The sequence below is a fragment of the Lytechinus pictus genome, chromosome 1 (genome assembly GCF_037042905.1).
Source record: "Lytechinus pictus isolate F3 Inbred chromosome 1, Lp3.0, whole genome shotgun sequence".
Taxonomy (NCBI): Eukaryota; Metazoa; Echinodermata; class Echinoidea; order Temnopleuroida; family Toxopneustidae; genus Lytechinus; species Lytechinus pictus.
The window spans coordinates 6432913-7009628 of NC_087245.1; the positions used below are offsets into that span (position 1 = coordinate 6432913).

The 576716-nt window shown below is 35.6% G+C and overlaps 14 protein-coding genes, 2 long non-coding RNA genes and 1 pseudogene across 46 annotated transcripts; 11 read left to right on the plus strand and 6 right to left on the minus strand.

Moving 5' to 3' along the window:
- Positions 1-5851: 5851 nt before the first annotated feature.
- LOC129254555 (uncharacterized) lies at positions 5852-19105 on the plus strand. Its single transcript, XM_064095191.1, has 6 exons — positions 5852-6259; positions 9150-9251; positions 14888-15325; positions 16576-16917; positions 17320-17415; positions 18174-19105. The coding sequence occupies exons 1-6, from the start codon at positions 5852-5854 to the stop codon at positions 18498-18500; spliced, it is 1713 nt and encodes a 570-aa protein (XP_063951261.1). The 3' UTR covers positions 18501-19105.
- Positions 19106-23253: 4148 nt separating this feature from the next.
- Positions 23254-31916, plus strand: LOC129256474 (uncharacterized). Its single transcript, XR_010296523.1, has 3 exons — positions 23254-23758; positions 29334-30931; positions 31540-31916. It is a non-coding gene; the product is annotated as an uncharacterized LOC129256474 (long non-coding RNA).
- Positions 31917-40587: 8671 nt separating this feature from the next.
- Positions 40588-218581, plus strand: LOC129254562 (uncharacterized). The gene is made up of 109 exons (XM_064113465.1): positions 40588-40662; positions 42456-42503; positions 43106-43218; positions 44028-44095; positions 44694-44935; positions 46271-46345; positions 55911-56147; positions 56672-56911; positions 57132-57371; positions 59722-59958; positions 61739-61975; positions 63979-64203; positions 64575-64811; positions 65304-65549; positions 66121-66363; positions 68897-69139; positions 69557-69672; positions 70175-70236; positions 72816-72991; positions 75343-75588; positions 76349-76594; positions 77180-77295; positions 79213-79274; positions 80671-80846; positions 81143-81391; positions 82997-83239; positions 83645-83887; positions 84310-84552; positions 84789-85031; positions 89804-90046; positions 90976-91218; positions 91679-91921; positions 92026-92268; positions 93005-93247; positions 93708-93950; positions 94510-94752; positions 94857-95102; positions 95833-96075; positions 99428-99670; positions 101861-101983; positions 102707-102902; positions 104319-104596; positions 105870-106009; positions 110901-111078; positions 111587-111822; positions 112658-112772; positions 113363-113719; positions 114237-114365; positions 114695-114820; positions 115613-115975; positions 118066-118161; positions 118953-119056; positions 120435-120496; positions 120678-120853; positions 121217-121579; positions 123294-123389; positions 124235-124597; positions 126362-126457; positions 129250-129615; positions 130410-130505; positions 131918-132262; positions 133261-133377; positions 133789-134151; positions 134692-134787; positions 135946-136049; positions 137667-137728; positions 137910-138085; positions 138449-138811; positions 140519-140614; positions 141460-141822; positions 143586-143681; positions 147797-148162; positions 148924-149019; positions 150430-150774; positions 151774-151890; positions 152302-152664; positions 153203-153298; positions 154291-154394; positions 155773-155834; positions 156017-156192; positions 156554-156916; positions 158620-158715; positions 159557-159919; positions 161688-161783; positions 163072-163437; positions 165634-165729; positions 166260-166604; positions 167573-167689; positions 169075-169437; positions 169984-170079; positions 171241-171344; positions 172529-172590; positions 172772-172947; positions 173309-173671; positions 175363-175458; positions 176280-176636; positions 179347-179442; positions 180718-181083; positions 184926-185021; positions 186694-187038; positions 189327-189443; positions 196820-197182; positions 207801-207896; positions 208487-208594; positions 210790-211152; positions 213217-213397; positions 214013-214272; positions 215487-215626; positions 216920-218581. Exons 2-109 carry the CDS (start codon positions 42491-42493, stop codon positions 217091-217093), a joined length of 21879 nt encoding a protein of 7292 aa, XP_063969535.1. The 5' UTR covers positions 40588-40662; positions 42456-42490; the 3' UTR covers positions 217094-218581.
- Positions 218582-224716: 6135 nt separating this feature from the next.
- LOC129256495 (solute carrier organic anion transporter family member 4A1-like) lies at positions 224717-250128 on the plus strand. 2 transcript variants are annotated; one of them, XR_010296553.1, is made up of 13 exons: positions 224717-225013; positions 232768-233136; positions 234664-235153; positions 235559-235655; positions 236737-236858; positions 237529-237789; positions 238259-238460; positions 239116-239257; positions 240628-240791; positions 241007-241071; positions 247200-247439; positions 248416-248980; positions 249570-250128. XR_010296553.1 is itself a non-coding variant. In XM_064113554.1 (12 exons), exons 2-12 carry the CDS (start codon positions 232822-232824, stop codon positions 248469-248471), a joined length of 2154 nt encoding a protein of 717 aa, XP_063969624.1. In that variant the 5' UTR covers positions 224724-225013; positions 232768-232821; the 3' UTR covers positions 248472-250128. The 2 variants fall into 2 exon arrangements, 1 of the variants encoding a protein (XP_063969624.1); XM_064113554.1 differs by having other exon boundaries at positions 224724-225013; positions 248416-250128.
- A 4977-nt stretch (positions 250129-255105) lies between these two features.
- On the plus strand, positions 255106-269840 carry LOC129255405 (solute carrier organic anion transporter family member 4C1-like). Of its 3 annotated transcripts, XR_010296579.1 has the most exons (12): positions 255106-255286; positions 258799-259246; positions 260133-260613; positions 261044-261140; positions 262111-262232; positions 262501-262761; positions 263404-263602; positions 264539-264698; positions 265653-265825; positions 266102-266166; positions 267721-268976; positions 269277-269824. XR_010296579.1 is itself a non-coding variant. In XM_054893855.2 (11 exons), the coding sequence occupies exons 2-11, from the start codon at positions 258809-258811 to the stop codon at positions 267969-267971; spliced, it is 2247 nt and encodes a 748-aa protein (XP_054749830.2). In that variant the 5' UTR covers positions 255106-255286; positions 258799-258808; the 3' UTR covers positions 267972-269840. The 3 variants fall into 3 exon arrangements, 2 of the variants coding, with proteins under 2 accessions (XP_054749830.2, XP_054749768.2); XM_054893855.2 differs by having other exon boundaries at positions 267721-269840; XM_054893793.2 differs by lacking the exon at positions 255106-255286 and adding an exon at positions 257820-257958 and having other exon boundaries at positions 267721-269840.
- A 6281-nt stretch (positions 269841-276121) lies between these two features.
- Positions 276122-280713, minus strand: LOC135157603 (uncharacterized). The gene is made up of 2 exons (XR_010296604.1): positions 280280-280713; positions 276122-278538 (listed from the first exon to the last, which is right to left on the minus strand). It is a non-coding gene; the product is annotated as an uncharacterized LOC135157603 (long non-coding RNA).
- LOC129256507 (solute carrier organic anion transporter family member 4A1-like) lies at positions 280156-297063 on the plus strand. The gene is made up of 11 exons (XM_064113844.1): positions 280156-280932; positions 281873-282257; positions 285258-285413; positions 285883-285982; positions 287334-287455; positions 288997-289251; positions 289721-289913; positions 290768-290933; positions 291564-291805; positions 294412-294473; positions 295181-297063. Exons 1-11 carry the CDS (start codon positions 280684-280686, stop codon positions 295429-295431), a joined length of 2181 nt encoding a protein of 726 aa, XP_063969914.1. The 5' UTR covers positions 280156-280683; the 3' UTR covers positions 295432-297063.
- Positions 297064-303188: 6125 nt separating this feature from the next.
- Positions 303189-328411, plus strand: LOC129254591 (solute carrier organic anion transporter family member 4A1-like). Of its 3 annotated transcripts, none has more exons than XM_064113963.1 (15): positions 303189-303274; positions 304070-304330; positions 308058-308191; positions 309445-309943; positions 310990-311180; positions 311913-312139; positions 313736-313891; positions 314598-314697; positions 315193-315314; positions 315640-315894; positions 321651-321843; positions 322316-322484; positions 322740-322954; positions 323867-323931; positions 324669-328411. In XM_064113963.1, exons 4-15 carry the CDS (start codon positions 309575-309577, stop codon positions 324941-324943), a joined length of 2337 nt encoding a protein of 778 aa, XP_063970033.1. In that variant the 5' UTR covers positions 303189-303274; positions 304070-304330; positions 308058-308191; positions 309445-309574; the 3' UTR covers positions 324944-328411. The 3 variants fall into 3 exon arrangements, with proteins under 3 accessions (XP_063970033.1, XP_063970094.1, XP_063970134.1); XM_064114024.1 differs by lacking the exon at positions 303189-303274 and adding an exon at positions 303611-303706; XM_064114064.1 differs by lacking the exons at positions 303189-303274; positions 304070-304330; positions 308058-308191 and adding an exon at positions 308652-308858.
- A 3988-nt stretch (positions 328412-332399) lies between these two features.
- On the plus strand, positions 332400-340039 carry LOC129255578 (uncharacterized). Its single transcript, XM_054893953.2, has 3 exons — positions 332400-332758; positions 336275-336582; positions 337335-340039. Exons 1-3 carry the CDS (start codon positions 332751-332753, stop codon positions 338084-338086), a joined length of 1068 nt encoding a protein of 355 aa, XP_054749928.2. The 5' UTR covers positions 332400-332750; the 3' UTR covers positions 338087-340039.
- Positions 340040-340616: 577 nt separating this feature from the next.
- On the minus strand, positions 340617-360460 carry LOC129256518 (solute carrier organic anion transporter family member 4A1-like). Of its 2 annotated transcripts, XM_064114147.1 has the most exons (13): positions 360262-360460; positions 356687-357195; positions 355867-356175; positions 355089-355296; positions 354135-354231; positions 353196-353317; positions 352287-352538; positions 351481-351676; positions 348571-348739; positions 347908-348086; positions 347611-347675; positions 346822-347117; positions 340617-343835 (listed from the first exon to the last, which is right to left on the minus strand). In XM_064114147.1, exons 2-13 carry the CDS (start codon positions 357017-357019, stop codon positions 343728-343730), a joined length of 2334 nt encoding a protein of 777 aa, XP_063970217.1. In that variant the 5' UTR covers positions 357020-357195; positions 360262-360460; the 3' UTR covers positions 340617-343727. The 2 variants fall into 2 exon arrangements, with proteins under 2 accessions (XP_063970217.1, XP_054750679.1); XM_054894704.2 differs by lacking the exon at positions 340617-343835 and having other exon boundaries at positions 343949-347117.
- Positions 360461-379578: 19118 nt separating this feature from the next.
- On the minus strand, positions 379579-397627 carry LOC129256528 (solute carrier organic anion transporter family member 4A1-like). Its single transcript, XM_054894713.2, has 11 exons — positions 397247-397627; positions 392266-392580; positions 391500-391701; positions 390988-391087; positions 388669-388790; positions 387949-388203; positions 386956-387151; positions 386389-386557; positions 384871-385055; positions 384285-384349; positions 379579-383672 (listed from the first exon to the last, which is right to left on the minus strand). Exons 1-11 carry the CDS (start codon positions 397574-397576, stop codon positions 383365-383367), a joined length of 2247 nt encoding a protein of 748 aa, XP_054750688.2. The 5' UTR covers positions 397577-397627; the 3' UTR covers positions 379579-383364.
- Positions 397628-423456: 25829 nt separating this feature from the next.
- Positions 423457-441529, minus strand: LOC129256540 (solute carrier organic anion transporter family member 4A1-like). Of its 10 annotated transcripts, XM_064114505.1 has the most exons (15): positions 441467-441529; positions 440579-441081; positions 437662-437966; positions 435497-435575; positions 434286-434539; positions 433083-433391; positions 432473-432680; positions 431706-431805; positions 430584-430705; positions 429038-429295; positions 428563-428758; positions 428011-428185; positions 427084-427265; positions 425777-425841; positions 423465-424622 (listed from the first exon to the last, which is right to left on the minus strand). In XM_064114505.1, exons 5-15 carry the CDS (start codon positions 434502-434504, stop codon positions 424303-424305), a joined length of 2154 nt encoding a protein of 717 aa, XP_063970575.1. In that variant the 5' UTR covers positions 434505-434539; positions 435497-435575; positions 437662-437966; positions 440579-441081; positions 441467-441529; the 3' UTR covers positions 423465-424302. The 10 variants fall into 10 exon arrangements, with proteins under 10 accessions (XP_063970653.1, XP_063970575.1, XP_063970739.1 ...); XM_064114669.1 differs by lacking the exons at positions 440579-441081; positions 441467-441529 and adding an exon at positions 436872-436943; XM_064114408.1 differs by lacking the exons at positions 435497-435575; positions 441467-441529 and having other exon boundaries at positions 440579-440683.
- LOC129256551 (solute carrier organic anion transporter family member 4A1-like) lies at positions 439451-450041 on the plus strand (annotated as a pseudogene).
- A 9633-nt stretch (positions 450042-459674) lies between these two features.
- LOC129256563 (solute carrier organic anion transporter family member 2A1-like) lies at positions 459675-479363 on the plus strand. Of its 6 annotated transcripts, none has more exons than XM_064115122.1 (12): positions 459675-459865; positions 464374-464420; positions 469226-469811; positions 470087-470301; positions 470735-470879; positions 471378-471542; positions 471772-471976; positions 472866-473028; positions 475715-475914; positions 476383-476447; positions 476946-477154; positions 477493-479363. In XM_064115122.1, the coding sequence occupies exons 3-12, from the start codon at positions 469229-469231 to the stop codon at positions 477547-477549; spliced, it is 2007 nt and encodes a 668-aa protein (XP_063971192.1). In that variant the 5' UTR covers positions 459675-459865; positions 464374-464420; positions 469226-469228; the 3' UTR covers positions 477550-479363. The 6 variants fall into 6 exon arrangements, 4 of the variants coding, with proteins under 4 accessions (XP_063971192.1, XP_063971247.1, XP_063971128.1 ...); XM_064115177.1 differs by having other exon boundaries at positions 459675-459782; XM_064115058.1 differs by having other exon boundaries at positions 459687-459920.
- Positions 479364-483870: 4507 nt separating this feature from the next.
- LOC129256572 (U11/U12 small nuclear ribonucleoprotein 48 kDa protein-like) lies at positions 483871-504584 on the plus strand. Its single transcript, XM_064115511.1, is given in 10 exon segments — positions 483871-483982; positions 492529-492689; positions 494422-494541; positions 494956-495028; positions 497253-497291; positions 498907-499068; positions 500496-500623; positions 501587-501649; positions 501651-501699; positions 502611-504584. Coding segments are annotated over 9 exon segments (1002 nt in total). The 5' UTR covers positions 483871-483982; positions 492529-492545; the 3' UTR covers positions 502835-504584.
- Positions 504585-505492: 908 nt separating this feature from the next.
- Positions 505493-526895, minus strand: LOC129256584 (tumor protein D52-like). 11 transcript variants are annotated; one of them, XM_064115406.1, is made up of 7 exons: positions 525572-526895; positions 518709-518860; positions 517707-517855; positions 516519-516578; positions 513163-513222; positions 511068-511230; positions 505493-509784 (listed from the first exon to the last, which is right to left on the minus strand). In XM_064115406.1, exons 1-7 carry the CDS (start codon positions 526017-526019, stop codon positions 509656-509658), a joined length of 1161 nt encoding a protein of 386 aa, XP_063971476.1. In that variant the 5' UTR covers positions 526020-526895; the 3' UTR covers positions 505493-509655. The 11 variants fall into 11 exon arrangements, with proteins under 11 accessions (XP_063971476.1, XP_063971428.1, XP_063971559.1 ...); XM_064115358.1 differs by having other exon boundaries at positions 505493-509787; XM_064115489.1 differs by having other exon boundaries at positions 525758-526714.
- Positions 526896-541961: 15066 nt separating this feature from the next.
- Positions 541962-569135, minus strand: LOC129256624 (prolyl endopeptidase-like). Its single transcript, XM_054894785.2, has 17 exons — positions 568970-569135; positions 563294-563421; positions 562009-562104; positions 558821-558989; positions 557883-557984; positions 556487-556629; positions 555914-556029; positions 555011-555156; positions 554137-554241; positions 552456-552560; positions 551731-551925; positions 549597-549745; positions 548930-549046; positions 547579-547674; positions 547036-547137; positions 546053-546278; positions 541962-545063 (listed from the first exon to the last, which is right to left on the minus strand). Exons 1-17 carry the CDS (start codon positions 569030-569032, stop codon positions 544998-545000), a joined length of 2124 nt encoding a protein of 707 aa, XP_054750760.1. The 5' UTR covers positions 569033-569135; the 3' UTR covers positions 541962-544997.
- Positions 569136-576716: the final 7581 nt, after the last annotated feature.

Sequence of the window (576716 nt, forward strand, 5' to 3'; positions counted from 1 at the left end):
CTGAAAAACAAATACACGCACATTCTGCTAAGCACGCACGCACACTTTTTTTTCCTCTTTCTCTCTCTCTCACACACACTCAAAATTGGGAGCTGACCGTGCAAAATTGACTATTTTTTACGTTTTTCGAAAAAAAAAATGGGTTTGAAGCTCGTATATACCCTCGGGGATTCCCTATTTGCGTATCCTATCACACCCATGACACCTCCCTTCCATTACTTTTATTTTTCTAACACTTTTAACATACTTATGTCTGAACAAAATTCCAGGAGGAGCCTCTATTTCCTTGGCGATGACAGTTCGCCTTACTTCACTACAACCAATGTGCATCGTAAAAATGACACGTTCATGGAATATGGGTATGAAGCTGCTTCAACTCTAGTAGATATTTTATCATTTTAGAAGCTAGAAATACCACATCATCTGCAACTTTAAAATAGTCATGCAAGGTTTTTTTTATGACATGAGAACATTTCATATTGCAAAGTGATTTACCTCGATCAGTTTGTCTGTATACATTCCTTACACAATCCATACTCCGTTTCACTACTTTGGGATAAAGTCAAATCGACACCGTGTTTACTTTAACGGTTCCGATTAAATCAAATCTCGCTTTATTTTATATTAAGTCGACTTAATTCGAAGGAGATTTTACAATTTTCATGTATGAGATAATCAATTCATCATACATTGGTAATATTGATATTAATATCTATTTCAATCATTATAATAGATTATTGATGTGACAAATTCTTTTCGTTGTGTTAAGTGACAATATTTACCCTCCCTTTAAATTTTATAGAAAAAGTGACAATGAGTCAGTGGGCGCTGCAACGGCTGATGCTAAAGAACTTGAAAGGATAAAGGTAGGCCTATACATGATGTCTTTATTTCACTATTTCAAAAACTCTCCGTTGAACCATGGACCTATTGTTGAACAAAATGCAAGCAACCTTTTTACTCATTAAAGATACCAAAATCTTAATTGAAATCTTACTATAGGCCCATGATAAAAATCGTGTGGTTCAACACAACATAGGCCTACTACATCTAGTTCAAGAATTAAAATATATATGAAACATGATTTTAATACCCCATGATATTTCACACAGTTTCACTAATATTTCTCGATTTATTTTCCTTTTATGCCTTGTGTGGATATTTGGTAGCCAAATAATTGCCCAACTTTGGAAAAAAAAAATTTCTTTAATATCCTAAATGTTATTTTGATATAATGACACCAATTATAAGAAGAGTGAGCTATTTTAATGATAAACAATGTAAGGGACCTAGAACAATGAAATATGCCAATGTGTGGCTCAGTTGGATGGGCGCAAGATTGACCTATAAGCTTTTTACCCGGAGAATAAAGCTGAGTATCATTATTCTCAGTAGGTCTATAAATGGGACCAATGTCAATTAGCATTCATTAACGTTATCAATAAATCTATTCTATAGACATGAAAACGCAAGTATACAGTTATGAACATACATGGTATGCATTTCTGTTCTTATTTTCTTCACTTTTTTTTCCGTCAGTCCGAAGCAGAAGAAGAATTGGATAGGTATTCTCAAGGAGCTGTAGATGCTGCACTATTGGTATGTATCCCAACATGCACCTAATTGATCATGGTCAATGCACCCCCCAAATCGATTACGCCTTCCGCTTGCACACATTTATTGCTTCTTTCACAACCACATCATACAATTTTATACTTGTTTTGTGCTTATATATACTTTTGTATATCACCTTTATTCGAACAAACAACAAAAAGAAGTACCATTATAATAAGTTCAAGTTACATTTTAGGACAAAGTACATCATCAATGTCATAAGTAGTGAACTAGCGATAGACAATATGACAAGAAGATATACATAAAACGATTTTCCCCACATTAACCCTATTTTAGGCCAGGATAAATAAAAGGGGAATTTGACCCCCCCCCCCTTCAGATCTGGGCCGCTGATTGCACGATCGCCGCGGAAATTTGCACGCGCGTAGAATCGGATGTAAAGTACAAGATCGTATAGTAAAATTTTCAAAAGATTAATTGTTTATAGTTTTAATTAATTAATCATGCAAATAAGCATATGAAATTTGCCCTAAATATGTTTTTGTACGTAGTTTTGCCTTTAACTCTCTTTATATAGCTAGTAGAATGCTAATTCATTGTAAGTGTATCAAGTTTTACATTTCTAACAAAATTTAATGTCTACAAAAAATTGCCAAAATATAATTAATTTCTTATGTATTTTATTGTTTATAAATTCTTATGTATTTCTTTTTTTCGAATATTTTTTTATTGTTTTTTCCGATGAACTTTCCCGCATAAAATAAAATAAATCCATTTAAACCAAAAAAAGTAAAGTAATCATACATTTATGATTTTTGGTTGAAAAACACAATTGACTTTGTACACAGAATCAAGTTTTTGAGCAATTTTAGGTCTGGCATGCACTCACAAAATGATGCGTAATTTCGGAACCGCGTACCCGTGTGTCACAAAATTGGTCTTAAAAGATGCGCAAGACTTGAAAATAATATCGTCGCGGTCAAAAAATTTCGCGCGGCGGCGTAGTGACGAAATGTGTCGAGGGGGGGGGGGGTCAAATTGACCCCCCAGTATAAGGGTTAAAAAAGGTAAGTAGTTATAGGTGAGACCTCATACCAACTTGACCTTTGACCCGGTCAGCCTTTGACCTTTAGCCCGGTCAGCCTTTGACCTTTAGCCCGGTCAGCCTTTGGCTAGGTCACCCATGACCTTTAGTCCGGTCAGCCTTTGACCGCATGACCTTTAGTCCGGTCAGCCTTTGACCTTTAGCCTGGTCAGCCTTTGACCTTTAGCCCGGTCATCCATGCCCTTTACCCCGGTCAGCCTTTGACCACATGACCCAATGGGTTGACCCAGACTTCCGGCCAGCCATGAAATGGTATTTTATCCACCGTGATGTCATAGAATTACCCTTATCGCACCATCGGTATTGCACCACCGTTGTGTCATCGCCAAGTATGGATAAATTTCGGTCGACCTTATCGCACGATGCAGCGACGTTGCACGGGTATTTTTAGCATATGATACGATGCACAAAACAGACGTATGATTTCTGCACAGTTTCCTATTGAAAAAGTGATCTTTCTCCGCCTATATACCAGCAGATATGTCAAGTGCCTCGCATGACGTCACCATGAAATGGTGTTAGCGACGCAACCACCGTGATGTCATCCCAGGGAATTACCCTTATCGCACCGTATCGGTATTGCACCACCGTGGCGCAATCGTCACGTATAGGATACGATGCACAAAACAGACGTATGATTTCTACACAGTTTCCTATTGAAAAAGTTATCTTTCTCCGCCTACCAGCAGATATGTCAAGTGCCTCGCGGTACACGAATCGATCGCCCCATGCACGGCCAACGCGCGTCATTGAACTTGGGAGATCATATTCAAGGTGAAAGCCGGCTCTCTCTGCCTCTTATTACAACAATTATTGGTAATCCAACATGTGATTATAATAGTGACATCTCAAGCTCTACTCATTCCAGACTTTTACACATTAAAACTCTCTGACTTTTTCATACTGTTTTGTTCATACTTTTCATTTAACTCACATGACCTAGCTGCCCGGCTCTCTGACTCGCAAAAAGTATACTATATTGAAACCAGTAGATGACTCCTTTAAATCAACTTCATTCATCCGCAGTACAGATGGTGATAACATGAAACACTATACAGTCAAGGATGATTCTTTATTCTTATCATTTATTCTATTCCATTTCAATGTAGATAGGTTCAGATACTGTATAAACAGCAGATTTTGATACAAAGGTAAAATAATGTAAGTTATGTTCTCAAATTATGTTGTAATAACAAACTAATTGTTAACTGTTCATTGTTAATATTAAAGTGAAGTTCTCGTTTTTCTATTTCTTCGCTTAACTTAATGGATTGTAACACATGTCTATGGATGGCATTCAGAAAATATGAACACAATGAACTTCAAACTGTCATTTATGTTGACGGCGTTTTCTTGGATTATTATTATTTGACAAGCTGATGTCTGTGCCTTTAGTTGTAGACTCCATCTTCACCCTCCGTTTCTTCTCCACCATCATCATCGTCATCGTCACCTTGATACTGGAATAAACCATCGAATTGTGAACCATGCCTGGCTAACACTCTCTGTACGGATTTCCGGAATTCCATGCCATTCTCTAATCTTTCCGTGAGATCGGACACGATTTCACGTCAGCGTCTTCGAGGTACACGTTCTGCTGCAAGAACTGAGAGTAAAGATCGAAAAAGATGCGTTTGACTGCCCAGAGTAGTTTCACGTGAGCCTTTAATTGCTTTAGCGTCTTCTTCTTCCATTCCTTCTGAGATGTATTTCTGATATTTTTCGTCTCTCAAGTCCTCGGTGGTTGTCATGGCTTGCTCTAACCATCCTCGATAAGCGAGGTTATCTTCAGTTTCTTCCATGTTTGCTGTCATTGACGATTCGTGTCCATCGCTTTCTGATACGCTCGTTTCGGAATCATCGTTGGATTCTTCAACTCTTTGCATTTGAGAGGATGGGTCGGAGTCTTCATTATCACTCGTTTCTTCTCCAGTATCATGCTCGTTTTGTTCATGCCTCTGCATATCATACTTCCTACTAAAGGTTTTATCGCATCGTGAACAAGCGTAACGGTTGGACATATCCAACGTATTCATGTTGACTCGATGATTATTTGCTGGGAAATGAAGAAAATTAACGTTCAACCTTGTAATAATACGTAATCATGAACTTCGATTTTTACAGATTCTTACGAATTCTATGGATTCTTACGGACTTTTACGGATTCTTACGGATTTTTACGGATTCTTACGGATTATTACTGATTTTTACGGATTCTTACAGATTTTTACGGATTCTTACGGATTTTTGCGGATTCTTACGGATCATATAGCTTACGGATTATAGCTTACGGATTTTTACGGATTTTTTACGGATTCTTACGGATATTTTACGGATTCTTACGGATTTTTACGGATTCTTACGGATTTTTACGGACTTTTGCGGATTCTTACGGATTCTTACGGATCATATAGCTTACGGATTATAGCTTACGGATTTTTACGGATTTTTTACGGATTCTTATGGATATTTTACGGATTCTTACGGATTTTTACGGATTCTTACGGATTTTTATGGATTCTTACGGACTTTTGCGGATTCTTACGGATTCTACAGATTAATTAATGCTTTCATAAAATCTTTCATATAATCTCAAGGAAAATATGTTCATCCACGTTGGAATGACCCATGCAGCATGGGAATCTGCAAGAATCCGTAAGAATCCGCAAAAGTCCGTAAGAATCCGTAAAATATCCATAAGAATCCGTAAAAAATCCGTAAGCTATATGATCCGTAAGAATCCGTAAGAATCCGCAAAAGTCCGTAAGAATCCGTAAAAATCCGTAAGAATCCGTAAAAATCCGTAAGAATCCGTAAGAATATCCGTAAAATATCCGTAAGAATCCGTAAAAATCCGTAAAAATCTGTAAGCTATAATCCGTAAGCTATATGATCCGTAAGAATCCGCAAAAATCCGTAAGAATCCGTAAAAATCTGTAAGAATCCGTAAAAATCAGTAATAATCCGTAAGAATCCGTAAAAGTCCGTAAGAATCCATAGAATTCGTAAGAATCTGTAAAAATCGAAGTTCATGATTACGTATTATTACAAGGTTGAACGTTAATTTTCTTCATTTCCCAGCAAATAATCATCGAGTCAACATGAATACGTTGGATATGTCCAACCGTTACGCTTGTTCACGATGCGAAAACCTTTAGTAGGAAGTATGATATGCAGAGGCATGAACAAAACGAGCATGATACTGGAGAAGAAACGAGTGATAATGAAGACTCCGACCCATCCTCTCAAATGCAAAGAGTTGAAGAATCCAACGATGATTCCGAAACGAGCGTATCAGAAAGCGATGGACACGAATCGTCAATGACAGCAAACATGGAAGAAACTGAAGACAACCTCGCTTATCGAGGATGGTTAGAGCAAGCCATGACAACCACCGAGGACTTGAGAGACGAAAAATATCAGAAATACATCTCAGAAGGAATGGAAGAAGAAGACGCTATTAAAGCAAAGGCTCACGTGAAACTACTCTGGGCAGTCAAACGCATCATTTTCGATCTTTTCTCTCAGTTCTTGCAGCAGAACGTGTACCTCGAAGACGCTGACATCAATCGTGAAATCGTGTCCGATCTCACGGAAAGATTAGAGAATGGCATGGAATTCCGGAAATCCGTACAGAGAGTGTTAGCCAGGCATGGTTCACAATTCGATGGTTTATTCCAGTATCAAGGTGACGATGACGATGATGATGGTGGAGAAGAAACGGAGGGTGAAGATGGAGTCTACAACTAAAGGCACAGACATCAGCTTGTCAAATAATAATAATCCAAGAAAACGCCGTCAACATAAATGACAGTTTGAACTTCATTGTGTTCATATTTTTTGAATGCCATCCATAGACATGTGTTACAATCCATTAAGTTAAGCGAAGAAATAGAAAAACGAGAACTTCACTTTAATATTAACAATGAACAGTTAACAATTAGTTTGTTATTACAACATAATTTGAGAACATAACTTACATTATTTTACCTTTGTATCAAAATCTGCTGTTTATACAGTATCTGAACCTATCTACATTGAAATGGAATAGAATAAATGATAAGAATAAAGAATCATCCTTGACTGTATAGTGTTTCATGTTATCACCATCTGTACTGCGGATGAATGAAGTTGATTTAAAGGAGTCATCTACTGGTTTCAATATAGTATACTTTTTGCAAGTCAGAGAGCCGGGCAGTTAAAATGAAAAGTATGGAAATATGAACAAAACAGTATGAAAAAGTCAGAGAGTTTTGATGGGGAAAAGTCTGGAATGAGTAGAGCCTGAGATGTCACTATTATCATGATTATAATCACATGTTGGATTACCAATAATTGTTGTAATAAGAGGCAGAGAGAGAGTCGGTTTTCACCTAGCTTTCCAATAGGATATCCCAAGTTCAATGACGCGCGTTGGCCGTGCATGGGGTGATCGATTCGTGTACCGTGAGGCACTTGACATATCTGCTGGTAGGCGGAGAAAGATAACTTTTTCAATAGGAAACTGTGTAGAAATCATACGTCTGTTTTGTGCATCGTATCCTATACGTGACGATTGCGCCACGGTGGTGCAATACCGATACGGTGCGATAAGGGTAATTCCCTGGGATGACATCACGGTGGTTGCGTCGCTAACACCATTTCATGGTGACGTCATGCGAGGCACTTGACATATCTGCTGGTATATAGGCGGAGAAAGATCAATTTTTCAATAGGAAACTGTGCAGAAATCTTACGTCTATTTTGTGCATCGTATCCTATACGTGACGATTGCGCCATGGTGGTGCAATACCGGGTAAATGGTAATTCCCTGGGATGACGTCACGGTGCTTATGTAGCCGGTGACGTCATGCGAGGCGCTTGACATATCCGCTGTAGGCGGAGAATGATCACTTTTTAAATAAGAAACTGATGTCTTTTTGTGCATCGTATCGTGTGCCCGTGCAACGTCGCTGCATCGTGTGATCGACCGAAATTTATCCATACGCGGCGATGACGCAACGGTGGTGCAATACCGATGGTGCAATGAGGGTAATTCCCTGACATCACGGTGGTTGCGTAACCGTGTCGTAATACCATTTCACAGTGACATGGCTGACCGGAAGTCTGGGTCAACCCATTGGGTCATGTGGTCAAAGGCTGAACGGGGTAAGGGTCATGCGGTCAAAGGCTGACCGTGCCAAAGGTCATTTGGTCAAAGGCTGACCAGGCTAAAGGTCAAAGGCTGACCGGACTAAAGGTCATGTGGTCAAAGGGCATGGGCCAAAGGTCAAAGGCTGACAGGCTAAAGGTCAAAGGCTGACCTGGCTAAAGGTCATGTGGTCAAAGGGCCAAAGGTCAAAGGCTGACCGAGCTAAAGGTCATGCGGTCAAAGGGCATGCGGTCAAAGGTCATGGGTAAAAGGTCAAGTTGGTATGAGGTCTCACCTATAACTACTAAGGTATACATGTAGGGGGCTGCGAGTCCCTGGGCGGAGAGACCGGTGTCACGACCACAGTCATACAAACTCATATGCGGCGCACAATTGCCCTCATTTGTTGGCGATTGTATTGCAGGAAAGAAAATTGAAATGTAATTCTTTCAGTAAGTCCACCTTTGAATTTCAGTTGCTTTTAGGAAACATTTCGGCAGATTCTAACCAGAGATTACTTTGGTTGATTTTATTTTCATATTCACCAAAAGATAATAACAGATAACAAATAATAATAATAATAAATAAATTAATAAATTAATTAATATAGATACATAAATAAAATGCATACATACTTAAATAAAAAGATTTTAATAAATATCATCCATTATTATAACTGAAATTATTTGTCCAACAGACGATAGCTGAAGAATATTTGGAGAATTTCGCTGAAACATTTGTAACAACTATTATTAAGGTACGTACAATAATATATTTTGCAATATCTATTCATGTCCTAATTTAAGATCGGCAAAATAAAGTCCAGACATAATTTCAAAGCCTTGTACACACCAAACTTTATTATGTTGCGTTCGTCAATATTTTTCAGGAGGTGATTGTCCTCAGTTCATTATATTGAAATAATGACAATATAGGCCTACTCTCCTTTAACTCATATAGATGTAGAGATATTATCTCAGTTAAAATCCTAAAGGTGCCTCATCAAGTGCGACCACGTCATTGGCTAAATAATATTTTCTCTGATTCCTATTTCATTATAAGTGCCCAGAATACTAAATACCTTCAATTACTTGTTCTTATTTATATCTGAAAGGGGCGCTTTCCCTTTCAAAGTGACACTACTTTCCCATTTTCTGAGTGTTTTTTTTTTTTTTAATCTATGATGAGAGCTTTTTCATGCGCGTAGAATTGATATCAATAGCACAAGTCAAATCATTGATGGGACTACAATATTATGTCATTGTCACATTTTATTGCTGTCGTTCGTAATACGGGTCCCTTTCTTTTTCTGTAATTCATTCGTCTCGGGATCACAAGCAACCATTTACTCTATTACTTATGCAGAACACCAACAAGGAAACAGACGGCGCCAATTTAGAAAAACTGAAACAAAGGTCAACCGTTGAAGGACCTTTTAAAGTAAGCATCTATTCACACTCTAAAAAATATTGGGTAAAAGTGCTCCATGAGGGTAATTATGTGTCCAACCAACATTGGGCATTTCTTTTGGGCATTTTTATTTATCCAGTGTGATGAAAGATGTGCCCATTCTTAAGTAATTGCTGCTTATTTGTTTAACCTTACTAATATGCTTCCCGCATTGGGTAAAATACTACCCAAAAGTGGTTGGACACATAATTACTCTCTTGGTGGTAAAAAAATTCACCCAATTTTTTTACAGTGCAGTACCAAGTGATTCAGAATAAGATTACACCTCAAAATTGCCAATTTAATGAAAAAAAATGGCCGGAACACAAAACATTGATACATGTTCTAAATTGATACAACTAATTTCATGTGGTGTGTTTACGTTTAGATGATGTATTCTTTGTTGTGATAACTTAAACATGATCTCATGGTCGCATGTACATGTATTTTGTGACGAGTGATGCATATAGGACATGCTTTGTACTATGATGTTAATTAATCTTATGTACTGTTGTGAAAGAAGAAATAAACAAACCATGAACAATATGACGTACAATTCAATTTGCACTAAAGGAAGACAGGAATGCAGTGAACGTCGTCATTATCCTTCATGATTGCAAAATCAATTTTCAGTTAAGGTGTTTATTGAACAATAATGTTAACCTTTAAAAAACAAATATCTTGCAAAAAATCTTGTAGGATTATGACATTTTGATCCATTCATTGCAATCATGTCATTCTTTGGTGCATTTCAAATTTTAAATCACACAAAAGAATATCTCCTAATCATCCATACTTAAAGTATACCACATGGAATGATGATACGTTTTTTAGAAGGCACTATTTTAGGACATGAGGGTATTTTTTTTTAATCATTCTTAAATTGTACACATTTTCCGACTCACTGGGTGAATTCTTTTAAAGGGTGTATCAGAATGAAAGGTAATCCAAATCTACGGGGCGAATATTCAACGATTATTAAATATTCGGTTCAATTCAATTCAATTTATTTCCAAATTCATCAAAAATAACACAATGAGAACGAAATTAAATTATAGATAAAGAAATACAGAAAAACAGAACATAACCAAACAAAAAGTGGTAATAGTAAAATAACAGTTGGCACACATGTATGACAAAATAGATGAAAAAAAAATAATGAAATGGGGCATGCACTGAAAAGTTTTAAAACGGCTTGTTGAAACGGGCATATACCAAAAATTTATTGGTCTTTGAACAAATGCATATAATCAGTATATTGTATGGCTGTGGCAAGTACCAAAGAATAAAATAATAGAAATAAGAATCGTCATTCTCCCATAAAGAAATCACACAATTTGTAATTCATATTCTCTCGAATAAATCGCATACAATCGTCATTCCGACGCTTCGTTATTGCGAAGGTTCGTAATTTCGAAGGTTCTTTAGTCCGAAAACGAAATAAGGTTCGTTAGTCAGGAAACGAATTAAGGTTCGTTATTCCGAAGGATCGTTAATCCGAAAACGAAATAAGGTTCGTAATTCCGATGGTTCGTTAGTCCGAAATCGAAATGAGGTTCGTAATTCCGAAGGTTCGTCAGTCCGAAAACGAAAATAATGAGGTTCGCAATTCCGAAGGTTCGTTCGTCCGAAAACGAAATGAGGGTCGTAATTCCGAAGGTTCGTTAGTCCGAACACGAAATGAGGTTCGTTAATCTGAAGGTTCGTTAATCCGAAAATGAAATAAGATTCGTTTGAAGTACTTATTCTATTCAATCATTCCATGAAGTTCTCAAAATATTCCTTTTTAGGTCTGATCGTCAAAACTTATCAGCTGGCGCTGCGTGCTCGCATTTTCATTAGTATGTATAAACCTACTTCTCTATGAATTTTGACAAACTACTTAAAATCCCTCTTTATGACAATTTATCAAAAGTTTCAGCTCGCACTTTGCGCTCCTAGTAATTAGTTCCATACGCGTCTTGTTCATAATCACAAACATTGCTAAGAATGTTCAACTTTCAGGACAAAATTTTCTGAACATTCTATAAAATTAAGCTCGCTTCTCGCATTCGCATTATTCAATCAGGGATTAAATTACAATTACAGATACAATTATTTTGTTTATAAAAATAAAACTAAGAAGTCACTGTTCGGACGACCCCTTCAAAGAAAAAAAAAAAGCTTTGATCAGCTTTCCTTTTCGGATTAACGAACCTCATTTCGTTTTCGGACTAACGAACCTTCGGAATTACGAACCTCATTTCGTTTTCGGATTAACGATCCTTCGGAATAACGAACCTTATTTCGTTTTCGGACTGACGAACCTTCGGAATAACGCCACAAATGTTCGGATTAACGTACCCTTTTTCGTTTTCGGATTAACGAGCATCGAGTTATAGGCAATTTAGGTGTTTCGGAATTACGAACCTTCGGAATAACGAACCTTCGGAATAACGAATCTTCGGAATTACGAAGTGTAACCCGAATAAATAGACCGACTCCACCATCGCGGCCTTTTAAAGGGGAAGTTCACCCTGACAAAAAGTTTATTGTAAAAATAGCAGAAAAAATAATAAAAAATATTGCCGAAGGTTTGAGAAAAATTCATCAAATAATTAAAAAGTTATTAGAATTTCAATTATTTGATTTGTGACGTCATATGCGAGCAGCATTCCTACATAGCGAATGGTAAAAAATCAATGAAATGTCATTTTCTCAGAAAATTGGAAATGGTTTTTACTGTATCTTTTGTATATCAATAGACAAATCATTTCACACCCGATCATGAATAGAAAACAAAATTAAGTCATCAGGAACCATATAAAATTTGAAATCCATGCATTTTATATTACATAACACATGGGGCAGCTGCTCGTTTATGACGTCACAAATCCAAAACTTTGAACTCTAATAACTATCTTATTCTTTAACGGATTTTCCTCAAACCTTCACCAATATTTTTTACTATTTTTTCTGCTATTTTTACAACAAAGTTTTTTTCAGGGTGAACTTCCCCTTTAATAGGTCAAAATGCACTTACAACCATCAAATAAGAAGGAGGCATGAGAGTTTGTTTAGATTCACGTTTCCGATATCCCAATCACTAAACAGCTAAATCTGATATTTGAAAGAAAAATGTGTAGGTACAAAATTTTGAAATAACTTCTTGCACGGAAAGGATCATGCTAAAGTTTCAGAGGTCAAGTAGTACTTTGCATTGGTGAAGCTGTATATAATGTAAATCCTTACCATTTCTTACGAATCGTCCGTCTTCCTGTATTGACGGATTCTCTTGTGAAAAAGAATATTTAAAATTCCGAATAATTAATTTTTACAAATAGGAGAAGGTTTCGATTAAATTTACTGAGCAAACGGATGAGTTGTTGACGGTTTCATTTTCATTCAAATAATTATTACATCATTCGATATCGTTTTTACGACGTGCATGACAAGACAAAAAATTCTAGCAAACACAATAAGAATATGCCTACGTAAATAGAAATGACAAAAGGTAAAATATACTTTAAATCACTACCTTTTATTGATACTTAAAGAGCAGTGTTAAATCAATCTAAAATGGAATGCAATAACATTGATTTGTTATTCAAGTTACAGCATCTCCAAGTCTTGTTTACAATGGATTGTTCTATGCATTGATCTTCCGTTCATGGTAGAACTAGGATTCGTCAATCAGATGCGATCTATCGAGATCGATCAGTCAAGGTTAGAGGCTCAGCAGCTATTTGACATAAAACTTCATCTCTATTTTTCGATCCATTATCCTTCGCACAATTACGGCGAGAATATTGATCGGCCTCATTCATTGCAGCATACAATTTTTTTGTAGTGTTCACTGGCGACCTCTTAATCTCACTATCTTTGGCACAAAGCGACGACTCAAGCTCCACTGATTTCCCATCAATGTTTTCTACTTTCAAATCTGCACTAAATTTCTCAAGTTCGTCTAAGCGATGAATGAACCTCAATAAATGATTATCGATTGCCTCTCAAACAGTCTTTTCGATTCAGATTTGAGGAAATCTTTGACAGTCCTATGGCTGCAGCCTCTGCGGCAGGTCTTGCCTATTAAGATGATTAATTATAGCCGACATGTTGGTTCAAAGGTTGATGAAATACATTAATTTGGAGAAAATGGAACCAAAAGAGTCATTTTATCCGCTGCATTATTATTCTAGCGTATAGAATCGATCCTGAAAGATTTTCCCCGATAAAAGTACAAATAATCGTATAGAACTGGTACACTCCCAGAATAAGAATGATGTTGCTTGATGAACACAAGATGAACCGTAGATGCAAAGAGCTAATTCTCAGTCAATTAACAAGTATAATCTGTTACCTGGTTTCACATGCAATGATTGGAGACATCGCATTGTAACATCAAACGACAGTTTCTCAATGTAACACACATGGGGCTATCCAATATACAAAAAATGGCGTCATCTTTCACGACCATATACATTTTGCTTAACAATATCCATGTATCGCCATACTATTCAGCTTAAAACAATCCACAAAATGGGTTCAAGTAAGCTTCAACGTATTAATATATTACCTTTTAAATTTACCAAAATATGAAAGGCAACTACTCATCTTTATGATTACGCATACAAAAATTCAAACAAGAAACTGTACATTGTCGTAAAAATACGTAAAAGGAAAAAAAATTAATTGAATTGAATTGAATTTATTCAAACCAGTCAAAGGAGAACAACGTACAAACAAAATAAATGGTTACATTATAAAGAACTGAAACAAATGACAGGTTTGGGCCCCTAAAGAAGCACAGCTTGTAATCAGGGGCCCCTGCATATGATATTTTACTCAAACATGGAATAACTATGAGAAGAAAAAAACCCAAGGTATTTAAAGATCACAACAGGAACATTACCCACACGCAAGCATACACACACTTACCCAGACAAACACACACATTCACACTCCAAACATGTCACCCCCAGGTGCAACTAACAACTGGTCTTAAATTTATCAAGTAGGTATTCATGACATAATTTCTTAAACCGAGACAGGGTATACTGCTACTTCTTATATCAGCAGGACACATATTCCATTCTTTAACGCAAATTGTTCTGAAGGATTTCAATGTAGCATTAATTCTAGCAAAGGGTTGGTGAATAAGATGTCTCTGACGTGTGTTATAATTAAAAAATGCTTTGTATAATTCCAGGAGTTTTGAAAATATGTAATTTACTCAGTGCTCGAAAGAATTTTTTTTAAACCAACAAAATTTGCTTAAAAATTCCTAGTTCTCGAAGTAAAAATCAATCATCACATGTGTACATTACTTTTTTTTTTTCACACATGCATAATTTCTAACAGTGTTTTATGTATTGGATAGCATGGTGTGTAATCAACGTGTACAATGATTAAAGTAGAGGAAACAGAGTCATGGAAGAAATATGAGCTTCTACTTCACAGTTAGCCAGTATTGTGATTGCAGAGTAATGTTAGTCGGAGTCTTGGAGACAAATACTCAAGAAATGCATAAAGTAATTTCAAGGCAAATTGAAGAATGAAATGTCCATGAAAAAAAAAAGTTTAACCCACCAGCCCTTTTATCTACTCAATTTAACTGCATATCTCTTTCGTGATTTTCAACGTTACAGATTGAGCGCGAGTCCGGCTCCATTACAGAAAAGAATATAAATCTGTTTTCTCCCGTTGACTACACATCATTATGCGTGCCCAAGGACTACTGTATCTTCGGTAACTATGGCAACCGGTTAGACGAAACCACGAAGGAGGATCGAGAGGCTGTGCTTTTAAAACGAGGGGTGTGGCCAAGCGACGAAGCGATCGAATATCAATTCTCATTCGTCGAAATGATGAAAGCCTTTGAGATCAAGAGAGAAACAGAAGCAGATTGTAACTTTACACCATTGTCTACATCGAGAAAATGCGATGTTTACAATGATGATGAAAGCGACAGTGAATTCCTTGATCAAAATGACGACGAGATTTTGACGATCAATTTTGAGGTCGGACCATCCACGATCAACCGCTATCCTGACAAATCATCTCATTACCCGTCAAACGACACTGTGGTAAGTACTTCCTTGTAATTTCTTGTCGGTCAATGCACTTTATCTGTTCTTTAGTTTTCTGCATTAACGTTAACCTTTCATTTAAATCAGATTTTATTTTCTAAGACGGTCTTAGAAAATAAATTTGATTTAAATGAAAGGGACAGAGGTAGGTGTTTCCACAGATCAATAAAAGATACACGCGAGATGGGAGACTAGTTTCCAAAACATATTACAAAAACACTTAAGTGTTGGTATTTTTATAAATGAAAAAAAGCAAACGCATCAAATAATGAAACATGCAGACTTTCTTATCTTTAAACCCAAGATTGTATTTGATTAACGTCTTTACAGTGCTTGTTTGTTCTTTCGATATGATTGATAGGGGGAAGTGGGGTAATGACAAACACCTTTCTGATCAGAGCGATAGCAAGAATCAAAGTGAGCCTTATTCCAAAACTAGTACATAATTTGATAAAAACACACCATATATTGACTGTAACAACGTCTTTATTCAACATCAAGCATTCCTTTAGAATTTATAGTACAAAACGCAGATTTTCGGGATTACCCCGCACTTCCGGGCCACAGGGTAATCGCGAACGCCATTCGTGGAAACATAAACAAGTAAAGATATGTAATTTGGATTCTTTTCGATTATTCTTTAATCGGAAGAGACAAGTCAACAGATCACTGAATGGGAAGTCAGACAACATTCTGTGTTACGGCTATTATGTCGTGACAGCAGGAACCTCACCTCTCCTAGGAGATATTGAGATGTTCGGGATTACCCCGCGTTCGGGATTACCCCACTCTTCATTCTTCAATGAAGGAAACGTAAAAAAGCGAAAATCTGTCATACGCATTTTTCCCGATTATTCTTTAATCGGAAGAGACCAGTCAACAGATCCATGCATAGGATGCCAGACAACATTCTGTGTTACGGCTATTATGCCGTGACAGCAGAACCTCACCTCTCCTATAGATATTAAGGTGTTCGGGATTACCCCGCGTTCGTGATTACCCCACTCTCCCCTATAGGGAAATGACATTAAAAGAGCATCTTGGAAAATTATAATTCCCACCACTATAGGTTGAACTGTAATTGTTTACCTTTTGAATTTTATTTCAACTTTTGTGAGATTTTGAAGGAAACAAACTTGAAAACCTGGAATTCGTTTCCTGTTATAAATGATCTCTTGTTCCTATATAGTCGAGTCTGTATAAAAAGATGATTTTGTATCAGAAACTTTGTTTATCTCATTCCATAGGGTGATGTTTTGGGCAATCTGGAAGAGGACGACAAAAAACATTCAACAAAACCCATACCATCGCCACCACACACTGAAAAATGGGATCGGATACCTCGATCTAATTCTGCGTATGAACTATTATCAGCTCCTCATCGACGGGAATGTGCCTCTCCTCCTCCTCCTCCCGGCCATCCCACCTCCCAGAATGGGCATATGAAAGCCTTTCATCCCACCATTGCTGGCCCAACAGTACGTCCCCATATGATGATGAGGCAAACTACAAGGGATGGTAGGGATCGAATGAGATATGGGTCCAGACCAGGCTGTCCTCATCAGTGGCAGTATAGGAGATACAATGAGGTAAATTATTTTATGACTCTTAAAACAATCGCACAATGTGATCAAGTATGCATATAAGGAAATATGTAGTATACTTACACCATGGAGCTATTAATAGCCCCATGCTTTCACCATGAAAAGACATGCAAATAGACGGCTGTGTAAGTATAGAACGATTAATATAAAGAAACCTTGAAATGTTTTAATGTGAGGAGTATGTCATAGGCCTACTAGGAGTCTTCACTGGATAATGAAGAGTGAATTAATGTCTGCAGAGGTCTGTTTCTCAAATTAGGATGAGTTGTTATGCGACCAGTGGCAGTCATATAGGCATGGAGAAGTTCAAGTTGTCCAATCACTTTTCAGGACATTTTCGGCATGACATCAATCCTCTAATCTTTAATGATACCCGATTCTTTACAGAGTACAGCCCAACCTAACTACCGAGTACCTTCTCACCACTGTAAACCTAGTTATAGAAGTGGACAGCGGTTTGTAGGTGGATACGATCGAAGAAATGTAAGTGTAACCAAAGCAAAATCAGTTAATGTCTAGTCACTGATGGTAATTCTGATAGTGAATATGAAAGGAAAGTAATAATCGTAATTAATACACTAATGAAAATTTTTGATCAGGGCTGTTTCCATGGAAAATGGGAGAGAAAAAAATGCCATTTGACCCCTCCTCCCCCCCCCCACACCAACTCGTAACGTATGGAAAAAGAACCTCTGAATAATATGAAATCACAGTAAATCTATGACTTAGAGGGGATTCACACGCTCGCATTTTGCGTCATTGAGTGACGCGGCACTCGAATGATCATTCGAATGACGCAGTTACAGCATTTGAATGCAAATTAGCGTAATTCAAATGCGCAATTCAAATGATGGTGGTTTAGAGGTGTTTCCCAGTGACGATATTCCAGAGTGACGGAGCGAAACAGCCGTGTGAATGTTTTGACCGCCAAAACGTAATTCTGGGGGCGGAGTTTATGGTGACCTTTCAATCACTTCCGCAGAAAAACCCGCTATTTTCTGCTCTGTGTTTGCAAATTTTAGCGATGCACGAGTGATTGACGGGGTACCAAAAAGAAGCCACACCTCTTCTTATCGGTGCGAAACGTAAAGCCGCATCCCGAATCCTCCTGAGTCGTGTGAACGGAAGATGATTCTTACAATTTGGCATTGCAATTAAGCATTCAAATGACGCAAAATGCGAGCGTGTGAAACCCCTCATAATGACAGTTGTAATGTTAATAATATCTTGTCCAATTTCAGAGTTACCATCAAAACCATGAACAATATTACAACCAAGAGTCTCCGCCGATTGAAAGGAACCATCACCACCATCAGGTACGACCGAGTCCTTCTCGGATTCCTTACAATCCTAGCCGCCGATCAGCGCACTACGATCCAACTCCTTCTTCAATATACAGACAAAGGGATAGGTGGGATACATCCATCTGTCAACATGGTCAACTGCACATATTCCGACAAGAATGGGACAGGTCTATGCATCATCATGATCACTTTCAACCATCGTATGAACCCAATTTCCACCGTCACCACAATTTTCGCGATAGTATGAACAGACGACAGAGATAATACTAACAGATTTGGCAAAATTTTTAGTATGCTATCATCACTTATATTGTACTCATTCTGTGCTACAAACCCCTTCAAAAAAAGCAAACACCAAACAAACAAAATGATGCACAGTAATGGTGGACTGACATTGCATTTAATTTTGGGTACATGTAATGAGATTAGAACATTATTGTTTTTTAATGAAGAGGAGAAGGTCCAAGAAAATAATTTCTCTCCATTAACTTGTATCGGAAGAAGGGTGCAGCTTAAAAAATTTGTGATTAAAGAGAATAGTTGTTTCTAAAAATAAAGAGTATTGGTATGAAACTTTATAGCTGGTTGCGATGGCCTTAACTAATATGCAAGAAAGTAGAGCGATTGAGCAGGATTATCTACAATGCTTAATTAATAGAAGCAATAACACAATGTGAACAGGGGTAAAGAGAGTTCAGATATGGTATGAACGGATTTTTAGTTTAAAGCAAATAAACTTGTAATAATTTGATTTTATATCTATACACACATACACACACACACATACACACACCCTCACACACACATATATATTTGATTTGATTTATTTCCACGTTCCAATAACAAAAGTATATAAAAATGTAATCATTTTTTTCTCAGCATAACATAACAATAAGCAACTGACATAATGAATAACATATGCATACATACATTCTAACAATCCAATTGAAATATATGTAGATATATGCATTTACTAAACCTTTTGTGATTATTTCAATTGCATTGTTAGAATGTATGTATGCATATGTATGTATGCATATATATATATATATATATATATATATATATATATATATATATATATATATATGAAAAGCTCAATTGCAAAAGGGGTTAGATCCATTTTGATTTTTTTTTCTCAATCTATGGACTTTTAGTAGCTCTATAAGATGATACCAAAGAAAAGTTTAGATTCCCATTTAAAAGTGGACAAAAATGGCAAAGAAAAATTTTTTTTTCAAAAGGGGCTAGATCCATTCAAGTTTGTTTGCAAAGTCTACAAAGGTAATTTTTGGAAAAAAATATTTTAAAAAATATCAAGCCAGGCAGATTTCTCTTATACCCAATTTTTTGTTCACATGGTAGGCTATCAATATCATGACGGTTCAGTTTCGCTTAAGAATATTGCAATATATGATAAAAAAAATATTTTCTTGGAATAGTCTTAAGTGGATCTAACCCCCCTTTGCAAACAACTCTTCTCAAGAGCTCATTTGCAAAAGGGGGTAGATAAATTTTTCATAAAATTTGATTATTTTTGGTCTCTCTGATGATACCAAAGAAAAGTTGAAGTTCCCATCAAAATGTGAATAAAAATGGCAAAGAAAATCACTTTTTTTTATTCAAAGGGGGTTGGATCTATTTCAATTTGTTTGCAAAAGGGGCTCGATCCAAAATAGTGATTGTTTGAAAGAAATATTTAAAAGATATGTAGACAGGTAAATTTCTTTTATACCCAATTTTATGTTCACATGGTAACTTAAAGGTAGTTTATCATGACAATTTAGTTTCGCATATGAATATTGCAATATGGGAGAATAAAAAACACATGATTTTCTCGGAATGGTCTAAAGTGGATCTAATTCCTTTTGCAAACAAACTAATATATTGCAAATCAAATCCAGTTAAGTTTATTCCAATCAAAAATGTTTATTCAATCCTCAAATTTTCGATAAGCCTTCGTCTTCTTCAGGATTAAATAAACAATGATCAGATCAATCCATTGATCTGATCATTGTCATTTACTGAAGTCAATAAGTGGAACTATTAGATTTATATATATATATATATATATAATATATATATATATATGCAGTGTGTTTAAATCCACGACGACAAGAGATCGTCATCATTCATTGTCATTAGTAGTTTGTTTGACAACGATGACGATGACATATCCGAGGGATGTTAAGGTTGCTAATCAATACGACTGGATCTATAGCAAGCAAGCCTTTTCAAAATTAAAGCTAGAATTCGCTTTCCTAAAAGACAAAAAATACCAGTTCATTCACTAATTTGAATCTATGTGTGTTTTTTTATTTCCCCGTCTTAATTTGTCTGAATTTGCACCCTAAATACATAATACGCAGCACTATTTTGGGGTGCAATGTTGAACCCTATTTAAGCGAAAAGGTGCAAATACGACAATTATTCCCGTTTGCACAGAAAAAATACTAATTTGCACGTTTAACGATGCTAGAATGCATAATTGTTTCTTGAAGGAACCAACTCTGCATTCTGAAAAGATGCAAAATTAACGTAGCTAATTGCATTAAAATTTGCATTGAAAAACTTCTGAGGGTGCAAGTTGTACCCCAAAAAGTTCTACCTAAAACGAAAAATAATGAAAGGTGCCATATAAACGCAGAAAATACACATATGATATAATAAATGTTTATAAACAACATCTCATAATTGCACAATAATAAAAAGAATATTTAAAATCAAAGTAATAAGATACGGTTTGAAAACCCATTTTCTGACATTAATATCCTTCATGGAGACCGAATGGAAAGAATAAAGGTGGGAAACATTTCTGTTCATGTTAATGATGACCCGGGGGGGGGGCAGTCAAATGTATTGCTGTACACATGCTTGACCAAATTATTTCCAACACCCCCTGAACTCATGAGTTTTTTTCTGTGTGCAAAGTAACCCCCTAAACAAGTTTTTTTGCGGGCTTCATTTACACATGTTGGTCCCTAAACAAGTTGTCGCCAGAATATGACCCCTAAACACGTATGGCTAGTCTTAAAAAAAAAACTTACCCTAAATATGTTTGACCCCGCGACCGGGCCCTGCGATTGACCATTGACCAGTTATTCAAAACCACCCCTTTTTTTTAAATCGGTGTTTTGATATCCTTTACGAGTGCATGCGCGGTACGCGTCTAAAACTGAAAAAAAAAACACCCCTTTAAAGGACAAGTCCACCCCAACAAAAAAATGATTTGAATAAAAAGAGAAAAATCCAACAAGCATAACACTGAAAATTTCATCAAAATCGGATGTAAAATAAGGAAGTTATCACATTTTAAAGTTTCGCTTAATTTCACAAAACAGTATATGCACATCCTGGTTGGTATGCAAATGAGGAGACTGATGACATCATCCACTCACTATTTCTTATGTATTTTATTATATGAGATGTGAAATATTCTAATTTTCTCCTCATTGTCAAGTGAAACAGTGATTGATTCCTCCCTGAACATGTGGAATTAGCATTGTTTAATACTATATGGTTCCGTTAAGTTGGTCCCTATGGTCGAATCTGTAAAAAATGACATATTGTATAATTCAAACAATAAAAAACAAAATAAATAGTGAGTGATATGGACATCATCGACTGACTCATTTGCATGTCACTGAGTTGTGCATATCACTGTTTTGTGAAAAATAAGCGAAACTTTAAAATGCCACAACTGCTATTAAACTGCCTGGCAGCATTTGCTTGACGATTAAGCTATTGCTAAAAAGCCTATATAATGCATAAAGAGAACATTTTGCTTGTGCGTTTAAGCATTTGATTAAAAAAAAAGCTCCGTCAGAGCAGCTTGAGCATTTGCTTGATCAGGGCGTCAGCGTTTTATAATCATGTATGTATGCAACTGAGAGACGACCCCCACCCCCCCCCCCCCGCGTGTACAGGAGCCTACATTAACATGCTTTTTTCCTAATAAGTGCAAACCGAATTTAAACTATATTAATTATGTAATTAGTTTAGGGTTGAGAATTATAAGCTTATTTAGGGCTGGAAAATAATGTTCTAAGTTGTAGCTCGAATCAATCAATCATCAAACCAAAGGGGAATGAAGTGAATCTAGGAGACGCAAAAAAATTAAACTGAAGTCGAAGAAATCTGGTGTCGTGTCTGTGTCTCTGTGTGTGTTGAGTGTTTATTAAAAATCACTTCTCTTCTTATACCATAGGCCTGGCCCACATCAAATTTGTAGCTATAGAAACATAACACTGTTTAACAACACTATTCAAACTATCTTAAATCTAACCAATGAAATTAAAGAAAATAGGAGAGCCTAACTAAAATGTAGTAATCCAATTCATAATATAAATCAATGAGGAATAAGATGAAGGTGAAGATGTCTGGGTGATTATGTAATAATGGCATTAGAAACTAAGGAGTCAGGTGAGGGATGGAATGAGTGCATGGAACACCTGAATAGAGAAGGAATGAAGATGACAAAAGAGAATCAGAGGAAAAGAATCCAATGTGGAGAGGATGAATGAAAACTGATTAAACTCAAATAAGTTCAGACTGCAAGGGCAGTGCTGAAAAGAAGTGCAAATGAATTCAAGTCTAGACAGAACAGAAATAGAAAACAGCTGAAGAAAACACGAGTTAAAGAAAATGAACAAAATAGGAAACGACAAAATAACCATCCTACATTAGAATCAAGTATAAAAGGAATAGTTTGACACCACGTCTAAGGAAAAGATGTGAAATGAAAGAAGAGGTATTTTGCACTCTGCATTCGAATCCAGCCTTTAGTTCGCGAGTCGCACGATGCGGCGCGCCGTGGCGTCGCTATTGGTTCAAACCGCTAGCAATTGCGTTTTGAAGGCAAGAAAAGGGTTTAAGCACAATCAATGGGTTATGCATACGAAATAAAGCAATTTGCTAAGGTAAGATCTTTTGATTTGCTAGCAATTGCTTGTGCTTTAAGCAATTGCTACTATTTATGCATCTGACCGGTTCCGATGCATTAAAAGTAGCAATTGCTTTTGCTTGGCATTTGCTTGACTTAATTTTGCTTGATTCCGTAAAAATGAGCGAGCAAATGATTTTGCTATAGTAAGCTCGAGCGATTGCTAACTGCGCCTGCTAGAATTAACCGTCTTAACTATTTCCTCGTGAAAGAAATTCTGTAGGGATCTGCGATCGTTTCCTAACAATTACAGAATTATTTACTTCGCAGAAAGTCCACGACATAAAAGAGAGGAGTCCTTTCGTCGGCGTACTACTCACTCTTTTCCCGGACTCTTTTTTTGTTATATTACGTAACGTCTCAGAATGCGAGGTGAGCGACAATCTCCAACCCACAACCCTCACTATATCTCAAAGGGATAAACGAGTATAGGCTCTCAGGTACCTTAATGACTTCTATAATTGGGCGATAACATCGTTTACCTCCTGGAACAAAATGGCGCTTTGAAATTAAATTCATATTTTGGATAATTCAGTGCTATAGAGAGAGGAGAGCAGAGGTGATCAGAATGAATCGAGACGTGAGTATATTTTGTTTGATGAGGTTTGAAGGTTCGTACGGTGGTATGAACAATCGCGGAAGTGGCTTATGGTTACGGTACACCGACCATGGGACAGTCCTGGAAGGACCGAGATAAAAGTGGATAGAAATATGGAAAGGCGAAAAAGTGGAGGTTTGGGAGTAGAGTATTATTTTGTAAATGAGTGCAGTCCTAAAAAAGACTGTAAACCAGAAGGAGTGGAAGGCTGAATATTAGGCAGGTTGGGAGGCATGGGGAGGCATGATGGCTTGAGTTGTAGTATTGGAGCTGCATGTATACTGCATTCGCCGACTCAAACCAGCCTTTTCTCATCTACATGTCATACTATTTACAAAAATATGTAAACGATGCCATACATAACATGAGATGTTTCCTTGAACAATATACATGTATAGACTACCGTTAAAAAATACACACAGTCTGACCTTTGCAACGTTTCTCAATTTTCAAACGATTACGAATCAATCTTTTGAATAAACAAAGTATATACCCAACTTATGAAATATGCAACTCCCGGCTTTCTGTTCGAATAAAAAAAAGAATTGTATATATAATAAGAAAATTTAAAATTCTATATCTTTTTAAAGTCGTTTCATTTTATCAAAGTACCAACATTAATATCGAGCTTAATTTTTACAACTTGATATACAGTACAGTGCTACTCATTCCCCCCAAAAATAATTGTTTTCTTACACGTTACAAATAACATTGTCCTGTATGTCACCGTCGTGTGAACATAAAAAGGATTGTCTCTCAACTTCTTAACTGGGCGTTGTGGCGTGCGCCTGTAATCCAAGCTATGCGTGGAAGTTACAAATTGATGCAGAGGTTCGAGGTTCGAGCCCTGGTCACGTCTTTCGGATGGTGACGTTAAAGGTCGGTCCCAGACGTAAATAATCATATCTGATTGATACACGTCTGACAAAACTCAAATACACACACACACACTTCCACAAAGTGTATCAATGAGGTAAAACATTATGTAATATTATGACTTGTAATTAAAATGTGTTCTATTTTCTTTGACAGCCTGTTAATGATATAACCATAGTATTACAGATTTCCAATTAATCTCTTCTTACAAAATTTCTTCCCATCTTTCTTCGGCTTGAGACACATATATTATTTGCGATAAGGATGCAAAATAACTTTGACCTTCTTTTCTTATTTACATTCATCAAAATAAACGGCAAAATATCTATATTTTTTATTGCATAATTTTATAATACAAACTCAATTTTTTTTTCAGTCATTTGATTTGGCATTCATTTCAATATTGTACTCCAGAAAAATGGTAGCATATTTTTTTTTCCAGATATGTATTCTATTTCTTTAAATGATTTAATTTTTTAATATGAAATTATGTCTCGTACGTTCAAAATTCCAGTATCGAACCATCTTTTAAACAACATATTTCCATTCCGGTCTTTGAATAGCCACAATATTTCCTTCTTAATCTGAATGGTCTGAAAACCTGTTTTCTTTTTAATAGTTTCTTTGAAATTCAACCATGCTTAAATAATCGCCTTATAATACTGTCGCATTTTATTTTTATCAATATATAACTTTATTTTACAGTAACTGTGTAGCACTCAAATTCTCCAAACTGAGAAAGGAAACTATCAGTAAATTTCGATTCTATGTTATTATGCTAATACAAAATCCATTTCAATTAAAAGCCTTGGGGTAACATTCAAATCCACCATTTTAAGTCCACCAAAACTGATTTTTTTTTTTGCAAAAAAAACTAATTTTCTATGTACCTAATCTGTTTTTCCACTTCATAAAAATGAATACAGTAATGCAGTTAAAAACCTTACATTTTCTGGCATTGTAATCATTCAGCATGCTACAAATTTGAGAGATGAGAAATGTTTTGGTTATGATTATTTTTCCTGTTAAGTTGGGCGACGTGCATCGCATGTTTTTATTATTAGACGTTCTACTTTCAATATTTTTGAACTACACTTCAGATCCGAAAGATTCAGTTCATTCCCCCAAAAAACTTAACATTTGAATAAGTCCAAGGAATATATTTTACATTTTTTCACCAACTGAACCATCTTTTAATATTTTGGATCATTTTGTTTTATTCAAATACAATCCTGAAAAAGAGCTATACTTTTCTTCTTGGTAAATAATTTGTGTAAAGCAAGAGTATCGTTAACAAATATTGTTGCATCGTCTGACCAATTCAAAATTTTATTGATTTCAACTGTATAAAAAAATTTTAATTCCTGTAATTTCTGGATAATTTCTTATCTTCATAGCTAATACTTCTGCAGCAAGGAAAAATAGCAATACGGAAAGGGGGCACCCTTGGCGCCTACCTCTCGATATACGGGTCGTGTGGTCCAGTGGTTAGAGTATTGGACTCACAATCACAAGGTTGTGAGTTCGAATCCCCACTCTGCCATTGTCTCCACTTTGATAAAAAGGCCCGAAAGTAATATCTGTCGTCTGTAAGGTCAGCCATTATGACTGATTAACGTAGACGTAAAAATGTTTCCTAGGTAATTTGTTATATACCAGCTTGGCGTTTACCAGCAAAATGCTGTCCTGTCGAGTTCCTACAGGAGTTACCATAAACAGATACTAATCTTTTCTGTTAGCCATCTGTTTATGTTGACGTAACTCTTAACATTATTTTAAAAAATGTGACCCAACTACACAAATTATCTTTAAATCGATGACTTTGCAAACATTCAAATAAAAAAAATCTTGACTTAGGCTATCAAAAGTCTATTCTAAAATCAGTCAGTAATGTATTCCCTCATTAAGCATGATATTTAAAGTAATAAAATATAACCTCGATCAATCTGACATTTTCAGATATACTTCCTCTTTATATACCTGGTTATCTGAGATTAATGTAGGTATTTCCTTTTGTAACCTTTGGGCTATAACTGAAGCTGTTATAATCGTAGTTTAGGAGACAGATAGGTCTCCAATTATCCAATCCAGATTTGTCACCTTTTTGTACAATAATTTTATTACAGCTTGTTTTGAGAGTTTGATAATTCGTAACACATTCAAAACTCTCATTTAAAGCAGATAAAAGTGGAACTAATAATTTCTGTCCAAAAGGTTTGATAAAATTCGACTTTAAAACCATAATTCCCCGGTGGTTTATTTTTATCAAAATCGAAAACAACCTTTTTACATCTGGTTAAGATAAAATTCCTTCAGCAGTTCACACAAATCTGCAAGATCGTTAGATAATTTTGGGAGAAAGTGTTGCTGATTTGTTATCCTTACGTAATAACAAAATGGAATTATCATCAATATTTCTCTTCTCTAATGACGTGAACTATCTTGAACACTTTTTTTACCTTCCTCAAACTAATTTACTCTTGACCTTACAATTAAACCCATGCATTATTGTTTATATCATTTATCTTCCAATGGCTCAGTAGTCTTTTCATAATCTTTTACCATGTCTATATTTTTTCCTCCATTTTTTTAGTTCCACATTTACTCGTTCAGCTTGAACAGTTTTTCTTCTAAGACACTTTCATCATTTTCATTTTTTTTCTTATGCTTTGCATATCTAATAATTTTGCATATTTCTGACGTTTGACGCCAGGAAATTGATAGTTCTTTTTTTTTCTTGGACTAGGCCATTTATATATTTTCTTACCTTACCACAGTAATCATCGTTTGTCAATAAATTTGTATTCAATTTCCAAACGCCCGGACCTTTATCATGTTTATTCGTCCCATCAGTTTTGATTGTAATGGTGACGGTGATATGGTCACCGCTGGCTACTGGTCTTAAATCTGTGTGTTTTTTTATCCTTTTAATTCTTTAATTGAATGTGTCCATCCTTGAATAACCAAATGTGAATTTACATTCTTTGGACAGAGCTTTTGTTTCTGTGTATTGTAAACATCTTTGAAAAATATCTCTGTTCAAATAAATGTTTGGTGCGTATGATATAACTGATATAAACAACTACGTATTTGAATCGACTGTATTTCACATTCTACAATAAGCAACCTTCCAGCACAATCTTTATATTTTGCTAGATATTTTTTATTTTAGTCTGCCTTGCTTAAAGGTGAAGTCCACCCCAGAAAAATATTGATTTGAATCAAAATATAGAAATCAAACAAGCATATAACACTGAAAATTTCATTTAAATCGGATGTATAATAAGAAAGTTATGACGTTTTAAAAATTCACCTATTTTTTACAAAACAGTACGATATATGCACAACTCAGTGATATGTAAATGAGAGAGTTGATGATGTCCATCACTCACTATTTCTTTTGTTTTTATTGTTTAAATTATGCAATATTTCAATCGTTACAGATTTGGGAATAATGACCAATAACTTGACTGAACCACAAATGTCAAAGCAGTGGAAATTCCACATATTCCATGTATTCAGGGATGAATAAATCTTTGTTTCACATTACAATGAGGAAGAAAATTTAAGTTAATGTGGTGTATTTCATAATGACTGGAGTACCAGGGCCGGGGATCGAACCCCGGACTTTCATGCGTCCCGTCAGGCGCCTGAGACCACTCGGCCACGGTACAGATGGATAAGCAGATATCGAATCGAGTTATCGGTTACACTCTTTAAAGGTCAAGTCCTCCCCCAAAAAATGTTGATTTGAATAAAAAAAGAAAAATCTAACTAGCATAACGGTGAAAATTTCATCAAAAATCGGATGTAAAATAAGAAAGTTATGACACTTTAAAGTTTCGCTTATTTTTCACAAAACAGTTATTATGTACAACTCAGTGACATGCAAATGAGACAGTCAATGATGTCCCTCCCTCCCTCACTATTTTTTTTTTTATTGTTTGAATTATTTTTTTCCATTTCTTTACATGACAATTGGATCAACTTGACTGAACCATATAGTATTAAAACAATGTTAATTCCACTGTTCAGGAAGGAATTAATCTTTGTTTTCACGTAACAATGAGGAAAAAATAGAATATTCCATATCTAATATAATGACATACAAAAGAAAAAGTGAACGGATGACGTCATCGGTCTCCTCATTTGCATACCGACCAGGATGTGCATATAACTGTTTTGTGAAATTAAGCGAAACTTTAAAATGTCATAACTTTCTTATTTTACATCCGATTTTGATAAAATTTTCAGTGTTATGCTTGTTGGATTTTTCTACTTTTATTCAAATCAACTTGTTGTTGGGGTGGTCTTGTCCATTAACTAATGAACTGTGAATGTTAAAGTACATGTAAGAATTGTTGGGAAATCTATGTCCTATTCATTTGTCGCTACATCGAACCATTGGATGCTGAGTCAAAAAGGGACCCCTATATTGTTCGTTGGTTACAAGAAGTTTCAGAACATGGTTGTGTGGACAATCTTTAGCATATAAAAGTATGGTTTGATTTAAGTTATCTGTTCTAATTTTTCTTTCATTGCGTCTTATAAATTATTTTGCCTTTGACGTAAATCAAAGACCATCTAGACATTGTTTTTCGTAATTCGTGAATATATACCTCTTAAAACATTGAAATATGCTTTAAAATATGTAATTCATACGATCATTTCACGTTCACAGAGAATATCCTATTACTATGACCAAGAAAGTTCTGGAAATCCAGTCTTCACAGTTCAAAATGATGTCAACCGTCATAGCACCAGGCACAACCAGCACTCATCAAGACCGAATCATGACCGGGAAGAACCAACATATCACGCCAATTGGAAGTTTAATAGAAATTCTTCTGAATCTGATCGACGACATTCAGAATTGAGATTAAACGCAAACATAAGCAAATTTAATTCTTCTCATGAAACTAATTTCAGAGAGAATTCATCTAAGAGACGCGGTCAGATGACACCTTCAAATCCAACCGATTTTAAGCAACACTCGATGAAACAAGCACTCCACAATCAAAACTATTTCCCGGAGATGACCTATATGGAAGGGAATGAAACAAACAGAAGTCGGAAAATTGCAATTTGTTCAGTAATTGTTCTCATTGTTCTCTCAATGCTAATCATCCTTGGAGCCGGTATTTATGTCATCCTTTCATTCTTAGGTGAGTATATGCCCCTCATGTCCCCATGGGGGCATGAGGGGCATCTTTTCCTTTGGTATTTTACACTTATTTCCTTGATGAGTTTCGATACCAATAACTGCGTGGATCTCAGTCTAGTCTATTACGCGTTTTTTTTAATAAATATTTTCAAATGACAAGGATCAATCTAGGTGTCATAAGATTGTTCGTGCAGAATATTATTAATCACCTTTTGTTTTATTTGGGAAAATATATGCATATCTTAAGATAGAAGCGATATTATTATTAATTGTTTATCATTTATAATCCCAATTTTCTGGGTTTCTCCCTTATCCAGAATTTAATTAGCACAAAGCGTGTGGAGATCGTGTAACTTTCAATGTTATCGATTTTGCGGATCGAAAAATAATCAGAGAAATCGTCTGCTTTTCAAGTTTGCTGCTCCAAATATTAATGTTGATTGAAAGACATTCTGGAACAGGGCTTCAGCCAACAAAATCAAATCCAGGGAAACTATTTTGTAAATAATCAGAGACGTCTTGTCAAAACATCTGTATGATTTAAATAAAATGCACTTTATGCAGTAATATCAAGCGACGGACACTAGTTGCATCATTAAATTTTTATGACTGGAGTTCCAGGGGCAACAAATTTATTCCAAAAGATGTTCATGTCTAAAGAAACTAAAAAGAAGTATGACAGTAATGTTGCCTTTGATGTCCGCCTTTCGAAGCCGCCAGTTTCATGGGGGAAATCCGAGGAGTGATTTTTAGAAATATAATCATTTTGTACTGATATTTCATCTTTTATATCAATAAACACACTGGGATCTGAACACGCGATAAAACTTAAATATCGAAGTAAAATTGGGCCGATAAATTTGCCCAGATGGTATTAAGTAACCCTTAATTAGTAAAAAGTAAAAATTTGACCTATTATCTAAACTAGATTTTGACTCTTTTCCGATTGTTCCCGAGTCCCGACAAATGAAAATTTAAAATGCGGTCGTTTGAATATTGTTGCTTATCATTAATTTTTATTTGTCAGATTAGTGCCCGTACCTGCCCAGTCGAGTAAAATTTTAGTCATATTCCAGGAAATATTGCATAATTTCTTTTCGCATGCCCCCGAAAAAGTAATAATAATAATAATCCGCTTTTATAAAGCGCTTAATCATGTTAATAGGCCTACATCGGAACGACATGTCTTGGCACTTTACAGATAATGTATTGTGTACTGCTCAAGATGCAGCAAGGAAGTAGTTATCATTACCAAGGCATATTTCCGGTGTCATGCGAGCGGGAAACTTTTGTAAGTTTACAAGGAATATTGAGCAAAGTGCAAGCCTGACATATACTTTCTGTTGGCGGCTTCGAACGTGGTTCAACCAAGGGGTTTTTACATGTTCAAATGAATTTTGTTTGACTCTTTATTTATTTATTTATTTATTTTATTTATTTTATTTCCAGACAAAAGGCAACAAGAATATATGTACAACAGGAAGAAATTACCCACCGACTAGTGCCTGGGGATGACTAAAAGAAAAACTAGTTTTCTGTTATAAGCTCTCCTCACTAGTCGGGGCTTACAATTATACAAAAATCAAATCGTCAAAAACAGGGGCCGCGGAAGCTTTTTTCCAAAACCATGTACAAAAACGTAAAAATTACCATACGATTGTGATTTTTTTGCATGGTCAGCCCTCCTCCCCATTTTGGAAACCGTTCCGCGGCCCCTGTAAAGTAGCGATAAATTTTTAGATGCATTACTTTTGCAAACAAAGAACTTAATAATAAAGAGTGTTTGTTTCCATGTGCAATTATAGAATCCAGTCAATATGAAATGTTTATGCATTTAAATAAACAACGTTATGCTATTATCAGATGGTAAAGCCTAGTAAAAAAAAACAAAAACATATAATTATCATTATTGACTACATTCATAAATTATATTGTTGAAAACACTAAGATGACTTGATATATTATGATTAACAATTACATGTGTTATGAAATTAAAATTAGAATATAAGTTTATATAATGTTGTCAAAAGAAGTGCACACAAAATACAGTGTATGTCCTTTATAGACCCTATTCTCAATGCAAATATTCAATTGCTGTTTGAAAAAAAAAAAACTATTTTCATAAGGTTCAAAGACTAAAACATTAAAATACAAAACCATTGCATACATTGTGAGAACTTAAGGACGTTCCACAGTTATGTTTGTGCGCATCATGATCTGCGCATATTTTACACTCTGCGCGCTGACGTCACAATGGATGATCTGGTGATTAATCAGCTGAGGTAGGTATTGTGAGCTGATTTTTCTCCTTATCTGCACTAACTGCAGATCCGATGTGTTATTTTATGAAGATAATAAACTGGAATTATTCCATGGACCATTTTTTTTAATTCCTCTACAATTTCAAAATACTTTTCTCTGTAGTGCTGCAAAGTTTGATGAATATGACCCCGAGTTTGAATAAATGGTAGAGTGGTTCGGAATTTTTCCTCACATAGATACAAAGCTTTTGGCGCGTTTTGGGGTGTTTTAAGAAGCACATTATTTTGCTCTAATAAGAGTGCTGATAGTTTGAAAACAAGCACATGAACCCATATTTTTTAATGTTTGCACCTCTTAGGTATACCTTCCTCTACAACTTTGCAAAGTTTGGTGAAAATGAGATGGGTTTTGAATAAAGTGCAGCATTTCTTTTACTTCTCAAGTTTGTTATTGAAATTGGAAATTTTTGAGGTTGAGTATTTGTTATATTTCCCGCAATTTCTAAGAACTGAGAGTGCTGTAAGACTTAAATGAGCAAACAATTGAAAGCAATATAAATATATTATCTATCTAAAGGAAGCAATTATTGATCGTCTTGCAAAATTTGATGAAATTTTCATGGATTTTGACTGAGTAATAGAGCTTTAAACTCATTGTGATCTCGTGCATGAGGTCTAAAAACGTCCAATTCTTTTGAATGCGCAATTCTTAAGAACATCCATTTGGGTTAACTTTGAATCTCTATAGCAAAAAATCAAGCACATGGACCAATGTTAATTACTGCATATTTGGAATATTCAGGTGCTAAAGTATCTTTGTGCAAAATATGATGAAAATGACATGGATTTTCAATGTTTGGGAGCAAGACTACGGAACCATTCGCATTTTAGACGGTATAGACTTTTGCTTGTTTTTGGCGTATTTTGGGCTGTTTCAAGCCAACTCGCAATACTTTGGACACTGATAATTTGAAAACGAGCAAATGGACCCCGTCGTTTAAATGTCTTAACTTCTTCAAAATATATTCCTCTACAAATCTAGAGAGTGTGATGAAAATGACATGGATTTTAAATGTTTTGGAGCAGGACTAAGGAACCATTTGTATTTTAGACATTTTGGAAGGTATTAGACTTTTGCCGTTTTAGGCACATTATAGCTATTTCAAGCCGACTCGCAACACTTTAGACACTGATAGTTTGATAACGAGGACATGGTCCCCTTATTTTTGATATTTTAACGTCTTCATAATATATTCCTCTACAAAACTAGAGAGTATGATGAAAATGACATGGATTTTTAATGTCTGGGAGCAGAACTATATACGGAACCATTCGTATATTAGACAGTCACGGTATTATCAGACTTTTGCCTGTTTTCGGCGCATTTTGGCTGTTTCAAGCCAACTCGCAACTGTTTAGACACTGATATTTTAAAAACGAGCATAATTATGGACCCCATATTTTTAATATTTTAACGTCATCAGAATATATTCCTCTGCAAATGTAGAGAGTATGATGAAAATGACATGGAATTTGAGTGTTTGGAAGCAGACCTATATGGAATCATTTGTATTTTAGACATTTCGGACGGTATTATAAGTCTTTTGCTTTTTTTCGGCGCAATTTGGGCCGTTTCAAGCCAACTCGCAACCGTTTAGACACTGATAGTTTAAGAACGAGAACATGGACCCCGTATTTTTAATATTTTAACGTCTTCAAAATAGATTCCTCTACAAATCTAGAGAGTAGGATGAAAATGACATGGATTTGGGTTGTTTGGGACCAGAAATAAGAACCATTCGTATTTTAGACATTATAGACGGTATTATTAGACTTTTGCATGTTGTCGGCACATTTTAGGCGATTTTCAAGCCAACTCGCACACTACTTTGCACACTATTAGTTAAAAAACGAGCACATGGACCCCATATTTTTAACATTTTAATGTCTTCAAAATATATTCCTCTACAAATCTAGAGAGTATGATGAAAATGACATGGATTTTGAATGTTTGGGAGTAAAACTACGGAACCATTTGCATTTTAGAGGGTATTAAGAGACTTTTGCACGTTTTTCGGCGCATTTTAGGCGATTTTCATGCCAACTCGCATCACTTTGGACACTCATAGTTAAAAAACGAGCACATGGACCCCATATTTTTAACTTCCCTACACCTTTGACATAAATTCCTCTACAATTTAGCCGAATTTGATGAAAATGACATGGATTTTGAAAAAGTGCAGCTTACAAAATACTTTTTTAATTTTTGAGTAGATTCACGTCTTTGAAGATTTGTTTTTTCCGAGTTTTTGCACCATTCTTGCCAAATGAGGGCGCTGCTGACTCCAAAAAGATATAGTTTTACCAATTAAAATACTTTCTCTTACTTTGGTATACACTTTGTTATATATCTTGAACATTTGATGAAGTTTGATGCGGTATCCACTGAGTAAAGATGATTTAAACTCATATGGTGAATTCGTGAGGTCTAAGAGAGGCATAATTCTCTTGATTGCATGCGCAAGATTATCATTCAAATACGGATACGTAGAAGAAAAATAAGCATATGAACCTATATTTTTTGTATTTTCATTATAGATGCCAAAGTAACTCTCTGCAAAATTTTGTGAAAATGACATGGACTTCATTTTAACTGTAGAACGTCCTTAAATGCTACTATAAACAAGATAATACACAATAGTCGAAAACCTTCGTGATGAAAATAAATGAAGGCTCGCGTTCATCGTCCATCTCTTCGTAGGTCCATTCCCTGATTTTGTTGGTTCCTCGTGTAATTTCGATGTTTACCTTTTTTATTATAATGAAATCTGTAATTCAGCCTTTCGGCTGCAAGTAATTTTTGTTTAATAAACCATTTCTATTCTATAAAACGCCCACATATTAACAAATGTTATCATTTTGAAAATCTGAGATTCTTCTTTTTCAGAATAGCTGGTTTGAAAAACACCAGGAAATTACAAGGTAAAAGGAATGTAAGTTGAGTAAGAATCTCTTGGCCAAGCATTGTAAAGTACGTACTACGGTCTATTGATCACAGGATAAAGAAAATCTTTTGTGAATTGGATGTGGTACGAATAGGCACATTGATTATTCACAAATGTTTGTTACAGCATCGGACTCTTTATTGGACTGAAAATGAAGGAGGCCAGGCGACAATGGCGTTTAACCCTCGTCAATTGATTGTATTTCCCCCTTATATACCCACATATTTTCCCCACATTTATATAATTCTCAATATCAACGCAACAAAAAGCGAATGTTCACCCATCCCCTCAAGACCGCCGCTGCTCCTGCGACCCTATATATGTAAAACCACTCCCTGATGGTGAAACAGAGACAGTTTAAGTCAGCAGACGCTTTTGGAAAGCAAATGAGTAGACGTAGAAGCATGGACCTATGAAGAGATGGCCGATTAACGCAAACACAATCAATATAATTTTTTATACACGTTATGTGCCACCATATCTGGAATATTATGGAGAAACTTGGGGAAAATAGAATTCTAAATGGTTAACAATCAATGAAAAATTTGCCTATTAAAATATGAAGACATTTCCCCAAATATACACATGGAACTAAGATCACCAAAGGTATAACGATCAGAACCCCCCGGGGGGGGGGGGGGGGCACTTCCATTGACGAGTGGATACCATGTGCGACCATGGGGTCTCGAAAAGCACCCTAAACACGTATTTTCCATATTCTGAAAATGCAACCATTAACAAGTATTGGCGTGTGAAACCCCACCCTTAACAAGTAAACAAAAAAGTAAACAAAACGATACTCTTACCAAGCATTCCCTGCATGAATTGACCCCCTAAACAAGTACAGCGATATTTTTATTATGTCACGGACGTGACGTCGGTCGTCGGATTTACCTTTACCTTCATCGTTGGGTTTAGTACAGCTCCTACATCTCGCGCAAATCGTACCTTTAACACGTATAGTGTCGACTATTGGGGCAAAAAGTACATCCTTTATAAAACATTTTATTCTTAATTTTTTACACCCTCGCAAATTTGACCCTAAACACGTAGCTCTCCTAGCGAAAATAGATACCCTTCATTATCTTAGTGTCTTTGACACCCTTATTACGTTGAAAAAGACATCCTTTTTACGTGTTTTTTTGGTCGCGCATGGTATCCACTCGCCAATGTAAGTGGCCCCCCCCACATCGATTTCCATGATTTAAGTGATTTGTTATCAACTGCGCATACAATATGTGAATACAGTTCCGAACACGAACTGCGTCAAGCCCTTCTTACGGTAACGATTATAGGACTAAAGTAGACAAGTATGAAGAGAATGCCATTCAGATGACAATCACGGTTACATTGTTAGTGAATTCATTATGAGACTGCATGAGTGAAGAGAGAAAGCAGAAAAATATTAGATATAGCATGATGTCCAATAGTGCATTTTATGAGTGAACTTTAGATTTTTCCTCTTCTATTGAGTTCTTGGGAGACGAAGCCGAAGCCCGTGGGCTAGCGATAATGTTTACTTCATTTGCTAAAGCCCCAGTCACATATAGACACGGATTCTCACGGATCAACACGGCAATGCCGGCATGATCCGGGGAGGTCCGGGATCGTTTTGCCCCGGATTGAGCGTTGATGACTGTAAACACGGTATCTACACGGCATCTTCACACGGATCTACACGGACCATGCCGGCAGAGCACGTCGTCAACACGGACCAACACGTCAGCAACACGGACCTACACGTCAGCAACACGGACCAACACGTCAGCTACAAGGACCAACACGAACCAACACGTCAGCAACACGGACCTACACGTCAGCAACACGGACCAACACGTCAGCTACACGGACCAACACGTCAGCTTCACGGACCAACACGTCAGCTCAAGGACCAACACGGCAGCTATATTGACCAGCACGTCAAATGAAAATCTGCTCATAATAATGAGCTGATATTTATTTTATTTTTTATTTTTTCTCATCCTTGTCGCAACATTATATTATGTTGTTTTTAAAAAAAGATATCAAAACTCAAAACTTCCTTAATCAGTAAAAACGCTGTTTTTTTTTAAATACAACACAGTTTACTGTTTTAACAGTATTTGTTGAGTACTTTAAATCTTGAATGACAAATTTAATTTTGATTTGATTTGATATCACTTTATTTAAATCAGAATAAAGGAAAGAAATTTACAAAGTCAATAGAAAACATAATAAGAATTAAAATAGGCCCAGGTCATGACGCATAACTGTCGATGCAGGGCAGTAGTATGAAACTTAATATACAATTTCGATGTAACAGGTACATAACAAATACATATAACATATAAAAAGAATGAAATGTGAAATAATAATAACAGACAAAGTTGGGGGTAAATATTAGAGAAAAAAAGAGAAAAAGAATTATTAATACATGCACTAAGTTTACAAATATTAGGTTGGGGCCAATCTCCACAGCGTAAGAAAGTATCCTGAATTATTCAATTATCCATTTAATCATAAATAAATTAAGCATGTTTGTGCCAACTGTTTAACAACTACTGAAAAGTTCATAAAGTAAATAGCGTTGTAAAGATTTTAAGCCCCAGTCACATATAGACCCCGGACCACCCCGGACCATCCCGGATATGATCTGGGGTGGTCCGGGGAGAGATCCGTGTTGGCGCCTTGGGCATCCTTGGAGGTCCGGGGTGGTCCGTGTTGGTCCTTGAACGTCCGGGAGGCCAACACGGCAGTTTTTACTGTCAAAAACATCCGGCGTCATCCGTGGACTGCCGGGTTGGCAAAGCCATCCGGGATGGTCCGTGTAGCTGCCGTGCAGGTCCGTGTGGCTGCCGTGTAGGTCCGTGTAGCTGCCGTGTAAGTCCGTGTGGCTGCCTGGAGTATCCTTGGCAGTCCGTGTTCTTTTTTCCCATCAAATCTTTACAACGCTATTTACTTTATGAACTTTTCAGTAGTTGTTAAACAGTTGACACAAACATGCTCAATTTATTTATGATTAAATGGATGATTAAATGATTCATGATATTTTCTTACGCTTTGGATATTGGCCCCAACCTAATATTTGTAAACTTAGTGCATGTATGAATATTTTTTTTCTCTCTTTTTTTTCTAATATTTACCCCAACTTTGTTATTATTATTTCACATTTCATTTTTTAAAAAGATGTTATATGTATATAATTTATGTAATGTACCTGTTACATCGAAATTGTACATTAAGTGTTATACTACTGCCCTGCATCGACAGTTATGCGTCATGACCTGGGCCTATCTTAATTTTTATTATGTTTTCTATTGACTTTGTAAATTTCTTTCCTTTATTGTGATTTCAATAAAGTGATATCAAATCAAATCGAAATTAAATTTGTCGTTCAAGATTTAAAGTACTTAACAACTACTTTTAAAACAGTAAAGTGTGTTTTATAAAAAAACTGCGTTTTTACTGGTTAAGGAAGTTTTGAGTTTTGATATATTTTTTAAAAACAACATAATATAATGTTGCGACAAGGATGAGAAAAAAATAAATAAATAGATAAATAAATAAATAAAGAATTAAATAAATAAATATCAGCTCATTATTATGAACAGATTTTCATTTGCCGTGCTGGTCAATATAGCTGCCGTGTTGGTACTTGAGCTGACGTGTTGGTCCGTGTAGCTGACGTGTTGGTCCGTGTAGCTGACGTGATGGTCCGTGTTGCTGACGCGTTGGTCCGTGTTGGTCCTTGTAGCTGACGTATTGGTCCGTGTTGCTGACGTGTTGGTCCGTGTAGCTGACGTGATGGTCCATGTTGCTGACGTGTTGGTCCGTGTTGCTGACGTGTTGGTCCGTGTAGCTGACGTGTAGGTCCGTGTTGATGACGTGTCGGTCCGTGTTGACGACGTGCTCTGCCGGCATGGTCCGTGTAGATCCGTGCGAAGCTGCCGTGTTGATGCCGTGTTTACAGTCATCCGGGGCAAAGCTATCCCGGACCTCCCCGGATCATGCCGGCATTGCCGTGTTGATCCGTGAGGATCCGTGTCTATATGTGACTGGGGCTTTATGGGGAAAAAGAACACGGACTGCCAATGATACTCCAGGCAGCCACACGGACCTACACGGCAGCTACACGGACCTACACGGCAGCCACACGGACCTACACGGCAGCTACACGGACCATCCCGGATGGCTTTGCCAACCCGGCAGTCCACGAATGACGCCGGATGTTTTTGACAGTCAAAAACTGCCGTGTTGGCCTCCCGGACGTTCAAGGACCAACACGGACCACCCCGGACCTCCAAGGATGCCCAAGGCGCCAACACGGATCTCTCCCCGGACCACCCCGGATCAGATCCGGGACGGTCCGGGGTGGTCCGGGGTCTATATGTGACTGGGGCTTAAGGGAGGTCCAGATTGCATAACTTTGGCTGAGCTCATTTCCTCGACGTTTATATCACGGAGATAAAGCTCCGTGTTCTAATCGCTTGCGATCAGTCAGGCGTATTGAATTGATGGAGCTTTAGAATTGATCAATTTGAAACGAAAAGGATTAAATTACTATTTTTTTTTCAGCGTGAAAGGACGCGGTTAGTCATTTACGACATAACTATATTACGCCATCAATAGAAGATGATATAACCCATATTACACAAAAATCAATGACCATTCATACGAGAATTTGTTCTGGTTATACATGTATAATTGATTTACATCAGTGGTTGAGTTACGGATATTTAATTGTATATTATTTAAAAAATCATTTAATTTGGAAATTTGCGATCAAAGCCTATTATGTGTACGGATTTCGGAAAATATCCCATAAGAGCAACTCACTGCCTTGTCTGGCGAGTGCGTGTACATTACCAGACTTTTGACACCACTATTTAATGGGATGGTCCAGGCTGAAAGTATTTATAGCTTAATAAAAAGAGTAGAATTCACTGAGCAAAATGCCGAAAGTTTCATCAAAATCAGATAAGAAATAACAAAGTTATTGAATTTTTAAGTTTAGCAATATTTGCGAAAACAGTCTTCATGAATATTCATTAGGTAGGCTGATGATGTCACATCCCCACTTGTTCTTTTGTATTTTATTATATGAAATTAGGTTTATTCAATTTTTTTACTCCAAGAACTAGAAAAATTGGATAGACAACTGATTTAGTGCATTAGATATTCATTGCTGCAACTTATTTCTTTACAAGGGAGACATATTATTCACACAAGTATGAAATAATGAAAAAAATATGATTTTATGTAATAACATAAGAAAACGGAAAGTGGGGATGTGACATCATCAGCCCACCTAATGAATATTCATGACGACTGTTTTCACAAAATATTGCTAAACTTTAAACTTCAATAACTTTATTATTTGTTATCCGATTTTGATGAAAATTTCGGCATTTTGCTCAGTGAATTCTACTCTATGTATTAAGATATAAATATTTTCAGCCCGGACCATCCCTTTAAGTCCGAGTGTGTACGATATTTATATTGTTTCGTGAAAATGCGTCCATAATATCCTGACGATTACTATATATGTTATTTGCTTCCATAAAGGTCCACTTTCTACATCTTCATCAGCGGGAACGACAGGTAATGTAGCAAATTTTGTATAACAATATAGTGGATAACATGAATCAAAAGACTGGGTTTTATACGTTCCAAGATTGATTCAATCATCAGTTTTAATTCAAAATAGAACGGGCTATTTTGACGCCTAAGAAGACTGGGAGAGGGGGGGGGGGGGCTGATTTAGCCCCCTTATGTTCTGGGCCGTCGATCCGGCGATCGCGACTAAAATTGGCAGGCGCGTTACCCGTTGCATAACCCATTGCCAAGTACTTACATTAATTTATGCGTAAAAATCATAAGTTGGCTCTAATTAATTAAAATAATGCCCCTAAAATGCTATTTTTTGGTACATCCTGTTCATAGGATCTGATCACATGTACTTTAAGAAAATTCAACATCACATTTATTTTCTTATGTATTTTACTGTTTTCTAAATTTCTTATGTATTTCTTTGTTTTTCGACTTAAAAAAAATCTTATGTATTTCTTTGTTTTTAGACTTTTTCGACTTTTTGTTTTTTATTGTTTTTTCAATGGAAATTGTCGGGAACTTTATTTTGACCATAAACAAGATGAAATTGGTAAATGCCCCAAAATGGTTCAGACTCTTCGTAGGATCTGATAATGAACTTTAAGAAAAATTATTTTCTTATGTATTTTATTGTTTTCTAAATTTCTTATCAGTATTTATCTGTTTTTCGACTTTTTGTTTTTTCATTGGAAATTGTAGGAAACTTTATTTTGACCATAAACAAGATGAAATTAATTCATTTTAAGCAGAAAAGGACAAAAAATGATACATTTATAAATTTGGGATAAAAACACTATTTGCATTGGATTTGTACACAAAAACACGCTTTTTAGCAATTTTTGGGTCTGCATGCACTTACGTAATGCTGCGTAATTTCGGAACCGCGTACCCGGGGGTCACAATTTTGGTCTCAAAAGTTGCGCGAGACTTGAAAATAAATAGTCCACGCACGAGCGACGGGGTCAAAAAATTTGCGCTGCGGATTCATCGCGAAAAATGTCGAGGGGTGGGGGCTGAATCAGCACCAAGTCTTATTACGATTAAGACAAGGATTATTCTTTTATTCACAATGCAAGAGTCTAAACAGTATTCAACACCATACTGGTTTTGATTCATAATGGTGCCCCAGGTGTATTATTCTAAACCCAGATTCGTATTCAGAAGTCCAGTTTAACTTAGACCATGGTACTAGTTTAACCATTTGATGAAATTATGAGAAGCAAAATTGTCACATTTTTGTTTATATTGTATATTTCTTATGTTATCAGCGTAGTCTTGTTTTACTCCGGGTGATGTCTGATCACCAACGACTTTATCAGTATACACCCTCAAGTGTACGTGATAAATTGATACCACAAATCGACAAAATAACACTATTAACACCATAGTGTGTTTGCAATCGTTTTCACCGCCCTATTGGTAATTTCAATACATATCGGTGTATAATATATAGTCCTCTATACTGACACTGGGCGGTGTTAGACCGAACACCAGTCTATTTATATAAAGTTTTGGTCAGAATTTGGGATTATAGAATAGTGCTTTCATCATTATCATTGTTATCGTTATCAATATCATAATCACTATGACCATTGTTATTTTCATTATATTTGTTATTGTTATTATGATGGCAATTAATCCTATGATTATTATTTCATAATCATTATCGTTATGACTATAATAGTTATGATTATCAGTAGCAACAGTTGAATTAGGAAATGCAAATGTCAGTAAGAATGAAACATTGCCTGGTCATAATTAACGTTGATATGGTTTTATTCCAGCCCAAACTTTACTTCCAGTCACTCCAAGGCCAGTAATGGTTGTCATTGGTAAGCATATATATCCATTTTTATACTTTGGAAAAAAAGGAGGCAATACCGATTCACAAACGAAGATTTTCTTATAGTTACCAAGTTCACAATCTCCCATATACATCTTGGTTATTTTTAAAACAATCTGAAACCACTGTTTAAATTTCTAAGCTCATCACTCTAACAATTGAGTTTTCATAATATTTTTTAACAACAGTAAAAAGATTTAACAACTTTTTTAAAATTAGATTATAAACTATATTTGTTTGAGTGACGGGCTTAAACAGGGGTTTTACATCGTACACATTTTCATTCCATTCAGCCAATACCCTGTATATGCTTCTGGTTATCAAGTTATAGACTTATTTAGAGAGATCAGCCGAGCACGTATGGATTTAATGATCTTTATTTACATTTACGATACAGTAAGTATGGAAATGGGAATCAAAGGAGGATATGTCATCTGAATGGTGATACTCTTCGAAAGAGAGAGAAAGAGGGGGGGGGGGGAGTGGAGAGACAAATAAGTGGGTATACGTTTTAAGGCTTGAATTTCGTCAAAAACATACTTAAGGGCTAGTATTTACTTCATTCCAATAATGCCTTTTCTCTTTTCACAGTTGGAGTCGAATTGGGTGCAACAGTGAGCTTATCGAATCGAGCTTTCATACCTGCCTACAACAATGACTTATCACCTCAATACCAAGAGCTTTCTCTCAACTTCACAAACACGGTCAGTTATAATTATAGTTTTCAATGCAGTTTTATTAACTATTTTTACTGTCAACCATTGAGCGTTTCCATATACATGATTGTGTAATAGCATGCTTTTTTGTGCATATAAATATGGAAGGGTGGTGTCGAATATTCATTTTCGCCTGTTCATAATTCAGTTACCATTCAACAATATAGGGTTAATTCAGCCATTTTGACCATGTGTGTTCAATTATTTCAAAGTAAAAAAAAAAGAAGAAAAAAAGAGAGGAGCCCACATAAATCACGCAAAATTTGCACGAGATATTGTTCTTTCAGTTGTAATCATGAAGTGCTGGATAACTAAATTATGACAACATGTGCTATAAAATTGGAATAAAATGAGAACCAATAAATTATTATATTGGAATATCTTATTTCACCATAGCACACCAGCTGCCACATCCGAACTGAATGATATACGTTGCACGAAAATTTGCATGCATCTGTCCCGCTCTGTGACGTCAGATATCTTGTCTGGCATAATCTCCTAATAACAGCGAGTAAACTTAAAAAATCTATAAACATTCAATACGAATTGAGGAGTGACAACTTGAACATATTGGCTTCTTGAAGATTGCATTCTTCCAATTATTGTTTTATTAGTTCACTATTATTGTATCCACCTAGATAAAAGTTGATTCGTATGGACATCGTTGGCAGGTTCTTCGACTCACAATTTGAAAACGTCTTCACCCTTTATATATCTTAATCATTATCAATTTATATAGTGCAACTTAAGCTGTTGACAAAAATGATTTCTCATTCTTGAACAAATAATATTTTCAGATGGATGCGGTGTTTTACAACAGCGATCTGAGGGAAATTTACAACGGTTCAACTGTCAATGGATTCAGGTAAAACTAAAATCAAACTTAAACATGATGTTTATATCGAAAGGGTTATGTCAGTATTTTTTCATCGTTGAAGTTATTAATATTTGAGTGGGAATGTATAACTAGAATTGCTATTCCTATTTTACAAAGAAGCATTAATTAGGGGGAGTTGATTTGGCCAAGTTCCCTCGAAGTGTTTCAAATGAGGTTCGTGAAGAAATATGTGTGTGACTGAGGGCGTGTGTGTGTGTGGGATGGTAGGAGTGTGTGTGTGAGAGAGAAAGAAAGAGAGAGAGAGAGAGAGCCGGGTTTATTTTTTTTTTTTGGGGGGGGGGGGGGTATTGGTGTGTGTAAGAAGGTGAGAATGGCACTCTTTGATTTTAATAAAAAAATATCAGATGCGGGCACTCTTTGTTAACTAGATATTTTTTTTATCTTTACGATTAAATCCTCGTCTTTTTGACGAGAATTTGTTTGTACATCTTTTAATAGCAATTCTTAAGTTCCTTTGTTCTTATCAAGTGGATTGTTTTAAAATGAATTAACGCTGGATATATCGTTTTGACAACAATTGAGAATAAAAGATGAATAGAAATAAAAACGAATGTTGATTTTACAGTCCTGGGAGTGTCATTGTTAACTTTACCATCAACCTAATACAAGCACCGACAGCGCCGACACGGGACCCGTCATTGACCGGTTCGACAGCACAACCACCAGGCGATGGGGGCATCGATGACCAGATCAGTGCAGTTAGAGGGCAAGTTGAAGTGTCCATCAAGGAAGTCATTCAGCTTGCCGAAAACAATGGAGAACTCACAACTCTTGGTGTCGATTCGACCACGCTTGCCGTTACGGAAGGTAAGATGATCGGTTTACCATTGGGCTGAGTGTGTTGCAAGTTTGTGGAAAAAGAAAGAAAAAAAAAACACCACAAAGAAGAGGTAAAGGGGAAGAAGCTTGAAAGAAGAGTAAATAGATAAAGATAGTAAATAATAAAGAGTAATTAGTAATAGTAAAGAGTAACTCTATAATGCCATATAGGCCTATTATTCACAATTGTGAACAAAAAATACGTATACCTTATTTCATCTTGCCTTCTTGGCGCCGCCCTCGTTTGTGCATAACACATGTACAGGCTCCATAATAATTTACGTCTTATTTCGTGTCACCTCGGTTGGCTGCGTGCTTGTACCTAATGTCCCACCCCAAATAAAAATGAAGCGCATTTACAAATGTCATCTTTTTTACGGTTTTTTACATTTCTGGTGATAGACTAGATAAAAAAGTAAATTCTTGAATCAAGTCAAGGAAAGGAATATATAGATCAAAATTACTTTAACGGTACCTCCTATACTATATATTCGATCGATTACGTAATGTTGATCACCTGAAAAGAGAATAACAAGAAAGGCGAGAGGAGTGTGGAGAACTGCATGCATGGCAGGGAAGGGTGAGGAGAGGGATAATAATAATAATAATGATAATAATAGCCTAATAATAATAATGATAATAATAATAATAATGATAATGATAATAATAATAATAATAATAATAATAATAGGCATTTATATAGCGCCATCTATCTAGAAGTATTCTATTCCGATCGAGGCACGTTGCTTTTATTATTATTACCCCGGTTTTAGCTCGAGCTGCCTTTCAGCGCTCATGCATTCAAGGAATTAATCCTGCCGGGTACCCATCACCATTCACCTCACCTGGGTTGAGTGCCCGGGGGTCACTCTCGGCATGCATGGACTGCTACCCACCCGTGTCCGACAACCTCAGAAAACGGCATAACTACATAAACTAAATTTGCAACCGGAAACGGCGTAACCCATGAGAAAAGCCACCCTATAAGTGGCGTGAACAGGGAAATTAAATCCCCTAATTTGATACCATAAGTGGCGTAAACATAAACTCTATGGTGGAGAGTGACCCACCGGGGTTGAGTGCAGCACAATGTGGATAAATTTCTTGCTGAAGAAAATTACGGGATAATAATAATGACATTAATGATAATTGATAATAATGATAATGATGATGAGTAATAATGATAATAATAATGATAATAATAATAAGAAGAAGAAGATAAAGTAGGAGAAGGAGGAAGAGGATAGGAATATTAAAAGAAGTTAAATGATTACTTCCATATATTAAGTTGTAGTGAAAATCATTATTATTATTATTTCACAGTATCTGTAGATGTGGAAACTCAAACTGTCTCCGAAGCTCCTACAACAACGGTTACTCCTTCTACCCCATCTCCAGGTTTGTATCTTATCATTAGTTCATTTTCCGTCGATCAGCAACTCTTTGTGCATTATAATAAAAAAATCATTATGCGTTTAGACTGAGCAGGAATAACCACAAGAGATATTTTCCCTCCCTCTCTCTACTCAATTCCCGGGACTCAATTACCTAAAAAAAATACTGTGCTTTTGAATGTCAACAATTACAAAAAACACCCCCAACATATGTCAAGCCAAGTAAAGCAGAAGAGAAGAAATTGAACAATCATAATCTCTTCAACATCAACAAACAAAACACATTCATTGATTTTCTTAAGACACCAATCCTCCGCTCACACATTCCGTCGATCGGAATCGCGATACCGGTGAAGCTGAAGCACCTACCTTGACCTACTTCACATTTTCATCAATGATCATTTTATAGTTTACGATTTTGCCGTCAATGCATGTGGTAACTATTTCTTGAATTGGTTTTGTATAAATTGTGAATATTTTGTGAACAAATTTAAGTCTGATATATATTTTTGAAAAGTCCGCGAAGTTTGGACACCCCATCATACACCGGATCATACATTTCGGGGCACGCCGGCCAGGAATGGATTGTGCCTGGGATTGGTGGAGTGTAGCTCTCACTTAGTTTTATAGTGAATGATAAGGAGCCTGTGCCCGGCGGCCCGGGGCTAGTACAGTGCATAGTGCTCTGGAGACGTGGCTGGTGGTGAGAACGTTGCTGACGGTGATGCTGGTGGTGATGATGCTGGCCAATTTTAGACTTGGACTTGGTGATCTAGTTGAGTTGATGATATGATGATGATCGATGGCTAAATTGTAGATGATATTAACCATTTGTCTGTTGATTTGAGCGCGCACACTATACTTACAAGTTACAAATTGGAGCCTTTATAGTACTATTAATTACTAGCTTGTTCATGGCTTGTTGGAGCTAGGACTAAGTTAGGTGCCTGTGTACATTGTAACCTAGTCCATTGGAAAGGGCTGAAAAAACCATTTAAAATGGTATATTAACCATTACTCTAAGAGAGTTAAGAGAGTTATGATTTTTTAATATTAAAAATCTTGATTTAATTATTGCCATTGGCATTTATCTTACCATTGCGACCATTCAAAATGTGTGACCAACCGTGACCCAAAAATTTTTTTTTTACAAAATTATACAAATTATTCATTTAAATCTATAAAACTGAGTAATAATAGGTGATGAGAAAGGATATCAATATTTGTCTTAATTGATCAATGTATTAGATATTTAATTAGTAATTATCAATTAGTAAATTGATATGTTAATTGTTCATAAACTCAATACGGAACACATACAAACTTATCTTATTTCCTTATTGTTTGAAATTTTTTGACAAGAACTTCTGCAACAGCACATCTTCTAAATAAAACTTTCAGAATGATAAAACATTGAATACTTACAGAAAGATCTCAGTATTGCAGTATTTGATAAATGTGTTGATTAATTATCAGTTAGCAATTTAATTAGTTATCTATTCAAATCTCACTGCTGCAAAAAAAAAAAATTCTTGATGTGGTATATTTTGATGGAAATTTCTGCTAAGGAAACATGGAATATAATGGATATGTGATCTATGAATATAAGGAATGGAAGTATTAAAGAAACATTCAACAATTTCATATACATCAATTACATACATGTATGACAACTATTATTGTTTGGCATCCATTGAATTTGTACCTAAATCTGTACCTCACTAGCTTACCTTGCTATGATTATGATATACTAGTAGTTAAATCCTCATTTATTGAACAAAATTTTGATGTCAGTTTCTACTATATCATATGAGCCAAATCAGACTTCCATGCGTCCCATCTTCAAAATTTGACATCGAGGCGAAAGGGATTTTTTTCAGCTACGTCATCAGTGAAAATAAGCCAAATTGGTGAGAAACCGCCAAATCTACACCCATTTAAAGCGGGGACATCCCGATAGACCGCGGGTCCGATAGACCGCGGGTCCGTTAGACCGCGGGTCCGATAGACCGCGGGTCCGATAGACCGCGGGTCCGATAGTCCGCGGGTCCGATAGACCGCGGGTCCGATAGTCCGCAGTGTGTGTAAAATTATGATCAGATATATCAAATGTCATCGAGAGGTCCAAAGGTCAAATGATACGAGGCCATGGGGTTCTATCAGGTGCGGATCCATGGAGGGCCGAGGGGGAACTGCCTCATCCCCCCCCCCCACCCCCAGCTCAAAAAAAAGAGGGGGGAAGAGGGGAAAAGGGAGAGAATAAAAAAAGAAAGAGGAAGATGGGAAAAGAAGAGAATAGAAAAGAGAGTAAGAAGGAGAAAGGAAGAGAAGAAAAAGGGGAAAGGAAAGACAAAGAAAAAAGGGAGAAGAAAAGGGGAAAGAAGAGGAAAAAAAAGAGGAGGGAAAAGGAAGAGAAGAAAAGAGAGGAGAAAGGAAAAGGAGGAAAAAGAAGAAAAAAAAGAGGAACGAAGAGAAGAATATTTAAATAGAGAGGAAGATGGGAAGAAAGATAAGAAAAAAGAGAGAGAGGGGAAGAAGAGAAGAAAGAGAGAGAGGGAGGAAGGGGAGAGAGAGAAGAAAAAATATTAAAAGAGAAAAAAGGGAGAAGGAAAGAAAAAGAAAAAGGGAGAAGTAAAGGGGAAAAGAGAAAAAAAGTGGAAGAGGGAAAAGAAAAGAACGGAGTAAGGAAAAGGGGGAAAAGAAGAAGAAAAAGAGCGAGAGTAAGTGGGAAGAGAGGAAAAACGAGAAAAGATGGAAAGAAAAGACAGCAAAAAGAGAAGAAAAGGGGGAAAGAAAAGATGGGGGAAAGAGAAGAAAGGGGGAAAAGAAGAGGGGGAAAGAAAGAGAGAAAGAAAGAGAAAGGAAGGAAGGGGAATGAGGTTAAAAGAAAGAAAAAAGAAAGAAAAGGAGATGGGAAACGGAAGAGGGAGATGTTGACCTGGACGTCGATTTGATGGCGCCAAAATGACGTTCGAACTATGGGGCGCCGAATTGATGTTCGATCTAGCGGGGCACCAAATTGATGTTCGAACTAGGGGAGCGCTAATTTGAATTTTGACCATAATGCGACAAATACATGTTTCAGAGAGGGGAGGGAGGGCAAAGTTATTTCACATGATGGGCGCGCCAAGTTTATGTTCAACCGAGGGCGCCAAATTGACCTTGAACTTAGAGGGCTTCATGCAAATTCATTTTCGACCGGGGACGCAACATTGCCTGTTTATAGTAAAATATATGTCCTGCCAAAAAACTTCAATTAATGCGGCTGAATTAAAATATCCCGTTTTTACGATAACAGAAAAAAAAATGTTTTCGAGTTTTAAGTCTGTTTAGCGAGATAGATACCCTGTTCAGGGTCACAAAAAAGGGTTATTGTCAAATTCAGCTCGCGCTACGCGCTCGCAATATTTGATTAATGACGTATGCATCCTCTGCTTCAATCCCACATGTAAGTGTTAGTGTTTTTCAAGTCAACATACATAGGTCGATCCAGGGGGCAAAGATTTTGCCCCCCCCCCCATGGTGGCGCAAAAAAGGGGTAAGAAACAGAAAAAAGGAAGAGAAAAGGACAAGCAATTAGAATAGGAATTATACCTTAGTCCTTCCTAAGTCAGTATATAAATACAGCTCAATAGGCTGATATGTAGTTTAAAATATCAAGTTTTGATATCAATATACAAAACATAATTCAGCTCGGACATCGATCTTTCATTATTTTGTTTTATTTACCAATTTATGTTTTAAGTGCTCTGGAAAATGTTTTATGGTTTGAATCAACATTTGCAACATTTTGTGCGCTCGCACTATATGCCAAGTAGGCCTATGTATTGTCTTTTTATATTTCATATAAGATTCTCTAAATATACCTTTTCAGGTGTCTCGATTATAAAAAAAAATAATAAAGGCCTATGAGCTAGCGCTGTGCGCTCGCGTTTTGATTGGTGAGTTATGTATACCTATATATTAATTTTATAACAAACTACTTAAATCCCCCCATTAAAAGAAAAATCCGGATCGCGATTTGCGCTCGCATTATTTGCTAAAAATATATCAACCAATGAATCCTATTCATGATTACAAAAATACTTAAAATATCCAGTTTTCAGGCCTCATGCACTGTCAACAAATTTCACACACTCATTAGGCTTAACAGATTAATAAATATGAAATAAAATTTGTATAAATTCATTATAACTAAATTGTCCCTTTTTCAGAAATAAATTTTTAGGAAAACAAAGAGAAGATAGTCATCATTCTTATATGATGACAAAATGTCCTTAGGCCTAAAATGTCTCGATCCTAGGTCAAATAAATAATAAAATATCAGCTCGCGCTTCGCGCTCGCATTATTTATATAGTGCTATCAAATTTCCCTATATACACAGTGCTGTAAACAGTGCTTAAATTGACCCTTTTCATATCGGAATTTCAAATATTATTTTCAGCTCGGGCTCTGCGCTCGCATTATTGATTTTTATGATGAAAAATGAAATGTATTCAGATTGCCAGGATTCTGTCTAACTCTAAAACACGCGCACGCATGTTTTTAGGATACAAAGCTTGATCTTATTCAAAACGTGCTAAAATTATCCAGTTTCGAATCAGAATATCAAAAAAATTTTGCTCGCGCTTTGCGCTCGCATTATTATTGTAGGAAGATACCAAAAATTACCCATCCTTTTTCATGATTGACAAACATGAATCGAATGTCCCATTGGGGGATTTGAAATCTCATCTTTTTAGGTTGGAATATCAAAAATGTTCAGCTCGCGCTCGCATTATTTAATCGTTGAAATATGTATCGTCTTAATGGCTAACTGCAAAACATCCTTAACATGTCCCTTTTCGACCAGGCCAGAACGAATATTTAACATTTCTGCTCGGCTTCGCGCTCGTGGTAATTATCTAGTTATATACGCTGTTCAGGTTCACAAACATTGCCCAAAATGTTCAATTTTCAGGACAAAATACATGAAATTTCATTTTTAGATTACATAGGGCTTAAGAGATTATTACACATTTATGTTGCTTATAAAGTAAAGCTAGGAAATGACTGTTAGGACATGGGTGTTTTGCCCCCCCCCCCAAAAAAAAAAAAAAAAAAGAAGAGAGAATCAAGACTAAGAAAAAATAGAGAGAAAAGGAAAGGGATAAGGATGAAATATAATATTATTTTCTAAATATTATGTCAAAATCTATCACAACATTGTATTTTTGTAATAAAAGTGTCAGCATATTGCTTGCTCGCTTCGCTCACTGGCAACTTCTTATTAATTTTATGCGATACACCATATCGAGCCCCCTCGAAATTGTTGGCTCATTACGGCACTGGGACAACCCCTTCAAAGAAACAAAAAAAAAATCAACTTTGAGCGGCCGATCGGGGAAAATATGGGTGAAAAAATGGCCCCTCCCCCTAATGGCGGAAGCTGGGTCCGCCCCTGACTTAGGCTTTCAGGATATAATACATGATAAATCTATATAAAAAAAATCAGATCGCGCTTCGCGTTCTCATTATTTATTTAGGCCTTGTGAGATACCTCAATTTGTTTTTAAGAATGAAATATCAGATTTTCTTTGACGTCTACCCCCCCCCATTTCATTTATTTTTTTTTAACTTGGTGCCCTCGCCACCCATCCCCCCCCCGTGCACCCATGCTGAATAAATACGCCACTGATGAGGAGAATTAGTCGATTGCTTCGAGATCGCATTATTCCCAAGAGGTTATTAATATTATTGAAGGGTATTCTAACACAACAGTACAGGTCAAATTTGCCCCCCCCCCTCCCTCCCCACGAAATCCTGGATCCGCGCCTGGGTTCTATAACAATAACCCAATTAGGGCAATCACCCCCTGACAACTACTTCAAGGAAAATATTATCCCCATATTTTTACCGGCGGGGACTGATACCCCCCCCCCCCACCCGGAAATTTACCCTCCAGATAATTACCCCGGATAATTACCCCTAGTATGGAGCCTTGAAAATGCCATTAACGTGACGACATGGCGTGGTACTTTATCTTGCCATGTCTTAATTAATCATTGGCGGCGGAAGGCAAACAAATTTAGGGGGTCCACCTGAAATTTTGGGATGGACACAGGTAAAAAAATTGACAAGCAAATCAACCAAAATTTATAGGAAGAACCACCAATTTTGAAAAAATTTTGACAAGAAAAAAGGTTATAAACCAAAATTAGGGGGACAAAAAGATTTTAGGGGGGTCCACCTCAATTTAGGGGGGACGTAGAAAACAAATTGACAAGCAAAAAAAAGGTTCTCAACTAAAAATCTAGGGGGGACCGTCCCCCACCTCAAATTTAGGAGGAAAGGTCCCCCCCCCCCCGCTTCCGCCGCCTAAGTAATTAATACGCTTATTATTTTGACATAGCGATATATTCTATCTTGTCAAGTCGATATGTCCACATGGCGAGATATGAAGTGTACAAGTCCCGGCGAGAATCCCGATATATCGCTATGTTGACATGTAACTTATTTAAGTCGACTTGGCAAGATAAAATATCTCGCCATGTTGACATATAACTTTTTATATAAAGTGGACTGACTTGGCAGGATAACGTATCGCGCCATTATTTAGTCGACATGGCAAGATAAAGTATCTCGCCATGTCGTCAAGTCGATGGCTCCGTATGGCGTCTAGAGGGTAAATTTCCGGGGGGGGGGGGTAACAGTCCCTGACGATAAAATATGGGGATAATATTTTCCTTGAAGTAGATGTCAGGGGGCGATTGTCCTTTGGGTCATCGTTATAGAACCCCAATGGACTCGTATCATTGGCCTTTTGACCTCTTGATGGCATTGGATCTCACTATATCCTGATCATAATTTTACACACAACGCGGGCTATCGGACCCGCGGTCTATCGGACCCGCGGACTATCGGACCCGCGGTCTATCGGACCCGCGGACTATCGGACCCGCGGTCTATCGGACCCGCGGACTATCGGACCCGCGGTCTATCGGACCCGCGGGCTATCGGACCCGCGGTCTATCGGACCCGCGGTCTATCGGGCTGTAACCTTTAAAGCCACCCCTTACAGAGCAACCCAAACTCGTTCGAAACCCGCTGCCGGTGCTGCGGTATGGAGATCACATTGCGCGATAGTCACATACCTACTGTGTGAAGTTAGCGTGATGTGCCAATCCTGATAATATTTGCTGACTCAATAATGCAGAATGCAGATCAGAAATAGGGAACCAGTGCATGTGACTGAATAGAGACTTCTGCTAGTACTGGTAGTATAGTAGTAGATCTTAGATCGGATCTAGATCTATACTGTACATGCTGTATTCATGAGATAGTAAATGGTGGTTCCTATGTATATACCGTTAGAACATAACTATCTCCTTGACCATGTTATGATGAATTTGATGATGTGACGATGATGCTTATGATGACATGGATGATGATGATGATAGTGTTGCTGATGATGATGTTGATGATGATGATGGTGTTGATGATGATGTTTGATAATGAATTTAGAAGAAGCCCTCCCCGCAAAACATTACCAGAGCCACTCATTCAATGAAAAAGGTTATGAGCCTGGTACTAGCATGCCAAAAAAAAGTTGTATTTTTTTAGGGCTATTTTTTCACAACTTATGCCTACCCTTTACCGCCTTAATCAGCAACATTGGATGAGCTTGAACATTGTAATGAATGGGGAATATTCAAGGCTCTTTTTTTTTTAGTTTTCAAGTTTTCAGGACTCTTTGAGCATTGCATGGGTGATATCGCCTTAACCCTAATTCTCCGGGGGGGGGGGGGGCCATTATGGCCCCCCCCTCGACAATTTTCGCGATATATCTGCTGCGCAAAATTTTTTGACCTCGCCGCTCACTGACTTTTTACTTTCAAGTCTCGCGCAAATTTTGAGCCCAAATTTGTGACGCCCGGGTACACGGTTACGACATTACGCAACATTATGTAAGTGCATGTCAGACCCAAAATTGCTCATAAACGTGATTTCATGTACAAATCCAATGCAAATTGTGTATTTAGCCAAAATTCATAAATGTATCATTATTTCTACTTTTACTGATTAAACTTAATTAATTTTGCCTTGTTTATGATCAGAATTAAGTCTGGAACAATTTCCATTGAAAAAACAATAAAAAACAAAAAGTAAAAAAACAGAGAAATACATAAGAAATTCATAAAACAATAAAATACATAAGAAATTGATTTCCAAACTGAAGTTTTTTTTTAATGCGATTGTTAAGAATGCTACAAAGAATATTTTTACCAAAAATTAGCACTCTAGGAGCTTTATTTAGTGAATTAGAGCAAAAAGTATGATTTATGCATAAATTAGCATAATTAATTCATATAAAATAAAATCTCAGTTTTTACCATACAGCCTTGTAGATTACATCGCACACTACCAGCGTGCAAATTTTTGCGTCGCTCGCGCGATCGGCGGCCGAGATCTTAAGGGGGGGCCATAATGGCCCCCCTCCGGGAAGGACAAGAATAAAAATACCCCGGGAGAGTTAGGGTTAAGCCACAGTGTAATTTTTCCCTAGTTCTTGGACAGTATTTTGAGAAAAAACTTTGCATAGATCTAGAGCAATGGCCATTGGTGCCAATAGTTTCTGTTTTGGGATTTGTTCCTTTTTCTTTTGCTATGAATAAGCTAGATCAATTCGTTTTTGCATTCATTAATTTTTTTTCCTGTGAATAAGGCAATTGTTTTACAATTTTTTGGGGAATACCTGACAATGGAGAATGTGCCATTTGCATTTACCCATTCACCTCACGAGGTGAGGTGAATGGGTACCCGGCAGGATTAATTCCTTGAATGCACCAAGCACCTTTAGCAGCTGGAGCTACAGCCGGGGTAATATATTACGCCATTGAATAGGAAACTAGATAAATTGGTGCCTCATAAGTGCTATTATTATTATTATCTACTTTCCATTGACGAAGCTGCAATGTCTATGCTCGGTTCGGGCTTGTACATCCTTAAAAGTGACCAGGCATCGGGCTCTGTCTTTTTGATGTGTCATCTTTTGTCAAAAGATACACTGTAATACCCTTTTTTGTTGAAGAAGGTTGGCATCTCTGCAAATACTTATTCATGGAAGATCTACTTACAGTTTGCTGTGCTACAATTTCTGCTCTACTGCATGAAAGTAGAACTGGAAGATTAGTTGCCAAAACTAAGTATTGTGGTTAATGCTGGGTAGTCTAGCCTGCTGATTGCTGTATATAGTAGGTAATGCAAATTAAACCTAGTCTTAACTTTTCAAGCATATTACAGATATGTTGTCTAGATCCTATAAGTAAGTGTTACACAATCAATGGCAATGCTTTCATCATTGTTGGGCTAATTGTTCATATGACAATGCATCAAGCAGTTGAAAGCTATTTTATTTTTCAAACTGTACTTGACATAGATGTCTTTAGCATGCCGTATTCTTTATAATTTTTGAAAAATAAATGTAGAGTCTCTGTTACTGAGGCATTATAGGATTTATAGAATCACTGATAAGATACATCATGAGAAAATTCAGTGAGTTACTGATTGATTAAACCTTGTATCTCAGATCAAGAACCGCCTGTCATTGAGTGTCCTGATGATGTCACAGCAGAGACAGATCCTGGGGCTGCTTATGGATTTGTATCATGGACCAATCCAACAGCAACAGACAATTCAGGAGATGTTACTGTGGAAGTGGACTTTGTCCCTGGTCAGTTACCCATTGGAAGCCGCAACATCACAGCCACTGCCATGGATTCCTCAGGAAATTCTGCACAGTGTGTATTTGTTGCAACAGTTGTCGGTAAGTAGAATGAGAATGGTTTTTCCTGATGCTGCAAGGATGAATATGAAAAAATTACATAGTAAACTGATAGGCCTATATTGAGAGATGCATGGTCAAGAAAATGAGCCACAGAAATGATCAATATTGAAAGGTTCTCTTTCTGGCTCATGTTTTGGCACTGTCTTGTCTTTCAAAGGATCCATTCTCAACTATAGAAGCAAGTTGTGTATCATAATAGCTGTATAAGACCTAAATTAAAAGGATTGTGGTGGTGTAGCTGGGTTTTTTTACTCTCATGAAATCCAATCTTTTTAAGATTGGACCATGTTCTAATTGTTGGTGTCCCATACCTGTCCGATGTAATTTTCTTTGCACAAGTATTTAAAGCTTCATGATTTGAAAGTATATTCCATATAAAACTGGATTGAAGTTGATATTGAATGCTCATTTTTGTTTTTATCACTTTGAGAATCTTTGAATGGTTACATGTATGAATAATGGGTTTTACAAAGCAAATCATTCTGCTTTTATTAAAAAAATAGATGTTGAGGCACCTGTCGCCATCTGCCCTGATAACATCACGAGAAGCACAGATTTAGGTCAGGCATATGCCACTGTATCTTGGAGCAGTCCCCGTGGCACAGACAACTCGGGAACCATATCTGGTATCACCACAGATCTGGATGAAGGGCAGTTTGAGATTGGCAGTCATGAAATCACTGTGACAGTAGTTGATCCTGCTGGTCTGGAAGGACAGTGCACCTTTGATATTGTTGTGCAAGGTAATAGTATGTGTGGAATCAATGATTACCTCATTAATGGAGATTGAATGTCTTAACTCCTATCACTGTGAAAACAAGTAAGAATGATGCAACTATGCCCCCATATGTATCCAGCAGGTGATTCTGGTTTTGATAGGTACTTATTAAATTTTACCATTATGAATTGAAAAAAATAACTTTCTTCTAAATCTGATTGATTGGAGCATTTTTTTTTCTGCAGATAATGAGGCACCAGCAGTAGAATGTCCTGCCACAATTGAAATTGGCACAGATGCTGGCAGTCCGTCATCTATTGTCACATGGAAAGTCTCAGCTGAAGATAATTCTGGTTCAGTACCTAGTATTTCATCATCACCATCTTCTGGGGATGTCTTTACAATTGGTACCCACACTGTCACTGTCACAGCTCTTGATGAAAGTGGTAACATGGGACAGTGTTCATTTAGTATTGTAGTATTAGGTGAGTCATGTGATACAACGCCTTTGTTACTTGTTAATCCAGCCTATTTTAATGTAATAATAATATAATAATATAGGATTTGTATAGTGCGTGTATCCACCATGCTACATGAAGGTGCTCAAGGCACTCCTACATGTATATTACCATGGCTAAGCTTGTCTACCTATTCTGGTGCACACAGCTTTTTGAGCAATTACTTCCTGCCAGTACCCATTCACCTCACCTGGCTTAAGTGCAGCACAATGTGGGTAAATTTCTTGCTGAAGGAAAACATGGCTTGGAACCGAACACACGTCCTTCATAATGAAAGACGAAAGTCTTAACCACTAGACCACGACACCCTCCCTCAAATTAAGATGTAAGATCGAAATAAGTAACAAGTAAATACTAGTCATTTTCTGTAACTTTCCTAATCAGAAAATGAAAGCACATCAGCATTTAGCAATGAACACAAAATTTCACATTAAAGTTTACGTGGTTCATATTGTATTACAAGTTGATCCTTTTTTGCAGAAAACACAAGTGAGTGTGTAAACTAGTTTAAAATAACACCCTTTTCTTTAACCCTAAATCTCCCGGGGTATTTTGATTCTTGTCATTCCCGGGGGGGGGGGGGGGGGGGCATTATGGCCCCCCTTAAGATCTCGGCCGCGGATTGCGCGATCACAACGAAAATTTGCATGATGGTAGAGAATGATGTAATCTACGCAGGTAAATTTCACTGAATTCATATAATTCTATTTTATATGAATTAATTATGCTAATTTATTCATGACATACTTTTTGCTCTGATTCACTAAATAAAGCTCCTAGAATGCTATTTTTCTGTGAAAATATTCTTTATAGCATTTCTAACAATTGTGAATGAAAATTTTTTTCTACCATGACCGATTTCTTTTTAATATGTATTTTATTGTGTTTTAAATTTCTTATGTATTTCTTTGTTTTTTACTTTTTGTTTTTTATTGCTTTTTTGATGGAAATAGTTCAAGACTTAATTCCGATCACAAACAAGGCAAAATTAATTAAGTTTAATCAGTAAAAGTAGAAATAATGATACATTTATGAATTTTGGCTAAATACACAATTTGCATTGGATTTGTACATGAAATCATGTTTATGACCAATTTTGGGTCTGACATGCACTTAAAGACCCTGACCGGTGTAAAAACAATCATATATCAAAATAAAGGTAATGATTCATACAATACGAATATACCAAAAATATTACATATATCTCCTTCCAATAGTTAAAAATATTAAACAAAAATCAAAGAAACTGCTCCTCCAAAGTACGCTTCGATTGAGCACCCCCACGTCGCCTGGAAATGATGACGTCACGTTGTGTCAGGAGGGTTGTGATTCCATAGGTTTGTGTACAAAAGCATTGGGTATTTTCTTCCATTTCCATGTTATGAATCCATTTTTTTTTCGTTTTCAGATGAAAATGGCACTCAAAATTATTCACTGTTCAAATTGTTGTAAACCTACAACTATTCACTACCTTTTTTGTGATGTCTTTGTTTGGCTCTTATTGGGCCTAAATTGCTATGTCAGGAAAAGTTGTTATACATAATCTAAATGCAGATAGAATTGAAATCTGCGCCAAATAAGCAGGAAATAAAATATGGCAAAAACTAGTTCAAAACTGCAGATTTCATAAATTCAAGCTTGTGGGTAAAAATATATGTGATATCCCTCTGTGATAGAAGTGAAGAGAATGAAATGCGTTATCTGGAAAGCAAAAAAATCACCCAGTTTTTCTGTGTACAAACCTATGGAATCACGACGCTTCTTACACAACGTGACGTCACGGTCTTGAGGCAGGTGAAAAGCACAATAAAGCCTATTTTCTAAGCGGGGTTCGAAACCCGATACTTGGAATATTCTTAAGCAAAATACTCAGCTGGGAAGCGGTGAAAATGCATAAAGCATACCTTGGTGCATTTAGTAGCTTATAAGCTTTCGATTGGTATATAATTTATCAATTTCATTTTCGGGTCCGGTCTGGATCTTTAAATAATGTTGCATAATGTCGTAACCGCGTACCCGGGCGTCACAAATTTGGTCTCAATATTTGCGTGAGACTTGAAAGTAAAAAGTCAGAGAGCGGCAAGGTCAGAAAATTTTGCGCAGCAGATATATTGCGAAAATTGTCGAGGGGGGCCAGTATGCCCCCCCCCCCCCCCGGGAGAATTAGGGTTAATATTCATAGAAAGTCTGGATAGATGTTGTATCCAGACTAATTTATAATTTCAAATGAAAAAGGCTTTATAATGCTTTTCACTCCAGAAGGGAGTTCATTTGACCTCACTCTTAATATTTTTTTTTCATTTTGCTACAAATACAGATACTGAACTACCTGTCATCAACTGCCCGGCAAACATAATTCAACCAACAGACCCAGGAAGCTCATCTGCTTCTGTCACATGGCAAGTCACAAGTACAGATAATTCAGGGGAAACCCCTACCACTACATTATCAGCTGGTCCAGGCTTGTTTTCTGTGGGTTCTGTTGTAATTATTGCCATGGCAACAGATTCTTCAGGAAACACTGCCTCGTGTAACTTCACTGTCCAGATAATTGGTAAGTGCATTGAAATGGTTTCTGTAGAGATGAATTAGGATTGTTGTTGTTTTGCAGTTAATCATCATATCAGCTAACTCTCTATTAAAGAATCATTGTTGTACCTTCTGTGCATGACAATGCCCTTTCAAGCAATAATACAAAAACAGATAAATGGTTCGAAGATAAATTTTTAGATCCACCCACCAGACACATGTTTTGGCCTGCCGGGTCATTGTCATCTTTTCATGTGTGTTTATCTCTCGGATGTATTTTTGTCTCACCTGCATAGCAGAGTGAGACTATAGGCGCTGCTTTTCCGACGGCGGCGGCGACTGCGGCGGCGTCAACACCAAATCTTAACCTGAGGTTAAGTTTTTGAAATGACAGCATAACTTAAAAAGTTAATGGACCTAGTTCATGAAACTTGGCCATAAGGTTAATCAAGTATTACTAAACATCCTGCCTGAGTTTCATGTCACATGACCAAGGTCAAAGGTCATTTAGGGTCAATGAACTTAGACCATGTTGGGGGAATCAACATCAAAATCTTAACCTAAGGTTAAGTTTTTGAAATGTCATCATAACTTAGAAAATATATGGACCTAGTTCATGAAAATTACATGTATACATATGGTTAATCAAGTATCACTGAACATCCTGCATGAGTTTCACGTCACATGACCAAGGTCAAAGGTCAATTAGGGTCAATGAACTTTGGCCGAATTGGGGGTATCTGTTGAATTACCATCGTAACTTTGAAAGTTTATGGATCTGATTCATGAAACTTGGACATAATAGTAATCAAGTATTACTGAACATCCTGTGCAAGTTTCAGGTCACATGATCAAGGTCAAAGGTCATTTAGGGTCAATGAACTTTGGCCAAATTGGGGTATTTGTTGAATTACAGCCATAACTTTGAAAGTGTGTTGGTCTAGTTCATAAAACTTGGACATAAGAGTAATCAAGTATCACTGAACATCCTGTGCACATTTTAGGTCACATGACCAAGGTCAAAGGTCAATGAACTTTGGCCATAATGGGGGTATCTTTTGAATTACCATCATAACTCCGACAGTGTATGGATCTGACTCTTGAAACTTGGACATAAGAGTAATCAAGTATCACTAAACATCCTGTGCGAGTTTCAGGTCACATGATCAAGGTCAAAGGTCATGTAAGGTCAATGAACTTTGGCCACGTTGGGGGTATTTGTTGAATTACCTTCATATCTCTGTAAGTGTATTGGTCTAGTTCATAAAACGTGGAAATAAGAGTAACCAAGTATCACTGAACATCTTGGGCGAGCTATAGTAGTTTTCAAAATCAGCACTGCTGCTATATTGAATCGCGTGATGCAGGTGAGACCGCCAGAGGCATTCCACTTGTTATAGTCAATATAATCGTTGAAGGAATACTAAAAACTGAAATTTGACCATTCTGTCCAAAACAACTTTTAATGTCCTCTACAGAAATTTGCACAGTACGACTTATGGGTTTTGCCATGCTTTGTCACATATGTAATGTTTTGCGGAAATGGGGTCAAAGGTAATAATTTATATAACTAATAATGCACAAAATTTATGAAAGTCCTTATAGAAATTTTTCAAAGCGCTGAAGGTTGAAATAAATATTAATATATCACCGATTTTCATTGATATGGATGAATGAAAAAGTTGTCTTCTGATTTATAGAATTAATGTATACACAAATCACATTCAACCTCTTTATGCTTGTAGGAGTTTGGGTCTGATATGTTATTTAGAGTTTTTACTAATACAACATTGACTTTCATATAGATGAGGAAGCTCCAACGATCTCATGCCCAGACAACATAACAGTTACAACTGATATGGGTGCATCTTCAGCTATCGTTACTTGGGTAGGACCATTCGCATCAGACAACTCTGGCCAAACAACTGTGCAGACAGATGGCTCTCCAGGCCTCTTACCTATTGGGATCAAGATGGTCACTAGTACAGCAGTGGATGGGGCTGGAAATGAGGCTCACTGTAGTTTCTGGGTGAATGTTCAAGGTGAGGATTGTCCTTTCATTCAATGCGAAGCTAGTATTACGTGTAGTAAATTGGAAATGCTGTAGAAATTGTTAAATTTGTGCATTATATCGAGCACCTTACCATACATGTAGTTCTGTAACTTTGCCTACATAGCAGTGGTGTCACCATTGATATCTTAACCAATATTGAGTGTTTGAAATGTTATGTTCTCATATCTTAAGAAGTATATGGATCTATTTCATGAAACTTTGACATGAAGGTATGCAAGTCGGGAGCCTTTAAACAACAAGCTCTGCTTTTACCTTTGGCTGCACATATCCACACCTCTCATTTTCTTTCTTGTCATTATATTACAACCGTTTACAAGAATACATTATAGTACTTTTTTTTTTCTCCTAAATATATTAAGTATACATTTCATATTTAACAATATTTATTTATGCTTACCTATGATAATTTGTATTGTATAATATTGTTTGTATTGTACAATATTGTTTGTATTGAGTTGTTGACTTTGTTGAAAATGTGAGATGTTGTTGATATGTAAATAAACCTTGAAACCTTGAAACCTATACTTATCACTGAACATCCTGTTGGAATATCAGGTTACATGACCAAGGTACAGGTCATTTAGCGTCAATGAACTTTGACCATGTTTTGGGTATTTGTTGAAATGCCATCGTTACTTTGAAAGTTTGTGGATCTAGTTCATGAAACTTGCCAAAAGGGTAATCAAGTATCACTGATCATCTTGCAAGTCTGAGGTCATATGATCAAGGTCAAAGGTCATTTAGGGTCAGTGAAGCTAGTATTTTTTATTCGTAATAATCTTGTGAATAATTATTTATTTTAGTTGTTTTCAAAGTCAGCACTGCTGCTATTTTGAATTGCATAATGGAGGCGAGACTGTCAGAGATGTTCCCCTTGTTTGTATGCTGAATTAGATAATTAAATGAAAAAAACCCTGCTTTAAAACCTGATGTGGCTCAGACATTTGCTACGTTTTTTTTTAAAGGATTTCTTTCTAGGAAAAGATCTTGCATGTAAGTGCATTTTATGGTACTTCACTTAGTGTCATGTGGACCCGTTATTCAGCGTACATGTCAAGCTAAACCCTTTTTCCCTGTTTGTTTAGCTGCGTTGAATATGATGTATGTTAAATATTTTTTATTGTATGCATTGTTAATGTAATTTCTAAGCGCTTTATTTAAATCAATTTTCATTATATTACCTCATTTTGGTCATGTCGGATGATCATTCTGGCAATAGAAAGTTTTGTCCAATTTTAAGTCAATCAATTATTATCTAGGTTGATGTTACAATTCTTTAATTTTGATATTGTAGATATGGATGTACCAATATATATTTCTTGAAGTATTATTCTCTGAATTAGACATATGTTTAGAATTGTGTCTTTGTACTAATCCCAAATTCACTCTGCTGATGTTTAGATAAAATCTTAATCTTTAAAGCTTTATTTTAAATAACATCCACCAATTTTCTAGAATTCCCTGAAGCAGTTTTATATTCTGAATAATATACTTGTGTCAAACCTACCAAATTACACTTTAAATGTGGTACTCGGGAGCAACTATTTTCACTCATAATGGTTGTAAGTTATTTAAATGCAAAACCCTGGGGTCACTGGCATTTGAGAGTGGACAGCATCCGCAAAAAGGTTTTTGTTTCAAGGGTAGGAGCGGAACGCAAATATATTGTGGAATAAGCCCAAAATGAGAAAAGAAGAACCCCTGAAGCACTGTGGCATGAAATGTTAATAGAGTATGTAATTTGCAAATACGGGACATCTGCACAAAAATTCCTGTTTAGAGTGTGCAAATCTGTGAAGATTTTTTTTTTTTGGGGGGGAGGGGGGATCTGCAAAACATCTGGGTTTAGAGTTTCCTAGTAGCCTGACTTTAAGGAGAATTCTCATGGATACTGTCCACTCTTCAATTTGGCAGTGACTGTGACCCCCATGTACTTGAAACCCCCTGCTGTATTGTTTATTTTATCCTCAGATTTGGAGAATCCAATAGTGTCCTGCCCATTAGACATTACAGCTGAACTGGCAGCAAATCCTGTTTTATGGGATGCCACAGCTACTGATAACTCAGAGGAAATTGCTAATCTCAGCAGTAGTCCCTTACCTGCAGATCTAATCCTTGGGGAAAACATAGTGACAGTGATAGCAGTGGACCCCTCTGGCAACAAAGCAGAGTGCACTTTTACTGTCACTTTAACTGGTGAGTTTGATCTTCTGTTTACATGTCCATCAATTTCTTATAAATCCATCCATTATGCCTTATGTTGGTTTAGTAGCAAAAACATATTCATTATTTATAGTTCAAAATAGCATTTTGCCTTTTATTATGTTTTTCTTTAGCATTTTTTTTTCAGATGAAATAGGTTCATCAAACATGAGATTGATTAAATAAAAAGACTTTGAATCTTCACTTCCTATGGAATTTATGATTATTTTGTTAGAAATACTCAACATGGTAATTTAAGGTCAACAAGTCGACTTTTAACCAAGATGTTTTTTAGATTAGTAAAATGATTGGGAAAATGGATGGCAAATGTTTGATGAAATTAAAGATAATATTGTGCCCATCAGATACCACTGCACCCAGTATCACCTGTCCGGCTGATGTCTCTGCCACTGTGGCTACTGATGAATCAAGTGTGACCCTTACCTGGGATGAACCTTCAGCTACAGACCTCTCTGGTGATGTGACAGTCACAGTTTCGCATTCTCCGGGAGTTTATACTATCGGTCAAATCACTGTGACAGCCAATGCAACAGATTCTTCTGGGAACCAAGCAAATTGTGTCTTTTTGTTGACAATTCAAGGTAGATTTATGGGGTTGATTGAGATGTGAATTAAAGTTTATTTAGACTTTAAGCACAACATTGCTGATAAAGATATATTTTTGCAGAGTATTTTCTTTCATAATATAAGTTGTAAAGTGTATCGGTTTGTTCCTGCTGAATGTTTCCTTTTAAACCATTTGTCCTTGTCCATCACTATGTTTATACATTAAACCTGTAGATGACTCTGTACTCACTGTAAGAATGTACATTTAATTTTTTGATTTAAATTTAAATGTTTTTAGAGATAAAAAGCGACTGAAACGAATAAAAAAAATTAATTTTGTAAAAGAATGTAAAAAACTAGTTGATATCAAGGTTTATCAAGGATATCAAAGTAGCCCTTGAAGACTGCATGCACTAATTTTTCAGAGGCTCTATTTGTTCTCAATGTTTTGAAAATAAAATTCACCCTAAAATTAGATATTGAACCCATACTCAAGACCTGAGTTTAAAAAAAAAATCTCTTTGTAGATTTGCAACATCCCATGATCAGGAATTGCCCAGCTTCTATATCGGTAAACACTGATAGTGGACTAGCCACTGCAGTGGTTATTTGGACACCACCATCAGCATCAGATAATTCTGGCTCTGTTTCTCTGACCTCCAACCACTACCCTGGGGATACCTTTCCTATCGGAAGCACTCGTGTGACTTACACAGCAACTGATAGTTCAGGGAATTTCGTCATGACTTGTACGTTTGACATTGCAGTGAATGGTGAGTTTTAATGGTTTCGGTATATTGGAATTATATATTTATTTTTTTCAGTATATATTTTGTTTGATTCAAATCATAATCTGTAGTTTCTGTACTATTGAAGTAAATCTGATGATCCTATTTCATGATTATCTTGCCTTCATGGAATGAAGGTAGCTGGATGTCTGTTACTTACTTTTCATTTTGTACACTTGTACACTATTTGACACATTAACTTCATTAAAAAAATATTGGAGTGACAGTGATCTGAGTGGGCTTGGTGTAAGAAGGTAAAAGTTTAATGGAAAATACAAAGAGGTGAATTCATTTTTGTATTTCCAACAAAAATAACAATCATCCCTTAGAGATATATGAATTTTAATCATTCTTTTGTGTGGTTATTGGCTCATTAATGTCCATCTCTGACCAATTCCAACATATTAAGTAGAATCATAGAGGTGAGGAGGACATGATTTTCTCCTTTTTTTTGGGGGGGGGGGGTGGGGTGGAAGTCATCTCAAACATATTTCATACATCATCTTGAAGAAAGTGATGCAGACAGAGTTCTTGCTTTATCTTTTTTTTCTTGTAGATAATGAAAGACCTGTAATATCTGGATGTCCAAGCTCAATCTCAGTGAATACAGACAGTGGTGTTGCGTCATGGGCTGCAAATTGGACAGAACCTACAGCTACCGACAACTCTGGCATACAGACATTAATATCAGATTATTATCCTGGCTATCCCATGCCTATTGGCTCTACTACAGTAACATACACATCAACAGATGTCACAGGATACAGTGCAACTTGCATGTTTGTAGTGACAGTCATTGGTATGTATGAATGGACAGCATGTGAAATTATTATTTAGATGTAGGCTTTTAGAGGCGCAGATATTTTGTGACGTCTTGCGAGGTTTTTTCAAAGAGACAAAATATTAAAACTTATTTTTAATGTGTATGCCTATGAAAACCATCCAAAATAGAAAATATTGGATGGTTTTCAGAGGCATATTAAAAATCCAATATTTTCCATATTGGATGAAATGAATATTTTGCTCCGCCCATAAGATTATCATTGGTTAATAAATGATTGTGCGCATGAGGTTCTTGTTACGTCACAATGAAATTGCATTGCGTATTAGTTGCCAGAATGTGTGGCAAAGGAGCGTAAATTTATTGAATTCAAATGTGCTTTTACTATATGCTAGCGCATCTTTACATAGATTTCTTTTAAAAAAAAGGACAATACTCTGTCGCCATGCTTATGATTTACAGGATTGACATAAAATGGTGAATAAATGCAAGTTTTTGCTTTATCAATTTATGTTTAGCTTTTTCAGGGTATTTGAATAATAATAATATGGGATGGCCAATTTTTGTGGGATTTGAGAAATTATTGTTACTCGCTGAAGAACAATATAGTGCGTATCCAAAAAAAGTTTACACTCAGAAATAATCCTGTAAATTTATATATTTGTAATATCCTGAAGGTTTATCCACATTGGTACAGATCTCTTTAAGCAAATGACGATATAACTCAAAAAATCTTTCCGCGTGAGTGAGCAACACTTTCGAGAAGTTTGTGAAAAAAGATTTGCACAGAACTTGGAAATAGTTATATGGATAAGAGTTGATGTTAGTCATGAAGAACAGATGGACTATATGTAGGAAGATTGATTTGAAGATATATTTTACCCTTTTTTACTTGTTTCTTTGCCAAGACACTTCAGAGCGCAATTTTGCCCCTATCCCCTCCCCATGAACCGAGACCGTTCAGTTATGTCCTCAGATCCGGCTGGCACAAAAATGGTAAAGTTTGTGCTTACATAGGGTAAAATGTGAATTTAGGTGGCAAAGTAGTTACGATATGCTTTAATGTATGTTTTTTTAAATGGGTTAAAAATGCAAAAGAAATGCATAAGAGATGTATTGCACTGTCAGTTGGTTTTTGCCTTTTTTTGGACACAGCGTGAAAATGAGCATTTCTGTGCAAACTGATTTCTGCGAGCTTTATTTTTACTTTGGTATGAGAGATGAGACCCAAACTCCAAAACATATATAAAAAATTATCCCCCTGTTGTACATTTTTAAATTCCCAGGGCTTTTTCAAATTATAAAATTTTTATTGATACACACTGTTTTTCTACGCATCCCACCCAAGGCCATCCGATATTCCCTAAGTGAATGTATACTTTGTCTGACAGGGCTTTTGGAGTTGTCTTTGTTCACAAAGTTTTCATTTGCTGTGTAATCAGCTTACAAAGAATAATGATAATTCTAATAAACATTGTAGAATAGATGGAAGGAGGTTGGTGTGATTTTTTATTTGGAACTTTGTCATTACTATGTGTATAAGAGTGCTGTACAAACCCTACAGAAAGCAACCTTTAATATATTACCATGTGATTGATGCTTAGCTGTAGCTGCTAGTATTATTAACCCTTATTAATGGGGGGAGGGGTCAATTTGACTCCCCCCTCAACAAATTTCATCACTACCCCCTCGCGCAAAGTTTTTTGATCCCGCCGCTCACTGACTTTTTACTTTCAAGTCTTGCGCATCTTTTGAGACCAAAATTGCGACGCCCGGGGACGCGGTTCTGAAATTACGCAACATCATGTAAGTGCATGTACAAAGTCAATGCAAATTACATGTATGTTTTTCAACCAAAAATCATAGATGTATGATTATTTTTACTTTTGTTGGTTTAAATGGATTTATTTCATGCTATTTATAATTGCAGAAGGGTCCCTGACAAAATTCATTGGAAAAAACAATAAAAAACAAAGGTTTGAAAAAACAAAGAAATACATTTAAGAATAAAAAACAATAAAATACATAAGAAATCAATTACATTTTTGCAATTTTTTTGTAGATATTTGTTAGAAATATAATTATTATACTCCTACCAAAAATTAGCATTCTACTAGCTATATAAATTGAGTTAAAGGCAAAAACATGCACAAAAAACAAAATTTAGGGCAAATTTCATACGCTTATTTGCATAATTAATTAATTAAAAATATAAAGAATTTCAAAAAAAGTTTACCATACAGTCTTGTAGTTTACATTTTACGCGGCGATCGCATGATCAGTGGCCGAGATCTGAGGGGGGGGGGGTCAAAATGACCCCCCCCAGTATATACTGGTCTGAAATAGCCCAGTTAATGTCAGTCAAATGTGAAAGTTCTGACTTAATACTTGCATAGAATATAACAAAGCTTTGATGGGAGTATTTTAGTCACATTAATATTGTAAAGGGGTAGGGGTAAAACAATTTTCTGAAGTTCAAACCAGGTTGAATTTATGTTATGACAGAGAGCCTGAAGGCAAGCTTACTATTTGTTTACGTTCAATATCACAGATAATGAAAGACCAATTATTTCAGGATGTCCAAGCTCTATTACGTTGAATGCAGATAATGACAAGTCTACAGCAACCGTTATGTGGACAGAACCTACTGCTTCTGATAATGCTGGATTTCAGACTTTGACATCAGATTATAGTTCAGGAAGTTCTTTCCCTGGTGGAACTACCAATGTAACTTACATATCTACTGATGATGCTGGAAATACCCAGATTTGCAGTTTTGATGTTACTGTGATTGGTAGGTATAAGAGATGTATTGTGAAGTTATTAACATATTTATGGGTTTTTATAGGACAAGGGAGTTCAATATTTAAAAAGTTATATAAGAGTCAGCTGTTTGTGAAGATATTTGGAAGAGATTCATCTCCTATACACAAAGACTTTGAGTGTTATGCAATTATTGATGTTCAAGTTCAGTTAATCAATAAACAATTTAAATTATATGGCCATGCGCTTCACTGTTTGTAAGTTAGAAAGAAAATATTGCATGAATCTTTCTTCGTGGGAGATGATTTACTACACTGCTCACATTATTTCTCTGTAGGCCAAGACAATCTTTTAGTATGCCTATTTAAAAAAAATAAAAATAATTGTTTGATTCTGTGGTAGACAGTTGGTATCATGCCTTTTTCAATACCGGGTATTTGTATTTTAGGTAATGCATCAGTTACAGTTTCAGGATCATTAGCCATTGCTGGTACATTCACTGCTGAATTGACAGATTCAAGTTCTGAACTCTTCCAGAGTACAGCTGCTGACCTTGTTAGTGGGGTAAGTTCAAAATATTTTTGGAATTCAGTACCTCCTTGAAGTATGTAATAGATACCGATATTGTAAAATATTCCCAAAATTTTGCTGGCATTTGTTTTGGTTATTCTCTCTGTAACTAAACCATAAGGAGAAATGATTTGTCATGTTCCATGTGTAGAATTATAGGATTCTGTGTTAGTAGGTACAGTGTATGTTGCATTGCCATCCTGTTCTAAGATATTGATGGAAAAAATGTGTGCATCACTGTTTGTGTGAGAAATATGCTACTTTAAAAAAATAATTTTAATGCTGTTATGCATTCCATTGAGCTCATAATAAAGGGAATTTCCGAAAATATATCAATATAGGCTTATGATAAGCAGAGTACAAGATGATTTACTGCCAATGCAGAGAAATTATTTATATAAGATTTATAGATAAAGAAACAGTTATTGTACCACGTCATGTGATTTATTTTGAATAAAGTTTTGTTTAACATCAGATTCTTTTTCTTTCCTTGTAGTTTGATGTCATTTTTGAGCCACTAGGATCACAGTACTTAGGAAGTACTGTCAATGGTTTTAGGTAAGTGCCTCTGCAGACTCTTTCAATGATGCCAAATTTGCACATTTCATGTTGATGTTAATGTTTTCTTTAAAACCCCCTTTTCCCCCCTTCTAGACTGGACACATTATGGTATCACGCTTGGTGTCCGTACGTCTGTTTGTCTCTCCGTCCGTTAAATTTTCCTTGTAAACGTGATAACTGCAGTTTAACTTAAACTAGGCTCATATTATTTGGTGTGTATAATACTAGCATGGATTCCAGAAGCATATCGATTTTGAGGTCAAAAGGTCAAAGTTCAAGGTCACAGTGACATGTTTTCATCTCACCCTTCTGCAGTCCTTGTAAACGCGATAACTTTAGTATAACCTAACCTATAGGCTCATATAATTTGGTGTGTATGATACTAGCACAGTTCCCAGGAATTCTCTTGATTTTGAGGTCAGACAGTCAAAGGTGAAGTCACCATCTTCCACTTTTCTTGCTTGACCAATAACTCTATTTTCCATGTTATAGGCAAGCGTATTATGTGCTCGCCTTAGCGACACACTTGTTGTGTATTATTTAAAAAAAAAATACAAGGTATGAAAAATATTGAATTTAAGTTAATTTGATGATTATTCAAACTACATTAGATGATAACTCAAAAATTTTATCAATCTTTTAAAAGTGCATTTCTCATTATAATACAAGAACTATGCGCGATATTATAGAATTTCAAACATTTATTCTGGCATCACTCTTTTTTATTGATATTTTGCCTGCCAATTGGCATTATTGTGGTAATGTTTAGAATCTTGATCAAATATTGACAAACTTGAGATATATATTTTATCTTGCCTGCATAATAGGACGAGACCATAGGCGCTGCTTTTCCTACGACGGCGGCTGCATCAACATTGAAATCTTAACCTAAGATTTATTTTTTCAAGCAACTTAATAACTTAGAAAGTATATGGACCAAGTTTATGAAACTTTGACATAAGATTAATCAAGTAATTTTGAAAATCCTGCCTGAGTTTCAGGTCACATGATGAAGGTCAAAGGTCATTTTGGGTCAATTAACTTAGACCATGTTGGGGGAAGCAACATCCAAAACTTAACCTCTGGTTAAGTTTATGAAATGTCATAACTTAGAAAGTATATTAACCTAGTTGATGAAACTGGACATAAGGGTAATGAAGTATTACTGAATATCCTGCCTGAGTTTCAAAGGTAATTTAGGGTCAATGAACTTTGGGCATGTTGGGGGGTATTTGCTTCATTACCATCATAACTTTTAAAGTTTATGGATCTAGTTCATAAAACTTGGACATACTATAAGAGTAATCAATTATCACTAAATTTCCCATGCGGTCATACAACCAGGGTCAATGGTCATTTAAGGTCAATGAACTTTGGCCATGTTGGGGGTAATTGTTTAATTGCTGTCATAACTGAAAGTTTATGGATATAGTTCATGAAATTTGGACATAGGGGTAATCAAATACATGTATCGCTGAGCATGCAGAAGTCTTAGGTCACATGATCAAGGTCAAATGTCATTCAGGGTCACTGAATGTAATATATCATTATAGTTAATAGTGGTTGCGTAGTTAGATACGAGCTGTGATTGGTGGAATTGGTACCACGTGACCTCCCTTAAAAAAGTTATATTGTAAATATGTACAATATAACCTGTGTTAAATGAATGGGGAGAATATCGATTAGGGTCTAATGGCACTGCATATTTAGCCAGTCAGTCCTGTGTGTTTGCATTTACTATGCAATGCGTTAAATCTTATTTTTGATAGTCACTTTTTCCTGACTTGTGCAATTATAGACGGTACAATTTGGATGTACGTGTGCAACGACCAGTACAAATGTTTGACATTCAGCCTACCATTTGCTTGCGTACAACAAGCTAAGTAGGCATCGTACAATTTACTATAATAAATAGTGAACATTCTATCATACAATCTTAGTGGACTATAATGAGCTCCAAATATAAAATTATCCCTCATGCAGGTCTATTTCACCTCGACCTTTGGCCTTGGTGAAATAAACCTGCACTCAAGATAATTTTATATTTGTCGTACATATCCAGTATATTGTACAATAGATTGTACACTATTTATATAATTTGAATGGGGTTTTATGTGAGTAAATAGTTTATAGTAGTTTTCAAAGTCAGCACTGCTGCTATATTGAATTGCATAATGCAGGTGAGACTGCCAGGGGCTCTCCACTTGTTTAACATAGCTCTTGAAATTTGGCACAAATATTCATTTTGGTAAAGACAAGCATGATTCATATTCCAAATGTGTTGGAAACTGTGTTGTTGTGGTAATGACATAGGGTGGGGTATTATTAATCACCTTCAATAATATTTCTAGTTATTATTATTATCATTATTATTATTATTATGATCACACATTATGTGTTAGTTCTGTACTTTCGAAAGTCATGGGTAATCACAGTTGGAGGTTTTTTTTAAGAGGGGTGCATTTGATACTTTCAAAGCCTGAAAAAATCCTCAGGTTAATTTATGAGTCTAGTTCCTTGTAATTTTACAGACCATCAAGCTGTACTTACATACATTTATGTATATTCTATTCTAGCAATGGAAGCATTCTTGCAAACTTCACAGTCAACCTAGGTAGTTTGATAGAGAGTAATGATACTGATCCTGTTAAGTCTACCGCTGGATTAATAAGTAATTCAATCAACAAGGGAATTGAGGGTGGTTCATTTGGAGATTTGCCTGTTGTTTCTGGATCTTCTTCTATCCCAGCAGGTATGTTTTTCTCCACTATTGTAATAATGGCATAATGGTCTAACCATACTTTCCTATTATACAAATAGCGAATAGGCATGAGTGCGATGGTGCGAGATTTTGAGTAAGGTTATACAAAGATGCTCTATTCAACGAGGGGGAGCCAAGTTGAATAGAGTTTCTGTCTCTTTTACTGAGTGTGAAATGTCGCACCATGGCACTAATAAGAATATTTGCCCTTTAATTGTGTTGAACAATGCCTCGGAAGTTAGCAAAAATACAAACGACGGTAATGTTAATCCATGAAAATAAGGAAAACATTTGAAAAGCGATAAGTAGATTCCCTCAAATGTGAATCTGATTGGCAGCAGCTAAAGGGTATGTGCATTTCGCCAGTAAGCCCTACACGTATTGCACCTGCGTACAGTGCACTGAAGCATAATTTTTGTCTCGCCCACCAGAGGTGGAGGCGAGACTTGGGGATCCAAATGTCGTCCGTCACAAACCTGTAATGACACATAACTCCACAACCGTAAGTCACTTTTCAACCAAACTTAGATGGCAGATGGACTTGGGGGACCTGCATGTTATGCTGCAGTTTGAGGTCACATGGTAAGGTCAAAGGTCATTTTCAGGTCTACGTTGAAGTTTACATGCAAGACTCTCTTATGACACCTAACTCCACAACCGTAAGTCGCTTTTCAACCAAACTTGGATGGTAGATGGAATTGGGAGACCCGCATGTTATGCTGCAGTCTGAGGTCACATGGTAAGGTCAAAGGTCATTTTCAGGTCAACGTTGAAGTTTACATGCAAGACTCTTATGACACCTAACTCCACAACCGTAAGTCGCTTTTCAACCAACCTTGGATGGCAGAAGGACTTGGGGGACCTGCATGTTATGCTGCAGTCTGAGATCACATGGTAAGGTCAAAGGTCATTTTCAGGTCAACGTTAAAGTTTACATGCACGTCTCTCTTATGACACCTAACTCCCCAAGTATGTCGCTTTTCAACCAAAATTGGATGGTAGATGGACTTGGGGGACCTGCATGTTATGCTGCAGTTTGAGGTCACATGGTAAGGTCAAAGGTCATTTTCAGGTCTACGTTGAAGTTTACATGCAAGACTCTCTTATGACACCTAACTCCACAACCGTAAGTCGCTTTTCAACCAAACTTGGATGGTAGATGGAATTGGGGGACCTGCATGTTATGCTGCAGTCTGAGGTCACATGGTAAGGTCGAAGGTCATTTTCAGGTCAACGTTAAAGTTTACATGCAAGACTCTCTTATGACACCTAACTCCGCATCCGTACGTTACTTTTGAACCGAACTTGGATTGTGGATGGACTTGGGGAACCTGCATGTTAGGCTGCAATCGGAGGTCACATGATAAGGTCAAAGGTCATTTTCAGGTCAACGTTGAAGTTTACATGCAAGACTCTTATGACACCTAACTCCCCAACCGTATGTCGCTTTTCAACCAAACTTGGATGGTAGATGGACTTTGGGGACCTGCATGTTATGCTGCAGTCAGAGGTCACATGGTAAGGTCAAAGGTCATTTTCAGGTCAATGTTAAAGTTTACATGCAAGACACTTATGACACCTAACTCCGCAACCGTAAATCACTTTTCAACCAAACTTGGATGTTAGATAGGCTTGGGGGACGTGCATGTTATGCTGCAGTCTGAGGTCACATGGTAAGGTCAAAGGTCATTTCAGGTCAACGTTAAAGTTTACATGCACGTCTCTCTTATGACACCTAGCTCCGCAACTGTAAGTCACTTTTCAACAAAACTTGGATGGTAGATGTACTTAGGCGACCTGCATGTTATGCTGCAGTCGGAGGTCACATGGTAAGGTCAAAGGTCATTTTCAGGTCAAACATTAAAGTTTACGTGCAAGGCTCTTATGACAAGTGTTATTCCATCCCAGTCATTTCCCAATGAAGTTTCAATATAATTCTCTTGCGTGCCCTCGCAAATCACGATATTTCTGGTTATTTTCATAAGTGGGCGAGACACAAAATTGCTTTGCCTTGTTATGAAAAAACGTTGCATAATGGATGGTAAATGTGCAACGGTACAAATGTTTTGACATTTAGCCTCCCATTTGCTTGCTTGCAAGAAGCTAAGTAGGTGTTGTAAAATAGGGCATGTACACTATAACTGCATTTCTTTTTATTTCATGTTTAGTCTTTGCAATAGAATTGTAGCTGTCATAAATTGGCAAGATATTATTTTGGGTTTTTTTATCTTGACTTGTGTCCCACAGGTAGAATTTACCACACAATGGGAATATTTTACCTGAAAATGATGATTGAGATGTTTCAAACAATACAGTACATGCTTCTTGATATTATTTTGCAGACACTGAGCCTCCAATTATCCGTAACTGTCCCGACCCGCTTCCTTATTCAACTGATTTGGGCCAATATTCTGGTACTGCTATCTGGACAGTACCTATGGCTACTGATAACTTTGGGATCATTGACTCTATAGTTTCAAATTACAAGCCAGGAGATTCATTCCCTGTTGGTAGTACCTTGGTAACCTACACCTTTACAGATGCCTCAAGAAATAATGCTTCCTGTATTTTCAATGTCACAGTGAAAGGTGAGTGGCATTAATGGATTAAGTGGTATTTATGAATTTTAGTTGCATGAAAAATGTGAAGACAAAGATTTGGTGATGTGTGGTTTGAAGTTGTGAAACACATATGCACATAGGGAACCAACACATTTAAATTTGGATAAATGAATTATTATGCGTACTATTGTATAGGTATTTTGTGCATATAAATCTAGAAAGGTACTAGCCACCTGGAAAAAAAGTACACTACATAACATTACCAAGTAAGCTTGATAGTAGCTGCATTGAATATTATTCAAGTTAGCCGTAAATATCTGCTTTAGTTAATGATAAAAACCATTTTCTTGGCAAGAGACTTGTTGCTTTTGCACCTAGGCTTTTACTTTGTTATTTGAAAAAAAAATAGTTATATCCATTTTGTATCACTCTTTACATTTGAACTAGTAGATATACATGTATTATAACTCATCATAGAGGAACAAGGAACAATTAGGCTTCTGTTTCTATCAATATGATCGTCTTCACTTTCTGCTGCATCTTGTTATGACCGGGTATCACAGAACTGAGTGACCTACAAGAATTTGTGATTTACATCCAGTAAAGATAGGTGCTGGAGACATGATGACTTGATTATTTTCCAAATGAACTTCAAATTCACAATGCATCCATCTGAGAAGTGATGGTTATCTGACTTGACATTGGGAAGTGAATGTTGATTTTCATATGTCATATACTTTTTTTTTCACAATTTTGACAATGAAATACTGGTACATATATCCTACAGATACCGAGGCTCCTGTTGTTAGTAATTGCCCAAGTTCGCTCACCTTCCAAGCTGACAATGGGCAGTCAATGGGAACTGCTATATGGTTATTGCCTACAGCATCAGATAACTCTGGTTTGAATGTTACAATGACATCAGATTATGATTCAGAAGATTCCTTCCCTATTGGCAGTACAACAGTGACCATATCATTTGAAGATAGTTCAGGAAACACTGCTTATTGTAGTTTCAATATAACAGTTATTGGTGAGTACAGTAGAATAGACACTGATGTAGATCATGTATTCATTGGTGTTGAAAGGCAGTGCCTTATACATGTACCATAAAAGACTTAGTTTTACAACTAAATGCAATTACATCTTATAGTATCATGGCATCTTGTTATTGTAAATAGTCTTCTCCTGTCACTTGATTTCCATGAACATAATGAAGTTTAATAAGATTTGAGGAATGCAATGTATTGCTTAATGTTACACTGCTTTAATGAGACAAGAAAAGGCAGATACCAATTTTGAGGCATGATGAATTTCTATAGGTGCAGTAGTTGGTATTGAGAGATCAGAAAGAGCCAACACGCTCTTTCAGATTTTAATACCGCCTATTAGAAATAACCCAGTTGTTTCTTATGCATTCCATCTTTCTACATCTGCGTTTAAGGCAAATTTCTTTGTCTTTTTTTCAATATTAGCAATGCGCCTTAACACCCTCAACATGTACCTTTGACTTAACATCTAAATGTGTATTATGACTAAATAAACCCATTCATAGACTTTGCCCTTTTGTAGGATGTATGCACATATATATATATATATTATATATATTTGTTAATAGGTAATGCATCATTTACTGTTGATGGATCATTGACGATTGCTGGTATGTTCTCATCTGACCTGAATGACCCTACTACGGTACTCTACCAGAACACAGCTGGTGGTCTTGTTAAAGGAGTAAGTTGAAGAAGAAGACTAATTACCTACCATTGTGTATTAATAAGATATGTTTTATTCTTCTTTTATCTATCTAGTTTCTGTAAATGCAAAGAAATGTGATGCTACCTATGTGTTTAATATTTGCTTCTACAGAAATGAAAATACTGTTGTAGTTTTTGCATAAAATCCAGGAGAGAACATAAGTTTCTTTCACTCCCATGTAAAACTTCTGCAAAAATGATGAGGTACATGTACTATGATACCACAGTAGGCATGATAAGTTGGAAGAAGGATTTTAATGTTACAAATAAAACATGTGTGATATGTAAAAGATAAATGATATTTTAAAATCTGGATTTGCCTTTTATACGCCTGTCCTAGACGGGATGTATTATTATATGCCCGTCCTAGATGGGATGTATTATGGTATAACGCTTGGTGTATGTCCGTCTGTCTGTCCGTTAACTTTTTCTTGTATTTTTGTAAATGCAATATCAATTTAACTTGACCTAGGCTCATATAATTTGGTGTGTATGATACTCGCATGGATCCCAGGAAGCCTATTGATTTTGAGGTCAAAGGTCAAGGTCACAGTGACATTTCATCCTACCCTTCTGAAGTCCTTGTTAGCACAATAACTTCAAGTTTAACTTAACCTAGGCTCATATAATTTGGTGCGTATGATACTAGAGTGGGTACCAGCATGGACATATTACAACTGGACATTCAACGAATCCCCTCCTTTGGGCCAAAGACCGTCACCGCTAATCCTTTTATAAACACAGTGCTGGCAGCTGACGCCCATCAAGCCAGTCGTACAACACGCTGTCACTAATGGACAGTGGAAATCAATTGTGCGCTGCTCCTACACATTGCGATGTTCTTCGTTCACTTTATCCAAAGCAGCACACAGCAGCGAACGTTAGCGCTCTGATAATGATCACAGAAACAAGAAAACAGGTGTGCATAAACATATTTTTTACGTACATCGCTAACAACCGCTCACAAAATGCATTGACATCACCGTGCAAATCAGTATATCTACAGCAAAAAAGCAGTTAGAATTCGATGGAGAAATGTGTAAAAAAGACGTTAAAAATGCATCTGTTTCGGACAGTACTGATGTCGATAGTCACGCTTACCTTCGATCAGAAGTTGATTTTCATTTGGCCGTAAAATTCCAGAGGATTGGCGAAATTTAATAGAAATTTTTTCTGATGATCGGTCTACAATTGCACAATATTGACAGCTTGAAATAATGTATTGAAAACCGGAAATAAATTGCGCATTGCATTATAGGTAATGCAGGGACTTTCCCTGATCGCAGGCAATCGAGCTATATGACCGCATCTGGTCGAAAGAGGGCCAGAGATCGAGCGGTAACTGTCATGGTCCAAGAAGGGATTGAGTAAACAATTGCCCCGGGCGCTTGTCGTAAAAAAAGCGCAAAGAGAAAGTTAACTGTGTGACAGCAATTTTGATAGCTGGAAACAGGTGGTAGCCATAAAATGCTCTTGTTGAATGTCCATTTGTAATAGGTCCATGGTACCAGGAAGCCTATCAATTTTGAGGTCAAAAGGTCAAGGTCACAGTGACATGTTTTCATCTCACCCTTCTTAAAACCTTGTAAACATGAAAGCTTCAATTTGACTTAACCTACATGTAGGCTCATATACACTGTGTACATGTATGATACTAGCATGGATCCCAGGAATTCTATTTATTTGAGGTCAGAAGGTAAAAGGTCAAGTCACCATCTTCCACTTTTCTTGCTTGAACAATAACTCCATTTTCCGTGTTACTGGCGGGCATATTATGTGCTCGCCTTAGCAACACTCTAGTTTTTATGCAGGAAAAATGTGAATGATAATGCTGCTTTTGTGATGTACATGTAATTCAAATGCAAGTCTTGTTTTTAATTTCTTTTCCTTACAGTTCAATGCTATATTTGAGCCCCTAGGATCCCAGTATTTAGGGGTAATTGTGACAGGATTCATGTAAGTTCATATCATGTTTTTAATAGAAAAAAGCAATTTTAGAGAATGCTCGTTAAATGATTGATTTTTTTCATTGAAAACTTAAAAAAAATCAGAAAATGTGGACTTTGGTTGAAAACATATCTTATATTAATATTGTGCTCTTGTTATTTTTAAAGTGCATTTGAGAGTTATGTTTTTTTAACAGGCTCATATAATTTGGTGTGTATGATACTAGCATGGATCCCATGAAGCCTATTGATTTTGAGGTCAAAATTTAAGGTCATAGTGACCGTGCTTTCATCTTACCCTTCTGAAGTTCTTGTAAATGAGATAACTTCAGTTTAACTTAAACTAGGCTCCTATAGTTTGATGTGTATAATACTAGCATGGATCCAAGAAATTCTATAGATTTTGAGGTCTAAAGGTCCAAGGTCAAGTCGTCACCTTCCACTTTTCCACATTACTGGCTGGCATATTATGTGCTTGCCCCAGTGACACTCTTGTTTGATTATATTTTGCATGAGCATTAGGACTCGATCTTGCATAATTTGTACTGCTCCTTTTAATGCGGATACATCTTAGTGAATTTTGTGATAATTTTGACAAAGTAATCAAGGAATTATTAGACATTGATGTTACTATTATTTGAAGGAATCAACTATATGGGAGTATTATGGGGTTTAAGTATATCACAATTGACAATATCACTTAATGAGAGATTATGTGGAGCGTTGTGGCCCAGTGGATTAGTCTTCGGACTTTGAAACAGAGGGTTGTGGGTTCGAATCCTAGCCATGGCGTAATTTCCTTCAGCAAGAAACTGATCCACAATGTGCTGCACTCAACCCAGGTGAGGTAAATGGGTACCGGTAGGAAGTAATTCCTTAAAAAGCTGTGTGCGCTATGAACGCCTAGCTTAGCCGGGTAATATAGGAGCGCCTTGAGCACCTAACAAGGTGGATATGTGCGCAATATAAATACCCTATATTATTGCTCTTATTATTCTCATCTCATTTTATCAAAAATGTAACAGCATGACATATTTACAAAGTCTCAAATGAAAATTTCCAAATTTTTTCTTGATATGTTCAACTAAAAAAGTAAAATATTGGTGAAATGGAAATGATTGTACATTGTTCCTATGTCAGATATGTCAATCATGAAGAGGATAGTTGTGAGATTTAGATGCCTCCACCTACAGTATGTGCTTGCTCAAGCAGATGTTTTTGTGAAATATATTCTTATTTAGTTCCCCATCCTATTACAAGTAATTTGTAGGTCAGATTAATATAGCAGTGTTGGTAGCATACATTGTAACTGTGCAGTTGAGAAGAAGAATATTCTTTAAAATCGCTATGAAACAATATGATTAATTCAAGTACAATTTGTTAACCTTGTTTTTTTTCATTTCCAGGAATGGAAGCATTGATGCAGGATTTTCAGTAATCCTGGATAGTTTGATAGAGCATAATGGCAGCAATCCTTTGGTTGCCACAAGAGAATCAATCAAGAATTCTATCAATAATGGAATAGGAAATGGGGCATTTGGAGATTTGCCAGTTGTTCCAGGATCTTTATCTGTTTATCAAGGTATTAACTTGAATTACTTAAATTCTATGCAACATTCTATTTACCTTTCAAATTTGGTCAACCTTTTCTCTTGTAGCCCAATACATGTATCTAGATCAATGTATCACCTTACTTGTAGGTATGGCTTTACTTTTACAAGTGACTATTCAGATGATTGTAAACATACATAGTTACTTGTTCTATCTTGTTGTTAGTATATTTTGCTCTCATTGCACAAAAATAATATGTTGATTTTCTCTAGATATATGTATATCTATGAGGTGTAAAGATTAGTGATTTTTATCATTTAAAAATAGATGAGGAAAATCCAGTAATCAGTGAATGTCCAAGTGATCAAGATGTCAACACAGACAGTGGTAATGCTACAGCTTTAGTAACCTGGACACCACCTACAGCAGCAGATAATTCTGGTACTCAGACACTGACATCTACTGCCAATCCTGGAGATTACATGTACTTCCCTATTGGAAATACCACTGTGAAGTATACATCAACAGATGCATCAGGAAATACAGATGTATGCACTTTCTATGTCACTGTCATAGGTAAGCACATGCTCTGTATACTGTTTGTAACAAATGATCTCTTTCTCATTCTATTCACTCAGTTAGTAATTGTTTTGAACAGAACTTGAATCAAAAGCTTCATTCAAACCCTCAAGCTTTCGTGGGATCACAATTGTAATTCTACCGAATAATCCTTTTACTTCTCTTTGCTTAGGATTTATTGTTTGGTTAAATAGTTATATTAAATAGACATTGCAGATCCAACTACTTTCTGTATCTGGTAAGTGCTCACTAAAGTTGGCACCAGCACTAGTCTTCAGGTGAAAACATGCAATTCCCTCTTCTAATTGTTTTTGAAATTGTGTTGCCATGGTGACATCATGTTATTGCCCAAAACCCAGGTAACAGCATGTTATTACCAAAACCCCAGATTTTTTGTCTCGCTTGCATAGCAGAGCGAGACTAAAGGCACCGCTTATCTGACTGCGGCGGAAAAATCTAAGGTTAATTTTTTAAAATGACATCATAACTTCAAAATCATATGAACTTATTTCTTGAAATTTACACATAAAGGTAATAAAGTATTACTTAACATGTTGCCCGAGTTTCAGGTCACATGACCAAGGTCAAAGGTCATTTAGGGTCAATGAACTTTGGTCATTTAGGAGGTATTTGTTGAATTACCATCATAACTTTGAAAGTTTATGGATATAGTCATGAAATGTGGACATGGGGTAATCCAGTATCATTGCTCATCTTGCACAAGTTGTAGGTCACTCAAATGTCAATTAGGGCCGGTGGATGTAGTAGTATATTCTTATATGAATGGTGTTTTTTGTGAATAATTATTTTATAGTCATTTTTAAAGTCAGCACTGCTGCTTTATTGAATTGCTTAATGCAGGTGAGACTGCCAGAGGCACTCCACTTGTTTAACATAGCTCTTGAAATTTGGCTTAAATATTCATTTTGGTAAAGACAAGCATGATTTATATTCCAAATGTGTTGGAAACTGTGTTGTCATGGTAATGACATAGGGTGGGGTATTATTAATCACCTTCAATGATATTTCTAGTTATTATTATTATCATTATTATTATGATCACACTTGTCATGAGAAAAAAATGAAAATCCATATTTTATTGTTCGAAATAGACATGAAATGAAATACTTCGAAAATTTGCTGTGCCCTATTGATCGTGGGACTGGCAGCCGCTGTGCAGCGCCAGATCGACGAGGCTCTATCCCTTTAATCATTGAACGGCAAAACAGGGTAGCAGCAACTCCCATCTGTTAATTTCTTTTGGTTTGACACAGCCAGGGTCTGAACTCCTGACCTCCTGGTTGTGAGATGGATGCTCAACTGAGCCAACACACCGGTTCAATTCATGTGATAATTTTATTATTTATTTATTCTGGCTTTACCTCTGCTGCCTATAGCTCAAGCATTTGTGGAATTTTTCCTTCCTGGTACCTATTGACTATACCCTGGAGGAGAGAGTCAATGTACATAAACACCTTGCCAAAGGAAGTGAATGCTTCATTGGTATTCAAACTCTGCACCTCCAATAGTCCGGAAACTTATCCACTCTAATAGCCACATTGTCTCCAATTTGAACTATCTATTAATTTTACTCTCTGAAAGATTCTGAGAATCCTGTCATCAGTGGATGTCCAAGTAATCAAGATGTCAACACAGATAATGGTAATGCTACAGCTTCAGTAACCTGGACACCACTTTCAGCAACAGATAATTCTGGTAACCAGACACTGACGTCCACTGCTAATACAGGAGATTACTTCCCTATTGGAAACATCTCGGTGACTTACACCTCAACAGATGCTGCTGGAAATACAGATACATGTACTTTCTACATATCTGTTACTGGTAAGTAATCTCCAAAGAACCTTTTCTGTCAGTTAAGAATCGCTTCTGAACCTCTGAATGATTAAAATAATTTCATTTTGTCAAAGATATCTTCAAGAAATTCATGCAGTATAAAAATAGATTTCAGCCTCAGATGTTTGGCATTGAATAGCTCGCAATCTTGGTCAATTTTTTGCATTCTCTACAGAAAGCAAGAGTTTGTTTTTTATGTTTTATAAAAGATGAACATTATTGTTATTATTATTATTTGTTTGGTGAAACCTGTGCCAGGGAGGCTAAATGTGAACGGAATCACTATGACCTGCAGGTCTCTCCTCCCGATAATACTGATTAGGGGAGTGCACAGGTGGACCACTACACTGGGGTTTCCCTGATTAAATACCAAGGAACTTGTTCTTTTCTCAGACAATGAGAATCCAGTCATCAGTGGATGCCCTAGTGATCAAGATGTCAACACAGACAGTGGTAATGCTACAGCTGTAGTAACCTGGACACCACCTACAGCAACAGATAACTCTGGTAACCAAACACTGACATCCACTGCCAATCTTGGCGATTACTTTCCTATTGGAAATAACACAGTGAATTATGCATCGACAGATCCATCAGGAAATACAGATGTATGCACTTTCTATGTCATTGTCATTGGTAAGCATGCTCCTGTGAGGATTTCATTTCTCTATCTAAATGTATATGTACTGTGTCTGTTTTTTTCTTCCTAGCTTTCTCTCATGGCTACCCTTCTACTGTAATTTTCAACATATCCATACTGTGTCTGAAATAGTTGATTAGTAGTTTATTTCATTTTCATCTTTAACTTTAGAATGATATATTGATAATATTAATAGTAAATATAACAAGAGGGCTTATTTGAAGTGTAAATTTAATATTTCCTACCTGTTTTCTTTTGTGTTTTGAACTCCAGTGTAAGGCCGATCATACTATATCTTCATAGGGCTACTGTTCTTTTGAAAACAGATTTATCTAAAGATCAAACTGCATTTTAAACAAGACCATCATGAGAGCTTTGCACCATTATGATAATTTCTTTTCTCTATTTGAAAAATTAGACAATGAGAATCCAGTCATCAGTGAATGTCCCAGTAATCAGAATGTTACCACAGACATTGGTAATGCTACAGCTGTAGTAAACTGGACACCACCTACAGCAACAGATAACTCCGCTGACCAGACACTGATATCCACTGCCAATCCTGGAGATTACTTCCCCATTGGAAACAACACAGTGAATTACACATCAACAGATGCTGCTGAAAATACAGATACATGTACTTTTTACATATCTGTTACTGGTATGTAATCTTCAAAGAACCTTTTATATCAACTAGAAATTGCTGCTTTCAGATATATCTTCAAGAAATTCATGCAGTATGAAAATAGATTTCAGCCTCCGATGTTTGTCATGGAGTAAGTCACAATCTTGGTCACTTTTTTGCCTTCTCTTCAGAAAGCAACAGTTTGTATCTCTAAAGATGAAAATTCAGGATAAAATACAGAGATAATTAAAATTGTCTTATGTTGTATTTAGACAATGAAGATCCAGTCATCAGTGGATGTCCAAGTAATCAAGATGTCAACACAGACAGTGGTAATGCTACAGCTTTAGTTACCTGGACACCAACTACAGCAACAGATAACTCTGGTAACCAGACACTGACGTCCACTGCTAATCATGGAGATTACTTCCCTATTGGAAACAACACAGTGACTTACACATCAACAGATGCTGCTGGAAATACAGAACTCTGCACCTTTTATGTGGATGTAACTGGTGAGTATTACTTGTAAGCCTTTTATTGTCTGACTCATATTTGTACTCTTTTTATTTCTCAAAAACATGGTACTGGAATCAATATATTTGTGAACAAGTTGTGAATTGAGGCATAGTAACTGCAACCCTGTTTAATTTGGTCACAAAATATCTGTCATCCAAAATTATATAAGATATACTCCAGGATTTTAAGTAATTTTGTATTTATGTCAATTTTTTTTCATTTTATAGTCCCTCATGTCCTAATTGACTTGTAGTTGTTTAGTATTGGTTTGCTGCTCTCCATCAGTTACATGATGTATGAAACAATTTGGTCATTGCTTTACTGAAACAAAGAGCTGAATGATGATTGCATTTGATATGAATTTTCAAGCAAGCTTTCTTGCTGAGCTGATATTGAAAACCAATACAAATCAATAACATTCTGCAAAAAAGGTACTCCCATAGGAAATCACTGAGCAATTAAGAGGGGAAATAAAATAAGCTTTTTCTTTAAATATACCTCAAATAATACTTAAAAAGAAACCAATTTAGATATAGAGAAGAAAGATTAGTGCATAAATAGGGAAATGATGTCATAGGTGTGCATACTTGCGTAAACTATGGGTGTACTGCTCTTGCCACTCTGTATTGACAGTTTATCAACAAATATTTTATTAAAAAGCATTCACTCTCAAAAAGTTTTCAACAATGAACCCAAGGAAAATAAATCCAATGTATAGAGGTATAAAACAAGAAAAGCAAGAGTGGGAAAAGAGAGAGTGAGAAAGAGAATGAGAGAGGGCATGCTTGAGAGACCGAGTAGAAAATCAATGCGAAGAGAGGAAAATGAACCCCAATGAGGATAAGGAAACAGAGGTCTGTACAGAAAATAAAAAGTAAAAGTAGCCTTTCTTGTTCTGACCACAAAAATGAAGGAAAATCCATATATTCATTCAACCTTGAGAGTGCAAAGCAATTGTGTTTTTTGACAGTATATGATCAATGGTTTTCTTAACCTTTTGAAGGGAGCAAGTTATCTCAGTCGGTAAAGTGTCTGCCTGTCGAACCAAAGGTTGTGGGTTCAAGTCCATCCAGAGTGAATGATTGATGCTTGCTTTGTGTGTAAATATGTCCCTCCCCTGTTCCGTAGATGCAGGCTATGTTAAAAATGTAAACATGCCGTTACTTTTATAAGACTTTAAATGGAGGCCCCTTGTAGATATCAAGAGCCTACTGCCTTCTTTCTTATAAGTTTAGGGGGAAACCCTGGTGTAGTGGTCCACCTGCACTCCCCCAAAATCTGTTGCATCGGGAGGAGAGACCTGTGGGTCATAGCGAATCAGTTCACTTTTCGCCTCCCTGGCACAGGTGACGCCAAAAAAATACAAGACCCTGTGACTTGGCTATATTCTTCATCAAGTGATGGCTGACATGCGACTAGCAGTCAAAGAAGAGAGCTGGCGAAGCCCAGGTGATCCCGGCTTTCACTGCTTGCTATGAATTACTCATGAGCAATTTCGATCTGTGATGTCGTCATGGGACCTGTTCGTTCCCTTCTATGGAACGGGGTTCACCGATCCTGTGTTTGCTGATTAGCTGCTACCTCTCACCAAAGACACTACAAAGGGAAGACTGGACACTGCGGAAGGGCCCCCACTAGCGTCGGGTATTAAGTTAACCTTAGCACATCGGTACACGGCTGTGTATAAAGCATATGGGGGATATGAATAGAGGGGGATAGGGAAAGGGCAGTGCTTGGAAATGATGCAACCTCCCTTTCCCCAGAAAACTCTAAGATATATTCATCTATAATTTCATTATATATTATATTTTTTTTGAAAAAAATAAAATCTTATATCAAATTCGCCTCTCCTTCACCCCTCCACCATTTCAGCCATATACGGGAATGTATACTTACCTAATGCTGTAGGGCACTCTTCCCAAGCATTTCATTACACGTTCTATTGACTGTCCTGTCTTCCCCTTGTTTAGTCTTTGCTCTCACATCGTGGGTTCCAGCCAGGAACAATGGTTAAAATAAGAAATCAAATTCAGGTTCCTAAAGGCCCAGTGGCTTGCTCATTCACACAGGTTTGAACAATAAGTCTTTTCTTAATAGTCACTAGTTTTCTTAATAGTAAATAGGTTTCTGATATTTGCGTTATATCAGACATTCAGACATGGGGCCTTGTCTATTAAAAGGCTATGGTTTCCCAAGTAATAGAAACACTTTCACAAAATAATTGAACAATGAGCAAGGAGAAGAGAGAACTAAAGTATCAAGGAAAACAAGTCAAACATGCAAAAGGGGGAAATGAAAGATAGAGTGAAGGGACAGAGAGAGAGAAACAGAGGTACACTGTGCTCAGAGAGAAAATCATGATGTGCCCGGTAAAAAAGATCCCTATTGAGAGAGAGAGAGAAAGAGAGGGAGACACATCGCAATTATTACAAGAGAAAGCAAAGTTTCTTCTGATTTAACATGCTTATTGTATGGATACTTTGTACATACATGTATTTCGTCTGAATACGGAAACAATCAGTACATGTAGATGCTGTATACAAGTACTCAAGCAAGAGGTGAGTTTGCATTGATGTTATGAATTATCTTTTCTTGAATTTTATCACTCATAGGCATCGAAATATTAGATATACACTTTGATTCTATCAGTTGACCAATTCTTCTGGTTTTGATTATTGCTATAAGTGACCTGCCACCCCAAAACAAACAATAAGTCACCCAAAATAAATTTAGTGATTTTTATTGAGTTGAAAAGCATATCCTCAGCTGTAAAGTGATGAACATGTATCACTTCTTAGAATTGATCAGAAAGCATTACCCACTGGAGTGCATTATTAAATGCAAAAGAAATTTAACAGGAGCTTCACAAAATTTGAATAGGAAAACACAAGGTTTAAAGTTTGGGGTTCACTAAAGCATGAGATGTTTTCACTGAAATCTTAGTGAAACTTTCAATCAGACTCCAAAAACAGATGTCAAAGAAACTATTGTATATATTTCCTTTTATTCAACTTCAAAGTTTGGCAATATGAAGAAGAATGACTCTTTCAGATGAACTAATTTCATTATTTATACATTTTGAAGACCAATGTTGGTTTGGCTACAGTATTTACGGAGAACCTTCCCTGGGGTGAATGGTTACATATGGTGAACATGCAGTTTGACGAATGCAATGGCTGTTTCAGTGGGTTCCATAATTTTTTTTTCTTCTGGAAATAGGATTAGAATAGAAATACATTAACATTTTAAATTATTTTAATTTTTTTTTAGTAAAACGACCTGCATAGAGCTACATGTATATCAAAGGAATTTTCTTTCAGGTTAGACATTTATTAGGAAATTATCCTCCAGGATATACAATTACATTGATGGGTGATATACAGGGTATTTGAAAGAAAAAAAGTCATAACCAAATTCATTAAGCCAATAGTCAATTGATTGAATAGATTTATTCATATTTAAGGTTATTGTTATTGTCCTAAGTTGTCATGATACATGTAGATAAGATATGATATTGTGTCTGTGGCATATGCCACAAGGAAATTAAAGTGAACCAGTTTGAAATAACATGCACTTAGACACCAAAGGACAGGAGACAGAGGGGATGAGATAGAAGGAAACCTGAGATAATGAGGGGATAAAAAAAAAAGCAACAAGAAAAAGCACAGCAATGATGTACATGCATACATCACAACCAACTCGGCAATGTGTACATTATAACAAACCCATTACATGCATCTTATAATGGAGGCCTTGCATGCACCTCCAACACGAGCACTTTAAACTGCATGGACCTATAGACGTGAAGTATTGCAGCATGGAATGACAAGAGGGTGGAATATGAAATAAGTAGGAGACTGTAGTAAGTAATATACTACATGGTACACAGTACACTAAATAAAGAAATGGGAACATTCATTTTATGGCCATGGTATATGATTGAAAAAGGGTTTATGAAGAATTTTGTCAGTGGTTTTCACAGCAGATTTGCTTTTAGCCAATCTTATGCAATGATTTCCAGTAGCCTATAACATATTTCAGGGATAACCACTTACAAAATATTCATGAAACCCTACACTAGTAACACAGTGTTTTGGAGTTGTTGTTTTTTTCCAGTTTTTAGATTCTGGCTTGCATGTACTCAATATTTTTTTATTATTTGTAATGAGAAGACTTTGTTGATTTTCTTTCATCCTAGGAGATACTTGGGTCATAAATGATGTTAATACAATTTTTGCTTTAAGGCATTAATGTCATGCATAATAATTATCCAGTCTTAGAATTCATCATTTTTTAAACACCAAAACGGAATATCATCCTTTATTTGTAAGTAAAAGTTAGTCTGAATACAACTGAGATTGTAATTTATATACATGTAGACAACTTGAAGTCTGTTAGTTAAAACTGACAGTAAAAAAATGCCCTGCAGCAACTCTCACTAAAAAGAGATATAAGATTGCAATTTTGTTATGCATGCTGCTAAGTCCTGCCCAAGTAATCCTAATGCCACAACGACATTGGTAATACTACATTCACTGCCAGTCCTGGAGATACCTTTCCTATCGGAAATGACACTTGCTTTGCTACTGATGTTGCTGAAAATTTAGAAATGTGCACTTTCTTCATAGTTGTATCTGGTTAGTGCATGAATCTTTGTGTGTGTTTTTTCTGTTAGTACTGTAATTTTATGCTGTGTATTGACCATGATATTCCAACCTTTCAAATACTTTTCCTATAATGTATATCTTATTGTATCTTTATTGCAAAGATCATGAGACTCCTGTCATCAGTGGATGTCCAAGTGATTCAAATGTTACTGCAAACATTGGTAATGCTGCAGCTGTAGTAACCTGGACACCACCTACAGCAACAGATAACTCTGGTAATCAAACACTGACATCCACTGCCAATCCTGGAGATTACTTCCCTATTGGAAATAACACAGTGAATTATACATGGACAGATCCATCAGGAAATACAGATGTATGCACTTTCTATGTCATTGTCATTGGTAAGCATGCATGTTCCTGTGAGGATTTCATTTCTCTATCTTAAGTATTTGCATGTTTGTTTTTTTTCTCCTAGCTTTCTCTCATGGCTACCCTTCTACTGTAATTTTCAACATATCCATACTGTGTCTAAACTAGTTGAAAAGCGGTTTATTTCATTTTCATCTTTTAGTTTACTATGATCTTATGTAAATTGAATAATATTTCCTACTTGTGAATTTATTAGGGGATTTTTTTGTGTTGTTCTGAACTCCAGTGTAAGGCCTATCGTACTATATCTTCATAGGGCTACTGTTCTTTTGGAAACAGATTTCTAAGTTCAAACTGCTTTTAAACAAGACCATCATGAGAGGCCATATAGGCGCTAAAGCATTCAAGGAATAACTCCTACCGGGTACCCATTCACCTCACCTGGGTCGAGTGCAGCACAATGTGGATAAATTTCTTGTCGAAGGAAATAACGCCATGGCTGGGATTCGAACCCACGACCCTCTGTTTCAAAGTCCGTAGACTAATCCACTGGGCCACAACGTTCCATGTGTGTCTGTCTCTCCAAGTTTTCTCTCATAGCTAATACTAATGGTGTCATGGCTAACCTTCTACTGTACCTTTCCAACATATCCATGCTGTGTCTACAATAGTTGAAATAGGTTTATTTCATTTTCATCTTTAAGTTTGGAATGATATTTTGATAATGTGAAGACATTAATAGTAATTGTAAACAAGGTAAGAGGGCTTATTTGAGGTGCAATTTAAATAATATTTTGAACTCCAGTGTAAGGCCGATGATACCATATTTTCATAGGGCTACCATTCTTATTAAAACAGATTTCTAAGACAAAATATTTGCTTAAAAATGCTTTTAAACAAGACCATCATGAGAGCTTTGCACCATTATGATAATTTCCTTTTCTCTATTTGAAAAAATTAGACAATGAGAATCCAGTCATCAGTGGATGTCCCAGTGAACAGAATGTTACCACAGACATTGGTAATGCTACAGCTGTAGTAATCTGGACACCACCTACAGCAACAGATAACTCTGGTAACCAGACACTGACATCCACTGCCAATCCTGGAGATTACTTTCCTATTGGAAACAACACAGTGACCTACACATCAACAGATGCATCAGGAAATACAGATGTATGCACTTTTTATGTCGTTGTCATTGGTAAGCATGTTCCTGCGATGATTTAATTTTTCTCTATCTGTATGTGTGTCTGTCTCCTGACTTAGCTTTCTCTCATAGCTAATACTAATCATGTCATAGCTACCCTTCTACTGTGCTTTTCCAACATATCCATACTGTGTGTAAAATAGTTGAAAAGAGGTTTATTTCATTTTCATCTTTAAGTTTAGAATGATTTATAGATAATGAAGACATTGATAGTAATTGTAAACAAGAGGGCTTATTTGAAGTGTAAATTGAATAATATTTCCTACTTGTGAATTTATTAGGGGATTTTTTTTGTGTTGTTTTGAACTCCAGTGTAAGGCCGATCATACCATATCTTCATAGGGCTACTGTTCTTTTGAAAACAGATTTCTACTATCAACTGCATTTTAAACAAGACCATCATGAGAACTTTGCACCATTATGATAATTTCCTTTTCTCTATTTGGAAAATTAGACAATGAGAATCCAGTCATCAGTGGATGTCCCAGTGATCAGAATGTTACCACAGACATTGGTAATGCTACAGCTGTAGTAACCTGGACACCACCTATAGCAACAGATAACTCTGGTAACCAGACACTGACATCCACTGCCAATCCTGGAGATTACTTCCCTATTGGAAACAACTCCGTGACTTACTTTGCAACAGATGTGGCTGGAAATTCAGAAACATGCACCTTCATCATAGTTGTTTCTGGTGAGTTTTCGTTGTATACATTCCATCATTTTTTTCTTTTTAGTAAGCGTAGCACTAGATTTTTGAGAGGTAACATGTCTTATTTCTTGTCATCACTATCATAGACAATGAGAATCCAGTCATCAGTGAATGTCCTAGTGAACAGAATGTTACCACAGAGAGTGATAATGCTACAGCTGTAGTAACCTGGACACCACCTACAGCAACAGATAACTCTGGTAATCAAACACTGACATCCACTGCCAATCCTGGAGATTACTTTCCTATTGGAAACAACACAGTGAATTATACATCGACAGATCCATCAGGAAATACAGATGTATGCACTTTCTATGTCATTGTCATTGGTAAGCATGCTCCTGTGAGGATTTCATTTTTTCTCTATCTGTATAATAATAATAATAATAATAGAGTATTTCTAAAGCGCCAAATCCACATTGATTATGTGCTCAAGGCGCTGAAATATACTTGGTATATTATTATTACCCCGGCTGTAGCTGAGCGGCCATATAGGTGCTAAAGCATTCAAGGAATAACTCCTACCGGGTACCCATTCACCTCACCTGGGTCGAGTGCAGCACAATGTGGATAAATTTCTTGTCGAAGGAAATAACGCCATGGCTGGGATTCGAACCCACGACCCTCTGTTTCAAAGTCCGTAGACTAATCCACTGGGCCACAACGTTCCATGTGTGTCTGTCTCTCCAAGTTTTCTCTCATAGCTAATACTAATGGTGTCATGGCTAACCTTCTACTGTACCTTTCCAACATATCCATGCTGTGTCTACAATAGTTGAAATAGGTTTATTTCATTTTCATCTTTAAGTTTGGAATGATATTTTGATAATGTGAAGACATTAATAGTAATTGTAAACAAGGTAAGAGGGCTTATTTGAGGTGCAATTTAAATAATATTTTGAACTCCAGTGTAAGGCCGATGATACCATATTTTCATAGGGCTACCATTCTTATTAAAACAGATTTCTAAGACAAAATATTTGCTTAAAAATGCTTTTAAACAAGACCATCATGAGAGCTTTGCACCATTATGATAATTTCCTTTTCTCTATTTGAAATAATTAGACAATGAGAATCCAGTCATCAGTGGATGTCCCAGTGAACAGAATGTTACCACAGACATTGGTAATGCTACAGCTGTAGTAATCTGGACACCACCTACAGCAACAGATAACTCTGGTAACCAGACACTGACATCCACTGCCAATCCTGGAGATTACTTTCCTATTGGAAACAACACAGTGACCTACACATCAACAGATGCATCAGGAAATACAGATGTATGCACTTTTTATGTCGTTGTCATTGGTAAGCATGTTCCTGCGATGATTTAATTTTTCTCTATCTGTATGTGTGTCTGTCTCCTGACTTAGCTTTCTCTCATAGCTAATACTAATCATGTCATAGCTACCCTTCTACTGTGCTTTTCCAACATATCCATACTGTGTGTAAAATAGTTGAAAAGAGGTTTATTTCATTTTCATCTTTAAGTTTAGAATGATTTATAGATAATGAAGACATTGATAGTAATTGTAAACAAGAGGGCTTATTTGAAGTGTAAATTGAATAATATTTCCTACTTGTGAATTTATTAGGGGATTTTTTTTGTGTTGTTTTGAACTCCAGTGTAAGGCCGATCATACCATATCTTCATAGGGCTACTGTTCTTTTGAAAACAGATTTCTACTATCAACTGCATTTTAAACAAGACCATCATGAGAGCTTTGCACCATTATGATAATTTCCTTTTCTCTATTTGGAAAATTAGACAATGAGAATCCAGTCATCAGTGGATGTCCCAGTGATCAGAATGTTACCACAGACATTGGTAATGCTACAGCTGTAGTAACCTGGACACCACCTATAGCAACAGATAACTCTGGTAACCAGACACTGACATCCACTGCCAATCCTGGAGATTACTTCCCTATTGGAAACAACACAGTGACCTACACATCAACAGATGCTTATGAAAATGTAGAACTATGTTCTTTTAATGTAGTCGTGATAGGTAAGTGGTTATTGATAAAGATGTTGCTTACAAACTGGTATTGAGATTTCTAATTCAGTGGTCCATTATGATGTCATTGTAATTGTATCTCTCTTTATCAAAAGTCTGATGACTTTCACACAGAAACACAGAATCCATTATAAGAAAAAAAGATCATCATGTGCACAAATATGCAAAATCCAGCAACTTTAATGGAACGTGCGTACTAATTAGCATATAACACCCCCTAGGAATATCCGATATGATATGGGCAAATGTATCAAAATGTGCACAAAAATTTCAGGAAAAAGGTAATGATGCAAGAATCCAACATTGGAAGCAGCACCAAAGCAGTCATAAAAAATGCAGTACGGGTTAAACCTTATCATCATATATCATTTCTTTATATTTCATTTGTTTTTAATTGAAAGGGATTGATCCATGTTCAATCTTTATTTGTGATTAATGTCTTTCACATTTCAAGCAATTCTGATGATATCTCTAAATTAAGGACTTCTCATTGACTACATGTAGTACTATATTCTGGGGTATTTATCAAATCAATTTGTTTTGATTACAGACAGAGAAAATGCCATGATAAGTGGCTGTCCAAGTACTCAGGATGTCAACACAGACATTGGTAATGCTACAGCTGTAGTTACCTGGACAACTCCTACAGCAACTGATAACTCTGGTAACCAGACACTGACATCCACTGCCAATCCTGGAGACTACTTCCCCATAGGAAACAACTCCGTGACTTACTTTGCAACAGATGTGGCTGGAAATTCAGAAACATGCACCTTCATCATAGTTGTTTCTGGTGAGTTTTCGTTGTATACATTCCATCATTTTTTTCTTTTTAGTAAGCGTAGCACTAGATTTTTGAGAGGTAACATGTCTTATTTCTTGTCATCACTATCATAGACAATGAGAATCCAGTCATCAGTGGATGTCCTAGTGAACAGAATGTTACCACAGAGAGTGATAATAGCGCTACAGCTGTAGTAACCTGGACACCACCTACAGCAACAGATAACTCTGGTAATCAAACACTGACATCCACTGCCAATCCTGGAGATTACTTTCCTATTGGAAACAACACAGTGAATTATACATCGACAGATCCATCAGGAAATACAGATGTATGCACTTTCTATGTCATTGTCATTGGTAAGCATGCTCCTGTGAGGATTTCATTTTTTCTCTATCTGTATAATAATAATAATAGAGTATTTCTAAAGCGCCAAATCCACATTGATTATGTGCTCAAGGCGCTGAAATATACTTGGTATATTATTATTACCCCGGCTGTAGCTGAGCGGCCATATAGGCGCTAAAGCATTCAAGGAATAACTCCTACCGGGTACCCATTCACCTCACCTGGGTCGAGTGCAGCACAATGTGGATAAATTTCTTGTCGAAGGAAATAACGCCATGGCTGGGATTCGAACCCACGACCCTCTGTTTTAAAGTCCGTAGACTAATCCACTGGGCCACAACGTTCCATGTGTGTCTGTCTCTCCAAGTTTTCTCTCATAGCTAATACTAATGGTGTCATGGCTAACCTTCTACTGTACCTTTCCAACATATCCATGCTGTGTCTACAATAGTTGAAATAGGTTTATTTCATTTTCATCTTTAAGTTTGGAATGATATTTGGATAATGTGAAGACATTAATAGTAATTGTAAACAAGGTAAGAGGGCTTATTTGAGGTGCAATTTAAATAATATTTTGAACTCCAGTGTAAGGCCGATGATACCATATTTTCATAGGGCTACCATTCTTATTAAAACAGATTTCTAAGACAAAATATTTGCTTAAAAATGCTTTTAAACAAGACCATCATGAGAGCTGTGCACCATTATGATAATTTCCTTTTCTCTATTTGAAAAAATCAGACAATGAGAATCCAGTCATCAGTGGATGTCCCAGTGATCAGAATGTTACCACAGACATTGGTAATGCTACAGCTGTAGTAACCTGGACACCACCTACAGCAACAGATAACTCTGGTAACCAAACACTGACATCCACTGCCAATCCTGGAGATTACTTTCTTATTGGAAACAACACAGTTACTTACACATCAACAGATTCTGCTGTGAATATAGTAACATGTACTTTTGATGTATTTGTTTCAGGTAAGTATCATAATAGACCTGAAGACACTTTCTTGTCCTAAAGTGGATGTTTGTTAACCTTAGAGCTTGTTCTAGTCTGTGTACCCATGTGTTAATTTTTGGATGTTTTTATTGGTTTATGTGGTTTAGACTAGTCTTGAGTTGACTTGGCGGTCCACCAGTGCTTACCCGAGACTGTCGGTCACCAGTGCAATTTCACGATTCAGTGTCACCAAAGACTAAGAATATCAACCACTTTCAGGCCTTTATTACCTTATCTAGATCTATATATTGAGTCTTACACATGATACAATATTTCTTAAGAATAAATCAACCAAGTAAATCTATGAAAATGGTAGTACCTTAGGGGCGTTTCTCAATTGTCTTGCTTGAATTCATTGGCCCGAACCATGAAAATCCAAGTTGCATTCTATTTTGTTAATAATTATACAGTGTAAGTACATGTATTTCTAATACGCACTTTGTAATGAATGATTACTCAAGGCACTACTTATAAAATAAACACAAACATTTGAAATTTTCATGATCATATATATATATATATATATATATATATATACACTGCCATGTTAATGTTGGGCTTCCTTTTGTTGTATTGTGGTATTGTTGATCGCAATCAACTAGAAATTGCAATCGATTGATATTGTGGGAATCATGTAGTGGAGTAACTAAAAGTGGAAACAAACAAGCAGTACAAAATGGATACGCCCATAAGTATGCAACTTGGATTATAACAACTCGGGCCGATGAATTCAAGCAAGAAAAATGAGAAATCCTGCTCATGTTCTATTATTTTCATAGCTGCTACTCGGTTGATATATTGTTTAGAAATGTATGATAATGTGTAAGTCTTGATATATAGATCTTAATGATGAAATAATGCTCTGAAAAGTGGTTGATATTCAGTCTTTGGTGACAATGCATTTCTAATGTATTTCTTTATTTTGGCAATCTACCGGCCTCCTGAAAATCCTGGGTAGGCAACAGTAAAAAAAAACACCTGGATGACTCAGGCCTAATAAACTGTCTTGTTTTGTCTGTGGGTTTATTTTTTGTTCTGTCTTGGTACATTTTTATTTGTTAATACTTATTCCACTAATTTTCTGCTGTCAATGTATTTTATTTTATGTACCTAATACCTTAATTCATTTATTGCTATGGTTGTATTTTCTTTGTTATGAAATTGAATAATTTTTTTTATTTAAAAAGATTTTAATATTTGATTGGTAAAAAAATTAATATCTTAAGTCAAAGCTAACTCTTTATAATGTCATTATTAGGTCTATATACATTATTTGTGTGTGTGTGTAAGGTGGGGGTCAGTTTCAAATTCCCCATAGGTTTCCCCATTTTACAGTACTGCATTGTTGTGTAATGAATCATCATATTGTGAAACAAAGTATTTTAAACAAACAGAAACATTTCAGAAATTTGGGCTGTCATTATACTTACATTTATCTGAAGATAAGCGATCATTTAAAGGTATCCCTAATTATGTGTTTCATTGCTACTCTTTGAAATGTAATGGCTGAATAAAGAAACAAACTAACACGATGCATGTTGTCTACTATTTGCTTTTCATTTAAAGGTAAATGCTAGTTTTGGTAACGATATCAAAATGAGTTCGTACAGAATCCAATGAAATGACCACCAAAGTGTATGTTTGTATAAATAAAACGCATGTGCCAAAGGATTCTGGAAGAAATTGTGTAATTGCTGAGAAATCAGCAAATAAGCACAGGATTCGGGTAGAGCGTCGGGCCCGACGCTCAAAGCAATAATTATACACTGTCCCACGTGCGCTTATCTGTGTTGGGGAAGTTCAGTCTGAACATTTTTCAGCGTAGATTTCAAGATTTCACAAAGTTCAGTTTATGTAACTGTACCAGATCTAGATCCTCGATGATATACTGACAATTAAGCCTGGTTTTACAGACTTTCTCATGAAATCAGTGTTTACTGCAACTACTGGAATTTCTCTATGCTTGTAAAAGATATGTAAAAAAAGACTTATATTGATCTGTTTCAAATATCATCACTAAAGCTTTGAGCAAAAGTGGCTGATCTTAGCAGCACCAACTGGTTGCAAAATATTGTGATATAAATAGATGTGTAATTCTTTGTTTGAAATAACCCTATCCCTCTGGTTGTGGTCTTCTATCTTTTTATCTCCTTTTTTTCTTTGTTTTCACTGTAATTTTTGTGCAAATTGTTTCATTTGATTTCCTTTCTCTATTTTTACCTGTGGTAATGTCATAATTGCTATTTTTCACCAGGTTTAACTTTGGGTAGCATTATTTATTCCTCCACCCTGTGCTTTATTATATAAATACATATTTTGGGGTGAATTATAATTTAATTTTAGCTTTATTTGTTCATCATATGATTATATTTGTTTTTACCTCTTTTTGTTCTTTCAGTTTATGTATATCTATCTCACTGTTGTGCTACATACTTTTATCTCTGTATGTTTGTATGTCGGTCTTAGATGCTTTAATACCTGCCACTGGTGCAATTATTTGACAAATATCATTAGTTTACTCCATCTAAATACATGATGTCATCCTTGAGTGAAGGAATTTAATTTTTTCATCATTCAAAAATTGTTTTTTTGTATTGATTTTTTTAAAATTTGATAGCAGCTATCCAGTACCTTCAATTGTGAATTGTCACAGTAGTACTTTAGGTATTGCACCATCTTCTAATATAGACAATCAATATTTGAGATTTTGATAACATCCAATTAAAGTATCAATGAAATTCTTTTGCAATAGAGTTCCTAAGAACAAAAGGGGGAAATAAAAAACCTGTTTTCTTGAAAATGTAGGAGGACATTTATTGTCAGGTGTTTTCTCTTGCCTCTGCATTTTGTATTGTTAGGCACGTGTCCAAATTGTGTTAAGAAATTTGAATAAGTTGTAAAATATTGAGAGGTTTATGGTTTTAATTTTTCTACATTAGTGTATAAAAAGAGGTGATATTTGGTTCAAAATATAAATCATGTTAATGGATTCACAGTCAGCAGGCATTTAAAAAAAGGCTTTAATGCATGCTTTGATTCTACTTGACCCTTCTAAAACCTCCCAAGGAAAAGGGCCAGGAACTGATGGATTTTATTTTTTTTGTGAAAAGCATTAAATCAAAATCATAATTGATCATATCTTTTGTATCAAATCAGCAAACAAGTTCCTTGTATAAACTTTGTTTAAAAATTCTTGCTTCTCTTTACAATTACTGCACTCAAGTTTACTACATTGTATTAATTTGACATCTTTTAAAAACTTTCTCAGTTGTAAATTTAGTGATAGTGACATACATGTAGTTATAATGTCTGACGCCATTTCTCTTATAGACAATGAGAATCCAGTCATCAGTGGATGTCCCAGTGATCAGAATGTTACCACAGACATTGGTAATGCTACAGCTGTAGTAATCTGGACACCACCTACAGCAACAGATAACTCTGGTAACCAGACACTGACATCCACTGCCAATCCTGGAGATAACCTTCCTATTGGAAACAACACAGTGACTTACACATCAACAGATTCTTATGGAAATGTAGAAATATGTTCTTTTCATGTAGTTGTGATAGGTAAGTGGTGTTTTCATGCTTAAAGACATACATGTATCACATTTTCCCTGTGATAATCATGGAACTTCCCTAATCCACCCTGAAACACTCGTCACCTGTACTTTTGAATCGTTATGAAGTCAGTGAATAAAGTATTACTTTGACGGGAGTGTAAATAAATTTTATTGAAGATATTTAAAAGAGTTGCCCCATGAAAGATGAACAGCTATTTATTTACATCTCTGTATCGGTTAACTCTTCATGCATCTCGCTCGCATTAATGCACACCTGTAGACACGTTTTATTAGCAAATTTGCACAACCACATATTTCCCTTTTGATGCCCCTTTGTCACATAGTTTAATGCATAGAACGCACCGAAGCCTGCCTACTATTTTCACTGAATACTACTGTACATGGAGCTTGTCCCGATCCATCATTTTGGGCCTACTACAGGATGGGGGTTCTTGGATCCTGGTCATCCACTTTCAAAACCACTTGGTGGGAGAAACCTTCTTTACAAGTAACAAAAACAAAATATATGCACTCCTCAGCAGACCCGGGAAGTTCATTAAAAAAAAAGAGTAAGAGTAGAAATTAATAGAACCCTGCTCACACACAATGCCATGGTCAGGTTCATTGTTAGTAGTTCATGAGATTTTGGTATCAAGAGAATGTTTGTCTAATGAACTGAGTAGGTAAATTACTTCCTATCTGATATAGAATGCATAAATGTAATGCCTGTTGAATCACACCAGGTGGTCATTTCACTATGCAGTACATTCTCTAAATAAATGATAACACTAATCTGAATATTGTGCTTAAGACATACTTTGTAGGGGAAGGCGGGTTAAGATGAGCCATTTTATGCTTTTTGCTTGTTAGAACTGATATGATTAACAATCTTGAAGAAATAAGTACCTTGCCTTAAAATTTAATTATTTGGAAATATTTTTTTACCTCGATATAACATTCTACCCCCACACTGAAAGTCACTGTCACCTTCAAATAAAAAAAGTCAACTTGCGCCACACATGCCCTACACACGGCTTATTATAATCACTTGGGACGCGGGTGGGTTCGCAATCACTCAGGTCGCGTTCAAAATCACTCTGGTTTTGGATTTTTTTCATTTCGATGCAATTTTTATCTCACCTGCATAGCAGAGTGAGACTACAGGCGCCTTTTTCCCGACGGCCGCGGCGGCGTCAACACCAAATCTTAACCTAAGGTTAAGTTTTTGAAATGACAGCATAAATATATGGACCTACTTCATGTAACTGGGATATAAGGTTAATCAAGTATTTATCCTGCTTGAGTTTCATGTCACATGAATAAGGTCAAAGGTCATTTAGGGTCAATGAACTTTGGCCAAATTGGGGTGTCTCTTGAATTACCATCATAACTTTGAAAGATTATGGATCTGATTCATGAAACTTGGACATAATAGTAATCAAGTATCACTGAACATCCTGTGCAAGTTTCAGGTCACATGAGTAAGGTCAAAGGTCATTTAGGGTCAATGAACTTTGGGCAAATTGGGGGTATTTGTTGATTTACCATCATATCTCTGTAAGTTTATGGATCTGATTCATGAAACTTGGACATAATAGTAATCAAGTATCACTGAACATCAAAATAAATCAAAATCAAATAAAAAATCCTGTGCAAATTTTGGGTCACATAACCAATGTCAAAGGTCAATAAACGTAGTATTGTATCATTATATGAATAGTGTTTTTTTGTGAGTAGTTATTTTATAGTAGTTTTCAAAGTCAGCACTGCTGCTATATTGAATCGTGTGATGCAGGTGAGACAGCCAGAGGCATTCCACTTGTTTTTCTAACGGTGTCTTCAATGGGACAAACAAGCTGGGAAAATAAAATGAAATTAAAACTTACCCTAAGGCTCAACTTACCATGCCTTCCCCTACTTATCTAAGCACTTGCAGTTTTATTATTACCCTGGTCATCTGATTTAATTAGTTATTCCTGTACACAACATATGCACATCCTTCACTCCCTGGGGAGCATTCCAGCCTGTCACCATCGAGGTGCACACAATGCTTGACAATGACATTCACATCCTACCTTTATGTATCAGGCTCCTGATATACATGTATGGTATTGTAGCCACTGCTCTGTATTCTGCTGTTTGCATTCTTTCTGTTTTTCTTTCGCACTAATCATTGATAATTATATTTTTTTACTAGATTCATGTGACTTGAATCATTTTTCATGTGGCTTACCTGTGTGTTTGCCTAATGAGTGGCTCTGTGATGGTGTACCAGACTGTCCTGACAAAAGTGATGAAAATAATTGTAGTAGTTTACCAGGTAAGTATGCAAATAACTCCTATGAAATAAAAAGATATATTGAAAAGGATGATATGTTTCCATCATATAGCTATGTTATATAACAAAGCTAGAAATTAATTATTAGTTAAATATGGGAACAACCCCTGATATTTTAAGCACTCTAGACGGTTTATCATGTGTGTGTCCATGTTTTTATTTTTAGAATATGAGCTCATGAAGCTTATATTTGCATTAATAATCTCTCTCTTTTTCTCTATCTCATACACAAAGTTTACTACCCCATTAATGATACAACATTTAATGAAATTGATTCAGCTGAAATTTGTGATTTTGTGATTATTTTTTCTTCTTGATGATTTTGATTGATGGTTTTAATAAAGAAACAACAAAACAAAACTGGAAAGTCAACACAAAGAAATAAAAAGATCAAAATTGCAAAGAGCTTTAAAATTTGTCAATGTGCTGTATAAATGCAATGCAATAATATTATTATTGTATTATTTTTATTGTTATCATCACATAATAACTAATTATTTTCAGAAAGAATTGAGGTTTGAATCATGTGAGATTGAATCAGACTATTTTGCTTGGTGAATTTCATCACAATTATTTGGTTTTAAAAATTAAGATTTTGGAGGAGAAGTATAAGCCCCTCTTCCCACACATAATGAAAGAGAAAAGGTTAAAAATGTAATGGTAATTAGGCCAATGATTAAGATTTATTTATTTTCTTCCAACCAGCTGTGGTTAACTCACCAACCTGTGGACTCACTCCAGTAATCACATCTCGGATTGTTGGTGGGACTGATGCCCGTTATGGTCAGTGGCCTTGGATTGCTTCTCTCTCCATAAGGGTTAGAGACTTACCTTTTTATCATTTTTGTGGAGCTACTCTGATATCTGATCAGTGGGCTATGACAGCAGCACATTGTGTGCAGTAAGTACTTTTCTTATCTTTTGATTTTAATTGATCTACAGGGCGATCAGAATTTGCCCTAGATCCTGCTTCATCTTTAATTTATTTTTTTTTCATAAGGCTTTGCTACCAAAAATATGTAGTTTTGATTTGATAATCTTATTTTTGTAATTTTGTTATTGATTTAATAACAGTTAAGAAAAGATAACATTCAATACAAAATTAGTTTAAGGACGTTCCACAGTTAAAATGAAATCCATGTCATTTTCACCAAAGTTTGCAGAGAATTGATTTAGCACCCAAGTATCCCAAATATGTAAAAATTAGCATTAGTTCATGTGCTTGAATTTTTGCTATTTAGCTTTGAATTTCACTATATTGGACGTTCTCGAGAATTGTGCATTCAAAATAATTTGGGATCTTTAGACCCCTCAATATCACAACATTGCAGTTAAACCTCTATTACTAAGTCAAAATCCATGTAAGTTTCATCAAATTTTACAGTATAGTTCAGAATGGTATACTGAAGATGGAGAACTTCTTCATGTTGATATTTATTTGTCCTTTTAAGACTGGCAGCACCTTAATTTCTTTGAAATAGTGTGAAAGAAGACAAAAACATGATCTCTAAAAGTTGAAATTTTTATAACAAATCTGAGAAGTGCAATAAATGCTGCACTTTATTCAAAATCCATGTCATTTTCACCAAAATTTGTAAACTAGTAGAGGAAGGTGTACTCAAGCAGTGTAAATATAAAGAAATAGGGGTTCATGAGCTTGTTTTTAAACTATCAACACTTTTTTTGGAGCAAGTGTGCTATTTTAAACACCAAAAATGCGCCAAAGGCTTTGCATCTATGTGTGGAAATTTTGCAAACCACTCTACCATTAATTTCAACTCGATGTCTGATATTCGTCATACTTTGCTGCACTTCACCATAAAGCATTCAGAAATTATAGTCTGTGGTCAATGGATTACTTTCAGCTAATAAGCTTCAATAGAATAATACATCAGATCAGCAGTTACAATGCTTATGTGAAAAAAACAGCTGATACCTGTAACTGATTAATCACCTGTTCATCCATTGCGACGTCAATGCGCATATATGCGCAGATCATGATGCGCACAAACATAACTGGGAAGTCCTTAAACTGCATTCAATTACAAACTGTTCTGATTCAACAATATTTAAAAATGTACTGTATGTATTTTAATCTACAGCCATTTGTTCATTCTTTGTTTTCCTATAATGTTCATTTCACATGTGATGTACACTTTTCTTATTTTTCTTTTATAGATATATGTGTCTAACAGTGCATGGTATATTTGTTTATACCAAAAGTGCAGTAAAGTATAATTACCATCAGAGCTTTGACGTTGTGTGTTCAATTGCAATCATTATGTATCTGATTTTGTCTATTTTCATCAATTCACAGCCCACCTGTATTTGAGCTCATTGCTGATAAACTTCTTCTAGGTGACATTGATCTTTATGGTTCTGCAGCTACCAGACAGTTAATAGATATTGAAGGTGTTTATGTACACCCAGCATTCAATGAGTTTGTTATTGACTACGATGTTGCGCTGATCAAGCTTTCAGCACCAGTTCAGTTAGGAGATTATATCAGTCCTGTCTGCTTAGAGACTTCTTCAGAAGAAAGCAGTTTATACAGTCAATGCATTTCTATTGGATGGGGATCCACTGTAAGCGGAGGTATGTGTCAGGTTACAATAGAACTATTTAATTTACCTTTTGAATGCATGTTCACCTGCTTCTTCTTATCAGCGAAGATTTATGATTACACCAACATTCAATAAGATTAGAAATATGTATATCAGAAAATCCTTGATTTGGAGATACTGGAAATCAACTTGCAGAATTTCAAACATTTTTTTTTTCATTAATTCATTCATTCATTTATGTTATTGCAAAGATTTGAATTTAGCTAGATCAGAAGAAAAAGCAAAACAAACATTATTTCTCTGCAAATAAGATCCACAGGGGATAAAATGTTTAGCTTACTAGTAGTTAATTTAGTAGTTTACTTTGAACCTGCTGGTCTATGCTTACTAGCTGTGAAAAAAGAATGTATGTGACATAAAATTCTTCATGTATACAAATATTTTGTTCAGTGATAGCCAGAAACATTGATTAATGTTGTTCACAACATTGACAAAAACAACAGTAATTGGACTACTGAGAAAGGGGATCGGAGGGGGATTAAATATATGAATCAAGGGTACCCTCAGAGTTGAGGGTAAAAGTGTATAATTTTACCAAATACAAATAAGAGACAAAAAGATGCTGAGATTTTGATTTTGAGGTCAACAAAGGTCAAGGTCACAGTGACATGTTTTCATCTCACCCTTCTGTAGTCCTTGTAAACCTGATAACTTTTAACTTAACCTAGGCTCATATAATTTAGTGTGTATGAAACTATCATGGATCCCAGGAAGCCTATTGATGTTTAGGTCAAAAGGTAAAAGGTGAAGTCGCCACTTTCCACTTTTCTTGCTTGATCAATAACTCCATTTTCTGCATTATAGGCGGGTGTATTATGTGCTTGTCCCAGTGACACTCTTGTTTGTAATTCTTAAGCCCCAGATAGGGACGTCAAATTCCACAAGAAGATAGATGTAGGTTTTATAGATGGCCACAAGTTCATGCTTATCGATTTTAAAATTTCAAAATATTCTACCTATGAACTCAGTGCAATTCAATGAGGATGTATAAATGCAAATTAATGGTATAATTTTTTTATTAGTTTTGAGGGACCTCCTATTAGGGATGAAAACCTTGAAGTAGAGAAAATATTTTTATCACATGGTTCACAAATGTATTCAATTTCCACATTATGATGCAAATGATTAAATGTGAATGTTTGTTCTTTTATCTGAGCAATCTAAGAAGAAGTGTCTTCTTCCATATTTAACTTTGAGATTACTTTTCTTATTTTTTTTTCACTTTTTCGTTTTGTTGATATTAGGGTCTTTATCACCATCACTGCAGGAGGCTACATTTAATCTCACAGAAATTGAAGAATGTAGAAACATTACAGGCGATGATGAATTGACTGAAAACCATATTTGTGCTTGGGACCCAAGAGGAGGGGTTTCAGTATGTCAAGTGAGTTTCCAAGTGAAACAGTTGATTGAATTCTTCATTATATTTTTCTCGCCCGCAAAGCAGAGCAAGATTATTAATGAAAATCCACATTATATTATTTGAAATATGTTGAAATCTGAAATAGAAATACTGAAATCTGAAATAGAAAAATGTTATTTTGCCCAATTGATCGTGGGCCTGGCAGCCACTATGTAGTCTTTTGTGAGACAGACGATCTAACAACTATACCAATACACCATTTTTTGTCTTGTCTGCATAGCATACCGAGACTATACAGAATGTACATGTAGGTGCCGCTTTTCCGACTGCGCGAATAGGCATGGGTGCGATGGTGCGAGATTTTGCATTAGGTGAAAGAAAGATGCTCTATTCAACGAGGCGTTAGCCGAGTTAAATAGAACATCTCTTTAATAAACTGATGTATGTTTTGATTCATCCAGGAAAAGTCAAATTACGATGGAAAAAATAATCTATTTATCTGAACTTACTTGTTGAAGCAGAGGACAGTTTCACATCCGATCCAGGATGCTTCTTCGGCTCTTCTGAACTGGCGGGAAATCGTCGTTGCTGATTGGCACCGAAGCACCGTCGATGTTATTGTCTTGGATACGTCGAGGAGTTTTTTCGGATTGCAGGATTGTAAATCCGAGATAGGTTATGTCGTAATCCTCCTCCTTTGTTGAGAGATGAAGTGCTACAACAGTTGGAGAAAGGCGGCTTTATTGACAAATCTACTTACTTTAGTTTGTATCCTGACAATGACTTTCCATTTTATGGTCTACCAAAGATCCACAAGGAGGATATACCTTTGAGACCTATTGTGAGTAGCATTAGCACTATCACGTATAACATTGCCAATTTTCTTACATGTGTTCTCAGCCCTTTAGTGGGTTTATCGGAGCATAACATACTCAATTCTAAAGACTTCATTGAGAAGGTGCGGGACATCAAAGTTGAAGACGATGAGTGCATTGCCTCCTTTGATGTGTCCGCTCTTTTCACTAGCGTTCCTCCGAATAAGGCAGTAGAAACAGTTCGCAAGCGCCTTATTGACGACCTCAATTTAAGCTCAAGAACTAAACTTAGCCCGGATCAGCTTTGTCAACTTTTAGAACTCTGTCTATCCACCACTTACTACACCTATATCGGCAATTTCTACAAATAAAAGCATGGATGTGCCATGGGATCTCCCATTTCGCCAGTTCTTGCCAATTTGTACATGGAAGACTTTGAGAAATTTGCCCTGAGTTCTTTTCTCGGCATCCCACCTACCCACTGGTTTAGAAACGTGGACAATACTTGGGTCAAGATAAAGACTACGGACCTTGGTTTTATTTTTGATCACTTCAATAACTGTGATCCGTCTATTAAGTTCACAGTGGAAAGAGTCAAGGACAACCAACTCACGTTTTTGGATTGCCTCATTACCATCGAGGAAGACGGATCACTGAGCTAGTCAGTCTTTTTTTAAAAGACACCCACACAGATCAATACCTGTTGTTTGACTCTCATCATCCGCTCATCCACAAGTTGGGAGTAGTGAAGACATTGTTCCACAGAGCTTCATACATTCTTACTTCTGAGATAACCAAGGAGAAGGAACATAAACATCTCCGAGAGGCTCTACGTAAGTGTGGTTACCACGGGTGGACCATAGAGAAAGCCCTTCACCCGCGACGCCAACGTGAGAACAACCTTCCTCGACCGACTGAACAGGGGCATCGCTTCGGTGTCTCTGTCCCCTACGTCAGTAGACTTTCAGAGAAAATCCAGAGGATCCTGTCTTCTTGCCGCATCCTGATGTACTTCAAACCGACTAACACACTTAAGCAGAAATTAGTTCACCCGAAGGATAAAGTTCCCAAAGACAAGGAAAACAACATTGTCTATGCTATCCAGTGCCAAGAGACAGGTTGCAGCGCTAATTATATTGGTGAAACCATGCAACCCCTCTTCAAGCGTTTGTATCAACATCGCAGACCAGGCGAATCGGGATACGATTCTGCCGTATACTCCCACCTGAATACGTCTAAACACAACTTCAAAGATAAAGACGTTCTAATCCTAGACAAGGAACCTAGGTGGTTTGAGAGGGGGGTCCGTGAGGCAGTCTACGTCAACGCAGAGAACCCATCTCTCAACAAAGGAGGAGGATTACGACATAACCTCTCTCGGATTTACAATCCTGTAATCCGAAAAATTCCTCGACGTCTCCAAGACAATAACATCGACGGTGCTTCGGTGCCAATCAGTAACGACGATTTCCCGCCAGTTCAGAAGAGCCGAAGAAGCATCCCGGATCGGACGTGAAACTGTCCTCTGCTTCAACAAGTAAGTCCAGATGAATAGATGTTTTTTCCATCGTAATAGAACGTCTCTTTCTTTCACCGAATGCAAAATCTCGCACTATTGCACAAATAAGAATATTTACTATTTGTGTTGTACAACGCCTCAGAAATTAGCGAGTTTCTCCCTGCAGTAATCTATGAAAATGGAGCAAAAAAATTGAAAGCGAAAAGTAAAATCCCACTAGCGCACATTACCTTGGTAGCATTGCGCATTTAGGCAGCAGGCTTATATGCGTATTGCATCTTCATTTTACTGAGCGCAATGAATGAAATGGTATTGTGACGTCACCTCCTAAAGCCGTGTAACGGTACATTTTGGATGGTACATCTTGTGTGCAACGGTACGATTGTTTGAGATTCAGCCGCCCATTTGCTCGCGTACAACAAGCTAAGTAGGCGTTGTACAACATCAAATCTTAACCTAAGGTTAAGTTTTTGAAATGTCATCATAACTTAGAAATAGTATAGACCAAGTTCATGAAACTTGGACATAAGGGTAATCAAGCATTATAGAACATCCTGCCTTGGTTTCAGGTCACATGACAAAGGTCATAGGTCATTTAGGGTCAATGAATTTAGACCATGTTGGGGGAATCAATATCGAAATCTTAACCCAAGGTTAAATTTTTGAAATGTCATCATAACTTAAAAAGTATATGGACCAAGTTCATGAAAATTAAAAATAAGGGTAATGAAGTATTACTGAACATTTCATCTGAGTTTCGGGTCACATGATCAAGGTCATAGGTCATTTAGGGTCAATGATCTTTGGGTATGTTAGGGGTATTTGTGGAATTTCCATCGTAACTTCAATTTAATATGGAGTTAGTTAATAAAACTTGGACATAAGAGTAACCCATGTACTGTATATCTGAATATCCTGTGCATGTTTCAGGCCACATGACTAAGATCAAAAGTCATTTATGGTCAATGAACTGGGCCGTTTTGGGGGTATTTGTTGAATTGGCATCATAACACATCATATACACATGTTTCAATGTTTGTTTTATTCATTTGCAAGAGCAGTGCGCATTTTAGCTTGCATGCAGCTTGAGCACTGCGATCAGCGAGTGCCCCAATCATTTTATTATGAAATGCACTTTTTTTTTAAACATACAGGTTTTTTTTACAGTTTTTCATTCCCAGAGGCTGGCAGGTCTGATGTAGTTCATGAAGCATAGACATAAGGGTAATCAAGTATGTTTTACACATGTCTTAGGTCACATGATCATGGTCAGAGGTCATGTTGGGTCAATGGACATAGTATTTTATTATCATATGAGTATTTTCTTTTGTGAATAATTATTCAATAGCTGTTTTCAAAGTCAGCACTGCTGCTATATCGAATTGTGTAATGCAGGCAAGACTGCCTGAGGCGTTCCACTTGTTTTTCTGAAGGCGGCGGCAATGTCGTCAACATTGAAATCTTAATTAATGTTAACTTTTTTAAATGTAATCATAACTCTAAGAATTTATGCTAAAGCCAGGGTAATAATAACATCATTATGTTAAGCAGGGCAGTTTTCGGAACTGAAGTGGCTACTCTTGGTAAAATATGACATTATTTTTATTATTGTATTATTATTATATGGGCTTATTTCATGTAACTTGGACATAAAGGTAATCAAGTGTCACACATTCTTCTTAGTTTGAGGTCACATGACCAAGGTCAAAGGGCTTACGGCCAATGAAATCTATGTTCGGATATATATATTGAAATCTTAAGCAAAGTTCTTGTCATGTCATAACTTTAAAAAAGTATATGGACCTATTTCTTGTAACCTGGACATAAGGGTAATAATGTGTCACTGATCATCTTGCACGAGCTTCAGGTCACATGTCCAAGATAAGAAGTTGTTTATCAATATCATTATTAATATTGAAATCTTAACCAAGGTTAAGTTTTTGAAAGTTTGCAAGACTGCAAGGGTTGTTTCATTTCTTATGAAATTTTCTCTATTTCTGTTGCATTGATATTGGAAGGATATATTCATTCGTGTACATATCACAATTACATTTACAAGTGTCCTGTGAAGTTATGCAGAGCAGTGGAGGACCGTGACCCGGAGGAGACCAAGCATTGGAGGGGCACAGCATTGTTCACAAACAATACAGTGCCCCTCAAATCATTGTCTCCTCCGGGTCACAGTCCGCCACTGGTGCAGAGTGTTTTTCATTTTTTTGAGGATTTCCAGACTGATGAATTTTGACAGAAATGTGCATCATGGCTCTGTATTAAACATAAAGATTTATAATTAATCATAAAATGGCAATGGATGGTCAATGAAATTATTGTTGGAGTTGCCAGAGGTTTTGGTAGCCTGCTATCTCATGTGTACAGAATAAACAGATAATTTTTAATAATTATCTATCTACAGAAGAATGAAAACCAATTGTTGTCTTTTTATTTTAGGTGAGATTCTGTAACCTCTCTTAAAGTCAGGAACAGGCCGAATTCAGAATAATTGTCTCTATATTTTCAAAGCCATTTGTGTGAAAATTCATGTATTGATTATGAAACTGTAATGTACTTTTATTTGTAGGGTGATTCAGGTAGCTCGCTTATGTGTCAAGAGTACAGTGGAACTTGGAGATTGGTTGGAATTACAAGCTCTAATTATGGATGTGCTGATGCTAACAATCCTGGAGTGAACAACTTACCTGACATCTACACACGTGTGTCTAAACATTGGGACTGGGTTAACTCTGTAATAGAAGGAAGTAAGTGTTGCTGCTGTATTTTCTAAGTCTCTTCATCTAGAATTATTAAAAGGAATGTTGTTACATTTGGCTATTCTTTGGTATTATTTCAATGCATAGAATTTAGATCTTACATTTACAAACAAACTTTTATCCCATCTCTTAAAACTGATTTCAGTGCTTTAACCTTAAAATTAAACGCATTTCTTCTGATAAATCTGTAAAAAGCTGAATTCATGCCCTTCCATGACTTTTTAAAATGAGTTTTGTGCAATATTTTAGACCAAACATGCTTATTTGACAATTTGGTGATACACACCACTAGATGGAAAATAATTATACAGCCCTACGGCATTCCAACACTAATGGATCTGACATTAGAGTTTACATTTCTCATTAGAAAATATTGTTGTTTAGAAAATATTTACTATTAATAAACAAATAGAAATTATTTTCATTTCATTTTATGATGCACTTGCCCTCTTTGTACATGTATGTATATCTTCTCTTTTGTTAAATCATCTTTTAGCACCCCTTTATAGATGTGAGGACATCATTTTTCCATCGTGTACAGCAGTGTTACCATATAACAGAACCTATTCTACCAGCCAGACTCCATCTTATGAGTTTATAATTGATAATTTGAATGAGATAGAGAACAAGACTTGTCATAGAAACCTAGAAGCCCTAATTTGCGGTAGCACTTTCAAGGAATGCCATGTAGATGGCCCTGGTAGGGTACCATGTAGACAGATGTGTGAAGAGGTATGTATTCACTCATGGTTCTTATGTCATTTCTAGAATCATTGTTAGACACCAACTATTATCCATATGCAATGTATAGAGGATTGCATTTTTTGTGGCAATATTTACTTTGTTTAGTAGGGGAAAAATACAATTAGTCTAGGTGTCTATTTAAATGGAGAAAAAAAGTTTAACCTTCATTGATTATCTGTCACACTTCAATGCTATTTTTAACATTTCCATCAGCAGTAGTCAGATCTGCCTCTTTGAGTAGATCATTATTTTACCAATCATGTCTCACCAAAAAAACAATAGGGGAAGCAAATTAAAAAGACACAAATTCTTTCTTAAAAGATAATGTTTTACATGAATGTTCTATTTAAGAAAAAAAATGTTTGCCAGTGTTACCACATTGATGATATGTGTTCTGTTACATGTAGCTCAATGTTTAAATTTGTCAGACCAATGAATTCTGGGCTACATTTTATGTAGGTTGTCAGCAGTGCATAATTTTGGTGATTAGAAGTGCTTCTCAGCCAATTACTACCCAAAGATTTCACAGACATTGTTTTGTCAGTTTTTGCAACTAAGTTGTGTGTTACAAATGTTGATCAATATCTTCCCTATAGACTTTTCTATATGCATTGATGCCATCACACTAGAGGCTGAAGCCATTGCCTTGCTTGCAGTAGTAATCTCCAGCTGGTGCATCTCTGTTAATATGTTTATCCTTATATATGATGGAGGGTGCTATGAAATGATCACTTCATATGCATATGGTCTGTTGTTACCAGAAATTAATAGGAAGTTCATAAAAGCACCTTCCGTTCTTGACATGTTTTTTTTCTGTTTACAGGTTAAAATGGCATGTTCTGCAGAGCTTCAAGTCTTTGGATTATATTTGGACAGACTCTTACCATGTGATTTATTTCCTGCAGGACCAAGTAACGACACATTACTATGTGAATATGGTAAGAAGAATATACACTTTACCAATGAATCCTTTCTTTTCAATATCCTTTCATTGCATCTTTTAACCCCAAAGTATTATTTTACAACAAAGACTGCTATTTCAGACAGTGTGATATTTACTACTATAAAAAATGAAAGAAAATGGGAAGAAAGAATGGTAAAATGAATACCTGTTGCTAATATAAAAAATATATTTACCATTATGATTATTTTTTTATTATTTGAGGATCAACTTTAGACTTGGTCCATGTATTATGTATACATGAACTAAGTGGGAGTGTCTAATGTAAGTTAGATATTGGTCAAATGTCTTATAGGTAATTAATCTATGTATTTCTGATCTGACAATGGTGGAGGCATAAATTTGGACTACACGCAGTCAAGAATCTGTCTAGCTACCAATTAAGATAAGTTTAATACAGTATATAAAGATTTGATTACTTTAGGATGCAGGTGTAGATACATTCCAATTCCTAATGATTCTTGTTTTCTCTGAAATTGACAATATTTTTTAATTTGAAACAGAAACATCACATGTGATCTCTTTGAGGTGACCTTCATTTTATTTTGATTGATTTTTGTTTTCAAGGTGTGGACTATTCCTGTGGAAATACAAATTTGATAGTCTCAAGAACTGTGCCTGCAACAATTACTAACCCTAGCTTCCCATCATATGGAAATGACCGCCATATCTGTACATGGTTTGTATCCGTCTCCGATCCTACCAATGTCCTCCTGATAAAGTTTCTGACGGTCAACATTGACTTTATCGTAGGAACACTTCTGGTTGGAGAGGGTAGTGATAGTGCCAATTTGACTTCTGTGATATATGAAGTGAGGACTAGTAGTACACCCATCGAGACAGGACTAGGGTCAATTTGGTTGTCATACGCTTCCACATTCTCTAGTAAAGGATTTGAATTACAGCTCTGGGCTGTCCAGTCAGGTATGCCAATAGTTTATTCTTTTTTTTTTTGCTGTTAAAAATATTTGCTTAATTTGACAATTGCTGTTTTTGTCACATGTAAAATGATTGATTGGAAGTTGTTGCACCTGACAATTATGAACTGACAGGGGTCATGTATTGAGAATGAAATCATTTTTATAAAAGTCACTAGAATATTAATTTGGGGGGGGGGGGGTTGAACTCACCTCATTGGATTATGATACTACTTCTTTACCTGCTGAACTGTTGTGACTCCTGCTCCTGCTATAATTGCAGTTTACTGTCTCATGTTGGAAAAAAGGTATTTTCTTATACCAAACAAAAATGATTTATCTAATGAAATCATATTTTGTCACATCTTGGAGGTAAGAGTCCACCATTTGTGTATTTATTAATGAAGAAGTAAAAATTTAATTGAACACTTGTCAAATTTTAAGCTTTGAAAATTTATAATACTATGCTGTTTAGATCGCAGTAAATACATGTATATGTTAAATTGTTAATATTTCTTTCCTAGGTTCTACAGATTTCTGTAGCGACTCTAGTTCTGTAGCTTGTTCATTCGGTTTTAGCTGTGTACCAGAGGAATGGGTCTGTGATGGGATTGCTGATTGTGAGAGTTTTGAAGATGAGCTGAACTGTACTGGTATGTGTCAATGAAAAATTAACACCTTTCAACTTTCTTTTTTATACTGACTGTTAAGAAATTCTTTCTGTTCCCCTCTTTATTCAAATATTATATAATGATCAAAATTTAAGAATAATTATCTATCTTTAAAAATCAAAAGGAATTAGCATTCCCCTTAAGTATATGTTGCTGCCATCTTCTATAAAATCATGTGCATATCCACATTTTTGACCCATATATGCATACATGTAAGTTATATTTTTTTTTTAGTCTTTTGAAGTAAAAGTATTAAGGTAGATGCTGTATGCAGGATGATAAGAATATTCTTTTATTATTTTGTTCCTCAGTTCCTTTGAATTGTCCTGATGGTTATATGAGATGTCAGAGTAATGAGAATTGCATCCCATCATCATGGCTATGTGATGATTTCTATGACTGTCTGGATGACTCAGATGAAGCAGACTGTCCTACAAGTGAGTTTTCCTCATTTCCATTTCATTCTCATTTAAATTATATGGTGTGATGTGTTGAAGCATCATGGTGTTGCAGTTCTGACTCTGGCCTAGTGATGAGATGGTCATGTATTTGAATTCCACTAAGGCCTTAGTGTCCTTTGGCAAGGTGTCAGTCCACACTTTTCCACTCTCCACCCAGGTGTTAAATGGGTACCTGTTAGGATGTGAAAGCCTATATAGTACGCCCATTAATTGAGTCTTGGGATTCTTGTTGAAATGCTCCCCTGGGATTGAAGAAAGAAGATGTATTGTGTGCGAGCATGCTAGGATCAGATGACATGGGTTGTAAAGTACATTTAAAGCGCTTATAGACGCGAAGTAGTTAGGGCTATATAAATATAACTATTATTATCTGAAATGCTTTGAAATTGAATCTTGTCAAACTGGTTTAAACTGTTTCAGGGACTGAGATAGCATGAGTGACAGAGTGTACATCTTCAACCTAAGAACTGGATCCTGTCTGCACTTTGCAATTGTGATGTGCGTCTAAAGCACATTAGAGACGTTTTTTTTTTTTTTTTTTTTTTTTTTTTTTTTTTATAGAAAGTATGGCTTTGTAGTTGCATGCACAAATGCCTTTCAATGGCCAAATACATATATTTGACCTTTGGATCAGTTTAAATCATTGGATTCAATGAATGTCATGGAGTGTCTTGCCTCTCTATACAATCCAAGTATCTAACAGTTGATTCATATTTATTTCTACATGTATAATGCAATATTTTTTTTAAATTCTTTCTATGAAATCAGTCCAAAGCTGTCCCTCAGATGGTGTTCAAACTATTCCTGCCTCGATGCCCTTCTCCATCATGTCTGACAACTACCCTATGAACTATCCCATCAATTTTGAATGCTTATGGCTTCTCCGAGCTGATGCTAACCATTCTTTAGTCATCGACATCCTTGACTTCACATTGGAAAGTGGATATGACTATCTCTACATTGGACTTGGTCACAATCAATCAAATGAGAACTCTGTTGTCCTTGAGCTAACTGGATCTATAACTCCAACAAGATATTATCTTGGAATGAAGTTGTATCTTCAATTTTTATCTGATTCATCTGTTTCACGATCTGGGTTCTCATTGAATGTGACATCCATTCCATTTGAATGTAAGTATGAAGAAAGTGTTGTTTACCAGTGACCCGACTTCCTATTGTAAAATTTGATATAGATAGACAAATGTATCTTGAATAATTATAAATAATTGATATATAGAAATAAATGAATTGAATTGAAAATTGAATTGATTGAAATAGTAGTAATAATCAAAGTAGAAGTAGCAGCAGAAGAAGCTGTTTACGTATATACACATTATGTAACCTTGAGATCAGGTTTCTATCGATAATGTGCTATCTATTCCCTTTGATGGTGAGTCAAAGAAAAGTATTATGAACGCTATCCATACCTATAAATGGGTTGTTGTGAATCTGATTTTGAGAGTTTTTTTTACATCTTACCTGCAAAGATTGCCTTAAAAACCAACTCTTGCTTCCTTCATTTGACAAGAATTGATGTTGTACAATGGATTTAGTGTCTATTCAGTTGTATCAATTTCATGCTCAAATCATTTACTGTCCATTCTTAACTTACCCCTGGAGGTGTTTCACAAAGAGTTAACCCTAAATAGACTGGGCTATTTTGATGCCTAAGAAGACGGAAGGGGGAATGATTCAGTCCCCCCTTATGATCTCGGCTGTCAATCGCGCGATCGCGATAAAAATTGGCACGCGCGATACCCATGGCATAATCTACAAAACTACAACTTAAAATTCTGCGAAAAATCTCATTGCTTATTAATTATTCTAATTTATGCGTTAAATCAAAAGTTTGCTCTAATTAACAAAATAATGCCCCTAAAATGCTAATTTTTATATGAATCCACTCTAAATGTACTTAAAAAAAATCAAAATCACATTTATTTTCTTGTATTTTATTGGTTTCTAAATTTCTTCTGGGTTTTTTTTCTCCAACTTTCTGTTTTTTAAATGAGATGAAATTAATTTATATAATCAGTAAAAGGAAAAATAATGATACATTTATGAATGTTGCTAAAAACAGTATTTGCATTGGATTTTACACAAATTCATGTTTTTGAGCAATTTTGGGTCAGCATGCACTTACAAAATGTTGCCTAATTTTGGAACCGTGTATCCGGGGCCGGCTACAATTTTGGCCTCAAAAGTTGCGCGAGACTTGAATGTAAAAAGTCTGTGAGGGATGCAGTCAAAAAAATTCGTGCAGCGGATTTGTCACGAAAAATATCAAGGGGGGAACTGATTCAGTCCCCCCCTCCGTCTTCTTAGGATTAAGTATGGCTGAGAGTCGCACTTAAATTTGCGGTTGCATGCTGTATAAAAGCCATCACCGTATTGGTCAAGTCATGCTGAGAGGATGTGTGCTACTGTGTAATAATCATGAGGCAAAACTGCAGTTGGTGGATACAAACCCCAGTTTCGAATCGTGAAAAACCAAAATCAATCCGGGCCCTGTTTAAATATTTGAACAATTTTTTCTTGACCATAATGGGTCTGAAAAGAACTAAACCACAATTGCATACACAGTGTGACTATTTCAGAAAACTCACTCGCCAGCGCATTCAGTCATTTTTATTCTCTTTAATAGTTTCTTTATTTGCGGGTCGATTTTCTTCGTTCAAAGTTGAAAACGAATTAGCATTGGATTTCAAAATACAAAATGCCTTGAAAACTCGATTATTTATATATTAAATACAATAATTTCATTCTGAAGGGCTTACTTCAGGCAGAGCTGCTCTTACGTAACATCACATCTGCTGTTTATCGTCTAACACTGGCTCAACGCTAAGGCTTGCCTGTGGAGGTGATATGTTACATAAGAGGGATTAAATTGGCCATTCAGGGTTGAAATATCTTGGATCCTCTAATGAGGTTTTTGTAACTGGGATATAAAACCACGGTACAGGGCCTGAACTGCGGTCGTCTCCTCAACGAGGGTTTGACGTAATGCAATAAGATTGCATGTTACATATCATATGAAACACCCCCTGGATCGTTTTTTTATTGCTTTTTACATTTTAGGCATTTTGCAGTCTTCTAATAATTGGCCACACTACATTTTAACATTATCTATCAGTTTAACTTTTCATAATACCAGAACAAATAGTTTAAAATGTCTCTTTCCAAAATTGTTTATTGAGTGATCCTTTCACATTTACTTCTAGTAACTGAATCTTGTGATAGAGACCAGAGAGTTCCAATTGGATCTGAATGTGATGGAATCATAGATTGTTTTGATAATTCAGATGAACTTGGATGTGGTAAGTCTAAAATATCAACTTTAACAATTTGCCTAAAGTATGCATGTGGGAGTGATATTGTTTTCATCAGAGTTGGGGGTCTTTGTGTCAAAGGTCTCACACATTAAATAAATGAAAGAAAATTGCCCATCTGAAATATGAAGACTTGACAATTCAAAGGTTAAAACTTTTTCTCTGATGTAGGGGTTACAAGGATCTGGTAATATTTAGCAGTCAGAAGGTCTGAACTTGTAGAGGTCAATCTACACATAGATGTTTTAACAATGCCACAACTTGCTCATATTATGGACCTATTAGCAAAATAAGAAGACTTGACAATTCAAAAGTTCAAACTTGCTCTCTGATGTAGGGGTTACAAGGATCTGGTTTTATTTAGCAGTCAAAAGGTCTGAACTTGACGTATAGAATGTGTATTGCAATAGAACTTTATATACAGCAGGCAATTGTATGAAATATTCAAATTCATTGAATATCTGACCCCCAATATTCTTACTTTTTATTCCACTTCACTAACTGGACAATCTATAATAATTTGAGAGTAATACAAGAAGACAAATCATTTCAGGATTGTCACACATATAAAAGGAATGGAGATACATACTTTATAAGTCTTTAATCATGTTTTACTTAATTCATTTTGTTCTGTAGTATGGAAGCACTTTGAAGTTTGGGTGTTTCATGTCAATATCTGGAAATGGCAGTAGATTTTTAATTTGCTCTTTATAAAATGTTTTTACCAAAATCTTTCACAGCATGACCATGATAAAAGTTTGTTGAACTTTTTATTTCAGTTTCAATCGATGGATCATTTATGATAGCTGGTATATTTTCATCTGATCTGAATGACCCCTCTACAGTACTATACCAGAATACAACTTCAAGCATTATCGATGGTGTAAGTTGAACAGGATGATACATATTCTTATTTTGAGTAAAATGGAAAACATTCTAATGAAATCACAGACAGATCACTTGCTCTTAAGACATGATATTTTCTCTTTGGATACAAGTTCAATGGTCATTTAGGGGATACATTCAGTTAAATATAAGGAGCAGTATCTGCACCTTTCACTATCACATACTGTAAAGCATATTTACTGTCCAAATAATACTTTTAAATGAAATAAATATTTTAAGTAAAATATATAATATTCTAATGAAATAACAGACAATCACTTGCTCTAAAGACAGTTGAATACTTTAGTTTATGGATATTTCAATGGTCATTTAGGGGGTACATGCAGATATATGGAGCACGATATGGTTAGCTACATGTACCTTTCGTTACCACATGCTGTAAAGCATATTCACTGTCCAAATAATACATTTAAATGAAATAAATATTTTAAGTTAAATAGAAAATATTATATTGAAATAACAGAAGATCACTTGCTCTAAAGACATTTGATTACTTTAGTTTATGGATATTTCAATGGTCATTTAGGGGGTACATGCAGATATATGGAGCACAATATGGTTAGCTACATGTACCTTTCGTTACCACATGCTGTAAAGCATATTAACTGTCCAAATAATACCTTTATGTTTTGGATTTTTTTGTTTAATAATAATGGTCTCTTAATGAAAATGGATCCAATATATTTTCTACAACAGACCTTTGGTAATTTCTACGTTGTTTCTTCAAGGTGACTACTGGATAATGAATGATCTTCATATTGCATGACTGTGTACATAGTTTTGAATACGAGACTCTTTCTTTTGCATAAAAAATAATCAAGAAACTTTTTAACATCTCAGTTTTACGAGAATGGCAAGTTAAAATGTAGGCCTTCTTCTCATAGAGAGTTAGTTCTTTTTTAACCAAACCACTTTAATTCATGTTTAGAATGCATGCCATGCTGTATAATTATTGAATTATTTAATCTTAATGCAATCTGTTCTTTTCAATGACCATTTTGTATATTATTAGTTGAGATATTTATGTGAAGCGCATAGAGACTTTGTGTATTATGCACTATAAAAATGTAATTTTATTATTATTATTATTAATGGCAACATGTTTGGCATTGGTTAATACTTAAATCTAGTAGGGGTTTGGATTAAACTCTGAAATAATGAAATATTTTGATTAGTTTGTGTTGAAAGCCAGTTGTCTAGAATTTTTCCATTCCTCAATAGATTGTGTTTTCAAATTCACTGATGTTCTTTTTTGTAATCACAAGGTTGTGACTGGAATGGATATTTTCTTTAAAAATTAAGTCATTCCTAGTTGGCTTGTTATGTTATCCTTATGGTATTATTTTCCATGACAGATGGATGCTGTCTTTGAATCACTAGGACCTCTGTATTTTGGAGCAACTGTCACAGGTTTCAGGTATGTAAACTGTACTGTGGTACATTTAATAAGATACTTAATATGATGTAACCAACCCAAATTACATACATGAAAAAAATATGCTCTCTTTATTAAGATTTTGTGCTTCTGGTTCATGGGATAAAATGATGATTTATATGAATATAACTATATCCAGAGATATTATTATTATTTTTTCAAGGAATGGAAGCATCACTACGCACTTCCAAGTTCAACTGAATAGTTTGATAGAAAGTAATGACACCAATCCTTTGATGGCTACTCAACAACTGATCAGTGATTCTATCAAGAATGGAGTAAAGAATGGGGTATTTGGAGACTTGCCTGTCATTAATGGATCTGTTGTTATATATCAAGGTATTCCATCTACCATTGTTAAGTATTTCTCCCCATGGTACTGTCTGTTCATATTAAGAATATTTATGACACAATGATTTTCTTTGATTCTCTTACACTTCAATGACACTGTTCCATAACACTTTACTTCTCCTCACAATATGTGACCTATAACATCACAAACCGAGTTGTTGTTCCTACTGTAAGACGTCCTACAATTTTTATTAGTTTAGATAATTTGCGATATGCCTAACATGTGCTTTTATGTAGATGAAGATTAGTGAATTAGGCCTTTTTAAATAATGTCAGGTATTAAGATCAACTCCAGGTGGGCTTTTCCCAAACAAAATATAACATTTTTTTTTTTACTTTCTATGAAATCAGACTCAAGCTGTCCCTCAGATGGTGTTCAAACTATTCCTGCCTCGATGCCTTACTACATCATTTCTGAAAACTACCCAATGGACTATGATAATAACCTGAACTGTTTGTGGCTTCTCCAAGCTGATGCTAACCATTCTTTAGTCATTGACATCCTTGACTTCACATTGGAAAGTGGATATGACTATCTCTACATTGGACTTGGTCACAATAAATCAACTAATAACTCTGTTGTCCTTGAGCTAACAGGATCTATGGCTCCTACAAGATACTATCTTGGAATGAAGTCATATTTCCACTTTTTATCTGATTCATCTGATTCACGATCTGGGTTCTTATTGAATGTGACATCAATTCCATTTGAATGTAAGTATGAAGAGAGTCCTTATCTATTTCTACTGGTGATTGTTTTGTAAAATTTTGATTTAAATCTTAGTCTTGTATGAGGTTTCTTTGAAATATAACTTTTAACCTTAATCCTGGGTATATAATTGCTCCCCTTACGATCTCGGCTGTGGATTGTGTGATCGTGATACAAATTTGCATGAGGGTAGAGAATGATAATGAGAATGGTAGAGAATGATATGATCTATGTGATGGCATACATATGTAGGTGCATTTTATAAAAATTGATATATTTTACTTTACATGAATTAACTATCTTAATTTATTCATAAATTCTTATTTTTTGCTCTACTTCACTAAATGTGACCAGATTCCCAATGCTAAAAAGAACTCGCCCAAAAATGAATTTTAAGATTTTCATTGAGTTTGAAAAAGCAGGTCCTGAGCTTTAAAGTAATATATACTAGCAGCTTGTGAAAACTGCTCTACAATTACGTACACAAATAATAGAATGCACGAGAAACTATTAAGAGACAGCTTTCAAGAAATAAGTGGAAAACAATGTTGAAGTTCAGGTTTCACTCAAGTACTGCAAACTCGGTGAAACTTCTAAGCAGTCCACATACAAATTTGTGTCTAAGCTAATCTTGTATCTTGCTTTCCGTTCAACTGTACACTTTCAATTCTGACAGTATTTTGAAGAATAATTTATCTTCCAGATGAGTTTATTTTTTTAATTTTTGCTTTTTGAAGGCCATATTACTATTTTGGTTATTCACAGAGAACTTTTTTCTGGCAAATTTTTGTTGGTTTTGGGGTAGCTGTTCACAAATATACTCGTAGAATGCTGATTATCTTTATAGCATTCCTAACAATTGTAAATGAAAAGAATTTTGCTATCAAAATTATTTTTCTTTTTATTTTTTTTTTATTTCTTAGGTCTTTTATCGTTTTACTTTTATTTATTTATTTATTTATTTTTTTTTTTTTTTTTTTTTTTTGGGGGGGGGCATTATTCGTTGGTGACATTACTTCAGCCATAAATAGCATCAAGTTAATTGACTGTTATCAATAAAAAAAAATTTAAATCACTCATTTTATAAATATTATCTGAAAACACATATTGCATTGACTTTGTAAGTGAAAACATGATTTTGAGCAATTTTTGGTCTTACCTGCATGTACATTATATTGTGAATTTTGTAACCACATACCAAGGCATCACTAATTTTGTCTCTTTAAGTGTGCAAGACTTGAAAGTAGAAAGTCAGCTAGAGGCGTGGTTGACAATTTTGTGCAGCTGATTTATTGCAAATAATGGAGGATAAGGGTTCAAAATAGTTTATTATGTCATATTGTCATATTTTTCTCCAATAACCCAATCTCTTTTTACACTCAAATGCCACATTTTACTTCCATACTGTATCATCAGATTTATGCAACTCCTATAAACTAGTCCTTTCATCTTCAGAGAAAACCTTTCTTCATAGAAAAGAAAAGATAAATTATTGGGGTTAGAATAGATTATCAAGTAAGTTTGTCACATTTTCTCCAATAATCCCCATCTTCTTCTTATTCTTTAAATGCCACATTTTACTCCCATACTGTATCATCAAATTTATGCAACTCCTATAAACTAATCCTTTCATCTTCAGAGAAAACCCTTCCCCATATAACAACTCCACACAATCTCTATACTTGATCCATCCAAATTGATCTTTTCATATTTTTCCAGTAACTGAATCTTGTGATGCAGACCAGAGAGTTCTGGTAGGATCTAGTTGTGATGGAGTCATAGATTGTTTTGATAAATCAGATGAACTTGGATGTGGTAAGTCTGTTCCTTAGTTTAAGTATTATTTTTTATCTGGTTATTTATACAAAAAAAGAAGGTACATTAATGCATAGTGGCAAGAGAATGAATAACTTGGCGGGGAATTTCATTGTCAACTTTTTTTACTGTGCCATAGGGTAATGTGTTGGTTAAGAGAAGAATTGAAAATTGGATTGTACACCCTTTTTAGATGCATTTTTTTAAATTGGTTTTGTTATTTACATGTACTTGATTAAAAATTGTAACTTAGAATGATTGCCCAGCGAAAAAGAAAGATTTGTAGCTAAAATGTAGGCTTCCAACTCTTTCTTAAAGGGCAGTGACATCTTACCTGAGACTCCATTGAAGTTTCATTCTGTTTTTCTCTTATCTTATCTGTGCTAGTCTAAGCTCTAGTCTTAGGAGTTACGTGACCAGTATGTTATGTTCCTGTTAGTATATCAAGTTTATTTCACCAATTTTAGAGAAAAGTGATAATACAAATACTTTAAGGGTTGGTAAATTAACACATTGAACTGACCAACTAATAAAGGTTATATAACATTGTAAAAAAGTATCTCATGCTGATTTTTATTTGTTTTCTTGATGCCTCATGTCATTCACTTTGTTAAGAAAATGTTTGTAAGGTCTTGATACTAATAAAGTACGAAATTGATGTAATTAACATTTTTAAAGCAAATTCACAATTCCCAGTTCTGGAAAGATTTACAGCAAACTGATTCATTGATAGAATTATCACTGGGCAACAAAGCAAAGTACATGTATGTACATTTTATGAATTACTTCTGATATTGACTATTGTAATTATTTCCAAGGATTTTTGTTACTTTCTATAATATCAGACTCAAGCTGTCCCTCAGATGGTGTTCAAACTATTCCTGCCTCGATGCCTTACAACATCATGTCTAAAAACTACCCAATGGACTATGATAATAACCTGAACTGTTTGTGGCTTCTCCAAGCTGATGCTAACCATTCTTTAGTCATTGACATCCTTGACTTCACATTGGAAAGTGGATATGACTATCTCTACATTGGACTTGGTCACAATCAATCAAATGAGAACTCTGTTGTCCTTGAGCTAACAGGATCTATAACTCCAACTAGATACTATCTTGGAATGAAGTTGTATCTTCAATTTTTATCTGATTCATTTGTTTCACGATCTGGGTTCTCATTGAATGTGACATCCATTCCATTTGAATGTAAGTATGTTATGAGTGTGAAGTCTTGCACAAATTTGGAGACCAAATTTGCGACTTACGGGTATATCATGGTAACGCCATTTGACTTTCTAAAGGATAATGTTAAGCCGAAAAAAGCTAATTTTTATACTTTTTGTACAAAGTCTTTGGGAGATGAAATTCATAAAAGGTGATTATTTTTATTTCTATTTGGACTGCTTCATTAAATTAGGGTTCGATTTAAATGTGGAATGGGCTGCAAAAATTTCCAATCAAAACAAAAGATAAAAAAACAAAGAAATGCTAAAAAAAAAAAGGAAAGAAATGTATCAGGGAAAATTCGGTTTTTGCATTTCTTCTTTATTGAAAATTTGACATGAAATTACATAGAGGACATCTAGGAAAAAAATAGAATATGAAGTTAAATTGGCTGTCTAATATCATATGTTTTTCACATTGAATGAATTTACATATTTTTTTTCTAATAAAAAAAAGATTATACATGTACTTGTTCATAGTTAATGTGGTAAGGAATATGCGTGCCAAATTTTGGCGCGATTCTGTGAAGGGCTGGCGGCCGTGATCAGAAGGGAGTTCATTATGGCCCCACCTTGTTCCTCAAAATCATCTTAAACAGCCCAGTCCTTTAACCCAATAGGACTGGGTTATTTGAGATGTATTGAGGACTGGGGGGCCATGATGGCCCCCTCCCTTTCTGATCTCGGCCGCCGTTCGCGCAATCGCGCCGAAATTTGGCACGCACATTCTTTACCACATAAACTACAAGCTAGTATAAAAGAAATTTCTGGAAAAAAAATGTTTTAATTTTTATGAATAAAATATGCAAATTTATTCATGAAAACAATATTTGCATATTTAACACCCTACATGTATTTCACTTCAAATTTTCTTCTTTTTTTACAGATGTCATCTTTGTAATTTAATTAAAAGTTTTCCACAAAGAAAATTTGCGAAAGCCAATTTTTTCCTCATGTATTTCTTTGGTTTTAGAATTTTTATGTATTTCTTGTAATTTTTCTTTTGTTTTTCAATTTTTTTTCATTGGAAATTATTACAGACCATTTAACAACTAAATTAAACCTTGAATTAATTAAGCAGACCAATAATATAATCTCCCATAGGCTTTGTACACAGAGTACAAAAATGAGCCATTTTGAGCATGACATTGCCTTGTAAAAAGTCATGTGATGCGCGATGGTACATTGTATACCTGTATGTCACAAATTTGGTCTCAAAAGTTGCGCGAGACTTCAAAGAAAAAAGTCATACAATTTTGAGGCGCTATCTTCTTGCATTTCAAAAATATTGTGCGAAGCGTCGAGGGCCATCATGCTGCCACCCCCCCCCCCCCCCCCCCCCCGTCCTTCAGAGTTCAGAGAAGATTAAAAAAAACTTGTAATGTGGAAAGAGAGTGGGAAAATGACGAAAGTAAGAGAGAAGGAAAACATTCAAATGGCCGGCAATAGAAATAAGCTGCTATAAGAAAGAATGAAAAGAGTGTGTATTACATATAGTCTTTCCTCAAAAAGTTCTTTCAAATAATTGAAATGGATTCCAGGAATTTTATCTTTGAAACGCATAAGCATGTACATGTAGTAGCTGCTGTAATTTATAATACTGCATTTAATCTAGAATGCATTTAGGGTTCTAATAAGGGAAGTGATGAATGTTTTATGAGTATGATTCTTATTGAAATATGAAATTTTGATAACAGGATTTTTTTAGATATTTTATTACAAGTAATATTTTTGTATTTTTTTCCAGTAACTGAATCATGTGATGCAGACCAGAGAGTTCTTGAAGGATCTTATTGTGATGGAGTCATGGATTGTTTTGATAAGTCAGATGAATTTGAATGCGGTAAGTCTTATTATTTTCATAATTTTTAGTTTAGTGTTACTATTTGAATTAGCATTTTGTATGTAAATAATACATGTAGGTTTATTTATATATTGGTGCAAGAGCTTTTTTTAGGGGGAATTTCTGTTTAAATTTTTTTCTCTGTCTCTAAAAGAGAATTTGTTTGTTAAAAGAAAGACTGAAAAATATATGTCCATTAGAAGAGTGACACGGTTTAGTGCTGTTTTTGTCTCGCCTGCATAGCAGAGCGAGACTATAAGCGCCGCTTTTCCGACGGCGGCGGCGGCGGCGTCAACATCAAATCTTAACCTAAGGTTAAGTTTTTGAAATGACATCATAACTTGGAAAGTATATGGACCTAGTTCATGAAACTTGGACATAAGGTTGATCAAGTATTACTGAACATCCTGCCTGAGTTTCAGGTCACATGACCAAGGTCAAAGGTCATTTAGGGTCAATGAACTTAGACCATGTTGGGAAAATTATTTTCAAAATCTTAACCGAAGGTTAAGTTTTTGAAATGACATCATAACTTAGAAAGTATATGGACCTAGTTCATGAAACTTGGGCATAAGGTTAATCAAGTATTAGTGAACATCCTGGTCGAGTTTCAGGTCATGTGACCAAGGTCAAAGGTCATTTAGGGTCAATGAACTTTGGTCAAGTTGGGGGTATTTGTTGAATTACTATCATAACTTTGAAAATTTATGGATCTAGTCCATGAAACTTAGACATAAGGTTAATCAAGTATAAGTGACCATCCTGCCTGAGTTTCAGGTCACATGACCAAGATCAAAGGTCATTTAGGGTCAATGAACTTTGGCCAAGTTGGGGGTATTTGTTGAATTACCATCATAACTTTGAAAATTTATGGATTTAGTTCATGAAACTTGGACATTAGGTTAATCAAGTACCACTGAATATCCTGTGTGAGTTTCAGGTCATATGACCATGGTCAATGGTCATTTAAGGTCAATGAACTTTGGCCGTGTTGGGGGTATATGTTAAATTACCATCCTAGCTCTGAAAGTTTATGGATCTAGTTCATAAAACTTGGACATAAGAGTAATCAAGTATCACTGAACATCCTGTACGAGTTTCAGGTCACATGACCATGGTCAAAGGTCATTAAAGGTCAATGAACTTTGGCCGTGTTGGGGGTATTTGTTGAATTACCATCCTAGCTCTGAAAGTTTATGGATCTAGTTCATAAAACTTGGACATAAGAGTAATCAAGTATCACTGAACATCCTGTACGAGTTTCAGGTCACATGACCATGGTCAAAGGTCATTAAAGGTCAATGAACTTTGGCCGTGTTGGGGGTATTTGTTGAATTACCATCCTAACTGTGAAAGTTTATGGATCTAGTTCATAAATCTTGGGATATAAGAGTAATCAAGCATCACTGAACATCCCCTGTGAGTTTCAGGTCACAAAACCAAGTCAAAGGTCAGTTAAGGTCAATAAACTTAGGCCATGTTGGGGTAATTGTTGAAGTGCCATCATAACTTTGAAAGTTTATGGATAGAGTGAATGAAATGTGGACATGGGTGTAGTTGACAGTCTTAAGTCTCCGTTCAAATGTCATTCATGGTCAATGAACGTGGTATTATGTCATTATATGAATGATGTTTTTGTGAATGATTATTTTATAGTAGTTTTCAAAGTTAGCACTGCTGCTATATTAAATTGCGTAATGCAGGCGAGACTGCCAGAGGCGTTCCACTTGTATAAAAGTAGTCCTTTCTAGCAGTCTCTTTGCTGGACTTTATCTCTTTTATTTCATGAACCCTTACAATCCCTGGTGTTTTGAGTCTTGTCTGTCTGGGGGAGGAGAATTATTCCTCTCCCCCCTTTAAGATATTGGTCGCTGATCTTGCGACCACAAAAATGATATAAACTTTGCAATTGATCGAAATTTCACTCAATGTATATATTTTCTACGAATTAATTATGCTTATTTATGTACAAAATAATACTGGCCATTATTCACTAAATAAAGTTGCTAGAATACTTTTTTTTTTATTGTGGATATTATTTCTGGCAAAATTTTGGTACTAAAATTGGTTGTTTTTCATTGTTTTTAATTTCTTCTATCTATCTTTGTGTTTTTAACTTTTGATTTTTACAATTTTTTCAATGATTTTTTGTGAGGGCTTGCATGCCTCCAGGCAACAGTGTTGAATTTTAATTTGCGAGCCCTGGCCCATAGAAAATCCTTTTAGTGAGGATGCAAAATGACCTCACAATTTTGCACGATAAATGTGTAATATGAAAAGTTCATATGAATTTTATGATATTTTTTGTTGTCTTACTCAACTTTTGAGAACAATTTTTTTCCAAAGTTATGCAATATTTTGCAAGAACATATTACACCTGAAATTGCTCAAAATGATGCTCAAGTGGTTATGTATTTTCACACCCAACTTTGTGGTTGCTTTTATTTGCTATTTATTGATTTCCCAGCTTATTAAGGATTGGTTGGGCAGCCAATTTTTATTTCATTTAGGTAAAAACAATTCTGATTGTATGTCCTTGTTGCCTCATTCATGTTTATCTTTAATAATAGTACAAAAAAGTTGCTATGCTTGTTTTCCTTCTTCTCCTGGAAACAGTACAGGCCACTGGCTGGTGTATTGTCGTACTGCTTGTCAATTACTAGAAGATAGATACAAAATTGATGTTAATTTCAGTTGGAAGTTCAATTTATTAATGTCAATGCTGAACTGAATGACAGCAAAGTGATTCATTAACTAACATTTTGTTTCTTTTCTTTTCTTTTGAATATTAGGTACAAGCTGTCCCTCTAACAATAGTATTCAGACTATTCCTTCCTCGATGCCTTACTCCATCATTTCTGACAACTACCCTTTTAATTACAACAATAATTTTGAGTGTTTATGGCTTCTCCAAGCTGCTGCTAACCATTCTTTAGTCATTGATGTCTTGGTCTTCACATTGGAAAGTGGATATGACTATCTCTACATTGGACTTGGTCACAACCAATCAACTAATAACTCTGTTGTCCTTGAGCTTACTGGATCTATAGCCCCAACGAGATACTATCTTGGAATGAGGTCATATCTTCAATTTGTATCTGATTCTTCTATTTCACGGTCCGGTTTCTTATTAAAAGTGGCATCCATTACATTAGAATGTAAGTAGGCAGGGTTGTGTTAAAAATTCAAAGTTACTAAACATGTAAGAACAAAATAGATCTTGAATAGTTGTTATGAAAATAGTGGTAGTTGTAGCATTAGTATGAGAAGAACTGCTGTTATTTTCATTGTCATAATATTGGTAATGATAAAGCAGTAGTACATATAGGAGTAGTAATGATAGTTAAAGTAGTGGCAGCAGCAGTAATACTAGTAGTTGTTAGTAGTAAATATAGTAGTAGTAGTAGTAGTAGTAGTAGTGGTAGTGGTAGTGGTAGTGGTAGTGGTTGTGGTTGTGGTTGTAGTAGTAGTAGTAGTAGTAGTAGTAGTTGTAGTTGTAGTTGTAGTTGTAGTTGTAGTTGTAGTTGTAGTAGTAGTTGTAGTTGTAGTTGTAGTTGTAGTTGTAGTTGTAGTTGTAGTTGTAGTTGTAGTTGTAGTTGTAGTTGTAGTTGTAGTTGTAGTTGTAGTAGTAGTAGTAGTAGAAGAAGAATTAGTAGTGGTGGCAGAATTAGTTGTAGATGTAGTAGTAGTTGTGGTACTGGTAGTAATGATGCTACCACTTGTCGCTGTTGTTGTTGTATTCAGCGTAAGAAGTAGCAGAAATAGAAGTTATGATAGCAGTATTCCTTTTTATTTCTTAAAAGATTGTGATACCAATATACATGTATGGTATGAATTCTATATGAACTTGACATTCATTCCCTAATATATTATAATTTGAAAGAGGAACAGTATTTTTTCCAAATGATATCTATCCCTCAAAATAGTCATTGAAAAATTGATTTTTCTCCAGTAACTGAATCTTGTGACGCAGACCAGAGAGTTCCAGTAGGATCTAAGTGTGATGGAGTCATGGATTGTTTTGATAATTCAGATGAACTTGGATGTGGTAGGTTAATCAATTTCTTCTTGTACAACCATGCATTTCTGTACGGATTGATGCCCCATTTGTATGGGTAGTTTCAGAGTTTTGTTTTGAATACATTTGCTTTCAAAAGCACCTAGTGGGAGATCACCTACATTGTTTACACGTAAACATGTAAAATCAATATTTTTTTTCTTCCAGCAGAAGGGAGAGAAAAGGATCAGTAAAATGTTCCTCACAAGCTATATGATGGTCAGGTTAATTTTTAGGAGTTATTAGTCATGGCACCAATTTGAAGTGGTGCCTTTTTTTCTTTGAGAAGTCAAGATTTACTCTTTTCTTTATTCAATGTACATGAAGTATGGTCTATTTTGGTCAGATTATTAATACCATTAGAATTGTGTTATTAACTGCCCTAGTGAATACAAAAAGGAATCATGCCACTGTTATGCTGAAGCCCATGCTTACAGATTTCTCTTAAGTCTGGATTTATTTGTCCCAAAATTGTACTTTTTAAATCTATGTTTTCAATTTCGGTTTAACATGATGGGGATGCATGTCATAATGTAGTACATGTATCCTCAACATGATAAACAACATTTCTATGTGTTTTGCTGTTTCTTATGATGTAGAATTGGTGTGAATTGAGATCTTTAATTTGATGTTGAATGTATTTTTATGTAAATTTTTTGTAAAGGGTTATTGGAATTCAGCTTTTCAGCCTTCTAGCCTTCCTTCCATCCCCCCATTGGTTTCCACGCAATAACTCGAAAAATATTAAATGGATTTTAAAAATTTTTGGTGTGTACATGAAGGTAGATGACACCAAAATACAGGCTAAGTTTGATTTCGGAGCCCACAGGTTGCAGCTTATTATGCATGTTGGTTTCTGCATAGTAACTTAGGAAATAATCAACAGATTTCAAAGAACTCTGGTGTGTGTATATAGACAGATGACAGCAAAATACAGGCTAAGTTCGATTGCGAAGTCTGCAGGTCAAAGGTCACAGCTCATATATGCAAGTTGGTTTCTGAATAGTAACTTAGGGAATAATAAACAAATTAACAAAATCATTGGTGTATATGCACGATATTATTAAGTTCAATAGTATTGAATGAATTTCTGATTGCGTTAAGCGGGAGCATCTGTGTCCTTCTGTGTCCTTTGGACACGTTAAATTTCTAGTTTATTGAGTGTTTTATCCTTAAATCAGTGAGTTTTTTCATTCACATAAATGCTTCATTTTTCTAATGTAAACTGTCATTTAATTTGTATTTGATAAAATGTATTTAATCTTTATACAACAGAGACCAGTGAAATTAATGACTCAATCAAATTTTGTTTTGAATTGGATTTATACCATCAAACGCTTGAAAATCTCTGTTTGAAAAAGTATAGATGTTTAACAGTTTAATTTGTTTCAATCCTAATCTAGCTAATATTTCACTCTCGGCTGGAGAAATATACAATCTGACATCACCTGGATATCCTTCCAACTATGACAACAATCTTAACCTGGTATGGACCATATTAGCACCTTCAGATTATCGCATCATCATCTATGCAACAGACATCAGCACGGAACCTAACTATGATTTTCTTTATATTGGCGAGGGATTGACCTTTGACCTCAACAATCTCTTAATGGAGTTTACAGGGTCTTATGATAGGAGTTTACAAGTTCTTCTGCCTGGGAATAAAGCTTTTATCAGCTTCACTAGTGACTATAGTACTACAAGACAGGGATTCTTCCTTGAAATATCAACTTCTGATCAACCAAGTAGGTTAGAGGAAGTGTACATGTATGTTAGAGCATGAGAAAAAAATATGTCAAGAATTTTAAAGACAACACATAATTTTGCAGTTATATGTACATGTATCAGGTGTCATTTTTTTCTTCTGAATAGACCAAACTTGTGGGACTAACTATCAAGCATTCTGTAATTCTTTACTATTGAAAGTTTGCAAACTTTTGAACACAATCATGAAGTTTATTTTAGCTGAGCAAATTAGACTACTACATGTATTAGGGTACGATCATGAAAGCGCATATGTGTTGGTTGGAAATAAGGTATAGTTTACTTTTGTTCTCAACCCATAAAGAAAAAATCTGAAGAATTACCTCAAATTTTTTGGCTGCTAACTGCAGCCTTCCTCCGCGATGACCGATGTGACCTGATTTGACCTAGTGACATAATGAATGATAATCGGGTCATAGATTATTCACCGAGGGCCAGATTTCTTGGACATCGACACCTTAGCTCCTCTTCCTTTGGAGTATCGCAGCACAATCACATCGAATCGCCTGGACATCACATTGACATTAACAAGGTACAAGTGCTGGACAGGTAGCCGTGGTACTTTGAGAGAGGAGTGAAAGAAGCGATCTATATCCAGACGTTCAAACCTTCTCTCAACAGTGACGGGGGTGATACAAGCTTCAAAGTGTCTACAACCCTATTATCGATCACTACGTCATTAGATCAAATTGGTTCACATCATTTATCTCTAAGGAAAGCGCCGTTAGCATCCAAAAATTTTGAGGTAATTCTTTGGATTTTTTTTCTTTATGCATTGAGAACAAAAGTTCAACTTTCCCAATTAAATACATGCTTTTGGCAAAGGGTACTAAAAGGAAGCGGGATAGTACGAGAAATCTGCATAAACTGATTTTGTACCATGTTACAATTCAAAGCTTTTCTGAAAATGCAGGCCTATAAGTGTACATGTACACTATTATTATTGTGGTACTTGTATATATGTTATTTTTTGTTTCAGCCGGTGATTGTGGGAATTCTCTTATGTCCTGTAACTCATCAGATGTCTGTATTTCTGCCTCAGCGTTTTGCGATAGTCTATCTGATTGCCTTAATGAAGATGATGAGATAAATTGTGGTATGTAGAATAGTTTATGATAAAATCATTCCTTACGTCATCTTTAGCTAGTACATCCTTGCTTCCGATATCTTAGTGAACTCACCAGTCAATGTGATATAATTCAGTTTTTTTAATTTAATTTTTACCATTTCAGCTACAGTAATGAGAGTTATTAGATAATCCAGAGATATATACATGTATGTAGGAACTAGGATGGAAATAAATGAAAAGAAGATGGATGAAGTGATTGTAGGCATTCTGAAAAACAAAGAAGCAAATTGTTTAAGAATAAGAGAGGAGATTAAGATATCAATGAATCAAAGCTAATTTATTTCACTATTCATTTTGTGTGTACATGTATGCTTGTATTTGTTTATTTGTTTAGGTAATATAATAATCCTATTTATAATTTGTTTTCCATAACTTCAGATGCCAGCTGTCCGTCAGATGGTCTTCAAACTATTCCTGCATCAACACCTTTATCCATCATTTCTGACAACTACCCTATAGCCTATAGCAATTTAATCAAGTGCTTATGGCTTCTCCAAGCTGAAGTTGACCATTCCCTGGTGATTGACATCCTTGACTTCACATTGGAAAGTGGATATGACTACCTCTACATTGGACTTGGACACAATCGATTAGATGAGAACTCTGTTGTCCTTGAGCTTACTGGATCTGTAACTCCAACAAGGTACTATCTTGGAATGCAGACATATCTCTACTTTGTTACAGATTCTACACGGACGCGATCTGGGTTCTCAATGAATGTGACATCAATTCCATTTGAATGTAAGTATGGAAAGATTTTGTTTACAAATCAATCATCTTCTCTAAAGTGACAGTTGATAAAAGTAAACAAAACATCTCAAATAATCAATGGTGACTTACTCTTTGGCTTTAATAAAAACGTTGGTAATGTTAACTACACTTGAGTAACATCAAACGTTGGAATGTTACAAATGCGTCGCAGTCATTAAATGATTAGAATAAGAATATGACCTTTTTCTTCTATTAGGATTTAAAAGTAAATGTAAGAAGTTGCAGTTGAAATATAGGCCCATTTTGTATCCTTTCTCTATACCTTGGAAAGGAGCTGGGCAACATTTACCCGTCTTGCAGCTTTTCAGATCAACTAGATACCTATGAATTTAAGATACAGTGTATGAATGTAGTGATCGAGGCTGAAATGATGGATCCATATCACTATTTCTAACTTAAGTAAACTCAGATTACCGTAACCTGTTAATGCCTGAGATAACTTGGTCTAGGGTGTATAATAAAAAAGTAGGGATATAGTTTGTAAATTCACCCTTTCTCATTTTTCTATAGTAACTGAATCTTGTGATGTAGACCAGAGAGTTCCAATAGGATCTGATTGTGATGGAGTAATAGATTGTTTTGATAATTCAGATGAACTTGGATGTGGTAAGTTTAAAATACCAACTTTACGATTTTGGCTCATGTATGCATATGGGAATGATATTGTTTTCATCAGATTTGGGGGTCGTTGGGTCAAAGGTCTCACACATGAATAAATGAAAGAAAATTGCCCTTCTGAAAATAAGAAGACTTGACAATTCAAAGGTTCAAACTTGCTATCTGATGTAGTGGTTACAAGGATCTGGTAATATTTAGCAGTCAGAAGGTCTGTACTTGGAGAGGTCAATCTACACATAGACGTTTTAACAATGTTACAACTTGCTCATATTGTAGACCTATTAGCAAAATAAGAAGACTTGACAATTCAAAAGTTCAAACTTGCACTCTAATGTAGGGGTTAAAAGGGTCTGGTTATATTTAGTAGTCATAAGGTCTGAAGTTGTGGAGGTCAATAAACACATAAATAGTTCAACAATGCTACAACCTGCTGTTATTCATATGATCCATGTGACATTGATGATGTCATCAGATTTGGGGTCACAGGTCATCAAGAATGAAAATGGCTCATATTTTGTATAATTTGATAGATATAATAAATAAATCAAATTTTAACATGTTTTTTTAATGCCTATTAGACTGATAATCTAATTGGATATCCTGAAAGAAGTGTGCAAATTTAAATATTAAATTTGTTCCCCAAAAATGTAGCCCTGGTGGAGGTGTGAATTTTTACTGCTTGAGTTGAGAAAATAATTGATTTGAAATTGAAATTGCCTGTATCTCATGGCTTATAGAATGTGTATTGCAACAGAACTTTATATACAGTAGGCAATTTTATGAAATATTCAAATTCATTGAATATCTGACCCCCAATATTCTAACTTTATTCCACTTCACTTACTGGACAATCTATAATAATTTGAGAGTAATACAAGAAGACAAATCATTTCAGGATTGTCAAACATATAAAAGGAATGGAGATACATACTTTATAAGTCTTTAATCATATTTTACTTAATTCATTTTGTTCTGTAGTATGGAAGCACTTTTAAGTTTGGGTGTTTAATGTCAATATCTGGAAATGGCAGTAGGTTTTTAATTTGCTCTTTATAAAATGACTATTAATAATATTCATGAATGTGTTTTTACCAAAATCTTTCACAGCATGACCATGATAAAAGTATGTTGAACTTTTTATTTCAGTTTCAATCGATGGATCATTTATGATAGCTGGTATATTTTCATCTGATCTGAATGACCCCTCTACAGTACTATACCAGAATACAACTTCAAGCATTATCGATGGTGTAAGTTGAACAGGATGATACATATTCTTATTTTGAGTAAAATAGAAAACATTCTAATGAAATCACAGACAGATCACTTGCTCTTAAGACATGATATTTTCTCTTTGGATACAAGTTCAATGGTCATTTAGGGGATACATTCAGTTAAATATATGGAGCGCAATATGGTTAGCTACATGTACCTTTTATTATCACATGCTGTAAAGCACATTTACTGTCCAAATAAAACCTTTAAATGAAATAAATATTTTAAGTAAAATAGAAAATATTCTAATGAAATATAGTAACAGACGATCACTTGGTCTAAAGACATTTGAATACTTTAGTTTATGGATATAAGTTCAATGGTCATTTAGGGGGTACATGCAGATATATGGAGCACAATATGGTTAGCTACATGTACCTTTCGTTATCACATGCTGTAAAGCATATTCACTGTCCAAATAATACATTTAAATGAAATAAATATTTTAAGTTAAATAGAAAATATTATATTGAAATAAGAGACGATCACTTGCTCTAAAGACAATTGATTACTTTAGTTTATGGATATAAGTTCAATGGTCATTTAGGGGGTACATGCAGATGTATGTAGCACAATATGGTTAGCTACATGTACCTTTCGTTATCACATGCTGTAAAGCATATTCACTGTCCAAATAATACATTTAAATGAAATAAATATTTTAAGTTAAATAGAAAATATTATATTGAAATAAGAGACGATCACTTGCTCTAAAGACATTTGATTACTTTAGTTTATGGATATTTCAATGGTCATTTAGGGGGTACATGCAGATATGTGGAGCACAATATGGTTAGCTACATGTACCTTTCGTTACCACATGCTGTAAAGCATATTAACTGTCCAAATAATACCTTTATGTTTTTGATTTTTTTGTTTAATAATAATGGTCTCTTAATGAAAATGGATCCAATATATTTTCTACAACAGACCTTTGTTAATTTCTACATTGTTTCTTCAAGGTGACTACTGGATAATGAATAATCTTCATATTGCATGACTGTGTACATAGTTTTGAATACGAGACTCTTTCTTTTGCATAAAAAATAATCAAGAAACTTTTTAACATCTCAGTTTTACGAGAATGGCAAGTTAAAATGTAGGCCTTCTTCTCATAGAGAGTTAGTTCTTTTTTAACCAAACCACTTTAATTCATGTTTAGAATGCATGCCATGCTGTATAATTATTGAATTATTTAATCTTAATGCAATCTGTTCTTTTCAATGACCATATTGTATATTATTAGTTGAGATATTTATGTGAAGCGCATAGAGACTTTGTGTATTATGCACTATAAAAATGTAATTTTATTATTATTATTATTAATGGCAACATGTTTGGCATTGGTTAATACTTAAATCTAGTAGGGGTTTGGATTAAACTCTGAAATAATGAAATATTTTGATTAGTTTGTGTTGAAAGCCAGTTGTTGTCTAGAATTTTTCCATTCCTCAATAGATTGTGTTTTCAAATTCATTGATGTTCTTTTTTGTAATCACAAGGTTGTGACTGGAATGGATATTTTCTTTAAAAATGAAGTCATTCCTAGTTGGCTTGTTATGTTATCCTTATGGTATTATTTTCCATGACAGATGGATGCTGTCTTTGAATCACTAGGACCTCTGTATTTTGGAGCAACTGTCACAGGTTTCAGGTATGTAAACTGTACTGTGGTACATTTAATAAGATACTTAATATGATGTAACCAACCCAAATTACATACATGAAAAAAATATGCTCTCCTTATTAAGATTTTGTGCTTCTGGTTCATGCGATAAAATGATGATTTATATGAATATAACTATATCCAGAGATATTATTATTATTTTTTCAAGGAATGGAAGCATCACTACGCACTTCCAAGTTCAACTGAATAGTTTGATAGAAAGTAATGACACCAATCCTTTGATGGCTACTCAACAACTGATCAGTGATTCTATCAAGAATGGAGTAAAGAATGGGGTATTTGGAGACTTGCCTGTCATTAATGGATCTGTTGTTATATATCAAGGTATTCCATCTACCATTGTTAAGTATTTCTCCCCATGGTACTGTCTGTTCATATTAAGAATATTTATGACACAATGATTTTCTTTGATTCTCTTACACTTCAATGACACTGTTCCATAACACTTTACTTCTCCTCACAATATGTGACCTATAACATCACAAACCGAGTTGTTGTTCCTACTGTAAGACGTCCTACAATTTTTATTAGTTTAGATAATTTGCGATATGCCTAACATGTGCTTTTATGTAGATGAAGATTAGTGAATTAGGCCTTTTGAAATAATGTCAGGTATTAAGATCAACTCCAGGTGGGCTTTTCCCAAACAAAATATAACATTTTTTTTTTTACTTTCTATGAAATCAGACTCAAGCTGTCCCTCAGATGGTGTTCAAACTATTCCTGCCTCGATGCCTTACTACATCATTTCTGAAAACTACCCAATGGACTATGATAATAACCTGAACTGTTTGTGGCTTCTCCAAGCTGATGCTAACCATTCTTTAGTCATTGACATCCTTGACTTCACATTGGAAAGTGGATATGACTATCTCTACATTGGACTTGGTCACAATAAATCAACTAATAACTCTGTTGTCCTTGAGCTAACAGGATCTATGGCTCCTACAAGATACTATCTTGGAATGAAGTCATATTTCCACTTTTTATCTGATTCATCTGATTCACGATCTGGGTTCTTATTGAATGTGACATCAATTCCATTTGAATGTAAGTATGAAGAGAGTCCTTATCTATTTCTACTGGTGATTGTTTTGTAAAATTTTGATTTAAATCTTAGTCTTGTATGAGGTTTCTTTGAAATATAACTTTTAACCTTAATCCTGGGTATATAATTGCTCCCCTTACGATCTCGGCTGTGGATTGTGTGATCGTGATACAAATTTGCATGAGGGTAGAGAATGATAATGAGAATGGTAGAGAATGATATGATCTATGTGATGGCATACATATGTAGGTGCATTTTATAAAAATTGATATATTTTACTTTACATGAATTAACTATCTTAATTTATTCATAAATTCTTATTTTTTGCTCTACTTCACTAAATGTGACCAGATTCCCAATGCTAAAAAGAACTCGCCCAAAAATGAATTTTAAGATTTTCATTGAGTTTGAAAAAGCAGGTCCTGAGCTTTAAAGTAATATATACTAGCAGCTTGTGAAAACTGCTCTACAATTACGTACACAAATAATAGAATGCACGAGAAACTATTAAGAGACAGCTTTCAAGAAATAAGTGGAAAACAATGTTGAAGTTCAGGTTTCACTCAAGTACTGCAAACTCGGTGAAACTTCTAAGCAGTCCACATACAAACTTGTGTCTAAGCTAATCTTGTATCTTGCTTTCCGTTCAACTGTACACTTTCAATTCTGACAGTATTTTGAAGAATAATTTATCTTCCAGATGAGTTTATTTTTTTAATTTTTGCTTTTTGAAGGCCATATTACTATTTTGGTTATTCACAGAGAACTTTTTTCTGGCAAATTTTTGTTGGTTTTGGGGTAGCTGTTCACAAATATACTCGTAGAATGCTGATTATCTTTATAGCATTCCTAACAATTGTAAATGAAAAGAATTTTGCTATCAAAATTATTTTTCTTTTTATTTTTTTTTTATTTCTTAGGTCTTTTATCGTTTTACTTTTATTTATTTATTTATTTATTTTTTTTTTTTTTTTGGGGGGGGGGGCATTATTCGTTGGTGACATTACTTCAGCCATAAATAGCATCAAGTTAATTGACTGTTATCAATAAAAAAAAATTTAAATCACTCATTTTATAAATATTATCTGAAAACACATATTGCATTGACTTTGTAAGTGAAAACATGATTTTTAGCAATTTTTGGTCTTACCTGCATGTACATTATATTGTGAATTTTGTAACCACATACCAAGGCATCACTAATTTTGTCTCTTTAAGTGTGCAAGACTTGAAAGTAGAAAGTCAGCTAGAGGCGTGGTTGACAATTTTGTGCAGCTGATTTATTGCAAATAATGGAGGATAAGGGTTCAAAATAGTTTATTATGTCATATTGTCATATTTTTCTCCAATAACCCAATCTCTTTTTACACTCAAATGCCACATTTTACTTCCATACTGTATCATCAGATTTATGCAACTCCTATAAACTAGTCCTTTCATCTTCAGAGAAAACCTTTCTTCATAGAAAAAAAAGATAAATTATTGGGGTTAGAATAGATTATCAAGTAAGTTTGTCACATTTTCTCCAATAATCCCCATCTTCTTCTTATTCTTTAAATGCCACATTTTACTCCCATACTGTATCATCAAATTTATGCAACTCCTATAAACTAATCCTTTCATCTTCAGAGAAAACCCTTCCCCATATAACAACTCCACACAATCTCTATACTTGATCCATCCAAATTGATCTTTTCATATTTTTCCAGTAACTGAATCTTGTGATGCAGACCAGAGAGTTCTGGTAGGATCTAGTTGTGATGGAGTCATAGATTGTTTTGATAAATCAGATGAACTTGGATGTGGTAAGTCTGTTCCGTAGTTTAAGTATTATTTTTTATCTGGTTATTTATACAAAAAAAGAAGGTACATTAATGCATAGTGGCAAGAGAATGAATAACTTGGCGGGGAATTTCATTGTCAACTTTTTTTACTGTGCCATAGGGTAATGTGTTGGTTAAGAGAAGAATTGAAAATTGGATTGTACACCCTTTTTAGATGCATTTTTTTAAATTGGTTTTGTTATTTACATGTACTTGATTAAAAATTGTAACTTAGAATGATTGCCCAGCGAAAAAGAAAGATTTGTAGCTAAAATGTAGGCTTCCAACTCTTTCTTAAAGGGCAGTGACATCTTACCTGAGACTCCATTGAAGTTTCATTCTGTTTTTCTCTTATCTTATCTGTGCTAGTCTAAGCTCTAGTCTTAGGAGTTACGTGACCAGTATGTTATGTTCCTGTTAGTATATCAAGTTTATTTCACCAATTTTAGAGAAAAGTGATAATACAAATACTTTAAGGGTTGGTAAATTAACACATTGAACTGACCAACTAATAAAGGTTATATAACATTGTAAAAAAGTATCTCATGCTGATTTTTATTTGTTTTCTTGATGCCTCATGTCATTCACTTTGTTAAGAAAATGTTTGTAAGGTCTTGATACTAATAAAGTACGAAATTGATGTAATTAACATTTTTAAAGCAAATTCACAATTCCCAGTTCTGGAAAGATTTACAGCAAACTGATTCATTGATAGAATTATCACTGGGCAACAAAGCAAAGTACATGTATGTACATTTTATGAATTACTTCTGATATTGACTATTGTAATTATTTCCAAGGATTTTTGTTACTTTCTATAATATCAGACTCAAGCTGTCCCTCAGATGGTGTTCAAACTATTCCTGCCTCGATGCCTTACAACATCATGTCTAAAAACTACCCAATGGACTATGATAATAACCTGAACTGTTTGTGGCTTCTCCAAGCTGATGCTAACCATTCTTTAGTCATTGACATCCTTGACTTCACATTGGAAAGTGGATATGACTATCTCTACATTGGACTTGGTCACAATCAATCAAATGAGAACTCTGTTGTCCTTGAGCTAACAGGATCTATAACTCCAACTAGATACTATCTTGGAATGAAGTTGTATCTTCAATTTTTATCTGATTCATTTGTTTCACGATCTGGGTTCTCATTGAATGTGACATCCATTCCATTTGAATGTAAGTATGTTATGAGTGTGAAGTCTTGCACAAATTTGGAGACCAAATTTGCGACTTACGGGTATATCATGGTAACGCAATTTGACTTTCTAAAGGATAATGTTAAGCCGAAAAAAGCTAATTTTTATACTTTTTGTACAAAGTCTTTGGGAGATGAAATTCATAAAAGGTGATTATTTTTATTTCTATTTGGACTGCTTCATTAAATTAGGGTTCGATTTAAATGTGGAATGGGCTGCAAAAATTTCCAATGAAAACAAAAGATAAAAAAACAAAGAAATGCTAAAAAAAAAAAGGAAAGAAATGTATCAGGGAAAATTCGGTTTTTGCATTTCTTCTTTATTGAAAATTTGACATGAAATTACATAGAGGACATCTAGGAAAAAAATAGAATATGAAGTTAAATTGGCTGTCTAATATCATATGTTTTTCACATTGAATGAATTTACATATTTTTTTTCTAATAAAAAAAAGATTATACATGTACTTGTTCATAGTTAATGTGGTAAGGAATATGCGTGCCAAATTTTGGCGCGATTCTGTGAAGGGCTGGCGGCCGTGATCAGAAGGGAGTTCATTATGGCCCCACCTTGTTCCTCAAAATCATCTTAAACAGCCCAGTCCTTTAACCCAATAGGACTGGGTTATTTGAGATGTATTGAGGACTGGGGGGCCATGATGGCCCCCTCCCTTTCTGATCTCGGCCGCCGTTCGCGCAATCGCGCCGAAATTTGGCACGCACATTCTTTACCACATAAACTACAAGCTAGTATAAAAGAAATTTCTGGAAAAAAAATGTTTTAATTTTTATGAATAAAATATGCAAATTTATTCATGAAAACAATATTTGCATATTTAACACCCTACATGTATTTCACTTCAAATTTTCTTCTTTTTTTACAGATGTCATCTTTGTAATTTAATTAAAAGTTTTCCACAAAGAAAATTTGCGAAAGCCAATTTTTTCCTCATGTATTTCTTTGGTTTTAGAATTTTTATGTATTTCTTGTAATTTTTCTTTTGTTTTTCAATTTTTTTTCATTGGAAATTATTACAGACCATTTAACAACTAAATTAAACCTTGAATTAATTAAGCAGACCAATAATATAATCTCCCATAGGCTTTGTACACAGAGTACAAAAATGAGCCATTTTGAGCATGACATTGCCTTGTAAAAAGTCATGTGATGCGCGATGGTACATTGTATACCTGTATGTCACAAATTTGGTCTCAAAAGTTGCGCGAGACTTCAAAGAAAAAAGTCATACAATATTGAGGCGCTATCTTCTTGCATTTCAAAAATATTGTGCGAAGCGTCGAGGGCCATCATGCTGCCACCCCCCCCCCCCCCCGTCCTTCAGAGTTCAGAGAAGATTAAAAAAAACTTGTAATGTGGAAAGAGAGTGGGAAAATGACGAAAGTAAGAGAGAAGGAAAACATTCAAATGGCCGGTAATAGAAATAAGCTGCTATAAGAAAGAATGAAAAGAGTGTGTATTACATATAGTCTTTCCTCAAAAAGTTCTTTCAAATAATTGAAATGGATTCCAGGAATTTTATCTTTGAAACGCATAAGCATGTACATGTACATGTAGTAGCTGCTGTAATTTATAATACTGCATTTAATCTAGAATGCATTTAGGGTTCTAATAAGGGAAGTGATGAATGTTTTATGAGTATGATTCTTATTGAAATATGAAATTTTGATAACAGGATTTTTTTAGATATTTTATTACAAGTAATATTTTTGTATTTTTTTCCAGTAACTGAATCATGTGATGCAGACCAGAGAGTTCTTGAAGGATCTTATTGTGATGGAGTCATGGATTGTTTTGATAAGTCAGATGAATTTGAATGCGGTAAGTCTTATTATTTTCATAATTTTTAGTTTAGTGTTACTATTTGAATTAGCATTTTGTATGTAAATAATACATGTAGGTTTATTTATATATTGGTGCAAGAGCTTTTTTTAGGGGGAATTTCTGTTTAAATTTTTTTCTCTGTCTCCAAAAGAGAATTTGTTTGTTAAAAGAAAGACTGAAAAATATATGTCCATTAGAAGAGTGACACGGTTTAGTGCTGTTTTTGTCTCGCCTGCATAGCAGAGCGAGACTATAAGCGCCGCTTTTCCGACGGCGGCGGCGGCGGCGTCAACATCAAATCTTAACCTAAGGTTAAGTTTTTGAAATGACATCATAACTTGGAAAGTATATGGACCTAGTTCATGAAACTTGGACATAAGGTTGATCAAGTATTACTGAACATCCTGCCTGAGTTTCAGGTCACATGACCAAGGTCAAAGGTCATTTAGGGTCAATGAACTTAGACCATGTTGGGAAAATTATTTTCAAAATCTTAACCGAAGGTTAAGTTTTTGAAATGACATCATAACTTAGAAAGTATATGGACCTAGTTCATGAAACTTGGGCATAAGGTTAATCAAGTATTAGTGAACATCCTGGTCGAGTTTCAGGTCATGTGACCAAGGTCAAAGGTCATTTAGGGTCAATGAACTTTGGTCAAGTTGGGGGTATTTGTTGAATTACTATCATAACTTTGAAAATTTATGGATCTAGTCCATGAAAATTAGACATTAGGTTAATCAAGTACCACTGAATATCCTGTGTGAGTTTCAGGTCATATGACCATGGTCAATGGTCATTTAAGGTCAATGAACTTTGGCCGTGTTGGGGGTATATGTTAAATTACCATCCTAGCTCTGAAAGTTTATGGATCTAGTTCATAAAACTTGGACATAAGAGTAATCAAGTATCACTGAACATCCTGTACGAGTTTCAGGTCACATGACCATGGTCAAAGGTCATTAAAGGTCAATGAACTTTGGCCGTGTTGGGGGTATTTGTTGAATTACCATCCTAGCTCTGAAAGTTTATGGATCTAGTTCATAAAACTTGGACATAAGAGTAATCAAGTATCACTGAACATCCTGTACGAGTTTCAGGTCACATGACCATGGTCAAAGGTCATTAAAGGTCAATGAACTTTCACCGGCCATCGAACGTAGGGTTAATGATAAGCTCCTCTCTCTCCAGAGGAAGGATGTCTTGTCTAGACCCATTTACCGACAACTCCGGAGCTCGTCTGGTCTATGTCCCATAATCTTTGGGCAACCGAAGATTCATAAACCAGACACTCCACTCAGACCTATTGTGTCTACTAGAGGATCTCCCACGTACGCACTGGCTCAGCATTTGACTTACATCTTACAGCCTCTTGTTGGTCAGGGCGTGCATCACGTGAGAAACTCTAAACATTTCGTTGAGCAGATCTGTCAGATGAACGTCTCTAACAATGACCTCCTCATCAGCTTTGATGTTGAGTCATTGTTCACAAGTGTACCAGTTAAGGATGCTTGCGCCATCATCCTTGAGAGATTGAAATTTGACAGAACTCTCCCTGACAGGACACAGTTGTCTCCTCTAGAGATCCATGACCTGCTTGAGATGTGCCTCAATTCCACCTCTTTCAGATGGAGAGACACATTCTACAGGCAAACGGAAGGGGCTGCCATGGGGTCTCCCCTGTCCCCAGTGGTAGCCAACATGTTCATGGAACATTTCGAGGAGACGGCTCTCCAGTCAGCAACCCACAAACCCAAAGTGTGGCTTAGATATGTGGACGACACTTTTGTGGTTTGGCAACACGGTGCTGAGGAAACTAGCAATTTCTTACAGCACCTCAACTCTCAACACGAATGTATCAAGTTCACCATGGAAATGGAGAATGAGGGGTCTATCCCCTTTCTTGATACAAAGATTACGAGGACGGCACAGGGATCCCTATCCCATCAGGTTTATCGGAAACCTACTCACACTGATCGGTACTTGAACTATCGTTCATTCCACCACCCATCAGTGCTGAGATCCATCAACAAGACGTTAGTCAAACGAGCGCATGAGGTTAGTGACCAGATCCACCTGAGAGGTGAGCTTGAGCATATCAAACGTGTTTTGAAATGTAACAACTACCCCTCACATAAGATCTGCACTGAGCTTCCCCCCTCGCGGAACCCTCGTGCAGGACAACCCAAGGCGAGAGTCGTTCTTCCATATCTGGGAGCAGCCTCTCACAAAATTCAGAGGATTTTGAGAGAAGCCGACATTGAGGTTCGTCATAGTTCCTCAAATAAGCTTCAATCTGCCGTCACTACACATAAGGACAAGCGCAACTCCAAGGACCTCCCTGGAGTTTACCGAATTCCTTGTGAATGCGGTAAAGTTTACATCGGAGAGACGGGTCGTTCCTTCAACACTCGGATTAAGGAACACAAGGCCCATGGTAGGAGAGACGAGAGGGAAAAATCTGCAATCATCGATCATGCCCATACGCATGATCACCGGATTCTTTGGGATGAGAGCAGACTAGTCACCCGTGTCCCCTACTGGTATCAACGGAGAGTCAGAGAAGCGTTGGAGATTGAGGAACATAACACTGTTCCTCAAGACAGCGGCCTCCAACTCAGCAATATCTGGCTTACCGTTCTAGACAAAGAGGCTAATTTGCCTAATTAGCCTACCCGGACGTTCCACACACGTGTGAGCACTGCAGTGTATGGGCGGAAGTGGTGACTTTTGTCATTCATGCTAATCCTAGCGGGAATGATAACTGACAGCAATTTCCGGTCGTCGCTGGTTTTGCGCGCCCAATTTGTGTGTTGTCACCCACGTCCGCATATGTGGATGTCATGTGACCTATCTAGCCAATCAGAGACATGTACTCTGCGAGATACCGTGCATACGGCACTTCGACAGAGTATATAAGGCCTGCTTTTACTAACTTTGCTCATTCTCCTGAGGACGACAAGAACACACTTGTCGAAACGTCGAGATTGGGTGGTCCTTTTTAGGACCAACATATGCCCAAGAAAGAATACATGGTGTACCGTGAAACCTACTACACTAGTCCTTTCTAGCAGTCTCTTTGCTGGACTTTATCTCTTTTATTTCATGAACCCTTACAATCCCTGGTGTTTTGAGTCTTGTCTGTCTGGGGGAGGAGAATTATTCCTCTCCCCCCTTTAAGATATTGGTCGCTGATCTTGCGACCACAAAAATGATATAAACTTTGCAATTGATCGAAATTTCACTCAATGTATATATTTTCTATGAATTAATTATGCTTATTTATGTACAAAATAATACTGGCCATTATTCACTAAATAAAGTTGCTAGAATACTTTTTTTTTTATTGTGGATATTATTTCTGGCAAAATTTTGGTACTAAAATTGGTTGTTTTTCATTGTTTTTAATTTCTTCTATCTATCTTTGTGTTTTTAACTTTTGATTTTTACAATTTTTTCAATGATTTTTTGTGAGGGCTTGCATGCCTCCAGGCAACAGTGTTGAATTTTAATTTGCGAGCCCTGGCCCATAGAAAATCCTTTTAGTGAGGATGCAAAATGACCTCACAATTTTGCACGATAAATTTGTAATATGAAAAGTTCATATGAATTTTATGATATTTTTTGTTGTCTTACTCAACATTTGAGAACAATTTTTTTCCAAAGTTATGCAATATTTTGCAAGAACATATTACACCTGAAATTGCTCAAAATGATGCTCAAGTGGTTATGTATTTTCACACCCAACTTTGTGGTTGCTTTTATTTGCTATTTATTGATTTTCCAGCTTATTAAGGATTGGTTGGGCAGCCAATTTTTATTTCATTTAGGTAAAAACAATTCTGATTGTATGTCCTTGTTGCCTCATTCATGTTTATCTTTAATAATAGTACAAAAAAGTTGCTATGCTTGTTTTCCTTCTTCTCCTGGAAACAGTACAGGCCACTGGCTGGTGTATTGTCGTACTGCTTGTCAATTACTAGAAGATAGATACAAAATTGATGTTGATTTCAGTTGGAAGTTCAATTTATTAATGTCAATGCTGAACTGAATGACAGCAAAGTGATTCATCAACTAACATTTTGTTTCTTTTCTTTTATTTTGATTATTAGGTACAAGCTGTCCCTCTAACAATAGTATTCAGACTATTCCTTCCTCGATGCCTTACTCCATCATTTCTGACAACTACCCTTTTAATTACAACAATAATCTTGAGTGTTTATGGCTTCTCCAAGCTGCTGCTAACCATTCTTTAGTCATTGATGTCTTGGTCTTCACATTGGAAAGTGGATATGACTATCTCTACATTGGACTTGGTCACAACCAATCAACTAATAACTCTGTTGTCCTTGAGCTTACTGGATCTATAGCCCCAACGAGATACTATCTTGGAATGAGGTCATATCTTCAATTTGTATCTGATTCTTCTATTTCACGGTCCGGTTTCTTATTAAAAGTGGCATCCATTACATTAGAATGTAAGTAGGCAGGGTTGTGTTAAAAATTCAAAGTTACTAAACATGTAAGAACAAAATAGATCTTGAATAATTGTTATGAAAATAGTGGAAGTTGTAGCATTAGTATGAGAAGAACTGCTGTTATTTTCATTGTCATAATATTGGTAATGATAAAGCAGTAGTACATATAGGAGTAGTAATGATAGTTAAAGTAGTGGCAGCAGCAGTAATACTAGTAGTTGTTAGTAGTAAATATAGTAGTAGTAGTAGTAGTAGTAGTAGTGGTAGTGGTAGTGGTAGTGGTAGTGGTTGTGGTTGTGGTTGTAGTAGTAGTAGTAGTAGTAGTAGTAGTTGTAGTTGTAGTTGTAGTTGTAGTTGTAGTAGTAGTTGTAGTTGTAGTTGTAGTTGTAGTTGTAGTTGTAGTTGTAGTTGTAGTTGTAGTTGTAGTTGTAGTTGTAGTAGTAGTAGTAGTAGAAGAAGAATTAGTAGTGGTGGCAGAATTAGTTGTAGATGTAGTAGTAGTTGTGGTACTGGTAGTAATGATGCTACCACTTGTCGCTGTTGTTGTATTCAGCGTAAGAAGTAGCAGAAATAGAAGTTATGATAGCAGTATTCCTTTTTATTTCTTAAAAGATTGTGATACCAATATACATGTATGGTATGAATTCTATATGAACTTGACATTCATTCCCTAATATATTATAATTTGAAAGAGGAACAGTATTTTTTCCAAATGATATCTATCCCTCAAAGTAGTCATTGTAAAATTGATTTTCCTCCAGTATCTGAATCTTGTGACGCAGACCAGAGAGTTCCAGTAGGATCTAAGTGTGATGGAGTCATGGATTGTTTTGATAATTCAGATGAACTTGGATGTGGTAGGTTAATCAATTTCTTCTTGTACAACCATGCATTTCTGTACGGATTGATGCCCCATTTGTATGGGTAGTTTCAGAGTTTTGTTTTGAATACATTTGCTTTCAAAAGCACCTAGTGGGAGATCACCTACATTGTTTACACGTAAACATGTAAAATCAATATTTTTTTTCTTCCAGCAGAAGGGAGAGAAAAGGATCAGTAAAATCTTCCTCACAAGCTATATGATGGTCAGGTTAATTTTTAGGAGTTATTAGTCATGGCACCAATTTGAAGTGGTGCCTTTTTTTCTTTGAGAAGTCAAGATTTACTCTTTTCTTTATTCAATGTACATGAAGTATGGTCTATTTTGGTCAGATTATTAATACCATTAGAATTGTGTTATTAACTGCCCTAGTGAATACAAAAAGGAATCATGCCACTGTTATGCTGAAGCCCAAGCTTACAGTTTTCTCTTCAGTCTGGATTTATTTGTCCCAAAATTGTACTTTTTAAATCTGTTTTCAATTTCGGTTTAACATGATGGGGATGCATGTCATAATGTAATACATGTATCCTCAACATGATAAACAACATTTCTATGTGTTTTGCTGTTTCTTATGATGTAGAATTGGTGTGAATTGAGATCTTTAATTTGATGTTGAATGTATTTTTATGTAAATTTTTTGTAAAGGGTTATTGGAATTCAGCTTTTCAGCCTTCTAGCCTTCCTTCCATCCCCCCATTGGTTTCCTCGCAATAACTCGAAAAATATTAAATGGATTTAAAAAAATTTTGGTGTGTACATGAAGGTAGATGACACCAAAATACAGGCTAAGTTTGATTTCGGTGCCCACAGGTTGCAGCTTATTATGCATGTTGGTTTCTGCATAGTAACTAAGGAAATAATCAACAGATTTCAAAGAACTCTGGTGTGTGTATATAGACAGATGACAGCAAAATACAGGCCAATTTCGATTGCGAAGTCTGCAGGTCAAAGGTCACAGCTCATATATGCAAGTTGGTTTCTGAATAGTAACTTAGGGAATTATAAACAAATTAACAAAATCATTGGTGTATATGCACGATATTATTAAGTTCAATAGTATTGAATGAATTTCTGATTGCGTTAAGCGGGAGCATCTGTGTCCTTCTGTGTCCTTAGGACACGTTAAATTTCTAGTTTATTGAGTGTTTTATCCTTAAATCAGTGAGTTTTTTCATTCACATAAATGCTTCATTTTTCTAATGCAAACTGTCATTTAATTTGTATTTGATAAAATGTATTTAATCTTTATACAACAGAGACCAGTGAAATTAATGACTCAATCAAATTTTGTTTTGAATTGGATTTATACCGTCAAACGCTTGAAAATCTCTGTTTGAAAAAGTATAGATGTTTAACAGTTTAATTTGTTTCAATCCTAATCTAGCTAATATTTCACTCTCGGCTGGAGAAATATACAATCTGACATCACCTGGATATCCTTCCAACTATGACAACAATCTTAACCTGGTATGGACCATATTAGCACCTTCAGATTATCGCATCATCATCTATGCAACAGACATCAGCACGGAACTTAACTATGATTTTCTTTATATTGGCGAGGGATTGACCTTTGACCTCAACAATCTCTTAATGGAGTTTACAGGGTCTTATGATAGGAGTTTACAAGTTCTTCTGCCTGGGAATAAAGCTTTTATCAGCTTCACTAGTGACTATAGTACTACAAGACAGGGATTCTTCCTTGAAATATCAACTTCTGATCAACCAGGTAGGTTAGAGGAAATGTACATGTATGTTAGAGCATGAGAAAAAAATATGTCAAGAATTTTAAAGACAACACATAATTTTGCAGTTATATGTACATGTATCAGGTGTCATTTTTTTCTTCTGAATAGACCAAACTTGTGGGACTAACTATCAAGCATTCTGTAATTCTTTACTATTGAAAGTTTGCAAACTTTTGAACACAATCATGAAGTTTATTTTAGCTGAGCAAATTAGACTACTACATGTACATGTATTAGGGTACGATCATGAAAGCGCGTGTTGGTTGGAAATAAGGTATAGTTTACTTTTGTTCTCAACCCATAAAGAAAAAATCTGAAGAATTACCTCAAATTTTTTGGCTGCTAACTGCAGCCTTCCTCCGCGATGACCGATGTGACCTGATTTGACCTAGTGACATAATGAATGATAATCGGGTCATAGATTATTCACCGAGGGCCAGATTTCTTGGACATCGACACCTTAGCTCCTCTTCCTTTGGAGTATCGCAGCACAATCACATCGAATCGCCTGGACATCACATTGACATTAACAAGGTACAAGTGCTGGACAGGTAGCCGCGGTACTTTGAGAGAGGAGTGAAAGAAGCGATCTACATCCAGACGTTCAAACCTTCTCTCAGCAGTGACGGGGGTGATACAAGCTTCAAAGTGTCTACAACCCTATTATCGATCACTACGTCATTAGATCAAATTGGTTCACATCATTTATCTTTAAGGAAAGCGCCGTTAGCATCCAAAAATTTTGAGGTAATTCTTTGGATTTTTTTCTTTATGCATTGAGAACAAAAGTTCAACTTTCCCAATTAAATACATGCTTTTGGCAAAGGGTACTAAAAGGAAGCGGGATAGTACGAGAAATCTGCATAAACTGATTTTGTACCATGTTACAATTCAAAGCTTTTCTGAAAATGCAGGCCTATAAGTGTACATGTACACTATTATTATTGTGGTACTTGTATATATGTTATTTTTTGTTTCAGCCGGTGATTGTGGGAATTCTCTTATGTCCTGTAACTCATCAGATGTCTGTATTTCTGCCTCAGCGTTTTGCGATAGTCTATCTGATTGCCTTAATGAAGATGATGAGATAAATTGTGGTATGTAGAATAGTTTATGATAAAATCATTCCTTACGTCATCTTTAGCTAGTACATCCTTGCTTCCGATATCTTAGTGAACTCACCAGTCAATGTGATATAATTCAGTTTTTTTAATTTAATTTTTACCATTTCAGCTACAGTAATGAGAGTTATTAGATAATCCAGAGATATATACATGTATGTAGGAACTAGGATGGAAATAAATGAAAAGAAGATGGATGAAGTGATTGTAGGCATTCTGAAAAACAAAGAAGCAAATTGTATAAGAATAAGAGAGGAGATTAAGATATCAATGAATCAAAGCTAATTTATTTCACTATTCATTTTGTGTGTACATGTATGCTTGTATTTGTTTATTTGTTTAGGTAATATAATAATCGTATTTATAATTTGTTTTCCATAACTTCAGATGCCAGCTGTCCGTCAGATGGTCTTCAAACTATTCCTGCATCAACACCTTTATCCATCATTTCTGACAACTACCCTATAGCCTATAGCAATTTAATCAAGTGCTTATGGCTTCTCCAAGCTGAAGTTGACCATTCCCTGGTGATTGACATCCTTGACTTCACATTGGAAAGTGGATATGACTACCTCTACATTGGACTTGGACACAATCGATTAGATGAGAACTCTGTTGTCCTTGAGCTTACTGGATCTGTAACTCCAACAAGGTACTATCTTGGAATGCAGACATATCTCTACTTTGTTACAGATTCTACACGGACGCGATCTGGGTTCTCATTGAATGTGACATCAATTCCATTTGAATGTAAGTATGGAAAGATTTTGTTTACAAATCAATCATCTTCTCTAAAGTGACAGTATATAAAAGTAAACAAAACATCTCAAATAATCAATGGTGACTTACTCTTTAGCTTTAATAAAAACGTTGGTAATGTTAACTACACTTGAGTAACATCAAACGTTGGAATGTTACAAATGCGTAGCAGTCATTAAATGATTAGAATAAGAATATGACCTTTTTCTTCAATTAGGATTTAAAAGTAAATGTAAGAAGTTGCAGTTGAAATAGGCCCATTTTGTATCCTTTCTCTATACCTTGGAAAGGAGCTGGGCAACATTTACCCGTCTTGCAGCTTTTCAGATCAACTAGATACCAATGAATTTAAGATACAGTGTATGAATGTAGTGATCGAGGCTGAAATGATGGATCCATATCACTATTTCTAACTTAAGTAAACTCAGATTACTGTAACCTGTCAATGCCTGAGATAACTTGGTCTAGGGTGTATAATAAAAAAGTAGGGATATAGTTTGTAAATTCACCCTTTCTCATTTTTCTATAGTAACTGAATCTTGTGATGTAGACCAGAGAGTTCCAATAGGATCTGATTGTGATGGAGTAATAGATTGTTTTGATAATTCAGATGAACTTGGATGTGGTAAGTTTAAAATACCAACTTTACGACTTTGGCTCATGTATGCATATGGGAATGATATTGTTTTCATCAGATTTGGGGGTCATTGGGTCAAAGGTCTCAAACATGAATAAATGAAAGAAAATTGCCCTTCTGAAAATAAGAAGACTTGACAATTCAAAGGTTCAAACTTGCTATCTGATGTAGTGGTTAAAAGGATCTGGTTATATTTAGTAGTCATAAGGTCTGAAGTTGTAGAGGTCAATAAACACATAAATTGTCAACAATGCTACTGTACAACCTGCTTGTTATTCATATGATCCATGTGACATTGATGATATCATCAGATTTGGGGTCACAGGTCATCAAGAATTAAAATGGCTCATATTTTGTATAACTTGATAGATGTAATAAGTAAATCAAATTAAACATGATTTTTGTATGCATATTAGACTGATAATAGGATTGGATATCCTGAAAGTAGTGTGCAAATTTAAATATTAAATTTGTCCCCCCAAAATGTGGCCTTGGTGGAGGTGTGAAATTTGACTGCTTGAGTTGAGAAAATAATTGATTTGAAATTGCCTGTATCTCTTGAATTAAAGAATGTGTATTGCAATAGAACTTTATATACAGCAGGTAATTGCATGAAATATTCAAATTCATTGAATATCTGACCCCCAATATTCTAACTTTTTATTCCACTTCACTAACTGGACAATCTATAATGATTTGAGAGTAATACAAGAAGACAAATCATTTCAGGATTGTCACACATATAAAAGGAATGGAGATACATACTTTATAAGTCTTTAATCATATTTTACTTAATTCATTTTGTTCTGTAGTATGGAAGCACTTTGAAGTTTGGGTGTTTAATGTCAATATCTGGAAATGGCAGTAGATTTTGAATTTGCTCTTTATAAAATGACTAGTAATAATATTCATAAATGTGTTTTTACCAAAATCTTTCACAGCATGACCATGATAAAAGTATGTTGAACTTTTTATTTCAGTTTCAATCGATGGATCATTTATGATAGCTGGTATATTTTCATCTGATCTGAATGACCCCTCTACAGTACTATACCAGAATACAACTTCAAGCATTATCGATGGTGTAAGTTGAACAGGATGATACATATTCTTATTTTGAGTAAAATGGAAAACATTCTAATGAAATCACAGACAGATCACTTGCTCTTAAGACATGATATTTTCTCTTTGGATACAAGTTCAATGGTCATTTAGGGGATACATTCAGTTAAATATAAGGAGCAGTATCTGCACCTTTCACTATCACATACTGTAAAGCATATTTACTGTCCAAATAATACTTTTAAATGAAATAAATATTTTAAGTAAAATATATAATATTCTAATGAAATAACAGACAATCACTTGCTCTAAAGACAGTTGAATACTTTAGTTTATGGATATTTCAATGGTCATTTAGGGGGTACATGCAGATATATGGAGCACAATATGGTTAGCTACATGTACCTTTCGTTACCACATGCTGTAAAGCATATTCACTGTCCAAATAATACATTTAAATGAAATAAATATTTTAAGTTAAATAGAAAATATTATATTGAAATAACAGAAGATCACTTGCTCTAAAGACATTTGATTACTTTAGTTTATGGATATTTCAATGGTCATTTAGGGGGTACATGCAGATATATGGAGCACAATATGGTTAGCTACATGTACCTTTCGTTACCACATGCTGTAAAGCATATTAACTGTCCAAATAATACCTTTATGTTTTGGATTTTTTTGTTTAATAATAATGGTCTCTTAATGAAAATGGATCCAATATATTTTCTACAACAGACCTTTGGTAATTTCTACGTTGTTTCTTCAAGGTGACTACTGGATAATGAATGATCTTCATATTGCATGACTGTGTACATAGTTTTGAATACGAGACTCTTTCTTATGCATAAAAAATAATCAAGAAACTTTTTAACATCTCAGTTTTACGAGAATGGCAAGTTAAAATGTAGGCCTTCTTCTCATAGAGAGTTAGTTCTTTTTTAACCAAACCACTTTAATTCATGTTTAGAATGCATGCCATGCTGTATAATTATTGAATTATTTAATCTTAATGCAATCTGTTCTTTTCAATGACCATTTTGTATATTATTAGTTGAGATATTTATGTGAAGCACATAGAGACTTTGTGTATTATGCACTATAAAAATGTAATTTTATTATTATTATTATTAATGGCAACATGTTTGGCATTGGTTAATACTTAAATCTAGTAGGGGTTTGGATTAAACTCTGAAATAATGAAATATTTTGATTAGTTTGTGTTGAAAGCCAGTTGTCTAGAATTTTTCCATTCCTCAATAGATTGTGTTTTCAAATTCACTGATGTTCTTTTTTGTAATCACAAGGTTGTGACTGGAATGGATATTTGCTTTAAAAATGAAGTCATTCCTAGTTGGCTTGTTATGTTATCCTTATGGTATTATTTTCCATGACAGATGGATGCTGTCTTTGAATCACTAGGACCTCTGTATTTTGGAGCAACTGTCACAGGTTTCAGGTATGTAAACTGTACTGTGGTATATTTAATAAGATACTTAATATGATGTAACCAACCCAAATTACATACATGAAAAAAAATATGCTCTCCTTATTAAGATTTTGTGCTTCTGGTTCATGGGATAAAATGATGATTTATATGAATATAACTATATCCAGAGATATTATTATTATTTTTTCAAGGAATGGAAGCATCACTACGCACTTCCAAGTTCAACTGAATAGTTTGATAGAAAGTAATGACACCAATCCTTTGATGGCTACTCAACAACTGATCAGTGATTCTATCAAGAATGGAGTAAAGAATGGGGTATTTGGAGACTTGCCTGTCATTAATGGATCTGTTGTTATATATCAAGGTATTCCATCTACCATTGTTAAGTATTTCTCCCCATGGTACTGTCTGTTCATATTAAGAATATTTATGACACAATGATTTTCTTTGATTCTCTTACACTTCAATGACACTGTTCCATAACACTTTACTTCTCCTCACAATATGTGACCTATAACATCACAAACCAAGTTGTTGTTCCTATTGTAAGACGTCCTACAATTTTTTTTAGTTTAGATAATTTGCGATGCCTAACATGTGCTTTTATGTAGATGAAGATTAGTGAATTAGGCCTTTTGAAATAATGTCAGGTATTAAGATCAACTCCAGGTGGGCTTTTCCCAAACAAAATATAACATTTTTTTTTTTACTTTCTATGAAATCAGACTCAAGCTGTCCCTCAGATGGTGTTCAAACTATTCCTGCCTCGATGCCTTACTACATCATTTCTGAAAACTACCCAATGGACTATGATAATAACCTGAACTGTTTGTGGCTCCTCCAAGCTGATGCTAACCATTCTTTAGTCATTGACATCCTTGACTTCACATTGGAAAATGGATATGACTATCTCTACATTGGACTTGGTCACAATAAATCAACTAATAACTCTGTTGTCCTTGAGCTAACAGGATCTATGGCTCCTACAAGATACTATCTTGGAATGAAGTCATATTTGCAATTTTTATCTGATTCATCTGATTCACGATCTGGGTTCTTATTGAATGTGACATCAATTCCATTTGAATGTAAGTATGAAGAGAGTCCTTATCTATTTCTACTGGTGATTGTTTTGTAAAATTGTGATTTAAATCTTAGTCTTGTATGAGGTTTCTTTGAAATATAACTTTTAACCTTAATCCTGGGTATATAATTGCTCCCCTTACGATCTCGGCTGTGGATTGTGTGATAGTGATACAAATTTGCATGAGGGTAGAGAATGATAATGAGAATGGTAGAGAATGATATGATCTATGTGATGGCATACATATGTAGGTGCATTTTATAAAAATTGATATATTTTACTTTACATGAATTAACTATCTTAATTTATTCATAAATTCTTACTTTTTGCTCTACTTCACTAAATGTGACCAGCTTCCCAATGCTAAAAAGAACTCGCCCAAAGATGAATTTTAAGATTTTCATTGAGTTTGAAAAAGTAGGTCCTGAGCTTTAAAGTAATATATACTAGCAGCTTGTGAAAACTGCTCTACAATTACGTACACAAATAATAGAATGCACGAGAAACTATTAAGAGACAGCTTTCAAGAAATAAGTGGAAAACAATGTTGAAGTTCAGGTTTCACTCAAGTACTGCAAACTCGGTGAAACTTCAAAGCAGTCCACATAAACTTGTGTCTAAGCTAATCTTGTATCTTGCTTTCCGTTCAACTGTACACTTTCAATTCTGACAGTATTTTAAAGAATAATTTATCTTCCAGATGAGTTTATTTTTTTAATTTTTGCTTTTTGAAGGCCATATTACTATTTTGGTTATTCACAGAGAACTTTTTTCTGGCAACTTTTTGTTGGTTTTGGGGTAGCTGTTCACAAATATACTCGTAGAATGCTGATTATCTTTATAGCATTCCTAACAATTGTAAATGAAAAGAATTTTGCTATCAAAATTATTTTTCTTTTTCTTTATTTTTTAATTTCTTAGGTCTTTTATCGTTTTACTTTTATTTATTTATTTATTTATTTATTTTTTTTTTTTTTGGGGGGGGCATTATTCGTTGGTGACATTACTTCAGCCATAAATAGCATCAAGTTAATTGACTTATCAATAAAAAAAAATTTAAATCACTCATTTTATAAATATTATCTGAAAACACATATTGCATTGACTTTGTAAGTGAAAACAGGATTTTGAGCAATTTTTGGTCTTACCTGCATGTACATAATATTGTGAATTTTGTAACCACATACCAAGGCATCACTAATTTTGTCTCTTAAGTGTGCAAGACTTGAAAGTAGAAAGTCAGCTAGAGGCGTGGTTGACAATTTTGTGCAGCTGATTTATTGCAAATAATGGAGGATAAGGGTTCAAAATAGTTTATTATGTCATATTGTCATATTTTTCTCCAATAACCCAATCTCTTTTTACACTCAAATGCCACATTTTACTTCCATACTGTATCATCAGATTTATGCAACTCCTATAAACTAGTCCTTTCATCTTCAGAGAAAACCTTTCTTCATAGAAAAAAAAAGATAAATTATTGGGGTTAGAATAGATTATCAAGTAAGTTTGTCACATTTTCTCCAATAATCCCCATCTTCTTCTTATTCTTTAAATGCCACATTTTACTCCCATACTGTATCATCAAATTTATGCAACTCCTATAAACTAATCCTTTCATCTTCAGAGAAAACCCTTCCCCATATAACAACTCCACACAATCTCTATACTAGATCCATCCAAATTGATCTTTTCATATTTTTCCAGTAACTGAATCTTGTGATGCAGACCAGAGAGTTCTGGTAGGATCTAGTTGTGATGGAGTCATAGATTGTTTTGATAAATCAGATGAACTTGGATGTGGTAAGTCTGTTCCTTAGTTTAAGTATTATTTTTTATCTGGTTATTTATACAAAAAAAGAAGGTACATTAATGCATAGTGGCAAGAGAATGAATAACTTGGCGGGGAATTTCATTGTCAACTTTTTTTACTGTGCCATAGGGTAATGTGTTGGTTAAGAGAAGAATTGAAAATTGGATTGTACACCCTTTTTAGATGCATTTTTTTAAATTGGTTTTGTTATTTACTTGATTAAAAATTGTAACTTAGAACGATTGCCCAGCAAAAAAGAAAGATTTGTAGCTAAAATGTAGGCTTCCAACTCTTTCTTAAAGGGCAGTGACATCTTACCTGAGACTCCATTGAAGTTTCATTCTGTTTTTCTCTTATCTTATCTGTGCTAGTCTAAGCTCTAGTCTTAGGAGTTACGTGACCAGTATGTTATGTTCCTGTTAGTATATCAAGTTTATTTCACCAATTTTAGAGAAAAGTGATATTACAAATACTTTAAGGGTTGGTAAATGAACACATTTAACTGACCAACTAATAAAGGTTATATAACATTGTAAAAAAAAGTATCTCATGCTGATTTTTATTTGTTTTCTTGATGCCTCATGTCATTCACTTTGTTAAGAAAATGTTTGTGAGCTCTTGATACTAATAAAGTATGAAATTGATGTGATTAACATTTTTAAAGCAAATTCACAATTCCCAGTTCTGAAAAGATTTACAGCAAACTGATTCATTGATAGAATTATCACTGGGCAACAAAGCAAAGTACATGTATGTACATTTTACAAATTACTTCTGATATTGACTATTGTAATTATTTCCAAGGATTTTTTTTACTTTCTATAATATCAGACTCAGGCTGTCCCACAGATGGTGTTCAAACTATTTCCGCCTTGATGCCTTACAACATCATGTCTAAAAACTACCCAATGGACTATGATAATAACCTGAACTGTTTGTGGCTTCTCCAAGCTGATGCTAACCATTCTTTAGTCATTGACATCCTTGACTTCACATTGGAAAGTGGATATGACTATCTCTACATTGGACTTGGTCACAATCAATCAAATGAGAACTCTGTTGTCCTTGAGCTTACTGGATCTATAACTACAACAAGATATTATCTTGGAATGAAGTTGTATCTTCAATTTTTATCTGATTCATCTGTTTCACGATCTGGGTTCTCATTGAATGTGACATCAATTCCATTTGAATGTAAGTATGTTATGAGTGTGAAGTCTTGCACAAATTTGGAGACCAAATTTGCGACTTACGGGTATATCATGGTAACGCCATTTGACTTTCTAAAGGACAATGTTAAGCCGAAAAAAGCTGATTTTTATACTTTTTGTACAAAGTCTTTGGGAGATGAAATTCATAAAAGGTGATTATTTTTATTTCTATTTGGACTGCTTCATTAAATTAGGGTTCGATTTAAATGTGGAATGGGCTGCAAAAATTTCCAATGAAAACAAAAGATAAAAAAACAAAGAAATGCTAAAAAAAAAGGAAAGAAATGTATCAGGGAAAATTCGGTTTTTGCATTTCTTCTTTATTGAAAATTTGACATGAAATTACAGAGAGGACATCTAGGAAAAAAATAGAATATGAAGTTAAATTGGCTGTCTAATATCATATGTTTTTCACATTGAATGAATTTACATATTTTTTTTCTAATAAAAAAAAAGATTATACATGTACTTGTTCATAGTTAATGTGGTAAGGAATATGCGTGCCAAATTTTGGCGCGATTGCGTGAAGGGCTGGCGGCCGTGATCAGAAGGGAGTTCATTATGGCCCCACCTTGTTCCTCAAAATCATCTTAAACAGCCCAGTCCTTTAACCCAATGGGACTGGGTTATTTGAGATGTATTGAGGACTGGGGGGCCATGATGGCCCCCTCCCTTTCTGATCTCGGCCGCCGTTCGTGCAATCGCGCCAAAATTTGGCACGCACATTCTTTACCACATAAACTACAAGCTAGTATAAAAGAAATTTCTGAAAAAAAAATGTTTTAAATTTTTATGAATAAAATATGCAAATTTATTCATGAAAAACAATATTTGCATATTTAACACCCTATTTCACTTCAAATTTTCTTCTTTTTTTACAGATGTCATCTTTGTAATTTAATTAAAAGTTTTCCACAAAGAAAATTTGCGAAAGCCAATTTTTTCCTCATGTATTTCTTTGGTTTTAGAATTTTTATGTATTTCTTGTAATTTTTCTTTTGTTTTTCAATTTTTTTTCATTGGAAATTATTACAGACCATTTAACAACTAAATTAAACCTTGAATTAATTAAGCAGACCAATAATATAATCTCCCATAGGCTTTGTACACAGAGTACGAAAATGAGCCATTTTGAGCATGACATTGCCTTGTAAAAAGTCATGTGATGCGCGATGGTACATTGTATACCTGTATGTCGCAAATTTGGTCTCAAAAGTTGCGCAAGACTTCAAAGAAAAAAGTCATACAATTTTGAGGCGCTATCTTCTTGCGTTTCAAAAATATCGTGTGAAGCGTCGAGGGCCATCATGCCGCCACCCCCCCCCCCCCCCCCCCCCCCCCCCCCCCCCCCCCGTCCTTCAGAGTTCAGAGAAGATTAAAACAAACTTGTAATGTGGAAAGAGAGTGGGAAAATGACGAAAGTAAGAGAGAAGGAAAACATTCAAAAGGCCGGTAATAGAAATAAGCTGCTATAAGAAAGAATGAAAAGAGTGTGTATTACATATAGTCTTTCCTCAAAAAGTTCTTTCAAATAATTGAAATGGATTCCAGGAATTTTTTCTTTGAAACGCATAAGCATGTAGTAGCTGCTGTAATTTATAATACTGCATTTAATCTAGAATGCATTTAGGGTTCTAATAAGGGAAGTGATGAATGTTTTATGAGTATGATTCTTATTGAAATATGAAATTTTGATATCAGGATTTTTTAAGATATTTTATTACAAGTAATATTTTTGTATTTTTTTCCAGTAACTGAATCATGTGATGCAGACCAGAGAGTTCTTGAAGGATCTTATTGTGATGGAGTCATGGATTGTTTTGATAAGTCAGATGAATTTGAATGCGGTAAGTCTTATTATTTTCATAATTTTTAGTTTAGTGTTACTATTTGAATTAGCATTTTGTATGTAAATAATACATGTAGGTTTATTTATATATTGGTGCAAGAGCTTTTTTTAGGGGGAATTTCTGTTTAAATTTTTTTCTCTGTCTCTAAAAGAGAATTTGTTTGTTAAAAGAAAGACTGAAAAATATATGTCCATTAGAAGAGTGACACGGTTTAGTGCTGTTTTATAAAAGTAGTCCTTTCTAGCAGTCTCTTTGCTGGACTTTATCTCTTTTATTTCATGAACCCTTACAATCCCTGGTGTTTTGAGTCTTGTCTGTCTGGGGGAGGAGAATTATTCCTCTCCCCCCTTTAAGATATTGGTCGCTGATCTTGCGACCACAAAAATGATATAAACTTTGCAATTGATCGAAATTTCACTCAATGTATATATTTTCTACGAATTAATTATGCTTATTTATGTACAAAATAATACTGGCCATTATTCACTAAATAAAGTTGCTAGAATACTTTTTTTTTTATTGTGGATATTATTTCTGGCAAAATCTTGGTACTAAAATTGGTTGTTTTTCATTGTTTTTAATTTCTTCTATCTATCTTTGTGTTTTTAACTTTTGATTTTTACAATTTTTTCAATGATTTTTTGTGAGGGCTTGCATGCCTCCAGGCAACAGTGTTGAATTTTAATTTGCGAGCCCTGGCCCATAGAAAATCCTTTTAGTGAGGATGCAAAATGACCTCACAATTTTGCACGATAAATTTGTAATATGAAAAGTTCATATGAATTTCATGATATTTTTTGTTGTCTTACTCAACTTTTGAGAACAATTTTTTTCCAAAGTTATGCAATATTTTGCAAGAACATATTACACCTGAAATTGCTCAAAATGATGCTCAAGTGGTTATGTATTTTCACACCCAACTTTGTGGTTGCTTTTATTTGCTATTTATTGATTTTCCAGCTTATTAAGGATTGGTTGGGCAGCCAATTTTTATTTCATTTAGGTAAAAACAATTCTGATTGTATGTCCTTGTTGCCTCATTCATGTTTATCTTTAATAATAGTACAAAAAAGTTGCTATGCTTGTTTTCCTTCTTCTCCTGGAAACAGTACAGGCCACTGGCTGGTGTATTGTCGTACTGCTTGTCAATTACTAGAAGATAGATACAAAATTGATGTTAATTTAAGTTGGAAATTCAATTTATTAATGTCAATGCTGAACTGAATGACAGCAAAGTGATTCATCAACTAACATTTTGTTTCTTTTCTTTTATTTTGATTATTAGGTACAAGCTGCCCCTCTAACAATAGTATTCAGACTATTCCTTCCTCGATGCCTTACTCCATCATTTCTGACAACTACCCTTTTAATTACAACAATAATTTTGAGTGTTTTTGGCTTCTCCAAGCTGCTGCTAACCATTCTTTAGTCATTGATGTCTTGGTCTTCACATTGGAAAGTGGATATGACTATCTCTACATTGGACTTGGTCACAACCAATCAACTAATAACTCTGTTGTCCTTGAGCTTACTGGATCTATAGCCCCAACGAGATACTATCTTGGAATGAGGTCATATCTTCAATTTGTATCTGATTCTTCTATTTCACGGTCCGGTTTCTTATTAAAAGTGGCATCCATTACATTAGAATGTAAGTAGGCAGGGTTGTGTTAAAAATTCAAAGTTACTAAAGATGTAAGAACAAAATAGATCTTGATAATAATTGTTATGAAAATAGTGGTAGTTGTAGCATTAGTATGGGAAGTACTGCTGTCACTATCAATGTCATAGTATTGGTAATGATAAAGCAGTAGTACATATAGGAGTAGTAATGATAGTTGAAGTAGTGGCAGCAGCAGTAATACTAGTAGTTGTTAGTAGTAGTTGTTAGTAGTAAATATAGTATTAGTATTAGTAGTAGTAGTAGTAGTTGTTAATAGTAATTATAGTAGTAGTAGTAGTAGTAGGAAGTAGAAGTGGAGTGTTGCTGCCTTGTCAATTAGTCTCCTGATTTTGAAAAAGAAGGTCATACACATGTAGGTTTGCATGTAAATCTAAGCCTTTGCGTAGTTTCCTTCTGCAAGAAATTAATCCACATTGTGCTGCACTCAACCCAGATGAGGTAAATGGGTAGCTGGCACAAATTTTATTCCTTGAAATGTTTTTAGACAGGACGTATTATGGTATCACACTCGGTGTCCGTCCGTCCGTCTGTCTGTTAATTTTTCCTTGTAAACGCAATAACTTCAGTTTGACTTAAAGGGGAATGAAACCTTTGGAATAAGTGTAGGCTTGTGTGGAAACAGAAAAATCAAAGAATAAGAACAAAGAAAGTTTGAGAAAAATCAGACAAATAATGAGAAAGTTATGAGCATTTGAATATTGCAATCACTAATGCTATGGAGATCCTCCAATTGGCAATGCGACAAGGATGTGTGATGTCACATGTGAACAACTTTCCCTTTGATGGACTCTAAAATACCCTAAAAATGTCTCTTATTTCTGCTTTTTCTTGTGGTGATACAAACTCTTTATCCATGATGGATACATGCCTAGCTCCTATAGAAAGAACACATGATCTACTGATAGATGTGATAAAAGAGGCAATTTAAGTGATATATAGTAAAGTAATGGGGAGAGTTGTTCACAAGTGACATCACACATCTTTGTCGCATTGCCAATTTGAGGATCTCCATAGCATTAGTGATCGCAATATTCAAATGCTCATAACTTTCTAATTATTTGTCCGATTTTTCTCAAAATTTCGTTGATCTGTTTCTTTGATTTTTCTGTTTTCACACAAGCTATCTTGTTCCAAAGGTTTCATTCTCCTTTAAACTAGGCTCATATAATTTGGTGTGTATGATACTAGCATGGATCCCAGGAAGCCTTTTGATTTTGAGGTCAATGTCACACTGACATGTTTTCATCTTACGCTTCTGAAGTCCTTGTAAATGTGATAACTTCAGTTCAACTTAACCTAGGCTCATATAATTTGGTGTGTATGATACTAGCATGCATCCCAGGAAGCCTATTGATTTTGAGGTCCAAAGGTCTTGGTCACAGTGACATGTTTTCATCTTACCCTTCTGCAGTCCTTGTAAACGCGATAACTTTAGTTTGACTTAACTAGGCTCATATAATTTGATGTGTATGATACTAGCATGGACCCCAGGAAGCCTTTTGAATTTGAGGTGAAAAGGTCAAAGGTCAAGGTCACACTGACATTTTTCCCTCTAATACCCTTATGAAGTCCTTATAACCGTGATACATGTAACTTTAGTTTATTAACTTAACCTAGGCTAATATAATTTGGTGTGTATGATACTAGAATAGATCCCAGGAAGCCTATTGATTTTGAGGTCAGAAGGTCAAAGATGAAGTTGTCACCTTCCACTTTTCTTGCTTGACAAATAACTCTATTTACCCCGTTACAGGCGGGCGTATTATGTGCTCGCCTTAGCGACACTCTTGTTCACTGTAAACATTTTCTTCCCTTACAAGAGACCTTACAATCATAATGTGATATGCATTATACAAGATGTGCTTATTATTTGTATAAGTAGTATTAGTAGTAGAAGCAGTAGTAGTAGTTGTGGTTGTGGTACTGGTAATGATGCTACCTCTTGTCGCTGTTGTTGTATTCAGCGTAAGAAGTAGCAGAAATAGAAGTTATGATAGCAGTATTTCTTTTTATTTCTTAAAAGATTGTGATACCAATATATGGTCTGAATTCTATCTGAACTTGACATTCATTCCCTAATATTATAAGTTGAAAGAGGAACAGTATTTTTTCAAATAATATCTATCCCTCAAAATTATCATTGTAAAAATTGATTTTCTCCAGTAACTGAATCTTGTGACGCAGACCAGAGAGTTCTTGAAGGATCTAAGTGTGATGGAGTCATAGATTGTTTTGATAATTCAGATGAATTTGGATGTGGTAGGTTAATCAATGTCTTCTTAACTATACTTACTTATTTAGTTTCAGTCATTTTATTAGTATTTTGTTCAAAAATTATATTTCCTTGTCCTGATGATCTTTCCATCGTTCGCGCAATCATGCAAAACTTGGCACGCATATTCTTTACCACATTAACTCCACGCCAGTAAAAAAAAATCAGAAAATAATTATTTTTTATTTATTAATGCAAATTACAAAAATTTGTGAAAAAACATTTTCATATTTAACACCCAATATCACAAATCAATTTTTTTTTTTCCAGGTGTCATCTTTGTAATTTTATTTCACTTTTCATTATGCACACCGGTCGACATGATTCCTTTGCATTTTTGCACAACCATGCATTTCTGTATGGATTGATGCCCCATTTGTCTGGGTAGTTTCAGAGATTTGTTTTGAATCTAATCTAATTTTGTTTTGAATTGGATTTATACCGTCAAATGCTTGAAAATCTCTGTTTGAAAAAGTATCGATGTTTAACAGTTTAATTTGTTTCAATCCTAATCTAGCTAATATTTCACTCTCGGCTGGAGAAATATACAATCTGACATCACCTGGATATCCTTCCACTTATGACAACAATCTTAACTTGGTATGGACCATATTAGCACCTTCAGATTATCGCATCATCATCTATACAACAGACATCAGCACGGAACTTGAATATGATTTTCTTTATATTGGCGAAGGATTGACCTTTGACCTCAACAATCTCTTAATGGAGTTTACAGGGTCTGATGATAGGAGTTTACAAGTTCTTCTGCCTGGGAATAAAGCTTTTATCAGCTTCACTAGTGACTATAGTACTACAAGACAGGGATTCTTCCTTGAAATATCAACTTCTGATCAACCAGGTAGGTTAGAGGAGGTGTACATGTATGTTAGAGCATGAGAAAAAATATGTCAAGAATATTAAAGACAACACATAATAATGTATGTTAGAGCATGAGAAAAAAATATGTCAAGAATATTAAAGACAACACATAATTTTGCAGTTATATGTACATGTATCAGATGTCATTTTCTTCTTCTGAATAGACCAAACTTGTGGGACTAACTATCAAGCATTCTGTAATTATTTACTATTGAATGTTTGCAAACTTTTGAACACAATCTTGAAGTTTATTTTAGCTGAGCAAATTAGACTACTTCATGTATTAGGGTCATGAAAGCGCATCTGTGTTGGTTGGAAATAAGGTAAAGTTTACTTTTGTTCTCAACACATAAAGAAAAAATCTGAAGAATTACCTCAAATTTTTTGGCTGCTAACTGCAGCCTTCCTCCGCGATGACCGATGTGACCTGATTTGACCTAGTGACATAATGAATGATAATCGGGTCATAGAACGTTCACTAAGGGCCAGATTTCTTGGACATCGACGCCTTAGCTCCTCTTTGGAGTATCGCAGCACAATCACATCGAATCGCCTGGACATCACATTGACATTAACAAGGTACAAGTGCTGGACAGGTAGCCGCGGTACTTTGAGAGAGGAGTGAAAGAAGCGATCTACATCCAGACATTCTCTCAACAGTGACGGGGGTGATACAAGCTTCCAAGTGTCTACAACCCTATTATCGATCACTACGTCATTTCAAATTGGTTCACATCAGTTATCTCTAAGGAAAGTGCCGTTAGCAGCCAAAAATTTTGGCAAAGGGTACTAAAAGGGAAGCGCGATAGTATGAGAAATCTGCATAAACTGATTTTGTACCATGTTACAATTCAAAGCTTTTCTGAGAATGCAGGCCTATAAGTGTACATGTACACTATTATTATTATTATTGTGGTACTTGTATGTATATGTTATTATTTGTTTCAGCCGGTGATTGTGGGAAATCTCTTATGTCCTGTAACTCATCAGATGTCTGTATTTCTGCCTCAGCGTTTTGCGATAGTCTATCTGATTGCCTTAATGAAGATGATGAGATAAATTGTGGTATGTAGAATAGTTTATGATAAAATCATTCCTTACGTCATCTTTAGCTAGTACATCCTTGCTTCCGATATCTTAGTGAACTCACCAGGCAATTGTGATATAATTCAGTTTTTTAAATTTAATTTTTGTCTCACCTGCATAGCAGAGTGAGACTATAGGCGCCGCTTTTCCGACGGCGGCGGCGGCGGCGGCGACGGCGGCGGCGACGGCGGCGGCGGCGTCAACACCAAATCTTAACCTGAGGTTAAGTTTTTGAAATGACAGCATAACTTAGAAAGTATATGGACCTAGTTCATGAAACTTGGCCATAAGGTTAATCAAGTATTACTGAACATCCTGCCTGAGTTTCATGTCACATGACCAAGGTCAAAGGTCATTTAGGGTCAATGAACTTAGACCATGTTGGGGGAATCAACATCAAAATCTTAACCTAAGGTTAAGTTTTTGAAATGTCATCATAACTTAGAAAATATATGGACCTAGTTCATGAAACTTATACATAATGTTAATCAAGTATCACTGAACATCCTGCATGAGTTTCACGTCACATGACCAAGGTCAAAGGTCATTTAGGGTCAATGAACTTTGGCCGAATTGGGGTATTTGTTGAATTACCATCATAACTTTGAAAGTTTATGGATCTGATTCATGAAACTTGGACATAATAGTAATCAAGTATTACTGAACATCCTGTGCAAGTTTCAGGTCACATGATCAAGGTCAAAGGTCATTTAGGGTCAATGAACTTTGGTCAAATTGGGGTATTTGTTGAATTACAGCCATAAATTTGAAAGTGTGTTGGTCTAGTTCATAAAACTTGGACATAATAGTAATCAAGTATCACTGAACATCCTGTGCGAGTTTCAGGTCACATGATCAAGGTCAAAGGTCATGTAAGGTCAAAGAACTTTGGCCACGTTGGGGGTATTTGTTGAATTGCCATCATATCTCTATAAGTGTATTGGTCTAGTTCATAAAACGTGGAAATAAGAGTAACCAAGTATCACTGAACATCTTGTGCGAGTTATAGTAGTTTTCAAAATCAGCACTGCTGCTATATTGAATCGCGTGATGCAGGTGAGACGGCCAGAGGCATTCCACTTGTTACCATTTCAGCTACAGTAATGAGAGTTATTAGATAATCCAAAGACACATATGTAGGAACTAGGATGGAAATAAATGAAAAGAAGATGGATGAAGTGATTGTAGGCATTCTGAAAAACAAAGAAGCAAATTGTATAAGAATAAGAGAGGAGATTAAGATATCAATGTATCATAGCTAATTTATTTCACTATTCATTTTGTGTGTACAGGTATGCTTGTATTTGTTTATTTGTTTAGGTAATATAATAATCCTATTTATAATTTGTTTTCCATAACTTCAGATGCCAGCTGTCCGTCAGATGGTCTTGAAACTATTCCTGCATCAACACCTTTATCCATCATTTCTGACAACTACCCTATAGCCTATAGCAATTTAATCAAGTGCTTATGGCTTCTCCAAGCTGAAGTTGACCATTCCCTGGTGATTGACATCCTTGACTTCACATTGGAAAGTGGATATGACTACCTCTACATTGGACTTGGACACAATCGATTAGATGAGAACTCTGTTGTCCTTGAGCTTACTGGATCTGTAACTCCAACAAGGTACTATCTTGGAATGCAGACATATCTCTACTTTGTTACAGATTCTACACGGACGCGATCTGGGTTCTCATTGAATGTGACATCAATTCCATTTGAATGTAAGTATGGAAAGATTTTGTTTACAAATCAATCATCTTCTCTAAAGTGACAGTTGATAAAAGTAAACAAAACATCTCAAATAATCAATGGTGACTTACTCTTTAGCTTTAATAAAAACATTGGTAATGTTAACTACACTTAAGTAACATCAAACGTTGGAATGTTACAAATGCGTAGCAGTCATTAAATGATTAGAATAAGAATATGACCTTTTTCGTCAATTAGGATTTAAAAGTAAATGTAAAAAGTTGCAGTTGAAATAGGCCCATTTTGTATCCTTTCTCTATACCTTGGAAAGGAGCTGGGCAACATTTACCCGTCTTGCAGCTTTTCAGATCAACTACATTTGTAGATACCTATGAATTTAAGATACAGTGTATGAATGTAGTGATCGAGGCTGAAATGATGGATCCATATCACTATTTCTAACTGAAGTAAACTCAGATTACTGTAACCTGTTAATGCCTGAGATAACTTGGTCTAGGGTGTATAATAAAAAAGTAGGGATATAGTTTGTAAATTCACCCTTTCTCATTTTTCTATAGTAACTGAATCTTGTGATGTAGACCAGAGAGTTCCAATAGGATCTGATTGTGATGGAGTAATAGATTGTTTTGATAATTCAGATGAACTTGGATGTGGTAAGTTTAAAATACCAACTTTACGATTTTGGCTCATGTATGCATATGGGAATGATATTGTTTTCATCAGATTTGGGGGTCATTGGGTCAAAGGTCTCACACATGAATAAATGAAAGAAAATTGCCCTTCTGAAAATAAGAAGACTTGACAATTCAAAGGTTCAAACTTGCTATCTGATGTAGGGGTTACAAGGTTCTGGTAATATTTAGCAGTCAGAAGGTCTGTACTTGGAGAGGTCAATCTACACATAGACGTTTTAACAATGTTACAACTTGCTCATATTGTAGACCTATTAGCAAAATAAGAAGACTTGACAATTCAAAAGTTCAAACTTGCTCTCTGATGTAGGGGTTAAAAGGATCTGGTTATATTTAGTAGTCATAAGGTCTGAAGTTGTAGAGGTCAATAAACAAATAAATAGTTCAACAATGCTACAACCTGTTGTTATATTCATATGATCCATGTGACATTGATGATGTCATCAGATTTGGGGTCACAGGTCATCAAGAATGAAAATGGCTCATATTTTGTTTAACTTGATAGATATAATAAGTAAATCAAATTTAAACATGGTTTTTGTATGCATATTGGACTGATAGTCGGATTGGATATCCTGAAAGTAGTGTGCAAATTTAAATATTAAATTTGTCCCCCCAAAATGTGGCCTTGGTGGAGGTGTGAAATTTGACTGCTTGAGTTGAGAAAATAATTGATTTGAAATTGCCTGTATCTCTTGACTTAAAGAATGTGTATTGCAATAGAACTTTATATACAGCAGGTAATTGCATGAAATATTCAAATTCATTGAATATCTGACCCCCAATATTCTTACTTTTTATTCCTTTTCACTAACTGGACAATCTATAATAATTTGAGAGTAATACTGTACAAGAAGACAAAAAAATTCAGGATTGTCACACATATAAAAGGAATGGAGATACATACTTTATAAGTCTTTAATCATATTTTACTTAATTCATTTTGTTCTGTAGTATGGAAGCACTTTGAAGTTTGGGTGTTTCATGTCAATATCTGGAAATGGCAGTAGATTTTTTATTTGCTCTTTATAAAATGACTAGTAATAATATTCATTAATGTGTTTTTACCAAAATCTTTCACAGCATGACCATGATAAAAGTATGTTGAACTTTTTATTTCAGTTTCAATCGATGGATCATTTATGATAGCTGGTATATTTTCATCTGATCTGAATGACCCCTCTACAGTACTATACCAGAATACAACTTCAAGCATTATCGATGGTGTAAGTTGAACAGGATGATACATATTCTTATTTTGAGTAAAATAGAAAACATTCTAATGAAATCACAGACAGATCACTTGCTCTAAAAACATGATACTTTCTCTTTGGATACAAGTTCAATGGTCATTTAGGGGATACATTCAGTTAAATATAAGGAGCAGTATCTGCACCTTTCACTATCACATACTGTAAAGCATATTTACTGTCCAAATAATACCTTTAAATGAAATAAATATTTTAAGTAAAATAGATAATATTCTAATGAAATAACAGAAGAACACTTGCTCTAATGACATTTGAATACTTTAGTTTATGGATATAAGTTCAATGGTCATTTAGGGGATACATTCAGATATATGGAGCACAATATGGTTAGCTACATGTACCTGTTGTTATCACATGCTGTAAAGCATATTTACTGTCCAAATAATACCTTTATGTTTTGGATTTTTTTGTTTAATAATAATGGTCTCTTAATGATAATGGATCCAATATATTCTCTACAACAGACCTTTGTTAATTTCTACGTTGTTTCTTCAAGGCGACTCCTGGATAATGAATAATCTTCATATTGCATGATACATGACTGTGTACATAGTTTTGAATACGAGACTCTTTCTTTTGCATGAAAAATAATCAAGAAACTTTTTAACATCTCAGTTTTACGAGAATGGCAAGTTAAAATGTAGGCCTCCTTCTCATAGAGAGTTAGTTCTTTTTTAACCAAACCACTTTAATTCATGTTTAGAATGCATGCCATGCTGTATAATTATTGAATTATTTAATCTTATTGCAATCTATTCTTTTCAATGACCATATTGTATATTATTAGTTGAGATATTTATGTGAAGTGCATAGAGACTTTGTGTATTATGCACTATAAAAATGTAATTTTATTATTATCATTATTATTATTATTAATGACAACATGTTTGGCAATGGTTAATACTTAAATCTGGTAGGGGTTGGGGTTAAACTCTGAAATAATGAAATATTTTGATTAGTTTGTGTTGAAAGCCAGTTGTCTAGAATTTTTCCATTCCTCAATAGATTGTGTTTTCAAATTCAATGATGTTCTTTTTTGTAATCACAAGGTTGTGACTGGAATGGATATTTTCTTTAAAAATTAAGTCATTCCTAGTTGGCTTGTTATGTTATCCTTATGGTATTATTTTCCATGACAGATGGATGCTGTCTTTGAATCACTAGGACCTCTGTATTTTGGAGCAACTGTCACAGGTTTCAGGTATGTAAACTGTACTGTGGTACATTTAATAAGATACTTAATATGATGTAACCAACCCAAATTACATACATGAAAAAAATATGCTCTCCTTATTAAGATTTTGTGCTTCTGGTTCATGGGATAAAATGATGATTTATATGAATATAACTATATCCAGAGATATTATTATTATTTTTTCAAGGAATGGAAGCATCACTACGCACTTCCAAGTTCAACTGAATAGTTTGATAGAAAGTAATGACACCAATCCTTTGATGGCTACTCAACAACTGATCAGTGATTCTATCAAGAATGGAGTAAAGAATGGGGTATTTGGAGACTTGCCTGTCATTAATGGATCTGTTGTTATATATCAAGGTATTCCATCTACCATTGTTAAGTATTTCTCCCCATGGTACTGTCTGTTCATATTAAGAATATTTATGACACAATGATTTTCTTTGATTCTCTTACACTTCAATGACACTGTTCCATAACACTTTACTTCTCCTCACAATATGTGACCTATAACATCACAAACCGAGTTGTTGTTCCTACTGTAAGACGTCCTACAATTTTTTTTAGTTTAGATAATTTGCGATGCCTAACATGTGCTTTTATGTAGATGAAGATTAGTGAATTAGGCCTTTTGAAATAATGTCAGGTATTAAGATCAACTCCAGGTGGGCTTTTCCCAAACAAAATATAACATTTTTTTGTTTACTTTCTATGAAATCAGACTCAAGCTGTCCCTCAGATGGTGTTCAAACTATTCCTGCCTCGATGCCTTACTACATCATTTCTGAAAACTACCCAATGGACTATGATAATAACCTGAACTGTTTGTGGCTTCTCCAAGCTGATGCTAACCATTCTTTAGTCATTGACATCCTTGACTTCACATTGGAAAGTGGATATGACTATCTCTACATTGGACTTGGTCACAATAAATCAACTAATAACTCTGTTGTCCTTGAGCTAACAGGATCTATGGCTCCTACAAGATACTATCTTGGAATGAAGTCATATTTGCAATTTTTATCTGATTCATCTGATTCACGATCTGGGTTCTTATTGAATGTGACATCAATTCCATTTGAATGTAAGTATGAAGAGAGTCTTTATCTATTTCTACTGGTGATTGTTTTGTAAAATTGTGATTTAAATCTTAGTCTTGTATGAGGTTTCTTTGAAATATAACTTTTAACCTTAATCCTGGGTATATAATTGCTCCCCTTACGATCTCGGCTGTGGATTGTGTGATCGTGATACAAATTTGCATGAGGGTAGAGAATGATAATGAGAATGGTAGAGAATGATATGATCTATGTGATGGCATACATATGTAGGTGCATTTTATAAAAATTGATATATTTTACTTTACATGAATTAACTATCTTAATTTATTCATAAATTCTTATTTTTTGCTCTACTTCACTAAATGTGACCAGATTCCCAATGCTAAAAAGAACTCGCCCAAAGATGAATTTTAAGATTTTCATTGAGTTTGAAAAAGCAGGTCCTGAGCTTTAAAGTAATATATACTAGTAGCTTGTGATAATTGCTCTACAATTACCTACACAAATAATAGAATGCACGAGAAACTATTAAGAGACAGCTTTAAAGAAATAAGTGGAAAACAATGTTGAAGTTCGGGTTTCACTCAAGTACTGCAAACTCGGTGAAACTTCTAAGCAATCCACATAAAGTTGTGTCTAAGATAATCTTGTATCTTGCTTTCCGTTCAACTGTACACTTTCAATTTTGACAGTATTTTGAAGAATAATTTATCTTCCAGATGAGTTTATTTTTTTAATTTTTGCTTTTTGAAGGCCATATTACTATTTTGGTTATTCACTGAGAACTTTTTTCTGGCAACTTTTTGTTGGTTTTGGGGTAGCTGTTCACAAATATACTCGTAGAATGCTGATTATCTTTATAGCATTCCTAACAATTGTAAATGAAAAGAATTTTGCTATCAAAATTATTATTATTATTTTTTTTTCTTAGGTCTTTTATCGTTTTACTTTTATTTATTTATTTATTTTTTTTTTTTTTTTTTGGGGGGGGCATTATTCATTGGTGACATTACTTCAGCCATAAATAGCATCAAGTTAATTGACTGTTATCAATAAAAAAAAAATTAAATCACTCATTTTATAAATATTATCTGAAAACACATATTGCATTGACTTTGTAAGTGAAAACATGATTTTGAGCAATTTTTGGTCTTACCTGCATGTACATAATATTGTGAATTTTGTAACCACATACCAAGGCATCACTAATTTTGTCTCTTAAGTGTGCAAGACTTGAAAGTAGAAAGTCAGCTAGAGGCGTGGTTGACAATTTTGTGCAGCTGATTTATTGCAAATAATGGAGGATAAGGGTTAAGAATAGTTTATTATGTCATATTGTCATATTTTTCTCCAAAATCCCAATCTCTTTTTACACTCAAATGCCACATTTTACTTCCATACTGTGTCATCAGATTTATGCAACTCCTATAAACTAATTCTTTAATCTTCAGAGAAAACCTTTCTTCATAGAAAAGAAGATAGATTATTGGGGTTAGAATAGATTATCAAGTAAGTTTGTCACATTTTCTCCTATAATCCCCATCTTCTTCTTTTTCTTTAAATGCCACATTTTACTCCCATACTGTATCATCAAATTTATGCAACTCCTATAAACTAATCCTTTCATCTTCAGAGAAAACCCTTCCCCATAATAACAACTCCACACAATCTCTATACTTGATCCATCCAAATTGATCTTTTCATATTTTTCCAGTAACTGAATCTTGTGATGCAGACCAGAGAGTTCTGGTAGGATCTAGTTGTGATGGAGTCATAGATTGTTTTGATAAGTCAGATGAACTTGGATGTGGTAAGTCTGTTCCTTAGTTTAAGTATTATTTTTTATCTGGTTATTAAATACAAAAATAGAAGGTAATGCATAGTGGCAAGAGAATGAATAACTTGGTGGAGAATTTCATTGTAAACTTTTTTTTACTGTGCCATAGGGTAATGTGTTGGTTAAGAGAAGAATTGAAAATTGGGTTGTACATCCTTTTTAGATGCATTATTCATTGGTTTTGTTATTTACATGTACTTGATTACAAATTGTAACTTAGAACAATTGCCCTGCAAAAAAGACAGATTTGTAGCTAAAATGTAGGCTTTCAAATTTTTGTTAAAGGGCAGTGACATTTTACCTGCGACTCCATTGAAGTTTCATTCTGTTTTTCTCTTATCTTATCTGTGCTAGTCTAAGGAGTTACGTGACCACTATGTTATGTTCCTGTTAGTATATCAAGTTTATTTCACCAATTTTAGAGAAAAGTGATATTACAAATACTTTAAGGGTTGGTAAATGAACACATTGAACTGACCAACTAATAAAGGTTATATAACATTGTAAAAAAAGTATCTCATGCTGATTTTTATTTGTTTTCTTGATGCCTCATGTCATTCACTTTGTTAAGAAAATGTTTGTAAGCTCTTGATACTAATAAAGTACGAAATTGATGTAATTAACATTTTTAAAGCAAATTCACAATTCCCAGTTCTGAAAAGATTTACAGCAAACTGATTCATTGATAGAATTATCACTGGGCAACAAAGCAAAGTACATGTAGGTACATTTTACAAATTACTTCTGATATTGACTATTGTAATTATTTCTAAGTATTTTTTTTACTTTCTCAGGCTGTCCCTCAGATGGTGTTCAAACTATTTCCACCTTGATGCCTTACAACATCATGTCTAAAAACTACCCAATGGACTATGATAATAACCTGAACTGTTTGTGGCTTCTCCAAGCTGATGCTAACCATTCTTTAGTCATTGACATCCTTGACTTCACATTGGAAAGTGGATATGACTATCTCTACATTGGACTTGGTCACAATCAATCAAATGAGAACTCTGTTGTCCTTGAGCTAACAGGATCTATAACGCCAACTAGATACTATCTTGGAATGAGGTCATATCTTCAATTTGTATCTGATGTTTTGTTTACACGATCTGGGTTCTCATTGAATGTGACATCCATTCCATTTGAATGTAAGTATGTTATGAGTGTGTGAAGTCTTGCACAAATTTGGAGACCAAATTTGCGACTTACGAGTATATCATGGTAACGCCATTTGACTTTCCAAAGGACAATGTTAAGCCGAAAATAGCTAATTTTTATACTTTTTGTACAAAGTCTTTGGGAGATGAAATTCATAAAAGGTGATTATTTTTATTTCTATTTGGACTGCTTCATTAAATTATGATTCGATTTAAATGTGGAATGGGCTGCAAAAATTTCCAATGAAAACAAAAGATAAAAAACAAAGAATTACATAAGAAATGCTAAAAAAAAGGAAAGAAATGTATCAGGGAAAATTCGGTTTTTGCATTTCTTCTTCATTGAAAATTTGACATGAAATTACAGAGAGGACATCTAGGAAAAAAATGGAATATGAAGTTAAATTGGCTGTCTAATATCATATGTTTTTCACATTGAATGAATTTACATATTTTTTTCCTAATAAAAAAAAGATGATACATGTACTTGTTCATAGTTAATGTGGTAAGGAATATGCGTGCCAAATTTTGGCGCGATTCTGTGAAGGGCTGGGGGCGGGGATCAGAAGGGAGTTCATTATGGCCCCACCTTGTTCCTCAAAATCATCTTAAACAGCCCAGTCCTTTAACCCAAACGGACTGGGTTATTTGAGATGTATTGAGGACAGGGGGGCCATCATGCCCCCCCCCCCCCTTTCTGATCTCGGCCGCCGTTCGCGCGATCGCGCCGAAATTTGGCACGCACATTCTCTACCAATAAACTACAAGCTAGTATAAAAGAAATTTCTGAAAATAAATGTTTTAATTATTTTGAATAAAATATGTAAATTTATTCATGAAAAACATTATTTGCATATTTAACACCCTACTTCACCTCAAATTTTCTTATTTTGCAGATGTTAATTTGTAATTTAATTAAAAGTTTTCCACAAAGAAAAATTGCGAAAGCCAATTTTGTCCTCATGTATTTCTTTGTTTTTAAAATTTCTTACGTATTTCTTTGTTATTTTTCTTTTGTTTTTCCATTTTTTTTCAATGGAAATTATTACAGACCATTTAACAACTAAATTAAACCATAAATTGATTAAGCAGACCAATAATATCATCTCCCATAGGCTTTGTACACAAAGTACAAAAATGAGCCATTTTGAGCATGACATTGCCTTGTAAAAAGTCATTTGACGTCGCGATGGTATGTACATGTACCTGTATGTCGCAAATTTGGTCTCAAAAGTTGCGCGAGACTTCAAAGAAAAAAGTCATACAGTCATTTCGAGGCACTATCTTCTTGCGTTTCAGAAATATCGTGCGAAGCGTTGAGGGCCATCATGCTACTTCTTCGCCATTTCAAGTCCGATTTCAATTCCGTTTGCTTTACCGGTATATGATAGCACTAGGTGGGGGATTCAAAACTTCTACACAGAATTTTGAAATTCATTAAATATGCTAATTTATGTGCATTTTTCAAAATTCACAAAAAATGTTTCTTCTTTATTTGTTGACCGATTTTGAATTCTTTGCTTCCATCTGGTAGAGCTTCATGAGGTTCATCAAACTTCTACACAGAATTTTGAAATTTTGACCAGAACAATTTTTATGCTAGTTTATGCGAAATTAATTCATGCATATTTTTAAAAATTCACATAAAATGCTTTTTCTTCTTTAATTGTTGACCGATTTTGATTTTTTCTCTTCCATCTGGTAGAACCTCATGAGGTTCACCAAACTTCTACACCGAATTTTGAAATTTTGACCAGAACAATTTTTATGCTTATTTATGCGAAATTAATTTATTTATATTTTTAAAAATTCACATGAAATGCTTTTTCTTCTTTAATTGTTGACCGATTTTGATTTCTTTTCTTCCATCTGGTAGAACCTCATGAGGTTCCCCAAACTTCATTTATGCTAATTTATTCAGAAATCACAGAAAATGCCTCTTCTTTATTTGTTGACAGATTTTGATTTTTTTCTTCCATCTGGTAGAACTTCATGAGGTCCACCAAACTTCTACACAGAATTTTGAAATTTTCAGTAGAAAATTATATATGCTAATTTACGCGAAATTTATTCATAAATCACAGAAAATGCCTCTTCTTTATTTGTTGACAGATTTTGATTTTTTTTCCTTCCATCTGGTAGAGCTACATGAAGTTCACCAAACTTGTACACAAAATTTTGAAATTTTGTCTGGAAAATTATTAATGCTAATTTATGCAAAATTTATTCATAAATCACACAAACTAATTTTTCTTCTTCATTTGTTGATCAATTTCAATTTTGTTTGCCTTATATAATAGTTCGAGGTGGTGATACAAAATTTTAACACAGAATTTTGAAATTCATTAAATATGCTAATTTATATTTTCAAAACTCACAAAAATTACTTATTTATTTGTTGATTGATTTTGATTATTTTTGTTCCATCTGAGAGCTACATGAGGTTCACTAAGGTTCTACACAGAGTTAAGAAATTTTGACTCGAAAGTTATTTATGCTTAATTTATATGAAATTTATTCATAGATCACAAAAATTGCTTCTATGTCATTTCTTCATCAATTTCAATTCTATATCCTCAATTATGTCACCAATATAATTCACTACAGTGACAACTGGGCTGAAATTAAAATTGTGTTAAATTTCGTTGCGAGATGCCGGATGAGCTCCACATCATTGATGTGCTAATTGTTTTTTTTCCAGTAACTGAACCATGTGATGCAGACCAGAGAGTTATTGAAGGATCTTATTGTGATGGAGTCATGGATTGTTTTGATAAGTCAGATGAATTTGAATGTGGTAAGTCTTATTATTTTCATATTTCTTAGTTTAGTGTTACTATTTGAATTAGCATTTTGTATGTAAATAATACATGTAGGTTTATTTATATATTGATGCAAGAGCTTTTTTTAGGGGGAATTTCTGTTTAAATTTTTTTCTCTGTCTCTAAAAGAGAATTTGTTTGTAAAAAGAAAGGCTGAAAAATATTATATGTGCATTAGAAGAGTGACACGGTTTAGTGCTGTTTTATAAAAGTAGTCCTTTCTAGCAGTCTCTTTGCTGGACTTTATCTCTTTTATTTCATGAACCCTTACAATCCCTGGTGTTTTTAGTCTTGTCTGTCTGGGGGAGGAGAATTATTCCTCTCCCCCCCTTAAGATATTGGCCACTGATCGTGCAACCACAAATATGATATAAACTTTTCAATTGATCAAAATTTCACTCAATGTATATGTTTTCTATGAATTGATTATGCTAATTTATGCACAAAATAATACTGGCCATTATTCACTAAATAAAGCTGCTAGAATACTTTTTTTAGTGTGGATATTATTTCTGGCAAAATCTTGGTACTAAAATCGATTGTTTTTCATTGTTTTTAATTTCTTCTGTCTATCTTTGTGTTTTTAACTTTTGATTTTTACAATTTTCTCAATGATTTTCCGTGAGGGCTTGCATGCCTCTGGGCAACAGTGTTGAATTTTAATTTGCGAGCCCTGGCCCATAGAAAATCCTTTGAGTGAGGATGCAAAATGAGTAAAATGACCTCACAATTTTGCACGATAAATTTGTAATATGAAAAGCTCATGATTTTTATGATATTTTACTTGTCTACCTCAACTTTTGAGAATTTTTTTTCTCCAAAGTTATGAAATATTTTGCAAGAACATATTACATGTGAAATTGCTCAAAAGGATGCTCAAGTGGTTATTTTTTTCACCCATCTTTTTGGTTGCTTTCATTTGCTATTTATTGATTTTCCAGCTTGGATTGGCTGCCAGTATATATTTTATTTAGGTAAAAAAATGTATGTCCTTATTGCCTCACTCATGTTTACCTTTAATAATAGTACAACAAAAGTTACTATGTTTCTTTTTCTTCTTCTTCCGGAAACAGTACAGGCCACTGGCTGGTGTATTGTCATACTGCTTGAATGTTAATTACTAGAAGATAGATACAAAATTGATTAATTCAGTTGGAAATTCAATTAATTAATGTCGATGCTGAACTGAATGACAGCAAATTAAAGTGATTCATCAACTGACATTTTGTTTCTTTTCTTTTGATTATTAGGCACAAGCTGCCCCTCCAACAATAGTATTCAGACTATTCCTTCCTCGATGCCTTACTCCATCATTTCTGACAACTACCCTTTTAATTACAACAATAATCTTGAGTGTTTATGGCTTCTCCAAGCTGCTGCTAACCATTCTTTAGTCATTGATGTCTTGGTCTTCACATTGGAAAGTGGATATGACTATCTCTACATTGGACTTGGTCACAACCAATCAACTAATAACTCTGTTGTCCTTGAGCTTACTGGATCTATAGCCCCAACGAGATACTATCTTGGAATGAGGTCATATCTTCAATTTGTATCTGATTCTTCTATTTCACGGTCCGGTTTCTTATTGAAAGTGGCATCCATTACATTAGAATGTAAGTAGGCAGGGTTGTGTTAAAAATTCAAAGGTACTAAAGATGTAAGAACGAAATAGATCTTGAATAATCGTTATGAAAATAGTGGTAGTTGTAGCATTAGTATGGGAAGTACTGCTGTCACTATCATTGTCATAGTATTGGTAATGATAAAGCAGTAGTACATATAGGAGTAGTAATGATAGTTAAAGTAGTGGCGGCAGCAGTAATACTAGTAGTTGTTAGTAGTAGTAATTATAGTAGTAGTAGTTGTTAGTATACAAATATATCAGGCTTTGAGAAAGTATAGTGGGAAATATTTATCCGAGGTTGGTCTGGCAATTACTTTTTTTCCCGAGGAAAAATAGTAATATTGCCAGTCCAAACGAGGATTAATAATTTCCCACAATGCTTTCGAAGGAAACGCCTGATATATTTGTTTTATATCCCTTCTGTAAGTGAGAACTGTTGTGTAATCAATCTGGACCAAAACGTTAGATCGACCTGGCTAAAAAAAAAAAAAGACGGTCTAGACCTAGCGCCTGAGCTAATGCTATCCAGCTTTTGGGTAGGCTGCGCGCGGCTTCTACCTGACTCCGGTTAATGAGAGGTCCGCTGAGTTGCGCTCCTGCTGCTTTTTCACTCAAGTCAAATTGCAACGCGCTGGCCGGCTAACGTTAGTTACGTCGGATCTTAATTGACTCACTTTGTCATGCTTCTCACAATTTAATTATCCTGTATGAAGTTGCAGAATATAGCGATCAAAAGATGGCAGTTTCTGCAAGTGCAAGGGCTCTTGATTAGAGCATACCGTTCCAGCGCAGCTCGCCGAAACTTTCCCGTAGCATGCACGTAGCGCGTGGTACTAGCCAGCTAGCGCGTCGCACAGTTCGCGAATCGAGGGGGGTCGAAAAAAAATGTATAGTTCATATTTCCCCTAGGGAAAAAATGGACTATGCGTGACGTCAGCAAGGAAAATGAACTATTTAATGGCAAACGTTTTTCGTAGTAAAACTATGCTTTTTCTTCTTGTGTACACTCTCAATGAGACAATCTTAAAGGGGAATCCAGCCTTGGCCATATAATGTTGTGTTGGGAAGGAGAAAAATAAATTAAACAGAATGGTGAAAGTTTGAAAGAAATTGGACAAGCAATAAGAAAGTTATAGCTGTTTTTAAATTGAGATCACTAATACTATGTAGATTTCAAATTGGCAACTGGGTAAGTAAATTATGACAAGGGGCAAGGACAACTTTTCCATAGGCCATGTACTTTATTATCAGGGATTTGTGGTTTTCTCCTAAGTACCCATTCCCGTGGGGCAGTAATCTAAATATAACCCAGGTAGTATATTGTTTTTTATATCCTACATAGAGTAAATCCTGTATAGTGATTGGTTCAAATAGCATCATGTGACCGAATATATTTCAACTATGATGTTGCGTGACGTCAGACCTCGATATATTTTTGGATATACCAATATTCTGACGTCATTATTTCACAAAACTGGATATCTCTGCGCACCGGCTTGCGCGCTCTCTCTCCCGGGCAAGTCCAGCGCGATGCGTCAGCGCATCTCTGTTCCGCTGAGCGCGGTGGCTCGGAGAAAAGTAGGTAATTCAACGCAAGTAACAGGACTTTGCATGCTCAACGCATAGATTTTGGTTATGAATTATTAAAAGTAGGATATAAAACAAATATATCAGGCGTTTCATTCGAAAGCATAGTGGGAATTATTAATCCTCGGTTGGACTGGCAAACCTACTATTTTTCTCGAGGGGTAGTTTTGCCAGTCCAACCGAGGATTAATAATTCCCACTATGCTTTCGAATGAAACGCCTGGTATATTTGTTTTATATCCTACTTTTGATAATTTACAACCAAAATCTATGTGTTGAGCTTGCAAAGTCCGGTTACTTGAGTTGAATTACCTACTTTTCTCCGAGCCACCGCGCTCAGCGGAACACAGATTAGTGCCTGCGCCGACGCATCGCTGGACTTGCCCGGGAGAGAGAGCGCGCTGGCCGGTGCGCCCGAGAGTTTAGCTAGATATCCAGTTTTGCGAAATAATGACGTCAGACCTCGATATATCCAAAAATATATCGAGGTCTGACGTCACGCAACGTCATAGTTGAAATATATTAGGTCACATGATCTACTTGAACCAATCACTATACAGGATTTACTCTATGTAGTCCTTGCCTTACATCACTATGACATCCCATATGCGGCCAATTTGAATTGTCTCCATGGGTATAGTGATTACCACTATTTACAACTATTAAAGATTCATAACTTTCTTGTTGTTTATCCAATATTGTTCAAACTTTCACCTATCAACTTGTCAAATTTTTCTTTTCCTTATGAAAACAAGTTTTTATTTGGGTTGGATTCCCCTTTAAGTAAGGGATATAATAGTAATGGTAGTATTAGTAGTTGTTAGTAGTAGTAGCAGTAGCAGTAGTAGTAGTAGTAGTAGTAGCAGCAGCAGCAGCAGCAGCAGCAGCAGCAGCAGCAGCAGCAGCAGCAGCAGTAGTAGGATGTAGAAGTAGTAGTAGTAGTAGTAGTAGTAGTAAGTAGTAGTAAGTAGTAGTAAGTAGTAGTTAGTAGTAGTAAGTAGTAGTTAGTAGTAGTTAGTAGTAGTAAGTAGTAGTAAGTAGTAGTAAGTAGTAGTAAGTAGTAGTAAGTAGTAGTTAGTAGTAGTAAGTAGTTGTAGTGGTGGTGGTGGTGGTGGTGGTGGTGGTGGTGGTAGTGGTAGTGGTAGTAGTAGTAGTAGTAGTAAGTTAGAAGTTGAGTGTTGCTGCCTCGTCAATTAGTCTCTTGATTTTGAAAAAGAAGGTCATAGGTTTACATGTTAATCCCAGCCATTGCGTAGTTTCCTTCTACAAGAAATTGATCCACATTGTGCTGCACTCAACCCAGGTGAGGTAAATGGGTAGCTGGCACAAATTTATTCCTTGAAATGTTTTTTATTATACGCCCGTCCTAGACAGGACGTACTACATGTATGGTATCACGCTCGGTGTCCGTCCGTCCATTTATTTTTCCTTGTAAACGCGATAACTTCAGTTTGACTTAACCTAGGCTCATATAATTTGGTGTGTATGATACTAGCATGGATCCCAGGAAGCCTTTTGATTTTGAGGTCCAAAGGTCAAGGTCACACTGACATGTTTTCCTCTAATACCCTTATGAAGTCCGTGTAAACGTGATCGATAACTTTAGTTTATTAACTTAACCTAGGCTAATATAATTTGATGTGTATGATACTAGAATGGATCCCATGAAGCCTATTGATCTTGAGGTCAGAAGGTCAAAGGTGAAGTTGCCACCTTCCACTTTTCTTGCTTGACCAATAACTCTATTTACCACGTTACAGGCGGGCGTATTATGTGCTCGCCTAGCGACACTCTTGTTCACTGTAAATATTTTCTTCCCTTACAAGAGACCTTACAATCATAATGTGATATGCAATGGTATACAAGATGTGCTTATTATTTGTATAAGTAGTACTAGTAGTAGAAGAAGTAGAATTAGTGGTGGCAGAAATAGTTGTAGATGGAGTAGAAGTCCACGTAGTAGCAGTAGTAGAAGAAGTAGTAGTAGTTGTGGTACTGGTAGTAATGATGCTACCACTTGTCGCTGTTGTTGTATTCAGCTTAAGAAGAAGTAGCAGAAATAGACATTATGATAGCAGTATTCCTTTTTATTTCTTAAAAGATTGTGATACCAATATATGGTATGAATTCTATATGAACTTGACATTCATTCCCTAATATATTATAATTTGAAAGAGGAACAGTATTTTTTCCAAATGATATCTATCCCTCAAAATAGTCATTGTAAAATTGATTTTTCTCCAGTATCTGAATCTTGTGACGCAGACCAGAGAGTTCCAGTAGGATCTAAGTGTGATGGAGTCATGGATTGTTTTGATAATTCAGATGAACTTGGATGTGGTAGGTTAATCAATTTCTTCTTGTACAACCATGCATTTCTGTATGGATTGATGCCCCATTTGTCTGGGTAGTTTCAGAGTTTTGTTTTGAATACATTTGCTTTCAAAAGCACCTAGTGGGAGATCACCTACATTGTTTACACGTAAACATGTAAAATCAATATTTTTTTCTTCCAGCAGAAGGGAGAGAAAAGGATCAGTAAAATCTTCCTCACAAGCGATATGATGGTCAGGTTCTTTTTTTAGGAGTTATTAGTCATGGCACCAATTTGAAAGTGGTGCCTTTTTTTCTTTGAGAAGTCAAGATTTACTCTTTTATTTATTCAATGTACATGAAGTATGGTCTATTTTGGTCAGATTATTAATACCATTAGAATTGTTTGTGTTATTAACTGCCCTAGTGAATACAAAAAGGAATCATGCCACTGTTATGCTGAAGCCCAAGCTTACAGTTTTCTCTTCAGTCTGGATTTATTTGTCCCAAAATTGTACTTTTTAAATCTGTTTTCAATTTCGGTTTAACATGATGGGGATGCATGTCATAATGTAATACATGTATCCTCAACATGATAAACAACATTTCTATGTGTTTTGCTGTTTCTTATGATGTAGAATTGGTGTGAATTGAGATCTTTAATTTGATGTTTGAATGTATTTTTATGTAATTTTTTTGTAAAGGGTTATTGGAATTCAGCCTTCCAGCCTTCCTTCCATCCCCCCATTGGTTTAAAAAAATATTAAATGGATTTAAATTTTTTTTGGTGTGTACATGTAGGTAGATGACACCAAAATACAGGCTAAGTTTGAATTCAGAGTCCGTAGGTCAAAGGTGACAGCTCGTTAGATATGCGAGTTGGTTTCCGCATGATAACTTACATGTATGAAATATTCAACGGATTAAAGAAGTTTGGGTGTGTACATGTAGGTAGATGACACCAAAATACAGGCTAAGTTCGAATTCGGAGTCCGCAGGTCAAAGGTCACAGCTCATTAAATATGCGAGTTGGTTTCCGCATGATAACTTATGAAATATTCAATAGATTTTAAAAAATTTTGGTGACTCTGTAGATGACAGCAAAATACAGGCTAAGTTTGATTTCGGAGCCCACAGGTTGAAGCTTATTATGCATGTTGGTTTCTGCATAGTAACTTAGGAAATAATCAACAGATTTCAAAGAATTCTGGAGTGTGTATATAGGCAGATGACAGCAAAATACAGGCTAAGTTCGATTGCGAAGTCCGCAGGTCAAAGGTCACAGCTCATTATATATGCAAGTTGGTTTCTGAATAGTAACTTAGTAAATCAGTAAATTATTGGTATATATGCACGATATTAAGTTCAATAGTATTGAATGAATTTCTGATCGCGTTAAGCGGGAGCATCTGTGTCTTTCTGTGTCCTTTGGACAAGTTAAATTTCTAGTTTATTGAGTGTTTTATCCTTAAATCAGTGAGTTTCTTCATTCACATAAATGCTTCATTTTCCTAATGCAAACTGTCATTTAATTTGTATTTGATAAAATGCATTTAATCTTTATACATCAGAGACCAATGAAATTAATGACTCAATCAAATTTTGTTTTGAATTGGATTTGTACCGTCAAACACTTGAAAATCTCTTTTTGAAAAACTATAGATGTTTAATAGTTAAATTTGTTTCAATCCTAATCTAGCTAATATTTCACTCTCGGTTGGAGAAATATACAATCTGACATCACCTGGATATCCTTTCAACTATGACAACAATCTTAACCTGGTATGGACCATATTAGCACCTTCAGATTATCGCATCATCATAAACGCAACAAGCATCAGCACAGAACTTGAATATGATTTTCTATATATTGGTGAGGGATTGACCTTTGACCTCAACAATCTCTTAATGGAGTTTACAGGGTCTTATGATAGGAGTTTACAAGTTCTTCTGCCTGGGAATAAAGCTTTTATCAGCTTCACTAGTGACTATAGTACTACAAGACAGGGATTCTTCCTTGAAATATCAACTTCTGATCAACCAGGTAGGTTAGAGGAAGTGTACATGTATGTTAGGTTTACATGGATCTATTGCTTGATATATTAAATATAACTTTTCTGATATAAAAGCGATCTTAAGGTGGTTCCTGTAGTTCTATATAGGATATTTTTATCCTGCTGCCAAACAAATTTTGTGAGTGGTATATTAGAATCAGCATATTGGTTGGGTGGTCAGGTAGACGGATGGTAGGTTTGTCTGTTTAAAATGTGAGGTTTTTTTCAGTTTTTATGAAATTTTGCTGACATATTGGTCATGAGGTTAAGAAGGGTGTGATATATTTCCCCTTGTATTACCATATTAATATAGTATGGCAAAAATTAGTTAAACGTGATGTTGTTTGAACTTCTTCCTCAATTTTTGAGAAGTGCATGCTCATGAATTTTGGCACAAATATTGGTCTTGGAGTACAGGCATGGAAGACCTACATGTATCTCTCAAATGTGTTGGAAACTGCATGGCTATATCATACAGCTGGGATGGTATGAATCACCTTTAGTGATATTCTAGAAACTAATCAAAAAGCCAATATTATTATCAAAAGCAGGAAACAGAATCAAATGATTTGATGCCCATGAGAGGAGAAGGCGATTCCTAGGGATCCAAATGGTGTCCATTTGTCATTCGTCATCCGCAAGAATCTCTGTGACTAATTCTTCAAGTCATATATGTTCAGACATTGAACAAACTTGTTTCATAGATGCACTGAGTTACCTTCATGCAGAGCTGCCAACTATTATAAAGAAAAGTCATAAATATTACGCTTTTAACACCTTATGCCACTACGCTTACTACTTCTATTACCAAAAATGCTGATACACACATAATGCTGTACATTGTGCTGAGGCAAACTTATTCATAGGTGGGCCATTACATGCATGATTGTGACTCTTTGTTTACATCGCTGCACATGTGATTGTGTGAAAATGAAATTTGAAGGAGATATATGGGAATCAGTTTACGGTCGGTCGGTCCATTGCAAATCTTGCGTTTTGAATGACTTCCTCAATTTAACCAATTCTTGTGAAATTTAGAGCACACATTGGTCCTGGGGTAAAGTTTGAAATTGTGTTGCCATGTGCGCACATCATATTAAGCAACACAGAAAAACAGCAAAACATCAATCTGCTATAGAGATCAACAAAGGATAGGACATTATTTACTTAGATATGTGTGCCATTTTTTTTGTAAACATGCTGTATCATGCATCTTGTCTTACTACTTCAAAGAAATTTACTGAGCGGCGTGAATTGAATTGAATTGAATTTATTAGAACGTCATTGGCATTCGTTAATATGTTGTTCAAAACAAGAAGTACAAAATAATCAAAATAAATATATACAATTCAAGGAATATAGGCAGATAAACAAAAACAGTATTTCATCAAAAAGAGAAACAACTTATAAATAGTAAATGCCTCATGACATAAATAAAAAAGGGAGTGATAAGCATGCAGGTAACATTATACACATATACATATACATGCACATATACATACACATATATGTACATGCACACACATAATTATACATACATACATACATACACACATACATACATGCATACATACACACATATATATACACAATATACATATATAAATGCGTATACAAATATACACAATCAACATAGGAATCATTCGGATAGATATTTTGACGATGATAATGTAAAGACTGATGTCCAAGAAAAGATAAAGAAGTGAGGGAGGAAAGGGAAAAAAGAGGAAAGATGTTTGAGAATGGAGAGAGCGGGAAAGAGAGGAAGAAGAGGCGTGTATGAAGTTACCCTTTGTCTCAAAATTATGAATTTTGAGCTTCTGGATAAGGTTGGCAGCTCTGCTTCATAAAGTTCATGTCATGGTAGTGTCAAGGTCAAAGGTCATTTAAGTTCACCTGCAGGGACCTTCTACTGACAAGCATTGACATGAGTTGTTTGGATGGAAACCAAACTTGGTCATGGATCCAGTGGTGGTACATTCATATTATTACTCCTTCAGAAGTCACTTGGTATTAAAAAGGGCAAAGTTCAAAGTTAACCTGTATTACATTTGCCTTTTACCCACTATAGTATCTTGATAATTTCTTTTTGTTCATTCCTTCATATAGTTTAGAACCTTCTTAAATATATCTTATTTTCATTTATAGTTTCAGATTAAAGTTTTCTTTATTAAAATTATTGGGGTTAAATGGAAGAAATAGTCCTTAGGAATAATTTTTAATGATTGCAAATGAACAAATATGCATTCATTACTTTGTTCTATAATTTTGTTTTCAGCCGGGAATTGTGGGAATTCTCTTATCACCTGTAGCTCATCAGATGTCTGTATTTCTGCCTCAGCTTTTTGTGATGAAATGTCTGCATGCATTAATGGAGATGATGAGATTAATTGTGGTATGTAGAACATTGTTTCTTCATTAATATAAAGATTAAATCATTCCTCTTTAAACCGGTTGCACCATTGAAAATTTTGAACCATCAGATTTACAGAATGTCAGATTTTAAGCATGCAATATCTCTCTTCATTTATGCTTAGTTATTTAATCCAGGGCTGGTATTCTTTTTTTTTAAGTATTCTTTTTTTAAGTATTTTACTTAGTGCTTAAAAACTTGACTAAGTAAAATGCTTAAACTCGTATTCCGATTACATTCAAGTATTTCACTTAATCATGCCAAATATAAGTAAAATACTTACTAATAACAATTGTGACGTCATATATTTGAGCCAAATAGCGAGCAATGTATGTATCCATCTTTGCGCAGAATGTATGAGTGGGAATAACACTTTGTAAACTGCAAACAAGCTATACTTAGTCTTGTAGGTGGCTGACTTAGATTTAAGCAAAATGCTTTGCCAAAAAAATGCATTTGCATACCAAAGATGGATAAGCATTTTATTTACCACAATAACTGTGAGACACCTGCTCTGTATGCTAGTTCTGCTCTGGAACGTGCCAGCTGATAGTAGTACCCAGAATTCTACGCGTGCACTACCAAACTCAACGCACGCCAACCTAATTCTTCCTCTTTTGCTCTCGAGCCTTCGCCGAGTTAACATCACAAAGCTAAGTACACTCTCCAATTTGCGAATTTTGGTATTTATTTTATGCTTACACATGTAGTTTTGTTTGCCAATCTTACTATCTTGTTTAGTTTAGATTGTGTTCTACCACCAAGCACATTACAAAGGAGTCTGTTATTTTAACTGTATTCGTTCGAGTTTGTGTTTCATTGACATATCAGTGTGTATTGCATTGGCACTTGGTGCCTGTGCAGAAGGGTCGCCATTGGGAACCCTCCCCCCCCCCAGCTCTCACGCTTGTGTTTCGTGCGTTTTAGTGCTTGTTAATTTATTCTAGTCTCTTCCTTTATCCTTTGCTTTTAGGTAGGAGTTGGATGGTATCGCCATTTGTTTATTGTTTTAATTGAAACTCTCGTTTTACTTCTCTTTTTGAGTTAGCTTTTTGTTTCTTTTCTCTAGGTTGATTATTCAATTGTTTAATTGTAACCCTTTGTTTTGTCAATTGATTATTTAGCATAATTAATTTTTGAATTACTGTGCTTAATTAATTGATGCTTCCGGTCCTAGGAATTTTTTTCTTACAGACTTTTCCTGACGTCTTGAAAAAAAAATTATTCTTACAGGTGGACTTCTTATTCTTGTCTTTGGACTTTGCTCTTTTAGGAAGCCTCCTTTTGCTTAATTAGTTACGGCTTAATTAATTAAAAAGAAATATTTTCAGGCGAGCTTCTGTTGACTTCTCCGTAGCCGTATCTTTGCTTAATTAAGTATCAACCTTTTATTCATCTTAATTAATTTAAAACAAAGAAAAATTTGTTTTTTCTTTTAGGTGGCTTCTTAATCCTTTGTCTTTGAGTTTTAGCTTTTAAGAAGACTTCTCCTTTTTGATTTATTTAATTAATTAAAAAAAAATCTTGTCTTTTCTCTGTTGGTTTTCTTAATCTTTTCCTTGGACTTAGATTTAAGAAGCCTTGTTTGTGTTTAATTTATTCACGACTTCAGTTTGTTTTAATGAAAAAAAAATAATCATTTAGTAAAACAAGACAAATATTTTCATTTGTTTTGTTTTCAGGCACCCTTTGGAAATCTTTGATCCCTACAGGTTCGCCTTTGTGGCTTTATCTTGTTGTAACGGACTTGGGAATTCTGTTTTGATTCCTGGCTTGTCCCCCCCCCCCCCACCCCCTCTGTTTTTCTCTTTTTTTTTCTTTCAGAGCTATAGAACTTCCAAGAGAATGAGCTTGTCTGACTCATCAATTGATGAACCAGCTGCCACTGACAAGGTAACAAATCTCTGGTGTCTTGTTAAATCAGGGGCGGTGAATATGAGAGTAACAGAGAGAGTTCCTTTGCGCAGGGCTCTTGTAAGGTTGGTACTGTGGAGCCACGTTGATGTGCCCCAGAGAAGAAGGGTGGAAGCACATCCACGTGCCATTTGCGGGGAGTGTAGCACTAGCTGAGAAAACTACATCTCCTCCAGGGCTGCCTAACCCACCGGCTATCAGGTCACACCAAGACAGGGATGAGAGCTCAGGTCTCTCTTCCCAGCACAGACTAGGCTCGATGCTCTTTCAGGGAGCATTAGCAAAGGGCTACCAGCCCCTAGTCGAAAGAGACGGCAAAGCCAGACCCCGTCTGGCTCACGCACTAATCTGACCCCGTCAGATTTGGGGGACGTTTCTTCCTTGCCAACGGCCGCTCCTAGGGGGAAGGCTAAATGTAAGGATTCATGCCCCCCAAGTCTTTTGCACCTTCTTCTGCTCTCTCTGTGGAGCCCGCTCAAAAGAAGAGGAAAGCCAAGGCTGCAAGTCCCGCTAACCTGCGCACACCTTTTCTGATTCTGGTGCCAGCGGCCAAGTGTCAAAACTACTTATGTTGCTCCAGTGCGCCTTTGAGCAGTGCGGGTTCGCCTCACGCTCCTCGTCATCTTTAGCCGCCGTGTCCCCAAGCACCGTGCAGATCAAGCAGGCACCCGCCAACCCGCACCCTGGGGAGCCTCTAGCGATTCACTTGAATCGTTGTCTCATTCACCTGCATCTGGATACCCCTGTAAATTCACAGACACCTCAGACTTATCCCCAGTCTGTTGTCAGGCCCCCGAGTCTACCAGCGAACCGCTCTCAGGGCCGTATGGCTCCCGTGGCTCTCGATGCTCTGCCGGGAGAGGAGTCTTTAACTCGGGACGAACCTCTTATATACTCCATGGAGGAGGTTCTGTCTGAGGATGAACCTCCCTCAGACTCATCGGGCAGTCTGGCTCCCCAGCCTACTGCCAGTACCGCACAGGATGCACAGGAGAGAGCTCCTCCAGCGGTATCTCCCTCATATCTACCTGAGTGGCCCGGTAGTTGATGAGGAAAACTCCCTCTTTTTCACCAAGACGACTACACATCAGGGCATTCCATTAACGAGGGCCTTCAAGTCTGCCTATGAGAGGGCAGCCAGTCAAACCTTCCGCTCAGTCGAGAAGGCCGGCGGTCTTCGGTAGGGGCTTCACCTTTTGTAATGACACTGAAGCCTTTTTCGACCCCAAGTCCTTAGGCACCTGCTTCACCGGCGCTTGGTTTGCTGCTGAAGAAAAATTTGATTGCCGATACGAGCTATATACATGTTCTGCGCTCAGACTCACGGCCTTCCTCGATGCTTTGATGGGTTTACGAGCACAAGCATCTGAGTTAAATATCATGGCGAGCGACATGGATGAAGCTTTGCTAGTGCTATTCGATGCGTTTTGGATGCAGCTGGCTACAGCCGATACCACGGCATGGAACGCCTGGAGGAAGCGGGTTCACACCAAACTTGGTATCCCTCCTAAGGACATTCAGGGCTTAACCCTGGCATCCCCCAGGTGGATAAACGCCTCTTCGGGCAAGACGTGGCCAAACTTCTTAGAGAGAATAAATTGAAAGTCGTAAGCAGAAGACTTAGTTCATTAAGGATCTCAAATCCTCCCGCCCATCGGCAGCTTCCACTAGGAAGCCTGCTCCGAGGGCGCAACCCCAGAGCCGCCCTACGATTGCTCAGAGACAGCCCTGGGCTCCCGCCCCATTGCTTTGACGTTGTGTTAGGGTTAACTCCCGTGGCAGCAGGGGTAGAAGCAGGCGGCCCACTGCCAGGCCTCCAGCCAAAGCCAAGCAGTCTGTTTGGCAGGGTGTCTCTATCACTTCCTCCCCGTGTGGGAGTGAGTGACAGATGACGCATTCATCTTGTCTGTCGTGCGAGAGGGCTTCTTTGTAGATAAAAGAAGCCTTCCTACACGGCGCAATTTAAGTCGCCTCGCCGACTATTCCCATCCTCCACCAGCAGTACATCGCAACAGAGATCAACGCACAGCTGGAGAAAGATGCGATCGGGAGGGTAACAGACAATCCACATCTTTGTTTATCCCGATCTTTGTCATTCCCAAGCGTTCAGGCAAAGGGAGAATGATCCTGAATATGAAAAATTTTCCTGCATCAGGAGCACTTTCGAATGGATACTTCAGCCTCTATTCTCCCGCCGTTGGAGGCGTCAGATCTCGCCGTCTATTTTCACATCTCCATCCATCCCGCTTCATGTTGGGATTTCAGTTCCGCGGGCCTGCACCTCTTCGTCTACCTAGACGACTGGCTTCTCGTCGCCTACTTGGAGGTGAAGCTTTGCTCCCACCATTGCCTTACTCCTTTAGGGGACTCAGGAACTGGGGTTTATCATCAAACGGGATAAGTTAGAACTTCCTCTCACGTGCCCACTTACTTAGGTGCCGAGAAAGATAAGGTCGACCCAACCCCTACAGGGTACGGGCACTCACTTGCTCGCTCTCTCCGGGAATGCTAACAGGTAAAAGCCCGGGTCTGGCTTCGACTCTTTGGTTACAAGGCCAGTCTAGTCGACATCTTATCAGACTGTTGCCTACACATGAGGCCATTTCAGAGGCACCTTCTTCACCATTACAGTTCTGGCGTAGACTTGCTGCTGTTGAGGATCCCCCTTCTGGCAGGCATCCGACACAGTCTAGCCCCGTGGAGCCGCCCATCATTCATGGCCCAAGGCAAGCCTCTTTGCACTCCCCTTCTTTCTGCCTCAGTAACCACAGACGTCTAGCTCTCGGGCTGGGGCGGTTACTGTGCGGGGGAGATGACGTCGGGGGCCTGGCCTCAGCCGCACATCCTTCCACACATAATGTTCTCGAGATGCGGGCTGTACACAACTCCCTCCATCACTTCCAGCACATGCTGGTTGGCCGGACTGTTGATCCGCACGGACAATAGGTCTGTTGTGGCCTACATAAATCTGCAGGGCGGCATTCGGTCGAGTTCTCTCAGTGTGCTTGCCGCGGTTCTTTGGAGGTGGTGCTGCTCGATGTAGATCGTCCCAATTGCCTCGTACATTCCAGGCAGGGACAACCTTTTAGCAGACTCTCTCTTTTGGGCGTTGTCTACCCTCCGAGTGGTCTCTCCACCCAGAGATCTTTCGGTTGATCCAAGCCCGCTGGGGGCCGTTGGAGTTGTACTTTTTTGCCACAGCTCTCAATAAAAAGCTGCCAGTGTTCTGTTCGCGGGTGAAGGAAACAGAAGCCGCCTTTCTAGACACCTTCTCCTTTCATTGGGGGCATTCGAGATGCCACACGCTTCCTCCCTTCGCATGAATACCTCCGGCGCTGAGCTAAGTAAGGGAGGACAAGGCCTGTGAGCTTCTGGTATCTCCAAATCCTTGATCTTTTGGAGGGGGAACCTCTCTCCCTTCCCGAGAGGTCAGATCTTGTCTCGCAACCTCTCTCGGGAATCAAGCATCCGCGGCCGGTGGGGAGGATGCATGTGCCTTATTGAATCACAAATGAATTATTGTTGTGAGATATGGGGAAATCGTTTTCAGATTCATGTGGATCGAATTACCAAACTCCAAAAAAGAGCAGCCCGTTTGATCCTTAGATGTCACATATATACCCCATCTAAAGAAATGTTTTCAAATCTAGATTGGACAACCTTCAAGTACAGAATCATTTATTTTCGATATATATTTGTTTATAAATGTGTTCATGGACTCGCACCAGAATACTACTCAAATTATTTTCAGGATCTAAACAAAACTTATTCGAAAAATATGAGGCAGTCCGTCAGACACGATCTTGTTATTCCAAGGTGTCGTTCTGATTATTGCAAGCATTCCTTATTTTACGCCTGTCCAAAACTGGAATAGCTTGCTGGTCATCATACGGGAATCGTCATCTTTAAATTCATTTAAATATAATCTTTAAAAACATCTCGGGTCGATTGACAATTAAGGTTTACGCTGGCACTTACTACTTTGTAAAATTTATGTATTTGAATGTTTGAATACCATTGAAATAATCTCTCTAATTTTGCAATGTTTATTATTGATGTCTTCGCAATACAGCTTGTATTACATTTTTTGCATATGTTAAGCTATTTTGAATGTTTTTATCTGTAAATATTTTCTGTTATTATATTCTTGTGTATAGGGGCCCCATGGGAGATCAACTGATGTTGAATAGGCTACCCCTTATTGAATAAACAATAAACAATAACCAATAAAAAACAAAACAATAATGGCCTTAGGGCTCTACGAGCGAGCGGCTCAATTTGTGGCCGAAAGCCGTAGAGGCTCCACTCCAGGCTTATACAACTCCCAAATTGGTTGTTTTTCGGATTGGTGTTGAGCCACACAGTGCTCCAGTAGCTTCCATCGCGGATCTTCTTGTCAGACTCTTCGACAACTGTGACTACGGCATCTTTGCATAATTTATCCATCAAGACCGCCTTTCCAATTGCGATTGCCTCTGGTCAGAGGCTTAGTTCTTTGCATGCGTTATGCGTTTCTCACGGACACATTTGGTGAGAGAGGCTTCAAGTCAGCTTGATTCCCAAGCCAAGAACCAAACGATTTCGTCTGGTTCTGTGGAGGTGTTTCTCGCTCCTATTTCGGACTTTTCCTCCATTCCGGAGGATAAAGTGTGATGCCCTGTCCGGGCTTTGAAATGGTATCTTGACAAAACAAAGGCTGTTCGTAAATCTGATCAACTCTTTGTCATTTCTTGTGTGCCTTTCACTGCAGCGTTTCGCGTCTCTCTCGCGCTGGATCGTCGAGGCGATTAGAGCGGTGGGCGCAGGCGAGCTCCTTTCGGATATGAGGCCGAAGGCCCATGATACCTTGGGCCCGTCTTATAAAGAGTTGCGATTGATGGAAAGCCAGCAAAGTCAACATATAAAATGCATGTTTGCTCAAAAATTTTCTAGATATGAATGTATATCCATAAATTCATTGATTTCTTGCCAATTTGGTGTTTTTTTCTCCTTTGTTTACAAAAAACATTTTGCAAATTTCCTGTAGAAAAAATTATGACACTGTTGGATTTCCATAGATAACTGGCGACACCTGCTCGGGTTCCTCCCGTCAACCCATTGCCTTGCGTGGCAACATGTCTTTACATCCCGGCTCGATTATAGGAAGAATTTGGTTGGCGTGCGTTGAGCTTGGGTAGTGTGCGCGTAGGGAGATAGGCACTCTTGCTCAAGAATTCTGTGTTCTACTATCAGCTGGCACGTTCCAGAGCGGAACTAGCATACTGAGCAGGTGTCTCCAGTTATCTAGTAAACAAAAAATCACAGTAAAAAGTATTTTCATGACTTATTAAACAAAATACTATGTAAAATGATTAAAATTCTGACTGAAGTATCGATTTGAATACCTGCCTTGGTGCATAAATGTTTTATAATTTCCTATGTTTAATTTTCCTCCATAAAATCAGATCCACGCTGTCCCTCAGATGGTGTTCAAACTATTCCTGCCTCGTTGCCTTACTACATCCTTTCTGACAACTACCCAATGGACTATGATAATAACCTGAACTGTTTGTGGCTTCTCCAAGCTGATGCTAACCATTCTTTAGTCATTGACATCCTTGACTTCACATTGGAAAGTGGCTATGACTATCTCTACATTGGACTGGGTCACAATCGAGCAAATGAGAACTCTGCTGTCCTTGAGCTAACTGGAGTTCTAGCCCCAACAAGGTACTATTTTGGAATGCAGACATATCTGCACTTTGTCACAGATTCTACACAGACGCGATCTGGGTTTTCATTGAATATCACATCTATTCCGTTTGAATGTAAGTACATATAGGTGCAGTTTAAATTATAAATGTTCTCTTTTTAAGTTACATGTACATTTGACAGGAATATAAAAATGCATCGTATAGATTTAAAAATAAATAGTAGTAGAAGTGGTGGTGGTGGTGGTAGTAGTAGTATTAGTAGAAATAGTGGTAAGATAAGATAAGATGTTCATTTGTATTTCTTTCTTTCTGCACAAACATTTACATGTTATTTACAAGGGTGTTTTTTTTCACATTCAAGCAATATAGATCTTCAGTATAATCATAAAAAATCATCACAGTAAGAGCATTGTGGTGTAGCAGTCCAGACTCTTGCCTTGCAATCAGGGAGTCATGTATTCAAATCCCACTGCGGCCTAGTGTCCTCTGGAACCCTTCTTTGTGCCAAGTAAATGATTTTTACCTAAAAAAAAAACCTTAAAAAACCCACAAAAGCAAAGCAAAAAAACTATGACAACATATAATACATCGCTTAAAATTACATGTAAATTATAAGGTGAAAAGAGAAATGAACTAAACAATAACAAAATGAAGTGATTTATATATACATATATATTATTTAACTGCAATGTATGTGCTATGAGACAGTCGTAGCTTCTATAAAGTCCTTCTTTATCAGTTGTATAGCTTTTGAACTTTGATCCTTACCAGGATGAGTAATGGAGGTCCAGTTGGTTTACATCTGAATGGTTCTTTTGCAGAAATTAAAGTAGTTCTCAATGATCTGTATTATAAAGCGTGCCTAGGAGACTAGCCTGGTCTTGGTTTCATCAGATTTTAATACAAGCTTGCAGCCATCTGGCCTTCTTCTTTAACTATCTGAATATATACAAGAGATAAAATGGTTCAAACAAAATCGTCATGTGAGGATATTCGTATTATATTGGATGGCTCAGAATGGAGTACCAGAAATATTCCAAGAGTTAGGGCAAATATTCCATAAATCGCAGATGAGTGGAATATTGGCCCTAACGAGTGGAATATTTCTGGTATTTCATAAAAAATACCCATTCAATATAATAATTATCATCAGTACCCCAAGTACCGAGCGGATCAAGCAGACACTCGCCTTCCTGCACCTCGGGGAGCCTCCAGCGATTCGTCTGAATCGGCGGCCCACTCACCTGCATGGGACACCCCTGCTAGTATGCAGGTGCTACCGACACACGGGTTTCAACCCGTCTTTCGGTAGGCTTCCGATAGCCGATGGCCAGGCATCACAACTTTATATGTTGCTCCAGAACGTTTTCGACCAGTGCGGGTTTGTACCCCTACGCTTCACGAGCAGATCACGCAGACGCCTGTCATCCCGCACTCTGGGGAGCCTCCAGCAATTCGTCTGCATCGCCGGCCCCTCTCACCTGCACAGGAAACTCTCAAGTATGCAGGTGCTACCGACACACGGAATTCGTCCCCAGTCTGTCGGCAGGCTCCCGAGTCTGTCCGTGATTCGATCACGGGGCCGTATAGACTCCCCAGGCAGTACCGCCCACCAGCCTACCGCCAGCCCCTCACAGGAGGCCAGAGTGCTCCTCCAGTGGAACCTCCCTCACATCTACCTCTCAAGTGGATCTGTGGATTACGAGGAAGAATCCCTCTGTTCTCTGTTTTGCCCAGGCTTATACACTGCTTCAGGGCATCCCACTCGAAAGGGATTTTTAAGGCTGCCTTCGAGTGGGCAGTGCCCTCCACTCAGACGAGGAAGCCGCCGGTCTTTGACAGAAGCTTCACCTTCTATACAGAAGATACGGAAGTCCTTTTTGCCACTAATTCCTACTCTCCCCCACTCGATCGAGTCAGGGCTAGACTGGGCACCAGTTTCTCTAGCGGTCACCGCTGTAGAGAGTTTTAATCTCAGATAACAGCATCATACATGCTCAGCAGTTAGGCTCACTGCCTTCCTCAGAGCCGTGCTGGGCTTACAAGCGCAAGCATCAGAGTTGAATGTCATGACGAACATATTTCTGGACGAAGCTACGCTATCACTGGTCGGTGCCCTATATGAATGCAGCTTGCACTGCTGCTACCATGGCATCGAACGCCTGAAAGGAACAGCTGTTTTCCAAGCTAGATATCTCTCCCTCGAACATTTAAGGCTTTATTCATGCCGTCGTTCAGTTGATTTTCCATTGCTTGAGTATCAGCATCCCTCAGACGGAGGAGTGCCTGTTCGGGAAGTAGTTTGATAGCATTTTGTAGCGAGAATTGGATTTACGAAAACAGGTGGTGGAGCTTTCTTAACAGCTCAAGCCCAAACCCCCTGCTTCCCTTTGTAAAAAGTCACAGAAGCAGGGTGTATGCTACCAAACCTTCCATGGCTGAGACAGCTCAGCCTAGGCTTGCTGCATCTGCTACTCATGCTAGACCAGCTCATGGCAGGGGCTCCAAGAATAGAGGTGGCTCTTAAGCCTGTAGTGGCATGGTTCCGGCCAGGGTTTTTGTTGGTGTGCCCCTAGCCCGGTGGGGAGTGGAGGGGGGGGGGCACCCAAATTATATTTTAATGTGGGTGTGCTTCACAAAACCCTGAAATGGGGGTCTAAGGAACTCACTACAAGAGTGAAATACGGGGTCTTGAAAACTACTTTATACCAGGTGGTGTGAAAAACAGTCTACGGAATGGGATTGCAATACTGTAGGTATGGTGCACGCTAGCACTTTGCATGTACAGTGCATCCCACAAAAAAGATGTGAAAACAAAATACCAGTCATTGTGACATCACGTTTGTCACACCAACCTAGAATTCTCAAGGGGAGCAACCCAAAGAACCTAAGAAATTTGGAAATGTGCAAACCTGCTTCTATGCCATACGATCTTCCGCGAGTTTTCCTGGCTAATGTTAGATCGATTAACAATAAGCTAGATGAACTTGATGTTGTTACCAGAAGTTATAATAGTGATGTTCTAGCAATTACAGAAACCTGGATAACCCAGGATGCACCACTTGAAATATTGTCGATACCAGGTTACACTATGTTTTCTAGACCTAGGATAGGAAGGCAAGGAGGTGGAGTCGCTCTTTACGCACGACATAGACTAAATCCACGAATTCTACAAGTTGATGTTCCAGATGATGTTGAGGCCTTGTGGATAATGCTCCGCCCTCTGCGTTTACCACGACGAATATCTTGTATAATAGTATGTGTTACATACTATCCACCCAGAAAGCCGAATGCTGACGAATATTTAGATCACTACACCTCTACAATAGATAATCTACTGATGAAGTATCCAGATGCTGGAATCTCGCTAGTTGGAGACTTTGATATTCGACCGCTTTTGTATAACACCCGCTTCAAACAAGTTGTTACCCAGCCAACGAGAGGAGCTAACATACTAGATAAGATTATCACCAACTATCATCAGTCCTACTCTCCAGTATCATTGGTCTCTCCTGTTGGCATGAGTGACCACAATGGTGTTTTGTGGTCTCCCATCCATACCTACCATGATCGACCACAGAACACAGTTCGGCGAAAGCTAGTCAGACCTTTGAAAGACAGTGGAATACGATCTTTCGGCCAGTGGCTCACACATCAGTCTTGGAATGAGCTCTTGCAAACAAAAGATCCATCAGAAAAGTGTTATATATTGCATACTACGATCATGTCAGAACTAGACCAACACCTACCTGTAAAAGAAGTTCGGCTCCATAGCACAGACAAGCCCTGGATGACCCCAGCTATCAAGTCAACAATTATCAGAAGGCAGGAAGCTTCTATCAACAAGCATCTCATTTCCATAGCAGCTGATCTCCCTCCTCTGGAGAGAGGTTCCCTTCCTGCGTACTTACCATCTCCAAGTCAGTGCCCCATCGTCCAACCATGGGAAGTACATGTACTTTGAAAGCTTAAACACTTAAATTCTTCCAAAGCAGGGATCAAGGATGACATACCTGTTAGAGTTGTAAAGGAATTTGCTCTTGAATTGTCTGTGCCCCTTACTGATATCTTGAACACTTCTTTCCAACTTGGGGTTGTACCAGATCAATGGAAGCTCTCCCAGATTACCCCGATACCTACATGTAAGGCACTACCCGCGTCTATCGACAACATTCGACCAATCGCTCTCACAAGTAACTTTGCCAAAATAGCTGAATGTTTTGTGGCAAAATGGCTTTTGCAAGACATTGAAAAACACATTGAATCACGTCAGTTTGGTAATAGGACTGGACTTTCCACTACTCACTATTTGGTACAGCTTCTTCATTGTCTTTTTGAAAATGCAGAAAAAAGTAAATCGATTTCTACCATTGTGTGTACTGATTTTAGTAAAGCCTTTGACAGGCTTGACCATACCATCCTTATCCGTAAAATGATTGATCTTGATGTACGACCATGCTTAATCCAGTGGGTTGTTGATTTCCTAGAATGTCGTCAACAGTGTGTTAAGTATCGGTAAAATATGTCAAAATATGTCAATGTTTGGAAAATAATGCAGGAGTACCGCAAGGTACAAAACTAGGTCCGTTACTATTTCTGATTATGATCAATGACGCATGTAATTCTTCGACTATTCCTTACTTTAAATATGTTGATGATCTAACTTTGGCAGAATGTAGAGTAATATCATCACCCTCCAAAATACAAGAATGTCTCAATGAATTGCAAAATTGGTCGACAAATAACCATATGAAATTGAATCCCTCCAAGTGCTTTGGTATGAATGTAACTTTCATGAAAACACCCCCTATTCGTAATGACCTACACATTGGTGAATCTGTACTAGCATTCGTCACTTCCGCTAAGATACTGGGTGTAACAATACAGTCAAATTTGAAATGGGATGAACACGTAGGTGAAATTCTTAAGAAGTGTAATAGGAAAATTTATATGTTCAGATCACTCAAGCAATATGGAATGCCCGTTGAAGACCTAAAAACTGTCTATGTTGGATACATCCGTCCCTTATTAGAATATTGCACACCGGTTTTCAATGGGGCTTTGACCAAACAACAGATCGCTGACCTAGAAAGAGTACAGAAACGAGTATGCAAAATTATATTAGGACGTAACTACTCGTCGTATGAAGATGCTTGCCAAACAATCAACCTTGAAACTTTAAATTCTAGACGGAAAATTCTTGCTCAAAAATTTGCCAAATCTCTTACAATCAATCCACACTGCAAAACTTGGCTCCCTCCTCCCAAAAGGCTAGACATTTCGCTAAGGAAAATCCCTAAGTACAATCAATTCAAATGCAAAACCAACCGATTCCGAAATAGTCCCATCCCCTACTTCATAGATTTACTAAACGAGAACTAGATACATTTGTTGCCCCCCCCCCCCCCCGGAAGATATGATAGATATAGTTTTCTTTATTTGCTAGGATAGTCATCCTCATTTTATACCGCCTTGCCTCACTTAGGCTGCGTTTATGCGACCTCAAGCCAGAATCATGATTTGAATCATGATTCGAATCATGATTCAAAACACAAACATGAATCACAATATCACAGAATCAGCGTTTAGACGACCTTCATTCCAATGCTGTTTCTCCTCAGATTCGGGCCAATCCAGTGCGCATCACTAGTGCGCAGTTTGACAGAGGAAATTTTTTCGCACGTGTTTCGGCTCTCGAAAAATCTTTTGCTTCTAGAATTCAGTCTACATCTCATTTTGTTTACTTCTATCATATAGGGTCCATATGCTTCTATTCATCTTGTTAGTTTATCCAAAATGGTGTTCGGAAGTGAATTTCAGCGTAGGTCCAATTACTCATCAACAACTGAGATCATTGTCTGTCCAGTTAATTTATTTACTAGAACTTGAAGACATGACCAAAAAATGAAAAGTAGTGGACGATGCGATGACCAACACAGAACTTGAATCATGTACATACAATGAGCATATAGAGTGCCTTGAGCTTGGCAAGAGTCAAACCGAAAGTAGCCCGACACAACAGTGAGGTCATAGAATCATGATTGTAATCACGATATCGTTTATTCGAACATTTTCGTACGTGATTCTGCAGAAACGTCTTTCCAAACGCCCCTTTTTTTGTGTTTCATGTTTGTGATTCTAATCATGATTATATTCAATTTCGACTAAACGCAATCGTGATTCTGCAGAATCATGATTTGAATCATGATTCAGATCATGATTCTAGGGTAAAAAAGTGGCGGATAAACGCACCCTTAGTGTACTCTGTACTTAATTTGTTTCTGGCCCAATCCTCTCTCTGTACTTTCTACCTATATCTCTAAGTACAATCAATTTAAATGCAAAACCAACCGATTCCGAAATAGTCCCATCCCCTACTTCATAGATTTACTAAACGAGAACTAGATACATTTGTTGCCCCCCACCGGGAAGATATGATAGATATAGTTTTCTTTATTTGCTAGGATAGTCATCCTCATTCTATACCGCCTTGCCTAGCTCACTTAGTGTACTCTGTACTTAATTTGTTGTCATACATGCATGGTTTTGTTTGTTTTCAATCTTCGCCACTACTTTCTTCATCTTTCTGGCCCAATCCTCTCTCTGTACTTTCTACCTATATCTCCTTTTAATTACCCTTTACCCTTACTCACTTTTTCTCTGTCTGTCTCCCTATGCCGTCTTTATCCTTCCCCATCTTTTCTTTTCTAACACTTTTCATTCATGCATGTACAATGTGCCTCATTGTAGTGGTTAGAATTTGCGTACTTAATATGTATTATGTTCAATACAATGTATAACTTTATTTACCTTCAACAATTTATTTCCTTGTATTATAATAAGAAGTACTAGTAATTTTATATCATTCCATGTTTGTATTTGAGTATTATTCTATTGTTGTAAATTGTACACATGTTTTTATTCAGCCTTTGGCTCCGAGGCATGTTTTTAATAAACCATTATTGAATTGAATTGAATTGAATTGAAAAGAAAACCCATTTTCAGAAATAGATTTCCCAATTATTGAATATGTTTTACTATTAATTTGATATTCATGGCAAGAGTTGAATCTCATCTCTCGTTTGAAACCAACAGCTTAGCAAATCGTTCATACATGGCAGATTACAAACAATAAATTTTGAGGCATACCAGAAATGATTTGCACAGAAACTTACCTGTGAATCTGAAGCCACTCTAATTTCAGGGATCAGTGAGAGAAGCTAAAATAGAAAAGAAATAATAAAGAGCCAATCGTTGAATATGCACTTTTGTCGTACCACAAAGCAATCTTGTCTAATTTTTCTGCGCACACTGGTTTTGACATCAAAATTTTAAACTTGTCTTGCTCATCAATGCTTAAGTGTATGTCTCATTTAAGGTATCAAAATAAAGAGGAATAATTAAATTATATGATTATGTAAATGAAATATAATTCATTTGCCTTTTTTTAAAAAGGTGTTGGAAACCCGGTTTCCTTTTTTCTGGGACGCACTCTACATGTATATATGGGCGCTAGCCATGCATGGAGCTGTTAGCAGCTACTTATGGAGGGGGTTCAAGAGCTGTATGTGCAACTCTCGCATACGGTGCTTGTGCTGGGGAACTGAGATGTTTTTGTAAAATGGGTCTTGTGAGTGGGGTGGGGCTTTTGTCAACTTTTGTCATTCGGAGTATCTAGAGAACTGAAAATTAGGTCTGAAAAGGTGGGTCATGTACCACCAATATACATGTGAATCCCCCCCCCCTTCCCCTTGGCCCCGAGCTTACTATCCTGTTTAGTGCTGTTATCGAAAATCTCTTTATTGCTAGTCTTGTTGATAATCGCTTGTTTTTTGCCACTTAGCGATATCGATAACCTTTCTCTCGTTGTTGATAATACACGCTATTATGTAGGGACATGACAGTGATTTTCTGCGTTTCACAGAATTCATGGAAACAGCCTTTTGGCTTTTCAAATGGAAAATCACAGAAAATGTATTTTTTCTCAAAATGCACAGAACAGCAACAGAAATTACTCCAAAATCTCAACAAATAACGAATACTTACTAGCCACAAAACACAATTTCACTTTGCTATAATCATGACAATCCAAACGTGACTGCACTCGACTCCATTCGAACGTACGTATCGATAAACATTCACAAGCACAAGCTCAATTTTAGCGAAGTACCAACGTAAAAGGCAGCACAGTGTGTTGCTGCCCTCAACGTTCTAAGATGTACAGCACAATATCAAAATGGCCGATAGTAGGCAAAAGACTCAGAACGATGTCCAAAAAGCCCCCAAATTATCGATAAAACTACATCCAACCATAAAATAATACTAATAACGTAAAAGGCGAGGATGTATTTCTGCTAAATATGTTTGTTAAAAGATGTTATGTAATCGTTTACATCCGATGAACACGGATTTTAAAGCGTTCTTGGTTCAATGGCAGGTACAAATTTTGACCAACGTGAGTATTGTGACATTGCTATCATTTCTAAAATATGCATATTGATTATGTTCTTTTGTCAATAGTTATCGATATCGGTAAGATATTTTTAGCGATATATCGACATATTTTTATTTTAACAATAACAGCACGAATCCTGTTGGAGGCCGTCTCTAATTCTTTCTTTCCACTTTGGAATGATCACTGGAGACTCTTTTGTCCTCTCTGTGATAGGAGGGGGCTATTGTACAGTGCGTCTCAAAAAAAAATTATACACTTTTGAAACGGCTGCCAATAAAAATTATGTCACTTTGGGGGAAAAGACTTATGAAAAGCCAATAAAGTAAACTCTCAAATGACACCAAAAATTTGGAGAATTATTCATGCTTGAGTGAGCACTACCCACTTAAACAAAGGGTATGGAAATTAGGCTGGGCAGGATTTAGACTTTCATTTTTTTGGCAGGCGAGTCCTTTGGAACTTTCAAAGTTGCGGGTGTTGTGATAAATTAATGATAAATTTAGATTGTTCGAACAAATTTCATAAATTATTAAATTGAAATTTAATGCATGAGTGAACATGAAATTGCAATTGTTAGTGCAGCATTTTAACTTTATCATGTGGATCTCTGCAGTGTGTTCATGGGAGTCAGAAGAATAGCAGTGAGATAGAACTTCAGTGGGTGAAGTAGGTTGATGTGATAAGGGTCAACAGAACATTTAGCCTCCCTCCTTCAGCCCCCCCCCCCACCTCCTGTTGAGATTGAGACTGATTGCTAACACATTTAAGCATGAAGTTCAGAGCAAACTGTCAATTTAATGATAAATTCTGAAAATTAGGTCATCAACTTTTACCTCAATCTTTCAATCAACAATAAATCAACTCAATCAATGTGATAAATTAAACATTCAGCTTTTTCAGTAAACTATCAATTAAACATTCAGCCTTTTAAATGAATTATTTCATAAATCATAATTATCAGTCAATTTGGTAGTAATCATTTGTAAGTAATCATCCATAAAACGTGACCCATCAACTATCGATCACTTGGAAGTTAAGTTTTGAATACTTCCCATGAGAAAGAGAGAAGGGGGGGGGGTGGGCACATGACTTGTAATTTGTTAAAGAAGACAAAGAAGAAGAATGCCCTTTTAACCATTAAGTCTTACCATATCTCACACCTTTATTGCAACAGGTACCATCACATTACTGACTCTCACAAACACACTGAGCACAAAGATCCACAAGATAATCTTAAAATGTTGCTCTGAAATTACAATTCCTGTTGACTCATGCATTGAATTTCAATTTAGTAACTCATGAAATCCGCTTAAGAACTTATCGCAATTCATCACTAATTTAGCATATACACCCTTAACTCTGCAAGTTCCAAAGGACTCACCTCTCAAAAAACTGGAAGGCTAATTCCTGCCCACCCTAGCAAAGCCTAGTCCCTCAGGAGGGGAGAAGAGGGTAGGTAGAGGGGGGAGTTGCTAAATGTTCTGTTGACCCTTATCCCATCCTAAGTCCCAAGTCCTATCTCATCCCTATTCTCCTGACTCCCATGAACACACTGCTGAGATCCACATGACAAAGTTAAAATGATGCACTAACAATTGCAATTCACATTCAATCATGCATTAAATTTCAATTTGATAATTCATGAGATTTGCTCAAGCAACCTAAATTGATAACGATTGATCATTAATTCATCACAACATCCTCAACTTTGCAAGTTCCAAAGGACTCGCCTCTCAAGGACTGAAAGAAATGGGAAGTCTAATTCCTGCCCGGCCTAATTTTCATACCCTTTGTTTAAGTGTGTAGTGTAGCATGAATAGTTTTCCAATTTTTTGGTGTCATTTGATAGTAGATTTTATTGGGTTTCCATAACATACAGATCTTTTCCCCCAAAGTGACAATTTTTTTATTTGGCAGCCATTTCAAAAGTGAATAGTTTTTTTTAGACACACTTTATAGATGTAGCAGAGCCCATTTTCATATGGAGGGTTTGGTCTAAGGCTCTGCAGTAAATATCCAAAGAGTTTTCTTTGTCGCTGCAGAAGAGCGCAATAGAAATGACGAAGGACAATGCAAAGCTGTCCCTCTCACCCATCTTTCCTGATTTCGATGACTAGCCAACAGAGCCAAGTAGGTTTTGTTGTTTGTTAATAAACACTGTCTCTTCTTTGCTAGTGTGATACTTTCTAGTAGGTTGGTAATACAGATGAATTGTAATCGTTCAATTGTTAATTGTAGATTTGTTTTCACCCATGTTTATCTTTCATATTTTTCCAGTAACTGAATCTTGTGATGCAGACCAGAGAGTTCTAGTGGGATCTGATTGTGATGGAGTAATAGATTGTTTTGATAATTCAGATGAACTTGGATGTGGTAAGTTTATTATTTGCCTATGCATGAAATCTTTCCCATCATTCCTTACATTCGACCCATTATTTAAAGATTACAGTGAAAGTAAATTATTGGTGACAGAGACAATGAGGGGGCTTATATAAGTAAAATTGAATATCTTTTAATTTAATATTTTTTCAAATCGATATGAAATGTTCAGATCTGTAATGTCTTTAATTGCAAAATGTGGGATAAAGGAGCATTGCTAAAATGTACGTATACTAAGTTTATGCTCAAAATACATTATGTTTACAAGTTTAAATGGTTGCTCTGATGTTCATAAAAATTACTCTTGTATTTTGGACTTTGAATACATCCTATGCGCTATGGAGCTAGGTTCTTGATAAATACATGTAGTTATATGATAAACATGGTGAAATTAAAGTAAATAGTATTCATCATGAAATTTGGTGAGGACTGGATTAGTACATACAGTATATACCCCCTGCTTAAGGCTTTTTGAAATCTGGGTTACGTATACATGTTTAAAGTAAAAAGCAAATCTGATAATATATGTCCCACGTTTTCCTACTCAATGAAATAATTGTGACTATGATGATTTATCTTTACAGTGTGCACAGATGAACAGTTCCAATGCTCAAATGGTCTATGCCGCCCTCTATCAGACATATGTAACAGAGAAATGGATTGTGATGATTTTGAAGATGAAGAGGACTGTCGTAAGTCTAACTCTATAATCAGACTTGACTTTGGGGACTGTGGTTGATACGCCACAGAATTGTTTTCATCACAAAATATCTCAATTGGAACCTTATTTTATTTCATTCAGAAGCTGTGTGAATGTATTTTTATTGATGACAATTGTATTCATATGAAAAGTAATTTGTTTGATTATTCGTGTTTTATAAGGGGGAGCAAAGAATCGCTTGATGAGCAACTTAATATGTGCGCTCAATAAACTGGTATTATGATTATGATTATTGCTATTGTAATAATTATTATTATTATGATGATGATGATTATTATGATCATCATATTATGATGATGATTTTGATGATGATTTGATTATGGATATTATTTATAATTTTTGTGATCATTAATATTGTTATCATCATTATCATTATTATTATTATTGTCTCACCTGCGAAGTAGAGTGAGACTGCCGCTTTTCCGACGGCGACGTCAACATCAAATCTTAACCGAAGGTTAACTTATAAAGTCTATGGACCCTAGTTTATGAAACTGGGATATAAAGTTAATCAAGTATTACTAAAAACCCTGCCTGAGTTTCAGGTCACATGACCAAGGTCAAAGGTCATTTAGGGTCAATGAACTTAGACCATGTTGGGGGAATCAACATCAAAATCTGAACCTAAGGTTAAGTTTTTAAAATTTTGCCATAACTTCGAAAGTATATGGACCTAGTTCATGAAACTTAATCATAAGGGTAATCAAGTATTACTAAACATCCTGCCTGAGTTTCAAGTCACATGACCAAGGTCAAAGGTCGTTTAGGGTCAATGAACTTTGACAATGTTGTGGGTATTTGTTTAATTACCATCATAACTCTGAAGTGTATTGTTCTAGTTCCTAAAACTTGGACATAAGACTAATCAAGTATCACTGAACATCCTGTGCGAGTTTTAGGTCACATGACAAAGGTCAATGAACTTTTACCATGTTGGGGGTATTTGTTGAATTACCATCATAACTCTGAAAGTGTGTTGTTCTACATGTAGTTCATAAACTTAGACATAAGATTAATCAAGTATCACTGAACATCATGTGCGAGTTTTAGGTCACATGACCAAAGTCAAAGGTCATTTAAGGTCAATGAACTTTTGCCATGTTGGAGTTAATCATTAAATTGCTGTCATAACTTTAAAAGTTTATGGATATAGTTTATGAAATGTGGACGTATGAGTAATCAAGTATCACTGACAAGTCTCGTAATGCAGGTGAGACTGCCAGAGGCGCATCCACTTGTTATTATTCTTAATGTTATAATTATTATTATTATGATTATGATGATGATTATTATTATTATGATTAGTATTATGATGATGATTTTGATGATGATTATAATTATTATTGATATTATTTATTATTATTGTTATCATTGTTATTATTATTATCATTATCATTATTATTATTGTTATCATTGTTATTATTATTATCATTATTATTATTTTATTATCGTTATCATTATTATTATTGTTATTATTGATATAATTATTATGTCACACTGTCGACATTGGCAAGACAATTCACCATAATGACATGGATCTGTTTCCAAATCGTCTAATGCCAACTCATCTACTATCATTTGGTCTACCATCAGTTCGTCCACTATCCATGTGGTCTAATTGCCAATTCGTCTGCTCACCAATTCGTCTAATATCCAGTTGGTCCAATAGCCATTTAGTCCAAATACCATTTGGTCTAGTTGGACTGAAGTGTTAATTGTGCAAATTGAAATGGATATTAGACCAACTGGATATGAGACGAAATGGTCAAAGATGAGAAGGTGATTAGACGAAGTGATGATTGGACCAAATGGTCGTTTATTATTATTATTAATTATCAAGTGCAGGGGAGTGTTTCATCAACATTTTCATCCGACAAGTTGTCAGATCTGACATCTTTCTCTGATGTTGATTGGCTGAGAGGTACTGTTACTATGGTAACTGTCGGATAAAATGGGACTTGTCGGATAAAACGTCCGACAAGTCCTTTCATGAAACGCCCCCCAGAACTCGTACATTCCCATGTGTATGATTTGAAAATGATTTTTTTTATTTTTTTTTATTAAGACTTACCATTTGAAATATAATGCGTAAGTGTGAACATATGGAAAAAAATTTGAATCTGTTATTCACAATCAATTATGTTTTGTTGTTTTGGTACATTCTAGCACGCTGTGAGTCTATTCAAGAGACTTCTTGCTCGAGTATCCTCCCGTATAATCAGACGTACTATCCAAGCAATGTAGACAACCAAATACTTGCACTTCAAAGCTTGAGTATTCTAATTAGTGCCACCATGTGTCACCCTGATGCACATCTCTTCCTGTGTGCATACCTCTTCCCTGAATGCATCCATGATGGACCAACGGCCAGGCCATGTCAGATGACTTGTCAAGCTGTTGAGAGTGCATGCTTATCTTCTTTTGAGAGTTTAACTGGTCTCCCATGGTCAGTTAATTGTGAGGAGTTTAGTGATGATAATCCTCTCAATAATGGCTCTGATGGTGTGCTCTGCAGAGGACCTGAAGGAGGTGATTATTATCTCATCAACATTCACTTTTGGATGTTGAAAAACCACTGAAATAAATAGATGCAATGCTCAAAAGAATAGCTGCCAGTGTGGAGAAAAATTGAATATCTTGTATGATTATTTGAAGAAGAAAAGTGTCAGAATTGATTGAAGTCCAGCTCTGCACAAAATAAAGGAAAATTAATTTATTTTGACTTGCAATATGAATAATCATTGTAATTTTGCTGATGCTTGCATTTTGGAATGAACTGATTATGTACACAACAAAAAAAGTAAGTCCCCCCTTAAACATCCATACGTGTAATTTCCGAACCACTGGGAGTTTTTAATATGTTTTTACATGAGCGTGTAGGTAATTTTATAAGCTACACACTGAAGGAATGTTATGGACGGATTTTATGTCATGCTTCAGTGAGCACTGTCAGAAGGCAAAATTGTCACTTTTTAAAAGTCACAAGCCAAATATCATGACTTTGATTCCACTTTATTGGAATAAATTCCACATTCTCATCATAAAGAATAGAAGGCTTGTAAAGGTACTTTCCAAAATTTCATGGTTGAATAAACACAAGTCAAAATTTGCTATACAATATTTTACACATTTCTATCGATAAAAATGATCGAATATAATGACAGTTATTTTGGGAAGAGTGTCTTTAACAATTTTCATCATTTCTCGGTTTAATATCATATGCAAGTATTGTTTCATTTTGGTAAATGAAATTATCTTTTCAACTTTTTCAATTATGTTGACATGCTTCAATGATTCAAAGGCATTTAATTAAACATTCACACTTGAATGAACGTTGGAATATGAATAGCTCTTTTTTACGTTATTGGAAAAATGCAATTGCTAACTATGGATATCTGTCATAAACCTTTTTTCATAGTTCATTTGATTTGAATTTTATGAAAATCCCGATGTCTAAATGCTTTAGTGAGCACACAATATTAAAACATTATACAAATGAGAGGAAAATTCAGGGCCTTGGCCCCACTCTGCCATATCGATTGATTATTTTGGTGTGTGCGCCTTTTGGATAGTGTCACTCTGAAGCCATGTGCGAAGTTTCATGAAGAAACTGTTGGCAGAAATAACAAAAACCGTCCATGAAACAAACCCTCATTTCATTTTTGATAAAATTTTGACTTCCTCTCTCTTAGACATTGTGTACACTATGGGTGCATATGTTTAAGATTAAGTAACCCCTTATTCAATATGGTGGAACTGTTTTTTAAACTGTCTTTAGCAATGTCATGTTGCAGTAATGTTTATCAACCTATGGGCAGAATTCTGTGCAAAAATGAAATCAATTTGTTTATAGATGAGTGAGCACGCATCAAAGAGGGAAAATGGGCATTTTCAATGTCATAGACTGATTTTGAGGGGTTATGAAATGAATAATGGGGGCAAGTTTGGTTTCAAATATGACTTAATTGCTGTTCTTTTTATCATCCATCATTTTTATCACCACACGCTTTCTGAACTTTTTACACTTTCATGGTTGAGCGAGCACACTCGAAAACTTAGGAATGAATACTCTTTATACTGCATAAATGCATTCTTTTCCTAACAATTTCTCAGGATCAGTTAAATTTATGGACAAATCAGTAGTGGATCGAGAATTTGAAAATGGGGAGGGGCCGGGAAATTGGGGAGGGTTGCCACTAACATTTTCCAATTTTAACATGTTTTAATAAGTTATAGAGGATACTACCATAAACCCATATGATGATAAGTCACAAAAAATTTTGCTCACTCAACCATGAACATTCATTACCATAATGTTGTATGGAATGGCTAAATGATGGAAAGTACATGTAAACAGCATTAGTACCATAAAATGTTCCAAAAAAACTCTTGTGACTTTCAAAAATGATCATTTTTAATTCAATCTTTGATTACTCATGCATGGCTCAATTGATCAATCTCATTTTCCCCCAGAAGATGCTTAATGAGTGTAGAAAACCAACTACAAAATATTATATATCCAAATTATTCTGTTAATAAGTTACAGCTTTTTTATTTTTTTATATATATTTTATTTGAATTTGATATTTTCAGATATCACTGATACGATGATCTGTGGCACTAGACCCGTGTTTAATGAAAGAATTGTTGGAGGTGTGGATTCAGTGTTAGGAGAATGGCCTTGGATTGGATCACTACAAAGGAGTGGTGCTGGTCATCAGTGTGCAGCATCCATTATCAGCAGAGATTTGGCTATCACTGCTGCACACTGTGTGTAAGTCACGTACAAGCTTTTCTTCAAAATCATTGCTGATACATTGTATATGTTCATGTAAATATATGTTTGTAAATGGCTTGTCTCGTTATCTTTAAGAAAGCCTACTATCCTATTCAGATATGAAACAGAGATGTTAGTTGCAAATTAAATGAAAAATGTAGATGATGTGGAGTATGCCTGTAATGTCACTAGCAAAACTGAATTTTGATTAGTAGCTTCCTTGATTGTATTCTACCGATAGTGTTAAGGACAAAGTATAGTTTAAAAATGACATGTTTTTTGCCCTTATACAAATCTTTTCAAAATATACTTTGTGTAATGGATTCATGCGAGTGTGTTTTTATTCATAATTGCTTGTTAAGGCTTTGGGTTGGCTATTTAATACAAGATCTTTACATTCTCTCAAATAATGGATGATTATGTTCATATTGAAATGGTCTTTACATCTGTGATTGTTTCCCCCGCCTCCATGCTAGTTATGTACACTGATACTTTATGTACAGTGTCCCCCATGATTCACATGAAAACAAAGCTCAAGAACTGCTTAACATTTTGTACTCATTACCAGCTATTGTCATGATGCTATATTTATCCATTTATCTTTGAATCCAGTGGAGTCTTTGATTACATCAACGTTGGTGTCATTAGCAAATCGACAAGCTCGCCCTATCAACACATATCCTCTGTAGATATCATATCTCATCCAGACTTTATTAGAGGCAGTAGAGGTGATGACATTGCTGTTCTCAGACTTTTGGACCCCATTCCTGAGTTCAACGATTACGTCAGACCCATCTGTCTGGCCACAGTTGAAGATGAAATCAATAATTATAAGACATGCTATGTAGCAGGTTGGGGTGCATTGGAAGAAGGTGAGTGCCAGCATGTTTTCAATTTAAATCATTCATCTGAAAACAAAAGGAGAAGTAAACTTGTGCCCCAGAAAAAAATGTCAAATTAATTTTGGGCACTTCCCTGCTTTGAATCCATTGTTTGATGTATTATGTGTTCAATGTTTGCAAGTGCAGAGCTGCCAACCAGTACATTTTTGGCGTATTTAGTACGTTTTTGCAACCAAAATACGACAGTACGTTTTTTTAATACGATTTTGTAAAAAAAAAAGTTTATTGGATCAGGTAATTGTTTTGTGTTTTTTTTACGAAATCGTAATTTATTGAGAAAAATCATCTATATACATGTATGTCTCTATTTCATAAAACTTTCACAAATATTGGATTAATGTTATTTAAGGTACCGTAACTGCTTTTTAAAAATTATTTTGTTAAAACCTGAGTGAGATGTGGACATGTTTCAATGTTTTTTGTTCTTTTCCTCTGCAAGAGCAGTGCGCATTTTGGCTGGCATGCAGCTTGAGTGCCACGATGAGCGGGCACGCCGCGCATTTTATTATGCATTACATTTTTTGAGGGGAAAATACAGTTTTTTTTATCACAGAATACAATTTTTCATTCCCAGAGGTTGGCAGGTCTGCAAGTGTATGAGTAAGATAATTGTTCTCAGCACAATTAAAGAACCAATGATGTATCAAATTTAGATTTAGTTGATGTATGCAACTATGCATATAAAAAAGAGCTTGTTCTAACAAGAACCATAAGAAAGGTAACTTGAATGAGAATGTTTTTAATGTACCTTACTTCTGGTGGGTCTTTCATGTAGCTGTAACTACAGTCACGCGTGATTGAAAAATCTTTCAGTGTCAGTTTAGTTTAGTTTTTCTAATTTCCAACAGAACAGTATACAAAATACGACAAATGCAATTATAATTTATAATTGAATTATCCTAGTAATAAACAAGCATGTATAACACAATACATTTGAAACCTGGATGGATCATGAAATATTTGTAGCTGAAAATACCATGTTGGAAAATGCTAATTCTCAGATGCTATTAAAGTACTAGCTACACAGGGATATTCCTTACATGTAGTGTACGAAATGGTCACCACTGCGTTAAGATGTTCATAACTGATGAACATCTGTGACTAAATATGAGGCTTACATTCATACTTTGATTCATAGTCAGTTGAATTTATTTGTAATTTGCATTGTCACATTATATTTGAAGGTGGACCCAGTCCTGATATTCTTCAGGATGCTATTGTTGGTCTGATAACAGATGAAGACTGTGCCAGTTCTTATACTTCATTCAGCAGTGAGTCCATGATATGTGCTGGTTATTTAGCTGGTGGTGTGGATACATGCCAAGTAAGTTAGAGGGTTTTTTTTAACTTTCACAAAAGGATGGGAATTGTAACAGCTGTGACCAGCCACCCCATCACTAGGGAAGGTTCCCTTATAGCCAAAATAATAAGTTTGTCTTCAAAAAGCAAAAATTAGAAAATTTGGCATATCTGAAAGAGTTCATTCTGTCAAAATTGGAAGTAAAATACAAAATACAAAAATTCCTTTGACCCGATTTTTATACTTGAGTGAACCCTGAACTTGTTTTTCCTTATTTTGTTAAGCCTTCTGTTTCTGTATTCAACCAAGTACTTGTGAGGGTTATTGTTGATCAATTTTGACAAGTTATATATCATTTCAAAACTTAGAATGAGCGTTTTGAAGTTGAATGAAAAAGTGAAAATTCATTTTGGGAAAATTGCTGCTTAATGGTGAATTCCAACCTTTGTCATAAAATGTTGTATGGGAAAGGAGAAAAATAATAGAATTGTGAGTTTGAAAGAAATCGGACCAGCAATAAAAAAAGTTGCGACTGTTTTAAAATTGACATGCCTAAAACTATGTAAATTTCAAATTGGCAACTGGATAAGTAAATTATGACAAGTGGGAAGGATAACTTTCCCATAGGTCATGTACTTAATTAATAGGGATTTATGTTTTTTCTCTCAAGTACCTATTCCCCTGGGACTGCAATCCAAATATAACTAATGTAGCATAATGATTTATATCCTCATGAAAGAAAAATATGGTTTGGAGTAAAACTTTTGAGAAAAAACAAAACAATTTAACAATTGAAATTGTCTATTTGAAGTCTATATGAGTGTAGCGATTACCAATTTTTAAGTTTTGAAAATTGATAACTTATTCAGTTTGTCAGATTTTTTCAAAACTTTCACAGATGAGCTTGTCTGATTTTTCTTCTTCCAATAAAAACAACTTTTTATTTGAATTGGATTCCCCTTTAATGTTGGTTTGGGTTGGCTCAAACATTTTCTCTTTGTGTACTTCAAAAATAAAAACCCCTCTTCTTTGATTACAGCATCAAACTTTAATTAACTTTAATTAGCCCATTTCATTCCTTAATCTCTTTCAACTCATTAAACTTATCCGGACCATACGTGGTGGCCTTTTTTTTTGGAAAAAAAATACATGTATGTATTTCATGATCTAATGGAACGGTAATATAAAGCAAGTTCATATTTCTTATATTCCAGCTCATTTTCCTTGTTCTACCCTTTAGTTATATTGATAATGTATGTTTTCATTTTTTGACTGTAGAATCCTATTTGAAACCTACTTTATCTGGTTTGTTTTCAGGGCGATAGTGGAGGTCCATTGATGTGTGAAGGTACTGATGGTAGATGGCATCTTGTTGGTATAACAAGTTTTGGTGATGGATGTGCACGTCCTGGCAGCCCTGGTGTATACACCAGAGTATCTCGCTACATTGATTTCATCAGTACAGTTATTGACAACGGAGATCTAAGATAGACCTAATGTATGTTACCATCTCTAGCCTTCTCTTTGTCTCACTTGACAAAATAGCGTTGCATTGGAAAGCTGTTCAAAATTATATTGGACACACCTTTTGTCATGCTTCCTTTTGTTGGATAAATGGATTCTTTAAGAGGTTGATGATTCTTTAGTCTATGGCTTATGGATGTGATTAATATTTTGTACAGTCAGTCTTTTTAATTTTATACATGTACAGTATTGTATTCATTAAGTAATTGTGATGATGGGATTTTTAAACTAATCTAGTGTTGTTTTTTGTTCATATATAGTCATATATTACATGAAAGTATCAACTTCAACTAATGAAAATGAACTTGACCTGAATAAGAATAATTTCAAAATTTGTTATACTATCATGCACAGAATGGAAATGTATATTCATTTTTAGATGCTACTAGATGTATAAAGAGTTTACCAAGTTTTTTGTATTTATCGCTATTTTTTAAATTAAATTTTATCTATATTTAAGCATGTATGAATAAAATTGAATTGTAATTCATTTTTTTCTCTTGCACTTCTTTTTACTATGCATAAGTAGTAGCAATGAATTCATCATAATTTTGAAATTAATCATTGTCATTATTGGGGATCTGCATTAGTATACTTAATGTACATAATTAATCAAGCACAAATGAATAAAGCAAGTTATTCCCAATTTACATAAACATATTGTAAGTGAAATATATTAAAGTTCTTGCCTACATCTGTAGTGTCATAAAATATCACTGAGATTATTGTTCTATTTTCAATTTGTCTTCAGACCCGTTTTAAAATGACAATCCTTGACATCCTCAGATTAACTTTTCCTTCCCTCTATTAGCAAGATGCATGATTTAACATACTAAATCCACAATTGCTCCTTTTTTAAATCTCCAATGCTGAATTATTTTGGAACTCTACTAAGTTTTGTTGCTTGATGCTTAAGGTTATGTTAAGTTAGATAACTAACACCCCCTACCCCTCTACACACACTCATGGAGATCATAAATGAATGGAATAATTGTTAAGTCATGTATTATTGAATACAGCCATTTATGGATCTGTATTTAGGCATACTGCATTCTATGACAGAAAAAAATATCTATAATGAGATACTAGTCATATATTTCTAGATGTTTAATCATTAGGTGATAATCTTGAAGACAATTTTTTCATAAGGTCCTCACTATTATAAATGGTCGAACAACAAACATCTTGCAAAGTAACTTACCAAACCAGTCTCTTTAATAACAGTTATTGATAATTATATCGCCTTACGTTTACCTCTTGAAATTCATATTTTAGATGAGAGTATTGATCACTGTATTATTATTGTAGAATGTGAACATTTGTTTTTTTTCAAGCATTATCGACTCTGCTTGATTATGCGGTTGTTTTTAATTTTGCAAGTTTTACGCAGAACCCTTTTAAAATTACGTGAAAGCTATATTTTATTTTCAGTAAAAGTTTAGATCTATGAACATATGTTGATTGTTTTAAAGTTTATCATTCATTCTTATGTTCAGTCTGTTCTGTATGCATGCATTTGGTGAGGGGGGGGGGGCAAATTGTATGAATGTGTGTGGTTGTGTGTATGAGTGGGTGTTTTTGTATTTGCTCATGTTGTAAATTAAATAAATCATTTAAATACGGTTGGGACTTGAGTGGAAATAACAAACAATTATCAATTAGATATGATTATGATATTAGATATATTTCATGATAGCAAACTTAACCAAACTTTTGCTTCCATACTACTTTCTTGCGTAGGAATAATGATATTGTGTCAAAATGACTGCCAGAATCTTTTGGCTTTGTAAGACTTCCAATGTGAATGGGTTGCATCATTTGATTTCCATTCCAATTTTCTGTTTTCCCATCAAATCATGCATAATTTAGTAATACCAGGCATGTGGGGCAAATCAGGTCAAGGGGAATATTCTGATATAAGAAAATAGCAGGGACACAAAATACCTCAAATCAGAGATTTTAGACATAGAAATAAAGAGTGAAATGGATGTGTGTCACGGGCGGATCCAGCATTCGCCAATAAGGGGGAGGGGGCCGGATTTTTTTTCAGCCATATTTTCCTCGATCGGCCGCGCGAAGTTGATTTTTGTTTGTTTCTTTTAAGGATTAGTCCTAATAGTCACTTCTCACCTTTATTCTTACAAATTTCAACCTAGAAGATATCCAGTGGGACTCTCAATCTGTTCGTCCTAACTCACAGTATACGAGAGTAAGCCACCAGTTGATTGACTATATGACTATAACTTAGAGCAAATGGTTAAGACTCCTACAAGACAAGAAAATATACTTGACCTCTTTCTCACAAACAATCCCAATCTAACTGAAAGGTCAATACTCATACCTGGAATAAGCGATCATGATGGCATTCCCATGCTTATAATAAATACTTCACCCAAAATATCTAAATCCAAACCACGAAGTGTACATCTGGAGAGCGTTTCATGAAAGGACTTGTCAGACGTTTTATCCGACAAGTCCCATTTTATCCGACAGTTGCCATAGTAACAGTGCTTCTTAGCCAATCAACATCAAGGAAAGATGTCAGATCTGACAACTTGTCGGACAAAAATGTTGATGAAACACTCCCCTGTATGCAAAAGCAGACTCAACTGGCATCAAAGCCGAACTGAATGAATTCAGTGAAGAGTTCTGTTCCCCTGGTCCTGATGACGAATCTGTGGAACAAATGACGAATGTTTTCAAAGCTCATCTTAAGAAAATAATAGATAAATTCATCCCTACCAAGGTTATTCGTAAACAGAACAAAACTCCCTGGATAACCCAAGAGTTAAGAGAAGCCTTAGGCGCAATTAAACAGCGCACCTACAACAAAGCTAGGACTTCCGGTGATGATTTAGATTGGGAGAATTTTAGGAACATATTAAAGGAAAGATACACACAAAATGACAGTCTGCATATAGGAAACGCATAAGAGACTTGTTTAGAGTCAAAGAAACAATTTTGGTCCTTCGTAAAAAGTCTTAGGAAAGACTCTTCGGGTATTCTAGCACTAAAAGATAAGGAAAAGGGTATTTTCTATTCAGAGAACAGCCGGAAAGCTGAGATTCTTAATGATAAGTTTCGCTCAGTTTTCACGACAGAAAACTTGCAGACATTACCAAACTTCCCTCTATGTAATATTCCTGGTATAAGTAACATAACCATTCACACCCCCGGCATTGAAAAACTTGAGGAATCTAGACCCTAAGAAAGCAACTGGGGTGGATGAAATACCCCCTCGTATTCTTAGGGAATTTTCCCATGAAGTCGCGCCGATTCTTGCCAAAATATTTCAAGCTTCTGTTAACACAGGACTGTTACCTGAAGACTGGCGTAAAGCCAATGTCACTCCCATTCACAAAAAAGGTGATCGTTCAAAACCAGAAAACTATAGGCCTGTATCTCTCACTTCTGTTTGTTGTAATATATTAGAACATGTGGTACATACCCATGTAATGAATCATCTTGAATCATACAATATTCTTAACAAATGTCAGCATGGTTTCAGAAAATCACATTCCTGCGAAACACAGCTTATACAAACCATGCATGACCTCTCTTTCTTTTGACAAACGGACTCAGACTGACATAATAATAACCGACTTTTCTAAGGCTTTCGACACTACCCCATCAACGACTTCTCCTCAAACTTCATGCTCATTGTTCTATCAAAGACTACACCAAGCTTCCTCACCTATTAAGGCTGGAATTGTAGTCATAATAATTACCCATATAATGGAGATGACAGAACAAGATACTCCGGTTTTTTTTTTTTCGTTAAGCTTCAGGAAGTTAACTTTCATCCAACATCGAATCTCCTCAATGGCAACACCAACAACAGCAGATGCACAAACTTCTGCATCTCCAACTTTTGGATCAAAAGTGAGGTATACAGCTGGGTGACATCAGCATAGAAGTGTATACCAAGACCATGTTGCCAAATCATAGAGCCAAGATGGGTGGTGTACAGTTTAAAGAACAAGGGACCAAGGACAGACTCCCGAGGAACTCCATAGCAAAGGGTAGTCGCAGGAGACTGCATGCCAGTGATGAATGCAGCTTGTCCTCTGTTGGTAAGGTGAGAGCAAAGCTATTGGAGTGTAGAACCATCAATTCCAAAATAGACTCCCAGTCTCTCGAGAAAAATGACATGATAAATGGTATCAAAACCTGCTGACAAGTCAAGAATAACTTAGAAAATTGCTTTCCTCTTTAGAAGAAAGAAATCTCCTGGCTCTGCAATCGAAGAAATTCCCGACCTAGACTTTGATGATATCTCAGACACGAATGCAGCACATCAGAGCTGAGGAAGCTATCGGATGCTGTTTGTTTGAATACCGGTCAAAAGAAGTGGATTGCTAATCACCCACAGGAACACCAAACATGTTAGGAACCCACCATCCTCTGAAAGATATCTTCGTTATCAAAATAGAAAAAAACCTTATGAAGAGGTCAGCTACATGAGTGAATATTAGAAGTTTGATAAATGGTTAAGGGGACATTACACATGAAATTCACTGCGGTACTGGAAAGGTGCACTCCGAGCATTTTGACACCTAAAAAAAGTCTGGTAAAAAAACAGATTCCCTTACAAGACTAAATCTTAGGTTTTCTCAATGGATCTGTGACATGAGAATCGGACATATCTCAAGAACACAAACAGGATGACTTCTATACGAACTGCCTCCGCAGAATATACTAAATTGATTTGATTAAAACAATTAGAAATGACTAGTATCTACCAGCGCAGCCCTACCGATCAAGCTATCTAGTGGAACGAACACCCAACCGAGGATAACTGACATTGATCATTCAAGACCCCAATGTTAAAGGTATATCAAGCTGGAGGAAGCTGGCTACCTCTAAGTTCGATGAAGCTGCAGTCCTTGAGAGGACAGGAGCATTACTGCATTTGTAAATATACTATATAGAAATACACATGTAATCCGTTTATGAAGTCCAATGGTCAAAATTTGTTCTTAGAAGTACATGAAGTAAATTGTTCTTTGTAGAACTTTAGAACATCGGTGTGGCTTTTAAAAGGTCTATTTATAGGCGAAATGAGAAATTAGATGGTTTGTGTTTAGTTCTGAGAAGTTTTTCCAAATTGGGACAATATGTCCAGCATAATGGAAAAACGCACAAGACATTTTTCAGCAGAATGCTTTCACTTCATTTTGCCAAAAAAACACACTATATATTTATATATATATATATATATATATATATATATATATATATATATATATATATATACATATGTGTAAATTTTTATACATGTACAACAGCTTTGGCAACTCTTTTATTTAAATATTGTAAAGATAGCTCTGGGGAACCTTGATTTAAGCTACGCCTACCATTGCTCTCTTCATCCATTTCTTTACAATATATATATATACATATATATATATATACATGCATACATATATATATATATATATATAGGCGTAAAATAATCCAGGCATTGACGACAGACGTAGCTTTCAAGGTATCTCATTTAATGCTAGCTTTCGGCCATTAGGGCCTTCATCAGGCCTATATGTATTGAAACAAACAAAACAAAATAGAACAAAACCATACAAATAAAATCGTAATAACAACAAACTAAATAAAGGGTAACAAAAGGTACAGAACAGAAGATAACCCCCCCCCAAAAAAAAAAAAAAAAAAAAGAGTAGGTAATGAATTAAATGAGATGGTTGGGTACAATAGAAAAGGATTTGGTAACTTAAACTGTGAAGAAAGACAAGGTATTTACCGGCAATGAGATTAACTTGGATTTCTGGGCATCTGGAGGGTGGTTAGTCTGTGTGGTATGTACTGTGAATAAAAAAAGGGGTAATGCTTCATGTAAAATGACAAATCGTTTAAGTATTATATTATTCTATATTTCATATTTAAGTACATAACTATATTGATACGTTTACATAATATTCAGTAATGAAGGTATTGGTGGTACAAGTTATAGTTTGAGAGCTTGACATTAAATGTTCTATTATGTATAAATATATAAATATTAAAAACTATAAAGTACATTGTTATGCGCAGGGAATTATATAGTATAATTAATAATGATATTTGAGCGGTAAGCAACATAACAAACATAATAAACATACAGTTATAAAGAGCAAGGAAATCACAAACAATCAATCAAATAATCAGGATACTAAAGCATACTAAATATATCGTCAATGCCTGGATTATTTTACGCCTATACATAGAACATGACGCGCTGCATCACACGTTATGCAAAGGGCCGTCTTCCTTTATATATATATATATATATATATATATATATATATATATATATATATATATATATATATATATACATTTATTAATTGCATTGATTGGCTAAACCTATAAAGGAATGGAGAATTACACAGTATTATCATGATTTAAATTGAAGAATTCATCATCTAAACTTGTAAATATGAATTAATTAATTAATCTCATAATTCAAAAAATTATTTTATAATTGAAATTGAAGCAATCAATAAACACATTCGCTTTGAATACAGACAGGTTCAAGAAATTTGTTGGATCACCACCAGTGTGCTTTTAAATGGGAAAGCCCTCCTTGCAAGCATTTTCCTTTCTTTGCAGATGTGGGTGTGGGTGCATATGTGTATGCCCATGGATATATACGAATGAAAAATTTGTAAAAAAACAACAACAACAATGTGATTACATAATCCCATCATTGAACCTTATTATTTTCTGTCATTGATAATCAATACTTTGACAGATCCCATAACAAAACATGTACAAAACAAATGATACCAAATACAAAGAAATACGTAAGAAATTAAAAAACAATAAAATATATTATTATTGACTATGGTATTATATTCTAAGGGCCAAACGATTATTCATAATGATGCAAATGTTATTTGTACCAAAAAATTATGAACATTTGAGCTGAAATTATCAAATTATGTCATAATTCCAAAATGTGCATAAATTTGCATAATTAATTAGCTGCAAACAGAAATAACAAATTTTCCCGAATGGTACATGTTATGTGTGCAAGATTTTACAGTATGATGTCTGTGAAAGCGAATACAATTCAAGAACATTGTAGAAATAATATTCTGAATGGTCAGTTTGGCAGCCATTTTGTTTATGCAAATTAGGTGGTCAAAACATGAGAAATCAGCTTGGGGACCGGTCTAATCAGATTCAGCATATTTGAATTGTGTGAAATAGTCCGGTTTCCAGCTTCTACCCCAAAATGCTTCTAAAAGTTAATCTAGGCCTGTTTTTCCAGAATGGCTCTAGTCTTCTTTTTTTTTGCTCCGCCAATGGGGAGGGGGGCGGCCCCTCGGCCCCCTGCATCCGCCTATGCAACCCTGTACTAATATTGTCAAGAAATCTAGCATAATATCCCTTGTTAAAGTCATCCGAGCTTGACACCCTGCGAGTTTCTACCTCTAGTTTTGGGGGCGCATCTTCAGTTTTTGCCACAGATTCCCATCAACCGAGTAATGGCGACCGTGGCAAAGATCGCACTGATCAGTGGTAGATTTTCACGGTTGGTTGGTTTTTAAAGCTCTTTGGTGTTCTCCATTGAATAAGAACAATTGAGTTCTTTTTCACAATCACAATCATACGAATGGTTGTATGCCCAATCTTTTGCACCTATGTGCATGCAAGCACACGAATCGTAAATGCACAAACTCTACCGTGTCTATACATGTATACAGATATAGGAATGAATGAACTAGGTATATATTCGTTATTTGGTGTTTTACGTGTCATATGTGACTATTCAGGAGAGGTAGATCTCTCCTAATGAAATTGATGTTACTTCACAGATCTGAAACACCTTCATGATTTTTATTAGGTTTGCTTCGAAGTGTGTAAAACCGGATTAAACTGCATCAGGTAAGCAATAGCAAATGAAACGCTATTTGGGAACCTTATTTGTGATTTTTGTATTCATCATAGCATGTGTCACGAGCCGAATAACAACAGGAAGGCCAAAAAAAAAGTTATTAATTTGACCTGACTCATTCCCAAGAAGTTCTTGATACAGCTGATTGACATAAGCTTAGTGTATGAATATGATTGGCCATAACACTGATTCTCAGACGGGCAACTATACTGAACTTCATTTTCCAAAAAATGATGAAAAAATATCACTTGTCTTTCGTAACTTTATAACTTGCAGAAGAATACCAGTTCTTCTGGGGCTATTTTACAGTTCCAGATGATGAATTTGGTCAGGTCATGAGCTGTCTTCATAAATGCCGATTTATGTTTAATATGAGATATCCTTTTCTGGTCAGATATGGAATGCCAGATATCCTATCCAATTACCCTCGAATTTCATCCTACTAATCTATGATTTTTTTAACAGTGCTATTTTAACACACGAGTCTATGGAAAATGTTTTACGGCGTGAAACCAGCATTGACCGAGAATATAGTTCAAAGTACATTCTCACTCCATCATATTTATTCATATTCCGGGGGTATATTTGATTTTTTACTCGTGGCGGGTTGATTCATTCATTAGTTGACTCCGAGATGTCAGTCAAGTCTGTCAATGTATGCATTTTACGTTTAAGACAAACATTGCGTTATATAACATTTAGGGGCGTCGCACGGATGTTTTTATTTTATTATTATTATTTTTTAGGGTAGGGGGTTAAGACCTTGAATTTTGCCGACAAGCACACTATAGACCTTAAACTGGTTTTCGTTTCCTTTTCCCCTTTTATTTTCTTTCGTAATTATATTTTCTTAATATTTTATTAAAAGGGGAGTTGGAAAAGATCAGTTATATTCATTAAACTTTTGGTTTATACATGTTTATAAGATTCTTTGTTCTATGATTATACTCGTGCTTTGTTGCGTATGAAGTTTATATTTGTCAGTATATAATTCTTAAGTAATTTGATTGCTATATTTGTAAATGTTGATGTCACTCGAAAATAGAAAAAAAAGAAGATCAAAGAAGATTTAAAAAGAAAGGCAACTGCATCTATGTTTTTTTTTACAGTGATAAACACAATAATGAATGAATGAAATAGGGAGAAAAGGACGATATATCAATGTGTTAGTTCAATAGTTTAATGTTGATGCTATACTGATGAGCATCATCTCACTTCCATTAGGGTTTTTAGGTTTCTATGTTGTCAGCTTTTATAGTCTATAGTTTCACTAACTACGGGCGTTTTTTCCTGCAGGGGCTCATATTGATATCATCAAAACATCTTTGAAAATATCCACTTGTAGATAAAAATTAGCTAAAAAGCTATAGACCCATTTCAAATTTATCCTTTGTTGGTGTAAGCTCATTGGAAAGGTTGTTTGTAATCAAGTAATCCAGCATGATAATTATTATGGAATCCAACAGCGTACTCGATCCATTCCAGTCATACAAGCCCAAACCATGTGTATAATTCCGCTCTTGTTAATGTTAAGAATGATATAGGCCCTAAATCACAAAGGTTGTTTTTAAAACCATCGGTTGAACTCGTGATTTATGCAGATTTCCTGTTATTCCAGGAAAAATAACTGATTTTGGGGGTCAACCGCAAACTAATTGCAATATATATATATATATATGTTACCGCAGTGCATTTCCTTGAAGTTCCCAAAATGACATACTAAAAGTCAAGAGAAATCCCGGCCAGTAGTGGAAAGACGTCTAATTTGCATAAATCCAAAAAGGCTACCATCACGAGAATTTTCATGATTATTGGTAGTAGTGCACAGACTGATCTGATCCAGAAATTCCAGAAATTATGATTAAAGCATTAAACTTTCAGCAGTGTTATATCTTTAGGCATCATTTTAATATTGGGATGTTAGTCAGACGTGACCTCTGTTGACCTCTAGAGGTCAATGATCTTAAATGTCAACGACATTGGAATATCAGAACATTGATGTTTTGCATCATTAGTTCATAAATATGGTTATAATGAAAAAAAACCCCACACATTTAATATTGATTTTGAGGTATCCTGGTATTCTAGATGGACTTTTGTGTATGATAAATTTTGATTTTTGACACTGGAGACCTAGCAAAGGTCAATGACCTTAAAATTTCAGGATATTGACACTCAACATCACAGGTTAGTGATAAACAGGACTCCCGTGTAAAAATTGCAATACAATTCAGTGTATTTCCATGAAGTCCACAAAATGACATATATAGTCCAGAAAAATGCAAGAGGTTGAAAGATGTCTAATTTACATAAATCCAAAAAGGCCTGAGAAGTGTACATGATTATTGGTAATAGTACAAACACTGGTCTAATCATAACAATAAAAATGGCTGCCATCGTGAGAATCTTTATGATTATTAGTTAGTAGTACAAAGACTGATCTCACCATTACACTTTCAGATATCATGATTATAGCATTAAGCTTTCACCAGTGTTATTTAAATATTACCATCGACTTCATTTTAAAGTTAGGATGTTAGTCAGACTTGACCTCTGCTAACCTCTACAGGTCAATGAATGACCTTAAGGCCAACGACTTCTAAATATCAGAATATTGATATTTTGCATCGATAGTTCCTGATTAGCATGTTTATTTTGTTGAAAAATTGTCGAATGTTCGCTGAACATTCCAAAGAGACATTGGAATATCAGAACATTGATGTTTTGCATCATTAGTTCATAAATATGGTTATAATGAAAAAAAACCCCACACATTTAATATTGATTTTGAGGTATCCTGGTATTCTAGATGGACTTTTGTGTATGATAAATTTTGATTTTTGACACTGGAGACCTAGCAAAGGTCAATGACCTTAAAATTTCAGGATATTGACACTCAACATCACAGGCTAGTGATAAACAGGACTCCCGTGTAAAAATTGCAATACAATTCAGTGTATTTCCATGAAGTCCACAAAATGACATATATAGTCCAGAAAAATGCAAGAGGTTGAAAGATGTCTAATTTACATAAATCCAAAAAGGCCTGAGAAGTGTACATGATTATTGGTAATAGTACAAACACTGGTCTAATCATAACAATAAAAATGGCTGCCATCGTGAGAATCTTTATGATTATTAGTTAGTAGTACAAAGACTGATCTCACCATTACACTTTCAGATATCATGATTATAGCATTAAGCTTTCACCAGTGTTATTTAAATATTACCATCGACTTCATTTTAAAGTTAGGATGTTAGTCAGACTTGACCTCTGCTAACCTCTACAGGTCAATGAATGACCTTAAGGCCAACGACTTCTAAATATCAGAATATTGATATTTTGCATCGATAGTTCCTGATTAGCATGTTTATTTTGTTGAAAAATTGTCGAATGTTCGCTGAACATTCCAAAGAGAATTGATATAAAGTGTAGCAGGCTTTGACTTTTGACATTAAAATGTTTAAATATTGAAGCTTGGCATCACTGGTTAATGATTAACTGATCGATATTGTGCGGTAATTAACCTTTCACTTTTCTCAGCAGTAAAAAATGTTGAGATCTGTGATCTTTACCCAAATGATCTGTTGAAAATTAATTACACTGTAATTAATTCTCACAAATACTCTCTGTCATCATCTATGTGGAGCGTCGTGGCCCAGTGAATTAGTCTCCGGACTTTGAAACAGAGGGTCGTGGGTTCAAATCCCAGCCGTGGCGTAATTTCCTTCAGCAAGGAATTCATCCACAGTGTGCTGCACTCGACCCAGGTGAGGTAAACGGGTACCGGCAGGAAGTAATTCCTCAAAAGCTGTGTGCACCGAATAGGTAGCCTAGCTTAGCCGGGTAATAATAGCAGGGCCCGCTGGGAGAACAGTTTTCGGAACTGAAGTGGCTACCATGGGTAAATATACCTTTATTATTATTATTATTATTAGTAGTAGTAGTAGTATAAAATAGCCTTGTTTTTATGAACCAATGATGCCAAATATCGATATTCTTATATCTTGAGGTCATTGACCTTTGAAGGCCCTCAGATGTCAAAGGTCAAAACCTTCAATTCTCACAAATACTCTTTGTCATCATCTATGTTTTTCCCCACTTTGGGAGACTTTCATATTTCCCTATCTAGATTGTAACCTGGGGTAGTTGCTCTTTAGAAGGGAGATGTATCCTACCATGATGCTGGTTGACACTGCACTTTCTCTTCCCATAATTGACACTTAGCCACTTAGTCATATATGGTGACTCTGCCAGAAGTTTAACAGAAGATGTTGCGTTTATCAATTCTATGTTGGAAAAACTAAAATCTAGGAAACGTATTTTACATTCTGTTTTCAGAATACCGCCCCAGGAGCAGTTGGTCAGTTCCGGAGGTTATTATAGATCCTCACTTTCCCGGCCTTCACTCTTAATGTGTTGCGTAAATGACAATTGGCTGATCAATGGTAACACCAAGATAAATTGCGTGGTAACAGTGCTCGAAGAATCATGTTTTGAGTTTCCTCCAAAAATGTGGATTGCGGGGATGAAACAAGCTAACCTAACTTGTTCTTGATGGAGTTTGAAGAACACTGGAGCAAGAACACTACCTTGAGAGAGTCAATTATTTTGAATTCTTCACCTGCTTGTCTTTCTGTACTTGAGCTCCATAAAGAAATGTCGGTTTTCTGGTAGAAGTCTGATGAGTTTGGTCAGATGAATGTCTTCAACGTGTAAATCAGTTATATGAGTTGACCACAGTGTCAGATGCAAAATTATCTAAACCCGTTGGTTAGTTACCTTCGAAACCATCTGCAGTGAAATGAACATCGCTTGTAAAGTATTTCCCAAGGCAAAAATTTGCCTGTTTAGGAATAGGGTGTTGTTCTGTAATGGGACCATCTTTTGTTCCAGATTAGATGCTCAAGTAGCTTGTAACGATGTCAGAGTCGGGAGATAGGCCTGAACATTTCAGGCACATTTGGATCTTTCCCAGCAGTGGCGTAACAGGCAGGGGGCCGGCAAGCTGCCCCCTGGCGGATTTCACCGGGAAAATAAAAAACGGGAAAAGAGAACAGGGAAAAAGAGAGAAAAGGAAAGAAAGAAAGACAAAGAGGAAATGGAAAAAAGGGAAAAGGGGAAGGGAAAAATGAAAAGAAAGGGAAAAAAAGGGGAAATGGAAAGAAAGCGGGAAAAGGAAGGAGAGAAGAACATGTGAGGAAGTACAAAATATCCTGAAATACTAATACATTAGCATTAGCATGATTAGCAAGAGAGGGATATATGAAATCAAAATATATGACTCAATGGTACGGGCAAGAATGGCGGAAAAAAATAATGGAAGAAAGAGGCAACTGAAAGAAACGGGAAATAATTAAAGGTAGAGCCAAAAGCTAAATTAGAAAATCAGAATTTGAAGAAAAGGGACAAGAAAATAAAGAACTTAATATCACGAACTTGCTGCCGAGGATTGAAAATATAAAGAACGGGAAGAAAGGTAGATGGCGTCTATTATAAGCTTACTAACTTTTATGCAATAATGGTCGCAATCACTGGACAAAAAATGCTTAGCCAAGGGCTAGTTATATCCCCCTATATTATGTCTTAAAGTAAGTAAAGCTTTTCGAGGGGCTTTACGCTGGCTAGATTTACCGTAAAATACATTTTAATGTTTACTTTGGCTAAATTAGAATTTAGTTTCAAAATCGTTTTAAAAGGCAAATTTTTTTCTGGCTTGCTTTAAATGTTTCCACATTTTCTATGTTGTGCTGCCTCATCCGCAACTACGTTGATTTATATGTGTTGTGTATGTACCCGCGATTTGATAAAAAAAGTGGCCATCTGCGATGTTTAAAAATATCACGAGGTTCCGGAGGCTCCGCCCCAGACCAGTGGCGGCACCAGGGGGGGGGGGGGGCACGGGGGTTGCCCCCAGTGAGTTGGCCCCCCGAAATTTTGAAGAAAAAAATATAGATAGTAAATGTTGCCATAAGCTTTACAACAACATTGATGGTATTGATGGTCCTTTTGGACCTATATGCAGCATTGATACTGTAGATCATAATACTTCGATATCACACTTGTCCCGCAGAATTGGGGTGAGATCCATTGTTTTGACCTGGTCATATGTCATAAACTAAGTGGTACGTCCTCTCAAGCTGAAATATCGGGGAAACTATCCAAACACCAAATTTCTAACTTTGGAACTACCACAAGGCTCGGCTATTGGTCCTGTATAGGTTACTTCTGGTGGATGACATAGCAAGACATTACGCTATTATGTAGTTATCATCTCTACGCAGATGATACTCAGTTATATATATCTTTTGACCCTATAAAACTGCAGGAGACCTTGAAAATACCCTTGATAAACTACAGTAATGCATACTTGACATCAAACAGTGGATGACGGTCTAAACAAATTAAAGCTGAACGACTAAAAACTTAATTTTCCATAGCTACCTCCCCGAAAAGCGCGTTATAAATATTGGGTATCATTATTATTGTAATTATTATTTATTTATATATTCATTTCCACATAAAAACAAATTATAAAACATGTTATAACAATCAATAATATTACACGATGTGGGGGAGTCACCAGAAGCTAAACTGCTTGTCACTCGGAGATACTCATATAGTAAGAAAACAAAAACAATACAAGCAATGCTCCTTGCATTATATCAATAGTACATATTAATTCGTACAAATTATTATATAGTAAAAACAATAAAGGTGGATGACATTTATCTTTATTATGAGTATTGTAGGTATGTACATCTTTACGAAGTAAAAAGAACGACTCAAATGCTTTGGGAAGAATATTGTAACAGCGATAAATAAAAAATAGCAATATTATACTGAAACATTTTATGAATTGGTAGTTTATTTTGGGGGGGGGGGTTAATAAGGGTGTGGTATAAGGCAAATATTCAGGGTGAGTAATTATACGAATAGCCTGCTTGTGTAAGATATATGAACGATTTAAACTAGTTTTACGAGCAAATTCCCAAACCACATTACATTAAGACAAGTGTGATGGCAATGAGTGATACAAGACCTGAAGGTCCTTCAAGGGATGGTCCGGGCTGAAAATATTTATATCTTAATACATAGTAGAATTCACTGAGCAAAATGCCGAAAATTTCATCAAAATCGGATAACAAATAATAAAGTTATTGAAGTTTAAAGTTTTGCAATATTTTGTGAAAACAGTCGTCATGAATATTCATTAGGTGGGCTGATGATGTCACATCTCCACTTTCCGTTTTCTTGTGTTATTACATAAAATCATATTTTTTTCATTATTTCATACTTGTGTGAATAATATGTCTCCCTTATAATGAAATAAGTTGCATCAATAAATAAATATCAGTTGTCATTCCAATTTTTCTACTTCTTGGAGGAAACAATTTGAATAAACCTCATTCCATATAATAAAATACAAAAGAACAAGTGGAGATGTAACATCATCAGCCCACCTAATGAATATTCATGACGACTGTTTTCCCCAAATATTGCTAAACTTTAAAATTCAATAACTTTGTTATTTGTTATCCGATTTTGATGAAATTTTTGGCATTTTGCTCAGTGAATTCTACTCTATTCATTAAGCTATAAATACTTTCAGCCCGGACCATCCCTTTAATGTCTTTCAGTGATACTGCCATGGGCGTGAAAAAAGAGAGATTTTATCATTTTTTTTATTTTACCTTATCTCATGCATTTTACTTATGATTTATTAATCAATTTGTATTTCAGTGAATAAAGTAAGCATCGTCCACCTGTTCGTTCACTCGACGTGCTGGTCAAACGATGTCAGGTGACGTGTTTCACCATGGACACACCTCACAGGTAGCTTTATCTGAGCAGGATGAACTCGACATCGAACGAGGTAAATCATCCGATCCTCTTCCTTCATCGACGTCAAAGACGGCCTCTTCACCTATCCAGCTCTCTGAGATCAATGCTGCACCACGTGACGGGTACGATAGCGTGAACGGAGTCGTGGTTGATGATGTTTCACCTGATCTTGATTGTGGATGGTTTAGTTGTCGACCTGGGTGGTTACAGCACCTAAGAAAGCCACCTTTTCTTCTAGTTTCTCTTTGCTTCGCAACCATTCTCCAAGTATGTTTGACATTATATGTTTTATATAACAATTTGAGATGCTGTACCCTATACTCATTTGCATACTAAGTTGAAGATCTGCTTATAAATTCAGTATTATTATCTTATTATGTTCATTTCAAATCATATGTCCATTTATCCCCCTCAACATAGTCATATCCAGATTTCTCACATGCATATGTTTGTTCCTCGTTGACCTTTTAGATCACGTACCCCTTTGTGCTAACCGCAATGTAATAATGCGCCAAGGCAAACAAACATTCATTGCACATATACCAATAAAACATGTTTTACCACCACAAAACAGTCTTTCTTTAGAAGTTTTATTATTCATGACATTGCAACCTAAAGCCCGTCGTATACTGCGTGATCTTTTGCGATCCGATTGTCAAAGTCCGTCTATTTCGAGCCTCATATGCACATGCTGTATAAAAGCATACTCGATTCCAAATCGTAATGACGTCATCTTCGGCTGCTACGACTCCGGCCTCAAGCGTGACAAGAATTGTAGCAAAGCAGATCTCTGATTTTAGTATAATTAGTAATATGCCTTACTTGTAACACGATCATTTTAGTTATTGGAACTTTAACTTTATGCCAAATGCAATTTGTTGAAAAATACAAATACAGTATTGTCAGATTGGTTTAAAGGTTTAGCACTTGGCGTTAGCACAATTAGCTTTAGCACAATTAGCTTCCCCTTGTGTTATATAGTCAGAATTCTGAACTCCCACGAGTCCCCCCCACGCTATATTGATCTTTCATATGGTTTTAAATTGTATTTATGAGATTCAACCAATACCTTTTTATTTCTTTATTATTTGAATTATCAATGGAGGCTGGATACCCCGTTCACTGCATTTTGTTACCGACTTATCGTCTACTTTAGTATGCCATTAAATAAGTAGAGCGTTGTGGCCCAGTGGATTAGTCTCCAGACTTTGAAATAGAGGGTCGTGGGTTCGAATCCCAGCCATGGCGTAATTTCCTTCGGAAAGAAATTTATCCACATTGTGCTGCACTCGACCCAGGTGAGGTGAATGCATGGGTACCCGGTAGGATTTTTCCTTGAACGCTTTAGCGCCAATTAATATGGCGGCTCAGCTACAGCCGGGGTAATAATATGAAACAAAGTATCAAAGCGCATGCAGTTGAGTATATGCACATAGTAACTGCGCTATATAAATGGACATATTATTATTTATTATTATTAAAACTTAACATTACCCATGCCCTCATTTCATTATTAGGCCGACTCTTATATATTATAATTATCATCATGATTAGTATCACTTAAAAAAACAATTATCTATATGGTAGTGTAGACCTATTAGAAGAAAGCCATCTGGATGTCGGGAAATAAACAGATCAACTTTATAACTACACCCAATGATCTTATAACTACACCCAATGATCTTATTTTTAAACGATAATTATTCTAATGTGAGTCTCACTTTCTCTTTTGTTTACCCCCCCCCCCCCTCTCTCCCGTTCTACTCCCTACCAACTTATTATTTTTGTATCCAGGGTATGATAGTAAACGGTTTTACCCCCAGCTCTATCACATCGATAGAACGTCGCTTTCTCCTTTCCAGTCAGAGCACGGGTATTCTCGTCAGCGTTTACGATTTTACCAACATCATCTTCGTGCTCTTTGTAGTGTACGTAGGAGGGCGTGGTCATAAGATCCGATGGGTGGGCGTTGGCTGTGTTCTGATTGGTGTATCCGGTATTCTCTACGCTCTACCCCATTTTACAACTCCACCTTACTCCTATGTGGATGCTATCAGCAGTGGTAATAATGGATCCTCTAGTAGTGGGGTGTGTAACCGCGATGGAAGTGGAGAGGATGACGCATGTTCGTCGAGTGGTGGTTCGGAATCGAACCTATCAAACTATATCTACCTGTTCTGTGCAGCACAGGTGGTTGCCGGAATAGGATCCCTGCCTCTGTACTCGTTGGGTCTTACTGCTATGGACGAATCTATATCGAGCAAGGCGTATGGACCTTACTTCGGTAAATACGATGTAAGAAAGAGAGAGAGAGAGAGAGAGAGAGAGGGGGGGTTGGGGGTATAAAGAAATATCCTCAAGCCAATGTTACAGATCCGGGTAAAAACCACCGTCTCATCACCCACAGGAGCCACGGTGGGGCCGCAGAACCGAGGAGGCTGAGAGGAATTACTGTTTAAAATGTAAAGAAAACGTAAAAAATTACCATTGTATTTGTTGCATGGTCTGTCCACTTTAAAACGTTTCCACGGCCCCTACCCTGCCAAAAAAATGATGAAAAGAGATCATTGAATTAGTGAAAGGTTACCTTGTACTATACTCTATTAAAAATTGTATTTTCTCCTTTTTTTTATATTAACCAAAATATCAATCAGTTTAACGAAAGCTATGTTATTTTGATTTCTTGCAGGGACGTTTTACGCATGTATTGTTCTTGGACCTGGTCTAGGATTCATCTTATCCGGTTCATTTTTAGACATTTTCACAGAGATAACCATTCCTGAGGGGTAAGTATTCGTATTCTAACTTAAAATTAAAAACGAAAATGGGATGCAGGGCCCTTGGAACGATTTTTTTTTGTTCACTATAGGAGTGCTGATGTAAATTTAAAAAGCCAAAAAAAAAGGAAAGAAAAGAATTTCACTTCAAAATGGAGGTCAAATTGGTCACGAGAAATTTTTAAAGCAGAAAAAAAAAGTTTCAAAAAAATGCAGGTCATTTTGGTTACAATTTTCAATTTTTACGCACCTTCCAGAATACCTAGGGGTGCTGCCTTAATACACGCACACCCCATCATCCCCGATTGCAAGGGCCATGGTGGGATGGAGAACAAACAGTACTTGTGTATTGGTGAAATTCCAGGGGCGCCGGGCGCCGAGTTTCTTCGAGAAAAGAAATGTTACGCATATCTCACAATTCGGAAAAATGTGCAACGGCTCTAGTTGCCGCCGAAAATTTTGTGACATGAGCACCTCCCCTCAAACTTGAAAGATGATCCCTCCCTATAGGTTGTTAGCTCCATCCCCATCAAAAATTTACTCCGGTGCGCCTAGGTAAAAAAAAAAAAGATTTGAGAGGATGTTATAAATACAGCGAGAATAAGCAATGAGACGTAGCCGGGGTTCAGTTCATCAAGTTTAATCACAAGCTCGCTGTATTTATAGCATCCTCTCAAATATATACTCAAAAACATCGTCGCAATGTATAGGTCCCTGCCTCTCACGATTATAAATATATATATATATATATAGGGGATTGCGGGTGAACACTAACTTGCTATCGGGTTCCGAGGTGGATCAGCTCAATGTTAGCTGCAATATGGGTATCTAAATGTCATACAATAATAATCACCAGGTGAAGTCTTTATTGTACAGAGCTCGTTGATGATATGAATAATATATATATATATATATAATGGTATTTGATTTCGAAAATAATCGCGAAATGTTACATCTGGTCGGTTGATCATTGCCTAAATTCGGCTCTTCCAAATCGTTAACATGTCTTCTCATCTCCCCCTCTCCCCGTTTCTGTCTCTCTGTCTGCTGCACCCCCCCCCCCCGCTCCTTTTCTATCCATATTTTACAGTGTAATGTTATCACCGTCTGATCCAGGTTGGATAGGAGCTTGGTGGCTAGGATTCATCATAGTTGGTTGCATCATAATCCTCTTGATTATACCCTTCAGTCTCTTCCCAAAAGAGTTTCCAAGTATATATATCAACCTTTCAATGCTATTAATGTTTTACTGATGATGATGATGAATATAATACAATATAAGTTTGGTAAAAAAGAAAAAACCAAAGGCCACTTTAACATAACCTAATATTTTATTGATTTCCTACGACTTTTCGGCCTTATTATCTTTCCGTCCTTATTATCTTTCCGTACCACAAATCCGTGTGTCTGTACAAGGACGCTCTCAGCAACACATTTTCGCACACCGCATCGGTGCAGAAACGCCTTTACGCATTGCACATGCGTGGTGCTAAGGGTGTTTTTGCGCGCATGCGGTGCTCGAAAGAGTTTGGTGTTTAGGACGCTCTTGCACCGACACGACGCCTTTTTATTCTTTTTAGTCTGTAAAGGTCTCAAGACTTTTGATTGTACAGGCCCTATTTTGTTAAAGGTCTCGACTGAGTTTTTATGAAAAAGTATAAACATTTTTTTTTATTAAGTTCTTGCCTATATTAGGATCCGCACCCGCAACCTTGCCATTGTAAGCGCAAGAGAAAAGAAATAAAGGAAAATGAAGAAGAAGAAGAAGAAGAAAAAGGAGAAGAAGAAGAAGAATAAGAGTTCCAAGCATAGAAAACGTAGGCTTATCTTTATATATATATATTTAAACTTATTTTTCATCAATGAAAATAATTCCACACAGCTACTGCTAGGATCCGGGCAGAGAAATCTGTCGAAGCTCATGCCAATTCCGGTTTGGACATAACAACACGAGCCGGTTTTGGAGAGCGACCGTCAGACCTTTTGAGGGCGCTTCGCTACCTGTTGACCAACCCTACCTTTGTGTTCACGTGTTTGGGAGGGGTAGCTGATGCCCTCCTCATTAATGGGTTCAATGCTTTCCTGCCAAAGGTCTTCGAGAATCAGTTCTCTTTGTCAGCTGGATTTGCTACGATAGTGACAGGTCTGTGTAACTATATATTTAGCGTACTATAGAATTTTAGAAGTGGAGATCCCGAGGGAACTTTGAAGCAAGATGAGGAAAAAAATATTTAAAAAAAGAAAAAGGGGGGGTTGAAGGAAAGAAAGAAGATGGAGATGAAGGAGGAGAAAAATAAAGAGGTAAAAGAAGAGGCAGAACAAGGAGGATAATGCAAGAGGGAATTAAGAATAAGAAGAAGCAGACAGAGAAGAAGAAAGTGTTGATAAATTATGTTTACTGAGTCATTGATCCTTTCATTCTTACAGACAATTTTTAAAATGGTAAAATCAAATACGAAATCGGTAATAAAGTGAGTATAATGACGATTATCCCGGTATACAATTACAATTTTCTAATATACAGATTACCGGTCATAAAAACTATGAATGTTGATATCTATTTCAAAGTTATTTTTGTCTGATGACCTTCATCTGTTTTTTTTTTACCGTAGGTGTCCTGAGTATCTTTGGAGGGTTTTTCGGCTCCCTGTCCGCTGGGTTCGTACTCAGGCGTTTCAATCTGAAGATCCGAGGCTTACTCAAACTCATAGCAGCAGCAAACTTTATTTCAGGATTGTTAACTTTCATCTTTCTTTGGCATTGCCCCCAGCAGAATCTAGCTGGTGTTACAGAGCCATATACCAACACGATAGGGTAAATATCTAGTGATTTCCACATTAATTGTACCTTTTTAGAAGCAATGGTCTGGGGTGTCAGAGACCGTAGAGAGGAAGGGGTGATGCCGGGGGTGATGAAGACAGAATGAATAGAAGAATGAGAGAGCAGGGGGGGGGGTAGAGAGGGTGTTTCTTTGCACTGACATTACACTTCATTTTTCCTAATAAAGTGCCAGTTTGTATACACTTATAAACAATAATGCAACCTTGTAGTTTTATCAACATGCAACCAGGGCAAATGCTTCAAGAAAGAAGGAACCCAGTCATGCTTCCACGCTAGCTTTCAACATGTTCAAGAAGATCCTGGCGGCACGACATTTATACAGACGGAAATTGAAAGATTCAAGGAATGGAGTAGGATGGCTTATTTTTTATGTTGCAAGCGTCTGTAAAATGTTAAAGAATAATGACGTTAATGGATATCGTTAGTTAACAAATATTTGAATTCTTGATATTTTATGTAGTTAACAAAGTGCAATTCTTGGCTGATATCAATAAATTTGATTAAAGGGAGAACATGGCTCGGTATACAATGAACACAACCCTCCTAACTATCATCATGAGCAATTCTGCTAATGCTTATAAATCCCTCTCAACAATGAAAGTTTGCATATCTGTTTATTATATTACAGAAACACCGGAACAAACTTGACATCTGAGTGCAATTCTGACTGCTCCTGTGCCGTGGAACAGTTTCTCCCAGTATGTGGTGGAAATGGTATCAACTATTTCACACCTTGCCATGCAGGATGTGATGTTAATTCTGGAAATGGGGTAAGGACAGTTCCGATACTTGCTAACATAAAATGTGCACGAATGTGTTATTTTGAAATGATCAATCAATATAGGATCTATTTTACACCTCAGTTGAGCTAGATAGACAGACGTGATGATACAGATGAAGGGTGGAATTGATTTATCTTTATATCAATGACAGATGGAAAAAGGGTATTTTTTTAAAGAAATAATATCGACTTGTTAAGGTCTGTGACGATTGAAAGTTGTAGAAGTCAAGTGATTAGGATATAACGTAAAAAGTAAAAGGTGGATGGTCTACACTTGGACTGGAATATACAATATAGGCCTATTTCACAAGCTTGATTTCAGCATATACGTTTGCTCTTTACTTGGTCATTACTTCCTGTTGGGCCAATCTACATCACCTTATACATGTTATAGCATCGTTTCCTATCATTTAATCATTCTTATTTGGGTGGGTACAAACTTTTTTACTTGATATGTTTATTATTTGCCCTTTTTTTATTTGATTTATTTATTTCCACATTCCATTAACAAAAGTATATACAAGTGTAATCATTTTTTTCTCAGCATAACAACAAATGACATAATGAACAACATATGCACACATACGTTCTAACAATCTAATTGAATATATTTATACCTGATTAATTTTTTTTTTTCATTATTAAAACAAAAGCAGAATATAAATATATATATATATATATACATATATCGACATAATACATTTTGAAATGTGGGAGACCTCCATCTTAAGCTTAGAGCTTGAAATTGATAAAGGCCTCGAAAGGAAAGGGGAAGGGAAAACCAGACAAACAGTGCAATAAAAGAGAGAGACTTATCTTTTATTGCACAAAATAGCAAGAATATTACAAAAAAAGTAGATAGGGAAAGAACATTTCAAATGAGAAAGTCATAATCACAATGTTGATCAAAGTAAAAAAAAAAGTGCAAGTGTGCGAGAGTGCAGTTGCTGGGGGGGGGGGGGGTGTATTATCGGTTGGTACGAAACACACAGAGATTTTAAGTATTATAATTTTAACAGAGTATTTCTCTTCAAAACAGCTTTGAATGAATAAAGTGTAGAGCATAACTTAATGTCAGGTGATAAATTATTCCATAAAGCAGCACCGTAATGTATAATTGATTTGTGTGCTATTATTAGTTTTGGATTTGTCAAATGTTTCATTGAATGAAATTATTAGCCGCAATAAGTCTGAATCAAACATTAATAATATCACATCCATATACTCGAATATCTGGTTTCTCTAAGTTAATTCACTTTTCGTGTAGCTCATTTTCACTTAACTACACCTGCTACTCATTTGATAGGCGTATTCTGAGTTGACAAATACTAATTATTGTCCCTGTTTCATTTACAACAGACCTACACAGAGTGTACATGTCTAGAAGGACCATTGGAGACTGTGGAATCCGGGTTGTGTCAGACATCATGCAGCTATCAACCCTATGTCTGGTCCGTACTCGCTGCCGCGTTCGTCTTCGTAGTCTTCTTCGCTCAGATTCCAGAGCTCAATGTCATCCTCAGGTTTGTAGAGCAATTATCCAACATAGTTAATGTGTCGCAGACAAGCTAGAATTATGGCTCAAATTCTCCCTTTAAAATTAGATGTTACCATGGTTACAGAAATCAACAAATTTATTATTTCATTTTCACTCTTGTTATCTGAATAAAATGAGAGCCAAATTTTTCACTCAGGTTATTGATAGAACTATTCTGCTTTCCTATTTTATTGTTGACAGATGTGTACCTGATTCTCAGAGGTCAATGGCTATTGGACTTACTTCACTACTAAAACGTGGACTAGGTAGGACTGGACAAGTCTTGGAATAAATACGTTTATCCAAACACATTAACCCGAATTCAAAAATTGTTGAGTATGCATATTTCGCATAGTGCTGAAGGACTCCCTTTTATTGCGGAATTAATAGCTTTTACATAGAGCTTTATGTAAATGTCATGGAACAAAGCATCCTTGAGCTAGTTTCTTACCCCCCCCCCAGAACAAAATATATCCTCGGCTAAGGTTCAGTCGTGGGCTGCACGCGACTGACCGTCGTTCTAGTAGGATGCTGTAGATTCCGTTGAAGAGCGAGACCCTGGACTTCTGCAAAACAAAATAACAGATCTGAGCCCCGTCTTTAATAAAAAGAGTTACGATTGATCCGATCAAGCTCTTTATGGACATCCATCAATGTCATAATTTTCTATACGTACAGGAAATTTGCACAATGTACTTTGGGGACAATGAGAAGCACACTTGATGGTCAAGAAACCCGGGGGGGCCACTTACATTGACTAGTGGATACCATGCGCGACCAAAAAAACACGTAAAAAGGATGTCTTTTTCACGATAGGGCACGTTACGTACGTAACGTGATAAGGGTGTCAAAAACACAAAAATAATGAAAAAAGGGTATCTATTTCGCTAGGAAAATTACTTGTTTAGGGTCGAATTTGCGGGGATGATAAAACAAAATTAAAATGTTTAATAAAGGATGTCCTTTTTGCCCCAACACTTCGTGTTTAGAGTCCGATTTGCGCGAGGTGTAGAAGGTGGGGTCGTACTAAACCAAATAAGGTAAGACGAAGACCGAAGGACCCGTAACAATAAAACATTCCTGTACTTGTTTAGGGGTTCATTTCAGGAAATATTTGCCAAGAGTATCGTTTTATTTCCAATACTTGTTAAGGGTAGGGTTTTAGACGCCCATACTTGTTAAGGGGTGCATTTTCAGAATATGGAAATTACGTGTTTAGGGTGCTTTTCGAGACCCCATGGTCGCGCATGGTATCCACTCGTGAATTGAAGTGGCCCCCCCGGGTCAAGAAAACAATGAATGTATAAATATACATTATCTAGAAAATATTTTGAATAAGCATGCATTTCAGATGTTGACGTGAAAGGCTCTCCATAGTCGTGGTTGATCGGATCAATCGCACTCGACAGAGATCTGTCCGCGCCGGGCGAGATGATGCTCTGATGCACAGAATGAGCATCTGTCTTGTTATGTAATAACAAGGACACGCTCTGTTGACGAGCGACATGCATCCTTCATTTGCGCTAAACAATAACCAGCTTGAGGTCAGATAAGGTCGCACGCGACAGAGATCTGCCATCGCTGGGCGAGGTCGCCGGGGAGGTCGCACGCGATTGAGAGACCACCCTTACCGTTATGTAATAGATGGACAGTCCCTTGACACAAGAGGCCCGAGCAGCAAGCCATAAACAGAGTCTGGCCAAGGAGGTTTTACTTAATTTGGTCTGACCTCAGCTGAGGAGGACACGCAGATAATCAGGATGAAATCAGTCTCGTTATCTGTGCCAAGGGCTTTGCAGTTTCTTGACCTGCTCATAAAGACTTAGCCTCTTGTCGAGGCCCTGGCGGCTGCTTCCCGAGCGAAGCGAGGGATTCCCTAATTCGCTAGGCCTGGCGCGAGCCAGGGCCTCTTGACATCTGAACTGAATTATATATTCATGAGGAACGTCTTCCTAATGAATATACATGAGTCATGATATTACCGGTCACCGAGTTAACCAATGAAATGTCAGAGCTGTTTCGTTTTGGGTTCGGAATACTATATAGTATAGTAGTCCATTATTCTGCAGGGGATTCATTTAATTGCGGGACACTAAAGGGGATATAACCAGCAAAATGCTACAAGTAGTGGTACTACTACTACTACTACTACTACTACTACTACTACTACTACTACTGGCCGTAACAGACCCATCACCGCCCCGAAACTTCCCGGGAGATACTGCTCAGCCGCTGGTCAGACTCGAGTCAACTCCCAGCAACTCCACCCCAGCTTCCCTCACTGCACTGCACAAGCAGAGATCGATAATCGACGCCCCGGATCGACCGGTGGAATCGCATGAAATATTACATTTTTTCCATATCCTGTGGGTAGATTTACAAAGACATCTCGTCCTTTCAGTGCAGAGTTAATTTCATCGACTTGCAAATCCTTAAATCGGTCAATATTCAGCATTTTAGAGTCATATTCAGCGCTCTTTGATATTTCGTCGTCACTCTTCGCCAAGAATCCAAGGGTCGCCATTCAAGATGAGCTCATGAATATTTAATATGACGTCATAGCAGCTCGCGCTCTCATTGGATGATTTTCACCGACCAGTTTTTGGTCGGTGAATTGGTAAAAACAATAAAAAAACAAAAGAAAGTCGGTGAAATTCGGGTCAGAGCTTCGCTCTCTCCCTTGCTTTGCCATGTTCGCTCGGAAAGCAGCCGACAGGGCCTCGACAAGAGGCTAATAAAGACTTTGCTAACCGAACATGCACTCAAGATCTGTATGAGGCCGTTCTCATTATATACGCTTTCTAAAACTAGTTTACTGGAAACCGATTCAGGAAACCACTTTGGAAGATCGCTTTGCTAGCGTTCTCACTTGATCACACGAAAGTGGTTTTCAAAATCACTTCACGTAAAGCGCTCTTGTTGCTATGGAAACGCTCTCGATCAGTGGGGTGACACGTTTCGCACGAAAATCGAAACCGCAGCATAGGCATTCTACCACCTGTCGTGTGGAGTAGCGCGCTCAAAATGTGCGAAGATCGCTTCCCGAAGAACGGTTGTGTCCTCACTTACGCTAAAACCACTTTAACGAGGCAAAGCGATCTTGAAATCTACATCGCGAGGCGGTTTTCCAAACTGGTTTAGAAGATCGCTTCCAAGACCGCTTTGACCGTTCTCACTACGCGTTAAACTAGTTTCCACTAAACTAGTTTCCAGTAAACTAGTTTTAGGAACGTAGTGAGAACAGCCTCATTGAGGCTGTTCTCACTCAGTTCCTTAAACTAGTTTAGTGGAAACTAGAGGCTGTTCTCACTCAGTTCCTTAAACTAGTTTAGTGGAAACTAGTTTAGTGGAAACTAGTTTAACGCTAAGTGAGAACGGTCGAAGCGCTCTTGGAAGCGCTCTTCCAAACCAGTTTGGAAGACCACCTCGCGATGTAGTTTTCAAGATCGCTTCGCATCGGAAAAGTGGTTTTAGCGTAAGTGAGGACACAACCGTTCTTCGGGAAGCGGTCTTCGCACATTTTGAGCGCGCTACTCCACACGACAGGTGTAGAATGCCTATGCTGCGGTTTCGAATTTCGCGCGAAACGTGTCTCCCCACTGAGAGCGTTTCCATAGCAACAAGAGCGCTATACGTGAAGTGATTTTGAAAACCACTTTCGTGTGATCAAGTGAGAACGCTAGCAAAGCGATCTTCCAAACTGGCTTTCTGAACCGGTTCCCAGTAAACTAGTTTTAGGAACGTAGTGAGAACAGCCTCCTAGTTTAGTGGAAACTAGTTTAACGCTAAGTGAGAACGGTCGAAGCGCTCTTGGAAGCGCTCTTCCAAACCAGTTTGGAAGACCACCTCGCGATGTAGTTTTCAAGATCGCTTCGCATCGGAAAAGTGGTTTTAGCGTAAGTGAGGACACAACCGTTCTTCTGGAAGCAATCTTCGCACATTTTGAGCGCGCTACTCCACACGACAGGTGTAGAATGCCTATGCTGCGGTTTCGAATTTCGCGCGAAACGTGTCTCCCCACTGAGAGCGTTTCCGTTTCCATAGCAACAAGAGCGCTATACGTGAAGTGATTTTGAAAACCACTTTCGTGTGATCAAGTGAGAACGCTAGCAAAGCGATCTTCCAAACTGGCTTTCTGAACCGGTTCCCAGTAAACTAGTTTTAGGAACGTAGTGAGAACAGCCTCATTGTTTTCTGGAATTTCAAAAGGCATCTACACTATGACGAGATGGAGTATTCGTATCACAAAATAATTCAGCTAAAATGACTTAAAATAAAAACGGCAATGGATACTTTACGATATCTTATGATCATTTTTTAAAACTAATACCTTGGTCACATTTGCTCTACGGCGGCCGTACGGCGAGTCGAATTAACAGTCGTTTTAACATTTTTTGTCCAACTTCATATAGGTGGTTTGAATTAAAATTAATAAAACGGCTGTTTTCGACTCCCGTACAGCCGTCGTAGAGCAAAGGTGACCAAGGTATAAGTAATTACCGAACAAAACTTTTCATTACATTGTCTTCGATGCAATGAGTCACTGCGCAATTTATAAATCTTTATCAGGGGCCGCGGAACCGGGGGGCTGGGGGGCTTCAGCCCCCCCCCCCCCACTTTTTTCCAAAACCGTGTACAAAAACGTAAAAATGACCATATGATTGTGATTTTTAGCATGGTCAGCCCCCCCCCCCCCACTTTTGGCTCAGCCCCCCCCCCCCACTTTGAAAACCGTTCCGCGGCCCTTGTTTATTACTTGAGAAGTGCTACCTGGGCATTCTTTCATGGAGCTATTGAGCAGTGCACTAACCATAGAGCTCTATATGCACTAACAAATATTTATTCTCTTACCGTTGCCATAGTAGCATTACCCGGAATGAAAGATGAAGTTTGATTCGGAAACTGGCCATGCCAGCCCTGTCAAGATGTTGATTATGGCACCGACCACTTAGTCTGCTGGGCAAACCCTTCGTTCGAGTTAAGGGTCTGAATGTGCAGCCTACTCATGCCTTGTGTACTGAAGGCTCTCTCGTGAAGGTATTGTATTGGAACAGCAAGTTTTGTATGTGCTAGTCTTTGCGTGGAGGCACACTTGTTGATCAAAGTTCCAATCAGGGTCTGTGTCTGCAGACTACCGACCACTGGCATCGGCAATCTCAGAATGTTGTCAGTAATATAAGTGGGATTTATATAGCGCTTTTTTGCCAGAGGATTCAAAGTGCAACTGTTGATACCCCGGCTGTAGCGACTGTTTTATCAACATTGCTCTGTGAATTCAAGGAATAAATCCTTCTGGGTACCCATACACCTTACCTGGGTCGAGTGCAGCACAATGTGGGGGGGAATTCTTGCTGAAGGAAAACACGCCACGGCTAAGATTCGAACCCACTACCCTCTTTTTGAGAGATGAGAGTCGGAACCAATAGAGACCACGACGCGCACAAAGTACTGACGTGGCTGTAAAAAGCTGTAATTCACAGATCACTTTTATACTGGAAATAATTTGTTTTTGTTGGCATAGTGCTGGTCACTAACCATTACTGCAACAACAGTACTGATAATGAACGATATGATGGACACCCTTCATAATAATGTGCATTGCGCTTTATTGTTTGCCACTGCATTCAATTCAATTCAATTTACTTTATTTCATTTTCAATAGAACAAAGTAATGTGGTCGAAATAATTACAATGAACTTATACAGACAAAATAAATTGAGGCATGTACAATATATGATATTTATATATGCACTGAAAAAACTCCGGTGTTGATTGAACACCAGTCTGGAATCTATATATGTCCACACCAGAGAAGTGTTAAACAACACCAGTTTGGTTTTGGTCTAACACCAGATAGGTGTTTATACAACACCAATTAGTATTAAAAAAGCATCGGTTTGATTCCAAACTGGTGTTGTTTCAATACTTCTCTGGTGTGGACATATATAGATTCCGGTATGGTGTTAAATCAACACCGGTGTTTTTGCAGTGTAAGTAAAAATAAAACAAAACAGAGTATTATATACAAGCAAATATCATAAACATTATAATATAAAATTCTGAGAAAATGTAGGGATCCACTAATAAGCAGTGCTTGTATTGTGTGGATACCTCTAAATGATTATTTTAGAATTGCCGTTGGGGTATATATGAAACGTCAAAAACGCCAAAAAACGTCAAAAACGCCATTGACGAACCTCATATATTAATAGACATCCTAACTATTAACAACAAAAAACTAGGAAAGTGAACCTAAATCTCCAGAAGATAGCCATTTCCTTTGCTTCTAACAGTGTAAACGTATGTTTATCATTCTGTCCCCAAGTTTGAGTGGGAGGGCTTATCACTAATTCCTACTGCAGATTATCTCTCTGTTTCATTCTATCTTATCTAGGTTCAGTTCCAGGACCTATCATAGTTGGTGCTGTGATAGACCAAGCCTGCATCCTCTGGCAGGACGTATGTGGAACACGTGGTTCTTGCTGGATCTACGACAATGCAAGCTTAGCCTGGAGACTGACCGTCATAGCACTGGCTCTAAAAGCAGCAGCTTGCTGTATGTATCTCATTGCTATGGTGTGCTACAGACCAGCTTTAGTGCAGGACAATGAGGTTTCCGGCACAGAAAACAAAGGTGCAAACTTTGAAAAGGACATTAATTGTTAACCACCCACATTGAAGTATTGAGCACCTGTAGATACCGCTGACGTCGGTTTTTTTAATATTGGAAGCATTAGGATCTTCGTCAGAATACACTGGCATTAAAACATTAGAACAATATTGATATGTTTAAAAACAGCTTTATATTCTAAATTTCAAACTCGACAAATTATACACGACAAATCATCGATGAATACGAACTCTGGTCCAGGAGCAGCGGAATCTGGGGGGGGGGGGGGGATGGGAGCTTAAACCCCACCCTTTTTTCAATATAACAAAACGTAAAAGTGACCATCTGATTGTGTCGCTAGCATTGTCGACCCCCACCCACTTTCGAAACCGTTCCGCGACTCCTGTTGATCACAATAATTAACGAGTGTACTTCGTATTAAAGGTGTGCTTTTGATAATCTTCTTCACTCTAAACATTCAACAAAGGATCAACGTCAGATCACTAGCTACTTGAAAGACTTCAGTTCACAATTTTTCCACCACAAATACCACTGCAAAGTTTGTCTGTAACAGGAAGATGATGCGAAAGATGTGATCTTGTACTATTGTAAGGATCGATTAGAGGTCACAATGAAATAAACTGACTTCTTCATTGTACAGTGCAAATAGATTGTATTCTGTAACTAAATATACTCAGTAAACATAGTAAATTTGTTTGCATGCCGATGAAATTAATAGCAGTTTTTCACAAACACAAATTACACACAACATACCAGGTTTGCGCGCGCCTAACAGGCTTCTTGGAATGCTATGAATCCAGTGACCGGGTAATAATAATTGTGAACCCCTTGAACAGTCATTGATAAAGCGCTATATAAATGCTAATTATTATTATTATTATTATTATGGTGCCTTCAGTGGCCATAACTAAGCCACTGTCCTTTTATAAATGTAATAATAACAACAATCATGACAGCAACGACACATTCTTTTCAGCAGCGGATCCAGAAAGAGAGGCCATCGAAGCGACACACTTTTCTCCAAAAATTATTTGACAGATGAAAGAAGAAAATGAAGAGAAAGCTTGTCACTCCAACCCATCACCCTCCTTGACATCAGGGACAGGGGCCCGGGGCCCCACCCTCTTGATCAGCCACCTATACTACCTCTCATCAAATAAAATTAAACTATTGGCGTATTATAGCATTGAAGTATCTACACAGGAGAGATAAGATTGATTAACTCTATAGACACCCTCTCGGGGTGTAACAAAATAACATATTTTCAATGGCTTTATATACGTAAAATATATGATTGCATGTATATATAACATAACATCGCACCTCTTCACAAACCTAGCATTTCTGGCTGTTAAACTACTACTACAAGTACATATAAGTTTATCTCTCCTACTTTCTGTACAATGCAGTGGTATTCTTTACTATTACAGTTGTTGGTGTCTGAACAAATTGCATCATTATAGCTCTAGCAAAGTACTTGTAGCAGAATGGAATAAAGAAAAATACATATAGTGGGAAGGCTATACCGCCTACGAGGGTAAAGGGTTTTAAAGGGGAATCCAACCCAAATAAAAACTTGTTTTTATAAGGAAAAGAAAAATCAGTCAAGTTTATAGGTGAAATTTTGAACAATATTGGACAAACAACAAGAAAGTTGTGAATTTTTAGAAGTTGTAAATATTGGTAATCACTATACTCATGGAGACTTCAAATTGGCCCCATATGGGATGTCATAGTGATGTAAGGCAAGGACTACTCTTCCATGTACTCCAATACATATCATGGCTAAAATGTCATTTTTCCCAAAAGTTTTATTTCAAATTATAATTTTCTTTCATGAGGACATAAAACAATATACTACCTGGATTATATTTAGATTACTGCCCCAGGGGAATGGGTACTTAGGAGAAAACCACAAATCACTGATAATAAAGTACATGGCCTATGGGAAAGTTGTCCTTGCCCCTTGTCATAATTTACTTACCCAGTTGCCAATTTGAAATCTACATAGTATTAGTGATCTCAATTTTAAAGCAGCTATAACTTTCTTATTGCTAGTCCGATTTCTTTCAAACTTTCACCATTCTGTTTAATTTATTTTTTCCCTTCCCAACACAACATTTTATGGCCTAGGCTGGATTCCCCTTTAACAATATGAGGCATATTATAATCGTGCCCCTTTCAGCTCCTGAATTTTGTAAGCTTTTGCTTTTATTCAGAATTGTAATAAGATTACAAAAAAGATATCAAAAGTACAATTATAAAGATCATAACTTCGAAAAGTGAACCTTTGTCTTACATTTGATGTATGGAAAAGCAGAGAAAAAACCCCACCTTTATCCAATCCCATTCTGCTTTCTTACGTTTTTTTTAAATTTCTTTTTAACTTCCATGTTATCTTATTTTGTACTTGTGTGCTTGAGATTATTTTGTTTACCTTAGATAGAGCTAGTGTAAGGCAACGAAAATGAATGATTGTCAAATCTCGTATCAATTTATTAATTCAAATAGAATGATAAATGAATGATTGTCCGAACTCGTATCAATTTAGTATATATATCAGTGTATATAGAATTATGTGTAAGAATATAGGGAATAAGATTAGAGCTCATGCATTTTTTTTGAAATTGTATATTACAATATTAACATTATCATTAATTCATTGTCGAATAAATATAGTACTATCTTTAAACAGTGTTATATTCATTTTGTTATTGAAAAAAAAAATAGAATGTCATATTTCATCGTCATAAAAAATGACAATCCAAAGCATTATCTGCAGGCAGATTTGTATTATATATATATATATATATGTGTGTGTGAAATGATACATGTACAACAGCTTTGGCAACTCTTATTTAAATATTTTGTGAAAGGAATGGATCAAGAGAACAATGGTAGGCGTAGCTTAAATCAAGGTTCCCCAGAGCTATCTGCCCTTTTGGAAAAATTGGTGATGCCGAAAAAATGTCTCTGCCGGGAATCGAACCCGGGCCCCCAGCTTTGAACGCCGGTGCCTTAACCACTAGACTACAGAGACGGGTTAGTGGCTAGGGCGACCCCGATCCGATTGACCGTCAGATAGACAGATTTTCGACACTATACCAATTATAATTTCCTTTGTCGGGTGTAGGTGGGTTATATATATATATATATATCTAAACTGGCCAGCAAAAGAAAGTACTCAATTCTTTCAAAGGCAGCACACAAACATTCACCCCATAGAAATAAACAATTTTGTACACAGGTATGGTGCAATATCCATTAGTAATCACATACCCAACAGGAAGTGATTATCTTTATTACAAAGAAATAAAATGACATGTACAGCAAATTGGTCACTGAATCAAAAGTCACAAAATGTAACAGAATGAGCCGTCCAGGTTTTACACAAAAGTCAATGTCAACGCACTGTAGAGATGAAAATCCATTCAAATCAAGCCCTATACTTCTGTAGTAATGGTACTGTGAGATAACATGGTTTGAGTCGTGGTTTGAAATACCCATGCATGTTTGTTTGTTTGTTATGTTTTTGCTTGTACAGAGATGTGTTTGATTCCATGTTAATGTTGATGTTAAGGTGCATGAAAACAATTAAAAGAAACCGCTGCGAAACTCACTCATCACCACTGAAAAAAGAACAGTGACACAATATTGTGTAATTTTGCAACTTTTGAATTTTGACCTTGCCCCTCATTTCAAGGCACTGCACCTCCATGTGAACCATAATCATATCATGTAGGGTATAATTTTAAAGAGAATTGATTGTTCTATTCATTGTTATTAATTACACATTGATATTTACTAAAACCGAGGAGGGATTATCGGTCAAAGTCAGATTTCCAAACATTCAGAGATAGATTTCACAATTATTAAACATGTTTTTTACTAGAAATTTGATACTCGAGGCAGGAGTGGAATCTTATCTAGCATTTGAAATTAAGAGCTAAGCAAATCGTTCACGCATGGCAGATTACATACAATATATATTGAGGCAATGAGGAATTATCGATCAAAGTAAAAAAAAAAAAACGCTGAGAAACTCACTCATCACCACGGAAAAAAGAACAGTGACTTTCAATATTGTGTCATTTTGCAACTTTTGAATTTTGAATTTGCCCCCCATTTCAAGGCACTGCACCTCCATGTGAACCATAATCATATCATGTAGGGTATAATTTTAAAGAGAATTGATTGTTCTATTCATTGTTATTAATTACAAATTGATATTTACTAAAACCGAGGAGGGATTATCGGTCAAAGTCAGATTTCCAAACATTCAGAGATAGATTTCACAATTATTAAACATGTTTTTTACTAGAAATTTGATACTCGAGGCAGGAGTGGAATCTTATCTAGCATTTGAAATTAAGAGCTAAGCAAATCGTTCACGCATGGCAGATTACATACAATATATATTGAGGCATATCATAAACGATTTGTGCAGAAACTCACGTGTGAATCTGAATCCACTCTCATTTCAGGGATCAGTGAGAGAAACTTAAGAAAGAATACAAAAGAAATGCTAATGAGCCAATCGTCAAATAAACACGGAAGTCGTATCTCGAACCAATCTTGTCCCATTTTTCTGCGCAACCTGGTTTTGACATTACAATTTCAAACTCCTCTTGCTTATTAATGCGTGACGTTTTCGTCTCATGTTAGGTATGAAAATAAGGAGGAATAATTGAATTGTATGTAAATGAAATATCGTAATTTATTTGCCTTTGAAGAAAAGACATGGGAATCACGGTTTCTTATTTTCTGGGACGCACTGTGTGTGTATATATATAAATATAGGAAGATACCCAATTACCCAGCCTTTACATGATTTACAAAATATGAATAGAGTGTCCCGTTTTCAGGCCTGAATCTCATTTTTTTTTTTCGCTCGCGCTCGCATCAATTGTTTAGTTATAAACCTATCCCGTTCATGATTACAAAGAGTGCTTAGAATGTCGATTTTTTTTAGGTTGGAATGTCAAAAAAATTCAGCTCGGGCTTCGCGCTCGCATAATTTTATTGTTGAAATATGAATTGTCTTCATGGCTAACTGCAAACAGTCCTTAACAGGTCCAGTTTCGATCAGGCAAGAACGTATATTTACAAATTTCTACTCGCGCTTCGCGCTGACAGTAATTATCTAGTGTTCAGGATCACAAACATTGCCCAGAATGTTCTAATTTCAGTACAAAATAAATGAAATTTCCTAAAAATATTATCTCGCGCTTCACGCTCGCACTAATTAAATAGGACTTATGATGTTTTGTTGCTTTATAAGAACATAGCTAAGAAGTGACTGACGGAACAAACAAAAATAAACTTTGAGCGGCTAATCGGGGAAAATATGGGTGAAAAACTTTTCGCCCCCCCCCCCCTCCCCATTGGCGAAAGCTTAATCCTCCCCTGTGTGGGGTGAGAAGAAGGAATTAAAGAGGGAATGAGAATATCCTAAACAACTTTGATATTTGCCACCTGGAGACAGATTGATTTATATACATGTATGTAGATTTCATCAGTTGAGTGGTTACTGACCTCCTTACTCCTGAAGCAGGACATCTTCTTTCTCACAAATTTAATAGCAATAATAAAGTGCAAACGAACGGTCATTATTCGTATATTCAAAGTCCATCGGATACGAAGGGTCATTAGCCGACCTTATGCTAACTTTGTTATCGAATGTCAATATCATGAGGACAAGTCCTGCGTATCTTCATAGAAATTCATACGAAATAGGTATCATATCACATGCACACTTTCAATAAAATGAAATATGTAATTCATTAAAAAAAATCTAGACAAGAGACAGGGGATATATTCCTCCAATTTACATATACTTCTTTAAAAAAACATGATAGCAATCTTAATTCCAGATTTCCAACAAGTGACAATGGGCGATGAATAAATATTTGAACATCGCCCATGTCAAGTGATAAAGTCAAATAATAAATTGAATGCAACTAGAGTAATTATTCTCAAACCTGTCCATTGATACATGTTTTAAAGGTAAATCGCTAGGTTCTAAAATATAATGCAGTTTTGAGATGTACTAATAAAATTAAAAAGTGAAAGGGCCTACTGAAAAGCAAAGCTTGTAAGATGTAGACCCCCTATCGAAAAAAAAATGTACAAAAGTAATATGATATATAAATTTAGCAAACTTCTATAAATGTATGTAGATACTGTAACACGAATGTATATACACTGTCAGTACAAAATTATATATTGACTTTAAAATATTCAACACTACCGTGGATAAGTATAATATTTGAGTAGATCAGTAAGAATTCAGAAGAATTTTTTTGATGAGTATTTTAAATCGATTAAGATTAGCTCTTTTATCACACTGTCCACAGATTTTCAGATTTTGGGTCCTGTGAAAAATACAGTTTTGCTAGAAAATAATGTTTTTAGGTGAGTGATAGTCATTTGACTGTCTATTATTATATGAATGCAAGGTATTATTTCTCATGAATTTATTTTGTAGGACATTAGGTATACTATTTCTACCTAGCTGATACATGAATTGGAAAAGTTGTAAGCGGTACTGGTCACTGTAACATGGAATGAGGAATTAGAAAGAGTATGGTATGTATTCTCATCTTACAATCTCTTTGCATGCAGAATGAAAGTACGACTTTTTAAACGGAAATTTGCCAATTCGAATGTGTTTTGATAATATAGTGTTACATCATTATGGGCATGATATAGCATTTTTATGTCGATTATTGAAACTTTCTTTAATTTTGATACAATTGAGGAGTGATTACAAGTCATACGAAATTTTGCACGATGGTATGCATTGCCAAGTATTTCATTAGCTATTTTTTCTTTAAGGAATTGATTAAGAATAACACTATAGAATTATACTGCAGCGAGCAAGAGTTTCATTTTAAACTCGACAACACAAAGAAATTAAAAATAATTACACAATGACAACCTTTAATACAAATCAATATAATAATTCATACAATCTGGCAATAAGTAGTATGATTACCATGCTCAACAAAAATGATACGATGAAAGCAATAGTTATAGTAACATTAATGAAACTTTGAATGATTTAAAGTCGAAGTATGACATTTTTTCTTCATCGTACCTTAAGCTTAATTTTGTAAAACGTAAACAAATCGGTGATTTCCTTCATGAATTCCAGCAGTTTTATGGCAAAGACTTGTATTCTGCACAAGGGGTAGGGAACGCTGACCAATTGTTTGTCAAAAAGTTGACCACATATCGGTGTATTGATCAACCAACATAGAAAGAAAACAATATGTAATACTCTCTTCCAGTATTGTTTAGACAGACGAATGGTCTCTACGACCACAATATTCGAGGGGGAGGGCGAGGGCATTCTTTCCCGGTCACAACATGATGAAAAATAATCCGGCCGTGTTAGGATTATGACATTAAAAATTAACTTTAAGTCCATTAAACTGTCCCTCTTTATCTCCCTCTTTCAACACACTAAATGAAAGCCCGGACCCTTTAATTCCTGTACCAGTCCTTCTCTAACCCCAAGTATCATTGGGTTCTCAAACAAACTTCTATTTATCCTGTGAGATTGTTGTCCCTAAATAATATTGTAAGAACCCCTGTCACCTGGTCTTTTTTTCTACAGCAAGAAACTTTATGAAAAGCCAATCACGAGACAGTAATGTCAACTTTGGACTTTTCAGTGGCGTAAACATCTTTCTGTATTGTGATTAGCCAAAATGAGGGTAAAAGTCGTATGGTTGAAACACAGGGATTTACGATACGTATTATTTTCTTATTCATTCACGTCATCGGCGAAAATCATATAAGACTACCGAGTACTATGAGTCCGAAGGCCATTCATCCAATCTAAGGTAATTCATTTAATTTAATTATGATATCATGATTTTGATTGTCGAGGTTTAATCTACATATAGTAATGACATGTGGTTGTTATGATTTTTTTTGCTCCAAGGAGACTGTTACATAAATTGACAGGTTGCTTTGGGGTATTATGTTCATACATACAATATAAGCATATTAATTAATGATTACAATATCCCTATCTCTCTATCCTCCCCTCTCTCTCTATGTATATACACACATGTGTGTGGGTGTGTGTGTATTTGCATCGTCATCATGATCATCTACAGTACATAATCCCATATTCTGATCATTAGACTTGGACCGAAAAGTCAGAAAAACATGTTTTCATTCCAATGTTTTACTATTTTGTTTTATATTTTACTCAATAGTTCACTTATTCAAACCAGAGCTCAAAATTATTTATCTTTTTTCTCCTTACCATGGATTTAGCACAAAATAGTGATCGATCTACTTAATGCATCAAACAAATAAGGTCAAGACATGCATGTGTCGAAGCTTGCATGGGAATGGCATAATTCGAGAGCGGAACCGCCCTAAAAAGTAAAAGTATAGTTTGAAGACACGGGATAAGGGGCGGCTTTGGGGGCTCATTCACCCCCTCCCAAAAAATGTATTGCTCTCAAACCTCTGTCAATTTGGAGCAATAACCTTGCTTTGTTAACCTGGTTTCCAGAGGGGGTGCTGTCTGTAAATAACATACGCAGCTGCACCCCCTGAAAAATCTTGGGGTGTTTAAGCCCCCCCCCCCCCCGCCTCCTAGGGCCATTAACAGGCATCGCGAGAATTGTTAAAGTTAGTCAGTGATGCCGCGCGCACAATAAGGAACAAGAAACATCGTCTTTTCCACTCCTTTCTTGCCCCGTAAATCAAATTAAAAGACAGTGTTAATATGACTATATTGCGTAGGCTACTATGCTATAATACAGGACGGCGATCCCGAGGATCATGTTCCTTTGATCACCTAATTCTATTCAGGAATATTGATGATTTAAGACGCACATTGAGTTGCAGGTTTATAATAAAGTGCTTCAAAACTTTGATTATATTATGGAATCGACGTTACAATAATCAGTGCAATCAATCGTAGAATTCATTCCCACTATCAATCGCTTAAGCCTTGATCAAGCTCTTCAGACGAGATGACTTAACCCTGCCTAGCCCGCATGCACTTTATTTTCAAACAATCACTGGATTCTAACATTCCACAATAAACAGTGGTATTTTCATATCGTCACAGCTCAGCACGCATTCATAGTAGAATCCTAAATGCTTAGTACATTTCATTGTCTTTCTTTTCTTCTGAATCATGTTGACATTCCACATTTCATGTTGAACAAGTATATTCTAGCAAAGCTACATACCAATGTCCCTTTGTTTAGCTAATAAACAATCGGCTGATAATGCCACTCCCTGACTGAGATCAAGTTCGAAAGTATATTTAAAACAGTAATATTTGAAACAAGTCAACAAATGGAAAAAATGAAAAAAGAAATATTTGAAAATCATAATGTTAATAATATTTTGAGGTAATATTCAGAAAATAACATATCTTACTATGTTTTCCTTTCCCTTTCTTTCTCTCTCTCTCTCTCTCTCTGCTTTCTTTTACCTTAGTAGTGGATCTTTTGTGGCTATGGCTCCAGCACCCCTATCTGTACGTCAGTGTCTTGCAGAAGGAATTGCAGAGTATTTTTGATAGAGTCATCCCTTTTCGATAGTCTTTACTAGCTTAACTCGCCCCATCTCGTTTTTCCCCCAATATTATATGGATGGGGAAGGATTGGGAGGGAATGTGTTAAAGGATATTGTGAGCAGAGCTAATAAATAAAGTCTCCATATCACCTCCTTTCTAGTATTGTTCATATACCCAGACGCACATTCAAGGGCGTAGGCTGGTTTGAGTATGGGGAGGTGGAACTAAACTTGGTATATGGGGGTGCACATCTCGGGGAGGTGGAATTAAGATTTGGAAAATCAGCTGTTGAACGCAGAAGGGGTAGAAATTTCGTTTTGCTTGCCGGTGTCGGAACTCTTCTGCCTCAGAGGGAGGGTGCACGTGCACCCACAGCCTACGCCCTTGCGATTGTTATCATATGTTGTACTTTAAAAACCTTGTAACATAATTCAAAGAAAACAAATGAATACCTTATTTTAATGACATCGAGAAGCCTTCAAACAGCTATGATCCCAGTATCCTCGAATAGATCTCCATAATTATGGCTTCACCATGGAGGGAACCCTTAACAGTGTCAGGTGCTGGTATCAGCTCAGCTTTGTCTGTTTGTTTAAATCTGTTCTGGCAGTATAAGGGCTGGAATTCACTTGTTACCGTCGATCGTAGTATTAATATCCAAAGCCTTATTCACGGCGTTAAAGCACCTCGTATGTGATTGGCAGCGAGTAGTTTTAAGTCTACATGCTGAGCTCCATCTGCTAATTGTCATAGGTAACAATAGAAAGAGGGTACACTTGTTAAACTTCTTGCAAACAAGCCTCTATCCACGGGCCTCGTGATTTAGCATATATAGGCCTAGCTAACGGAGATTCATTTCGCGGGACAATAAATCTGGATTTATATTCCTAAGAGTGAAAATTTTTGTTCACGTGAAAAGGCATGACTAGATTGGAAGATTCGATCGAATGAAGAGATGTGCAACATGTGAGTATTATACTCAAAACGACATTAATCAGGCAAAATTATAGGCCTTGCTATGGATCCTATACTAGTACATGATCCATGGTTTTACCTATATAAAAGGCATTGACATGCAATAATTGACGAGCAATGAAGAATAAATTGGAGTTGCATTGCATTCGCTACTGAGTCATTCCCTCTGAATTATATTTATTGAAAATCGAAGGCAGTGATATTTTCGAATTGGTGAGATGGTGATCAATGGAAGCCTAGGAGAGATTGCACAATTATTAGTTAATCGAAAACGATTCGACGTAAAGAAATTTTTTTAATACAATCAAACTGTTCATGACTTATGGTTGTTTTCTTCGTGTTACCAAATCTCTTCAACTGACACAACAAATATGCGCATTTCAATGAGAAGTTACATAAACGAAAATACTTTTCTAAAGAGGTCCTTCATATACGCATAATAACTTCAATGATTTACGAAAGTAAATAACTTCAGTGGGCAAATTAGAATACCCGGACTATAATAGTTTGTTATACAATTTCGATGCCCATTATGAAGAATGAGCACTAGTCGGGCGAGAGGCAACAGTAAATCTTACAAAAGAAAACTAAACCAAAGTCTGTTATCTGCATAATTCGGATGAAACTTGACTCACGGCCTAGATTCCGAATCCTTCCTGAGTTTTCTCGCATTCGCGGAGGGAGAATACTTTGTAATCCTGCATCGCGGGGAATAACAAACTCTCTTAGAAGTCTAGTATTGAACCATTCAGCATATAAGGGTATAGAAATCCATAACATGATGTGATTTTGTTAACCAAATATATTCCTATACTTTCTCTCTCATTTCAGCTCCATCAAAATGGCCATCGCCTCCTCCCAATCCTTCACAACAAAACCAGATATTCCTTACGACGGATGCAAGTACAGTGAAGTAACAACCGCTGAGGAGGGTGATGATGGGACTCAAAGTAACGAGAAGAAATTGGTCCATTCCGAAACCATGGAAAGTCCGGGTTGCAGTACGGTCGGTGACGAGAATGATAGGATGATACAGCCGGGTTTAGAGAATGGCGGAAGAAGTCTTAATAATAGAGGAGCGGAAGGAGAAGAAGAAGTATGCAGATATACATTAGAAGAAGGAGAAGTAGGAGATACTGACACCAAAGAGAAGCTAGATATAGATCCCGATCCTGGATCATTAAGATGGGGTTGGGGAAGATGGACTCCAAAGTGCACACAGCGGTTTAACACGCCACCTTGGCTTTTGGTTTTCTTAAGCGCACTCGTATTTTTCCAAGTAAGAATATACACGTTTCATGTCTTTTACCAATGGGTGATTCACCCGGGTTGTACTTTGTAGTTTCTTGTGTATTTATTTATTTTTGAATTATCGGTAACAATTTCCTATTGTATCAGTAAAAAGTTCATCCACATTATAACTTTCATTTTGTCATTCTATGCATTGGATTTTTGAGATTTATCATTAAATCTTGTCTCCCATGATTTGCAATTCAGTTTTGATAATTTCAAGTTATGACGATCTTGTCTGCATGAGTAGACTTCAAGACAATAATATGAAAGAAAACGATATGATTTGAACAGATAAAATAAAATGAGACAAACAAAATTTTACCTAAATCGGATGAGGAATAACAAAGCTATGATATTTTAAAGTGTTTTCTAACACTTATTCTATGTACGTCTTCATGCAATGAGCAAGCTGATGATATCATAACCACACTCACTCCTTTGATGTTTTATATGAATTTACATTTATTCAAATTTTATCGACCAATAACGAAAAATGTTAGATTGACAACTGATTTGATGCGCGAGATAATCCTAGCTGCGAACAATTTCGTAACAAGAAAGACATTTCGTACACACATGTACGAAAATATTAAATAATTATGATTTCATTTAATAACATAAGAAGGAGGAAAGTGGGGACATGACATCGTCATCAGTTCATATTGAATATTCATGATGACGTCCATGATAACTGCTTTTTTTTTTACAAAATAATGCTTAACTTCAAAAGTCAATAATTTTGTTATTTGTTATCAGATCTTGATGAAATTTCCAGCATTTTGCTCTGTGAATTTTACCCTCTTAAATATTTATAATCATTTTTAGCCAGGATTATCCCTTTAACGGCTGTCTTTCAAATTTGTTTGATATAGGGCATGGTGGGTAGCGGGCTTACCGGCAGCAATGCAACGTCAATTGAACGACGATTCCAACTTCGAAGTCAAGACTATGGTTTTCTCGTCAGCACATACGAAACCACCCATATCATCTTCACACTCTTCGTCGCTTTCAAAGGAGGGCGTGGCCACAAGCTCAAGTGGGTTGCTTTTGGCTCATTGATTATAGGAATGAGCTCTTTTTTATTTGCGCTGCCCCATTTCACGACCGATGGATACGAGAACTTCAATGATGAGCACGGCGATCTGGGGATCTGCGAATTCGAAGAGAATGGCGAACTCACCGTAACAGATGAGAAATGCAGAGATGGTCAAAAGGATGATAATTTATCACGTTATATCTATCTATTTGGAGCTGCAGAGGTCCTCTTGGCAATGGGTTCTATTCCAATATACACACTTGGTATTGCAATACTTGACGAAAGTGTGACGCTTAGAAATAACGGTGTTTTTCTAGGTAAAAATATTGAAATATTTATTCATGAATCATTAATTTCGTCCTTTGGTATTTATTTGCCTAAAAACAAAACCAATGAAATCGTACAACGTTCAAGTTTACATATTAATACCTAATCATCATAATTACAGTGAAGTTTATGAAAACTTCTGTAATTTTCTTTGCCAAGTTTCAAACCGAAAGGGCGAATTGCATATACACGGATGGTAAGAAAGTGGCAAACACTTGTCTACTCTATCTAGTTATGAAAGTTGCCTTATATGTATCTGATGAACTAATTGACTTTGTATGTAAGTTGACATTGCGTCATTTACATAATATCGTCATTACTGCATTAGGTAACTAATTTTACATAATTTATTGTCCCTTATTCCAGTTACTTTACTTTTCGGGGATACCTAATCACTGTTTTTATCTCTTTCTCTGATAGGTGTTTTCTATGCTGTTAGTACATTAGGGCCAGCGGTAGGGTACGTGGTAGCTGGTCTTTGTCTCACAATATTCACTGACATTCACCTTCCAGAGGGGTAAGTTCAACTTAATGTACATGATAAATCAGGGATGAAGTACTTGGAGGTACTTATATTATTTTTCTCTTCGCATTTGACATGTTTGATCTACTCTTGAAAAGTGCCCCTTAAAACACTTGAAATTCATTTAATAATGAATTCATTTTCTCAATAGTTCATATGTAGTTTACAGAAGAAAATATACGTTGCTCGTAAATCAAATATGGTGCAAAATTGAATAGGACTCTAATTCCTCGATGGTCATTTTTTTTTTGGGGGGGGGGGGTAGTTTTGTGTATTTCCACGTCTTCTTTAGAACTGAAGGAGAGGTATGGTATTTGTATCTTCATACTATTTTTAAACGATGATTCTATGAATCAGGTTAGATTGTAAACCTTTCTTTAGTCAAGGAAGGCCAATCGGATTTTGAACCAGGTTAATATTCTCCTATATTAGTTAATTCGAATTATTAATTAAAGCTCTGCATACTCTCTACAGTATAATAAGCTGTACTGGAATAAGTCTCAATAGGAATGACCACGGTATCAGTTTAATTCCTCTTAAGTGCTATTCAGAGGACAGAACCTCCAAATTAAGACTGTGGATGGATATGAACATGGCCATAAGCCCCTCATTGTATCTATAATAAATTTCGCAGGGCGATCTTTGGTAGATATGGACGTATTTGTCAGTGCATACATGACGCTCTCACCCAAGGTCCCAACTGTATACTTGAATCACCTGTCGCCTTTCAATAGAGATGTTTATCGATGTATGCGTCCCACTCATCGTATCTTGTACTTGCATCATTCATAGAGCCTGTGAATGGCGATTTGGATGGATATGGGCGTGGCTTTTGTTAGTCTTCCACTCATTGTATTTCGATCTCATGTTATTCTAGGGTGGAGCTTTGATGGGAAGAGGCTTACGTGGCCTTTATCGATGTGTGTTTTTCACTCCTTGTATTTCGTTCTTAAATCATTTCTAGGGTTGACCTTACAGATGGCGATCCTGGATGGGTAGGGGCTTGGTGGATCGGTTATGTCATAGCTGGTGTCTGTATTCTACTTATCTCTATTCCTCTCGGAGCATTCCCAAGGGAATTGCCCAGTAAGTATTAAAGACTGTGTTACCTATTGATAACATCTATGGTAAATGGTAGGAGTTGGAATAGGATATAACATTCCTCAATCGTTCATAATTTTAGTAATCATGTTAAATTTGTCCAAATTTGATTTTGCCGATTGTCCGTTAGAGACAAGTTCGGTTCTGCAAGGTATATATAGATTTTGTCAAAGAAAATAATCTTTCGTGAAATTGCCACCAAAGCCGATAACTTGAGGATTTGTTCTTCTTCTTTTCTATTCTTTGCGTCCAGCAACTGCCAAAATTCGATTGGAGAAGGAATGCGAGGCGCATGCCAATGCCGGGGCGGATATCACGGCACAACCGAGTTTCGGATCACGACCCGGTGACCTGTTGAAAGCAATCAAATACATATTGGTTAACCCAACCTACATGTGCATCACTTTGGCCGGGTGTTCGGACTCTTTGATGATCACGGCATTCGGAGTCTTTCTGCCAAAGTTCATTGAGAATCAGTTTGCAACGACGGCTACCGTAGCAACAACCATTGTTGGTGAGTTTCTCGATCGACTGCTCTTTTTCCAGGATAGTTTTCCCCTTGTATTTTGTGACACAATAATTATGTCAAGCTGATCACAAGTACGTCTGTATAATGAAGTAACAACATTGGATCAGCCTTGGGGCGGCACCGAGAAAACGTTTATTTAAAATAACTGATGAATAGAATGATATTAATGAAGGGAGCTCGGGGTAATCTTCATCTCTCCATGCACTACCTCTATTTAAATACCAGCTCATCACGAAAATCACCCTGATAGTTTGCATGAGACGAGAGAATGGCTAGCATGCAGTTGCATGGATGTACCTTCACGAACGCTTCCCTAGACGAAGGGTTGAAGGAATTCAAGCACGCGATTTGCGGAATCATCATTAACTTATATAAATGAGAAGGGGGAGGGGGTGCACCCCGTTGTAATACCACTGAATATTATGATATAGATGAAACATTTCTTTCTTCGGTGGTTTCAATTTTCTGTTATCCTGCCCAGGGATTCTAGCACGTGATTTGCGGAATCATCATTAACTTATATGACTGAGAAGGGGGGATGCACCCCGTAGTAATACCACTGAATATTACGATACAGATAAAACATTCTTTTCTTCAGTACTTTCCATTTTCTTTCATCTTATCCAGGTACCTGTATTGTACCTGGTGGGATACTTGGTGTGCTATTTGGAGGTTGGATTATTCGTAGATTTCGTCTAAGTGTAGTTGGAACGATTAAATTCTGTCTTCTGTTGACGATCATAACAACACTTACATTACCTACCTTGTTCATTAGATGCCCACAAACTGATTTAGCAGGTGTTCTAGTGAGCTATGAACACAATGAGTAAGTTTTAACGAACTTGCATGGGGTGCATAGAGCTGCATACCCCACTTGTATCGCTATTGAAAAAGTTTGGGACACAATTTCACAAAGGTTGACGGCCCTGACGAGAAATCACTGACAATTTCAGTAAAATCCTAGATATTAATGAGAAACAATGTATATTGAGAGTACCTTTAAGATGATTTTCTCTTAATTCAATGAGGAAATAAGAATATGACATTGCAGTAAACCGTCACATAATGAGCGATAGTTTGAGAGCAGTCACATTCCAGTCGTTTTTTTTAATTATTTTATAAATCGTCAATGATTAATGCTTCACAAAACATATGGTGTTCGTATAAGTATAAAGGAAAGCACGACTTAACACACGACTGCTCGGTGACTTGTTCTTGGATGCCAAATCATTATGTTCATAATTTGTAATTTAATATATATATGACTACCATGACTACGTTATAGGAATATATAAATCGTAAATTTCATTGAGATTAAACAATAAATCGTGTTTAGATGTTAACTGTATAACTTTATAAAAAAAAGTATGGCATTGAAGACAGACAAAAGTGTTTGTGGAAAGTCCGACAGTCAGATAAGTCTGAGGTTGAAGATATTTCGGAGTGAACTGCCGAGTAATACTTCCACTTCTCGAAGTCTCGGCAATATGTTATCAACTTTCACAGTCATTAATAATTACTGTGCTTGGAAAAAAACAATAATGGAAATAAAAACTAATATCACCAAGGTTTTGCAATACAGAATGCATATAAAGATTAACTTCATTATTTTCTATTTCGTTAACTGCATAGGGTTTTTTTCATTCATACAGTAATCATCATTTTGAAATGGATGGTAGTTGACGGAAGCAATGTTTTTGTACTACTTTACTTTTTTTTATCTACTATACCGTTATCTTTATCCGTGTTCTCTCATTATTAGTTCTAACAGCTACTTGCACAGCGAGTTAGATTTGACCCACACTTGTAATACAGCATGCATTTGTTCAACCGCTCGCTACCTTCCTGTGTGCCTACAAGAATATGATCTTGAATTCTTCAGTCCTTGTCATGCAGGCTGCACCATTGATTATGAAAATGGGGTAAGAAGAAAATTACATTAAAATATCCATTCATCATTTTATTATATTTTTAAATTGATATTATCATTAATTCATCTCTTTTTTATTATTACTTATTAATCAATTTATTACTATTATTGTTATTATTATCACCATCATCATCATCATCATCATCATTATTATTATTATTTACATTATTATTATTATTATTATCATCATCAGCATCATCATTATTATCATTCAGTTATTGTTTTCAGTTACACTATGGGATTGGTCTATGGCCAGGCATATGGAAAACTGTTGTAACGACGGACTTCGTTTTTTTTTTTCCTTGCCTGAAAATTGGAGCTCTAGTTTTTTTTTTCTTTTCAACTGTATTACACTGTCCGTATGTAAGAAATGGGCCCCGAAACTTTGAAAACCTATACTATCTTTTACTGAAAATTTTCATAAAATTCACCAAGTGTGCACGAAATCCTTAAATTTCACTCTATAAAATGCACAAACGCCCTAATACCAAGCTCCGTCACTTCGTTCCCTCGCTAGGCTTACTTTCGAGTTTTCTTGAAAATTTTTACACATCCCCCCGGCTACTCACCCCAGCAATGAAAAAAAAATCTGCGTACGGCCTCTGGAGCACACCCACCGGGTTGGGATGCTGTGGAGTGTGGTTTGATGAAGAAATTTGTTTCATAACTTGAATTTATGCCAATATGTAGTTCTACCTCAAATGAATTACTCATCAATGGCATTCGAATACCAATCTATTGAAAACCGTCAAAGTGTCCTGAGAGATCCAGTCCGGGGTGGGGGGGGGGGGGGCGGGGTGTCGCCGGTATTTTTGTTCCATATAGACCTCTATTCACCTGTATTTAAATGTAGCATATGAAAAGGAACATTTTACTCACGTTCACTCCCTATCGAATAGGCCTACTAAGAATTTGATATAATCTCTCTCTCTCAACTTTCTTTCAGACGTACACTGATTGCGCATGCGCAGTATTAGTTTCTGGTGGTTTCTCATCATCGGTAATAACTGGAAAGTGTAAGAGTGGTTGTTTCATCCTTCCTATCTTCGTAGCTCTTTTTATTCTAATTCTAGTGGTTTTGTTTATGCCAATGGTTCCAGCAACAAACGTCACGTTAAGGTGAGATTTACAAAGTTTTTATTAATGGAATAAAGATAGGGGAGGGGCAACACTGCATAAGAACCACAGCAGATCGTATAACAGTGCATTGTCACTTTGAATATTATAATAAGAAGGGAGAGCGCTCATCTATTGAGAAGTAAGACAGATGTAATAATCGACATATTGTAGTGAGAAATAAAACATACCTAATAATTGACATATCATAGTAGGAATATTTGATTTTATAGCAGAATTTACTTTCATTTCTTCTGTCATTTTTCTCATATGGTATAGATGTGTTCCTGAATCACAGAGACCAATGGCACTGGGTGTTCAGTCTATGATAGTCAGATGCTTAGGTGAGTATCATTTTAATGACTTTGAATTGAAGTAAACATTTCTTTGCCATTTCCAGAGAAATTTACTGAAACTTAAACACATGTTAAGTTTTCTGTATGTATTCAGATATCCTAATGTAAGAGTCTGACTGATAATCCCGCCCCCCCCCCCCACTCAGTGTTATTTAGGGTAAGCCTAGTGCTCGTTTCTTCCCTTTGAAAGCACCCCCCTATCGAAGGTCTGCCAAAATTTCTGAACCCCCTTTCGAGGGCTCTTCGCGGGCTTTTTCTGCCTTAGAGACACCCTTAAATCCGAAACACTGCTCAATGTACCACCCCCTATCTCTGGTGAGCTCTCATTGCAACAAAAGATCCGTACTTTACTTTTTCAAAATGAAATAATCCTGAATGAGCTTTCAAAACTAGCAGGAATTTCAGGAATTTTATCCCGGGATTTGATCAATTTTTCTATGTTATTCAAGATATTTTATAACCCCCTTTTAAAATTTCTCAGGAGTCCAAAGAGAGAGATAAAAAACACCCCCTTTTTAAAGAAATATCCGGGTGAAAATACAAAAACACCCCCTTTTTTACAATTCGCAGGCCGGACTTGTCCCGCGAAAAAGTACCCCTTTACCGGACATTTTGGGAACACGCATGCGGTCCTTCCGACCCCGGAGTGGGGGGGGGGGGGCGGGCTGATAATACCACTAATGAATTTCCAGTAATCCTTTCCATTTTGTCTCTCCTGCAAAGCAGAGCGAGACTATAGGCGCCGCTTTTCCGACGGCGGCGGCAATGGCGTCAACGTTAAGTTTTTTAAATGTCATCGTAACCCTAAAAAGTATATGGGCCTATTAAAGTTCATGAAACTTGAACATAAGGATTGTCCTGCCTGAGTTTCATGTCACATGACCAAGGTCTAAGGTCATTTAGGGCCAATGAACTTAGATTATGTTGGGGAATCAAAACCATAATGTTAAGTTTTTTTAATATCATTATCTAGTTCATGAAACTTGGACATAAGAGTAATCAAGAATCAGTGAACATCCAGTGTGATTTTCGGGTCACATGACCAAGGTCAATGAACTTTGGCCGTGATGGTTTTTTTTTTGAATTGCCATCATAACCTGCACAAGTCATTGGTCACACGAATAAGGGTAAGTGAACATACTATGTTCTCGTCATATGAATGGTGTTTTCGTTTTCAAAGTCAGCACTGCTGCTATATTGAATCGCGTAATGCACGCGAGACTGCCAGAGGTGCTCCACTTGTTTAATTCATATATTCGATTGTGAAGATTATAGAAATTATCAAATTTATGCGTAATATTAGTATCATTATTACTATTGAATTTTTATTATTATCATTATTAGTACTATTATTACTATTATCATTAGTAGTATAGTAGTACTAGTAGTAGTAGTAGTAGTAGTATCTAATGCAGTGCAACTTCTTACAACTATACTCACGTTTATTAACTTGAAGAATTATTGGTCTTCTCGAAAATTATTAATTTTTATTCCGCCACGATCATCTTCCCCCTTTGTCTCGATCACTCTCCTCATATACAGGCTCCATTCCAGGCCCTATCCTATTTGGAATAATCATCGACAGCACATGCTTGCAATGGCAGGAAACATGCAGTGGTCACGGATCATGTTGGCTTTATGATAATAAAAGCTTTGCTTCGAGACTAGCTATTATATCTTGTGCGCTTAAAGTGATGTGTGGATTCCTATATGCCTTGGCTTTGTTCAGTTATAAGCCAGCAACGCAGTCTCAAGTCAATCAAAAAGACAATGATCGTTCACATGTTTCGTAGCTGAAAGCTGAAATTATATATTTGTAACGTCTATAAATAACATTTTTCTGTTTTCACATATTTATTCACACCTTCATAATTTTATCTCTGAGAGAGGATTGGAAAAAAAATCAATATTGATTCGTTATGATTATTTAATCCCCCATCCCTCCTCTCCTTTGGAACAATAATTCAAACCAAACTTCTACTTTTTATTATATCTTGATCATGCTTACACTTGACTTATCAATACAATACAATATTGTCACTGCCTGGTAATTTGTATATATATATTTTATCTCCAGGGATTGCATCTCAAAGCTCTTTGAGTCTTGTGGAAAAGGCGCTTTAGGAATTTGAACTATTATCATATAAACCTTTATATTGTGGCTTGCCCATTGCTGATATAGGATACGTCTGTGTGCTAAAAGCTTATTATCAGTGTCATCATTTTCAAATGGAAATTCTGAAAAAAATATATATTAATGTAACATGGGAACATCTTTCCCAAATAGATTTATCCCGATACCATGGTAAATATGATACCTTCGATCTGGTTTTAACATAAACATATTTCAGTCTAGAACTTTTATATATTTTTATTTTCCAATAAATAATCTTGTGGAAGGGAGAGAAAAGAGTGGACATAATGTACGATTGGATTGTAAATGTGAATCTTATTTTTGTGGAATTGATTAAATGCAGTCTTAAATATATCTGTAAAGCGCCTAGAGACGACGTTCTCATGTATTAAGCGCTATACAAAAGCGTGTTATTATACTATTATTATTGATAATGGTAAATGGTGGTGATTACCTGATTGCTAAGAAAACATGAATGCTTGTAAGCAAGCAACCAGAGGACCGACGGCTGGTAATGAGGATAAATGCCTTACCAAAGGACCCTAGCGCACCTATAGTGGGAATCAAACCTGGGTCACCGGAATCCGAAACCCCCGCTATTATTCTTTTTTTTTTCATTATTATAGTTATTATTATTATCATTATTATAATTATCATGAAATCGGCCGAATCATGTGTACAAGAAAGATTTTTTTCCTTATTGGCTGCTACCCCTCAGTACGACTCTGAATCATATAATGCAATTTTAGACTATATCGATTTGTAATACATGTATTTTAACTTTGTACACAGTAAAAAATAATTATACAACGCTGTTTACTATATGAACCTTACAGTAATTGTTTAAACAGTTTAAACAAGTGTTTAAATCTTAAGCAACAAAGTTTAATTTTCAATATCTAATCTTCAAAAAATTAAACATGATTGTTTAAACGGTTAAACAAATACTGTAAGATTCATATAGTAAACAGCGTTGTATAAAATCTTAAACAGCGTTTTTACTGTGTATCATAATTTGTTTTATGTAAAGTTTTACTGAGAGAATAAAACAATTTGAATTTGAACAAAATCGATCTCAGAAGAATCGGAATATTATCTTGTCATAAGTAGTTCAACGATTCATCCAAGCAATTATTATGATCAAACTCTAATTATTATGAATATATTGCTATTACACTTTTACTGCTTTTTAGCAACCCCGTGATAAGGGCCCTTCCATGATTTGCTCGATGTGCGAGCCACTGCTTAATTATTGAACAATTAAAAGCAAAAATTAAGATCAGTATGAAAATGAGGAAACTGCCACCCACTCACTACTGTTAATTTTGTTGTATGGTATTGATAATTCATTTTTCACCTCATTATAATGTGAGATAAAGTTTGATTCCTCCTGATCACGTGGTATTACCGTTGTTGTAACCTGTTATAGGACCAATTCAACAAAAGTCTCATTGTCTAAAAGTATTTTTATAATTCATTCAATAAAATACGAAATAAATGGTGCCGACACTCATTTGCATATCAGCGCATTTCTACTTTTTTCAGCGTTACGATTGTTTGATTTATATTCAATTGAACTTTATAGTTGGGTACACTTGGAATTCAAGGCCCGTATTCTTTGATGGTGTAAAGGATTCTAGGACATCTATCCCCTGGACATCCACCCCCCGGACATCTACCACCCGGACATCCACCCCCCGGACATCCACCCCCTTAGGACATCTACCCCCCGGACATCTACCCCCCGAACATTTACCCCCCCGGACATTTATCCCCCCGGACAAGTACCCCCCGGACATCTACACCCCGGACATCTACCCCCGGACATCTACCCCCCGGACATTTACCCCCCGGACATCTACCCCCCGGACATCTACCCCCCGGACATCTACCCCCCAGACATCTACCCCCCGGACATTTACCCCCCCCCCCCAGACAGGCTACCCCCGGGCATCTACTCTATTTTTGGATATTTTGGATACGGGGGGTAGATGTCCGGGGGGTAGATGTCCGGGGGGTACTTGTCCGGGGGGTAAATGAAATGCTGACAATCCACCGCCCCCCCCCCCAAAAAAAAGTCTTCACTACCAATCTTTGGTCGTTTCCTACCCACAAAAAAAAATAGGAGGGGGAGGGGTCTGGGTATAAAAACAATTAGGGGGGTTGAACCCCTGTAACCCCCCCCCCCCCTGCGTACGCTGCTGACAGTGGCTTTACGAGACAATTATTTAGGGGCCGGATATAGCATAAAGAGCGAAATTTCATTAAAAAAAATATTTTGTATGTTCTTCACTTATTTTACATCATGAACCTGGATAAAGAAAAACTAACAAAAATGAAGTGATATCAAAGAGGGTGGTAAAATAAGCAGGCGACATCCAATGCGCTTGGTTGTGGGAATGGGTTAATTTCAAAATGATAATGCCATGTATGAGATCATCAGCCCACCTTATAAAACTGTTTAAAAAAATAAAGCTAAATTTAAAAATTCAATATCAGATTTTGATAAAATGTTCAGTGTTTTGATCAGTGGATTTTACTCTATTTATTTTTATATACTTTTCAGCCCAGAGTACCCTTTAAATTGAGTGTGTCTTCTCTGATCATAGTGGCCAACTTATTTCACCCAAATTTTTGACGGCGATCGTCCATCGTCAGGGGTTTAAAACTCCTTCATTTCTCCTCCTCATTCTTTTCTAAGTGCATTCAGACCCTCTTTAACCCTTAAAAAGGCCCGGGGCGGAATCCGCCTAGTCTACAAATGTAGACCCACATCTGCAGTGTGTGTACCTCAGCTGATTCAACGAGTCTGCATAGCAGACTAGGTCTACTTCGCTCGCCCTTTCAGGCTGGTTTGCTTCGCAAACCAGCAGATCCCACCCACTGAACTAGAAATACGTATCTCTAGTTCAGTGATCCCACCTCACGAGCCATTCAGAGTCTGCATAGCAGACTAGAATCCGCCCCTCTTCATTTTTCACGATAAATCCGCCGCGAGAAATTTCTCAACCGCGCCGCGCGCTGACTTTTTACCTTCAAATCTATGAGGCGCCGAATGTACCAATATCATATAGAACAATTATTTGTTATATAATCATTATTTATTAAATAATAACTATTATTTATATATAATTTACATTTTATTTGTAAATAACTACTATTATATAAAATATCATTTCTAATTATTTATATATAATTCCAAGTAATACTTCATTATTTGTAAATAATAATAGTTCGACATTCCATTATTTATAAATAATGATTATTTGTTTTTCATTATTTATAAATAATGATTATTTGTTTTTCATTATTTATAAATAATGATTATTTGTTTTTCATTATTTATAAATAATGATTATTTGTTTTTCATTATTTATAAATAATGATTATTTGTTTTTCATTATTTATAAATAATGATTATTTGTTTTTCATTATTTATAAATAATGATTATTTGTTTTTCATTATTTATAAATAATTTGTTGAGTTTTCCATTATTTATAAATAATGATTATTTGTTAAATAATGAAAACGTCTACTTCATTATTTATAAATAATTTTTTCGAGTGCACCATTATTCTCATTATTTATAAATAATCATTATTTAATGTTCGAGTTTTCCATTATTTATAAATAAAGATTATTTGTTAAATAATGAAATATCTACTTCATTATTTATAAATAATAATTTTGTTTCAATATCCCATTATTTATAAATAATCATTATTTATAAACAATTTTTACAGTTTGCCATTATATACAAATAATCATTATTTATATACAAATAACCATTATTTATTAAATAATGCCATTATTTATTAAATAATGCCATTATTTATTAAATAATGCCATTATTTATTAAATAATGAAAACTCGCTATAACATGCAAATGTGGGACCGCCCATGATATGAATATTCATGATGCGATTTCCTTTTTCGTGATTTTTCTTCACAAATTTTTGTCCATTTCCTCTTCATAATGACATTTCTTGAAGCAATTTTCTAGGGATATGGTCTGATTGTAATATTCTTCATTTTCTATATAACTTCGTCTTCGTAGAAATATCAAAAAGTGTAATTTTATACGATTTTTCCTACAGTTCACAATCCCCATAGGCGCGCGTGTACGGTAGGGACAACCGGTGAATCGACGGAGTGCTCTTCATCGAAATACTACGTTGGTTGGTCCCCGGAAGTGGCGGGCGGAATTTAGCCCGAATCCTCGATGGAAGTCGATCAAGTGCATATGAGCTGAGAGAGTGAAATATCAGTGTACTTGTACAGGCCCTTCTACTTTTTATAAATATTTCTTGTTGCTTTTTTTGTTAAGTTAATTTTTCCTGGTGTAGAAATAAGTTTCAGTTCTAATAATGCATTTCAAATACATTTTGGAGTGTCTGTTTGAGGCGTTTGGGGGCGATTTCACCCTGGCCCCAAAATGCTCGCAACCACAATACAGGGGCATGATGACCCCTAATTTTTTAAAAACTTATTTTTCTATTGAAAATTATCACAAAATTCACCAAAAGTGTGCACGAAAGCCTTCGTATTTCACTTTTAAAACTCCAAAAAGTGCCCAAATGACAAGCTTGGTCGCTTCGCTGTGTCGCTTTCAACTTGAGAACGTTTACGCGTCTGCTTCCCCCCCCCCCTCCTCCGAAAGAAATTCTGTATACGGCCATGCTCTAAAGAGCCTGGCACATTGATTTATGTATACTTCATTTTCATTATTTTTATCTCATTATCATCATGGCCTTACGCAGAATTTTTTCCGGGGGGGGGGGGTGGGGGGAGCAGGACGCGCGTAAACTTTCTCATAAAAATCTTGAGAAAGCGAAGCGACCAAGCTTGTCTTTTGAGCTTGGTCGCGTCGCTGTCTCGCTTTCAAGATTTTTTTGAGAAACTTTACGCGCGTCCTAGCTGCCCCCCCCCCCCCCGGTAAAAATTCTGTGTAAGGCCATGATGATAATGTGATAAAAATAATGAAAATGAAAAGTACATATAAATCAATGTGCCATATGCTCTTTTGAGCATGGCTGTTCACAGAATTTCTTTCGGGGGGTGGGGGCAGACGCGTGTAAACGTTCTCAAGTTGAAAGCGAGACAGCGAAGCGACAAAGCTTGTCATTTGGGCTTGGTCCCGTGGCTGTCTCGCTTTCAAGATTTTTTTGAGAAAGTTTACGCGCGTAATATGCTCCGGCCCCGGCCCCCCTGGAAAAAATTCTGCGTAAGGCCATGTTGATAATGAGATAAAAATAATGAAAATGAAAGTATACATAAATCAATGTGCCAGGCTCTTTAGAGCATGGCCGTATACAGAATTTCTTTCGGAGGAGGGGGGGGGGGGGGGAGCAGACGCGTAAACGTTCTCAAGTTGAAAGCGACACAGCGAAGCGACCAAGCTTGTCATTTGGGCACTTTTCGGAGTTTTAAAAGTGAAATACGAAGGCTTTCGTGCACACTTTTGGTGAATTTTGTGATAATTTTCAATAGAAAAATAAGTTTTTAAAAATTTAGGGGTCATTCGTTGCGAGCATTTTGGGGCCAGGGTGAAATCGCCCCCAAACGCCTCAAACAGACACTCCAAAATGTATTTGAAGTGCATTATTAGAACTGAAACTTATCTCTACACCAGGAAAAATTAACTTAACAAAAAAAGCAACAAGAAATATTTATAAAAAGTAGAAGGGCCTGTACAAGTACACTGATATTTCACTCTCTCAGCTCATATGCACTTGATCGACTTCCATCGAGGATTCGGGCTAAATTCCGCCCGCCACTTCCGGGGACCAACCAACGTAGTATTTCGATGAAGAGCACTCCGTCGATTCACCGGTTGTCCCTACCGTACACGCGCGCCTATGGGGATTGTGAACTGTACTGTAGGAAAAATCGTATAAAATTACACTTTTTGATATTTCTACGAAGACGAAGTTATATAGAAAATGAAGAATATTACAATCAGACCATATCCCTAGAAAATTGCTTCAAGAAATGTCATTATGAAGAGGAAATGGACAAAAATTTGTGAAGAAAAATCACGAAAAAGGAAATCGCATCATGAATATTCATATCATGGGCGGTCCCACATTTGCATGTTATAGCGAGTTTTCCATTATTTAATAAATAATGGCATTATTTAATAAATAATGGCATTATTTAATAAATAATGGTTATTTGTATATAAATAATGATTATTTGTATATAATGGCAAACTGTAAAAATTGTTTATAAATAATGATTATTTATAAATAATGGGATATTGAAACAAAATTATTATTTATAAATAATGAAGTAGATATTTCATTATTTAACAAATAATCTTTATTTATAAATAATGGAAAACTCGAACATTAAATAATGATTATTTATAAATAATGAGAATAATGGTGCACTCGAAAAAATTATTTATAAATAATGAAGTAGACGTTTTCATTATTTAACAAATAATCATTATTTATAAATAATGGAAAACTCAACAAATTATTTATAAATAATGAAAAACAAATAATCATTATTTATAAATAATGAAAAACAAATAATCATTATTTGTAAATAATGAAAAACAAATAATCATTATTTATAAATAATGAAAAACAAATAATCATTATTTATAAATAATGAAAAACAAATAATCATTATTTATAAATAATGAAAAACAAATAATCATTATTTATAAATAATGAAAAACAAATAATCATTATTTATAAATAATGGAATGTCGAACTATTATTATTTACAAATAAATGAAGTATTACTTGGAATTATATATAAATAATTAGAAATGATATTTTATATAATAGTAGTTATTTACAAATAAAATGTAAATTATATATAAATAATAGTTATTATTTAATAAATAATGATTATATAACAAATAATTGTTCTATATAATAATGGTACATTCGGCGCCTCATACAAATCTCGCACAACTTTTTAGACCAAATTTGCGATGCCCGGGTACACGATTACGAAATTACGCAATATTATGTAAGTGCATGTCAGACTAAAACGTGAATTCATGTACAAATCAAATGCAAATTGTGTACTTAACAAAGTTCATAAATGTATCACTATTTCTACTTTTAATGATCAAACTTAATTAACTTTGTCTTGTTTATGATCAGAAGTCTGCAACAATTTTCATCGAAAAAACAATAAAAAACAAAAAGTTGAAAAACAGAAATACATAAGAAAAAAAAACAAACAATGAAATACATAAGAAAAAAATTGCGATACCAATTTTTTTTTTTGAAGTACATTTGATCAGGATCCTACGAGTCTGAATACAAAATTAGCAGTTTTGGGGCCGTATGATAGTTGATTAGAGCAAATGTTTTATTTTATGCATAAATTAGCATAATTCATTCATTAAATAGAAAATCTTTTTTCAAAAAAATTAACCATACAGCCTTGTACATGTAGATTTTATCGCACACTACCACCGTGTAAATTTTCGCGGCGCTCGCGCAATCATCCCCCCGGGGGTCCAATAACCCAGCTCTTTTATGGTGAAGGTTATATTGCGGGTTTGAAACGGGACCCTGTAACAAATCATCATAACCATCTTTAATCATCCTCATTATCATCATCACCAATACCACCACCGTCACCAACACCATCACCATTATCATCATTACCACCATCACCATTATCATCACCAGCAGCATTATCTCTTTATTATTATTAATATCATTATTAATATACTAAGTTCATGTATTAAATATTCGATTATGTTGAAGCAACGTTTCGTGGCTCTGCATTTATGAGGAGTTGCTGTTGCAATAGATTTACACCAAACTCACAATTACTCCCAGTTACTATATCTTTATTATTTAATTTGAGATCAATCTCAAAATAAGTTTAGTTGACTTGAATCTTTCACAACACTGTATGTAAGACGGCACTTGATCTCTTTTAAGTAAAGTCATCTGAAGTGAAAATAATTTTACGGGCCAAGTCCATGAGCATAAATTTACTTTGTAATGTATACATAGTGTTGCATGTACTAATAATAGGATTAGTCACATGTCCAAAACATTACCTGGAAACAAAAAAAATCTCACTAAACATCTTTGTACTATTTTCAAAATTTGAAATGCTTTAATAACAATGTTACAGGACAAGACAATTTGAAACATTCAAAGTACTACAAGTATAATTCACAAGGAAATGAATTCAATAGAAAGTTATAAGTCACCACACCATTGAGATATTACATGGAAGTTCCCACGATAATTCAGTAGGTCATCTCCCAGTAAGATCCATACAGTGTAGGTGTAGTTACTCTGGGAAAATACTTAGCACAATCACAACAAACTACAGTCATTCACGGATTGATAAGTCCAATACATTTAAAACATAATATATGAGAAATTATAAAGGCCTCTTACAATTTGTTTCCTATATCATTGCACAAGAGCAAAACAAGCAATCCTTTTAAAAGTTGCATTTAGTCATGGAAGCGTTTCATCAACATTTTTGTCAGCCAAGTTGTAAGATCTGACAACTTCCCTTGATTTTGATTGGCTGATGAGAAGCACTGTTACTGTGGTAACTGTCAGATAAAACAGGACTTGTCAGAAAAAACAAAACAAAACGTCTGACAAGTCCTTTCATGAAACGCTCCCCAGGGCTATAATGTACAAACCAGGCACTGATCAAGAACAGAAATTAGACTTATAAAAAGGAACAAAATTGAGGCAAATTGAAATGAGCAATTGGCACTCCTGACTGATCACAGGAGAGGTGAAAATGGAAGAGTTTTGTTGCTTTTAAAAGAATAGTGGTACTTATCACCAAGAATAAGGGTGTCTTTAAATGAGCTACAGGGCACTATAAGCATCAGATATACAAAAATATTACTTCACAATACGGGGTACATTACTAAAACAGGTACAGGTAGGCTGGATTGTTCTAATGTACATGTAAGAGAAGAGGTTTTCAGAGGTAAAAATAGAAAGAGGCAATTCATTTGAATGTAAAAAGGAAACAGGACTTAGAAAGAGGACACTGCTTTGATGCAATAAAAAGCCTAAATAAGGAAGAATTTGAATAATCCTAGATAAAAAAAGGATCTTACAACTTGTAAAAATAAAAAAAGAACAATTGTAATCATACTGACATGAATCAGTTAATGTAATCTATTTCTTTAAAAAAGCCTTACAAAAGAATGTGGCAGGACAGAAATATTTTCATGTTGATGTGCAAAATGAAATGGAGGAAGCATGGTGACTGAACAAGAGTCATTGCATTTTCAATGCAAAATTGAAATAATTCAAGCATTGCATTCAAAGAGGAATCCATATGACTATCTAAATGTCATTTACTTGGTGATATAAATACAAAAAAATATCTAATTCCTTTCTCGAAAAGGGCAGACATTTATCCCCCTCCTTGTAAAGTGGAGGGGGATATATCTCCCCTTCCACCATTCCGCAATTTCTCAGACACGATAAATAGACATAAATCAATACTCTATCCTGGGCCCGTTGCATAAATGTTACTATTACGGCAACTTTGCCATCCAATGGTAACTGATGATCAACAGCCAATCAAAACTGAGGACTCTATACTATCAAATAGCAAAGTAGTAATGCAACAGGACCCTGTTCAGATCACAAGCCTTCTATGCTCTCTACCTTGTTGAAAATCACATAGCCTGGATGATAAATAAACCCCATGCAGAGTTGATAGTTTACCCTTAAAGAGTTTGGAAGGAGTAGATGAGAGCTGATAAATGTTTAATGGGTCAAGATCCCTGATTCAAATCAATTTCCCATTCTCCATGTGCCATCAATTCTTCTGAGAACTCTTTTCTCCTCAGTCCTCAATCCGGCTAAATGTACTTACAACATCAAGCTCTATTTAACTATTGTCAACAGTAGATTGATTTGCTGTCAACTCTCCGGAACTTGAACCAATGGAGCTTGAAGAGTAAATGCCACAATGTCAGTTGCTCTAAGAATGGCTTCTTTCTGTACCCCAATGGGTGTCTTAAGATTGGAAACCTGTACCTGTTGAACATTGATGTCCATCATACCAAATTCTCCAGAAACATTAGTATGCTCATGCATGGTAAAGTCCATCTCTTGCTTTGAAACAGCTATAAGGAAGTGCAGGAATCTCCGACGAAGAAACGACCTGGCAGCTTGTTCCTGTGATCGGTCCTCTATAGTCAGGTCTGCCATTGTTGAATCAACTGTTTTGCATCAAGTGTTGTATGTCACTGCAAAATATAACGAAAATGAGACAAAGAAGTTTTACATTTTACTTTAATAGAAATAGTAATTAATTTTCAAAAATGATTTTCAATCAATATTCACCCCTAAACTTACATTAGTGTGAGTGCCCCCTATCATTGTTTGTAATTAATATAAAACATGAATTTCAGAACCCAACTCAAAATTCTGTATTCTGAGCAACTGATTTTCTTCCTGAATTTAAGAAGAAAAAAATAATCTTGATTTGGACCAGAAATTTAAAGGCCACATTTTCACAGTGAGTGGATCTGGCTAATTTAGTAAATGACCACAACAGATGATATTTGAAAACTATACATGTGTAATACAGAGACAGCTACACTTTACATGTAGGTATTAAAAACATCAAATACATGTATGATTCAAAATGGTGAAAAGCATTCAGATCAGGCAGGATCAGGAAAAATGAACACTTTACGGGGTGTCACCAAAAATAATTTGCAGTAGTAAAATTATCCAAGGGAATGGGGAATAATTACATGTACCTCTACATACAGTATGCCCATAAAGACCCGATTGTGCTCATCCTATGCACTCATTCAATGAACAAGGTTATGATATAACCTTGTTCTCAGTTATATCTCCATGTGTGGCAAAATAAGGGTGGCAAGGTTTGGCTTATTTTCTTTTTCTTTGGGACAAATGCTTGATTTTTTTACACTGACAGTTTTCATTATGCCTATTTGTCATACAACTTGGCTCTTAAGTAAATTTGATTCTTTAAATTATTTTTTTCTTAATTAAAAATAGAGATAAAAAAATGAAAATTTTCTTGCCATATTACTTTCCACCAATAAAGGGCATACACAAAAATATGCCCAAAAATCAAGTTTTTGAACGCTCTGATGAATACAAAAATTATTCCCAAGTTACTAATGAAAAATAAATTGCAACTGTATGGAAATTAGTAATTTTGGTCACAAAAGTGATATTTTACTGATTTTTTAAAGTGTGTGCTCTGTACAACATTGGCATACACCATAGTCCTACCTGTAGATTCCCCACAGGCAGGATGGTTGCAGTGAACAAGTGATCCTAGGCTATGACTGCGCGCTGTGTTGCTTATGCTTTTCCTGCTTCCCCTAAGATTCAAAATGGACATTTTTCGATCGGAAACATCAGCATGAAATTTTGAACATATTCAGATTTGCCGATCACGGCGATCTGAATATTAAATGCCTGCTGTTACCATCCTCACAACGTTGTGATTACGCTGCTCGGGGATATGGACCAGGGTTTCAGATCCCAATAGTGGAATGGCCCCTAATTCCTAAAAAGCCTGGCTTTAATATGTTAGACAAGCAAGCTGCAGAGTGCAGTGTTTAGTTTCAATAAATTTTGTGCAAATTGTGGGATTTTTATTTATCTTTCAGTTTCACTAAAAGTTTTAGCGCACTTACTCTTCAGAAATTAAGAAACAACATCAAATAAAACTTCTGTGGAATATTCATACATGTACCAATGGCCCTACCAATTCATCATGATAATTGATATGTTTTAACTTTATGTTCGGCTAACGTTACTTAGAAGTTAGACTTAGAGCCTAACTTAGAGGTCTAATTCTTCATCATGACACAGAATTCGGCACGTGGGACCACTGCTGTATCAATATCGGCCATACCATGCCTAAGTTAAGTTATGCATTAAAATAACTTACAGGCAGGCAAGTTAGGCATATTTTAACTTTTTTAACTGTTTATTACGCACCTGCTGATGGCTTGAAGATATATCACACGTTTCGTTTCAGGCAAGAAAAGGATTCATAAGACCAAAGTCGATGACGGAGTCGGAGTCTCAAACTTAGCTACATGTACAGCACCGTATCCCCGATACACGCGCCGAAAGCACGCCGTCGATCGCGTCGCGTCGGTACGTACGGTACGGCGCGGTGCATGCACGCGCACTGGGCTAACTTTGTTAGCTGTATTTCGAGATCGTACTGCTGGACGGTGGATATTTTTCTGATCATTAACTTCATTTATTCTAAGTGTTAGAGCGGGGATTGTACATGGCCATAAGATATTGTTCGATTTTTACCCGTACGGTACCGGTACGGTATTTCAGAAAGATTACCTCTGATCACGTCAGACCTCAGGCACAGGCAGATAGACATGGCTGTGGAAAGCAGAAGCGGATCGTCTGTCGAGAGATCACGGGGACCACAGGGAGAGCTTCAGCATGGCTCGATGGGTGTATTGCTAAATGCTGACGACAGGGGTGCTGTGCTTGTGGAAGATGAAGCAAACGAGATAGATGACGAAGATGATGATGTTTTTATAAGTGAAGATGTTATCTCCATAAAACTCAATGAGAAGGAAATTTCATGTGGTTGGTGTGGCAAAAGTGCTAATTGTTTGAAGGTAGATCGAGATCTAATCATGTTTAATAGGCCTAGCCTAGCCCTAGGCCCCTAAGGCCTAGGCTAAGCTAATGTTAAAATAATGAATTGGAAACTCATATAACAATGTCAAGCTGGATCTTGGACATGATCGATCCGAGTTAAAATGAAGGGGAGGGGGGGGGGGGTAACCTTAAGTGCTAAGCAGCAACCCACCTCTGTGGGGGAGGGTGGGGGGGTAGCTCTGACATTAATAATTAGTAATTTATTTTCTAACAGTAACACCAACAATATTACTGAGCGTTTGGTGGGTGGGGGGGGGGGGGGCATGGGGTAACCTAAAGTGCAAAGCAGCAACCCACCTGTGTGGGGGGGGGGTTAGCTCTGACATTAATAATATGCATTTTATTTTCTAACACTGATAATATTACTGAGTGTTTGGTTGGTTTTGTCAAAATTGTGTAATTTAAAGTTAGAGCAGTTTTTACCTTATTTTAGTGTTAGTTACATTTTATAAAAATAACAGTAATGTTTGGCCTAATGTTACATAACTTCTAACCTAGGTTGAGACTAGTATGAAAAGAATCTCCTCGTGAGCCAAAATGAATAAACATCTAAATTGTACAATTTATTTTCAATTTGCTCATTTCCATTTTCATGAACAAATTTTTAATGCATTCAATAATTTCAAACAGTGTATGTCATAGACCAAAATCTTCAGTCTCTGTACATTGGCTGTTCCGCTGAACTACGTTGGCTTCACTCACCAATACATACCAATGGGGATGATAGTAAAATGCCAGAAATTGTTAAATAAATCCCCAGAAACGGCAGTTATTCCTGTCTATGTATGTCATCACCATTTTAGTGAGTATAAGTTTTTAACTTACCGTATTGGTTAATTTTAATAAAAAATATGTTATTACAAATTGCAAAATTTTGTTTTTTTCCCCTCTATTCAGATTTGCAGCACAATCAAGGGATATCTCTTGGCCTTTTCACTCACAGGGCTCTTCCACTACCTTGTCCCTTTTGGACTCCTCTTTGCTGTCCTCACTACGCTAGAGAAACGCTTCCATTTTTCCAGCAAAGAGAGTGGTAGCATTGCCAGTGCCTACCAGTTCTCTGCAATGTTCTTTACAGTCTTTGTGGGATATATTGGAGAAAGGGGAAACAAACCAGTCTGGGTTGGAGTAGGAACCTTAGCATTGGCCATAGGGTCTGTCCTGTTCTCTCTGCCTCATTTCATATCAGATCCATATTATGTGACACCATTTAACCAATCAGAAGAGGACAGCCTTGTGTGTCCAGGTGTTGACAACTCATCCATGCTTCAGGAGAAATGCGGTAATGTTGAAAAAAAAACCTTTCTGTGCACATGTACTTCAATTTCATTTAAATTAATATGATATCAAGATTTGAAAAAAACATACATGTTTTTTAATGGAGGGAAAAACAGGTGTAATAAAGGTGCTCCCATACTATACATGTATGCAAATTCTAAAATTTGAAACTTACAAGCACACAGTCATAGCAATACATTATATAGACATACACTAGTGGTCTTATAATTATCCCTGTCTCATACTCTGGCTTTTTAAATTTGTTTTTGATAACAAGATCCCTGTTGTAATTTGATCAGTAACTTGTATCTGCTCATCTTGCAAGCCACTTAAAATCTTACATTATTTGAGTTGAATTACATGCATTTTGTAATTTGAAAAGGTTATATTATTGCACATTTGCACTTTGCAGCGAAAAGGCTGCATTGTTTACAATTGATACAAAACTGGTCAAAATCATCAAACAATAACTGGAATATACATGTATTGCAACTTGACATAGAGCTTGAACATACCAAAAGGAAATAAAGAAATTATTGGTTGTGGAAGAATGCATTTTTGATAAGCATCTTAATTTGAAAAGAGAGGATGAAAAAATTTAAACAGGTGACCAAAAAGCATGAGGTAGTCAGAGGATGAGTGAGCAGTCAAATTCAATGCAAAGCTCCAGTCAGGGACTACTGAACCTACCACCAAACCATTCAACCAGAACAATGGAATTGATATCCATATCTGTTACTCTTGTGGAACAGAGAAAAAGCAAGACCAGGAAGTGTTTGATGAAAGGACTTTTCAGAAATTTTATATATCAAGTCCTGTTTTATGTGGCAGTTGCCATTGTAACAGTGCTTTTCAGCCAATCAAGTTTTGGAAAGAAAGAAAAATGTTGATGAAATACTCCCCAGCTGACTAGAATTGTGCATTGTTTAAGCCATATCGCTTTCTAAACTACTCACTTTCTAAACTACTCAGATTTATACCACACTCCTCATAGTTATATCGATACTTGTGCTTGGAAAAAACTACCCCCAAAATACAATTAAACAAGTTAGAGTAGGCTACTTTCAAACCTTTCATTCAGCAATCACGTTTACACCTTGCACTCATAGGGATTAAAATGATATGGGGATGGGGTGAGTGCTCGCTTGTCCCAAGGTTTCGTTCTACTCAGACCCGTATATAAATATTAATGATAACATAATTTGTTAATTTGAATAAATGTCAACAACCACATCAAGAAATTTTGATAAAAATGAGTGGAAATAGTGGTTTAAAATTCCATACATAGGTTTTTGCAATGTGAGGTAGCCTACATGTACAGATCTAACATTAAAAATTAATGTGAAAACCTTATTCAATTATGTAGTAATTAACAACCACAACAAAGATAGCACTATAATCGAGCAACCCAAAAACTTTGTACCAAATAAAAAGAGTAGCAATAGTTCCTAAGATGCCGTCATGTTGATTTAATGACAGTCTGCACCCCCTTCCAAGGGCCTGCTGCATAAATCTTTTACCTTAGAGAACTTGGGTTGTTTTAACCTGAGATTTCCTCCTGTGTTAAAGTCAATGGCTGAAGTCGGACCAACCTGAGTTTTTGTCTCACCTGCATAGCAGAGTGAGACTATAGGCGCCGCTTTTGCGACGGCGGTGGCGTCAACACCAAATCTTAACCGAAGGTTAAAGAAATGACAACATAACTTAGAAAGTATATGGACCTATTTCATGAAACTTGGCCATAAGGTTAATCAAGTATTACTGAACATCCTGCCTGAGCTTCATGTCACATGACCAAGGTCAAAGGTCATTTAGGGTCAATGAACTTGGACCATGTTGGGGGAATCAACATCAAAATCTTAACCTACGGTTAAGTTTTTGAAATGTCATCATAACTTAGAAAATATATGGACCTAGTTCATGAAACTTGGACATAAGATTAATCAAGTATCACTGAACATCCCGCACGAGTTTCACGTCACATGACCTAGGTCAAAGGTCATTTAGGGTCAATGAACTTTGGCCGAATTGGGGGTATATGTTGAATTACCATCATAACTTTGAAAGTTTATGGATCTGATTCATGAAACTTGGACATAATAGTAATCAAGTATCACTGAACATCCCGCACGAGTTTCACGTCACATGACCTAGGTCAAAGGTCATTTAGGGTCAATGAACTTTGGCCGAATTGGGGGTATATGTTGAATTACCATCATAACTTTGGAAGTTTATGGATCTGATTCATGAAACTTGGACATAATAGTAAGCAAGTATTACTGAACATCCTGTGCAAGTTTCAGGTCACATGATTAAGGTCAAAGGTCATTTAGGGTCAATGAACTTTGGCCAAATTGGGGGTATTTGTTGAATTACCATCATAACTTTGAAAGTTTATGGATCTGATTCATGAAACTTGGACATAATAAAAATCAAGTATCACTGAACATCCTGTGCAAATTTCAGGTCACATGACCAAGGTCAAAGGTCAATTAACTTTGGCCATAATGGGGGTATCTGTTGAATTACCATCATAACTTTGAAAGTTTATGGATCTGACTCATGAAACTTGGACATAATAAAAATCAAGTATCACTGAACATCCTGTGCGAGTTTTAGGTCACATGTTCAAGGTCAAAGGTCATGTAAGGTCAATGAACCTTGGCCATGTTGGGGGTATTTGTTGAATTACCATCATATCTTTGTAAGTGTATTGGTCTAGTTCATAAAACGTGTACATAAGAGTAACCAAGTATCACTGAACATCTTGTGCAAGTTATAGTAGTTTTCAAAGTCAGCACTGCTGCTATATTGAATCGCGTGATGCAGGTGAGACCGCCAGAGGCATTCCACTTGTTAAATTTAACCAGAGTTTTCTCTGGTTAAAAGTTTTATGCAGCAGGCCCCCGTATTTCCTTGCCATCAACCATAATCCTAATTTACTGTAAGGAATGCTTTTTTGTGTGTAAAACTCAAGATGAGTCATTATTTACTTTGTTTACAGGTTTGACTGAAGGTGTAGTAGAAGCAAGTGATAACTTCATTGGATTATTCATATTTTCAATGGTTTTGATTGGCTTTGCTGGGTCTCCAGTCTTTACTCTTGGTGTAACTTACCTGGATGAGAATCTACAGCCAAAAGACTTTGGACTTTTCCTTGGTGAGATCATATTCTGATATTAATATTCAGGAAGAAAATGTTGATTTATTGCTGATATTGTTGAAAAACATTTGTAATATGCCACTGCTATTATTGTTTGAATTTTCATGCATAGTTTGGAAAGCTTTCACTGATTATTGATTTTCCAACTTCCCTAATGAAGCATTTGTACCTTGCATTTTCAGGTCATAAATTCTCTTTAAATTGTTGTTAGTATTTTTATTATTCATGTACAGGTATCTGTGTTGAAAATCAGTGTATTATACTTACTATTTAAATAAGTGTGTAAGGAAACTATGAATTATGCACAAGGTACACATTTGCCAATCACAGGCAAATATTTTTTAGGACAAGATTTGGATCAGATAATGTTTGATTGGCTATTTGTTTACCATATTCCAATTGACTTACAAAACTGATCTTTATTAATAATACTTTCTATTTTTCTTTCTTATTACATGTATATTAGGTATCTACACTGCTTTCCTGAATGTTGGGCCAGCCTTAGGCTTCTTTGTAGGGGCATTAACATTATCAATCTTCACAGATATAAAACTTGATGAACACAGGTTAGTTCCTCCATTCTTCTCCTTTTCCTCCTCCTCTTCCTGCCCTTCTTCTTTTTCTCCCCATCTAATGCCCTACTCACTTCAGAGATGCCAACCCTCCGACTCCTGCCCTTTCTATCATAGTATGAATCCTCCCAATATTTTTTTCTCAAATTTATGTTTAAAATAAATAGGAACTGTTCAACTTATACAAACTTATACAAACAATGCTCAGGTTGCACCAGAGACCATTTTGCAACCTTGGTCACAAGGGTTGAGCATTCCGCATAAAGATGAGAGCTACACGCACATTATTTAATTTCAGTCTCAAATCCTCCCTTATTCTGATTTCCAGCAGTTAGTATCTCTGCTCAGGACTACTCTTTCATTTTATTTTATTCCTCTTCCTCCACCTTTCCCACTTTGTTTTCTTCTTTTGTTTGCTTCTTCTCATACTCCTTCATTTTCTCCTCCGCAGGAGATTAAGGGGAGGTTGTACCCCCTCTTCCTGATGATTTTGTTCACGTTTTGCAAAAATGGCAACCCCCCCTAAAAAAGGCAAGAAATTGACAAAAAGAGAGTTCCATCCATATTTTTTATCTGTTGAGTTTTTAATTACAGAGGTAACATTATTAATCCCATTTTTTATTCAGATAATCAATTAACCTCACCTTTCAGCAACTATGATTCTCCCCCTAACCCAATCCTGCCCCAATAACCCATTCAACTAATGGATCAGGAAGTGCCTGCAAATGAGATATCAATTGCAGGAAATAGCTTGGTTTGGATTCATATTTATTTCCTATGCAGTTGAAACCTGTACTACTGTACATGTGTACAGATACTACTTTCTGTTTCACTAGTAGTCATTCCCCTTTACCAACTCCATCAATACGATTTAACAAGTACCAAATCTCCCATTATCCTTTCACTCCTAATCACTGACCATAGAAGATCATTCCCTCATTGAGTTGAATTAAAAGAACAATAATTATGACCCCCCCCCCTCCCCCCATGACTTACACTGAGCATCACCTTGCCCCTCATATCAGGGCAATCTGTATAATAAACAGTTAATTATTACCCAGATCATATCATGTTTAGTCATTGCCAAACTGTTACACCCTATAACTTTTTATATAAATGCATTGTCTAGTTAAATGATAACATTTTTCTTACCTTATCTAAGAAGTAAACACAATTTAATTTACTTCAGTTTCGTCTCACACATGCAAAAATCATATCATGCTTGAACATGATGATGGTCGATTGGTGGCATATTCAGTCTTATAGTATATGTCGGTTAGTCAGTCATTTAGATGTGTGTATTTATAATATCCTGCATTTGTTCTTTTTGTTATCTTTACTGAAGTGTATCATTAACCTCTGACCATCCTCTATGGGTAGGAGCTTGGTGGTTGGGCTTTCTTGTAGCTGCAGCCATTGTGGCTGTCTTAGCATTGATCATCATGGGATTCCCAAAGAAACAACCAGGTAAGCAAGGACCTTCTAACACAAAAGATACAAATTTTTGTAAGTTTGTTAAAAATAAAATAATAAACCTGAATGGTAAATAATAATCATATGTTTTTAAACATCAGGTTCATTAATGATCTCAGCAAGCAAATTAGAAAATCATAGTATTTTGAGCATGTTGGAAACTAACGGATGAATTAGCATGAAACTGATAAAGATGTAGTTTGATTTTGTCTGACCTCATAAAAGATATCCATGCAAGAGTGTCCTAGTTTAAATTCTGAATTGGTTTTAGAACACTGTGAAATTGTTGCTTGTTTCCTGTAGTTTAAATTCTGAATTGGTTTAGAACATTGTGAAATTGTTGCTTGTTTTCTCTAGTTTAAGAACAATGTGAAATTGTTGCTTGTTTCCTCTATTTTAAATTCTGTATTGGATTTAGAACACTGAAATTGTTGTCTGATTCCTCTAGTTTAAATTCTGAATTTGATTTAGAATATTGTGAAATCGTTGCTTGTATCCTTAATACCTGGTAGGCCTAAGACAGCATTTCCTCATTGAGGAACCTTGTTTTGATACCATGCGCAAAGTTGAATAGTGTTTGCATTGTTGTATTTATAAATGTCATTGTTCTCTGTAAGGTTTCTCTAGATTTTAAAGAGAACCTCTCATGCTGAAATGGCAAGGTGTGTTACCAGAAAGGCATACATACTTTGTTAGTATAATTCATTGAACCGTTGCAATGATTACATTGTGCTTTTTCCTCTTCCTAGCAAGAAAAAGTACAGATAAATTAAAGCTAAATAATGATGATAGCAGAGTTTTCAATAAATGCATAACACCCTGGGGTCTGCGTGAAGAAAAGCGGGAAATATGGTAAACTCATCGACTGAAAATTAAATATTAAATAAACATTATAAACATAGCGTATTAAATATAGATTGAACATTCAGAAAGAGGTGTGTTTTTACTTCTACTTTGATTCGATCAAGTTGGATAATATTTCTAGAAGTTTGTGGGAGAGCATTCCATTTTGCTGGTGCAGCTTTCAGGAAAGCTCGATCCCCTTGGGATTTGGTCGTGACAATAATTTCAGAGAGATTTCTTGAAGCAGAACATTGATTATGATTGGGTTTATGAATTTGGACAAGTAAATAAGCAGAGGCAATGCCATGTATCCATCTGAATGTTTAAGAGAAGTTTATTGATTGAATAGGTAGCCAGTGAAGGTCAGATGAGATAGCAGTTATGTTTTCAAACTTTCCTTTTCTAATTATAATTCTTGAAGCAGTATTTTTGGATATGTTGTAATTTAGCGAGAAGTGATTACTAGATTTTACAAAGCTAACTATTATAATCATCTAGGTAACTTATAATGAAGGCATGTACTATTAACTTTTCTGTGACAAGATGTTATGCAAAATTATTTTGTTATCCCTGAATTCCGCTTCAACTATTTAAATTGACCATTTCATAATTCATGATCAAAATTTGGCAATAAATCTGTACATACGTATAGGGATAAATGATATTCTTTCTTTTTTTTCTGAATTATTCAGGGAGTGAAAAAATAGCAGAAAGACGTCCATCTGAAGCTCAGAAAGGAAGTGAATTCAAATCCCAGGAGGGATTTTTTGAGAAGGTAATTGATTTCCCAAGGGCACTAGGGAAGATCATCACCAACCCTCCATTCATAAGCATCTGCTTCGCCATGGCAACTGAGTGGTTTATCATAACGGGTGTGGCAGTCTTTGTACCAAAGTTCTTTGAAGCACAATTAAATATGTCTTCCACCCAAGTCGCAAGTATACTAGGTGAATGTTGTGTCTTTTCTACCCTGAAGAAAACAAAGTAATCATTGTAATTGAGATTAGAAACAACTTATTTAATCTCTTTTATTGAAAATATGCAGGAAAATAGGTATTGCATTTATTTTGTGAACAACCGTGCTGACAATCACTTTATTTACTTTTTTGGCAGGTGGGGGAATGAGGAATGTTTCAAACTTGCAACAATTATATACATTTTTTTTTTATCAAGCTGTATTGTGTTTATCTCACTTCTATCACATTCTTTTGAAATATCTTGAGGAGTGTTAATAAAACATTTGATCATTAATTTTTCCATCAATTTTTTTATACATTCCTGATTATGATTTGGTATAAGCAAATTCGTTAGTAAAAATATATCACAAACCAGATTCTTGATAAATTACTCCTGGTGACTCATATATATTTCAATGTAGCCCTCTCCTAATATGTTCTTCTATCTTTGATTTTCTAGGTGTTTTATCAATCACTGCTCAGTTGATTGGTTCCTTAGGTAGTGGAATAGTCATTAACAGACTGGATCTGAAGTTTAGAGGCCTTATCAAGCTATGTGTGATTTCTGTGTTGATATCATTATTAGCATCACTTGCATTCATTATGCATTGTCCTATGGTGCCGTTCGCAGGTGTAACTGATACCAAAGAAAGGTAAATATCAGGCAGTTTTCTTTTCCTTTCCTTTATTTTCTCTTTTTTATAATCTCATTGATGGTCGGGAGCAGAATGAGCAATGCATTTATTATTAAGAGCACTTTTCTTAGGTACTCTTGTAGCACTTTTCATGAAATATTAGTTATACAGGAAATGTATGTTTTATTGTCTTATTATTTTTCATCCAGTTTTTCAAATTTCGTGAGAATGAATTAGTAACGTGAATCATGACAAAATGGTTATACTTGTAGCCGAATTCTTACTTCATTTTAAGTTTCTAAACAATGAAATAGTGCAGCATACATTTCATGGCATTAGTGAAGTATCTGTTATGTTGTCTGTTTTTAATGTTCCCATTTAATTCACCTGTGTTGGTTGCAGCATATATTGTACGATTTTTTTTAAAAACAAGCTGCAACACCCTGACACTTTGGTTATAGAGTCTGCATTGTGAATTATGAACTATCCTTTTTGCCTGCTGGATTTTTTCAACAACAAAAAAATTAATTCTTTTGTACAGATTTTATCTATTAACTTTTTTCCACATCAGTGCTTCGTTGTTCAGTCATTATTTTATGTGCATTGAATTTTCTTTCTAACAAACATATTTCTAAACCAGGAAGTGTTGTTTATTGATTAATTATGAACTATTCTTTTTGCTTACTGGATTTTTTTCACACAAAATTAATTAATTCTCTTCATACAGATTTTCCTAGTGTAGTTTTTGCCACATTATTGTCTCATCATTAATTACAGTCATTATATTTACATTATGTGCATTGAATTTTCTTGCTGCTACATATATTTTTAAACCAGGAAGACTTGTTTAATGTTCTTGTCTTTAATCCCAGTACTAAGTCAGTGACTGAAGCTGAGAGCATGTTCCTACTGCCCTGTAATACCCATTGTGATTGCCATTCTAAGTCTTTTGAACCTGTATGTGGCAGTGATGACATCATGTACTATTCACCATGCCATGCTGGGTGCATCCGCAAAGACACATTTGATGAAGAAGTGGTAAGTGAGAATAGTGGAATTAAATGATTGCATTTATTTCATTCTTCTAATAAATAACATATTTGGCTTGTTCAGACGAGGACTTGAAGATTATTAACCAAACTCTTGTTCATACAGGATCCTATTAAAGTGGCTTGTATCCTGAAGTCCAATTTAACTTAAACCATATTCTAACTCTTGAAATTACTGGAAGCCATTTTTTTTTTTTGCGCTGTCTTTTTCTTATGGGAAAATATATTGGTTAGGGGTGAGATTTCTATTACTCTTTGTCACTGGCAAGTTGGATTTGGGTAATAGTGATGAAATCAGTGTTTCTTATAAAACATATTAAAATCTTAATTGTGTACAATACCATGAAAAATAATATATCTTGGACCAGTATCATCTATTTATTGAAGTTTCGATGTTAGAATTTTTGGATGTCATCATATGCATCCCTACCATAAACCTCAATATATTATCCACTAAAGTTGTCATGATAAAATATTTCATGTTTTTGATAGTTTAGTAGTTTTCTGACAATATATTTGCATGGCAAATTGCCTCCGACGAAGATTCTGCTAGGATCGAAAGCTTAGGCCCCTTTTGACTTTCTAATATATTTGCATGTATTTGTATTCCATTCCTTAGGTATTCAGGAACTGCCAATGTATCAGTGCTAACATGCTCCATGCTGCATCATCTCAGATACCTGAGAATATCACAGTAACCATTGAATCATCAACTCCTCAAGACTCCCCTGAGGAAGGCTATGCTGTCCCAGGACGATGTAGAACAACATGTCCTTACATGTGGCCCTACTTTGTTCTATTATGGGTGTTCTTCTTCATAAATGCCTTTGCTACTGTTCCTGCCTGGGCTAGCAGTATAAGGTGACTGAGTTTTATCATCTTTTGATCTGTCTCTTGGTTAGGGTGTAGGGGAAAAGATTACGGTGTCCTTAAAGGACAAGTCCACCCCAACAAAAAGTTGATTTGGATAAGAAGAGAAAAATCAAACAAGCACAACACTGAAAATTTCATCAAAGTTGGATGTAAAATAAGAAAGTTATGACATTTTTAAAGTTTTGCTTAATTTCACACAATAGTTATATGCACATCCCGGTCAGTATGCAAATTAGGGAACTGATGACATCACTCGATCACTATTTCTATTGTATTTATTATATGAGATATGAAGTATTCTAATTTTCTCATTGTCCTGTGAAACAAAGATTTATTTTGCCCTGAACATGTGGAATTACCATTGTTTAACATTGTATGGTTCAGTCAAGTTGGTCCTAATTGTCAAATCTTAAAAAATTGAAATGTTGTAATAATTCAAACAATAAAAAAAAGAAATAGTGAGTGAGGGACATCATTGATTCTCACCTTTGCATGTGACTAAATTGTGCATATAACTATTTTGTGAAAAATAAGCAAAATCTTTAAAGTGTCATAACTTTCTTATTTTACATCCGATTTTGATGAAATTTTCAGCATTACGCTGGTCTGATTTTTCTCTCTTGATTTAAATCAACATTTTTCTGAGGTTGACTTGACCTTAAAAGACACATTGGAAGTGAATAATGGAACTGACAAATTATGGTATACACCAGTAAAAAGATTATCAGCTGCAAACTGCATTTGTGCAAGTGTAATGCACTTTCATTGCCTACCACCTGAATGTCTACTCCCATATTTTTTTTTCTCATTGGAATGGTAAGAATTATACTGATAAAAGTGTTTAGAGCAAAAAGGTTCTTCACATGACAAAAACTCATTTCCATGTGAGATATAAATTGCTCCAAAACATGATTTTGTGTATGGGTGCAAATGCAGTTTTTGTCTCACCTGCATAACAGAGTGAGACTATAGGCGCCGCTTTTCAGACAGCGGCGGCGTCAACACCAAATCTTAACCGAAGGTTAAGTTTTTGAAATGACAACATAACTTAGAAAGTATATAGACCTAGTTCATGAAACTTGGCCATAAGGTCAATCAAGTATTACTAAACATCCTGCCTGAGTTTCATGTCACATGACCAAGGTCAAAGGTCATTTAGGGTCAATGAATTTAGACCATGTTTGGGGAATCAACATCAAAATCTTAACCTAAGGTTAAGTTTTTGAAATGTCATCTTAACTTAGAAGATATATGGACCTAGTTTATGAAACCTGGCCATAAGGTCAATCAAGTATTACTTAACATCCTGCCTGAGTTTCATGTCACATGACCAAGGTCAAAGGTCATTTAGGGTCAATGAACTCGGACCATGTTTGGGGAATCAACATCAAAATCTTAACCTAAGGTTAAGTTTTTGAAATGTCATCATAACTTTGAAAGTATATTGGTCTAGTTCATAAAACTTGGACATAAGAGTAATCAAGTATCACTGAACATCCTGTGCGAGTTTCAGGTCACATGACCAAGGTCAAAGGTCAATGGATATTGGCCATGTTGGGGGTATTTGTTGAATTACCATCATAACTCTGTAAGTATATTGGTCTAGTTCATAAAACTTGGACATTAGAGTCGTCAAGTATCACTGAAGATCTCATGCGAGTTTCAGGTCACATGACCAAAGTCATTACATGTGGATATAGAGGTAATCAAGTATCACTGAAAAGCTTTAGGTCACATGATCAAGGTCCAATGTCAATGAACGTAGTATTGTATCATTATATGAATGGTGTTTTTTGTGAATAATTATTGAAATGGTGTTTTTCAAAGTCAGCACTGCTGCTATATTGAATCACGTGATGCAGGTGAGACCGCCAGAGGCATTCCACTTGTCTCATTATTCATCAAGATATTATTTTTTCTTTCAACTGCTGAAAGTAATTGATTTTAAAAAGTTATGCAATAAATTTGGCCTAAAATAATGAAAAACAAAAGGTCAGCAAAGAAATATATAAGAAATTAATAGATCAATAAAATTCAAAAGAGTAGTTTTTAATCTCAAAGGTTTTTCCAAATACAATTGTTGGAAAGACTGCGAATAATAATTGCACAAAACTTAGCAACTCAGTAGCTTTATTAAGTGGATTGGAGCAATAAGTATGATTTACTCATAAATTAGCAGAAATAATTCATTTGAGAAATATCAGCCACACAGCCTTGTAGACAACATCGCACACTACCATTTTGTACATTTCCTCAGTGCTCACGATCACAGTGGTTAAGATATCAAGGAGGGGCATTGACTTAACCCCCCTCCCCCGAAAAATGCCTGGCCTGGTTAGGGTAGATTTATTCTGACTTTCACAATGATAATACAATTTAGTATGGTTCTTATACAGACCACCAATGCATTGAAAGTGGTATTAAGAGAATCTTTGTATTAAGACCACCAATAGATAATGCCACACACAGTTGTAAGAGTTGAATTACATCATTCTCCATTGGCCTCATGTTGTCCCTTATATCATGCTTTCCTTTTTTCTGTTGCATCTTTTTATTTTATTTTGAGCTATCTCTTTTTCTATCTGTGCATATAGATGTGTGTCTCATTCGCAGAGAGCCTTTGGTCTTGGGGTGCAGACTGTCATATATGGCCTCGGTAGGTAATCTATACATGTTATGGAGTGGTCTTGGGGTGCAGACTGTCATATATGACCTTAGTATGTTATTTGTATACATGTTATGGAGTGGTCTTGGGGTGCAGACTGTCATATATGACCTTGGTAGGTTATTTGTATACATGTTATGGGATGGTCTTAGGGTGCAGACTGTATATGACCTTGGTATGTTATTTGTACACATATCATGTAAGTTGTTGTCTTATCAGGGTTAGAGGTTTTTTTTTTAGTTGTACTTTGTTGGTTTAGATGTTTCCATATGTTATGTAAAGAATATGTCACATATTTTTAATACTAGCACACTATGGATTTTTTGTGTAAAATTTAAACAATAACCATGGCAGTTATTGTTCCATTAATAAATTCTTGTTTTTGCATTAAAAAAGAGTCATTTTATATCTAGTAGTGAATATTGATTATAAAGAAACATATTCCACTTTTTCAATTTGCAATGTTCCTTTTTAGGTATATATAAAGATCAATTAGGTCTTTCTTAATAAATATATAAAAGTGTAAGAAAGTGCACTTTTCCATTGTCTGTCTTAAAATGCGAATTAAGACAAAATTATGTTTTATTTTGTATTTTTGGTCCATCGATCACATGATGTAGCAGTTAACTACAAAGTCTGTAAAGAAAGCAAACTCTTTCGTGTTGCTTGCTGATTACTCTTATTATTTGATCTTGTAGGAAGCGCCCCAGCACCGATCGTCTTTGGTTTGTTCATTGACAAGTCTTGCCTGGTGTGGGAGTCTCTATGTGAAGGATCTCAGATATGCTGGCTCTATGACAACCGTACCTTGGCTTTCACCATGCTAGGGTTATGCCTATGTGGAAAGATTCTTTCTTTCATCTTCTTTGGTTTAGCCCATGTCTTCTATCGACCTTACTTGGACATCAAGGAGGATGAGGAAAGAGAAGAGGAACAAGATGAAGTATAATAGTTATTGTCTATGAATGGGTGAATCAAGATGGATGAAATACCTACCAGTTCTGATCCCTATGTCATAACAGATACAATCTATCAAAATACAAGTAAGCATAAATATAAGTCCGTGGCAAATAGTATACAGGAAATTACAATTAATTGTAATTATTAAGGGTGTCTCTTTATGTTACACTCTTGTTTTTGTATCATACAGTTACACTTGGACTTAGATTTTTATTTTTATTTTTTGCAGAATTTTGAGACATCCGAGTATTCAGATCATACTCAGGGATGGGTACTATTGAGTAGTTTATTAATGAAAGTGAGCATTAAAATAACGTTGATACATGTTTGTCCTACCAAACTCTCTGTGACCACGTCTTTTGATCGATCAGTGTAGAGGTTGGGAATAATGAGAACAAACATAGACCTTTTGGGCTTTCCATAGTAAACAAAGCCCTACGAAGCTTTCCATAGTTCCTCTTCAGATGGTCTTAGTCTTTTTTACACTTTATGTACTCCTTTGTCTTTCTTGCCGTTTCTTTCTTGTTTGCAAGCAATACAATATCACAAAGAAATTTGATAAAGTGGTATATTACAATTATGTTCATGTTGAATAGATAAAAAAGGTTGTTATAATAATTCTATTTCTTTCTCTTTGATATGCCTTTTTGTGCCCCTGTAAAAAGTTGTATACTTAAATGGTATTGTTCAATTTTGCATTATTTATTTAACTGTGTATTTTTGTATTTTCTTATTTTCCTTTCTTGCAAATGACCCATATTACTTTATTAACTAGATTTCTCCCCCAAACAGATTTGAAGATTTAAAAAAATGATGTAACTTGATGAATAAATTAGCAGAGAGAGGAATATATCAATAGAACACTGCAGGAAACAAAATATTGTTTTCATTGCAGATATTAATCTTGATCAAAGTGATTAAAGTATTAAAGATGGTTAATAAAATCATGCTTCAAGATTAAGTACATGTTTAATGGTAAGGTAGGTATTCTACTACAGTATTCACCATTAGCTGCTTTTTCTTCTTTAAACACCAATCCACCCTATAAACAAAAAGTGAATTTGAATAAATACAGGAAAAAACAACAAGCATAATGATGAACATTTCATCAAAATTGGATGTGAAATAAGGAAGTTATGAAATTTAAAGTATCTCTTATTTCAACAAACAGTTACATGCACAACACAGGTTATATGGAAATGAGAGAGTCAATCATGACACAAATTCACTTTTCTTGTGTATTTTATTATATGAAATATAGAATATTTCTTTTTTTTAAGGGGGGGGGGGTATGACAACAAAAAAGCATCTTTATTAAATCACAAAAGTTGTAAAAAAATTTAATCCTATATTTCCAATGAGGGATCAAACCTGTGTTTCATTTAGTAATGAGACGGAAAAAAATAAGATGCATGTATTTTATATTTCAAATAATAGAATACAAAAAAAAATTATGAGTAGATGACATCATAGGTCCCCTCAATTGCACCTGAACGAATATGTACATAAATATATTGTGTATTAAGAAAAACTTTAGAATACCCTAACTTTCTTATATCACATCAGATTTTGAGGAAATCATCATGTTCAACATCATGTTTGTTTAATTTTTTTTTCATTCAAGTCATTGTATTTATTTCATTTATTTATGTATTTTTATTTCTTATATATTTATATATTTATTTATTTGTTAGGGGGAGGATGGAAGGGGTGGACTTGTGACATATGCAATAAACTATGTGAAATGGTTCATTATTTCATTCTGTATTGACAGGGTGTATCCAGGGGGGGGGGGACATGTCCCCTTTTAACCCAGATTTTTACACTAATAGTACCCTGTGGTATTTAGTGCCCCTCTTGTGCCCCACCCCCCATTTTCAAAGGGAGGTTAAAAATACAACCTATGTGATGATCTGGGTAATCATTGTGTCTGTCAATTTTCAGTACTAACATCCTAATAGATCTTGGCTGCTTTTGTTGTTGTTCATAAGCATAGCATTGCAAAAACCATTCACAGAGTACTACGCGACATTTATGTTCCACTTGCTTTGTCTCTCACTTTATCTCTACCGTTCCTTTAATTGATGATTAATGCATTGTTTTTATTTATTTTCCCTTTTATCATTAACTACTGTTCTCTTGTAGTTACACTCATGTCGGCTCTTAGTTTTATGTTTTTTGTTATTTTTTTTTTAAATATGCAATTTCAAAATTCTTTCTTAAGGGGCTTTCACACCGAAGGTAGCATAGAGTTGCGTAGAGACTACGCAGCCATTTGTTTTGCATACGCAAGTCTACGCAAGTGGGTATGCGGGAGGAATGCAGAAAATTAAACATGTTTAATATTTTGGCGTACTGTTGGCGTAGAGCCAGAGAATGCAGGACATACGCAAGCCTACGCAACACTACGTAACTGTACGCCATTGCTATGCAACACTACGCAAAAATGCCCCGGTTTCTCAAAACGCCTTTTTTAGAATGGCGTAGTGTTGCGTATAGAGCGACGTAGACTTGCGTAGACCTGGCGTACAGTTGCGTATAGTTGCTAATTATTGGCGTACTCATGCTGGATCCCATTGTTTCTCATCAGGTTTTTGCTGATTGTGCAGTCAGTCACGATAAAAGCTCTGCCATAACCAAATCAGCACTGCACTTAATTTGAATGCTTGAGTGTTCTGTCTATATTGATGCAAGATACCAAAACAATAAGACCAAGAGGGGCAAGAAATCTCCTGTCCTTTCTGTTTCAAGTGACCAAGATGGAGATTCACCTGCACCACAATCTGTACATAGTGATGCAGCTAGCGGTGAAACTCCAAAACAACAGAAGAAAAAGAGACAGGCAAAACAATCAAGGTACTTAGTAGATCAAAAACAGTAAATTGAAATCAGAAATACTTAGTGGGCTTTTTCTGATTTCTCATTCTAAATTTGTGTTTTTATATATCACATACAAAATCAGAACACGGTTTCAGCTCTGTGGTTCTGTTTGCAAAAACGCAAAAAGCAAATCGCAATACGCTTTCCGCTCTGTAATTCTATTTTCGGACAACCTCACCGCAAACATCAACATTGATGTCGGCTCTCTGATTTCTGACTTGCTTTCATCAATATTAAAGAACACCATCTACGTCAACAAAATGTTTAAAACGCCAAATTTCATAGTTATCTTGATAGAATTCAAAGTAAATCACCGTTCTAGCATATATACTGGCAAGCATATGGGTGTCGATCTGTATTCATGGTTGGGGGCTGCTTTGTTCTCTTGTGAGGGATCTTTTTTAATAGCTTTTATTTTATTATTTTTTTAGTTTGGGCGGAGGTCAGTGGCGTAATGAGACTAAAGTTTTCGGGGCAAGACACGACAAAAGGGCAAAATAATTTCAAATTAAGTGAGTGATCGAGGGAAGCGAGCGAGCCAAAAATATATTTTTAATACATAAATCAATTTGTTATGACGGATTTTGTCATGATGTTAAGAACATATATCATAATCAGTTGCAAAAATGTGATTTATCTATTTAAAAGGCTATTTTTGGCTCGGTCGCTTCCCTCGCTCACAGCATTTCGAAATTAATTTAGCCCTTTATGTCATGTCTTGCCCCGAAAACTTTAGAATGGACTTAACAGACAACTCATTATATCTTTATCCTACTTCACAGCATTACAGTGTTCCGGACAGCAGCAAAGAGTTTTTTTTTATTATTTATGTATTTATTAAAAGTCAATGCAAATATATAATACACAGTATATAAATAAATCTCCAATGTTTAGAAATAAAACAGATCAAAGAAAATTAAAATATATACACGTAATTGAAATTATTTTGAAAAAAAAAAAATGGTTTATAACAATAATTAAAAGGCAGAGTAAACGACATAAAATAGACAACAGTATATTTAAAATGAATAAACATATGAAGCAAGAACCTCGAGAGTGAATTACTTCAAAGTCTTAAAAGCTTGTTGGGCTCCTGGGGACAGGAGAAAAAGCAAAGACCAGCAAAGAGTTGCTTGAGAAGTTTATAAAGCAGGGAATGATATAGGCCTGCTGTATTTTGTTTCCGCGAAGATGCCATACGCAACCGTACGCAACACTACGTAGACAAGTTACGCAACTCTACGCGACACTATGCTCCCCTACGCAGGGACTACGCCGATGGATACGCAGCCAATTCTCGCGTACTCCCTACGCAACTCTACGCAACCTTCGGTGTGAAAGCCCCTTTAAACTCAAGCAAGAGTGAATTGTGTTGAACAGTTATTCATTTTGGACATCATGAAATATGTCATATTTTCTGTTAAACAAAACGTGTTGTGAAAGGTTTTAGTTTGATAGCTGATTTAGGTATATGTATTGCATGTGATCTTAAGTCAAATGTAAAGATCAAAGAATAGGTTTTACTGAAATATGTTTGGTGCTTTAGTGAGGAAAGTTGTTTAGAGCTTTTTATGAAGATTTGAAATATTAAAGTGTCAATGTTTGAAATGTATTTTCTGCAATGCAGTATGAAGAAAGTACTGAAAAGTCTGATTGTCCCATGTATGATTATCATTCACTGATGATCATGAGCAATCAAAAATACGTCTAAGAAATGTTCCTAATTTGTGCTTAGATTTATTTCAATTTTACTTATGCTTTAATATCTGTGCAATTTCCATTCAAGAAAACCAGTGTAGTAGTCATTGTTAAAGTTTGATTCATCATGTTGATTGTTACTAAAAGCTTTTTTGAATTTGTAGTATTAATTGTTGACTATGAGAATGTAATTTATTTAAGTGTGTCTTTAGAAGTGACACCAGGGTATTTTTTGTAACTTAGAGAGGTGGACTAATGACCTGAATTAAAGTTTGTTTTTTTCTTAGCTGTAAATAATGTTAAAGAGACTCAGTACCAATATCTCTTTTGGATACACTTACTTTTTTTCTTACTTTTTTTCTTACTTTATTCCCCTTTGCCCTCATTTAACTTTTCTTTTCCACTGCTTGGTTAACCCCTCCCCTGTAGCATATCACATGTCCTCAGAGATCAACACCATTATAGAATATGTTGAAGAATTATAATACCATGAAGGATTTGTGTTTTTAGGAGTATATTACCGCTATGTATTAATGTCACTTCAGAACTTTACTGTAGCCCCTTAAAGAATTTGATTTCTTCCTCGACTGCCTCTCATGTTCAAAAGTTCTATTGCACGGTTTTAAGTCTCTTGTGTTTTCTGTTTTATTAAGTGAATGAGTGCCTTGAATGTATGTTTTATGCAAACAGTGTATTTATATGAGGTTATAAACCAGCCTTATTTTGAGGTTATAAACCAGCCTTATGTTTGGAAAAAAATTCAATAAAATCATGGTTTCCTTGATGAGAATCCTACTTGTTTGTCATTATTTTCTGAAGTGGTTTTTGTCTCGTCTGCATCATAGCAGAGCGAGACTTTAGGGACCGCTTTCTGATGGCGGCAGCGGCATCTTCGTCAACACCTGGCGAGGGGGGGGGGGGTTCGGTGCACTAAAATGCTGAAGAGCTCTGTGATACCTCCCCTTCCTATCCGTTAAAAATGAATTTCAGCTGCATGTCAGCGTGGACCTACTAGAGAGGAAACGTAGCCCGGGAAACGTAGCAATAAATCGAGAAAACAACATATTTGGAGCCATGAAATAAAATTCGCATTTTGAACGTACAGAAACAGTGCATTCAATTTAGGGAATTGAGTATTGGAGAAATTGGGAGTTTGTGACACCCTAACGAAAAAAAAGAATCAAGCACCATTAAAAAATGAAAAATTTTCATTTCAAATGATAACAGCGAGTTTTCACAATCGCGACGGGGGCGGATTCTACGAAATAGAAAATCCATGTGAAAAAGCCCATCGAATCACAATGAACAGCTAAGAGGGCTTTGTCGAAATGGTGAACCGGGACAGCTGGTCATCATAAAACTATCAGCTGATGAAATAATTGCAATATGTCGTTTGTCCAGAGTCCAGGACGACATTGCTGTTTTGATTCACCGATTTTCGACAAAGATTGCTTTGCCATGAAAGGCTTTTGACAGTACTGAGGTCTATATTTTCATGTTTTCATGTTTTTCTATAAAAAGGATCTCTTGCCTAATTCCCTTAAGAATTATTTTTTATTAAACACATCTGTACATACTTATTCAACAAGAAATGCCCAAAATATCCATATTCCACAGTGCAGTACTTCCATCTTAAAAAACGGTATATTTTATCAAGGACCAGTTATTTGGAACTCGATCCCTTCTGACATTCAATCAAGCCCTTCGGTATCTGTTTTTTAAAAGGAAATACAAAACATTTTTATTGTCTAAGTCTTAAGATTTATTTTTGGTTCTCCCCCCCCCCCCATTCTCATTCGGTTAAGGTTTAGTTAGGTGTTTGTTTGTTATGTTTTGTTTTTGTTTTTTTTCTCATTGAATTTGTGATTATATGTTTTTAATATTTCTTTAAGTACAATTTTTGTCATGGGTTGGCTCACACAAGGTTTCTTCCTTTTTTGTCATTACCTTCCTCACTTTCTTTAAATTTGATGTTCATTGTATTTACATTGTCTATTTTTTAATGTATTTTTTATCTTGATCTCTTGAGGAGAAATAAATGAAACTTGAAACTTAAGTTGTAGAATCCGTCCCTGTCGCTATTGTAAAAACTCATTGATGTTCCTTTGATGCCAAGATCCAAAGAGATCCGAACTGCCTGTATTTAGGCAGAACCGGTAACAGGGGCGGCGCCAGAATATATTGATAGGGAGATCGGCAAGACATCATTTTGTCCATAGAGTGACACGGCCCACCTACTTTTCATACACTTCTTCCTTATCCCCCCTATTTTCTCCAGTTTGCTTTTTCGTTTTTACTACATGGGGCAGGTGCGTTCACCCAATGCCCCAAGCAGGGGCGGATCCAGGACTTTTCGAAGGGGGGGGGGCACATTTTCCCGTAGGATAATTTGACAAGCAAAAAAAAAAGGGAGCACACTCCTGTTTTAACGGCATTTTTACATTACAAATTTTAATTGTTCCTCTCAAAGGAGGGGGGCACGGGCCGGCTGTGCCTTCCCCCCCCTGGATCCGCCAATGCCCCAAGGTGCCAGGTGTGTATTGTAAATTAGCCAGCATTCATGATTCGTAGATGGAATCCATTTGACTGTTTGAGTAGCAGTCTGTAACACTGAATGGTTGCAAGATAAACAAGACAGATAATTCTATCACAAATGCAACGAACATGAAACGATCTCATTTTGTGTTCAATTTCAAAGTCCAAAGAACTTAACACAATATACGTCTTAGCACTAGCGTACCTACGGGGGGGGGGGGGGCAGAGGGGGCAGTCTGCCCCCCCCCCTGACGAGCCACAACCCATGCAAAGGACGTATCCCTGCCCCCCCTGACGAGCTTGAAGACCTTTATTGCCCCCCCCCCCTGACGAGCTTAAAGACCTTTTTTATTTTTATTTTTTTGCTTGTCAAATTTTTTTCTGGTACGAAATCCTTCATTTGTGATTGAAGACCTTTTTTTTGGTCAAATTTTTTTCTGGTACGAAATCCTTCATTTGTGATTGAAGACCTTTTTTTTTTGGGGGGGGGGGGCTTGTCAATTTTTTTTCTGGTACGAAATCCTTCATTTGTGATTGAAGACCTTTTTTTTTTTTTTTTTTTTGGCTTGTCAAATTTTTTGGCGGACGGTTTTGCCCCCCCCCTGTGAAAAATCCCAGGTACGCCACTGCGTCTTAGTATTTGTATTGTAATTGTTGATGAGTCTTTTTTTGTTTCTTAATGGACTGTGATGTGATCAGAATACATGCACCCTGTTCTAGTTTGTTGCATTCGTTTACTGAGTCGAGTCTCAAAAATCTTACAAGACATTTAGTCATGATAATGATGGGATTTACCCGAAATTAATCTACATAAATTATTTCCTATTTCTAAGGAAGGGCGCGATTTTCACATACTGTATTCTCTTTAAAAAAAGGTTCCGATATTGTTCCTTTCTGTCCCATCCTGGGGCATGGAATACGTGCGACTTGTTTCCCGGTTATTGCTGTTGTTTTCCCTCTTTATTTGAGGATATTAAACTTATTGCTAATCATGGAGAAAGGGATTTTGCTTCATAAGTTTTACCAAGCAGGATATGAAACGATCCGTGATATTTAGAAACAAGCTTAGATCAAGGTGGTGCTGGATGACAAAAAAGGGTTTTACTTGCATCCGTGCAAAGAGGAGATATCTTTGAATCCGCTGCGTTATAGTGCTCAAGATTTGTCTCTTTAAAAATTATACATATTTCTATGATCCCCCGACCCCTCTCCCTCATACCTCCATCCAACACATTTTTTAGCGTTTCCCCTCTTTCTCTCCCTCGCTTATCTGTCATTCTCTCTTCAAAATTTATTACCCCCCCCCCTCCATATAATAATTTTCTTCATGAACGAACCTCGATGTCTCATCATTCTAGTTCAAATAAATCCTTCTTAAAAGTAATGCAATTTTCTTTAGAGTAGTGGTAAGTCTTATATGATTCGTTATATCCTTTGTCATGTCTGCACACCAGTTATCTGTGTTTACCAACGTGCCTATCGACCTGTATTTTATCTATTTAGGATCATTTCAGGACTCGGTGTTTTGCGAAGCTTAATGCGGCTACACTGTTTTCGAATAAGTCGTGCGAGCTGGAAAAGAGGACCTCATGTTATATAATTAGTCATTTCAATTATTGGATCAATATCTAAAATAACGTTGTTTTTATGGAAACGTCGTCGTAGTGGTCTTTTAGTGGTTCCTACTATCATTTCAGTCAAGAGGGTCACGAGCTCGAATCCCTCTGCAAATCAAGAACACCATCTAGAAGAGTGTGCTGTCCTCAATGCACGAGGTAAGTTACCAAAAGTTATCCCCCCAAAAGGGATTTATTCCTTGATTGCTTATGGTTCCTCAGCTACAATTGTGATACACTGCTATTTATTGAGCGCCGTAGAGCAGCTGGATCATTCATTTGTATATAGAATTCAAGCAACACGAAAGCATTTTTTTTTCAAAGTTAAGTTTTAATGCGGAACACACAATAGTAAAGGAATGGCGTCGTCACATTTTCGTAGTTGAAACCTACATGATTATTAAATGTCAAGTCCACCTCATAAAAAATGTTGATTTGAATCGAAAGAGAAAAATCAGACAAGCATAATGCTGAAAATTTCATCAAAATCGGATGTAAAATAAAAAAGTTATGATATTTTAAAGTTTCTTATTTTTCACAAAATAGTTATAGGCACAATTTAGTCACATGCAAATGAGAGAATCGATGATGTCCCTCTTGTTTGAATTAAACAATATTTTTTTTTTTACAGATTTGATAATAAGGACCAACTTGACTGAATCATATAATGTTAAACAATGGTATTTCCACATGTTCAGTGAGAAATAAAACTTTGTTTCACATGCAATGAGGAAAAAATTAGAATATTCTATATTTCTTATAATAAAATACAAAAAAAAAAAGTGAATGAGTGATGTCATCAATTCCCTCATTTGCATACCGACCGGGGTGTGCATGTAATCATTATGTGAAATTAAGCAAAACTTTAAAATGTCATTTTTTAAATTTTAAATCCGATTTTGATGAAATTTTCAGCGTTATGTTTGTTAGATTTTTCTCTTTTTATTCAAATCAACTTTTTGATGGGGTGGACTTGTCCTTTAATAAACATTTTGTTTTCACTCATAGAAGATGCTTGAAAAGAATGGCTTGCTTTTAAAGAGTGTTGATAATATTAATGATAAATTATAGATTAGTGATTAATCATCGATATGTGCACTAATAACGGCAGCTTGTTACAGTTCCTGATCTGCAAATCTGAACAGTTGACCAAGGTCACAGTGAAGGTTGATATTTTGGTGTGTTTAATTGTCGTGCATGCTCAGGTGGTATTCGCAAAGCGAGTATAACACCGTCAACATTTGCACATCGGATCTATCCGATCTTGACCCAATGACATAAAAGATATAATCAGTCATTGTAGGTCGATAGCAAATATAATATTTACGAAGATCAATTAATTCTTAATAATATCAAAAGGTTGATGTGGAATGTTGAGCTCACAAAAGAGCACGGCAATTCACAATTAAAAAATATGAAGGTGACGATATTTTTTTCCTAATTCAGGCAAGCTAGAATTCAAGAACGAATGAGGAGGACATCTAGGGCATTTTTTTAATGAATTTATAAGATCATCTCTTGGGAAGGATTATTGTCGTTTTTTCTTGTTGATACAGGATAGTCCAGGTCTTTACCTTTCTTTACAAAAAAAATCACCCCGACCTTCAATTGCTTTGTATGGCCCTCTGATGCAGAGCCCATACGAATGCCACATAAACTAGTGCAAAGACTACTCCATGATTTACCAAGGGCACTTAAATGATAATTAAACAAAGATATCACCACTCACGAACAGCATTTTACCGAAAAAATATGAGAAGCTCCCCCCCCAAAAAAAAAAAAATAATAATAATAAATAAAATAAATGAATGAATAAATAAATAAATAAAAATGAATAAGGGATGGGCCAAGATTCACTCGGCCCCTGGTGGTCCAGATAATTTTTATTATTTTCCTGAAATGATTGCTGTTTAATGCTTTTCACATTCAGTATCCATCCACCATAAATACTGTAATTTTTTCATTCAACAATAGGAATTGTTGATATTTTCAAGCAATCAGGACGCGTTTGCAAACCTTGCAAATTTAATTAAATTGATGTTCATATTCTTTAAAAAAAAAATTAAAAAGTACATACAGCTGACTTCAGTTGAAATTTTCTTCTCATCCTGTTGATTATTCGGGCTCAATAGGATGTCACCTCCAGAAATAACGTCCTTTTTTTTCTTTCTCACCAAGAAAAATCATGATTTCCTTAGACTTTTGACAGCAGTATAGTTTACAGAGGTCACGTGGTTCAATGTATATCGGATGGGAAGGACATGATCCATTTACTATGATTGTGACACAGGTTACTCAAGACTCTCTATGATCTTCCAGACAAGTCTAACGAAATGACTTCCCTTCTACCTATCATTATTTCATTCTTTACCATAATTTGTAGCAAACATTGTATTCAAATCATGACCCTTCATCAAAATCTAACCTAAAAAAATGATAGTCTTTTATTTACTATGCATCCCTTTAGAAACGCTTATTAAGAACGAAAACAAAACCCTATCTCACCCACGAGCCTACCAGCAGAGGGGGGGGGGGGTAAGATGACAGAGTCTCCCTCTCCCCCTCCGCTTACCATTACTTTGCAACCTCAGAAAAAAATATCCGAGCCCCCGAAAGTCATGATAACCCTTTTTTCCAGAAAATTGGGACTGGAAAATGCTTCCTAAAGTGATGACGACCTACGACCTTTTTTATTTGGCTATATACCATGTATACAGACCGCACTGACTTCTTCGATCATAATATTACTACCTGTTATAATTAACCCTTCAGAAATATAGACCATCTGAACATAAATTCAAATTTACACAGATCTCTATTTTTCTTTAAATCTGATAATTACAATGATTTCAATACATTTGGGGGTATCCCGGTCCCTAACCGGTAAGCGACTTTGGATGCGTAAAACCGAAGTCAAATACCCAAGTTGACAATGGGCCTATAGTCTATTTTCTCTGAAGGTTTTTCATTTTATTTCCACCCTTTTTCATTCAGGCTTAACCAATGTGGAACACAATATGTTCAGCAAAATGAAGGCATGAAATGTCGAAATTAAACATTCTATTTAATAATCATCTGCCCGAATAATCTCTTCTCTGATATCCTTCCTTGATGTCCACAGCCATTATATTTCTACCAGTGAGCAAATTAGAACACACTCAGTTCTGTCAGTTCTCTTGCATTTACATCTATATTTCGGTACATCACCAGTAAAAAAAATATTGAAAAAGGTTTCACGATAATAAAATGTTATTTTTGGTCCAGAGAAATTGAGATGCCAAAAAAAAAAAAAAAAAGAAGGGTTTCACTACAAAATGTAGGTCCTTTTCGTTATATTAAGCCATTTTATCACATCTACCATAACTCCAGAAGGTGCTGCCTATGGAAATCAACACACTGGAGCACCCTCTGCTTCCTAGGGCCATGTGACCGTGAGCCTCGGGTATACTGCAACTTTTTATAGTTTCCAACATTGGTTGAAAGAATTCTATTTCTGTCGAATCGGGTCTCAACATTTTCCTTTAAAGTAATTTAAAAACTGAGATAATGTATTTCTCCTTTTTAACATTGATATACAATGTCAAATCTTCTCCATTGGATCCAGCAATCAATCGCCAAAGTTCTATATACTGTATAATTATATTTAAGCACATTTCAGCTGATTTTTATCGTAGACGTTTGGGCATGGGAAGGGCGTAACATGACTGTTTGCCTCGGGTGCAATATGCAACAACACTGACTCAATGATGGATTTTCGTCAAAAAATATGTATAGTTTTAAATATTTGGATGTTATTACTACTATTTTCTGTAACAAATTCGAGTGCATTCTGAGAATATAAAAAATGAAAATTTTGTATTACGTTTTCTATTCTTCAATTTTTCAGGTGGAGTGTCCCCCTGTTCCGGTGAATTGACGCTCATGCAAACAACATAAACCCTCTCTATCGGCCCTAATCAATTTTGGAGCATTTGTTTATAATAACGGACGACATTTCCACATCGTGTATGAATATCTCAGGTCAGTGCCCAAACAGTTTGTTTTTCAATTGAATCATAATTCATTTATTCTTTCTGTCTTCACTTGTTTAAAGACTTCTAGACTTGGCGTTGAGCCCAAGATTTCGTTGTAAAGGGGTGCATAATGCAAAGGTTTAGGGGCATAAATCAAAATCTTCTTAGTTCTGTGTATGTTTAATGGTGTTTCTCAAATTATAGAGAGATTGCGCACACCGGGGCGCACACCTTGCATTCCCGCCTGAATCCATGCACCACTGTTAAATTATTACCAATCAACCCCTCCCCCATGCAGTCTTAAATCTTCAGGTATATTCCTAGCTGGTAAACTAGATCAAAGTTTACTTCTATTGACTTTGCAGTAGCGAGAGCGTGAAGAAGAAATAATTTTTTGAAAGCCCGAGTGCTGGAAAGTAAACACGCATTATTTAGTATTTTCACTCACGGTCTGTGCAAACTATATTAATAATAGGGTGAACACTACAGCTATATGGTCCTGTAAAATCGAACATGCTGAGCGTAACATCAGAAAGTATCTTCGACTTTCATGACTGTATTTCAACTTTCAACGATTTTTTGAAACCATTCAGTGATTTTTGTGGCAAATATGCTGTTAAATTGATCTGAATTAATTGTCATGGACAGATGTGCGGCACTCGACAAACGTTGATGTAAGTTGGAATGCTTTTAGGCCGTATTAGATTTAGGGGAATCATTTGCGTGTGAGCTTTGACAGGACCTAATAAGAACTGTTTAGGGGGCTCTATACCTTTATCAATTCAGAAATATACCGATTACTTTTAACAACCTTTGTACTTTAATTCAAGGTAATAGACAAAACAGTCTACAAACTGGTCAAAGTGCAATGTTTCTGTTGAAACAGCCTCATAATTTCTAAAGAATAAAACACCTATACTTGACGAAAGAGAAAGAAAAATAATACACAGTAGCTTAAGCCAACTGAATCGCTTCCTGTAGAACGAATATAATCGGGAATAATGCCTCTATTTGATGTGATTATTCCGATATACAGTAAGCTTAATCAACTATATAAGTTTCGACGAATATATAGACCGTGACATTCGTGACACTTGGCTATTTTCTTTTCTACCAGAAAAGTAGCGCTAATCATTTGACTGAAACAAGATGTAGATCATAGTTGGTAAAAACGGACAAATTTGTTTGCACTTGACCCTGGAGCGGTCACCGAATCACACGGATGATGTATTGTATCGGTTTCTTCTTTTCTCTCCAAAGCTCATAAACGTGCTCTTCACTGTCGAACCTCTACCGGCACGACTCAGCCCTTGCAACGGTATAGATAGTATCATCAGGTAGGAACATCCAATAGGAGTTTAATTGGTGTGGATTCAGAAGGTTCATCACAATGTCTTCACCCGATCCCGTGTACCATACCTTACAACCTCCCGACGACGTCAACGAAGAAAGCAACGAGCTTGAAGTGGGACTTGACGATCAGGAAGATGATCACGGTATTGATGGCGATATGACGAGTAGGATTCGGCCATCGAATGGTTGTTCAACCGACTTACCGACAAGGATTGTAGAAAGCCCACCGCCTTACGAGCCTACGCACCAAGACAATCTCCTTTCATACGATGGAAGTTTTCCAATGGCCTCAATGTCAAGAGATGCATACGGTATGGACGATGATGAGGACTTTGACGACGATGACGATGACGAAAAGAATCCTCCTAAATGTGGCTGGGGAAGGTTTACTCCGAGTTGCATGAGTGTAAGATTTTATAATAAATAAATGTTCTTATTAAAAGCGAGAATTAGAGCATGATTCGTGATATCACTCTGGAATCACCTGATGAGTTTGAAGTGACTTCCCCTCCCCCTCCTTATTGATGAATACTAGATATTGCACAAAAAAGTGAAAGTTCTGATTCTCACGGGATGGAAAAGAAGGCGAAATTATAATTACAAACACATATCAGAGATCACATGATTGTGTATAAGAATGTTTGTTCTATCTTAATTTTTCGAGCATGTTCATGGACATGCATTGTACGCAACTTTAAAAAGATTGTTGTTTTTATAAGTTTATACTACTCGAAATCGAAAAATAGAATGATATAAGAATAGGATTGAACACTAGCTGATTTAATCTGTAAGATTATCATTGGTGTAACTTATTTTGTTACTAGAAAATATATTTTATATAAAACACATATGAACAAAATGAAAGTTTTATGACTTAATATTAATGAAACAACAAAACAATGGATGTGGACATGACATCGTCAGCTTGTTCATGGCAAAGGTTTAATATTTGTCTTTGCTGGAAGGGGAGGGCTGGGTCTTCCTCTACAGTCTTCTATTCACCTGTGTCAAACAATATCAGATATAATAGGCCTACCCTAAAAGGCGTAATCTTTAACCACATTTGCAATCCTGAATAAAGTCATTCTAAGTAGCGCGAAAAAAAATCCCTTCCAGAATAAATGTCCTCATCTAAAACACAATCATAATACGCATCTCAAAAGGAACTCCTTTTTCCAACGACCAAACGTTCAAATTGCATCTTTGAATGGCGTAAACATCGTAACCACACCCACCCTAATGGCATGACGGGTGAGAAAAAAGGCTATATACCCTCGACATGGCGCCTACAACAGTAGCCTTCTCGACGTCTTTTCTGGACGCTGATGGGTAGCCAAACCACTTGATGGAGAAATCGTCTCAGCTTCTGATTGATGCTACACTGCCTCTCTCGTTTCACCCCTCCCTTTCCCCCTTTCCCTCTTTCTATCTCCCTTATTCTTTTTCTTCTAGGTATGCATGAATGTGAAAGCCTACCTGCTCGTCTACTCCCTGATTGGTATAATCCAAGTGATGACGTCATATGGGATGGTATCTATTGCTGTAACAACCATTGAGAAACGCTTTCAGCTGACCAGTTTTCAAAGTGGAATCATCCTCAGTGCATACCAGTTCGCCAGCATGACATTTACCATCTTTATCACGTAGGTCATACCGACAAGGTAGAAAACTAGAAGTAGAAGAATGAGCTCAAGGCAGTGGCGTACCCAGGATTTTCCAAAGGGGGGGGGGGGCAAATTCGTAAGCCCAAAAATTTGACAAGCAAAAAAAAAAAAAAAAAGATATTCAAGTTCTAAAGAGGGGGACATTTGTGGCTCTTCCGGGATCAGTTTTGACTCGTCAGGGGGGGGGGGGGCAAGGGTACGTCCCTTGCATGTGTTGTGACTCGTCAGGGGGGCAGTCTGCCCCCTGCCCCCCCCCCCTTGGGTACGCTAATGGCTCAAGGGAAAGAAGTTAAAGAAGAATAAGAGAAGGAGATGCTGAAATTGTTTCATATAATCGTGTCTTATCATCAATGGCCGACGAACACCAAAATATAATCACATCGCACAAAGTCGTTTCTATATGATAAGGCTATTGTAATCATACTATTTCTTGAATTAAGCGGTATTTTGCATAAAAACTATATAATTACTAAATGATTATTCTGAAAGTACGTCTCTAAAGAGCAGACTTTTTATGTGTATTTTACTTAATAACAAACTGAAAATATCTTCGATTCCATGATTTCAACGGAACGGAACGGAAATATAAATGTAGAATTTGACCACGAATTTGATTTATTTGAAAAAAAAAACCCACCAAGAATGGATCTGCCTGAATCCACCGAGATAACGTTTCATGCTTTTATACTTATTTTTTGTAATACTCTCTAGGTATATTGGCGAACAGCGTCACAAACCTCGCTGGGTTGGTGTAGGATCTTTGTTTCTTGCATTGGGTTCTATCATCTTCACCTTACCTCATTTCTTAAGTGATTTTTATAACCCAGAGGACCATACCGGTGATGGATCCATCAATCCAGGGGTTTGTCCAATGGTCAATCTCAGCATGGGTGTGACCAATGGAAAACTGGACATATGCGATAGCAGGAATACAACAGGTAATTTTAGAATTATTCTTGTGTCATGAGTTTTAATATTTATTTAACTGTCTTGATTATTTTCTGTGTAGGTTCTCATTGCCTCTGACATCGTCGATTGTGATTTAATGGCATTTTCTGTAGTTCTTCCGACGTATGCGCTAAAATTTATAGACGCAGCTGAAATACTTGCAAACAACATACGAATGCTTTGCGAAGCGTGCCCATATCATAAAAGTATATATGCTTCGAAAATTCACCTTTTGGGGGAAATTTTGGAAGCATCATCAATAATTGTTCGACATTGTTTGAGAATTCAGCAGTTCACAAAACATAACTTTTTTTTAAATTGGTATTTGGTTTTGCTTTTGTTTGTTTACTTTGTTTGTTTGTTTTCTTGGGGGATTAATTCTGCTGTACTAAAAACGAACAGTTGACGATGCTTCTCAACCTTCGTTGTGTGTTGGGTGAAGTTTGGGAGCATATAGGCCTGCGACTGTAAATCGGTCGTGTGCCTCAGGGTAAAGCCCCCATCACACTTATTCCGAATCAAGCAGAATTGGCCTGAATGAAAGGACTATTGTTTGACCACCAGTTGGTCATTTAAATCTACTTCGAACACCGTTCGAAAATATCCCTCGAATGTTTTGAACATGACCAAAACCTTCGGGACGGCCAAAAGAAATGACAAAAATATTTCAAATGTACTCAGAATGCAGTCAGGATATTTAGAATACCCCTAGAATGTCAAAGAATGAGCACGAATTATCAATCTGACTCCATTGTGGTTCATTTTGACTAGTGTATGATGATACATCTGGTCAATTTACTGAATTTCATCTCCAGTTTGGTGAATTCATAAGTTCCTCCAACAAATTTCTAGATTTTTTGAATATTTTTTTCTTTCCAGCTTCTGCTTGATTCCTGCTGATTCCGAATAAGTGTGATGGGTGCTTAACGTAATAACAACCAATTCAGGAACTTGTTCCTTATACAAACTTTTTCATCTATATAGTTTAATTTCACATTTTCATCATTTATTTGAACTTTACAGTGCGACATCACGATATTTTGATGGTGGTGGGAGGGGGGGGGGAGCATGACTATATAAAATGTCTCAAATGGATAACAAGGATAATGTAGCCTATGACCCAGATCCCTCTTATTTCTTTGTTATTTCTTTCATTCTTCCCTCTTTGGTCTTTTCACTCTTTGGAAATCGTCGATCGCCTCTTTTCTTGAAATCCTATCGCTGCATATCCAACAATTACAAAGCGTCTTCTCTAATCTGTCCATCCTTCACTGATTACCAATTGTTTTCATCACTATTTGATACACAATCTCTTATTAATGTTTTTACTATACAAAAAGTTTTTGTAATCTGAAGTTTAAACATTTCTTCTACTTTTTTTCTCAAAAGAATTAACAAAAATCCCCAATTCAAACCTTTCAAAATCGAATCAACCCAGTGCCATTTTCTTTTTGGATTTTTTTTTTAATCATCATCAATATTGATATTATCCTTATCATGCTTATTGTCATTATTACTTAAACAATACGTTTTATTTTATATAAACACCTAATCTTCTTCAACTTGTTTTAAATTGCCGATCTCAGAAATCGGAGGTGATAGCGGTGAAGACCCTTCGAGATTCTTATGGTTCTTCATCTTAGCTCAGATCTGTAACAGCCTTGCTGCTGCCCCTGTCTTTACCCTCGGCTTAACTTACATGGATGACAACCTATCATCTAAAACATTTGGCTTATACATGGGTGAGATACTGTGAAATTATGGTTGTGATTATTGTTGGAGTTACTGTGGAGATGGTAATGAATCGCAAAGCCCTCTAAAGTCTCCATGCATGGTCTGGGTAATAACCATGACTTTAAAATCATAAAAAGCTTACAAAATTATAGTCACCGTCAATATATAATATTCCCTTGTTTGTTCTTTGTGAAATTGTGAATAATGATTCTGGCCGTATTATCAGATAAAAGGCATTCTCTCGGTGATATTATATGTTTTCATGAAGGTACCTCAAACACTTAAAGGTTTGTCCAATCCATGCTTGAAAGTTTATTTTACGCCACTAGGAAATGAAATTAATTGATATAAGGTCACATTTGACCTAATTAATCGAGATGCACAAAAACAAGCTAATAAATGAATGTGACTGAAATAGTTTTAAAATTGTTTAAAAAGAGAAATCCCTGCAGATACCACTAAAAATCTCTTTTACACGATGGCTAAAATAGCCTTTTCATTGAGATATAATCAAGCAAAATTGCTCATAGAGGCGCTCTCCTAACTTTGCAAGTACAGTTCTATGATTTACATACTCCTATTTTCGTTGCTTTGTTTGAGATAATGTTGGTGAAAAGTACAATTGTTACTACATCACATGCAATTAATTTGTTTAATCAATTCGCTACACTTGTGACTCAATGGATTAATTAATTTATGATATTTTATCCCTAGGCATTTTCAACGGAATAATGAGTTTTGGACCAGCAGCTGGGTATTTCATCGGAAGTATAACACTCTCACTTCATACCAACTTCTACGCTGATATATCAAGGTATTCATTTCGAAGGAGATATTTTAATCTAATATTTATAAATCGACTCGATTTGATTAGGTTTGATTTAAACCCACAACTGTATCGGATGTTTTGTTCCATCAAATTATCCTCCCCCAAACATTCCTGAGCAATGACGTAAGGGTTAAACTGTCATACATTCACATTTTCTGACACAACAAAGTGCATATTAAAATGTAATCTAAAACAATACCTCAGTTCCTTTTAGGTATGAGGGTTAATTTGTTACTTGTTCTTCACCAAGTTTAGGAGGCTCGAGGGAGATCAATGTCATTAAATGGGCTATATCATTTTGATGAATAAAATTATAAACAATTAATAGAAACACGCTCACATACACGTTTAACCGTCAGTCGTCAATTTACTATTACGTTTCGTCGAACATTTTATCAAAGTAAAGAAAGCAGACGATGAAAGTGATTCTTTGTTATAATATTTTTTACTATTAATCATGAATATGATTATTGAACACAGTGTAACCATGACTCCTGATAACCCACTCTGGGTAGGTGCTTGGTGGCTTGGATTTCTCATCAGTGCTGGCCTTGTTGCTCTATCGGCATTCATAATCATGGCCTTCCCAAAAGCCTTACCAGGTAAGTTCAATCATTATGCTTATTAAAGAATGAAAAATAAAATTTGATATTTGAGTTGATTATGTACTTTTTTCATTTAATATGTATCATGATGCTTTATCTCTTCCCTTAAAAAAGATGTTGATGAATTGCGTTACTCAGAATGGAAGCATCTATTAATATTACGTTGATTGAAATAGACATAATGTTTATCAAAACTAAAGAATGAAACTTGTTGTACCAAATATTTTCTCTCACTGATTACTTTTATAAACTACCATGAGTGTCATCATTTCCTCATATTATTTTAACCTCTCAATGTTATAATCTTTTATACACAAATTAGGAATGAAGAAGAAACAGCGTGAGAGACGTCGACAGGGGAACAAAGGTAGTGAGTTTGTGGTTCGATCAGGACTTGGTAATTCAATACGAGACGCTCCAAGAGCCCTTGTCAAAATCCTTAGCAATGCCCCTTTCCTCTTTCTCGCACTGGAAGCAGCCACCGATTACTTTATTGGGACGGGTATCTTTATATTTACACCAAAGTTCGTCGAGTCGCAATTCAATATGAACGCCAGAGATGTTGCCAGATATTTAGGTAAATATGATATCATCATCTTTGTCATCATCATCATCATTGTAATGAGATGAGTTGTATCTATTTGTACTGCGCGTATGTACACCCCTTTGCATGCGGGGTAAGGCGCGGCACTGTCCGAAGTAATAAATAAAGGATTAGTCAACTTGTATTATGGAACCTTAACAAATTGCCTTCGAGTCCTTATTTGTATGGGAATACAAATCACAACATGGTGGCAGCGGTGCAGAACTTTTATCATAGAAATGACTGGATCGATTTGATTCGATATATCTACCCTAAAGATCAGATGAGAAACGTTTTATATTGTGCCGTGTGATTGACGGAATTGACTGAACCGGCCTGGTCGTTTGAGCGAAAGCCCAGTGAGACACCGTGCCGAAGTCTTCCCGTTGTGTGCCGAAGGAATCCACTACGGCGCTTGGGGTGATACGTTATGGTACACACACCCATGAACTTTTCAAGCGCAGGTTGCCATGACATCGACGCGGACTGATATTGATTGGTCAAGCATCGCGACATAAATTATGTTGATGAGGATCGTCGACGTCACAATACGACCGGACGGGACCCTTTTGTGATAACGTCTACATCTAGCTCTTTATTGGGAACGACAAGTAGACCAAGACTTGCTGAACTGGATCCCGGTGAAATTGAGATGTAACAGAGGGCCTGCAGTTCCATCATAAGAGAGACTTTCCATGAGTTTCCACGGGCTGCCTAACTGAGTATCAGAATGTTCAATGATTATGAATCTTAGATTCCAGTTGAGACAATGAGAGACAAATTGGGTGGTTGACTTAGACTGGATCTGCCAGAAGATAAATTTCACAGATGACAAACTAAGACTAAGTGACCGCGTCAGTGAGTATGTGAAAGGACATGTCAAAATCAGAGCCTATCTATTTCAAATGAGGAACTGAGACTATGAATGTATATTGAGCATTGAGGACACTTTCTATTGAATTTGATGTTCTTACTCTTTCTATTGAAATTGATATTCCTTGATGTGTTAGACTTAAGGCAATTCCCTGAAATTATTTATGTATGAATGATGAATTATTACATGTTTCTCTATTTTGTATGTAGACTATATTTGATGTATGGATTCTAGATTTAGATCTAAGGTGTAGCACAAGGTTTTACCAAACAGATCTGTACACAAATCTTCATCTGCACAAAAGAGAAAATTAAGCAAATTTATCACACACAAATAGTGACGAGTTAATAATTTCAAAATGGGGGAAATGACCGGTATTATACCACCTTGTATGGACTGGAAGTCCCAAGATCCTCCGTCATCTTTTCAGAATTTTAGACAATATTGTGAAGTAATTTTCAAAGGTCCATTGTCAAAGAAATCAGATGAAGAGAAATGCAATTATACTCTCCTGTGGCTAGGACAAGAAGGGATACAAGTATATAAGTCCTGGGCTAAGGAATTCAAAACGCCTGATGAGATTTTTGAAGCTTTCTCCAAGCATTTTGAGCCTAAATCAAACTTCCGTGTGAGTAGATTCAACCTCCAGAAGTTCAGACAAGATCAACATGAGACAGTTGATGATTTTGTGGCCAGGTGTAAACTTCAAGCAAGGAAGTGCAAGTTTACAGATGCTGAAATGGAAGAACGTCTCATCGAACAACTCATCATTGGTACCAAGCATGTCAAGGTTCAAGAGAGACTCTTAGGAAAAGACGAGACACTCAAGCTGGATGCAGCACTTGACACGGCCAGGACACATGAAGCAACAGAAAGCCACATGAGCATGATGAAGGCTGTTGGGAACCCCAAGATGAACATGGACGCAGTTCGAAAGAAAACACACACCGAAAGTAAGTGGCAGAAGAAATGCCAAAACTGTGGTAGATCTCATCCGAGTAAGCAGTGCCCAGCATATGGTACCCAATGTCGCGGATGTGGAGGACAGAACCACTGGCAGAAGTGTTGCAGGAAATCTTCCCAAGGAAAGAAAACCACCTCGGGAAAATCATATCAGAAGAAGCAACAGGGTGAGAAGTATGAGATGGGACCAAAGAAATACCAAGGTCGCCATTCATCAAAGCAAGTCCATGAAATGCAAGAGGATGATTATCCAGAGGACGAGATTGAAGTATGCAGATTTGAGACAATTACTATCGATTACATTGAGAAGGATGAAGCTTTTGCAGACATCGATATCATGCTTAAACCAAAGAAACCAGCAGTCCTAAAGGTTAAAGTGGATACAGGAGCCCAAGGAAACCTCCTACCTTTACGTCTGTATAAGCTAATGTACACAGACCGAGTGGGCAAAGATGGCCGACCACTACCTGGGATGCTCAAGAAGTCAAGGACAATTGTTACAGGATATGGCCAGAAGGTTATACCATTGCTCGGAATCCACACAATCACATGCATGCGAGGCAACAAGAAGATTGACGCGAGATTCTATGTGGTGAATGCTGATGGACCAGCCCTAGGAGGATTGCCATTATCGCTGAATTTGGGTCTTGTGAAAATGAACTGTGAGGTGAAGGAGTCCTCAGACTGCACTATCACAGACAAGGAGCAGTTGAGAAAACTCTACCCTGATCGATTTGAAGGCATAGGACAGTTCAGTGGAGAATATCACATAGTCATTGATAAAGATGTACAGCCTGTCATACACCCTGCAAGGAGATGTCCAATACATATCAAAGATGAGATAAAACAAGAATTGGACGAGATGGAAAAACTAGATGTGATAGAGCCTGTTTTCGATCCAACAGATTGGGTATCTAGTTTGGTTTATGCCCAGAAACCAAATGGACGTTGGCGTGTATGTCTGGATCCCAAAGACCTCAACAAGGCAATCAAGCGAGCGCATACCACAATTCCTAACCTAGAGGAGATAAAACACAAGTTTGCAGGAGCTCAGGTATTTTCAACGCTCGATGCCAAGCACGGATACTGGTCAATAAAGCTGGATGATGAATCAAGTACCCTTACTACCTTTAACAGTCCATTCGGCAGGTACAAATTCAAAAGACTTCCGTTTGGATTGTCTGTATCCCAGGATATATTCCAACAGAAGATGGACCAGATACTAGAGAAATGTCCGGGGGTAATAGGCCTAGCTGATGACGTCGCCGTCATTGGAGCAAACTCAGAAGAGCACGACCAGAATCTACACCATCTCATGCAAGTAGCAAGGGAACATGGTCTAGTATTCAACATAGAGAAGTGTAGAATCAAGAAGGACCAGATCCGATTCTTTGGATTGATTTTTGACAAGGATGGTGTTCACCCAGACCCTCGGAAGACTGCAGCCATTGATGCCATCAAGGCACCAGCAAGTACGAAGCAGTTACAAGAGTTCCTCGGAATAGTGACCTACATGTCTCCATTTATCCCCAACCTTGCAACACAAACAGCTCCACTTAGAGAGTTGATGAAGAAGGATGCAATCTTTGCATGGACAGCATCGCATCAACAGGCATTCGAGTCCATCAAGAAGCTGATCAGTGATGAAGTTACCCTAGCGTACTTCAATCCTGAGGAAGATGTGGTGATCGAAGTTGACGCTTCATCTAGAGGACTCGGGGCTGCCTTGACACAGAAAGGCAGACCTATAGCCTTTGCATCAAAGTCACTGACTGACACAGAGAGAAGGTACGCCAACATCGAGAGGGAAATGCTCGCTGTGATATTCGCTTGCGAGAAATTCCATACATTCGTGTATGGCAAGCCATTCAAGATTCTTTCTGACCACAAGCCACTTGAGATGATTCATCTAAAGAACCTCGGAGCAGCTCCCCCAAGGTTACAGAGGATGCTTCTACGCCTTCAAGGTTACGATGTAGTCATCAAATACAAGCCTGGACGTGAGATGTTGTTATCAGACGCAATGTCCAGACTCAATCCCCTACCAGGTCCGACTATAGAAACACCAGTGCGCATCAATCATGTCATGTTTTCTGAAGAGAAAATTCAGCAAGTTCGAAATGCAACTGCCCAAGATGATGAGTTATGCGCATTGAGAGATGTCATCCTTCAAGGTTGGCCTGGAGATCGACGTGATGTAGCACAACCACTGAGAAAGTACTGGGCATACCGAGATGAATTGTCCATTGAAGATGGTGTGTTGCTCAAGGGGTCAAGAGTGTTCATTCCAAAAGCCATAACACAAGAGTTTCTAGACAAACTACACGATGCACATCAAGGAGTGATAAAAAGCCAGCTACTAGCCAAAAATTCCATCTACTGGCATGGCATAAATTCACACATTGAAGAAAGAGTGAAGTCATGTCCAATATGCCAGGAATATGGAAAGTCACAAACACCAGAACCACTGCATCCTCATGACATCCCGACAAGACCTTGGCAAGTCATCGCAACCGATCTATTTCACCTGGATGGGAAGGAGTATCTGTTGGTTGCGGACGTCTACTCCAAGTTTCCGATCGTGAAGAAACTCCAGCATACAACAAGTGCCAATATCATCAGTTTGATCAAAGAAATATTTTCAGAACAAGGCACACCTGAAAAGTTATTGAGTGACAATGGCCCACAATACAGTAGCGCACAGTTCAAGACCTTCGCTGAAGAATGGAGGTTCACTCACATAACCTCAAGTCCAAGATACCCCCAGTCCAACGGTTACATTGAACGACAGGTCAAGACCATCAAGACGACAATGATGAAAGCAAAGCAAGCCAAGCAGGACATCAACAAAGCCTTACAATACTTGCGAGCCACTCCCATTGACCATCACCTACCATCACCAGCAGAAATACTGTTAGGCAGGAAGATACAATCAGATCTTCCAACTAGGATCAGAAACCACGATCCTAACAGAGACGCTATCAAAGAACGCCTCCAAGCAAGACAAGATCAGCAGAAGACCTACTATGACAGGAACACACGTTCCCTTCCACCACTACATCAGGGACAACAGGTTCGAGTGCAGAATCAGGAGAGCGGAAAATGGGAAAAAGGAACAATCCTTAACAAGAGACCTGAACCTAAATCTTATGAAGTACGAACACCTAGTGGTCAAACTCTACGCCGCACCCGTAGGCATATCCGGGAAACCGGAGAAAAACATGAAACAGAACAGGTCATTCCACAGCCTGATCATGACAGTACTGATGCAAGTAGTGATACACTCAATTCACAAAAGTTCAGTGACAAACAAACTCAAGACACACATGTCAGAAAAAATGGCAGACAATCCCAGAACACATATATCACTAGATCAGGTCGTCATGTGCACAGACCTGAACGTTTTGACCCTTAAGTGTATTATATGTAAATATGTTTAGGCACGCAAAGTTAAAAGTGCTAAAAGCTTGTTAAATATTATTAATATGTACGATGATTCAGATAACTAAGAACTGGAAATTTTTTTTCCAAACAATTTACGTTAAAATTTATATGTGGATTGATGCACTACAAAGCAAAACAAGTGTGTTTTAAAGAACAATCATCGTCATCATCATCATCATCTTTTTCATCATTATGATAATAAAAGTAATCATCATCATCATTATCATAATTATAATAATCATCATTATTTTCCGCCTCCTCCCCCTTCTCTTCATCATCGTTACCACATCAGTATCCTCTATCATTATCACCACTCCCATGAATATCATCATCATCGTCGTCGCTTTCATCTTCGTCAACATCATCAAGCTATACAATTACCTAAAATGAAAATAAAGTTATACAATATGCAAAGATTTAATTACAAAACGAAACATATGATGTATCATTTTGAATATCTTATTTACAGGTGTCATGGTAATGACGCAACACTTTCTTGGATCAATCGTCAGCGGCGCTTTAATCAAGAAATTTGATTTAAAGTTTGAAGGCCTTCTGAAACTTAGTATCTGCTCAATATTCTGCTCTCTATTAATGGGCCTATCATTTCTCATGCATTGTCCTAATCCACCATTGGCAGGGATCACAGTGGAATATCAAACGTAAGTAAAGTCATCAAATATTCTATATTAACCCAATGACGCCCGGTTGCTGCAATGATACTTCCATTATTTTTCAATTTTCCACTGTATGTAGACGTACTATAATCCAAGCAGTGAATAATATATAACATCATCATGTTATAAATCGCATTTTATTGGCATGATAGAACACTCAAACACGTATCAAGTTTTGCTCTTATTTACTTATGTCCTTTTTTGGTTAAAGGCAATCTGAATTTTAGCACACTAAACTTAATTTCCCGACGTTTCACGTCGACAATTATAATTTAAAGCTGCGATTCATAGATGGCTATTTTAGTCTAAAGACTGACCTACGGATAGAGAAGAAGTTTGATGTAATCAGCAAGCACGGTTTCTTATATGCTGTTGGCGGCCCATTACTATTTGATCAACATTTCGAATTAAATTCATTGCAGTTTTATATTACATGTTTCATTCTTGCTTCTCCTAGATCGATACCGATATCTAGTGATGAGATATCACTAATCTCACCATGTAACTCTCGTTGTACATGTCCTGAATACTTTGAACCTGTATGCGGGGAAGACAGTGTCATGTACTTCTCTCCTTGCCATGCTGGATGCACCGAAGATGAATACGTAGATGATGACGGTACAAAGGTGAGTGATGCTTCATGCGTCATCAGCTAATGTACTGACACAGCATTTAACGCCATATACACTGAAGAAATTATCATAATATTATACACTAAAACTTGAAGATACTCTTCGAAATCATGTTCAGAATTGTAAAGCGGTAACTTCTAAACATTGTGTCAAAGATCTGAAGGTCGCTATCTCGTCAGAAATTGATGGTGCATTATCATATTATATTTTCTGCAGTATATTAAATTAAATTTGTTTTCATTACGCCAGATATACACCGATTGTCGATGCATAGTGCTTAATAATGATACGTTCATATCTACCTATGATGACGTCACAACGGATAGAAGAGATCTATACGGAGGTGTTAAACCAGGGCGCTGCCAAACCTCATGTAATTTACAATGGCTTTTCCTCGCGTTACTATGGTTTTTTGCATTCTTTGGGACCATGACGTCTATTCCTGCTTGGATTGCAACAATGAGGTAACTTAGACATTGTGTACTTGATAAGTTCTAATCGCTGATGTGGTTTACGGTACACCATGTGAAGTGTTATGGAAACAGTGGATAGAAGAAGAGAAGAAATGGATAGGCGAGAAAGTGGAGATTTGAGAGTAGAGTATTCTTTCTTGAAAGTAGTCCTGAAAAGGACTGTAAACCAGGAAAGATTGATGAGTTGAGAACAGCTTGAGTAGTAGAGCTAATGAGGAGATGCTGGCTTGAGTCGGCGAGTAGAGATGATGAGTAGTAGAGAGACTCGACGTTTCGGGAGTGAAGACGGACAGTCAACCTGCCCGAAACGTCGAGTCTCTCTACTACTCATCATCTCTACTCGCCGACTCAAGCCAGCATCTCCTCATTAGCTCTACTACTCAAGCTGTTCTCAACTCATCAATCTTTCCTGGTTTACAGTCCTTTTCAGGACTACTTTCAAGAAAGAATACTCTACTCTCAAATCTCCACTTTCTCGCCTATCCATTTCTTCTCTTCTTCTATCCACTGTTTCCATAACACTTCGCATGGTGTACCGTAAACCACATCAGCGATTGTACATACCACCATGCAAACCTTCAAACAACATTTGATAAGTTCTCTCTCAAAATACTGTAAAAGCTGTTTATGGAAGTATAATTTCATTTAAAAAAAAGGGATTGTAACCAAGGTTCCATCACCTGTAATGCTAAATCAATCATTTATTTTTGTTTATGGAACTGCGTCTCAGATTCAAATTCATATTGAAATACCGTTGCAGAATATGAGAGGAGGCACAAACAACTAATGCTCATTTGCTCTGTATGCAATTCGAACATAATTATCATTAAAAAAACATACATAACCTAAAATGATATCTAAATAACAGGTATTCATGATTACATTTTATTTCATTCACTCTAGGTCTGTCTCCTATTCACAGAGAGCTTTCGCCCTAGGTGTACAGAGTGTGTTCTATGGTGGTTTAGGTGAGTTACAAGGATCATGAACAAGTATACATGTTTCTACATAATTTGTTTTATTAGCCATAATCATATACGATCAGTGGCGTACCTATAATTTTCCACAGGGGGGCAAATTCGTCCGCCAAAAAATTGACAAGCAAAAAAAAAAAAAAAAAAAAAAAAAAAAGGTCTTCAACAACCACAAATAAAGGATTTCGTACCAGAAAAAAATTTGACCGTGACAAGCAAAAAAAGGTCTTCAAGACTCGTCAGGTGGGCAGGGATATGTCCCTTGCATGGGTTGTGACTCGTCGGGGGGGGGGCAGTCTGCCCCCCCCCCCGTAGGTACGCTAGTGTATATACAATTAAATTTTGGAATGGGATACAGATACAAAGTTTCAGTATGAAGATACGTCCTTCGCGGCTTTGATATACCTTACAGGTGACTTGTTTTGAAAACTAATAGATGTTTAACGTTTGGGTGTATTGCTGGGCGAGCGTTGTACCATCCAACTGTCAGGAATCTTTCTCAATTCTCTTTCTGAATGGAAAATGTTCTATGCACCCTGCTTCTCTATACATGAATCTAACTCTGAAATGCCTTGTAATGAACCAGACGAATCGAACTAATGATACAAAGGGTGTTTGTATTATGTGGAGTGAAAATTAATATTTGTGTATCATGGAAAGGTTCATTTATACTTATTATTACTTTGTTGTATGTTCTTTATTTCTTCTCTCTTTTTCATCTAACAACGCAGGTACTGTTCCAGCACCCATCGTATTCGGATTGATAATTGATCAGGCATGTATTAAATGGGACGAGTCAAACTGCAGTGGGTCCGGGGCCTGTCTAGTCTACGATAATCAAGCATTCTCCAAATATTTCCTCATCCTTGCCTTGTGTTTTAAATCAGCCTCGTTATGTTTATTGTTGCTCTCTCGATCGTGCTACACCCCTACTGAGGAGAAGCTTGATGCCAGAGATGTGTACGCCGGGCGGTCGAGACCACGGTTTCCCACAACAGAACTTTAATGATGACTCAGAGGGACCTTATTCATTTTTCAGAAGAGACTTTTAGAGAAGATGGCCTGATTGATTCAGAGAAGTGGCCTCACAGACGCTTCTTTGTCATTTTTATTTTTGTTTTTTTATACAAGAGAAGAGATTGGAGAGTCGTTCTGATACTGAAACTGCTGTTAAAACGGACATTGCTGAAATTACTCGTCACATTTTGGCCCATGATGGCCTTACGGTATAATAAGATACATATCTTACATGTCTTACAGTCTCTGGAGAGAGACGTGCGCTGACTGTGCAACTACCGTACGATTTCACGGCACCTACAGGGATCATATCCACTATGATTTTATCTCATATTAGCGTTGGCAATATGAGTCTTTATAGCACATAACCCGTAGACTTTTCGTAAATGGCAGCACGTCGTTTCAGGCAGAGTTTTGATCACTGGGGTGCCCTACGGAGACTGTTTGTTCAAACAGTATTTGGATAAAGAACCGGGTTTATAAAATAAACGTATATCGACATTGCATGTCACTGTTCGAACCCTATATCTACCATCTGCCCATATATCGCACGATTCCTGAATTATACCGTACGATTCAATTATAGAGACACACCGCCTAACGACCTACCCTCTACAGCCTACAGTCAACGTAAAACGCATGTGTTCTTATTGTCTGCGAGTATCGCACTCGTAATTACACGGACTTACTTCGACCATGTCGACATTCACTGGCTATGCGAGGATTGCAACGAGATCGTGTTTGGATTCTCCTCAGCAACTACTAGTACACATATATTTGAAATATATCATTCATAGATCGTACGGTTATTAGGCATATGCTACACGGAGGTCGTAAGGTTACCTTGCGATCTTCATACGAGTTGTTTATTTACAAATGTGTAGCTGATATCATCCTAGCAATATATATGCGATGTTGTGATCAAACTTCACGCTTATACAAAATCTAACAAAATAGGAGAGGCTATACGATGTCAGTAGGAACGCTTTAAAATAGTAGGATAGTCGAACAGCTAGAGTTTGTATACTTTCGGATGTGGAAGATACGATTGGTTTACGGGCTCCTTACGGTCATCTTGGGCCAAATTTGAAATTAGCATAAAAATGTTGGGATTAATATGAGATAAACATGTAGACAATATAATCTTTATTTGGTCGAGGAATGTAGCTAATAGTACCTTGTAGTAGTCTTCTTTTCTTTTGAAATTATTGGTCTAATAGTCTTTCAAATAGAGGGACGTGGGCTCGAATACCAGGCAATGTATGTTTTCCATCAGCAATAAAATTTCCCATAGTGTGCTGCACTCAACCCATTTGAGATTAAATGGTACCCGGCAGGATTAATTCTTTGAATGCATCTTATTATACGAAATATAAAACATTCTAATTTTCTCATCATTGTCAAGAAAAACAACTTTTAATTTCACTACGTATTGTATCTTGTTTTTTAAGAGATGTGAAATAAATGAATTTGAATTTTGAAATGGAACATGTGGAATAAGCATTGTTTAATATTACATGGTTTTGTCAAGTTGGTCCTTATTTTTAAATCTATAAAAAAAACACGAAATATTGTATAATTCAAACAATAAGAAACAAACGAAATAGTGAGTGAGGGACATCATTGACTGTTTAATTTGCATGTCTTGTGCATCACCGTTTTGTGAAAAATAAGCGAAAATCTAATATATCATAACCTTCTTATTTTACATCCGATTTTGATGAAATTTTCAGCATTTTGCTAGTTTTATTTTTCTCTATTTATTCAAATCAACATTTTTCTGGGGTGGACTTGACCTCTAAGAAAATTTTTCAAATTAATGATACCTTAAACATTTGGCCTGTTAAATAAAATGAGTCATTACACAATAACGTTAGCTAAGCAGGACACCCAAAACCATTTAAATACGTTGTCTTAGACTTCTAATTTCGAAATGTAAATATGGTAGTCGAAAGGAATCGAATTCGCAATGATGCATTTGCGAGCAATGTGATTGAATCGTTTTTTCCGTCATACTTCACTTGTTAACTTTGCTTGTGGTTTGACCATGGACCTACTATAGTAGGTCAATGGTTTGACTTAGAAACCGGATGGAATGTATATAGGCGTAGCATCTATATCGCCCGATGCGAGAGTAACATTGCCAAATAATCAATGCAAACAATTATTATTGCAAGTGATAAGTGTCTTCTTTGATATTAAATGGCATTCGATTATTTTCATAATCTATAAAGGCTTTTCAAGCGTGAATAGGCATTTTGATTTAATGTAAGTCCTATTGCCATATGGACATTACATTACTGGTAAAACTGAAATCAATGATTCATGTTCAATCTTGTCTGTTTTTCTTTGTTAACATTACTGAAATAGATAAAATAGAAATTGATCTACTAGTGCAAGTGTAGTATATTTGCTTGTACGACATTAATTTACTATTTTATATCAGGGGCCGCGGAATGGTTTTCAAAGTGGGGGGGGGGGGGGGCTGACCATGCAAAAAATCACAATCCTATGGTCATTTTTACGTTTTTGTACACGGTTTTGCTTCCGCGGCTCCTGTATATTTCATTTGCACTTTTATCTTGTTGTATACTTATTGAAAATGTCAATTGTGCAAATTTTATCATTTAATATATTTCTATTGTGCTACTGTAATTTCGCTTGCATTTGTTACTATAAAAATCCAAATGAAACATAATTATATCTTGCCGATGGCTACAGTTTTCTTTTTCATTGCATAGTAGCAGTACAGGGCTCTCTCGAAAAGCAGTTTTTATGTACTGAAGAGACCACCCTGTCTCAAGAATACAGAAATAAATGATAAATAAATAGTACATTATAATATGGTTCATTTTATATGGATGCCTTATTAGGCCCACGAATTGTAAAAAAAGGGGTGTATTGACTTTTCACCCGGAGTTTTCTTTAAAAAGGTTTTTTTTTCTCTCTCTCTCTCTCTCTGGACTCCTGAGAAAGTTAAAAATCTTTCCTTAGGTATAGAGGGTTCCCACAAATAATAAAAACCTGTGCATCAGACTATGAAAAGTCATTGTTTTCGTGGTTTTGCTATTGTTTTGTCCTCCACCATGACACCAGGGAACCTCTATTGTAATGACAGGCTACATGAGATGAGGGGGGGGGGGGGGAGGCTGTCTGTCCTGAGATAGGGGGGGGGGTACATTTAGCAGTGTTCCGGATTTAGGGGGGTCTCCAAGGCAGGAAAAGCCCGCGAAAGGGGGTTCAGAAATTTTGGCAGACATGGGGGGGGGGAATTATTCACGTAATTTTACAACAAATGAATGGCCTACTTTATGAAATGAAATGTTTGTAACAATGCAATAATTCATATAGTATTCAAATAATTTTCAGCTCGTATTTCTTGTTGTGTATAACATAACATGACTGTGTACATATGCATACAGTTCTTTGTTCTAATAAACTTGTAGAAACTGTGTTATATTACATTTCATATGGTATTTTATTTATGTTTTCAATAATTTTGTCACTCTCTTTTCTCAGTCTCTTCTCTATTTTTCTTCAATTCGGTCATATATTCATGTTTTTTAGTTCAATATCAATTTTGCTTGTACATTAAACATATCTGATATTTTCATGGCGAATTTTACGAGAACATAGTCATTGACTAGAGATAGATATATCCGTTGCACTCGGATGACTTCCAATCCGATTATTGTAACTCATTCGAATAAAAACGAGCTGGTCCCTTTAATTACGCCCCTCTCAGGGTGAAACGAGAGACCAGGCCGTTTCGTGAGATTTGAATCTTTAAAGAGTGGTTTTTAGCTCTTTTTAGTGAAAGTGTCTAAAAAAGAAAAAAAAATCGCAGTTCACTCCATATGGAGTTATAATGCAAAGTTTACTTCCAAAGTAGGCCTATTGTCCATATTCCTAGCATGCCTAGAGGAGTGTCATTATGGACATCTATAGCTGTTTTGTATTTAGATCGTATAAAGTGTATTTTGTAGTAGCATGTTCAAATATTCAAGATTGAAAACTTACTTCTCATAGCGAATGTAAACTTAGTCAGAAAATTCCTTGATGTGACACAGCGAAATTATGTTAGTGAATTGATATCAATTATTCCATAAATAATAGATGCAAATTCAATTATATCGATTGAATTTTAAACTAGTTTATCATAACAGGTATATCCCAGCTACTACAAACATCAATATTTATTACCTATTTTGTCCGGCCGCCGCCATTGAAAAGGACCTTCATAAGCTTTCGGTCCTCTATTTGCTTGCTTAGAAAAAGAGGTAATGCTCTCTTAGTCAGGGGCCGCGGAACGGTTTTCAAAGTGGGGGGGGGGGGGGGAGCTGACCATGCAAAAATCACAATCATATGGTAATTTTTACGTTTTTGTACACGGTTTTGGAAAAAAAGTGACTGGGGGGGGGGGGGTTGCCCCGCTTCCGCAGTCCCTGTTAGTAATCAGGTAAGATAAAAAGAACCAACCACCACCATCACTCTTACAGAATGATAAAATCCTGTGACTTTTTTTTTCATGCCTGAAGATGACGACAATCGATTTACAGAAAGGCCTTTAAAACAACAATTTTTATACTAATATAATGTGATAAACTTCGCAATTGATCATCTGAAAATATTGAAAAACAGAAATCAATGAGATAAACGATTAACTTTCATGCAAATCATACTTGTGTAGTTAGCATGGTCGGAGTAATCTCAAAGTCAAATATGAGCGACAAAACGGCATGCAGTTGAAGTGATCCTGGGCTCCTGCGTGATCTTTCTTTCATAGCGTGCTTGAACAATTTGTATAGGTATTCAGTGATCATGTGCTAAAACCTAAGCGCAAATACGAGAAGGATTAAAGTCGATGTAATGTACTTTAAGATACACAAATGAATATAAATGGTCAATAAGAGTGGATCAGAGGCAAATCATGTTTTGATTGAGATTACTTGAAATGTTTACCAAAAAATGCAGGCTTTCCAGGGTGTTTTAATAATCCAGAATTCTCTTATTGCATTCAGCTCGAAGGCTTTTCTTGAATTTGACGGGAATAAAAAAAAAGATATATACTCATTAGTTAGAATAAGGATACGAAATATGTGAATGATAAATGATCATGCCCAGGGGCAGATCCAGGATTTTCAAACAGGGGAAGGGACATTTTCCCGAGGACAATTTTGACAAGCAAAAAAAAAAAAAAAAAAAGATTTTCAACCAAAAAATAAGGACACGGGTTCCGCTAGTGATTATGCCCTATAAAAGTGGAGCAAATGCACGATCAATTCAATGTAGATACATATATTTCGACATGGTATTTGTGGCATGATTCCATATCATGATTTCCTTGGATGCAATTCTGTTTGTTTCCCTCTAAGGAATTTTTTTTTTAATTTCAGGTCAATTTGGAAGGTAAAATCTAAAGAGGCACCCGTTGCCGTCTCCGAAGAAAGCAATGCCATTAGTCGAGTAACGATAACAGAGATGTAAATATGGCAATCCGTTCAGCAAATGCTTTGATACAACCTCAAACATCTCTCAGAAAAAGGGAAACCATACGAGAACGCAAACAGGACTAACAAACAGTATCCATACAGAACAATGAAATACCTTCCCGTTGGGGGTCTTCATTGATGAATCTACAAAAAACAGCGTTTAGGTCCAAAATTGTCTCTTGGATAAAGTAGGCTCATATACAGTGCGTATCAAAAAAAGTTTACGCTTTGTGTTAATAATCATGTAAAATTATATGTTTGTAATATCCTGAAGCTTTTTCCACATTTAAACATTAATACAGATCTCTTTAAGCAAATGACGATATAACTGTCGAAAAATCAATCTTTACGCTTAAGAGAACACCACTTACTTTTGTAAAAAATCCGTGATAAATGATTTGCGCAGAACTTGAAAATAATTATAAGAATACAAGTAGAAATTAATCATGAAGAACACATGGACTTTAGCTAGGAACATTGATTTGAAGATTTATTTTACCTTTTTAACTTGTTTCCTTGCCCAAAACACTTCATAGATAGCCATTGCATCCCTCCCCCCCCCCCCCCTCTTATCGTGATGATATCTGCTTTAGACGGAGCTGTGAATAACATGAAATGGCTTAGGTTTGATTTTCATTTTGTTAATCACTCTCACACTTGGGAAAAGTGTGGAGAAACGAAATAAAACATGAAATGTGTTCCCACTTTAAATGATAAAAAAGAAACTTAGTGAAAGAATGCTGGAGATGTCTAAAATAATATTTTGTTTACATAAAGTTATGTCCTCAGATCCAGCTGGCAAAAGGGTAAATGTTGTGATTACTTAGGCTTTAAATGTAAGTTTGGGTGACAAAGTTGTTATAAAATATTCGGATGTATCTGCTTTATTTAAATTTGCAAAAAATGCAAAAAGAAATGTACCGCACAGTCAGTTTTTACGTCGTTTTTTTCCTTGACTCAGCGTGAAAATGAGTATTCCTTAGCAAAAATGGACAGTGCTCATTCAAGAGTAACATTTTGTCAATTTTTTTACTTTAATTGATAGATGAGAACCAAACCCAAATATACAGTAAGTGTGAAAAAATATCCCCATGTTGTATATTTTTCAATTCCCACGACATTTTCAAATAATAAACTTTTTGTACGCACTGTACAGTGCGTCCCACTAAAACGGAAACCCGTTTCAGAGACAGATTTCACAATTATTAAATATGTTTTTACTACAAATTTAATATTTATGGTAAGAGTGGAATCTTCTTTTTAATATGAAACCAACATCTTAGCAAATCGTTCGCACATGGCATATTAAAAACAATACATATTGAGACATGTCAGAAATAATTTGGGCAGAACCTGCACGTGTGAATCTGAATCCATTCTCATTTCAGGGATCAGTGAGAGAAAGAAATGCTAATGAGCCAATCGTCTAATAAGCACGATGGTCGTACCACGAATCAACCTTGTTCAACTTTTCTGCGCAGCCTGATGCTGACATTAAAATTTCAACTTTATCTTGCTCATTAAAGCGTATTTGTTCGTCTCATATTAGGTATCAAAGTACAGAGAAATAATTGAATTGTATGATGATGCTAATGAACTATCATCATTCATTTTCGTTTGAAGAAAAAAAAAGATATAGGAAACCCGGTTACTTTCTTCTAGGGCGCACTGTATATATCTAGAAAAGAGAAGAAAACAATCTATCAAACATTCCCCTTGTAGATCTGTCCTGCCTTATGATATTATCAGTTAAGAAAATGAAGTTCTTGATTTCGCTTTTCAGATAAATTATTTAAATTGAAAAAAGTTCAGACAAGCTTTCCTTTCTCTTGTTGATTTACCTACAAAAAGAGAAGATAATCAGGACAAGGAAGAAACACAGCTCATGATACTTTAAGAATCAAGTTTTGACAAACTAATATCCAATTCCCATCTTCTATTTCTGTCTTCAACAATGACATCCAGTAGACCAAGCACAAGCAGTTCTACACCCCCCCCCGGGCCCCCCCCCCTCCTTTCTTTCTCATGGCCATCTTTCTATTCACTCGTCTCTGTTCTCCCTGATATACAAATAACATCCACAGTCTCCGGAATACTCGTAACTATGTCTTCAGGTGCATTTCGTTTCAGGGATCATATAATAGAAGAGTTCTTGGATGTGTGCTTGAAGACGTCAGCTTTTGGTAACCGAAATTTCTTTGGAAATGGTCTGGATTGGAAGATGAGCTAAGTTTATTAGATCGGAGTTGCTGATAATAACGATCTTGGATTATCATCCGATATATTCATGTAGACCAGTCAGAGATGTCAAGGTAATTTGATTTCTTTATTGGATTTATTTTTGTTTTACCCTTTTTCCGATTTAATTAGATTTGATTAGACCTATATGGTCAAACTGTTAGTAAATCATTTTGTCAAATGTGGTTAATTTACACGCATGCATGTGTTGACAGTAAGACTTATAAGTGAATAAGTATTGCAAATTAAACACGAACAATTTGTTAAAACCTCTTTTTCATCAGACTTTATTTTGAAATAAAATTGCTTCTTAATTAATTTGACAGATTAATGCCTTTTTGGGACCATGGGACCAATGTGTGTTGTTCTGGACAATATCCAGATGGAATCATCCCATAACAATATGGGCCCTATATGTTTTTTTTCTGTGCAATATCTGAATAGAAATCATCCCAGTACAACACATGTGGACCCCACTTGGGCCCACATGTTGGGCCCACAAATTGGGCCCCACTTGGGCCCACAAATTCAACTCGGATAATTATCAATGAAGTGTTGGGTACAAAAACCCACATACCACATCATGATAACATTACTCTTAATAGATTTAAATTACTTCATCCCAACCTTAATGCAAATTAATTCACCCCGAATTAGCAAGCAATATCAATAGCCTCAACGCACATTTCGCAGATTATCTCTCAGATCCAAATCAAGAATCTTTCTTTAAACCCCAACAAATCCATCCGAAGTCATTAACATTGCCCGTTCCCTTCGCAATTCTAAATCGTCCGGTGTTGACGAATCATTATGTTTCTACTTAAACAAATAATTCACCTTCTTACTAGCCCTCTGACTTACATATCTAATAATTCTTTATCTCAGGGCATTTTCCCAGATTTATTTAAAATAGCAAAAGTCAATAAAAAAAAAAATGATCCTCACGAATCAGTAATTATCGTCCAATCTCCTTACTTCCAACCATATCTAAAATTCTAGAGATAATAGTTTATACAAGACTTTATAAATTTATCAACATTCTTAACTACAATCAATATGGCTTCAGAAAAAAAAGTACTCAACAGATTTAGCATTACTTCAAATTTATGACAAAATTACAAATGCCAACAAAAGACACATAATTGATATTTTCTGTGACCTTAGTAAAGCATTTGACACCATTAACCACGATATTTTACTTTCGAAACTCAATTATTATGGGATACGGGGCCAATTTCTTCCATGGTTTAAAGATTACTTACATAATCGAAGACAATATGTAACTTTTAACAACAATTATTTTGATTCTCTTTTAATTCGCTGCGGTATTCCTGAAGGTTGCATTTTAGGCCAACTTTTATTTTTATTATATATTAATGATATTATCAAAACCTCCTCAGTTTTGTCCTTTGTCTTATTTGCCGACGACACAAACATATTTTATTCTAACAAAGACGTTAATTCATTAAACAATATAGTTAATCGTGAAATCAACAAAGTATCAAAGTGGTTCAAAGCCAATAAACTATATATCCCTAAATAAAAAAGACACACTTTATGTATTTTTTAGATGGCACACCATCAAACAGAAAAAAACCCTCAAAATTTGTAAGTGTAATCATAGATGGATTTTGACCTGGAATCAACACATCATTCTATAATGTGCGTTTCAAAAAGTATTGGCATAATTTTCAAGCTAAAAGTTTGTCTTCCCCATAAAACATTATTCGTATTGTACAATCTTTTAGTCCTCCCTTATCATGCTTATATAACATACTGTAATGTCGTTTAGTCTAATTGTGGTTCTTCGAAACTAAATTCTATCTTCAATGATCTACAAAAGAGAGCCATCAGTATGTGTACAAGGTCACACTGACCCCCTGTTTCATAAACTGAAAACATTAAAAGAAAATTGATATAAACACTATTCAAGTAGCAATCTCTATTTGTGAAGAAATCTTTGGCATTACTCCTATGTGTTTAAGATCGCATGCTCGATCAGTAATGAAAATCATAAGTCAGAAAAAATTGGAACCAGTGGGATTCGAACCTGTCATCTACTGCTTGCCGGGCAGCGACTCAACCACACATAGGAGTAATGCCGAAAATTTGTTCACAAATGCCGAATGCCGAAAATTTGTTCACAAATTATTGTTACCTTCTATTGAAGCCCCTTTATTTACTATCTATTGTCCACGGCGGACGGCATTTGCATATTAATGAGTCAGAAAGAAGAGGATAGAGGGTATTTGTATTCCAGTAGTTCATCGTGACTTAGCCGTGAACCAGAATAGCCTGGTGGTTCAGTCGTTGCCCGGTAAGCGGTAGATGACAGGTTCGAATCCCACTGGTTCCAATTTTTTCTGACAGATCGAGCATGCGATCTTAAACACATAGGAGTAATGCCGAAAATGTGTTCACAAATTATTATTACCTCCTATTGAAGCCTCTTTATTTACTAGCAATCTTTATGTTTTAAAGTATATCAACAATTACTCCCTCCGTTCTTTGGTAACATGTTTAGGTTGAGCAGGTCTGTCCACTCCTACCCAACTCGCATATCTGGAAACATCCATCTCACTAACCACAAGTCAACCCCAACCCATAAATCCATTCGACATTATGGTCCCAAAATTTGGAACAATTTTCCAAACAATATCAAATCATGCTCAACTAATTACTCCTTGAAAGCTAATCTTATAAGAAACACCATTCAATCTTATGCACTTTTAAGTTGAACATCAACTGCTCCCTACTATATTGCACATACACCTGCACCTGCATTTGCACCCACTCTTGATCAATGAAGAAATACGTGTACCTTTTTATGAGGCCGCCATCATTATCAAGCCTATAATCGCTCACGATGGTGGTCTCCTGCATTCTCTTAAATCGTCTTTCTGTTTATTGAATAATACATTTGTTAAATTAGTATTGCTTATACTTCAGCAATATTATTATTTTGTTATATACTACATTGGTACATATTACTTTGTATACTTATATTTGATGCATTGAATGTTGAAACAAAAGCAATAAATCAATCAATCAAGCAATCAAGCAATCAATCAATCAATCAAATTACCTTTTATTTTTCATCCTAATTTTCTCGTTTTGTTATAGCAATTTTGTGTTCCCTTTCATTATTGATAAGTGCTTCCCTTTCTCCCTATTTTCTTCTATTGCAAAAACGATTTCGATAAACTTTTTAAAGACTCGTTCACCATAAAGATCATTATACTAGGTTATATCGCATCAAGGTCCACCAAGAAACAGAGTTCGTAAAAAAAAAGACAGTAGTATTCTTCCGAATAATACTTTAAATTCTTATTCGAAAATAAAATACAAATAGCATTAGAGATATCTATCAAAATTGCCTTTCAGTGATATACATAACGTCACCTTTTTCTGTCAAAATAAAAGATTCAGTTTCATTTTGAGATGTCTTATTTTGATAGTCTTTTATGTCAAACTATCGCTAACTTTTCGATTTCTTTAAGAAGTGAAGAAGCGGTGCTGGATGATCAAATATACTTTATAAAAGATTGTCGTGAAATTTTATGTCGTCTTTTTGCTCGCTTGGTGTATAGGGAGTTTACTGAGGACTATGGGAGGTCCTCAAATCCTGGACAGTCTCCTCGCCGTGAGGCATGGAGCCCCACCCCGGATCATATCAAAAACCTCGACGACCATCTCGTACCACGACACTCACCCAGAAGATCATTTCATAACGGACGCGTCTCTCCCATCAATGACCAGGGGGATCTAGAGGCGGGATTACGTGGTGGCACACGGGCAGGAGGTGGAACAGGCCAGACATGTACGTACGTAGCATTGGCTGTGATGACGACCTTGCTCGCCGCAGGAGCAGCGGTCGGTGTCGTCTATGGGTTAACAGGTTAGTATATATATATTCACCTCCGATTTCTACTTCTCTCTTCAAACTTACGAGAAATTGCCGTTTGCCTTTAGCAAATGTGTACGTAATTAAAGCAATTTATGTAGAGATTGTGAGGAAGGAGTGGGGCGACAGCTAGTAAACACCATTTATAAATATGCAGGGGCGGTCCTACTGGAGGCAGGGGGCGACCACATCATTTTCAAGAAATGAAGAAAAGGAGGGAAAAAAGAAGTATATGTCAAGCAGGGGCCGCGGAACGGTTTTAAAAGTGGGGGGGGGGGGCTGACCATGCAAAAAAACATAATCAGATGGTATTTTTTACGTTTTTGTACATGTTTTGGAAAAAAAGTGCGGGGGCTGAAACTTCGAAGTTTCAGCCCCCCCCCCCCCCCCCCCCGCTTCCGCGGCCCCTGTCAAGAAGCGAGCAGCGAGTACAGATACGGGGTCATAGAGAGATCATGCGATTTCTGCGGAGTTAGGGTAACGAAATTCATCTGTTTCCTGTTTTGTGTGAATATAATTCGGCCCAAAATCATGGATGAACTTGAATCCATACGACTGTCGCGCCACATAGAGAGATTATGTGAGTAGAGGTATGCAAGAAGTTTACATTCACCCTACGATTAAAGTAGGCCAAATGGTAAACGGAGCACAGGTATCGTTTTGCTTTCTTTGAAGGTGAATGCCAACTCTCAAGTATATGTTCACGTTTATGATATTGAACTTAATTCGCATTATTCTTTTAACAGGTTTCAATTTCGGCAGCTCATCGCCGGTGAGATCGACTGCTTTAACCCTAACAATTTCATCGTCTCCAGCCACCATATCAGCCTCTGCTCTAACAACAAATGAAGCATCTACTACACAATCAGACAGCACTTCAACTGCATCTACAACAATCCAGACTACAACACTTGCTTCTACCACGAATGCGGGATCAACCACACAAACTACAAGCTCTACTTCTTCCTCTACAAATCAAGCCTTCACGTCGACCTCTGCACCCACAACAAATGCAGCGGCCACGACACAAGCGGACAGCGCTCCAACGACCTCTACAACTATGCAGACGACGATTGTTTCTACCACTAATGCGTTATCAACCGCACAACCTACAAGCTCTGCAACTTCCTCTACAAATCAAGCCATCATGTCGACCTCTGCGCTTACAACATTTACTTCTACAACTAATGCGGCAACAACCACTCAACTCTCAAGCTCCATAACGCCTTCTACAAATCAGGCTACAACATCGGGTCTCACAACGACCCATGTATCAACAACTACGTCATCTGAACTTGTCGGTACCACACTTGAAGAGGCTACAGCCGAGGAAGAGGAGGTTACGGTTGCCATGACAACTTTAGATTCTTCTGAGATGAGTACGATTGAAGGTGCCACACAGACTGGATCCACTGCGGATCAAGAAGTGACCAGTATTGAGATGACTACAGAAGAATTGACAGCAACACCCATGGACGCAACTACAGCGGACTCCTAAAGTCACTGTTTACATAATACGTGATCTGCACAGCTTCGTTTACTTGAAGATCTAGGCCTCGACCGTCATGGACTCTGGAAGCTTGGATATCTAACGACACCGCCAAATTCGATCCTATCCGGTTTTCCTATCCTTTTGCGAAATTTATTTTATTGATGGTAATAATTACACAATGTTTATATGCATGGATTACAATTGGTCATGTGAACGATGATGAAAATGATGAAACAAACAGAGGACGTACACAAAGGTATAAGATTACATTAACTACCACTTTTTTTCTTCTAAATCCCGCCGAACACTTCAGCATCCGACGAGTATAACCTAACTTTTATTTTAGCAAATATCATTTGGAATCAAGTTCAAAAAGTAAGCTTTTTAAGTTCTGAAGAATGCTACGAAAACTGAAATCTATATTCTGCAGAACGCTTACCCTTGTTGTTGGAGTAAAGTCCAATTCGGCTTCTAATTGCAGCCGATTGAAAGATTACGATTTTTTATCATGGTTAATGAATTACCCTTTATTTCGACTGGAAAGCTCATAGTAGCCTAAATATACTTCTAATATCCATAACCATGATAACACTACCGTGGACCTTGGTGGGGGTGTTCTTATCAATGTTATTACGAAAAAAATCATGAACTTCTCCATCAGGTCGAGTGGGCATCGGGTTTTCTTTGTCAGAGTGACGTAACCGCATCTATACATTGTAGTGCGAGTTGTGAAGCATGACCCGCCCTAATATACATCATAACTATGATACTGTAAACCCCATAAGAACTTATTCTTAAACATAAATTCATTAAATTAAGACTACTTTTAGGAATGGGTAATTGATTGACAAGTTACTTTCAAGGAAATAATAGTCAACTCTGTTTCCAAAAAGAGCTTCTAATTATACGAGTACATTGCACAAATCAAGAATGTGTTCGTTGCCCACTTAAATTACATTTCTATGTTTATAATGATCAATCACATATTATTACCTGGTGTTTTATGCAACAGTAAATATCTTTACATGACATTTCGACTTCAAGTGGAAGTGTAAAAACTGTACCAAGTTTAAGATTTGTTTATATTTTTTTTTATCTTTTATACATGTGTGTGACAATGTTTGCTGTGAATTTAGTGCGATTGTTAGATAACAGAAACTCCCAACATATTTAGACCGTTTGTTCTGTTTTTCAAAATTTATCTAAGGTTAGCATTGTAGATAAAAACAATCAAGTCGGACTTTATGCATAACCAGGTGCACGTTATTTGTACAGGTTAATATCTGACATTAATCGAGAAGTATAATTTTCCACCATATCTAAAGAATACTCGTGTCGTATACGTAAGCAATTAGTTTGTAAGATTTATTGTCAAGATTATCATAATAATCACAAAAAAAGATACCAGTTTTCCTTCTAAGTGAAAAAATAATAGAGGCGATGCATAGCTCCTTTGATGCCCGTATATCGAGTGTACAAAAAGAATATGAGTCACGACGAGTAGGTGCTCACTTTTACAGCTTAAAGAAATATATCTTATATTTTCTATGTTTTATTCATGGAATGAAGCAACTATGTTGATGACAAGGAAATCACCTCCTGCTTGTAAATGCATTAATGTGTTCTAGTTTATTTTCCCAACGAATTAGAAATAAGGAAATGAATAGCACGATTTCTCACAATAAACATGATAAAGCCTCTCATTACTGAAATTAAACAATAGGCACCAATGCCACCAAAAATCAGCTACAGCATCCCTGGGAAATTGCATGGTCGGAGCCGATTTAATAGTGTTATTGTTATTGCAACAGTATGAAAAAATGAAATACATTTGTATATTTCATTACAATTCTTATTTAAATATCATTTCCTTCGATAAATGTTTCATAACGATATAGGCACGTTTCTTCTCAAAACAATGATTAAACTGATGAATATTCCTAGATGTCGTCCCCTTGAGGTTTAAGACTTTGGTGATTTTTTTTCATCTCTTTATTGAACTTTCTTAGTTAACTGTCTCAATGTACATGTGGGTATACTACAAAGTACTTCCAGTATAGTGGAAAGAAGTTGTATCAAACCATGGTGATTTAAACATTCTACATTTAAGCACCAAGTTTGTATTATACATGGTATATCTGTTGAAAATTTTAATGTTGTATTTTGGGGAAATACAAAAGAAGAAGAAGAACACAAACAACAAAAACAGTGTGGGGGAGACAATTTTCTCTCCAATTGGTTTGGTGTATAAAAGGAAATATAGATTATGGGGAAAATGTGAAAGAAATCAAAGGAGGCAGAAGAATGTCATGAACTATGAAGGATAAAGAAAAATTGAAAAGCATGGTTTGAAAACTTGTCTTTCAGAGCACTTTGTTTGCAGTTCTGTTTGCGTTTAGAATTTTTTTTTACAACCGATGAAAATCTACTTAATGCGATCGCAGTTTGAACCGAAGGCATTCAAGCTCTTTAGATTCATTGGTAGACCGGTTTATTTCACACAGGACAGTAAAGGAGAGAGAGAGAGCGTATACAATTTAGTAATTTTCATGAGATAATCATTTTTATTGCAATAAATTATCATTTCTTAAATTAATCATCTTCATATACACATTGTGATTGGAATGCATAAACACTTCATCTTCAAGGCAACTCATAACCACATCAAATTCAAGACTTTCAAAGTCAGTATTCATAAAAAAATACAACCATCCAATAGCAATTGCAGCATTATGACATGATTGAAAGAACCCACAGAGATCGTCACAAAACTGCTCGATATTACAAAGTAACCGAATGCTATATGATAACCGATTGTTTTAAACAAATTTTCTGTTTGCCGATGGGGGTAAAAAGAAACATTTGGGGAATGATGAACAGTTAAAATGACATTAACAGCTAACAAAAATGACAATAAAAAGAAGCATGATTAAAAATGGCACATCATTGAGTAATACGATACATTGATATTGCAAGAAAACAATATTCCCTGATTCTTCATTTCATTCCTGATATACATGATTTGTTCAATATCATTTTTAATGGTGAGATAATCATGAAATCAATTCATAGATTAGACCATGTGTTCTCTGAATCCATTATAATAGTGAAAATTATGAAAAATACAAGTAACATTGGAAATCTGAATTTAGACCAATCTATAAATCTGTTGGTCTAATATTTTCTTTTAAATGCATGTACAATTTTTGATTTGTCGAAAATTCAACCTCATTAGAGAGAAAGAGAGAGAGAGAGAAAGAAAGATAGAGAGGGGGAGAGTAATCAAGCATTTATCATCATTTTATAATCATCAACTATTTCAATTAAATTCACCTGATTCAATTCACTTGACAAAAGTGCACTTCTTAAAACAAAATTATTTCAGATTATCACTAACATATCAATTAAAAAACATAACGAATCATGATGAAAATTTAATAAGAAAGACATTTTAGTTCAAATCAAAATCATTTGATAATCCATTGCACACACATTTTAAATTATACATTTTCTTATAAACACATCTGTAAACTGAGGAGCGTTTCATCAACATTTTTGTCTGACAAGTGGCCAGATCTGACAATTTTCCTTAGTTCTGATTGGCTAAGATGCACTGTTACTATGGTAACTGTCAGATGCAATGGGACTTGTCGGATAAAACTTCTGACAAATAAGCGTTTTTATAATAATAATAATAAACACAGCATTTATTATGCGCCATCTATCTAGTAAACTATTCATGAAACGCTCACCTTATGTACTCCAACTAAATGTTGTACTGGGCCACATGACAGCATTTCGGTGGACCAATGATTTTTTTTTACTCTGATGGCGAGTCAAGTTTTTGTTGTTGCTCATATAGCAAGTCATTTTTTTTTAAACTTCCAGCCCCCACCCCCTGGATATCTCTGGTGCGTCCATTAACAGCAAACATTACACAGCACCTTAAAATAGAGTTTGAAACTATTTTACAGCATGATGCAATTTTCATGATTTTCAAATTTGAAAGACTTGCATGAATAAAAGAAAGAAATTAGTTGAAAGAACAAGTACACAAATAATACAGCTATTTCGGAAATTATCATTTTGATACATCGAACTTGGCACGAACTTACAAACTGAGATCCAAATGCAATCCTTTTACTGACAATAAAAATTGTATTGCATTCGTTTTAGTGAAAGTTGAGATGGGGAATTCTATCAGAATGAATGAATGAATGCAAGACAATGCTAATGAAATAAGTATTTCTAATATTTAACATTTAAATCGTAGCATGGAGCTAGCTCCATAGTTGTACTACAGTATGATTTATTAACTTGTTATAGCAGAGCGTAGGCTGAATCTTCGTGAAAACAATCAAATATAACACGTTTAACTGTACCTGCGAATTCTATATATTGTAACGATAATTCAGATTTCGTTGCAACGATGGATGTTTAGATTTTTGACCCATCTAATTATTCCATAATTATTTGAATTACTACACGCGGGATGGATGAATATAATGTCATATAAGCATACGTCTCTTTCTGAGAGAAAATCAACACGAGTGGTTATATTTTAGCCAAACAAAGAATATATAATTTTTCTTGGTATGCGATGGATTCTTAATGGAAGGCTTAATCTTAACCATGATGAGTATAACTATTGGAATGGTGTGACAAAAAAAGTATTATTCGCAATCACACAAACCTGTTCATTTTAGAAGGGTGTATTGTTCATGTTGTTAGTGGATGTCATAAAGTGTCATAAACATATTATACGACAAAAAATATTTTGTCGGAATACAAACAATACAAATGGATGATGTGCACAATTGAGGAATGAATGACTTTAGATTAATGATTATATCGCCTATGACAATGATTTAAAGAGAGCTAATTAGATGGTTCTTAAAATTGTTCTTCTATAAACGGCAAACGTATGCTGCGTAAGTTTCGCGTGTTAGTTTGTTCGTTTGCGTTTTTTGTGTAAGAATAATACAATTTTTAGCATGGAATATTCGGGTGGATACAAAATTTTAAAATTCAATTCTTTTATGTTTTTTATCAAACATATCCTCTACCAGCGACAACTTTGACCCTCTCTTGAGAAGCGTTTATCAAAAGACACGTTGTTTAACTTGTGGTATCCTATTAGAACATTTCCTATATCAAATCTAATATACGTCATATGACAAGATTTATTTTGCCAGTAAAAATATCTGATACTGTTGATGATTATCATGAACATTGCAGCTTATCTTTAAAATTTGTTCTACCAAAAATTAAATCGAAGTCACACAGTATTTATGGTGAACAAAAATCGAATTGTCGTGTCAGATGAGAGGGCTTACTGATCAGAGGTGTATCTTTACCCTTGGTGATCAAAGATCAGAAATAATAAAGACTTATATTTTTATGAAGCCCTTCTCGTTTTGAGAAGACAAACTTGAAACTGTTACATGCACTGCAGGCAGCCAGCTGTTTAAAAGGTTTCACTTCAGATTTTCGTTAATATCACTGTAATAGCAAAACCGGTTACCTTTGGTGTGCTCAATACACAGGTCTTGATGAGCTCTCTTGAACTGACTTTGGACTATCTCCATTAACCAGCACAACCCTGAGTTACCATAGCACGAAAGTCGATAGCATTCAATGGGTTAAGTCATGATCGCCTCCCATACTCGAATATTTCCGGATGGTATATACTCGAACCGAGTGCCATAAACAGCGATTCTTTAACGTAGAGGGCGTGGTTCAAATCAGATTGACGCTGCAACACAATGATAGAAAATGTACCGATGTGACACTTCGTTGAGTGCCGTGTCATACATTTCTTGTTACATGTACATGTACTTCATATACAACAACATCTCTTTTAAAGGAAATTTTTGCTAGAATATCAATTTATTTTTTCTACTGGGAAATGACAATCTTTTTAAAAGTCTTATAATCCCCTGGAACTGTGGAATGAAAGAATACAAAATAAGACAAAGTATGCTTAGAGATAACGGACATGGCGGATGCCAATCTATCTTTTTAAAATCATATTTTTCATTCTAAACTATATAAAGCTTTATAAGTGAATACCATTGGTTCAGTAACGATACAACAAACACATCTTTGCCTTAACCGAGACCGACTTGTTAAACTCTGTTTATTATTTTTTTTATGGACGCTTTTTAACTACCTTGGAATGCAAAGAAAATAATATTTGTTGGTATCGACCGAAATATATTGGTAATAAAGGCATTGCTATTACACTTTTAAAAAATCCAAAAACCCTGAATCCTATATATATAAAATAAATATATCATCACGGTAGATCTACAGTGGAATACGTTTAGATAAGTTTAGAAGAGTAATTCCTTTTGATGGAATCACCGTCCTTTTTTGGGATGCATTTTGAGAGACGGTGAACAATCTTTTGCTGGAATGTTTTAGTCTAGCACTAATAAAAAATGATTAAATTAAGTCAAGCTGATTATAACTGAAAGCACACAACTCACTTTAAATAGGCAAATATAGGATAGGCAATTTTCATTCCTGTTGTAGATTTAAAAAGATGAATAAACAAGTAAAACCCCAAAAGACGACTGAATGGACTTATCCTCCAATCATGGAGCTATCTGTAATAGCTCTATGCTCAAGGGCACATCTCTCTACTTTTCTACATTGTATATTAATTCTCTTTAGAAAGAAAATCGTAAATCAACATTCGAAACGGTCATTATGATCCTTTTCAAATTAACAGATGTAAGTGCATCTTTTGATGAAAAATGCAACCATGTACAAACTCAGTTCGTTGTTAAGTTACGAATAATTTTACAGCGAATGTAAACCCTGCTAAGACACTGTAAAAAAAACATTAAATTTGAAAATTGATGAAGGTAATACAATTTTAAAAGTATATACAGGATTCTTAAACATCTTTCAACGTGGTGAAACGGCAATGAATTGTGTGGTTTTCCAATTAGAGATGGCAAATTTCAATTAAAGAATTTCAAATATCATGGGAGCGACGAGCGACAAAATATTTTCATTACATCTAAATGTCTTAGTTTTTTTTTGTTGGTGAAAATAATGTACCCCATTGACATTTTCACGTGGTCTGTTGTTAACTACAGCATTTAAACAAATGTAACCCATGTGAAGAATAGCCTATCAAGACATTAATACATTCTAACCAAAATTCAGACCGAATCGGTGAAGATTTACAATTAAACAAAAACATGTTTTTTTTTACTCATTTTCTTTTACACCTTTATTGCTTGGCATGCATGTATCCGACCTAACCTAGCACAGAATATACCCTTTTAACATGCTGAAAGAACACCCTCCCCGAAAATATCTTATTAAGCTTCCCAAGTAGTTTTCACTCTTGCGAGAAAGGTGTAACGTAAAAAAAGTTATGTCTTATTTGTGCAAATTTGGCCGCACAAATTTGTTCCACCCCAAACATCAGAACGTATCCTCACTTCGCAAAATACATATCTTGATTGACTGTATCTAACCATATTGACAATGAATTGACATGCATGGTTTTGCAGAAGATTAAAAAGTGGAACCTCGCTGAAAATGTCGTAAAAGTGGTGAAGATTTACATACAGCAACAAAAATCGGAGGGAAGTATTAAAGTTAACATTAATTACGAACATAGTCCTTTCATAACGGTGGGATAAAATATATTATACAAAACATGAACAGAAGCAAGCACATTCAACTTTCAGATAAAACACAATTTTTAACGATGTTTAACGCTTACTATGATATATACAAAATAATTTTCATCTCATTCTAGATTTACACAGAATTTGCTTAGAGCATAACATGAAAAATAAAATAATTCATAAGCTTTAAATATACATTTAAGAACCTTTGTATAAAAAGTATAATTTAACAATAATCAATAAATACTGTCATTATATGGCATCAACAATGCCGTATTATAAACTCTTAAACGGTGTAGTCGATTCATACAAAAAAAATGATAGAATTTATAAAGTTCACGAGATGAAATGATAAAATTCAGATTTCATAATCATTGACGTCTTCTTACTCGCCCTGCTTCCTACCTACACTACCTTTTTCTTTAATATTAAAGTTTTTTGTTATACATAAACAGAATAAAAATCACGCTTAATGAAAATGCCTTATAAAATGTTGCTGAGTTGGCGCCAACTCAGTACTGATTAGATGTTAGGTTGCAAGTAAGTTGATACTGAGTTGGAAGGTAAATGATTCTTTGGTGTTATCTCATTGGGCAGACCAACTTTGCCCCGCCCCAAGTCCGTTCGCAAACACACATACATACTCGCATGCCTAACCTTGAATACGGCTCGGTCAAAATATGTTTTGGACCCTTTGGAGTTCGGTTCATTATAAGTCCCGGAATTCACATTTTGCCAGGCCAAAAAAACTTTCAGCTTTAGATTGGGAAAGGGTGTCATATAATCATGAGCAATTAGAAGCATTGTCTGTTCCCCACCGATCTTATTTGATTAGAATAACTTGATATGATGAGACTAATCGGCAGTTTGCAATAGCGATTCTATAAAGTATACACCGAATCTTGCTGTTTCGTTTCTGGAATACTTGCAGTAGGCCTACTCTGCGAGTTGTCTCGGAACACGAGTATGTACACTTCATAATCTTTCACCTATGGCAGTTACAGCACGCTCGTCCAACGAAACAACCTTACTGCAGTGCAACGCACCTCGCGCAAGGCATCCGCCGCGCAGGCAATTTTCTCTTTATACCTTCTCATCCAGTCGATCATCTTCGACTCTGGGTATTTCCGGCATGACATCCTGACTGATGGTGTTCGGTGGATCAGTCTCTTCATTGCTCTCCTTGGCTGGACGGTAGGTGACGAGAGCAAGGATGATGGAAATGATTGACACACCTTTAACACATTGCAACATGATGAGAGTATATCGAGATAACTCTGCATTATCATACATCCAACAGTTCCGGCTGCCATCGCATTCATCCTCCCATATTAGGCACGTTCGGTCAATGAGGGAACCGAAGATAATTGGTGCCGGTATAGATCCTGGTAAAGAATATAGGAGAGAAGTAGCATTAAATTTTACAGTTTCTCGTTTGATAAGCGAATGTGTAGAAATTGACGACTTTGTTATAGCAGGGAAATTTCCCGCTTATAGTATAGTGACGCGAATGGTATAACCAGTTGGAAGATGTCCCTAACCTTGCGATTATACATTATACATTCTGGTTGATTGGTTTATTCATACGGGAAAATGGCTCTTGTAAGTCAGCACCCTTCCCCCAAATCAATAGCTTTTATGCCGATCTTTGACAAGAAAAAAAAACTAATGAGGATCAATGCTCATGTACCAAACACTACCTAATACTACATTACCGAAATAACACTACCGAAATAATAATGTACGGTCATTGTATTTCGAGACTTCCCACCCTCTCCAGCAAACCATGGACCTAATAGTAGGAGGTCCATGAGCAAACCAGCCCAATACCCGTCTACACTCGACGATTCTGTCTGTGAGAGAGTGGATTGTACTTACCTAAACACCTGTATATAACAGACTGCACTCCCAAGGCAAATGTTCTCTGCGATTGCGAGACACAACTGAAAAGAACATGATAAACGTTGTTTGCTATGAATAACAAAATATATTTATATATGGGGTTTAAAAAGCAATATTGAAATCATAGTGTATGTCTGTGGAAAGCGATTCCCAACTTTAGAAAAAAAATCATAAGCTGAATTTCAGTGCCAATATGTATATAGTTATGAGGATCGTAAACGTCCCTTAAAAAATAATCGTTGGTGTAACTGCTAAAAAGGTCTTGATACTTACCGTAGAGTGGCAGTAAGCTGTGGGACGGCTATCATAGATGTTACAGTAATTAGAGCAAAGGTGAGTAAGATGAAGGTCAGTTGAGAAGAGCACCCCTGTTCACAGCGACCACCAGTACCTTTCCCTGCGATTCCTGCAGTGGTGTTCGTATGCGGTATACAGTCACAATCAGAATAAAGCTAGGATGATAAGAAAAACGCGAATTTGTTTTAATTATAACGAACATATAGCCTTAATTTATTATGCCAAAGTTTTTCTCAAGCATTAATGCTAAGATTTAAGAGCTTATAATATGTATAAAGAGCACCAAAACGGGTAAACGATAAAGAGTAGCTTGCTGGATTTCGGAAACATGACGAATGAATACTATACCTGATGAAAATGGGTGCATTTGATTGGTTGTTCATTATACTAAGGCCTATACGACTGTCGGGTGACATTTTTTTTTACCTCTTTCTCTGTGACCATGATCAGAGTTTCAGTCATGATCACATGATATTGACTGGCTTTGAGGGAGATACCATATTTTCCAAAGTAATTTCATATTGCCCGAGTCATGAACGAGGGCAATATGGGTCTACCGTACAATGTGTTTGGAATCTCTAGAAAATTAATGCCATTCGATATTTCATATCCCAAACAAAAATTATGTTATTTTCTTACCGATATAGATTCTTCATTGTATGTCTTAACTGTGCACCCAGCATGGCATGGTGAGTAGTACATGACGTCATCCTCACCACACACAGGTTGGAAGTTATTGGTACACATACAATCACCATTACAAGTAGCTGTAACGTTTGATCCTTCCTCTGGTGTTATGTCTGTGGGGCTACAAATTTACAATGAAATAATATTGAAACAGATAAAGATTAAAGATTTCTGATACGATAGGGCCTAATCATACAAATTATTGAAGAAAATAATTATGTGGTACCCAATGACTGTTTACAATTTGCTGTTAGCCCTACCCCGGTTTCTCCCCCCCCCCCATCCTTGTTTCTGAACTCGGTATTAATAGCTACGCTAGTAGCTAAGTGAAAAAAAAAGCAAATTAAATTCAGTCCGACTAAGACTTATCTATTCTTGTACAAACATGCAGAGAGGAATAAACCATATCTTTATGCGTTTCATACGTCATGTACGTAGTTCCCACTGTCACAATTTGCGCGATTGATATCGTGGTCTCAATCGCGGAGTAATCGTTGTGATCCTATCAGATCTCATCAGATCACGGGGTCAGTCGTGGCAATCGTAGTGATCGTAGACAATTTTTGAACACGATGAGCTGTCAATCGTGACAATCACATCAAAACGTGCTTGAATGTAAGAGAACGTGACAGATCACATCTAATCTTTGTTTGAAAGCGGGGTGATCTTGGTCATCCTGAGACAAGTATAGTGTGTATTATTCCTTTGGCGACCTATGGCGATTAAAGGGCAATTAAGGGCCCCTCAGTATGTTTGTATTTTTTGTTGGTGAGGTGACTACGTCAAAACAAATGTTTATGTATTTTGTAACATTTCCTTGTTTTGGGATAGGAAATGGAGTGTTTGCAATTAAATTTCTGATTTTCAGAAATAATTTTTAAGGTTGCAATTTTTATCATTTTTGCGGTGGTCGTGGATTTCATTTCTTTCATTAATTTTTTTTTTTTTCTTATTTCTTGATCAAATGGGTGGTCAAAACAAGGACCGTTCAGATGGGGGGGGGGGGGGGAACAAGATCTTACAAGTCTTGCCGTTGTTGAGGAAGGTCATGACGAATCGGGTTCCTAACCTTCTGTTCAACCAGGAGTTCAAAAAGTCGCCGTTCGGGTTCAAGTTTCAACACATTAATCATCATCCCCATCACCATCACCACCACCACTATTTTATCCCTTATCCTAAACATATTCCGGATAGTGCATGCAACTGCACCATTGTGGTGAGATACAGTATGACTTTGTGTGTTCTCTCTGATTCTTTAATGTGCTGTGGATGAGTTGGGAGGTACAATAGGTTGATCCAGATCTGCCCAGTCCACATTTTGTCTCTCTACGCACCTGGAAACATTGTGGTTTCCATTCTCACTGTCCGGCTGTAGTGCAGCAATGCCCAGATACACCGTGCAATAGTCTGTTCTGCAGAAGGACTGAAGCTTCCACGGAATCCTTTTCCATTGTCCTGTGGAGAAATCTGAATCTGCTGGCAAGTATTCCGAAGCAAAGACATTCTCAACTACTCTCCTCCCATAGGAGATTCGATAATTCAAGATTCTTTCCTCTCTGGACAATACTCTTCTGCTGTATGGCTTCCTGATATATAGTACGAATGCTTTATCCCAACATGCCCAGAGATTAAAGAAAGCAATGTTGTGATGATCATCGGTACTTCCAATAGGCAGGGTGGAGCTATTCCTACTAGGTTTCCTCTTCGAAACCTGCATGTGAACAGCTCAGAGTCGCCAAATATCTGAGCATCTGACATAAGTCCTTTCCACTAAGCTCAATCCATATGAACTTACAATCCATGTCCACCATAGCCAGAAGAAAAATCTGGAATAAGTCCTTATGCAGGATGCAGGTGTGGGATTGGTTCTTGATTGCGATTCATGGCTCCGACAACGTAAGGGATTTATCACTTCTGCTTAAACTAGTAGACTTTCGCTGTCCAGACTTTACGCAACCAAAATACATTTACGCTTGCACAATAATTGCCTGTTATATTCCAGAATGATCTTTGAGATGCTGGACATTACATACCTAAAAGCCTACGCAAGGGACTAATAGACATGATGTTTTCAGTGGCCAGGTTCTCAGAGTAACTGGCAATTTGAGACCCAAAGGATTGTCTAAAATGTTCCTTCTTGGTTAATCATGTTAATGGGGCTGGAGGACTGGCCAAAATGTTGTCTTTGTGTCATGCACAACCCCAAAACTATCTGACTGCAGATTTCCTGACTTTCTGTGGTTGGTGATGGGGTTTGCCTTGCTGTTCCTAGTATTCTTCTCCACTGGAGACAATGTAAGCATACCGTCATCTTTCTATACTGCCATAATTGTAGTAGGTCATAGTCTTCATTATTTACTCTATGGAAAGTCAAGAAAAAATGAAACCTATGGCCACTTGGATTTCATTAATATCCGTCAATCTCCAGTTGTAGGGCAATATTATTGGTGATAACTTTCGATCCCAGTCCGCATCGGTTCGTAATGGTCGTATCCGAACGTACATACACGTACCAGATAGTCATAAATAAAATATCTGATCCTGATGTTCGTATGAGATCTTTACCTAACCGCGTACTCAACCGGGACAATCCCATCGGAAAGTATTCGATCATATCTGAACGGGATACCAGATCGTGGTACCTGAAAATGACCAATCGTGACCCTATCCCATCCAAGCGCATTAAATCATATCCATTAGTAATACCTCGTATCTCAACGTGAAATTTCAGAAAAGTTGACAAAAAAATCTGCGATCAGCTACGAAAGGACAATCGCGGCGTTCGTAGCGCGAATCGTGACAGTGGGAGCTCTAATTAAGGACGCAATATACAGATCAGTTAAAAGCCAGGATGTTACTTACTCTCGTCCGTAGTTCACCGTTACACCAGCGAAGTCTACGTTTGCGCAGCTGATTAGGAAGACGAATTGGAAGGCAAAACTACAGAGAAGAACACCTAAAGTGAAACGCATCATGCCTCGATACTTGAGATTAAAATGCTTGACGACCCAGCCACCAAACAAAGCACCTATAAAACTTGATGGTGTGACGATGATGCCTGGAGAATTAATGAAACAAAAATAAGACTTCATGAGATTATATCGCAAATTCACCATTCATTAATTGTTAATTTCAAACCAACATAAAAAGCGCTGATTACGTAATGTTGGTTGAAGTGTGTAGTCATGTCAGTTGTTATATATCAGGAGAGAAAATTAAGGTTATTACATTGGCGCTAAAAACCATTAGACAACGATTAATCACAGTTTTAGGAAGATGACAACTGTTCTCGGAACTGTCACAGGTAATCGACAATTTAAATGACTTGTGTTTAAAGAACTAACATGATGTCACAATGCTGATGAACTTATTTTGCGAGACTTTGTGATATCTTGCAAGCAATATGCTGCTTGCATTAGTTTCCACCACCACCACCACCACCACCATCATCATCACCATCATCATCATTACCATCATCATCACCATCATCACCATCATCATCACCATCATCATCATCATAATCACCATCATCATCACCATCATCATCATCATCATAATCATCATCACCATCATCATCACCATCATCATCACCATCATCATCACCATCATCATCATCATCATCACCATCATCATCATCATCATTGTCGTCGTTGTTAGTCTTTTCTTACCTGCTATTATAGCTGCCTCTCCAGCTGTCATATTAAACTGTGATTCCATGAATTTCGGACCGAATACACCCACAGCGACCAGTATAAATGTTTCCATGGCAGTCGATAAATTGTTGAACATAAAGGGAGGATTTTTTAATAGTGTCCACAAAGCTTTGGGGAATTGCATAATTGATTTCCATCCCGACTTCGCTTCAAATTCTGTTCCTTTCTGTGTTTCAACCACACGCTGGGCAAAAATTGCCTTTCCACCTGTAAAAAAGGGATTACAGATTTAATGATTATAAGTGGAGAAAAATGAACTCTTCTCTAGACAATAGAATTAATGGGAATATAAAAATACAGAAAGGGTCAATATCAATTCAAGTTCACCCGAACGAAAAAAAAATACAAAGAAAAATTTTGAAGCAAAATATCCTTATTTTTTCATTAATTTTGATTTTTTAAATTTGCATTAAAAATGTGAAATGAGAGACCCGACGATGTCATAGCCCACTATCCCTTTTACTTTGTCTTTTTTAATGATAAATATATATAATTTCAAATAAGTACAAAATGAAGTTTCTACTCCAAAAATGTTAACTATGGTTTTAATCCTCACTCGTCCCGGCACGAAGTTTGGGGTGGATGGGAGCAATGATTCTTAGTGTCTTTTGTGTCAGTGAAGGGGGAGCATGGGCTTGTTACCGCTTCTTTTGGAGGGATCACTTTTTGAAAAGTTACCTCTCGTGACAAAAACAGTCACCCATACACATGATGGAGGTAGAATTGGTCTACATTTGCCTCATTGATAATTCAACAAGCAACATAAAAAAAACGTCAACTAAAACAAAAAGGATGATCGCCATTTCCGATGTGGGGTAATTTTCAACGGAGGCGGTCGTGAAAAGCCCTAGCTAGCTAGTATACCTGGTAATGATCGACTGTATCCAAGGAATGGAATAACGATAGAGAACGATATTAGAGCTGCTACTATAAAACCAAGCCACCAAGCACCAACCCATGTAGGATCTGAAGGACTGATGTCAAGCCTATATAGTAGAAAAAGGAAGGGAATGTTTGTCATTATCATGAGCAGTCAAAAAGTACGATAGTATTAGAAGCATGTTTTGTATATTTAGCTGAGGAAGGAAAAGAAGGAGAAAGAATGAGAATCTACAATTGTTCATTTTCTTGAAAGTAAGTCTTAGTTTATTATGCCATTATGTCGCCGGAAATCTCAAACAAAATACACAGCATGAATATGGAGAAAGCCCGCATACAAACATCTCAATTGACCATGTTGGCAATCATTTCGTGTACAAAATATAGAATATCTCTTTTCCTCTTTAGCTCTATAACTGGCATTTCAGGGCGCATAACGGATTGAAACGTCTTGGAAATGATCGTGTAAAGTAGGCGAACTTTGATAAACCGCTTGACTATCAAGCATAAGGAAAATTATTTATTTGTGTTTTTATTAACTATTTATTTACCAAAACTATCATAAAACCCCACTCTGTGCAGCGGAAACAAAATAACAGCAGCAAGGTCTCATTTGGTCAAGTTCTTGACGTTTGTGTTTATTTTTTCCTGTACATGTTTGTTTCAAAAGATAGAAAATAATAAAATAGGTCCACATCTACTCTAGATCATGCTATCCATGTTTCAGAAGAAAAAAAGTTTCTTCGACGGACACCAAACTAGGATGAACGTCTTTCTTAAGTTAAGGGATATGAAATGAATTTATGCAATATTGACTACGCTAAAATGATATATTTTCCATGTATAAACTGTGAAAGGCCATTAATCCCCTCTAACATCTATTCCAAGTAATGCAACTCTCCAGGATGTAAAGATTGTACTCACTCATCTGCGGCCTGTAGTTCGGTATAGAGACCGAGGAAGAGTCCTCCCACAATGTACCCTATTGCTGGTCCCAGAATGGCCATAGATTTAAACACACCTGTAGAGAAAAGGTTAACAATATAATGAATGGGGGAACGCAGAGAACGAAAAAAGAGAAGGGAAAAAAGAAGAAAATTGTGAAAAAAGAAAGAGGAGAAGAAAAAGTAAATGTTTAAGAGAGAGAGAGAGAGAGGGGGGAAGATAATACACGATAAATTTAGAAAAATGAGTAGTGCTCAATAGGGTCGAAAGGGCCTCAGACAAGCCTTCATTACCCGCTGAACTCATCATCTGATCAAGATATTTTTTTAATGTGAATGAAGATCGGCAAGCCTTCAGGTCGCCAAAGAAATCATCTGATCTTGAAATTTTGCAATATTAATGGAGATTTTGGACTGACCAACCTAAACGTTCCCAAACAACTCCATCTGATCTAGAATGTATCTAAACTTACTATAGATTTTAAACTTCAATGAAATCTTATAGACTCAAATTGCATTTGCCTATGGTAGATTATTAATTGCAATCACCAATTTTTCACCCTAATCAGGAGTTGGCTTATAAAGTGAATACAAATTGTTGCGAATACAAAAAAATATAAGCCTGTTTTTTGTCATATTACTGGATGAAATAAACAAGCCCCTTAACATGCTTAAGGCCCTGTCACATCGTTCCGTGCAAGCCTTTAAGGGAATGATGATATGTGCAAGAAATATTTGTCTATGTTAAAAACCCAATGCGTAAACATAAATGGAACTACTAAATCCTAGTTGTAACATCGTAAAGCGTGGCCAACGGTTGCTTTGATTTAATTGGGTTATGAGAAGAAATAAGCACACTTACACTAACAATTCATTTGACATGTTTGAAATGAAATACTGTTTAGTAAGACCGTTTTTCAAACGTGATCCATACCTATATAGAGCCCGGAGTTTGCTGACGACACATTCTCGTCGATATACGTGACACCGAGTGTGTAGAGAGGTGAGGCACCGATACCATGGAATACCTGAGCTAGGATGAATACTCCGTAAAAGTTGACTAGAGACTCGTCTTGTACTTCTATCGTCGTACATATATCGTTTGACGTTCGGTTTGTGTCGCACATCTCAAAATCGGCATCCTATAGTATTCAAGATATATCAAGATTATACATAATTTGTCACACAAGGTTAACTGTTTCGAGATTATTTTATTGTATTAGACAAATCTTCTATCATATCAATGTTCTAAACCGGAAGGCTGATTGGACAGGTGACATTGATCACATGTACTTGAGCTCGGAAGCTGTTTCTTTGGCATAAACACGTACCATAACACGGCATAGATGCAAATGCCGAATGTGATCATTCCAAATGTCTTATTTGGGGCATTTTGATGACCGTGTAAGGTAGGAATAGGACAACGGGCATAATAGAATGATCTGAAGCCCTTTTCATAAAAACTTACAACTTTGGTAATTTAATGATACTAAATTTGCTAATCACGGTAACTACCAAGGAAACAGTTGACAGCTGAGCCATCCGTTATCACATTGCTAAAATGGAATTGAGAGTGTTTATGAAACGGACCCAAGAACTAAATGTAGTTATGATTGCAAATTCATAAATATTGCGAAATAATGGTATTGCAGTCACAAACAAACTTGTATATTATGCAAACATAAAGTTAAAGCAGACAGCCTGATAATTACCTGGTATTCGTACTCTCCGCTTAAAAAGTGTGGAAACGTAAAAATAATCGAACCGATTCCAAATATGAAAGCCCCAATACCCAACCAGACTGGCTTGTGCGCCTTCTCGCCGAAGTACGTAACGAAAATGATGATAACCATTACTGAGAAGTCATAGCTGCTGGAGATGAATCCACTACGGACGCTGGTGAATCCAAAACGGCGTTCGAGTGTGGTGATGACCACATAGACTAGACCATTGACCGTCATACCCTGAGCGATTACGAAGATTGATAGGAAGAGGGTGTAGCCGACGATGTTATTACAACACTGTGAATTTAAAGCAGAAAGGGGAGAAATAGCGATGAACATGATAGGCGAAACTTTAACATTTACAGTATACCTGGTGGTTGTTTCGTAAAGCTGTTCTTAAGTTAAGAGCAACTTTAAGAACAATTGATGATCCTTTCATACGCTCTAAATAATCACCAATGGTGAATTTCACTTACCACAAGAAAGGATCACCAGTCGTTCTTAAAGTCACTTTGAACTTACGAACAACTTTATGAAACGGACCCCGGGTTTTCTCTCACGACGTAAAGTAACAGATGAAAGACACTTTATCATGAATGAATACCAATAGTATAGTTTGACTCTTTGCGTAAAGAGATGATACTGTCTCGTTATCAATCAGTGTATCCTTAAATACGTTTATGTGAAAACTAGACAACTCGACTCTAAACTTTTGAAAGTACTTTGAAGAATAAACATGAATGAATTAATTGGGCACGGAAGGCATTGCGGGAAAATACTGGTATCTTTTATAAAAAGAATAGCGTACCTGTAAACATTGAGGTCTCCACCTAAACCACCCACATTGTGGATTATCATCTTCATCGGTATCGTTTTCTTTGGGTGGAAGTGCATCCGAATCCGCAATATGACCATTGCCATTCGACATCGCCCTCGCCTTGCCGTCTGATGTTCCTCCATTTTGTTCGTTTACGTGACCGTTTTGTAACGTCGTCTCCGTCTCGACGGCGAGGGGGTTGTCAATTCCGAGTTCTAGTTCAGCTGCTCTCTGAGGGTCATTGAAGTTGGTTTGAGTACCCACCGTAGAGGGTGGCCTTAACAGTATCCTGTCATCATTGTTTGTTGTATACGTTCCATCCATAGTTCTTTAGGTAATTTACCTTGTATTGCTCCTCAAACTAATCGTCTGGCGTCAGTGGAAAATGAACTTATGGTCCTCCCTTACATTGACTACACTCACTGCAAAGAATGGATCCTCAGATAAGAATGCTAGTCCTTTGTAAGTCCATTTTGAAGAAGTCCTCTGTAATACTCATTCTGCAGAAGAAGAATATATAAATAAATGTATCACTATTTAGCTACCCATCACCTACATGTACCCCAGACAAAAAAATAATGTGCAGCCTACTGTCCGTACTAATATAATGAACATTATGATTTCCAAGCATTTATCTTTTCACTGGTAACCGAATCCGTTGTTCTAAACTTCAAACAAACGGATTCAAAAGTTCAAACATAACTAAACATGCAAAGTACGGTTAATAACGTTGATAATATGATAGGCCGACTGCATGATATGAAACAATAGTTTTTGGCTTAATCTTCATCACATCAGTAAATACTAGATTTAAGTAATTTACATCTAGGGTAAGCTGACCTCGTATTATCGTGATTTGATTCTATTAGTTATCTTTGAGTAAACCTTCGCTCCTATATTCATACAAAAAAAAGATCGCGGACTTCTAAAAACGTTACTGTCTGCGCACTCTACATAGTAAAGCGCTTTATGAAATACAATTATTATGATTTTGGGAACTATTTAGTTATTTATAGTAATTATCTAAGTTACTAGGCTCTAATACTGTCTGAAATTAATACCCGGAAATCAATAACTGAATAGAAAAAAGGATGTGAGCCTCCGATTATCGTGGAGTGCAATACATCAAGAATTTATTAACACTAATAAATCACAGGCTCTTGGCACTTTGATATTAATGTATTGATTTCAATATTCTTCTCTGTCACTTTGCTCCATGACAGTATTGACTAAATCATCAAATTTACTGTCTGATTGGACAAGAATGTTCTATTTCTTTAGTAATATCCCTACTGTTGAAAGTGTATTATGTCAGAGTATATCTTTGTACCTCTATCTTCTTATTTCCATCTTCTTCCCATTATTTCTTTCATTTCCTATTCATTATTATTTTTTGTCATTAGTCATACTCATATTTCAAAGCGTGTGTAATAGAGTCAGGCCAACAGCTGCCCCATCCATCGCAAAAATATTTTGAAAAAAATCTATGTTTCTAATATCAAATTTGTAGAAGAAGAAGAAGACGAAGAAGAAGAAGAAGTAGAAGAAGAAGAAGAAGAAGAAGGAAGAGGGGAGGAGGAGGAGAGGAGTAAAAATGAAATGAAGGAGAAGGAGAATGAGAAGAAGTAGAAGAAGAAGAAGAAGAACAACGACAACAATAAAACAACTTTAAATTACAAATACAAAATCCACCTTTGTGATTAACATGGTGGCTTCGCCCCATCCCTTATCATGCTTATGTCTGCGAAAAGAATCTATATACTATTGCCGTATGGCAGCAATGGCGAGTTTTCGCTCGGCGGAAATAGCCGTGTATTCGAATGAGTCAACAAGCATGCCAAGTGTATGGGTTGAAATTATTAACTCGTAAAATGGATATCATCAATTCTAAATATTATTAACTATGATTAAGTTTTGATGTATGATTGGGCGATTCGATATAGTGGGACAAAGGTCAAGTATACACACGTAACTCTATAACGTTTACCGATCTCAGTGATAATTAATTAAATAACATATTTACTATAGCTACATGAAATATTGCATCATTTGTGCAGGCCCTTTTAAACCTATTAATCAGACGCTGACTGCTCTTTCGTTCATTTTTTCGGATAACCGTTTGACAATGTGAGACACAAAATATTTCTAATTATCAAATTAAAATCATTATAATTTATTGATATTGGGAACCATCTACAGTAAATTCCATCAAGTTTGATTAAATTTCCAAACATCCCAAAATTCACAAAAATAATGACAAATAATAAAGTCATTGCCATATAAACCAAATAACCATCCATTTGAGTTAAATCGAATACAGAATATTTTTAAATAGTTTAAGATTGATTATCAAGTTTCCTTTAGCAATTCAAATAAGTGTATGTTTTAGAACTTTAGGTCAAGTGTTGATGCATGATAAACGGGAAGGGAGGGGGTAACGAAAATTGAGTCACTGTCTTGAGTGGCCAAATTATTTTGACAAACAAAATTAAATCGATCCTTATTCCAAAAAGTATCTATTGATTAGCATACAAAAGCAATTGGCTATCAAAGAAAATGGAGTCGGTTTTTCCAGCGTGTCTGTGGCATTAAGACTGAGTGTTAAAAGTTGGTCCCAAAACATAATATTTAGCCTTTAACTATAGCGTCTGTAAAACGGTAATTACATAATAAAATATTTAATACGTCTCAGCTCTCGATAAACGTTTAATAGTATGAGTTCTATGCACTGACATGTACATCACATAGTTATTTAAACATTATACGGATGGGGTGACATGTATAGGTCCGGTAACAGCATTCACGAAATCGAAAATCATGGAATGTAATATATATATATATATATATATTTTTTTTTTTTTGGGGGGGGGTAATTCTATAGCAAAAGCATCGCTCTCTTTATTCATTTTGGTCTTAGCCGAAACCATTATATGAATGTCCCGATGGATAGAATTTATTTTATCAATCCCATATAAAATACATGTATTCACCCGCTGATTAATTAATTTCAATTGAAAAATAACCTAATCATAATTATAGGCCTTATAACTCTGTCCCATATCAGTTGAATACATGCATGTAGAATGTTTTTTTCCGAATTCGTCTCAATTATGTATAATATATTCGAAAAATCGTTGTTAATAATCACTCTAATTTTATCTTTCAAGGTGTAATTCTTAATGCTTTTAATTCATTATTTCCTTTTCCAAAATTAAGACATTTACCACTTGCCGGCAAGAACTGTGCATTTGACTCCCTTTTAGCTTTATTTCATATCATTGTACTAATAAGGTCATAAAATTTCCTTTATGATGGAACTACATTCGTCATACATTCGTCATGATGAAGAAAATGTGATTTGCAGGTATGATACTCATGTCACAGTTGACTCACCCTTATCTTTACTTTGTTTTATTACATTATAGGGTGGTAAAATATTTTTTTATGATGCATCTTTGAACACACTAAAGAAAATATGATTTCCAGTAATGATACATCATATGAATCACTTCATAAAAAAATGTAATTGATACTTGTAGAAAAGGAAGAATATATATTTTACTTACTATTAAGTCGATTCAAAATGATATTATAAACGATAATCCAGTCACACACTTCAAGAAATTCCAGATGTAAAATGGGCTTACGTCTCGTCTTATAGTGGCAGGATTTAATACCTATACGCTTTTCAGAATGTCATATTTGTATTACGTATGAGAAATTTAGAGTGACGGTCTATACAGACCCACATGAAATGCATCATTTATTAGTGACATATTAATTTTGGACTTTGCCCGGTATCAATTAGCGATCTCTTGCTCACATCGGAAGATTGTGCTTGCAAACTCAGTACGATTCGAAGTATTTGTTTTACACTAATCGAAGCAGTACACTGATAAGTTTGGACGCGATAATAAACAAGAAACAAAACAATGATCTGATGATGAGAAGATGGGCGTTAGTCTTGTGACATTTTTAATCCATCCTTCAATTTTGGTTTAATATATTGTTACTTTACATGTCGTGATCTATTTTCATTATGTTTTGTTGAGTGTTCTTTAAAGAGTCACGTGGCATGGTCCTGATGGGAAGCGGGTAATTTTAGTAATTTTATATCATTTCATGTTTGTATTTGAGTATTATTCTATTGTTGTAAATTGTACACTTGTTTTTATTCAGCCTTTGGCTGCGAGGCATGTTTTTAATAAACCATTATTGAATTGAATTGAATTGGGTGCTGATATACCGGAGGGGGGGGGGGGGAGGGCTGCGTCGTGTGTTTATTCTCCGTAGGCTGCACCCCCTGGGAATCTGGTAGGTATGCTGAATATCAGAAATAAAAAAAACTAACAAATAAAATAGGACCAACATTTTTGCATTTGCTTGTCAATTTTTTTCCTTAACCAAAATCACCGTCATTTTTTAACGAAACTTTTTTTTGACTTGTCAATTTTTCTCCTTGAGGGTGAAAAACTATTTTTGTTTTGTTTTGAATGTCCAGGGCTCAGTCATGTGGCTCCCTTTGTTTCTCGTCTGACCAACATTGTTTAACTTTACATGTTATAATATAGCCATGACCATAAATAAAATAAATTGCCCCTCATCCAATTATTTTTTTTTCTTGGAGTGCACTTCATTACAATTTATTTCACTCAACTCATACAAGGTTGCCATTCCTTGGTTCAGTGCATGCTTTAGTCAATGAGAATTACATTTTCAAGTATGATACCATGGATACTGAGCGGCGTTATGAATCCGATGATCTAATAAAAAGGTAAGCAAGTGATCAGAGCATCCAGGATTAACACAAAGGTTGAAAAGAACGACTTATTGAACACGTTTCGTACATTTTTCCAAAAATTTGCAATGCAAAAATAACTTTTTTTTCAAAATATATGGAGGCACTTGTCCCCTGCTCCAATTATTGGTGCATGTGGCTATAACACCCTCACTCACCCCATCACCAGCCTCCACCCCACCCAACCTCGGGCCCACCCCACCCCAGGCCCCACCCATAAATCATACATTCATCATGTTCATGTTTGGATTTGATAATTCACAATATGTACGTCAATTTGTTCAGTCTTTTAAAACCTGTGAGTTATATTAAGACATGACGTCCGACAGACATCATAATCCCGACCTTTCGTTGGAGAACGCGAACGCTTATTTGCGACGGTAGTTGATTTTGGAAGAGACTTTTGGGCCCGTCGTCATGGTCGTAAAACTTTGTCCTGCAATGCAAATTGTGTGACATGAGATTTTTTTTTCGTTTCGCATCTGGAACGGAAACATTCAATCTGCGTTTCGTGTGCAAAACTCTGGTTGCTACTATGGTAACAGCGATATATCCGATTTAGGACGACTTTCCAAAGCCACATTTGGTTCCTCCCAGAGCTCGAGATGCCGCCCGGGGACCCACTTCCATTGAAGAGTGGATACCAGGCGCGACCACGCGTAAAAAGGGAAAGAGTGGGCAAGTACGTTACGTATAGGCCTATGTAACGTTATCAGGGTGTCAAAAACGATGTTTAAAATACTGAAAAGGAGGATATGTTTTCAATACTTGTAGGGTTTCACAAGCTAAATACTTGTTAAGAGATGCATTTTCATAATCTGGAATGACTTGCTTCCCTTGTTTAGGGTGCTTTTCGAAACCCCATGGTCGTGCCTGGTATCCACTCATCAATGGAAGTGGTCCTCCCGAGAATTTGAATCTAATCCCCCATTTCTGGGGAAAGTAAAACATAATGCCCATTACATTGTGTGCTAGAGGCATACCATTTGTGTAGAAGGAGTATACAAAAGAAAAAACCCCGCAAATACGTCTGAATTTCAGTCGATTTTGAGGGTTTTTTTTTTGTTTACTCCTACACAAACGACATGCCTCTAGCACACAATGTATAGGCATATTGCATATGCTGTGTACATATCAACGCATGCGAAATGGTTTCGGCTGGAGAGGTGATCTGACCCATGGAATCAATTAAAATAATCCACATTAAATGCAATACCGATTCGATGGCCTGTAATGACCTATATCTAAGCCTTAATTCAGTAACCTTTTCCTCACTCAATATGTACTCGATTTGTTTGAAAAAACACTTTCTTATCCATGTCATAATCTATTGTAGGTCCTGCATTTCGAATATCTCCAGCCATCAGTCATAATATACATGCATGTATGGTGCGGGTGTCGCGGGAAAGAATTTTGCACACGAAAAGCAGATCTGTAGGGCCTGTAACCCCCTGTAACACAAAGCTTATATAGCATTGATTGTAGAGCAGTTTTCTACGTTTGATTCTATTGACTATAATGTACAATCAATCTTAAAAATCAAGTGTATGATTAAGCGTTAACCTTTGTGTTAGGGGACCCTAATATTAGCGTCCGTGAGGATTGCGAAAGGTCCCAAATTTCTCTAAAGCGCTCGGTCTCTTAAGATAATGGAATCCCAACAATGACACTTCAATTGAGAAGGTGCTTTATACAGAAATAGGAAACAGGATATACCATTCTCTCATTTCATGCTAGTAAACCACTGCTGAAAATGTCGTCAAATTCGGAAATAACGAAGATTGAAGTTTCTTAATTTGGGGTTTTTCGGTGCAGCAGTTTCATGCATGCTGAATGCATATGCAATGTGTGACCTTATTTTATCACGCATTCAATTTCCCTAAAAACGTCATTATATAGAAACCATAATTATATTTTTTAACATGATTTGTGTGTAAAATATCTATCCTGTATCAAAGTGGTTCGCATCAATGATGATCTTTCACATATTATATCCTAAATATGATTACATTCTTGGAATAAAAACAAATTAGTTTGAAATTTCAAAATATGAAAGAAAAGGTAGGGGGGTAATCATCAGCTCATAATTCATAACGTCATGAATAGAGCAGTTTTACCAAAAAATATGAATACATCTTAATATTCCAATCACATCATTTTCAGCAGTAACTTTTCAGAACTCTGCAACATATATCTTAATTGTTCAAATCAATCTAAGTTCAACACGATCAATGATGATGTATTGAGTCCCATGTAATTGCTATTTCAAATCGAAACGATATGAAAGAAAGCATATGGGGTGTCTTGATAGCCATTCTAATTGATATTTTAAAAAAATAAGGCGATAATTATTGTTAATTAGCAGTAAAAGATTCACATTTTAGTAACAAAATATATACAGAAAGTAAATCCGCTGAATAAAGTGTGATTAATAAATCGATGAAGTGGTTTACTTGTGACAATATTGTCAAAGTATCCCGCCTTTTATATCACACTTATCTTTTAGTTTCTATATTATGTATGTATACATTTTTGCTGAAGTGAATGAATAACAAAGATTACTACAAAGCAAAAAAACACTTATAAATTTACAATTTTTCATTAATAATCGTAGTTAACAAAAGTGCTCCAGAATTTTTGAGGTCATTCGAAATTGTTTTTTTTTTGTAGAAATAATAATTCATTGAGTTGAGTTATTAGTTAGCTATGTGGTTTTTAGTTAAAAGGGATTAAACGATATACCGATATCATGACATTATATCGGTATATATAAATTTGCATATATCGTTTCGCATCTTGACAATATTTCCTTCTTTTCTTTCCTTCTTGGCATAAGTGAGTAAAAGGATGACGATTCGACTAAAATAGAAACACAAGTTAATTCGGTTGATGTATTACGCTTGTCAGACATGCCTCTAATATTGGAAACTTAATTGGACGAAAGTGTTGTGTGCAGTACGGAGCGAAGCTGGAGAAAGTTATCATTTTCTTTAATTGCCTTCTGGCCAACGGTGATGTTACGGGAAAGGGGAGGGGTCTTCTTTTTATTTGGCAACCAGTCCATTTGACTATTTTCGCCAACCCTATAACCCCTATGGGGGGGGGGGGAGGAGTAACCGTATTCTAGATCTGGACGTTAGTAGTTATTTCTTTGGAAAACACTACACTCACTTATTGCATCGGTATATACACCAATACAAAAGAGGAGGACTGGTGTATTGATGTGTATACCGATACAAGAAATGATAACGTCCAGATCTAAACTAAAGTAACCGGCTTCTGGTATTTCAAGTCACAATGAAACGAAAAAGAGGAAAAATGTGGAAAAAATGAAGAAAAAGAACTGAAGACACATAAACTATTAAACTGAGATGACACAATCGTGCGCCTAATCAACTTAAAATAATTCTAAAAATGTAAAAATCAAATATTTTAACTGTAAAAAAAAGGATTTTTTTTTAATCTTGGTATCATGGCGCCACGTGCCACTTCTCATTGTCCAATAGCTATTCAGTTGATTAGAGGATATATGGCAATAATAAATAAATTGCAACAATTCTAGCGTTTTTATGTTTTGAATAACATCAGATAAAAAAAAATCAAGGTTGAATGTATTCATTACTCAGTTGCTTACCCATCGTACTCACTCAACTTCAATTACTACTTAATGGTTCACATCAATGCATTTACATTATGAAAGTAAAACTACATACTTGCATGTCATTATCTAACATCTAACATCTATGTAAAAATCACTGATGTGACGCGTAAAGAAACACTCCGTTATCTCTATTCGTAAGGAGATGTCTCCTTGGTTTTACACGGTATAATTAAATATCCTATTTCATTCCTGAATATTATAACTCTGTATAAGCGAATGAATAGATAAGAGAAAGGGCAACATTGTAACTTTCCGCGCAAAGCGCAAAGCGCAAAAGCAAAATTGATATTTGATCTTATTTAAGAAAGAAAATGTTACGTTTAATTTTTATTTTCGAAAAGAAAAAATAGAAGAAAAGAAGGTCATGAAGCTGCCTGAAGTTACTTTCCTTTGCTTGCATTACTTCTATTAACCTATTAATAAACAGAATACCTATTTGCAGATCGGAGAAGTAAAAATTGGAAGTATGAGTGGAACGAATTTAGGAAAAAATATATACGAAAATAAATTTGAGCAAGCTCTCCATATAGCATTATATTTTGCGGGTTTTATCATCTCGGTACATGTATTTATTGAATTGATTTATCAATTATTTATTAACGCATTCTTGATAAAACACAGGGTAGTATCATTCAAGTCAAAGATCTGTTAGCCACTATTATCCCCATTATACAATCGCAATTCATACACAATTAGATAGACACGTAGATATACAGTATAAACAGCGCATATTGATATATAAAACACAATCAGTAGAACAATCAAATAAAAGGTGTATCAATAATGGGGAGGGGGTAGGTAAGTGTGAGATTTGTCGAAAAATTATAATAATAACAATATAGCGCATATCATAATAACGTCCCTCTATGCGCTTCCAAAGGACTTGAATGTTATTACACTGACTTTAGCCCAGCAGCCTTTTACATAATTATGTTGTTTTCTTAACGAGAGGGTATGGTTTATAACCTGTTTTGATTTTTACCCATTGCTTTTGACGGTTCCCCCTCTTATGGTGTATAAACTTACTTCATCTGGGGCTTCTTTTATGCTTATCAACACTTGGTCCAAATCACTTAAGAGGACTTTTTTAAAATCATTATCTCTGTATTCTAATCATTTTGAACCTTGAAATATTTGTCAGTTTATCTGAGCAGTGTATTGCCCTTTACCTCTGATTGCATTGTTTTGCTTGTGGGTGTGTAAGTTTGTGTGGGTGTGCGTGTGTTGGGATGAGGGTGAAGGTACAGGTGTGTGTGGGGGGTCGACAAACTTTATGTCCAAAGGGGGGGGGGGGCATTTGATTCAATTAGAATTTCAGATAAAACTGACAATACTCATTATTCATTCTATATATTACTTTTGGGTTTTGTGGGTAGATTGTACAGTGGGACGTATGATTTAAGAAGGGGTACGGAAATATCAGCTCACAGAAATAGCACTTATTTTGCCAATAGACATGATCAATTCACCTCAAGAAATAACGTGGAAAAAAGAAGCGAAATGCAGAAAATATCTTGAAATCAATAAACAATACAGGCCTATTCGGCAAAACGGAAAACAAACAGATACGGTAAATTTACAAAATAATAAAACATAACAAGATTGAGCATAAAATAAATAAAAAAATCCTATTTCTAGATTTTAATTTAAGATGTATCACTTAAAAGGACCAAAAGCTATTTATTTTTAGACGTTAGATAAATATACTTGATAAAAACGACTTCTAACATGCGATCAGCTTACAATATCGTTCTCTAAAACAGCATTGTATTTTGAACTTCTTGATGATATTTAAAGTTATATTGAGCGTTGTATTATCTGCTTATCACTAATGACAATTAGTAATGATTAATTAGATTCCACATTATGCTAACGCAAGGTTATGCAACTATCGAGTATTTGTTCTAGATTTACACCTGGTTAAGGACAATCATAGCGCAACTTGATTATAAATCTGTTTACCCCCATCGAGAGCGAAAAATAACAAAACAAAATCAAAATATAGAAATACCCAAGAATGTCACCAGCACAGACGTGAACTAACGTAGGAAGACGACCTTGTTAAGCCTATCATAAGTTAGAAACTTGTTTGTCTTTATAAAAGATCACTGGACCCCTGTCTAACCTCATGAAATCAAGATAAAAACGTTACTTTGCCTATTTCAATCAAGCGAATACAGACTTAAATGGGGTTTCTTTAATGTTTGCATCCGTTGGTATCATTTTTTTTCTAAAAAAAAAAACACAACTGACAATAAAATATTTTTATTCAATAAGTCATGACACTTATGGGTTCTCTAAGTTTTCTAGGGACAACTTTCCTGGAGGGTAGATCCTCGAAAACACCCCACTCCCTCACGACAGTTAGCATGATCTTTCCAATTTTATCATTATTTTTCATCTGCATTTTTTTTATTGGTAAAAAAAAGAAAGATTTGATCCAGTATTATAAATCTCAACGATTGATTGCGGAGCTGATTTTAATGATTAATTATGCACAGTTATCACCTACTTGCAATCAACAGTAGAAACCAGCCCAATGACCAATCGTTACGGTCTTTGGTATGAGGTATTTTAGTGCCCCCCCCCCTCCTCTAGGACAACTCCCCGGGAGAACAAATCTTCCCTGACAACCCCCCCCCCCCATTTAGCTTTCGCAGAAAACATGGAAAAGAACAGCGGTGATTTTGTAAGTTCTAGTGACACCAAAGTCGTTAGCTGTCTGGTTTGTTCACGTCTGAGGCACAACAAAAAGATAATATGCTCTGCAATTCTAAAATTTTCTTTGGCCAAGTACTGCACAAAATCGAAAGATAAATATGGATTTTCTGTTCAGTTATGATCCAGCAGGAAATTCTGTGTTTGTTTTGTTTTGTCTTCATTTAGCTCTTGGGGTGCGTCTGTTTGCTGTAATACATGAAAGGCAAGCTCATGATGCTTCTTTTCTTTAGATAGAATGGCTAGGATCATAATTGGTTAACCTTTTGTGGATTAATGGCGTCTGATTTAGGAACTGATTTTTATTAATTGTCAAAGAGAACGTGGATGCAATATCACTTATGACTTTACAACTTTCTTGAAGCTGACATAACTTGAAATGTAGATAAAATTATGATAGTTATAATGATAGTCAAATATTGATGGGATTGCGTATCTTAATTTCAAATCTTCCTTATTGAATTCTGAATTGAGCAAACAATCAGTAAGAAATTCAATCACGATTCTGTTTTTTTAATACTTAAAAATCAAGAACTTGATAATGCATTTCAATGAGCATTTGCAAACATACTCTATATAACTGTATCATTATTTCATTTATTAATCAAGGCTGACTCTTTTATTTCCATTTTGAAAAAAATTCTAATTTTTCGAAAGATTTTGACATAATATTCAGAGAACAGTGTTATATTTTACCATTTCCCTTACATTTTCTTTCTTTTTTTCTTGGACATGAAACTATTGGGGTTCCATGGTCCCCTAGTCCCCCAACAGTATGTCAGTGTCCACTTGGCCTACTAACACATGGTCTATAATTCTTAGATTGTCGAACACTATCATGGCGTAAACCCATTTGGTCTTAAATCTGAACTAGTCCTGTTTTCATTTGGTCCCGTCATCACTTTCTTGGTCTTATTGTCACTTGAGCCAACTTCCACTCGGTCTTAACGGTTTAGTTTTCACTCTGTCTGCATACTTACTTCATAGTCAATATTATTAATGTGAATATGCCATTCATACACAAGTGTGCCCTTCCCCTTGAAAGTCACAAGAAATATTTTGAATGGGAATATGTCGCTCATAAACAAGTGAGGACTTTCTTTTCTTTTCTTTTGATTCTCAAATTTTACGTGAACAAAATGACCTTCATTTTCAAGTGAAAACTTCTTCTTTTTTTTGCTTGTCAAATTTCGTGGGAAAATGTGCCACCCCCTTGAAAATCCTGGACCCGCCCCTGATACAAATTTGTTCCAAATGTAAGGAGTGAAAAAGAGGGTAAAATGTGAGGGGGAGAAAGAAGGACAGAAATAGCAGAGTTTTGGGTCCTTTAAATTTCCCTATCAATTGAGAAAACGATAGACTTCACTTTCGGGTCGTTGTGACCCTCCCATTGAAATAACCTACCGTATAAAACACCGAAGCCGGTGACACATAATGCAGTAATGCAACAATCCTCACCAACTATCAAGGCTACGGAGCATTACTTCCCATCCAAGGTTGTTACACACATCTATCCTTGATGTAAAGTAATTATTTAAAATTGATGTGTCATTCGCACTTACAACATTTATCATTAAATATTTTAGTTTTCGTCATATTACATTCACCATACTATGTCCATGCATGAGGCAATAAGGTAGTAATAAATAAAATTTACTTGCGGTATCTTTATCCATTTTGATAATGATATAGATGCATGTTTTTGTAAGATACCGCAATCAAAACAAGACAATAAATAAAATATCTTGGAGACCCTGGTACACCCAGTCAGGTAGCCCGGATAGTCAAATTTGATGGGTATGACTAACATGCATGCCTTCTCGCCCACACCTGATTGGGTAAATAAGGATCTTTACACGATATTGGGTAAAAGTGCTCCATGAGGGTGATTATGTGTCCAACCAACATTGGGCATTTATTTTGGGCATTTTTATTTCTCCAGTGTGATGACAATTTTGCCCATTCTAAGGTAACTGCTGCTTATTTTGTAACCTTACTGGACAATAATGCTTCCCGCATTGTGTAAAATACTGCCCAAAATTGGTTTGACACATAATTACATAATTGCATTGTACACACAGTAAAATTACAAAATGAAATAGCATTACTGTAAAAATAATAATAATGCATAAATAGATAAGAATCAGCCCCTCATTACAGCATTGATTAGTATGCATGGTGTCTTTACCTTCTTCGACAAGACAACAACGAATAAAACAAACTTAATGAATGAATATAGGTGTGTTTAGGGGGCTAGCCATGCTTGATAAATAAAATTATATAGCACACAATGATAATGAATCATCATTACTATTTTTCCGTGTTTGATAAGTGACTCTGATCGATGGAGGGGGGGGGGGCATTTAACTGTTGTGTATGATTTTATTTTTTTGCTCTTAGGGTATAACAAATGCATATCGCTGACTCCCCCTCTCTTCTTTCTATCTCATGTTATCATAATTATACTCACTAATTACACACTCATGCACCTCTTTTCATCAATCATTCTGGTGTAAGCATGATTATATATTTTCTCAAATTACTCCCAATCTATTTAATCCCTTCCCTCAACCATCGAGGCTGCACCAACACGAATATATATCTGCCATTCATTTTCGCGTTATTCAAATATTTGTTCATGCTCTATCAACGAAGTGTTCACCGACACCTCCCCTCCCCTCATCGATCCTAACATAGGTTTCATGGTTAATTTATTCCCATCTCCGTTACTCTTTGAAATTGATTGTAAAATAGCTAAATTGAACGTAGATATGAAGCGGGCTCATCACACGGATTGACATTAAGATCCGTTACTGTTTCAATTTCATGGCATTCATCCTACAGCAAACTTCATTACGACGACCAGACAATGGGTTTTATTGTTTAAATCAATATTTTGCTATCGTACTTTAATACAAACATAATTCAACCAGCAATACTATAATTTTAGCAACCTGGTCAGACGCGACTATATACGGCGGCTACAGACATTATAGAGGTGCGACGTGATATATTACACACGCCAAGATTTATATGTTTGTTTCCACGTACAAGAGAAAGTAAATACACCTTTTAGATGACATCTTTAAAGTACACAAAATGACAACTATGATGGTTATCGTTCGCATTTTCCAGTGCAGCAGTATTTTTCTAATGCAAATGCCCTTGTCCGAAATGATCATTCAGTATTTTGCTATATTTAAACTGGATGCTGAATAATTTAGAAGTGTCTAAAGCTTTAAGATTAATTTGCTTCCAATGAATGTGTGCATGGGATAGGTATTATCCCAATTGGATGGCAAGTCTCACATTGCTTTCTCTTTCTACCCATCCCTGTTTTTTCCTGTCTAACTCTCACCTATATCTACACAATATCCCCTGCTTACTTGTTTTGTTTTCTCTGTCACCCCCATAAAAAAATGCACCATAAATCTTGTTGTAGTATTCGTAGTCATATCTGTTTATAATCATCTTCTATTTGGTTTGGTTTTTCTCCGAATTAAGAAAAACAAAACCTCCAAATTGCACAATGACAATGGAATAATGACATAATCAAATAAAAAACCTCACTCTCTTTCTCTGGATGTCAAAACACCTGATCTTGTGATTCTGCATAAATTTCACGCTCCCCCCTTCCCTCACATAATGTATGAATCACAAGGCATTATTGTGAACTCCCTGGATGTGAAAATGAGGTTGTTATGATGGGAAGTGATGTAACCAGGGAACACCTGCCCTCCTATACACACACTGATCGATTGACCATGAGCTTGATATACCGTCGAGATATACATGTCTGTATTATTATCATTCGTCTGTCACAGTAACTTTTTCCTTTATAAGTCATGATGCAAATAGTACACATTCCACACATTTCCCTCCGTCTTGCCTACATTGTTGTTATGTTAACTCCGTACATAAAAAAATCTACCCCATCCACAAAATAGAGAAATAGAGCTGGAAAAGTAAATTCAACTGACATGACTGAGTTTGATGTAGTTTACATAATTCATATGAAAATATTACTATACATATTTCATTGCTCCATTTTATTCTGAACTGAAGTTTATATGAAGCCAACAAAAATAAATCACCTCTTTAAACATGTTGAATGATAATGAAACATAATTTTGATAGTCTTGAACAATCTCATCAAAGTGAATGCTTTCGAATAGTCCATTTGAAACGACATTCGTTCTTTTCAGTCGAGACCTGTGCGTAACGGTCTGTCATTTGCGCTGGGTATGTACACAGTCTGTAATACTTGATTATTTGCGAGCTTTAAAAAAAAAAATTAAAAAGTGTTTTCACTGAATATTCAAGGATATCATGAGTGTTAAACTGAGACAAAATTCAGTGAACACCATGTTGAAGCTGTAAATAATAGCTTTTCATTTGATCGCATATGATAGTGTTTTTCGACGGCTGAATGTGCTTATGCAGTATATTCATTTTTAAAATTATAAATATTAACTATAATATATTATGTAATGAGATGATGCAATACTGAATTGAACTTAAACCATTAATGTTAAACCCGTTTGTAGAGTTCCATCTTTGCCCTGATTGCAGGGCAAATATGTTTCACAAGCTATAAAGTATAGTTATATTTTTTTGATGCATTTAAGCACATGTATTGGAAATAATTTGTCTTACGGAACAAATTTACAGCATGTTATGTGAAAATCTGAATATCAAACACTCATAAATGCTTTGTTTTGACAATGTTTAACCCTAAATATACTGGGCCCTTTCGAAGCCTAAAAAGACACCCCCCCCCCATGATCTCGGCCGTCGATCGCGACGAAAATTGGCACGCGCGTTCACCCATAGGGCCCTGCATGGGAACGATTTTTTTGCTGGGGGTGCTTAAGTAAATTTGACAAGGCTTTCGCTACAAAATGAAGGAAGTTTTAATCTTAAAAAAATTGACAATAAAAAAGAAAAAGAAAAGGTTATTACTGCAAAATGAAGGTCGTTTCGGTTCCAAGAAATTTGACAAGCAAAAAATAAGAAAAAAGGCTTTTGCTACAAAATGAAGGTAATTTTGGTCTAAAAAATGACAAGCAAAAAAAAAAGTTTCAACACTAAATCTTGGTCATTTTCCATGTATTTCTCAAATTTGATACACGTACCGGAATTACAGTGGGTGCTGCCTATAGAAAACAATATACGAAACACCCCCAGGGAAAATATTGGGGTGCTGAAGCACCCCTATACTCCCGCTTCCCAGGGCTATGTCCAAGGGCCCTGGGTTGAATGGCATTTTTAACAAATAAACCCTGCAACAATCTTATCGAATTATAATATATACTTTCTCAAGGGCTTGAGATAGATTTCCAGTGAACAATTATCAGGTTCTAGATAAAATAGCGAAAATTATCATCTTTTTTTAATTCGTAACACAAACTAATGATGTCATATACCCCACTTGTTCTTTTGTATTTTATTACATGATATCATGTTTATTCAAAATTTGTCCTCCAAGAACTAAACAAAAAAATGGAATGGCAAGTGAGTTGATGAATATAGATTTTCATTGTTGCAGCATATTCTATGATAAGAGAGACATATGTTTACCCACAAGCATGAAAATATGAAATGATTATGATTTCATGTTATATATCATAAGAAAAAGTAAAAAGGCGTTGTGACATCATCATCCCACCTAATGAATATTCATGACGACGTGCATATTTTTATATCTGTTTCCATAAAATATTGCTAAACTTTTAATTTAAATATCTTCCTTATTTGTTATCAGTTTTGATGAAATTTTCAGCACTTTGCTCAGTGAATTTTATTCTATTTATTTAGATATAATCGTTTTAAGCCCTGAGTACCCCTTTAAATCAAAGCTATAGGTATAATGTCATATATTCTGTACTATTTAGTCTTAAAATATAAAACACAATTGGGATTATAGAGTTTACTGTGAATTGCGATGGTTATGTGAGATACCATCCTGAAAAGGGGAGTATTGGGCATGTTGGGAGTATTCTGCGATTCTACCATATGATCTTTGTAACATATTATTGTGGTGCAAATGCATTAGAATCTTCCCAACAGAGTAAAATCATTGAATCTGGAAAAATAACCGTTTCTAAAAGTCAGTTCGTATATAACATGTCCTCTCAATTATATTGTTGATGGTGTATATACATTCATAATAAGAGGTCGCGGAGTGAGTTAAAATTCAAAATCTTTGACTGATGGTCATCATAACAGAAAACAACTCTGGGAGGTCTTCCAACCCCTTACCAATTGTTATGTTGAGATTATATTTTCTATTTATCAAATGTTGGTGAATCAATAAACTATATTTAATGAAGAGATGAATAGTCTCACTTTATTGTAAATGTATCGCGTGTTCCATAGTGATGGACCCAGTGATAACAAAATACTTTTTTTCATACAAACATTTTTCATACAAACATTGGGCAAATTGTTTTGACAGTAATTTTGGCAAGATCTACACGCTTAGGAATTATAATAACGCCAAGGCAGTCACACTCAGGCTGATGAAATGGACCACAGACTGACAAAATGTATTGTGTTATTTCCAATGATGTAAAATGTATAACCTCGGTTTGTTTGAAATCGGCTTCGTTTGTGTGACTGAAGGATATCTCACTTGGTTCATTTGTAAAAAGTGTCTTAACGAAAAAAAAAATATGGGGAAGCACTATTTTTAAAAGGGATAATTTGGGTAGTATAATAATGCCGGGTTTAGATCTAGACCTATATAATTGCAGATTATGAGTTTTTTTTAAGGTAATCCTTGAGTGAAAAAGTAACATGGCGTGAAAAAAAAATTAATACGCAATATTTGAGAAATACTGGTTGTTATTATCTTACCTCAGTGAAATGAATTATATCCATTCGCAATTCAATGTTCCACCTGCTGTAGACCAGAACTCGACACACCAAACTGACTCCATATCAACTTACACCTGTCATATCAACTTTGATGGTATAAAAGCTTGGTAGAAATCTAATCACGTTATGTACCGACGAGTACACACCAAAATATCATGGATAATGGGCTGAAAGCATTATTGTCATGTCCTGACATAGCCTTTCGACCATCATGTTATATTCCAAGCGGGGACAAAATGATGGTGAATGATGTTATAATTATACTCAGGCGGACTCCAATTGACTGCCATGAGCCTGATGAGAGAAAACAGGCAGAGAGAAAAAGAAAGAGTCGCCGGTAACTCGTTAGTATGGACTTTAGCCTCAGATCAATACACAATAAAGTTGTTGGGGAAAAGTAATATTATACGAAATTATACGATACCAATCAGTGGCGGAAAAAGCCAACAATTTTAAGGGCTTGTCCTTGTGTGTGGGGCAAAATTTCTTAAGCATCGCTAGCGAGCGATTTTATTTTGTAAAGAAATCATAGTTTGACAGATTTTGACATAATACGGAAAATTATAACATATTTCACCCTCTTCCCTTTACTTTGTTTGTTTTTCTTCTTCTACCATTTTCTCTTGTTTGTGGGCTTTTTGGGAGGTAAAGGGACCCAATGACCCAAGCCGCCATCTTTTATCTATACGCCAGTGATATCACCAATAAACAAAATCCACTTAACGCTTTCAATTATAAAAGGAAATGTTACACGCAAATAATTTAGAGGTCCCCTTCCCTAAATATTTTTCCTTCTCAAATTACATAAGGGACATACCACAAATAGCCAACAATAAATAAATAAATGAAAAAAATAAAAACATAAATAGATAAATAAAAATGAAAAATAAAATCTTGTTGGCCGAAACCAATCTATGGAAATAAATAAAATACATCGCATTTGAGATTTCGGACTTTATAATGCTAAGTGTGCCTGAATGAAGGCAACCATCGCATGGAGTAGAGCAAATATTGAAACCATGGTATAGCCAGGCAACGGAGGAAGAAAGAGAAACAGCAAACATGACGAATAAAGTGAGTTTCATTAACGATGTTTGAATACTGACTTCATTTTCAAGACATTGATCAGATTCTAGATAGCATCTGAGTGTATATCTTCCTTTCACTGGATTGTAATTAATGGAAATGCATAACATACATAATGGGAGGGGAAGACCGGATCAAAGCAAACTTCCTATCTTATTTTATTTTATTCATTTTTTTCTTATTAATCTATTTCATATGAACACTCGGTTCCCACTTTATCTGGAAATAATCATGATAATAATAATGGTATCAATAATCATGATGATAATAATGGTATTAATAATAATAATGATAATAATGGTATTAATAATAATGATAATAATAATACCTATAAGTATCTGAACATATAATCATAACTTGTCTTTTAAAAAAATTTCAGAAGTAATCGAAAATGTCATATTGCTGATATGATCGCATTCGTTTCCTTTGATTTTTTTTAAATAAAATAAAAGTATTATATAGACCGTATAGCCGAATCGCGCACCCAATTGACTGAAATATCTTTATTCTTGACTCAATTACTTGAGTACCCTTGTAAAGGCCTGGTTCCACTGGCCGACGGACACAAAACGTATTCATAACAGCGAACGAGTAAAATTTCGGAGTGGCTCCACCCGTTTCAGACCAGACAATTGACAAAATAGGCGAACAGTGAAATCACAGTGGACGGATGCTCTATGGATACAGAGCGTATGAAACACGTATGCAAAGAGTATACAACGGATACATAACGTTTTCCAACGAATGGCAAGATTCTTTTCCGTTTTACATCCTCTCTGCATCCGTAAGTGCAGTGGGACCAAGCCTTTAAATGACTTGTGGAATTCTTTGATAGGAAGGGATAGTTGTTTATTCAATTTGTTGCTATGCAGCTCTTAAAGCTCATCTATCACTGTATTGCACTCATGGAACTTTACTCAAAGGAACCTATTAGAATATAGTCAATCACCTAACAATCCAGTGACCAATTAATCATTCAATGCATTCGTCAATCGTTTGTAATCGATACCAACTAGGCTATTAACTGAAAAATCATAACTGAATCAAATTATTACTCAAATCATCATGATCATGTTCATGAATTATCCTACCCATTATCTAGGGTCTCGTTCCATGAGTGACGTACGAATAAACATAACTCAAGTTGCAAAAACTCCTACTTTAGAGACAAAATACATAAAAAGCTTAATGATAATAATTATAATAATAATAACAATAATAATAACAATAATAATAATACAGCTGGCAGAAAAGCTGAATTCTCACACCCCTTTTGCATAAAAGTTATTATTATGGTAACTTTGCCATCCAGTGATAAGTTGCAGAGAATCCTTAATTTGACTGGCTATCAAGTGTCGTTACCATGGTAATTACTTTTAGAAGGCAAAGTTTACTTTTATGCAAAGGGGCCCTGAAATGAAAAAAAAAAGACAAAAAAGACAACTTCATGTCACATATATCTCAACACACAAAGACTACACGAATTCGGTCGTATATTTAAATACATCAATTTTAATGAACATATCAAAGTGCTTCGACACTAGAAATTGTTAACATAATTTGATTTCCATTGAGCTATGGATGACAGAAAACATATCAGTACAAAATATAAGTATTCAGAAAACCCCATGGTAGATATTTAAGAAGTATATTACAAAAATACACATTCCATTTTTGTCACAAAGATACAGTTTTGGATCGGGAGGTCAAATTCGAGTTACTATCATATGTACTTTGCCCCATGACACTGTAATAATTGGACAAAAGAAAATAGGAAATATCAAAGTTGATAACTTGTTGTACCTTGTTGTACCATCTGATTGGACTTAATTATCACTACAAATTTGCAATCACTTCAAATTAATTTGAAGAGAAATTTAAAGGCAAGACTCGCAGCATCAAAACTATGCCTGTCTCGTTGGCATCATTCATAATGAAACATTGAATTACATACTTTAAAATATATTTTTAAAATATATCATAATTTCAAAATCTATCAAGTACAATGATGCAGGATTTAACATTATTGCTCCCGTTCAATTATGTGGAATGTGGAAAATGATCTTCGTAATGTTATAAAATGAAACACAGTAACTCTTCTTTGAAATACGAACTTGTTGTCATGGTTGTTGCTTGAATGCATCCAAATGAGACAATTGCCTAGATAAAGTCAACGGCTTTTAATTAACAGGTAAGAATCCGTATTCAGGATTTTATGAGACAACATGATTCTCCCATTTCATTCAAGTTCCCAATGCATCAACTTCATATGTAAGCACTGTCTAGAATTTACTACTAAAACTCCAAATCAAAACAAACATTGATCATATTATTAGGGATATTAATTTACCAGGTATGAACGTAAATCGACCAGTCCCTGCCAATATTATTCATTCGGCGACATATCTAAAGCATTATAGCAAATAATGGTAGGTCTGTGTTTGCACTATGACAGGCGCATTAAACTTCAGACTCGTTTGCTTTGGGATGAAGAATACAAATAGAGAAAGAGTTTGATCTTTACCCGGCTCAAAGTGAAATTAATTAGCTCAATGACAGCGATCACAGTCTATTGTGATGGTAAATACTTAGGCCTATATCATTACATTATGGTAAACTTATTAGACACAATACAGAAAGTTATTTCCAATCAGCCCGGGAAGAGAGCAATGTCAATGGATTCATATAACGTAAGGATATTTTACAAACTGAATGTTATTATATTTAGCATTTACATACGACCCCACCCCATCCTCCACATCTCCACCACCCTCAACATCTCCCATTGTAAAGAGAGTATACAGTTTTGTCCAGTGCAATCCTACTGCCCAAGTATATAGCAGAAATGAATTTGATTCACCACCGCATTACTAATTGCAAATATGTTTGTGTTATTGGAATGTGACTGAGTGAGTTTGTTTGTTTGAAGGAGGGGGATCAGGAACCAAAACGCAATTCCATTATTCCCTACAAAATGGATTTTGAAGCCATAGATTAGAATTGACTGTCAATTCCTTCAGCAAAAGAAAAAAAAACAAAAAACATTGCGCTGCAAACAATCAAGTGTGAGTAAAAATTTACTGACCAAAAACAGAAGAAAGAAAAAAAAAAGTTCCTTAGTCAGGCGACGAGACGCCATGGGTTAATAATTTGAAGGTTTGTAAAGCAATATTTGATTAATGTGCTTTACTTCCACATATTTCATGACAACTCATTTAAGACACCTGTCTGTTCATCATCAAGTTGGACATTGGAATAGCAAATACAACTATTTTCCAGCTTTATGTTTACTTTCATTTTCTAAGACCGGATGACTTTAAATAAATTGAATTCCATTTATGGAAGGTTCCAAAGGTTTATAGCTCAAATTCAATATTGCAACTTAGAAGTGTAGACAAATACCATAAAATTGCACTGGTTTTGATTGCTACATATCAATACTGATATCATCATACAGACCATTGGCAGGAATAACCAATCTATTTTTCATTAAAATTATTTTACGGGAGCTTAGTGATGAAAACATGTACATATCATGTAGGTACTACTAAGAAACAGAATTAAATGCTTTGCTGCAATGCACAGTGTAAGCTATGTTCGTATAGTTAACAAACAAATATTAAAATGTAATGTTCAAGCTATACTGATCGTGTAGCCATCATAACATTAATATCATACAGATACACATTGTAGTTTAAAAGAATAAAATATTGAACAATAACATTGACAAATATCACAATATTTACTGAACAGTAGACATGTATTTGATTGATAAGAAAGTGACACATAAGGCAGTAGTGGATACTAGTAATGCATACTTATGACAAGCTGGTGATGTGCATGATAATGACAAATTAAAAACAATATCAATAACAATTATGTGCGGAGGTACAATAATATGATTATATTAATTCTTTAGAATTCAGCAAAAAAAATCATCAATGACTCCTAAGCTCTGCAAATATTTCACATCCATATTCCTAAGGCAAAAAATAGCAAAATTAACAGAATATTGTTCATCACAACAAAATACAAAATGGCAAATAATTGTTAGTTTAAAACTAACAATTAACAAATAAACCGACCTTTTTTTTGGTTCAAACAAAAAAATAACAAATATTTTACAAAGACTGCATATAATGGCATAAGCACCATTTGGTATTTATATATAAATATATTTAGACTGCATATAAACATATAAAACGGCAAAACAACAAAAGTACAATAGTTGCTATCTTGTGACTCCGAGGAACAGAGACCATGGTTTACAAAAAAAATCATACCAGTATAATATACATATACCTCAATAGAACATATTTAGTTGTTATATTGAATAAATATTAATATACAGTAATATCAAAGTTAATTTGTTCTATCCTCACATATGATCAATCAGTGTTATAAACAAACACGTCATTTGAAAATGTTCATTTGAATTTCTCTTGGCATTTAAATTGGATTAGGCCTTTTAAGACCACACACACATGTACCATATTGCTAGAATTGCTAAATCCTACAAATAAATCAGGATGCCTAATCATTGTTTCCTGGCAATGCTTGTGATGATAACATAAATTAATAAAATCATGAGGCGATTGGCATTCAACACACTATACAATGAGAGGCAAAGAAACTCCATATTGCCAGACCTGACTATGAGATTTAGATTTTTTGCACAAATAGTGAATTAAAGTACCCATAACTCTTTTAATTTCTTGTTTTATTTATTTTACTTTCGTAGATATCTTCCTCATAATTTCCAGCAGTCAATTTAAACAAACTCGTTATCAAGGCAGACTTTCATTCAGAATGCAATACCATCTCTTCCTAAAATCATCATTCATGAATAAAACTAGGGATTCTCATAACTTCTACAAAGGAAAAATAATTTAGAGAATGTTATGCATTTGATCAAATATAGTCCACGTCAATCAATTGCTAGAAATGATAATACTGGGTTGTGAAACTAGAAAAGAGGAAACAAGTATTTGTAATAGTGAGAAGAATGAATCAAAAGTACACAGCAATCTGACCATGAAATTATTTTACATGTGATACTCACCAATATCTTTATGTTACATTAAAAATGATTGACACAAAGTGGAATATGTTACGTGAATTTGGCAGATATTTTTTCTTCTCAATTCCGGTCTAGGATTTTGGTTGAAATACATGTAAGAAATTACCAATTCCAATAAATGTTAATGATCAGTTTAATTAAAGAAGTAATAAATAAATGTAAAATATGAACTTATTTTTTGTTGTTAATTACATTACATCCACAATATCCACACTCTTTGGCAAAATGAGGGCTATGCTCAGTTTTGTACAAATTCTCTTTCAATATGAAAAGAGTTTGGTCACCTTGTTTATAAAAACAATTGAAAAACTGCTATTTTACATCTGGGTATTATACCACTTGCAAAAGGTAATCAATGGATAATTCATCAGAGAAAGATAAACATAACACAAAAGAAGAAAAGTGGACTATTCTCATGTCCTGTCTCATGTGTATCAATTGCACTACATTTTAAATGGCTGTATGTATATATAAATATTGCATACATAAATAAAATAGAAATTACATATATTTTTAATAAAATGCTACAATATGTCCAACCAAACAAATGAAAATCAAGAGTAGGATTAATGAGGTATACATAAATCTAAATTATAAACAAATCCAGAGTTTGATGGGCTCACAATGAACATTAAAAAACAAACAAACAATACAAGTATTACCAAATGTTATAACTACAAAAGAATTGGGCACAATATGTCATTTAACAAACACTCTCCAAGGATGTGTTAATTCACACACAAACTTGCCTGTCTCAACTATTATTCAAATTTACAAGTCAACCATTCATATACAGATAAAAGTATTCTTTGAGGCTAAAAGGCTATAGATGCTTGTACATGTACTTTCACTGGTATAGCTAAGGAATGTCACATTATAAATAATTTTCAATCATTCTAAATCAATTCATTATGAACAATATACCATAATTCTACTTTCAACATTCTCCTTCCACAAAATAGAGAAAGTTAGTAAAAATAAATTGACATACTATCACTAGAATGTATAGTATTACATATGAACATTAATATAGCTGGCTTACTCACACACAAAACAATTCTCTCAAAGTTTACCCTTTTCTATAACTGAACTTTGACCTCCCAAGTCGCTTTGTCATCAACAAACAAGTTATACAATCGGGGGAGGTGGGGAAGGGGCAAACAATTTGCACTTTTTTTCAATAGAGTAGATTTAATTGCTACATATCAATACTGATATCATCATATAGTTGGACGGGTTAAATTTTAAAACCATGGCAGGGTCAGTTCATCTACGTGCACATCACATGTCCACATGACACAAATGCTGTAGCAAATGCTAGGGCAGGATGATATGTAATACGAGCAGGAGACTATTGAAGTCTGTCCAGAGCCTTTTAGTCATAGCTGTTATCAATGAAGGAAATGGAGTTCATGTGTCAGATTTCCAATTTACTTTTCTTGTGCTAATAAAGGTGAGTTAAATTGCATGAATACCAATTAACAAAGAGTGTATTTTGATTAAATTCCAATGCTGATGTTTAGCCTGTACAAAAGGAACTGCAGTTGAAACCCAACCAAAAAAAACTAATGGTTTCCCAACATGCCGGCAAGATGGCACTCAACTCAACTCATGATGGCGCTCTTCAAATTCCATGAGTGTAAATCATCAATTTGGTTACTGCAAGAACCAACATTGCATTCAATTAGAGAAAAGTCAGATTTAGCATGGCTATGATTATCAAGAAATGTTGATCATTTCAATTTACTCTTACTCACACTCTCTCTCTCTCTCTCTTTCTCTCTCTCTTGGATTGTATACAGGCATATAAATTGATTGTAATCTAAGAATTTTCTCTGTATTTTACTAGAAATATAGAATATGCAATATCTTAAAATCCAATTACCACATACTGAATGATTATCACTAGGGGAATATCATCTCATTTCATACATGACTATATCTATGTGAATATGACCAAGTGTCAAAAAATATAGAAGATTAGAAAATGAGTAGCATTGTGTATGTGAAAGTGCATAAGACTACTCTCTTTGATGATGATGTAAAGGCACTCATTCCTATGTCATGTAGTATATTACCATTCACAACCTAGTAGTGAGGAAGAGTTAGCTACGGAATAAAGGTGATAAAACAGCCACTCATAATTACTGATATACAATACATTGTTCTTCATAGCAACCTCATCTTACATGGTTTCTTTAACCAATCTATACACTATACACATAATACCCATTTTGAACATGACACCTACAAACATTTTACTAAGACTTAGATTCGGTCCTCTGAACATTTATTTGTACTAGTTGACAATGTGATGATTCTTGCTAGTGGCTGAGGTGAAATGTGAACTACTTCCTTACTGTGGTGTTGAGGTGATCAATCAGTCATCTTAAAGCTATTAGATTTACGCTACACACTGCTCAGAATGCATGCCTCTGAACCAATCATCATACCCTGCTACCATTATCATAGGATGCTATTGAGAGATCTGTTCTAGAGTTCTCCACCTTGGCCTCACTCTGCTCCGGGGATTCAACCTTCTCTACTAAAGGTTTACTTGGTTTGTACAGCACCGCAGCAAGTATGCAGAATAGGATGGAGAGAAGTTTGAGGACAACCAGCAAAGTCAGTGTGTAACGGCTGAAGAGGGAATTGTTGTAGGTCCAGCATTTGCGGCTACCGTTAGACTGGTGCTCCCATAGCAGGCATGACTGGTCAATGAGGGCGCCAAACACAACTGGGCCTGGTACGCTACCTGTTTTTTTTTTTGTCACATGGGAAATTAATCAATTGTAAATGGGCTTTGTAGGTGATATGTAAGGTTAAAGCCTTTTTTTCAGCTTGGTAAATCCCCCCTAAAACGGGCCACAATTTGAACTTATTACTACATTATATGAATGAAGTAACATGAAAATTTATTTTAATTGGGTCTCTTGGATTGATTTAAAATAACTGCTTTATCGTTTTTCTATATATTAAACCACTTCTCAAGCATGGAATGGACAACAAATTTCAGGACATAATCGTCTGTAGTTTTTTAATATCCAATCACTAATTGTGTGAGAAAAATGCTAAAAAAGGACACTCTTAGAGATAAAAAAGAAGGGCATTTCTGTAGATTCAAAATATCTAACAGGATTCAACAGTCAATGCAAATTTTATTAAGGTTGGGGCATCAATGATCCTGAAGTATAATAAATATTATTACCAATCATTACATGGACTTTTAACTTCAAAGATAAAATCAGGACCACCTGGATAACAAATATGATCTTTGTCTTTGTAAAGATCTCTATCCTCAATGCATCTGATCTTTATAATTCTAGTGCAAAGTACAACTGATATACTGGTATAGTTTTATACTTACCAAGTAGCCTGAACATCAATGACTGTAGACCAAGGGCATAGGTCCGCTGAGATCTTGAAACAACTCTGAATTGAAGACAAATTTATTGAAATTTATATTTCAATCACCAAATGAGAGTTTAATATCTTAAAAGAAAGAAACTTAAGTACTGTATAATTGAATTCGGACAACTAAAGATAAAACATGCATTCTAGCACAATATCTCTTTCTTTTCCATGTCATACTAATAGGCCTTTCATCTCAGTGGGGTTTTTTTAACACATATTCCCCCATCAAAATATTAATGTTATTTTTTCACAAAACCTTGCAAGGATATATCTTGGTCCATGAGAGATTGCGACATCAAACAAGGATACACAAAAACATATCCGATTATTTTGTAATTAGAACTTCCTAATTTCAAGTCATCTAAATCAATCAATTAATCAATTCAGAAATGTGTCACTTCACTAAATCTTGGTCTGTGTTGAGTTACTGAGCTTGTTTGCAAGTTTGTGATGTTGTCTTGTTGAAGAACAGTCTATTTTGCTAGTTGTTTTGTTGTATAGAACTAAATCCAATGCAATGTATCCTATCCAAGTCTTACCTTAGGGTTGCTGTTATCATTGGAACAGTGGCCAAGAATGTGAATGTAATCATGAGGAAGAGCAGGGCAAAGAATGGTGCTCGTAGAGGGCAGTCTGATATGCATCTCCCTGACATAGCGCCCCCTCGTGCTAAGGGATTGCTAGTAACATTATTACTCATAACACAATGGCATTCATGGTATCTCTAAAGATGCACAGAAGGAAAAAAAAGATGAAAAGATAGCATTACAAAAGGCTTCTTTATGCTGTAGTGATGAACAACACATTTTAATTTTTGAAACTTCTCAATCACAAGACAAGTTAAAAATTGCAATTTAACTTATTTAAATTACTTATATTATTGTTTAAGGATTGCCCATTGTCCACATGAAAAGAGTAATCAAGGAACCATAAAAATGATGGAGTTAGTGATGTATAAAGAGGTGATACTATCGGGGGGGGGGGGGCAGATGACAGCTAGTGCTCCCCCTTATGGTAGTGAAAAGTAGAGAAAAAAGATGGGGGGGGAGGAATCAAAGAAAGAGTATAAAAAGACATTTCTAGAATGTAAAATGGGTTATCACTACATGTATTCTTCAAACAAGAAAAAAATGATGGCACTGTTAGGTCTGATGGTCCCCCCAACAAAATATACTTTGTATCTGCCCCTTGAGATTAATTTTCAATAAGCTTTCGTAAGTCAGACTACAGAAATGCATGAGCAAAATGGATAAATCTATCAAGATTAAGGGCTTCAAAAAGACACATGTGGTGACCAATATCGATCATTAACAAAATTGAAATGACAAGATATAGTGTGAGGTCTATTAGTCATTTAAAATGGCCTTGGCTCTCGGCCAGATAGCACAATGAGATATATTCCTCTTGTGTGAGTAAAAGGACGGGAAATGATCTAAGTCCATCCAAAAAGATGAGTAAAAACCAAAACCAAGTGTAACATGTAATGGTAGAAACTATTTTAAGTGTGGAAACTGTTTCTCCCCCTGGTTCAAAGGAACCTATTACATGTATATCGAGCCAAAGATATGCCTGCCTCTACACTTTGTATTCATACAAAAACATGGAATGGTCAAGCAGTACACATGTATTTAAGATTTACAGAGCACAAAATCAGAGATATCGCTATGACCACACTATCCTCTATATTCATACATACATCATGACAGTCCAGGTAGTGTTGATGTGTATTTTAAAGAGCATACTTGTAAGCCTATGCCAGTATCCATACAAACAGCATGACTGATTTGTATTCAAGATTCAAAGATCATACAATCAGAGATATGCTCACCTCTACACTATATTCTGCACTACCATCTGCATTTATATAGCTTGCATATTACAGGCTGAATATACTACATCACAAGTATTTAATATTAAATAGCATGAAACCACAGATATGCTTACCTCTACAATATCCTCTGTAGCATTTATTTGTATTCATGAAGCCGTAGAAGAGACTGAATAGTACATGATAAGTATTCAAGATTTAAAGAGTATGAAATCAGAGATATGCTTACCTCTACACTCTCCTCTGTATCTTCTACTGTATTCATACAGCCAGCATGACAAGCAGAATAGTACATGATATTATCTTCTCCGCATACAGGTTGGAAGTCATTACCACAGTGACAGTCAGCGTTACAACCTGCAGTAAGATTAGCTTCTTTACCACTGTATTTCATCGTCCTATAAGAAAACAAAAGACTTAATGAATATACATGTTGACTTACCATCATTGTCCTAGCCTAGAAGTCTGCAGGAACTATTGGTTTTCACAAGTGCACAATGCAGGGTCTAAAATACGAGACTAGATTTACAGGAGCTGATTCTAGACACATCCCATTTAGATTCTAGTCTTCATACTAGGCATGTTATTAATTGTTAAAGTGTCATATTTGAGTCTGTGCTAGCAGAATACCAGTACAGCACTTATATGATATACAAAGACCTTAATCAGATTACATGTACATATAAATTTGTTTTACTTGATGGTAAAGACAGAAAACTTTAATGAACATGATGGTAATAGTCTGTATCAGTCATATACATGTAAGAGTGCTATTCAACCAATAAGAAGTTTTTACCCATTCCCATAATTCACAGTGACTCCAGCGAAGGAAGCATTGGGGCAGCTGATCATGAACGTGAAAGTGAGCAGAAATGATGCACAGAGAGCAACCAGTACAAACTTCATCATCCCACGGAACTTAAGATCAAACCGTTTCACGATGTAACCTCCAACCAACGCACCCAGCACACTGGACGGAGTAACAAGCAAGCCTGGAAAAGATGAGACCAAAATAACATAAAGAATTAAGAATTATGATACAATTTCTGACATATACTCACCACGGTTTCATTCCTTGTGCACCAATTATTCATTTTTATTTGGTTGTGGTATGCCAGCGAATCAAAATTTCATCAAAGTAATGAAATGATTTATGTATTAGTCAGAATACCATCGCAGTCTCCCACATTTCAGTCCTCATAAGTTGTGCGACACTTTGGTTGTATTGCATTTACTTCAAACTTTGATATTAAAGTGAACCTAAAATACATGTGCTATCACTGTCTAATCACTGAAATTAGGTTTTAATCAAGATGGTTCAAGCATTTTACGAGTTGGAGTTTCATGTGAAGGGATAACAGCCAAGGGATTACAGATCGAGCATGCGATCTTAAACACATAGGAGTAATGCCGAAAATTTGTTCACAAAAAAGGATAACAGCCTGTCTTGTAATGATGATCAGATTAACTACAGCTTTTGGAAGGCTGCTTCACAATTTGAGATGGTTTACCCTACACAAAAATATGAACAGTAAGGTAAATTTTGTTAATCAGCTGATAATCCCCCCAAAAAGAGTTTATCATATTTATGTAATTGTTTATCTAGCTACATATTTTGTTTAATTTGCATATCAGTATGAGACAATAATAAGACTGCATATGCGATGTAGAATTCTGAGTTCTTGAATTCTTTTAAAGAATGGCAGAGTTAAAATATGAATTCAGCAGTCTAGCAAAGTCTTTGATCTTTGTTGCAATTGTTAGAAAGTGCATGAATGTCAGTCCATACCTGCTGTTATAGCTGCAGAGCCAGATGTCATATTGAACTGTGATTCTAGATACTTTGGTCCAAAGACAGCAATGGAGGCAAGAGTAAATGTCTCTGTGACAGTGACCATACTGACACACATGAATGCAGGATTCCTGATAAGCATCCAGGTGGCTCTGGGGAAGTCAATCAGGCTCTCGCTTAAGCCTGCTCGCACCTCAAACTCATGGCCGTTGTGCGCCTCATTTCGACGAAGCTCTTTGACCTTCTTTGCTCCTGAAAACAAACCATCACAGTATGAAGTTATTGAGGAAAGCTGTGAAAAAGCATATTCACAACATGTTATGCTTAATTTCAAGTCTCTCTGCTTGTATTCATAAACCTTTATTTTCATTTGATATTTTTTTGCATTTATATCACAATGAGTTGTTTGTTTTGTATCTGACAGATTTGTGGAAAATAAAATGAAAACAATATACAATGACAAGACAATTAATTATGGAAATATGCATATTTCTTACAAACCTCTACGGGTAGACCTTCATTTTTACACGAGAATGAATCTGATCCTATATTATCAAAACTATATGTGAGCAGTAATTCTATTATTGTGAAATAAAAAAAAAAGATAGTTGTTTCAGATGTCCCTCTCTTAGATTACAAGGCCTACATCATCTTATCTATGATGCTCACAGAAAGGAAAATTTTTTACAGAATTGAAAAACAAACAGGGTTATTTACCTGGTAATGAGCGTGTAAATCCACACAATGGAATAGCTACTGTAAGAGCTAATACACCAGTAACTAGGAATCCCATCCACCAGGCACCTACCCATACTGGACTCTTAGGTGTGATGTCAAGTCTATACAGAAGATAAATTAAAACATAATTGTTTTCAATAATAATAATAGTCAATTTTTAGCACAAAGCACATAACTACGTCTCTATGTGCTTCTGCCTCTAGGCAAGACAAGACAAAGAAAGAAATGCAAATATCCCCCTTTTATTTTCTATAGTTTGTAGTAAAATCTTGAATGTTTTCCATCATTTTATTATCCCAAGAACTTTTATTCTAATTTCCGTCTGGACGATATATTGCATGGTTTCTATTCCCCGTCAGCTCCAAGCAAAATGAGGAAACTGCATAAAAAGAGCATATTCTACTCTCATTTGTGAATATCCTTTTGTAATGGTGGTGGCAGACTAGTGGTAGAAACAACGTCATACAGACAAAGACTACAATCAATATTCTCGAAATAACAAGAATAAAGAAAACATTGAAGATTATTATCCATGGTGATGGGATCCATGGCTTCATAAATTTGTTTTTTTTTCACACAGACATGATGGAGGGAGGAAGCCCTAATGAGAGAGAAAAAACCCCACTCTTTCCACATATACTGTACATGTAGCTAGGTGTTGACTCAGTACTGAATTATTACTAGCTGTATATACCAATACGCTCAAGAACACATTGCTATGAATATTTTATTTTTCACAAAATTATTTGATTTTTGAGATTTTATGATTCCTGTGGTGCATGAATGGGCATATGAACCATCAACACCCTAACAAAGAGGTCACACAAATACAAACTGAACAAAGGAATTTTTTTAGCATTGCAAGAACTGAACAACAAAAAAAATTGAAGAGGCTTTCAAGGTTTGGATAATTGCCCAGAAATACATTATCCTGTGCAAATAATTTGACAATGCTGATTGCTAGAAGAGACCAAGGCTATAACAGAAAATATTTGTGACTGTTCTAAGCCGGGTATTATGTTTGGTTCATTAGTGTTCTAGGTTAATTTTATGTCATAAAAATCATACAGGGTCATTTTGGCGATAGTGCAAAGCAGACACATAAACAATTCCAAAAGCCAAGAGTATTATTCCAAAATGTTAATGATTATATACCAATTTTTTTTTTTCAAAATCATTGATATATTTTTTCATTAGTTTTATGCTGTCTCAGAGATAAACCATCAAATTTAGCTGGAGGACATGTAAAATAATATTTCCTCAGGACACTGGTTAATTTTTTTTCTAACTCACAGTCCATTAAGTATTTTCTGTAGATTTAAGAATTTGTTGCTTTTTGTTCTTTGTTTTTATTTAATAAATGGCAATTCTCAAATAAAGCTCTTACTTCTCTCAAGATCTAGCTCCCTTCGGGAGAAATAACACCAATCAGTTATTGGAAACAACTACCAATATATTTCGATCAATCATGAACACGGTGCCTTTAATTTGTACTTTAGTAAACACATAGTTTTGTCAGTAGCAATTGTCACTTTTGTTATGGTATGTTCGTATGACCATAGACCTATTTATGCAACAGAAGGAAATACCACTAACTTATTTCCTTGTTTGGTACCAGATGGGAAACTGGTGACAGAATCAGGATATATCAGATAGAGTCAAGGTCGGGAATTAACCTTATCTACCGTTCATACACAAAATCATTAAGAACTATCAATCTTCTTTTCTATTTTTTTTCCATAGCTATTGTTTAATCAAATGAATAATAAATTGCATTCTCCTTCATGATAATTGACAGATAAACTTTATAATAGGTATTTTTTTTTAATTGAAGCATATTCAACTGACATGCATGTACGAACAATACTTTTTTTATAAGAGTTTTTGCAACTAAACTCTTCATTTCTATCTTCTTTTTTTTAAACTATACATTCAAATGGATTCATGCTCAAATTTCTACCATGTTGTATTTGTGTTTTGTTTACATTGTTCATACGAATATGTAATAGGAGGCTGCATTCTACAAGCTTCGCTTTTTAGCAGCTTCCTCCGTTTCCGACCAGATACATGGTTATCTTGATTATTATATATAAAGTTTCCTTGTTTTATTGATTATAATCATATCAAGATGTATGAACCAAAACTTATTGTAAATGATTGTTGGAAATGGAAAATAAATGAAATGAAATTAAATTAAAATGATATTAATTACTTGAGCCAATCATTATACAGATTGCAAGTTCTAGAGGGTTTTGTGCAAAAAAAAATGCTATTAGGGATATGACATTAATTACTTACTCATCCTTGCTGATAAGTGGGTCTATATACATCCCAAGAAACACACCTCCTAATAGATAACCCAAGGCTGGTCCTAATATGGCAAACGCTTTAAACACACCTGGAGAAAAAAAAGATAAATGACAGCTATGTAATGAATTTAATCGGGAAAGCTCACATAACAATGACAACTAGCATCCTTTTTTGTGTCCATAACAAATATTATTTTATTTTATTATTATTTTATTTCACCTTCTCTTCTTCCACATTAAGAACACTCATTCATAACAAATTCCATGACATTCTTGTTGCATACATTAAAGAGAGTTGTGTTTAAACTATATCTTAAAGAAACCCAATTTGATTTTCAACCAGAGTCACACATCTTTGACTTTGTTTAGTTTTCTTTTCTAATGTTTTTTAAATTCAATCTTAACTCATTGCACCGATCCTCATCACATTTATCCTCATTTGGCATTTATATGGGTTTTACACTCCCCTCTACTCCTTCATTCCTCAAATAAATTCCTCACCTAAATAAATGCCTGCTGAAGCAGGAACTACATTTTCATCAATGTATGTTATTCCTAGAGTATAGATAGGTGATGCACCTAGACCATGTAAGACTTGAGCACCAATAAAGACCCAGTAATAGTTGCTCAATCCCCTGGTATCCGTAGAATCGGGACTGTCTTTAGTTTGATTGAAAGCGTTGCATTCACCCGTGTGAATTTCCTGTGGCATAAATAGAGCACAGTTAAGAAATGTAACCACACATATCATAATTATAATGATGCATCTGCTTGTATAGTTTCTTAGCAATCACTCAAGAAATATGGGGTACATCCATAACAATTTATCTTGGTAAAAATAAATGATTCTTTTTTTATTGTAAAAGTTAATGAGAAGTTTTACATATCTGTCAAAAAATAAGGTCAGATATTCCTATTGCTAAAAGGCATGTTATTTTCACAAAGAGACAAAAGCCAAATAATAATTGTAAAAATAAAAGATAATTAGAATTCATTAATATTTCTTTAGCCTTAAACCAGCAAGGTGGGGGCAAATTTTAACACATTCAACTGTAAAAACAAAGAAACGAACAATTGATGTATCACAATTATTTTTTATAGTCTGTGAAATGCTTAAATGGGTCAGCAAAAGGAACAGATACAATAAGGTTAAACAAGTTATCTATTCTAATTATAAAGTGCAAATGGATATCTTTAAAACTCCAACCGCCACAAATTGGATATGTACACATACTCATATTTCTTTGAGACAAAGGCAATCTCTTACCCCATCATTCACCCTATATGGTCCAGTGGTAAACTGTGGGACAGCAAACATGAAAGATCCACATGAGAAGAGTAAAGCTCCGATACCTAACCACATCGGCTTATGACCTCTCTCTCCAACATACGTCACAAAAATAATGATGATCATCACTGTGAAGTCAAAACTGCTGGAGATAAAGCCGCTACGGATGCTTGGGAAGTTGTAGCGACGTTCAAGTGACGTAACAACGACATAGACGAGACCGTTGACGGTCATACCTTGCGCAACCACGAAGATGGACAGGAACACGAGGTAGCCGATCGGGTTATTACATATCTGTATGAAAAATCAATAGATGACATTTAATACATATACATTCTAAAATGGATGTTATGATAATTGATACCATCATAAAATCTTTGGGGTTTTTTTTAATTTGTATTTACATCATTACTGTGCATCGAAGGAAAAGGAAAAACATAAAATACAATAAAAAAAAAATAGATTAAAAGATTGACAATGTATATAGGATAAACATAGAAGAATAAGAAATACATATATCATAAAGACTGACAATTAAAGACAAGGATGGCACACACAGGGCCCTGGGAACGATTTTTTTTCCCTTTTTACTGGTGGTGCTGATGTAAATTTGAAGAAAAAAAAAGTTTCACTACAAAATGAAGGTCATTTTGGTTACACTTTTTCCATTTTTACACATCTTCCCAAATACCTTCCCAGGGCCATGGGCACACAAAATAATCGAAAATAACTAAGATTAATAATTATTTCCCCCAAAACTATGATAATAAAATACTAGGTTCATTGACATTAATTGACCTTTGATCATGTGACCTAAGACTCGTGCAAGACGATCAATGATACTTGATTGATTACACTTGTGTCAACGTTTTATGAACTGGATCGATAAAATTTAAGTTATAATAGCATTTAAACAAATATCCCCGTCATGGTCAAAGTGCATTGACCCTAATGACCTTAATCGTGTGACCTGGCACTCATGAAAAACGATCAGTGATACTTGATTATTCTTATGTCTAAGTTTCATGAACTAGATACATATACTTCCGAAATTATTAAGACATTTCAAAAAAGGTCAAGTCTACTACCCAAGAAAAATGTTGATTTGAATCAATAAAGAAAAATCAAAGAAGCATAACGCTGGAAATTTCATCAAATTCGGATGTAAAATAAGAAACTTATGACATTTTAAAGTTTCGTTTATTTTTTACAAAAAAAATTATATGATTAACTCAGTGATATGCAAATTAGTAATCCGATGATGTATCTAACTCACTATTTCTTTTATTTTATATTGTTTGAATTATAAAATATTTTTTTTACAGATTTGGCAAAAATTACCGACTTGATTGAAGCACAAAGTGTTAAAACACTGGTAATTCAACATGTTCAGGGAGGAATAAAACTTTGTTTCACATCATGAGGAGAAAATTTAAATAATGTATTTCATATAATGAAGTACACAAGAAATAGTGAGTGGGTGATGTCATCGGTCCCCTCATTTGCATATCGACCAGGATGTGCATATAACAGTTTCGTGAAATTAAGCGAAACTTTAAAATGGCAAAAAGAAGCTGCTGAAAACTGCTTATCTAATAAAAGAGAGCCAATGGAGTAAATTAGAAAGTCAAAAGGGGCCTAAGCTTTCGATCCAAGCAAAATCTTCGTCGGAGGAAAAATACAAATTTTGCCTCCGACGAAGATTCTGTTAGGATCGAAAGCTTAGGCCCCTTTTGAAACTTTAAAATGTTATAACTTTATTTCACATCCGATTTTGATGAAATTTGTTATGCTTGTTTGATTTTTCTCTTTTTATTCAAATCAGCTCTTTGTTGAGGTGGACTTGTCCTTTAGCATTTTAAGATTTCGATGTTGATTCCCCTAACATGGTTAATTGACCCTAAATGAACTTTGACGCTGTCATGTTACCTGAATCTTAGATGTTTAGTGATGTTACGTTATACCGAGGTTTTTTACCTGACTGCTAAGAAAGCACGAATGCCTGTGAGCGAGCAACCAGGGGACCAACGGCTTAAGGTCCTCTCCGAGGGACCTGGTAATGAGGATAAATGCCTTACCAAAGGGCACTAGCGCACCACTTTGGGAATCGAACCCGGGTCACCGCAATCCGAAACCCCGCTCTACCGACTGAGCTATCTACTTGTATACTCCTATGTCCAAGTTTCATGAAATATGTCCATATACTTAATGTTATGATGACATTTCAAAAACAAAAAACATAACCTTGGTTAAGATTTCAATGTTAGAAATAATCTATTAACGTTACGCGGCATGGTGTGTCAAGACAGATACATTAAATCATGATATTTTGCTTCTTTCTATACTTTTCGACACTCAAAATAGATGCTCATCCAATCTGATCTATTTGCCACCCAATTTGCCCCCTCACCTTTTAGAGTAAAATATGATAGGTAAAAATAAATATATATGTACCAAGCCATGACCAATCACAGTTTCCATCGTCAATAAACAACCAGCAACCAGGAAATTACTACAGGAATCTCAATTAAAGTATCTTGTTCGCACACTGTAAGCAGGGAAATCCTATTATTCAGCATACCCAATATCAGTCCATTGGCTGAGTTTTACAAAACTAGCGATTACGTAACTAGTCAATTGGTAATTACAAATTCAGAGTGGAAAAGTACGAGCAAATGGAACATAACATAACTTTTCCTTCTTTGCGAATGCCCCAAAATTAAGGAAGTAAATCTAAGGAATGGACCAATCATTAAAAGCAGGTGTGTTAAAGGGGAATCCAACACATGTATAATATCAGAGTTCATTTAAACTTATAGCGGAAGACATAAAATACTTGTATTAATAATGGCGGAAGCAGGATCCTATATAACTCTCAATTTGTGTAGGAAATAATAACAAGGGAAAACACAAGTTTGCCTCCACCAGAATAAATATCCCTCATAGTATCCATCTATCTCTTTGTAATAAAGTAAAAATTGGAAGACACACACAAATCAATATAAACAAAACAAATCACAAACAATAAAAAAACAAAACATGAACGATTGATATACAATCGTGCAAACCATTATTACATACATGTAGTGACTGATCTTTTTGTTCATTCAATCTCCCTTTTTCCCCTTTCCATTATGAAAAAGTACAATGAGTTGTAATATTCATCGTTCTGACACGTTGCTACGGTAACCAGAGCCTCGCTCCTTCTTGGCTTAACGCCAATATAATAGTGAGGATGCATGAATGAATAATTATTTCTAAGTAGTTTTGTATAAATTTGCAACCATTACTCACACTGATGACTCCGTATACATGTACATGTTCGTGTACCGGTGCAAATATCCCTCTGTAGTCTGTACAACAATCGATCATGCATTGCGATTGTGTATTTTTGTGTGCATGGACATTTATTCTACCATTTGTACTTTTTTTAATTAACAAGACAGCTTGGGAAACGTTACAACCCGAATACTTGCTCCGAGTATATACGCTATAGATGGGAGGGCTGGAAGAAGGATTGCATGCATACATTGCATTACGTTGACTTTTAGAAAAGGCCTGAATTCGTTTTAGGCATTCTTGTTAGGATAATTAAACATAAAAGTATAATTGGAAGTCAACCGATTAATATAATATTTATCTGCACTTTGATCGGACTATAAACCATGCGTAAGACTACTATGTACATTGTCATGACATACAGAAACGAATAAATAAATAAATAAATAAATAATGGACTAGACTGAATAAATAACAAAGTTACCTACCCAATACATATTACATGTACTAGATGTAGGTATGCGTAACCATACAGCTCAAGTCTACCATGTACTTGGGGGGAATTGGAATTATCGCCAGCATAGCGTGACTCTACTCGAGTAATTAAGGGTTATACTAGCGTCCTTTGAGAGACACCAGCCTTTTTAGTGACCGCGTGTTAATCAGGGAATTAAAGGGGTACTCCGGGCTGAAAATAATTTCATAAACTTAAATAGAGTAAAATCCAATGAGCAAGATGCTGAAAATCTCATCAAATTCTGATAACAAATAATGAATTTATCGAATGTTAAAGTTTAGCAATATATTGTTAAAACAGTTATATGCACGTCGTCATGAATAGTCATTAGGTGGGCAGATGATGTCACATCCCCACTTTCATATTTGTATATAAAATCATAATTATTTCATATTTTCATACATGTGTGTACGAAATGTCTCCCTTATAGTAAAGTTACAGGCTGCAGCAATGAATAATCAGTTGTCAATCCATTCTTATGACAAACTTTGAATTAGCATAACTTTATATAATAAAATACAAAAGAACAAGTGATGATATAAAAAATCATCAGTTTGGTCGTTTTGAATATTAATAATCGAGAATGCATAGAACTGTTTATCTGAAAGAACTGTTCTTCGAAAGTTTTTGAAATAATGTAAAAATGCCATAACTTTGATGTTCGATTTTGTCAAGTTTTTATTGTTTTGTTTGTCTGATTTTTATTTATCTATTAAAATCATATTATTTTCAGCCTATTATGGAGTAGCCCTTAAACGCTCAAATGTTATTATGGGAGGACAATACGGGTAAGATATTCGGATCCCTTTCCGAGGAAAAAAAAAAGGTCAAGAATATATTTATATAAGGCTTTCCATCGAATACATTTCAATGCATCCCATGCAACTTTCTTGGAACATTACTTATATTATTGCACCCTTTTAGGACCAGTTACTGTCCAAAATCATTAGGTAAACTGTGAAGTTTTCATTGCAATAGGGCGCCTTGTTTGGAAAGAATGTGGCGTTTCAGATGTGCGTGTATCAGTGTACTAAACGAAGGTTTCTGTTTCTTGATTTCTTGATTATGGTCAAGGGATTTCAGGCTTGCAGTGGGTTGGTAAAACTATTTTTTTTCAACAGGACTATGGTTCTGGCAGACAAATGGATTCAATGTTTTTAATACCTGAATACATTTTGGTCTCCATTTGTGCCAGCCACACTGAGGATTGTCATCATCATCATCTGCCTCTGTTATCGTTTCGCCGAGAGATTGGACACCGCTGTTCTTGTTTGGCTCATTATAGACACCATTCTTCTGCAAGGCGATATCATTGCCGTTCTCTTCGATGCTTACCGCGGTTACTTTGCTGGTGGGCGGTCTCTCATTCAGTTCGACAGCGGTGACATTCGATAATCCGATATCGATACCGCTATTGGTTTGAACGTCTGCTGATATATCTTGCTCGTTAGTCGTGAGCGAGTCACGTGATCCACTCTGTTCTGATTGGACCATTTTGTTTGTATCTATGTTACCTGGATCTTTTGTCTTCTCTATTGAAGAAAGACCTGTATGTAAAAGAAGGGTAAATAAAACACAAGATTATGGTGAGGGGGAAAAAGAACACAAATATGAATTTCATTCATGATATTCCTTAAACAGACAGCTAGTATGTTTGAGCATAGAAGAGGGACTACTCCACCGATTGAAGATGCATTGCAAATGTATTGTCTATAGTCTGTAGCAAGAGATTAACAGATCACATTTCCAAAGATATAGTGCTAAAATCGTATGAATATCCCTACAGGATAAATGGTCACTTAAATGAAAATATTTTATTCATTTGAGCTGGTTGACAGTGTTCACACAGTGATGACGTACTGTATCCTAAACCCATTAGGGATTTTTCGGGCTGATTATACAGTATAATGATCTGGGAGGATGTCACCATCTTTCTTTGTTCGAAAACAAAATGAAAATTTGAACTTTGTTATAATTACCCTACATAACTCATGTCCGAATTCAACATTTATTTTTCAGTATTTTACTGAATGCTTGCGATATCATCCCCCCCCCCCCATAAATAATGATAATAATTTGATGGCTATACGATGATTATTACCAAATAATTTCACTCGGGGAAAGTCTAGCAAACTTGCAGAGTCCTGATTCCAATATCTTGTATGTTCGTAGGGGCCTTTGTATCTTTACAGTAGCCAGTTTACCGAGTTCCGTTTTATAACTCGTCTTTCGTACGATTTGGATAATCATCATTTTATATAGCCAATTGCCCAGCTTCAAGTTCCAATAACTAACTCGTCAACCAAAACAACAAATCAGTTCCCCTAATCCAATAACTCTTCATCTCATGCGATTCGTATCTTTATACAAAATCCAACTTGCCTAGCTCGGAGTTTCAATAACTCGTCAAACGCGTCATGTCAAACGTTTCATATCTTTAAACACATGAAACAGCCAACCTGCCGAGCTTCAAGTTCCTAAAAGTCGTAACCCGTTTTAATAAATAAGTCTGCCCCCCCCCCTCTTCCAACAACTCGTCATAATTTTTCTTATCTTTATAAGAATACAATATAACTTGCCGAGTTCTGAGTTCCAATATTAACCAACTTGCCAAGTACCAACTAACAACTCAATTAAAATATGTCAGTATATCAGCCAAGTTCCAATAAAATTTCGTATCTTTTTATTTATTTATTTATTTTTATTTATTTCTGATATTTTGACAGGGTAGCCCATTCACCAATAAGTAGTGGTCTTCCATGGGGCCCTGAATAACAATAAACATATTTACAAAATGCATAACGTATGTACAGAATGTTACAGCATTAAGATTCACATTAGGATTTGAATGTAAAACGAATCATTAACAAACTTAGCAGCAAACAAAACGCAGACGGGCACTCGTTTGACGTATAATACAATATCAATAAATCAAATTAATTAAGAAGGACATTTTGAAAATACTGATAATATACACCAAATCATCAAGGTCATGCTAACATAAAATAAGCACAACAGTGGATGTTCCGCAAGTTATTTATAAATTACAAGTTCTTTTAAACATTCTCTTAAATGAAATGACAGAAGGAGCTGTTCTAATTGAATTATCAAGCTTATTCCATTCAAATATTGAAGATACGATTGGACTACACTTATAACAATCAGTGCGAAACTTGGGCACGCGTAAATATCCACTGTCTCTCTGTCTGGTATGATGTTCATGTACATCATTTGGATTGGTTAAGTTTACCTGAAGGTAAGAAGGTGCTAAATTATGTACACATTTAAATATCATCAAAACGCGACTGAGCTCAAATTGTTTGTCTAGTGTCATCCATTTAAGACTTGTGAACAAATCAGCCGACGATGTGTCGTATGTCTTGTTCAATATAATTCTTGCAGCCCTCTTCTGAATTTTTTGCAGCTTAATTGTATGGGATTGAAATCTATTCGACCATACAGCAGAACAGTAATCAAATCTTGGCAACACTAAACTGTTATAAAGCAACTTTAAGGACTGCACAGGCAAAGAACTTTTCGCTCTCTTTATTATGCCAATGCTTTTCTGAGTAAGTTTACATACATTTTCAATTTGTTTTGACCATTTCAGTTCTTCATCTATCAAAACTCCTAAGCATTTGGTGAATTGAACTCTATTTATCAAATCACCGTTTAACGAAATCGTGAAAGAATATATTTTCCTGAGATTAGCACGAGAACCTATTATCATGACACAAGTTTTTTCAGTGTTGAGGACGAGCTGATTATCTTTAATCCATGCCATGACCTTGTTTAATGCAACAGTTAATTTTTCTTCCAAAACTGTCGCATCATTCGCACTGACGGTAAGTGTCGTGTCGTCAGCGTACATATATATAATACCTTCATGAATACATTCAGGTAAACTATTAACATATATTGAAAATAAAAGGGGACCTAGAATTGACCCTTGCGGCACGCCTAATTTGACGATTGAAGGGTGCTATTTGGCTCCTTTGAATTGTGTCACTTGTTGTCGATCAAATAAATATGATTTGAACCAAGTGATAGTCCTCTTACTACAACCATGGACCTACTCCATGCTACAACCAATGCAAGTTAATTTCTTTAAAAGCAGCTCATGGTCCACGGTATCAAAGGCCTTCATAAGATCTATGAACGCAACTCCAGAAATTAAATTGTTATCAATGTTTAACGACCACTGATTTACAAGTTTTGCAAGGGCAGTAGTTCTTTGGTAGAACTTTCAAGATTGAAAGTTTTAACTTGGCTTGGTAGAATCATGGAGGTAAAAATATTCGACCGTGGTGACCGACTGCTCATAAATCAAATTTCCGTTTTCATGTGGCGAAAATGACCAACTGAACACAAAAACATAAAACCATCCCTCACCTTACTCTCATTCTGGTGAAGGGAAAAAACTATCGCTTTCCCTTTGACAAGGGTATACCCCCCCCCCCCCGAAACGCAATCCGGTTTTCAAATGTTTTACAGAATGTAAAAAATTGTAAACAGTGAATGAGAAGGGGAAGGGCGGGGGCTATTAGTTTATACATTACACAATCAAAGTGGAAAAGGGACAGGATATATGAGTTATGAACCTCTCAAACCTGAAGAGCCAGCAATAGAGGGGCGTCGCTAGGCCTTTTCCAGAGGGGGGGGGGGGGTGGAGGCCCGGATTACCGACGTCCGGCGACCATGAATCTTCGAGGTGTCCTTAGTCAAATTTTCTTTTGTCATAGATCCAGCTTTCATAAATGGGGGGGGGGGGGGTATTTTCATTCACATTTTCCCGTCGCGGTTGCCAAAATCTGATTTTCTTTTTTTTTTAGTTTTTTTTTTGAAGCAACATAAGGTTATTCATGTGACCTGAATATAAATTACCATGCGAGCGCGAGCTCAAATTTTGGGATATTTATATATTTAGCCCTGAAAATTGAACATTGTGAGCAGCTTTTGTAATAGTCATGGGGATATTTAACTAAACTTTCCATGCGAGCGCAAAGCGAGAGCTGACATTTTTAATATGCTGGCCAGCAAAAAGTCTAGCTGTTTATAAAGACTGTTCGCAGTGATCCTAGAAAGAATATTTTTCTCTCCAATCCAAAAATACGAGCGCGAAGCCCTATAGCTCAATCATTTTATATTTCGATCTGAAAACTCGATTGTAACCATTAAGAGAACAGAGATATCAACCGAACAATAATTGATGCGAGCGCGAAGCGCGAGCTGACAATTTTTGTTTCCGACATTTTTAGTAAGCACTTTTTGAGGAACAATATTTATGTATAATTAAGTAATCATGCTAGCGCGAGCTGTAACTTTGAATTAACTGTTCTGAAAAGGGACATGTCTGTTTGCATCAATCATTAATAGAATACGTTTCTCACTATTCAAGTAGAAAAAATATATATATATTCCGAAGAATTGTTGCAAGCGCGAAGCGCGAGTTGAAATTGTTTAGAATTCAAACCGGTAAATTCTTATCACTTTCGGTATACAAGCGCGCGAGCTAACAACTTTTGATGTTTTGACTTGAAAACTCAACATTTTCACACGTTTTTTTTATATACATAACAAACTCAGATTTGTGTATGAGTGTATCTTAATCCGAGCGCGAAGCGCGAGCGGAAATTTGTAATATTTTGAGATATATTTAATCAACATTTTTAGCAAATTTTCACTAGATATATGATGTGAGCGCGAAGCGCGAGCTGATCGCGTTGCGAAAAAATCGATGAGACATTATTTTACCGACAAAGATAATGGAACTCAAAGCCCGAGCAAGAGCAAGGTAGATGGAACAGTTGGAACAACCCTGCGTGACCCGACAGTTTGTCATTTTCCCGACAAGCGTCAGTCCAACAGCCTTGCGCTTGCGTAACAGGCAATTTATAATTTATCCAACATCTCAGACTCCACATCTTTAATTACACCGACACACAGGTTTACCTAATCAAAACGCTGTCTACCCCATTCTCCTCCCTCTCTGATTTTTCTCTTTCATTTTGTTTTCCTCTTCCTCTTTGTCCCTTCTTTCTTTCTTTCTTTCTTTCTTTCTTTCTTTCTTTCTTTCTTTCTTTCTTTCTTTCTTTCTTTCTTTCTTTCTTTCTTTCTTCCTTCCTTCCTTCCTTCCTTCCTTCCTTCCTTCCTTCCTTTCTTTCTTTCTTTCTTTCTTTCTTTCTTTCTTTCTTTCTTTCTTTCTTTCTTTCTTTCTTTCTTTCTTTCTTTCTTCCTTCCTTTCTTTCTTTCTTTTCTCCTTTCTTTCTTTTCTCTTTCTTTCACTACTTTCTCTTTCTTTTTTTTCTTTCTCTTTCTCTTTCTCTTTAACTTCTTTCTTTCCCCTTTCTTCTTTCTTTTTTCCCCTATTCGCCCTCTTTTCATTTTCCTGACGGCAGCAGTGATTTACCGATATCCAAATTATTTCGGGGTGTCGCACCCCCCCCCCCCTTTAACAACGGTCCTGCTAAGAGACTGCAAGAAATGAAGGAAATGGGTGAAAATACGTGTAGCAACATCTTCTTGGAAGATTGCCACAAAAATGAAAGTTTACGGATATTGTGCAGCCACTCTTTTCCAGTCAAAAAAGGAAAAGGACAGGGATTTAGCTATTACATGTATTAATGGCCGACAGAAAGGAGTGACTTGCTTTGATTATAGTCCAGACTTAAAATAATTGAGGCACCGAATCAGAAAAGTCGCGCAAAAAAGCTTCTCACAACATATTAGTACGAATAATATCTAACAGGCCTAATGTACACACATGCACAAAAATCCACATGAATAATCAATCACAACGTCTGTCCTCTGTGAATCATGTGAGTTCGATACAATTCTGTTTTCTTTTCTTTTTTCTTTTTTTAGAAATGAAATGTTGTAATTTAAGTGACATTATATTAACTACGCCGTAATAAAGGTTTGTAATTCCGCGGTTTGGAGAGATTCGCTGATGAGATATATTCTTACGGAAATCCAACCTCGTTCTCACTGTCGTGAAAATGAAAAACTGTCGCGAAAATTTGAGAACCATTCAAACATTTTCTATAATCAATACAATTGCCACGGCTGATCTGATAAGGTCACTGCGATTACTCCACGATTAAGTACGCCGTTTGAATCGTGACTTGACGAACAAACTGATTTTCGGTTATACAATGGCCCGATAGAATTCGTGAGTGTACGTTTTCGTATTTCTTGAGTTATTCTTTCTTAAAGGGATGGTCCAGGCTGAAGATATTTATATCTGAATAGAATATTCACAGAGCAAAATGTTGAAAATTTCATCAAAATCGGATAATAAATACGAAGTTATTGAATGTTAAAATTTAGCAATATTTTGTGAAACAGTTATATGCACGTCGTCATGAATATTTATTAGGAGGCCTGATGATGTCACATCCCAACATTCCCTTTTCTTATGTTATTACATGAAATAACAATTGTTTCATATTTTCATACATAACTTGTGTAAATGATGTGTCTCCATTATGATGAAATAAGTTGCAGCAATAAAGAAAATGTACTTAATCAGTTTTCAATCCAATTGTTTTAGTTCTTGGTAGAATTTTTTTTGAATAAACCCAATTTCATAATACAAGTGGTGATATCATCAGCCCACCTAACGAATATTCATGAAGACGTGCCTAGAACTGTTTCACCGGAATAATTCAAATCTTTAAAATGTAATAACTTCGTTATTTGTTATCCGATTTCAATCAAATTTTCTGAATTTTGCTCTGTGAATTTCACTCTAATTATTATGATATAAATATCTTCAGCCTGGACTATCCCTACTACAGATAGACTGGGCACGAACAAATCACGACCGCCGACATTCTGTTTTTCTTTCATCTTCTTGAATAAAGGTTGTCAATGACAGCCTTAAGGTTTGTCCGATAGGATAGCAACGACTAATGTTGATGTGTAGATTCAATCCGTAACATCCCACAGAGGGGAGACCTTTGAAGGATCTCTGAAAGACCGAAAATTGGCAAGGTCTCACGGCAGTCTCCAAGATCACTGAAATTGGTCATCTCTGTGGAATGGCTCAGAAAGACCCCTCAAAGAACTCTGAAAGACTAATCGATATCCATAAAACAGATTTAACCCTAATAGCGCCGGGTTATTTGGACCCATTTCACAGCCGCCTTCTCATATAGATTTCGACCACCAATCGCCGCGAAAATTTGCAGAGGTAATGCGCGATGAAATATACAAGGCTGTATGGTTATTTTCCCCCAATTAAAAGGATTTTTTATATGAGTTAATTATGCAAATTTATGCATACAATAAAGATTTTGCTTTAATGAACCTAATACATCCCCCTAACAGCTTATTTTCTATTCACAGACTCTATGTACGATTCTGATCAAATTTACATGACAAAATCGGTATTGCAAATTTTCTTATGTATTTTATTGGTTTTTATGCATTTTATTTTTTTCGACCTTTTGTTTTTAATGTTTTTTTTATTAAGTGAAAATCTTTGCCGACTTAATTCTGATCAAGGCAAAATTAATTGATTTTAATCAGTAAAAGTAGGAATAATAAAATATTTACGAATATTTGGCTAAAAACAGCATTGGATTTGTATGAATTCAGGTTTTATGAGCAATTTGGCGTCCGACATGTACTTAGGCCTACGTAATTGTAGCGTAATTTCGTAACCGCATACCCGAGCGTCGCCAATTATTGGTCTCAGGAATTGCGCGAGACTAAAAGAGTCGGCGAGCGGCGCGGTTGAATTAAATATTTCGCGCGGCGGATCGGATTTATCGCGAAAAATGTGAAGGGGCGGATCCCCCCTCCCAGGGCCTATAATTATAGTCAAGGTTGACAAGGCTCCACCAGTACTCATCACAGATGCGAAAAAGTACAGCAGAATTACGATGCCTTGAAAAACATCGAAATCATACCTATCTAAATCCATATATTTTCACCTATAATTTTCTTTAAACATAAAGCAGTATGTGGTGAATATTGGAATCCTTGAATGCACAGATTTGGGAATCTATAAATTAAACATGAACATGACGTACAAGTGCATGAGTTTTGCTTGCATGCGACGCCACTATTAGAATTTAAAACCATTTTATTTTATCATGTTAATATGCACCTCAGTTTCTCATCTCACTTTCGGGGTGATGTTGACCTTTAACATAATTTTGTATAAAGCCGACACGTAGGCCTAGATCTACATGTAGAAATTTAATTGATAATATAAACTCTAAACGGCACACACTATCAATTTATAAATCAATGTCCCCCTTATAATTTACATGTCACTGCTCCTTTCAGTTGTGGTAGTGTTGAATATCAGTTACAGCCGACATCCGCATGATAACTTTGAAAGTAGACTGTTCTAAACTCTTAGAACATGGGATTTACTGGTGTATTGGCAATGAAAGACGAACTTACAATTACATGATCATATCATAAAAGTGTATTTGGAGGAAATCCACCGGAAATCTATGGCGTGCACGCTTGTATTGTTGCAATTACATGTAACTTTCAGTTGCCCCGCCTCGCATTAGCGTACCTACGGGGGGCAGACTGCCCCCCCCCCCTGACGAGTCACAACCAATGCAAGGGACGTATCCCTGCCCCCTGACGAGTCACAACTGATCCCTGACGAGCCACAAGTGGTCCGCTCCTTTGAACTTGAAGACATTTTTTCTGGTACGAAATCCTTTATTTGTGGTTGAAGACCTTTTTTTTTTGCTTGTCAAATTTTTTGGCGGACGAATTTGCCCCCCCCCCCTTTGGAAAATCCTAGGTACGCCATTGCCGCCTCGTTTATATATTTTTTCTCTCTCCAATAAAGAAACTGTAAACAATAACTACAAACTGCATGTATGCATGTGAATCGGTCCAATTACTTGTTGCTTGACTAGCCATGTTCGATTTTTTTTTTGGTAGTTTTTTATTCTTGTTTCCAACAACGAAATGGGCCGATTCACATGCATGCATATCGCATGCAACAGATTATTGTTTCAGTTAATTTTACTTCTAAGAGGTAAAGTAGACTGGTATACGTGTAGGTCTACATGTACTTGGAGACTTCTAGTTGTATCGATATAAAATCAATGACCAAAAAACAAAAAAGACCATGACATGAGATGATCATAAAATTAATTCACTGCAGCGTACGTACGTCCAACAGGACAGGCCTGATTCCATATGTAATCCCGTATACCAGCAAACATAAGTTTCAAGTACCTGACGATTGGTTTGATTTCACATTTTAAGAGTCCAGTTTTCAGCTTTAAAAAAATGGTTACAATAAAAAGGAGGGAGCACCTCCGATAGTTTCGCATTCAAAGATAGCAGTGCTGACTTGGAAAACAACGTAGAAGTTTATTTATTCACATAAAATATCACTTGATGATAAAACACTAACAAGGCAAAAGCGATTTTGTGTCTCGTCCACTTATGAAAATAACCAGAAATTTTGTGATTTGTGAGGGCACGCAACAGAATTGTATCGAAACTTCATTGTGAAATGACTGGGATGGAATAACACTTGTCATATTAAAGAGCCTTGCACGTAAACTTTAACGTTGACCTGAAAATGACCTTTGACCTTACCATGTGACTTCCGATTGCAGCCTATATAACATGCAGGTCCCCCAAGTCCATCCACCATAAAGTTTGGTTGAAAAGTGACTTACGGTTGCGGAGTTAGGTGTCATAAGAGAGTCTTGCATGTAAACTTTAACGTTGACCTGCATGTAAACATTAACGTTGACCTGAAAATGACCTTTGACCTTACCATGTGACCTCCGACTGCAGCATATCATGCAGGTCCCCCAAGTCCATTTACCATCCAAGTTTGGTTGAAAAGCGACTTACGGTTGTGGAGTTATGTGTCATTAGGTTTATGACGGACGGACGACGGACGGACATTACCTCTGGTGGGCGAAACAAAAACGAACCTTGACTTGATCGTGCGACCTGAAACTCAAGCAAAATGATTAGTGATGCTTGGATGTATTTATCAGTCTAATGTACAAGTTTCATGAAACATGACATTTCAAAACTTAACCTTGTTTAAGATGTCAATCTTGACGACGCCGTCGCCGCAGCCACCGTCGGAAAAGCGGCGCCTACAGTCTAGTCTGCTGTACAAACCCTTCACTCGAGTTAAGGGTCTGAATGTGCAGCCTATTATGCATTGTGTACTGAAGGACCTCTCGTTCAAAGTTTATAAGTGCTAGTATTTGCGTGGAGACCCACTTGTTAATCAAAGTTTCAATCAGGATCTGAGCCTGCAGACTAAAAATGGCGAGAGAAAAAAAAATCAAATTTAAAAGAAAATAGCGTATATCAGCGCAGTGACAGAATGAGGGGTATCCATCGCACGCGTATAAAATGAACCAAAAGAACCACAAAATTTCCGGTCATATCATGGTATGAACAGGCTTAATGGTGTAATGAGGCGACGATTTTGAGAGGACCAGACATTGCGTATCAGGCATAATTCATCTTTAAACAAAAAATTGCGAGTGAGCGAAGCGACCGAGCAAAAATTTTGACATTTTTAATACAAAAATCCAATTTTGTGATAGATTTTGACATGATATCCAGAGAATAATACATTACACTCTTCTCTCTTTCCATTCCTTTTTTTAAAGTCTGTATGCCACTGTGAACATGATTCTTTGCGGCAGTAGCGTGAAGAGTAAAAACACGAGCGAGCGAAGCGAGCCAGAATAAAAATCACATTTTCATGAGAATTTAACTTTGAGATATTTTTTGACCTTTTTTTCAGTAAATAAAATCATATCCTACACTTTTCATTTGCTTTTCTTTCCTCCTTTTTTTCTTGGTTGTAGAACTTTTGGGGACCATGGCCCAACCCTTCCATACTCATATACGACAGTGCTATGCAGTTGGGGTCCGTCCGGAGCCCCCGGAACTTCTTGATATCAAAGCCATTTAAACCTCGCAGATTGCCGCTATTTTTAATCAAATCGCAGGTATATACAGAATATAGCTTTTACACAACACATTTATTCAACCCAGTTGAACCAAATATTTTGAGGGGGCAAAACATAGCAATGTGGGAAATTTGTAAAAAGTCGCCAGCGAGCCGGAAAAAAATGCCTGTTGAAATTAAATTTTAATTATGTGATCCATTATAATTATTCAGCAAATAACATATTTCATTGTTTCCATTCATTTCATTATGCGTTGTCTCCTATAATTTCTTTTATTTCCTCTTGGGTGTGGAACCAAGACCCCCCTGCGCCTGTACGCCAGTGATTGAACGTAAAGCTTAATGTAGGAAGGGTCCCTGCAGTGGCGTTATAGAGCCAGTTAAAGGTTATAGATGAAGAGCCCCTACTGCATGGGGTCTGGGGCAAAGCCTCGGTAGCTTATTTGTATAAAATTTAGCAAGTTTATAGCGCAATGTTGCATGCAGTCCATCTTTCTTCCCGCTCTTTATTTTCTATCCTCGGCAGCCCGGTCATGTTATTAAGTTTTTTTTCTTGTCCCTTTTCTTTGTGTTCCTATTTAGCTTTTGACTAGTTCCATTCTACCTTCATGACCTTCATTTCCCGTTATTGTTTGCCATTTTGTCATCTTTATTTCCCATCATGCTATTGCATAGGCCTATTTCGGAATGATTTGTTCTTTCTAAAATGTTCTTTCGTTCCTTTTCCCGCTTTCCTTCCTTTTCCATTAAAATATGTTTTTCTTCTTCGTTTTCTTTTCAATTTTCCCTTTCCTTTTCCCTTTCCCTTTCCTTTTCCTCCTTTCCTTTCCCCTTTCCTTCCCCTTTCCCTTTTTTCTTTCTCCCTCCCTTTTCTGTTTTTCCCGTTTTTATTTTTTATTTTCCCGGTGAGATCCGCCAGGGGGGCAGCTTGCCCCCCTGCCCCTCCGCCTGTTTAACAGGAGCCACGCGAGCCATCAATCATCCATGCATTATGAACTTGTCACCACTGAATACCGAGCTATACAGTCATCGGAGCCATTAAAAACGCCAGTTACTATTTGCATATAAATCAATTTGACAATGAATTTGAATGTGTGGAGGAATTTAATTGGCATCTGCAGATCGGTACATCGCCCATTGTTCGTTCGTTTGTCACTACCATCGACGTTTACAAAGTCGTTTACATGCAGCTCTATCATGGAACACAGATCACCTCCATCATGTCCATCATCAGCAATTCATAAAAGACATCACCATCACTCATGCAAATGTAATCATACAATCATTTTTTTTCAATGAACATCATCGTCATTATCATAATCGTCATCATCATCATCATGCATCATCACCTTCACCACCATCATCACCATATTCGCTGCCATCGTCATTATCATCATCTACGTCATCATCGTCATCATTATCACCACGCTTCATCACAACTTGACAGCCATGCTACAATTCAACTGCAGGCCTTGTGTTCATCGATGGCTATATTATTGCAAAAATAAGTATTAAAGATACTATTGCTGGTTTATCAAGTTATGAGAGAAGTACGTGTATATAGGTATGGGTGAAGTTTGAAGAAAAAACAATAGGAAATTTGTGATTTAAAAAGTTGTAAAAATCTGTATCTCTGCCGGAATTTCAAACTGGCTGCATGCGAATGAAAAAAATAATCGAGTCTCGAGATGTCATTTTACTAAAGAAATACTCAGAATAACATTTTTTAGGAGGTACGGATGTTGATATTTATAGAGAGCAAATAAGCACAGTATAAACCACAAGTTCCTGATACTAGTAATCAAGTACACAAGGGGGGGGGGGGTTGTTCCTCCTAATTGTTACAATTCACTCATCAAATTGCCAATTCGAGAAACATCCTGATGTAGAAATTTTTTTTCATACTTCCACCATTCTGTCATCCTTTTACACTGACTATTGCATCACCACGCTATAGTATTAACCCTCTAAAGTCTAAAACATGATATGTGGTGGTGAGAATACGCCTATACCTAAACCCTTTTTCATGTATACGTCTGTCTGTTTATTTGTAAATATTGAAACAAATTACTCATGTAACGCATAAGCATGATAAGGCAAAAGAAACTTAAAGCGGGACAGAAGTACGAGGCATATTTTCTAAAAGTCTGCGAGCGAAGAAAGCAAGCAAAATTTTGACCGTTTTAATAGAAAAAAATAATTTTGAGTTAGATTTTAATATAATTTTTAGAACATAATAATATATTTCACAAATTTTCCCTTCCCTTTCTCCCCTTTTCTTGGTCGTGAAAATTCTGTGGTCCATTGCCCTCAACCCCCATCTGTACGCCAATGAATGTTTCAATTTTGGGCATTTCTGTGAATGTATCAACTTCAGGTTAAAATTTCGAAATTCATGAGCTAAACAAAAACTGCATATCATTTGAAAGTTGAGACATCAAATTGTCCAGATTTGTGACTTTCAAATAGGGTTAACCAAGGTGAAGGTCAACACACCCTATAGTTTATTGGGACATTTAAGATACTTTGTTTTACTTTATACATGTATGTACATGTATCTAACATTTTATTCTCAGAATCGAGTTCATTGATTTTCTTTTCTTTATGGTAAAAGTAAGTTATTTCCATTTCCAGCTCCAATAAATACCGATATATTTTTCTTCAATTTGAGTTTTCTAATAATACTTAATTGACATTTTATTGCATAGCATGTAAGGTTGTATACGTCCATCACAAAAATACACTTTTTAGGATTTACGGGAAACAAAGTATTCAGCAAATGTCAATGCAAAATTAACTTGAGGGTCTCTACTCTCTAGCCACTTGACCCAAAAGTTAATTTTTATTCTTGCTAATTACGAGCGGTAGGACGTACCCTTTTTTGTGTATTCATGTCAAACCATCACAGTGCTAGTTACTGTAAAAGATCTGTTATTTTCGTGTGTTGTTAAAGGACAAGTCCACCCCAACAAAAAAAAATCGCATGTAAAATAAGAAAGTTATGACATCTTAAATTTTCGCTTAATATCATAAAATAGATACAGTGCACATCCTGATCGGTATGCAAATGAGAAGACTGATGACGTCATCCCCCACTATACATGCTACATGACGTTTGTATTTTATTATGAAATGTCTAATTTTCTCATTGTCAAGTGAAACAACGATTAATTTCTCCCTGAACATGTGGAATTAGCATTCTGTTATATACAGTACTATGGTTCAAGTTGTCAAATCTGTAAAATAATGAAATAATGTATACTTAAAACAATAAAAAACAAAAGAAATCGTGAGTGAGGGACAATAATTTGCCTTTTCACTGAATTGTGCATAAAAATTATCAACGTTTTGTGAAAAATAGTGAAACTTTAAAACGTCGTAACTTTCTTATTTTACATCCAATTTCGATGAAATTTTCAGCGTTATGCTGGTTTGATTTTTCTCTATTTATTCAAATCAACATTTTTTTCTGGGGTGGACTTGACCTTTAACTATAATTTGACATCTCCTCCTTACACTCATACCTGAATTTGAAGAAAATACCTGAATAATTCACAGGAATTTTTAACTGATACACGGGGGCGGCGGGCGAATTCGCCCCGAAAATGCCTAAAGTCGCCCTCGAAATCACCCAAAATCATGCTTTCGGGGGGGGGGGGCAAATTATTGCCGAGCGATAACAACTCAGCGGCCCACGAGGGCGCCATATGCTCGAGCTCCGCTTACCATTTAAAAATCATCAAAATCGTACTTTATTGTGCATGTACATGTGTACAATGATGGGCCTAAAATAAAAAATGATTGGCATAATATTAATGAGACGGAGTTGTGCACACACCCGAATCAAGTACGTAATTACAGGCTGCAGTAACTAACTCATAATATTGTCACTTACAATTGGCCAGCCGATGAGGCCAGCAACAATCATGCCACGACAATCACTCGACCTTCATCGTAAATACACTACATAAATACAGCAAAAGCCTACCACGACTACGTGTATCGATTAATATACAGATGATTCAGCATGTTCAGAGTGATTTTCTACAATTTCTAATCCAAATGATTTATTTTCATAATACATTCCATGTACTTTCGCATTGTGTCTGGACTCTGGAGTAGTATGACTAGGCAAAAATGATAGTAATTTCCAAAACTTACAGTTTTTATTTTATTATTTTTTTTACTGGAAATTCTGGAAAACGGACATTCTTTTTGTAATAATGAACACGATAGGTATCTAACCAAACAATTTATGGCAGCACCGCAGCACAAGTGGGAGCCGAAATTTTTTAGATTCTTACTTGAAAATTGTATTTGAATAAAAAAAATAGATTTCTAAGACTAAAAAACAGGACAACCGAAGCGATGTTATCTTGAACAGGATGAGTATATTAATAAACAATTGATGCGAGCGCGAAGCGCGAGCTGATATTTTATAAATTCTGACCTGGCAACTGAACATTCTGTTGTTGTTGTTGTGTTTTTTTAAAGATCTTTGAAAACGGGACATTCTTTGCATTATTTGTATGTTCTGAGTTGATCAAAACTGGACAAAATACGTTTTTAAATAAAGAACCAAATACCAATAAAGCTGAATTTTTGATGTACTGAAGGGAACCTTTTAAGCACTTTCCAAAATGCGCGAGCTAAATTTTTTGTTGATTTAGACCGTCAACCGGGACATTCTGATCACTATTCACTGTCAGTACGAAAAGAAGATTTTTGCGTAGACAAAATACTAGTAGTCGAGGCTTAATTATGGTTAGTAATAGAAACACCATACACTGTAAAAAAAAAATTATCTAAATTAGTAGTTTTAAGTAGAACTTATTATTTGTAATTAATTCTTTTTCGGTAGATTTAACTTGTCTTTTAATTTACGTGATTTACTTAATTTATTTGGGTTCAGTATACATTTACGAATATTCACGTATTGCTAGCTTGCTTCGATGAAGTAAATCAAACTCAAATTGAATTAGGCAAAGATAATTATTACTTATAAAATCATGATGAATGTACTTATTTTTTCAATTAACACCTTATTTAAATAATACAGGAATATTCATTAAGGGCAAGTAAATGTTAAAAATTTCAAATAACTGTCATATCCATTTGTGTTTGATTTTTTTTGGATTAGGATGTGCAAAATATCTTATTCTTTTGTTGAATCAAAGAAAGAGCAACATTAAATAATCACTCATCAGAAAATATCAGATTTCTTTTTTTTCTTCGGAAAATATTAATATTATTCTCACTGTTTTATATGTTAGATTGAACCGGTCACGTATGTCAGTACCGGTACCTAAATACCTATCATGTACTTGTAGGTAAGTGACAATGCATAAAGTCTAATATTTGGATAAAAGATGTCTAAGATGAAAATGATGCCACTGAAAGTGGGACGATGGTGGAGCGGACTTTCGAATCACGAAAGTCCACTCCATTTGTTTTTTGTTTTTTCAGTGATTATTTTGCTTAATTGTAACTTAATTTACTTGAATAAAATGGATGCAAAGAAAATAATTACATTTTATTTAAAACTGCCAAACTTATAAATACTTGAAAAAATTGAAGCAATTTCAAACATTTTTTTTACAGTGTAGTTGTAAGGTCTAGATATCTAGGCCATATAAATGTAGCTCTCCTTAGCCTACGACTCTATCTAATTTCACATGTAGAATAATGTCAGTTTTATACATTCACAGGAAGTTAGGAGGTAGAGCCCTAGTATTCCCTGTTCAAATATCTACTGGGCGAGCTGGAAACCCGGGGTTGGAAATTAGGGGTAGCAAGCATTTGGAAAGAAGGCCTGAAAGGCTGAAGGGGCCTTCCAGATAATGAGCGAGAGGGAAAAGAGAAAAGAGAAAAGAGAAAGAAAGAAGGCATCGGAGGGGGAAGAAAGAGTCAATGCGAACATAGGATTTAAAACTATTTAGTCCGAGTTTAATTTTGTTAAACGTCAGTTGTGACAGTAGATCTAGATCTACCTGTAACACGTTAGGCCTACTTAATAACTTGAGCCTGAGGCTGTGGCTAGATATTACGAGGAGGCTTGCCTTGCCCTTGACTGTTCTGTGTTGACCTGATGTCAGACATAAGAAATCATAAATTGGCACGGTGATAAGATTTGATGTAGACAATCGTTGGATTGTTTTTCAACCCTTATCAAGCCCTAAATCGCTTTCACTGCAGAAATCTACACTCATCCCCACTCATCTCACTCGTCTTTAATAGTCTCTTTCAATACCATATCTAACAGTAACAGGATGCATCCACGAACTGGAAACGATGTACATGTGAAAGTGAAACACAGCATATCAGCAGGTCCATCACACAGTTCATGCACACTCGGCGCAAAGGAGTGATAAAAAATTCAGAGAAAAAATGTAAAAAGAACTTACGGGAATACCGGCATTTCGACACACATTTATCTCCTTCCTCGTGTTGAATAGCAGTCCTAGCCATGAAATTAATCTCTAATATTTTCCACTGGATCCCGATATTGTCATCTAAAATAATGTCAATCGATGTTTACTCAGCGTACACAGAAGTAGAAGCGACATGTAACATGGGAGGACCGGTGCCGTACTACTATACCGTACCGCGGTATACGGTACGCATCGTACGATCTTCACGTTCGATTTCAGTGTGAGCGATTGTGTGTACGAATGTGTGTGTGTAAAACGCCGGGTGATGGACACGCCCCCACATTACAGTGGGCTGATGCACAAAGGTTTGGTTTTACGAGGGGAGTTGCAAATTATATACATATATATTTTTTTGTATAAAGAAACTCCCCTTTAATACATAGTTTATAGCTTTAAGATTCGTGTTCAGATATACATGTACATCTTCATGAGGTGTAGTCTTTGACAGAATAAACCCCATTATGACAGAGGGCAGAAAACTAGGAAATAAAATGATCCCCCGGCCCTCAAAAATTTAATTGCGAGCAGCATTAGAAAAGAGTCAAAATTATTGAACACGAAATTCTCTTTTGCTATTTTTGTGATAAAGATCGAGTTCAATCACAATTAGTCACATCCCTCCCAAATAAAAAAAGCAGAGATGAATACGTTTTGTTCATTAACATACTAGCTAGTTATTTGTCTATTAGGTGTACAGTATCATACAGCTGGTAGTGATATTAATTCGTTCGAATTCCATCAATCAGCACTGTAGTATATGATTGTGCAATGACTTCCGTTCATATTCCATTTACTATACTATAAAATAAAATGTGTGATTTTTCAATATCAAAACTTGACATTCTAAAGCACTTTTTGCAATAAAATAAACAGGATGGGTATCTAATCAAACATTAAATGCAAGCGCAATTTTTGTATATTTTGATACTGCTTCTGGAAAACGGACATTCTTTTTGTAATAAAGAACAGGATAGGTATCTAACCAAACAATTTATGGCAGCACCGCGGCACAAGTCCAGCCTCTCAGCTGGCCATAATGGACTACAATGAACAAAAAAAAAATTTGTGTCGGAGCAAAGGACAAAGAAAGGAGGGAAACAATAAAGGAGTAAGAATCCATACAGCACTCAAGAGATGAATTATTGATCGTGCGCGGTTATCAACACAAAGAAACTAAAACGGCTTTAAAACACCAAAACAAAGAAAACTGATGGCCGGAAATGCATGTAAAATCGGAACATACAGCCCTTCCGTCCCTCTATACTTCCCATTTCTGGGCCCATTTCCCAAACTGATTCACTGTGGGATCGTAAAGCCCAGTAGCTCCATGATTTAATTTTGGTGGGGAGGGTATATATAGGCCTACTGAAGAGAGAGAATTCATTATTTGTTTGACAAAATAAGGAGGAAAAGCTATACCCTTCTTCCCTCCTCCTTTTAACGATTTTTTGGCGGCGACCGACTGACCCCTCCCCCCGTCTAGCCGCCTGTTAGACTCAGTTGTTTCACATCCACTGCGGGCCAAATTATCGGTGAACGATTAATCCCTGGTTCCATAGGTCAAGACTACCAACAAAAATGGTTCAATTTAATGAAAATAGAAAATTATCAAACAAGAAGTGATTACCAGTAAAAGTTTAATAAAAAATCGGATGTAAAGTATTCAAGTTACAGAGGTTTTCAATTTATTTTCACAAATCAGTGATATTTCAAGTTTACTATATCGTCTAATTAACACGAATAATGTAAAATGATTATGGAACATGCAAGATATTTTTCACAGGACCAAAACTCTGGAATTCTCTGGACAGAGTAACAAAAGAGGCAGCTAATCTGAACCGATTTAAATTGCTCATTAAAAAAATTCTTCTGAATTCTTATCGATTCAATGAAATATTTAGTGATCTTCATACTTATCCACGGTAGTTGATTATTTTAAAGTCAATATTTAATTTTGTATATAGAGTGTTTATATCTATGTAAATTTATAGAATTTTGCTGATTATTTTTACTCTACTTTTATCATATTACCCTTGTTTAACATTTTGATAGGGGGTCTACATTGTACAAGCTTTGCTTTTTTAGTAGGCCCTCCACTTTTGTTCATTTAATTGGTACGATTCAATCCTGCATGTGTTATGCATTTTTTCATTGTAAAAATGATTTATTACGAAATGTACTTTGATGATTTGTGGAATATGAATAAATAAATATAAATAAAGATGTTCATAGTGTGATTTTGTTATAAGAGCTTGTGTATATAGGGCTTGAGCCAAAGCTAATTGAAATCCATATATTTTGTTTATCAAACTGCATAAAAATTAAATTCAAAAGGAGCAGTGTGACGTTATAGGGCTATTTACAAATTGCGCTTAGGATAGGATGCCGCATATCACTTTTTTGTTTTAATTATCGAAATTTAAAAGTGCCGTAGCAATTATTACATTCTCTAAGATTTTGATGAAAATAATTTGTTACATGATTGTATGTATATTCTGGAACAAAAACAATTATTGAGATTTTCAATAATTGTTTTTGTTCCAGAATAACGAATGTGAAATGTGTCCCTGGTATAAGGAGATGATTCTGAAAGTGTGTGTAAGGGGGGGGGGGGGGCTAACCATGCAGAAGAAAAATCGTGTTTGTTCTGTCGTATACGTTTATTGAAAAAAAAAATGAGGGCTGAACTTTGGTGCTTGACAAATCATTGCTGTATAAGTCCAACCATTCAGGAGGAACTTAAAAATTATAACATTTCTTAGTTCTTTTGTCATTTTCATGTTCACCACTTTACAAAGAAAGACCCCCACCGGAAAATAGGGTCCCTGTAAACTACAAAAAAGCCTTGGTTGTATACTGCCCCTATGTACATGCCTTACTATAAAGTGGATAATTACAAAATTGGGGGGGGGGGTCTTATCTAGTATGCTGTCATATACCCCGATTGAAACTTAAAGAAATGCATGAGTGTCGAGACAATGGCATTCGACCGAGCCTTTGATTCATAAAGATCTTCGTACAAAGCGGCGACTTTACGCACGACACATGACTGCTGTTAAAGGACAAGTCCACCCCAACAAAAAGTTGATTTGAAAAAAAAAAAATCCAACAGGCATAACATTGAAAATTTTAATCAAAATCGGATGTAAAATAAGAAAGTTATGACATTTTAAAGTTTCGCTTAATTTCACAAAACAGTTACTAGTATGCACATCCTGGCTGGTATGCAAATGAGGAGACTATGACGTCATCCACTCACTATTTCTTTTGTATTTTATTATATGAAATATTCTAATTTTCTCCTCATTGTCAAGTGATACAACGATTAATCCCTCCCTGAACATGTGGAATTAGCATCGTTTAATACTATATGGTTCAGTCAAGTTGGTCCTTATTGTCAAATCTATAAAAAATGAAATATATTATCATTCAAGCAATAAAAAAGCAAAAGAAATAGTGAGTGATGGACATCATCGACTGACCATAGAGCTATTACAGATGGACTGACTCACCTAGTTGTGAATATCACTGTTTTGTGAAAAATAAGCGAAACTTTAAAATGTCATAACTTTCTTATTTTACATCTGATTTTGATGAAATTTTCAGCACTATGGTAGTTTGATTTTTCTTTATTTATTCAAGTCAGCATTTTCCTGGGGTGGACTTGACCTTTAATAAGGAACAGATAGCACCAAGAAGGTATCACCAATCGCATGTAAAGTCGTTCGTAAAATAATTTGTTACCTGATATGAACAGCTTTATGAAACATCCCACTTGTCCTTCGAAGCGTCATGAGCGATATTGAGCCACAAATCTCATGTAGGTATATTTTTAATGAGATTAAAATATTGATCCCCATGACATGCAATATTAATGAGTTAGGACACACATTTCCCTACGTTGGAAACGAAGAACAGATGGAAACTTTTGTGAACCCCACCTTCTCTTTTCCTTTCTCACACCCCTCACACTCATCACCTCTCGCCCCCCCCCCCCCTCTCTCTACCTCACTCGGCGCTTCGATTCTTACTCCATTTTTTTCTGTTCTTCTTCCTTTCCGTTACAATGGTTGCCCCCCCCCCCCCCCCCTGTCTATCATACACACCTCATATCTCCCTCTCTTCTAACTATCCACATGTTTTACTTATCTATTTATACCCTTGTTTTCATTCCTATACCTTTTTTTTACAATATCAAAATAGTCTGAAACTAAAACCATTCACTCGTTCATTCATTCATATTGAGAGGGCGCTCTTTAGCATTATCTAAACAAGAGAAGAGAGTACTCGTACCTTGTTCATTCTCGAAGAAGTATACATTCTTTTAGACTCTTTTACTTGGCCCAGTACCTATACGAGAAACGGTCTATGTTCAAGATGTATAATTATTGTAGGGTCAGTTAATTAAAGGTGTCGGTTGCCAGGGGGGCAAGAACAATAATGGACAGGCAGTGGTGTAATAAGGTAAAAATTGTGAGGGGGCCATATATTGTGTATTATATAGGCAGTATATATACAGCAAAAAAAAGCGAGCGAGCAAAAATTTCGACATTTTTATTACAAGAATTCAATTTTGTGATAGATTTTTACATAATATTCAGGAGATAATGTCATAGTTCACCCTTTTCCCTTTCCCTTTTTTTCTTGGTCTGTACGCCACTGTGAACAGGATTTTTTTTTATATTGTTGGCGAGCATACGGGCGAAGCTCTTTGCGGCAGTATAGCGTAAGTGAGAGAGAAAAAAAAGAGGGGCACAGTATGGCGCGTTTGGCAAAATTTTACTTAATATAGGTCCCGAGCGAACGAAGCGAGCGAGAAAAAAAATCACTTTTTCATGAAAATCTAATTTTGAGACATACTTTGACATGATATTCAGAAAAAAAAAACATATCTTACACAACGTCCTTCGTCCTTTGCTTTTCTTCCATCCTTTTCGTTTTTGTTCTTGGATGTAGAACTTCTGGGGCCCATGGTCCAAACCTTTCCACCTCTATTCGAGTGGGGTCCGGGGCGGAACCTTATAGATGGCCGCTATTTTTAATCAAATTGCGCATATATACAGTATGTATGGTTTTTACACAACACATTAATTCAACGCTGTTGCGTAATAAACCAAATATTTTGAGAGTGCACAACATAACAAATGTGTAAAAATTTGTAAAAAGTCGCCAGCGAGCAAAGCAACTAGAAAAAAAAGGTCTTTTGAAATGAAATTCTACAGCAAATGACATATTTAATTATTTTCTATTCATGTTATTCCGTTGCCTCCTTTATGTTCTTTTATTTCCTCTTGGTTGTAGAACCATGCATGTCAGATAGCGCCCCTCCCCCGTAGGCCTATACGCCTATACGCCAGTGCTTAACGTAAAGCTTTATTTGCAGGAAGGGTCCATACAGGGGCCGTTATAGAGCTCTGTGAAGGTTACATATGAAGAGCCCCTACTGCATGGGGTCTGGGAAAGCTACCATAGGGGCATCGTATAAAGGGGGGATATGCCACTTTGTGCCACTTTGTCTCTTGGCTACTTTTTTGCACTAATTGTGACCGTTATTGTATAAATTTAGCAAGCTTATTATATACTTTATACACAATGTTATATGCCATCCATCATTCCTCCCGTTCTTTTTTTTTAATCCTCGGCAGCCCGGCCGTGTTTTAAGTTCTTCTCTTTTTTTTTTTGGGGGGGGTCCCTTTTTTTCATTTTCCAATTGAGCTTTTGGCTCTTTCAATTCTGCCTTCATTTCTCGCTTTTGTTTGCTATCTTGTCATCTTTTATTCTATTTTCCCTTTCTTTCATGTTCTTTCTTACATGTTCTTCTTTTCTTTCTTTTCCAGCTTCCCTTCCGTTTTCCCTTTATATATTTCTCTTAGTTTTGTTCACTCTTTTCCCTTCCCCTTCCCCCTTTTCCTTTCCGCCCTTTATTCCCTTTTCTTTCTTTCTCCCTTCCCTGAGCATTATTTAAATTGTAAGCTCCCATGCACTGAGCTCCTAAAACTGACATTTGTTATAGACGCAAATTATAATAATGATAAATTCAATATTCATCATTAGCGATCAGTAACAAACCTCGTATAAGGGTTATACCGGGGTATATATACCAGAGGAGGTGGCAAGACGATCGGATCCAAAAGTGGCGTTGTTTTCCAAATAACGATATTATAGAAATATGACCCAAAACTATCCTTGACATTTTCTTCTGTATATTACTTTTTTCCCGCTTTCCCTTTTTTCTATTTTAAATCAAGAGATAGACACCTCAAATATTGCTTCGTGCGCATCATACAGAACCGACCGATGGTATACTCATAATGTATAATTATAAAAAGTACAAGAATATTCCTCATTTCATGGATGTGCAATATGATTATTATCTTTTTTAAATCTAAATTTCTAATTATTATCTAAATTTGTAATCGATTTCGATTTTGATATCTATTTCTTGATTATATAAAACAAATTTTGTTTCCTTTTATCTCTTTCTAATCATTATTCTTTTCTTCATCTTCTCACTTCAGATTTTTATTCATGCACTTTATTTGTTTCTCTTCTCTTTCACTCTTTTTTGCCAATATCGTTTTTTCTTTATGTTCGGTAAACTCCTTATGTACTACCAGTTTATACGCACCTGTACAAATTAATAAAATCAATTATTGTAATTAAATCAATACCACCATCACCATTATCATCATCACCATCGTCATCATTAGTATTAGTAGGAGTAGTAGTAAGCAGTAGTAGTATATTATTAGTAGCAGCAGCAGCAGTAGTAGCAGTTGTTGTTGTTGTAGTTGTTGTTGTAGAAGAATCACCATCATTATCATTGTATGCATGCATGGTATGGGTATCTAATGGCTTATAACAATGATAAAAATGGAAAATATGCATTTAACAAAAAAATTGTTTACTTACCTGTGCGAGTTAGGTATTGCTGCACTTCTTCTAATAGAAGTATTCCAACAGAACTGAACACATATGAAAGAAAGTATAAATTTATATAATGCTCTAGTGTTTTTCAAATATTCTGAGAACGCAAATAGATGGCCCTTTCAAGACGTCACGCCTGTCACCCACGTACAGGCTGTTTGTTTGAGTAGCTATTTATACAGAGAAGCAAACTGCATTATTCGCTCCAAGGATTTCCTTTTTCAGTTCTTTAAGAGAGCATGCTGGTAATGTGTCTCAATAACCTCGTTCAGACGTAGGCATTTTTGGTCGAAGTTAGGTCAGAAGGGTCGGAGGAAGCCTAGTGAGTCGGGGTATGGTCGGAGGAAAGGTCAGAGTAGTGCCCGTTTGGACAGAGGCCGTGGTAAATCACTCCGACCTTCCTCCGACCAACTCGTTCCAATCGTAGTAAAATTTTATAACGCATGGATTAAACATATGATCTTATCAAGACCCGGTGTCCACACGACCAGTCACGAAAGAAACTCCGACTACACAGGGACCTATCTACGGAGGATTAGTCTATTGTTACTGGGGGCCATTGTCACAGCACCCCCAGTAACAAGAGATAATCCTCCGTGGCCAGGTCCATCGACTACATGAAGTCCAACGAAGGGGCCCTCGCTGGGGGGGGGGGGGGGGGTCAGAGTAACTTCCGGAAGTGATTCAGGCTCTCGCCATGGCTATCCTTGGTCTCCTATTTTCCTCGATTCAGCCCGCGTTCCTTTCCGTCTCTAAATTTCTTCTCTATTATCTTAATTATATCAGTATTATACACGTACAACCGAGCTTTCTACTTCGAACCGCACTGCGCATGTACTACTCAAAATGTAAACATGGCCGACAGAAGTTTTACGCGAGGTCGAGAGCCTAGATCGGGGTGATAGATATTCCAAGTGCAGCTACTAGATATATTCCCAGGGCAGTCTGAATACCAGCTAGTCGTGATAGCGAGATAATCCAGACCAAAAAAAAAGGAGTTTCTTGGTCAGACTCCTCATGGTCCACGATGCGATTTTGGAACTAGCATTTTGAAACTCCGACTACATGAAGTTTACCACGACCTTCGCAGGGGGCATCGCGGGAGGTCAGAGTAACTTCTGGAAATGGATTCAGGCTCTCGCAAAATGGCTATTAAAGCCTGCCTTTGGTCTCCTTTTCTTCCGATTCACCCACGTTTCTTTCCGTCACCAAATTTCTTCTCCATAATAAGGATGATAACTGTCTTAATGTCTTATAACTGTCTTCTAAAACCGGGCCGCAGACCAATCGTAAGTTGTGAGGTGGCTCTTTCCAGACGGGCACCGTAAGCAGGTAAGGAGATCTAACAAATATCATACCTTGACCCTAAGCTGCATTGTAATTTGCCCATTTTATTGTAATATAACCGTTTATTGTACGACGTCCATGCGCTAATCATACCCCCAATACTGATTACACGATGCCGCTACGATGCGATAGTGATGCGACTTTACGTTTGTTAAAGAAATATAGTTCACATATTCACTAAAAAAAGGTGGATATTACGGTGACCGTTAATACGTACGAACGAAGTCATAAGCACGATACGGCTATATACACTTAGCAGATCGTACATGATCATCGTACGATGATATACAAGCGTTTTGGCTCAGTGGATAAGTCTCTGGACTTTGAACCACGAGGTCCGGGGTTCAAGTCCCACCACAGCATTGGGGTCCTTTGGCAAGGCGTTTATCTATATTTGCCACTCTTCACCCAGGTGTAGTAAATGGGTACCCGGTAGGAAGGAATTCATTGAATGCTCGTGCGCCCGATCAGGGTAGCCGAGCTAAAGCCGGGGCAATAGTATGCAGCGCTTAGAAAATTTGTACTAAGCGCTATGCGAATGTTGCATAATATTATGATCGCATACCGAATCGGGAAGTAGAAAAAAATGTTTACATGAATTCTACATATACACTCTGCTCTCCCCCCCCCCCCTCCCTCTCTCTCTCTCACTCACATACACACACACTCATTCACCACTCCACCCTTAATTTAATTACCGAGGCAACTTCACACACATCCCCACACGGATCGCCAGTAGTAGACTGTACTGTAAGCTCATCAGTATTTTGCACGATATTTCAGTATCTTTTCAGTATGTGATTATGGAAATGTAAATTAAATGTTTAAGTTGCGCTTTATCGCATAAAAATGACAAACAGCAATAACAACTTATTGCTTTTTGATTTATAAAAAAAAAATTATTGCATTTTCATTGAAAAAATCCAGATGAGTACTCCAAGGTATTGTATGTTTAAAAGTTCAGGACAAGGTAAAACAGAATGAAGTGTTGCAGCATACATTAATCGATTGCAGTTTATACATTGCGATTCATTATTTACAAACAATAATTTATAAGATAGTAGTGTATACATGAACACTCATATTGATTATCATAGCGTATCGTTGTTATACCGCACACTTATATTTTGAAAGTTACGATGCGGAACTGTTAACCTGTATTATCCAGACTCGCATTAAAGAGTCGGGGGAGTTTCATGAAAGTACAAACACTGACTAAATCGTCACCTCTATTGTTGTGAAATCCTTTATTTGGTTTTGATTGGCTGGGAAGCACGCGGGGGAAGCATTGGTCTCTGAATGTTGTATGGTAATTGACACTGGTCAGAGCTGAAAAAGCCTCATGAAATGGTATCATGGTGTTAACCGACTGACGATCAGTCAGTCGGTAAGATAGGAAGAGTCTATTTTAAATTGCTGAGCATAACGAACATAATTATACATGCAAGCCGACTTAAAGTTGAAAAAAAATATAGTAACTTAATGGAGAGTATTCCTTTTTTATTTCAGTTTGTGAGAGGATTCACTAACGCAGCACTATTTCAAAGAGTCCGTTAATGATGCAAATGACGCAGTCATCACGGCGTGGGTGTCTTTGAATATGAAGTGGTTTGGCTTGTAAGAAATGCTTGTGAATTCTCCTCGATCCCTTCTTCATGTTCTTCTATTCCTTCTTCCTCTTCTTGAATCTCATTCCCTTGTGGTACATAAGTCATTAGTGAGAGAATCATGAAGATGAGAGATAAACATCGGCATATGACTGTCACGATGAAGAATATTTTGCTGAATTCTTGGTTGTCGTAGAGCCAACAGCTTCGAGATCCGTCGCAGTTGCTTTCCCATACTAAACAGACTCTGTCGATGAGGGCGCCTAGTATAATTGGTCCTGGGACGGTGCCTATTTCATGTAAAAGAAAATAAAATGCATATTCATAAAATGCATATCAGGTGTCATTATGTTATTGATGAATAAGGAGTAAAGTCTGCTAATTAAAGTCACATATAATAATAATGCGATTTAGTCTTTGAGAGTCATAACAACGCGAATATTACGCCTAGTTTAACCGTGAACATGATGAAACATATTCAATAAGAAGCGTCTCAAGTAGACGATGACGGGAAGACAGAATAAAAAAGGGTCCCAATTTTTGGAGGTGGGAATTATCAATTTAATTAAAATTTGAATAAAATCATCCTCCACATTTTTCAAGGTTTCGTTTATACTCATTAAAAGGGGGAGAACGACCTCTAATTTTGGTACAAATCTGCCTTAGTAACGCACGAAGATTTTCTTTTTCTTCTTTAGTCACCACCAATCTGCTCCAGCCTTTTACTGGCACTAAATTTACACTATTTCTTTTAAAAAGAAACATATAGACGAAACCTTTAAGCCTCTTTGTGGAAATATAAAACGTATTAATTATTTCTTTCACTGATAATCCCCACTTCAAAAATCATTTTTTTAGACCTTTCCTTCGGTCAAGTCTGGTCATATTTTGTTCTCAGGAGTAAACAAGTGTCTAGCCTTCCCTTTCAAAATGTTCGACAACGCTATGGCTATGAATTGAATATAACAATACACCGATTGACTCGTATTTTGTGCAGGAGTTGACAAAGGATGTTGACCAGGAAAGGGAAGGGTCAGAAATAAGGGGGAGGGGAGAGGAACAAATATTGACCCCACCGACGATCAATATAAGTTGTGAAATCTTTCGAATTTGCCTAAAATGGTACCTGAAACTCTTATTTTTTCTGGTTCTTCCTCATTGTGCTACAGGCTAACCATATACTATACAAAGTCAAAATAAATGGCGTAGCATATTTTGATAAAATATCAAATCTTCCTTATTGGGAGTTGTAAGGGAATCTCACTCCATCTTAACTGCAATTACCAATTACATTTATGTTCAAATGCATTTTAACAAATCTAGAAAAAAAAAAATCTTGTTCTGTCGCTATGCTATTTCACATAAATAATTTCTATCCAGGATTGACGTCACTGAAAATAGATGGCCACACCCCTGGTCATTATTATGCTTTAAACATTCTTACCTAGTAGTCGATAAATGAATGATTGTATTCCTAGACCATAAGCTCGTTGAGAATGAGAAACAGATCTGTCAACAAATAAATAGCAATGTTCACAATTATAACACTCGAACGAACAATGATTTTCATTTATTTAAAGTTTCTTCAACCTTCACAAAAAATAATTCCGCTTTAGTTTTCCCACCGTTTGGAATTCCATACCTCGTAACACAGGGGCCGCGGAACCGTGTACAAAAACGTAAAAATGACCATATGATTGTGATTTTTAGCATGGTCAGCCCCCCCACTTTGAAAACCGTTCCGCGGCCCCTGTAACATACGATCATACACAAATTTAAATTTATTTAAAAGATGTCTTAAAAATTCCCTCGTGTCCAAGTACTAATTATTTTGCTCCCCCTATTTTACATGCTTTTGATGTCATCCTACGTTATTATAATGATATAGATATGCCTGTGTAATATAGATTATAATTTCTTTTGAGAACTTCTTCTCACAAGGCCTCTGTGCTTTTCTTCTCAAGTTCTCTTTCTTTTAATTATGATATTTAATCAAGGCAATGTTTTTTTTATCTATGAAATGATTTACTCTGTATCATTGTATGCATTTCTAATTTTTTGCATTTTACATGATTTTTAACCTTTTTGAATTTGAATGAATAAAGAATTGATTGATTGAACAAATGATAGAATTATCGAACACAAATTAAGGAATGAAAAACGCGTAACGAAAATTACTCTTTTAAAGAGGTATTATCAAAGCTGAATCACAATTCTTATTCAACATGCTCAAATTGTATCGGAGCAGAGTTGTGCACCAATTGATGACATTGCAATTTCTACTCCATGGGCCCTTCTATCCAGTATCTATGTCTTTTCCTTTCAGACAATGCTTATAAAATTTTGTTAGGAATCAAATTCTCACTATGAGATGTAATTACACTTAAAATTCCGACTTCTTTACGAAAGATGGAAATATGGAGCATCTATCCTGTCAAGTTCATCCAGTAGGAGCGAAGAAATTTATTGATGGCCATAGCGTGGAAAAAATTAGAAGTCTCGAGCGAGCGAAGCGAGCGACTAAATTTTGTATCCTTTTTAATGAAATTCTAATTTTGTGATTCAATGTTCAGAAAATTAGGTCTACACATCTCGCCTTCTTCAATTCCTTGTATTTTTATTTTACCGTTCTCCTTTTTTCTTTGCTTTCCTTTTCCCCGCTCTCTTTTCTTTTTTCCTTGGTCGTGGGCCCATGCACAAGCCCGCAATCCGTACGTCAATGACTCCACCCTTTGCCCTCCCTATACTCACCTCATTGTGGCGAGAATAGACGGTACGAGAGCCAGAAATGTGAAGCCCAATGCAAAGAAAAGTCCAGCCATAAACAAAGGTTTCTTGTCACAAAACTCGTCTTCACATAAACCTAAGACTGCTGAACCAGAATACTCTGTGTGGTTGATACTATCTTGGATGCATTTACAATCTTGATATACCTGTTAGAGAGAGGATGGGGCTGGATGAACATTGTCTTTGACATGTTAGGGGCATGGTGATGAGGTATATAGAGGAATACATCCCGAATTCATTCATTAGATAATTGAAAATGTATAATACAAACACCGGCATTCTTAGATATGAAAAGCTACTGATAGATCATTTGATCAGGAACTATTAATATAGCTTAAATTGACCTCTAAAACCTATACTCCATGAATATTAACAGATGGATTAACCACAACAACTATACCAACGCAAGAAAGCTCTAAAGTGCTTAGATGTCGAGATGTTTCGTCTAAGTCACGTGATAATCACTTGTCGACTTATTCACGTTGGAAGTCGACACAATATGACTTTGTCTTGTCAAGTCAGCTTTTAAATGTTTTAAGAAAGTTACGTTCTTCAGTGGCGCCTTGGAAATAGATCATATTTTTATGTCGTCTTACAAGTTGATAAGTCGATATATTAACGGCTATATCTGCAAATCGACTTTATAGGCCTATCACATAAAGTGCCAATAGTTTACTTTTCAAATCGGCATGACGACTTCAAATGTCAAAATTGAAATTGTCAAAAATAAGTAAGGGCGCAGTCTCATGTCGACTGTTTTCGACTCGCCGTACGGTGGCGGTAGGGGAAATGTGACTGCAGCATTAGTCGACACAATTTTATTATGAAGTATAACAACATTTCTGAGCTTCCGTAAACCCCAAACAATGGAAAAAAAGCAGCTATACGTACTCTGTCACTTTCCACATCATCGGGATATTCATCTTTCGTACAACCAGCAAAGCAGGCTGAGAAGTAGACGACACCATTGCTACCACATACGGGGTTGTAGGTTGCAGCACAGTGACAGTTGCTATTACATTCAGCAGTGAAATTAGTACTGTTCTCTTCATTTAGAGGAATGGACCTAGGAGCAACAGAAAGATGTCATGATCAGATGAAAGCGCAGTTTTAGGTCCCCAAATATATACCCCTATTGGTATTTTATTGATTGTAATCTAGGGAACTTCAATTTTAACAAGCGTTTATAGGGCGGACTTGAAGATTTATGCTTGTTGGGAGAAGCAATACTAATAATCGTGCAAAAAAAAATGTTCATATATTCTCTCATATTGGTCAAAATCCTACCTAAAGTCTACATTACAAAGCATCTGGATACATCTGGATTTTTGGATGAAAATATGGTAGAATGTTATACAATATTTGGAATTCATATCCTTCCCTAATTGCTGTATGAAGAGTAAAGGAAATCAGAGCGTTTTCTTTCTATGTTCTACTACTTACGTGTTATAGTACTGTACTGTAGCTCCCGCCATAGGAGGGTCGGGACAATAGGTTAAAAACAAAGACATGCACGCAAGAGAAAACATCAAAGAACCGATGCAAAACTTGACCATTCCCGAGAAAGAAAGTTTGAAATGTTTGACGAGGAAGGCTCCAATCAGACAACCAACACAACTCGACGGAATAACGATCAGACCTAGGATGGGAAAGATAATGAAAGATTAAAAATAAGAAAAAAAGTTTTAATTCACCATTGATTAAAGCAAAGAGATTTAGGTATCAAAGTGAGTTTAAAAGGTAGGAGAAAGAGAGAGAGAGAGAGAAAGGGGGGGGGGGGCAAAGAAAGAAAAGACGACAAATAAAATTGGGTAACACTTGAACAACGTATAACCAATCAAAGACAACAAGCTATGCCCTCAAATTTACTTTATTATATATTTTTTTATAGAGTTGGTAATGATCGGAACAAACGTACCTGTCTGAAAGGCAGCATCACTTGAAGACAGTGAGAACTGTGATTCAAAAAACTTGGGTCCAAATGCTGCAAGACACGAGATAATAAACCATTCGGTCGCTGCCGAACAATTTAACAACATGAATGGTTTATTGGTAACAAGATTGAGGGTGGCACGAGGAATATCACGTACAGAGTTGGCCAATCCGGTCTGAGTGATGAATTCTGACCCCTTCTGAGTTTGATGATGGTCGAGCTTACCATCGATATTTTTGGCGTCTGTTGGATAAACAATTAAGAATATAGATATTTAGTTTCACATAGATAGAAGTGGATTCAGTCAGTATTATCGAGGGATTGTGATTTGCAGGGATACATCGGAGCCCCCCCCCCCCCACCCTTCCCCACCAACACCCCGGCCAACAAAAAATGTAGTATTAATACAGTAGATCAAGGAAGCGAATAACAACTTACAGAAAATAAATTCACCGTTCATCTACACAATATAATTTCGGCAAAGCGTGGGAAATATGAGAAGTATTCAATAGGTTTACAATATTTGTTTGTTTTGAAATTGAGATTACAGTAACGAAAATGAAAGAAACAAATCGTTTCATTCAAAATACTTCATCTTTTTAGACAGTGTTAGGCAATGTAGCATATCGAAGACGTATTATTAAGCAAGAGGCTCAGTTAGAGCAAGCAACTAACAAAATAACAAAATTATATGAAAATAATGAACCCTCTTAGTAAAGTTTATACAAAAATTTATATATATATTTCCTGAAGTTCCTACAAATTTGTTGTTTCAATGACACTTTTATACACTGAGACCGTCGACATCAAGTAACAGGTAACTCATATTAACGACGATCTCCTACGTTAAAAAATACCTTACTTTAAAAAGAGAAAGCTGATTTCCCATATCTCTCTTTTGAAAAAAAGGAAAAGTGTATGTGTAAAAATGTGTTACTGCATTTTGGCTGTAATATTATTAAACAAAATATAAGCTCAATAAAACGAAATAGCATTATCCCCTGAATAAAACTTATTACATTCCTCTTATCAGATATATCTTTCATGACGTAGAGAAGGGATGCTTATCCCTAAAAGAATAAGTGTATGACGCTGCTAAATCGAAAAATGACATTAAAACGGACATTCTGAAGCTTTTCGAACATGCACTTATCAGAATGAATTTAGATTCAAGATTCAGTTTCCATTATTGTTACGTTCTTACATTTTGTTCTTTAGTCCGATTTTACTCTGGTAAATGCATGAATGCATGTCAAAAGATTAATTATGTCTGTTTTTAATCTTATTTCCCGATTATCCCTACTGAAAATGTAAGATTTTCTGGATTTTCTCCTTTTCATTCTCTCTCTTGTGTTCCTGCCCAGATTGTTTTATTTCCAGCCTTCACAGATGATGCCTAACGGAGCCACATTTTTGCAAGAAGATGAAAAATTAGGCTTGCGTAAGTGACAACAAGCAAAAATCACAATATAAAACAGGGTTGCATTTTAGGAATAATTTGTGATAGGTTTAAGGAATGATTTTTACCGACCTGGTAGATATTTTGGGAATCCAAGTAGTGGTAGAGTGACAATGAGAGCCATACATCCACTTGTGATAAAACCAATCCACCATGCTCCTACCCATAGAACACTGTCTGGTGTTAAACCCAAACTTTCAATAAAAAAAGGAAAGAAATATGAAATTCTAGTGCTAACATGAATTAATATTTTTGTTTAAAATGAACACAGCCGAATGAATAGTCGTGCAAACTAATTTATCATGCTAACACTTCAGAGTTTACTCATAATTAGGCCCAATTAACACGAAAATTTCATATCAAATGTTATCAAAATTTTAAGATAATTCCTTCTCAGAAGTTTGAGTTCATTATCAGGCATTCAAAAAACATTTCATCGAACAAATGTTGCATAACAGAAGTCATCTACAATTTATTTTCAGGGGTGATATTTACAATTAAAAAAAAATGTATTTATTTTTCTCTCTGCATAAAATGAAATTATGATAAAATACATGAGGAATGATAAATACATAACATCAAAGACATATACATTACACGAAAAAATCATTGAGAGGGAAGCAGCCAAGAAGGAGAAAATGTCCTTAAAAAGGCCGACCCAATGAAAATTTCATCATTGACAAAAATGTTACTCCCTTTCTCATCTTTGGTATTTTAACACTTTTTAGGTTTGGACCCGGGTGAAAATTTTGATATGAATGCTGAAGACTATAAATAAACCTACTTGGCTCACGTTTTGAGTCTTTTATTATGAAATGCAATGCGTTGTCGTTAAAGGGGCACTCGATTTGACAAACTTTCACTAAGGCTCAATCAAAAATGATATAAAATGATAACGATTTCTTGTATGATTAGAATGTTAGATAATTACGATTCACATTATTGAATCTGAATCAAAGCTCTAGATTACTATAAAGACAGAGGGTAAATGAATGGAATTATTTAAAGGATAAAATACTAATATCAGATCCATGTACATGACGTATCAGTTCAACTGTGGACATGATGGTGACCATGGTGACGGTGTTCTAAGATGAATCCATCGCAGTCGTGGCCTCGGCCACTGTGATATCGTTCTCATTACAATCCTATTGTGTAGGGGAGGGAAATGGTTGAAAAGAGCGAAAGACATACCTCTCTGGATCTTCACCCGGGTCGACATAGATACTAAGAAAGTATCCACCAAGGAGATAGCCAAGAGCTGGACCTAGGATTGAGGTTGCTTGGATTATCCCTTCAGAAGACAATTATATAGAGACGAGAAAGAAAGAGAAGAGGATGTTGATTTAAAAAAACACCACGTAGGCCTATATTGCAAGTCTACCACTTAACTTGTTTGGTAAATAACTACAAAAACTACAAGAGGCAGCCTACAATCCACCATATTCCATACAAATCCATTTGTTAATTCATTTACAGTGTTATTCAATGTATATACATGTATATTTACATATATATATATATGCTCGTACATATATATATATATATATATATATATATATATTGTGAAAGAAATGGATGAAGAGAACAATGGTAGGCGCGGTTTGTCATTGCTCAAAACCCACCTACACCCGACAAAGGAAATTATAATTGGTATAGTGTCGAAAATCTGTCTATCTGACGGTCAATCGGATCGGGGTCGCCCTAGCCACTAACCCGTCTCTCCGTGGTCTAGTGGTTAAGGCACCGGCGTTCAAAGCTGGGGGCTCGGGTTCGATTCCCGGCAGAGACATTTTTTCGGCATTGCCAATTTTTCCAAAGGGCAGATAGCTCTGGGGAACCTTGATTTAAGCTACGCCTACCATTGTTCTCTTCATCCATTTCTTTTACAAAATATTTAAATAAAAGAGTTGCCAAAGCTGACAAGACATGTACTGTTAGGAAAACTTCTGTAGGCTTACCAAGATAAATGGATGCCATATGGGGCGACACGCTTTCGTCTATATAAGTAACTCCAAGTGTGTAGATGGGGGCGGCCCCCAGTCCATGAAGACATTGTGCTGCTATAAACACCCAGTAATAAGAGCTTAGTGTCGTGTTATCATTGTCATCAACATCACAAGGGTTTGTTACGTTTGATGTAGGATCACAAGTATCTGAATATAAAGTCTGGAAATAAATTAATGCACTTGATTATTTTAAACATTCATTAATAAAAGACAACATATAGGAATATATTTGATGGAATTTAAGACATTTAACTTCAAATTGTTAATTACTACGTCATTAGTAAATAAATAATTGAAAACAAAAGTGTAAAAACCATACTAATTTGGGCCATAATGTTTAGCGGTAACGCAGTTTTATATGCAATCCAAAATATTGCGAATATTCGTTCAATTGGTAGATAATTGGTAGGATGTAAAGCAATTATTTGTTCAAAAGCCTCCAATGGGTTATTTTTTTGTAGATATAATGTATTAATTGCATGTGGAATCTTTTTAATTTTCTCTCTATATTCACAATTGTAAATATTCTATGTGACATTATATTAATCAGTATATCATTTACCGATGGCTCGTAGAGACCTGTAGTAAACTGTGGAAGGGCGAAGAGAAAAGAACCAGCAGCAAATATAAGGGCGCCGTTGCCGAGCCATAGGGGCTTATTGCCATTCTCTCCAAAATATGTTACCCCTAAAACAACGACAAGGAGAGCAAGATCGTAACAGGAGGCCAGGAAGCCGCTTTGCACACTGGGAAGACTAAATCGCTGCTCCAATGTGGTGGTAACAGTATAGACAATACCACTAGTCACGTAACTTTGGGTGAAAGCGAAACCACAGAGCCATACTAGAAATCCTTTGGGATTGTTGCAACACTGCAAAGAGAACAAATTTGGGCGCAATATGGGAAGACGAGAGAGCGAGAGAAGAGAGTAAGATAATTAATACAGTGGAAATAGAGAACTTAAAATCATGATCATCAGAAATCCTCTCCAGATTGAGAGCTAGAGTTATATCATCAAGATCACCCCCAAATATTTATATATTGAAAAATTCAAATTTTGTTCTCGACACACTGGAAATTATATGGCTCGAACATAAAGTTTATTGACATGGTCTACCAATACAGGTGAACTTACTTTCATAAAATTATATGTATGTTATGAAATGTCTGAAAAAGATTCAGTAGTAAAATACCCAACAATGTTTAGGCCTATCTTTATACAATGACAAAGTGATTCGAGTTAAATGGCATGGGATGGGGTTATGTGTACACCCCAGCAATGTACAAGATACTGTTTGTGGGACATAGAAAGCATCGACTTTTCAACTAAAAAAAAGGTTAGGTTACCAGTTAAAGCTCCCACTTTCCTGGTTAAAATATGGACCTACTATAGGTCCATGCTTATTAAAGTGACTTTTTGACATCATCTGTATGGTCTATTATGGAGGCATGTAGGGCTGGTAAAGTATGGACAGGTTAAAACACAAAGGTGCATTTTTTGGCTTGTTCTTGGGGGTGATCTTTGTTATGTAGTAAATAAGGCACTATCGTGCTGCAGTCACAACGACTAAGCCGGAACTGAATCCAAACTGACTGATGATATTCCATTCCAAATAGCTTTGATCGGTCTGGATGGAGTCAGTTTCGCGGTGTGACTAGATCTTTACTATTCTGCAGTGTTATTCAGTTTAGCGGTTCACCGTTATTTGCACTATTGGTGTACTAAGATTGTGCAATTAACAACATATATTCATCAACTATGTACCTGTAACCATGACGGCCGTAAAGAAAAACAACCAAACCGTTGTCGTCCTTCGCTTCGAACAACGTCGTGTATACTCTTCTCTCTCGACGAGCACGTTATCGACAATGATTGTGACGATGACGTACGGAGCGCCACAGATTCATCGCTGATCGAATTGTATTCGTTATGTTGGTCAGAGGACAAAAGAGGGGATGAGTCTGTTGTCATTGCAGTCGACATTGTTGAAGAGTTCGACAATGGACGATCTAGTCAACCTAAATAATTTCAACGAAATTGCGTGAACTGGTTAATAATTATTGATAATCAATAACAATGTGTTAAAATGAGCAAGACAACATGCAAACAAGTAGATTAGACAATACATGAACTTCAAAATCAACCAAATCATTGGTTAAAACCTACCAAATTGTGCTGCACTCAACCCAGGTAAAGGCACCAGGTAAGAAGAAACTCCTTGTATGGGCAGCGCAGCTAAAGCTGTGATAATAGCAGTGCTTTTTATTCTCAGGCAAAAAGCGTTGTATAAATCCAGCTACTGTTATTTTCCATTATTATTATTATGCCAAATTTATGCTGTAAAATGAATCACATTTTGTATGTTGTATCATGTTAATTATTTGATAATCAGACTCAATTGTCCAAACGGCGTATGGAAAAAGACAAGATGACTTTATATTTCCGCATAATTACCAGCTTATAGACAAACTGTAAACAGACTTTCATTCTACATGCATTGTCTAGCATATATATAAACCTACCGTATTCAGTTAGCGCCGTAAAGTGCGAGGCATGTGTGATGAAATAGGTTTTTCGAAATTTCGGACTTTGGATTATCATATCAATATTGCTACAATTCGATGTCCAAAAATAGCTTAATATATTTAAAGCATGTGAATGTAAACTTATAAAACTGAGCTTAAGATAGCTAACACATGCCCAGTACTGCACATGCCTATATACTGTATTTACTATTCAACTTTGGGGTTAGCATTACTCTATCCTTCAACCTATATGTGATTGAATTAGTAAACGAAAACAATTGAAGTCAAACATGAAGCTTTTCAGCTCAATGCTTCTCAAGTTTACTTCATGATTTACCCGTTACTCTGATATTCGAATAAATAGATCTTTCTTTGAAAACATCCAGTAATTATAATTGACTGACAATGACCACTAAAGTAACTGACCGTTATCACGATGATTTTACTCACCCCTTGACCCTCGTGTAGTTTTGTGTGTGTGTCACAATCTTATCTTTTTTCACGTAATAACAGTACTTTAACAACGTACCTGGAATCAAACCAGATGTGTAAAATCTACATAATTCCTTGTGATAAATGAATAAATGAAATAAAATATAAAAATATCCATTAACGTATATGAACAATTCAAGAAACAAAACTTTTGTTGTGATTGGCATAGGGACATCTACATAATGAATGGCCTCGTGATCATGGAGTCCGTAGTAGCTGACGGTGATAAAGATTGGAGTGGTACTCGGGTTGTAACTCGTGACCAGTGGCGTACCTGGCATATTTCGTCAGGGGGGGCAAGCGACAAGGATGAGCAAGGTGGGGGGGGGGGGTTGTAGGCATGGACGTATATAGGCACAATTTTTTCAGGGGGGCTGATAATCAATATTATTGAATATCAACTTCACAGTTTTTAATTTTCGAGCGAGCGAAGCGAACGAACATTTTTTTTCAATTATTATTTAGCCTTTTTACATGATGTGAAACGTGCAGAAATTATACATTTGGTCATAAAATTACCAATACACGAGGATATTTGGGCACCTCGCAGTCCTCGTTGCCCTGTATTTTGCAGCCAACCCCCCTACACGTTTGGATGTGTAGGTCTGGAAGTGGCACTGAAGATGGGAAAGGTTACCCAGGGAGTGCCCAATAAAACAGTTGGGATCTTGCTACTACTGATATTTGCTATTGGGCGATTGCACTTTATTGTCGAACTTAATTATTTTTTTTAAATATCATTCCAGAAATGAAATGTATTGGATCGTGATCGATATATTTCTAATCAAGTGGTAATTGCAATGTTTATATTAAAATACTTCTTTTATAACCATGAACAAATTGGTTTCTAACTGAATAATTAATTGATGCGAACGCAAAGAGCGAGCGGAAGCAAAAAAAATTGCATGAAGAGAGAAGAAAGTCTCGTTTAGGTTGTTATTCTTTTGACCATAAACGAAGGAAAAAACAACAAAATTTATACCTTTCTTCCCCTTTCTCCTTTCGCCTTTTCTTTTTCTCCTTTCCCCTTCTTTTTTTTTCTTTTTAGGAGCGTTTTTTTTTCTGGCTACGCGCCTGCTAGACAGTATATGTAAGCAAGAAGCGCGAGCTGAAATTTTTGATATTCCGGCCTAAGAACTGGATATTATAAGCACTTTTTGTAACCGTGAACAAATTGGTTTCTAACTAATCAATTGACGCGAGCGCGAAGTGCGAGCTGAAAATTTTTGATATTTCAACCTGAAAACTAGACATTTATCCAACTAAAATTTGTCCAACTAAAAAATTGATGCGACCGCTATGCGCGAAATTTTTATTGTTATAATTATATTACCTAAAGGTTGTTCTCTAACTTTTTGCTGTCCCTGGTCAGCCCAGTCCGTCCTCACTATCGGTACAGAGAGCTCTAAAAGTCACATTGCGTAAAAATAACAATTTACCGATAAAAGTGTATAGTTTAATTGACATTTACCGACTAAGATGGTGGAACTAAAAAACCGAATCAGTTGGAACAGCCCCGTGTGCCTGACAGTTTATAATTTTTTCCGACAGTCTGCGGTCCAGTTTTTTTGTTTTCCCCTTTCTCATAAACTCTTTCTTCTTTTTCCCCTTCTCCCTTTTTTTTCTCTCTTTCCTCTTTTCTTTTTTCTTTCCCTTTTTTCGCTTCCTTTTTTTTGCTTGTGACTCGTCAGGGGGGTGGACAGTCTGCCCCCTGTCCCCTTAGGTACGCTAGTGCTCGTGACTGTTCTATACTCCTACCCATATAGCAGACCCAGTTGAATTTCTACTATACCTTGTTTTTGCCGTTCAAAGCAAATATTGATAATCTAGAGAAAGGCAGAATAGCAATGGAATAGAAAGAAACACATACACAAAAAAAGAAAACAATAGCTTAACACTAAGTGTTCGAGCGAGCGGTAGGCCTAAAGAGGTTTTTAGGCATGTAATGAATGTACAACTCACATTATAAATTTACATATAATTATGTGAACATATATCTACGTCTTTATTTTTTCTGGTAATATCATAAACACAATGTTAAAAAAACTTCTAGCAACACCATAAAAGGTTTAGGATATCAAATGCTGTTTTGACAAAGTGAATTAAATAAATTATTAACTTACCGGGTGCATTACAACGTCCTACTCGGCCTTCCGTGTATTTCCGATCTGTTTGATAACCTTGAGAAAGGCTACAGAACTTTCATTATATTTCCATCATGATGTACTACAGCTGTGTAATGGATGGATGTTTAGTCTAATCAAATTTATATCTACGTACCAGCATTTTAATCAATAGTTCGAACACTCAATTCTGAAAGTGGCTTTACTTGGTGTACTGATACCTTCCAGGTCATAATAGTTTGATGCGTAGTGTTTTGTTCGCCAGACCGGCAGATCATACAACCAGTCCCGTACACTCCGTACACCTATAAAGACAAAGTTTACTGGTATGGTAAAATAAGACGGGGTGTTTTTGAAATTTATATTGTGTGATGAATAATTAATAAAGCTACATTTTATAATTCGGCATGATTTATTCCTTTTCTCAGCATAAAAGTCATTATGATTAGGCCTACAAACATCTATAGAAAAAAAATGGAAAGATAAGAAATAAAAAGTATAGTGATAGACTGGTGCGAAGTAGCTTCCGGTTAAGGTCTGATATATTGAGAAGCCCATACATGAAATAAGATCAAAACAATCGTTAATTTTGTCTAGCTTTTCGTCAAGTCTGCGAATTGTCATACCCCCCTCTTGAAGGAATCTTAAAACACATCCAACGTGTGTAAAAAAAACATTGTTTACAACATGATAAAGTTAGGTGGTATTGGACTTTGATCATCATACGCCCATCTTACTTCAGGATCCATATTATTTTAAATCCATCGTACGATGTTGATAAAGCCAGATAACGACGATTTGTAAGTAGGCCTATACTATACTTTATAATGTATACATATTCACTCCGGATAAAGTTCTTAAGGTGGTAACTGTTACGCGATCCCCCCCCCCCCCCTCCTAAAAAAAGGGGAACCTTCCATCGGGTAATAGATGATTGTATGTTTACCAAAATTCAAGTCACAATTATGATATAAAGGCTTTCTTCTGTAATACATAGTTCCTTATTATCAGGAAATATAAGCAGTGTTAGAAATTGTCAGTTAATCTGATGTTACTACCAACTTCCTTTATCCAAATGCTTATGATGGATCAAGTGTATAGTGTTGTTTTATACATAAAAACAAACAAGCAATATTTACAGTTATGTATCATGGAACATGTACACTGTATAATACAAATCATTGATTATGTGAATTATGTGATAGTTATCAAGATGACACTGACACCAGAACACCGCTACTAATAAGAAGTTTATACAGAATTCATTTTCTAAAACGTTAAGAGCCCTTGACTAATACGGTAATCCGCCCATAGTAATTGTTAGCTAATATTATTTATGTTCAATATAAATTTAATCAAAGTCAAGTTTTATCAATTTGCATGATGATAAGATGGGAGTTAGCTTCTGAGTTAACCTTTGGCCTCGAGCTGTGACTTAAGAAGATGAACAAATAATCGTTTGATTACAAAAATCAATTAGTGCAACAAGCGAATTTATATTGCTCTACGATAGAAAATCCTTCTCAGTCTGTGTTCTATTTCAGCTTCACCAATTCAAAAGATTGGAGTATTTCCTTTCCTTATTTACAACGCAGTTCTTTTGTGAATTTTAACATCTCTATCATCTTCACAATTTTGTTGAGGATCAACCAGAAATTTTGCCTTCTCTTTGTGATCAACTATTCGGACTGAAAAAAAATGGAGACATAAACTGTATAGACTGTTCGCTTCTCCCATTTCACTTCTGATTCACAAATCCGTTTTATTTTAGATATCGCTCACATAACCAATTAATGTCGTCTTTTAATGATAAATAATAGCAATAGAAGAGGAAACTGCGTCTTCAAGCTATTCATCAGGATCGAACGTAACTACGTAAGGTGAGTCTATAGGAGACGGATTCAACTCACGAAACTGTTTCTAAAGGCACACATAACAACTGGTCCATGGTCCGATTTGGGGACAAACTTGGATTTTGCTCATTTTCTGAAAATATGAATGAAAAGTATATTTTTTATTTAAGGTTCAAATTAACTGAAAGAATACTAATATAACAAGTTTGGATAATTGCATGCCTTTATTTGGAGTAAAGGTCAAATTAGTCTTATTCGCAGCCAATCGTAGGCCTACGATTGTCAGGACTTCATTACGACTAGATATTAAATTCGCTTTTATTCTAATAAGGATGATAGCATAATCACATATTTGAACACAGGTATTCGTACGATGATTTAGAACATTACACCGTAAGGTGCTCCATGTCTCAATGTTAACATCAAATTTAACTACGTTTTATTCCAAAATCAGGTCGCAGTCCAATCGTAAGGTGTGCGGTGGCCTTATGCTAAACATACATTGAAAAGATCGTAAGATATTTTTTTTCTGTTTGGATGTGGTTTCCCCGTGTGATAATAACATAAATTTTCTATATTTCAACACTGACTAGACCTGCATTTTCCACTCTTTTTCAATTGTCGAATTCAATTTTATTTTAATCTTGTAATAGCTGATGTAACATTGTATGTCTGTTTTATGTTGGGGAGGTTGTAATTGGAAGGACACATTTAAATTAATATATTCATATATAAAAACAAAACTCGGTAGAATGATAATCAATTATCAATTTTCATCGATAGGTCCTATGTCTATAGGTATAGATATACAAAATGGTTAATATTTCTCAGCAACATCTGAAATTGATAAATCAGTGAATTGTTTACTAGTGAAATAAACAAATACACAACATAATTCATCAAAGCAGAAACAGTATATAGTGAGAGAAATCAAAACAGGAATAGTATATTCAAGTTAACTCAACTGAAAATTATTCGAACTATAGAATTATTTTTAGTTTGCTATGTTGGCTTATAATATCAACATCAACCTGATGAATTCAAGATTGCTTTATCTTACTCACCTCATGCGGTACATATAGTGATTCCGTTAATCAAACAGACAGGTTACTAATTGAAGCAAATGAGCGTTATCATTAAACCAGTTTAATCTATGAGCGAGATGTGGGGGCGGGGTGAAGGTTCGAATGGATAGTTTGATGAACTTGACACTTCTTAGCATGAATGTGTTATAACTGTATACGTAGGTGGGTTTGGTTTGCTTTTGGTTTCTTCTTCTCCTTCCTCTTCTTCTTCTTCTTCTTCTTTTTTCTTCTTCTTCTTGTTCTTTTCCTTCTTTTTATCTCATTTTTTATTTCTGCATGCGCTATCATCAGTGGTTATTTCAAACATCACAATGGTTTCGGTATTAAGAAATATAATTTTATACCAAGGGCCTCAGAGATCAATCCGCCTTCAAGAATAGAAGAGATTTCCTTGAAAAGAAACATTGATTTCCACACATATTCTCGTTTGGGTATGTGATGACCGTTGAGTATCAGCGTTGTATGACACACAGAGCGTTTTCCTTGAAAAAATAGGTAACATGTTCTAAAAGATGTTAGGCTAAAGCCGGGGTAATATTATGCAGCGCTTAGAAATATTTGTATTAAGCGCTATATAAATGTTGCATATTATTATTATTATTATGCGAGGGAGCGAAGCGACCGAGCGATTCATTGGCATGATTGATTCTATATTAATGTACACAATTTTATGTATTATATTATTTATGTTCATATTCTATGTCTGACAATTGTAAGCGCTGTTATGCTTTTGTGTAGAGTGCATATATAAATAACCATTAATATTATTATGATTGGATTCCGTGAAATTAAATTTACAGATCTGCTGCATGGGGTAGATTTTGTCAAAATCTGAAATAAAAATATTGAGGTATTAAGAAACTGCACCCTGTCCCTCTTTTTCTCAGATGGTTTAATTACAATTCCCGACGAGGGACCATGATTTCAAAGACTTGGCAATACTACATTTTAACAAGTAAAACAACATTTGATCCATCATGAGACAACCAATTACTACAATCTTCTACTCAATGAAATAACATTAGTTTAGATTGTGAGAGAAAAGAGGGATGACTGAAATCGAGATCTGATAAACTGTGAGCCTTCAGTTCGCAGAGAAGGTAAAAACTCAATAAATTCCAGTTTCAACTCGTAGCCGATCGCATTATTTTATATGACGTATGGCCTGCAGTCGACTTCGCAGGTGTTCGAGAGGATCATTTTCTATGTCTGGACTTTTCTAAAATATATGTCATTTGAAAGACAGTTAATCGCGGATATAAGCTGTTAACCTTGAAAAATGGTGACGAGCTTTATCTTATCTCCTTATCTTGAAACTTGCCTTCATAAATCAAACTTTATAAAGAGGGATTTTAAAATGTGATTTTACTACTATCCCTTATTTCAGTTGACATCTATCGGTATCCCTATCTTGAAATCTGTTGACAACATGGAACACAAGGATACAAAACCCCTGCACGTCAACGACCACGGGAATGAAAACTCACACAACAACGATGAAACTGACAATGAAAATGTGTGTATGAACACGATCCATAAGGACGTCGACAAAGACAAGAATTCACCTAACGAGGAAAGTTGTTACGTCAACACATCCTTTAAGGACGTTGAACTTGAAAATGATAAGGGTGACGTGGTCGAAGATCATGTGAAAACAAACGGTAAACATCCCGAAATGATAGACGATGTCGAAGGTGATGATGATGATGATGATAATCCTCAGTGTGGATGGTTTGGCATAAGACCAAGGATCATTCAGGTAATTGGATATTTCATTGGGTCTCTCTACTAATCACATACATTTGCTTAATTTGAAATAATTGTAATAAACTGTCCTGTCAAACTGTTACATCGGTTCAATATTATTAAGTTTTTCATGTAAACTTGTGATGATGACAGGCAGATGAAATTAATATGCAATGGCTTTGTTTCTATAGCTAACTTTTAATGAAAATCTTTGATATTGTAAAAATACCAGGTAAAATTACAAAGGCAGAGTAAATCATCTACTGAACAAACTTGAAATAAAATCGTCGTCATTATTATTTTTTCAGTTAGACCATCATATAATAATAAGCATGACCATCGAGACGCTTTCAAACCCTAATCTTGCTTCTTTTTTTTTCAAGTGCTGCAACAATTCAAAGGGCTACCTCTTCTTCCTCTGTCTCTACGTCATCGCACAAAGCATGACCGTCAACGGGATCGTCTACGTCATCACCACGACACTCGAGCGTCGATTCAGCTTGACCAGTGCACGTAGTGGTTTCATCTCAAGCTGTTATGATTTCTCTGTTATGATCGTTATTGTATTCGTTACCTATCTTGGTGAGAAAAGTCACAAACCAAGATGGCTTGGGTCAGGAGCGTTCGTCTTTGCCATGGGGTCATTGCTCTTTACCTTACCACACTTTGCTACAGACTACTATGAACCTAGAGATGTAAGTTACCGATAGGCTCATGATTTAGTTATGGGGTTAATCCGAGTAACTTCGGGAATTCGTTGATTTGTCATTGAATAAAATGGGTATCACTTAATGGATTATATTTTTGGGCGACATATTGACTGGAACCGAAGACCCATCCACCCCTTCTTTCATCAAATCGTTTCTACCTTTTAATTCAGAATCCACTTGCCAAATCTCTAATTCCGCAATACCAATGTTCTTCTGCGATTCGATTGGTTGGTTTTATCCCCTGTTTATTTACATGAACTAAAATGTAAACTGCAAATGAAAATGAGTAAACATAATATCAATATTGATAGATACAGAGGGAAATTATTTTCAGTGTCAATAATAATGAAGATATTTTATTTCCTCATGTGATGAAGAAATATATATATACTTCTTCATCTAGATGCTCGATATTTTATCCTCCTTATCCTCAGTTTGTTCAAATCTGATCTGATCTCATCTCATTCTCCATCCGTCTATCACTCCCTTCGATTCTTTATTCCTTATTCCTATCTGATTGACAGGCTTCTGAAATATCAACATGTGACATCAACGGTACCGATAGTGGAGATTGTGCACCAGGTGAGACTGGTCTGAGCAGCTACTATTGGGTTTTTATAGCAGCCCAAGTACTCCATGGACTCGGTGCCTCACCTATCTATACTCTGGGTCTTACCTATATAGATGACAACGTTAAACCTACATTAGTAGCTGTTTATATAGGTAAATATATCTGCAAGAAAACAAAATTAGTAAGCAAGGGTGATCACTACCTTTCAGACAATAATAACATTATCTTTTCATTTATCTCTCCGATATATTAGATATTTAGTGTCGTTCTCACATCGTAACGCCAATACTAAAATAGACAGACAAATGAATACATAGATACATAAATAAATAAATATAAAACTCCTCAAAATAGTTTGGAAATCTGACATTGATCGAAAATCCCTCCTCGATTTTAGTAAATGTCAGAGTGCAATTGATATCAATGAATAGAGCATTCAATTTTCTTTAAAAATGATACCCTACATGATATGATTATGGTTCACATGGATGTGCAGTGCCTTGAAATGTGGGGCGAGGTCAAAATTCAAAAGTTGCAAAATGACACAATATTGAAAGTCACTGTTCTTATTTCCGTGGCGATGAGTGAGTTTCTCAGCGGTTTCTTTTTTTTTGATCGATAATTTCACATCGGTTTTAGTAAATGTCAATATTTAATTAATATCAATGAACAGATCATTTAATTTTCTTTAAAATGATACCCTACATGATGTGATTATGGTTCACATGGAGGTGCAGTGCCTTGAAATGTGGGGCAAGGTCAACATTCAAAAGTTGCAAAAATTACACAATATTGAATGTCACTGTTCTTTTTTCAGTGGTGATCAGTGAGTTTCTCAGCGGTTTCTTTTAATTATTCTCATGCACCTTAACATCAACATTAACATGAAATCAAACACACCTCTGCACAAGCAAACACATAACAAACAAACACACATGCATGGGTATTTCAAACCACGACTCAAACCATGTTATCTCACAGAACCATCACCACAGAAGCAGGGGCTTGATTTGAATGGATTTTCATCTGTATTGACACAGACAAAAGAATCATGTTCTGTATTGACCCTTCATGACTATTTCTGCTCGTTTTGCCGCTTTTCAGTTCAGACCTCATCCCACACTTTTGAATCCTGCTCTTTTTTTGATGGCATGATCATAACAAGCATGGTATCATTTTAAAGGAAACTAAATGATCTTTTGAATGATATCAAATATGCATTGTGTAAATTTGGGAGTTGGGAGAAATTAATGGCCAAAATCAGATTTCCAAACTTTTTTTGCTCGTTTTGCAGCTTTTCAATTCAGACCTCATCCAACACATTTGAATCCTACTCTTTTTGTGATGGCATGATTATAACAAGCATGGTATCATTTTAAAGAAAATTAAATGATATTTTGAATGTTGTCAAATATGCATTGTGTAAAATTGGGAGTTGGGAGAGATTAATGGCCAAACTCAGATTTCCAAATTTTTTTTGAGGGGTTAGATGAATAATTAGATTAATGTAATATAAATGGATAATTAAAATGAATGAGTCAATGAATGAATGAATCAATAAATCAATCAACCAATCAGTCAATATATCAATCAAATCAATCAATCAATCAATGAAATTAGAAGGCATTTCACTTTTCCTTTTTTTAGATATTGCAATTGAAACTGGAGCGTTTTTCAAACTTAGCATCACTGTATAATTCCAACTATCTTTCAATTATTGGCAGGTATATTCCAGGCTATGTCGACCTTGGGTCCTGCTATTGGATACATACTCGGTGGACTCTTTCTTACCTTTTATACAGACGTCAATGTAGATCCAGAGGAGTAAGTTTAATATATATATATATATATATATGGTAGATCTATCTTGATAACTCAATATACACAAACATAATGATCAAGAAACACGTTGTTCTAGTCTACATTCTCCTTACAGATCCATGTAAGATTTAGCGTCGTTTAATCCCAAAGCCAGATCTCGGACCCTCCACTGGATAGGATCTGTGCAGTAACCTGAGAAGAAGAAGAATATATTTATTGACAAGCGAAGGGCGAAGCGACCTAGTTAATTGCGATATCATATAGGATATTTTGAAATCAGCATAATGGTGCATACCTTTTAGTAATAACTGTGGAAATTTGCCAAGAAAGGTTTTTATTTTTTATTTTTTAAGGAGCCACCCCTCCCTCTGTGAACGTGTGTGACAGTTGATCTTAAAAAGATGTTGTCTGTTTTGTTTTGATTGTATCACCAATTTTGATTTTCAAATGGCGTATCTTTCTTGTGTAACTTAAAGATTTATTACTAATACTGTCTGTACCGATAAGATTACGTTTATATATTCCATTTATAGCTTAGGATTAACTCCTGAGAGTCCGTTATGGATTGGTGGTTGGTGGATGGGGTTCTTTGTGGATGCATCTATTGCCCTCCTTGTCATCATACCTCTATTAGGATTCCCAAAAGCTTTACCAGGTAAATATTTAAGTTTTTATCATCTAACCCCTTGTAACTATATATCAATATTTTTAAAACGTCACTCAGTTACTCAGATTCGAATGCAAAATTGATATACATGTAGTAGAATGAGTATGCGACTTGAGCGTTTTAATCAGGTATAATTATGGTGTCACACAAAAACTAATGCATGGATTCATAATCATAATCATCATCATTATCGTCATCATCATCATCATCATCATTATAATATTTTATTACGCATTAATTTTTGTACGGTTAAACATTACTTCCACTTTGCCAATATCAATGATGCCATTATCTACTTGGTCATGTTGGTATGTCTCGTTGTGTAAATTGTGGGATATCCTTCCATTTTTGTTTGTATAACGTCCACTGCATGTTTCATTTTTTATATGCATCGCTTTACCAGGATTTTCTTTGGTCCTGGATGCGCTGTAGACCTTTTTATTTCATCATATCTTCATTAAACTTAGATAAGACGATTGTCATAATGATCATGATGTTTGCAAATATTGTGGACCAACAAAAATTTCAATGTAAAAATGTACGAATGATTGTCTAACGAAACTCCTTTAAAAATTGAAAAAAAGTTGTTGAATCATTGTCATCACTTAGTTTAATTCCTAAAATAATCGAAGACATTAATGAGATTCATATTATTATCACGGATGATAAGCTACCAAGAGGGTGACGATAAGTACTGTATTGGACAATACTCCGTAAGAGCGTCTGTTTCGAATAACGCCATGACGTGCGTGGGTTAGAGTCCCAAGCATACCGTAAGACGTCCTATTAAAATCATTTTGTTTCAACGCTCGTCGCTGTCATGGTTGATTTAAGTGTCGTTGTAATTGCAGTTTGAAATCATTCCGTCCACAGGAGAGACACAATCTATGTTAGCGAATCTTACAGCCATTCACAAAAGAGAAGGGCGTAATCTTGGTTTAACGAAATATCCCCTCTGCATGCTTGCTAGCCTCTTGTCGAGGCCCTGTCGGCTGCTTTCCGAGCGAACATGGCTAAGCAAGGGATATAGCGAAGCAGAGCGCCGCCCAGGCCTAATTCGCTTCGCGAATTTATCCCTCGCTTTGCTCGGGAAGCAGCCACCAGGGCCTCGAAAAGAGGCTACATGCTTGCTGGTTTACAACGCATATAATTTCTTTCAACGAAATCCATCATATGAAAATTGCATAGAGTCATTGATCAAGAATATTTAAACATTAAAATAATAATTGCCATTAAATTTGTGATATGATTTTTTTTCGGCTTCATTTAATTTTATTTATATCTAAACGTGCAGGTTCAATCGCATTAAATGCAGCCCGCAAAGAGGAGGCTCAGAAAGGTTCTACATTCACTGCCAGAGCAGGTTTTGGTAACAAGATCAAAGACTTCCCTAAGGCTGCCTGTAATCTTCTAAAGAACATCCCATTCATGTGTCTAAACGGTGCTTCTATCACTGAATGGTTTATCCTGGCTAGTATTGCCGTCTTTGGACCAAAGTATCTCGAGTCTCAGTTTAACTTTACCTCGGGTACGGCTGCTCTAGTAGCAGGTAAATATGCATTTTTTTCACGACGAAATCCATTATGGCATGGTTGCCGTACATGTATATCGATTGAAATAAAAATGAATTCTTGAATTGAATATTAGCTATGTAAACATTTAGTGATGAATGTCCCATGATATCTCCAGACTTCTCTTGCTCATGAACCCTATTTTATTTTGATAGGATCAGCTAAAAAAAGCAAATCAGTTGCCTACGAGACTGTTCAGTTTCTTTTGATAATCCGGAAGAAAATTGTGTTTCCCAATATATGTATACATTCATAAGCATTGCTTTATTTCGTGTTTATAAAGGGTGGCTTTAAAAAATTCTAAATAGAAATTGATTGAAATAGCTTCCACTTAAGACATCCATTGATAACCCGGGAAAGACTTACAATCCCCAACTATGTCAATCTATCTGTATCCAGGTATCCAGGTCATTCCATCCAGTCTAATTGGCTGTATCGTAGGTGGATTAATCGTGAGATATTTCAAGCTCGAATTCAAAGGAATGATCAAATTCTGTATCGGTGTACTCATCATCTCGCTTGTTTCCCTCTTCGTCTTCGTCGTTGCGTGCGACAACGTTGACTTCGCTGGGGTGACTGTCCAATATGATAACAAGTATGAATTCACTTGTTTTAACTTTCTCTATTTTAGACATAAATAAGCTATATTTTGTTATTCGCACGAGCTATTTCAATTCAGTTTTATTTATTTGATATCATAAGATATAAAGATTCACAAATCAAGTACTAACTAACAGAAATTATAACATGTAGAATAAGTACAGAAATTAAGTGTTATGATAGGGATGCAATCCTTAATGTAACATAACAGGGTCATACTCATGTAGGAAAGACAAAAAAAATCTCGCTAAATAGTGATCATCCACATGAGCAAGTGTAATTCCATTTATGTTAACTCTGCTATTCTATCATGTAACTACAATGATAAAATGGCTCAGCAGTCCGTCAAATCGACGTTGATTATAGTTGTTATAATTTTATGTCACTATGTATAAAGGTATTTATGTAATAGACCGCTAGTGACTGGTAATAAAACTTATTCTGTTAACATGATAATGGTGATTGTTGATGACTCTCAGATCGATGGCTTTCATTGGAGACGAGGGAAACTTGACTGCGGCCTGTAACGCGGACTGTCACTGCTCCAATAATTACGATCCGGTGTGCGGTAGCGACGATGTCCTCTATTATTCACCTTGTCATGCAGGCTGTCTTAACATGATCGAAGTCGATGATGTCAAGGTATGAAATTCCTTGGAGTAATTGGCGATGATAGCTGTGGTGATGTTTTTGGTGGTAGTGCACGGTTGTGGTGGTGACGAAGACAATGATAACGACGATGAAGATGATAGCAATGGCGGTACGGATTAAAGTGGTGGTCAGTCGTTATGACCTTTGGTAGTGATGATGACGATGATGATGGTGGTGATGGCGATGATGGTGATGATGTCAATGATGGGAGTGGTGGTAGTCTTGAGGTGATGACGGCTATGGTGGTATTGTTGTGGTGAACATTATGAAAATAATGAACGCTTTTTTACGACGCCGATAACGACGATGGTAATAGTGGTGGTGTGGTGATGGTGGTTGTGGTGGTTATGGTTATGGTGCTGACGGTGATGATAGCAAAGAAAGAATACATATTCGTGGTAGTCAAGCTTGCCGCAATTGTATTAAATAATATTCAGACCGTTATTCTTTTTATTTATTTTTGTTAGGAATACTCTGACTGTAGTTGTATAGATGCGGCTGAGGATGGTATTACTTCTGCAGTTGTAGGGAAGTGTGATTATGTATGCCCACAACAAACCGTCTTCCTTGCCCTGCTATTCATCATGCTAACAAGTACTTTCTTTGCCGTCGTTCCGTCAATCACAGCTTTGCTCAGGTAAGGACGATCTCGACAATGATCACTTGCTGACGTCCATCGTAACTTCCAAAATATTTGCTCTATTTCCAGAATATTCATGGGAGGGATGCAAATTGTCCCCATATTTTTTGCATATAGGAGGAAAAGTTAAAACTGTTAAGATATGTTTATGATAAACATCTGAATATTTTGAAGTAGAGTTGAATATAATTTAAAAGATCTTCAGTTGAATAAACCACCTCCTACTTGTTCTTGAAACGCGTGATAGTGGCAAAGATAATTATTTTTCTCATCTTTCAGAAATAACTGACGTCATGCTGATTCAATGGGGTAATACATGTGACAAAATGTTCAATGATTCAAGTCTTAATGTAATGCATTTATTATCATATTAATATTTTTGTTCTCTCGTTATCTTCAGATGTGTTCCCAACTCACAGAAAGCATTTGCTTTAGGAATCAATTCACTACTTTATCGAGCATTAGGTAGGATATGAACTGTGTTTTTCAACTTTCATTTGTTCTCCGTATAAATCATCATACTTAAAGATGTGAAGATTAAAAAAACTCACACATTTCAACAACGGACAGACAGGCTTACACAGGATTGTAGCATAATGACTCGTTAAGTACAACTTCTTGCTTATCATGACCACGTAGGCGTCTGCATGTGTTAAGCCTTCGGGGATATTCACCCAAAGATGTTTTTTAAAGCTTTTTATCATTATCGTCGTGGACTTATTTTTAGAACATATAAGGTGAATTCTATTTCGGAATGTCAAATTGTCCTTCCTAATTAACTTGATATAGAAAGAGCGTCTTTGCCTTGCATAATTACCAGTTTCCCTGTAATATCATGAAAATAGATCCATGTTTCTTCGTCATGCTATGCTATATAGTTACACGATTTTGATTTAAAAAAAATACCAACATCATGAGGCGAGTAATTACACTTAAAAAAAGGTTTACCCAATATAGGTAAAATGGGAACATGCATGCTAGTTGGATAAAAAGATATCGAATATTTTGTAAATTCTACGCAATGTTGCGTTGAAATTTACCCTTAAAACATGCATTTAGCCCAATATGGGGTTAAAAAAAATAACCAGCAAACATGCATGTTCCCTTTTTACCCAATATTGGGTAAAATTTTACTCATTGTTTTTAGAGTGTAGATGGAATCTAGTCTGAGTTGGTGGTGTGATAGTGGAAGTTCATCTCAATCATTATTTTTATTAAAACACTGACATTTTAACCCCTTTTCTTGATGCCACAGGTACGGTTCCTGGCCCGGTTATTTTCGGTCTTCTCATCGATAATGCATGCAGTATATGGGAAGAGGACTGCGATGGAGCCAGGACTTGCTGGATGTATGATAACTCCACGTTAGCCAAGAATGCACTCATACTCACTGTATGTTTGAAAACTGTGTCTATTATCTTCTTCATTGGTGCTCTTGTATTTTACAAGCCTGTCTATGAAGATGAAGAGAAAAATACTTTATCAAATGGTGTCGAGGTTATTGAAAAGGATGGGTTCAAGGGCGATGCAGCAGGCACTAATGAACCAGTCACGTCGAAATTCTAATTTTTCAAATCTTAAGACCCATTAGGGCGATTCCATGCTAGAAAATCAGCCATTTTCACACAAAAAATCAACCTGCTGTCCAATCAAACGATGATCTTCAATTTGGTTTGTGGTAATAATAAAGTACTACTGGGTGTAAAAACATGTCGTCCATGGGTGAATTAGAGGTGAAAATGTTGCGTGTCGTACGGGACATTTCTGAGTCCCGTACGACACATTTTCACCTTTAATTCACCCATAACTAAAGATTTTTTGATTGGTTATCAGTTTTTCAAATGACTGCCCATTATAACTTTACCATTGACAAAAAAGAGAACATTTTATTGCTCAAGCTTACAGCTAAGAGGCTATACATGTTTTATATGAGCTCACAGAGCTGGGATGGGGTAGTACAATTAAGCTACCCCTCCATAAATAATGACGACATCAAAACAAAAATAGGAATAATTGATAACATAAATTAGACTTATATCAATAAATTATGCAGAAATTTTTTTTTTCTTTATTTAACAGAAATTAACTTCAGGTATGCAAAAATGGTTATTGTCATAGATGATGTCTAGACGAATAAACAAAAAGTTACTGAAACGATTTTACATAAATAATAAAAGATAACATTCATTTTCTCAAATGAGGAAAGAAGAGCCAAATATTCTTCGTCTGAGGCATGCATTATGACGGAGCCAAAATAATATAAAAGTATAGGACATGCGTGCTACCTCGTGTGACCCGCCATGCCCGTATATATAGTGTATAATAAATAGCGAACGGCGAATATCGTATACTTCGATATGAACTCAGCCTTGATGAACGAATGACCGACTTGACATTAAAGTGATTTTCTTGGATGTGTGTGTATAAACTATAACCAAAAATTTGATGAGCAAACAAGCAATGTCATGTACAGATAATGCTTCGATTTGTTTGTATCGCGTATTTTTTTTTAGATCAAAGTCACATATCAATTAATATTAATTCAAAACACACACGAACAATTATGCGTCATTTTACGATGTAAGATAATGCTGCATTATAAAAAAGTAATCAATCATAATGTCATAATCTGTTTACTTGTTTATAGACATGATATATATATATATATATATATGATGAATATTCAACAACAATTATAAACGACAACAAGTTTTAAGTCAGATATGTTTTAAACATCCTCACTATCTTTCTTGCACAAGTTTTGTACATGTCAATGTTTTTATTTTGTATATTCTGTACATAAGAAGAATTTTATATTACCAGCTTACAGAGGATATTTTTTTTCTTCTACTGTCGATATCATTTATGGATAAGAGTCTCCCGTTATTACTACAAATATGGACAATGTGTTTCGTATCGACTTGATTAAATGAATTACTATACACTATATGAAGGTTTCTCCATAAAAAATGAAAAATTCCCGCAGCATAGTCTCTATAGCCATTGTAATCTTACAAGGGCGTAGGCTGGGGGTGCACTAGGGCAGAGGATTTCTGACATTGGCAAGCAAAATGAAATTTATACCCTTTCTTCTGCTTTCAACATTGATTTTCCGAACTTAAGTTCCACCTCCCATGATGTACATTTCCCCATGCTTAAACAAGCACTGTCTTACTGCACGGTGTAATCTTACAAGCATTGTGTAAAATTATAGAAAATTGGTTGATGTATGAAACATTTCATGTTATTTTTTTCCTTTTTTGAAACAGACAATATTATGATAAATTGAAGAAAATTTCTTGTTATAACAATCTACAGATTGAATCTTTTTCTGTAACATTTTTGTAAAAATAATTTGAGTGTAAAATCTTCTGTTTTTTTTAATGTGTACTCCCTCATGCCATTGTAAAAGTACAATAAAAATTAATAATGTGAGAAACTGGAGTTCGTTAGTCTGTTCTAAGTTGTCATGCTGTTTATAGTAATAAGGTATACTTTACACAAGGAGACTGATGACGTCATCCACTCACTATTTATTTTGTATTTTATTATATGAAATATTAATTTTCTCCTCATTGTCAAGTGAAACAACGATTAATTCCTCCCTGAGCATGTGGAATTATCATCTGATCATTGTTTAATACTATATGGTTCAGTCAAGTTTGACCTTATTGTCAAATCTGTAAAAATTAAATGTTGTATAATTCAAACAATAAAAAACAAAAGAAATAGTGAGTAAGTGACATCGTCGACTGTCTCATTTGCATGCCACAATAATGTGAATACCACTGTTTTGTGAAAAATAAGCGAAACTTTAAAATGTCATAACTTTTTTAACTTTACATCCAATTTTGATGAAATTTTCAGTGTTATGCTAGTTTGATTTTTTTTCTGTTTATTCAAATCAACATTTTTGTTGGGTGGACTTGACCTATAAGTGTCAACGAACCCTGATGCAATCACTGCGTTGTTAAAGGGGAATGAAAACTTTTGAATGAGTAGGCTTTTGTCTAAACACAAAAAATCAAAGAAACAGATCAACGAAAGTTTGAAAAAAATCGGACAAACAATGAGAAAGTTATGAGCATTTGAATATTGCAATCACTTATGCTATGGAGATCCTCACATTGGCAATGCGACAAGGATGTGTGATGTCACTTGTGAACAACTTTCTCTTTGATGGACTATAAAATACCCCCAAATGTCTCTTTTTGCTTTTTCTTATGGTGATACAAACTCTTTATCCATGATGTATTCTTTAAAAATCTGTATTACATGCCCTCCTATAGAAAGAACACATGATCTACTGATATATGTGATAAAAGAGGCAATTTAAGTGAAATATATACTTAAGTAATGGAGGAGTTATTCACAGGTGACGTCACACATCTTTGTCGCATTGCCAATATGAGGATTTCCATAGCATTAGTGATCGCAATATTGAAATGCGCATAACCTTTTCATTATTTGTCCAATTTTTCTCAAACTTTCGTTGATCTGTTTTTTTGATTTTTCTGTTTTTTAAACAAGCTATCTTGTTTTAAAGGTTTCATTCTCCTTTAATTGCAAACGTTTCATTCTCAGAATAATCTGAATTGTTTTAATGTTTTAAGAAAAATGAAAGAGGAGGAAAGAACATCACAAAGCAAGCAAGTCCCATAAATCTTGTCTGTGATGTTAACTGAAGTGCGCCTTCAAGATCAGAAAATACATAACTCTAAAGGAGGAAATGAAGTATTTGTTAAGGCCAGGAGGCTGCTTAATGTACATTCATCAACTTGTATATTATTTATCAACTCTTTTATTATATCTATTTATTAATTTATTAATTTATTTTATTTATTCATTTATTTATTAATAATAATGATAATAATATACAAAATGTATAGAGCGCTTTATACAAAAGTTTCAAAGCGCTAAGAAAGAAGGGGGAAATACAGGATATCTCAGAAAAAGGATAACAAAGGAACTGAAAGTGAAAACACCATTACGAAAAATGTATTATACGTACAAATAAAGAGATAATCGGTGAATACACAACTTAAAGATAACGGGTCGATAATCATGTATGTAAGTTTAAATAATCCTAATCAGGCGCGGATCCAAGATTTCGTGGGGAGGGGGGGGGGGGCCCAAGATTGACCTGATTTTTGGCGCCCATGTGTACTTTTCGAAAAATGGCGCCCTCTCCCTCCCGGCCAGGCTAACTTAAATGTAACTTAAATGCCTTAAATGAATTTTGAATTATCTTATTACATAATCACATTTAAAAAAAAGGCAATTAAAGACCACTTTTTTAATGTGTTCTTGAAAAAAAAATCCATGAATATATAATGTAATATCAATGGGAGCGCGAAGCGCGAGCGATTTTTGGGGGTCTCAATTTGGTTTAACTTCTCACCAGAGTAGGCCCTACTAGAATATTGTGTGAACGGGAGCTGTAGTTTCTTTACTAGTTGTTTAAAATAGCCTTCAATAATATCAATGATAACCTCTTGGGAATAATGCAATCTCGAAGCAATCGACTCAATCTCCTCAATTTATTCAGCAGGGTTGCACGGGGGGGGGGGGGCTTGTTGAACTTTTGTAGAGGGCACCAAGATAACAAAATAAAAATAAAATGGGGGGGTAGAAGTTAAAGAAATTCAGAAATGTTATTCTTAAAAACACATTGAGGTATCTCACAAGGCCTAAATAAATAATGATAACGCGAAGCGCGATATATTTGACATAATATTTGGAAAATAATATATTTCACCATAACCCCTTTCCTTTTTTTTTTTGGGGGGGGGGGGGCAAAACGCCCATGTCCTAACAGTCATTTCCTAGCTTTACTTTATAAACAACATTAATGTGCAATAATCTCATAAGCCCTATGCAGAATAAAAAAATAATTAAATTTCATGTATTTTGACCTGAAAATTTAACATTCTGGGCAATGTTTGTAAACCTGAACAAGATGCGTATGTAACTAAATAATTACTACGAGCGCGAAGCGCGAGCAGAAATTTTTAATGTGCGTTCTGGCCTGGTCGAAAAGGGATCTATTAAGGAGGTTTTGCAGTTAGCCATTAAGACGATACATATTTCAACGATTGAATAATGCTCGCACGAAGCGCGAGCTGAACATTTTTGATATTGCAACCTAAAAAAATAGATTTCAAACCCCCAACGGGACACTCGATTCATGTTTTGTCACTCATGAAAAATGATGGGTAGTTTTTGGTATCTTCCTACACTAATAATGCGAGCGCAAAGCGCGAGCAGAAAATTTTTGATATTCTGATCTGAAACTGGATAATTTTAGCACGGTTTTAATAAGATCAAGATGCGTATCTCAATAAACATGCGTGCACGTGTTTTAGAGTTAGACAGAATCTGGGCATTCTAATACATTTAATTTTTCATCATGAAAATCAATAATGCGAGCGCGGATCGCGAGCTGGAAATAATATTTGAAATTCCGATATGAAATGGGTCAATTTAAGCAATATTTAAAGCACTGTGTATATAGGGGAATTGTGAAGTGGATGTGGGTAGCACTTAAAGGGGAATCCAGCCTTGGCCATAAAATGTTGTGTTGGGAAGGAGAAAAATAAATTAAACAGAATGGTGACAGTTTGAAAGAAATCGGACAAGCAATAAGAAAGTTATAGCTGCTTTAAAATTGAGATCACTAATACTATGTAGATTTCAAATTGGCAACTGAGTGAGTAAATTATGACAAGGGGCAAGGACAACTTTCCCATAGGCCATGTACTTTATTATCAGGGATTTGTGGTTTTCTCCTAAGTACCCATTCCCCTGGGGCAGTAATCTAAATATAACCCAGGTAGTATATTGTTTTATGTCCTCATGAAAGAAAAATATAATTTGAAATAAAACTTTTGGGGAAAATGACATTTTAGCCAAAATATGTATTGGAGTACATGGAAGAGTAGTCCTTGCCTTACATCACTATGACATCCCATATGCGGCCAATTTGAAGTCTCCATGGGTATAGTGATTACCAATATTTACAACTTTAAAAATTCATAACTTTCTTGTTGTTTGTCCAATATTGTTCAAACTTTCACATATCGACTTGTCTGATTTTTCTTTTCCCTATAAAAACAAGTTTTTGTTTGGGTTGGATTCCCCTTTAATAAATGATGCGAGTGCGAAGCGCGAGCTGATATTTTATTATTATCTTAAACTAGGATCGAGACATTATATAAAAATGATGCCTATCTTCTATTCCTCTTCCTAAAACTTGTCGATATTTTTTCTGAAAAAGGGACAATTTAGTTATGAATTCATAAAAAATTTTATTTCATATTTATTAATCTAATAAGCCTAATGAGTGCGTGAAATTTGTTGACAGTGCATGAGGCCTGAAAAACTGGATATTTTATATTTTTTGTAATCATGAACAGCATTCATGGGTTGATACATTTATAGCAAATAATGCGAGCGCAAATCGCGATCCGAAATTTTTAAATGGGGGGAATTCAAGTAGTTTGTTATAGAATATATAGGTACAGTGGCGTACCGTGGGTCACGGATTTGGGGGGGGGGCACCACCACAAATTTGGTGTCACTTAGGGAGCGCGCTCAGTTGCCAGGTATGCTGACCTAATAGAGAAATTTTAAGGACATGCAATGCCATTAAACGGATAAGTATCTCACTGATTAAATAATGCGAGCGCGAAGCGCGAGCTGAAAATTTTTGATATTCAGACCTAAAAGGGACATTATAAGCAGTTTTTTTGTAATCGTGATACGTACCTGTCTCGCTAAACAAACAATGCGAGCGCGAAGCGCGAGCTGAAATTTTTGTACATATTGACCCCAAACAAGGCCATTTTAAGGACTATATTTAAGGTATCCATTAAGAGTATAAATATCTCAGCATAGTCATCTAATGATAGTGGCATCCTTTGCTGATTTTGTTAGAATTACATCTAAACATATGAAGCACTTTTTGTAGTCATAATCATGATTATCATACGCATCTCACTAATCAAATACTGCGAGCGCGAAGCGCGAGCTGAAAATTTATGAAATTCAGACCTGAAGAGGGGCATTCTAAGGCTTGTTTGTAGGAATTCACTAAGTCCTTACGTATTTCACTAACCAAATGATGCGAGCGCGAAGCGCGAGCTAAATTTTTTTGATATTCAGATCAGAAAAATTGACATTTTAAGGACTGATTTTAGGAATTAATGAAGAGCAGACATCTCACCAATCAACTAATGCGAACGTTAGCACGGACAGGAAATGTTTTATATTAAGACCTTAAAATTGGGCAATCACTTTAAGTAGTCATGAAAAAGAAGCAAATGTCACTACATAAAACAATAATAACTCGAATTGCGAGGAAATATATTTGGTGTATATTGATTTGAAAACGGGAGGTTTTAGTACAACAGGATTATACATCTCGTTAAACAGTCTATGCGAGCACCAGGAACAATGAAGACATAGGCCCTGAGCAAACTGTTTCATAAAGTCATGAAAAAAAATCTTCTTATGTAACATAATTATGATATAATATAACATTATAATAAACAATAATTTCTTCTTTCCCCATTACGTTTCTCTTCTTTTTTCCCTCTTTTTCTCATTTTCCCCGTTTTGTTTTGTTTTGTTTTTTTTGGGGGGCAGCTGATTGGGGAGGGGGGGGGGGGGGCACGTGCCCCCCATGCCCCCTGGTAGTTACGCCACTGTATAGGTATACATAACTCACCAATCAAAATGCGAGCGCACAGCGCTAGTTCATAGGCCTTCATTTTTTACAATCGAGACACCTGAAAAGGAATATTTTGAGAATCTTAAATGAAATACACAAAGATAATAGGTAGGCCTACAACATTTTAAAGTTTCGCTTAATTTCACAAACCAGTTATATTCACATCCTTGTCGGTATGCAAATGACGAAACTGCTGACATCACTCACTCACTACTTCTTTTTTGTATTTTAGTACATGAAATATGAAATATTCAATTTTTCTCCGTTGTCGTGTGAAACAACGATTAATTCCTCCCTGAACATGAGCAATTAGCATTGTTTAATACGAAATGGTTCAATCAAGTTGGTCCATATTGTAAAATCTGTAAAAAATGAAATATTGTATAATTCTAACAATAAAAAAAATGAATTAGTGAGTGAGGGACATCATCGACTGTCTCATTTGCATGTCACTGAGTTGTGCATATCACTGTTTTGTGAAAAATAAGCAAAATTTTAAAATGTCATAATTTTCTTATTTTACATCCGATTTTGATGAAATTTTCAGCATAATGCTTGTTTGATTTTTCTCTATTTATTCAAATGAAAATTTTTTTGGGGGTGGACTTGTCCTTTAAGAAATGAATGCGAGCGCGAAGCGCTAGCTGAAAACTTTTTTAATGATGAAATGAAAAGGACATTTTCAGTTGTAAGATTTATAGAATATTTTCAGCTTGTGCTTCTCGTTCGCATAAAAAAAACCTGTGAGGTCGGGATGCGTATATAACTAAACAGTGATGCGAAGCGCGAGCTCAATTTTTTTTATATACTGACTTAAGAATGACTCTATTAAGGCATAATTCCTATTCTAAAAGTTTTTCCTTTTTCTCTTCGTCTTTTTTTCTTTTTCTTTCCTTTTTTTTGCGCCACCATGGGGGGGGGGCAAAAACTTTGCCCCCTGAATCGACCTATGTATATTGACTTGAAAAACACTAACATTTTAAGGACTTATGTACGTGTGATCGATGGAGAGGATACACACCTCACTAATCAAATATTGCAAGCGCGTAGCGCCAGCTGAATTTGATATTAACCCCCTTTTCTGACCCTGAACAGGTACCTATCTCGCCAAACAAACTTCAAACTCGAGCACATTGATTTTTGTCTATTATCGTAAAAACGGGATATTTTAAATCAGCCGCATTAATTTAACCTTTTTGGGCCGGAAATAAATTTCACTATAAACAGGCAATACGAGCAATGTTGCGCCCCCGGTCGAATATGAATTTGCATGGAGCCCCCTAAGTTCAAGGTCAATTTGGCTCACGTACATTAATGGGGAGATTGTTCCAGAGCTTCGGGGCAATAACTGAGAAGGATCTGTCACCGTAGTTGGTTTTAGTTCTTGGTCCGGGCAGCAGTTGAAGATGTGCAGTGGTGTGGGAGCGGAGACGTCTTGATGCGGATGAAACTGATGAGGATCGGAGGGAGGCGAGGTTCTGTAGATAAGAGGGAGCTTGATTATGGATACATTTGTAGACTAGAAGGAGAATTTTGTAGACAATGCGTTGCTGAACTGGTAACCAATGCAGAGAATTCATGATTGGGGTGATGTGTTCATGATTTTAGTCCGGGTAACCAATCTGGCTGCTGTATTTATTTATTTATCCATTTATTCATTTTTTTATTTATGTTTGTTTATTTATTCATTTATTTAAGTATTCATCAAATTATTCATAAATCTATTTTTTTTTAGTTTTGTCTTTATTTGTTAATTTTTTCATATATTCATCCATCTCTATATACGGTATTATTAATATCTATATTTGTTTATAGATTTCAAAATAATTTTCAATCTTTAATGTTTTTTTACCAAGATGAACTAAATATCTTACAATTTTACATTTTTTACGAGAATTTATTTAATTTAATACACAAAGTAGATTTTAGGCCTACTGTCAAAAATATGCGTTCTGTTCTTAAAAAAGGAGCCGCACCAGCTAAAGTTACAAATGATAGGATCCATTTTAATAGGGTGTACCCCCCACTCCCTCGGTCTTCTTCAAGGAAAAGTCTGATATTGCCCATTCTTCTGACATCTTACAGCATTCCAAACGAATCTTAATATCAATAGTTTTCGTTCAATGTCACGATACGATTGCGTAATTAATCAAGTCTCTTCATGAAATAAACAAACAGTTAATTAAGAATGACTTTTGGACAACGCATGATTAAAACCACTTGGGTAAATATATGGTAATTATTCCAGGAAAGAAGGGCGGAATTAAGCGGATGCTGTAACAAAACTGCACAAGATGGTATCATGATGTGAATTGTAAAAATAAAAGATAGTCTTTGGATGGCAGCATTTTGAATGATCATGATTATGTAGGAATTTCAATTTATATTGATATGTATTAGATTTGTGTTTAATCTTAAAGTAAAAAAGCTTATTAAATGTCAATATCTCTTTTACGAAAATTATTGGCAAATCAGAGTCCATATTGATTAATCACAATCAATTCAAGCAGAGTACCGACCTGGAATGACGTAGCAATATCTAAACTATTGATTATTCTTTCTTTAAAAAATACCCCAGAAAAGTGCATGCAGTAGAATCTCATAAACAGTTACTAACTCGATATTACAAATAAAGCGAATGGTCCGAATATTCGTTAATGCAAAGGTGAAATTTCGACAGTTCGTTATTTCGATAGTTCGATTGACTGAGAATGAAATAGGGTTCGTACACTTCATTAGTTCACTTCTTACTAACGAACCTTACTTCATTTCGGATAATTATCGTAATTTAATATAGAGCTGAAATTGACTCTTTTTCAGATCGGAATATCAAATAGTTTAAGCTCGCGCTTCACGCTCGCTTTGATTTTCACGATAAAAGGTGCATTTAGAATGCCTATATTCTAGGTCTAAATATAAAACACGAGCGTGCATGTTTATTCGGATACTCAACTTGTTCTCTATTTAAATCATTATCCATTTTCAGATCACAATATCAAAAATTTTCTGCTCGCGCTTTGTGCTCGCATTATCAATGTAGAAAGATCACCTATTATACTCATTCTTTTCATGATTTACAAAACATGAAAAGAGAGTGTCCCGTTTTTAGGTCTAAATTTCGATTTTTTTTTCGAACATGGAAGAAATATTCTGAAACCCAGTATTCCATGAAAGTGTGGTCTAAAATTCGATGTATTTCAAAATCAGACTAGGTTCAATTCAACATAGAATTATCAGAATACCACAAGAAGAATGGAAAGGGTGTGTAATAGTGAGAAAAATCAAAGGACTGGCAGTGCTTTCAACCCTATAAAACTATAACCGTACTCGGCCTATAAACGCCTGGAGCATATAATTTGAACCAATAACTCTTTAATTGAGAGACGGGAGTCAGAACCACAAAGCCACATGACACCTTCAGCTATTTTATTTCGTTTAGGAACATCTTTAAATATGTTTAATATTTTTTTATAATTGAGCAAACAGACCTTTTATCAAAAAATCAGACAAACGTTTAATTCACGGAGCTCTATCTGATACACAATAGTATTTTGGGGTCGGAAAGTATTTTTTTAAGGTTGTACTTTAAAGTAGCATGAAATTATCAACTGCGATTATAGATCGACAGAATGATTCTGCATTAAAATCCTCCGAATGTAACAGTATATTTCACCTCACATCTGAAATACATGTTTGCCCACGTTTGACCGCATGTGATCAATACCTAGGAAACAAAACACACATTTTGCAATTGTAATTGAAAGATGTGTAAAGTATAGTCCTAGAGGACGTAAAGAAGAAAATTCCGAACATGCTGTTGGAGTTCGTTCAAAATTTTCACCTTAATTAAGTCCCAATTAAGTAAGATTATCTTCAGGAAATAAGTAGTATGATACCAATATAGTTTTATATCAATCTAAGGTCCATGATGGATAACCTCCAGAGGTTGCACTACTCTTACCCCACCTTGCAGAAAGGAGGTCGCTACCAGAATACCCCCGCATTCTTCAATCAACCCTTAGTAAAAATTTTAGGTATACAAGTATTTTCTGCAAAATTCGGTATAAAATCATTATCCATGGGACAGGACATTTCATTCGAAGCAAAGAATTACATATCAACCTCTCCTCGTTTACATATATTTGCATGGAGATTGATGCATGCCACACAATTGGTCAATGACAATATTCGTGCCCAAATTTATGTTTGAAATTAAATTGTCTTTCATTTAAGTAAAAACATGGGATACGTTTTTGAGAATTGTTGCTATATTATCAGGGGGCCGTTACATAAAGCTGTTCATAAGTTAAGAGTGACTTTAAGAACGACTGGTGGTCCGTTAATTTGGTAAATGATATAGACCATTAAATGTTCATTGGTGATTATTTACGCGCAAGAGAGGTTCACCAGTCGTTCTTAAAGTCGCTCGTAACTTACAAACAACTTTATGAAACACCCATCAGGTAGTCATTATAAATCCATGTGCATCAGATTTTTCGAGTGATCCATCCGATATATTCCTAGCAAAATTACACTAAACTTATTAAGCTTCCTGCAGGGTATGATTCCCAAATTTTACGGCGCAACATTCCAAGATCGGAGTAATATAAGAAATTCACTAATATTTTGCATAGTGCAAGAACTGGACATCATTAGGCCTATAAGAATATTTTCATTACGTTATTCTTTCTAATTTCACCGATCGATTTTTTGCGACCCTCCACACAAGCCAGTCCTTTCCTGTTTTCTATTATTTTTCAATAAAGGCAAATACTTGACATTAATACTTTGTTCATGATTACTTCTTCCTAATAGTTTTGTCTTTGTATGTTCTTTTTTTCATTCCTTCCTTCGTGTCCTTGTTCCTTCTTTACTGGGCTGGAATAAGATCCACCAGATCTTTAATGCCAGTCCACACTCGAAACCAGTACATGATTTTACTGCATTGTCGTTTTCTTTATTTTGTATTGTCGTTCTTTCTTGTCATTATGTAATTGATGAATTACTTGCATACAGATTATGTTTATCGAGTGAAATAAATGAATTTAATTGAGACTTAATTGTCTCAGAGTTTGTTGTTTTAAAATAGATGTAGATGTTTTATGTGTTATTCTAAAAAAATTGTTTGGTTGAAACCAACACGGCATGTATTTAGAGGTAACAATATCAAAGATCGCTTTCACACAGAGACGGTATTTCTAGTCTGTCCAAAACTCGTCCGAGTCATCCCACTTAAAACTGAATCACGGGCTGACCCATGGGCTAAACCAACACGTCCGACAACTCCTTGTAAAACAATGAAAATTTTCTGCCAATGAATACTTCATTTCAATCGTAAAATGTTTCTATTAAAATTATCAAATAAAACAAACATCGTTATATGTTTAGATTGAAGTCAAGAAAAACATCAAGATGATAAACAGGTTTGGGGGAAATATAGCGATAAACTTCATTGAACCGTCTTTCAAAAATTGTCATCTGGACTGCATCCCTGTCAAATTATAGTGAAGTGATATATTTTTTGCTCTCCAATTATCTATATACTTCTATAAAAAGTAAGTAATCATATTAAAACTCACATTGTTAATGGTTTCATCTTAAAAAAACTCTTTAAAATGTATTTCGTTCTCTATAGATATTGCGTTTAAGTTACAGAACACCAATCTCAATAATACACCTCATCGGTATTTAAATATGAAAATAATCAAAACTATTAAGTGTGCAGGTTAAGTCCAAAGTCTATATGATATTACTTGACTGTTTAAAAGGTCAAAATTTTGTTTTTTAATGACAAATTAACAACTATTATTTATATATCATTAACACTGTGGTTATGGAATAATGTTCAGGATGATTGATGGGGGGGGGGATAACCTGTTAAATAATGTTTTGACAATGATCAAATACAACCTTTACTCGACGAAAGACAAAACGTACGGTCATTAAATCGAAATACTATATGACCCTTGTATAGCACGTGGTATTATTTGCTGAGTTCGGCCAAATCTGCAGATATTGAGCTTCTGTTGACTTTATGGTATCACTTGGTTCTTTTGATTGTTACAGGAAAGAGACTTTGGAAATTTCGATCGGCAACTCAAACCATTTAAACCGTAAGTATGAATTAAATTATTTAATTTAAGTTGTGATACTGTGTAAGAAATATAAAACTATAGCTCTTCTCCGTTTATATCCTCTTTACTCAAATCAGCCAATACCATTTTTAAAGCTTCAGTATTGTTTTTTTCACACTTGATGACTCAATATCAGTGAGTTATTGCTAACTGAAACCTATAATTATACAAGTTATCGATTATTGTATAGTTGCACTGAAATTGTTAATAAACATTTCATTATCACGTCTATCATACTCTGTAATATGTGCATTTGTTTGAATAGAGAGCAGTAATCACAATCACAACGCAGTGACATGTTGGTTCGAATCCCATTTCACGCACAATTCCCTCGGATATGTCTAAAAATTGTTGTCTCAATTATTGCAATATTAATTAAAGCACAAACCCTCATTCATCTGGAAACCAGCTACGTATGATAAAAACTATGGGAGACTCACTTTGTCGCATATTTGTTGGATAAGCTGTGTTCTCAATTTGTTGGTCAAGTTAGAAAAAATTGTTAAACCCTTAATCTTGAGTGTTTTAATCAACAATGTGGTCAAAAGTTCGACATTCAGTTTGTTCAACCCTTATTGGTAAAATTATTTTGCCAACTGTTTCGTATGTTTAATAGAGTGCGCGATAATAAAACTACATTATGATAACGGCTATAGTCATGCAAGTTGTACACCTGTCTATGTACTTTGTATTTTCCAGTTCTTGTATTGATTATTGTTACATCGTTACCGTGGCGACTATTGTTCATCAAATACACCACCCAACAAAATGAACCCAATAACAATAAAAAACAACAAACAAACAAAATTAAAGTCAACTATTTTCTGCAGTTTTTTTCACTTATTAAAACTATTAGTTGATACATTGAACAATTCATTTTCAACTATTTCGGTGAACAATTCACTGTCAACTATTTCGGCAATATATTTCAAGAGTGAATGACAACACTCACATCCAAAACCTGTGATTTTTTTAGTATCCACATCCGATCAAGTTCACGCACCCACTGTGTAATGATAATAATTAAATCAAGAACTAATAAGGACCAATATCCGTGAATATCCGAACATGTTACCAGCACCTATTGTTTTAAAAATATGGGTCTCAGTTTCCCATAGCCTTCAATAGTATTCAATTTAAACATGGTCTAAAAATTACTAAAAATTAATGAAATATCATATCATTGGAAATCTATACTGACACTTAATATAATTAATGCTTACGCAATCACTCATTATAATCTAAGAGACAACAGAAGAAATACATTTTTTAAAGAAACTAGCAAAACACAGCAATAATCGTGAGTAGAAATTTAAAAGATAATATCAGTAAGCACACGAATTCGTACTGACATAAATATTAAATGAAATTAGCCTTTATAACATGTAAGATATATTCCTATTTTGTTTTATGAGAAAAAAATGTCACGAACTTTTTTCCGGGAGTAATTCAGACATGTTCACATTCCCAGATTTTTTGACAAACCCGAAAATTTTGGTTAAAAATACCCAATTCATTTTGCATGAAATCTTGTTTTAACCAACAATTCAGCGGTTTATATTTGAACCAACTTACAGGTTGGGTACAAAATTGTTGAGAGTGCAGGTGTTTATTCCAGTTCTTCATTACACAACGTATAAGAAACATGCCCATTAAGATAGGCATTAATGATTGGATTTCTATTTTAAAGGAAAATTGAATCAGAATTGTTTTTACTTTTATAAAAAAAAATGTTATATTTGCAAGTTTGTAAAAAAAGTGATCTCGTATGCAAACATTTCAACGAGACATGTACGTGATTGGATAGTTATCACCTTGTAAAGAGTTACGATTTTAAAGTACAACTGTTTTATAAGGGCCCTTCATAAAGTCACTCATGAGCACTTCCGTTATGAGCCGCGGAATCAAGGGAGGGGGTGGAGAAGCTTAAGAACCCACCACGCAAACCTGTACAAAAACGTGAAAATTACCATCGAAATTGTGATTATCTGAATGTAGAGAAAATAATGTTACTTTATCATTAATCCCGATGTAATGACATGATATTTTGGCAAACATAATTGTTAGAAAGATGACCTAATGTAACTTGATCGGAATTGGTCAGGAAGTTCAATATTGCACATTCATGACCTTGGTATCCTAAGTTCTATTTGTTTTATCCAACGTTTGCTTGTTTTGTGATCAGAGTACGGGCCGTGCCAGGAGTATTGACTATCTTTAATTGTATAATGTTTACAACAAATTTGCTCGTGATTGCATCTGCGATAAATAACGTTAACATCATTATACCTAATTTGCGTAAATGGCTATGCTATATTGTTCGAAGTCATTTCTTTCCCCAGACCTTCTTGTATCTAAAATAAGCATCATTTTCCAGGTTGGGTTGAAGTTCTTCATCCAACCCTGCACTCAGTTTTTGTTTATTTTCCAAAATCATCTTAATGTTCGATCGAAGAAAAATTACCGCGAATTCGTAGTACTTTATTTTCATCATAATCCCGATATTTTAGTCAATATATTGAACATTGAACTGGAGAAGATAGTACAATGGATAAGATCTAATAAATTGTCAATCAATGTACAAAAACCGAAATGTATGCTTTTCAGCAATTCTTTAGATAAATTACCTTACGATATTAAATTGGACAATACTGACATTGAAGTGGTCGCTTCAACAAATTTTTTAGGTCTGATAGTAGACAACAATTTATCTTGGAAAACACACATTGATTCTATATGCCGTACAATTTCACGTAATATTGGTGTTATAAATAAGGTCAAGTTTTTTCTTCCAACTTCCTCCCTAAAAGTGCTTTATTCAACATTAATTTTACCCTATCTAAAGTACGGGATAATTGTCTGGGGAAATACACATACATCATATCTAGAAAGAATATTACTTTTACAGAAAAAGGCATTGCGCGTTATTTTTAATATGTCTTGGAGATCCCATACAAACCAATTGTTTATTGACAATAAAATCTTAAAAGTAAAAACATTATATCAATATAACTTGGGTCAATTTATGTATCAATTAAACAATAATATGCTACCATCAATCTTTGATTCTTCATTTAACAAAAACAAAATCTATAAATACCCTACACGTCAATCCGACGAATTTCATTTTCCTCTACCCCGGACAATTCTTGCCAAATCAATCTTTACTTTCGAAGGCCCTCGACTTTGGGGCACTCTTAATAATACTATTAAAGATTCCCAAAGCCTAAATTCTTTTAAATTTAAGTGAAAAAAGTTCCTCCAAGATAGGCCTACTTGTTAGTTTATTTAACTCTTCATCACTCATACATTATATTTGTTGATATATACTCAGCCCTACGAACCGTGAATTATGATATTTTTCGTTTTCCTGTTGACCCGTAATATTCGCTGTGAGTGCCGGGGCAAGAATCTGGAGACTATTGATCTCGCTTTTTTTTTCTCATTTTCTATTTCTTTCTTTCTTTTTTTCTTTTAAACTATACATTCAAATAGATTTAAGCTCAAATTTCTACCATGTTGTATTTGTGTTTTGTTTACATTGTTCATACGATTATGTAATAGGAGGTTGCATTCTACAAGCTTCGCTTTTTAGCAGCTTCATCCGTTTCCGACCTGTTATCTTGATTATTATACATAATAAGTTTCTTTGTTTTATTGATTATATCAAGATGTATGTAACAAAACTTATTGTAAATGATTGTTGGAAATTGAAAAATAAATGAAATGAAATAACAATGAAGTGTTGCATTGATTGACTTCGCTTGGCATATTCGATTCTTTATATCTAAACGTATGAACAACGGCAACGAGTGAGAGAAAATATGTCATTTTGTTTGTTTCACCAAACCAATTGATTGCTAAACTTACAAGCGAGCGTAGCGAGTCAGGAACAAACGCTCGCATCCGTGGTTAAGTTCAATTGTAGGCCTACCTTCATATTTCACAATACTTGCCGTGTAGCCGTATTTATTTGTCCGAGTTTGTGGTTATCATTAATTTTGTTAGAATCTGATCATATTGACTCGGTTATTAACCCTAAAGGACTAGGCTATTTGAGATGTATTGAAAACTGGGGGAAGGGGGCATGATGGCCCCCTTCTGATCTCGGCCGCCGTTCGCGCCGAAATTTGGCACGCACATTCTTTACCAGATAAACTACAATCCAGTATGAAAAAAATCTGAAAATAATTATTTTTTATTTATTATGAATGAAACATGCAAAAAAAAATTCGTGAAAAACATTTGCACAATGATATTTAACAGCCAATTTCACTTCACATTTCCTTCTTCTTTTTCCAGATGTCATCTTTTCAATCTAATTTAAAGGTTTCCACAAAGAAAAATTGCGAAAGCCAATTTTTTCCTCATGTATTTCTTTGTTATTAGAATTTCTTAAGTATTTTTGTGTTTTTCATCTTTTGTTATTCATTGTTTTTTTTTCAATGGAAATCATTACAGAACATTTTAAAACTAAATTAAACCCTAAATTAATTAAGCAAATCAATTAGAATGAAAAATAATTACATTTTAATGAATTTCATCTCCTATTTTCGGCATGAAATTGTCTCGATGTCTCGTTGAGGGGGGGGGGGCATCATGCCCCCAGTCCTCTGGGTTAAGCCTACTTTTTAAGTGAACTGTATACCAGTGAGCATGGTGAGAATAGTTTTTAGTAAAATGATTTATTAGTTATGAATACATTAAAATTAAACGAATTTGATTTTATTTTTAAGATGGATTAAAAAATACCAATATTTTTATTAATCACTTGTTTTCATCAGATCATGACGTCCCCTTGCTGCTGTGGAATCTTCCATCGGCCAGTTTTCTTCACAGCTTTACTCTCATTCGCTATCTTCACCTACTTTGGTGTCCAAGGCCCTTACACGACTGGGATCCTGACCACACTCCAAAGAGAGTTCAAGTTTAAGAGTTCCGAGATCGGATTCCTTCTCACCGTCAATGACATCGTTGGACTCGTCATCGTCACCCCTCTGGCATACCTTGGCTCCAAAAGCCATCGACCGCGTATAATCGGTATCCTCACGATGATATTTGCCGCCGGTTGCTTCGTCAGCGCCATCCCACAATTTGTTGGCGGAGGCGATGACGTCGATGGACTAAAAAACGACACCAATCCGCTGATGATACAGAAACCTGGAGTGTATCTATGTGAAGATGATGACGTTGGTGATGTGGATAAATGTTCAGAAGCAGAGGAAGCCGCATCGGGAGCTCAGTACAGCAGAGCCATCTGGTTGTTCCTTGGACAGGCCCTGTGTGGTATAGGAGGAGCTGGATTCTTTCCTCTTGGTATTACTTACATAGATGACGGTGTGCCCAAATCATCATCTTCTGTACATGTTGGTAAGTATTTTATTTGGTAACCACAGCCACATATAACATGAATTTGGTGATAGATGGTAACACTTTAATCGATATTTTGTTCCTGGCTAAGTCTGACAAATATCCAGTCGTTTGTCTCTTCTACACCTTACAGCTATTCTTCTACAAGAACATGTATTGTGACGAAACTTTATATTTACTATGATTTTATTTTCATTGCAAGAATTTAATTATAATTGTAACGATTATTCTATGATGTCCAAATAATATTCAGATACTTCCCTCTCTTCCCACAGCGGCACTTTTCATGATGGGTAGTCTGTCCCCTGTCTTTGCCTTCAGCATGAGTGCTTTTAGTCTGGCTCTTCATTCTGACTTCTACAAGATTGATGTGGATGAACTGGGCTATGGTGACAAGGATCCTCGATGGATAGGAGCTTGGTGGTTAGGGTATATCATCTATGGATGCATACTGCTCCTCACCAGTATACTATTCTTCTTCTTTCCAAAGGTTATTCATCATGTAACCACAGATTGACCAGTAACAGAACAATAATATTTTTTTTAATTGGGGGGTGGATACGGGTCCATGTCCATTTTCTTTCTATGCATTTCCAGTATTGTGTAAGTTTAAGTATGGTCGTGATGATCACAAAATACAAGTATGGTGTAGGTTCTTCTTGGAAGGGTTTAAAGGCGATTAATCTTAATGGGATAAAATACAATTTCCACGTATCTAGAGTTTGTGAAGATATGAATAGGGAATCGTGAGATTACAGTTCCCTTAATAGGAACATGCTCCGGAGGATGCTTCTGTCCATTATTATTGTGTCACTTGAGTAGATGATAAGAAATAACGTAAGTATAACAATCAAAAGAGAAAGGGAATGAAGTGAATAAGTGAATTGGTTTATTTTTTAACAACTTTCACTTCATCCACATAGGACTGGCCTCATCGAGAAGGAACAGGCGAAGAATTAAAGGAAATGAACGTGCCAGTTGACAGGGAGAATTCGTCTTCACCAAACGTTTATATGATCAAAGACATGATGCCAAAGGAAGGAACATCAATCATGGAACTCATCAAAGGTATCGAGACTGATAAAAAGCAATGTTTCCGATTTCAAAAAGATAATATTATAATCGGTTTAAAATGAAATGAATTGTTGTTCAAATTGATTGGAATCCATCCTACATTTCAACAGACGATGGAGCTGGAACCACATCAACTTCATTCATATTTTATGTTCTATTGTTGAGGTGCCGTGGCCGAGAGGTCTAAGGCGCCATGGTTCGACCCCCGCCCGCTGTACCTATGCCAGTGAGCTTCATCGACAACGCTCTTTTATCTTCCATTCAAATAAATGAAAATGATATGTATAGCATGATTTTTTTAATCAAGTGCACACCAAGTTACCAATAATGGGTATATGTATTATTGGTAATTTGTTATGCACTTGTTTAAAAAAAAATCATTCTGATCAGCACCTACGCAAGACCTAAATTATGTAATTTTTTGCAAGAAAAAGCATATTTTTAAGATTTCCCCGATGTAATTCGTATAAACTTTGTTTTTATTTTTCGCAGGATATATCAAGGCCATGGGTCGTCTCTTAACCAATCTCACTTACATCACGTGTCTTCTTGCTATATGCGGTGAACTGGCTGCTGTGGCAGGCTTCTTTTCATTCGTGGGTCGTTATATCCAAACACAATATGACGTCACACCTGCCGTCACGTCGATCATCCTCGGTAAGGTCTAGGGTTGGCCACTCAACACTTATTTAAGTTAGATGGGGTGGGAGAAGATGATGCTTCAGTTTGACCGGTAGAGATCGAGCACTTCCTTAATTGCATTTTGTTGTCCGAATACATTTTTATGATCTTAAAGTGTCTTGTTGACGAAATCCCGGAATATATTCTGAGCGGTTTGAATTTCCCCTATCTTAAATTTATCCTATCAATCCATTATTTTCCCTAGGTTGTGTGACGTCACCAGCAGGATTCTTCGGTAACTTGTTCGGTGGTCTTCTGGTCAAGAAAATGAAACTATCCATGAAAGGTCTAGGTGCTATGGCGATGTCTATCTCAGGAATCACCCTCGTCTTGACCGTTCTGTATTTCTTTGTTGGTTGTGACAACCAGAGAATAGCTGGAATAACCGTCCCTTACCCAGGGGAGAGCGAGTAAGAAACATAAGAAACTTTCTATTACGTCGATCTGGTTGAATGGCTTTGTACCATAGTTTTTATTTCGAGTCACTATTGTGGCTCTTATTTCTAAGCCTGTCATCCACGTTTGTCATTCTCAACTCAGTTGAAATAATGGAGGGATCAATACTTTGTAATGTAAATGCCGCAAGATGGCAGATAGTCCTGACAAGGTATGGGCAAAATGAGTATCAAATGTAAGTAAAAAGGGATTTAACATTAGCACAAGAGTGCACCCCAACATAATTATCAACCTCGACTACCTATAGCAATTACATTGACACTTGCGAACAATATCCTGTCATCATTAGGGAGTTTTTTTTTTCAGTCGCGAAGAGGACGGATTATACAACATAGAACATTTATTGTCGAAAGCCCTTCATGACAAAGCAGTCTCTGTCGAAAATCGGTGAATCAAAATTGAAGAGCAATGTCGTCCTGGACTAGACAAACGACAGATTTGCAATATTTCTTCAATTCAGAATTTTTACGACCAGCTGTCCCGGTTCACCCATTTTCGACAAAGCCCTCTCAGCTGTTCATTGTGATTTGATATGCTTTTTTTACATTGGTTTTCTATGTTGTAGAATCCGTCCCCGTCGTGATTGTGGAAACTAGCTATTGTTTTAAAGACCATTGAGACGATTGAGCAATCCTTGTTTTTTTTTTTTCTTTGGCAAGAAGATTCTTTCCCTTTCTGGAATATGGTGGGCGGTTCGTTTCTTTGTAAGTTTTCTTGCGAACTTTCGAGAATTCTGAAACTATTTGAATAAGTTCACAATTTAGCACCTAACCAATCTTTGAGTTCTACGCATTCATGAAATCTAGACGTACAAGAATCCTGAATACCTGCTTCTCGTTTTAGAATCAATTTAACTCCGTCATGTCTTGGTGATTGCTCATGTCCATCTGGTGTGTATACACCTGTATGCGGATCTGATGATTTGACATACATCACACCGTGTCATGCTGGATGTTCAACCTATCAAGAAGGAATTAAATATGACGGATCAGAACCTTCTTCATCGGTGAGATAACTCAAAGATTTCCCAATATTACACCCCCCTATGAAGTGTTATCACTAATGTTAGGAACAGGAACATATATTTATTTATTCAATAACAAAAATAAACAATTGAATCAGCAAACGTGTTTTTCATCGATGTCCTGGTAACATATTTATCAAAAATCATTTGTAATTGTAACACTAGAGAGCTCCCAAATAAAGTATAATGAATGAAATGATAGTGATAATAAATGAAATGATAGTGATAATAAATGAAATGATAGTGATAATAAATGAAATGTTAGTGATAATAAATGAAATGATAGTGATAATAAATGAAATGATAGTGATAATAAATGAAATGATAGTGATAATAAATGAAATGATAGTGATAATAAATGAAATGTTAGTGATAATAAATGAAATGATAGTGATAATGAATGAAATGATAGTGATAATAAATGAAATGATAGTGATAATAAATGAAATGATAGTGATAATAAATGAAATGATAGTGATAATAAATGAAATGATAGTGATAATAAATGAAATGATAGTGATAATAAATGAAATGATAGTGATAATAAAATGAAATGATAGTGATAATAAATGAAATGATAGTGATAATAAATGAAATGTTAGTGATAATAAATGAAATGATAGTGATAATGAATGAAATGATAGTGATAATAAATTAAATGATAGTGATAATAAATGAAATGATAGTGATAATGAATGAAATGATAGTGATAATAAATGAAATGATAGTGATAATAAATGAAATGATAGTGATAATAAATGAAATGATAGTGATAATAAATGAAATGATAGTGATAATAAATGAAATGATAGTGATAATAAATGAAATGATAGTGATAATGAATGAAATGATAGTGATAATAAATTGAATGATAGTGATAATAAATGAAATGATAGTGATAATAAATGAAATGATAGTGATAATAAATGAAATGTTAGTGATAATAAATGAAATGATAGTGATAATAAATGAAATGATAGTGATAATAAATGACATGATAGTGATAATAAATGAAATGATAGTGATAATGAATGAAATGATAGTGATAATGAATGAAACGATAGTGATAATAAATGAAATGATAGTGATAATAAATGAAATGATAGTGATAATGAATGAAATGATAGTGATAATGAATGAAATGATAGTGATAATAAATGAAATGATAGTGATAATAAATGAAATGATAGTGATAATAAATGAAATGATAGTGATAATAAATGAAATGATAGTGATAATAAATGAAATGATAGTGATAATAAATGAAATGATAGTGATAATAAATGAAATGATAGTGATAATAAATGAGATGATAGTGATAATAAATGAAATGATAGTGATAATAAATGAAATGATAGTGATAATAAATGAAATGATAGTGATAATAAATGAAATGTTAGTGATAATAAATGAAATGATAGTGATAATAAATGAAATGATAGTGATAATAAATGAAATGATAGTGATAATAAATGAAATGATAGTGATAATAAATGAAATGATAGTGATAATAAATGAAATGATAGTGATAATAAATGGAATGATAGTGATAATGAATGAAATGATAGTGATAATAAATGAAATGCTAGTGATAATAAATGAAATGATAGTGATAATAAATGAAATGATAGTGATAATAAATGAAATGATAGTGATAATAAATGAAATGATAGTGATAATAAATGAAATGATAGTGATAATAAATGAAATGATAGTGATAATAAATGAAATGATAGTGATAATAAATGAAATGATAGTGATAATAAATGAAATGATAGTGATAATAAATGACATGATAGTGATAATAAATGAAATGATAGTGATAATAAATGAAATGATAGTGATAATAAATGACATGATAGTGATAATAAATGAAATGATAGTGATAATAAATGAAATGATAGTGATAATAAATGAAATGATAGTGATAATAAATGAAATGATAGTGATAATAAATGAAATGATAGTGATAATAAATGAAATGATAGTGATAATAAATGAAATGATAGTGATAATAAATGAAATGATAGTGATAATAAATGAAATGATAGTGATAATAAATGAAATGATAGTGATAATAAATGAAATGATAGTGGTAATAAATGAAATGATAGTGATAATAAATGAAATGATAGTGATAATAAATGATGGTGATAATAAATCAAATGATTTCAGATTTTCAGATTCAGATTTTATTTCCAACAGAAATGAAATAAATAATGATAAAAATCATTCTCATACATTTATCACAAATATTTACGATACAAATTATGTCATTATAATTATATTCAACAATATCAATGATAATTAACATATAAAAATATATGATAGGGGAGAAAAGAGGTCGACGGTCCACTGTGACTTTTTAACTGGTGAAAAAGAAGATAAGAGAAAGAAAAATAAAAATAAAGAAGATTATCAAAAAGAGAGATCTGGCTCGATCATTTCAAAATACCCTGTCACAGCCCCTGATCGTTACGGGGATCATTCAAATAGCTCTCACTTCATAAAATCTAGAGAGAAATTCGTTTGCCTAATTCTTGGTAAATAGATATTAACTCCTTTTGTACAAATTACAAACATCTATTGGGATGACTTTACATTTCAAGTACTTTAGCGTGTAATAAGGGAAGTTAATTCGACTTCTAATTACATCCTTCTCTTACAGTTCTTATACTCTGACTGCACTTGTATTGGATCAAATGCAACTTTTACCAGTACGGTTGATGAATACGAGGACTTTTCGGTCATTCAGGAGGCATGTCCAAGAGACTGTTACGGGAGATTAATCGCTTATATCGTCATCTTTGGTGTCACTTCTCTCATCAACTCCATGGTAAAAAATCCCAGCTTTATGCTAAAATTGAGGTACGACATTAGTGATATTAGTTTTAGTTCTTTTACAGTAGTAGACCTTTACGTGTTTGTTTCTCTTTCTTTCAAGCAATTACGGAAGGCTTTTTAAAATCCCAAATGTTACTCTGTTACGTTAGAGACTGACTCTGAAATACATGCCATATGCTCAGGTTTATATAAAAATGCATGTTATAGGGCAATCAATCAGTCTCAACATGGACCTTTTACAACCGTCTCAAATAATTATGCCAAACGATTTTTTTTTTTAGGAAGACAAAACAAAGCAAATATCTTTTTACTTTTATTTCAAAAGCCATAAAAGGGAGAAGAAATACTTCAAATTACTCCGGATATAAACTGATACCGATTCCTACCTTTTCTCTTGAAACCATGTCCTCTTTGCCCTCATTCCCACTCCCATTCTCTCATCTATCTGAGACTTATCTCACTCTACTGTATTCTTGATTTTTATTTTGATAGATGTGTGGATCTTCCTGATCGTGCTATCAGCATGGGGCTTGGTAGTTTGATAATAAGAGTATTAGGTAAGAGGTTTACTTTGAACATAAGGTTATGTCGGAACTGTGTTAGGCCATGGACCTACTATTGGGTATTTTTCACCATGTTATTTATTTGTCCTCGCTCGCTGCGCTCGTTCATATTCATTTAGGTACATTATGATTAGGGATTTGATTTGATAAGCCTAATGATAAAATCATGAACAATGAGTTAAAATATGTTCCAAAATCATAATTTCATTTTATAATGAGGTATTCTTTTTTCCTTGCTCGAGACTTGTTAGAAATTTTCCACCCAGAAGTTCGCCGTCAGTCAATATATTGTTCTTACACCCATTATCTTATCAAAATGCCCACCCCTGTACTGCAAAGTATCTTTTTTTTATGGGGGGGGGGAGGTGGAATGGAGTGAAGGGATCCTTATCTCCTATACTCTTTCCAATCAACCATAACCATGATGGATGTGTTTGTATTAAAATCATATTGAAATTGAAATGATTGAAATTGTGCGTTTTCTTTGATCAGGATTTGTACCAGCTCCAGTATATTTTGGTGCAGCCATTCAGACGACCTGTCTTATGTTCCAATCATCATGTGGGAAGACAGGCAACTGTCTCATCTATGATACTGATCGTCTTCGTAATGTCCTCTTCGGTCTTCTTCTACTCCTCAAGTTCTCATCCGTTCTTTGTTATTTCCTTTCCTTTATTACTGTACGACGTGATAAATCAGGGGTAAGAATCAACATATTCACATTTATTTCTTTGTTTAGTTTAATTAATGGAACGAAAGGAGCTGATCATTATGAGAAACAAGATATAAAGAGTAATCGAGGTTTTTTTTCACACTTTTGTAACGCGTTTGATTGATTTAGTCCTATTGTAGATACAAATATGTTTTCACTGAACCTGCAGGAATATGCCGGCACTAATATTTTAATTTTATAAAATGAATTATTACGTATCATTCAGCGGTTAAATGCACAAGACCAAAGATGTTTGTTCAACAACAACAAAAAATGTTCTATATTGTATAGATTAATTGTCATTTTCCACACGTTTTTCTTGTGCAGGAGTATCATCAATATCAACTTTGTTCGCCCAGCAAAAGGAAACCAACGGCCGTTTAATGATTACCGATCAAAATAATATACATTCATTGACTTTCATCTCATACTACACAAAGTCACTTATCAAATATAAAGAGGTCATACTTGTAAGTTCTTAATCTTTCAAGAATAATCATTTTGAATCTAATTTTTAAAATGATGATGCCGTCATATAAGAATGTAGCTTTGGGTTTATGTCTATAGACTTTAGCATGATGATATATCTATGTGGCGGAGAAAAAACTTGTTTATTGTTCATCGTGATCAATACATAGTGTGTGCTATTTGGTATTAAAAAAATACTTGCAGTAAACTCTTGAAAATGAACAAAAAATGACTATAAATGAAAAGGTCAGCGAAGTGTAACAAATAGTTTAGTCATTCGTTTTAATATTTCCGAGTCGCTTTTGTCTGAAATATAGTCATTTCTTATAGATGTGGTTAAGCTTAGTTAACCCAAGATTATATATCACTTATCTATTGCCATTTTTTCAGTGTTTCGTTTTACCTCTCATATGCTATTATAAGTTTATTAATCGGATAAAGCATTTGATGTCATAACCACAATTCTTACTGTCCATGTAAAACAAGATTTCTTTTCAGTGGAAATCTCTGGGAAATTTATAATGTAGTGTAGCTAATATATGCATGAAGTTGTTTTACTGGGGAAAGAAATAGTATGACAGTCAGGAAATCATTTGTTCAACACATTCTTGTGCGGGGTTGATTAAACTGGATAATTCAACTTATAACTGAATTCATTTCTGAACATGATTTAAATTTAGTTGTGCATTTTGTATGTTGATGCAATGATATCAATACTTCATTGGAATACATTCTGGGACTTATGATAGATATCAATGTAAATATACACAGAAAATACATAGAAACTATACATGTATATTGTAGTTGCAATATTATTTCTTTGTAATGATGTAGTAATTGAGATACTAGAATACAGCGTAAGAAATGCATCATATACGCAGTTAGTCACGTTATCACAAACTCAAAGTTTCATTCTTTTACGGAATCCATCAATTAGAGCAGCTCTGGAGAATCTTTTAAAAACGGCTTTTACCACCCTTGTGCATTGATACTGTACAAAATATTTGGTAAAATTTTAACCAGCATGAGGGTAATTATGTGTCCAACCAATTTGGGGAAGTATTTTACCCAAGACGGGAAGCATATTGTCCAGTGAGGTTAAAAAAAACAAGCAGCAATTACCTTAGAATGGGCAATTAGATTTTCATCATACTGGATAAATATAAATTCTCAAAAGAAATGGTCAATGTTGGTTGGACATATAATTACCCTCATGGAGTGTCTAGGTTCTCGTGATATTTTTTTTTAAGTCAATAAGAGCCTCGAAAATATTGTCCATAATCCCCCCCCCCTCCGAAACAATTACTTTGAATGATGTTCATTACCAGTGTCATTCACTATCATCATTACTAATGTTATTTTTCACCATCGCTGCCCTGTATTTGTTAGGAAAGTCTATCTTCACTCTTAAAAATGTTGGGGAACATAATGTCCACACAACAGTTGATTAAAACTTTATCAAATTCTGGTTAATTTTAAGCCAATAATGTGTGCTTTGGGTGAAAGCTACACAGTATTGGTTGAAAACCACCCAGAGTTGGATAAAAAAATGTTTACCAATTGTTGTGTGGACAGTATGTTGCCAAACATTTTAACAGTGTAAAGATAACAAACTTACGGCAATATTAACCGCTTTCATCATTGCTATGTAATTTTGTGTAAAGTAGTTTGGTAATCCAAAGTTTTATCATTTCATGCAATTAAAATATTCACATGCTGAAAGAAATTAATCTTGGTTCGACTCCTCGTTCAAGAAACGTTTATTCATTACTATTACTTATTCTCATACATGTATATCATATCGTTTACAAAATTCTCGGCAGAAAATGAAATAGTAGATAGTTTTATCATAAAATACACAAGAATTCACCTTATGACATCTTCGCCGACTCAATAACTTGCAAAAAAGTCATTGTCCGCAATATGCTTTCATCAAAATAATATACCATGTTAAAATACAACATGTTAAAAAACAAAATGTCGATCCGCTATGGTCAAATAGGATTACAAAAATGATACATTGTGAATTCATTTTGTTTTAAGAACAGAACGGGTAAACAAATTGAAATTTACTTGATATCTAAAAGGGTTAAAATAACAATGGTCCTGTCTGTAACTTTCAGGCCAAGGATTTGGTTTGATTACCTTGAAACGTAACCGTTTATTTAATTGTGTTTTTTCATCATTTGATTTGTCTGCAAGCTAGTAACGTGTCGTGATGATTGAAATGTGCCGAGCAAATACGTCCATGGCTAATGGGAGCGAGGGAATTTTTATTCACCTGCGAGGAGATTGTTGATGTAGATCTTTGTCATGTATGTTGAGTCCGTCAAAATGTTCTTAAAACCTTTCTGTTCACTTCCAAATTTCTTTATGCGCCATGGGCACTAAACAGATTGGATTTGGTGCTTTATGAGTCACATGTATAATGATTAACCAGGGTAGCTATTTTATCAATTAATTCTTCTTTATTCGCTTCTTTAAAAAAGGCACAATCACAAGATACAACAATAAAGATATATACAAAGTACAAATAATAACATGAGTACTGAATTGTGTACATAAGAAATCAATAATCTCCTTATATAGTTTGTGTAGTGTTCAGTGTCGATTACAGCACAAACCATCCCTGATATCTACAAGCTTCTTAATCTGGTCAACTGTTAAAATAACATCACTTTCTTTGTCACACACCTTTGACCAATTTTTTTGTTAATATCATTAATAGTCAAATAATATTTGTAATCCCGGGGGGCCCCTTACATTGGCGAGTGGATACCATGCGCGACCAAAACAACACGTAAAAAGGATGTCTTTTTCCAGATTGGGCACGTTACGTACGTAACGTAATAAGGGTGTCAAAAACACTAAAATAATGAAAAAAGGGTATCTATTTCGCTAGGAAAGCTACGTGTTAAGGGTCAAATTTGCGAGGGTGTAAAAAATTAAGACTTAGGATGTACTTTTTGCCCCAATACTCAACACTACGTGTTTAGAGTACGATTTTCGCGAGATGTGGTGGGGCTGTTACTACCGACGACCGACGTCCGTGACATAACAATAAAAATATTGTTTAGGGGGTCAATTCAGGGAATACCGTTGGCAAGAGTATCGTTTTGTTTCCAATACTTGTTAAGGGTAGGGTTTCACACGCCAATACTTGTTAAGGGGTGCATTTTCAGATTATGGAAAATACGTGTTTAGGGTGCTTTTCGAGACCCCATGGTCGCGCATGGTATCCACTCGTCAATGGAAGTGCCCCCCCCCCCCGGGTTTGTAATGTAAGTATCTGATGTTACCACCCATTACAGAGTGGGCTCCATATTTACCCATGCCAAATATATATGGCACCACATTATTTGTGGAATTAAGTGCTTTGTTAAAAAAGGTAAGCAGCATTTTTCAAACCACAAAACTGGATCCATTACATCCACCAAATGAGGAAAGTAGCTGTAAGCTGTTCTTCTAGCGGGCCCATAATTATTACCCTTCTTCATTCTCATATACGTCGAGCGCCTGACAAGAAGGCAGGAGGTACAAGTTTTAAAGCCTTTGGTATCGGTGGGGTCGAACCCATGACCTCCCGTTCATTACCACTGAGCCACCAGGTAATGATTGCTGAAGTAGATGATCATGGGGTTCAATGACATATTGATTTGGCGACAACTGCTTGGATGGAAGCCAAACATAAAACCTAACCTCCGAAACTAAATATAATATCTATACATTATTCTGAACCAAAACTTTATTACAATCCTATCTCTAACCCTATACCCTCTGAGATATCAAGACCAAGCCCCCATCCAGTATTTTCACGGAGCCATCCGAGCCAAATATCCCAGTACAGTAAGGGTTAATGAGTTTGATTTGAACATTATCACCAGAAACTAATTGTAATTTAATTTCACTTGCAGCATGGGATGGGCCTATATTTGTACAAACTGTCAATCATGTCTCATCTAAATTATCCCCAATTTACACCAATGTAATGATGATGTATTGAGTTTTTTTTTTTTGGGGGGGTCTTCTTTTGTTTAAACCAACTTCACCCTGATAATAATATTGTTGTAAAAGCAAAAAACTTGAAAATAAATATTCATGAAGTGTTTATAAAAATTCACCCATAGATAAGAGAAAATAGAATATTAAAAGTTTATAATTTGTGAAATCATGCAAGCTGAGCAGCTCCCCCAAAATATGATAAATTCCATAAATTCCATTTTTGAATAAAACATGATGACTAAAATGGCATTCTGACATGATAATAATATATCCCGCACAAATAACTTCACCATGATTTTAAAATAAAATTGCAAAAACGTTACACGATATATTATGTAGCAGCTCATTATCTCTGACGTCACAGAATAAAAACGAATAGAAATTCATAACTCCACTATTCTATGTCGGAATTTCATCTTACCTTCACCAGAATTTTACTTTATAGTTTCCTTTAGCTTTCATTAAAACCAACTAATCGACAGGATAAAGTTTTCTTTTACACTGAGTTAACTGATTTTCCACCAGTTGTGCATAAGCTTTGTGCAAAATTTAAAAGGGCATGGACCTGGACTCGGAGGTTTATCTGTTGACTTGATGTGACAATGCTCAGCGCAGTAACAATACAATAATCCTCACTGGCTAGGCCCCTGTAATAGTAGGTACATGGTCATATCAACCTTATATTGGCCTAATAATAATTTTTTTTTATTCCAAACACTTCATCCGCGGTGAATCGCTATTGCTTGGAAATCAATGTTAAAATGGAAAATATTTTTTCAGAGGGTCATGCCATATGGGGGGGGGGGGGGGGGGGGTCACGAGCGAAAATTTTGAGTAACTTATTTAAGTCAATTATCAGTGGTGTAAAAAATGAGGGTGCTAGATATGGCGCATCGTGTAAAATCGAGGAAAAATTCGACATTTTTATCACAAAAATAACATTTTGTGATAGCCTTACATGATAATCAGAAAATAGGCCTAATACCATATTTCACCTTTTTCTCTTTCTTTCCTTTCTCTTCTTTTTTCTTGGTCGTGATTTTTTTTTTTTTTGGGGGGGGGGGCAAGAGCCCCCAAGCCTACCCCATCTGTACGCCAGACCTTAAAATAGACATTCTAAGGACTGCTGTTAAGAATTCATAAAAAGGATATATATCTCATTAATCAAATACCAATATTCAGACCTGTAAACGAGACATTATTATGAGGCAATTTTGTAGTTATTAAACGTGACTGTCTAAATAAGCTAACAACATGAGCGAGAAGCACTATAGCTCTTTTGATAAATATATAAAAGGGGTAATTTTAAGGACTTTGTTCGGAAGTCATGAAGAGCTTACATTATCTCACCATGTTCAACTAATGCGAGTGCGAAGCGAGAGCTTTTTTTTAATATTTAGACCCGCAATGGCATCATGAATATATTATGAAACTTATTTGATCAAATATTGCAAGCGAGATATTCAGATCTGAAAATGGAAATTTTAATTAAGGGTTGTTTCTAGTATTTTATGAAGAGCATACGTCTTTCTCTTATCCAAAAAATGCGAGCGCGAAGCGCGAGCTGAAAATGTTGAGATGAGAAAAGTGCGATATTTTAGGAATTCATTATGGGCATACATATCTCATAAATCCACTAATGCGAACGCAAAGCGTGGACTGTTTTTTTCTTTTTATTATTCAGACCTTGAAAGGGGCAGAGGCAATCACTTTAAGTAACCATGTAAAGATACTAATGTTTTACTAGATATTGGCTTATAATTGAAAACGGGTATACCATATATAAAGCTTCAGTCTCTGTATTTTTGGTTGTTCCGCTGAACTGCGTTGGCTCAGAAATTGTTAGATAAATCCCCAGAAACGACGGCTATTTCTGTCTAGAATTAAAACAGGATTTTTTTTTGGGGGGGTCATTTAATCCTCTTGAACGGGATTATAGGCCTATATCTCATAATGTGAGCGTCATGAGTTATGAACACATACGTTTATAATTATAGGCCCTATTATAGCACATTATGTTTCGTCAAAGTATGGGGAAAATACTTCTTGCACTTCATTTTACTTTTACCCACTAGATCTACGTTTTTCTCTCCCCCCCCCCCCCTCTTCGTGTGTTTTTGCCAGCCGATGCCAATCCCCCGTAGTTAAGTTATACGCCACTGGATATTTTTTTATCAGTTTGCCCCCGCACGGGATGCGACTATTGATAAGATCGTTTCAAGTTACGCTTTCCATACGTCCCTCGAGCGGCGTGCCGTAAAAAAACGGGAGATCGAAGAAATTTATGAAGAAAAGCCAAGGGACAGAATTTCGATGACAAAAACGGACCAGTTGCAGTAGTTGTAAGGTATGCCAGTTGAATGTTTTGCTCATTAACCCGTGTGATGATAATTTGGGGTCTTATATTTATTGTAGTTGAATATGTTCAGACTTCAAGTTCAGTTTCTTATTGACATTATCCCGAGTATCAACATTAGAATTCAGTCCCACATGCTTATTTCTGTGTTAGGTAGAGTAACCTGTGCAAAAATTAATCCAGCAGATGTGAGATGAGCGCCCGGTGACGTGAAGCCGTGCGCCCAGAACGTCACTAATAGTAATACGTTGGTCACATTTGTTCTACGGCGGCCGTATGGCGAGTTATCTTTTTGGTACCAGCTACATAAAGGTTAGGCAGGACAACAAGAATTTCAAAATGTGTTTGTTGTCCCAAGAATGATATCAAAATATTCCTTAATAAATAATATCTAATTTATCATGTGAAACCACTTAAAACTTACGTAAAATTCATTTAAACTGTAAAAAAAAACAAATTCATAGCACCAACATGGGCCGAAAAAGCCATAGACATCGCGGTACCTCTGTTATACACTGTACGTACTATCGATAGTTAAAACGATCACGATGTGCTCGTTAAATGCGCGCGCCCATCGGCGTCTGCTAGCCGTTATCTGCTGTGACTCTCCAATAGCCCCGCATGTGCAATTTTTTGTAAGATCGTCCCATATGCTGTTTTTCATGTTAGTACATACATGCGTGCACGTTATTTGCGGACGCAGATCATGTACGCATCTCCGTCGTCTGCTACGGCTCTCTTTATCAGTCCCAAGTGTGAAATATGTGTACATGGTGTATGTTCATTTGGTCTACATGCAGTTTGCCCACTTGTCATTTAGTCTAATGCCAAATGGGCTAAACCCATTTGGTCTACACTACACTTGGTCTAATTCTCATTTAGCGAAATGTCCAGTTGGTCTAATTTCAGCATATAAACCTACATAATTACAATTTTTTTACTTTGTCAAATACCGGTACATAAAATTGGCTTTATATCATGCAGTTCCAGTGTGAAATATGTATATATTCATTTGGTCTACATGCAGTTTGCCCACTTCTCATTTAGTCTAATGCCAAATGGGCCAAACCCATTTGGTCTACACTTGGTCTAATTCTCATTTTGCGAAATGTCCAGTTGGTCTAATTTCAGCATGACCTACTTAATTATATTTTTTTAGTCTTTATACCAAATGGGCTTGACCATTTGGTCTATAATTTTTTTTTAATTGCCATTTGGTCTACACTTTGTGTAATTTACATTTGGTCTACACTACACTTGATCTAATTTTGAGTCCAGTCCAGGGTCTAATTTCAACATGGCCTACATCATTATGATTTTATACTTTGTGAAATTTTTTTTATATAATTTCATTTCACCTTATAGTTTTAGCATTGGTTTCAAATAAATAATACTTGAACAGTGGCAAAGTCATGATAATGGAGCCAAAAGTTTTGAAAGGTCCATATATGGTGTATCAGGTAAAGTTATAAAGTTGTAAGCAGGAGAAGCAAACAACAAAAAATGTTGAAGCTGGGGGGGGGGGGGGGGTGTTCATTAATTTCCTTTTATTTTCCAATGCCAGATCAATCTTTGTTTTTGCTTGTCATTTTTTTTTTTAATGAAATGTTCTGTTCACTCTACAATTTTTACTAATGATCTTTTTTTTTGGGCTTATCATTTTTTTCAGACACCCGAACCGACTCTACAAGGGAAGAGAAGGGATTATTGAACCTCTTTAGAGAATATACTTGTCAAGGGCTGTAATAGTATACAGGGGCACTTCCTGAGAGAAAGTTAATTTTATTTTAATTATGTGTTTTCAGGATATCTAATAGTACTATTGAAATGGCGGTGAAAATTATTGCCCCTGCTGATGAGATTTTTCAGCTGCACCCCTCCTTTATTTTAGTGAATAAGGTGTGGCACTGCCCTATATGATTCATTTTGAATGGGCTCCAAAATGCAGTAATTTATAAATGATAGCATAATCTTATTTCGATAAAGCCTTTGACATAACAGGGGGTTTTGATAAACAAAGCATATTTAAAACAGATTTAGTTATTGCATATCAGAATGTTATTTTTGCCTGATGTTTTCTCAATAACTCTAAGCTGTTATTAATGAATTCTTTCTAGAAATAAAAATAAGCAATTTATTCAAACATGTCAGTTTCATTTTGTAGACATATGCATTGAATTTACCGATTCAGTATAAGGTATGCCATCTTTCACAAATGTTGATTTTTATCACTGGTGGATCTGGGGGATGGCACATCTGGCTCACCCCCCCCCCCTTAGAGAGCCACAGTCGAGATTTGTAATGAAAATATGCCATTTTCACCAAAGTATGCCCCCCCCCCCCGGAAAGCAAGGCCCTTTTTTTGCTTGACAAATTTTCATCATGAAAATGTGCCCCCCCCCCCCGGATAAATCCTGGATCCACCCCTGGTTTTTATTAAGTTTACATGTATTTTCATTTTGAAAAAAAAAAGGTTTCCTAGAGATTTATAAACAGCATGATTTACACTGAGCGTGTCATACACTTCTGTGCAGAAGAATATTATCTTGAGAAATTTGGTTATTAAATTATGGAAAATATCTTTTGCAAATGAAATTACTTGATTGCAGTTATTTCTTACATTGTATTGTCATTTTACTTGATAGAAATTCATTATTTTTTATAACCATGACAGTGTTCTAATTTCATATTTGCTAAATTGTAATAATTCTTTTGATCTTCCTTCATCTTCATGAAAGTATGAATTCTAGTCATCTGCTTCAAAGTCTGCCCAATACAATGGTTACAAAGGGCCTAAGCATCACTTGTCATTTTTTAATAAGTAGTTAAGTTAGTAGTCAAGTAAGGGGTCAGACAGTTTGGCTGTATTATATTTGTTTAATTATCTTACTAGTGTCAATTTACTAAACTTTTGCTGTTTGTGATTGAACCCCCAAATTGCTCGATAGTACCATGTAACCATTATGTTGGACAGACGTTATTATTGACTAGAGGACTATTATTACTTTCCAAACCAACCTGAAGATAATATGATACTTCACGTATTACAGGGGTATATTGTCTCCCTTCCATTGTTGTGATGTATGGGCTGGGTAATATCATCTAACTTGTCCTGGAATAATCATTCTCTGCAACAAGTTCCACTTCAGCGACTCTCAGTTGAACATCATCATTCCTGGCATTGGCGGCGGAAGCCAAAAATTTTAGGGGGGAACCGCCAAAATTTTTTGACAAAAAAAAAAAAATAGAGACCAAAAATCTTAGGGGGGGGGGACACAGGAAACAAAAGTGAAAATTGACAAGCCAAAAAAAAAATAAAAAAAATAAGGTTATCAACAAAAAATTGAGGGGGGGGGGGGGTCGTCCCCTCCCCACCTAAAATTTAGGGGGATCGTCCCCCCCCCCACTTCCACCGCCTATGATTCCAGGTGCTTGGAGATCTTCGAAAGGCATGCTATAACATCCACTTAAGTTCCAGTTCCTTTCATGTTTTTTCCTCATCTTAGTGAGCACCTCCAAGTGTTCATATTTTTAGTGTCTTGTTTTAGATTTACCAAACTCAGTTTTATTACCTGATAAATGAAATTACAAAATTCTATCCCAAAAATTGAACACTTTGATCAAATTTGGTTACTTAAACTTAATGTTAAATAAACTGAAAATATATAACTGAAAATATGTAATAATAGGCAAAATAATAATAATTATGAAAAAAATACCGGTAATAAAAACAAAACAGTTACTCAAATTCACTCAAAACCATACACTTATCTACTCTCCTCAAAAATCAGTTCTCACTTTTAGGTATTGATCATTCATTCAGTCAATGAAATAATAAAAAGAGACAGGAGATCCTCATCAAAATAAACACAAACACAGTGTCTCACACACACACTACACATTAATAGTAAAATCAGTTTGTATCTTTCGTGGGATTTGTTTTTATGTAAATCTGGATTCTTCTTGGTAGTAGGGCCTTAGGTCGCTCTGACTTGAACTTAAAACTTCCAATCTCAAGAAGGCAAGATATATCTCGGGAGATAGTCATCATCAAGATGTTTAGGACTAGGAGTTCAACCTGGTGGTGAGGTTATTCATGATGGCATCTGGTATTCTGGCAGAAAGAATCAGAAATAAAAAAATGCATAAATACAATTATTTATTTTTTTCAATGCAAATTAAATTACCTGAGTCATTCAAGATAGTGGGTATTTTTTTAGGGGGGGGGGGGGTGATGGCATGACAAGTTTTTAGTCAAAATTATTTTTATCTTCATTAATCTTTTTTTCCACTTTGTATTACCATTTATTCAAAAATTGCAATAAACATATCAATAAATGAGTTTTTAATCTAGTTGGCAAAAGAAAAACCAGTGCAAAAATACCAAAAGTAAAGCCAGTATTGGCAGTAACACTGACACCACGGCACTGACACTGAATGTTCATTTTCCAGTGCATGCACATCACTGCCCCATCATCTTCACTCGTTTTCAGAAAATATTTAGTTATTTCTCAAATATGACCATGATTATCTTATTCATGTCATTGCTCTGGTGTTTATTCATGATTTTAAATTCAGGAAATCATTCAGCAAACAAAGAAAACAAAGCATTTCTTGACTGTGATTCCGTGTGATTCAAGTTCAATTTCATTTCTGTGTGTATCACAGGTACGCACGTACGTGACGTAATCTTAATCTCTATTATGATGTAAATTAATCATCCCGCGCGCGATTAAAATGGCTCGAAATTCGACCAAATTCAAGGGCAGCTCAGCTTGCAAACCTCACTGAGAAGGGCTTCCCCAGCCCTTGCGATTCCCCGCGCTGCAATTTCACTGCAATACACAGAAAGGAAATCAACTCAAGTTTCACAATCAATGGAAAATCCGGAACCCTTCGAGACCCATTTTACAAGAAATACAACTAAATAAGGTAAGAATTGAGAGCAACTCAAGACATTTTTGACTTACCGACAATTTCATGGTTATTTTCGGGAGATTTCATGGAATTTGGGGCACGAAAATGGTATCGGTAGCTCGCGAAAGTCCTGTGCAATACGATGACATATTTTTCATCGCACGGGAGGACAATCACAAAGAGAAAATGTCATATTCATTCGCGCTAACAGGGGCTTAATTTTGACGATATCGCATCGCTATGCGATTGCAATGATTGACAAGCGAACGAAGCTTGCGTACAAATTTTGAGCACTTCCGCGACAGCGCCATCTAGTGACTACGGCCGTGCCTATAAAGGTGGTTTGAATAAAAATTAATAAAAAAACGGCTGTTTTCGACTCGCCGTAGAAGTACTAGAACAAATGTGACCAAGGTATAACTCAGTATAAGGGCCTGTTTCATGACGAAATGAGCGATACGTAGGAACATCCAAGGCAGGGGCCGCGGGGGGGGGGGGGGGGGGGGAAGGTGGGTTTTTTTCCAAAACCATACATGTACAAAAACGTAAAAATTACCATATCATGAATGATTCATGGGTTCATTTCACCTCGCGTGCGAAGGAATATCAATATCATATGCACGCGACACACACGACATATGCAAATATATAATGGGCTTTTGCCCAAATAAAATATGATAATTAACACACAATTTTGGATTTCACATTCTGCTATGAGTGACACCGAACCATTTAGATCCATTGGTGACTTCTCCTTGAAGTTTCCTTTTAAAAAATGTATTTTTTCTTGATCTTCAGTGAAGATTTCACGGAGATGCCCTTCGATCAGCGACGAAATCAATTTTTGGCCTAAAGAGGGCGCACGATTTATATTCATATCAAAGACAACAAGGGAAAGACTAGGCACCTAAACTATTTTACACGCAAATCGACGCAAGGCATACGCGAAGTCCGTGAAGTGTCCAATATTTTCATTGTATAGACTTTGGTATACTGTATTATTGACGTTCGTTAAAGCAAGTACGTATATATATATATTTTTTTTATTAGTCATCGTTTTAAATTATTTGCAAAAAAGTGTTATCGCCAATAATAATCTTGAATTATGTTTTTTAAGGTATTTCATTTATTGGTGCCCATAATTAGTCAAGTAATCATAAGAATTGCACATTCAAAGAATTTAGACACAGTTATAAAATTACAGAGGAGCTGAATCAAGGTTGTGAAATTTATTAGAGCCACCAATGGGCTTCCTTGTATTTCCGTAGAAGAGACATGCGAAGTAACTTTCGATATCGATATCACATTCGTGATTGTTGACGTTCGTTTGTAAATATTTTATAGTTTGGCTGCCATTTTGACCATTTTTATCGTGTTCAACCCAATTAAACATCGGTAAAGTATATTTTTCATGCCTTTTTCATCTATATCGTTTAAAGTATTTAAACATTAAATATCAAGTTTTAAAAGTTTGTTGTTTATACATCCTTAGATTGTAAATTCGATGTGTAAAATTACATCAAACTTTGGACTATGAATTGACAAAAGGGAGGGAATGAGAACACATGCGAGCCCACACGTACACCCTACCGTCGGTAAATGGGGATTACAGTAAAATGTCAGAAATTGTTGAATAAATCCCCAGAAACGACGGTTATTCCTGTCTACTTACCGGAATGAGCCCCGGTGAGTAGCGAGAACGAGTTTTGGCAAATATTACTTCTGCAATGAAGCGATTTTTGCCGACTACTTCGAAATCCAGGGTCAAACGCGGTCTGGTGTACGAGGTAAGTATACATGTACATACTAACCTCGTACTAGTGTGAGTGATCATGATTGTGATTTTTTGCTAGCCTTGAGGACTCCATGATGATGTTTTATTACTATTTAGACATATACTTCTTCATCATTGGAGTCTTGAACCCCCGGTCATATACATGTATGTATAAGAGACTGACCAATCCAACTTTCAATATAAAATCCATCTTTTAATATAAAAATCACGTAAATTGTGTTGATTTTTTTAATTTCTACACCTTCCTATGCCCAATTGTGTAGAAAGGTTTAAAAAATGGTCAATAAAAATGTAAAAAAATGAAGGTTTCTTACCAGACTGATCTCGTGTAGATCCCTCGATCCACATGTACACAATGCAAATACAATAGGGTCGACCCTTGAACCGCTTACATGTATGTATGACGTACATCCGGTTAGCGATGCCGTTTTGAAGAACAATTTATAGATAAAGATTATTATTTTACAAATACTAAAATTTAATATGTGATTATATATAATTAGTAGTAGAGCGATCAGACAAAAAAAAGATATTTGTATCTCACTTTTGCCCCCCCCCTCCGTAACACATAGAATGACGTCCCATTGCAGGAGAGATTTTTAATTGCTGTACGTTTTCAATTTTATTCCCCTCCTTTTTGTCTTTAATTTTTAACGATAATGGCAAAAAGTAAAGATGAGCATATATAATAATGATTTTTTTAATAATCCAAATTAAAGATGCATTTGAAGGGTACTCTCACAGTTAGTTCCAGACAAAGAAATTGACGTTTAATCATCGTTAGTGGAAATAAAGGTAGAGAGAAAATTTGGAATAAAGTTGGAATAAAGAAAATTACTGGTAATTCTGCCAGACTATAGCTATATGCCGGTCTATGTTATCGGCATTTCCGTCTGCTAGAAAAAGTGCAGCCATCGTCATCCAGAACTGAACCTCTCCTTAGGTTAGTGTTAAACATAGGCGGCAGAAATGGGGGTGGGGGGGGGGGTCCTGCCCCCCTTAAAATTTCTGTTGATAACTTTTTTTTTTTTTTTGCTTGTCCAATTTTTTACCTTCCCAAAATTTCAGGTGGACCCCCCTAAATTTGTTTTATATTTTGGCTTCCGCCGCCAATGGTGTTAAATGTTTGTGTTATCTTTGAATAAAATTTTTGCTAACACCATTTTTTGCTAATACCAAATTTCATGTTATCTTCCTCCCTAACACTGCATTTGGGGGTTGCGCATTGCGCACTGCATATTTCATGACCTGTACGGTGTTACCACCTGGGCCACATGTTTTTCATGCTAACACGATTTTCAGAATACCAATCGTGTTAGCTAACACGGTTTTCAGAATACCGCCCCATAACTTTAAAAGGTTATGGATCTAGTTCATGAAACTTGGACATAAGAGCAACCATGTATCCCTGAATATCATGTGCATGCTTCAGGTCACATGACCAGGATCAAAGGTCATTTAAGGTGAGTGAACTTACCATGTTAGGGATATTTGTTGAATTGGCATCATACATGTAACTCAGAAAGTTTATGGATCTAGTTCGTAAAATATACATATAGACATAAGGGTAACAGTAATCAAGTATGAATGATTGTCTTGCACACATCTTAGGTCAGTCACATGGTCAAAGGCCATTTTTGGTCAATGGACATATGATTTTATTATCATATGAATGATTTCTTTTGTGAATAATTAGAGGCATTCCACTTGTTCTTTTGAAAGAGTTCCTTACATGCTGAGATTTTTTTTACCTGGTCCTTTTATTTGAAGATTGATATAAAGATGAATACTCATTTTCGTGATCATTAATTTTCTCCTTCTACAGGTACAAGTAATGTTGTCATGGATACAGGTGCAGCTTTGAGTAATGGTGTTGTAGCCCAGCGGCAACAAGCCCTACAGAAATTTTCTGATGTCATAGATTCAGCAAGCAAAAACCTTGATGGAATTTTGAAAGAAATTGGATGGAGTATTGAAGATCTTCAGGTGTGTATGTTACACTGCAGTAAATTAGAGCTTGGGGGATACATATCTCTTTTGTTGTCTCCTTTCACAATGATTGATGAGTATCCCAATCACCAAATAAAATCAGTTGAAGTTTTCCAATAACTTGCTGAGGGAGGAAGGTTGTGTTATATCTTTTAAATTTAACATGTACTATTATATGCATGCCCATCAACTTTCTAAAGAATGTTTTTGATCATGTTTACTCTGGATAGCATGTGTAATATTTTTTCTTTTTAGACCCCCCAACTTCAAAAAATATATTCTCCCTTACAAAATTACAACAGTTAGAGAAAACAAGTGACAAAAACTTGGCATTTCCTTCAGGAAAACAAAATATATCCCAGTAAGCAGCCTGTTCCATTCCTAACCAGTTTATATGATAATCTTGATTATAATATTTGTAAACTGAAATTTGCAATATGTTTTCTTGCTTAAAATTTGATATAAAAAGCAAGAAACAATTGTAAATGTTGGAATTGGAAATAAACAAAGGAAATGGAATATCTATCCACTGCTTTGTTTATCTATCAATGAATCTATGTATTCATTCATTCATCGTCTCACCTGCATAGCAGAGTGAGACTATAGGCGCCGCTTTTCCGACGGCGGCGTCAACACCAAATCTTAACCGAAGGTTAAGTTTTTGAAATGACAGCATAACTTAGAAAGTAGAAACTTGGCCATAAGGTTAATCATGTATTACTGAACATCCTGCCTGAGTTTCATGTCACATGACCAAGAACAATGGTCTTTTAGGGTCAATGAACTTAGACCATGTTGGGGAATCAACATCAAAATCTTAACCTAAGGTTAAGTTTTTGAAATGTCATCATAAAAGGGTCAATGAACTTTGGCCAAATTGGGGGTATCTGTTGAATTACCATCATAACTTTGAAAGTTTATGGATCTGATTCATGAAACTTGGACATAATAGTAATCAACTATCACTGAACATCTTGCGCAAGTTTCAGGTCACATGATTAAGGTCAAAGGTCATTTAGGGTCAATGAACTTTGGTAAAACTGGGGGTATTTGTTGAATTACCATCATAACTTTGAAAGTTTATTGGTCTAGTTCATATAACTTGGACATAAGAGTAATGAAGTATCACTGAACATCCTATGCGAATTTCAGGTCACATGACCAACGTCTAAGGTCAATGAACTTTGGCCATGTTTGGGGTATTTGTTGAATTACCATCATAACTCTGTAAGTATAAATAGTTCATAAAACTTGGACATAAGAGTCATCAAGTATCACCGAATATCTCATGTGAGTTTCAGGTCACATGACGAAAGTCAAAGGTCATTTAAGGCCATTGAACTTTTGCCATTTTAGAGGTAATTATTAGATTGCTGTCATAACTTTCAAAGTTTATATAGTGTATAAAATGTGGATATAGGGATAATCAAGTATCACTGACAAGTTTTAGGTCACATGATCAAGGTAAAATATCAATTAACATAGTATTGTATCATTATACAAATGTTTTTTTTTGTGAATAATTATTTTATAGTAGTTTTCAAAGTCAGAACTGCTGCTATATTGAATCGCATGATGCAGGTGAGACCGCCAGAAGCATTCCACTTGTTTATTATACTAATCACTAATCAGCACATTTAAATCCCAAATGGTCAGTTTACAACTATCAAGACCTGTCCTATAACTACTATCATTATCAATAATTCTTTCCTTTTACCCTTTCCAAAAGACCAAAGAAGCTGAGATGGTATGTCCTCTTAACCCAAATCATAGAGTGATTGAGTCCTCTCTTGAAGGTCACATTGAGAGATGCAAGTGGGCGAGAGATGGATACACCAAGGAAGAAAAGGTAACAGATTGATGGAAATCATCTTTAAACTGTATTGCACATTAACACCAATTTTGGGTCTGACATGCAAATACAAAAAGTGCGTACATGAAACTATGGAACTGTGTATTGCAAGACCTCAAGAATCTTATGAAAGATCACATTTCGAGCTTTAAGCTGTATAGATTTCATGAATTCATGTATGGGAGTCACAACCTTATGAGAATATGAAAGTGTTTTTAGATTTGAATGAAATTTATAATTTTGATAATCTATAAAGTATTGAATGATTATGAATGACAAACCCAAATAAACCAAGATATTAATTTTCAGTACATCTGATTGCCAATATTCTATGGTCCTTTACTCATTCATAAGTATGGCATACCAAGGACTTTTTCTCTCCATATTTTTTTTTCTTATTCTGCTTTATAGGATCATGCAGCATCTTTGGAGGCCAATAGCTTCTTCTATGAAAATAAAAAGAATGTTCATACAGTTGAGCTTGGTAGGTATCCAATATGGGATATGGGCTTTATAGTATTTATGAGGTATCTAGTTGCCTACGTAATGATGCACTATATGTTACCCTGGTTTTAGATCCAGCTGCTAAAGGCTCTTGGAGCATTCAAAGAATAAATCCTACCGGACACCCATACACCTCACCTGGGTTGAGTGCAGCACAATGTGGGTAAATTTTGTGCTGAAGGAAAACCCGCCATGGCTAGGAATCGAACTAATGTCCCTCAGATTGAAAGACGAGAGTCATAACAACTAGACCACGACACGCCCATGATGATGTTCATTGCTAAATATCTTTATTATGATTGAGATTATAGTGTATATGTACAGTGAATCACTTTAATTTTCTTTCTATTAAAGTTGAAGTAATAGTTTTTATTCAGATTTTTTAAAGGAGAACTATATTGATTATGAATGTGGTCTTATTATATGTCAATGGAAAGGTAATGATGTGGGGATTATCAGTGGGTCATTCAAAAATAACGAAAATAATACATAAGGTGAAAATCGCCGATTAAAAAACGCTCAAAATGCCTCTCCGAAATATGCCTCGCATCGGTCTCTGAATTGACTTGAATTTGATGACGTCACTTTCTGTACGAGATGCGTGATTGGCTCTCCCACGTGAAGCTCCACTTGCATGCAAAACCTGTTGCGAGGGTATGTTTTCTCCACACTGTCACTGAATACTTCGATCACGAAATGAAAGAAAACCCAGATTTTTATCTAGATTTGGATTTTCAAATTGATGATTTTGAAGATGAAGAGAATGATGATGAAATGAACAACAAAGTGACGTAGTTGGAGGTAAATTGGGGGAATTACGCCGATGATGATGAGTCGGACAATTCAACTTGCAACACGATCACATGCCGATTCGCTACCTAACTCATGCAGCTGCTAAGTGCTAGCTACACCGCGCGGGCCAAATTGAATTCATGAAAATGAATTACCACACTGTCCAGACAGAGTCTCTTACCTCTGTGACTATGAAGAAGGAAAATAATGATAAAACTGTACTTACAAACAAGTGAATGTAATCCGAACTTAAAAAAAAAAAAAAAAAATTATACGAGATGTTACTATATTTTTATATAGATAAATAATTCCCCGAGTTTCGTTATTTTGTCAAATTAATGAGATAAAAATTACATCTAACAGAACGAGTGACAATCTATCCCAGCCACATGAAGTTTACCATCGGTGCATATCGTCTGCTGCTATTCGTTGAGTTGATTTGCCTTCAGGTTCGGATTACATTCACTTATTTGTAAGAACAGTCTTATCATTATTTTCCTTCTTCATAGTCACAGAAGTAAGAGACTCTGTCTGGACAGTGTGGTAAGTCATTTTCGTGAATTCAATTTGGCACGCGCGGTGTAGCTAGCACTTAGCAGCTGCATGAGTTGGTAGCGAATCGGCATGTGATCGTGTTGCAAGTTGAATTGTCCGACTCCTCATCATCGATTCCCCCAATTTACCCCCAACTACGTCACTTTGTTGTTCACTTCATCATCATTCTCTTCATCTTCAAAATCATCAATTTGAAAATCCAAATCTAGATAAAATTCTGGGTTTTCTTTCATTTCGTGATCGAAGTATTCAGTGACAATGTGGAGAAAACGTACCCTCGCAACAGGTTTTGCATGCAAGTGGAGCTTCACGTGGGAGAGCCAATCACGCCTCTCGTACAGAAAGTGACGTCATAAAAAATCCCCAATTTCGCGGACGTAATTCTGCGTGTTTGAAGCATTCAGAGAGAGAACTTTAAACTATCAATTAACTGAGTTCCATCGGTCTCCATGATAAATGATGTACACCATCGTGTTCTCCTTATTTTCTCCTTTGATTTGATATATGATTCTCCATTTTTACGATTTTCAATATATTTCTCCTTTATTAAATGTGTCAGTTAAAGCATTGCCACTTAATGAAATCTTGCAATAAGTTAGGAGAAAATACTATTTTGATTGATAAGTGATCTTTACAAAAGACCATTATGATAGGGTTGAATATCTATCACCTTCAGCGATATTTCTAGTTTTATTAGAAATTTAACTGACAAGCAACACCTGTAATAAACGGATACTCCCAATTTCTTTGTCTGTATAGATTCATGACTGAAACTCTTTAATAGAATTTAGTTTTTGATGTTAAAATATGATTATTTTGAAATTGATTTGTAATTTTTTTTGCATCTTTTCCTTTAGATATGAGCAGTCAAAGGGAAATAATGTCAAGATTTGCTGGTAAGAGTCACATGAACAGATTGAATAGGCATTGTATGGTCTTTATCAATGCAAGTTGCCATTTCGGTGATGACATTAAAATAACATTAGAATCACTCTACACATAATTGCCTGTAGAGTGATTTCCTGTGACATTTGATTTCGGAGAAGGTTTTCTTTTTTTCTCTCTTCCCCAAAGCATGTATTATTATTAACAAGAGAATGTATTTATACTGGAGTTTGTGAATTTGTGGATATCTTCGTGAATTATTTCCCTTAAAATAGAGATATTATATTAAACAAAAACAAGTTATACACCATTTCATAGGTTAGGGTCTGCTCTTTCATATTGTATTGCGTATACAAGCTATGAAATCATTTTTCTTCCTGACTTACGGATTTCAAGGTGAACATCAACAAATTATGGAAAGTTGTAAACTTGGAGCAGGGAAAAAAAATTGATAAGTCTGACATTATGCCCCATTACTTTAGGTCTATTAAGATACAACAAAGCAATGCTTTGAAAGCATAGATAAGAAACAAAATGGTTGTGAATTATTATCATATTACCTGCCTGCATGAATCTTATCAGTTTCGATCAAATATCAAGAAATTGCTATCTTATATAAATGAAACAAATACCAAAGAGTAGATAGAATATTTTTTATAAAGAAATATTAAACAATAATTGTTTTTATTTCAGCTGGATAATACAAGACTGCTTCAGCTTGACTTCCTTTTACTCACACTAATACACTGAGCACTGTGGATCTGTGGCTGTTATTCACACTGTTAGCAACTGATTATATCCTTAAACACATATCCTTTCATATAAAGTTCAATGCTCAGTTCTTGACAAAACTTTCTTTTATCTACAATCATGAAAACTTACCTATTTGTATTTTAAGCTCTCGCTTGCGAGGCTGCAAGCAATAATGCCAGTTACGACGAAGATCTGACAAACTTGCAGCCTTGCTAGCGATAGTTTACCAAAATTAGGTAAATTTTCACGATTTTTCTTGACATGTATATATTTGTCCAAGTATTTCATAAGGAAAAAGTTTAAACTTGTCCTGTATAAATAAAAAAGTATCAATGGACATGATGTGTAATTTATTCAGCTGTGCACTGGAAAATACCTTATATACATAATGTCTCACAGACATGAACGGACAAAAGAAGGTAAATCAATGAATTAAAAAAATTATTTTTAAAGGTTATGCAAAATAAAAAACAACGTTTTCCAGGGTTGTTAGTGAATTCCCTATTCATTTTATATAATGTTTTTTTTTTTCATTATGCCATAATGCATGTACCTTATTGCTTATGGTTTCACAAGACTTTAGAGAGAGAGCAAATTTATTCCTACCATATGGAAAATTTGATAAATCTTTTTGTTCTTCATTATCACTTTACTTTACAATCTGTTCGAGTAATGAATATTTGAGAGCATGACATCTTGTCATATAAAATAGAATACAGAGACAGAGATCTTTTTTAGGAAGGTCCCACATATAGATGACCGGAAATGTACAGTGCACAATTCGTTGAATTGCCCCTTAATATGTAAAGCATGAAAGAAGAATATTGTCATATGACACAGCTATTTTTAATGCAGGTTTTATTACTCTTGTAGGTCCATCAGATAGGACGTTCCCTCGGACAATGGACCGTCTTGATGTAGAATTCAGCCCTGATGAGAGACTAGCTATCTATGAGAAGGTTAGGGAGAAGAGTCAAATTCAAACACAAGCTGACATTGATGACCTAGAGATAAACCTTGAAACAGATAAGAAAGGTAAAGATGATTTTAGTGATGGTGATCGTGAATGTGATTGTGATAATTTCTGTAATGATGATGATGATGGCGATGGTGGTGATGTTGTTTCCAACAGGAATCCTACTCGGCATTGTTTCCTTGTTGTCCTCCCATTAAATCAAAACTATGTATACGAGCAACTTGATCAATATTGTGCATAGACAATGTCCAAATATACATTGTCAATTCTATTCTGATGGTAAACAGCTCTACATTTCTGATATCCCTGATTAGAATCAACTAGATTGTAATGTTTCAATCTTGGAAGATTGTTTAAGCTTTATCCATACTTGGATGCTTCATCATAAGCTCATGCTTAACAAAAAGAAAACTGAAATTCTCATTGTTGGAAACGTAACGGCAAGTTGTGAAACTGGATATTGACCATATGAGAATAGGAGAATCTGAAGTAATACCAATTAGTACAGTAAGAAACCTTGGTTTTTGGCTAGATTCTCGGTTAAATATGGAGACACAGATATCCAGTATGTGCAAATCTGCCTTTTACACTCTATAATCTATTCCACATCCATAAATATCTAGATCAGGAAAACACAGAGAGACTTGTTCATGCCTAAATTGGTAGATATAGTAGAGATATTGTTCAGTAAACAAGTGATAAATACTGCCTGGCTCATTTTCTACTATGAACATCACTGTTCATTCATATCCCACAAGGCAGTCTTTAAACATACATTTGGTTAATCACCGCACCACATTAGCACATAAATCAATCAGGCATCGGGTTTCAAATGTTGGAATCCTCTCCCAAATGATATTCGAAATTTGAGAACCTCACTTTATTTTAAATTGGTTGTAAAGCGCATTTTCCTTTCAAAATTGCAGAATCAATAAAATGCACATAAGACATGAGTTATTTTACGTTTTTCTACCTTCGTAATTGGAGAATTAAGAATTGAACTTTGTTAAATTTACTATTACCATATATGTATAACAACTTGATACTTAACTGTTCAATATAAAGGTATTCTTTCACCTTTTCTTTTATGTATTTCCTCTCTTATTTCCTCTTTTCCTTTTTTGTGTTCTTTTCTTTTGTTTTCATTGTATTTTCATTCTTTTGTTTATGTTTGTTTTAAGTGATACAAATGAAGTTGAAAGGTGTTTCAACCAATCAAGCTCCAGGCTTATGTTGTACGGTCGCACCTTTGAAGGTTCATTATGTACTTTTCATGTTTTATATTCTTTTACAAAGTATATCATCTATGTAATCTCATATATTGTATTCATATTGTGACATTGTAAACATGCATGAATAAATCAAATAATTCATTAATTATTATTTTTTTATTAGTATCAAACAGTGGTCTCTTTTCTATACAGCTTTCCAAAGAGACCTGTTTTTGTTTTATCTGTTTTCCTGTCAATTTTTCTTCATTTTGTAGATGAAGAAGACAAGAAGGAGAAAGTGAAAACTCATTCAGAGGTCCTAGCTGAGATGAGAGACTACCGACGACGCAGACAGAGCTATAGAGCTAAGAATGTCCACATCACTAAGAAAACCAGAACTGATGTAAGTATAGCACAGCCACTATCACAAAATTAGCCATGTTTGGGTTATGTAAGGACTGCTGAGAAAAACGTGCCTTTGGAAAGATTTCTGTTGTTTCACTAGAAAACAAGGAGATGAAATAGATAGGAATCCTGTAAATACCTTGTGATTTGTGCAAAGATGTTGAATTCTGTGAGTTTAAATTAGCAAGATTATACCTACTTTGCCGCATCCATGATATGCAGTGGGGATTCTTGCATTATTTTGTTGATACTGAACTGGGAGTATTAGATGAGAATAGATGCTGAGCAGGATTCCTTGCTAAGATACCAAGCCAGGAGTTGTTTTTACAAAATCTTCTGCAAGGTCTAGTAATATAATGGTTTCTATGTCAATTATAAAGCTAGTTTGATGCGTAGAGATCAAAAAAAAGCTGATATTTTTGCAGATTTCCCACCTATCACCACCACCGCAATTAAACATAGATTAAGATTTGCTGGTCACTTTTTCCATTGTGAGAATGAAGTTATTTCTGATGTACTTTTGTTGCGCCTCCCTCATAAAACCAGAGGACTGAGACCTTTAAATTTTGTTGATTAATATGTAGGAATAGAAATAAATTGTTACAAGATTTACCAACTCTCCTGTAGGATCACATATTAAAGTCATGTGATGTTTACTTTTCAATATGAAAGGAGCATCAAACAATCTGTTGAAACAATTCTTGAAATGGCTTAGAAATGGGACCTGCCTCAATAACAAGTCATTTAAAACAGATCTTTACAACCTAAATAACCCTGTATATTTTGCGTAAAGAGGAACACTTGTCATTAAGAATACAAATCCTGTTGAGTTTAAACTAATGATGTGGTTTGATTACTTTGAAATATGTTCTGTTTACTGTTTTGTTTTCTTTTTAATACTTTTATCTTCCAGTTTGTGTTGTTATTTTGGTAAACCTTGTTATGTTTTAATCTCTACCAGATTATAAGGGAGATCATTGAATCTAATATGAAGTTCTTTGAAGACTCTCCGTCTGCTGTCAAAGAAAAAGAGGAAGCTGTCAAAGAAGAAGAGGAAGACAAAAAACATGAAAGGTATTTCAAATCTCTTTACTTTAATTCTCATGTAGCAAACAATATGATTCACCTGTATCCATTTAAAAATAAAGAAAACCCAATGATTTTGACTGAGATTGAAAAAACCCTGTATATTTTAAACCAAATTTCATCAATCAGGTTTCTAATCAGTGCTATGAACACTAAAATTTGAATTTTAATGGATATATACATTGAAATTGAAATAAAATCTTGTATGATTGCCCAAGTGTTTTGATGTATTTTTAATTATCATTGACTTAGATTCTCACTATAGGAATCATGAAACCTGTTTAAGTCTTTATTTTATCAACAAATAACCACAGATTTTGCCTGCTTGATTGTATCAAATTCTGTAACCAATTTTCTCCAAACTTGAGAGTGTTCACCATTATCTTAAAGTGTGGAGTTTTATTTCTAACCATTATTTTGTCCTTTCTTTTGCTATTTACTTTCTAATTCTACCTTTGAGTAGATAAGAAAATGCACTTTCGAAGATAATTAGGAAAAAAAATTAGGAAAATTATACTTGCCATGTGAATAGAGAATTATAACCATTTGCATTGCAACATTCTTATCAGAGTGTAAAACTGTCCTGATTTCCTATTTACGGTGATAGCAATTAGAGTACAAATGTATTTCACATCCACAGATACCTGCTTGGCACTGCAGACACATCACATTCTAGACCTATACCCACATGACTAGTCTAAGGCCGTTGGTGGTATTTCCATAAAAAACATTGTCATTAGAATAAACATCAAATCTTGACCCACACTCACTTTCTGACTTAATTGTTGTGGGAAGTTAATATTTATTGTTATCTCTCTCAGGTTTAATTATTAAAGCTGTCATGTGCACATGATTATACAGAATACTCATGATCACCCATTATTGTTTTCATCCATTAGAACTCACTCGAGATCTAGAGAGGGTAGTACCTCCAGAGATACAAGGGATCATCACCGACGTCGCCGATCACGGAGCAGGGATCGAAGCAGAAGAAGAGATCGGACCAGATCACAAAGCAAAGAAAGCAAATCACACCGTCATAAGCATCGTCGTCATAGTAAACATAAGCATAAAAGTAGACATAGATCACCATCTATGGAAGATAATGATTGATCAGTTATAGAATGATTTCTGAAATGTTTTTTGTTTCATAAAAGACTGGCAACTGTTGCAACTTCAGGGGCCTGTTTCATAAAAGACTGGCAACTGTTGCAACTTTGCCAATTTGGCAACTCACATAGAAACCTCAATTGTGATTTGCTGCTGAGCCCAGTTGCCATGGTAGTTGCCATTATGGCAAAATTACAACAGTTGCAAGTCCTTTATGAAATGGGCCCAGGTCTTAACAACTATAGGTGTCTTTAGAACCACATGTCTGCTTGTTGCAAATTTTATATCAAATGTTTTCTAATAATTAAAGAAAATGTTGCAGCTATTTTTTTTTACGATTAACATATAGCTCTCAACCAGAGTCGCAGCTTTGTTATACCAGTATTTATATTCATCTGTATGTGCACTAATATGCTGGTATTACCCATGTGGAAAAAGAGAAGGAAATATATTCTCCCATCTTGAGTAAACTTGGGTGGTATGGTTTTTTTTTTCAGAGAAAACTGTACTCCCTTTAATTCTTTTAATTTTTTTTTTCATTAAAAAACAAATACCATCATATAATTTGCAGTTTCATGTATACACTGTTATTTTTTTTCTTAACATATAAAAGTATTTGCCTGCCCGTCCACTTTTAATTGTAATTATTTGTTTACGTTCATGGTAATTATAATGAATTCAGTGGTTCAGAGTAAATGAATGAAGAAGTAAGAATTAATTCTTTAGCATTTGATCTAAATAAATTCAGCTGCTTAAAAATTGTGAGTGAATTAAATTCAGTTCAAGAAAAAAGTTAGAGAAAGTAGCATCATTTGAGTGTATGTAATAAGGCCTTTTTAATATGGCATGGCAAACCAAGAATATATTTGCATGTCAATGAATTATGAAAAGATCTACAAGTATATGCCACCAAGACAGGGCTCACTTTTATAGTTGCCCGACTGCAAAAACCTGTGAAACAATTAGATTAAATGATACAGAAAATATGTTACAAGGTTGCCAATGCAACTTTTTTCAGACATCGCACTGCTTTGAAATAATAAGACGCGATGAATACATGCATGCAAAGTGGGGTGGTTTGAAGTGCTATATCTGAATACTGAGAATGTGTGTTTGGGAGGGTAGGGTTCCCTGTCATATCTCAATGGGTGGTGGTTCCTAAAGATCTTTGGAAGTCCCACATGACTTTATGTGCAACTGATGTCCCTTCTTGTGAAATGCAGCTACTGCTTATTTTTCCTGTTTTAACACAAAATTCTTGATAAGTAACAAACTTTGCATTCAAACTGTTGGTGTTCATCCGAACCATTGTATCAGTCAATTTTGGTTAAAAAAATAATTTTTTTAGATTTTTGCAGAAATCGAAAGTAAAAGTCCCATTCTATACATTTATTTTAGTTTCTGAGATCTATGGGTATTTTCACAGTGATGCCATACAAACTGTTGATAAAATGCACAAATCCCATTAGAAACATGTACTGTAGCAAAGCAAAAAACAGCTGCGCGCACTTAATGAGCGAAATTGTAAATGTGTGGTCAGCCAAACTGTCATATCGGCACTGCGTTGACTTTGTACGTGAAAAAGCGATATGTTTTGACTGATCGCATGCATTGAAATCACGGTCAGGGTTGTTATATCCCTATGGCGTTTTACAGGGAAAATCTAAATCGCTAAAACGAAAAATTACAAGCATGTAGCTCTTTTGCAATATTTTCTCTGAATCATGGTTTTGTGTAAAAATAAAGATGCAATGGTCAAGCAATTGTCTTTCCAACCATGTATTTTCTAGCAATGATTATGTTGTAAGGCCAGGGAACAGAGTGTGTAAATTATAGTAAACTTTGAAGTTCATTTTCTCTAAAATAGGTTTGCACTGTCGTACAGGCATTGTGTGATACGACAGTTTGGATGACCGCAGACGAAATGCTAGTTAACGAGAATTTAAACTACAAAGTTGGAACGGATTAGATTACAAATTACTGATATCATTATCTTGCACAAGAAAGGTCACAAGCCATGCTTTACAAACAGCTTCATAAAATGGTCCCCAGAGCTGGTATTCAATTCAATATTGGTATTAAGTATTTTGCAATAGGAAAATAAATATTCATCTCAGGTGTTCAATTGTATTTTTTTGGTTAAATATATTGTAACTGCCTACCTGGCTTAAGTCTGGCTTGCATGGAATTTACAAATGTGCAAATATGCATTCATACATTGCATATGCAGTCATACATACTGAACACGGGTGGATAAGTAAATAGCGCATTATTTGGCTTAAACTTTATGACGTCACAATGGTTATTATTACTGTAATTATTTTGCTTGAATTTGGCTTGGTGAAGTAAAATACCTAGTGATCCAAATACGAGTTTATGCATTTTGCTCAGCCAAACAAAGTGCTAAGTAGAATACTTAAATCTTTTCAATTGAATACCAGTCTCAGCCCTGATATTTAGTTGGACTTACTTCCTCCATATTCTATCCCCCCCCCTCTTTTTTGAACGATTTTCTATCTCTATCTTTCCATTCCTTTTTCCTCTTTTCCCCCTTTCTGTATCTTTCCAACTACCATTATACAGTAAATCCAGCACTTATTTAGCCTTAAAGAAAGGTACTGTAAAATCTGGTGAATATAACACATGATTCAAAAACACAAAAGACACAACATTTAATATCTTGTTCTTTATTATTCTTGTTATTTCTTGGACACATCCAGTTAGAGCAAAGAAGAAATTGATAATGACCTGCATTTTAATATAAACTGATACATATTTCACTAAACAAGTGAAAAATCAAATAATGAACAAAATATCGACTGGAATGGATCAAGGCAGAAATATCTATTGAGATGAAGAAAAATTTTCATTCGAACTTACTGAGCTTTTTAGTTCAATTAAGATAAGTCGAGAGTATTTCATTAACCAAACTGGTCATGAAAATATTGAAATTTATGGTCTCATCTTGGATGAAATGCAATCGAATGAAAGCTGAATTCTGTAAAAAGTGACTATAAGACCTATAAAGTTCTATGGAAGAGATGTGTTGATGATTTCCATGTAGCTACATGCCTATCACATTTTGGTGACTAAATATGACTACTTTTGAATTCAGTTATTAATGCACCAAATCCCCATTATCTATAACTAATTTGAATTTTCTTCAATGATAAAATATAATTTGTTTAAAATAAATCTTAGATACAAGTGTGAAGTACTTAAATCAAAGTAAAGGAATATATATATTTTTTGACAACTTACATTTACAATTGACTATGACATTCTGTCCAGCATGCAATAAATCTAGATAAAATTATCAGAATATTACCTCTTACAGAAGTAAACCTACAGTATTCTTAAAGCATTATTTTTCATGCCTTTACAAGTACTAGAACAATATGTTTTATGGATTGCAATACACAAACATACATGTACAACAGTCTCCCAACTACGGCAGTTGCAATACATTTGGAATATTTAACAATACTACAAGGAAACATCTAAAAAACAAACAAACAATACATTACTATATGATCCAGGAGTTTGAATTATTGGTTAGACATATAAATCAAGACCGAAAAATCATCATAATCAATTGATAGTATGAAGTCAAATTACAAATGAATTAATTAAATTTATCATCACCGGAAGGTATTCATTTGTTGTGAAATATATAAATCGGTGAGATGACATTTGCTCCGGGCTTTATTTCGTCTGAGATGTATGGTTAGGGTTGCAATAGGGTTTTATGTTAGGTTTAGGATAAGGATAGGGTATAGTGTTGAAGTTGGTCATTCCATTTGAGTGTGGAATTTATAGCGGAGCAATTGTCAGAGCAAATCTCATGGAACCATATATTTAAAACAAACTGAATTTAAAGTGAAATACTCCATACAATGTAAGTTCTTAAGGAAGTCCTCTCTAGCCTATTACTGTGCCTATTCAGTACTTTTCTGTAATATTATCTAACATTTTATTGATCCCACCAACTTGCTACTAACTAGAGTTAAGCTTTACAATGTTTAAAACATATCAGACGAATTTCCAACGAAATACATAAACAACATACACATCTTTAAAAGGTAAATCCGACCCTGAAATTACTTAATCATTTGAAAAAAAAAGCCAGATGTAACTGATAATTCTATAAATTCAGTTTTAAAAAATATTCAAATTTTAGGCTTTCATTGTGGTACAATGTAGGATGTCTGTAATTTGGTGACCGATTATTTCATTAGCTTTCTATTTCATTTGTATGTGTATTCATAAGGTCAAATATCAAATGTTTCCATTCCTGATCCATGAATGAGTAAAAATAATTATTGACTTTACAAAATGATAAAAACCATCATCCATGTAACTACTTTGGTACAAGTGAGAGTGTTTCTTTTACACACAAATACTTGAATATCAGCACTTGAAATGGCATGTATGTTAATTCAATAGACAAGGTGACATGGGCTAAACTGGATACAGCCTTGTAAATTCACAATTATGTTTCACAAAAATATGGAAAAATTAAAATGTCACCTTTGTATTTTGGATTCTATTTTAGTGTCCTGTTTTCTCAAGATCTTTGTGTATTTCATTTCACCCACTCTGAGCTCTATGAAGATGTCAGAACTGCCATTTCTCATTTTGTTTCATGATACAAACAGAAAATCACAAGGGATTTTAGTCACACTCAAGTGTTGATCAGACAAAAATAGCATGAAGAAAACAATCAAGTTGTCTATAAACTATTCTCAAAGAAACACTCCTTTTGATTCATACTATATCGTGACCAAACAAATACTATCAATCCATACAGATATATGACTAATCTTTTCTTCAATCAAGAATAACATAATCAAATGATAGCCGTGACATTTTCAATGTCTCATATAACTGCTAATATGTACAATATTAAGTGTGACAACATTAAGACATCAAAGTGAGTTTGAAAAATAAGATAAATACATGTATAATAATTAAAGCACAGAGATGAGAGAAGCCAAGCTTTGTAAATGCAATAATTGTGTCGTACAAGGGAAGTGGAAAAGTAATAGTCATCTTCAAGCAGTAGCTGCTAGATTGTACTCACTCTCAAGACTAACGAGAGGAAATGTAAATATTATAGACAAAATACTTTATAATAAAATAAAAGTAATGATCATGTTGGCCTGTATAAAGTGTCTGACTTAATTTCAACAATATTTTGTAGATGCAGTATATGAAAAAATGCTCAGTTTGACAATAGACCTGTTTAACGATACATATATATTTTTTTCAAAACAGATTATTCCATATAACCTGAAAGCTTGCTAAATATAGCAACAAGTAATGTATGCAAAATGTATTCTATAATTTGTTTCTTATGAAAACCTACAAGTTAAAGGATACCTTTTCACAAGGATCCGAGGAAAGAAACATCCATAACTTTCAATCACTTTAACAGGCCTATTGATGAAGTTCAAAAAGCAAACTCAATGAAATAGTAGTGTACCAAATCATTAACATATAAATGTATTTAAGGTATGTGTTAATTTCCAGCCAGGCATTCAATATTTGGCTACCAAATATATACAAATCTTTGAAGACTAAAGTGTTAACATATTTAAGGTTATAAAGAAGAAAAATACAGTGTTTAATTACGCGCAAGATGTTTTAGCATCTTAAATAAAATACAAAAGTACATTCAAGTTGTTTCATTTTAATAGTATGGTTTGTTCTAGAAATGAGGCTGTTACACTATTTCAAGAATGGATTGCAAAATGTGCTTAAATTTCAAATGCAAGTAGTTCACTTAAGGAAAATAACACCTCCGCAGTAATAAAAGGAATGTATCATACAAATGTAAAGTGACTATTACAGACAAAAGATAATCTATTACTGAGCAATGGAAAATCTTGTCGTTTGCATGATCAATACATGCTAATTTTCAGCATTTTATAAACTACAAAATGTAATTTGGCAAAAAAGCAACCCTATTAAACTTTTCCTCTAACAAGTGTTCACTGCACATGCATTGATGTGGTAGAGCATTACCTATTTATTTATCAACCCTGTCATTGTGCAAAGTTTTCTTTGAATCTTTTCAATTTGGACAACAAACTTGCAACTGTGTAATGAAGAAATAGAAGATGGGTTAAGATGGAGATGATGTCTCCTTTTCCAATAGATTCCAATGATACAATAATTTGTGGTATAGGTTCAGTGTGATTATTTGTTAGTTTCAAGCAGTACACTGTGTCATAATTACCAATTTCAATAGACTATCCTTATTTCCATTTCCCAATGATTTTATCATTTCTTTTTTTTTTTTTAATATAAAACTGTTGCAGATGGTTATGGGTTAACAGATACGGCATCGCTACATTATATTTGTTATTGTCACTCCACCATGGGCAGGTTGTTATTTATAACACCTTGGTTATTAGTATGAGATACATGTACAATTTACCTATACAAAGCTATTATCTATTACAGAATCTGTACAGACTCTCTGTATGTAAATGTGTCAAATCTATGGCAACTGCATGCGCTAGGGGTCTTACATAACAAGTATTAACCAAGTTCTGTGTGGCGAGAAGGGTAAATGCTGATATGCTGTAGGTTTGGTGTATAACACTGTTATAAACAGGTTTAGTGTAAAAAAAAACTCCTAATGTCTACCACATACATTGTAGCAATGAAGCAATTGCACGAGACCAGTTTGATTGAGGATGTCCCATGGAGCGAGGAAGATTTTCCAATCTTGTTAATTGTGAACCTAGTGTGAACAGTCCTAGTGCTTGTTATGTCTTCTCTGTACACATGCCCTGTGGCTTGCCAGATGATGGTATGAAGGTGCATTTACATTGGGACCTTTTCTTCAGGGAGAGGAGGATTTGGCTGGGGGTCTGGTGTCCTCTGGTTTGCAGTGCTCTGAAGAACATCCTCAAAACTTGACTCCTCCTCTGGTTTCTGTCCTGAAACTTTGGTCTGCTGGGCACAAAATATATCAAGAGAATAATTAGAGCATCTATGGAGAGTAACCTTCAGAGATACAATTCTATTCACAATCTATTTGAACTTTTTATAACTGGTTTTATACAATAGAGTTAAATTTATGTTTGCATTGGCAGAAATATTCTCATGCTGATAATGGGTAGCTACTAGCTAGAGGATCTGGGGAGTGACTTGTCAGATATTATATCTGACAAAGTCTGTTTTATCTGACAACTGTAACAATGCTTCTTGGTCAATCAAATCAAGAAAAGTTGCCAGATCTGACAACCTGTCAGATGATAAATGTTGATGAAATGTTGCCCTGGATGAGGTTCTACATCTATTAAGTTGAAGCCAGGAATACAAAGACCAGAGGCCAGCATCAAGAAGATCTTGCCAAATATCCTTTTATTTTATTTTTTCAAAGGTTTTTTCTCTCTCTCTCTTTAGTGTTATTTAAAAACCTGAAATAACAAGATTTGTGCAGTAACAAGTTTATCTGATGGCTCTGATGACCCCATAACATGTACAATGGCCATCTCAAACTGCATGCTGAACAAACATGAGACAAAGTATTGAAATTAAAAAATCTGAGGCAACCAGAATTGTAAAATTGGTCACTAAACTCTGTCTCAAACATTGGTAAAAGTTCAATGATAGGGAACTTGTCAAAAGCCTGTGACAAGTCTTATAGCAGGAATCCCACTATTTTGCTTTCATTGCAGCCTTCCTGCATTTCTTACAGTACTTTCTTTTGTGATGAATCGGTGATGAAAAGCCTGTTGAAGGATTCCTGCGGGAAAGATATGGCTCTGACTTTTGAGAAGGAGCCTTTATATTCCCACATCCCACATTGTATATATATTTGTCTTTTGCCCATATAAACGTTAATTTCAATACATATTTGAATTGTGCATAAAATTCCTTTTTAGGTGAAAAATAACCAAAAACATTTGTTAAAAATTTCATAAAGGTACATGTATATAAAGCAAATTTCAATCAAACAATTATGAAATTTTCATTTTTAAAAAATTTCAAGTAGTAAAAAATGATTAATGAAGAAATAAGAGCTCTCATCTCTGGTACAGCAAAATTATTGAATTGAATACAAGAAATGCAACACTCATACATAGTCGCATACAATGCAAAACATTTTTGATCAAATCTTTCGTGAAATATTTCATAATAGAACTGTCAATTCAATCAAACGTTGAAAATGAATAAATAAAACTTAATAGACGATTTAAGAGCTAGCATTACAAAGAGCTGTTCCATACCTTTAGTGTTGATGCCGTTGTTGATACTTTCTCCTCAAATGATTTGAATGCTGTAGATTCTCTGACCTCACCAAGTTTCTTTGAGACAGCTGAACCAAAGCTACTGAAGGCTGCTCCTGTCTTCTGACCTGCACTCTGAAACCCTGTCTTGGTCTTGTTATATCTGAACAAATACAACATATTTTGATGTATATATTGAATTTATCATTCATAAATAAATTGCATTCTAGAGCCAAAGATGTATTTTTATTAATTTCTACTCTACTTCAATAGATAGTTCAAATTTTTTCTTCTGGTCCTAACATATCTCTTTTTCATTTCTTCCTTTGATAATCAACTTGTATCTCATTATCAAAAGAGGATTGAAGTCATTTCCAGAAGCAGATTAATGTTTGCACTTTACCATGAGATATTATCAATCATGACTGATTGATTACTTTAGTAAAGTCCTAAATTGAGAGTGATAAGGTGCTAAATGCCATTGTGATGCATCATTTGATGAATTCAGGACATGAGCTAGTAAAGCAGAGAACATTGTCAAATAACTTTTGCATCTTCATATGTTCATTGATTATACATGAAATGCAATGCAAATTCATTCATATTTTTACATTAAAATGGAACATACATGGGTATGAAAAATGTAATGTTAGTATGACTATTAAGAAAATCAAATGATGTGATACTTCAGTTTATGAACTATTTAGTAAAAAAAAATACAGCAGATGTACTAGATGTCCATGCAAATGGGCTGATAATGATGCAATATTTAGCAAATTGAGAAAGAAAATGAGGGAAGTGTTATTTGAAGATGAATCTTTGAATGCAATGAAGAATGGTTCTATCTTCACAAAAACGGTGGCTTGAGTTGAGCAGCTACCTCCTTTAAACATGAATGTACATAGAACTGAGAGAGTGTGACCAACATGAAATTACTGATACATGTACCAGTTGAAAGATGTTTAAAATCCCAAATCATGACATGTTTACATTCATTCAAATGTCCTCCATAAGAAGACGAACTGCACATAGCTACGGTACCTTGGCACTTTTCTGAAAGTTAGGAAGTATCCTACATATATATGTAAATTTAATAATTTCATGGCACATTAGTTAAAATCAATGGTTGAAGTACTGTATATGCTATTTGCTATTATACATGCATTTGAAGTGAATTATATCCAGTCATGAATTTCAGTGATACATGGTTAAAAAAAAATTGAACAGGCATAACATTAAATATAAAAAAACCATGCTTTGGAAATTTATTCATAGACAATGATATCATTTGTTGTGGTAAAATAATGACTTAAAGGAAAGTGAGAAGATTTATGTCAAAAGTCATGGGCACTAAAAGTTCAAAGCATATTCATTGACTACCATTGTAACAACTCATTTTATGATAGCTCAAAGTTATATCTTTCAAGATTTTGAAACAAACTGCCTTCCTCATGCTTAATTGATGAGTTAGATATTAAAGCTTTAAAAAAAAACATGTTATCATTTGAATTTAGAAGCAACGAATAGCTCACAAACTACATTAATCCATTCCCCTTTCTTTCAGTTTGATCAAGTTCACATAAAACTGTGTGTTAGCATGCAAAGGTATTATTTTTTCCCGTAACTACTGTAGCAAATGCTCTATTTGAGAACAAACTCTGGGTCAGTATTATGGGATTTATCCTGTTTACAATACACCTTGATAATAAAATAAGGAAAATATTTTGGAAGGTTTCTAGGACGTGTAAAAATTTTCATGGCTTCTTGAGAAATCATGTATCTTAAACTCTCTGTACACTGTACACTACCAGTACATGTATACGACATCATCTTGGATAAAAATTGTTAATTCCATGTATCACGATTATTATGGGAATATGGTACGGTACTCATGCTGGCATGCTAAATAAATTTAGTTAATAACAAAGCACCTGAAGATGAAAATACATTCAAGTATGATGTATCTGTAATACATTACTGAATATATTCGTTTTGAAAGTTCAGTATCTTCTCTGATTTCATGATGAATCAACACACTACATGAAATGAAGGCAGACTCTGTCAGTATCTTCAATCAAAGTCATCACCAACTTACAATTCAGACTGTGTTACAGATTCATTCCAAGTTTTTACTTTGGTACTCGTCCAAATATACCTAGAGAATTCCAGCAAAAAGCATAACAATGAGAAGTTAGGAATTTTGCTCAAACCAAAAATGAGTTAATTTGAGTCTACAAGGATATTCAACTTCACTGCGTTAAAGGAATAACTATTCAATATCAGGTAGCTGCATAATTGACTTCTTATCGACTATGTTTTGAATGCATACTGCTAACCACAGTACTAGAATTGTTTTATGAGCTGAATGTTACAGCTTGAGATAATGTACCTGAACCAAATTTGCAATGCAATAATCAAGCTGCAAATGGATTAAAAACATACATGTACAATGACTGAATCATTATCTTTATTTAATAGCTGTATCATTGAGGCCATGAACAGCACTGAACATGTACATGTAAGCTGCCTGCAGTTGTGACAACTTGTGCATAAAGATTATAATTATTGCTTCTTATAATGTGTTAGCTCTCATTTCCATTCGAACATGAAATATCAGTTCACAAGCAAAGTTATTGATGACTTTTATACATGTACATGTATGTGCCATTCTTCTTGCATGAACCATATATATCTAGGAGTACATCAAATTGATGATTTAGACAATTAGTAAAGTCACAACTCATACAACAAATAGTGGAAATACAAAAATATTCCAATAAATTGACCTCATGCCTCAACAAAAGGTGAGAATATGGGAATTCTGGGGCCTGTTTCATAAAGGACTTACAACTGTTGTAACTTTGCCATAATGGCAACTACCATGGTAAAAGGCCTAGCAGCCAATCATAATCAAGGTTACCATGGTAGTTGCCATAATGGCAAAGTTAAAACAGTTGCAAGTCCTTTATGAAACGGGCCCCAGATCTTTTCAACATACTTTTTAAGCACCCCCTCCCCCCTTCCAGAAAAGGGGGAAATTGAGGGGTGGAGAGGTGGAAACCGAAAAAAAAAGAAGTTATGAAAAAGGGACATGGCCAACAGGCCAAGAAAAAGAAGAGGGTGTGTGTAGAAATAAGAAAAAAGAGAGGGTTATCATAAAAATCAACTTTCAGTGATATAAATATGAACATTTATGCCCAAAAAACTACCCTCTTGTACTATGGAAGGGACAGTAAAAAGATAAATATAAGTTTGTCGACCTATTCTGTATTCAAATAACCAGCAAAATACAGAAGCACATGATTATAAAAACACCTGAGTGATAGTAAGGCCAATTGACAAAGCAATTAATTAAATTTAAAGAGAAACATCAGCATGCAATTCCATCCAAATCATGTATGTCTTGTCTTGATGTAGGAGTTTACTGATTTGAAATGTTTAATATACCATTCATAATTCTCCCTAATGCATATAGCTGCCGCCTGTGGTGCTCTAATTTTTTCATTCAATTATTGGAAACTTCTGGTTATAACGAGCATACGCTTACTTTACTCACATTTATGCTGAAGATATTATTCATTTATGGTTACAATCTTGTAAATAAAAGGTACTTTACAATTTAACATGATAAATGGGATTTTTCTCTGAAATGGCCCAATGCTGGGCCATGGAAACTATGGGAAATATCGCTGGATGAGGACCGTTACTTGGGTCAGGTGAAATATTGGTCATGCACAAAGCCATCGTCTGGTGGCACACACCGGCGCTTGCGTTCTGCCTCGGCTTGGTCGCACTCTTCTCTGATGAGGCTTTCCTGGCAAGAGTTGCAATTTAAATTTATTTGTTTTATAGGTTGAACTTGTAGGAACATTTCCTTTATTTAAAGTCTATTAATGGCAAAACAGACACTCTCCGAAAACTGGTCATTGTGTTGATAGATTTCTGCTCGTGAAAGGTACATGAATGTTTACAAGGTTGGAAATGACAAGTTCAATGCGTTTTGCATACGTGTCTAAAGCATTAGTGATATCGCACCCCGCCGTAAAACCGGAAGTGTACATGTACATCCCAAATGCAATCGATCAGATATCGGTATTGCAGGTTGATATTCTTTGATGTCAGCTATATGTGATAGGGAGAATTAAAACATACTTTTTATTTTATCAAGCCTTGCTGCTGGTTACTAGCAAAATGCCTGTTAAATCAGAATCGCATGAATTTTATTTTAAGTACATGCAACCATTCCTACAAATTCTTTGGGATATACAGTGGTGCTAAAAAGTTAGTGAACCCAACCTGAAAATGCGCTCCTTCATACTGAGTGTTGAATGTAGACAACAACACTACAATGTCCGGCGAGCCCAGAGAAACAAACTTTACTGAATGTAAACTTGGCAGAACTTGAACACTTTAAAATATGTTAATTTTCTGGTGGGGTTCAATAACTTTATAGCACCATTGTTTTATGGTACTGATCAAGACAAAAGACTTTGGGCTGGTCCATATTCCTGATGAAAGCAGAAGTCCTTGCATTGCATTTAAAAAAACGCAAATACCATTTCTTAGTGGTGTAGACAATCTCATTCATCCTGAACCATCCTCACTCAGTGACTTTTCTGAGATTTTTTTTTTTTACTTTGTGTTGATGTATTTGTCAGTGCTATTCACAGTCAAAGAATTATCATGGAGTTGGTGAACATTTTACAGCCCCTAAGAAGAATAATAATATTCTACAGTACAGCCTTTCCCAAGGTTGCTAGGCCTACATGTACATCATTCTAATATTTGCTTAATAATCAAACTTCATAAGGTTTCTTTTTTATATATAATTACACCTACATGTATAAAATTGCATTTAATGAAAGCATTAGAAACAACTATGAGACGACAAGAATGTGAGATTATTTCATGTTATACCCAACAAATGTCCAACATATAAAACAAGATGCATTGATAATGCAAGACAGATCCTCATTCATATTCATGTGTTTTGTTTAAATCCGGGCTGATTTAATTAGAAACATCCAAGTTTAATTCAATCATGCGCAAGTGAAAAGTCTTATAAAATTTACTAGTCCAAGAGTTTGCTTAATAAAGTCATGCACATACATGTATGCAGAATTACAGTCTGAATAGAGCATTGCTTATTGTATTAAATGGGAAATATATTCTATGTATTTGGTTTTAGAAAATGCTCTCCAAAAACAAAGAGAAAGTGTCAAATTTACATCACTATACCCCTAAAGGGATATTTGTCTTGCTTCTTGATTGGACTAAATTAAAGCAAATTGTATTGGTTTGGATCAAATCAAAATTCATTAGCCACATGATATGAATGGGGTCTATGATGGTGCAATGATGCAAGGGAAAGGAGACGGAAGAAGAACCAACAAGCAACTAGAGAGGAATTATGGGAAGATAGCATTTAAATGATTAGCTTGCTGTACATACGCCTCTGATGATGTGATGGATTCATTCCACTCCGACATCTTGTTGGATGTATTCACAAAGCTAGAGGGCAAAAGTCACGGTTAGCACAAGTTTAAATACATGTAGCCATCATCAATACACACAGAAAAGATAAACTGATGACAGTCAGGAATGAGGATCATAATATAGCAAAGTGAGCAAAGTTTGATAGAAAAGATCAATCAATGCACATTGATATTTCTAGAATTTATTAAATATGACATAATGCTGTTATTCACTATTAACACAGATATATGTATAGAGCAGATACATATTCATAGCTATTTAGTTATAAAAAGGAATTTATTTGGGCTTTTACTTTTCATATCAGAAATGATTATAATTTCATTACAAAAAACATTGATATTAATGTCAATTAACCATTTACTCCTTCAACAGTAGGTAAAAAAAGCTGCCAGCAAAGATATGCAAAATACATGATGCTGTCCGATCATCAGCATAATTTTCCGGAAAATATGGGCGTTGACCAATTCTAGCAAAAAATCAAGTCCCCCAGAGCAATTGATGACTTTGGGGTGTAAACCTAATATAATCCTTCTTTTAATGGAATAGATGTGTGCATTGATACTCCATTCATAAAGAAATGTTAAAGAAATAAAACAATGGGAAAACATTTAGGGTTATGACAAACTAGTAAACCCAACTAAAACAAGGTACAAACACAAGGAAAGACTTTCAAATAAATGAAAATCATACTAATTATGTTCAGGAAAAACATGACAGGGGTACTCCAGTAACACTTGATAAAGTTTTATTCATCATTTTGAAGAGAGAATGGGCTAACCATGTATTTCAGAAAAGCATTTAAATAATTTCTCAGATATATGGAAAATGAAAATTATTATTTAAGTTTATTCATATTTAGGGAGAATATTATAGAAATAAAGAAAAAAATGCTCAACTGCAAAACATACCCTTCCATAATTATCATGATAAAAACAAAAGAAAAATCAGACCTGTCCCATGCACTGATCTCTATGTGCAGCACATGCTACTTTCATCATGATGAAGACTTTGAACAGCTAAAACCAGAACTTACTTGGGTTTAATAACAATACATCTTTGTTTTATAACACTTCTTTCATATTAAAGTGCAATATACAAGGTAGTGAAGAGAACTTGACATTATTTTAATAAGGGGATACCTACGCGCTAGATTGTTTGAAATTTGACCATCCAGCCTTGACGTCACCCTTGAGTACTGCTACAGGGGTGATTCCTAATTTTCTTCTGATCTCCTTTGCTTTCAACTCTTTGGCTCTTAGTGTCTGTCTCAGTGCTTCAATATCCAATTCAACCTGATAATCATAGAATTGACAGCAATCAGAATGTTGATTCTAACACTATAAATTCTACTTCTACAAAAAAATATAAAAACTACTGCAACTATTGCTTCTGCTGGTATTACTACAAGTTTGAAGTATCAATTTTTTAGATGAGAAGCTTCTGAGCAGCTAGATCTTCAGTCTGACGTGACTGTCGTGACAGGCCCCTTCATAGGTTGATATATTCACGAGTTTTCATCCAGTGTTTCATGTACATGTATACATCAACTATTATACATGCTGAATTCTTGCAGTATTACAAACATCTATATTTTTGCAATATCCACTGATAAATTGACATTGCCACAGCATACATGTATGTTCGATGATGTATTAATATACACAAAGGCAAGGGCATTCTATTGTAATAAAATTCAGTCTGGAGAATATGGCATTCACCGCGACACCTGCATCAGGGAGTTCGGAGTCATACACCCTTTGAAAGAGATTTAAAAATGTAGTCTAAGCCAGGGAATTCCCTGATCTAACTATTATATCAAAGGTATGCCCCATTTTACATGTACCTCTTCAAATTGTCTGGCCATTCCTGGTCAGGCAATGCTCATTCATATAGGCCTACCTTTTATAGACTATTTCAAGTAAATATTCTTACATAGATTTAATACGGCTTCAGGTTAATCTAGCTTGACTTTTCAAACACTTTGTGGAGCCTACTCTTGGCTTATACCACCTGATAGAAGTCTGTGATTTTTTTCTGACTGGATTTTGTTCAAACATTCACTTGACTTCTTCTCTATTTTTTTTTTCTTTTAAAGAGGTTGGATTTGCATCAAAGACTGACATCAAACGAGAAACAGCACAATACCTCTGCTAGTTCTGTTTTAAGTCTTTCCCTCTCAGCATCATCAATTGAGAGGTTCTCATTTGTAGGACTGGCTAGTTCACTGGGTGTACTTGCTGGTGACTGCTCAAACAAAGGGGTGGAGTCACCTCTTCCTCCTGACTGATCTTCAGAAACTATAATGGTAAAAGGGGAAAAAGGAAATAATTGTTTCAGATGCTTGCATTTACAGATGAAAAACAAATGGAAGAAAATGTATATAAAATGATTTCAAAATATATTCATCAAAGCTTCTATAAATCTATGTGTAAAATCAAAATCACAAATCTAATTTATGAGGGAAAATTGTTACAATATACAGGAACATGGTCATAAAGTACACCTCTACATGTATGTCAGTGAAAAAAAAAGTTTATGTCCAAACTGCATAATGCCAATCTGCTGAAGGTGAAAAAGATAAATGAACACTATTTTCATTTCAAGAAATAACGAAGATTCCCCAATTAAACATATTACAGGGACCTGTAAAACTTGGACCACCCGCTTTTAATAAAAGACAGTTTTTCTTGTTTCCCTGTGATGGTAATTATAGACACAACAAATTGTTTTAGCAAGAGCAACACCAATAGTAACTTATTATTGTATATGTTTTGTATTGAACCCCCCAATAGAGATGTGGTTCCAAGCAAAATCTGAACTTCAAGATACTGTTATATCAATGTACACAATTATCAAGCATGTACTCTCAATAAAACTTTATTACATAATCACACTTCATGTCTAATCCGTACAACTGACTATAGTGTACGGAGTCCTATGATATCCACACACAATTGTTTTTCAATTCATATACAATATGATTCATCATTGGTATACATGTAGACCTCTTTTGCCATCATGAAGGTGCTGGTCACGCAGTAAGCCTTATTCCAAGGTTAGTATCATGCTTGAATAACAATGTACAATAAAGAAAAGCAAATTATTCTTAGAAAATTGACTTCTTTTCTTCCTAAAGAACCTAAGAAGGAATACCTCTTGCCCAGACTACATGTAGAGTGTTCTTGTGACAAAAATTCAATCACCAAAACGTACATTCATCAGCTGATTGGCTGAGCATTTTTACAAAGAGTACAACACATGTACGGGTGTATACAAACAGTTGTACAGTAAGGTATTTCCCAACTCTCAGCAAATGCTAAAGGACAAGTCCACCCCAACAAAATGTTGAATCGCATAAAAAGAGAAAAATCCAACAAGCATAACAATAACAATTTCATCAAAATAGGTTGTAAAATAAGAAAGTTATGACATTTTAAAGTTTTGCTTAATTTCACAAAACAGTTACATGCACATCCTGGTTGCAATGAGGAGACTGATGGTGTCATCCACTCACTATTTAATTTCTTTTGTATTTTATGATATGAAACTAATTTTCTAATTTTCTCCTCATTCTCAATTGAAGCAACAATTAGTTCCTTCCTGAACCTATATGGAATTAGCATTGTTCAATACTATATGGTTCAGTCAAGTTAGTCGTTATAGTCAAATACACAATGTGTAGAAAATAAAATATTGAATTAAAAAAAAAAAAAATAGTGAGTGAAGGACATCATCGTCTAGATCTCATTTGCTTTTCACTGAATTGTGCATATCGCTGTTTCGTGAAAAACAAGCGAAATTTTAAAATAACGTAACTTTCTCATTTTACATTCGATATTGATGAAAATTTCAGCGTTATGTTAGTTTAATTTTCTCTATTTATTCAAATCAACATAAACAACATTAGTTTAAAAGGAGAGAGATATATGCTACATGCTCACTGCAGATGATGAACAATATTTATCAAAGCAAAATATTTGACAATGCTAAAGATCACATCACAAATATGTTAATTCCTAAAATGTTAGCATCAACTTGGAATTGAGACAGTCTTTCTTTGCCTTTATTTCTCTGTGGTATAGTCCTTAATTCTTAATTAGTATCAATGCTTAATACACAAATTTATAAAATACAGGTTATCCATATAAACATACTTACACATTTTATTGGTATAAAAATGTGACATGCTTCCATTTACTTCAAAATAATGATTGCGGTTTTGTGGTACATGTATTTCTGTGCCAAACTTTGGAATGCATCAATCGTTATAAAACAATTATGGAATCATAATCAGATGATGTAAAAGTCCTGTCAAAGAAAGGTGCTCAGATCTCAACAGAAAAACAACTTTTCCTTCTGATGAACTAAAATATCAGCGTCAACACACATCCAGTATACCAAGTCCAAAGTACATCCAACACTTCTGCCAAATGGTCGGAAAAACAGATGAGATTAGGCAGATCATATTCTAAACTAGAAGTAGTATGCTGTATGTATTTCTTGCAATGGTTTGTAGTCATAAATGTATACACACTGTATAACACATTTCCTGGCCTTTGTGCATTCAAGGATTAGCTAGGCTACATGTAGGGCTTGCCTCTATACAAAACGACCATGTTCAGACAAGTAGAATTTAACTCATGAATATACTATATACAGTACACTCCCGGGGGGGGGGGGGGGGGGCCACTTCCATTGACAAGTGGATACCATGCGCGACCTTGGGGTCTCGAAAAGCACCCTAAACACGTATTTTCCATATTCTGAAAATGCACCCCTTAACAAGTATTTGCGTGTGATGAAACCCTACCCTTAACAAGTATTGGAAACAAAACGATACTCTTGGTAAGTATTCTCTGAATTGAACCCCTAAACAAGTACAGCAATATTTTAATTGTTATGTCACGGACGTCGGTCATCGGTTTTACCTTCTACATCGTTGGGTTTAGTACAGCCTCACCTCCCACACCTTGCACATATCGTACTCTAAACAGGTAGTGTTGACTCTTTGGGCAAAAAGTACATCTTTATAAAACAATTTAGTCTTTATTTTTATACCATCGCAAATTTGACCCTAAACAAGTAGCTTCCTAGCAAAAATAGATACCCTTTTTTCATTATTTTAGTGTTTTTGACACCCTTATTACGTTATGTACGTACATGTAACATGCCCTATCTTGAAAAAGACATCCTTTTTACATGTTTTTTTGGTCGCGCATAGTATCCACTCGTCAATGTAAGTGGCCCCCCCCCCCCCCCCCCGGGAGTACAATACAAACAATCACATAACATTATAACCTTTAATTACAAAACAAACATGTAAAATGTCATTCAGTTTGCTACTTTTTTAATACAAGCCTGTGTTTCTCTAAAACGCCAATAATTTTCTGCTAGTTGTCGCCTATCAAGTACTGTACATGTAAACGTATGAACACACCATTACTTTCATATCCATTCATTATCAATTCCCAAACCAATTCCTCACCATATATTGTTTTGAGTCATCTCCCATTGACATTGTGAAAATAGATATTTATTTAACACCTACTCTCTCTCCCCCTCTGTTTTTTTTTACTCATCAGAGGGGAACACAGACAAGGAATTTCTAGCAAATAAAACAAATTTTTAAAATGAAAGCCTACAGTATTTTTTCTGTATCCACAAGATTCATATTATTTAGATTGAAGAGCTTCTACATGTCTAATACCATTACCATGTTTGATGATTATAATGATTGTAGTGCTCATTTCTGTTATGTTTGTTGGATACAAACACTCCACGATTATAGCCCAGTTTAAGATTGCATGAGACATACATGTACATGTACACGTATATAATTGTGTATATGTACTATGTCAGCATGAAAAGCAAATTTTCAATCAAATCTAATTCTTTGATTTTTAAATGCTTATCATTAAATCTGTAAGATGTACGATAATGGTGATGGTCGGCAAGCTTTAGGACAAATAACTTTAACCTTTAAATTCAGTTTATCTCAGACCTTGGCACAGAACAAATGACTGATAGTGATGCAAATTAAGAGGCAATTGTAATATCAGGAAGGAGGTTATTGGCAACTTGTTTCATGACTCTGACATTTGATTCTTTAAATGTCTCAATTTTTTTTTTCAGAGTTCACAAGTATTTTAAAACTTAACAGCGAGTATGATGTAGATGATTGATGACACATAATCATTATCATTACTATCATATTTCAATATCATCACAACTATGCTAATCAATACTACCAAAAACTGTTTTATTATATTTCATATTTTCATTTCCATTATGAACATTATAACAACTGTAAATTTATAGTTCTAGAAAATCATTTTCATTACTACCGGTAATTGTAAAACAAAATTACTATTTCACAAACCTGTATTTCATTATGTAATAAGTCAATCTAATTCAATTGTTTATTTAATTTGTATCTTCATGTATTATTAGGGAATTGGGTGATTAATACAAGCATCATTGATTATGAATTATTATCATAATCATTATTATCGCTGTTGTGATTATTATTGTTGACTGTTGTTACTATTATTAGATATTACTGTTATTGTTGTTTTTAGTATTATTATTATTATTATAACTATTACTATTATTATCATCATCATCAGCAGCAGCAGCGGTCAGTGCTTCCACTCTTCCCGGAATCAAGGAAATTCTGATAAGTTTTGCAATTTTCCAGGACAATTCTAGGAAGTGAGTAATTCTGGGAAGTTTTCCTGGAATTTATCATTTCCGGGAAGATTTCCTGGATATTCTATGATCTTGGGAAAAAAACTTTAAAAAAAAAGAAAATGGGGGGCAAATTGGGGCTAAGGATCGCATCGGTCGTTGATTGGCTTCTTTGGCTCCGTAGCCTGAACTGAAACTAATTTTAACCTATATAGAGATGTACTGTATTGACACTAAGAACAATCACTCGCATGCATTGACGCGCGTGCCGTGCAGCTGTGATGAATTGAAACGCAGCAGCCGCCATCTTAAAGAGGGCGAAAGCACAGATTCATAATACATGACCCAAAATTTTCATTGTTTTTCATACTTTTACACTATATTTTTAAAATTGAATTTAATACTGTATGCAGCGTGAATATCACAAGGAAGAATATTTTTGCATTATATGATACCCAAGCATATTTATGAGATGAACTGAACTTTGAAATAAGGGGGGAAATGACAAGGTGATTCATTTTTAACATTGGTACAGGGCAGTGTCAAATCAGCTGCATTCCTACATGTAATATAGTTCATGGGCTTATAATGCTTCACATTCACTTTTATTCTATGGATAATGAATTCAATTCTTTTAATAAATTCTTAGAATTTCTTAGTAGTTTTTATGCCTTTTAAGCAATCTAGCCCCATAGGGCATTTAATAACACATTCCAAATTGGGTGCCCTTAATTTCCTTGAAAATTACAATTTTTATTATATTTTTTGTCAGGCAAAAATCAGATAAAAGTATAACAACATTTTCATTACTCTTGTTTTGCTGTAATCTGGACAATTGCTAGTGAGTTTGATCACAGTCCATAAATTTTATTTGCATTATTTTTCTGAAGAAAAAAAATGCCCCTAGGGGCACTTTTAGAAAATTCGCCTACAAGCTACTTAATTGATTCTATAATGACTTTGACATTGATACCTACGAGAAGGTAGACATAATAATTAGGTGTGATTTTATTGGGAACAAAATATTATTAAAGGGCACGATTTTGTGCTATTTCACAACTAAAAATAGCTCCCATCCATCCATGTGATGTCACCCACTTTTTAAACAATGTTAAAAAAGTTCTCACTTCTCATGTTGTGGCTAAAGCTGCCTTAAAGCATAAGAAATTGCTTGCGATGTGAATTTATGGCAATTAATTAGCAATATACATATATAGGGGCCCATAAGGGCCAGGTCACCCCTCCCTGCCTATAATCCCAATATTTTGTTTAATCATTTTTTGATTGGGAGCCCATTTTTTAAATTCCAGAAACTTTCAGAGTAAATTCCAGGAGGTTTCGTTGGAAGTGGAAGCAGTCGCAGCAACAACAGCAGCAGTAGAAGTAGGGTTATTCCATAAAGTACTATAAATTAGTAGAATCAAAGAATATTAACTCATGAAAAACAAGTGTATGCTACTGGAATAAAAAAAAGTATCAATTTATCCTCCATCATGGTATGTACATGTATGACTAGAAGCATGGCAGTTTCATTTCATCTTTGCATTTATAATATGTATTGTACAGTATGATTTGTCTATAAATACTAGGAGATCAAAGCTGCCTGATGCTCATTAAAATATTGATTTTATTCTAGCCACAAAAGCACCAATACATGTCAAGATATGTTATGGATATGGTATTTTCGGTTGCATGTCAGAACTTATTGTGTATTGTGATTTTAACCTTTCATCCTTTTTTACACCTGTTTATGACCTGGTGATTTAATTCATGAAAACAGACACATAGACATCAACAGAGACATTTTTTTAATTGATACAGTTCAAAATGATAAATAGTCACTATTTAGTATTGGATTGCCATATTTCTCTAAGGGGGAGGGGATAATTTGTACTAAACTTCATTAGTAAACAGAAGTTAGCACTAGACAACTGTATCCTGTATTCATACCATATGCTAATTCTCTCATAGGTGGTGGGGGGGGGGGGAGTAATTTGTATAGATCTTCTAATCATGGAAATGTAACTGTGATATAAATGATTAATTGCATAAAATGAAAGAAAGACTCATCAGAGAAAAGCATTTTCCTGTAGGATACACCTTGTTCAAATCAAATTTGCAATACATGTACATGTAAATTCAATAGATCAAAACCCTAGTCTTGTAGTAATCTCCAAAAAGTTTATTTTCATATTTTTTACACCTGAATTCCTTTTAAATAAATCTCGAGTTTAAATTTTGTAATTTTGATAATAAAAGCCTATAAATGAAGTGAATATTGATGTAATGAATATTTGGCCATCTTGAAATAGACTAAAAACCTGTTATAGCAGGAGTTGTTGCAGTAGTGCTTGTGGCAGATGATGTCATGTCCTCATCATGGGTGGATGACTCAGGTCCAGAATCTGGACCATCTAGGTCTGGAACTAAGGCTAGATAAGTTGAATAGCTTGGGGCATCCTTGAGTGGTGACTTGTAACTTTGATTGTCCGTCTCCAACTCATTACCTTCTTCCTGTGAACAGTATCCATCTTCCTCAGGAGATGAAACAATCTGTCTTGACCCATCCTCTGGCTTCCTTGTTGCCTTTGGTCTTGCAGTTCTGTTTTGATCAGTTGGTTGAGTAGGCTCCATGTCAAGGAAGCTCCACTCAGAGTCACCGTCGTCAAAGTTGTAAAGTCTGTGGTCCAAGATTGGGGAGCGGGAATTAAAACTTGGTGTGGTTGTTTGGACGGCTATATCACAGCTTGCTTTTGGCGGAGGATCCATCTTGGACAGAGTGCTCCAGGAGAGAAGCCACAGGTAGCACAGGCTCAACGCCAAACGATTCACATACTGCGGAATGCATGATGCTGGTAGTGGTGGCGATAACTAGTACATGTACATCAATACAGTCAATATTTTAATAGTCCAATGACGTAGCAAATGATAATAGATTCTATTGAGCCTTGGTCATGAGATGTGACGGGCTAGAACAACACCTGTGAGCAATCATGCAAATAATCAGTCGATATTTTAGCAACATGTACCCGCAAATGCACAGTACACAACACTCACACCCTCGTACATGATAGTTATGTATCAGTTCAAGAAGGATTTGAAAATAGCTGTCATGCTTTAAGGCCCATTATCAAAATGGTTCAAGGACACTGGTAGACTGTTGCTTCTTTCAGTGGTGTTGTCCCCATGAAGGCAGTACAGAAACGACAGATTCGAGTCATGTGACCAACATCCTGCTTTTGCTCGACTTGGTCTCAACAAAAGCATATATTTGAACAAATGCTCTGCCCTGAGATACAGACGAACCACAACCCACAATCAAATTCAAGGTAACATTAATAGACTGCAGGCTGGAGATATTAGAAATAATACAAAGCCAATGAGGTCCACCATCGCAAGGATAATCAGTTGATGAAAATGAATTAGTTTCTAATCTGTGTCTGGTTTATTCTACACATTGATGTAAATTATCATAAATACTGGGACTTAAAAATTCTATTAGACTGGATCACTGGCTGTAAATGTAAACAAAGTGAAACGTGGCAAATCCCTAAGAAGCCCTAGAACATTATTTATAGAGTGCAAAGTATATATTTACACAGTCTCCTCTGATATAAATGACTATGTACATGAATTTGTTTCAACAAGAGTATTTCAGTCTGTGGCAGGCTTTCATTGTGTTGTGCATATGGCCTAGATCGCTAGATGTTTACCTTTTTCATCAAATCCAATCAAATACAGGGCTCATAAAAACTCTCATTAAAACAGGATAGAGCTCTATAGAAAAGTTGAGATACATGTACAATTACAAACATGCCATTCCACTTCCCTCTGTATCATTTCTATGCTACATGTACATGTACTTTTATAATCCATGACTCTATACAAATATATTTCAATAAAGAAATATTTCGTTTCATGAAAATTCCCCCAAACAACATCTTCTTCCCTTTTGCAATGAAAGAAACATATATATCGCCAGACGTCACACATGTATGTATTATATATTTGCATTGTTATTGCTCCTTAATCACCAAAACAATACAACTGATCTTGAAGCAATGTTTGTGGTAAATCCCATCATTTTTTAAATAATTCTCTATTAATTTCCAGAATACCGGTAGTCAAAGCATATAGGCATTCACATACCAATATACACAAAATCACATGCAGATCTACATGGTATGATCAATGACCAAAGATCAAGTAATATTGGAATCCTAAAAATAAACATGCCTCATACCACAAATTGTAGATGGCAGCATTTCAAATAGCCAGGGGGCTGGTAGAGTGCATCTCAAATGAAAATGTCAAAAGGTTTCAAGGGATGATGTCATCATTAATCTTAGCTCATAATATTGCCAATAATCTACTGGATACTGACTCTGTCTGAATGTGAATAACAGGTGAAAAGATGAACATGAAGTATCCTGAATACATGAAATACTGGAGTTAACAGTTTGAGTAATTGCATACTGTACATGTACCTGAATCAATATATTTGTTGCTGAAATCAAAGTTATAAAAAAAATTAATTTGAAATTTAAAAATAGGTAAGCAGGGGTGTTGAACATGTACAAAATCAAGGCATAAAGTTTGACATTTCTTTAAGCTTTGTATTTTTTTTAATGGTAATGCATTCTGTGGTAGAGATGTGCTGATGATGCATACTGTTATTTATTTCTTTTGTAGACCTGTACAATTACACATTTTATCAAATGCAATTTAATATAATCAAATTAATATTCATGACTTTACTTACAAAAAATCTCTTGTTGAATTGTAATAATTTGAGTCAAACTACATGTGTACATAGTATGCTTTAATACAATAATTACAAGTACGGTATTAGAAAGTTGTTTTCAAAATATTTTGGGGGAAACATATCATGCAAATAAACAAAAGGAACTGGCTCAATGCCTCAAACATTTGCATAATAAGTCCTGCTTCACAGACCTTTGATTCAAAACTTAAAAAAATTCATATTGTTTTTATTATTTGTATTATTCATTTGTTTTCAATGAAATCTACATGCACATGTATAACACAGCTTTCCTTTTCTCTCTCTCTACTCACTTGATGCTAATTTTTTAAAGGGGAAGTTCACTCTGAGGATAAGTTTATTGTTACAAGTGGAATGCCTCTGGCCATCTCGCCTGCATTACGTGATTCAATATATAGCATCAGTGCTGACATCGAAAACAGCTATTGAATAATTATTCACAAAAGAAAATATTCATTTGATAATAAAATACTATGTCCATTGACCCAACATCTTCTTCTTCTCATCGTCTCTCCTTGTGGTTATTCTTCATAAATTACTCATTTCATGCATCATGTTATTGTTTATTTCACATTTTTCTTCCCCTCTTTTGGCCACTATAATTATTTTAATAATGTAATTTAATATTAATGAATAATTTGTTTTGAGGGGTCCACGATTTACAAGCATAGCTTCACAGTGGACCTCTCCATTTCCAGCATGTTATTTTCAGCCACAAATATTTAATGATCCATATTAAGTTTCAAATGTATAATTTAGATAAATATATATATTGTGTTACATGTTTCTTTATATATTTCAATTGTTATAAATGTATTTATGATGGATTTTGTATACTGTTATGTTGGAAATGAGAAAAAATAAAACTGAATCTGAAAACATGACCTTTTACCATAAGCATGTGACCTAAGACATGTCCAAAACATACTTGATAACCCTTACGTCTACATGTATATCATGAACTACAGTACATATGTACCGTAGATCCATAAACTTTCAAAATTATGATGCCCATTCAACAAAACCCCCAAATTGGCCAAAGTTCATTGACCCTACATGTCAATGACCTTTGATCTTGGTCATGTGACCTGAAACTCACACATGATCAGGGATACATGGTTACTCTTACAGTATGTCCAAGTTTCATGACCTAGATCCATAAACTTTTAAAGTTATGATGACATTTCCACAAATACCCCCAACATTATCGAAGTTTGTTGACCCTAAGTGACCTTTGACCTTGGTCATGTGACCTGAAACTCTGGCAGGATCTTCAGTGATACCCTATTACCCTTTATGTCTAAGACTCATGAACTACATGTACATGTAGGTCCAATGGTCCATAGTTATGATGACATTTCAAAAAATTTACCTTGGTTAAGATTTCAATATTGATTCCCCCAACATGGTCTAAGTTCATTAACCCTAAATCACCTTTGACCTTGGTCATGTGACCTGAAACTTGGGTAGGATGTTAAGTACTACTCGATTACCCTTATGTCCAGTTTTAATGAACAAGGTCCATATACTTTCTAAGTTATGATAACATTTCAAAAACTTAATCTTGGTTAAGATTTCAATGTTGACACCGCCGTCGGAAAAGCGGCGCCTATAGTCTCACTCTGCTATGCAGGTGAGACAAAAATAGCAGAAAAACATGATAAAAACATAGTGAAGAAGGTTCAAAGAAAATCAATCAAAGATTAAAGAAGTTAGAATTTTAAATTCTTGATTTGTGACTTCATAGCAGCTTCCCTATGTATCATGCAATAAAAAAAAATCAATGAAATATCATTTTCTTAAATAATGAAAATGGTTTGTTATTTAGGGACAGTGATTTTCCATTTTAACAGTCAATAAAATGGAAATTCCGTTTGGTTCTTATACTTTTCATGTAAAAATTCATGGAATTCACCTTTGAAAAATGGAATTCAGGTTTTTGCTGTGAACATTTTCAGTGACAAAATGGAATTTCCATTTTTAGATCAAGTTGAAACGGAATTACAGATTTTCAGAAATGGAAAAGACCATTTTTTATAATGGAAAATCACTGTCTCTAGTCATTGTACTTTCAGTATATCAACAGATGTTCAAAATCATTTCACACTTGCTCCTGAATGAAAAATGAGTCATTATGAACCATATTGAAATTCATGCATTTTATATTACATAACCTATGGGGCAGCATCTCGCATGTTAAAATTCAAATAACTTTCTTAATCTTTGATGGATTTTCCTCAAACCTCCACCAATAATTTTTATTATTTCTTTTGGTATTTTTACACCAAACTTTTCTTCAGGGTGAACTTCTCCTTTTAAAGACCAAATCCGAAGTGAAAATCACAATTGACAATTCTTTGACAGGTAAAAAAAAGAGTATATTTTCTTCATTATATTCATTTTTTCTTACTATTGAATAACATTAATTGAAAATATTCAAGGAAGCATTTCCTGCATGAAAAGATTTAATTAAACCTACCGTACATGTACAGCTATTGACAAAAATTTTGGCCATATTTAATTTAGCATATTTGCCGCTTACATACCGGTACATTATGCAGCTTTCCATGTTATGCATCCAGAATTTCAGATTGTACATTTCACCTTTAATAAGTGTAACAATTAAAAGCCAAATAACAGAAAAACTGAGAAATCACAAAATAAGTAATTAGGTGTACATGTATGTTTAAAGGTCAAGTCAACCCCAGGAAAACAAAGCATAATGCTGAAAATGTCATAAAAATCGGATGTACATGTAAAATAAGAAAGTTATGACTTTTTAAAGTTTCAATTATTTTCCACAAAACAGTGCTATGCACAACACACTGACATGCAAATGAAACAGTCAATGATGTCCCTCACTCAATATTTCTTTCGTTTTTTATTGTTTGAAAAAGAAAATAATCAGTGGATATTTAGCAATGCTTTTTACTGCCATGTTATGGCATGGAGTGTCGCCAGATGGTATGCTCAAAAGTACAATGGTACCAATACCTAAAGGTCGTTGGAAAAATTTGGGCGATTCAGGAAACTTTCGTGCAATAACACTTGGTAGTATCATTGGTAAAGTTTTGGATTATGTATTTATGAAAAGGGAAGAAGGGAACTTGCAGACTAATGACCTACAGTTTGGATTCAAAGCAGGGTTATCAACTACACTATGTACTGCTATGGTTAAAGAAACTGTATCGTACTTTAATCATGAAGGGAGTAATGTGTATGGATTATTGCTAGATGCTAGTAAAGCATTTGATAGAGTTAATTATGTGAAATTGTTTGACATTATGCTGAGCAAAGGGGTCTGCCCAATGATATGCAGGCTATTGCTTAATATGTATAAGAATCAAAGGCTAAGGTTGAAATGGAACAATGCATATTCTGATTATTTTACAGTTAAAAATGGTGTTAAACAGGGTGGAGTTATCTCTCCTTGCATGTTCTGTTTGTATCTAGATGGGCTGATAGAAGAGTTATGTGACAATGGGATAGGGTGCTTTATGGGCAATGTCTTTGCAGGAGCATTTGGTTATGCAGATGACTTGACACTGCTGTCACCTAGCGTGACTGCTCTTCAAGAAATGATTAAAACTTGTTTAGATTATGCCATTAAATTTGATATTCTGTTTAACCCTGAAAAGAGTCAGTTAATAGTTTTCAGCTGTAATGGTAAACCAGTTATGGATCCAGGAATCACGATAAATGGAAGACATATTGATATTGCATCAAAAGTAACTCATCTAGGGAATGATATTTCTAAGAATATAAATGATTTTGATATCTCAAAGTGTGTTGGAGATTTCAATCGACAATGTAATATGTTTTTGTTTAATTTCAAATATGCTAACTCTCACATAAGAAATATATTGTTTCATAAATATTGTTCGAGTTTCTATGGCTCACAGTTATATCCTCTGTTTGATAAATGTTTTGATAATATTTGTAGACAATGGCGGGTTGCAATAAGAAGGGTTTGGAAAATTCCATGGCAGACACACTGTCATCTTTTGCCTTATTTAGCAGGTGTTATGGATCCAGAGTTATGGTTTGCAAAAAGATGTTTATCTTTTGTTGTGAAAGCTATGAATTCCAAAAATTATACAGTGGCACATATAGCTGGAATGGCCAGGTATGGAGCTCATTCTGTGTTGGGAGGTAACATAAGATTCTTGAATGATAAGTACTTCATGGATAACAATGAAATTCAAAAGCAGTGGGCTGTGCAATGCCAAGTGAATGATGAGACAATACGCATAGTTGAACAAGTAAAGGAATTGATCAACTCGAGGGATGATTATTTATGTAAGGGTTTCCTTAACCGAGAGGAGTGCGAGGAAATTATCTCGTATTTATGCACACTCTGATCTTACCCTGATATACATGTATTTTGTTGTTGATGTTTTTTTTTTTTTTTTTTTTGTCTTTACATATATTATGAATGTGCCTATTTGTAGAATATATTGTATATATATTTTTTGTTATTTTTTTTTTTATATGTGCTTTTTAAAGCGAATAAAGAACTCTTGAATTGAATTGAATTGAATTGAATTATACAATTTTTTTTTTTACAGATTTGACAATAAGGACTGAACCACATAGTATAAACAATGCTAATTCCACATGAGTGAGAATACATTTTATTTGGCCGCAACTGCGATGTCTGGTACCTATGAACTCAATGCAGATATATATACAATATGTGTGAAAAGCTGCGCAAAATAAAAGCAGCATATAAAACTTGGTCCCAAAATAAGTTCTAGAGCTTGGGTTTCATCGATATAGGCAGAAAATACTCTATACATTGTATGTTGTTTTTCTGTGCATATATTGTCCTTAAAATGTCAATACTTTGGGAAAACAATAAAGTTTGCCTACATAATCTCAACTCTTACCAGATGATGACATCATACAATTCAAGTCTTTGAGAAGCGAAATGAAGCCATTATCGAGAATCACATTTTGAAGTGTTTATAAAGCAAAACACCAAGCTCGGATGGTTAGCAATTTTGGTATTCTGACAACTTTCCAATAAAACATATTTGATCTGGCTGCCATTATGATCTTTAAAGGCAAATTCTGACCAAGAACATCAGGGGAAAAAATTATAAGAGGACGGGGGGGGGGGGATTTAGCCACCAAAAAGCTCACCTGAAAAAAAAAGAGAGCTTATGGAAGTCCCCATTCATTGAAATATTAAAGCTTGATCCAATGATGCACATTTACAGGTATGCAGTAAGTTGTGAAAATTACCCCCCCCCCCATATGTGTCAAAATGTTATACTGGGACACTAAAACGTGACATAGACACAAACATATTAATTGCTGTAAAAAGCACTGTAAACACATTTTTTTTACAAGTTTAACCACTGTTCAACTGGATCATAAGTTACAACATACATGTAGGAAAGAGTGGGGTAATTGAGGCCATGCGTGAACATGTAGTTACTGTGACAGTTGAAAACTCAATCCATGAATCCAACAATCATGTTTTTTTTCTCATAATATTGGATAGGCTTGATAAACAAAGATCCTGGGGGCCTTCATAAAAATAATTCAATACAACTATTGTGACTGTTACTAGTAAATGTTCAGTGATTGTTTCAAACCAACTGAACTATTTTCACTATGAATAAAACAACACAAAGTGGAAATCAAGGGGCCTCATTTGCCCCATTTCAATGAGACAAATAAGGCCTCCTGAAAACAATGTTTTATGCTTATTAATATGCAAATGAGATTGATTAGTTCTCATATCTCTATTTGACTGTAGACCTACATGTAGTGTATCTAATCATGTTTCTCCTGCTAATAAAATGCATTAAAAAGATGAGATTAGAATTACATGTATGAAATAGGTGGGCTTGTATGTAGTTCAATGATTCAAATCAATCTTATAAGCCATCTGAAGTTTTCCGGTTTCTGTGCTCGCATACATGTACAGTATGTAATACAAGTCGCATGGCCACTTACGGTAGCTGTGGATGAAATACAGATAAAAATCTGTAAGCATCCACAAGTATCCGTATTATCTGTATCCATTCTTTAACCTCAATCTGCAGGATCCACAGACATATGCAGATCTGCGGCGGGAATTTTGAAAATCTCAAACTTTTGCTGCGGATGAAATATACGTCATAAAGCATCCGCACAATATATGTACATGTATGTTATCCATACGTAATATACATAACTCATTTGTAAGGTACATGCACATAAACTCATCCGCACAATACGTACATAGATACGTAACTGATCCACACACTTAATTATCATTAATGTTAAGGTTTCAATATATTAAAATGGGCTTTTTCTTATAACGTTTTAAAATCAATGGCTTTTTGATACTTTCTGGGAGAAGGGGGTTGAAGTCTTATCATTTTAATAAACCATCTAAAAGTCTAAAACCAACCCTTTTGGCTTTTTTAAACAATATTGAAATGAAACATTTTTCTTTTTTACCATGATTCACAATTTCCAATCAGATAATTTAAGACTGGTACAGAAACATTATTTTTCCATTACCATGACATGGTATCACACATAAACCAGGCACTTTCTTATAAAAAAAAATTCATATTGCAGATACTACCGAAGCAGATATTCATTGTAACATTGTTATCATTCTGTCATTTCTGCTATACACTGTACCTGTCGATAGAAAAAAAATTGCAAAAAAAATCTCCTAAAAAGATGTTCATTTCCAAGAGGACACTAGCATGAACAAGGTAACAATAGGATGTAAATTATAAAATATGTGCTGAGAAAATCTTGAAAGCTCCTATATTTCACAAAACAAATGGAAAAAACATTGTTTCAAAAACCAATTATGTATTAACCTGGAACAAATTTTCCATGTAGATGATTCCTTTAGTTTCAAATGTATTTTTATCAAGAAAATTTAGATATAAATTTGCTCTCATAAGTGAAATAATGTTATCTTTTAATGATTTTTTATTAGGCATACCGGATGGAAATTATTCTTTTTTAATTTTGATATTTCATATGCTAATTAAAAAATATATATTTTCAACTACATGTACATGTAGGTGTTTGAATAGTTTTCTTTTAAAAAAGAAATTAAAATATCAGCATGAGATGGAACGCATTATGAACAAGCAACAGAATAAGTTTAAATATTGTTCATCTTGATGATCAAGGCACATCAAGCATATATTTTTGTTTCCGAGATATGTATATTAGTATTACAATCCTTCAGCAAGAAATTTACCCAAATTGTGCTGCACTCAACCCAGGTGAGGTGAATGGTTACCTGGCAGGAAGAAATTCCTTATTAAATGCCAGAGTGCCTGTAGGCAGCACGGCTATAGCCGGGTTTATAATAATAAAAGGCCCTTTAATTATGACAATATATTAGGTTTACATGTAGGCCCTTTTGGCATGAGGTAGGCCCGTTACGTGTACACGGCTACACGCATGGTCAAGTCAGTCCACGTGTACTGAATTCCATGACCGTGTACACGGTAGCATCTGCATAAGACTTGTGTGGGAGTTGTAAACAAGTGAACAAGCTCACAGCTTCACATTAATTCTAAGTTCTCATACGCTACAAGTTTTAATCACTAAAATACCACCCTTGAAGTTCTGTATATTTGTGCAAGAAGCCAAAGCGCTCACTCATAAGTAACCACTAAGTACATAATTCCCTAGTGAAACAGTAAAAAAGATCAGCTTAAATTTCCATGACACAGTTTAGTCACACGCACACTCACTCGCATTCATGTTACAGCTCACATCAACGTTCGTCGAAGGTTCAAAGTTTGTTGACCTCAAGACGTCTCGTAACTTTTTTGTTATTGTTTTGACCTCTCTCTTATCTTAATTATAAGTATCACCTAACCCTTTAAACCCTCCTCCCCCTGGCATCTTTTTCTCCACCGTCTCTCATTCTTTCTTTCTTGTCTCCACAGTCCAGTAATTCCCCTCGCTCTCCCTTCCCTTCTCCTCTACGCCGATCAGGTTTTTTTTTCCCCCCCTCCCTTTCTCTGTCTCTCTCCCCGTCTCTGTGTCTCTATAGTCTGTCTGTACCCTCTCTCTCCCCCATGAATCAAGGTACTAATGGATAATTTATTTTTTTCATCCGATCATGAAGAAGCCAAAACGGAAATCAGCCTCGTGGTTTGGTTCTTGAAAACACAAAAACGAAATCACAACGAGGTAAAGGTGTTGTGATTTTGTTTTTGTAGATCAAAAACAGAAAATTGAAATCAGAAATACTTTTGGGCTTTTTCTGATTTCTCATTCTAGATTTGTGTTTTTATATATCAAGAACAAAATCAGAACACGCTTTCCTCTCCGTGATTCTGTTTTCGGACAATCGCACAGCAAACATCAAAATTGCCATCGGTTCTCTGATTTCTGATTGGCTTTTCGTTCAATATTAAAGAGCGTCAACAAAATGTTTAAAGCGCCATATTTCATAATTATCTTGATAGAATTCAAAGCCACCGTTCTAGCATATATACTGCCAAGCTATGGGTGTCGATCTGTATTCATGGTTGGGGGCTGTTTTGTTCTCTTGTGAGGGATCTTTTTTAATTTTTTAAAAAATTTTGATAGCTTTTATTTTATTATTATTTTCTTTTTACTATAGTCGCTATATATATCGCGATTTGTGCCGCTGCTTTGCGCTTGTAGATGCAGAGCTGCCAACATAGGGATGATAGAATCCAGAAGATTTCGCGGAGGTATGATTTTGTCAGGGAGCGCGCGGCGAAATGTCCCACGGACGGGAGTTTTGGGTAGCAAAACTCATTAAGAAACAACATTTGATAGTATCCGACAGCTGTCTAAACCATCAAAACTTTTGGCACATAGATTAAATGCACATTAGAGAGATTTCATGAAATGATGAATTGTCCGTCGTTGACTAAAAAAATAAGTTCAAGCCTGATTTCAGGCAATACAGTAGAACATAAAATGATTAACAAAAGAATGCATTCAACAAGAAAATACCTTTATTGTTCAGAGGGGGAAAGGGCTGCAGTAGTGGAAGATGAGCTTGCCTGGCCCTGTAAAGACTTATATGTGGCCTGTTTAAAGTCTGAGGGCCGAGGGATTCCTGTGAAAATTGCCTTTTTGTAGCAAGCACGCACAGCCAGCCAGCGCCAGGCTAGCTCACTCACGAAAGAGAAAATGTTCGAATCCGATCAACCCAAGTAAAAGTAGGCAAAAAAAATCTCCACTTTGCTTCTGTTCTTCAGGATTGTCAATAAAATTATTCCTAAAAGTCAGGGTGTAATTATAATAGTAACCCATCGTTGATCCACAGTTTCAGCTCGAATAAAGCGCACACAAGCTTCCGAAAAATACATCGGACTTCCCTTCTCGCATAGCCTCCTGCCGCGGCGCAGTCTGCCGGAGACCAGGCAGTGCTGCGCCGGGGCGCGTCGGGGGGCATAGGCATGGAGTGCCGCGTAAGTGTTTCCATCACGCACATGCACATTGCAGAACCAGAAAAAAAAAATTGCTTGTTAGACTAATTCACCAGTCGTTCGGTAAAATTATCTTCATTTACATTGGAAATCAATGTACGATTAAACAAAAACTGGTAAAAGTAACTGGGTAAAATGTAAATGTGATAAGGAGTTTCCACGTGGGTGTAAAGGGAGTTGAACATGCTAGACTCGTAAAACAGTCGTTTGTATGAATTTTACAATTTAACAGCTAAAAATCACAATTATCCGGGAGATTTTGGCATGGGGTCGGGAGAACGGGAGATTGGATCGAAATCCAGTATTCTCCCGCAGGATCCGGGAGACTTGGAAGCTCTGGTAGATGTGCGTGCGTTTGGAACTTGTCGCTCGCATTGATTGGCCAGGATATCAAAAATTTAATCGGAAAGCCTTGATAAAAGCACAACTCGTTGAACGTAGAGGGCAGCAACACACAGCTGCCATTTTTTCCTTTCCGGCAGAAAATTAAAAAATAAGGATTAAATCATCGGTAACATATATTTTCGATATTTTCTTAGAACTTGTATTTTTAAAAAGAAAGTCTAACGAAAATAGTGGGCCTTCGTTCAAGATAATATGTCATTTAGAAACCCGGTCGCCCGAATTGGTGACCTGATTACACATGCAGGCTCGCACTAACATATGCACACTACCGTCGGTGAATGGGGATTATAGTAAACTGTCAGAAATTGTTAAATAAATCCCTGATGTTTACGCCGCCATCTTGTTTCTTATTGTACTTCCCCAACGTTACGCGACGCACGCGTCTGTAACGTTGGGGAAGTACAATAGGAAACAAGATGGCGGCGTAAACATCGGGCAAGTCTCTCCCGTCTTTTCACAATATTTTTCTCATTTTTTTGATGAATTCTTGTTTAAAAATAAAACCAAGAGCGTAGAAATGTTGGAAATTAAGTTTTATCCCATGTACATGATTTATGGCTAGATCTTTTAGAAGTAGAAAATCTCGGGTACGTTAGTAAATGATTTTTACTCTCTAGAAGCCTCCTGGCTAGTCTATAATATATACCGGTACATGTACAATATGCTAACTTGACTTGTTTGATTTTTCCTTTTCTTTTTTCCTCTCTCTCTTTTCCCTTTTTTTTAATAAGTTTTTATTTAAGTTAACAAATCAAATCGACTTTTGTGTGGGGGTTGAATTGACTTTATTACCGTCCGTATATTCTTACCAATATAAGATGATATATCATTTGATATATCAACATCTCCATAATCTGGAGACAGGCCATTTGGTGCACCAGACATTATGTGGTTGATTCGAATCTGCTCTGTCACAAAAGTTGGGGGAAGGGCGGTCAGCTGCAAGCAACACGGTCACGTCAGGTCACCGGTAATTCTCCCGAGTTGAAAGATCAGTTCAGCCAAGGAGATATCACTCTAACTTGGTTCAGCACACAGCTGGAGCTGGCACTGGCATACATCGATAGCATCAACAGTCACACGAACAGCCTCCACGAAGGGATACGGTACGGTACGGGTGCGGCACAGCTGTGTCACTCGTTCTGGCAGTCAGCAGGGAGCGTGAGCGGCTGCCGACGATTCGTCAAAATATGCCTAGAATTTACCGTATTTTGATAACGTTTGAGTTTTTCCAATGCCCTGTTATCGTATCACCACGAACAACATGAAAATGTACTGAAATGTCTTTATAGAGTTTTCAATCAAGATTCTTCACGGGTTCTGCAGACGTGTTCCCGACCTTTGACTCCGGAAGCTGTCATTCGCGATATGAGAAATTAATTATCAGCGAAAGGGATAATCGATACCGTACGTCCCAGGCCCAGTCAAAACCAAAACAACTGCCACGCCCCCTCCTCTCTGTTCTTCATTCACCATCACCTTATCTGGCAATATTTTGTTTAACCGATACCTATCCAAATGCAAATTTCTAATAAGGTGCCTTTTTTCGTTATTTACTTAAGACTACTTTACATGAGTTGACTCTTGTTTGAATAATTATATGCCTATTTTTTGGTTGCATATATGAATATAAAGCGAATAACCATCTTATCAACCGGGGGGGGGGGGGGGGGGGGGGGGGGCCACTTAACAATGACGAGTGGATACCATGCGCGACCAAAAAACACGTAAAAAGGATGTCTTTTTCAAGATAGGGCATGTTGCGTACGTAACGTAATAAGGGTGTCAAAAACACTAAAATAATGAAAAAAGGGTATCTATTTCGCTAGGAAAGCTACGTGTTTAGGGTCAGATTTGCGAGGGTATAAAAAATTAAGAATAAAATGTTTTATAAAGGATGTACTTTTTGCCCCAACAGTCAACACTATGTGTTTAGAGTACGATTTGCGCGAGGTGGGGCCGTACTATTAGTACTACTATTAGTACTACTAAACCCAATGATGTAGGTAAAGGTAAAACCGACAACCAACGTCCGTGACATAACGAGTACTTGTTTAGGGGTTCAATTCAGGGAATTCTTGCCAAGAGTATCGTTTTGTTTCTAATACTTGTTCAGGGTAGGGTTTCACACGCCAATACTTGTTAAGGGGTGCATTTTCAGAATATAGAAAATACGTGTTTAGGGTGCTTTTCGAGACCCCATGGTCGCGCATGGTATCCACTCGTCAATGGAAGTGGCCCCCCCTCCCCCCCCCCCCCCCCCCGGGCTTATCAATTGTTTAGAAATCAAGGGCTGCGGAACGGTTTTGAAAGATTTGGGGGGGGGGCTGACCATGCAAAAAATAATCAGATGGTAATTTTTACGTTTTTGTACACGACCCCTGCAAATCCTATTCAAAGGCTCAATATAATGGATGGCTCAGAATGGGATATTTTTATTTTCCAAATGGAAATTATCACTTAATAACACAAATAAACTCTAAATTAATTAAGCAGTCCAATTAGAATGAAAAATAATCACCCTATACCGGGGGGGGGGGGGGGGGGGCACTCAGTATATAATGCATAGTGGGTATGTGCCATGGAGGGGACCCCCATTTTTACACTCAAATTTCCGCTCCAAGGCATAGCATTTTTGTCTTATTGAGAAACAGAACAAAGAAAGCTGCTCCAAAGCATAGCATTTTCTTCTTATAAGAAAAAAGAAGAAATCCGCTCCAAAGCTTCGCATATTTTCCGTTACGCCGTATTGATCTGCTACAATGAGCCGTAATTTTGGTGAAAAGCGGCCGCAGAGCGCTGTCCGACCATCGCCTCTGCGCTAGCGCACTTGGCACCCGGGCTAGCTGCATGCACGTATGCCCGTTCCATAGGGATGAATACGCACTCACACGCAGGCGACGCGTTCCAAGGACCCCCGTTTTCACAAACATTTGTAATTCCGAAGCCCGTTCTGAGGACCCTCCTTTTTACAATAAGCCCGCTCCAAAAACCGGTTTTTTTTGTCTCACCCGCGGCACATACCTACTACTTTTTTGGTCGAGTACGTACCCCCCCTCCGGGCCCTATACACGAAGTATAAAAATGAGCCATTCTCGGTATAACAATATCTCGTAAAGTCATATGGCGTCGCAATTTTATACCCATTGTTGCGAATTTGTTCTCAAAATTTGAGCGAAACTTGAAATAAAAAAAAAGTCATAAAATTTTGTGGCACTATCTTTGTGCATTCCGGAAAAATCGTGCAAAGCGTCGAGGAGGGGGGGGGGGCAAGATGTCCCTCCTGGATCCCCACTTTTGGAGCAATTCACCAAAATTTTAAGAAATGCTTTAAGCAACGAGACATACCTCAGCAATATATATCTATCTATCCTTAGCTCCTCATAGGAAAAATAGATACATTCAGATTGCCTCAGATGACTGGAATATATTCAGAGCTATCAGCCTTTAGTAAATACAAAGGATGGCATGAGGGTACTGACTGAGAGAAGTGTAGTGTAACTTGGTGGTAAATAATCAAGAGAGACAGAGGTGTGACAGACGGGGGAACATGAGAGGAGGGGAGAATATTGGTGTGAAGGGGCGGTTGTGGATAAAAAAGCTGGAGGCTACAAAATGTGGGTATGATTACTGAAATAAAAATATATATTTATATTTTGATATTTTAACATCTGTGCCTCTAAGCTTTACCATTAGGACGTATTTGAAATGTCGCAGTATCCAGCGTTTGTTAATCTTGATTTACATTATGACGTATTTTGTGCTGCGTTGATCAATATGACGCGTATCTCTTTCTCAGCGTCCTCAGATGCGCGGATGTGAGACCAGGGAAAATACAAAGGTATATTTTGTATCGTCTCTGCATGCGAAGTCAATACACACACATAGAACGAGTAAAATAGAATATACCTATCCCTTTCTAATATTCAGAAAATCTAGGGCAATATGTTTTTTTAAATGACCAGCTTAGATGTCTGATACAGGTAATAATAAAATATAAATTATTAGCACAATACATGTATTAGGTACAAAAAAGAGTGTAACAATGAAAAAAGAACAAAACAGCAAAAGCTATTTACAAAAACAAACAAAAATGTGTCAGATATTTATTGACCATTGCAACTACATTTTCCTGCATTTAACAGGAATGAAATTCAAATTCATTGTTTTAAAGCATTGTTAACCCTTCATAAATACAAGCATAATGTAGTAATGCTTCATATTATTTTCTTACTGCTTGTTTACATATTTACCAATGATACACACATCAAATTGGATATTTAGGTCAAGAACGATTCAAGGTATTTTGATAAGGGGGAGGCGATATGACCTTTTTTAAATTGTGACATTATTTTATTCATTAGTGACTAATTGGTGCATGGACAGAATTACATGACCCAGACATTTGTTTATAATCTACTTTCTTCTTCCTCTCAATTTTTTCTCTACCTGAAAAAACATACAGGGTGGTTGTTGCTCCCTTGCCCCCACCCATTGCACTGTACTTGATTTAAACAATAGTTTAAACAATCAGTCTTGGATCCAGTCATTATTTATAGCTATTATACAGCCCTTTTACAATTGAGGTATACTAAAGGTGTCCAAATTAGTCACTATACTTTTACTACCCTTTGAATTGATATTTTATTATATCAAAAGCATGAAATTAACTAGATGTGTATTCCTGGTTGGAGAATCTCATAATTGCATCATTGTGATGAAGCTCTGCTTTTTATTTAGGCTCCTTTATAACATTCTGTAGTGTACCTTATCTTAAATGGTTTTTTTATGCTAAATAGTTAAATTAATATCGATACACTATGTTTATGAATATATTTGTTACATATATGTTATTTGTATTAAAAGTGGAACAAATGAAATTCAAATTCAATAATTCCTGTTACAATAATAAACTTGTCAGACATTCATATGTTAACCAAAAGATTTTTGTATGAAGTATTGGTAAATGAGTAGTAGATTTCACTGTGTTCAATTCAATTACATGTTTTTTGTACAAGGCTAATATAATTGCAAACAGAACACGATAACTTTGGTGAAAACTTAATCAAGGGAGTGTTTCATGATGGTCCTGTAAGCAATTTTCACTGAAAATGTTGCTTTTGGCCAATGAGATGCACTGATGTCAGTAGCTTATAACAGCGAAATTAATTATAAATTCCTTCATGAAATGCTTCCATGGTGTGCACATGACAAGAAAGTGGAACATTCCAGTAGTTGCAGTAAACACTGATTTCATGAGAAAGTCTGTAAAACCAGGCTTAATTGTCAGTATATCATCGAGGATCTAGATCTGGTACAGTTACATAAACTGAACTTTGTGAAATCTTGAAATCTACGCTGAAAAATGTTCAGACTGAACTTCCCCAACACAGATAAGCGCACGTGGGACAGTGTATAATTATTGCTTTGAGCGTCGGGCCCGACGCTCTACCCGAATCCTGTGCTTATTTGCTGATTTCTCAGCAATTACACAATTTCTTCCAGAATCCTTTGGCACATGCGTTTTATTTATACAAACAGACACTTTGGTGGTCATTTCATTGGATTCTGTACGAACTCATTTTGAGATCGTTACCAAAACTAGCATTTACCTTTAACTGGAGAGAAGATTTTTCTCATCATTCATGCTAACACATTTTACAATGATTTCAATTAATTGCACTACTACATGTGTTTTCACCCAAAGCATAATACAAGGAATGTTTAGTGTAAATGAATCCATCAATCCCTCCAGCAATGAGCATCTGTAGATTGACAATAATGTACAAATTCAATATTCCGGCGGAGAAAGAAATTATAACAATGAGAAAGCATGGAATATATACAGTAACTGAAACAATATCAAAACAGTACAGGGCCTTGAACTAATGTAAACAATTAAATTTAGAAGTAAATGTGATGTAGTCTTGAGATTGGTTTATTTCCAATTTGTCTAATGCCAATTCGTCCAATTGCCAACTCCTCTACTATCATTTAGTTTTCCATCGGTTCGTCCACTATCCACATGGTCTACATGTAATTGCCAATTCGTCCACTTAGCATTTTGTCTAATAACCAGTTGGTCTAATAGCCATTAAGTCCATATACCATTTGGTCTAATTGGACTAAGTGTTAATTGTGCAAAATGAATGAAAATTAAATGGATATTAGACCAACTGGTAATGAGACGAAATGGTCATAGACGAAATGGTGATTAGACGAACTGATGATTGGACCAAATGGCTGTTAAACAAAATGTTGATTGATGGAATGGCATTAGACTAAATGAAAGTAGACCATGTGGTGAGTAGACGAGCTGGAAGTAGACAAATTGGCAATTTACCTTCAGATTTGTAAGAAAATCAATCTGAGCACAGGATATTCTTATATCAACACTTTTGAAAAAGAAACAAACATTATTCATCAACCTTGTGTACTAATTGGGATGGGATAGGGATACGGGGGCCCAATGCATAAAGGACTTTATAGGATTATGGTAAATATGCCATTGTGTTAACTACCATGGTACAAGGCTCCGCAGCCAATCAAAATAAAGGAAGTTATGATAATTGTAAGTCTTTATGAAACGGGCCCAACAACTTTTACAAACACATTACTTTTCATAAGACTCAGACGAAAGACTTTGTTTTTCACTTGTAAAAACAAACAAACATGTGTTTGATGGCTGGATGATTCTTTTTTATGATTTAGAAAGCAACCTACATGTACATCCAGAAAGGCACTATACACATCCAAGTATATCTAAAATATATGAAGGACTAAAAGAAATGGTCTCCGGTTGTTCATTCAGTACACACTCCAAGCATTGAGAAAACAAAACAGAAAAATTTGCTTACCCTGATCCACAGCCAATATGTCACAAAAATACTCTATCTTACAGTCAATACTAAACATCTAACATGAGTTTCCATTACACAGAAGTGTTCTTTACCATTTGCACATTAAGATTCACTTTATGTGGTAGGCACTGCCGGGAAAATGGAATTTGTGACACTTTGATATCATATAGGTCAACAACACATATACACACACTTTGATTACATCTTGAGGCTTGGCCAATGTAAATGTGACAGTACATATGAAACATCTTTAATCTCTCCAGGTAGCACTGACAGAGGTTGCAATGAAGGCATATATGTCTGAATATTCCTCAATCTATGGATTAAAAAGAAAGGAAATATAACAACATCAGTCATTTAGTGATACACAATATTTTCTATGTTCAATTGAAAAGCTCAATTCAGTTTCATTAATAAAGGTAGTCACATTTGTTTAACTGTGTCATCATGTTTGAAGTGTACCCCACCCCCCCCCCCCAAAAAAAAATCGCATATAGAATAGAGGTTCAAGTACAAATAACTCAAATCATCAAACTTTTCCTTGACATGAATAAAATGAACAATCACAGAAAGGGATGAAGAAGTTTAAACACCAACAATAAAGCTAAAAATAATGATTATTTGATTCTATTAAAAAACTCTTGATTAATTCATGTATGTAAAAATGGAACCTAATCTAAGGGGCTGAAATAACATAATATCCATGTGGTTCCAAACATAATGGCCTCCAAACAAATCAAATTAGCATGTAATAAAAGGTTTAGATGAAAAAGAAATATATTGTGCAACATTTCATGTTACTGACGTAACAACGGTAAAAGACCAGTGCATCTCAGCAAATCAAAACCAAGGTTTCCCCTATAATTGTCAGTACTGAAAACTTTAGAAAGTCAAAAAGGGGCCTAAGCTTTCGATCCTAGCAGAATCTTCGTCGGAGGCAAAATGACAAACATATAAAGTGGAACAACCATAATATAGACCACAAACAAGCTACAGCAACACTAGAAAACTACTACTACTACTACTGAAAACTTTCATGAAAAAATACCCTGGGCCAGTATTCTGAAAAAGATTTTATTCTTTACATCATTTCAATTTTCACTGTGTTAGGAACTCAGGTATAAAATTTGCTTAGCATTTTACTTACGTGTTCCTTAATGGGCACAAATTTGCGCAATTCAATCACAAGTACACTGTCAAAATTTGCTTTGACAATAATAATGAAGATAAGTTTTAAAAAAAGATAAAATAATTTTCTGAATAATGGCCATGATTTTTTTTTTTAACTAGTTGTTGAAAACCTACCACTTTCTCTGTTGGTTTGCCAAAGCCATGGCCAGACTTGGTATCAATGCGGATCATAAGAGGGTTCTTCTGTTTCTCAGATGATCCAACTATCTCTTGAAGAGTAGCGATGTATTTGAGGGAATGGAGTGGAGATACACGGTCGTCATGGTCACCTGTCAACAACAGGATGCTGGGATATTGGGTGTTACCCTCGGGACATTTGATGTTGTGAAGAGGGGAGTACCTTGGTGAAAGAAACATAAAAAGGTAGGTTATTTCATTATTGTTTGAAGCAAGATATTGGATTCAAACAACCAACATAGATAAATTCAAATGAAATATATACAACTAGAACATACTACAGATCAAAACCTACATATTACAGTTCTACTATTTTAAATATGAAAGAAAGTGAATGAAGAAGTGACACTAGATGGTTACTGAAATAATCACGAACAGAGACTCAAAGATTCTCTTCGTCAGTGAGGCATTAAAGACACACCTAGTCATGAGCAATGAAATTTAATTAATTCAATAAAACAAAACTAAAGGAAAAATATGCTTAGTCAAATGAAATACACATTACATTCCTTTTACAGAAGTACATAATTTTATGAGATCACTTTGCAAAATTATTGAAACCATTGGAAAAAAAAACCTTTGCTAAAGTCAATCAAACAGCAGGGCAATAATGATTGTTTCATTGGTCCAAACTATTTTGTTATTCATTTCAATGATATAAATAACAAAATCAGGCTTTGTAATAGATTTATATTTTCATATTTTTATACTGAATTAATTAACGAACTTGTCATTATGGTAACTACCATGGTAATGTTCATCATTACCTAATCAATATCATAGTTTCCAAAGTTAGAATAATCATAAGTCTTTATGAAAATGGGGCCCAAGGGTTCACTCTATCAATAAAGGCAGTGAAAGTGTTTTATAATCTGTCTTGTTTTTAAGCTAAAATATGTACAAAATAATCATAAACTTACTTGATAAGCCAATCATATTCTTCCTTCTTATCAGAACAGCCAAAGTCTGTAGTCCAAGCATGACCAATTGTAAACTTGTGGAATTTTAACATGTCCATCACCCTAACAATATCAGAATGAAACAGAGATTTATACAATTTTGATTGATTTTTAAAGAACTTCCTCTAAAGACTTCCAGAACATAGTTGCAAAAATGTCAAGTAAGGATGGTCCTTTTCAGGACCAAACATATGCCACAAAAGATACATGGGGTACTATGAAACCTCCAAAATTAGCTTTAATGGCAGTAGTAACTTCAAAACATTTGTACATGAGGGTCAAAGAAGACCTTATACACATCAAGCATTACTATAATAAAGAGAGTTAATTTCCAAAAGTATCCTGATAATTATTGAAACAAAAAAAGGGGGGCATGAAGCATGTCCACAGTGTTCTTTGGAAAGAAGCAATTTTTAAAAAGATGTTTACATTATTATAAAAGCAAAATACCGAAGACAATATGAAAAGATTACCATATTGAGAATACAGGAGGGACAAACTTACCCAACTTGGCATATGACGCAACCAAAAAGCTCTGGAGCTTGATTACTGCACGCTCCTACAAGAAGTCCTCCATTGGATCCACCATTGATTGCAATCCTAAGAGAATAATGAAATATGAAACACGTATCTGATTTTGATTGGTAGTTGGGGATGACTTAAGTGAATTTTACCATTTATTGAATGTAAAGTAGGGGTTTCACACAAGGATGCCATTTCATTTCCATATTTGCTTCTTTTTATTTCCTTTTCTTCTTTTATCTTTGATTTACATCAATATTATAAAAAGGCAACAGTCCCAGCCACCAGCCCTCTGTCCTCCAGGACTGCCTCTTACTAATGGTTATGAGAGTTTAAAAAATATATATCCAAGTACTTCAGGAAATTTTGCTTACAATTTCTTTAATCAGAAAGTCAAAAGGGGCCTAAGCTTTCGATCCTAGCAGAATCTTCGTCGGAGGCAAATGGTCATTTTGCCTCCGACGAAGATTCTGCTAGGATCGAAAGCTTAGGCCCCTTTTGACTTTCTAATTTACTCCATTGGCTCTCTTTTATTAGATAAGCAGTTTCAGCAGCTTCTTTTTGCCAATTTCTTTAATCATTTGAATTATCAATATCAACAATTTTGCACCACTGCTGGCAAAAACATTTCAAATGTTTCTGAAAAAAATATTGTACTTATATCATTTCCCTACTATCACTACCACAATCACTATTATCATCGTCATCATCATCATCATCATCATCATCATCATCATCATCATCATCATCATCATCATCATCATCATCATCATCATAATCATCATCATGATCATCATGATCATCATGATCATCATCATCATAATCATCATCATCATCATCATCATCATCATTATCATCATCATCATCATCATCATCATCATCATCATCATCATCATCTTCATCATCATGATCATGATCATGATCATGATCATCATCATCATCATCACCATCATCATCATCATCATCATCATCATCATCATCATCATCATCATCATCATCATCATCATCATCATCATCATCATCATCATCATCATCATCATCACCATCATCATCATCATCATTATCATCATCATCACCATCATCATCATCATCATCATCATCATCAGCATGATCATCATGATGATCATCATGATGATCATCATCATCATGATCATCATGAACATGATCATGATGATGATCATCATCATGATGATGATCATCATCATCATCACCAATATAATCAACATGAAAATAGGTATAATCATAGTGAGTATCACCACTGCAATTCGTTATCTCACCCCCGCCCCTCCTTCTATAACTTGACCAGTATTATCATTTTCCAATCATCACTTACTTCTGTGGTGAAGTATACTTGTTGTCAATGAGGTATTTGGCAGCCCACTGGAAGTCATCAAAAACATTCTGCTTGTTTGCTAACATGCCTCCTTTATGCCAGGTCTCTCCATACTCTCTATCCAACAATATTATAAGCAATTAAATAAAATAAATTCAAGATTATCCTACTTTACAGATAATTACAAAATATATTGATACTTTCATGTCATTTCACAAAACATTATACTTATTATTAAAATTTGGTCAATATTCACTTCTGAAATCAGTCTAATATCTTGAGATGAACTATAATGAACTTGTCAAATAATCATACTATTCGGTCTACAAAACACGTGAAGATATCAGGCTGAAAAGGTCAAAGTATTGATTTTCTTTTTTTAAACAGACTTTAAGGTCACTTTTTCTATAGGCAGACTACAAATAAGGAGTTACTTTCCATGGTAATTATCAATTGAATGAGAACAATGTATTTCCTGTTCTTTCTACTACCCACACAATGACCACTAACTGTACTGTTTGTAAAAGTACATCCTGGTTTTAGACAATAAATGAACAGTTAGGGGTGTGGGGGGGGGGGGGTGATTAAAGTGAGTATGATAGTACCTGCCCCCATCTATCTGGCATACTTGAATTACTATTACAGGTATTTACAAATAAGAACCTACCCTCCCCCTCGTATATTGGGTACAGCTAGAACACCTCCTAGGTTCTGTATGAATACAATTCTAGATACGCTGAAACTTGGAGTGATGGATATATTGAAGCCACCATAGCCATAGAGAAGAACAGGATGATCTCCAGTCTTCTCTAATCCCTGAAGGAAATGAGAGGGGTGAATGAGGAATTATACTCATAACAACATGAATGCCAGCTGTAATAGCAGGACCTGAATGTCACTTTAGCTGTTTTATGCTGCACCTGAAATGTCTCAAATGAGAACTGTAATTGTTTAGAATGATATATAAAGTTAAAATAATCTAAAATAAGATAGTTTGTTTCTTAAACAAAATCTAGTAAATGATACTTTTTAAATAAATTGCCTGAAATCCACCAAATAAAAGACAATAGAATGAGATTGTATCAGATGACAAAAAATTATAATTTACTCCAAAAATTATTGTGATCAGTTCTTAATCATATCAAACTGAACATAAATTTTCAATGAAAATCTTATATCCTCAGCTGAAAGGGGAAGTTTACCCTACCAATAATTTGGTTAATAAAAGCAGAAGAATAGAGAAAAATATTGGTGAAGTTTTGATGAAAATCCATCCAAATATTATAGAAGTTGTGTATTTCTAAAGTCTTAAATTTTGGATGTAATATACGTATGTGCGCAGCTTCACCATATCTAATCAATTCCATTTTTTGGCAGAATATAATACATAAAAATATTTTTAATATAGAACGGGGTATGAAATGATGTGTCTGATGATATGTCCAACGCACAAATAAAATCGATTTCAATTCTTCCATATTTTTTTCAATGTATCACAGGACATATGGAGGGGCTGCTCATCTATGACATCACAAAGTAAAAAAATAAACAAGGCAAACGCCAAGCGTTGTCTCGCCTGCATATTGCAGTCATGAAGAGACTGCATGTCAAAACTATGCTATATGACTTAGATGGACCTCTGTTACAAGTTTGGCGATCCCACCTTGAAGCTATAGAAAGTTATTGTATGTACAACACAGCACAGTGCCAGTCATGGAAAGTTCATTGACCTTTGACCTTAATCAAATTCAACTCACATTCGAACTTGACCTGCACCTTCAAGAGATGGACCTCTTGTATGAATTTGGCAATCCTTCCTCGAAGATATAAAAAGTTAATTTGTGTACAGCACAGCACAGTGCCAGTCATGGAAAGTTCATTGACCTTTGACCTTATTCAAATTCGGCTCACATTCAAACTTTAACTGCACCTTCAAGAGATGGACCCCTGTTATGAATTTGGCGATCTCACCTCGAAGATATAGAAAGTTATTATGTGTACAACACAGCACAGTGCCAGTCATGGAAAGTTCATTGACCTTTGACCTTATTCAAAATCGACTCATATTCGAACTTGACCTGTGCCTACAGGAGATGGACCTCTGGTATGAATTTGGTGATCCCACCTCGAAGATATAGAAAGTTATTATGTGTACAACACAGCACAGTGCCAGTCATGGAAAGTTCATTGACCTTTGACCTTATTCAAATTCGACTCATATTCGAACTTGACCTGTGCCTTCAGAAGATGGACCTCTGGTATGAATTTGGTGATCCCACCTCGAAGATATAAAAAGTTAATATGTGTACAACACAGCACAGTGCCAGTCATAGAAATTTCATTGACCTTTGACCTTATTCAAATTCGACTCATATTCGAACTTGACCTGTGCCTTCAGGAGATGGACCTCTGGTATGAATTTGGTGATCCCACCTCGAAGCTATAGAAAGTTTTTGGGTGTACATGTACAATACAATTGTTGACGACGACGCCGACACCGGAAATAGTGATACCTATGTCTCGCTCCGCTACGCAGGCGAGACAAAAATCAAAGCTCTTATTCTTTGACGGATTTTCATCAAACCTTCACCAAAATCTTTTTCTAAATTTTCTGCTTTTATTAAAATCAACTTACCATCAAGGTTAACTGTCCCTTTAACAAACTTGATATAGATATGCAAATAATAATAATGATGATAGAGCACAAAATATCCAGGAATTGTCAAGGTATACAGTATACAAAAATAAAAGTGAAATATAATATAATTAACATAATTGACGATTTAATATCAAGTTATTACCTTCTTGTGTACTATGAACATGGGTATTTTGGTACCATCTTTGCTAGTATAGAACACCTGGGTCGTTTCAAAGGCACTTGGATCAAAACCTTTGACCTCTATCTGTCTGAAGACTGAAGGGTCAAGGGTCGTGGCAGTGAGGTCACAATGGTAAATAATACCAGGTGTAAGGAACGAGGTGAATTGGTAGAAAATCTGTAAGGCAAAACACAGAGAGCATCATACACATTGTTGCCATCACTCCATGCATGCAGGACTTCTCTACGTACAATATAATTGTTGTGATTAATCTCAGAACTTAACAAACTCAAGACAATAGAGGTAATTGATTTCAATGTGCTTTCTATGTACGGGTGATTGTTATCCTAACCTGACGGTGTTTGCAATTTTAAATCTGACTTATAGTCCCACTTAAACTCCCATTGTGTGTTGTAAGTAACACTTCACCGCATCAGTCAGATCTTGCTCCTGTGACATGTTCTACCATGTATTGAGATTACAAGTTAACATTTCATGTGCATGTGGTACTGTTATTCGGACTTAACTCTTTGTGAAACATCCCCTAAAGCTACTTAAACAATCTGACATAAAAAAAAATCAATAGCATTCTACAACAACAAAAATAGACATAGAATGAATTCAGTCTTGTGAGTGGATCATTCATTCAGTGTCAGATGATCAGGACTTATGAAGACCATTTGAAATTGACTTCTACTGCTACTCACTGCGGTGTCCTTCTTCCGTCCTGAGTATCCTGTAATTGTCCCAACATCGAGAGGAAACGTAGTGACATTCTGTCCCGATGATAGCTCATTCAGTTGGAGGATGTTCTGAATGAAGATGAATATGATGTGATAATAATGATGTTTTGTCTTTATAAAGTGCTTTAATCAAAATGATGTCTCTAAGTGCTTTCCAGATATTACCGGTACCCAGGTCTTTAGATTCAGGCTTCCTTGCATAGAGTATATGCACTTTATCCACTCTCGGGGAAGCATTCCAACAAGAATGTCCAGACTCTATTCCTGGGCATTAATACTACATAGGCTTTCGCATCCTATAGAGTACCCATTCAACACCCGGGTGGAGAGTGGCAAAGTGTTGACTGATGCCTAGTCAAAAGACACAAAGCCGCAGTGGGATTTGATGACACAACACTTTGATTACAAGGTGAGAGTCACTACACCACAGCACTTCCACAGATACAGGTAATTATTTTAAAAAAATAATTTTTCTTAAAAATTAGCAATAATGAATTCAGATTCAGATAATTTTATTGTCCAATTGCAATCGAGTACAAATGGAAATTCAATTTGTTCCCACAAAATAATTTAGAATATTACATGATACACACAGAAGATTACACGATACATATACATGTAGTAAACATTATACAAATCAACAAGCAAAGATAAGTGAAATTAAGATAAAGGCAGGAAGGGGGGGATAACATAATTTCAAGTACAGTCCGACCTCCCCTTATCCGGATCTCTCTATTATCCAGACGCACACTTGCCGAGATTTTTTTTTTTTTAATTCAATCTAGTACGTGAGGAAATGAGATTTCAATCTAAACTCAATCCTATACGCAAACTCAATCCTATATGCAAACTCACTTTGATTACATATATTTTCCAATGTAGTCTACCCACAACAAAATAATTTTTCATGAAAATATCTCACCCAAATCACCAAAAGAATTAACTTCGGCATGATAATTTCCAGTAAATCAGGGCGCAGCGCAAAAATTTCATCACGTTTCTCTTTTTGCTTCCCGGGAAAAACAACACATGTCTCGCTAGCTAACGTTAGGCCTCAATACAGACAGCGCCATCTATCATGTTTGAGCCTACAGTCAGTGTAACAATGGCTGACATTGCGAAGCTGCGATACCCGCCGCGATGATCTAATTGTAAAACTTAGTTTCATCTAGTCATTCTCTTTCTTTCGAGGTATGCTCGATGTATACCTCAATCATATTATCAGGTAAATTATCCAACAGTTTTGGCCATCGATCAATTTCATTTCCGTAAAAATACCGCCTATAATTTGCACTGACACTGCAGTTAATACTGTCTGTACGCCCACTACATTAGATAACGTGTAGCTACCGCCGTTGGCCTGGGGAGGCAGCCAGCAGCGCAGCTGCATGTATTTAATATTGGGTCTCCCAGATCCGGATAAATCCCTTATCCGGATTGGTGCTGGTCCCAACGTGTCCGGATAAGAGAGGTCGGACTGTATCCTTAAAATAAACTTTCAACAAGCCTTCCTTCCAAATTATTTCATGCTTGATTTAATGATTTTACATCAAACATATTTGATGAATGTAACTGGAAACAGTTATAGTGTAATCATATCTAACAAATCTAATAATACTGTGATCTGTTACAACCATAGACTTACCTTTACATCATGTAGATAGCATAGAACAAGTTTAGTTTGATTGACACATGCTGCCCATTCAAGAACATCAGTCTCAGACTCACAAACAAGATCTTTCCAATTCTCCTGTTATAACAATGTCATAAAAAAACATTGTTTCTCTATTCAAATAAATCATAACATCATTTTTTTTCCTTCAAAATTGAGACAGAAAAGCAAATATTTAGGTACATTACATACTAAAATTCAAACAAATCTCTAGTCAAACACATTTTTTTTACACTTACTTTAATAATAATTACAGCAAATTGTCTCATTTCACCTCTGATTTAATGTTAACATTTAACAACAGATCTATCTAGAAATGTCAACGAGGGTTATTAATACCCAAACATACAATTATTCATATTAACCCCCTTCAAACTTTGTTTGGCAAGTGTATCATAAAGTCATTTAATCATACCAATACACCCTATCGCTGCATTCATATACCACTTTTTTTTTTTCATATAGGCCTAAATTTTTTATTCAATTATTGAACCATTTTACATTCACTAAATAAATTTTGCAGTGCAGATGAACACTTCACTGCAAATGGTTTACCGGTAAATGCCAAAAGTGCTAAGGCTTGTTAAACAGAGTGTAAAATACATACACAAGTATATTTGGAAAAATGAACAAACTAGATTTTTAATAAATCTACTTATAGTTTCAAAACTGCATACCGAGGGTATTAAAAAAAGCATTATTTCTATATCAATGATTACAAATAATATGAATTCAATACGACACAAGCTTAATTCATAACTTATCAATCAAATTTTAGAGCTTGCTCAACATTTGAATAAAAAACATGTCAATAAGGTTTGCAGTCCCCTTTTGATAAAAATCTTACCATGTCGGGTTTAGTAAAGTCAATGTTGATGAGTTTGTATTTGGGTGCCTTTAGATTGGTCTTGAATGTAAAGAGTGTTCCTTCGTTGGTGATGTATTCATATTCAGCATCAAAATTATCTACAAGCTTCACCCATGGAAGAACACCTAATCAACAAAGAAAAAAATTCAAAATATTTTACACCAATGTTATGCACATTCAACACAAAAATACACCATAGAGAGAGATGGATGGAGGGGGGGCAATCATTTATTTTACTGAGCACCACTGACAAGAAAGTATTTAACTGATAAACACAGCAAAGGAATTGCAGCTCTCAAGCATTTAATGGTTTTCTTAGCTTCAAATGCTCTTTGATGAATAGTTGAATTGATTTGATACCTATTTAAATTTCTAGACAGTTTTTCCACATCTGCCTTTCAAATTCAATATAGGCCATCCGTCATACCGAATTTAGTAAATACTTTCGCTATCATCAGTTGATTATTGCCAAATTGGACACATCAAAGATTAATACCATGGCTGGGACATTTCAACTACATGCCTTGACATATGCGCACGCAAGATGAATTACTGGAGTTTGATTGTTTGTGTTATATCAATTTCAATACTTGCCAATCTGTAAAAGAGGTTGTCAATAAAAATAATGAATGCCAGGTTACTTATAATGCCGATAGCTGTATGCCAGGTTGCATGAAGGGAGTTTTAATAAATCATATCATCCAATTGATTTGTATCAACAAGATCGCAAATCTATATCTTTCTCATGTTTTTATACATATTCTTTTCAGCATTTAAAGAAGTTTCAAACTTAAGATTATCTTATCCTTATCTTGTATCTTTTCATAGCAATGTCCCACACAATATGACTCACTGTTATATGAAAAAATAATGAAATTTTACCATTTATCCCATCCTGTAGGGATTCTCTGTCACAGTAGTAGAGTCTGTTGACCGGATCACATCCCTCTGAGATGGTCAGAAGAAAATATCTTCCATCATCACTCACTTCAGCTCCTCTGAGATTACAAACAAAGAGAAAAATTTGCCATCATGCTAAAGACACACCAGCGAAACCTACTCAAGGCAGATCAAAGCAATCACGTTATTACCAATGATATACCATTGATCAGTTTGGAGTTGTTTTTGTTGTGTGTGACTGGATCATTACATGTAGGTGCTAACTGCATCATCGATGAAGTATGTCAGTAGATAACGACCATTATAAAAACTGGTACTCAGGTTTTACAAAGGATATCTGCAGAGACAAAGCCAGTCTTTTCACTATTTCATTAAACTTGCAATTAGTAGCTATTAAGCTCCCCTCTCCCCCCCCCAAAAAAAAAAAAGCCAGGACAAATTTGCTCAAAGCCCACTGCTGTTACAGGATTCCAATTTCGACACAGAAATAAAAAGAATGCTCCTTTTCATAACTTTCAATAATATGGGTTTTAAGTTGGCAGACAATAAACTTACACAATCCATTTTGGGTTATCGGGAAACTCTGCACACATGACATCCTGTGATTGGTCGTTACCAAGAACGTGATAGTACAACTTCTGATTGACGTTAGTTGATGTTTCCGTACCATCAGCCTTGTTATCAGAATCTGGAAACCTCTGGAACAGTTTAAGGAAATCAATTTCATTGCCAGTGCATTTGTATTTCAATGGTAATCTGAGACCACTTTTTATTTCAGACAAAATTTGATATCTTATTCCTTATATCAATTATTTCAATTCAACTGTGCACCCATATCTAGCATGTGTCTTATCATAACTACACAGATGATGTGCTTGTCTCCATATTGATTCGTCAATTTTTTGGGGGTATTTCAAGAACGATAACGGGAGAGAAGGATGGCTAAAACACATAATGCCTCTAGCAACCACCAATGATGGGCAGAAGTATAGAGATGTATAAATCAACTTATACTGAAGAAAAAGCCCTTGTTATCATGTCTCCATGCAACATTACTAAACGAACATATCAACTTACACTGGAGATGAAGCCCTTGTTATCGTGTCTCCATGCAATATTACTAAACGAACATATCAACTTACACTGGAGATGAAGCCCTTGTTATCATGTGTCCATGCAATATTACTAAACGAACATATCAACTTACACTGGAGATGAAGCCCTTGTTATCATGTGTCCATGCAATATTACTAAACGAACATATCAACTTACACTGGAGATGAAGCCCTTGTTATCATGTCTCCATGCAATATTACTAAACGAACATATCAACTTACACTGGAGATGAAGCACTTGTTATTGTGTCTCCATGCAATATTACTAAACGAACATATCAACTTACACTGGAGATGAAGCCCTTGTTATCATGTCTCCATGCAATATTACTAAACGAACATATCAACTTACACTGGAGATGAAGCCCTTGTTATCATGTGTCCATGCAATATTACTAAACGAACATATCAACTTACACTGGAGATGAAGCCCTTGTTATCATGTCTCCATGCAATATTACTAAACGAACATATCAACTTACACTGGAGATGAAGCCCTTGTTATCATGTCTCCATGCAATATTACTAAACGAACATATCAACTTACACTGGAGATGAAGCCCTTGTTATCATGTGTCCATGCAATATTACTAAACGAACATATCAACTTACACTGGAGATGAAGCCCTTGTTATCATGTGTCCATGCAATATTACTAAACGAACATATCAACTTACACTGGAGATGAAGCCCTTGTTATCATGTGTCCATGCAATATTACTAAACGAACATATCAACTTACACTGGAGATGAAGCCCTTGTTATCATGTGTTCATGCAATCAACTTAAACTGGAGATGAAGCCCTTGTTATCATGTGTTCATGCAATCAACTTACGCTGTAGAAGAAGCCTTTGTTATCATGTGTCCATGCAATGTTACTAAACTTGACTCTCTCCAGGGTATCAGGAAGTTGCTGAGCTCCATCCACTTTCATTGCCTGTGTGTGACAAAAATCCCCAAGAAACTTCACTTAGAGATATACACACAACAAAAGAACAAACTCTCCCTCACATCATGAGGATTATCAGCATTCTAATTTGTTAACATTTTTATATATTCTAGTTTACTTTACTCAAAATATATTGTTCTCTTTCACATACTCTATTGAATTCTATTCACCTAAAAGTCCACAATAGTAATGTTCAGAATGAATTCTTTTCTCTCCATGTTATCTCTTGGCTGCCACAGACAGAATTGATCCTGAGCCACATTAGTTTCATGGTGCAACATGAAGAGTGGTTTGGCATGGACTATGCTAATTCAGCTCACAGTTATAGCTTTTGATTGGTTTATTGTAAAGAGAAGCTTTGTGTGTACACAGTACAATGCGATGCACACATCAATATTGTGTATGTGTGCATGAACAAACGACTTAATGCATTCTGTGTGTATTGTGAATAGAATGTGACTTGAGTCCAACTTGGCAGTCTGCTGTATGTGACTCTAGTTGAACAAAGTGGGCAAAGAGTTAAAGACCAAATGTTCCCATGGCTGTATTTCTAATTTGTCCATAAAACAGAGAGAACTATTTTTCATCCATGAATTGTAAAGTATATAAACCATGAAATTACATACAAGGTTATAAACTAATTAATCAAAATACATAGAAAAACAATCATATAATATACAAATCTAGCATATATTGTGATGAGCAATTAACTGATGGACAGAGATGAAACTATGTAGCGGTTAGCCCAGATTTATTTGACCTCAAATACTCATAATTCATGATCCTTCTCTATCTAAAAATATATCCAATTAATCCTATTTTACCTTGATAGTAACCCAATCAGAGCCACTCTTACTTAGTCCATAAGCAAAGTATTCTCCATCTTCTGAGAAAGCCCGCCCTCTCAAGGCTACAGTACCATCCTCCGAGAGCTTGTTTGGGTCAAGGAATACCTGGGCTTCTGCTTCTAAGGAGTCCTGTACATACATCACACTGTACAACAAATGGGAAATAACATTGAAAACATACATGTACTTGCCTTTCATTTCATATTACATCAGCATAAAATGTAAATGGGCATTTTCACGGTAACTGACATTACACGGCACAATGTTTTCACACCTTTTATTGTGTGTATCTCTAAAACAACAAATGATGGGAGTTTGCTTTTGATAGAGTTAATAAAGTGAACCTTGCTGTATACTCTGATACTAAGTTTTCTTATGTAACATTATTTTTTTACGCATCAGCAAGCAAAAATGTGTCGGTAACTGACATTACGCAAAAGGACATGTAATTTCAGGGTGTTCATTAAAATTGAAATATCTCATGTCCCTGAGTAGATAGCGAAATAATTTGAATATGTAAATATACCTCCGTTACTAGGTTAAGATGTGTCAAAATATTAAACAATTTGTTTTTGTCTTTTGGGGGCTATGATAATTTTTCCACAACCATGCTGGTAACTGACATTAAGGTAACTGACATTACACTTAATTTGCCATAGAGATAACACATGGAAGTCAAATGTGTGGAATCATTGCATTGTATCTTCTGTGCAGGGCTTCACATGAAAGTGAGCTTGATGTGGAAGTATACCCGAGTATCTAGGAACATTTCAATGAAAAAACTTTTTCTTTTTCTTAATTCCTTTCTTTGATTTGAACATTTTTATAATTACTTGTCGGTAACTGACAATACACATTAACATTTACCAGTGCTATATAGTTTTCAAAGGCATAATTTTCTTGGTACTTATATGTAAGGCTTTTTAAAATCATAAAAGTTTCATAATACTTCACATTTTTAATTATCGAAAGATAAGAAATGTATGTTTTACTTGATCGGGGGGGGGGGGGGGTGGGGTAATAGCTGCTACATGTTTTCCTATAGTAATTTAACATTGCATTGACTGTACACATGGATTTTTCTGACTATACACCCATAATATATTCATCAGTTTTATATTGACTTTTTAAACCTTTTCCTTCTCCAACTTCCCCCTCCCCTCCCCCGAATCTCATGCAGCCATGTAGTTTTATTGATTTCTATTCTGGTCAGTGCAAGCAATGCTTGTTCATATCTGTCGGATTTCAATTCTCTTCATAATTTGTTTAATCATTTTCTTTGCTAATTTCTTTTTTAAGCTGTCAACAAAAAATAAACTCCAGCTTCTAAACTCAAACTGAACTATTTGTAAATTAGAAAAAACCAGTTTTAGTAGATCCATGCAACATTGATCAGAACTGTCAAATTTCACTTTTCATCTATACTTGTAAACCAAAAACAAAATTGTATCACACATGCACACTACTAACAGGTATAAAAACTAGGAATTTACTTTTAGCGAGGCAATGCTCAAAAGAATCCTAGAAACTAAAAAAGGGACCCTGGAAATCCCCTTCATCACAATGTTAAGCTTAAAAAATGTTGCAGATTTAGGCAATAGGTTGGGAAAAGTACCCCCTTCCCCCCCAAAAAAAAAAAAAAAAAAAATTGTCTGATACAAACAATTAGGTACTTGGTAAGTTCATGTACAAAACAATTTCATAGTAATTTTTTTTGCACGATGGGAATGCAACTTCCTTCATAATTTCATATAGTATTCCTTGTGAACTATACCTTTTAAAAGTCAATAGCAAGCTCCTTCTGGTGTGACTTTTAAAGTGAAAGACTTAAATAACAAGTATACAATATTTCTTCACCATAAAATTGACCACATATTTGCATTTCAATATTGGTAACGAACGTTTTATCATGGTAACTGACATTACATCTCGGTAACTGACATTACATTTTCCACTTGGTAACTGACATTACATATATTTAATGGTACCCTATGGCTTCATTGTTAATTGGTAATCTTTAATTTTGGTGTAGAAGGGAGGGGTGTTACCTAGAGAGGAAATCTACCAAGTTTCATATAATATATCCTCTTTTCCAGGAAATGAGAAAAAAAAGTTAATGTTTTCGGTAACTGACATTACATACCATATCACATACTTCATCAATGTTTTTTTATCAGATGAATGAATTACTGGTGTTTCTTTCTGTGGGATTTTAAAAAGTGTTATTATAGCAAGCTAAATCACAGGCAAAAACATCATGATCAAACCTGTTCTTTAAAAATCTGTCAAAACAAAATATGTATCAATATACTATTTTCAACACTAATTTGTATCCATACTTTGGCAGCCATTTTGAAATAAAAAATGGCTGCCAGAGTCGGAAAAAAATTTTGTCTCAGAAACTTCAGGTCTTGTTTTATTAAAAAACATAAAGCATTTGACATGAATATCAATTTGATTTTTTTGCCTCTGTGTCCATCTGTGGTGAAAATGCCCAAATGAATATCTCATAACATATAGGAGTAATGGTTGCAGTAGTTCAAACCATTTTCTTTCAGGAAAATGCTCTGAATTTGCAGCCTACACGGGGTGATTGGGACTTGTGTACAATAGGACACTCCTAGTGATATAACATATTGATGTTGCTGTTAATTTGGGTTTCAAAGCACATACCACAACGATGTGAATATTTACTCTGAATTGCAACAAACAAGTCGTATTTGTGATAAACTTGTTCCAGGTCCCAAGTTGATTGAGATTCAAATCAGGGTCTGTGTCAGCAGACTACATGTAGGTTCCGCTGATGTTGCAAAATAGATTTCCAAACCATGAATACATTGCATTATATACAATATCAGTGTCCATTGTTTTCTGAAAATCCAAAATGAATCTAAATTTCCTAACATTCTCTATCTACTGTACGTTCAACCCTGGTGCAGTATTTTTTAAAGTATTAATATCTCTCGGGCACAGGTGCCGTGGCCGGGATCGAACCCTGGACTTTCAAATTTCTAGTCAGGCACCTTAGACCACTCGGTCACGGCACCCTGCCATAAAACATCAATCAACAGTGCTCTTTTATCTTGCAGATAAATGGAAATGCTAGATATGCATTCTTGTTGTGGTGTGCACTTTTTTCTAAAGTATTTAACATCTTCATTCACCTTTGGTTTTGGAGACCGGTGTTGTAAAAGTAGAAGTAACGTGATCCGCGCTTGAATGGACATCCATACTTGGGAAAGTCCCATAACCCCTTCAATCTGAAAACAAGAAAATAAAATAAAACATCACCTGTGTATTTGAACTGCACTAATAAGCAGCTTCCACTCCTATTTTGTGAAAAAAGAAAATCGCCTAATGTCAGACACACCACTCTAACACAAAATATCAATTCACTTTTAATTAGATTTTTACATGTGATTTGAGACAAGTTAGGTTCTCAATATGAATGAATAAAAAATAAGGAAAAATGAGTGATATCACTGGCTAACTTCAAGAAATAAATGCCACAGCTTTCTCGAATTTTAATCCCATTTTGGTGAGTCCTCACTCTTGTGATTATTTTCTTTCTTATTTACAACATTAGATGAACTTGGCCTTTAATAAATGACAGTCTTGAAAAAATCTTAAAAACTAATAAGAGCTTTTTCAGGAATAGATTGTTATTATCACTACTACTAACTATGACACACTTCTGTGTTAAAATATTAGTTCTTGAAAAGATATCATTATACCCACCAAGGAAATTTTAAAGTGAAATTTGGATGGTGCAATAATTTGTACATAGCTTACATCAGATTTTAATTACCTATTTGTTTTAATCTTTATTTTGTATTTTATTTATTTTTTTTTTTTTTTGGGGGGGGATCAGTGATACCTTACTTAAGTTATAGACATCACACCCAATGTTATCAGCAAACATTAATATCTCAGATTTTGGGGTATTTACTTGGCATGAGATAGTGTTTGTAAATGTTAAGGAAATAATGGAAAGACCATGGTAAATACACATACCTAATGTTGATTTAATAGAGGTCACAACCAAGATAAGGGAAATAATATTGAGAATGGCAGAACTGTGTGTTTCACATCTACAATGGCAAGCACACAAAATAGTTATAAATACGGGTACCAGACAGGGAAGAAGAGATAGGAAAGGACAACATACATTTAAATCTACTCAGCAACGTCCAATTCTGGATATGTTGAGGATAATTCTATTAGGAATGACAGACTTCACAATTTAAGTGTCATGCTTGATAAGGCAGCTTGGAGACATTTTGTTTGTGACACCAAGTAGTTAAGCATACATTGTAGTTAAGCTCCATGAAAATATAAGTATTAGTAGCACCAATAGATGTAGTATACTTGTACTACACATTGGCAGGAATCAGGAAGGACTATTTGAAAACCTAGACAATATCTGTCATTGACTGATAGTGTGTATACCTATCATGAAATGGTTGTCTAACATCCATCTTCTCTAGGAATGGCATTGTGATGTTGTTCTGTGCATCAACAAAGGCCTTTGTCTCCTCACTATCTGGGTCTTCCATCCACACGTATGGGTCAGCCACCTAAGAGCAAAAACAATGAGGTGCAAGATAAAGAAGCCATATTTGATATGAAAGGCAGAGGTAACATAATAAAATTGGAGGGTATCTAAAATGACAGCAGAGAAAAAAAAGGGGAGGAGAAAGGGGGAGGATAAAGAGAAAGGGTCAGTAAATGGTAGAAAATATGAGGTGGAAAGACAAATTACACACTCAAATTTCCATTCAAATGCATAGCATTATTCTTTTCTTAAACAAATGAAAAAAAAATCATTCCAAAGTAGATTCATGTGAAGGAGTAGAATTTTTATTTCTTAAAACTGATTGCAAACCCGACAAAAACATAGTTGTAGGGTTAATATATCAACAGCCCAAGTCCCATGTCTCCAATTTTGCTTTCTTTGATAAAGTAATGAAAAACAAAGATTTTAAGCATAAGAATATTTATATCTCGTGGGAGATATGAATATTGATATATCAAATAGTAATAGGAGTACCGGTACATCAGTACATGACTTTGATAATGCAGTCATTTCATCTGGTTTTCATGCTCTTATTGATAAACCAACTCGGGTTACAAATAAGTCAGCTACGATAATTGATAACATTTACCGGTACACTCATTTTTTCAGTTCTTCGTCTCTTTCAGGTATTTTCACCAAAATATGTATGATAATTTCCCAATATTTGATATTTCTCATTTTAATGAAAGCTACATAAAAGCACATAAATGTTTCCGACATAGAAAGATCTCTGCTGAAAATATTACTTTACTGAGTGAAGAACTTTCATCTATTAAATGGTCAATGGTATATCAAGAAAATGGTCCAGAAAAGGCATATAATTTATTACATGATATATCCATTAGTCTTTACAATATACAAATAATGAATGTTTATGAGTGCAATGGACAAAATACTTCATGAGGTGAAAGATGAAATGATCCATTCAATGAGGCGTAGCCGAGTTGAATGGATCATTATTTCATCTTTCACCAAATTAAGTATTCTGTCCATTGCACGAATGAAAAAACATTCATTATTTGGTTTATATGACACCTAGAAAATGATTTTTTTTCCCCATATGAAATATATGAATTTCGATGCAAAACATGCTCATGCAGTGCAAGTTCGGTCTGTTGCAATGATTGTTATGTCATTACAACATGAGCACTGCTGGTGCATGAGCTGCAGTCTCGGTGCGCGAATGCAATGGATAAAATCATATGGATCCAAAATTGCACGATGAATGGATCCAAAATTGCACGGTTGATGACGTCATTGCAAAATGGGCTGAATGAACAATATCAAACAACCAATCAAATCACAAGGATCTATCTAGGTGTCATATAATAACCACTGTCCTCTGAATACAGTGACTCATTAAGGAATGAAAGCTTGTGTAAGGAAACCATGGGTTACTCCTGAAGTTTTACAACTTATAAAAAAGAAAAACTGATTGTACAAAACTTATATAAACTCACCAAATAAAGATAATTATTACAAGTATAAAGTAATAAAAAATAAAGTCACATTTAATTTCCGCCACGCAAAATGGGATTATTATTTCAGAGAATTCAGCTACATAAGACGGGATTCCAAACGTACATGGAAACTTATAAATCAAACGTTGGGTAGATGTAAGCGAAACGAGGCAGAAGTGAGTTTAAATCATAATGGTTTAACACTAATGGATCCTAATGAAGTAGCAGATAATTTAAATGAGTTCTTTATAAATATTGGATCATCTGTATCCAACAATATACTGAATTTTCCTCATTAATGAATGCTCCTATCTCAAATACTTTGTTCTTTGCACCAGTAATGAATAGTGAAGTACTAGAGATATATGTAGATCTCTGCAGTAGCCTATAGATAAAAGTAGTGGGTTTGATGAATTGATCCTTCTGTTGTTAAACAATATATTGTAGATCCTCTTATCCATGTTTTCAATTGTTTGGGTTCTGGATATGTATCTTCTAAGAAAGCTAAGGTAGCACCTGTACAAGCCTTGAAATAAGCGGGCGCTGAGCGCAAATTCGCGCTCATAAAGCCATCAATTGCGCCCATAAAGCCCCAAAATCATCAAAATTTTGACGTGAGTGAGCAGTGAAGCCATATCATACATGTATTTTAAATATCTGAAAAGCCAAAATCAAGTAACTTTCAATTTACGATAAACACAGTTTAAAATTGCCAAGTGCGTCTTTTTTTCTGTACCATAAAAAGTGAGCTACGTCCGTCTTTTTTTTCTTCTGTAATACATGTGCGCGTGTGCTTCCGGTAGCGGTTTTTCCATACTTCACCATGTGCAATTCTTAATGCACACATTTCCAGTTGGGATATCACAATTCTGCGATATAGTAATTCGAATTGCACAGGAGACAATTCCCTGTTCACAGCACATACGATGTGCGAGTCTTTTATCCTCACAGTCGCCGACTTTGCTTGTGGCTATGTGCTGGAATTTGAATAGACTGAGTTAGATATTGATTTCATTTCTTCATTTCTTTAACATAATTTATATGCAATCCAAGTGCACCTCACAGTCACAATCACACACAAACACTCACCCACACCCATGATTCTAACCATGAAAAAAAACTTTAAAATTATTTTTTTTTTCTAAATTTATTGTTATTTGATCTGAATTCTCTCTTTCTCCATCTCTCTCTCTTTTTTTATATTTTTATTTTATTCATTTATTTAGATTTTTTTTTGGGGGGGGATCATGGTTCATTAAAGATGAAAAATAAATAAGCCCATGTGTGTGTGGTTGTAAAGGGGATGTGGAGTGAGGGTGTCAAAACACACTTACCGGTAAACATTTAAATCTGATTTCTTAAATGTTTGAATAAGCCTAACACTTAGCATATGCTATTCATGTACTAATTAAAAAATTGCAGGAGCTGCGCTTACTATAAACAAATTTGCGGTGTGGTTCACCGTTAAATATTTATTTTTTTAATTGCCCCCAGTTCCTGTAAAAAGCCCGTAAGCCGGGGGCAATTTAAAAAAAAAATTGCCCCCGGCTCACAGGTGCTTATTTCAAGGCTTGCACCTGTATTAAAAAAATAATGATTCAAAGTGTTTTACTAATTATCGCCCAATATCAGTTTTACCTTGTAATAAAAAATATTAGAGAAATTGGTTTTTAACAGATTTCATGACTTTTTACTTAAACATACTTTATATGAAAGTAAATATGGATTTCGCAAGAAATTTTAAACAGATATGGCAGTTATTGAAATAAAAGACAGGATAATTAGTGAATTAAATAAAGATAAAAAAGGTTATTGGTATTTTCATACTTATCAAAGGCGTTTGACTCCCTCTCACAAGATATTTTATTGAACAAGCTGAAATATTACGGCATTAGATGTGTACCTTACTACCTTTTAATTGGTTTAGGTCATATTCAAGGCAATTCCATAAATATAGATCTATATACACTTCAGTCTTTAATGAGCTTTGACAAAAAAGGGAATATTATTTCTTACCAAACAAGTCCTCTATGAGAAGAAAACTTTTGTACATAATTTTGGGGCAACACCCTTCTTGTGACCTTGAGAAAATGGGAAAACACCCCCCGGTTGGATGTACGCAGAGAATATCTTTTTTCCAAATTCTCGTGTTCAGTTAAAAATTCCTGTGAATTATTCAGACCTTTTATTCAAATTCAGGTATATGAGTGTAAGGAGATGTCAAATGATAGTTGAGTACCAAAATCAAGCTTTGCTTACGCATTAATTTGGTATGTTTTATCATGACGGACATACACGGTTGACATACATTTTGTTCATGACAGATGTACATGTATTACATAAGGGAGTTGAGCATTTTGATCATCCTTAATATTCATTATTACACTCTATATGAGCTGGTATTGGATTAGAAGAAATTTATCAGCCTATGTTACCTTTTCTATATATATTTACTTATTTTCATCTAACTGATTACATTTATTGTATTTCTGTGTATCACAGCTATATAAATTTTGAAAACCTTGGATCAATATTCATCTTTAATACACAAGTACTGAAGTAGCCAAACTAGGAATTTAGAACTTATAATGTTGGCTGCAGATTGCAATCGTGACAAAAAATTGCTCGATGGTAGAGAATGACATAATCTATGCACAGTGGCAAATTGTATAGAATGCATAGCGTATCGTTCAACGCTATTACATTTTGCTTATTACATGACGTCATCCAGTCACTCTCGCAAGCCTATTTATGAATGAAAATATAATAAGCATGCAGAGTGCAAGCCTTCCAGAGACCCACACAGTATTCCATCAAAACAAGTGTGCAATTCTCTATCATCGCGTACTAAAATCGACCTAAAATTTCACTTTCCTATAATTTAGATGAATCTTGAAAGGTATTCTCGGAGGATCTGTTTTCTCACTGATACCGCACAGGTATTAAACTAAAAGCAAATTTTGATTACTTCTTGCTTTTCCATCAAAATTTTACAAAGTAGTATTGATATGGCATTGTGGTTGTTGGAATTTGTAGAATCTATCGCAAACTGCACAAAGTCAATTAATTTGTGGGTTTCAGAGCGTCGCATGAATACACACGAAATTGCTGCATCTCGATAATTTTTGATCGATACTGGAGAGATCCGATCACGAACCTAGACCCTTTCACGCGTAGACAATGTGAACGGATATCGTTATCGCTATCGATACTTCTACAAGTGGTCCGAAGGAATTATTTTGCCAACCAGGTAGTCATGACGTGATCTGCGCGATGGACCAATCAGCGGTCTTCGAATCACTGTGCGGAGATGCTCTATCCATTGATCATAGTCTATGGACAATTTGCCACTGCGCTATGTGGTTGCACATGCGGTAATTTTCACTTCATATATTTTTTTTCTGTATCAAGAAATTATGCCAATCTATTCATGAAATCATACTTTTTGCTGTTATTCTATGTTATAGATAAAGCTCCGTACAATCAGAAAACATAAATTTTTGGTGTGAATATCCAATATGTAGAGGGCGCGCGCGCACGCGCAGGCGGCAGATGTCAGCCGCCCTCATAAAGTTAAGGGTTTCACAGCCTTAGCTATTACTAACAAAGAGATGGCCACATAAACATCGGCAAGCTTTTTCACATTTTCTTATCAATATCGAGAAATTTTATTGTCATAAATATTTTTCTTGGTTTTTTAATGAATATTTAAGTTACGACTTACGTTACAAATGAAAATTGAAATCGGTAATAAATTTCGGAAATAAAATTAGAAGACCTATTACTATTAGAACATTATTTAGCCAATTTAATTTAATCTTGAATGGTGCACAATCCCTGGCTCCGTGGAGGGTAAGCAAACGTTAGTGAATGATTTATAAATACTCTCTAACTTTAGGAGCCTTCTAGCTACCCCCACCCCCCCCCCCCCCCCCCCCCGCCGTCGATCGAGTTTCACAAGTCTTCCAATTCAGTTCAAGTGACATAATATTGAACGGATGGGACCACAATGTCCAATGTTAATTATGAAAGGATATTATCTATGACTATGCTGAATGTACTCGATTATCAAAATTCAAAGGCACAAACCTTCTGACCATGGTACTCATCGACTGCCCCTTCGTCCTTACGGAACTTTGGATACGATGTCATCTCGAAGAATCTTCCGAAAATGGGAGGCCCAAATTAAAATTCGAGGGTTCCGTTCCAAGATCGTGAATCAGCAAACTGGGAAAAATTGTTCACCAGATGGCGCACTGTAAGTATTTTCAGAGTTATTGATAACTCTGAGTATTTTGTTTGTAAACCATATTTAGACTCTAAAGACTATGAAATAGTGGTAGACGACATAATTATTCAAACAAAACAAAACAAAAAAAAATCTTTATAAATCTTTTTAAATCTTTGATGGATTTTCTTCAAACCTTTACTATTTTTCTCTTCATATTTTTTCTGCAAGTTTGACAATAAAATTGTTGTCAGGGTGAAATTCTCTTCTAACATTTACCTTCCTTTCACTGAAGGAAAGATTTGGGAAATACCCCCCCCCCCCACAAAAAAAAAATCACGACCAAGAGAAGGGAGAAATACATTATTTTCTGACTATTATGTAGAAGATATTTCGTAAACATGGCATAAAATACAATTGTTATGCCGATGACATACAACTCTTTTTGTCTTTTCAACCTTCCATGTCGTCACTGACATCGGCTATCACAAAACTTGAAACACGTCTACAAGATGATGCTCTATTGCTCCAGACACCCAACACAAATCACAAATGGGGGACCATGCATTCTCTGTTATAGGACCATGGCTATGGAATCAATTGCCTGTCCAATTACGCCAAATTTCATCAACAGAAACATTCAAGTCCCAACCGAAAACTTATTTGATCTGTTTTCAGGAGAATTAAAAATTCTATTCTTGCGTTTTCTATTATTGTTTGTGTGTTGTGTTTATTTTTCTTGAAGAGCAATTAGCACCGAAAGGTGGACCTGTGCGCTGTATAAGTAGCCACTATTATTACTATTATTAGTAGAAATCTATCACAAAATTTAACAAAGGCCGATACGCCATATTTAGCCCCCTCAAAAATGTTGGCTCATTGCGGTAAGGACTGTCCTTTCAGGCAGCGTTCAGGGGGAGGTTCCCCTGAACGCGCCTATAAGGACAACCCTTACTTGCATTCTCCAACCAAGGAGGAACGACCTCTACATACCCCACCCTCCATCTCATAATCTGCATCACTCTTTGATCTGCCTTTGTGTGTGTGTGTGTTTTTACTATCTTATAACTCATATAATTTATTAGGACTATTGTGATTTTTTATTGAGCCTTTCCTCAAGTTAATCGATCCTTCTTATATGCATTATTGGTAACTACAGTTGTGTATTAAAAAAGCCAACGCGGACACCATTTAGATATATTAGTAATAGGGAGTTGAAGCATTCCCCACTCTCTTTCTATAATAGTTTTGATCTTAAAAAGATATATGATCATATGTTTCTTTTTCTTTACTGCAAAATGAACATAAATAATCTGTTGTCAGTTTGATAAAAAAATTGTGTATAGTATATTATGTAATATATTGAACTTAAATTCTCTAAGTCTGCAGCTGTTCAGAATGGATTTTCCCGGTCTTTATAAAAAAAAGTTAGAAATGTCTTTATTTGTTATAATATACTTTTGATTTAATGTTCTCTTCTGCATACATTCATATAATTCCTATTAAACATTTTTTTTTCATTACTTAATAAACAAAATCATTTAGTGTTTTGGGCATTAATCATAAAATAAATGTACTAAAAATATAATTTAACACAAAAAATATTCCACTACCAACATATTCCAACATTCACAATTAGCAGAAGGATTGTAATCACAAGCAGATTGCTTGAAAAAAAAAACGACAACCTCATGTTCATTAAATTGATTAAATACATTAGATTGGGTACATTATTTTTATACTAAAAACATCAGTTCATAATGAAGATAGAGATGATAAGGATGAGGATGATGGTGACAATTAATGGTAAAGATGAAAGCTACGGAGATAATGGTCATGGTGGAGAGATTGGTGATGATTAAGTATAAAAAAACTGAAATACTGATAAAAAATACTTCAAATATTCCGATAATAACATGGATCTAACATTTGCCTTAAATAAATAGAGAGACCGGACGATAGTATTTTGATAGACTCTGGTAGAGAGTTCCATAAATTTTCCTCAATCAAACTTTTTAAATGACTGGGGTATTTCCATTTTCATGCTTAAGAGAGAACCATTATTCTTTTTAATGTAATGTCTTGCAAGGCACAAAAATCTACCCTTAAATTGAAAATCTAAATTGAAATGACAAACTTTAGCACCTTAAAATTGATCATCTCCTTTTTTTTAGCGAGCCCTTCCAAAAGTATGGAATATTGGTTTAAAAAATTGAGTATCTTTTTCTATTTGCAAACAATCTGATTGTTTGAAAGATCAAACTAGATTTTATCTTTCCATTTATATCTACGATATTATATTATGGACATGATGGAGTTTACAAACATTTTTCAAAAACAACTTTTCATCAAAATATCTTGTCCATCCGACGAATGAACCTATTATTAAAAATAATATCATTGCTTTTATTCTTCTCTTCTTCCAAGAAAAGGTGTTTCAATTCAACCATGCATCTTACATTTCTGTATATCAAGCATTGCAAGACATTTTAAATTCATTATGAGGTTATTATGAGCAACCATCCTATATCCCGTGCTAGATATTAAATACCGTTTCCATTTTATATTCGGTTTTCATAATATAAGTCTTTTATTCCACGTAATTCTTTGTGCCTTACTGACTAACTGAAAATCTCCCTTAATTAGACCAGCATTATCATAATCTGAATAAACAATATTTCTCTGGATTTTATCTTTCCCCATCATATAAATTCAAAGATTAATGTGGTCAGATTCTACGTACCCATGTCGGGACAAGCGTGAAACCGGGGCGTGAGAGAAGAATCAATATTGGTCGTACAGAGGTTTTAAATAAGCTGAATTTTACCATTAAAGTCAAATTCCTTTGCTTCCACCACATCAAACTTTCTTTATTCTACTAAGTATTTCATTCTAATTGATTCTTACTAGACTTCCCCTATCTATAATGAAAGATATTTGTCCACAATCTTGGCAACGATTCTGCTCCACTTTACCAAAAGGTAAAACTGGACAGGCTGGACTCTATTTGTTTATGGCGTCCCAGTAACACAATATAGGTTGTGTCTTCATTCATTTTCAAACCTGACGTTTCGTTAAAACACTATAGAAACTCCCTGATCGACTGTTTTTTTAACAACAAATGTCATGTCATTGATGTTTCTTTGACTTCTGTATATATCTCCAAACTTAATTGATTGAATTTCTGGTTGAAGTAAAGAAAAGAGATCTAGGGGAGGCGGATCTCCTGCCTTACCTTGTTGAAATATTGCCATCAAAACAGCTTTATTATTGTACCCTTTTCAGTCAATGATATACACAAATATACTAGAATTTACGGTATCGTTTGCTTGACTGAAGTCCCTATTAAACAAAATAACATTAGCATACCAATGACAAGTGCTTTATGTCAACGGAACATGCTTCTCTTGTATAGGCTGTTACATTTCTTATTGATTTTTTTTTCTTTGTATGAAAAAAGTATCCAGTTCCTTTCTTTCCATTGTATTGTCCAATGATAGTAGCCTACTGATGTACCGATTCACGGCTTTTGATATCGTACGAAGTGTGCTTGAATATATTTATAAAGTATTTTCCAAATTGATACAAAGCTGGAGACCAGGTATATCATTCCATTTTTCTGATACTCGTTGAGGTGCTAGAATTATTGAATTGTTCACGATCACCGGAATTGTGTGGTCAGTGTCGAACTTGTTGCATTTTATCTTTTCATGTCTGAACATTGATAAATGGATAATAAAAATCAATGCCTCTGATTCGTATCAAGAGGGTTTTTCTTCAAGACATTTTGTTTATAGTCTTATGGATCAATTAAATGACAATGCAGTATCTTTATTTTAAAATATAGCGTCGAGTTCCGATTAACATTTTTAATTGTGTAACTTTTGTTGTCATTCATTCTGGATTTACATCCGACAATATGAATTAATTGGCATAATATTTAGATGTTATGTTTCAAGTTGTAATCACCGATCGATACTCATTAAGAACTGTCTGTGCCATAGGGCCTCACCGATCATGCCGATCCCATTATCATTAATAAGACCTTGACCAGCCTATCTTGCCTATAGTGACTAGCGATCAATGGATTCGTGTACTCCTAAGAACTCACTAACCACAAAGTCTCCAGATGGCACTTTGGAAACGATATCAAGTTTGTCCCCGACACTTCATCACCTAGTCAATTCGACGAGTGACCGTGTTGTCAATAATCTGATATTAAAGCGTTTTGATACAGAAACGCTTTTGTATAAAAGTGACAGGTGTCGTAGGTCATCACCAACTTCCTCGGTACTCGATCACCTTCAAGATTATGGAAATCATTTCCCAAACGCTCTTAAAAGATTACCGCCTGTGAAATTCGGCACGTCGGGGAGGTCATCGACAACGTTTCGAAGACTTGGACACCTGCCAATGCCATCCGATGACCACGTTGATGATCAGCGGACAGGGGGTTGGAAGATACCTGACTCGAAGACGAGGTCATTGACAACGTTTCCGACAGATGAGCTTCAAGAAATAAGACACAGAACGGATCATGACGACCATTTTCAGAATAGTTTTGATCTTGAAAGAGAGCTGTTCAGAAAGGCTTTATATAGCACCCGCGATGGTCTTATTGAAAATAGTTGGCTAGATAAGAATTTATTTAACGATCGACCTATGTTGGTAGGTGACATGGGTCGTGAAAGAAGATTGTTTTCTCCGTCGATGTTTGGTAGAACATCGACAACAATTAATGCAGACTATACTGGGCAGAACTCACAAGCCGGCTCGTTTGCACCATTTGGTCGTCGAAGTCCGGCTTTCGACGTCAGTGATCATCATGCTAGACCGAGGACATCATCATATCTCTCAAGGAATGTCCGAGTAAATGGGAGTGCCATGGTGATGACTACCAGACCGATTCCTCCAAATAAGAAGATAAGAAATGACAAAGTTAAGTTTTATTATAGTAGTTTTCCCCCTTTTGTGTGCAAATACTTTTTTAAAGAGTCATTTAGCAATCATAGACCTTTTAATCATGTTAATTTGATAATCAAACACATATATATATATTATAGAATATACGGATAATTACATAAAGTTTTATTAAAATTGTGGGCAGTAGGCCCTGAATCTTGGAATAAGAGAGGCGATGAAAATAATCATGATCCTGTATTATGTTTATTTTTCCAGGTTTCCATTTGAAGCACACTTCATCAGAACCTCGTCGTCGATCTCGTACTGCACCTGCTGTTATCACAAGGAACATGGAAAGACCATGCCATCAGAATATGTCAATGAGTTCGTCTTCAAAAGGTAGTATTAATATGTTTATTGTTGTTTCGGAGGAGGGGGATGCTGCTTTTTTTTTTTAATGTTGATTTGAGTTTATTAAAAATTCTGGGTACGATTTGCAAGAGGGGTTATGATTTTTAATCATATGAATTTAAATACATGCTTTTAGATTTTTTAGATTAGATTAAATTTATTTATTTCCGTTCAACAAAATAAACAAATATAATCGAAGTAATATCACATATTCAAAACAATATAGACAGTTCAATGACATTTTATAACTAATATAGAAGATAAATTAAGTGAACTTGCCAAGAAAGTGACTTGCCAAGAAAAACAATGCTTGTATATTAAAGGCATCTTCTTCCTGTAAAGTACAGACTGCCGTTGGCATATTATCGTACTTGTGCTTGTCAAGTGCCCAGATGAATAGTGCGAGTAAAAATCTCTACAAAACTATGTGCGGCTAAAAACAGAAGAGGCCTTAACGAAGCCTCCTTTGCTGCACCTCCTGCTTGAAAGATGCGAGGGAGGTGCTGTGAACTATCTTTGCTGGGAGTGAGTTCCATATTCTGATAGCATCAGGAAAGAATGTCTTTTGATATATTTGTGTTCTGGCATATGGAATTTGGAACTTATCAGGATTTCCACGTGTACATGGTCCAGTTGATGGAATGAAGTGGTCATCCGGGATGTCAATAAGCTTGTTGATGATGCAGTAGACCATGCTAGCTCGCTGTTGTGCCCTTCTTTCCTGAAGAGTAGCCCACTGGAGTTGCTTTAGCATATAAAGCAATATATGGCATGTCCCTAAACTTAGTTTCAGACCCTGAAAAAAAAATAACTTCAGTCCCGAGAGTAAAGAATGAAAGAATAAAGTGGAGTCGTTTTGCTATTTAAAAGATAGATATAAATATTATCAATTGAATTATTCACATATTGCAGTTGACAAAATGCTTGTGGATTTCAAAATGTGTAAAATACGTAACATATTGTACACTGTATATATTGATCTTGGTTTATAATACAATTAAAACGACTAAACCTACATTCATGAATCTTCTTATAAAATATTGCCAGGATCGAATGATGAAGAAGTTAAAGAAAACAGGGGAAAGCATCTCCTTCCTCTCGAACTTGCCGAAATTGAATGATGTTTATGTCAGTTGGTGGAATCCATTAATTCAAATTGAATGGATTATCCGGGCTAAAATAATAATACCTAAATAAACAGAGTAAAATTCACTGAGCAAATTTCTGAATCTAATCAAAATATGATAACAAATAACGAAGGTATTGCATTTAGGAATTTAGAAATTATTTTGTGAAAACAATATCATGCACGCCGCCATGAATATTAAATAGATATGCTGCTGATGTCATTTTCTCAATTTCCTATTTGTTATCTTATTACATGAAATATGTTCATGAATGTGTGTATGATATGCCTCCCTTGTAGCATAAGTTGCAGCAATCGTTTTTACACATTAAATCAGTTTTCATCCCATTTTTTCATTCTTAGAGGATTGAATTTGAATGAATATAATTATATGTAAAAAAAATATGTGGGAGATATGACATCATCAGCTTGCTCATTGCATATTCTTGAAGACATGCATAGAACACGTAGAACTGTTTCACCGAAATAATGCAAAACTTTGAAATGTCATCACTTTAATATTCTTTGTTCGATTTTGATGATTTTTTTGTCTGATATTACTTTATCTGATTAAATCAATTCAATTCATTTCAAATAAACATTTATTTTCTTCCATTTCATTACATTTTTCGTTAACATTAATTCATACAAAAAGCAATATTATGAAGAATATAAATGTGTACATGTTGGGTTTAAAGAAGAAGGCATATAACCTAAAAGCTGAGGCTTGTGGCGGATTATTTCTTTGCGATCCTATTTATATTCAGCATTTAAGAAATTGAGTTTGAAATCGTAAAACTAAAACCCTTGGATAACGGTTCGGGATAAGTTGCGTGAATATATGAGTATTTTATTATATACCGAAATTGACTACCATTTTGCCAAAATCGTCCGGGAAAACCAACAGTATATAAATTAAAAGTAATTGAAATACAATCGTAATCATAATCATCATCATTTCCAATATCAATACCATCGTTGTCGTCATCATCATCGTCCATGGATGTCGATCGGTGTTAATGGTTGGGAGATGAATGACACAATTTTGTTCTCTGTGAGGGATTCGCTTTCTTTTTTATGGAGGGGCCAGTTGCTATAAAGAGTTTACAATTTTAAGGGGCAGACGTGGCGTAAATGGCCAAATTTATAAAACCGAGCAAAGATTTTGA

What these genes read in the sequence shown, in the direction of transcription:
- LOC129254555 (XM_064095191.1), top strand. Translation starts at nt 5,852, where the DNA reads ATGCAGAGGCATGAACAAAACGAGCATGATACTGGAGAAGAAACGAGT. An exon ending in CCGTTGAAGGACCTTTTAAA is followed by an intron (nt 9,252 to 14,887) that starts GTAAGCATCTAT and finishes TCAACGTTACAG; the next exon opens with ATTGAGCGCGAGTCCGGCTC. An exon ending in ACCCGTCAAACGACACTGTG is followed by an intron (nt 15,326 to 16,575) that starts GTAAGTACTTCC and finishes CTCATTCCATAG; the next exon opens with GGTGATGTTTTGGGCAATCT.
- LOC129254562 (XM_064113465.1), top strand. An exon ending in TTTTTATGTCGTTGTCATTG is followed by an intron (nt 93,248 to 93,707) that starts GTAAGCATGTTC and finishes TTGGAAAATTAG; the next exon opens with ACAATGAGAATCCAGTCATC. An exon ending in TAATTGTAGTAGTTTACCAG is followed by an intron (nt 101,984 to 102,706) that starts GTAAGTATGCAA and finishes TCTTCCAACCAG; the next exon opens with CTGTGGTTAACTCACCAACC.
- LOC129256495 (XM_064113554.1), top strand. Translation starts at nt 232,822, where the DNA reads ATGTCAGGTGACGTGTTTCACCATGGACACACCTCACAGGTAGCTTTA. An exon ending in ATGTTAATTCTGGAAATGGG is followed by an intron (nt 239,258 to 240,627) that starts GTAAGGACAGTT and finishes CATTTACAACAG; the next exon opens with ACCTACACAGAGTGTACATG. An exon ending in GAGCTCAATGTCATCCTCAG is followed by an intron (nt 240,792 to 241,006) that starts GTTTGTAGAGCA and finishes TATTGTTGACAG; the next exon opens with ATGTGTACCTGATTCTCAGA.
- LOC129255405 (XM_054893793.2), top strand. An exon ending in GTGAGCTATGAACACAATGA is followed by an intron (nt 263,603 to 264,538) that starts GTAAGTTTTAAC and finishes TCTCATTATTAG; the next exon opens with TTCTAACAGCTACTTGCACA. An exon ending in TATGATAGTCAGATGCTTAG is followed by an intron (nt 266,167 to 267,720) that starts GTGAGTATCATT and finishes CCTCATATACAG; the next exon opens with GCTCCATTCCAGGCCCTATC.
- LOC129256507 (XM_064113844.1), top strand. Translation starts at nt 280,684, where the DNA reads ATGGCTGTGGAAAGCAGAAGCGGATCGTCTGTCGAGAGATCACGGGGA. An exon ending in CATGCTTCAGGAGAAATGCG is followed by an intron (nt 282,258 to 285,257) that starts GTAATGTTGAAA and finishes CTTTGTTTACAG; the next exon opens with GTTTGACTGAAGGTGTAGTA. An exon ending in CCAAGTCGCAAGTATACTAG is followed by an intron (nt 289,252 to 289,720) that starts GTGAATGTTGTG and finishes TTGATTTTCTAG; the next exon opens with GTGTTTTATCAATCACTGCT.
- LOC129254591 (XM_064113963.1), top strand. Translation starts at nt 309,575, where the DNA reads ATGTCTTCACCCGATCCCGTGTACCATACCTTACAACCTCCCGACGAC. An exon ending in ACATTTACCATCTTTATCAC is followed by an intron (nt 311,181 to 311,912) that starts GTAGGTCATACC and finishes AATACTCTCTAG; the next exon opens with GTATATTGGCGAACAGCGTC. An exon ending in TGTGTTCTATGGTGGTTTAG is followed by an intron (nt 323,932 to 324,668) that starts GTGAGTTACAAG and finishes CTAACAACGCAG; the next exon opens with GTACTGTTCCAGCACCCATC.
- LOC129255578 (XM_054893953.2), top strand. An exon ending in TGTCGTCTATGGGTTAACAG is followed by an intron (nt 336,583 to 337,334) that starts GTTAGTATATAT and finishes TTCTTTTAACAG; the next exon opens with GTTTCAATTTCGGCAGCTCA.
- LOC129256518 (XM_064114147.1), bottom strand. Translation starts at nt 357,019, where the DNA reads ATGGATGGAACGTATACAACAAACAATGATGACAGGATACTGTTAAGG. An exon ending in AGAGGCAGCTATAATAGCAG is followed by an intron (nt 351,677 to 352,286) that starts GTAAGAAAAGAC and finishes TTAATTCTCCAG; the next exon opens with GCATCATCGTCACACCATCA. An exon ending in CAGCTTACTGCCACTCTACG is followed by an intron (nt 347,676 to 347,907) that starts GTAAGTATCAAG and finishes TGTTCTTTTCAG; the next exon opens with TTGTGTCTCGCAATCGCAGA.
- LOC129256528 (XM_054894713.2), bottom strand. Translation starts at nt 397,576, where the DNA reads ATGGTCCAATCAGAACAGAGTGGATCACGTGACTCGCTCACGACTAAC. An exon ending in CCACTTATCAGCAAGGATGA is followed by an intron (nt 388,791 to 390,987) that starts GTAAGTAATTAA and finishes TCTTCTGTATAG; the next exon opens with ACTTGACATCACACCTAAGA. An exon ending in ACTGTGAATTATGGGAATGG is followed by an intron (nt 386,558 to 386,955) that starts GTAAAAACTTCT and finishes GTTTTCTTATAG; the next exon opens with GACGATGAAATACAGTGGTA.
- LOC129256540 (XM_064114583.1), bottom strand. Translation starts at nt 434,504, where the DNA reads ATGTCGACTGCAATGACAACAGACTCATCCCCTCTTTTGTCCTCTGAC. An exon ending in TGATGCTGCCTTTCAGACAG is followed by an intron (nt 428,759 to 429,037) that starts GTACGTTTGTTC and finishes TTCCCATCCTAG; the next exon opens with GTCTGATCGTTATTCCGTCG. An exon ending in TCTATTCTCGCCACAATGAG is followed by an intron (nt 425,842 to 427,083) that starts GTGAGTATAGGG and finishes ATTTGTTGACAG; the next exon opens with ATCTGTTTCTCATTCTCAAC.
- LOC129256563 (XM_064115122.1), top strand. Translation starts at nt 469,229, where the DNA reads ATGACGTCCCCTTGCTGCTGTGGAATCTTCCATCGGCCAGTTTTCTTC. An exon ending in ATCATCTTCTGTACATGTTG is followed by an intron (nt 469,812 to 470,086) that starts GTAAGTATTTTA and finishes CTCTTCCCACAG; the next exon opens with CGGCACTTTTCATGATGGGT. An exon ending in AATCATGGAACTCATCAAAG is followed by an intron (nt 470,880 to 471,377) that starts GTATCGAGACTG and finishes TATTTTTCGCAG; the next exon opens with GATATATCAAGGCCATGGGT.
- LOC129256584 (XM_064115358.1), bottom strand. Translation starts at nt 526,019, where the DNA reads ATGGATCCTCCGCCAAAAGCAAGCTGTGATATAGCCGTCCAAACAACC. An exon ending in TTAAAACAGAACTAGCAGAG is followed by an intron (nt 517,856 to 518,708) that starts GTATTGTGCTGT and finishes TATGATTATCAG; the next exon opens with GTTGAATTGGATATTGAAGC. An exon ending in AATTTCAAACAATCTAGCGC is followed by an intron (nt 516,579 to 517,706) that starts GTAGGTATCCCC and finishes TTTGCCCTCTAG; the next exon opens with CTTTGTGAATACATCCAACA.
- LOC129256624 (XM_054894785.2), bottom strand. Translation starts at nt 569,032, where the DNA reads ATGACATCGTATCCAAAGTTCCGTAAGGACGAAGGGGCAGTCGATGAG. An exon ending in ATGAGTACCATGGTCAGAAG is followed by an intron (nt 563,422 to 568,969) that starts GTTTGTGCCTTT and finishes TTTTGCTCTTAG; the next exon opens with GTGGCTGACCCATACGTGTG. An exon ending in ACAAAGGCTTCTTCTACAGC is followed by an intron (nt 556,630 to 557,882) that starts GTAAGTTGATTG and finishes AAACTGTTCCAG; the next exon opens with AGGTTTCCAGATTCTGATAA.